The sequence below is a fragment of the Jaculus jaculus genome, chromosome X (genome assembly GCF_020740685.1).
Source record: "Jaculus jaculus isolate mJacJac1 chromosome X, mJacJac1.mat.Y.cur, whole genome shotgun sequence".
Lineage (NCBI taxonomy): Eukaryota > Metazoa > Chordata > Mammalia > Rodentia > Dipodidae > Jaculus > Jaculus jaculus.
The window spans coordinates 32,275,758-32,852,473 of record NC_059125.1 but is presented as its reverse complement, the minus strand read 5'-3'; the positions used below and the strand labels follow the sequence as shown (position 1 = coordinate 32,852,473).

The window sequence follows — 576,716 nt, the reverse complement described above, 5'->3', positions numbered from 1 at the left end:
CACAAGGTGGCTCATGAATCTGGAGTTTGTTTGCAGTGGCTGGAAGCCCTAGTGTGCCCATTCTCTCATTCTCTGTTCCTCTCTCAAATAAATAAACAAAAATAAAATATTTTAAAAAGGGTAATATAAATGATGAATACCATCAAAGCATATTGTGCCCATGCATTGAACTACTACAATGAAACCTATTAATTTGTGCAATGAACATATGCTAACAAAACTGAGAAGTAAAAACGCCTTGGGTATTTACCAACTAATAGCTGGACCTCAAGCAAATTATTTTGCCTCTTTTTCATAATCTAAAACTTGGGAATTTGATTACAAGATTTGTAATAACTTCTATAATTTCTAAAAATGTTATGTGGCCTAGTACATAGAATAGAGTTTTTCATGCATGTTTGGTTTGTTCATTGATTATTATTTATTAGTAAATTGATATACTCACTTCTTGGACACTTCATTACTCAGTCACTTAAAATGCATGTATCAATTATGTTCATGAAATACCAAATTGGATTTCCTACATATATTTCCATATGGAAACCATTTGTGCTGAAAATGATTTTCAACATGTAGGAAAATATCATATAGCAAAAGCCTTCTCACTGTAATTTCTTGATGTAAAGTGTACACAAAAGTCATGTTTTATGTCTTTTCCTGGGAAGACCACAGAAATATCTACTTACCCTCCATAAGACACCAACAGACCAAAGAAATAAATCCAGCTTGATGAAGCAAGGAGTATATTGGGTTATTTAAAGACCACAGATGACTCTTTGGCAGTTATATCATGTAAAAGCTCCATCCCCAGAACAAAAGCTGTATCGCTGGAGACCCCTGTGTAAATTTCTAACCTTTTTAAAAAAATTATTTATAAATCCTGTAGGCAGGAGAGGTCCTATAAGTGTCATAAGTCTCCTGAGACCCCTCCTGCCAAAAGGGAAGTATAATAGACCTAATTTTGGAGGATCAAATATGACGGCTGCTCTGATTCAAGATGGTAATGACCAAGAAATAGCTATGAAATAGGTAGTTATGAAAAGTTGTGTAGGTGTAATGACCTAATATTTCAGCAAGAATAATGATAGTAATAATAGACTTCTGGGTAAGATGGCAGCATAGGAGCCACGCCAAACCAGCCTAGGATGGAAAAGAGCAGAAAAAAGCAAATTAAAGTCTTCTATTGAAAAGTGAAGGTGTATAAGTTATCATCAGCCATAGCAGAGAAGCAAGAGACTAAGAAATTCCAGAAAGAAGGAAACTGGACAGAATACCACCGAGGCACCAGTAGCCCCAGTTTGCACACCTGCCTGCTCACCCAGCTGGTGCAGAGCTGCAGGCTCAGAGACCATGTAGAGGGATTTTTCCACTCACATCAGCCTCCTCACAAAGTCAAGAAACCTGAAGGGGAAGACAATAGGGACCAGCTGAACAGCCAGGGTACAAATCTAGGCATCCTACACAGTGCTGCAGCAAATAACCAGAAAACTCATTAAGCCCTCAGCCACAGGCCATCCAGAACAGATGATCAAAACACCAGATCCACAGCACAACACAGAGGGATTGAGGTGGATATGCAGCATTGGTGAGATTGGAAGCCATCTGAAAAGGTAACAGGGACCTACTGCCACAAAAGCAGATACATATGTCTGCACTGGAAGTGCTAATCTCTCATTCCATGTCAGGCAAGTTATGAATTACATATTTTTGGTTGGCTGTACCATTCTCAAGCTGTATTTTGGGGTTTACTATTGTTGCCTTTGATATTTCCTGATTCATAGGGCCTTTGTTATTTTTTCTGTCATTATTAAGGGCAGTCTAACCAGAAATCTCGTCCTCCCAGTTGATAGGATTAAGGGTATGGGGCAACACACATCCTTAGGGCCTTTGGCTTTATTAGATTATCTGTTTGTTTTAATCCCCAGTCTTGCATAAATACTTTGTGCTGGTTTGGACTTAAGGTGTATATTGCTCAGTTGTATTTTAGAATTTGCCAATAAATAGCTCCAACCAGTCTACTAGAATTCTATAATAACAGGTATAAAAGCTACACTTTGCACCCTAAACAACTAAAGTGAAAATATATAAAGTTGGATTTACACAGTTAAAGAAAGTGCAGATAATTAGAAAACCCAAGCATCAAATAAATGCAATATGCTAAAATCTGTACATCATAATAAAAGAAATACAAAAAATCGAAACAATATAATCCAACCAAAGCATTATAAATCCATCAGAAATAACCTCCAGGGAGACTGTCAAGATATTGTAAATTTGTAGCTACTGCCACATTTATTTGATGAAATAGCAGACAGTTGATTAGAACTAGTTGTTTGATCCTTATAGAAGTTAGTGTGTGCTCTTGGTTTCAAGTAATTTTTTACTAAAATGAAACAAAATAATTGTTTCAGCCATTGTTGCCACTACCAGAGTACACTGGCAAAACAACACATTTTGGTGGTAAAAAATAGATATGATGATAAATGTATGAAGAGTAGCCAAAAATGGGTGGTCAGAAACATGCCAAAATTAGAAATTTCTATCTTCTCTTTAAAAAAATGTGTTTTCAAGAATATTTTGAATATATAGTAGTAAGTCAAAGTGGAAATAGGAAGCTCATAAGTTCAAGGGCAGTCTCAGCTTCATAGCAAGTTTGAGGCCAACCTGGGCCATATCAGACCATGGTTTAAAAAGATGAAAACAAGCAAGACTTATGGAAATGACTAGGGGGTGGTCTCAAAAGTATCCTGTAGAAAGGGTGAAGGAATCATATCAAATCATGGGAAGTTTTATCTGAAAATGTAGTTTCAGGTAGAGTCCTGTTTCCACTGGTAGTTCCAAAGCTTGAATTTTACTTTCAAACAAGTGGCTAGGTTTTGTACAGTTTGTCCTAGTCAGTCATTGGTTGCAGGCTGTCCCCTATAGCTTGGGGTGGGCTTTTGGTCTTCCAGGAAAGACAGGATGGAATGCAGCTATGAGACATTACATCCACAATGGCTGAGAAATTCTGGCATGGTTCAATAAGAAGAATGTAGATGAGTAGAATCTACCACCTAAAGCCAGATAGCAAATTGGAGCTAAGGATTTAGAATAAGAAAAAACACCTCATCACAACAATCATTGAGAAGGAGTGAAGTTATCTCATCTCCAGGACTCTTATTTGATCCCTTATTTGGCATTTTTAACCTAATTACAGGAACTAATATTAGTTTTGAACCATACCTCTGCAGCTCATGCTATAGTAAATGTTTAGTCCTCCACGCAAAGACTTAAAATTTTAATTTTGAGCAAGTATCCATAATCCAAATCAAATGAAAAAGAACTAAGGAAGTCGGGCATGGTGGTGCACACCTTTAATCCCAGCACTCGGGAGGCAGAGATAGGAGGATCACTGTGAGTTTGAGGACACCCTGAGACTATATAGTGAATTCCAGGCCAGCCTGGACTAAAGCGAGGCCCTACCTTGAGAAACTATAAAAACTAAAGAAAAAAGAATTAAGGAGGATTAAGAATTAAGGATTCTGATCTAAGATCTCCTTTACACCAACTTATAAGAGCAAAAGTTTAACTAAAAACAATAGACTGTCTCCATTAAAACAAGCTGCCATAGGCAACTTCTACAGTCCCCATTCATTTCTATTTCTGTATATCCACACTCCTTTGTAATCTTTCCCCTTTAAAAGTAGATGAATCCAAGTAATTGACTTCTGAACGGAATGCAGCAAAAGTAATGGAATGTTACTTCTAACAGCATAAATTTAAAGAGGCTAGTTTCTGTTTTACTGTCATTTACTCATTCTCATGCTTGCTTTGAAGGAAGCTGGCTTCCAAGTTGTGAACTGCCCTATTGAGAGACATACTTAGCATTGAATTAAGGCCTGCAGCTTCATGGGACATTAGGAACTGAATCCTGTTATTGAACTATTGAGTAAGCTTTGGAATAGTACTTTCTTGATTGAGATTCAAGGTAAATATAGCCTCTGCCACATCTTGATGGAAGCTTTGTGAAAAGCCCTGGGCCAGAAGACCTGCTAAGCCATTCCCACATTCCTAAACGAAAGGAAATATGAGCTAATTAGTGTTTTTAAAGCACTAATTATTAGAGTAATTTGTCATACAGTAATAAATAACTGTTATATAATACTTCAAGAACATTTTTCTGCTAGTTCTATGTGAAATTGATCAAAGTAGGTCCCTAACAAGTATTTCAGCATAGGCTGCCATAAAAATTGACAGTGATTAACTATCCAGATTTAAATTATCATCACATCATAGGAAGTGTAGAACTCATATGCTAATGAGGCAAGAAAGAATAAAAATTTGATACAGAAAATTCCTAAAACATGAATTGAGCCTGTTTAACTAAAATACAGATAAAAGCAGGTGGCCATTATATAATCTTAAATTTCAATGATTTTTTTTTCTAATTTTTTTGTTTATTTTTACTTATTTGAGAGCAACAGAGAGGAGGGAGGGAGGGAGAGAGAATGGACATGCCAGGGCTTCCAGCCACCACAAAGGAGCTCCAGATGCGTGCACCCCATTGTGCATCTGGCTAACATTGGTCCATGGGAATCGAGTCTTGAACCAGGGTCCTTAGGCTTCACAGGCAAGTGCTTAACCACTAAGTCATCTCTCCAGCCCTCAATGATTTTTTTTTGTATTGTTACAACTTCTGAGGAGTGATATATTCACTTTTGATCAAAGAAATCTTGATGAAATGTTAAGCAATTTTACAATGGAAACAAATCAATATTATTGAAAAAGAAAAGAAACAAAAAAACCCTAAAAGAGTAAATAGAGTAGTAAGAATATCTGCAAGTTTTACCAGCTATTTTTATGTTTTCTATCATCATGTGGCAAAACCAAAGTCCCTGTGGCATTTCAAAAATTGTTTTTGATGCACCTTTTGTTGCATGATTCATGACAGTTAACTTGATCCTTAATAACAATGAAAGGAGGCTTTTTGAATTACTTTGGAATTTCTCTAATTTTGGATTCAGCCACTTAAGTCAGATGTTGATACAGTCACCAATAGTTTCTAGCTACAGAGCTCAGACCAGGTTACTACATTATTTATTTCTCTTCTTGCACACACATTCCAAAGTTAAGACTAACCTAACCTTTAAGAAAAAGTTCTACAACTGGAAGTTGTCAAACTTAGATTTATCTTAAGTAATATCTCTACTAGTTTTTAAAAGGCACTTGCAAGGCTGGAGAGATTGCTTAGCAGTTAAGGCACAATCCTGCAAAGCCTAAGGACCCAGGTTCAATACTCCATGTCCCACGTAAACAAGATGCACATAGTGGCACATATGTCTGGAGTTCATTTGCAATGACTAGAGGCCCTGGCATGTCCATTCTCACTCTTTTTCTGTCTCTCCCTCCCTTTCTCTTTGTCTCTAATAAATAAATAAATGTAAATCTTTAAAAAGGCACATGAATATTTTTCTGACTTTCAAACAATAAGAAATAGATTTTATTTGGTTACATCAATTATTCCTGATGTATTTTCTACTCTAAAATAAAATGATTAGCTAGGCAGACAAGCTACTACCATGTCACAATTTTTTTACAAAGTAGGTTATATCACTTTCATTAAGCAAGGATGCTACTGAATATCATTATACCTAAGTACTGTAATTACAAAGATGTATAAACAGATTGGTACAGTTTTAAAAATATTTTATTTATTTATTTGTATGAGGAGAGAAAGAAAGAAAGATATATAGAGAGAATCAGTGCACCAGGGACTCAGGCCACTGCAAATGGACTCCAAATGCATGCACCACTTTTGGTATCTGGCTTTACATGGGTACAGGAGAACTGAACCTGGGTCTTTAGCTGTTTCAGGCAAGTGCCTTAAGTTCTCAGCATCTCTGCAGCCGAAGATAGCTATAATTTTAAGTATGCAGAAGCATGCATGAGTAGTTATATAATGAAGTGGAAGCTAATATTGAATACGAATTAATAATGTAAGTAAATGTGTATGCATGTTGTTAATGGTGGCAGTTGAGAGCATTTCATGAAGAGTTGATAATACTAACTGAGATTCAAAAGCAATGATCATTATGCTGTGTTCTAGGAGTCCACATTTGACAACAAAATATAAAATTCTTTAATAGCCCTGGGAAACTTTTTTTTTCTCTTTTCGCAATTTTTATTAACATTTTCCATGATTATAAAAAATATCCCATGGTAATACCCTCTCCACCCCGAACTTTCCCCTTTGAAATTCCATTCTCCATCATATTACCTCCCCATCTCAATCATTCTACTTACATATATACAATACCAACCTATTAAGTACCCTCCTCTCTTCCCTTCTCTTCCATTTATATCTCCTTTTTAACTTACTGGCCTCTGCTACTAAGTATTTTCCTTCTCAAGCAGAAGCCCAATCATCTGTAGCTAGGATCCATATATAAGGGAGAACATGTGGAGCTTGGGTTACCCACTTAGTATAGTCCTTTCCAGATCCATCCATTTTCCTGCAAATTTCATAACTTCATTTTTCTTTAACGCCGAGTAGAACTCCATTGCATAAATGTGGCACATATTCATTATCCACTCATCAGTTGAGGGACATCTAGGCTGGTTCCATTTCCCAGCTATTACAAATTAAGCAGCAATAAACATAGTTGAGCACATACTCTAAGGAAATGAGATGAGTCCTTAGGATATATGCCTAGGAGTGCTATAGCTGGGTCATATGGTAGATCAATCTTTAGCTGTTTTAGGAAATTCCACACTGATTTCCATAATGGCTGGACCAGGTTGCATTCCCACCAGCAGTGAGAAGGGTTCCTCTTTTTCCACATCCCCGCCAACATTTATGATCATTTGTTTTCATGATGGTAGGCAATCTGACAAGAGTGAGATGGAATCTCAATGTAGTTTTAATCTGCATTTCCCTGATGACTAGTGACGTAGAACACTTTTTTTTTTTTTTAGATGCTTATATGCCATTCGTATTTCTTCCTTTGAGAATGCTCTATTTAGCTCCATGGAAAATTTTTTGATTGGCTTGTTTGATTCCTTATTATTTAACTTTTTGAGTTCTTTCTATATCCTAGATATTAGTCCTCTATCAGATATGTAGCTGGAGAAGATTTTTTTCCCATTCTATAGGTTGCCTCTTTGCTTTATTCACTGTGTCCTTTGCAGTGCAAAATCTTTATAATTTCATGAGGTCCCAGTGATTAATCTGTGGTTTTATTGCCTGAGCTTGTATTTATTTATTTTTATTTATGTATTTGTATTTATTGCCTGGGCTTGTATTCAGAAAGTCTTTGCCAAGACCAATATGTTGAAGGGTTTCCCCTACTTTTTCCTCTAGCAGTTTCAGAGTTTCAGGTCTGATGTTAAGGTCTTTAATCAATTTGGACTTAATTCTTATGCATGGAGAGATAGAAGAATCTATTTTCATCCTTCTATAGAAATATATCCTGTTTTCCCAACACCATTTGCTGAAGAGGCTGTCTTTCCTCCAATGACATTTTTATCAAATATAGGTGGCTATAGCTACCTGGACTTACATCTGGGTCCTCTATTCTGTTCCATTGATCTACATGTCTGTTTTTGTGCCAGTACCACGCTGTTTTTGTTACTATGGCTCTGTAGTATACGTAAAAATCAGGTATGGAGATACCACCAGCCTTATTTTTGTTGCTCAGTATTATTTTAGGTAATCGAGGTTTCTTGTGATTTCAAATGAATTTTTGGATAGTTTGTTTTTTTCTATTTCCATGAAGATGCCTTTGGAATTTTGATAGGGATTGCATTAAATGTGTAGATTGCTTTAGGTAAGATTGCCATTTTCACAATATTGATTCTTCCAATCCAGGAACAGGGGATGTTTTTCCACTTCCTAGTGTCTTCTGCAATGTCTCGCTTGAGAGTTTTAAAGTTCTCATTCTTTACTTCCTTGGTTAGGTTTATTCCAACGTACTTTATTTTCTTTAATGCAATTGTGAATGGGAGTGATTCCCTGATTTCATCCTCTGTGTGTTTGTTGTTAGCATATATGAAGGCTACTGATTTCTGTGTATTTATTTTATATCCTGCTACATGGCTGTAGGTTTTTGTCAGCTCTAACAGTTTGCTAGTAGAGTTTTTAGGGTCATTTATGTATAGAATCATGTCATCTGCAAATAATGATAACTTGATCTCATCCCTTCCAATTTGTATCCCTTTTATGTGTGTCTTTGCCTTATTGCTAAGGCTAAGACTTCCAGAACTATATTAAATAAAAGTGGGGACAGTGGACACCCTTGTCTTGTTCCTGATTTTTAGTGGAAAAGCTTCCAGTTTTTCCCCATTTAGTCATATGTAGGCTGTAGGCTTGTCACAAATAGCTTTTATTATATTGAGATATGTTCCTTCTATTCCCAATCTCTGTAGGACTTTTATCATGAAGGGATGTTGGATTTTGTCCAACACTTTCTCTGTGTCTAATGAGATGATCATGTGATTTTTATCATTCAACTCATTTATACAATGTATTACATTTATAGATTTGCATATATTGAACCATCCTTGCATCTCTGGGATAAAGCCTACTTGGTCAGGGTGAATGATCTTTCTGATATATTCTTTTATTCTGTTTGCCAATATTTTGTTGAGAATTTTTGCATCTTTGTTCATGAGGGAGATTGGTCTGTAATTTTCTTTTTTTGTTCTATCTTTGCCTGGTTTTGGTGTCAGGGTAATGCTGGCTTCATAGAAAGTGGTTGGTAGAATGCCTTCTTTTTCGTTTTTTTTTTTTTTTAATTTAATTTATTAGTTTTCTTTTCAGTAAATACAGGCAGTTTGGTACCATTATTTAGGCTCATCTGTGATCTCCCCCTACCATTAGACCCTCCTTGTTAATGAAAATGGGTCGTGCATTGTGGAGTTAGCCCCCAGTTATTGGTATGATAAATGTCATTGCATATCATGACCCAACATGTGACTCTGACATTCTTTCCGCCCCCTCTTCCGCAAGATTTCCCTAAGCCATGTTGGGTTCATTGTTGGTCTGCTTCAGTGCTGAGGTGTTGGGGGCCCCATGCCCCCACGATCCCCGTGCACCCCAAGACTCCCACGCCCCACCCCCACGCGGGACTTCTGGTCAAGATGGCGACCGCTTATCTGCACTACAGAAAACAAGGGAAAAAAAAGGCAAGTATTCAAGGGAAATTAGAAACTTTTTGCAAGAGGGAGGGCACAGATTGGGGTAAAAGAGGGAAGCACACACCCCTGCGACGCATGTCCCACCACCCCGCCGGCCGCCGCGACCCACCGCGACCCGCCGCATCGGGTGCGGCCAGGCGCCCCAGTGACCCAGCGGCCCCGTGCGCACCAAGACCCACGCCCCACAACCCCCATGCCCCATGCGCGCACAGCCCCCGCCCCTCGCCCGCCGTGCCACCCACACATGCCCCACGCTCCCTATCCACACGCAGCAGGCGCACACCGAGCACCCCGCGACGTCCCACGCCACGGGCGTGCCCCGCGCCCCACGCTCGCCCCGAGACCCCTGCTGCCCACCCCTGTGAGCCTTGAGCCCCGCCCCACGCGCCACGCCCCCACCCCACACACCCCACACTCCCTATCCACACAGGGCAGGCATGCCCCGAATGCCCCGCGGCGTCCCACGCCCCAGGCGCCCATGCGTGCTCCGCACCTCCACACCACCCGCGTGCCCCAAGACCTCTGTGCACCACCACCGCGCTCCTCAAGCCCCCCCGCGTGCCCCACCCACCCGCGCATCCAGAGCGTCCCGCGCGTCTCGCACCCCATCTTACCTCAGCGTACTCCGCGTCCCACGTGCGACCCACAACCCCCTCCCCCACACGACCTGCCCCCGCCCCACAACCCCCACCAGTCCAGAGCACCCCGTGCGTCCTGCAGCATCCCAAGCCCCCCGCACCCACCCAAACACTACGCACACCCCTGGGGCATCCAGCACGCCCCGCTCTGCGCTCCCCCCACCGCACACGGCCCGCGCACATCCCGAGCTTGCCCCTGCGTGCCCAGGCATGCCCCGTGCTCCCCCCGAATGCCTCGCACCCCCCCAGCGCCCCGCCCCCCGCGCGACCACCATGACCCCCCCGCGTGACCCGCCTCCCCCTCGCGTCCAGAATACTCAGCGGCGTCCTGTGGCCTCCCGCACCCTGGTGTGCCCCATGCCCCCTCTCCCCCATGCATCCCGCGCCCCCCGCGCACCCTGGCCCCCCGCACGTGCCCCGTGGCCCTACCCCCCGTGCACAGCGGCGTCCCACGCATCCCGCGCCTCCCGCACGCTCCCCCGTGCCCCCCTGAGTGCCCCGTTCCCACCCCACGTGCCCCGCACCCCCCCCCCCGCGCCCCGCACACCCCCCTGAGTGCGCGCCCCCTCCCACGCCCACGGTGCGCCCCTCAACCCCCCAGACCGACCAGAGCACCTCACGCCCCCTGCCCCTCCAGGGTACCCCACCCCATGCCCCCTGAGCTCTGCTGCCTCCCACACACCCCACCATGATTGCCTGGTGCCCCGGCGCGCCCCGTGCCCCCCCGCCGCGTGCCCCACTTGCTCCATACACCCCGTCGCACCCCACGGCCCAGTCCGACCACACACCCACAAACCCTCCGCACGTCCCGCATGGCTGTGCTCTGATCGGGCACCCACCAGTCACGCCTGCCAGCCTGCTGCACTGAAGCTGAGACCTCCTACCTTGCCCTTGTTCTCTGATCCTGCAAGTAGACCAGCCATGTGGTGCTCAGTTCACAGGCCTGTGGGGGCCACCCCTGCCATGAATAGGTGGCTGCCAGATCCCCTGCTGCTGTGCTCACATCACTTGCTGCTGGTCAGCCTCTGCTGTGTCCTGATTCCGTACCCACATCATCTGCTTCTGCACTACAATTGCATGTGCAGTGGGCCCACTCCCACAGCAAGAGTCACACAAGTCCACACAGAGTCACTAGCGCCAGCGCAGGTGCCATGCCATCCCCTACCTGTACATTGCCACCCATTCCCCACTCCACTAAGGCGGGAGAGCACAGACTGTCTACAGACCCCACTGTACCCAGCCAGAGTCTGGGCACCTTCAGGGCTTGCCAGCTCAGTCCCCTTTCAAGCGCAAAGGCAGGCAACTTAGGTGCATTACTGGGTGAGAATTCAGGCAACTTTGGTGCCCCTGTCAGGCTATAGATAGGCGGCTTTGGCAAGAATGAGCAAAAACCCAGGCTGCTTGCAACTGCCCCAGGCTGCCTTGGATTCACATTAAGCTAGATCCCAGGCTGCTCCACCCACCTACCTGCCCATACACTGACATGGGAAGACCACAGCGCAAAAGAAATAACATGAAAAATAAAATGGAAGAAAATCCAGACAGATCACCCAGTCCAACAAGGATCACAACTAACCAAAACATAGAAGAGTGTTTAGGATCAGAACATCAAGTGGAAGCAATGAATAATGCAACCCTGACCAAACTACTGCTAGAACTGACAGGAAAGCTACAAAGGATAGATAATCGTATGGATGCTACCATCACTGAGCTAGAATAATATGATAAGACACTGGAAGGAATTCAAAGAGAGCTAAGAGAATTGAGGGAGAGTGAAAAAAAAGAGGACCTTAAAAATCAGCTGGCCACACTAAATGAAAACATAAAAAAATGCAAGGATGATTTCCAAGAATCATCAAGAAAATCAGAAAATGAGACAAAAAGGGAGCTGGACAAAGTGATGGAAGTGATACATAGGAAAGTAGTAGAAAATGCAAACTTAATTGAACAAGTCCAAAACTCACTATAGGCTCTCAAGAATAGAGTCAGCAATGTGGAAGATAGAAATTCTGATCTGGAAGACAGGATGGAAGAAACAGTTCGAGAGTCCAAAAATTTCAGTAAGTTCAAAAGTTCCTGTGAACAGAACATGAGAAAATTGTGGGATACACTTAAACCTCCTAATATCAGGATCATTGGAATACCAGAAGGAGAAGAATTTCAGACCAAAGGCATGGAGAACTTATTTAACACAATAATTGAAGAAAACTTCCCCCATCTCTTAAAAGAAAGGCCCATCAAGATTTAAGAAGGAAACAGAACTCCTAACCAACTAGACCAAAGGAGAAACTCCCCAAGACATATTATCATTAAGACTCTAAACATTGACACCAAGGAAAAAATCCTAAAAGCAGCTAGGGAAAAACAGCACACCACTTTCAAAGGAAACCCCATCAGAATTACTTCAGACTTCTCAATGGAAACCCTGAAAGCTAGAAGGGCCTGGGATGAAACTCTCCAAACTCTAAGAAACTATGGCTTTCAACCCAAACTACTCTACCCGACAGAAGTCTCCCTTATATAGATGGTGAAAGGAAAACTTTCCATGACAAAACTCAGCTTTACAATTATATGAACACAAAACCAAACCTACAGAAAGTACTCCAGGAAATTCTCCACAGAGAAGAAACAAATAACCAAACACAAATGCCTACAAGAATGCCTTCTTTTTCTATATCCTGGAAAAGCTTAAGAAGCAATGGTGTTTGCTCTTCCTTGAAGGTCTGGTAAAATTCAGCAGTGAATCCATCTGGGCCTGGGCTTTTTTTAGTTGGGAGATTATTAATGACTGTTCGGATCTCCATGTTTCATACAGGTCTATTTAAGTGATTAATCTCATTTTGATTTAATTTAGGGAGGTCATATAAATCAAAGAAATCATCCATTTCTTTCAGATTTTCATACTTTGTGGAGTATATGCTTTTATAGTATGTCCCTATGATTTTTTAAATTTCTCTGGAATGTGTTCTGATGTTACATTTTTCATCTCTAATTTTATTAATTTGTGTCTCTTCTCTCTTTGTTTTGGTCAGATTTGCTAAGGGTTTATCAATTTTACCAATAACCAAAGAGTTACTAAAATTTTACACTGAAACTTTCTTTCTTAGCTTCACATACCTTGTGTAGCATATTTTCTATTTTGGTAAATTTTATTATGTGAAAAAATAAGGATAATTCATAGGGCTCAATCATTTCAGCTACAGTTTTGTTAAAATCATTAATCAAGAAGTTTTAATGTAAAATCTAGCATTAAGTCTTGAATTGAAAAACACCTCAAAATTAATAAAACAAAATCTAGTTTAAGTGACCCTAATTGAATCTTCTCATTATTAAGGTGAAGCCCTCAGAGCATCAAACCAAGTCAATATCACTCAATAGATAATATTTCCTTCTTTAGCAAAGATTTGATTTTATATTTACATTTTGGAGTATGCTGCAATTTATCTAGGAATTGAAGCAACTGCCATTATTTTCCCCCAAATATTGTCATTCTGTTATACTTCTCTACCTCTCTAAGGCAAAGATTGGCAATTCTACCCCAAATTATTTTTACAGTGACTTGATTATTTCCCTGACATCTTTTATTACTTCAGAGCTTTTCAACTTTTAGGCCACATTTATCAATGTTTTGATGGGTTTTGATTCTCATTGACCTTAAATTGGTGCAGAAAATAACTTCATACTAAGAAGTAGAGGATAGCATGAGCAATCTGAATAGGCTAAAATTATAATGCTCAAGATTTAATGCTTGTTTATAAAAATCTAACTGTTTATCAAGTGGAGAATAGAAACTCTGATCTGGAAGACAAAATGTAAGAAACATTTGGAAAGTTCAAAAATTTCAGTAAGTTCAAAAGTTCCTGTGAACAGAACATGAGGGAATTGTGGGATACACTTAAGCATCCTAATATCAAAATCATTGGAATACCAGAAGGAGAAGAAATTCAGACCAAAGCATGGAGAACTTATTTAACAAAATAATTGAAGAAAACTTCCCCAGTCTCTCAAAAGAAAAGCCCATCAAAATAAAAGAAGCCAACTGAACTCCAAACAGAATTGACCAAAGGAGAAACTCCCCAAGACATACTATCATTAAGACTCTAAACATTCACAGCAAAGAGAAATCCTAAAAGCACCTAGGGAAAAACAGCAAACCACTTTCAATGGTAACCCCATCAGAATTACTTCAGACTTCTCAATGGAAAGCCTGAAAGCTAGAAGGCCCTGGAATGAAACACTCCAAAGTCTAAGAATGTATATCTTCCAACCCAAACTACTCTACCCAGCAAAAGTATCCCTCATAATAGATGGTGAAAGAAAAACTTTCCATGACAAAACTCAGCTTACAATTATATTAACACAAAACCAAACCTACAGAGAGTATTTCAGGAAATTCTCCACAGAGAAGAAACAAATAATCAAACTCAAATGCCTACAAGAGGCAGATCACAATCACCAAACTCAGAGTAGGCACAAAAAATTTCAAAGCCCATGAAAACACCAACACACATCTACCATCAAAATATGGCAGGGATCAAATCAAATCTCACAGTCACTACCTTAAATAATAATGGCCTTAATTCACCCATCAAGAGACACAAGCTAACAGGATTGATCAAAAATTTTGACCCCAGAATCTATTGCCTTCAAGAAACCCACCTTATCACTAAAGACAGACACCTCCTCAGGGTGAAAGGGTGGAAAACAATATTCCAAGCAAATGGGAATAAGAAACAAGCAGGTGTAGCTATATTAATATTGGATAAAATTGACGTCAAACCAAAAATAATCAAAAAACACAAAGAAGGCTAATTCCTACTTATCAATGGAATGATACATCAAGAGGATATTACAATCATAAATCTGTATGCACCAAACACAGGGACACCACAGTTCATACAACAAAACCTACTTGACAATAAAACAGAAATAACCACCAACACCATCATAGCTGGGGATTTCAATACACTATTATCAGTAATAGATAGATCATCCAAACAGAAACTCAACAGGGAAGTAAGAGAGCTCAACAAAACCATAGATCACCTAGACCTAATGGACATCTACTGACTCTCCATCCCAAATCCACAGACTACACATTCTTCTCAGCAGCCCACGGAACATTCTCTAAAATAGGCCATTTACTGAGTCACAAAGACTGCCTCACATATTTAGGAAAATTGACATAATTCCTTGTATGATATCAGATCACAATGCTGTATTGCTAGAAATCAACAACAAAAGATCCACCAAGAATCCCAACGGCACCTGGAAACTGAACAGCACACTCTTAAACAATAAATGGATAGTAATAATAATAATAATAGTAATAATAATAAAAAATGAAATTGTTAAATTCCTGGAATTTAATTACAATGAGAACACATCATATAAAAACTTATGGGACAAAATGAAGGCGGTCCCCAGGGGCAAATTCATAGCACTCAATGCCTTCATAAAAAAAGACAGAAAGATCCCAAATCAACAACCTAACTATCCACCTAAAGGCACTGGAAAAACAAGAAAACTCCAACCCAAAAAGCTCCAGAAGGAAAGAAATAATTAATATCAGAGTGGAAATTAAAGACTTGGAAACCAAGGAAACAATTAAGACAATTGACAAAACAAAGAGCTGGTTCTTTTTAAAAATAAACAAGATTGACAACCACTGGCCAATTTGATCAAGCAAAAAAAGGAGAAGCTTCAAATTAACAAAATTCAAATTGAAAAAGTGAAATTGGAAGAATCATCAGGATTTATTTCAAACACCTCTACTCTACATAATTGGATAATGTGGAGGAGATGGATAAATTCCTGGACATATACCATCTATCAAAGATAAACTCAGAGCAGATTAATCACCTCAATGAACCCATCACACTCATGGAATTTAAAAAAGTAATAAAAAACAACCGCCCCTAAAAGAAGAGTCCAGGACCAGATGGCTTCTCAGCTGAATTCTATCAAACTTTCAAGAAAGAATTCAAGCCAATCTTCCTAAAACTGTGCCACACAATTGAAGAACAGGGCAAGTTACCCAACTCCTTTTACGAAGCTAGTATCACCCTAATTCCAAAACCAGGCAGAGATGCCACAAGAAAAGAAAACTACTGGCCTATTTCCCTGATGAACTTAGATGCAAGGATCCTGAACAAAATCCTCGCAAACCAAATCCGACAACACATTAAAAAGCATTATCCCCCTTGACCAAGTGGGATTCATCCCAGAAACACAAGGGATGTTCAACATATGGAAATCTGTCAATATAATACACCACATAAACAAGCTTAATCATAAAAACCACATGATCATTTCGATAGATGCAGAAAAGGCCTTTGACAAGATGCAACATCACTTCATGATCAAAACATTGGAAATAATTGGCATGGTTGGTTCATATCTTAACATAATAAAAGCAATATACAAACTCTGAAGGCCCAAATAATACTTAATGGAGAGAGACTGGAGGAATTCCCATAAGATCAGCAACAAACAGGGTTGGTGTCTCTCACCTCTGCTTTTTAATATAGTACTGGAAGTCCTAGCTCAAGCAATAAGACAGGAGAGGGAAATAAAAGGGATAGAATTTCGAAAGGAAGAAATAAAGTTAGCTCTATTTGCTGATGACATGAGTTTATATGTAAGAGACCCAAGAGACTCCATCCCAAAACTGCCAAAGGTGATTAACTTCTATAGTAAAGCAGCAGGATACAAAATCAATGCACAAAAATCAGTAGCCTTTCTATATGCAAGTGACAAAGATACAGAGAATGAAATAAGGGATATAGTCCCATTTTCAATAACAACAACAAAAAAATAAAATACTTTGGAATAACACTAACCAAGGAAGTGAAAGATCTATACAATGAAAACATAAAATCACTCAAAAAAGAAATTGAGGAGGATGTGAGAAAATGGAAAGACCTCCCATGCTCCTGGATAGGCAGAATTAACATTGTGAAGATGACAATCCTACCAAAGGCCATATATTACAATCCCTAGAGTGCTCTTCACAAAGATAGAAAAATGATCTCAAATTTCATATGGAAAGGCAGAAGGCCTTGCATATCCAAACATATCCTCAGCAAAAGAAATGCCTCTGGAGAGATCACCATACTTGATCTAAAGCTATATTACAAAGCCATAGTAATAAAAACAGCATGGTACTGGCTTAAAAACAGGAGTATAGACCAATGGAATAGACTTGAGCACCTGGACGTTGGGTCAAGCAACTATATCTACTTGATACTCGACAAAGGCCCAAACAATATAGGCTGGAAAAAAGACAGCATCTTCAACAAATGGTGCTGGACAAACTGGATAACCACATTCAGGAAACTGAAACTTGATCCACACATTTCACCATGCATTACACTCAAATCCAAATGGATCAAAGACCTCAATATAACACTAGAAACTAAACTATTACTGGAATAAAATTTAGGATGTACTTTCCATGATATAGGAATGGAAAAAGACTTCCTGAACAAAACCCCAGTAGCTCACAATCTTAAGCAGTCACTCAACCAATGGAATCACATGAGCTGAAGATTTTCTTTACAGACATGCATACAATAAGCAAAACCAATAGATTACCCACAGAATGGGAGATAATATGTGCAGGTTATTCAACTGATACAGGCCTAATCTCTAGAATCTACAAAGAACTCAAAAATCTAAACAGTAAGAAGTCAAACACCCCACTCACAAAATGGGGGAAAGAGCTGGACAGGCAGTTCACAAAGGAAGAAACAAATGGCAAATACACACTTGAGAAAATGTTCATCATCCCTAATCATCAGAGAAATGCAAATTAAAACAACTGTGAGATTCCACCTTACCCCAATAAGGATAGCAAACATCAAAAAATCAAATGAAAATAAATGCTGGCGAGGATGTGGAGAAGCAGGGACACTCATTCACTGTTGGTGGGAATATAGGATGGTACAACCACTTTGGAAAGCAATTGGAGACTCCTGAAAAAGCTGACTATAGAGATACCAACAGACCCAGTTATTCCCTGACTTGGTATCTCCCCTAAAACCTTCAAACCACTTGCCAGAGTGATTTGCTCAACCATGTTTATAGCAGCTCAATTTGTAATAGCTAAGAGCTGGAATCAACCCAGATGTCCATCAGTAGAAGAATGGATAACAAAGATGTGGTATATCTACACAATGGAATTCTATACAGCAGGAAGAAAAAATGACACAATGAAATTTGAGGAAAAATGGGTGAACCTGGAACACATCATTCTCAGTGAACTTAAGCAATCACAGCAAATTTAAAAGAAAAAAAAACAAAAACAAAAAAATACATACTCTCACTCATCTACAGCACCTAACCTGAATCTACCCAAGGTATCTTACATATACAGCAAGCATATCATGGACTTGTCACTATGATGGATGTGGAGGGAGGGGAGGGCATCGAAGGGGTAGGAAACACTAATCTAGACCCAAATGGCTATGGTACCATAAAATTCTACTTCCTAAAAGGCAGGCCAAATGGCTGAACCTTCACCAGGTCCTTACAGGAAACACCTGAACCACAAGATACCGGAGAGTGTAGGATCAAGTCTAACCTATATCTTCTATATCTTCTCTCCCTCCCCCTCTCCCTCTCTCTCTTGTCACTCTAACTCTTTTATATTAGTTATCTTTTTCCTCATTTTCTTAGAAGGCACTGACCTGTAACTCCCAGTGCCAGCATCAGTTTATTATCCACAATGAGCTTTTGATCAGAGAGACTTACAGGGTTTCCTAAAAGAATGACAGATTTCTGTCAGAGTACTTGATGACCACCAAAGGTTAGTGGTAAGATTCTATTGCTGAAGACTCCATATGCAGCTGACACATAAAATGGAATGCCATGGCTGGAAGCTAGAAGAGAGTGAGTCCCCAGACAGTCAGTGTGTCTAGCGCCAGAAGGTGCTACATGGGCGACTGGTGGAAATAACCAATATCTGTCCAACCAACTCATGGTCTAACCTACTTAGCAGCAAATAACCTGTTGTGATGCCCACACAAGTGCAATAGTGGCACACAGCCATGGTGGGGAACCAACTGCTCTTTATTTGAATAACTGATCCCCTCAGTGGTATGGGTCCCATAGCTAGATCTGAGAAACAAGTCAGAACCACATCCAAACATAAGCCCACTCTCCAATATCAAGTTACCATCAATCATTGGCTACAAGAGGCCCTACACTTATTAAACTCTCCATTAAAAAGTAAGGGTTATCTCATTTGTCCTGGTGCTAACTTACTGTCCATTGGAGAATCTGCTTCTCTTTTTTCAGATAGATGTAGATCCTAAGGAGAGAGCCACCCCATCATACCTCAAAAGTTCCTCAGCTGAAACTAAGGATAATTGGTGAAACAAGCAAGGGTGCTGTTTTCCTGATAAACCAGTTAAGAGCACAAGGGGGAAGGAGATCATCACAGAGAAAAATCAACTCCTACCAAATCAGAGAGCCAGAGCCTCAGAGGCCCCCAACATCTCATCACTGAAGCAGACCAAAAATGAGCCCAACATGGCTCAGGGAAATTTTGCAGAAGAGGGGGCGGAAAGAATGTCAGAGCCACATTTTGGGTCATGATATGCAGGGACATTTAATGTACCAATAACTGTGGGCTAACTCCACAATGCACGACCCATATTTCTCAACAAGGAGGAGCCAATGGGGAGGGGGTAGATCACAGATGAGCCTAATAATGGTACCAAACTGCCTGTATTTGCTGAATACAAATCTAATAATAAAAAAGTAATAATATGTTTAAATACGGTACTTTTTTCTTGTCTGGGATTTAATTATCAAAAGTAGCAATTTTATGACAAACCATTACTTTTAGATACATTTTCATCATTATAGGGAGACTTAAGTTCTTATAAAATGACAGATTTACTAGAAATTAAGATAAAATTGATTAGAAAAATGTTAGTAGAAAAAAATGTTTACTATATTTAATTGAAAATCATTGTTAGGCATATGACAGATAATAACAAAATACATCTTGGAAATACCCAACAGACTCTCTTCAAAAAGAAATTTTAGTTTACCCTTAACACAATTAGCATTAGTCTTATTTTTCTTAGGTAAGGAGTGATGGAGACTATTTATATCAATAAAACTTTAAAAATAACCCAATGTAAAAAACAAAACAAATAACCAGAAATGATGACATATTTCTTAGATAGTTAGTTGCATGACTGAGTTGCTAGAGACTCTAATTAAATGAGTGCATATTTGCATTAAGTACTCCTTGAGAAATCTACAGCAATGAATAAAAATAGAATAAAAACTTATACAAAATAAAACAATGGAAGCCCCAGAATGATTTTATCTGAGGAGTTCTGAAATATCTGTCATATATGATAAAATTTATATCAAACTAACAGGTTTCCAAGAGTGATGTACAACTTAGATTGAATGTACTATGCAAAAGGTTAAAAACTATTGAAGGGCCAAACCAAAATTTCTGAACCTGAAAATGAAGTTGGAAGATTGCTGGCAGAACACAGTGAAAGCATTCCACTGGGCGCCAGTTTGCACAGCACAATATGACAAGAGAGGTAGAACCAAATGAAAGACCACCATGTATTTAGTTGTAAAAAAAAAAAAGTGTTGCTATGCTTTGTTCCAGTTATAATTGCCTAGAACTAGAAAATGGAAGTATGCAGAACAGGCACAAGACTAAGGAGGAGGAACACAACAAGAAATTTTAGTAAAAATATAGCTGCTTTAAAGAGTTCTCTGAGCAACAATAATATCAAACACCACCAATAAATAAATAAACACACATGGTTTTGTATTACTTACTTTTTTTTACTACTGTGAATGAAAAACAGAGCAGAACCAACTTGAGGAAAACATGGTTACAGGAGTGAGAATAGAGCTGGTTACATTGCAGCAGGAAGCAAAGAAGAAAAAGAGGAAGTGGAAAGGTCTATGAAATGACAAAGCCCATCATCGCTAGTAACCAGCCTTCTCCAGCAAGGCTCCACTTCCTAAAAGATCCACAAAATTTTCAAACAGAACAACAAGCTATGGAGTAAAGGTTAAAACACATAAACTTATAGGGGACATTTTACATTCAAAACACAAGTGTCTTTTGAGAATAAAATTCTCATACTAGAATTCAGGAAAAAAAATAATCTTTTATATTTCCCACCTCACTCAAATTATTCAGAATCTTAGGTAACATTTCCTCTTTGTCTTGTGCATCTACAAACTCCATTAGAATCACAGTTTTAGACCCACTGACCTATTACATGGCTTCATCCAAATAATGAAGATTTTTATTGTAACTTGTTTTGTCTTTGAACCTGTTTGAAACTTTGAGCTTTCAGAATGAAGTTAATTATAAGGTGATTTCCTATACATACACGGTTTGAGGCCCTCTTCATCTGTACTATCTGTCTCCTGAATGTGCTACAGGCCATCAGCATCAGTTCCAGCACGTTCTGTATGGAAAGATTTAAATATAAATTCACAAATAACATTACCTGGGCTTTCTTTTTCATTAGTAGCATTATCTTTCACAATGTATCATATTTAAATATAACCCTGATTACTCAATGTTAGTAAGAATTTATTTTCACTCTCCTGTCATACATAAGTCCTATTACACCCAAAACATCTTCAGGTATGGGTTAATCTTTATAGCTCCATAAAATGGCCTTACTTGTCCTCCACACAGGAATTTCAAACCTGCTTCCCATTGTTCTATCTCAGCAGTTACTGGAAAAAGTTCATCTGCATACAATGGCCTTACTGGACTTCTAAAAAGGGATTCCAAAAACCCTGTTTCACAAGTTGCAACTCAGAGACTCCAAAAATGGCTTTACTGGGCCAGCACACAAAGATTTCAACCCTATTTCATTTAATCCAATATCAGTTTACAAAAAACAAAACCATGTTTCACTTCATGACCTTTTTCCTTGGGTATTTGGTGGGGGGATTGAGGTAGGGTCTTGCTGTAGCCCAGGCTGACATGAAATTCACTATGTAGTCGAAGGGTAGCCTCAAACTCGCAGCAATCCTCCTTTCTCTGCCTCCCAAGTGCTGGGATTAAAGGCATGTGCCCCCAAGCCCAGCTCTTCTTTAGATATTTTATGCTTCCAAAACAAATACCAGGTAAGTGGCATAGCCATATTTGTAAATAGGAGGTGGTGGAAGGGAATAAAACTTTACCTTAAAGAGTAGGTTACTTCATCAGATTTCCTTTTTTTTTTTTTTTCATTTTTTTATTGAAAACTTCCATAATTGTAAACAATATCCCATGATAATTCCCTCCTTCCCCCCACTTTCCCCTTTGAAACTCCACTCTCCATCAGATCCCCTCCCCCTCTTAGTCAGTTTCTCTTTTATTTTGATGTCATGATCTTTTCCTCCTATTATGATGGCCTTGTATATGTAGTGTCAGGCACGGTGGGGTCATGAGTATCCAGACCATTTTGTATCTGGAGGTCACAAAATAAATAATAAAATAATAATGACAGCCATTAAAATGGTTGGGAAAATATGAACAAGCAATTCACTAGAGAAAGATTGAAAATGGATAATAAATGAACACGAACAAAAAAAACAGTACATTAAGAAATTCCTTTCTACAGCTGTACATAACTAATAAAGAAAAATAAAGAAACATGAAATATAATTTTACATTAATTTCATGTTGAAGTGAAAATACTTTTTTCTGTCTGGCGTTGGTGGCACATGCCTTTAATCCCAGCACTTAGGAGGCAGAGGTAGGAGGGTCACCGTGAGTTCAAGGCCACCCTGAGACTACATAGTTAATTCCAGGTCAGCCTGGGCCAGAGTGAGACCCTACCCAAAAAACCACAAAAAAAGAAAATACTTTTTTCTTTTCTTAATTAATTATGTACACAGTATATACAGTCATATTGGTACCATCGTTAGCCTCCTCCCTGCCCTCCCCCCAGGGACCCACCTCTTTGGGGAATATGGGTCGTGCATTGTGAGGTTAGCCATCAGTTATGGGTAAGAGGCAATGTCTCTGTGCATAATGACCCAACATGTGGCTCTAACATTCTTTCTGCCCCCTCTTCCACAAATTTCCCTGAGCCATGTTGGGTTCATTTTAGGTCTGCTTCAGTGATGAGGTAATGGGAGATTCTGTGTCTCTAGTATCTGGTTTCGTAGGAGTTGAGTGTTCTCTTTATTTATCTCCTTCACCTTGTGCTGGCACAAGGTTCACTAAGAAAGCAGCACTCTTGCTCATTTCCTCAATTACCCTTTAGTTTCAGCTGGGGCCCTTTTGAGGTATGATGGGCTGGTTCTCTCCTTAGGATCTGCATCAATATGAAAAAAAGAAGCAAATTCTCCAACAGAGTGTAAAGTTAGCACCAGCTAAATGGGATAACCATTGTTATTTTAGAGATAATTTAATACGTATAGGCCCCCTTGTAGCCCACAATTGGTAGGAGCTTGATAATGGAGAACAGGCTCATTTTAGATATAGTTTTGACTTGTTTCCCAGCTCCAGCTATGTGTTCCTTCCCACTGAGCAGATCAGTTAGCAAAATCAAGAGCAGTTGGTTTCCCACCATGGCTGTGTGCCACCATTGCACTTGTGTGAGCATCACATCAGGTTGTTTGCTGCTGAGTAGCTTAGACCACGAGTTGCTTGGACAGACGTTGGTCATTTTCCCCCAGTCATTCATGTAGCACCTTCTGGCACTAGATGAGCTAACTGTCTGGGGACTGAGTCTCTTCGAGGTTCCAACCAGGTCACTCCATGTTCTGTACCATCAGTATATGATGTCTTCAGCAGTAGCGTCTTACCACTAACCTTTGGTGGGTCATCAAGTACTCTAACAGAAATCTGTCTTCTTTTGGGAAATCTTGTAGGTCTCTATGATCAACATCTCATTGTGGATGTTATCCATATGCTGGTACTGGGAGTTATATGTCAGTGCCAAAGAAAAGAAGGAAGAAAAAGATAGGTAATATGAAAGAAATAGAGAAAAGAGAGAGAAGAGGGAGAGAGAGAGAGAAACAGAAGAGTAAGGTCAGTCTTTATCATAACCTTTCCAGGGCCTCAGGTGTTCCCTCTAAAGACCTGATGAAGGTTCAACCATTTAGCCTACCTTTGAGGATGTAGTATTTTATGGTACCATTGCCATTTGGGTCCAGGATTGTGTCCCACACTTGCACCTCCCCTTCCACCCCACCCACCCTATTGTCCAGGCCTTGAGAAGCTTATTAGGTATGTCAGCATCTTGAGTAGATTCAGGTTAGGAGCCATAGATGAGTGAGACTATGTGACAATTATATTTGATCATCAGACGAGTTCACTGAAAATTATCTGTTCCAGGTTTGACCACTTTTCTTCAAATTTCTTTTTTTTTTAATTTATTAGTTTTCTTTTCAGTAAATGCAAGCAGTTTGGTACCATGATTTAGGCTTATCTGTGATCTACCTCCTCCCATTAGACCCTCCTTGTTAATGAAAATGGGTCGTGCATTGTGGAGTTAGCCCCCAGTTAATGGTATGATAAATGTCTCTGCAAATCATGACCCACATGTGACTCTGACATTCTTTCCGCCACCTCTTCCGCAAAATTTCCCTAAGCCATGTTGGGTTCATTTTTGGTCTGCTTCAGTGCTGAGGTGTTGGGGGCCTCTGAGGCTCTGGCTCTCTGATTTGCTAGGAGTTGATTTTTCTCTGCATTGGTCTCCTTCCCCTTTGTGCTGATATCTGGTTCACAGGAAAACATCAGCCTAGCTTATTTCACCAGTTGTACTTAGTTTCAGTTGTGCCCCTTTTGAGGTATGTTGGGGCTGCTCTCTTCTTAAGATCTGCATCTATCTGGAAAAGAGAAGCAGATTCTCCAACGGAGTAGAAGTTAGCACCTGGAAAATTGAGATAACACTTACTTTTTTGATAGACAGTATGATAGGTGTAGGCCCTCTTATACCCCATGATTGGTGGTAACTTGATATTGTAAAGTGGGCTTGTGTTTGGGTATGGTTCTGACTTGTTTCCCAGCTCCAGCTATGGGTCTAGTACCACTGAGTGGATCAGTTAGCCAAATCAAGAGCAATTGGTTCCTCACCATGGCTGTGTACCACTATTGCACTTGTGTGGGTATCACATCCGGTTATTTGTTGCTAATTAGGTTAAACAATGTGTTGCTTGGACAGATCTTGGTCATTTCCCCCAGTTGCCTATGTAGCGCCTTCTGGCACTAGACATGCTGACTTTCTGGGGACTGACTCTCTCCTGGCTTCCAGCCATGTCATTCCATTTTATGCGTCAGCTGCGTATGGAGTCTTCAGCAATAGGGTCTTACTACTGGGCATTGGTGGGTCATCAAGTACTCTGACAGAAGTCTGTCATTGTTTTGGGAAACCTTGTAGGTTTCTCTGATTAAAAGCTCATTGTGGATGGTAGGCCCAAGCTGGAAGTGGGGGTTATAGGTCAGTGTCCACTAAGAAATTGAGGAAAAACATAACTAATATACAATAGCTAGAGAGGAGAGAGATAGAGGTGGAGAGGGGGAGAGGGAGGGAGGGAAGATGTAGGAGATTTAGGTCGGTCTTGATCCTACCCTCTCCAGTGTCTTGTGGTTCAGCTGTTTCCTGTAAGGTTCTAGTGAAGGTTCAGCCATTTGGTTTGTCTTTTAGGAAGTAGAATTTTATGGTATCATTACCTTTTGGGTCTGGATTACTGTTTTCCACCCTTGGTTTCCCTCCCCGCCCTCCCATCCATCTTATTGTCTAGTCCATGAGGTGCTTGCAGGGTATGTAAGGCATCTTGGGCAGTTTCAGATTAGGTGTTGCAGATGAGTGAGACTATGTGTCGATTTTTTTTCTGTGATTGGGTAAGTTCGCTGAGAATGATCTGTTCCAGGTTCAACCATTTTTCCTCAAATTTCTTTATGTCGTTTTTTTCTTACTGCTGTATAGAATTCCATTGTGTAGATATACCACATCTTTGTTATCCATTCTTCTAATGATGGACATCTGGGTTGATTCCAGCTTTTAGCTGTTACGAACTGAGCCGCTACAAACTTGAGCAAATCTCTCTGGCTTTTGGTTTGAAGGTTTTAGGGTAGATGCCCAGTAATGGTATAACTGGGTCTGTTGGTATTTCTATAGTCAGCTTTTTCAGGAGTCTCCATATTGCTTTCCAAAGTGGTTGTACCATCCTGCATTCCCACCAAAAGTGAATGAGTGTCCCTGCTTCTCCACATCCTCGCCAGCATTTATTTTCATTTGATTTTTTGATGTTGGCTATCCTTACTGGGGTAAGGTGGAATCTCATAGTTGTTTTAATTTGCATTTCTCTGATGATTAGGGATGATGAACATTTTCTTAAGTGCGTGTTTGCCATTTGTATCTCTTCCTCTGTGAATTGCCTGTTTAACTCTGTGCCCCATTTTTTGAGTGGGGTATTTGTCTTCTTATTGTTTAGACTTTTGAGTTCTTTGTAGATTCTAGAGATAAGGCCTCTATAAGTTGGATAACCTGAAAATATTTTCTCCCATTCTGTGAGTATTCTATTGGCTTTGCTTATTATATGCTTGTCTGTAAAGAAACTCTTCAGCTTCATATGATCCCAATGGTTGAGTGACTGTTTAAGAACTTGAGTTTCTGGTCTTATGTTGAGGTCTTTGATCCTTTTGGATTTGAGTGTAATGCATGGTGAAATGTGTGGATCAAGTTTTAGTTTCCTGCATGTGGTTATCCAGTTTGTCCAGCACCATTTGTTGAAGATGCTATCTTTTTTCCAGCCTATATTGTTCGGGCCTTTGTCGAATATCAAGTAGCTATAGTTGCTAGACCCAAAATCCGGGTCCTCAAGTCTATTCCATTGGTCTATACTCCTGTTTTTATGCCAGTACCATGCTGTTTTTATTACTATGGCTTTGTAATATAGCTTTATATCAGGTGTGGTGATGCCACCAGAGGTATTTCTTTTGCTGAGGATATGATTGGATATGTGAGGCCTTTTGCCTTTCCATATGAAATTTGAGATTATTTTTTTCTATCTCTGTGAAGAACACTGTAGGGATTTTAATTGGAATTGCATTAAATCTATATATTGCCTTTGGTAGGATTGTCAACTTCACAGTGTTAATTCTGCCTATCCATCTTCTCAAGTCCTCTTCAATTTCTCTTTTGAGAGTTTTTATATTTTCGTTGTATAGATCTTTTACTTCCTTGGTTAATGTTATTCCAAGGTATTTTTTTTTTTGTTGCTATTGAAAATGGGACTATGTCCTTTATTTCTTTTTCTGTGTCTTTGTCATTTGCATACGGAAATGCTACCGATTTTTGTGCATTGATTTTGTATCCTGCTACTTTACTATAGGAGTTAATCACCTTCAGGACTTTTGGGATGGAGTCTCTCGGGTCTCTTACATATACAATCATGTCATCAGCGAATAGAGCTAACTTAACTTCTTCCTTTCCAAATTGTATCCCTTTTATTTCCTTCTCCTACCTTATTGCTTGGGCTAGGACTTGCAGAACTATATTGAAAAGGAGAGGTGAGAGAGGACATCCCTGTCTTGTTCCTGATCTCAATGGGAATTCCTCCACTCTCTCTCCATTAAGTATTATTTGAGCCTTTGGAGCTTTGTATATTGCCTTTATTATGTTAAGATGTGAACCAGCCATGCTGATTCTCTCCAATGTTTTGATCATGAAGTGATGTTGTATCTTGTCAAAGGCCTTTTCTGCATCTATCGAAATGGTCATGTGGTTTTTATGTTTAAGCTTGTTTATGTGGTGGTGTATTACATTGACAGATTTTCGTATGTTGAACCACCCTCGTGTTCCTGGGATAAATCCCACTTGGTCAAGGTGGATAATACTTTTGATGTGTTGTTGGATTCGGTTTGCGAGTATGTTGTTGAGGATCTTTGCATCTATGTTCATTAGGGTAATAGGCCGATAGTTTTCTTTTCTTGTGGCATCTCTGCCTGGTTTTGGGATTAGGGTGATACTAGCTTCATAGAAGGAGTTGGGTAGCTTTCCCTGTTCTTCAATTGTGTGGCACAGTTTTAGGAAGATTAGTTTGAGTTCTTCCATGAAGGTTTGATAAAATTCGGCTGGTAATCCATCTGGTCCTGGACTCTTCTTTTTTGGGAGGTTTTTTTTTTTTTATTACTTTTTCAATCTCCATGAGTGTGATGGGTTCATTGAGGTGGTTGATCTGCTCTGGGTTTAGCTTTGGTAGATGATATACATCCAGGAATTTATTCACCTCCTCCACATTTTCCAGTTTTGTGGAGTGAGATTTTTGAAATAAATCCTGATGATTCTGCTGATTTCACTCATGTCTGTTGTGATCTCTCCTTTTTCATTTTGAATTTTGTTAATTTGGAGTCTCTCCTTTTTTTGCTTGATCAAATTGGCCAGAGGTTTGTCAATCTTGTTTTTTTTTTCAAAGAACCAGCTCTTGTTTTGTAAATTGCCTTAATTATTTCCTTGGTTTCCAATTCATTAATTTCTGCTCTGATTTTCATTGTGTCATTACATCTTACTGCTATTTAGAATTCCATCATGTAGATATAACACATCTTGGTTCTCCATTCATCTAATGATGGACATCTGGGTTGATTCCAGCTCTTAACTAATATGAATTGAGCAGCTATAAGCATGGTTGAGCAAATCTCTCCAAACTGAGGCATGGTGAAGTGAAAATATTGGCCTAAATAAAAATCATTATTAAAATTAATTCCAGGGCTGGAGGGATGACTTAGGCACTTGTCTCCAAAAATAAAGGACCCAGGTTCAATTCCCCAGGACCCATGTAAGCCAGATGCACAAGGTGTCCCAAACTTCTGGAGTACATTTGCAGTGGCTGGAGGCCTTGGCATGCCCATTTTTTTATGCTTCTCTCTGTGTCTCTATTTATCTATCTCTCAAATAAATAAATACAATTATAAAAAATTAATTCCAATTGTTACTTTTTGGGATTTGTTTGCCTTGTATAAAATTTATAATCACCCAGTTTGCCTCTTTTATAATTTCAATAGGGTGATACTGACAAATAACAACTTTATACAGTATGAACTAAAACCTATATTAGACAAATTCATGTGGAGACTTTTACAATAGGGAAGTAGGCAATTACAAATGTTTGGGAGGACAGGCATGGTGGCATACACCTTTAATCCCAGTGCTCAGGAAGCCAAGGTAGGAGAATTTTCCATGAGCTAGAGGCCACCCTGAAACTATATAGTCAATTCCAGTTCAGCCTGAGCTACAACAAGACCCTCAGGGGAAAAAAAAATTACTAGTCATAAAATCCATTTAAAGTAATATACAATACAAAGACCCAAACAAAAAGGCAAATCTTTCTCCGTCTTTTCCTCTTCAAAATTCATACTAAAATATTAGTTATTCTCAAAGTGAATAGTCCTCTCCTGAGAGGCCTTAGTCTTCACTGTTCTCTATAGTTTGTTCAGTATACACTACTGGTTAGGATGCTAGCATTGGTTTATTTTTTTCCACATTATCAAGTTACCTCATGCAAGTGCTGCTTTCTTAGTTGTTTTGCATCTGGAAAGATTACACATTTTCACGAGTCTTGAGTAAAATAAAATATGTGGTCCCTTGTTCAAAAAATATTGTATTATGAAGTGAGCCATCTCTTGCCATGGAAACTGTAATCCTGAAATAAACCCTTTCCTCCTATAACCTGCATATGGTCTGGTGTTTTTTCCAGAAATGAGGAGGTAACTACAATAGGAAAAGAAATGGAGTCATCACTGTGGTGACTCTGACCATGTGGTTTTCAGTATTTTGCAATTTTGTTTGTGGGAGAAATATGAAAGAATTTGATACTTTGGACTGGAGAAGCCTTGCAGTGCTGTAAACAGAGCTTTGTAGGCTATTCTGGTGAGAGTTTGAAAATTCTAAATGCAGAGACAATTGTCAACTATGAAGGTTAGGCTTATTAAGTTTCAAAGATATAAAAATGTGAAATATATTTTCATATTTTGGGGGAAGGAAAGAACCCTGTTGAAAATAGGATACTGATGAAAAGGTAGGCCACATTCCTCCCATGTCCTGAGATTTTGAGTAATGTTGAATTTAAAATGATGGACTGATATGCTTAGCAGGAAGTAAAGGACAGAAAGACATGGAAGATATTGTTTGCCACAGAAAGGAATGTAAGCAACTTTAAAGTTAAGGGCACAGAGACTGGTCTTAGGCCATGTAAGCTACAGTTAAGGGATTAAATGTGGTCCAACTATTTTGTTTTGAGAGTATGGAAAAGATGCCTTGAAAGTGAAACAACATATGGGAGGCTCATGGTAGAAAGGATACAAATTCATCTGCAAGGAAAAGGCCTGAAGGAAGAATACATTTTGTATTGTAAAATGATCATAAGATTATGGGGATCAGTGATTAAATGTGGTGGCTTGAGTATAAATGGCCCCATAATAGCCTCAGATACTTTTGATTGAGCTTTCTACCTAGTCTCCAGGAAGTAGGTACCTTCTGGAAGAGTTATACTACTGGGGGGCAGATCTTGAGTCCAGTCCTAAGGTGTGTTCAGAGTCTGTTTAAGTTCTCTCTGCCTGCTATGGATGTACAATGAAGTGAGCTAGCTTCTTCTGCCATGTTGAAGGTTCCCCTACAATATGTAAGCCAGAAATAAAGACTTTTCTTCCATAAACTGCTTCTGAATGGGTATTTGTACAAGCAATGTGAAGATAACTACAACAATTATTAAGGCAAAATACACAGCCCTTCTGAGTCCACAGCCCTTTGCCACTGTGTACATCACATGCCCATGAGGCTGACCCTGCTTCAGGTCACATACTTTCTTGGAGCTTCCAGGTGTTCTTGGTTCTTTTAGACCCCTAGATAATTACTGTGAGGTGCTGAGAATTCCCCATCCTAATTTAGCAGGATGATTACAGCTCTTTATAATTATAGGTCCTTAAGTGAAGGTTCTGCTCTTTCATTAAACTGCTAAAACCATATGTTTTCTTTAGTCTTCTCTTGAGCTTCATGGTCTGGCTGGAGCATTCTTAGCCACAGAATGGAGGGCATTTTCAGTCTTCACAAAAAGGATTCATCATCATATTCCCTTAGTATTCTCATTAATGTTTGTTTGACTAATTTTTAAAATATTTTTATTTATTTATTTATTTATTTATTTATTTATTTATTTATTTATTTATGAGTGACAAAGAGAGGGAAGGAGAGAATGAGCATACCAGGGATTAACCTGTGTTCTTAGGCTTTACAGGCAAGCACCTTAAATGCTTAAATGTTATCTCTCCATCCCTTGCTTGACTAAATTTAAATTAGAATGGCATTCATGTTTGTAATAGTATTTTGATCATTATTTCTTCATAATCTGTAAGGCTATGTAATCCAATTAATGTTAAAATAGGTGTAGAAGCTTGCCATTGTTAGTATTTCATTAAAATGTAAGAATTATAAACAAATTTAGGTATCTTATTATGCTATGAAATTTTCAAACAGTTTAAGCTATAATTAATATGACCGAGTTAAGGATAATGAACAGAATATACAGCTATTTCTCTTGAATTTGAGAAAACACAAGTTTTTATTATCAAAAGAATAGGAAGAATTTGTCCTAGTTCAATTTTTGCAAAAATTTATGACATAGTTTTCACAGCAATATTATCTTTTTCATATACTGACTTGCAAGGAATGTGCTTTTTTGAAGCAGAGGAAGTTGAAATCTAGGTCCTTCATTATGGAACAAAATAGTATGTAGTATGTGAGGATGGGAACGTTTAACGAAGTTTGAACCCAGAAAACTGGAATGATTCAAATATGTAAGAAGAAGGTATCATTTGATTGAATTGACAACTACCAAAAATGTCATGCTCTAATTTCACTCCAATGACAGTTTATATATTTATTTATTTATTTATTTTGGTTTTTCGAGGTAGGATCTCATTCTAGCTCAGGCTGACCTGGAATTCACTATGTAGTCTCAGGATGGCCTCAAACTCACAGCAATCCTCCTACATCTGCCTCCCAAGTGCTGGGATTAAAGGCATGTGCCACCACGCCTGGCCAGTTTAATTTTTAAGTTAATTAATTTACTTCATTTTTGTTTTGTTTTTATTTCGAGACAAGTTCTTTTTAAGCTGCCAAGCTAGTCTCAAACTCTTGGTCTCAAATGATCCTCCTATCAGAGATTAAGTAGTACCTGGTATTGGAGCCATTTGACAATGAACCCAGCTATTCATCTTAAATTTAATAAGGTGAGAATATAAAATATAATGTAAACATTTATATCAAAGTAGATGTGACAAAGCAATATTTGAAAGATAACAAAATATGGTATTAGGTAATTTTCATGAGCCAAACTTGTATTGTTATAATAAAGTTCTTAGAAAGCCAATACACATACTAGGATGCCAAAGAGCAATATTTAATTTAATAATGGCATGTATCTGGTAATTCAGTCAATGTAAAAATTTATTCACTCATTATCACTATCCTTCTACCCAAACATATAACAAACAAATTAGTGGACCTCTGTATAATAACATAATAGTATAAACATAAAAATAAATGTCCAGGGCTGGAGAGATGGCTTAGCGGTTAAGCGCTTGCCTGTGAAGCCTAAGGACCCCGATTCGAGGCTCGGTTCCCCAGGTCCCACGTTAGCCAGATGCACAAGGGGGCGCACGTGTCTGGAGTTCGTTTGCAGTGGCTGGAAGCCCTGGCGCGCCCATTCTCTCCCTCTCCCTCTATCTGTCTTTCTCTCTGTGTCTGTCGCTCTCAAATAAATAAATAAAAAATGAACAAAAAAATATGAAAAAATAAAAAAAATAAATGTCCAAATGAAGTATGCTCTTACTTTTACAAACCACTGGTTTCCTGTTGAAGATATGATGCTTGTTGCATCTCTAAAAAAAATTATAATACCTGTCCTGATAATTCTTTAGTGAAAAGATTTAAGTGAGAGTGTGAATATGAAAAAACACTAGTCTTCAAATCACTGCACATGTACATTATACTTACCTATATCTTATACCCTCAGAATTAATTTTTCCTCTTTGAAATTCAGAGACTATCTTTTCCAAATGTGTCCCTAATATTTTCCAATTTATATCATAGCATTGCTCCTTACACTCTGGATATGTACATTATAAGTATGTATCCATAATACAAAACAATTCAGTTTGTTTTTGTTTTTCTTTGATTATATGATCATTTCGTACATAAAATAGTATAAGTAAGCTTCATCTGTATATGTTGCCTCGGTAAACAAGGTCACATAATCACTGTAGCTCAACTTTCAAGTTAAGACATGTTAAGTAAAAGTTGTCAGGCTGGAGAGATGGCTTAGCGGTTAAGCGCTTGCCTGTGAAGCCGAAGGACCCTGGTTCGAGGCTCGGTTCCCCTGGTCCCACGTTAGCCAGATGCACAGGGGGGCACATGCGTCTGGAGTTCGTTTGCAGAGGCTGGAAGGCCTGGCGCGCCTATTCTCTCTCTCTCCCTCTATCTGTCTTTCTCTCTATGTCTGTCGCTCTCAAATAAATAAATAAAAATTTGAAGAAAAAAAAAGTTGTCTTTGCAAGTGGCATTTTTCTTCAGGTAAGTGAATAATTTCTCACAGGGCGGTAGATTGCTCTATGACACAGAAGAAAACAAGTGAATGTGAATTAGAAAGGCCACTGATTAAAGTAGGAAAGATAGTTATAATTTTTCATACATCACTCATATTTATCCATATAAATCTGTTTAGCTTCAAATCTGATAATAAACTTAAATACTTCTTGTTGTCTATCTAAGAAAAACAGAAAATAAGACCTCATTCCTGAGAGCAATCCATCATCCTCTAGTGGTCAATTAATATTAGAGTGGTACAATATGGGACAAAAAGCCTTTTAATCCAAAACTATTCTATCATAAATTTGATACAACTAAGCATTCTATACCTTACATTTGATTTAGTTACAGTTTCCAAAAAATTGGTGTCTGCTATTTAATAAACATTATAAGGAAGATAGGTACTATATGGACCCTTATTTTCTAAGCACTTAACTTTATTCAAAGTTATAACAGTATAACCATTTGTTCCAAAATACAGTATCAAGGAAAAAATTAAAGGGATATATTATGGTTCATATATTGTCATTTCATCCATATCATAAAACCACAATATACTAAACTGAAAGAAAAACATGGTTGTAATTTTCAACATGGTAGTAATTTTATTTATTACATTATAAACACACATGCACATACATGGACATATGAACAATCAAGATAAAAAATTTGAATTAATTAGACAGTCCATAGCAAAACAATGCCTAAACATATTCTTTTAATTTTGATTGGTTTTATTAGTTTTGAAAGTATCATATCCAGATAATGATTTTGCTGTTCAATAACAAGTTCCCACTAATCTTGAGATGTAAACTGGGATTAAATTCTCTTCAAGTTAATAATGTTTATCCCATTTAACCTGTGCTGCCTTCACTTTCTGTTGGATAATCTTCTCTTTTTCAGACAGGAGCAGGATCAGAGGAGATAAATGACACATTGCACTTCAACCCAGCCCCAGCTGAAACCACAGAGTAATTAGGGAAATTAGTAAGAGTACTGTTTCTTGGTGAACCTGATATCAGCACAAGGGTGAAGGAGATAGACACAGAGAACGCTCAACACCTACAAAAGCAGAGATCCAGGGCTCCTAAGAGCCCGTCACTGAAGTAGACTTAAAATACACCCAACATGGCTCAGGGAATTTTGTGGAAGAGGGGGAAGAAAGATTGTTAGAGCCACAAAACTGGACATTTTTCCCAGAAGCATTGTCTCTCCTGCCTAACTGACTGCTGCCCCCACAATGCACAACCCACAATCCCCAAGAGGATTACCTGCATCCCCAACAATGAGGGCCTCTTCAGAAAAGAGGAAGGGATGAGGGTAAGGATGGTACCAATATCTGTTGTTTACACACTAAGTATGTCTATAACTAATAAAATTATATGTTTGTGTTACTAAATTGTAGAATTTTGGTAAAAGCACATGGATATCTAACAATCCTAAATTCCTTCTCCTCAGTATGTTTTCTTAACCTTATATACTAGTGCTATTCCAAAGACAAAAAGATGAGTAACAAATTATTTGATACCATCCAAGCTATACTTTGACTCTTTGTTTCTTCTCTAAAATTGCTCTGGTATCCATTTCAATTTAAATACCCCAAGATAATTATTGCTGAATCCTAATGTGAAAAGTATTAAAAGGAAAAATCCTGGTTCTGTGGTTGGAATATGAAATTTCCTACAGTCTCAAGTGTTTGAATACATGAGGTCCTCAGCTGGTGGCACTGTTTTGGCATCTCTATGGAGTTAATTTCCTAATGTTGCATGAGGCAAAATAAAGAAAATACTTGGTTGTGATAAAGTGTTTAAAGGAAATTTAGAAAAGTAATATGAAGGTGCCTGGTGATTTCTATGAGATAACTTAAATAAAGGGGTGAAGATAAACCTTTCCAAGAATGTAATATTTAAATTGACCTGTAGAATAGTAAGCTATTATAGTTTGTAGTGATCAAGGAATTGGACCATGAAATGGTAATGGAATGTGTTGACCAGGTTGATCATATAATGTTTTAGAAGCCAATCAAAGCTATTTTTTATTTTGTCAGTGCAGTAGAAAATCAGTTAATAACATAGAAGAATATAATACTTTTGTAGCCAAATATGAAAATTAAAGAGAACATGTTCATAATATGTTGTTATGGAGGTCAAGGTCTTGAGATTGAAAATGGCTAGTAAAGAAAACCAATAGCAGAATAGACCTTGGGTCTCTAAAATCTAGAGAAGAAACAAAATCCAATCATCATTCAACAGTAAGAAACAACCACAAGGTAAATATGATTCAGGTAATCTCTTTTTTATGATACTTTTCATACTTGAACATAATGTAATTTCATCATAACCTCTTCTCAATACTTTCTTTTGTGTTCACTTTTCTGTTCTACTGAACTTTCTTCTTTCCAATTAGTCTTTATTCTATTTTTATGGATTTTCCTGCCTCTCACTATCATCCATGTTCAAATGTTGATGAGCTTAATATTATGGAGTTCTTGTAGTGGTGATGAAAACTATTGTAAGGTCTTGAAGTAATAGACACAAAACTGGAAAATAGTGTCCCTATTCTTTGGCTTGTATATTCTTTCTGTCCCTCTTATGCAATAATGATCTTTGGAGGGCATAATAAAGATGTCTCCTTTAGCACTAAGAGCTCAACTATCATTTATTTTTCAGCACTTTCATGAGTTTTGACTCTCCTCAATAGTCTCTGGTTTCTGCAAAAAGAAGCTTCTCCGAACAAATTGAGAGCAGCACTAGTTTATGGTCATAAACCCAATATAAATATTATATGGAAATTTGTTGCATATGACATATCTTTTTGATCAACCAAAAATAGTGGTTTCCCTTCTAAGATCCATGACTTTTCCAGACATAGGAATTCCCTCCCATGGAATAGGTCACAGATCCAATCAAAGAACAATTTATTACTTCCATAGTGGTCATGCCACTATTGTACTGGTTGGTATCTCTTGCCTGGCTAGCTATTTGGGTAGCACATGGTGTGGAACCATAGTTGAATAAACTTATTGATCACTTTTCTCCTCCAGCAGGCTGCATAACACCTTCCATCACTATGTTGCCTAAGGAGGGAGGAAGCTTCCAGCTTCATTGTAGCTTGATTTTTCATTGTCCTGTAATAGAGGGTTGTGGTGTCTTCAGCAATATGGTTATATAATTTAGTTTTAGTTCAAGAGCTTTAAGCCTGGTGTGGTGGCACACACCTTTAATCTCAGAACTTGGGAGGCAGAGGTAGGAGGGTTACCTTGAGTTCAAGGCCACACTGAGACTACATAGTGAATTCCAGGTCAGCTTGGGCTAGAGTGAGACCCTACCTCATTAAAAAAAAGAGCTTTGACAGTAGTCTATAATGTTTTGTGGGGGGCCAGCTGAGAGACTTCTGACCAACAATTCATTGGGTGGTATTCTATACCCAGCAATGAGATTTGCCTGTAACAGCCTTTAGCTTCTTAGAGCAGCATTATCTACCTCCAAAAATTAGTTTTGGCCCAAACTATGACATTCACAGGAAAATGGATGGGTCTAGAATATATCATACTAAATGGGGTAACACAGGATCAAAACAACAAACATTAGGGCCTGAGAGATTACCCAGTGGTTAATTACAAAATATAAATGGCCAGGCTGGAGAGATGATTCAGTGGTTAAAGGTGGTTGCTTGTTTTCTTGCCAATCCTGACAGCTGAAGGATCAATGGTTTGATTCTCCCATGTAAAGAAGGATGCACAAAGTGGAATATGTGTCGAGTTTGTTTGCAGTGTCAGGAGAACTTGGCATGCTTATACTCACTCTTTTTCTGTCTCCCTCCTTCTCTCTGTCTCTCAAATAAACAAAATAAAAATATTTAAAATGTGAGATACAAATAGCCAATAAATATTTTTTTTTAATGTTCAACATTTTAGTTATCAGGGAAATGCAAGCTAAAACCACCTTGAGATTCCATTTTATTCCAGTCAGAATGAAATCAAATGTCAACAAATGTTGGCAAGTGCCTGAGGGACAAGAACCACAGGAATACAAACTGGTGTTGTATACCCAATTGGAAATTAGTATGGAGGCATCTCAACAAATTGGGGTCACATGATCCAGGTATGCCACTCCTGGAGATATACACTAAGGACTCTATACTATAGAGATACTCATTTATTCAGGCTTATTGCTGCTCTAATCACAATAGCTAGGGAATGGGATCAGTGCAGATACCCATCACTGTTGAACAGATAATGAAGATGTGGCACATATACCAAATGTATATACTCATTACAAAGAAAAATGAAACTATTTTCATTCACAGGAAAATGAATAGATCTAGGAAATATCATATTAAATGAGGTAATCCAGGATCAAAACAACAAACACTAGGGCCAGAGAGATTACTCAGTGGATAAGGTGCTTACTTGCAAAGTCTGGGGTTCAATTCCCCAGTATCCATGTAAAGACAGGTGCACAAAGTAGGCCATGCATATGGAGTTCATTTGCAGTAGATGGAGACCCTGGTATGCCCTTTCTCTCTCTCTCCTTGCATATAAATAAATTAAATATTTTTTAAAAAGAAAGACAAACAGTACATGATCTCTTTCATATGTTCATCCTAACTTTGAATGTTTAGGTTTGTATGTAACTTGGAATAAGAGGCCTTAGAGGCTAGAAAGATAGAAAGGTGGGTGATGGTGAGGCTTAAGGAGAGGGGACAGTAGATATGTAAATAGAGGGCAGGAATACTGGAAATGGAAAGGTTAAAGTGGGGTTAGATGAGAGGTACAGAGGACAGGAAGGTCAATGGGATGGCTAACTAAGGTGCTTGCTTGCTTGCCAATAAAGACATTATGAAAAAGCCACAGGGAAACCCACTTCTTTGTTAACTAATTAAAATATAATTAAGAACCAGACAAAGAGGGGGAACCCTAGTTTGTGTCATTTCTTTAAAATGATGAAATTGGCCAGGCAATGAAAGTGTTGACTCCATGGACTAAAATACTGCAGCACAGTTTAGACAAATGAGAAATTTAAGGATTTGGTATAATTTACTTATAATGTAAGAAATATTCTCTCAAATCATACTTGTATAATTCAATAATCAACTTAAATTCTAGTTAATAAAATTTACACAAACTATATATATTTTAGACTTTATCACCTCTTTCATTTCATTTTGAAAGTTTACTGCATAATAATTTTAAATAAGATTCTAAAAGTGGAATTTAATTTAATTTCAAAAATGTAATTATTTTCAAATATATTTCCAAATGGCATAATATATAATAATTTATAAGAAATATAGTTAATTGGCTTTTGGTTTTGAATGTAGCTTTTTATGTTTTCAACATGTTTGGCAATCATGTTCATTAGCCTTTCGCAAAAAACTCTTATAAGTACTCCATTAGTCTTCTCACATTTTAGAAACTGAAAAATAAGATAATGTATAAATGTAATATTTCCTCTATGTGAAAATTGTTGTGGCCCTGTCATGCCCATTCTCTCTCTCTTTCTAATAAAATAAATATATAAAAATAAAAAATATATAATTAAATTAATGAATGATATATAGAAATATTAAATTAAATGAAAATTAAATCTCTTTATATGGTGGTAAAACAAAAAATATGTACCTTTTAAGAAGATGTAAGTCTTTCAAGAAATAAGTAAAATTATTCTTGAAGCATAAGGCTATATTTAGAAAAAATGGCAAGAACAGAAACTAGTTATATTCATCTTGACTTGGAAGAATGTGAGAAATAGATTGGGGTATTTTTTGTTAAATGGGGTGATGGACTTAAGATTATTTATAATATGGGCTGGAAAGATGGCTCAGCTGTTAAGGCACTTGTCTGAAAAGCCAAAGGACCCAGGTTTGATTTTCCAGGGCCTATGTAAGCCCTATGTAAGTAAAAAGTAGTGCTTGCATCTAGAGTTTGTTTGTAGTGGCTAGAGGTCCTGATGTACCTATTCTCTCTTTCTCTCTCTCTCTTCCTCCCTCTCTCTCTCTCTCCCTCCCTCTTACTCTCTCTCAAGTAAACAAATAAAAATTAAATATTAAAAATATTCATATTGCTATAAACATAATAGACTGCTAGCTATAAGTATCTAAGTAAATAAAGAATGAATGGACCAATGATTAGAATGTGTCCTAGATTAAGAATTGTGATTTATCCAATTTAGTGTATCTGAATTACAGTGAGAACTCCTGACAACCTGTCTCGCATTGCCCAAGGCCATTTCCAAAAAAGAAAACTGCATTGCAGATAAAATAACTTTTTCTTTCTTGCATTTGTCATACCCCATAGAACCAGGTGGGCTACCAAACTTGTTAATCCAGGGGGGTATAAAGCCAACTTTAAAGGGGACACACCTGTAGCAATCAGGACTCTTTCAAGAATTTTAACATTTTTTTTTTCCTGTTGGCCCAATGCAGAACAGCTGGCTCATTTTCAATGGTGGTATCTCTCAAACAATTACAGCTAAATGGGGCTGCTGTCTCTGGTCCAAAGCTTTCATTTCCTTCTGTGTTATATCCATCTGCTCACACCAATCCATTTCTATGCTGTGTGTGTGTATGTGTGTGTGTGTGTATGTCTTTTTTCTGTCTTGTCTTTACCTCACAAAATTTTTGTTTGTTCCCTTTATCTTTCATTATTTTTGTTCTTTCTTGTTATATTTTTCTTGTTCTTTTCTCTTAAACAGGATATTCTCTATAGAGTCTCTTCTCTTCTCTCCTGTTTTTTTTTCTAATCATTTTTTTTCATTTTCTAGCAGTATTCTATTATAATTTTCATATTTTCCATCCCTATCCAAATTAACTAATATCTTGTTAGTTCACACAATGTTATCTATGCTCTATTGTTCTTCCAATGTTACTACAATTGTGATCATAATTGTTTCTGAATTATATAGTTTCTGTATAGGTTGTAGTTATGATAATTATATTTAACTAGTTTCTTCTGAATTTCTATAGTTACATGTTGTGTTTACTACTACAGTTCCTACTCTGGGTGGTGCTGAGGATCAAGTCTAAAGCTTCCAGTAATGAGAAACTGCTCTTCAACCCTGCCATGGCCTAGTTCTGCCTGAAATTTGGCTAATAATTCTACTGAGACAATGTGTTAAATTAAAACTTCCAGCCAGCAATTTGATCCCAGATGTGAAATTTTCAATGAATAAAGAGAAGAAATATGAAAAACATGTCACTTTGACTCCTCCAGAAATTAACAATTACATAGTAGCTGATCTAGTCAAATAATTTAGGAGTGATTAGAAGAATGTTCATCAAATTGAAAAAGTACATGAACAAACACTTGAATGACATCAAATAGCATATATAGCATATTAATAAATGGCAGAATTAAATACTGACAAATAAATAATAGAAAGATAAATTCAATAAACAGAAATTCTGAAAAAAATAAACTAAAATTTCAGAATTGACAAAAATCTAAGTTAAAAGTACCACCACTAGACTGGCTAAAGTGAAAGACAGAATATCAAGGACTGAAGATAAGATGGATGAAGTAGAACATTCATATAGTTATAAATAAAAATGATAGAATAAATAGAACATTCAAGATATTAAATGATAAAATTTGTAAGTCATGGGCCTAGATGTGGTGTATGCTATAGGCATAAACATATACAATTAAGTACCACCAGGAAGATTCTGTATTCTTGGGAAAGAGGTTGAGATCCAGGACCAGGAATAGTTTGGAACCCTAAGAGATATGAACAGTAAAGAACTTTCCCGCATTATATTACAGTTTAAACACCAATTATATAAAGAACAAAGAAAGAATATTAAAAGCTATGAGAGAAGTTCCAGGTCACATGTAATGGCCACATTATTAGAATAATAACAGATATTGCAACAGAAACACTTAAAGCCAAGAGGGTATGGGATGATGTACCTTAAGCCTGGAAGAAAATAATTGCCAATCTATATTTTTATATCTAGCAAGAATATACTTCAAAATTAAAGGTGAAATAAACATTCTATGATAGTCATAAAATAAAGGAATACATGGACACTAATCCAGCAAGGCAGAAATCCTCAAAGGAATCCTGCACACAAGACAGGCAGACGGATATAACCATGAGGATATAGAAAGAACAAATCTTATTATTAGATTAAATAAGCAAATTAATATGAAATGAATCAGGCATAAAATCAACAAGGTAACAGGAACTAATATATTAAGTCAACGAGACTTAATATGAATGTTAATGGCCTCAAGTCTCTAATAATACACACAGTCTGAGAGATTGGGTAAAAAAAAAAAAAAGCAAAACATATTTCAACCATTTCCAAATGACAAAAAGCACCTCGCTACCAAGGAAAAACAGCTTGAGAATGAACTCACTCCCCCAAAAATATCCCCATAAAACAGAGTGAACCTGAAATTAAGCAGGAACTGTTATACTTAGATATAGAAAAGAAATTTCAAACCAAAATGTTAGAGGAGACAAAAGTCACTTGTTGATGATGGGAAGAATCCAGCAAGAAGATATAAAAATTCAAATTATGTATAGTATATTTGTTACTTTTCTTGTTATGTGACAAAATACCTGTCAATAAACAACATAAGAAAGGACAAATTTGTTTTTGTTCACAGTTTTAGAATATACTCAATCATAGTGTCAAAGTCATGGCAGTGGGAGTGGCTCATAGCTATAGCAACAGGAGAGTAAGGCTGCTACTTCACATCTCAGTGGACTGGGAAGAAGAGAGAATGCAGGAAGCAGGGCCAGGCTATAAATCTCAAGGCTTGCCTCATCGAGTCCTACTTCTTCCAGTTAGTCTCCACATCAGAGGATCAAAATACCACCATTAGCTAGTAACCACGTGTTCAAATATGAATGAACCTGTGGGAGACATTCTATATTCAATTCTTAATATTCTATCCTGACCCCATAGGTTCATGGGCATCTCATAATTTGTTCAAACTTTAAGTAACATCACTCGTAGTATTCCTAATACTGTCATAAGTTAAATTCCATAGTTTTCTCCTGAGACACAAGGCAATCATTAACTGTAAGCATCCACAAAAAGAAAAATAAGTTACATTTTCCTAATATATAAATAATGACATGGAATAAATGTTCTTAATACAAAATGGAAGAATGGAAGATAATAAGAAAATCCTAGACCAAAGCAACACAGGACCCAACAGGACAAACACTAAATCTGACAGCTATAGCTCCATGTCTAGCATCTTGGGCTCATGATGGCATCACCTGTGGTCCAATGGGGATGGGTAGCCCTGCCTTTCTAGTTCAATTTCCCATGGTTTGTTGGGCTTGTCTGTTGTGCCAGTTCCAGCCAGTACTTGCAGCTTTTCTCAATAATATCCTGACATTTCTGGCATCTACAATGTCCTGGAGACCCCACTATAGCTTAGGTTTCACCTTTTTAGCTTTCACCTTAATACAATAGCCCACCAAGGAATATTGTGCGTCCAATTCTGCTATATTACCTGATCTCAGCAGCTTTCTGGAATCTTGGCACAAGTTTGAATGTCCTCCAAACTCTTTTACTGTGCATTCCTGAAGAAGCAGTCCCACAACAATGATACTAAAGTCTGTTACAGACTCAAGATAAAGCCTTACTTCTTGGACTTTGGCTACAGTAGCCTCTCTGTGCCTTCCAGGTTAAACCTGACAGTACTTCCCTAGGTGGTCCTGTATGAGCAGGGTGGCTTCTTGGTGGCTTTCTTTTGTTTAATAACTCACTTTTCAAATGCATTTGTCTTATTACACCCTGGAATTCTCACTGGATGGAGTCTTGCCTTCAAGGCATCCTTCTTATTGTCCTGGTAAAAAGTTCATGGTTTCTCTTTAATTGTGTACCTCTCTTTAAGGATTATAGCTTTTTTCCAGCATCTGCTCTGCCTACAACTTGTTTTTGCTCTTTCCTTCCTTACTGAAAATGCAATTTTTTCACATTCTTCTGCTCTGTTTCACTATAATCTGCCTTAGAAGAGTGAGAAGTAGCCATGTCAGATCTTAGATGTTAGGTTCTTTAAATTTCCTATGCCTAACAACATAGTCCATAACATTTGAATTCAGTAACAGCCAAATTTTCAGGACATAGGACAAATACATTCAAAATCATTGCCATAATGTAACATGAATGGTCTCTGCTCATTTCCTGCTAGAATTCTTATTGTCCTCTATCATGACCTCGGCCTTTTCTGTCTGCCTTCTTATCAACATGCTGTACTTATAAACTACCACAAGAATGGCCCCTTAAGGCTCTTGTTATAGTATTATAGGGATTCCCTAGCTCATAGCTCCACAAATCAGTACCGAAGTTCTATGAACCACATGTTCAAGTTTATGATAGCAAAATCCCCACTGCTTGGTGCAAGTTTTCTCTATTAGTTACTTTTTCTTAACATTGTGACAAAATACCTGACAAGAAACAACTTAAAAAAGGAAAGAGTCATTTAGGTACATGGTTAAAGGATACAGTATATCATGTTAAGGGCACCATGGCAGCAGAAACAAACAGCCCCTTCAGGAGCTTCACACAAGCAACCTGATATTTTACTTACTGACTTGGCTCAGCAGTTTTATGGATCCTTGGTGCAATTATCTACAATATCATTACTCTTGAATTTTGCATACCTTCAAAATTAGGGCCACGTTGTTGATGATCATGATGCCAAGATCTGATGCCAGCAAGTGTGGCCCCACTGGACACCAGTGATATTTTTTGTAGCAGCAAACTGGTATGAAGGCTGCCTCCACTCCCCTAATCACAGTCTCTCAACACCTAGTGCTGTGCTGCCTATGGAACCTTTGTGTGTGCCCCTTTGATAGTTCTCCTGCTCCCTCACACCAGCCAACTCCCTGACCTAGACTAGGGTATGGAACCCAGCAACCCCCACCATCTTTCCAATGCCCTGCCCCACTCCCAGTGAGTGCTTGGGGCATCACATCAGCCCCAGAAGAACACAGGAAAATCAGGCAATAACATGCCAGAAAGAAGCAGTGAGTCCTCCATAACATGCCCATCTGGGTTAAGTAGGAAAGCAATGGCAAGTGATATGGCACTGGAGCCACAGGCAAGACATAGCTGAGACCAGGTCAAAGGGATCCCAGACCTCCAACCTCAACTTGGTATTAAGCACCAGTCAAGAGCAGCTAGTACACTTACTCCCTTCACAACCTGTGCATTCCAAAATGCAAAGCTTTCATTAGCTTAGTCTATTCAAACATAAAACTGAACACTCACTGAAGATGACAAGGGAAAACTCTTGCTTCTTCCTTAATTAAATAAGATTCCCACACAGTGATGGGCATACCACACACAAAAGAAATAACACCAAACAGAGGGAGCTCCAACAAAGTTGCCCAGTACCACAATGAAGTCTCCAATGAAAACATAGATGAGACAACAGGAACAGTACCCCAAAATAAGACACGAGATATGTGACCCTGACCAAACAAATGGCATAACAGGCAGCAAATCAAAAAATGAATTAATAACTAAACCAAAAAATTAATTAATAAAATTCATACAGCTCTCTTCAATAGACAATTCAATTCAATTCAATTGACCTAATAGACAAAAACCAGAGAGACCTCAAAGACAGTTAAGTGAACTGAAGGTGAGCCAAAAAATAAAGGATCTCAATAACCAGCTGATTAAGCTTAAAGAAGACATAAGTAAGTGCAAGAATGAATTCCAGAAAGCATTAAGAAAACCAAAACATAACCTGAAATTGGACCTTAACAAAGGGATGGATACTATACAGAAAAAGGCAAAAGAATATAAAAGCCAAATTGAACTAGTGAAAACCTTGCTAGAAACCCACAAGATCAGAGATAATCAAGTGGATTTCAACAAAAATCAGACATGGAAGACAGAAAAAACTATTTGGGAGTCCAAAAACTTTAGTAAGTTCAAAAATATCTTGTGAACAGAACATGGGGAACTGTAGGATACCCTAAAACATCCTAACATTTACATCATAGGTATACCAGAAGGGGAAGAAATTCAGACCAAAGGCATAGACAACTTATTCAACAAAATTATTGCAAAAAATCTTTCTACCCTTTCAAAAGAAAGTCCCATAAAGATACAAGAGGCTAACAGAACTCCAAACAGACTTGACCAAAGAAACTCTCCAAAGCACACCATCACTAAATCTATAAATAACAAAAATAAAGAGAGAGTGCTAAAAGCAGCAAGAGAGAACCAATAGATCACATATAAAACAATCCCATCAGAATTACTTCAGATTTCTCAACGGAAACTCTGAAAGCCAGAAGAGCCTGGAATGGAGCACTTCAAAATCTAAGAATATATGGCTTCTAACACAAACTACTGTACCCAGTGAAAGTATCCCTTATTATAGACAGTAAAAGCAAAACTTTCCATGCTAAAAGCCAGCTCTATGACTATATGAACACAAAGACAGACCTAAAGAGAATACTTTAGGTAATTCTTCACACAGAAGAGTCAAACAACCAATCTCAAGAGCCTACAAAAAGAAGAGCACAATAACCAAAACTAGAGCAGACTCAAAAAAGGACAAAGTTCAAGAAAACACTAAGCCCCATAAAGGACCCTAACATGGCAAAGATAAAATTCACAGTTGTAAACTTAAATATTAATGGTCTTAACTCACCCATGAAAAAACACACATTAACAGGGTAGATCAGAAAAATGGACCCTTCTATCAGCTGTCTTTAAGAAATGCACTTCACTACTAAAGACAGACACCTCCTCAGGATAAAAAGATGGAAAATGGCTTTCCAGGCAAATGGAAATAAGAAACAAGCAGGTGTTGCTATATTAGTATCTGATAAAATATACTTCAATTCAAAAGTAATCAAAAAGGAAAAAGAAGGCCACTTTTTACTCATCAAAGGAATGATCCAACATGAAGACATCTCAATTAATCACCTATATGCACCAAACACAGGTGTATCACAGTTTCTAAAACAAAACTTACTTGACAGCAAAGTATAAATAAATACCATCACCATCATAGCTGGGGATTTCAATACTCCACTATCATTAATAGACAGATCATACAAACAGAAAATCAACAGGGAAGTAAGAGAGCTCAACAACACCATAGATCAACTAGAACTAATGTATACCTACAGTACATTCCACCTCAGTTCTACAGAATACACAGTCTTCTCAGCAGTCCATGGAACATTCTCCAAAACAGATTATACATTAGGCCATAGAATGCCTCCATAAATACAAGAAAATTGATGTTATTTCCCTCATCCTATCAGATCACAATGCTATAAAGCTAGAAATTAACAAGAGACACTCCAAGATTTCCACCAACTCCAGGAGACTGAACAACACACTTTTAAACAACAAATGGGTAGTGGAAAAATATCAAATAAGTAACTATAAAATTTCTATAATTAAGTGACAACTTATCGAATATTATGGGACACAATAAAAGCAGTCCTAAGGGGAAAATTCAGAGCACAAAATGGACAAATTGGATAAGCATATATAGAGAAATTAAATTAGATCCACTCATCTCACCATACATAAAAATCAAATCCAAATGGATTAAGGACCTCAATATAAAACGTGAAGCACTTCTCCTACTGGAAGAAAGGGGGAAAAAAAAAAAACATGAGGAACTCTCCATGATATAGGATTGGGTAAAGATTTCCTGAACAAAACCTAAGTAGTGCAGGAAATAAAACATTCAATCAATGGGATTGATGAGGCTGAAAAACTTATATCCAGACAAACATACCATAATCAGAGACAATAGATTACCCACAGAATGGAAGAAAATTTTTGCCAGCTATACTACAGAGGGCTAATATCTAGGATTTACAAAGAACTCGAGAAAAAACTAAACAATAAAAAATCAAACAGCCACTTAAAAATGATTAGGGAGTACTCAGAGGAAGAAATACAAATGGATAAAACACCCATAAGAAAATATTAAACATCCCAAACCATCAGGAAAATGCAAATTAAAACATCAATGAGATTACACCTTACTCCAATAAGGATGACAATCCTTAAAAAGTCAAAGGACAACAAATTTGAATGAGGATGTGGAGAAAGAGGAGCCCTCATTTACTGTTGGTGGGAAGGTAAACTTGTACAACTACTACAGAAATCAATATGAAGATTCTTGCAAAAGATTAATATACAGCTGCCAACACACCCAGCTGGGCATTTACCCTAAAAGTTCCATGCCTCACTACAGAGATACTGGCTCAACTGTGTTTATAGTTGTTCAAGTCATAATATCTAAGAACTAGAATCAACCTAGTTGCCCATCATTGGATTAATAAATAATGTATACAGGACAATTAAGTGAAGTACTTCATTACTATTGTTCATAACTTTCATATCTTTATGTGCTGTATAATTGTCTATTAAATATGACATTAAACAAAGACCCATTTCTATTTCTTTCCTGTTATTTTGTCTTCATGCATTTTACATTTTGTTATTTGATTATAATGTCAAGACTTTTATCTTTCAGTAAATAGAAAACTTCATCACTGTACCATTTTCGTTTTTATTCCTGATTATTTTCATTTTTCTAAAATTACTTGTTTGCTATTAATGTAACCACCACAGCTTTCTTAGAATATTTACATAGCATACCATTTTCTATTCTTTCACTTAGATATTGTTTTAGAAAATATAGCATATTTATATTTGATGGTTGCTACATGCATATTCTGGATATATTAGTATTATGTGTATGCATAGGTATACACATATGTTTACATATTTGAGTAGTTTCCCTTTGGGAATTTTTATGATTATTATCCTATGAATATTCATGTATAAAATTGTGAACACGTAACTGCATTTCTCTAGAATAAATACCCAAGAAGAAAATTTATGGGTGGTATTGTAGTTGTAGACTTCATTTTACAAGAATATGTCATGAAGTTTTCCAGAGTGGCTATACTTTTTTGTATTCTCACACGCAATCTATGAGTAATTCAATTTCTTCACATTCCTGTCAACATTTGATGTTGTGAGTATTATTTTCACCACTCATTAATTATCTCACTATGGTTTTAATTTGCATTTACATAATAGGTAATGATTTTGAACATCTTTTCATATGTTTATTTTCTATAAATCATCTTCAGTGAAATTTAGGTACATGCCATTTACCCCTTTTCTAACTTATCAGTTTTTCTGTTCAGTTTTGAGAGTTCTTTACATATCTATATACAAGTGTTTGACACAAATGTTGGTAAATATTTTATTTTGGTCAGTAGCTTGCCTTTTCCATGTCTCAGCTTGGTCTTTCATGAGAAAATCAATTGTAGACCATGATTATGTCTAGAAAATCTTTACATCAACTTACACCTGATTTTATACGTAATTTTAGAAAGTTTTACAATTTTACATTTAAGTTCAAAATGATTATACAGTTAAACTTTATATAAAATATATGTATTAAAGTGAGATACTTTTTTCATTTCCTTTACTTTTTGCTTATATATTTTCATTTGATTTAAAATTGCCATTTCTTTTTAATGTATATGTAAGTAGTTTACTTTGAAGCAACTGAAAATGATCTGGTATCTTTTAAGATACATTTTTAAGATAACTGTGGATTCACATAAAGTTCTAATAACTGATATATCGTATTTCCACATGCCTTTTACATGGCTTCATTTTTATAAAATTATAGCACAATATCACAGCCAGCATACTGACATTAACATAATCCAAGACTTTATTCAGATTTATGTTTTGTGTGTTTGTGTGTGTGTGGTATATTTAGGCTATATCATTTTATCTAACGTGTGATACTTTGAATTTATGCCTCCCATTTACTCAGGTGTTAAAGTTAATCTTGTAACTTGGATCTCCAGATGTCTTACTGAAGAGGTGTCACTGAGAGTGGATCTGAATTTCAATCGAAAGGTGTGAGAGAGAAGTCTATGCTCTGGCAGGTTTATATGAGCTGGTGCTGGTATTTTTCTCTCTCTGCTTGGATGTACAGAAGTGAGTAGCTTCTTCTGCTATTGATAGATATATAAGCTTGAAATAAACCCATTCCATAAACTGTGTCTGGTTTGGATGTTTATCCCAGCAAGGTGGATCTGGCTATGAAAACATGTAAATGTTGGGCTGGAGAGATTGCTTAGTGGTTAAACGCTTGTCTGTGAAGCCTAAGGACCCTGGTTCGAGGCTCAGTTCCCCAGGTCCCACGTTAGCCAGATGCACAAGGGGGTGCACGCATCTGGAGTTCGTTTGCAGAGGCTGGAAGCCCTGGTGTGCCCATTCTCTCTCCCTCAATCTGTCCTTCTCTCTGTGTCTGTCACTCTCAAATAAATAAATAAATAAATAAATAAATAAATAAATAAATAAATAAATAAAAAAACCATGTAAATGTTTATGTACCCAACACCACACTAAGCGGTTCCTTATACACAAGAATAGTTTGTGTTGGGCTGTAGAGAAGACTCAATGGATAGTGTTTATTGAATAAACCTGAGTCAAGTTCAAATCCTACACCCCATATCAAAACCTGAAGCTGTGGTGGGCTTCTGTAATCCCAGTATACCTATGGCAAGAAGGGGAGTGGACACAGGAGAATTTCCCTGAAGCTTGCAAAAGAACCAATGAACAAGAGACTATTTTTCAAAAGTAAGGTTGTCCTTTGACTTCCACATATGTGCTAAGGCTCAGATACAATCACACACATCAACACACACACTAAAATTTTAAATTAATTTTAAGTAACATTTATGTTTTCATTTAACACTCTCTCTCTCTCTATCTATCTATATATATTTAATTTCTCATGATAATTTGCGCTTGATCCATGTATTATTTTAGAAGCACATAGTTAAATTTCTGAATATTTTCATATTACTCAGATATATTTCTGTTTATTTGTACTTTAACTTCATTGAAGTATAAGAGTATACTTTATATAGTTTGTATTCTTGTAAATTTGTTAAGGTGACTATATGGCCAAGAATGTTATCAATCTGGATGAATGTTTCATATAAATATGACAAGTGTGTTGTTTTAGTCCATTTTTGTGTCTATAACAGAATGCATGAAACTGATATTTATTTTAAAAGGTTTATTTTTTGTTAGCAGTTCTGTCAGAAGCATGAGGCAAACATCTGTTCAGCTTCTGGTGAAAGCATTATGCAGGACTAGAGAAGGCAAGAGGATATATGTGGAAGAGAGTGGAACAAGGACTAACCTATTTTGTAAGAGTTCATTTTAATAGCTAATTCATATTTGCAATAATCAATCTAGTCTTGTAAAAACAAGCATTATTCCTTATTGAAGACTCTACTTACCAACTCTGCTATGTTGGCAACCAAATTTTGATTTTTTTAAATTTATTTTTATTAGATATATACATACTTAGTATGTAAATAACACATGTTGGTACCACTATTTCCCTCATTCCTACCACTTCTCTGAAGGAGTCCTCCTTGTTGGGGCAGCAGTCAAATATGGGGGAGAAAAAATGTCTCTATGCAGGGCTGGAGAGATGGCTTAGCAGTTAAGAGCTTGCCTGTGAAGCCTAAGGACCCCGGTTCGAGGCTCGATTCCCCAGGTCCCACGTTAGCCAGATGCACAAGGGGGCGCACGCGTCTGGAGTTCGTTTGCAGAGGCTGGAAGCCCTGGCGTGCCCATTCTCTCTCTCTCCCTCTATCTGTCTTTCTCTCTGTGTCTGTCACTCTCAAATAAATAAATAAATAATTTTAAAAAAATGTCTCTATGCATAATATCGCAACTGTGGCTCTAACAATCTTTCCGCCCCCTCTTCTGCAAAATTCCCTGGCCATGTTGGATGCATTTTAAGTCTACTTAAGTGATAGGTTCTTAGGAGCCACTGGATCTCTGGTTTGGTAGATTGTTGAGTTTCCTCAGTGTCTATCTCCTTCACCCTTGTGCTGATATCAGGTTTACCAAAAAAGCAGCACTTGCTCATATTCCCATTTCCTCTGTGGTTTCAGCTGGTGCTTGGGTTGAAGTGTACAGGGGTCATTTATCTCCTCAGATCCCACTCCCATCTGAAAATGAGAAGCAGAATCTCCAACAGAGAGTGAAGTCATCACCAGTTAAATGGGATAACCATTATTAATTTAGAGAGAATTTAAAGGGTGTAGCTATGCTTATCACCCAAGATTAGCGGGAGCTTGACATTGGAAAGCAAAATAATCATCTGGATATGATTCTGACTTGTTTCCTATTTCCAGACATGGTTTTCTTTCTACTGAGTAGATCCATTAGCCAATCAAAGAGCAGTTGGTTACCCACAATTGCTTTGTGCCACTATTGCACTTGTGTGAACATCACGTTAGGTTGTTTGCTTCTGAGTTACGTAGACTTTGAGTTGCTCAGACAGATGTTGGTCACTTGATCATGGTAGCTCATGTAGCACCTTCCAGCACTAGATGAGCTAATTGTCAGGGGACTGGCTCTCTTAAGGATTCCAACCAGGTCTCTTCATGGTCTGTACTGAAAGCATATGTTGCCTTCAACAGTAGGGTCTTACCATTAGCCTTTGGTGGGTAATGCAGCATTCTGACAGAAGTCTGTCTTCTTTGTTTTAGGAGACCTTGTATGTCCCTTCAATCAACAGCTCGTTGTGGAAGTCAACCAATTCCTGGTACAAGGAATTAAAAACTAGTGCCAAGGGAAAAGAAAAAAGAAAGAGAGGAAAAAAAGATAAACAGGAGAAATTTATGGTTAGGCTACATCTCACCCTCTCCAGGGCCCTTTGATTCAGTTGCTCCCCCTAAGCTCCTGTCTAACTTCCAGGATATAGGATTCTATGATACCAGTCCAATTTGGGTTCAGTTTTGTGTCCTCCATACCTTTGCCCTTCCACCAAGCCCTACCCTCCCTATTGTCCAAGCTTCCAGATGCCATTCATGTATGTCAACAACTTGGGCTGATCCAGGTTGGGAAATGCAGATGAGTGAGACCATGTGATCATCGTCTTTCTGTGACTGTGTGTGTTCACACAGTATGATGTGTTCTAAATTTGAGCATTTTTCTACAAATTTCATGGTGTCATTTTTTTCTTACTGCTAAGTAAAATTATATTGTATACTACATCTTGGTTACCCATTCATCCAATGATGAACACCTGGGTTGATTCCAGTTCTAAGCTATTATGAATTGGACAGCTATAAACATGATTGAGCAATATTTCTGTGGAGCTTTTAGGGTAAATACACAGTAAGAGAATAACAGGCTCTGTTGGTAACTCAATATTCATCCTTTTCAGGAGTCTCCATATTGATTTTCCATAGTGGTTGTACCAGCTTAAATGCCCATCAACACTGAATGAGGGTTCCTATTTCTCCACATCTATGCCAAAATTTGTTTTCATTTGATTTTTTAAAAGGTTTTTGCTATCCTTACTGGGGTGAGGTGGAATCTCACAAGTATTTCAATTTGCATTTTCCTAATGGTTAGGGATGTTGAACATTTCCTTTAGTGTGTGTTAGCCATTTGCAATTCTTCCTCTGAGAACTCCCTATTCAGTTCTCTGCCCCACCTTAAGAGTAGGTCATTTGATTTTTTTGTTGTTGTTGTTTAGTTTTTTTGAGTTCTTTGTAGATTATAGATATTAGGCTTCTGTCAGTGGTATAGCTGGCAAAGATTTTCTCACATTTGGTGGGTAATCTAATGGTTCTGGTTATGGTATGAGTATCTGTGTGAAATCTTTTTAGCTTCATTAGATCCTATTGGTTGAGTGCTTGTTTAATTTCTTGGGCTACTGGAGTTTTGTTCAGGAAGTCGTTTCCCAGTTCTATATCATGGAATGTGCCTCTTATTTTTTTCTTCCAGTAGTTGAAGAGTTTCAGGTCTTGTATTAAGGTTTTTCATATATTTTTATTTATTTATTGATATGAGAGAGAGTAAAAGTGAGGGAGGGGAGAGAGAGAGAGAGAAAGAGAGAGAGAGAAAGGGTATGCCAGAGCCTCCAGCTACTGCAAATGCTCCCCCTTGTGCATCTGGCTTATGTGGGCCCTAGAGAGTTGAACCAGGATCTTTTGGCTTTGCAAACAAATGCCTTGACCACTAAGCAATATGTCTAGTCCCATTTCTCGAGTTTTTAACGTTATTGCTATATAGGTCTTTCACATCCTTCGATAGTGTTATTCCAAGGTATTTTTGTTGTTGTGGTTCTTGCTATTGAAAATGAAACAGCCTCACTGGTGTCTTCTTCTGTATATTTGTCCTTTGCATATAGGAAAGCTACTGATTTTTGTGCAATTAATTTTGTATCCTGCCACTTTGCTGAAGGAATTTATCACCTTTAGAAGTTATGAGATGGAGAATTTTATGTCCCTTATGTACAGTATCATGTCATCTGCAAATAGGGTAACGTGACTTTTTCCTTTCCAATCAGAATCCCTTTGATTTCTTTCTCTTGTCTTATTTCTTGGGCCAGTACTTCTAGTCTATGTTGAAGAGCAGTTGTGAGAATGGGCACTCCTGTCTTGTTCCCAATCTCACTGGGAACTCCTTGAGTCTCCATTAAGTATTATTTGGGCTTTAGGTGCTTTATATATAGCCTTTATTATGTTGAGATATAAACTTTCCATGTCTATTGGTTCCAGTGTTTTGATCATGAAGTGATGTTGTATTTTGTCAAAGGCCTTCTCTGCATCAGTAAAAACAATCATATGGTTTTTAATGATTAGGTTTATTTATATGATGTGTTATGTTGACTGATTTCCATATGTTTAACCATCCCTGCATCCCTGGAATGAAGCCTACTTGGTAAGATGGATAATGCTTTTGATGTGCTAGTGAATTTAGTTTGCAAGGATTTTGTTCAGGATCTTTGCATCTAAGTTCATCAGGGATATAGCTCTCTACTTTTCTTGTTGCATCTCTGTCTGGTTTTGGTACTAGGGTGATGCTAGCTTCATAAAAGGAGTTGTGGAGGATTCCATGATCTCTGATTATGTGAAATAGTTTGAAAGTAATTAGTTTCAGTTCTTCAATGAAGGTTTGTTAGAATTCAGCTGAGAAGCCATCTGGTCCTGAACTTTTCTTTTGGGGGAGGTTTGTGATTACCTTTTCAATCTCCATGGATGTGATAGGTTTATTTAGGAGGTTAATTTCCTCTGGGTTTAGATTTGGCAGGTAGTGTGTGTCTAAGAATTCATCCATTTCTTCCACATAATCTAATTTTGTGGAGTAGAGGGTTTGGAATTATGCCCTGATGATTCTCCCAATTTCATTGATGTCTGTTATGATCTCTCCTTTCTCATTTCTGATTTTGTTAACTTGAGACTTCTCCTTTTTTGGTTGATCAAATTGGCCAGGGGTTTGTCAATTTTGTTTGTTTAGTTATTTTTTTTTTAGTGAAACAGGCCTTCATTTCATTGATTTTTTTTTTAAATAGTTTCCTTAGGCTTCCATTGAGACATCTGACATAATTCTGATGGGATTTCCTTTGTATGTTGTGAGCTGTTTCTCTCTTGCTGCTTTTAGCACTCTCTCTTTATTTTCATTGTTAAGAATTTTAACTATGATGTGCCTTGGAGAGTTTCTTCTTTGGTCCTATCTGGTGTTCTGTGGGCTTCTTATATCTGGATGGGCCTCTCTTTTGAGACATTCAGAAATTTTTCTTCAGCAATTTTGTTGATTATGTTGTCTTTGCCTCTGGCCTGGATTTCCTCTTTCTGGTATACTCATAATCTGGATGTTTGCTCATTTTAGGGTATCCCACAGTTCTCTCATATTCAGTTCAATTGATTTTTTTTTTGGGGGGGGGATCTTTTCAAAGTTTTTGTCCTCGGGATTAATTTCTTCTGTCTTGTCTTCCATGCCAGAAGTTCTGTCTTACACATGAGTAACTCTGTTGGTGAGGGGTTCTAAAGAAGTTTTTTTTAATGATTTCTATTTGATTGTTTGTTTTCTCTTCTGTTATTTTGCATCATGTCTGTGTCTTTTTTGAAGTACAATTTCAGTTCAAGTTCTGATTTTCTCTATGCTTCTTGGAATTCATTCTTGCATTTGATCATTTCTTTATTAAGTTTAATCAACAAGTTGTTGAGATCTTCTATTTCTTGACTCACCTTCAATTCATTCATATCTCTTTTCAGGGTTCTAACATTTTCTTCAATCAAGTTAAGCCTACTGTCAAAAGCTGAATGCTCTAAGAGATGATTCTGTTCAATTTCATTGATATGATTGTTGGTTCTTTGATAGTTTACTTCAAGTTCAGTGATTTTTTTTCTTTTTTATCAGGGTCTCATTGGTTGTTATGTTTTCATTTTGGGAATGAATTTCTGTTAATTTCTGTATGATTTCATGAGGTATCTTTGGTGGAGATCTCTCAGTTTCCTGACTTTCAGTGGCTTTTTTGCATTATTGTCTACTCATTTTAGGGAGATTCTTTATTTTATTTAGGAGTAAGAAAGTTTTTGTCCTTTGGCCCTTGCACCCTCTTATTCAGGTCAACAAGGATGCTGTTACCCAGTGGCCAGTCAGGATATCAGAGCAACAGGCCTGATTCCACAGCCCACACAGGTGCCAGGTCTCTCCAAGCAAAGCACAATGGGACCTTCCAGAATCAGGGAACTGGGAGGAACCAAGGAACAGTGGTCTGGCCTACTCACTGCTGGCCATGCCTGCCTACACAGTCCCAGGACCAATGCAGGGAACCCAGACCAGGGAGCTGGAGGAGCCAGGAAACAGGGGTATGACCTATTGACTCCATGCCATGGCACCCACTTGCACACCATCCCACCAACCATCACAGGGAACCTGGACCAGGAATCTGGAAGTAGCAGGGAAACAGAGGTCTTGGCTACTCACTCCATGCCACCTGGCTGCCCACACATCATCCCACTGACCAGAACAGGGGCCTGGACCAGGGAGGTGGGAAGAGTAGGAAACAGTGGTCTGACCTACTCACTCCATGCTGCCACACTAGCCAGCACACTGTCCCATTGACTGGTGCAGAGAACCCAGATCAGAGAGCTCGGAGGAGCAGGGAGACAGGAGCCTGGCCTACTCACTCCACACTACCACCACCCCTTCCCCCTAAACACCATTCAGTGTCGGGTACCCAGACCAGAGAGCTGGGAGGAGCAGGGAAACAGGGGTCTGGCCTACTCACTCCATGCTTCCCTGTCCACCCATACACCATCCAGCACAGGGAAACTGGACCACTTCCAAATTTTGGTGTTTTGGCAGTGGAAAGCCATATCTAAATCTTTTAAAATTCCATTGCTTAAAGTAGAAGTCAACTCAGCAAATGCAGAAGAAAGAACTAGATTCTTCCTGATTTTCTATTTGCTGATTCTGTACATTATTGATGGAAAAATGACAAACTTTCTACCATAATTGTGGATTTTTCTATATCTCCTTGTAGTTTTATCAGGTTTTGCCTTCTATATTTTGATGTTCTCCTGTTATACATACATAAAATATTTTTGCATATTCTTAGACAATTATCCTCTGTCATTGTGTAATACATCCTTAGCCTGATAAATTTTCTTGCTTTAAAGGCTGTGACACTAATGAAGCCATGTCAGCTTCCTGCTGATCATGGTTAGTGTGTCACATCTTTCTGTCTCATGACTTGTCATGTATGTTTTAGTTATTTAAGTATGATTTCTTACATACAGCATGTAATTTAGTTTTGCTATTTGACTCATGCTACACTAATAGCATATTGGCTTAATTTAGATATTTAACATTACAGGTAAATGTTGGTGTTACATTGCTGGGACAAAACATCACACCAAAAGTAGATGATGAAAGAAAAGGGTTTTTTTTTGTTTACAGTCTCAAATGGAAGCATCATGGCAGACCAGAGGCTACGCATTCCACATTGCCACAGCTAATAGTAAGCAGCAAATGTGCAAGTTGAGCTCACATTGCTGGGTGGATGTAGTCTCAGTATAGGACTTGAAACTGGTCTATACTAATCTCAAGGCTCACCCCACAGTGATATACTTCCTCCAGCAAGGCTCTGCCTCCAAAATTGCCAACAGCTGGGGACCAGACATTCAAAATACATGAGGCTATGAAAGTATCTCAGTCAAACTACTTTAATTAGTATAGCTTGATAAATATTTGCCATATTACAGTGGTTTTCTAGTCACTTCTACTACCTTTTGTTTCAACTTCCATTCCTTTTGGCCTTCTTTGGTTTTAATTGAGCAATTTATGTGATTTTGTGTGTTTACTTTCTTAGTATATCACTTATGTTTACTAAAAAATATAAAATAAGTATTGGTAGTGGTTGTGGTGAGACATGAAATAAGTATTTACAACGAATCAAAGTGTACTTTGAAATAACACTGTACTACTTCTCAGGTTGTGTGGTTCCTTACAGTAGAATACGTCCTATTCCTCCTTCCCATTGATACAACATTGTTTTCACTCAATATAATCCATACCATGGCTCTTTTATTTCCAGGATTTTTGAACTCTAATAAGCTGGACTTTGATGGAATGATGCTACTCCTTCTTCACAGGATCAAGAGGTTCACAAAAGTTATTTTGAAAAGATAATGTTTTCTATTTTTACTTCCTAGCATTTTTAAAACTCAAAAATTCCTACTCTGAATGTATTTGTAGGCTAATGTATTTTTAATCTTGGTGTACTGATTGGGGTGGGGTAGACATTTAGTACAACTACATATCATGATGTAGCTATATATTTTTTCTATAAAACAGAGACAAGATGACCTATTAACCACCTAGAATTTAAAAAAAAATATTTATATCATCATGATATTTTAAATATTTTATTTTTGTTTATTTATTTATGTGACAGAGAAAGAGGTAGAGTGACACATAGAGAGAGAATGGGGATGCCATGGCCTCCAGCCACTGCAAACAAGCTCCAGATGCTTATACTCCCTTGTGCATCTGACTAACATGGGTCCTAGGCAATCAAACCTGGGTCCTTTGGCCATGCAGGCAAACACCTTAACCACTAAACCATTCCTCCAGCCATATATTATTACACTATTTTATTAATTACTATACCATATGAACTAATCATGTGTTGGTCACATTTCTTGGGTTATCCTCTTAGATCTCCTCACTCCAGCCCTCAATCCACTAAGGGTCTTCAGAGAAGTTATTGGTATTCACCATGAAATTATGAATGCATCAGTCAGTATCTGTGGGGGCACCTAGTTTTAAAACTTAAATGAAGACAGGTTGTTATATTCATCAATATTTTTAAACATTTTTTGCTTATTTTTATGTATTTATTTGAGAGTGACAGACATACAGAGAAATAAGAAAAGAGAGAGAGAGAGAGAGAAAGAGAGAGAGAGAATTGGGCATGCCAGGGCCTCCAGCCCCTGCAAACGAACTCCATATGCATGTGCCATCTTATGTATCTGGCTTACGTGGGTCCTGGGAAATCGAGCCTCAAACTGGGATCCTTAGGCTTCACAGGCAAGCTTAACTGCTAAGCCATCTCTTCAACCCATATTCATCAATTTTTGGCAACTGTTAAAAGATTAGTTATCATTTTAGTAAAATATAAAAATATGACTGTGGCAAATTTCAATTGATTCTTAGATAAATCTCATGCTTCAAAATAACTTCAGAATATCCATACTTCAATGTTCATGAATCAAAAGGAAAAATGAGGTGGAGAAATGAATAGTGCTTAGACAAAGGAATGCAAATGGCTAACACACACATAAGAAAATGTTCAACATCTCTAACCATTGGGAATGCAAATTAAAACAACTATGAGATTCCACTTTACTTCAGTAATGATGGCAATCATTAAAATCTCAAACAACAAATGTTGGCAAGGATGTGGGGAAAGAGAAACACTCATTCACTATTGGTAGGAACTACAACCACTATGGAAATCACTATGGAGATTCCTGAAAAAGATGAATATAGAACTATGAATAGACCTATTTATTACATTACTGGGCATTTACCATAAATCTTCCATGCTTCACTACAAAGATATGTGTTCAACCATGTGTATAGCTGCTGAATTCATAATAGCTAAGAAGAGGAATGAATCCAGGTGCTCATCATTTGACAAATGGATTACAAAGCTGTGGTACATTTACACAATGGAATTTTACTCAGAAGTAAGAAAATATGATACAACAAATTTGGGAAAATGGATGGAGTTAGAACAGATCATACTCAGTAAACACTCACCATCACAGGAAGACAAATGTCACATGTTCTCACTTATCTGCAGTTCCTAACATGGGTCAGCTTAAGTTGCTGGCATACTGGATAGGCAACTTCAGGTCCAGACAATATGGATGGAAGAGTTTGGAGGGAGGGTAATGGGAGGGTGAAGTGGAGTAAACACAAAACTAAATCCAAAATGAACAGGTACTATAAAAACCTTTCTCCTTGAAGGTAGACTAAAAGATATAAACCTCAATAAGAGTACAGGGGGAGCAACTGAAAAGAAGGCTCCTGGAGAGGGTGGTATGAAGCCTAACCTTAAAATCTTTGGCTCTGACCTGTAACTCATAGTTCCAGAAATAGGTGCTACCCATATTGAGCTGTTGATTAGAGATACTTATGAGGTTCCAAAACAATACAGGCTTCTGTCAAAGCACTTGATTACTCACCTGAGATAAAAGGTAAGACCTTGTTGCTGAAGACAGCATATGTTACTGGCACAGAACATGGAGAGACCTGGCTGGAATTTATAAGAGGGCCAGTACCCAGACAACACATCTAGTGCTAGAACGTGCTACAAGAAGGGAAAGTGGCCAACAATGGTGTGAGCAATCAGGGACCAAACTACTCATAAACAACCAGCCTTAAAAGAAGTATACAACAGTGAAATGGTGGCATACAGCCTTTGTGGGAAAGCAATGGCTTTCTGATTGGCTAAGAGATCTGCTCACTAGAAAGGAACCTATACCTGGAACTGGGAACCAGGTCTGAATCCTATGGAGACAAAGATTACACTCTCCAATGTAAACCCCCAGTAGCCCTTGACTAAAAGGGGGACTACATCCAACTAACTTTCCAAAAATTACTAATGCTTATCTAATATAACCTATGCTGACTATACTCTCCATTGAAGAATATGTATTCCTTTTTTGAAGGTAGTGAGACCTCAGAAGATAAACCACCCCTCACATCTCAGACAAGGCCCAGGTGAAACCACAGAAGCAGGGAAACAAATAAGAGTGAGGCTTCCATGATGAGCCTGACAAGCAGTGCCAGGGTGAGTGAGGATACTTACCACATATCAAAGCAGAAATTCAAAGGCTCCTAAGAGCTCATCACTGAAGTACACCTAAAACACACCCACCAAGGCTCAGAGAATTTTTTCAGAAGAGGGGGCAGAAATACTGTAAGAGTCATAGGTCTGCACATCATGCCCAGAGGCACTGCCTCCCCCCAATAACTAACTGCTGGTCACACAATGTATAACCCACAACCCCATAACCATCAACTCCACTGAGGAGGTCTCCCTGCCAAATGGGGCTAGGGAGGGGGAAAATGTTGGTTTGATTCAGGTGTCCCCCATAAACTTAGGTGTTCTGGATGGTAGGTTCCAGAGCTGATGGCAATTGGAAATTTAAGCCTACTGGAGGCAGTGTATTGTTGGGGGCAGGCTTATGAGTGTTCTAGCCAGCTCCCCCTTGCCAGTGTTTGGCACATTCTTCTGTTCCTGTTGTCCACCTTATGTGGGCCAGTGGGTGATATCCACTGTCTGCTCATACCGTCATTTTCCCTGCCACCATGGAGCTTCTCTCTGTGGCTTATAAACCAAAACAAATTTATTTTTCTCACAAACTGTGCTTGATTGGGTGATTTCTTCCAGAAATGCAAACCTGACTGAAACAATAGTAATAGTTTGTAGTGAGGAGTGGAATTGCTGCTAGACATGTGACTGTGTAGCTTTGGCCTTTTGGAGGTGATTTCAAGAGGAATGTGGAAGGATTTGAAACCTTGGCCTTAGAGACAACTTGCAGTGCGATAAGTACAGCTTGATGGACCATTTTGCTTGAAAGACCTGAATGCAGTAAGAACTATGGACTGTGAGGTTTGGCTTGAGAGGATGAGAAAGAGCTTTGCCTGGACTGGCTATAAGCAGTTTTTTGTGAGATACTTGCTGTTATGCTCATTTCCTGAGAACTTGTGCAGGATTGCTTGGTGTAGAAACAGACTGACGTTAGCAAAGGGATATGGCACCGAAAGAAATGTTTGGGCCAAAGGTGCTGCCTGTTCAGCTGCAATTGAGAGATTACAACCTTTGAGATTGACCAGCTGACCTGCACTGGGGCAACAGGAAGAATGTAGACTCTTTTGAAGGGGCCTGAATGCTCAAGGACTGTCCTGTCTTCAAAGTCTGCTTTACTCCCTTCCCCCATGCCCCGATTAAGAAATTGGCATCCTACCTGGTATTATGGAGTATAAGAAATGCAGGAAAGAGAGGGCCATTGAATTTGCAACACAGTCTTGTGTTTTGAAAATGGCCATGGGCAGTTTGTTGTAGGTTTGCTGGATGGGTGCATGGAATCTTGAAGGAGCTGTGAGGATGAACTGTGGCTGCTAAGGAGAGCTGCCAGCCGATGAAGTTTTCCAGGACTGTGAATAGCCTAGCTGGAGGGGCAGAAATGGAAATTAACAGACTTATTGATGGTTAGAATTATCAGACTTGGATATTTGTCACTGACTAGAGTTGTTCGACTTGGAGCTACAGAGTTTGGTGTTTGTCTTGTTTAAATCTTATATAGATTGAATATTTCTTTGCTATGTCTAATACCATCTTTTGCAGTATTAATGTTTATTCTGTGCCAATGTGGGTTTGGGGGGGATATTGTGGTATGGCTCAGTTAAATGATCTTGGAATATAGGAATGTTTGATCATCATTGGGATTATAAAAAATTGGGCTGGAGAGATGGCTTAGCGGTTAAGCGCTTGCCTGTGAAGCCTAAGGACCCCGGTTCGAGGCTCAGTTCCCCAGGTCCCACATTAGCCAGATGCACAAGGGGGCGCACGTGTCTGGAGTTCGTTTGCAGAGGCTGGAAGCCCTGGCGCGCCCATTCTCTCTCTCTCCCTCTATCTGTCCTTCTCTCTGTGTCTGTCACTCTCAAATAAATAAATAAATAAAAATTTAAAAAAAAATTGGGGGACTTTTAAAGTTGGACTGAATGCACTATATTTTACATCATGGGTGGTTATCAGTTTATGGAGACCAGAGGTAGAATGTGATGGTTTGATTCAGGTGTCCCCCATAAACTTAGGTATTCTGGATTCTAGGTTCCCTATTACAGTAATTGGAAATTAAAGCCTCCTGGAGGCAGTGTATTGTTGAAGGTGGGCTTATGGGTGTTACAGCCAGTTTTCCTTTGCCTGTTCCTCTTGTTCCCTGATGTTGGCCAGGGGGTGATGTCCACCTTTTGTTCGTGCTGTCTTTTCCCAGCCATCATGGAGCTTCTCCCTTGAGTCTGTAAGCCAAAATAAACCTCTTTTCCCCACAAACTGCTCTAGGTTGTGTGATTTCTTCCAGCAATGTGAACCTGACTGCAACAGTATTGATACAAAATATGTTCTTAATAATAATCAAAAGAGAAAAATAAATAAATAAACATGAAAATGTCCATCCTAATTTTCAACATGTGCAATATTGTAAAACAGGATTTATTTTTTGTATATAAATTACCACAAACAGAAACAAAGCATTATTAGCTATCTTAACAAAACATAGAAATCCAAAATGATTATTAATAATTTTCAGGTATTTCTCAGAAACAAACAAAAATTAACTATAAATTATTTCCTCAATATTAGTGAGCCTCAAAAGCAGTATGCCACATGAAACAAACAAGATATGATGATATATTTATTATAAGATTTTCTTTGTGTGCAATTATAAAATTGAAAAAAAATAACACTAATCTATCATGACAGAAAACATAGTAATTATTTGGCAGGAGGGACACTCACTTTGATGAGGTGTATCACTTTCCCATTGTTGTGAACAAATGCTTGGTCACAAGCAACTTATAGAAGAGAAGGTTTTATTTTCAGCTTACAGCTTTGAAAAGAGGTCCATAATGGCATGGAAGGAATAGCAGCAGGAGCTGATAATATTTAGTCCATCAGAGAGGAAGCAGGACAGAGTGGTTAATGTTGCAGGCTCAGGTAGCACTCTCCTTTTCAGACAGTCCAGGTACCCAGGTCTTTGGATAGTTATGCCTACAGTCAGGGTAGGTCTTCCCATTTCATTTAATCTAGCTAGAAAAATCCCTACCAGACATGCCAAGAGATTGTATCCATGATGATTCTAAATCCTGTTAAATTGACAACCAGAGATTAACCATAATGATAGGCAAAAGTGTTGATGAGAATAACTTTGGTGTTAACATCCACATAAGTTGTTCAAGTATATGTATTTTTCCAAACAGAAAAGCATAAACATAAGATTTATCTGTATTTAAATTACACTTCAATATTAGAGTACAAAGGGCATTGCATAAATATTTTTTTTCTTCTCACAGAATAAATAAAAATTTGAGATTAGGGCTGGAGGGATGGTTTAGCACTTAAGGCACTTGCCTGCAAAGCCAAAGGACCCAGGTTTGATTCCCCAGGACCCATGTTATCCAGGTGCACCAGGAGGTACACGTGTCTGGAGTTCATTTGCAGTGACTAGAGACCCTGGTACACCCATTTTCTCTCTCTCTCTCTTCTCTGTCAAATAAATAAAAATAAAATATGTTTTTTAAATCTGAGAATGATATGTCAAGGAAGGAAAGAAAATCTGGAGAAGACAGTCAAGTGTATTGAGTAGGGAATTCATCTCTCTTATGAGTACTAAACAGAACCCTGTTTTTAACTATATTTCATAGGAGGACTATGTCAACTCTTCATATCAACATGGAAGAAATAGAAGAAAAAGAGAGAGAAACCAGGAAGGCAGAAAGTACAGTTAGATTATAAGACCTTAAGGCTGACCATCATTGACACATTTCCTCCAACAAGGCTCCACCATTTAAATGTTCTACAGATTTACCAAACAATGACATTAAACTAGGGATTAAGTACTCAAATAAATGAGTCTATGGGGGACATTTTACATTCAAGTTACCACATTCTACCTGTGGCCCTCATAGACTCTTGGGCATCTCATGATGCAAAATGTATTCAAATGTATTTGAAATCTCTCATGATTGTTTGAATCTGATGTCCCCCATAAACTCACGTGTTCTGAATGCTTGATTCCCCATCTGATGGCAATTTGGGAGGTGGAGCTGTGATGGAGTTGGTGTGCTGTTGGAGGTGGGATGTAATAATATTTTTTATAGAAATGCTTTCCACATCAACAATTTTACTTATTTTTTATGGAAAATATGTATAAGTATTTTAAAATATCTTCTTGAATCCTAATGCTATACCAACAAGTTTTCTTTCTGGAATAATTAAAACTTTTGTCATAGATTCTTCTCTAACACTAACATTCATTTCTCTTCAACAACAAAATGTTTTGCTTGAATATGAGGCATATGAATTCACTACATTTAATTACAACTCTGTAATCAAGAGCATTTGTATCTGATCAGTCCATCTATGTTGCCAAATTTCTTGTTATTATACTATAATACCCCAGTTAATCAATTTACATAGAGGAAAGGTTTGCTTTGATTCACAGTTTTAAATGTTTAAAAGTTTATTATTAATTGATTATGAAAATTATGTAAATACAGTGCATCATGGAAGGACATCATGAAGGAACAGTCTGCTTACTTGTTGGGAAGAGAAAAAAGAAAGGATTGAGGGTTTTCACATGTGTTCTTTAGGCAAGTTTCCAGTGACTAAGACTTTCCATTAAGACTCACTTCTAAATGTTTCCACCAACTTCCAATAGTGTCAATCCTTCACCACATGGAATGTTTTGGAACATTCAAAATCCAAATTATGTGATTACCCAGTTTAAATCAACATGGATGGAATTAGTGATATATCTAAAGCATTTGACCCATGTTTCTGATTCGCCAGTACCAAATGTCATCCTCAGGCATAGATCTATTGAGTTTGACAGTCTTTTTAGGTCTTAATTATAGGATAATTGTAGATACATTAAGCTTACAGAATCTAATTTATAAGAAGGACAACTAAATTCCTGGAAGTATTCAAAGTGATTACAAAATAAAATTGTATAAATAGCTGATATCAGTTGGAGTCATCTTTATGAAATACACTTAGGATATCTTTATTGAAATATTTATAAACATTATTTATTAATATTACCCAAACAGATAAATTAATATTAAAATATTCTTCAGTTTATATGACTGTGTAATACCACATAACTTGAATATATTTTCATATAAGGAATTAAATGTTAACAGGATACATTTGATTTTATTATTTTTGAAAGTGACATATGGCATGTTATTTTTACCTGTTTATGTTCTAATGGAACAAGGAAAATTAAACCATATAAGTACATGTATATAGAATTTAACTGCAAATCAAAACTGCATTGTGATTTCATTTCAGTATTGTGGTAAGGGCTATCATAAAGAATACAAAAAAAAAAACAACAAATAGTGGTCACTATCAATGCTTCTATTAAACATAATACTGAAAGACATAACCAGAGTAGTGAGACAAGAACAAGAAATAGAAGTCTATTCCTCTTTTTCTTTTGGTTCATTCAAATCTGACTAACTTCATGAATTTTGTCATACCTGCACTTTTGGAAACCCACCTGAATCAGTCATTGTCACCCCAATCTCTCAGCCAAGGATTGGTTTAATTCATAGACTAAGTATGCCCAATAATACAGAAAGCAATGGCTTCTTGTAAGGTCTGTAACTGTTTTGATGAATATGTATTCTGTTACTTTCTGTTTATCTTTTCCTTCTGATACATTAACAATATATATATATTATGTTTGGTGGTATCTCATAAGCCCCTTAATGTATCCTCAATCTATTACTTTTCATTTTGCACTTCAAACTAGATAACTTCCAGTGACTCTTCTTCAAATTCACTAACCTTTTTTTCTGCTTGATTTAGTCTTACTTGGACCATTTTTTAAATTTTTATTTTTATTTACTTGAGAAAGAGAGAGAGCAAGAGAGAGAGACAGGCAGACAGAATGGGCCAACCAGGGCCTCTAGCCACTGCAAACTAACTTCCAATGTGTTCGCCACCTTGTGCATCTGGCTTACGTGGGTCCTGGGGAATCAAACCCGTGTCCTTTGGTTTTTCAGGAAAGTGCCTTGACAACTAATTCATCTCTGCAGCCCAGTTTTAAGTTTTTATTTTTGTTTATTTGAGAGAGTGGCACAGAGAGCACTTTTTATTTTTGATTTCAGTTGTATTGTTCAGCTTGATAATTTTTATTTTATACTTTTTATTTTTATTTATTTATTTGACAGAGAGAAAGAGAGATCAAGAGAGAGAGGGGCAGATAGAGAGAGAGATGCACCAGGGCCTCTAGCCACTGCAAATGACCTGCAGATGAATGTGTCACCTTGTGCATCTGGCTTACATGGGTATTGGGGAATTGAACCTGGATCCTTAGGCTTCACAGGTAAGTACCTTAACTGCTAAGCCATCTCTCTAGCCATATTTTCTACATTTTAATATCACCTGCCTTATTTTTAAATTTCTCACTTTGTTCATGAATCTTTCCCCGAACATCAATAAGGAATTTCAAGATTGTCTTTTTCCATTTATTATTAGATAAAATACCTATCTCCATTTCATTAGGATTCATTTCTGGAAATTTATCTTGTTCCTTTATGTAGATATTTTCCTTGATTATTATTCTTTCTTCACTCTGTTTGATTTTGGACAGGGTATTAAAAAATAAGAAACAGCCCTGAAGCCTTGTTAGACTAATATCATGTAGGTGTTCTTAGTAATCAGCCAGAGCTTCCAAGTGCTTTAGAGACACTTCGTGGTTATCCAAATTGCTGTCTTTGCCCTTACTGTTCCCTCAAGAATTTAGAAGATGTCAATTAGTGTTCTTGTTGTGAGAATGGTTAAAGAGGTTGGGGTGCGTGTGGTGTGTGTGTCTGTGTATGTCTGTACATGCATGTGTGTGTGTATGCGTTTTGAAATGGGGTTTGCTATGTTGTCCAGGCTGACTTCAAACAATCCTCTTGCTACAGCCTCCCACATAGCTAGAATTATAGACATGCAGGACCATACCCGGCTCACATTATGATGTTGAGATACATGATTTAGTTCCTTCTTTATTTGCAGTGAAATTCAGAGCCAGTATTTATTTCCCACTCAATCTGCCCTACAACAAAGAGAGTGTAAAAGGCAGATGCTTGACTTTATCACATTGTTTACTTTGAACCTGAAGAAATTATTGCTGAATGTTCGAAAGTTTAAAAGTCATCTTTTTCTCTTTGTGGTCTAAGGGGTTAAGGTGTGCCCAACTCTTTCACTTCCAAAGCTATGCTGTGTAGGAGCCAGTCTTACAAACGGAAGTTATAGGAGTTCAATGCATGTGTAAACTACTTTCAAAGAGAGTATTTCAATCTGGATTTATTGCTGAAAGAAGTCAGGGGGAAAGATCCAGGGAGAGCCCACTCTCCTCTTTAATCTACCAGAAGTCTGACATCCTCCTAACAAAGGGAAAAATTCAGTCTGTAGTTTTCACTAAAGTAACCCAGTGAGGAAGAGAAAAGAGTGCAGCTTTCCATTTCAGGAATGGGCAGCACCTCTCACCACTCTCTCTAATGAGATGTTTTTTTCTGTGGAACAAGGTACAGAAGAGCATTCTAGGAGTGCCAACATTCTATTGTTGCTATCTTTCCACAGAGAGGTTACAGGACTGGAATTATTGTCAAAATGAACCAGGGAAAAAAGTACCAGGAATAGTGTTCATACCATTTAGGATCAAGTAATTTATTTGCTGTGTAGTCTTCGAGTTTCAAGCTTGTTAGAGACCAGAGCCACAGGGAACTGCTGGAAAAGCATGCAGCCAGACTTTTCCAGTGGGAAATTGGAAAATGGTTTGATGTTCAATCTCACTATTTCCTCCACTCCTTGTTCTTTATGTTTGCCAGGAATCCTCGGATGTCCTACCTCTATTGTTCCCCAAGCAAGGAATCTAAGAAGTAAGCCCTTCCATAAGGACTGCAAAAGATAGTACCTATATGTGTGGTGTATGCTACTCACATCTCTACAAGAAGCTGACAGTTGGAGGGTCTTTTTAAAAAAAATGCTCTGTTCAGGTCAGGGCTATAAATCTTGCTCCTCCCTACCCATTTTTATGTGGATGTTTTCTCAGTTGTCTGCCATGTAGGAGTCTTTCAAATAGATTCTGCCCTTTTTAGGAGAGAACTGATCTGTATGTAGGTGTTTCCACGTTGTGTGTCGGTGGAAGGATAGTCAAGCACCTCCTGTGTTTCCATGTGTCTGGCTTGCTGTCTGAATATAAGTGTTAAACTAAGTGTTGGATTAAATGAATTTTACCATATTCCTAACCTATCTTTCCCAAGTGGGTACAACTTCTACTCCCTGCTTTAGAAATAATTGCATATGGTCTGTATTTTCTTTTCCCAAGATGGAGTACATACCAGAAGTTATGACTTTATGGATGTAAATTATGTAAATTTATATTTTTTCAACACAGAACAATATTTTTTCTGAGAAAAATAACAATAATTCTCTGATCTCTGCCTCCTCTTGCTATTCACGGATTCTGTCAGTGCTGTATAGAAACTACAGGTTATATCCAGGTATGGTAGTACATGCTTTGTAATTCAAGCATTTGAGAAGTAGAAGTAGAAAGATTAGGAGTACAAGGCCAGCCTCAACTACATAGTAAATTCAAGAAGAACTTATGTTATATGAAACCCTGTATCATAAAAAAGAGGAAGCTGGGATATGACACAGATGCTAAAGTACTTTCTATGCAAGCATAAGCAGCTTAGTTTGTATCCCCAACACCCACATAAAATCCAGATGTGGTGCAGGTTTCTATGACCTCAATGATGAGGAGGAAGACACAAGATTCCTTGGGCTTGTTGTTCAGGTTGAGTGACATCCAGCCTCAACAACTAAGTGGACAACAATTGAGGAATAAATCCAACATTGACCTCTGGCCTCCACATGTACACACATGTGAACACACATGCACACACACATGAACCTGCGCACACACACACACATACATGCAAAAAGAAAAGAAAGTCATAAACAACAAAAAATGGGAGAAAAGAACTTATAGGTACATAGATTAGTATAAACATCCATGAACCATAATTTCTTTCTTTCTTTTTTTTCAAGGTAGGATCTCACTATAGCCCAGGCTGACCATGAATTCACTATGGCACTATGGAATCTCAGGGTGGCCTTGAACTCATAGTGATCCTCCTACCTCTGCTTCCCAAGTGCTGAGTGCTGGGATTAAAAGCATGCGCTACCACGCCTGTCTTTTTTTTTTTTCTTTACTTTTTTTTTGGTTTAATTTCTTTCATCTGGCCTAAAGAAAGTATATTTCCATATGTAGGGAACAACTGCAAGGTCTCATGTTGTATTCCCATTTTATTTCATATGGATATTCATTTACATATGTCAATGCTGAAATGAAACATTGCTAATTCAAATATTTTATATATATATATATATACATATATATATATATATATATATATGTATGATATATGTAGTATATATATATATATATATATATATATATATATATATATGCCATCCCTCCCTTTCCAATCTTTATTTAAAACCCTGAATAATTTATAGTAGCTTATTTTTCAATTATGCTTTTATACTCTTACCAGAAAAATTGAACAGGGGTGAATATGTTATAATTCTAATTTTATAAACATAAATTTAATTAATTATTTTTACATTTCATTTTAAACATTCATAGAGTAGTGTATCTTATATCAAACATTGAGACTAAAAATAAATCTGGGGCTGAAGATATAGCTTAGTAGTTAAGACACTTGCCTGCAAAGTCTAAGGACCAAGGCTCAATTCCCAGAACCATGATAAGCCAGATACACATGGTGGCACATGTGTCTAGAGTTCATTTGCAGTGGCTAGCGGCCCTGGTTTGCCCATTCTTTCTCTCCCATAAATAAATAAATAAATAATATATTTTAAAAAATAAAGATGAATCTAAAGATAGATTTAAGATTGCATAAAGAAATATTACTAAATTGCAGATAAACACATTCTTATAAGAAATATACTGAGGGAAATTAGTGTGAGCCTTCAACACATCTTTGAAATGATGATGTAATTCAAAACATTTTGAGAACTTGCAAAACATTACTCTGGTAACTTTTTGTGACATACTCTAAAAAGTGTCTATTTTGTAGGCATTTTTAAACCAAAAAATTGTGTTAATTAGTTGGAACATCAACTTTACTGGGCAGACAAGGCCTCCCCTCATATGAATTGTGACTACTAAAGTTATCCTTAAAGAAAAAAGAATTTCTAATCTGGAGGATATCTAGACATTTTGTGCTACACAGTAAGATAGTAACATTAACTTCTATTTGTATATATTACAGTGATTTTGTATACAATTTACTTGAGCCTCATGACAATTCCACGAATGGGAACCCACATTTTGTAGATGAAAATACTAGTGGTTAGTATGTTGATCAGGTTTACTCAATATTATACTCCCTTGAATTTGAAGTTAGACAGAGATTCCACTGTTCTCACTTCTAAATTAAGCTCTTTGTAAGTACACTATATCACTTTGCAATTCTACATGTTCTATGAATTTGTGATTGTTCCTATTTTTATGCATAAGACATAATTTTTGTAGCTAGATCTGAGATAATTTTGTTGACATATACTTCAATAAAAATGTTTGCTAGTGAAAATATTTTTAGTTTTGTCTTTAAATTTATGTATTCAAATTAATAATTAAGCAGATGTAAAGTCTTAATTCCTTATTTTCAGCTTGACAGAATCTGATATCCTAACATGAATTGTGTCAGAACAACCAATCTTTGTGCCAATTAAAAGTATGAATACATTCAAAGGAGAATAAATAGTAATAGTCTTTCAACATTTATAATCTGCTGTGAAATAAATAAAAAATAATGTTGGTAAATTAAAAAGAACTTGAGGGCTGGAGAGATGGCTTAGCGGTTAAGCGCTTGCCTGTGAAGCCTAAGGACCCCGGTTCGAGGCTCGGTTCCCCAGGTCCCACGTTAGCCAGATGCACAAGGGGGCGCACGCGTCTGGAGTTCGTTTGCAGTGGCTGGAAGCCCTGGCATGCCCATTCTCTCTCTCTCCCTCTATCTGTCTTTCTCTCTATGTCTGTCGCTCTCAAATAAATAAATAAAAAATGAACAAAAAAAATGAAAAAAAGAACTTGAATGCTAATTGAAAAAGGCTTTGCAATATAGGACTTTTAAAAACTTCTTTGCTTATAAAATAAGAAATCATCATTTGGATTTTCGTTTTTAATTGATTTCCATTTCTTCTACCACATTCCAAATCATATGAAAATTAAATATTTTTATAAATGCATGACATAGATAATTATATATCTTCTAACTAAAAAGATATTCTTCTTCAGTCAAGCTTATAAATAAGCTGGATAGAATGGTTCATGCTACAATTCCAGAATTCGGTAAGCTGAAGCAGAAAGATAGCCCTGAGCTTGAGGCCAGGTTGAGTTACATAGTGAGTTTTAGGCTGGCCTGGGTTATAGAGTTCAATGTTGTCTCAAATATATATATATGTATGTATTAATAATATAGCTTTAGATCAGGTATGGTGATGCCTCCAAAGGTGTTTCTTTTGCTGAGGATATGCTTGGATATCTGAGGCTTTCTGCCTTTCCATATTAATTTTGAGGTCATTTTTGCTATCTCTGTGAAGCTGGGGGAACATGACCAGTATCTGTCCAGGCAACTCGTGGTCTAACCTACTTAGCAGCAAATAACCTGTTGTGATGCCACACAAGTGCAATAGTGGTGCACAGCCATGGTGGGAAACCAACTGCTCTTGATTTGGCTAACTGATCCTTCAGTGGAACGGGACCCATAGCTGGATCTGGGAAACAAGTCAGAACCATATACAAACATAAGCCTGCTCTCCATTATCAATTGTGGGCTACACGAGGGCCTACACCTATTAAATTCTCTATAAAGAAAAACAATGGTTATCCCATTTACCTGGCACTAACTTTACTCTCCATTGGAGAATTTGCTTCTCTTTTTCAGATTGATGCAGATCCTAAGGAGAGAACCAGCCCATCACGCCTCAAAAGGGCCCCAGCTGAAACTAAGAATAATTGGGGAAATGAGCAAGAGTGCTGCTTTCTTGGTGAACCTGGTGCCAACACAAGCATGAAGGAGATAGAACAGAGAACACTCAACTCCTACCAAACCAGATATCCAGAGACACAGAGGCTCCCAAGACCTCATCACTTAAGCACACCTAAAATGAACCCAACATGGTTCAGGGAAATTTGTGGAAGAGGGGGCAGAAAGAATGTCAGAGCCACATGTTGGGTCATAATACACAGAGACATTTCCTCCTACCCAAAACTGATGGCTAACTCCACAATGCATGACCCAGATACCCCAACAAGGAGGGGTCCCTGTGAAGGGGATAAGTCAGGGAGGAGGCTAACAATGGTACCAACTTGACTGTATCCACTGAGTATAAAACTAATCATACACACACACACACACACACACACATATATATACACACACACACACATACATACACACATATATGCATATACATACATATATGTATATACATACATATACATGTATATACATATACATATATATATACATATACATACATATATATGTATATGAAAAATCTTAAAAATCTTATGTCACCTTTTTTCTAAAAATAAAGTTTTTGACCTAGAAGGCATATGGTAAACCTTCATGAAGGCAGAAGAGAAAAGAAGTTGTCATGAAATTACTCCAGTAGAATTGCTAGGGGATTAGATGGTTTGTTCCTACTAACAAATCTTCTACTTTAAGATGAATGTCTCTGTGTTTTCATATTTCATGAACAATTCTTTCATTTCTCCATGTAAATACATGCTTCTTGTTTTAAATTCACAGAATTTATATTTTATTTTACTTTTATTCAAAAGATGTATTGTATAGCCATGGCATATAAGATGAGAGTAAAATAACAAATACATGGCTAAATTGCTAGACTCCTAGGAAGAAGTTACATTCTATTAGAATGTTAATGAGTAAAGAGGATATATTTTTTTAATTATTTATTTATTTATTTATTTATTTATTTATTTGAGAGTGACAGACACAGATAGAAGGACAGATAGAGGGAGAGAGAATGGGCGCGCCAGGGCTTCCAGCCTCTGCAAACGAACTCCAGACGCGTGCGCCCCCTTTTGCATCTGGCTAACGTGGGACCTGGGGAACCGAGCCTCGAACCAGGGTCCTTAGGCTTCACAGGCAAGCGTTTAACCGCTAAGCCATCTCTCCAGCCCAGTAAAGAGGATATTTAAGGGACAGATAACAAGAAAAGTAAGACTGATTTCTGATGAGGTTGAAATCTTAAGCATGTTGAGGTGATGCTAGAAATAGAATTATAAAGCTAAATTGGGATCATCCTGTAAATAATTTCATGTATCTTGCAAAGGGCTTCCATTTTTTTTTCTGTAGTCATTCACCATAGAGACTTCCAAGTTTAATTATTTTAAGTATTCATTAAAGCAACAAATATATAAGATTTAGCCATCAAATACTTTAGAGCCTATAATGAGAATATTGTTGTCCTGTGTTCCATTCTGATATACTCCATTTTAACACACTTAAGTGTCTCTACCAGTAGACTTACTAAATGTTGTAGTCAGGTTCACTGTGCTGGCAGAAATCACCCAACCAAGAGCAGCTTGTGAGAAAAAGGGTTTATTTTGGCTTACAGACTCTAGGGGAAACTCCACAATGGCAGAGGAAAACAATAGCATGAGAAGAAAGCATCAACTCCTGGCCAACATCAGGTGAACAAAGTAGCAGGAGGGTGTGCCAAACACTGGCAAGGAGAAACTGGCTATAACACCCATAAGGCTGCCCCCAACAGTACACTGCCTCCTTAAAGGTGTTAATTCCCAAATCTCCATCAGCATAGCATTCAGGACACCTAAGTTTATGGAGAGCACCTGAATCAAACCACCACATTCTGCCCCTGGCCCCCATAAACTGATAACCATGCCTGATGTAAAATGCAAAGCATTCATCCAACTTTAAAAGCCCCCATAAGTTTTTTTTTTAATCCATTCCAAGGATATTCATATATCCCCATAATCCAAAGTCTATAACTGAGCCATAATACCAAAAAATTATCCCCCAAACCCATAATGGCACAGAATAAACATTCACACTGTAAAAAGATGGCATTGGGTATAGCAAAGAAATATTCAACCAATACAAGATTTAAACAGGACAAAGATCAAATACCTCCAACTCTAGCAACTCTAGTCAGTGATAAATCTCCAAGTCTGATAATTCTAACCAGCAACAAGTCTCTGGAGTTCCATTTATGCCCCTTCAGCTAGGCTATTCACAGTCCTGGAAAACTTCATTGGGCCAGGAGCCCCCTTGGTAGCCATCTCTTGGTCCTGGCATGTTCACTGGGTCTCCAGTGCGAGCCACGGTTCATCCTCACAGCTCCATGAGGTTTCCATGCACCCATCCGGTACACATTGCCCATGGCCATTTCCAAAATCAAGACTGTGTTGCAAATTCAATGACCCTCTCTTTCCTGCATTTCTTATACTTCATGATATCTGGTAGAGTGGCAATTTATTAATCCAGGAGGAAATAAAGCAGACTTTGAAGAACAGGACACTCCTTAAGCATTCAGGCCCCTTCAAAAGTGTCTATATTCTTCCTGTTGCCCGAGTGCAGGTCAGTTGGTCAGTCTCAAATGATGTAATCTCTCATATAATTGCAGCTGAATGGGAAGAAGCTTCAGCCCAAAGATTTCATTCTGTGTCATATCCCTCTGCACACACCAGTCCATGTCCACAATGCAACCCTGCATAACTTCTTAGGACATGGGCATAACAGCAAGCCTCTCACACAAACTGCTTCTTGCCCAGCCCAGGCAAAGCTCTTTCTCACCCTCATAAGCCAAACCTCACAGTCCATAGTTCTTACTGCATTCAGGTCTTTCAACTCTGATGAGAATAGTCCATTAAGCTTTACTTACAGCACTGCAAGGCATCTCTTAGGCCAAGGTTTCAAATCCTTCCACATTCCTCTTAAAAGTCACACAGTCATGTCTAGCAGAAATCCCAAACCTCTGGTACCAACTATTACTGTTGCAGTCAGGTTCACATTGCTGGTAGAAATCACCCAACCAAGAGCAGCTTATGGGGAGAAAAGAGGTTTATTTTGGCTTGCAGGCCCGAGGGGGAAGCTCCATGATGGCAGGGAAAATGATGATATGAGCACAGGGTGGACATCACTCCCTAGCTAATATCAGGACAACAGGAAAAGGAGGGTGTGCCAAACACTGGCAAGGGGGCGCTGGCAATAACACCCATAAGCCTGCCTCCATCAATACACTGCCTCCTGGAGGTGTTAATTCCCAAATCTCTATCAGCTGGGAACCTAAGTTTATGGGGGACACCTGAATCAAACCACCACACTAACTTAGATCATTATCCATGTATTTTCTGACATGAAAGAGGGGTATTTAGCCAGCTTATATGATACGTCTAGTGTTTCAATAATTTTCCATAGTAGAATTGTATACTTTTTGGCTTTTCTATTGTTTATCATTATAACTATAAGGTATATATTTTTATATTGTTTGTGCATTTGAGATGGAGTCTTTATGTTTAGCCTAGATTGGTCTTGAACTTGTTGTGATCCTCCTGCAATATATTTCAATTACAGGCACATGATGCCATGTCTTGCAACTTTTAGAATTATATTTATATATTCACTTTCTTTTCCACTAACTGTGTGACATTACCTTTGGCTCTCTAGAGTACAATAAATATAGTAGCACTTCTATTTGCCCTGTAAGTTGTCTCTGTTTTTAAACTTTCTAATAAGACTAAATTTATTCAATACCCTAGTAAAAGTTTGATTATAAGTATCCAACAGTATAAAAAGTACATAAACAGACCTGTAGGTTTCTAATCTATTAATACAAAGTGAATGACTGCATACAGTACATCCTACAGGCATGGAGGTGGAAGGGGAAGAAGACTGGTTGAGATTTAGTAATAAATAAATAAATACAGAAGTAGAGATGATCCATTATAGTATATTCTACCACCAATGCTGCAGCCAAAATGTACAAAAAAATCCCATTTCAAAATAACTCAGGAGGATGATGACTGAATTCTTGTGCTCCATCCTCCAGGGCTATGGACAAGCCGACTAACACGTGTACATGGTGGCTTCAACTAGATAGGCAGTTTATTAGAAGAAATATAAATGTTTAGACTAAGAACTACAAAACAATGGGATGCCCATAGAAAGTGGCTCACTCCTTACACAATACACTGCCTACAGGAGGCATTAATTCCCAAATCTCTATCAGTTGGGAACTTAGCAGTCAGAACACCTAAGTTTATGGGAGACAACTGAATTACTACAGTTTCTGTGGTAATCTTTCCCATCATCATATAAGCATTAAGGAAGGATTGAGTACTGAGTGACCTACTACTTGTGTTATCTCTCACCTGGCTTCTTGGATTGTGTTTTGTATCTTGGATTTGATTTGCAATATAAAAACAAATAAAATCCAAGGTATCATCCTATGATACTAAAGAAATGAAAAGCTAAAACCATGTTGATCTTACATGGATATTTATATAAATAATAAGCTTGCTCAATCCATTTGTAGTTTCTGTCTCCTTACTGACTGAATCTATGAAAGTGCGACAAGCTGAATTCATTGCTGCCACCATGCTGAAGGTGAGGTATTGTTTGACAATTTGGCACAGATCTTATCTTGGAGGTCCAAGACAAAATATTATTTGTAAATATAGTAGTTGTAAATATAACAGACTTTTTTCTCTTTTGAATTTTTTTTGGTTTGTTTTTGTTTTGGTTACTTGAGGAAGGGTCTCACTCTAGCCCATGTTGATCTGAAATTCACTATGTAGTCTGAGGTTGGCATCAAACTCACAGTGACTCTTCTGCTTCTGCCTCCAGAGCACTTGGAATTAAAGCCATGTACCCATCTCTTTTGACTTCTTTTTGAAGTTAGGTTTAATGATTAAGCAAAAATTATAATACCATATAATGTGGCTTTTACTATATGTCAAATATAAATACACACATGTGTAAATAAATACACATACACATACACACACACACATATATATATATATATGCGTGTATATATATATATATATACACACATATATATATGTATATATACATACACACAGGTACATATATACATGCATGCATACATACACATATGTGCATGTGAAAGAAATAGAGAGATGGTATAAATAGGGCAAACAAAGTCATGTAAAGGGAGAGAAGTTTTATAATTTACTTGTACTAGTACTCAGTGCTCTACAACATTCTATTCCTTTAGCTATTACATTCTTTCTGTCCCCTGTTCAATGATTTCCCTCCCAAGACTGTATATGTCCCATTTATGGCTGAGTACTTAGCAATTGCTTATTCTCAGCCCTATGCAGTAAGCAACACCCAACACAAAAAGAAGCTTTGATGACCAAAGATGAGAGCAGAAATGGGCATAAACATGATGACAGCATACTCCTGGTTATATTATTTTATTCCCATTCTCATTCTCTCCACCATACCCTTCCCCTCACCTCCCCTGCTCTCCCTTCCCCTCCCCTCCTCTCCTCTCCCATGTGGCTTTCTCTATGGAATTCCACAGCCTTCCTATCTCATTCATATTCCTGTTTTAGTAATTGTTCTCAATTTATATTTTCAGCCCATGATGAGCTTCATATTATCTTATATTAATGCAGAATCTGCCTACTATAAATTTGTTCTTGACTGTCTCACAGGTGCCTCATGTTTAAAATATCTGAAAGAGAAGTAGCATCTCAAATTACATCTACCTCCCTAGTCTGCTTCATCTATTTTGTATGTTATATTAAGAAGTAATTATTTATCCATACGATCAAGCTTGAATCCTGGAATTGTTATTGATCTTACTCTTTTCCTCACTTTTCATATACACTTAATATTTAAGTTCTTTTCTAATTTTTTATTAATTAGATTTGTATTCAGCAAATACACTCAGATTGGTACCATTATTAGGCTCATCCGTGACCTACCTCCTCCTCATTGAGCCTCCTTTTTGAGGTATATGGGTCGTGCATTGTGGAGTTAGTCCACAGTTATGGGTAAGATAAATGCCTCTACATATCATGACCCAAAATGTGGCTCTGACATTCTTTCTGCCCCCTCTTCCGCAAAATATCCCTAAGCTATGTTGGATTCATATTTGGTCTGCTTCAGTGATGAGGTGTTGAGGGCCTCTGGGGCTCTGGCTCTCTGATTTGGTAGGAATTGATTTTTCTCTATGTTGGTCACCTTCCCCCTTGTGCTGGTATCCGGCTCTTCAGGAAAACAGCACCCTTGCTTGTTTCACCAATTTTTCTTAGTTTCAGCCAGGGTCCTTCTAAGGTATAATGGGTGGCTCTCTCCTTAGGATCTACATCTATCTGAAAAAGACAAGCAGATTCTCCAACAGAGAGTAAGTTAGCACCAGGACAAATGAGATAAACCTTAATTTTTTTATAGAGAATTTAATAGGTGTAGGCCCTCTTATAGCATATGATTGATGGTAGCTTGATATTGGAGAGTGGGATAATGTTTGGATATGGTTCTGACTTGTTTCCCAACTCCAGCTATGGGTCCCATACCACTGAGGGGATTAGTTAGCCAAATCAAGAGCAGTTGGTTCCCAACCATGGCTGTGTGCCACTCTTGCAATTGTGTGGGCATCACAACAGGTTATTTGCTGCTAAGTAGGTTAAACCCTGAGTTGCTTGGATAGATATTGGTCATTTTCCCCCAGTCGCCCATGTAGCACCTTCTGACACTAGACAAGCTGACTCTCTGGAGACTGACTCTCTTCTATCTTCCAGCCATGCCATTCCATTTTACGTGTCAACTGCATATGGTGTCTTCACCAGTAGGGTCTTACCACTAACCTTTGGTGGGTCATCAAGTACTCTGATAGAAATCTGTCTGTCTTTTAAGAAACCTTGCAGGTCTCTCTGATGAAACACTCATTGTGGATGATAGTCCCATGTTGGTACTGGGAGTTGCAAGTGAGTGACCACTAAGAAAATGAGGAAAAAAGATAACTAATATATAAGAGTTAGAGAGAAGAGACAGAGAGAAAGAGAGAGGGAAAGGGAGGGAGGGAAGATGTAGAGGATTAAGGTTAGCCTTGACCCTACCCTGTCCCATGTCTTGTGGTTCATGTGTTCCCTGTAAGGGCCTGGTGAAGGTTCAGGCAATTGGTCTGCCTTTTAGGAAGTAGAATTTTATGGTACCATTGCCATTTGGGTCTAGATTTGTGTTTCCCACCCCTTAAATGCCCTCCCCTCCATCCCCATCCATCCTAGTATCTAGTCCATGAGATGCTTGCTGGATATGTAAGGTACCTTGGGTAGATTCAGGTTAGGTACTATAAATGAAAATTCATAGCACTCAATGCCTTCATAAAAAAAGACAGAAAGATCACAAATCACTAACCTAACCATCCACCTAAAGGCACTGGAAAAAAAAGAAAACTCCAACCCAAAGAGCTCCAGAAGGAAAGAAATAATTAAAATCAGAGCAGAAATTAATGAATTGGAAACCAAGGAAACAATTAAGACAATTGACAAAACAAAGAGCTGGTTCTTTTTAAAAATAAACAAGATTGACAACCACTGGCCAATTAGATCAAGCAAAAAAAGGAGAAGCTTCAAATTAACAAAATTCAAAATGAAAAAGCAGAGATAAGTGAAATTGGGAGAATCATCAGGACTTATTTCAAAAACCTATACTCCACATAACTGGATAATGTGGAGGAGATGGATAAATTCCTGGACACATACAATCTATCAAAGGTAAACTCAGAGTAGATTAATCACCTCAATGAACCCATCATACTCATAGAGATTGAAAAAGTAATAAAAACCTCCCCAAAAAGAAGAGTCCAGGACCAAATAGCTTCTCAGCTGAATTCTATCTAATGTTCATGGAAGAACTCAAACCAATCTTCCTCAAACTGGGCCACATAATTGGAGAACAGGGAAAGTTACCCAACTCCTTTTATGAAGCTAGTATCATGCTAATTCCACAACCAACCAGAGATGCCATAAGAAAACTACTGGCCTATTTCCCTAATGAACTTAGATGCAAAGATCCTGAACAAAATCCACGCAAACTGAATCCAACAACACATCAAAAGCATTATCCATCTTGACCAAGTGGGATTCATCCCAGAAACACAGGGGTGGTTCAACATATGAAAATCAGCCAATGTAATACACCACATAAACAAGGTTAAACATAAAAACCACATGATCATTTTGATAGATGCAGAGAAGGCCTTTGACAAGATACAACATCACTTCATAATCAAAACATTGGAGAGAATTGGCATAGTTGGTGCATACCTTAACATAGTAAAGGCAATATACAAAGCTCCGAAGGCCCAAATAATTCTTTTTGTTTCATTTTGTTTTTGGTTTTCTAAGGTAGGGTCTCACTCTAGCTCAGGCTGACCTAGAATTCACTATGTATTCTCAGGTTGGCCTCGAACTCTCGGCGATCCTCCTATCTCTGCCTCCCATGTGCTGGGATTAAAGGCATGTGCCACCATGCCCTGCTACCCCAAATAATTCTTAATGGAAAGAGAGTGGAGGAATTCCCATTAAGATCAGGAATAAGACATGATTGTCCACTCTCACCTCTGCTTTTCAATATGGTACTGGAAGTCCTAGCCCAAGCAATAAGACAGAAAAAGGAAATAAAAGGGATACAATTTAGAAAGGAAGAAGTTAAGTTAGCTCTATTTGCTGATGACATGATTGTATATGTAAGAGATCCAAGAGATTCCATCCCAAAACTCCTGAAGGTGACTGACTCCTACAGCAAAGTACCAAGATACAAAATCAATGCACAAAAATCAGTAGTCTTTGTATATGCAAATGACAAAGATACAGAGCAAGAAATAAGAGACATAGTCCCATTTTCAATAGCAACAACAACAACAAAAAATACCTTGGAATAACGTTAACCAAGGAAGTGAAAGATTTATACAACAAAAACATAAAAACAATCAAAAAAAATTGAGGAGGACTTGAGAAAATGGAAAGACCTCCCATGCTCCTGGATAGGCAGAATTAACATTGTGCAGATGGCAATCCTACCAAAGGCAATATACAGATTTAATGCAATTCCAATAAAAATCCCTACAGTGTTCTTCACAGAGACAGAAAAAATGATCTCAAATTTCATATGGAAAGGCAAAAGGCCTTGCATATACAAATGTATCCTCAGTAAAAATATACCTCTGGAGGCATCACCATACCTGATATAAAGCTATATTACAAAGCCATAGTAATAAAAACAGCATGGTACTGGCATAAAAACAGGAGTAGAGACCAATGGAATAAACTTGAAGACCTGGACTTTGGGCCAAGCAACTATAGCTACTTGATATTCGACAAAGGCCAGAACAATATAGGCTGGAAAAAAGACAGCATCTTCAACTAATGGTACTGGACAAACTGGTTAACCATATGCTGGAAACTGAAACTTGATCCACATATTTCACCATGCACTACACTCAAATCTAAATGGATCAAAGACCTCAACATAAGACCAGAAACTCAAATACTACTGAAAAATTTAGGAAGCACTTTCCATGATATAGGAATGGAAAAAGACGTCCTGAACAAAACTCCAATGGCTCAAGTTCTTAAACAGTCACTCAACCAATGGGATCATATGAAGCTGAAGAGTTTCTTTACAGACAAGCATATAATAAGCAAAGCCAATAGAATACCCACAGAATGGGAGAAAATATTTGCAGGTTATTCAACTGATAGAGTCCTTATCTCTAGAATTTACAAAGAACTCAAAAGTCTAAACAATAAGAAGAAAAATACCCCACTCACAAAATGGGGCACAGAGTTGAACAGGCTATTCACAGAGGAAGCTATACAAATGGCAAACACACACTTAAGAAAATGTTCATCATCCCTAATCATCAGAGAAATGCAAATTAAAACAACTGTGAGATTCTACCTTACCCCAATAAGGATAGCAAACATCAAAAAATCAAATGAAAATAAATGCTGGCGAGGATGTGGAGAAGTAGGAACACTCATCCACTGTTGCTGGGAATGCAGGATGGTACAACCACTTTGGAAAGCAATATGGAGACTCCTGAGAAAGCTGACTATAGAAATACCAACTGACCCAGTTATACCCTTACTGGGCATCTACCCTAAAACCTTCAAACCACAGGCCAGAGAGATTTGCTCAACCATGTTTGTAGTGGCTCAATTCTTAATAGCTATGTGCTGGAATCAACCCAGATGCCCATCAGTAGAAGAATGGATACTACGATGTGGTATATCTACACAATGGAATTCTATATAGCAGTAAGAAAAAAAATGATACAATGAAATTTGAGGAAAAAATGATTGAACCTGGAACAGATCATTCTCAGTGAACTTACCCAAGCACAGAAAAAAAAAATCACCATATAGTGTCACTCATCTACAGAATCTTTAAGTTCTTGATATTTATTAAAGTAATTCTTTCTTCTCCATCCTCAAACCCACTGCTCTGTTTCTCACCTGAGATATCTCTTCACCGATCCATTGTCACATTGTATAAATTGACATTCCCCCAGTTTGTCCCTTTAAAATTTATACTATCCATGTCTACTAGGGTAGTCTATACAAAACATAAATATGGTCAAGTCACTTTATTATTCAAAATCTGTTAAAGGGTCTTTTGCACTTTGAAATTTTGCAATTGTCTTATTGCCCAACCATCCCACCTATCTTATATCACTTCTTTCTTTGTTCTTTAATGTCAGTTATACATGTACCTATTTATAACATTTTATAATTTTGATAATACTGGTCTGCCTATGTCATTGCTTGTTTGTCATACTTTAAAACCTATAATGGGCATTAAAACTTCCATATTGTTTTCTCTCTAGTAGTTAGACATTCCTCTTTGTGAAGTACCAGGGACATCTATAACTGTACTAACTTATTGTATTAATTGTGAATATTCTTGTTTCTCCTATCAGTACATGAATATCTTGCCTATCTTCATGTACAAAATCATGATAATTTCTTCTCAATTGCTGCACTTGAGCCAGCACATTGATGAAGCTCAACAATGCTTGTTGAATAATGAATACACACACACACACACACACACACACACACACACTCTTCACTAATGTGCTAGGGACTTAGGTGTTAAGAAAACTAATCTTAGAGTACTCTGAGGTTTTTATTGGACTGTGTGGTGGTTTGATTCAGGTGTCCCCCATAAACTTAGGTGTTCTGAATGCTAGGTTCCCAGCTGATGGAGATTTGGGAATTAATGCCTCCTAGAGGGAGTGTATTGTTGGGGGCGGGCTTATGGGCTTTATAGCCAGTTTCCCCATGCCAGTGTTTGGCACACCCTCCTGTTGCTGTGGTCCACCTTAAGTTGGCCAGGGGGTGATATCCGCCCTCTGCTCATGCCATCGTTTTTCCCTGCCATCATGGAGCTTCCCCTCGAGCCTGTAAGCCAAAATAAATCTCTTTTTCCCAGAAGCTGCTCTTTGTTGGGTGATTTCTACCAGCACTGTGAACTGGACTGCAACAGTAAAGTGGTACCGAGTAGTGGAATTGCTGCTAGACACCTGACTATGTGGCTTCAGCCTTTTGTAGCTGATTTTCAAGAGGAATGTGGAAGGAGTTGAAACCTTGGCCTAAGAGATGCCTTGCAGTGCTGTAAGTACAGCTTGATGGACTATTCTGGTTAGAGCTGAAAGACCTGAAGGCAGTAAGAACTATGGACTGTGAGGTTTGGCTTATGAGGGTGAGAAAGAGCTTTGCTTGGACTGGGATAGCAGTTTGTGTGAGAAGCTTGCTCTTGTGCCCATGTCCTGAGAAGTTGTGCAGGGTTTCTTTGTGTAGAAATGAACTGGTGTGAGCAGAGGGATATGGCACAGAAAGAAAAATCTTTGGGTGAACTGTTGCCCATTCAGCTGCAACTGAGAGATTACAACCTTTGAGACTGGGCTAGCTGACCTGTGCTGTGGCAACAAGAAGAATGTAGACTCTTTTGAAAGGGCCTGAGTGCTCAAGGAGTGTCTTGTTCTTCAAAGTCTGCTTTATTCCCCCCTGGATTAACAAATTGGCTCTCTACCTGGTATTGTGGAGTATAAGAAATGCTGGAAAGAGGGTCATTTCATTTGCAAAATGGTCTTGTGTTTTGGAAATGGCCATGGGCAGTGTGAAGCAGGTTTGCTGGTTGCCTGCATAGAGACCCCATGGGGCCATGAAGATGAACCGTGGATTGCAGTGCAGACTCATTGGAGATGCCGGGACCATGAGATGGCTGCCAAGGAGCTGCCCGCCCCGATGAAGTTTCCCAGGACTGTGAGTAGCCTCGCTGGAGGGGCAGAATTGGAATGCCAGAGACTTGTTGCTGGTTAGAATTATCGGACTTGAAGACTTGTCACTGGCTAGAGTTGTTGGACTTGAAGCTACGGAGTTTGATGTTTGCCTAGTTGTTTAAATCTTGTATTGGTTGAATGTTTCTTTGCTATGCCCAATGTTGTCTTGTGCAGTGTGAATATTTATTCCATGCCATTATGGTTTTTTTGAGGTTATTTTTTGGTATTATGGCTCAGTTAAAAGATCTTGGACTATGGGGATGTATGAACATCATTGGGATTGATAAAAAACTATAGGGACTTTTAAAATGAGATGAATGCATTGTGTTTTACATCATGTATGGATATCAGTTTATGGGGGCCAGGGGCAGAATGTGGTGGTTTGATTCAGGTGTCCCCCATAAACTTAGGTGTTCTGAATGCTAGGTTCCCAGCTGATGGAGATTTGGGAATTAATGCCTCCTGGAGGGAGTGTATTGTTGGGAGCGGGCTTATGGGCTTTATAGCCAGTTTCCCCTTGCCAGTGTGTGGTACACCCTCCTGTTGCTGTGGTCCATCTTATGTTGGCCAGGGGGTGATGTCCACCTTCTGCTCATGCCATTGTTTTCCCTTGCCATTGTGGAGCTTCCCCTCGAGCCTGTAAGCCAAAATAAATCTCTTTTTCCCAGAAGCTGCTCTTGGTTGGGTGATTTCTACCAGCAATGCTAACCGGACTGCAACAGACTGTGACATTGGGTGGATGTGCACTTAAAAGAGCCCTTAAAAAGCTCTACTGGGATATCCTCGACTCAAGCCAATTTCTCTTCACTTGGGATTGCTGTGAATCTTAGTTGAGAAAAGACATTACTTAATTTAATACAAATTACCTTCAAGGCAAAACAACAAAGAAAGGATTCTGCTAACTGAATTACTGTCTCTGTGCTTCTATTAAATCTAAAGGGGGATTTGGCCTGGAAAAGTGTACTATGGCCCACTTACACTTAAGGTTTTCTTCATATTTGCTTCTCTAGTGATTGGAAATTTAGATTGCTATCAGGTGGTTGGTTATATAAGAGACAGTTCTTAATTCATAGGTGTTAGTTGATTTATACTGGGAAGAAAAATAACATTATTGTTCCAGAAATTTTAGTAAGCTTTCTCTGAAGTTTTTTTGTTTTTTAAAACTTCATTTCTGGAAATAAGTTGTCCTTTGTTTTATTACTATTAGTGTAGATAATTTTTCTGATCAAGAGATATAGCATAGCCCAGAATAGAATATGTACTTTTGAAATTATAAGCAAAATCTACACAAAACTAAGCAAAGGGGAGCTCTTATACTTATCTTTATTTTAGAATAAGAACTACCTTTATAATTGTTCTCTCCATGTTATGGAGATAAACTTTATTCAAAAACAAAAGAGAAAAATAACTTACAAGAAAATATTATTTATTGAGAAATCAAGAAGCTGGACATATAGTGCACACCTAAATTTTCAGCATTTGAATGGCTGAGGCAGGAGAATTGATGTGAATCAGAGGCCAGAATGGGCTACCTATAGTGACTTCAAGGTCAGCGTAGGCCACCAATGTACCCTATCTTTTAAAAAATCTAGATATCTAGATCAAAAGGAGAAAAAAAAATAAAAACTAGGAAAATTACCAGAAAAGGTTCTGCAAACTATTTTGTCTAAATATTAAATAACTGAAAAACATTAAAATATATCTTGCATAGTAAGTCTGAGTCTACAAAGCTAATATCCTGTAAAGGAAATGGTAACATTAAGATAACATAACTTACTTTGGAAAGCATTTACATGTTTAAAAGTTTATCTCTTTGGCTCCAAACAGCCAAAGGCATGAAGTCCCTTCTTACAGTGAGATACTCCCTTCCTAGCTGACATAAACCCTAAAAAATTCATTTAATATCCAAATTTCAGTTAGAGGATGATTTATAAACCCTGTTTCTAAAACTAACTACTATACATTACTATACTGTAAAGTCTTCACTGAGAATATGTTGGTTAAGGAATTTTAATTGTAATTTGGAAATCTAAAAAAAAATACAAAATTTCAACATCCAGTATTATGAACTGGATTGACAGAATTAAAAATTAATAAATAGATTAAAAATATTTCCATGTGGTTGCAAATATCTCAAAAGTATTCAATTAATTTAATTAAGTAAATATTTCTACTCTACCTGATCCAAAAAGAATATAAGTCTGTTTTCAAAGATTTAATTTGGCTTTTAAATCTAGACTGTTGAAGAATGTGTGACATCATACTATTAGTGTATTATGTGTTGATATATGTTTTATTACTACATACTTCCATCTTAATCTTTAAGACTATATTAAGAAGAGCCAAAATTATGCTGCCTAATTTTTATACAGAAGCATACTATACTTACAAAAGTGGAGAAAGACATTGAATTTTGAGTAATAGTCACAAGTACATAAAAGCTAGTTCATTTGAATAGTTATGGGAAGAAAATGCATGATAGATTGAGCTGAGTCATTTGTAGTTAAGAATAAAAGAATGAAAACAATGATAATTTAATTCTCTTATTTTCTCACTCCAAATCAAGAATATATAAAGTGAAAAGCCTATTGTGCTCTGAACAGATTATATGAAATGATTTATGTTGATCATATTGTGAAAATCAAAGGCAAATTCTATCTTTTGTGGGGGAGACCTGAGAGAGTAGTATTTAGGAGAAACAATTAACACTTTGTGAAATCTATTAGGTAGTATGTTGTGGTTCAATCTTCATTTTTAGGTTTGCTTTTGTGGTTATTTCCCATGATGAAGCCAGATAAATTCCTGCCTGCTAACATAATTGGGATGAGGGATATATGCTTATTCATATAGAATCTTACACAAAATTCTCTTTGTCTGGGATTTTATTTTCACATTTTCCTTAGCTCTGGTCTTTTTATGAAATACATTTAGCTTGTTTGATATTCCACTTATCAGACAAGTGACATCTTACTTCAAACTTGCTTGCAATCCAGTCTTTCCACATCTACTTTTGTGTTGTAACCAAATGTAGTCACTTCCTATATCCTCACAGTTTCTGGTTAGGTATGGATCAAAAGTACTGGTGGTGACTCAAACTTGTCTGCAGTTAACATTCTGATGAATTATATCCAGTTAATATTCAATGGGCCTTCCATTCACTATTGCTGTCCATTTTGTGACACTGATGCAAACTATTTTACTAGTTTTAAGAGCTTGGGCTGGAGAGATGGCTTAGCGGTTAACCGCTTGCCTGTGAAGCCTAAGGACCCCGGTTCGAGGCTCAGTTCCCCAGGTCCCACGTTAGCCAGATGCACAAGGGGGCGCACGCATCTGGAGTTCGTTTGCAGTGGCTGGAGGCCCTGGCGTGCCCATTCTCTCTCCCTTTCTCTATCTGCCTCTTTCTGTCTCTCTCAAATAAATAAATAAATAAAAATTTAAAAAAGAGCTCATATTCTAGAATAACCTGGTGTTATAATCATGTATCATGACCTCAGATAAATTACTTCAGCTTTATAAGGATTATTCATTCATTTATGCAACACTTGTTGAGCTATATGTAATAGATGTGAGGATAGAAAGTGATAGCTATTCTTCTAATCGCTAAAATGTGGCTCATAATAGAGCTTGTTTGAGCATAAATATATCTAAAGAGATTGGCATTTTATCAATAAAATGTGTATTGTTATTATAAGTAGTAGTGTTTTATAGTATTACTGTTGTTTTTTTCTTTTGTGGTGCTGTAGATCGTACCTAGGGCCTTATACATGCTAGGGAAGCCGCCTACCACTTTTAACATCTCTGCAGCTCTAACCCCTAACAATTTCCCATATATTCATTACATTGTTACAACATATAACATATGTATATATGTATGTATATGTATGTGTGTGTGTGTATATATACACACACACACACACATATATACATATACATATGTAACATGTAAATTACTAACCATGGAAATAATATTTCTGGAAATACTGAAGCAATGTTCTTAGATTTAACTGGAATGTAAGCACTGCAAACTACAATATCTTTCACACTTGACCAAACGACAACAAACTCACACTTATATCTAGATTAAGAAAGGAAAGTGCTATACCTGTGCCTTCTGTGGGCACACTTGTCTAATTCTCTTAATTTTCTTTCCAAAATTTTACTAATTTATAAAGCTTGGATCATTAGTAAACAAAGTCTAAACCTAAGCCTTTTAAATTCCACTTCGCTCTTTGTACGGGGGAGGGGTCATCACCAAGTGAAGGAGGCTACAGTTCTGTATCTAATAAAACTGAGTTATAAAAAAACGGTTATCCCAGAAACTGGTAGCATTTCTTGACATTTTGCAATTAATTATTACAGAACTGAAAAGTTTCTTTAACCCACTGGAGCTATTTAAGAATTACGGAAACACCAATAGAGTTGGTAGTTTTAATCTATACTCTCTAGGATTGTCATTTAAAGTGAAGCCTCATTGGGCAAACTATTTTCGTAGTACATGTTGCCAAGAACCTGCGTAGATTTGTGTAGTAAACACCACTTGAAACATTACGTTGTTTGCAATTTGTCATTCACTTTAAATCCCATTATTATTCTTTGGTTCTTATATAAGTACATCTGAACACAAAATGACGTTCTGAAAATAGATACTAGAAATTCTGCGCCCTGTAACCAAGGAGTTAATAGAAAGCGTGAACCAGAGCACTTTGATAAGGTACATATGTGGGGAGGGTACATCTGTGTCAGAATTATGTTAAACTCACAAGCAACTTGCAGTTGACATCCTGGGCACTGGACTACCCAGACCCTACTTTATCAGGCCCAGGGGAGATCGGACAGCACTCGTCCTCCTGCTTCGTCATCGCTGCGTTTCTGGCCATGAGAGCCCTGCCCTAGTATTCGGAAGTCCAAACCTCGGTTCCCCGCAGGCGAGCACGGAGGGGGAGGGAGTTTGGGAATCATTCCCCGTGTCCGCTCAGCAGTGGAGAGGTCGAGCTAGGAAAACCCCTTGCTTCTGCTTGGACCCCTGCGTTCAGCCGTATCCCCTTCCACTGGGCCACAGGTACCCTCTCAGCTGCCTTGGCTGTGAGTGTTCAACTGGTGGACGGCGGGTCTCACGGCTCGTCCCTTCTAAGGCTGGTGAAAGACACCTGCCCTGCTTCTCGCATCTCACTGACTGACCCCCGGTTCCGACTCGAGCTTGCGCCCCTGCAGCCGCGCACGCGCTCTTAGCGCGCTTCTGCTGCTGTGCAGACCCCCAGGGCGGGAACACGAGCCGGCAAATGGCTCACACCTGCCAGCCTGTCAGACCAACCTTGAGATCCAGCCTCCCGCTGGCACGCGCACGCGCACACGCCTCGCGCGCGCCCGCCGTCGGCCCTGGGGGCGGGACCGCGCGGCAGTGAGCAGGCGGGGGGCTCTAGGCGCGCGCGCCCCGCACCCGAGGGCTGCGGAGAGATATTTTGGGTGGCAGGAGGCCCCTCGTCATTTCCGCCGGGTAGCTAGTCGTGCCCGGAGCTTCACTCCCGCGCGCGAGGCGAGCGGACAAGTTGACTGCGGGCGTTTAGCGGTGGTTCCTTCCTTGCTGCGACCCTCGGCAGCTAGAGCCATGAACTGAAGCTCCGCCGGAAAGAGACCCGAGAGGAGCTGCGGAGGCAGCAGCTGCAACCTCCGCCTCAGCCGGGACCGAGCAGACTCGGCACGGAGCCGCTACCTTACCGCGTTTCCCTCCCCGTCGCCGCTCCCACCGCGGCTGACGCCGATCGGCTGAGACGTTAGCGCCTCGAGACCCCCACACAAAAGCCGCTTGCTCCACGCACACTGTCCGGGGAGGCTGCAGCCGGCCACAGACACCCACCTGAGGGCGGCTCAGGCTGCTTACTTCGTTTTGTATCCCAGCTCCGCGCCCCACGCGGAACCGATCCAGTGTCCATGGCTCTGATAATGGAACCAGTGAGCAAATGGTCTCCTAGTCAAGTAGTGGACTGGATGAAAGGTAATGCCCGGTCTGGGGAGGGCGAAGCGACAGGGATGCGAGGTCCCCACTCCTGGGAGGGGCGCTCGCCAAGGCAGAGCCCGACGCCTTTGGAGCTTCCACCCACTGATTATGGCACACCTTGGGGGGGCGGCGAGGGTCTGGCAGGGCCCGGGGTGCCTGGTCTCCTTTTGTCTTCAGCTGGAGGGGCGCAGAAGCCAGAGGGCGGCGGGCGCCACCTGGTTGGAGGCTGGAAGGAGGGTGGTGGAATCTCGAAGCATCTTGCCCACTTCCAGCTCCCCTTGAAGCTCCCAGGCGGAGGACATGGCGACCCCTGTTTCGCAGCTCTGGGAGGAGCCCCCTGTACCTACTCTCATAGTTGACCCTTCACCAGCCCCTTTGTTCCGGGAAACCTGACGCCCCCACGGTGGCGGTCCCTGCCAAGTGCTTTCGACAGTGCCAACTCTCCTTGCAACTTTTATGCCCTTATAGTGGGGTCAGGATGCGGTCGCCCCCATTTGAAGCTGGGGAGCGCTCTCGAGGAGGTTGTTGTGAGGATCCCAAGGTGGGGAGGGGACCTGGTGCTTTAAGGTGACGAAAACATGCTCCCCTTGGGACAGCATCTGCGCTAGTATGTGTGGCTCCCTGCATCTCAGCACGTCCTTTGCTTCTATGGGTTCAAAGGTCTTCGAGGCTGCTATTGGAAGGAGGCCTCAACACCAGGTGTAAGGTGATACGCATTCAAGTATCTTCTCATTTCTTCCATCTTGAAGGCTCCCTTCTTTCTGACAATTTCTTTAAAAAAAATGTCCAGACCTTCACTCCTCCTCCTTTGCAAACATAGGCTTTTTCTCCAGTCTTGGGTATTCTTGCTCACTACCTCCCCCTGTTGTCTGACTTCAGGGGCTTGTACTAGGTCCATCACCAGGCCCAACTGTGAGAAAGGGATGGCTGTGTTACAATAAAAGATTCCTGGACACTCTTGGAAGACACTTCAGAAATGTTAGAGCTTTGCCCCCGGTTGTACCTAAGCACATACTCCATATAGAGAGGATTCAAGGCTCATCAGCTCTGCAAGTGCTCCTTCCAGAGATGAAGAAGCCCCTTTCCCAGAGTTTGTTTAGAAGTCAGAATTTCTCAGTTCCAGATATTTTAAGATGAAAGATGGGTACTTGGAAGGTATTGAAAGTGTCAGAGAAAAACTCAGGTTTTGCCCTATACCTCCACCTTTACAAATGTTTATCCTCATGGGTTTCCTTTATTTTGCTTTCCTCTTATCTTGACCTTGTTATTCTCATTTATTTTGTTTTCCTCTTCTAATGTATGGAAAATGTTTTTTAACTGCAAGGCATAATATATGTGTGAGTGAATTGAATTGAACATAATTTGTTATTTGTTGACTTCTCCCTGTGTGCAGTGCATTGTGCTAAGGTGCCATGGGGTTATAAAGATGACTAAGACAAAGTCCTGCAGTGGTTCATCTTTTCGGCTGCTTGTTCTCTTCCCATATTTGCTATTGAAATTGCAGCTCCCTAGATTCTCATCACCCTTCCTTTCCCCACCTTAAGCACAGAAAAAGAAATCTGTCTTTTTTTGTTTCTCAGTGATGAAAAAGAAAGAACCAGAACATATGCAGGAAGTATGAATGCTTAATTAAAACTTTCTTTGAATTTGGCTAAAATGTTAGTTTACTTTGAGTCTGTTGCTGCAATGAAGAAGAACCTCTCTTGTCTCCATGGGAGACTGGTTACCCTTATAGACTACCTCCTAGAAATTCTTATGATGTTTGTAGTGAGTGCTGCATATTTCTTCTTCTTCAACTCTCAGCAAGTTACATTTTTGCAGTTTCGGTCCACACTAAAGCAAGTACATATGATGCACATAAACTTAGGTTTTCATTTTGGTTCCTTAAAAATATTTCTAGCCTATAATGCAATTTATTTAAACTTAGATTAACACCATTAGCTGTGATTTTAACTTCACATTATATTTAAGTTGAGTAACTCATTTTATTTTATTATTATTATTATTATTATTGGTATTTGAGGTACAGTCTCACTCTAGCCCAGGATGACCTGTAATTGATTCTGTAGTCTCAGGGTGGCCTTGAACTCATGGCAATCCTACTTCTGCCCCGAGTGCTTGGATCAAGGGCGTGCACCACCACTCCTGGCTATAACTCATGTTTATACCTGTTGGTGACATATTTTAGAGCTACCTGAAAAAAAAAAAAACAATTTGGTAGCCATGATATAATTTGTACATCTTTCTGTAATAAACAACTGAGTGATTTAATTACCTAGTTCAGGTCCCAATACCTAATTTAAGGACCAAATTGTTATAATTTCTAAAGTAGTCATACAAATTTCATTTGAGATACTATCATAAAATGAGATTAAAAATCGGTGGATGAAATGAGCATGTCCTTAACTTGTAATTTATAATGATACTTTATTTTTTCAATTTACTCTTTTACCCAAATAAACTTTAACAAAATTCATTTTAAAATACTTTTTACCCTTTCCTTAGATCCAAAAATGTTTAAAAGTCAAGTGCTAATTTAGGATGTAGCTTTGGGATGAATAAACCCCTCTTAATGTATCATATATAGTGTTAAAAGCCAGTGCTAAAGAAGGACTTGAATGAATGCAACATCATAGCACTTCTTCAGAGTATGCTCCTAATATGACATTTAACAGTTTCATCATCCTTAACGTTTAAAGCATATAGCTTACAGCTGGCCACAGTCATAAATAGTTATAACTCTGCTTAGTAAAGTGCATGCTTTCTATTCTTTCTAAAGTATTGTCTAAGCATACAGTGACACCATTAAGAAATAGGCATAACTATGCAATTCTAGACAATTTATAGAAACTCACATCAAAGAAGACAGTTAAGGGGAAAATAAGTTTATTGCATTTTGATAGTTTATATTCAAAATTGTATCTGAAGGACCATTTACATGCTTCAACTAACTTTAATCTGCTTTACTTAAATATGTTTGAAAGTGATGCAAACAAAATTATATTATTTGTAAGGATATAAGTAGCTCATCTCAACACCACTTTTTGTCAAATTCGGTACTCACCAAATTTGCTAGTGAAAATTAAAATTTGATATGATACATTGTAAGTGTTAGTTATATTAATTATCCAAACTCCTTCTGAGTCAGTAAAATACATAGTTATAGCCCAAAATATTTGGAGGGTACTTCTGGATATTTAGAGATATATTATAAATTTTAATTAAAGGATTACTTTTATAAAATTACTTTTGGGGAGAATCAGATACTCATCACTTAGCATTTGAAATCGGCCTCCTTCAATTGAAAGTATGTTTAGTCCTCTGGTAGTTTTGATAAAATTGTAAAACATAGACATTTTCAAAGTCAATAAAATACACACATGATACTGGAAAAAAGTCATTAAGTGTTTCAAATTTTTTGGTTTACCCGTTATTCTAAAATGTTTTTTTTTTTTCTCAGTTCCCATTTGTTTACTTGGGGAGCCTGGCAATACTTTATAATCTGCAGTTACTTGAGTCCCCATTTCTTCTCCAGCTTTTGCTCACCGAAATAAAATTGGAACACATCAGTGTCTCAATTATTACTTTTGTTCATTTTCCTTGTCCATCTAACACCCAATGATTCTCATCTTTTCACACCTTTTTCAGCTTTGACACTCATTCAAAATATCCACATGGACATTAGAGTTATTTTCTAGGATCAGTTCCTTCTGTGACATTCTTGTGATCAGTTTTAATCTCTTTCTGGTTCAAATAAAATGATTATTATTTTCAAAGTCAAACAAAGGTCCTGCTTTACTGTTTTTTTCTTATGATTTTCTGGAACTTAAATCCAACCAATCTTGCATTATCAAATTACTAAAAGAATCCAAATTTTTAAGACAGGCTTTTCTCAGCCTGTTCCATAATAAACCACCCTACCATTTCCTATTTACTATAAGCGATTATCTTAAGAAGTAGTCCCTGACTTCTGATTTCTATACTGATGACTCAGCTATCTTAGTATATAAAAATGAAATACATTATTTTAGGTATAAAAGTACAAAGTTTTATAGTATCATTGCTTATAATCCTATACTAGAGGAATATATAGTGATGAAGTAAGTTTAAATAAATTCTGTTTGGTGTAAAAGTTAAGTGATATGAAGGAGACTATAACCGATAAAGCAAGAAGTTTTGACGAGTTTTGACAAATGCTTTTTCTATATCAGAGGGCCCAGACCTTAAGTTAAAATCTATCCTAATTTTATGCAGGAAACTGTCAATATCTTTCAGTTAAATTGAGAGTGCATATGTGGGTGTGCATGTGCGTGTACACACACATACACATACAGAGATGGAGGAAAAATTTTTATGCTAAGAACTTGAAACTATAGCTTGTAATTAAATATGTTAAACTTAATTAATCAAGATTATAACATTTCCTTTTGAAAAATTAGACATTTTTTCAGAAGCAAAGTGACTCTAGATACCAAATAACAATCGTCTGCTTTAAATTTGACAAGTTTTTTCCTTATTTTTGTTTTTTTTTCAAGGTAAGGTCTCACTTAGCCCAGGCTGATCTAGTACTCACTCTGTAGTCCCATGCTTGTCTTAAATGCATAGCAGTACTCGAAAATTTGACAGTTTGTTCTAATAAGGATTCTTGTGCCTTTTTGATATATATAGTTTGCAAGAAACATTTTGATTTATAATGTCATTGGCATTTGATTTTTAAAATTCACAATTTAGTCTTGATTAGGAAAGAAAAAGAAAAAAGTGCTTATGTTGATATATTCTGGTCCTCAGATATTACCCAGTACACCAATGTGGAAATAGTTTTAATGGGTTACAAAATAAATTATTTTGTGATTTGAAGAAGTTATCTTCTGTAAGAGAAAACAATGACAGTAACATACCTATGTCTGTACACAGACAGGTACCAACTAGTTCAGATGCTGTTTTTTTTTTTTTTAATTTGTGCTATGTATGCAAACACCAATTGAAAGAGAAGATGATAGGCTTGTGAATCAAGGAGTGTAAGGAGAGGATGGGATTTAGACAAGTCTTTAAATGATTTAATTAAGGTATATTCTAAAAGGAATGGATCCTAATGTGGAAGCATGGCAAGATACTCTGGAATTTAGACGGGGTGATTAAACAGAGAATTTTATGTAGGTTTGTCTGGTTGAAGGGAAGAGGTAGGCAGAAGAGGGAAAGTGAGGGAGGATTGTGTGTAGGTGGCAAAAAAAGTACAAGAACAAATCTGCATTTGAGAAAGACAATAAAACTCTCATCATGTCCTGAGTTTAAATAAACACCACATTATAAAACTTTGGCTGCCAAAAATATGCCCACAAAAAATGTGTATTGAATTGGTACAGCTGTTTAAAATCTGTTTCTCAGGAATAATTTGGAAATAATGTTAGAATGAGTTATGTTGAAGATTAATTACATCATTAACATTATGGTGTTGAATATTTAGAATTTTACTGATTGAAATTCTTATGTGAAGAATGAAGCTAGGCTTTTAAATATTAATATTGTTCTTAAAGCATTGATAAAATATCATTATCATTTAGAGTGGAGCAACCTCAGATTAGAGCTTAATTTGATCCTAATGACTTCTGATTTTCTATGTGACTTCCTTACAGTACTTCACACATAAGGTTTATTGTGAAAGATACAGTATTAGCTTCTATAAAGTGTGATAAAAGGATAAAGCATCTGAGCCAATTTAAAGGGGGAAAGGAGAGCATGTAAGTGTAGAACTTTTCATGAATTTTGTCATCATTTAATGTCTAAAACAGGAACTATGGTCTTCACTAGATAATCATTGTATTGTATAACATTCAGTGAGTGAATTCTCTATTTTCATGGATTAAATCAGTCTGTGCTTCTCAAAATGGTATATTTCTCTGGTTGTGAAAGTCAGATGATCAAAAACTAGACAGTTTATTTTCATTAAAATATCTAAGATACTCTGTAAATTAACACAAATATGGATGCTACATCTATGAGGTAAAAGGCACAACTGGTATGATTTTAAATGTGAGACTAGAAACTTAAGAGTATTTTAAGATTAACACAGAATGTTGAAAGGTAGATTACCCATACTTCCCAGGGTTTGAGTACACTCTGTTGAGCAATTATGGATACATCAGTGGAGAAGATAGAGAAATGATAGTTGAATTTAGAAAAGACAAAATTAATGTACTCTATTTCTCCATTTTATATCCTTTGTAATACAAAGGGTAAAAATATGACATTTTCATTTGTACTTATGGGACCTTTATTTTTGAAGGCAGCTGTACTCACCACTATACCACCAACAACACACCAGGATCTTAACTTTGATTGTTTCATCCATAAATCTTCAGTCACGGTGAACTCCTTAAGAATGATTCTTAATGTGATCTTGGCCTCATACTTCTTCACCTCTATCAGTTTAAAAGCAATTTAAAGTCTTCTCATTGTTTTTTGGATAAAGATTAGTCTTTAACATGCCCTATGAGAGCCTTGAAAGTTTGGTTGTTGCCTGAGAGGTAAGCTTCATGTCAGACACCAGCTTTACTGGCTGCATCTCAGTCTCATCTCTTTGCCACCACTAATAACCTTATTGAGTCTTACTCATCTGTCATGTCTAAAGCTTTTCCTTTTATACTTTAAGAAAGCCTTGCCAAAGCTGTAATGAGGAGATAAACCATCCCTAGAACATCAGTCAGGGCTCAGGTGAAGCCACAGAAATTGGTGAGTGAGCAAGAGTGCTACTTCAATAGTGAGCCTGTCAACCAACACTCAAAATGCACCAAAGCAGGATCCAGAATATGCTGTGTAGACTTAAAACACACCCACCATGGCTCAGGGAATTTTGTGGAAGAGACAGTAGAAAGATTGTAAGAGCCACAGAGTAGAAGGGAATGTCCAGAGGCACTGCCCCTCCCTTACAATGACTCAAATCTCATAATCCACAAACCCAGAGGGAATACTAGCAATCCCACCAAGGAGGGCCCTCAGCTAAATGGGGACAGAGTGGAGGGAAATGATGGTACCAATATATACTTTCTACTTAATAAAGAAAAAGCCTTGATATGCTCCCCAAGTCACATCATATCCTCAGGTATAAGCTCTTCTGGTACCACCTTGTTTATCCCATTTGCAATTTCATTTTAACTTGAAGTAGGATGCAAGAATACAATACAAAATAGGTTATTATACTGGCTCTACCTACTTCAATGACCTAAATCACAGTTTAGACTCATTTTTAAGAGTTATTAGTCATTAAATGAGTGATAATTTGTTATTTTTGTGATAAGTATAAATATAACACATATATTAATTTATAAGGTCAATAGGATAGCACTGTAGGCAAATATTTATAAATAAATATTTAGTATAAAATTAAAACTGATCCCTTTAAGCATATCTTTTCCTTCATTCAAATTTCTCAATTATTTCTTCACTTTGCTATTTTAAAGCATATAGGAATCTGGTATTAATAGACTGCCTTAGGCTTTTTTGTCTTCATATTAATAAAGCTCATATAAGAAATTAACATGTATTTTTGTGGTTAGAATAAAATGCCTTTATTTATGAATTAAGGTCATAAATGGAAAAACTAATGTAAACTATTAAATTATTTATTACATTTAATGTGGATTTTACATTTCATTAATTCATAAAATTGAAATGTTTAAGATGACTCTTAAGTTAATGTTTCCTTGTATAATTTTTATCCTTCCTTCTCTTTGAAAGAAAAGAATTTTAACTTTTGAAACTATATGTAAGCTTATTTTGAGTAACTTTTGAAGGGTACCAAAAACAAGTAAAACATGGGTAATAGGCCAAAGAAGAATAACATAATGTGATGATTATATTATTATTATGGTATTCTGGACAGCATCCTAGAACTGAAAAATGTTCAATAGGAACAAAACTAATGAAATCCTAATAAATTATTGAGTTTAGTTTAGTTAAAAAAAAGGACCAAAGCTAGCTCCTTAATTGTGACAAATGTTCCATACGAATATGAGCTATTAATGGGAAGATATGATTAAAGGTATATGGGAACTATCAGTACTATTTTTTGTAGCTTCTCTGTAAACCTTAAACATGTACTGATCTGACAATTTTTTAAATAAAGATTTGAGTCTTTTTAAAAAATTTTATTTATTTATTTACTTAAATACATGAGAGAGAGAAGGAGAAACAGAGAAGAGGCAGGTAGAGAATTAACATGCCAGGGTCTCCAGCCACTGCAAACTCCAGATGCACCACCTTGCGCATCTGGCTTCCATTTGTACTGGGGAATCTGACCTAGGTCCTTACGCTTTGCAGGCAAGTGCCTTAACTGAACTGCTAAGCCATCTCTACAGCCCAAGTTTAAAATTTTTAAATTTGCTAATGCTAAAACAATAAACACTATCTCATGTGAAATACCCTTAGCTAAATTCTCCTGAATTAATAAATTCTTTCAAATGAAAAAAAAAAGCCTTTGGGAATATGACTGTTCTTCATTATGAAGTTTTCTGTACATTATCAGTAGCCAAGTCATTATGGTAACCAGAAAAATGTTTTTTTTTCTTATTTTTTATTTATTTGAGAGAGAAGAAGAAGAAGAAGAGAGAGAGAGAAAAGATGGTCATGCCAGGGCCTCTAGCTGCTGCAAACAAACTCCAGACACATGCTGTACTCTGACTCAAACCACTGCATGTAAGGAAAGCAAATGATATACTTGGGAAAGGATGGAGACCAAAAATTAGCACCAGCTCTATATTTTGCCTTTTTACCAACTTGCAGTTAATGTCTTGGACAAAAGAGTATTTTATTCAAAGACTACTCAAAGCCTGAGTCTCAACACTTGTTCTAATTGTTGATTCAGTTTCCTGCAGATACTTTTGTGCAGGAATGTTAAACTAGGCATGACATTCTTTAAGCAAATAAATATTATGGTTTATAATAATTTATTTTTCATCTACATAAGTATAAATATATGTATACATACTCACACTTATTTACCTAGGGCAGATTTTTGACTAAAATATGCTGAAAGTGACTATAACTAAAAGACCTTTTCTAATTATTTTTCTGCAGGAAAGCCAATATTTTTCGTCTTTTCATTACATGTGACACCTTATTTTCATCATATGATAGGTCTAGTGAATATGTTTAGCTGAATTTTGGTTGGAAGGTTGGTTGGAATTCAGACCTTTGGTCACATCTTCTTTAGTCACATCTCGAAGAATTTATGTAGTATTTAAAATTACAACTAAAGTAGCTAAAGTAATATTTGCACTTAATTCCAATGCCTTTTGGTTTAAGAATTTCCTTGATTTCTAGTTTATTGATATGGAGTTTCTAAAAATGAGTAAACTCTGGTAATAAATATGTGGCCAACTTATTGCATTAAATTGATACTTTTTATTCTTGCCACAATAAACCAATGATGAATAACATAATTTCAATTTCCTTGATTTATTTATTTATTTTTAGAGAGAGGGAGAGGAAGGGAGACAGAGGAGGGGAGAGAGATAATTGGAATGTCACTGAAGTTGTACTTCAGATGTTTCCGCCACCTAGTGGACATGTGTGACCTTGCACTTTCCCCACCTTTGTGTTTCTGTCTTAAGCGGGAACCACTAAGCAACCTTTCCAGCCCTCCTTGACTTTTTTTTTGTTGTTAGCAATCTGCCTCTGTAAAAGTGTGAAGTTCTGTTAATGTTGATGTCTTACAATTTTCTCTCTGGCTTGATGCTAAATATCTATTTTTTTTTAATTTCATGCTTAGTGAGAGCCATACTAGAGTCATACTGCATTAATGTGTTCTTTGTAAAACACTTCTGTCTTTGAAGAAAGTATATTGACCTGTGCTCCAAAGAATGAGAGCTTCTTTTTATTTTAATGCTTCCTGCTTTGGTGAGGTTATAATGCCTTACATTAAAAAAACCCCACAAAATCCCTGTGTAGATTACAGGTGAAATATCAAGGGTCTGAAATAATCTTATAATACAATAATACTGGAAAATATGGTTTTACATTATAAAATTCTATAATATTTTAAAATGTGGTCATTTTTCTCAGAGCAAGTAGACATTTATATTCAAATTGTTCCCAAATATTTCCAGGGATGTTTTTCATACTGACTCATATTTTTGATGGTTAGTTATTATATTAACATAGACAATTTAGATAGTCTTATAACAATTAAAAATAATGTTTGAAGTAAATTGTGTGACTTGCATGATTTGTTGAATACAGATAGAAGCTTTTCCAATATGCATGTAGATAAACTTTCTTCAGTGATATTAAGAATAATAATTGTACAGTAAGCATTGTCTTATAGACCATCATAAATTTATTATTTTCATCTAACAAATGAAAATGATAAAAAAAAACCCACTTCCTTTTCCTTATCTTTTTATTTTGATATTTCATTCGGGTAAGTGACAAAAGTCTAAAAGGTCAGGTATTCAAAAGGAAATATTTTATGTATAAGACAATACAAATTATTTATAGTATTGAGTGTTAAGGTTTTACAGCTCTCAGATAATTCCTCTCTCACTCTCACCTACCACCTGGCCATATTCACCCTGAGACTCTAGGGCTGCCTCCTGATATGCCTGTAGGCTAAGAAGAGGGAGTATTACCTTCCCTCATTCACTGCCTTTGCTCACCACCAAAGACTCTTCCCTCATAGAGCAGTTTTTTACCTCTTCTCATAAAACCTACTCCCTGGCCAGCTCTCACTCCCTTTATTGGTTCTTCTGTTACAGGTATTTGCACCTGTCATTTTTCCCCATCTCTTTCCCTCTTCTCTCTCTCTCTCTCTCTCTCTCTCTTTCTCTGATACCTTCACCCCCTTTCTCTCTGGAGAATTCAGAGGAATAATTAGTCATGGTGACTAAGATCGGTAGAAATAAAGGAACATTTTGACTGTGGCAAAAATAATTTAGTACTGTACAATATTTAAAATTATATTTATGCAAATTAATTCATGTGTTCAAACTTAGAAACACATCATTGGATCATATTTGCCCTAAGATGTGAAATATGAAAACAATTAATTGATTTTGAAATCTATGTGTAATGTGGATTTCAGATGACTGGTTATCTCAGGAACCCTTCATATTAGCTTTTTTTATATATAGTCTGTTTATCCCTTAACAAGTTCATCTTTATAAATAAAGTTGTATATTCCACTTTTTCTGCAAAGCAAATCAATATAAATGTCCCAAGGCATTGCTGTTGATAGCTTTACCATCATCAGTTAGATCAGAATCAGTTTAGGCCTTTTCACAGTAGTAGTAATAGTAGAACCTGAATATTATATATTAGTTGTAAGTACTTCCCAGCATTATTTCATCAAAAGAGTCATGATCATTGCAATTTTATTTCTTAGTATGTTAGATTAGAACCTAAAACCTTTATCATGACAAGTTCATACACCATGATCAAAATTATTGAATATTCAATTTGGGCAATGAATACGATAGGCACTTATGAGCACTAGAGCTCCATTTAAGTGATAAGAACGCAGTCACTTTTCATGGGAGAAACAGTCTATTGTGAGAAAGAAATGAAGCAGTTCTTTTGAGCTTGAATGACTGAAAACACAAGAGAATGGCTGGCAATACAATGCCTTTGTTATTCATGTGTTACAAGTGGTATTTGTATTGAGAACAATTGAGAAGTATTAAGACAGCAAATTAGTTCCCATGTTATACAGAATGGCTGTTAGAAAGTATAATTTACCAAAAGCTTGTATGCTACCTTTTAATTTTTATTAGTACCAAAAGTTTTGTTTTGCTCCTTAGGTTTGACCTCCATTTGTGTTTTCCTTGAAAAAAAAAATCTTTGTATTTCCAAACTTAGCATATCTTGTATAAATAATGTCAACTCACATACAAAATTTAGGTGAATTTTTAAAATGTAGAAATTTATGAAGAGCCTTCTTTCAATCATTGTAAGGGTAATACTGTTGACTTTAAAGCTTTTGAGAAATAATGGTATATGATTTTTTTTTGTTAAATTGCTACTTCAATGTTTTGATGTTGATATTTCTAAGAGATGGTATAAAAATAACAAATTTTATACTAGCATTGAAATTTTGAGTATCTTTATATTTTTCTTGGGGAGAAGGTAACCCTCATATTCTTAACATATTTTTAAAAACTATTTTTTAATTCTTTATTTGAGAGAGAGAGAGAGAGACAGACAGAGAAAATGGGCACTCCAGGGCTTCCAGCCACTGCATACAAACTCCAGACATATGTGTCACCTTGCGCATCTGGCTTATGTGGATACTGAGGAATTGAAACTGGGTCCTTAGGCTTTAGAGGCAAGTGCCTTAATCACTAAGCTGTCTCAACAGCCCTCATAACACACTTTTTTAAACCATGTATATTTTATAGTAAAAGAATGCCTTTAAAAAATATAGCATCATATGGTTGAGACTAGTGTATTTTTATCTATTTGTTATCAAGGATAAATGTTTTGGATTTATGGTTTCTTTTCCTATAAAAGAGAGCTGAATGATATATTATCCTTTAAAATTCTAAAATTCTGTGATCCTAAGCTTTCTAATTCATTCAACATTTTATTTATAAATGATGAATGATAGATATACTTGATTGTGTTTACATGTACTTTATTGACACCTAGTGACAATTGTGCCCCCTGAAAATTTTCAATTTTATTCTTTTGCCCAATTAAATACCAAGCACAAACTGGAAAAGCATTATATAACTATTTTTTTGGATAGCAAACATGAAAGATATTTTCTTGATGTATTAGACATATTTGAACCCCCAGTCTATGCCACCAGTGCCAGTATACCCTTTGACATTTTGTTGAAAAATTCCTAAAATATAAAACTTTATTTTTTTTCTTTTGTTCTCTTTTACCTACAAGTATGTTCCTCAAATTCTTAGAAAAATATATAGCAATTTTATAAGCCTTTAAAATAATACATTGCTTTAATTATACTCAATGTACAAACTTGAAAAAAATACAAAAGCAGTCCACACATCTTTATCTGAAATAGTTTGTAACAATACTTCTCTAAAAAATGTGCTTAATTTTTCTAAACATTGATATTTGTGTCTACTTTACAGTCTATGAAATGAATTGTTAGAATGTTATGACACAAAAGAACTTTTAGAAACCACATTCTTTTAACATTATATTACATGCAAGAATTGAACCTAGAGAAGTTAAGGGACTTGTCTGAAATAATATCTTTCTCATAGCAAAATTAGTGTAACAAAGAACCCAATATGTGAAAGCTTAGAAACAGAATATTGTATTGATCTTTTCCTTATTATAAGGACATCCCTGTTAGGGGCAAAAAGGGATAAATGGAGTCTTTGCTCACTGGTGTCAGAGCCAGTGTAGATACTGATTAGCACATGTAACAAGCCTACTTTATCATTAAGAATGTGTATTTCAGATTTGATTTTATCATGATGTATGTACTGTAGATTCTGATAATGCCATATTCTGTTTAAAGGTTAAAACAGACTAGTAATTGGGCTGGAGAGATGGCTTAGTGATGAAGCACTTGCCTATGAAGCCTAAGGATGCTGGTTCGAGGCTCAATTCCCCAGGTTCCACATAAGCCAGATGTACAAGGGGGTGCATGCATCTGGAGTTCCTTTGCAGTGGCTGGAGGCCCTGGTGTGCCCATTCTCTATCTGCCTCTTTCTCTTTCTTTCTGTCTGCTACACTCAAATAAATAAATGAAAATAAACAAAAAAATTAAGAAACTAGTAATTGTTAGAAAGCACTTTTCCTAATGGTCTTCTAATCTCTGTGTGCTATGGTCAATGATTTTATTTTCTAAATATTTTTATTAATTTAACAGAGAGGGGAGAGAGAGAGAACATGCATGGATGTGCCAGGGTCACTTTGTGGGTACTGAGGAGTCAAACCCAGACAGACAAGCTTTACAAGTCAGCACCTTTAACTGCTGAGCCAACAACATCCATATGTCCTAGTATCAGTGTAAAGCCTCAATAATTGTAATAACAGATTTCAAAGAATATTTACTTAAAATTAAAAAAAAACTGTAGCATTGTGGCACCTTCATTTATAAGTCATTTAATAAGGTACATAAATTACATAACCATACTGAGACTTCTTGTCATTTTAGAGTAAATAAATATATTGCTGACAAATAAAGAGCCATCACTAAATAAAATTATATTTCCAAGTTTCATTCATTCATATATATTGTCTCTTGTGGTATCAAGTATTCAATGAGCATTTGAAAATAGAAAGTACTTTTTCATTTACTACTGAAATGCCTTTGTATTTCTATTTCAAACATTTTCTCTAATGGCATTGATTGTCCTTTAGTGGTACTTTTTTTTGCAAGTTTTTAGCATTTTCCAAGATTTGTCATTTATACTTAAGCACTTGAGAATTAACTGCATCATTGTGCCTGGTTTCTGAGAGCTGCTGTCAGGGATGGAATAATAACACTTTTCTTGCTACCATAAGAAATTTGGTCACTTCAGGTCAGAACTGAGTCATAGTTTTGGGGCCAATAGGAAAATTTCACATAATTGGCAACCAACTGGTCTCTTCATGTTTCATGACAAATGGTAAGTTGGCACATGGTATAACTGAAGTTGTTCTCCAATGCCTAAATTCCAGGAAGAAAATAATTTTAATGAGGATAAGGAAGTGAAACCAGAAGTTCCAAATTCTTAACCTGGCTATGCAATTTTGTAATTGTGTTTTAACTTAACTAAATTTAAATAGTAATTATATGTTGAAACTAGATAAACTTCTACAGGAAAAAATTCAAATGTTGAGACTTGTTTCATGTGTGTATGTGTGTGTGTGTGCACTTGCAACTGAGGCCTAAACCCAGGCTGTAGGATGTTCTAGGCAAAGACTCCACTCTTTTTTTCTATATACATTGTGTGTTAACTAGTCTCAACAACCAAATCAGCACAGGAATGTGACCTTTAATAATTGTTTTTGTCTGAATATAAACATGTGCTAATTTAACCCCAAATACTTCTCAACTTCTTATTTATATGCATATCTAAAGTATATATGCAATTATACAGAATAGGAATATGATCAGAGAAAATATGGTTGCTTGCCTTTGATAAATACTAGAAAGTTTTGGAGCTAAAGAATTGGTCATATTTTATTCAAATAATCTTAAAGCATGAATACAATTCTGAGAGATTTGTATTAGTATGATTATCAGTGTTACTATTGTTAAAATAAGCATAACCGTCAATTAATTTTTTTAACAATTTTTTTAACATTTTATTTATTTATTTATTTGAGAGCGACAGACACAGAGAGAAAGACAGATAGAGGGAGAGAGAGAGAATGGGTGCGCCAGGGCTTCCAGCCTCTGCAAACAAACTCCAGATGCATGCGCCCCCTTGTGCATCTGGCTAACATGGGACCTGGGGAACCGAGCCTCAAACCGGGGTCCTTAGGCTTCACAGGCAAGTGCTTAACCGCTAAGCCATCTCTCCAGCCCCCGTCAATTAATTTTTTAAAATACATTCTCAAGTTATACCTTGCCTGTATATTTATATAAAAGTTAATTGAGCTGGAGAGATGGCTTAGCAGTTAAGGTACTTGCCTGTGAAGCACAGGACCCACATAAGCCAGATATGCAAGGTAGCACATGCATCTGGAGTTTGTTTACCATGGCTGAAGGCCCTGGTGTGCCTTTTCTCTTCTCTCTATCTCTCTCTGATTGCAAATAAATAAGTAAAATTTTAAATAGTTAATTGTATTCCCTTTAAATGAAGGTAGTTCTATAAGTCTTATGTGAGACACAACTTCAACTATAGCAACACTAATTCTTTTGTGTTTAGAAAATATTTTGTGTGGGGGTTATTAAAAATTTTAAGCAAAAAAAATTTTAAGCAAAATACAGCATGCAATAATCTCATAGTTTTTTTTAGCTCCTCCCTAAAATTGGTGTTTATCATAAAGTAAAAGCCTTTAGAATAATAGTATAGTTATTTCCTTCAGTGATCATAATGTGCCCATTCTATGTTTTTCAATATTTTATTTATTTATTATTAATTTTGTACTCAATGAATACAGTCAAGTTGGCATCATTGGTAGCCTCACCCATGTCCTACCCCTCCCCCTGGCCCCTCTTTGTTGAGGTATATGGGTCCTGCATTATGGAGTTAGCCCACAGTTATTGGTATGATAAATGTTTCTGTATATCATGACCCAAAATGTGGCTTTGACATTCTTTCCACCCCCTCTTCCGCAAAATTTCCCTGAGCCATGTTGGGTTCATTTTTGGTCTGCTTCAGTGATGAGGTGTTGGGGGCCTCTTGGTCTCTGGATCTCTGATTTGGTAGGAGTTGATTTTTCTCTGTGTTTGTCTCCTTCCCCCTTGTGCTGGTACCTGGTTCACCAAGAAAACAGCACCCTTGCTTGTTTCGCCAATTAGTCTTAGTTTCAGCCGGGGCCCTTTTGAGGTATGATGGGGTGGTTCTCTCCTTGGGATCTGCATCTATCTGAAAAAGAGAAGCAGATTCTCCAATGGAGAGTAAAGTTAGTACCAGGCAGATGGGATAACCCTTATTTTTTATAGAGAATGTAATAGGTGTAAAGAATTATCTCATTATTTAGTATTGTTGGATGAAGTTATATCAGATTTGACCACCATGACCATTTTTCTACATAGCGACCTATAGGAAAAAAATAGCTACCATATTACTACAGGGAAAATGTGTGTTAGCTTGCCACACCTTGATTTATATTCCAGGATTACAACTTATTACCAACATACTGGACTTATAATAAACTCTTTTTTAATTTTTCTCATTTTAAAGTAAAGAAATAATATATACATTTGTGTGCATTTATGTTTAAATGAGTGATTAATCTATGAACAAGGTATACCACAGTCTTAGGGAGTTGCTAAATTCTAAATAACTATTGGCTATAATTGTTATTAATGCCAATACTACCTATAAATTGTGCTCATGAATGCAAAGTTCATGTAGCTAAAATAGTGTTTGTCATCATTATTGCTACCAGTAAGTGCCATGAGAGTAGTCTATACTCAATTAATGCTATGATTTAAGATGAGTATGAATAGATAATTTTGAGACATTATCTTTTCTGAAATTACAATGTGAAATTAGAGAAAGATAGAAGAGTACTGAGGAAATTAAAATGAGATAAAGATTCAATATTCTAAGAAAGTACATCTCAACTCAATATGGATAATTCATTCAAAAATTTTCTAACTATCAGCTTATGCCTGAATTACTTATGTGATCCTGTTCTTAACATATAGAAATATCATACTTTTAAACTTTACAACTCCAGATATTTTCATTTGGTTATATATAGTATTTTATTAAGATGTAGTGATATCTAAGTTTGGAAGACTAATGGTACTTGGCACATGGCCACAACAAATGTTCATTAAATCTGTGAAATGATTACATTTAATAAACCTGATCTCAGAGAGCCATGCCTTCTTTAAAAACTTCCATATCATGTGTAAAGTTTGGAGCTTGGCTAGAAATATTTTTTGTCTCCTTTTTCTTTTCTGCCCCTTTCAAGACTTAAGAAATACTTAAATCAGTAACTCTCATATATATATGTTAAAGAAATTTTCTCATACAGTAGGAAAATTTAATTTTGTTATGTCAGATTCTTTCCTTTACCTATTTTTCAGATGTGATTAGTGATCATGTCTCTAGTAACAGGCATAGGAGACATCAGTTCTACATCAGTATTCTCTGTTATATCACTAGGTACACATGCTCTTTATGAACTATCACTGCCCAAGTTATAAATTCACACTGTCATTATTTTAAAGAATAAAATTCATTCTCAATATCCTTAATATGTTTGTTATATATTATCAGTTTTACTTCTAAAGTTTTGTATGAAATTTAGTGTTAGTTTGTTTCACTTCTTAAAATATTAAAGACAATCCAGAATTTTTGATGGTGAGAAAGTAAAAGTATATCAAATTATACAATAACTGTGTCTAATTACTTGGGTCATAAAATGTTAAGAATTAAATGGTGATTCTTTACTATATAGAGGAAATCTTTAGGAATTTTAAAGATACCCTGCAAAACTAGCTTTAAATCTATTTTAAATCTATTTTTAAACTATTTTAAAGCAGAAAGGTTGTTCATTATACATTTAATAATTATTTTCTGTGTTCTTTCTTAAATATTTTATTTATTTACTTTCACAGAGAGAGAGAGAGAGAGAGAGAGAGAGAATGAGAGAATGGGCACACCCAGGGCCTCCAGACACTGCAAATGAACTCCAGACACATGTGCCACTTTCTGCATCTGGCTTCACATGGGTATTGGAGAATTGAACCTGGGTCGTTAGGCTTTGTAGGCAAGTGCCTTAACTGATGAGCCATCTCTCAACTCCATCTTTGATCTTTCTTGATTGTCTTGGAAATGCATATATGCCTACAGTCATATTGCCAATCTTAGTAGGTATCTAGTTGATTATTAAATGTAGAATTATATAAATAAGCATTATGTTGGCTCCAATATTATCTTTCCAGTCTTCTTAAACTTGCTATATTACATTTCCATTAAGAGAAATAACTTTTCAGTATGTTTCTTTAAAGTGGTATTATATAGCAAGCTATTCAATGTAGGGTCTTTTGTTGTTTCATAAGTAGAAACATGCAATAACATGTATATAAAGTAAACTAGATTGCAAGAATAGTTTCAGTAGTTGAAAGAATGAACATGCTGAGTGACTAACCTTTCATAGAAACGTGCTTTGAACTAAAAGGCCTATCTGTGGATCCATATGAAAAAAACAAAATACTTTCACAAAAAACAGTAGCTCCCTAAAGCATAGCATTTTAAGAAGGAAAGAGAGAAAATGAAATTTTATTAAAAGCTAGGGCTCATGACTATAGTTTTCTAATGTCCCTTATGTGTCTTTTATCAGGAAAAATTTTAAATTTTAATGTAGCTATAGCTATCATTTCTTCTGTTTTATAGCTATGCAATGATATATCTTGATTAGAAAGACCTATCCTAGTCTACGGCCATACCACCCTGAACGCGCCCGATCTCATCTGATCTCGGAAGCTAAGCAGGGTCGGGCCTGGTTAGTACTTGGATGGGAGAAAGACCTATCCTTCTCCACATTTAAAGAACTTTGACTTTAATGTGTTCCATTATACTCATTTATTTAAACTTGAACTTAACTTTTCTTTCTTCTTCTTCTTTTTTTTTTTTTTTTTTTTGGTTTTTCCAGGTAGGGTCTCACTCTAGCCCAGGCTGACCTGGAATTCACTATGGAGTTTCAGGGTGGCCTCGAATTTATGGCAATCCTCTTACCTCTGCCTCCCGAGAGCTGGGATTAAAGGCATGCACCACCACGCCCGGCTTGAACTTAACTTTTCAATATGAACTTTTAAATGTGTAATGTAAATTAGAGAGTCTTACTGTAGTTTTCCAAATGAATAATGAATGCTTCTAGAGCAATTTAATAATTGTCTATTTAAGTACAATTTTGAAGTATTGTTGCTTTATATAACGTATGCTATCTGAATGACAAGTCTCTCTCCCTCCTAAACCTTCCTGTTTTGCTTTAAAAAGATTTCATAGTTATTACTAACTTTTCCTTGCATACAAAATTTAGTTTCAGTGTATCAAGTTTTATTTTAAAAATCAATTAGGGTTTAAGTGAGATTACATTAAATTTATATTCTAATTTAGAAAAAATAATATCTAATAATGCTAATTTATAAAAAAAAACATTGGGTTTTATTATCCAAAAGTGGTGTAACCCTCTTTATTTATTTACTTTTTTTTTTTTTATTTGAGATTGGCTCTCACTCTAGCTCAGGCTTACCTGGAATTCACTATGTAGTCTCATGGTGGCCTTGAACTCATGGTAATCTTCCTACCTGTGCCTCCCAAGTGCTGAGATTAAAGGTATGCGCCACCATGCCTGGCTAAATTTTGTTTTATATCCTTCAGGAGAATTTGGTGACTTTAAAAAGAAGTCATTATATCTTGTTAGGTTTATTTCTAACTTATTGTGTCTGTCCCTAGTATGATTGATTTTTAAATTTTTTGTTTATAGACTACTATATATAAGAAATTATTATAGGGGCTAGAGAAATGATCCAGCAATTAAACGTACATTTTTTTGTTTGTTTTGCAAAACCTGAAGGCTTGGGTTTGATCATTCCATATCCACAAAGCCAGATGCACAAAGTAGTGCATGAATTTGAAATACATTTGCATTAGCAGGAGGCTATGGCATGCTCATACGCACACTCTCCATCTGCCCCCTCTCTCAAATGAATGAATGAATGAATGAATAAATATTTTTAAAAGAAGTTATTATAAACTGTTGTTATATTTTGATCACCTTAATGAACTTTCTGCTTAGCTTTCTAGTTGATTTTCTAATACTATTTTACTTTGTTGGTAGTTTTTTTTATATTATCTCTAAATCTTGTTTGTTTGTTTTTTTTTTCCTTTGTTCACCTTTGCTGGTGTCTTAAGTATAATTTACTTTTAATGAGGTACCAATTTGTTCTATACATGTATTTTCCTTTGACAATATTTGCTTAATAGATATAGTAATGATTAAATTCTAATTAGGTTTTTAAATTAAAAATGAATATCTCACATTTATATAAATCCAGAAAGTAATCATTAGTAGTTTCTGAGCCTTAAGGGGTTTCTTCATAATTTTTAAGAAGGAAATTTATGTACAAGGCTGGTTTTAATATTTTCATGTGAGTATTGTAACTTAGTTTATGAAGAAACATATGTCTTCTATTAAAAATATTTTAACTATAAAAGTCTAATTCTGTTTTGAAATGCAGTGAGTTTATATGTACAATATGATTAATATTTTTATTACAAAACCTTGTGAGTATCTAAAGTTATACCTTCCTTAATCAGTAATTTCCTGCAAACAATTTTAGGTATTCCTCTGGAAATGCATAAATCACACCTTTGACACTAAAGTAGTGAAGAGGTGGGAATATTTGACCACTATTAAATGGATCAAAGAATATTCAGTAAAGCTTATGAGCTTCCTGTCTGTTGCTTTATGTCAGAAAGAGGTAGAGGTAATAGAGTAAATATTGTGTCCATCTGCAGTTTGTGGAAATCAGGATCTAAAATAAAAGTTTATACTCTTCTTGAAGGCTTCTGAATGTACAAAACATGTTAATCTTGTTGCCAAATCACAGATCACCTTCCTTGGTGTGAATTACAAATGGAAAAGGTTCATGGATTCTCTATTTATTGTAACAGGTGTTGAATTTATAGTTTTACTAGATCACAGTGAAAAAATAGGGGCTGGAGAGATGGCTTAGTGGTTAAGCACATGCTTGTGAAGCCTAAGGACCCTGGTTCAAGGCTCAATTCCCCAGGACCCACATTAGCCAGATACACAAGGGGGGACACATGTCTGGAGTTCGTTTGCAGTGGTTGGAGGCTCTGGTATGCCCATTCTCTCTCTCTCTCTCTCTCTGTCACTCTCAAATGATTAAAAATGAACACAGTGCAAAAATAATCTAGCTCTTCTCCATTTGATGGACTTAACCAGAGGCTTTTATTTTAGAATATAGATTAGAACCATACTATTTCTAAAATGAATCTCTTAGCTATAAAATATTTGGAAGCAAATATAAAACTTTAGTTAATAAGCAGGTTGATATGACGGTCAACCAAAATAACTCTTATTGAAAAAGAAACATATCTGATATAGGTGTTCATTAACTAGCTGAGGTTGAATAGTTAACCTCAATTCTTAAATATATTATACACAAAAATATGTATGGCATAGACATAGAAAATCATTGAAGTACTTACAAATTTACACTGGTCATAGTTATTTCTAAAAAGGAACAAATTCTTAAGATGAATGATTTTGTTTCCTATGCTGATTTTTAAAAGATAATTTCTGTCTCTTCCCTTTTTCTTCCCCCCATTCCTTTTTGGGTTTTCATAACATTACCAAGGACACCTACCATAAAAATCAGTCCTTTACATTCAAACAAAAATAATTTTGGTTGTATTCCCCCCACTCCTTTTTGAGATTTGGAATTATGAGAAGTGGTGAATAATATATACATAAATTTTCCCTAAGAGGGCATGACTCAGTTTTGAATACAAGTGCAAGGTTCCATTTTGAATTCTTAACCTTTTTTTTTTTTTTTTTTTGGTCTATAGCACCAGGAGGTCGGGATTAAAGTGCTTTGTTCATAAGTAGTAGTGTATAAAACTTTATCAGGAACTTAAAATTGCCTTGAGTGTTGTTGAATGACTCACACTCTTAAATGTTAAATGACTTTTAATCTGAGATATTATAACCAGTGGGGACATGTTTACAGGGTAGCTACTGACAATATAAAGTAATTATAGGTTTTCTTGCATTGTTATACATATCTGTATATTTCTTATTTTCTTTTTTGAAACAGAAGGTTCTTTCTCTTAGTTAATAAGTAATATTTTCTATTTCAAACAAAAGAAAATACCTTGGGTTCAGTAAACTGCCAAAATTATAAGGGCTGAGGATGAGGGTATAGTTCTTGGCATGAACAAAAACTTGAGTTCAATATCCAGAATGACAAAGAAAGAATTAAAATAGCAAGCCAGGTTTGGTGGCACATGCCTTTAATCCCAGTACTTGGGGGAGCAAATGTAGAGTTGCCATGAGTTCAAGGCTACCCTGAAACTACAGAGTGAATTCCAGGTCAGCTTGGACTAGAGCAAGACCCTACCTTGGAAAAAACAAAATAAATAAACAAACAAGTAAAATAAAAAGTAAAAACAAAATAAAATAGCAAGTAAAGGCACTTGAGTGCAAAGCCTGATGGCCCAGGTTCACTTTCCCAGTACCCACATAAAGCCAGATGTATAAAGTGGCTCATGCATCTAGAATTCATTTTCTGGTGCACCCATAAAACACCCTCTCTCTCTCACTGTCTCTCTGTCCCTCTCTTCCTCTCTCCCTCCGCCCCCTCTCTCTCAAATAAATAAATATTTTAAAATAAAACTTGCAGGGACTGAAGAGATGGTGAACAGGATAAAGCAGCTTGATTTTGAAGGTCTCAAACTGGTACAGTGGCAAAATAACACAAAAGAGAACTTGTCTCAAAAAAGAAAAAAAGGTAGAAAGGAGAAGACTAACAAGACAAAGTTTTTCTGTGACCTCCATATGCACACTGGCTCATGCAGTGTATGCATGCACGCACGCACATACATACAAAGATGCAAAAAATTAAAATCTGGGCTGGAGAGATGGCTTAGCAGCTAAGCGCTTGCCTGTGAAGCCTAAGGACCCCGGTTCAAGGCTCGATTCCCCAGGTCCCACGTTAGCCAGATGCACAAGGGGGCGCACACGTCTGGAGTTCGTTTGCAGAGGCTGGAAGCCCTGGCGCGCCCATTCTCTCTCTCTCCCTCTATCTGTCTTTCTCTCTGTGTCTGTCGCTCTCAAATAAATAAATAAAAAAATTTTAAAAAAATTAAAATCTTACCATTAATAATATACTGTTACATATAGAAAACAAGCACTTAATTCAAATACAAAATGAAATTAGAAAGGTTTTATATATACACACACATATATATATTAGAATGTCTACCAATATTTTCTATAGCTTTCACAATAATAATTTGCAATGCATATCAACGATTTTGCTTTTTATATTTATAACGTTTGCAAAAGAGTACAAAAAAAAATAACCCAGCTTGCAGCTATTCAAGATAATTCTTGGTCAATATCACATATTGACTTATAGCTATATTACATATAGGCCTCAGTAGCCAAAGTGATACTATATTTATATGTATGCAAATCTCACATTCTTTAGTGTATTTTTATTAACATTTACCAGTGGAAAAGTGGGACTCAATTGAAATAAAAGCTTGCTAAAAGATTGTTTGTACAGCTGCTCTCAGGCACTGACTAAAGTCTCATAGGAGGGTAAGTGCCAAACTTAGAAGTTTCTTGAGTAGTATTTTACAAAATATAAAATCATTGCATGTTGGGTCTTTGCCCTTGCTCTAACCTCCCCACATTCTTTTGTTTTCCCTTGTATAATTTCCTTTCTCTGGAAGAACTGATCATTTATTTTTATGTCTTATATGTGTCTTGAAAAATAGTTTTGTGTTCCTTTAGAGTTTAAGTAACTAGTGACCTTAGATGTACGTGTTGTTATAATTTTTTTAATTCTGAGACCTGAGAAAACATGATGTCTAAGTATTTTCCTCTTGTAAACTCCTATAACTGAAACTAGGCTATTGAACTCTAGTTTAGTCAGTAGAATCAAGCTCCATTAACTGTTAAGTTGTCAAAAAATCGTATGTAGTAGTAAATTATGACTTGGACTTTGCAAATGTCATCTAAAAGTTATTTCTTAAATTCTTGTCAAGCAATTACCATCTGCTAAGAAACAGATGTTATAAATAAGCAATGTTGCCTCTGTACTAAGCAGAAAGGATATAAGATTTTGTTTTAATGTACATCTGTTGAATTGTTTCCTCAATACAGTATTAGCTAAGACTCTAATTGCCATCAGCCCATTTTGATTCATATGAGCTTTTTAAAAATTTTTATTTATTAGAGACAGAGAAAGGGAGAATGGGTGTGCCAGGGCCTCTGGCCAATGCAAACAAATTCCAGACACATGCACCACCATGTGATCTGGCTTACATAGGACCTGGAGAATTGAACCTGGGTGCTTAGGCTTCACAGGCATACGTTTTAACCACTAAGCCATTTCTCTAGCCCTTCATGTGAGTTTTCTCAGAATGTTTTCTTCTTTCCTTTCTGATATTTTTGATAATTTTTATCCTGACCCACTTGTAAGAATTTAGAGTCCAGGGCTGGAGAGATGTTAAGTGCTTGCCTGTGAAGTCTAAGAATCCTGGTTCAAGTCTCGGTTCTCCAGGACCCACGTTAGCCAGATGCACAGGGGGCAAACGCATCTGGAGTTCCTTTGCAGTGGCTAGAAGTCCTGGCGTGCCCATTCTTTCTCTCCCTCTCCTTTCTCTCTCTCTCACACACACTCAAATAAATAAATAAGAATGAACAAAAAAAAAGTTGCAAAAAAAAAAAAAGAATTTAGATTCCAAAGGATATCACAAGAAAGTAGTAGTTACTGACTGACAACTTCAACTCCAGCAGGCCTTGATTACACTAGAATTGTACCATCATGTAGATTTTTACTGAGTAGGAAAAATTATTGGACATATATAAGACTCATATATTTTAATTTTTGTTTACTTTTGTTTATTTGAGAGCAACAGACAGAGAGAGAAAGAGAGAATGGGTGTGCCAGGGCCTCCAGCCACTGCAAACAAACTCCAGATGTCTGCACCCCCTTGTGCTAATGTGGGTCCTGAGGAATTGAGCCTCAAAGTGGGGTCCTTAGACTTCACAGGCAAGCACTTAACCACTAAGCCATCTCTCCAGCCCAAGACTCATATACATATACTCATAGCTACATTTATATATGCTACATAAGAAGTATGAATTTGTAATTTGTATTTTTATGGTTTCTTTCATGTTCTTGAAGAACTTCAAGTGTTACCTTTTTATAGCTAATGATTTTATATATGTATGTATGTATGTTTTGGTTTCTCTAGGTAGGGTCTTGCTCTAGCCCTGGTTGGCCTGGAATTCACTATGTAGTCTCAGGGTGGCCTTGAACTCATGACAGTTGTCCTACCTCTGCCTCCCACATGTTCGGATTAAAGGTATGCGCCACTACACTTGGCATGGTAACAATATTTTTAAGGATGAAACTAACTGTTGTTTGTTTAAAATGGTGAATATCCTTAGACTTTACTTTTTGGAGAATTAGGAGGTTTTCTAAATATCTATCCTTAAAATATGCAATAAGGGGTTTATTCAAATAAGCATCATTACAATTAGTCAGGAATATCTTTTCTCTATGTAATTTGTCTAGTTTACAGTGTATAAAATGTGGTTCTTTGTAGGCTATACATTTATGAAAAATATTTGTTCATTCTTTGATATCATTATATATCTCTTAATTGGCACTAGTAAGTCCAGAATGCGTATCACTAGTTATTTAAAAATGTAATCCTGTATTGTGTGTAAGTTTACATTAATGATCATCATTATTGCCCTATTTGATAATGACTTCATCACTTTTTAAAAGTTTATTTATTTATTTGCAAGCAGAGGAGAGAGATTGAGAAAAGGTAGAGAGAGATTGGGCATGCCAGGACCTCCAGCCACTGCAAACGAACATCAGATACATGCACCCTCTTGTATATCTGGCTTATGTGAATCCTAGATAATCAAACTTGGGTCCTTTGGCTCTGCAGGCAATCACCTTAACCACTAAGCCATCTCTCCAGCCCAAAATATCAATTCATTTTTGCCTTGGACAAGGAAAACATCTATTGTTTATTCAGAGGATGTTACAAGTGCAAAATCTCAGATGCCACCCAGAAAAATTGAATCAGAATCTGTGTTTGTCAGATTTCTTCTCTGTATATAAAATTTAATATTAAAATTAATAGAAACTAATGTTGTTTTGATTTATTATAATTATTTTGATGATATGTTAAGAACTTTAAGAGGAAATCAGGTTGGGAAAAAAGCCTACTCATAATAGGCTAAGATTTAGGGTACTAATTTAATTGTTTGTAATTGCATATTGATTCTCATATATGAGACAAAAATAAAAAATTAAATATCACTGTTTATATGTTACATACCTTTTTAGAAATAGTTCTGGGATTAATGTAGGTTTTTTAATTGTGACCAGCAATCCTAACAGATGAGAAAAGACAAACATTCATAGCTTCATTTTATTTTTAATATTTAGTATAATATGTGATAATTTAGGAATTAGATATAAAATATATGTTGACTAAACATTGGCATTAATATTTTAGGCCCAATTTTAAGAATAGCAGAAACTATAAAACAGGGGTGGTGAGTTTCCTCAGCACTTGTTTGGTCTGTGTTCAGTTCCCCTGTTCCCTTGGAAAGCCAGATTCACAAAGTAGTGCATGCATTTGAAATCCAATTGTCGTGGCAAGAGGCCTTGCTGTGCTCATACTCTTGCTCTTCCTTTCTCTGTCTCTTTCTCAAATAAATTAATAAAAATATTTTAAAACTTATAAAATGCATAGCATTCTTCTTTGTTATATGATCCCAGCAATTCTTTGATGCTGACTTGTTTCCTAGTTCCAGCTGTGGGTTCTATTCCACTGAGCTATTCCGTTAGCCAACTCAAGAGCAGTTGGTTACCCACCATGGTCCTGTGCCCCTATTGTACTTGAGCGACTTGGGGAAAATGGCCAACATTTGTCCAAGCAACTTGTGGTCTAGGATACTCAGCAGCAAACAACCTGACATGATGCTCACCCAAATACACCTTGTTCTTTATCTAGTTTCTCCAAAAAGCCTGCATTTGGTCTTTCTGATTTGATTAGCTCAGTTTATTATAGGCTATTGGAGCACCATGCAAGCAAGGTGCATTTTCTTCTTGTCAATTAATTATTAGGGCTGTTTGAGTGATTCCAAAATATGTTTTTTTTTTAAAATATTAGCTCCAGCAAGACAGAGAAGAGATCAACTCCCCAAAGGATTCATCCCCAGTGACCTACTTCACCAGCTAATCTCCACCTCCTGATGTTTCCAGAACCTCCCCAAAACAGTGCTACCAGCCTGAGAACAAGTCTATAATACATGAACATTTTTGGAGGGACACTTCACATCCAAATCATAACACCCACAGATATAGCACTAGTAATTTGACATAAAGTAATAACTTTGGCTTATAGGTATGGACTTCCTATACCCATTAATTTCCCAAGTCACTTAATTGTGTCCAATTAAAATTTGGAAGTAGAAAATTTAGGCTATTAAGGTTAAATGGTGGTTAATCTCTACTTCTAATTATAGCATAATATATGTAATAAAATTGGATATTTTCATAAATAATATTAAAAATATAATATACATATACCATCAAGTAAACTAACCTTTTTTTTCAGTATCAGGGACCAAACCCAGAACTTTGTATATTATAGGCATATATCTCTCACTGAGTTCAATATCCCAGAACCAACTATATTAATAGTATCCTTTGCTGCATAAAAAGTTTTAATTTTGATGAGATACAAACTATACAGTTTTCATTAAGTGTCCTTGACTTATATGTTAAACTTTTAAAAATCAGTACTTAGTTTTTCAAGGTACAGGAATAAGAATCTTTTATTTAAAATTATCACTATTTAAATGAATAGGTTGTATGTATGTCTAAAACATTTTAGATACCAGTTGAGACAAACTTTAATTTTCAGTAATATTTCAAGTAAAGCTTACATTTTATTACCATTATGCAAGAGAAAACTTCCAAGCTATTTTCTCTATCAAATATATGTTCTTTTTTCTTTAATTTATTAGTTTTCTTTTCAGTAAATAGAGGCAGTTTGGTACCATTGTTTAGGCTCATCCATGACCTACCCCCTCCCAATGGCCTCTCCTTGTTGATGTAAGTGAGTCGTGCATTGTGGAGTTAGCCCACAGTTATTAGTATGATAAATGTCTCTGCATATCATGACCCAATATGTGACTCTGACATTCTTTCCGCCCTCTCTTCCGCAAAATTTCTCTGAGCCATGTTGGGTTCATTTTTGGTCTGCTTCAATGCTGAGGTGTTGGGGGCCTCTGAGGCTCTAGCTCTCTGATTTGGTAGGAGTTGATTTTTCTCTGTGTTGGTCTCCTTCCCCTTTGTGCTGGTATCGGGTTCATCAGGAAAACATCACCCATGCTTGTTTTGCCAATTTTCCTTAGTTTCAGTCAGGCCCCTTTTGAGGTATGTTGGGGCAGCTCTCTCCTTAGGATCTGCATCTATCTGAAAAAGAGAAGCAGATTATCCAACAGTGAGTAAGTTTGCACCCGGAAAATTGAGATAACACTTACTTTTTTGATAGAGAGTTTGATAGGTGTAGGCCCTCTTGTACCCCATGATTGATGGTAGTTTGATATTGGAGAGTGGGCTTATGTTTGGATATTGTTCTGACTTGTTTCCCAGCTCCAGCTATGGGTCCCATACCACTGAGGAGCAGTTGGTTCCCCACCATGGCTGTGTGCCACTATTGCACTTGTGTGGCCATCACACCAAGTTATTTGTTGCTAAGTAGATTAGACCATGGGTTGCTTGTACAGATATTGGTCATTTCCCCCAGTCGCCCATGTAGCACCTTCTGGCACTAGACCTGCTGACTGTCTGGGGACTGACTCTCTCCTGGCTTCCAGCCATGCCATTCCATTTTACGTGTCAGCTACATATGGAGTCTTCAGCAATAGGGTCTTGCCACTGACCTTTGGTAGGTCATTAAGTACTCTGACAGAAGTCTGTCATTCATTTAGGAAACCTTGTAGGTTTCTCTGCTCATTGTGGATGATAGTCCCATGCTGGCAGTGGGGGTTACAGGTCAGTGCCCACTAAGAAAATGAAGAAAAAAATAACTAATATGCAAGAGTTAGAGAGGAGAGGGGTGCAGGGAGAGAGGGAGGGAGGGAAGATGTAGAAGATTTAGGTTAGACTTTATCTTACCCTCTCTAGTATCTCATGGTTCAGGTGTTTCTTGTAAGGGTCTAGTGAAGGTTCAGCCATTTGGTCTGCCTTTCAGGAAGTAGAATTTTATGGTCCATTTCTGGTCCAGATTAGTGTTTCCCACTGCATCGATGTCTTCCTCTCCCTCCGCATCTATCCTAATGTCTAATCCATGAGGTGCTTGCTGGGTATGTAAGGTATCTTGGGTAGATTCAGGTTAGGTGCTGTATGAGTGAGACAATGTGTCGATTTTTTTTCTGTGATTGGGTAAGTTCACTGAGAATGATCTGTTCCAGGTTCAATCATTTTTCCTCAAATTTCAAGTGTCATTTTTTCTTCCTGCCGTATAGAATTCCATTGTATAAATAAACCACATCTTACTTATCCATTTTTCTAGTGATGGACATCTGGATTGATTCCAGCTCTTAGCTATTACGAATTGAGCCACTATAAACGTGGTTGAGCAAATATATATGGCCGGTGGTTTGAAGGTTTTAGGCGAGATACCCAGTCAGGGAATAACTGGTTCTGTTGGTATCACTATACTCAGCTTTTTCAGGAGTCTCCATATTGCTTTCCAAAGTGGTTGTACCATCCTACCTTCCCACCAACTGTGGAAGAGGTTTCCTACTTCTCCACATCCTTGCCAGCATTTATTTTTGTTTGATTTTTTGATGTTTGCTATGCTTATTGGGGTAAGGTGGACTCTCATAGTTGTTTTAATTTGCATTTCTCTGATGATTAGGGATGACAAACATTTTCTCAAGTGTGTGTTTGCCATTTGTGTTTCTTCCTCTGTGAACTGCCTGTCCAGCTCTTTGCCCCATTTTGTGAGTGGGGTGTTTGACTTCTCATGGTTTAGATTTTTGAGTTCTTTGTAGATTCTAGAGATTAGGCCTCTATCAGTTAGATAACCCACAAATATTTTCTGCCATTCTGTGGGCAATCTATTGGCTTTGCTTATGGTATGCTTGTCTGTAAAGAAACTCTTCAGCTTCATATAATCCCATTGGTTGAGTGACTGTTTAAGAACTTGAGCCACTGGGGTTTTATTCAGGAAGTCTTTTTCCATTCCTATATCATGGAAAGTACTTCCTAAATTTTCTTCCAGTAGTATTCGATTTTCTGGTCTTATGTTGAGGTCTTTGATCCATTTGGATTTGAGAGTAGTGCATGGTGAAATGTGTGGATCAAGTTTCAATTTCCTGCATATGGTTATCCAGTTTGTCCAGCACCATTTGTTGCAGATGCTATCTCTTTCCAGCCTATATTTTTCAGGCCTTTGTCAAATATCAAGTAGCTACAGTTGCTTGACCCAAAATTGGGTGCTCAAGTATATTCACTTGGTCTATACTCCTGTTTTTATGCCAGTACCATGCTGTTTTTATTACTATGGCTTTGTAGTATAGCTTTAGATCAGGTATGGTGATGCCAACGCCATACCTTTTGCTGAGGATATGTTTGGATACGTGAGGCCTTCTGCCTTTCCATATGAAATTTGAGATCATTTTTTCTATTTCTGTGAAGAACACTGTAGGAATTTTAATTGGAACTGCGTTAAATGTACATACTGCCTTTGGTAGGGTTGTCATCTTTATAATGTTAATTCTGCCTATCCAGGATCATGGGAGGTCTTTCCATCTTTTCAAGTACTCCTCAATTTCTTTTTTGAGTGTTTTTATATTTTAGTTGTATAGCTCTTTTACTTTCTTGGTTAGCATTATTCGAAGGTATTTTTTTGTTGTTGTTGCTATTGAAAATGGGACTATGTCCTTATTTCTTTTTCTGTATCTTTGTCATTTGCATACAGAATTGCTACCGATTTTTCTGCATTGATTTTGTATCCTGCTACTTTGCTATAGGAGTTAATCACCTTCAGGAGTTTTGCGACAGAGTGTCTTGGGTCTCTTACATATATAATCATGTCATCAGCAAATAGAGCTAACTTAACTTCTTCCTTTCCAAATTGTATCCCTTTTATTTCCTTCTCCTGTCTTATTGCTTGAGCTGGGACTTCCAGAACTATATTGAAAAGCAGAGGTGAGAGAGGACATCCCTCTTTTGTTCCTGATCTCAATGGGAATTCCTCCAGTCTCTCTCCATTAAGTATTATTTGGGCCTTTGGAGCTTTGTACATTGCCTTTATTATGTTAAAATTTGAACTGGCCATGCCAATTCTCTCCAATGTTTTGACCATGAAGTGATGTTGTATCTTGTCAAAGGCCTTTTCTGCATCAATTGAAATGATCATGTGGTTTTTATGGTTAACCTTGTTTATGTGGTGTATTACATTGACAGATTTTCATATGTTGAACCACCCTTGTGTTCCTGGGATAAATCCCACTTGGTCCAGGTGGATAATGCTTTTAATGTGTTGTTGGATTCGGTTTGCGAGTATTTTGTTCAGGATCTTTGCGTCTATGTTCTTTAGGGAAATAGGCCGGAAGTTTGCTATTCTTATGGCATCTCTGACTGGTTTTGGGACTCGGGTGATACTATCTTCATAGAAGGAGTTGGGTAGCTTTCTCTCTTTTTCAATTGTGTGGCACAGTATTAGGAAGATTGGTTTGAGTTCTTCCATGAAGGTTTGATAAAATTCATCTGAGAATCCATCTGGTCCTAGAATCTTCTTTTTGGGGAGGTTGTTTTTTATAACTTTTTCAATCTCCATGAGTGTGATGGGCTCATTGAGGTGATTAATCTGCTCTGAGTTTAGCTTTGATAGATGGTATGCATCCAGGAATTTATCCATCTCCTCCACATTTTCCAGTTTTGTGGAGTAGAAGTTTTTGAAATAAGTTCTGATGATTCTCCCAATTTCACTTATGTCTGTTGTGATCTCTCCTTTTTCATTTCGAATTTTGTTAATTTGGAGCTTCTCCTTTTTTTGCTTGATCAAATTGGCCAGAGGTTTGTTAATCTTGTTTTTTTTTTTTTTCAAAGAACCAGCTCTTTGTTTTGTCAATTGCCTTAATTGTTTCTTTGGTTTCCAATTCATTAATTTCTGCTCTGATTTTAATTATTTCTTTTTTTTAAATTTTCATTAGCATTTTCCATGATTATAAAAAGAATCCCATGTTAATTCCCTCCCTCCCCCCCAAACTTTTTCCTTTGAAATTCCATTCTCCATCATATTACCTCCCCATCACAATCATTGTACTTACACATATACAATGTCAACCTATTAAGTATGTTTTTAGTTATTTCTTTCCTTCTGGAGCTCTTTGGGTTGGATTATTCTTGCTTTTCCAGTGCCTTTAGGTGTATGGTTAGGCTATTGATTTGGGATCTTTCTGTCTTTATGAAGGCAATGAGTGCTCTGAATTTTCCCCTGAGGTCTGCCTTCATTTTATCCCATAAGTTTTGATATGATATGTTCTCATTGTCATTCGATTCCAGGAATTTTGCAATTTCATTTTTTATTTCATCCACTATGCATTTATTGTTTAAGAGTGTGCTGTTCATTTTCCAGTTGCCGTTGGGATTCTTGGTCGGTCTTTTTTTGTTGATTTCTAGCAATATAGCATTGTGATCTGATGTCATGTATGGAATTATGTCAATTTTCCTAAATATGTGGAGGCAGTCTTTGTGACCCATTATATGGTCTATTTTAGAGAATGTTCCATGGGCTGTTGAGAAAAATGTGTAGTCTGTGCATTTGGGATGGAAAGTTCTGTAGATGTCCATTATGTCTAAGTGATGTATGGTTTTGTTGAGCTCTCTTACTTCCTTGTTGACTATCTGTTTGGATGATCTATTACTGATAATGGTGTGTTGAAGTCCAAAGTTATGATGGTGTTGGTGGTTATTTCTGTTTTATTGTCAAGTAGATATTGTTTTATGAACTGTGGTGCCCCTGTGTTTGGTGCATACAGGTTTATGATTGTAATATCCTCTTGATGGATCATTCCCTTGATAAGTTGGAAATAGCCTTCTTTGTGTTTTTTGATTATTTTTGGTTTGAAGTCTATTTTATCTGATATTAATATAGCTACACCTGCTTGTTTCTTATTCCCATTTGCTTGGAATATTGTTTTCCACCCTTTCACCCCAAGGAGGTTTCTGTCTTTAATGGTAAGGTGGGTTTTGAAGGCAGCAGATTGAGGGGTCTAATTTTTTGATTCACCCTGTTAGCTTGTGTCTCTTGATGGGTGGATTAAGGCCATTAATATTTAGGGTAATGACTGTGAGATTTGATTTGATCCCTGCCATGTTGTGGTGGTAGATGTGTGTTGGTATTTTCATGGAATTTGAAATTTTTTCCTGTCTACTGTGGGTTTGGATGTTGTGATCTGCTTCTTGTAGGCATTTGTGTTTGGTGATTTGTTTCTTCTCTGTGGAGAATTTCCTGGAATGCTTTCTGTAGGGTTGGTTTTATGTTCATATAATTGTAAGGCTGAGTTTTGTCATGGAAAGTTTTTCTTTCACCATCTATTATGAGAGAAACTTTTGGCGGGTATAGTTTGGGTTGAAAGCCGTAGTTTCTTAGAGTTTGGAGAGTTTCATTCCAGGCCCTTCTAGTTTTCAGGGTTTCCCTTGAGAAATCTGAAGTAATTCTGATGGGGTTTCCTTTGAAAGTGGTGTGCTGTTTTTCCCTAGCTGCTTTTAGGATTTTCTCTTTGGTGTCAATGTTTAGAATCTCAATGATAATATGTCTTGGGGAGTTTCTCCTTTGGTCCAGTTCTGTTCGCTTCCTGTATCTTGATGGGCCTTTCTTTTAATAGACTGGGGAAGTTTTCTTCAATTATTTTGTTAAATAAATTCTCCATGCCTTTGGTCTGAAATTATTCTCCTTCTGGTATTCCAATGATTCTGATATTAGGACGTTTACGTGTATCCCACAATTCCCTCATGTTCTGTTCACAGGAACTTTTGAACTTACTGAAATTTTTGAACTCTTGAGCTGTTTCTTCCATCCTGTCTTCCAGATCAGAGTTTCTATGCTCCACTTCGCTGACTCTATTCTTGAGAGCCTCTAGAGAGTTTTGGACTCGTTCAATTAAGTTTGCATTTTCTACTACTTTCCTATGTGTCACTTCCATTGCTCTGCCCAGCTCCCTTTTCATCTCATTTTCTGATTTTCTTGATGATTCTTGGAAATCTTCCTTGCATTTCTTTATTTTTTTCATTTAGTGTGGCCAGCTGAGTTTTAAGGTCCTCTTTTTTTTCAGTCTCCCTCAATTTTCTTAACTCTCTTTGAATTCCTTCCAATGTCTTATCATATTGCTCTAGCTTAGTGATGGTAGCATCCACACGATTATTGGTCCTTTGTTGCTTTCCTGCAAGTTCTACCAGTAGGTTGTTCAGGGTTGCATTGCTCATAGCTTCCACTTGATGTTCTGATCCTAAAAAATCTTCTATGTTTTGGTTAGATGTAATCCTTGTTGGAGTGGGTGATCTATCTGTATTTTCTTGCATTTGATTTTTCATATTATTTCTTTTGCGCTGTGGTCTATCCATGTCAGTTTATGGGCAGGTAGGTGGGTGGACCAGCCTGGGCTCTAGGTCAATGGGAATCTAAGAGATCCTGGGGCAGTTGCCAAGCAGCCTGGGTTTTGGCTGTCTCTTGCTAAAGCTTCCTATCTATTGTCTGACAGGGGTGCCAAATTTGCCTGAATTCTCACCCAGTAATGCACCAAAGCTGCCTGCCTTCGAGCTTGGAGGGGGACTGAGGTAGCAATCCCTGAAGCTGTCCAAATTCTGGTAGGGAACACTGGGACCTGCAAACTGTCTGCGCTTCCCCACCACAGGGGCGTGGGGGATGGGCGACGATGGACAGTTAGGGGATGGCACCTGAGCTGGTGCTAGTGACTCAGTCTGGGCTTGTGTGGCCCTTGCTGTGGGACTGGGCCCGCTTCACATGCAATTGTAGTGCAGAGGCAGCTGCAGCAGGCATGGCGTTGGGGCACAGTGGAGGCTGGCTGGCAGGCGCACAATTGGAGCACAGCAGCGGGGGATCTGGCGGCCACCCGATGAGAACATAGCGGAGGATAGCGGAGGCGGTCCCCGCGGGTGTGTGAAGGGAGCACAACAGTTGAGGTCCCCGCGGGTGTGCTATCGGAGCACAGCCGCTTGGGGCACGGGGCGCAGCAGCTGTATGGGGAGGGGTGTAGACTACCCATCCTAGAGGGGATCCGCCATTCCCTGTTTTCCCTACTCTGTGCCCTCCCACTGGCAAGAAGACCCTTATAACACTTAATTTCTTGCCTTTCTTTCCCTGGTATTTGCAGCACAGCTAGGCGGTCACCATCTTGGCCGATATATGTTCTTTTAATAGGTTATAACATCTGTTTTTAAAATTATTTTATTAGATGTGGACATATTTAGTATGCAACCAGCACATGTTGGTACCATCCTTTCCTTCCTCCCTGCCCTTTTTCTGAAGAGGCCTCCCTCATAGGGGATGCAGGTCAACCCCATGATGGTTGTGGGTCATGTATTATGGGGGCAGCAGTAAGTTATATCATCTTTAAAGGCAGTAAATATGAACATTTCTTTATAACAACCACTTTTGAATATATATATATTTACTCTTGAGAAATATTTTTGCTGAATTTAGCATTAAGAACTGATAGCCTTCCATGAGAGATTAGCCTGTTTTACCTAATGAATGTGTGAAACTATATCTGATCACATCTCCTTGATCACATTCACCCCTACAGTTTACAGTTTATACTATAGCTCTTTCAACATTTTAGAAAACTCTATGTTCTTCATTGGTATGCATTTTAATACATTATTATTACTGTTGTCATGATGGTTGTTTTGGCTCCAGTTGTATGAATGACCATATTTTTCTTAACTCTATATTTTTAAGGACATTTTGTTTATTTATTGATTTGAGAGCAACAGACAGAGAGAGAGAGATAGAGGCAGATAGGTATAGAGAGAATGGGCACGCCAGTGCCTCCAGCCACTGCAAATGAACTCCAGATGCATGCACCACCTTGTGCATCTAGTTTATGTGGGTCCTGGGGAATTGAGCCTCAAACTCCAGTTGTTAGTCTTCACAGGCAAGCACTTAACTCCTAAGCCATCTCTCCAGCCCTTAGCAATATTTTTGTTACTTTATTCTGCATTATCATGGTGAATTTCACATATATAAATAACATAATTACATGCATTTTATACACACCATGATTTGTAGTTTAAATATTTTGATGATATCTTTAAAGCTTTAAATGTAAAATATTTGTGACATTAATGACTTTGGTATGATTCAGTTGTTCATTCTGAAACTTTGTAAATAATTCTTTCAATTTTTGACAACTCCCAATTTGGTGTGGTGTTTAAAAGCTGAGATTTGGAGCCTGTTTCACTCCAGACTTGGATTTAGACCTTTCCTTACCATTTACAAACTATAGGATACTAAGTATAGTCCCTAAATTACAGTTTTATTTTATAAAATCAGTATAATGAGATGTAATTCATAAGGTTATTTTAATGATTCAGAGAAAAAAAAATATTTTAAAAGTGCTTAGACTGTTCCTTAGTACCCACTGAACACATGCACACAAATAAATGGAGAGTGTTACTGCTACTCAGCTTCAACAGAAAATAACAAAAAATAATTGAAAGCATAGCTTTTTCTAACATAAAGTAAGGCACAGTAATTAAGAACAAGCCTATCAAAAAGTTGTCCTTCCCTTTTCTATTTATTTGTTTTTCCTGAGAAACCTTGAAAAAACCAACAGTCTGTCAGTTAGTATAGAGCATCTACTTGCATGTAGATGGGTAACTGAAGGATTACATTGAGGAATATAAAGAAGAGTTTCACAAGTCTTCACGTATTGTATTGATTTAAGTGTTGTCTAATGACTATTTCCTGTATTTTCCCTTATACTTATTTGAATACAGCTTCAGAATGCATGTCTAGTAAGCTCCAATACATTGTATTCATTTCAACAAAGTAGGCAAACATGAAATTTAGTCTTTGTAATTTTAAGTAATTTTGTCACCTGTGTATAAAAGAATTTAATTCTATTAACCAATGATATTTTTCTGCACTTTAATAATTATATTTTTCGATCTCTATTTATCCTGTACTTTTTTCAAGAGTATAATTTACCTCATTAGTGCCATGTAACTTTATTGTTGAAATATCAGTCTTCGGATATTCTGATATAATCATAAGCGATTATAATTTACAAACTTGGAGACTAGGTTTTAGTCCTTTTGTCATTTACTTACTATGTACATATAGCATATCACCTAACTTTGCTGTGTAATTTCCTCAGTTCTAAAATGCATAATAGTAGTCCCTTACTTGATACCATCTTATCTACTTCTCATCTTTTTCAGTGCCATATAATTTCCTAAAGGAATATTGTACATAAAAAGACTACTTTTCTCATTTCTCAGTACTTTTCTGCCCTCAACTATCTGGTTTCTGTTATTATTATTATTCTGATATTTATTTAGAAATAATCACTACTGATCTACTAATTTTCAAAGTTAGAGTGATTTAGTTCTTACATTACAGGTATATTCTGCTACATGTAACACTTGTCCGTCCTAACTACCATATTACCTTGTACCCTTCTTACCTATTTTTGTTCTTGTTCTTAGACGCAGTTTTTGTTACCATCCCCCAAGTGTTTTGGACTATTATACTGGTATACTTTTCCCAGGACTTTCCATTCATTTGTTCTTACTGTTCTCAACACATTCCATAATATATCAAATGGTAATAGTAATGTTATATGCATATATTTGCCTCTGATATGTCTCTTAAGGTCTTTGTCATACTTATACTTTCATATCCAGAAGTCAAGGTTCTGACAACATAATTTTCTCATCTTCCCTTGCTCTTGACCACATAGTTTTCTCTTTCAAATAAAAATCTTATTTTCTCCATGGTACTGTAATACTGCAATAAGTAGTGACTTTGTTCATGTGTTTAGCACATCATATTAATGGCACCATGTGTGTGTGTGTGTGTGTGTGTGTGTGTGTGTGTGTGTGTGTGTATGTAGCTTTATACATAATCTGTGAACCCTCATTTAGATCTAAACAGTAGTCTTAAAGTACTTAGGAAATCCCTCATATTCTTATAGTCATAATCTTCCTGGATTCGTACCTTTTGTCTCTTTCATTCTTTTTTTTAACAGAGATAAATGGTTCTTATCTGTATTTAAATATTTTTAAATCTCTAACATCTCAAAAACACAGTATCATATATTTTTCAGGTATCTGCTTATTGCTCTCTTGTATAATCTATTTTGAAAGCTCCTTAACTCATTGAATACTGACCTACTGCATCACTGTGAAAACAACTGTCATGGGTGTCACTGGTGACCTTCATGTTACTATGTCCAGTGAGATAATCTCAGCTCTCACTAATATTCCCATATCAATGGAATGAAAAAAAGAGTAGTATTAAGGAAACCACAAAGTAACTCAAGTTACTTTAAGGAAGTTTGAGAATATATTAAGGTCATGTGTAGCCTAGTACTAGATGCTATCAAGAACAAAGCCACTTATAGAAATAACATTTTCATCTCTGAAGGCTATGTAGTATCTCTTTTGTGGGGGACTTGTTCCTTTATCTCATCTGCTCTAACCCTATCTCTTTTTCCTATACTTGGTTATAATTTCTATTCCCTCTTAATATTCACTAGAATGTAGTCTACTATGGACTGTTTTATCGTCATTATTATAATCAGTACCACTTGGTTTATTACTTTATTTCTAGGTATGTCTTACCTATTAATTAATATTAATTAAGTCATCATTTGTGTCAGACCACTGTAGGTCATTGAAGCTAATTCAGTTTGTAGCCTGAATAATCACTTACCAGTTGCCATAGCTAATCTTGAAAACTACATTTTCAAGAGAATAACATCAAATATGGACATGGGTGAAATCCACATGATAATGGAATAGGGAGCTCATTTCAGATAAAAAATAAAGTTAAGGAGCTTTGACTTTGAGAGGATATCATTGGAAAGCACACAATCAAAGAACTCATTGGAAGGATATTGTTTTATTTTTCAGGATGGCAAAGTTTGAACATATACATAGTCAATGAATAGAAATTCATTGAAAATGAGCATACTTTTTTTAAATTGAAGTACTGCTAAGCTGGTAGAAGATAGAATTCCAGAGTGCACAAGGATAGATTAATCAAGCATTTTATAGAAGTGGAATAAAATAAAAAAGAGTTTGATGCAAATAACTCTAAAATAAGAGAGTCTGTCTACTAGTGCACCTTATGGGCCATCATTCTAATAACTTGTGTGTGTGTGGAACTGTTAAGAAAGAACTAAAGATTTTTTTTTTATAATTACTGAAGAAAATTCAGATAGTAGCTTAACAGTGAAGAATAAATATCATGAAGTAATCATTTTGGTTATATGTAGATTGGAAAAAGTAGATGATTATACTAGCTCAATATCAAAATAGATTGCACTTATGACATAGTAGATGTAACAATTGCTTTTTCCAACCCACTAATTTGTTTGGCTCAAATGTTTTATTTTCCAATGTAATCTTTCATACTTTATTTTGTAGGCCTTGATGACTGTTTGCAACAGTATATTAAGAACTTTGAGAGGGAGAAGATAAGTGGGGACCAGTTACTACGCATTACACATCAGGAACTAGAAGATCTGGGAGTCAGCCGCATTGGCCATCAGGAGCTGATCTTGGAGGCAGTTGACCTTCTGTGTGCACTGGTAAGAACATGAAGCTTGTGAAAAAGGAGAGACTGTCTTTCATTTTTCTTTTGTTCCTTTTGTTTTTTTTCTCTTTTTAATAATTTGAATGCAAGTAAAGAAAAATATCTCCTAGTTCTTTTTTTTTTTACAATTATTTATTTATTTATTTGAGAGAATGCGTATACCTGGGCTTCCAGCTACTACAAATTAAGTCCAGATGTATGTGCCTCCTTGTGCATCTGGCTTACATGAGTCCTGAGGATTTGAAGCTGGGTCCTTTGGTTTTGCAAGCAAGTGCCTTAACCACTAAGCCATTTCTCCAGCCCAATCTCTCCTAATTTTTAACTAGCTAAATTTACTGTTTTCCTACTTTCTTAAATTTATGTTTTTGCTAAGTGATAAAGAGGCTCATAATTGAACTGACAAAAATATATCTAGCCACTTGAAAAACAAATTAGAATTTAAAAGGCAAGTTTTCATAGCAGCATTTTATTTTATTTTTGGATATTTTATTTATTTTCAAGCAGAGACAAGGAGAAATAAGCATGCCTGGGCCTCCTGCTACTAGAAATTATTTCCAAATACATGTGCCACTTTGTGTATTTAACCTGGACTGTCAGGCTTTGCAAAAAACCAACCCTGACCATTGAGAAATCTCTTACATTGAGCCACCGTAGCATTTTAAAAACACAATTGTATATGATAAATTACACAGTCCAATTCTCCCAAAAATGATTGTTAGGAATATTAAATGATATTATTTTAGAAAAGACTTAAAATAATAAAATGACTTGAATATCCTTTACATATAGCCAATGAAAATAAAATATATGGTTACTTTCTTTTGTGAAAGAGCAATGTATAATTGGGTGAGAATAATTAGTGTCAAAATAAGCTTCCTCCCAGATTGTGATAGCAAATTAGATGTTTAGAAAGATCATAGGTTGCTTATCAAGACGAGGTGAGTGGATAAAATCTTGGCTGGTATTATATTCTTCCAGTAATTTGTAAGTGAAGGTTGTAGAAAGCTACACCAAGAAAGAAAAAAGATGAGCTATGTAATTTGATAATCTAGGTTTGAATCTCGGCTTAGTCAAGTATGGATACCTGTAATCAAATATTTTCAGTGTTGCCATAGTTATTTTACTTCAACTTGAGGCAATACCTCCTCTTTGTGGTATTATGAAAATAAATAAGAGTATGTTTGTATTAAGCACACACTTAATAGTGACTATTATTGACATGTTGATTAATACAGTAAAATAGATAATTAAATACAGTATAATTCAAGAATCAATATCACTTCATCAGTTAAGTAAGTAGTACCTACTTCTCCACTTAAAAAGCTTAGTTAGGGAGAATGGAAAGCAAATAATTATTACTAATGTAATTACTAAGAGTATGTTATAAATATAACAGAAACACATAAGATCAAATAACTCATTTTAATAAGATAAATACGTGCATATTGCATAAGAGTTAATATTTAATCAATCTAATGGAGGAGTGGATGGGAGAAGAAAGGGGAAAGCATCCCAGACAGAGAAAATAACTCATATAATACGCAGAATAAAAAACATGCCTCATATGGTTTTAAAATGATAAGTTATTTTGAATGATAAATATAGGTGAGAGACAGTGACAGGACATTAGGCTTTAAAAGAATGGGGCCAGACTATAAAGTGTCTTATATTTGTTTCCTAATATGGATATTGGAGAACCACCCAAGAATGATTAAAAATCATTTTAAGATGGGAATGGGTAGTAGTGAAAATGGTATAATGAGGTGGGTTTACATAAAGTTGTGGAGAACAGTTGGTAAATATTTGAAATAGTCTATATAAGCATTGAGGAGGAGCCTGAATTAAGCAGAAAATAATAGAGATATTCTGATGAATGTGAGGAATGAACTAAAAGACATAGAAAGATGAAGTCTCTTCAAGATATTAAGAAAGTATAGATTATTTTTACAGGATTGAGGATAGATAATTACTGTAGGAATGCATTATTAGAAACATAAATTGAGTTTTAAATTTCTAGAATTTGAAATACCTCTGGATTTTAAAGGAAGTGACATGAATTTGAAGCTGAGAATTGTGTGAAGATATAAATTTGAAAATCTCAGAGATATAGGAATTAAGCTATTAGAAAGAGGCGAGATCAACAGGGGAGGGCCTATAGAATATAAAGCAAAGGATGCAGCTTGACATATGGTTTAGGTAGCCAGGCCTGCCAAGGCTCAAGAAACATTGTAGAAGAGGGGGCAGAAAAATTGTAAGAGCCACCAAGTGTGTAGGGATATTCTTAGGCATTGCCCCTCCACTACCACATACAGACTGACCGTGGCCCCACTGTGAATACCATAAACCTACTGAAAAGGGCCCCAGGGAAACAAGAGCAGGAATGTGAGGGTATTAAAAAGTATAACTTGATATAATAATATTTGAAAAGAACACATGAAGGCAACTGCAAAAGAGGAGTATCAGTGGAGGTCACTACTTTTATTAAAGGTCATCAATCATTTCATATAATTCCACTAAAAGGCAATAGAATAAGGAAGAATAAAAGACATAACTAAAAATTATTTGCAAAGACTATTTACCTTCCATATTTCAATTGTACCCTCACTGTATTTTTCAGAAGGTGTTAACTACTTCCTCTTACATGGTCTAAAATAATCCCCCATACTTACACTCCCCTTAATCTCCATCTCATTTTTAATTATATGTTTACTGGAGTTTATCAGGCTAATGTGTTTTTTAATTTTAATTTTTACTTATTACTAACATGCAAAGATTTATGTTTCATTATATTTTTCAAACAAATTTTAGTTTTTTTCTTCCCCCTTCTTTTCTCCAATCTCAACACCCTTATGCTCTCTTCCCTCAGTCATCTTTCTGCTTTCATGGTGTATGTTTCCTTTTTTCCTCCCCCATTCATTTCTCACCACCTCTTATTCCCCTCTCATGGTTTCCTATGTCATTTCATATCATATTGTTTACATAGATACAAAATTGAAAAGTTAGGTGTACATTGTTAGAGTTTGGAGTTGAGGCCACAGCTGGCTGATGAACTCACAAGTGTAAGTATGTGACATCAGTGGCATGTTTTTGCTAACACTCCACTCTGGCCAGTAAGTGGAGTTTGATAGTAAACTGTGCTACAAGTAAAAAAATAAATAAATAAATAAATAAATAAATAAATAAATAAATAAATATGTAGGATCTATATATGAGGTTAATGTCTTCATTCCACTAAACTGTAAATATCTAAGAAAAGTGACCATGCTTATATGCTTATTGACCACCTAATGTAGATCACAAATGCCTAATAACTATTGAGTCTGAGTACTTTTTTTTTTTTTGTTTTTCAAGATAGAGTCTCACTCTAGCCCAGGCTGACCTGGAATTCACTATGTAGTCTCAGGGTGGCCTCAAAATCACAGTGATCCTCCTACCTCTGCCTCCTGAGTGCTGGGATTAAAGGCATGCGCCACCACACCTGGCGAGTCTGAGTACTTTTTAAGAGTGTCATTTCAGGAGTCTTGCCACATTTTTTGCATGACACTTTTGGGATCTTTTTTCCCTAGCTTCTCAAACAAATAGATTCATACCAGAATATGCACTTCCAGTGGCTGCAGAGATTGCTCAGTGGCTAAAAATGCTTACTTATAGAATATGAACTTGTACTCTATTTGAATCAGGTTTCAAAGTTATGGTACTTGGAGTAAGGAAGGAATCCATGGTGTTTTTAGCACACTGGTCTCCAAATTCAAATCAAGTTGGCTCTGAAAATAAGATGGAAGTGGACAAGAGACAGGCATATGATCCAGCAGTTTCCTGCTTGCCACATCATCTATATAATAATTAGGTGTTTATATTTGAACTTGATGCTCATAGTCTATATCTGATAAGCATGTACAACAAACTCTCAAACTGTCACTTTAGGCTATAGTAACATAAATGACAGTATTACACTTAGTGTAGACCAGTTGGTTTTATAATTTGGCCCAAGGTTTGCTGAACTAAACCTTAAAACACAGTATTAAAAATGTTTTGTGTAGATAGATAATTTTTCACTTTGAGCCATAGAGTGTTATGAATTCCTTCATATGCTGAGCTTTAATTTCTCTATAATTCTGGTGAAAGCACCTTTATATTGGATCATTTTAATACTTTATTATGTGGTTGAGCTCCTCTGAAAGTTAACATAGAAAAGCAATCAAGATACTAAATTTTTTTGTTTATCTGTATTTACTCAGTAGTTATTTGGTAACATATTCCAAAGAGATGAATTGTGTAACTCTTTTACCCCTCTGAAATGGAGTAAAAGTCAGAAGTGTATGCAATGGATGTGAATATAAATTAAATTATGAGCAGAGATTTATATGTACTTCTAAATGCCATTATAAAATAAGGAGGTAAGATGTCTAAACAACAAGCAGAATTGATTAGATCAAGAGTTATACTGTTGGAAATGGGAAATTCTATCTTACATCTCTCTTTACTTCTTGCCTTATATCTATTTATTCTTTCAATATTATATTTGTGCTACAATAATGCTACCAATGGAAATGAAAAGATGAAAAAGCATGGTCTACACTCCAAATCCATATAGTCCATCAAAGAAGATAAAAGTTGTTAAAAGAAGAGCATCAATATGTAGAAAACCCTATAGTGTGACAGTGAGGAACATTGCTGAGGGATGCAGAAAGTATAGGAAATGTTTGCATTGGTTTTGAAAAATGAGTAAATGTCTTCTGAGTAAAAAGTTATCTGGACAAAATAAATTACATGAACAAAGAAGAATGAGAAAGAATATGCAGTGCTCAGAAGAAAATAGGAATATTTTATTGGCTGGTGTAATGTGAGAGGTGATGAGAAGGAAGGCCACACGTACACATTGTATGATCCTCCAATTCACAGTGGACTTTTCCAAGGAAGAAAATTGTATCTAACTCATAGTTTTATTTATTTTGTTTTCTATATAATACTTAGCACATACAACATACTAATATTATCTTATTGAACAAAACTCTAACAAGAGTTTTCTTCTCATGCCTACTGTATTAGTCAACTTCTTGTTGCGGGGAAAAAATCATCCCAAACTGGGTGTGGTGGTGCACACGCCTTACAACCTGGGAGGCAGAGGTAGGAGGATTGCTGAGAGTTCGAAGCTACACTGAGACTACATAGTTAATTCTAAGTCAGCCTGGACCACAGTGAGACCATAACTTGAAAAAAAAAATTATCCAAAAAAAATCAGTTATAGGAAGAAAATGCTTATTTCAGTTCTAGAGAGTAGAATCCATAATGGCAGGGATGGCATGGTGGTAAGACCGTGAGGCAGCTTGTCATATTCAATCTGCAGCAAGGAGGCAGAGAATGATGTATTCTGCTCCTCAGCCAGCTCTTTTCTTTTTATATAGTCCAGAATCTGCCCTGGCCAGCGGGGAGTTAAACAAGGACCCGAGGAGAAGTTAAGCTGAATGGGAGAAGGCAAACAGACACAAGGAGGAGACCAAGCTAGGTGTTTGTCAAGGTCTCAAGATTTTATTTTTACATGTAGGTTTATATAAGGTTGTAGGGGGAAGGGGACATAATCAGGCCAAAGGTCACAGAGTTACTGGTTAAGCCGCAATGCCTTTGTTTCTTCATCAGTTATCGGTAGCATGGGGGAGTATTCACCCAAGTGTACGATTTCTTTGTTTCTGGTAGTTGAATATTAGAGGAAGAAGTAGAAACTTAACTTGCTATATGGCGATCTCTGTTAACATGGCCGAGGTTTGATTCATAGCTCCCAACAAGAATTCTAACTCATGTTATTGTGCCATCCACAGTTAATTAATTAATCCAATCAAAAAAATCCCTCAGGTAATTCTAACTCCTGTCATATTGAATGTATAAGCCATTATACCTACATAGTCTTTGACTCTAAAGTATCATTCCTGATGTAAAGAAAACAAAAAAATTACCAGATTCTTTTTGTTTCTTTGTGCTGTACTATTTTCATCTCTCTTGTTTTGAAATTAGACCTGATGAGGAATAATTGTTATGGCAACTAACAAAAATCAAGTTTATTTAGTCATTTTTTTCATGTGATATATATAATCATCAGACATACTCTTTGCAGAGTGTTATTCCATAAAGAAGATATTCCTAATTTGGTGATACTCTTTCAATCTATGATAATATCATTTATCTTACTTGAAGGATATTAACCAAAAGAGTTAAAAGCCTAAATAAAATATATTTAGCTTAATGTATAGCCCTTCATTTGTGTTCTGTCCATATACCTTTTTTTGGAGCACTAAGTTACCCAATTATTACTGGATAATAGCAGTTTTCATTTTATTCTTCATAGGCTTTTCATATAGTAGGAATTTTTCATCAAAAATCTAATATTTTAATGTAAATGGGTCGTGCATTGTGCAGTTAGCCCACAGTTATTGGTATGATAAATGTCTCTGCATATCATGACCCAACATGTGACTCTGACATTCTTCCCACCCCCTCTTCCGCAAAATTTCCCTGAGCCATGTTGGGTTCATTTTTGGTCTGCTTCAGTGCTGAGGTGTTGGGGGTCTCTGAGGCTCTGGCTCTCTGATTTGGTAGGAGTTGATTTTTCTCTGTGTTGGTCTCCTTCCCCTTTGTGCTGGTATCAGGTTCATCAGGAAAACATCACCCTTGCTTGTTTCGCCAATTATCTGTAGTTTCAGTCGGGCCCCTTTTGAGGTATGTTGGGGCAGCTCTCTCCTTAGGATCTGCATCTATCTGAAAAAGAGAAGCAGATTCTCCAATGGAGAGTAAGTTAGCACCTGGAAAATTGAGATAACACTTACTTTTTGATAGACAGTTTAATAGGTGTAGGCCCTCTTGTACCCCATGATTGATGGTAGCTTGAAATTGGAGAGTGGGCTTATGTTTGGGTATGGTTCTGACTTGTTTCCCAGCTCCAGCTATGGGTCTGGTACCACTGAGTGGATCAGTTAGCCAAATCAAGAGCAGTTGGTTCCCCACCATGGCTGTGTGCCACTATTGCACTTGTGTGGGCATCACATCAGATTATTTGTTGCTAATTAGGTTAGACCATGAGTTGCTTGGACAGATATTGGTCATTTTCCCCAGTTGCCCATGTAGCACCTTCTGACTGTCTGGGGACTGACTCTCTCCTGGCTTCCAGCCATGCCATTCCATTTTAGGTGTCAGCTGCGTATGGAGTCTTCAGCAATAGGGTCTTACCACTGACCTTTGGTGGGTCATCAAGTACTCTGACAGAAGTCTGTCATTGTTTTGGGAAACTTTGTAGGTTTCTCTGATCAAAAGCTCATGCACGACCCATTTACATCAACAAGGAGGGTCCATTGGGAGGGGGTAGATCATGGATGAGCCTAAACAATGGTACCAAACTGCCTGTATTTGCTGAAAAGAAAACAAATAAATTAAATTTAAAAAATCTAATATTTTAAATTGCTAAAATTTGTTTCTTTGACACATAAATTCTTGAATCATTCATTTCAAAATCTATTTTTCTGAAGAAAAAATTCAAACAAGCCTTTTATACTTATTTTTATGAAACAAAATTATCATAAACCAAAACACCCGCTACATGATGCATTTGAAATGAGATCAATCAAATGGCATCACCTTTATAAAATATGTGCTGAGAATATTGAATATTTTTAGTTAATTGGCAAAAACTGTTTTCTAAGATGTTAAATGTATTCCTTATTTATTTCTTGCATAAGCCATTAAATGCATGTAATTGAAAGAGAAAACCAGTATGAACTTACTGCCAATTCTTTGTCACTAGACTGAGTATATTGAATCAGTTCTAAATCATGCCTTGTTCTTCAAAAAAATGTTTATGGGCAAATATGTGAATATTACAGGTAATGTAATGAAGAAATCAGCTAATATATTTAAAGTCCAAGTTTTTCCACATTGGGAAATTTTTTTATGCTCATGGAAATTTCCAGTTATATCATTCATATTAAGTTAAAAAGAGTAAATGTGGCCAGGAGTGGTGGCCTACACCTTTAATCCCAGCACTTGGGAGGCAGAGGTCGGAGAATTGCTGTGAGTTTGAGGCCACCCTGAAACTACATAGTGAATTCCAGGTCAGCCTAGGCTAGAGTGAAACCCTACCTTGAAGAAAAAGAAGAGCAAATGTGTAATGGAAAAACCTGAATATTTTAAAAAGGAAAAGCTGTGATTCTCATTTCTACAACTCTGGCCCAACTCAAAAGAGTCCATTATTTGTGTATTGATACTTTAAATGTTAGGCAAGGGAGTGTGATATACTGATAACTTAGCAAGTTACAACAGTGTCTGTCCACTCTAATAAAAGTAGAAAAAATGTTTTTTGGGCTACTTAAAATTAAGAATTGTAATGATAATATTTGAGGAAGGAAATTGATCCATCTCTTTTGTTTTAAATAATAGCACACACACCATTACATACAGATTAGCTTCTAATAACCATTATTTTTTGCTTTTTCTAGAATTCTAAAAAGTGATTTTCAGGTTATACGTCATATTTTATTAGACAAGTGATATTTTTTCATTGTTTTTGGTTTTTTTAGTGCTACAGGCTGAACTTAAGACCTTGTGTATGCTGTACAAGTATTCTAACTATGAATTACATGTCCAGGTCTAGGATAAGGTTTAAGAATTCCCCTCTCTGTCCTTTGCTATTCCTCATTTATTTTTGTATTTGTGCTGTGTATGTGAACATATATATATGCATGTGTGTGATGTGGTGTGTGATATTTGCACATATATGTGCCCTTACAACACCCCATATGCTCACCTGTACCTTGGGTAATGTCGGGTATCCCACTCAATGGAGTTTTTCTGACTGGTCTTATTTTAACCCAGACTCCTTTTACTGATTCCAAAGCTTACAGGGTTCTGAGACTTCTTGGGTCTCTGCTCACCTGATGGACAGAAGTTAAAGGCAAACTTGGCCTTGCCTAATTGTTTTACATGAGGTGGGAAGATTTGATCACAGGAAGTCTCAGGCCCTCATGCTTGCACAAATCGTACACTTAAACGCTGAACCATCTCTCTAGCTCCCCATCCTTAGTTTTTACCTCTCTTCAATAGATATTTCATAAGACAGTTTCCAAGTTGGGGAGCTACAGGTGGTATGCATCTAGATTTTGTCCAGAAAGTTTTCTATTTATTGTTTTAGTTATACTGAAAATAATTGTAGGATCTTAAATTTGAAAGGCTTCCACTACTTCATATCAATTTCAAATTTTATTTATAAGATTAGTGTTAGTATTTCAAAATTATTTCTACTATCTCTAGTAAATTATTTGAGATGCTACTGTTATAGAGAGAAATGAATTAATTTTTATGTAATCTTATGGCTTACAAATTTAAAAGATGAGTTATCACGTTAATTATGTTTTCTTCAGTAAATTATTATAATTTAAACTTCTCTAAAATATCTATAATTTGGGCTAGGAAGATGTCTGTCTGAGCAGTTAAAGTCACTTGCTTGCAAAACCTCTTGGCCTGGGTTTGATAACCCCATACCCACATAAACCCAGATGCACAAAGTGGCAAATGCACTGGAGTTCATTTACAGTTGTAAGAGGCTTTCGGATGCTGGTAATGTCTCTGTCTTTGTCTCTTTGTATCTCTTTCCCTACCTCTCCCCCTTCTCACTACCACACACAAATAATTAAAACTATAAAAAAGAAATAATTACAATATATTTTAAACAAATGTTTTTATATCACACTCACTAGCATATAAAATTAAGCACTGCAGGCATGTGTGAAAAAGTGTTTTAGCAATTATGAAATTTTCTGAAATTTCTTGTAAGTATTTCAGAAGTGTCCTGTTTAATGGACATAGTAATAAGATGTTCCTATCTAGTTATTAAAAAGCATCCTATAAGCTTTCCTTTTTAATACAGTGATAGGCTAGATAAAATCTCCCAAGTGTTTAACAGATGAAACAGAATTGAAATGGAATATTGTTTTATTGACACAAGTCACCTATTTTAACTTGATAGATTATTATGATTAAAATTAAATTGTGAATATTTAATACTCTATTATTTTAAAAAACAACTCTAAACACTTTTAAAAAATAAATCTATGAACACGTATGAGGATTATGACTAGAGACACTCAGAATTTTCTGGCATATGACATAGGCTATCCTGCATTATAGCTGTTAACAACTGAGACTGTCCCAAACACTGTCTTAATAGAATTGTTTACATTTATATGAAGAAGATTAAAAACACCAAAATTTGCACATAGACTATTCCCAAGGAGACTGCATAGTGTTCATGCTGTGAGACCTAGAAATTTTATGAGCTTGTCTAAATCAAAAATACATCACATGCAGGCATTTTGTTGATTTTTTGTGTGCTAACATGACCATAACAGGAACAAGCATGCTTTCTTTCTTGAGGAACAGAAAATTGTAAAAGTATTAAAATCTTAAGCACTTAGTAAAAGAACTAAATTTTTAAAAAGTGAAAGCTTTGAGTACTAAAATGTGAAAAGACAAAAGAAGCCACCCAAATCTTTGACTCTTAATAAAAATATAAATCCTCAGAAAAGAACATATTTTGTCACCATTAAATCGTATTTGCTATCCTATAAAATTCAACTTGATGTTTATATATTAAAATTTTCTTTCCCTTTTGCCAATAAGTTGTTTTGTGATAAGTTACTATAGGAAAATAAACTTTTCAATTTGATATAAATTAAGTGCTTGGTGATTGTTGACTTCACAGATGAATTCGTTATACCATTTACTTCCTATGCTTATTCTTTATCTTTGATGTTGCTTCAGTTGTTGTCATGGGAAACGTTTTCCCTGGGGAGATCAGATGACAGACCAAAGTACCACTGCACCAAAACCAGTTTTGATGAACCAGGAGTTTATTGGAACTACTTGCAGAGCAGGGTGAGGGGTTACTTACAGGAACATGGGTGACTCAGAGGCAGCTGCATCACTAAAACAACCACCCCAACATAAATGACAATTCAGAGAAGCTGCATCTCTGGTGCACCCTGTGCAACTTGCAGGCAGCTTGCCAGTAAGTGTCTCTCTCCAAGCAGTTGTTTACCCTTTAAATAGCGGCTGTCCTTGAAAACTTTTCCCAGATTAGTTATCTCTCCTGACTCCCTCCTTCTTTCAGGAGGGAATGTTTCCATTCAGAAATATTTCACAGCTTTGGTCAGAGTCTGCCTCTCAACAGTTGTTTATCACTTCTATAACTTTCAGGAGTAGTCCTGTGACCATTTAAGTTTCAGTTCTCTCAGACTTGTTGACCTCTTGACTCCCTCCTCCCTCAGAAGGGAATATTTCAGTTCAGAGGAATTTGCTATACAACAGTTGTCACCAACCTTCTCAGAGCAAGAGAATATTGATGTTAGAATGTGGTAAAGCCATACCCTCATAGGTGACCTCATAATTTATACTCCGTTTCTAAACTCTATCGTGTCAAAGTACTGAGCTGTTTATACATATCAGTAAAAAATAATTCTGTTCAAAGCTTGGTTTTCTCAATTGTGAATGAAAGGTATGCCAAATATTTATGCTTTAGTAATTTTTAACATTATTTGTGTTCCATTATTTACATTTAACAGTAGCTTACATGTTGCTAAGTAGTTTGATCAAGGTCATATTTTGATCTCATTAACCTTTCTTAGGGATCTTTTACTGATTACAATTACCTGCAATAAATTTTAATTCTAACTTTTTAAAATTTTTCTGTGTTTATGTGAGAATATCTTGCAATCATTTCTTATTTTAAAATAGTAAAAGGTTTATTGATATTTTTATATCCTCTTTTTGCCTCAATATGTAGACATGGAATTTATTAATTTTTAAATATTAATATAATTTGAAAAGCTAGAAAAGTAAAATAAGATATACAGACCAGATTCTTACAGATGTCTTGAATGCACTTGACATATGAATGTGAGCTAAAATGCTTTGATGAAATTACAGTTTAATTTCATATTTTGTTACAATAAAATGGAGAAAGTAAATTAGCTCCCCAAAGAAAGCAGAGAATTTCCTGATATGGATTATAAAAGAAATTTTTGAGTTGTTCTATAGAAGACACTGAAAAAGGAATACACAGTTTTTCATACTTGTATATTTTATTATTTGAGTTATGCTTATTTCTCAGTTTGATGAAAGCAGAATGCGTCCTTGTATCTGTACACTTGGGCATGAATATACAAATTGAACAAATAGTAATGCAGTAATTGTTTGTATCAATTTACTTCACAATAAATAAATTTAAATTAAAAAAAATAAACTTGTGAATCAATACAATCTTGCTGTTTTAGCTGCCAGCATCCCAAAACATAATGCTTTTATTATTTCACATTCAAATTTGTAAATTACATCTCTTATTACAATTTTTTCTCTATTATGTCCCTATACCCTCATTTGACTGTGGGCTCTACTAGGCCAGGATCCTTGTCTTATTAATTTATAATTATAATGTTAGTCCTGTTGCCTTTGGATAGTAAAATATTCAGTAAATATTTGACATGATAAAGGAAATACTGATATTAAGTGTCTTTGTTATGTCTCTTTTTTCATAATGCAGAATTACGGCTTGGAAACAGAAAACCTAAAAACCCTTTCTCACAAGTTGAATGCATCGGCCAAAAATCTACAGAACTTTATAACAGGAAGGAGAAGGAGTGGCCATTATGATGGAAGGACCAGCCGGAAATTGCCAAATGACTTTCTGACCTCGGTTGTGGATCTGATTGGAGCAGCTAAAAGTCTGCTTGCTTGGTTGGACAGGTAAAATCTTACTCGTTTCATAAGTATTCCCTCTTCATATAGCAATTTGAATCTAGTAGTATTTTCTTATGAAATGGATGGACAAGTAGAAGAATACTAAGTAGTAATTGTCTAATTATGATTTGTCATAGTATAAAGCATCTACAAATAGGTATTAAGTCTTCTGTAAATTTTTTGTCAATATAAATAGAAAATCAATCATCTATCTCTAATACACACAAAATACCATTGCTGTTTTATAATCAAACTTAATATGTAGTGCTTATAAAAAAATTTACAATACTTTTATGTTTCCTGATTTTCTTTATTCTTTTTATATTAATTGGTCATATTTATTTATTTATTTATTTTTATTAATTAGTTCTGTATTCAGCAAATCCATTATGTTTGGTATGATTATTAGACTCATCCGTGACCTACCCCCTCCCCTTTAATTGGTCATGTTTAAGGAAGAGGCCTTTTGGATTCTGTATACTGTTAAAAATTGGTAAGTATACACTGAAATGCAGCATGCATTGGTTGTCCACTTATTCTTGCCTTACACATTTGTCGTGGAATATATAAAACAGCAGACTTTTTACTGATACAAGATGAAAAACATTTTACTTTAGTTGAACATTGTTATGCTAAATCATATTACAATTAAAAATCATACAAGCTCCATATTATCAGTTTTGAAAATTTTTATACATGGTAAGACATTATGGTTACTTCCATGGCTGAATAATCAAATGTGAAAATACTATTTTTCTCCCCTTAGAAACTATGCTAATGTAAAATTGCTCAAGAACTTTTTTTCCTTTAATTTATTTTTTATTGACAATTTCCATAATTGTAGACAATAGCAAATGGTAATCCCCTCCCTCCCCAAGAACTCTTTTTTGAATAAGTGTCAATAAGGTACACATTTGTTTGCTAATATAAGAGATATATTTAAAGTAAAATTTCCATAAGTTTAAAGTAAAGCTTAAGAAAATTCCACTTATTTTTGTATTGTCTAAATTATTACATATCAATATATCAAATAAAATGATGGTACTAGGTGAAGATTTAAACACTAAACTATACTATATCAGTTTTTGATAATAGTCTGCTTCTTTTATAATGTAACATTATTAAATTTAGTTATATTTAAATATCTTAATTTTTAAAGTAAGTTTATTTTAAAATAAATATTCTTCAAAAGCTAAAACCTAACGTTTTTCTGGTTCTGTAATCAATACCTCAAACTACTATATAGAAATATATTTATGGAAAATCTTGGGCTGTGGAAGTTGCTCAGTGGTTGAAGGTGCTTGCGTGCAAAGCCTGATGGCCCAAGTTTGCTTCCCTAGGTCTCATGTGAAGCCATATGCACAAAGTAGTGCATGTGTCTAGAGTTCTTTAGGAGGATCAAGAGTTTGTGTTGTGCCATTATTCATGTTATCTTTTTTCTTGCTCTCTTTTTCTCTCATACATAAACTCTCTAATATATAAAAATTTTATATATATATATACATATATATATATATATATATTTCTATAATATATAAAAAATAAAATGTTTAGTTCTTTATTTGTAGGGTGTTTTATTTTTTATTCATTTTTACTTAATTCTAGTTACTTATGAAATATCACAAATGACCACTACATTTTGAACAGGTTAGTGAGATTTTTTGATACAGTTGATATGTATTTTTAATTAAGAACATCCTTTGTATGCATGCATCATATATTGTTACCATCTTTTCCCTCTTCCTTGCCCCCTTCCACTGGGAGTGCTCCTTGGTAGAGTGGTTATGGGCTATGTGTTGTGGGAGCCAACCGTCAGTTAATGGAGAAAGGTAGTGCCTCTAGGCATGATGTCCAAACCTGTGGCTCTTATAATTTTTCCCATCCCTTCTTCTGCAAAATTTCCTGAGCCTTGGTGGATATTTTTTTTCCAGATATGTAACTAGATTTATTTCTGCTATATTTGAAAGAGTTGATACAAAGTTACATGTCTATGACTCAAGTCCAGGTCAAAAGTCTCCCATATGTCATTATGTAAAAATTTAAATTTCTTTGATTTGTTATTAGATATGGACATTTTTTCATGTAAACAATACATATTAGTACCATCCTTTCCCTCCTCTCTGCCCATTTTTATGTAGAGGCCTTACTTGTTTTGGATGCAGGTCAACCACATGGGGATTGTAGGTCATGAATTATGTTGGAGGGGGAAAGCAATGTCCCTGTGCAAAATGTACCAACTTGTGGCTCTAACAATCTTTATGCCCACTCTTCCACAAAATTCCCTGAGTCATGCTGGGAGCATTTTAAGTCTACTTCAGTGATGGGCATTTAGGAGCCTCTGCATCTCTGCTTTGGTAGGTGTTAAGTGTCCTCAATATCTTTCTACATCACCCTTGTGCTGGTATATCAGGTTCACTGACAGTGCAGCATTCTTGCTTATTTCCCCAATTCCTCTGTGGTTTCAGCTGGGGCCAGGGTTGAGTGTGCTGGGTCATTTATCTACTCAAGTCCAGTTCCCATATGAAAAGGAGAAGCAGATTCTCCAATGGAGAATGAAATAAGCACTGGTTAAATGGGATAACCCTTATTAATTTAGAGAGAATTAAAAGGGTTTAGATGCTCTTATAATCTAAGGTTAGTGGGAGCTTGAAAATGAAAAGCACAATCATTACCTGGATATGGTTCCTTTTCACTGAGTGGATCTGCTAGCCAATCCAAGAGCAGTTGGTTACCCATCATGGCTATGTGTCACTATTGCACTTGTGTGAGCATCATGTCAGTTTGTTTGTTTCTGAGTCACTTAGACTTTGAGTTGCTTGGACAGATATTGACCACCTTCCCCTGGTAGCTCATGTAGCACCTTCCAGCACTAGATGCACTAATAGTCTGGGGACTGACTCTCATCTGGATTCCAACCAGGTCTCTCTATGGTCCATGCCAACAGCATTTAGTGTCTTCAGCAGTAGGGTCTTACCATTAACCTCTGGTGAATAATCAAGTAATCTGACAGAAATCTTTCTTTTCTATTTTGGGAGATCTAGTAAGGTCCTCTTGAGGGTTCCACCATTTAGTCTGACTTCCAGAATACAGGATTCTATGTACCAGTCCAATATGGGTTCAGTTTTGTGTCCCCCCCACACACACACACCCTTTCCCTTCCCCAAAGCCCTACCTTCCCTACTGTCCAAGCCTCAAGATGCTATTCAGTTATGTCAGCAACTTGGGTTGATCCAGGTTAAGAACTGCAGATTTGAGAGATCAGTTCCAAGTTGAACCATTTTTCCACAAATTTCAATGTGTCATTTTTTCTTACTGCAGAGTAGAATTCCATCATGTAGATATGCCACATCTTGGTTATCCATTTATCCAATGATGGGCACCTGGGTTGATTCCAATTTATGGATATTATGAATTGAGCAGCTATAAACATGGTTAATCAAATATCTCTGAACTGAGATGTGGAGCTTTTAGAGTAAATTCTCAATAATGGAATAACAGGGTCTGTTTGTAATTCTATCTTCATCCTTTTCAGGAGTCTCCATATTGTTTTCCACAGTGGCTGTACTACCTTACATTCCCACCAACAGTGAATGAGAGTTCCTGTTTCTCCACATCCTCCACAATGTTTGTTTTCATTTGATTTTAAAAAAATCATTTATTTTTATTTATTTATTTGAGAGCAACAAACAGAGATTGAAAAAGGCAAATTTAGAGAAAGAGAGAGAATGGGTGCACCAGGGCTCCAGCCACTGTAAACAAACTCCAAATGCATGTGCCCCTTGTGCATTTGGCTAACGTGGGTCCTAGGAAATCAAGCCTCAAACCAGGGTCCTTAGGCTTCACAAGCAAGTGCTTAACTGCTAGGCCATCTCTGCAGCCCTTCATTTTATTTTTTAATGTTTGCTATCTTTAATGGGATAAGTTAGAATCTCATAGTTGTTTGAATTTGCATTTCCCTAAACTAAATGTTGAACATTTTCTTAAGCATGAGTTAGCCATTTCTCTCTTTATCTTTCTTTTTTTTTTCTTGATCAAATTGGCCAGTGATTTGTCAATCTTATTTATTTTTTCAAAGAACCAGCTCTTTGTTTCATCAATTTTTTAATGATTTTCTTAGTTCCCAATTCATTAATTTTTGCTCTAATCTTGTTTATTCCTTTCCTTTTGGATCCCTTTGGGTTGTATTTTTCTTATTTTTTTGAGGAACTTTATGTGGACAGTCAGGTTATTGATATGAGATCTCTCTGTGTTTGTAATCAAGGCATTTAGTGCCGCAGACTGGCAAAGCCGGGACCACCAGTCCAAGGGAAAACAGGGCCTTAGGAGGTGGGCAAGGAGTTGGCGAAGTGACAGACAGACACACACACAAGGTTAATGTATCTGAGTGTGTTTTACTGAAGTAGAGCATCAGGTTATATAAGCTTAGCCTTTGTTTATTCATGTGGTACAATTTCTATGAACAGCTTGCTCCAAGCATCAAGTATTTATTTATTTATTTATTTATTTATTTATTGCATCAAGTATTTTTAACAAAAGTTCTAACAGGGTGACGTCATAACTCTAATATATTTTCTTTCTTGAACTATGCCATAAAAATGTAGGTGTATGAAATGCTGCCTTCTCATAATTGGATCCCAGTTGTTTCCTAATGCTTTCTCTTTGTACTTTCGTAAGCAAGCACCAAGGTGGCCTCGACCTAGCAAGTCTGTCCACAAAAGTTAAAGAATAGTCAGGCATGGTGGCGCACACCTTTAATCCCAGCACCTAGGAGGCAGAGGTAGAGGATTGCTGTGAGTTCGAGGCCACCCTGAGACTCCATAGTGAATTCCAGGTCAGCCTGGGCTAGAGTGAGACTGTACCTTGAAAAACCAAAAAAAAAAAAAAAAAAAAAAATGTTAAAGATTACCAAGAAACATGTTTCCCACCATTGTTTACTAGTGTATCCCATTCCTATACACTCCTGTATAAGGTCCATCGATTGGTTCTGGTCCTTGAAATTCTGACTATGGCTTGAAACAACAGCGAGGTCTTTGGAGGAAGCGTCACATCATCAGGTGACTCAATTTTATGGAAACTATTCCATATGTAATTTTTACTAAATTGTGAGAGAACATCATGCTGCTGTCATGTGTCAGGAACAGAACAGTAGTAAAGAAGAAAACAGCTATTAGAGAGCAGCAAAAGGCACTACAAGCCTGGAGAATGCACGTCCTTCCAGGAGGCTTTCTTCCTTGAAGCTTTCTCCTCGGCCTGGTGAACAAGTCACGCAGACTCCACTGGAGTTGTCATGACAATTTAGGGCTATTAATTTTCTCTTTATGCCTGCCTTCATTGAGTCCCATAAAATTTGGTAGGTTGTGTTTCCATTATCATTCAATTCTAGGAATTTTACAATTTCTTCCATGACCTGGTGAAGTTCTTGATGTGGCTTTTGTTGTTTATTTCTAGTTTTAAAGGATTGTCATCTGATATGATGTAGGAAGTTACTTCAATTTTCCCAACATTATGAAGGCAAGCTTTATGGCCCTGATATATGGCCTGGAGAAGGTTCCATGGGCTGCTGAGATGAATGTGTATTCTGTGCAGTTGGGGTGGAAAGTTGTGTAGATATCCTTTGTGTCTACTTGATCTGTAATGTTGTTAAGATCTATTATTTCCCTGTTGATTATCTGCTTATTAATGATGGTGGAGTATTTATGTACCCAAATATAATGGTGTTGATGTTATTTCTGTTTTATTGTCAAGTAGATTTTTGTTTTATAAACTGTGGTGCACCTGTGTTTGGCACATATATATTTATGATTGTGATATGCTCATGTTGGATCATTCCCTTGATGAATAAGAAGTGGCCTTCTTTGTCCTTTTTGATTACTTTTGGTTTGAAGTCTATTTTATCATATATTAATATAGGAACACCTGCTTGTTTTTTATTTCCACTTGCTTGGAACATCATTGTCCAACCTTTCACCCTGAGGAGGTGTCTGTCTTTAGTGGTGAGGTGGGTTTCTTGAAGACAGCAGATAGGAGGGGCCAGTTTTTTTTTTTTTTTTAGTTTTTCTTTTTTTTTTAAATTTAATTTATTAGTTTTCTTTTCAGTAAATACAGGCAGTTTGGTACCATTGTTTAGGCTCATCTGTGATCTACCCCCTCACATTGGACCCTCCTTGTTGATGAAAATGGGTCGGGCATTGTGGAGTTAGCCCCCAGTTATTGGTATGATAAATGTCTCTGCAAATCATGACCCAACATGTGACTCTGACATTCTTTCCGCCCCCTCTTCTGCAAGATTTCCCTGAGCCATGTTGGATTCATTTTTGGTCTGCTTCAGTGCTGAGGTGTTGGGGGCCTCTGAGGCTCTGGCTCTCTGATTTGGTAGGAGTTGATTTTTCTCTGCGTTGATCTCCTTCCCCTTTGTGCTGGTATCCGGTTCGCAGGAAAACATCACCCTTGCTTATTTCGCCAGTTGTCCTTAGTTTCAATTGGGCCCCTTTTGAGGTATGTTGGGGCAGCTCTCTTCTTTGGATCTGCATCTATCTGGAAAAGAGAAGCAGATTCTCCAAAGGAGAGTAAGTTAGCATCCGGAAAATTTAGATAGCACTTACTGTTTTGATAGACAGTATGATAGGTTTAGGCCCTCTTATACCCCGTGATTGATGGTAGCTTGATATTGTAGAGTGGGCTTCTGTTTGGGTATGGTTCTGACTTGTTTTCCAGCTCCAGCTATGGGTCTAGTACCACTGAGTGGATCAGTTAGCCAAATCAAGAGCAATTGGTTCCTCACCATGGCTGTGTACCACTATTGCACTTGTGTGGGCATCACATCTGGTTATTTGTTGCTAATTAGGTTAAACAATGTGTTGCTTGGACAGATAATGGTCATTTCCCCCAGTCGCCTATGTAGTGCCTTCTGGCACTAGACACACTGACTGTCAGGGGACTGACTCTCTCCTGGTTTCCAGCCATGTCATTCTATTTTACGCGTCAGCTGCATATGGAGTCTTCAGCAAAAGGGTCTTACCACTGGCCTTTGGTGGGTCATCAAGTACTCTGACAGAAGTCTGTCATTGTTTTGGGAAACCTTGTAGGTTTCTCTGATCAAAAGCTCATTGTGGATGGTAGGCCCAAGCTGGAAGTGGGGGTTACAGGTCAGTGTCCACTAAGAAAATGAGGAAAAAATAACTAATATGCAAGAGTTAGAGAGGAGAGAGATAGAGGGGAAAGGGGGAAAGGGGGGGGGGAAGATGTAGGAGATTTAGGTCAGTCTTGATCCTACCCTCTCCAGTGTCTTGTGGTTCAGGTGTTTCCTGTAAGGGTCTAGTGAAGGTTCAGCCATTTGGTCTGTCTTTTAGGAAGTAGAATTTTGTGGTACCATTGCCGTTTGGGTCTGGATTACTGTTTTCCACCCTTTGATTCCCTCCCTGCCCTCCCATCCATCTTATTGTCTAGTCCATGAGGTGCTTGCTGGGTATGTAAGGCATCTTGGGCAGATTCAGGTTAGGTGTTGCAGATGAGTGAGACTATGTGTCGATTTTTTTTCTGTGATTGGGTAAGTTTGCTGAGAATGATCTGTTCCAGGTTCAACCATTTTTTCTCAAATTTCTTTATGTCGTTTTTTTCTTACTGCTGTATAGAATTCCATTGTGTAGATATACCACATCTTTGTTATCCATTCTTCTTCTAATAATGGACATCTGGGTTGATTCCAGCTTTTAGCTATCATGAATTGAGCTGCTACAAACATGGTTGAGCAAATCTCTCTGGCTTTTGGTTTGAAGGTTTTAGGGTAGATGCCCAGTAATGGTATAACTGGGTCTGTTGGTATTTCTATAGTCAGCTTTTTCAGGAGTCTCCATATTGCTTTCCAAAGTGGTTGTACCATCCTGCATTCCCACCAACAGTGTATGAGTTTCCCTGTTTCTCCACATCCTCGCCAATATTTATTTTCATTTGACCTTTTGATGTTGGCTATCCTTATTGGGGTAAGGTGGAATCTCATAGTTGTTTTAATTTGCATTTCTCTGATGATTAGGGATGATGAACATTTTCTTAGGTGTGTGTTTGTCATTTGTATATCTTCCTCTATGAATTGCCTGTTCAACTCTGTGCCCCATTTTGTGAGTGGGGTATTTGTTTTCTTATTGTTTAGACTTTTGAGTTCTTTGTAAATTCTAGAGTTAAGGCCTCTATCAGTTGGATAACCTGTAAATATTTTCTCCCATTCTGTGGGTATTCTATTGGCTTTGCTTATTATATGCTTGTCTGTAAAGAAACTCTTCAGCTTCATATGATCCCAATGGTTGAGTGACTGTTTAAGAACTTGAGCCACTGGGGTTTTATTCAGGAAGTCTTTTTCCATTCCTATCTCATGGAAAGTACTTCCTAAATTTTCTTCCAGTAGTTTTCGAGTTTCTGGTCTTATGTTGAGGTCTTTGATCCATTTGGATTTCAATGTTGTGCATGGTGAAATGTGTGGATCAAGTTTTAGTTTCCTGCATGTGGTTATCCAGTTTGACCAGCACCATTTGTTGAAGATGCTATCTTTTTTCCAGTCTATATTGTTTGGGCCTTTGTCGAATATCAAGTAGCTATAGTTGCTTGACCCAAAATCCAGGTCCTCAAGTCTATTCCATTGGTCTATACTCCTGTTTTTATGCCAGTACCATGCTGTTTTTATTACTATGGCTTTGTAATATAGCTTTATATCAGGTGTGGTGATGCCACCAGAGGTATTTCTTTTGCTGAGGCTATGTTTGGATATGCGAGGCCTTCTGCCTTTCCATATGAAATTTGAGATCATTTTTTCTATCTCTGTGAAGAACACTGTAGGGATTTTAATTGGAATTGCATTAAATCTATATATTGCCTTTGGTAGGATTGTCATCTTCACAATGTTAATTCTGCCTATCCAGGAGCATGGGAGGTCTTTCCATCTTTTCAAGTCCTCCTCAATTTCTTTTTTGAGAGTTTTTATATTTTCGTTGTATAGATCTTTTACTTCCTTGGTTAACGTTATTCCAAGGTATTTTTTTTTGTTGTTGTTGTTGTTGTTGTTGCTATTGAAAATGGGACTATGTCCTTTATTTCTTTTTCTGTGTCTTTGTCATTTGCATACAGAAATGCTACCGATTTTTGTGCATTGATTTTGTATCCTGCTAATTTGCTATAGGAGTTAATCACCTTCAGGAGTTTTGGGATGGAGTCTCTCGGGTCTCTTACATATACAATCATGTCATCAGCAGAATAGAGCTAACTTAACTTCTTCCTTTCCAAATTGTATCCCTTTTATTTCCTTCTCCTGCCTTATTGCTTGGGCTAGGACTTGCAGAACTATATTGAAAAGCAGAGGTGAGAGAGGACATCCCTATCTTGTTCCTGATCTCAATGGGAATTCCTCCATTCTCTCTCCATTAAGTATTATTTGGGCCTTTGGAGCTTTGTATATTGCCTTTATTATGTTAAGATGTGGACCGGCCATGCCGATTCTCTCCAGTGTTTTGATCATGAAGTTATGTTGTATCTTGGGGCCAGTTTTTTGATCCATCCTGACAACTTGGGTCTTTTGATGGGTGCGTTAAGACCATCAATGTTTACGGTTATTATTGTGACTCTTGAATTAATCCCTGCCATAGTGAGGTATTTTATGGGGTTTGGTGCTTTCCTGTGGTATGTAATGTTTTGAGCCTGGTATTTTTGTTATTGTGATCTTCTCCTTGTTGACTCTTTAGATTTGTTGTTTGACTGTTCTGTGTGGAGTATTCACTCAAGTATTCTCCGTAGATTTGGCTTTGTGTTCATATAATCATAGAGTTGACATTTTTCATGCTAAGTTTTTCTTTCACCATCTCTTAGGAAGGTTACTTTTGCTGGGTAAAGTAGCTTGGGTTGGAAGCCACAGTTTTCCAGACTTTGAAGTGTTGCATTCCAGGCCCTTCTGGCTTTCAGGGTTTCCATTGAAAAATTGGATGTGATTCTGATGGGATTGCTTTTGTGAGTTTTGAATTGCTTGTCTCTTGCTGCTTTTAACACTCTCTCTTTGTTTTTGTTGTTAAGAGTTTTAACTGTGATGTGTCCTGGAGAGTTTCTTCTTTGGTCCTATCTGTTTGGTGTTCTGTGGGCTTCTTGTATCTGGATGGGCCTCTCTTTTACAAGATTTGGAAATTTTTCTGCAATAATTTTGTTGAGTATGATTTCTGTGCATCTGGTCTGGATTTCTTCTTCTTCTGGTATACCCATGATCTGGATGTTCGGTTGTTTTAGGGTGTCCCACAGTTCTGTTCATTTAATTTTTTGAACTTAGCAAAGTTTTTGGCCTCCTGATCAATTTATTCTGTCTTTTCTTCCAGGTCAGAGGTTCTGTCTTAAACATGAGTAATTCTGTTGGTGAGGGGTTCTAGAGAGGTTTGTGTATTTTCTATTTGATTTTTGTTTTCTGTTGTGTTATTTTGCATCATGTCCATCTCTTTTTTGAGGTACAATTTCTATTCCTGTAGTTCATTTTTGCATTTGATCAAGTCTTCATTAAACTTAATCAGCCAGTTTTAAGGTTTTCTATTTCTTTCTTCCCTTCAATTTATCCATATCTTTTTGGAGGGTTCTAACATTTTCTTCAATTAAGTTAAGCCTACTGTTAATAGCTGAACGCTGTAGGAGACAATTCTTTACAATTTCACTGATATGATTGTTGGTTCTTTGATAGTTTACTTCAAGTACAGTGATTTTTTTTTTTAATCAGGCTCTCATTGGTTGTTGTGTTTTCATTTTGGGAATGAATTTCTGTTGATTTCTCTATGATTTCTTTGGAGGCTTCATTGGTAGGACTAAGCATCCTTGGTGGCGATCTCTCAGTTTTCTGACTTTCATTGGATTTTTTTTGTGTTGTTGTATACCCATCTTTGGAAGACTATTTTATTAAGGAGGAAGCAAGATGTTGTCCTTTGGCCTGTTTACTCTCTGACTCAGATGAACAGGGATGATGATACTTTGTGGCCAGTCAAGGTACCAGAGAAAAAGGCCTGATTCCACACTTCACACGGGACAATGCCTCCCCAAGCAAGACACAATCAGACCTACCAGGACCAGTAATTCTGGATAGTAGGAGCAAGGTAACAGGGATCTGGCCTACTTTATGCTGTGCCCTCCAGGACACAGACGAATTCAGGTAACCCAGACTGCAGAGGTTGGAGGAGCCCAGATACAGGGGTCTGGCCTACTCACTGCAGGATGCTGCACCTGCCCACACACTGTCTGCAAGGAACTCAGACCCAAGAGCTGGGAGGTGCCTGGAAATGGGCCTGGCCTACTCACTCCGGTTGCTGCATCTACCCACATACTGTTCACACAAGGAACCCAGACACGAAAGCTCTATGAGTATATTTTAAGTCTACTTCAGTGATGAGCTCTTAGGAGCCTCTGGATCTCTGCTTTGGTGTGTGTTGTGCATCCTCAGGGTCTGTCTTCCTCACCCTGGTACTGATTGTCAGAATTACCATGGAAGCAGTACTCTTGCTCATCTTGCCAATTCCTCAGTGGTTTCACCTGAGCCTTGACTGAGATGTGAGGGGTGATTTATATCCTTGGGTTTAACTATTTTCTGAAAAAGAAAAACAGATATTCCAATGGAGAGTGAAGTAAGCATAGATTAAATTGGATAAGTGTTATTAATTTAGGGAGATTTTTATGGACGTAGCCTCACTTTTAGCCAAAGAGTATTAGGAGCTTGACAATGGACAGAATAATCTTTGTCTCCATAGGATGCTGATCTGGTTCCCAGTTCCAGATATGAGTTCCTTTCCACTGAACAGATCTCCTAGCCAATCAGAAAGTCATTTGTTACCCACCAATGCTGTGTTCCACCATTGCACTGCTGTGTACTTCTTGTCAGGCTGGTAGCTTCAGAGTAGCTTAGACCCATACTTTCTCACACCATTGTTGGCCATTTTCCCCCAGAAGTTCATATAGTGCTTTCTAGCACTAGACATGCTGTCTGGGGATTGGCTCTCTCTGTATTTCAACCAAGTCTGTCTGTGTTCTGTGTCAGCACCATATAATGTCTTCAGCTCTATGTTATATGAATACAAATCCAAGCATATAGAGACTATTTCAGGTAATACTCCATACAGAAAAGTCAAACAACCAATGTCAAAAGCCTACAAAAGATAACAATAACCAAAACTAAAGCAGGCTCAAAAAAGTATAAAAGAAGGCCTGTTTTTTATTGATTTTTCCAGGTAGGGTCTCACTAGAGCTCAGACTGACCTGGAATTCACTGTGTAGTCTCAGGGTGTCCTCCAACTCATGGTGATTCTCCTACCTCTGCCTACTGAATGCTTGGATTAAAGGTATGTGCCACCATGCCTGGCTCAAAGATTGTCATTGCAAACTCATCAAGTGAATGATCCAACATGAGGACATCATAATAATAAGACTATATTAATCAAACACAGGAGCACCACAGTTTATATAAAAAACACTCCTTGACAACAAAACAGAAATAAACACCTTCATCATCATAGTTGGGGACTTCAGTGCTCCACTATCATCAACAGACAGATCATACAGGCAGAAATTCAATAGGAAAATAATGGCACTCAAAAACACCAAAGATCAACTATACCTAATGGACATCTACAGAACATTCCACCCCAATTCTACTGAATCCATATTCTTCTCGGCAGCCCATAAAACTTTCTCCAAAATAGATCATATGCTGGGCCATAAAGCCTGCTCTCATATATTCAGGAAAATTGACATAACTTCCTGCATCACATAAGATAATAATGCTTCAAAGATAGAAATTAACAAGAGACACATCAGAAACTCTACTAGTGCCTGGAGACTGAACAACACACTTTTAAACTTATCAAAACTTATGGTACACAATGATGGCAGTCCTAAGGGCAAAATTCACAGTGCTAAATGCCGTCATAACAAGGACAGAGAGACCGCAAACTAACACCTAACCATCCACCTAAAAGCATTGGAAAAAGACAAGCAAATTCTCCAACAGAAAGTGAAGTAAGCCCTATATAAATAGGATAACCATTGTTATTTTAGAGCTCTCACCTACTCTTTGTGCATGCCCTCCAGTTCCAGGAATCTGGGAGATGGGGACCCATGGTCCAGTAAATCAGGAAGCTTTCATAGCAAGCAAGCAGGGTCCAGGCTACCCCAAGCCAGCACATGTATACTGGGGCTATTGAACTGGGAGTTTGGCAAATAACAGGTAGCTCTGGCCTACTCACTCTGTGCACACACTTCCGGGGACCCAAGGGCAGGTCAATAAGGAAGCCAGAGAAATAGGCAAAAAGCCTTTTTAATATTTAAAGTATGAGTTAGCTACTTGCTTTTCAAAATAAAAATAAAATCCAAGGCTTACAACTGCTTTTTTCTCCAAATTTAATATTTTCTTGAGTGAAACAGAAAACTTTCCCAGATGAAAAAGCCTCAGGGGTAAATCACAATTGGTAGTTTTACTGTTTATTTTCAGTGCATGGTTTGTCTATTTTTAACCCTACTGTTTTTGGCACATCTTTCTTACACATTTTTTTTTTGTTTGGCTTTGCCAAATAGATCATTAGTATGAGGTTTGCAGATCTCTCTCTCTCTCTCTCCCCTCTTTCTGTGTGTGTGTGTGTGTGTGTGTGTGTGTGCAGTAGCAGCAGTGGTAAAATTCATTATTTGTATTAATTAATATTGTTTTCTTTTTGAATTTTATTTATTTATTTGCAATCAGAGAGAGAGAGAGAGAGAGAGAGAGAGAGAAGAGAGAAAGTGAGAAAGAACGGGCACACCAATGATTCTAGCCACTGCAAACGAACTCCAGATGCATGTGCCCCTTGTGCGTCTGGCTTATATGAGTCTTGGTGAGTCAAACCTGGGTCCTTTGGCCTCACAAGCAAACACCTTAACTGTTAAGCCATTTCTGCACCCCTATTATTGTTTTCTTTGAGACAGTCTTACTCTGTCTCGGGCTTAATTTGAACTCACTATATAGCTGAAGCTGGTCTTGAATTGATATCAGTCTTCCAGCTTCACCTTCCTCTGTACTGGGATTAATAGTGTAAGTCAACATCTCCAGCTATAAAATTGTTACTAAATATAAATAAGTTCATTTCACTATTTACAGCTAAAGTTTACTTTCCCTCATTTTTAACATTACTTACCGCCTAATAGTAATTTTAAAGATTTTAGGTCTCTTTAAAAATATTTATGTAAACATGCACATACATACCAAAGCACATGTGTTGAAGTTAGAGGATAACTTCAAGGTGTCTATGCTCTACCTTCTTCGAGATAAGGTTTCTTGCTGTTGCAAATGAACTGTCAGCTTGAAAAGAAACATTGGACTTGTTAGCCCCAAAGCTTGGGATTCTCTTGGCTCTGTATCCCATCATCATAGATACATTGGGATTATAGATGCATAAATTGTAATCACAGATGCTTGTACTACTTTGCTTTCAGCTTTACATGGATGATGAGAACTTTACTTGGGCCATCTAATTTTGCAAGCAAGTGTCTTTAAGCACTGAGATATACATGTATATATACCACATACCACATACATTATGTACACACACAACATATATCCTCTACCAAAATAGTATCAGGTCCATTAAACCTATGTATTATATAGTGTGACTAAGTCTTATTACTTTTAGGTATGTAAAACTGCTTCATACAAATAAAATCAATTTAAACTCCACATACATGGGCTAAAGAACAAAAAAACATATGATCATATAAGTTAATTGGGAAAATAATTGAATATCTGTTAGAAAAATTACCAGAAGTAGCATATAACTAATCTTCTATTGTAATGTCTAAGAATGGATTTCCTAAGGCAAAGCTGTCTACCTTTATGCCTTTTAATTGGTAATGAAGCCATATATAATATACAGGATGAAATAAACATTCACTACTTGCAATATATATATGTGGAAATAATCCAAAAAATCTACAAAAAGTTATCTGTAAGGATTAGAGAGCTAAGCAACATAGTTGGAGCTGAAGTCCATATACAAAAATTATTTGCCCATTTACTAGTAAGGAATATTTGTAAACTAAATTGATAAAACATAATTTATAGTTTCTCTAACATAATGAATATGTATAGATTTAGCAAAGTTTCCACAAGATCTATGTACATATATTGTTAAACATCTATCTATGAAACCAAGAAAGTTCTAAATAAGTATAGACACAATACCATATTCATAAATTAGAGGACTTAGTAAAGTAGGTTTTCCTGAAATTTTCCTCAAGGTTTAATGAAATACTTCAAAATTATAACAGGATTTTTCATAGGCACAGACAATATGATTCTAAATCAGATTGTTTTTACAAAATAATGAAAAACAGGATCTACAGTAGCTAATTTTTAAAGAATACTGATTTTTATACTTATATATTATTTTAAAAGAAATAACCCTTTTAAAGCCTTTTTTAAATTTTCATTTATTTATTTCAAAAAGAGACAGAGGTAGATAGAGAGATAAAGAATAGGTATGCTAGGGCCTCTAGCCACTTTAAGCAAACTCCAGATACATGCACCTCTTTGTGCATCTGGCATTATCTGTGTAGTTGGGAATGGAACCTGGTTAACATCTAATCCATACTGATTCAGGGTTGTGTTTTTTCTTGTTGTTGTTGTTATTTGTTTGTTTGATTTAGGTAGGGTCTCACTCTAGTCAAGGCTGTTCTGGAACTCACTCTGTAATCCTAGGCTAGCCTCCTACATCTGTCTCCTGAGTACTGGGATTAAAGGTGTATACCACCAAGCCCAGTTTAAGAAATCACCTTCTTGGTGTGTGAAACCATAAACCTGTGGAAATGGTGCCACAATACAAAATCCAGAATTATACCTTTGATAGCCTGGCTGATTGTTTATAAAATAACAGTTTAGAGGAGAATAATAATCTTCAAAAAATTAACCAGAGTACTTGGACAGACACAGGGCAAAAAATAAATTTCAGCCCAAACCTCACATCTTATGCTCTAAAATTTAAGAATACAGCTATAAATGTTGAGAAAAGATACATAACTCTGGAACACATGAAGATTTCTTAAATGCCAAAACCCAAAGAAGAACTCATGAATCAATCTCACCTTATCAAAAATGAAACTTTTTAATGCCTGGGTAAATATTGTCAAGGGGATAGAAATAAAGTGTGCAGACAAAAAAAAAATTTACAGTTTACCTTCAACAGGGAAATTTCATAAAGAACTCTCTAAGCTACATAATCCAAATTAAAAAGTGGGATGAGGGGACTTCTGGTTAAGATGGCAGCATAGGTACCACGCCAAAGCAGCCTAGGGGGGAAAAAGACCAAAAAAATTCAGCAAAATATACACTTTTAATAAAAAGTGAGGTGTATAGGAAATTGAAACAGCAGCAGAGAAGTAGGAGAGATCCAGAGCATCCAGAGCCCACACAGGCCAGCAGAAGAGCCTCCTGCCAGGGCAGGTCTGCATGCCAGATTGCAGCAGCAGCGCTGAGCGTGAGCCACAGGAAAAGCCAGGCGAAGGGATTTTCCACTCACACCGGAGCTCTCTGCAAACTCAAGAAACATGAAGGGAGAACAGCAGTGAACAATGGAGGAGCAGATCATAAGGTTGAAGAACGCTTAGAACAGTGGGTGAACTAAAGCAGCTTCGGCTCCCTCCCCTTCCCCACTGCCAGTGCCCAGCCCTCAGAACAGAGCAACTACCCTGGACCCGGCCACACCTACTTGAACTGACAGAGTACCAAAGAGGGACCTAATCAAGACTGCAGCTGAGACCAAAATCATTCTAAAAGGTAACAGGGATTACACCAGGTCTACCTGCCTAATAAACCTGGTATATAGGCCTGAACCAGAAGTGCTAATTGCATCTTCCATATTAGGATAAATTATAAGTTAAATCGGATGGATGGTCAAATTTGCCATTCTTAAATAAGGTATATTTTGGGCTTGTTATTTGTTGCTTCTTGAATTATAGTGGTTTTGTTTAGTCTTCTGTTATACATTAGGGAAGGGTCTCACCTGCTCACAAGCTGACTTGGAACCCTCTACAGACCAGAAATCTTAACCACCTTGTTGTCAGGATTAAGGGAGTGGGTGAGGCACCACACAGCCTAAGGGACAGACAGAGGACCTGGTTGTCATAATACCTACTCTTGGAAAAACACAATGTGCTATTGTGCACTGAATGTGTACATTGTATAGTTAAATTTTAGAATCTGCCTGCATTTTGTTCCACTGAGCCTACTTGAATACTCTCATAGCAGGCATACCAAACACCTAGAGTCACTTTTGTATATACTCTGAGAGTCTTCAGAGCCACACCTAGTGCCTTAAGCTCCTACCTTAAAGCAATATAACATCAGATTGACTGATACATCTCATAATACCCAGCTAACTGGAAAATCCAATCATTAAATAATCCAAGATGCAAAATTATATACATTATAACACAAAAAACACCAAAAATCAAGACAATATATAGCCACCAAAAAGTATCAATGCATCAGAAATGACCACCAGTGAGAATGGGTTAGAGGAAATGCCTAAGAAAGATTTCAAAAGAATGATTATAAATATGTTCAAAGAACTCAAAGAAGAAATCAAAGGAAGCAAAGAAGACACAGGATGTCAATTTAATGAAATAAAGAGGTCAATACTAGACATAAATAAGGAAATACAAATAATAAAGAAAAACCAGTTCGAATTACTAGCAATAAAGAACACAATTAGTGAAATAAAAAACTCTGTAGAAAATCTCACCAGAAGAATGGATGAAGGAGAGGACAGAATTTCTAAGCTAGAAGACTGGCAGATCTAATATAGTCCAACAAAGAGAAAGACAAAATTATAGAAAAGTATGAGTGGGAATTTCAAGATATTTGGGACACTATGTAAAGGTCAAATATAAGAATTCAGGGCATAGTGGAAGGAGAAGAATTTCACTCCAAAGGCATATTTGGCAACTTCAACAAAATCAGAGAAGAAAACTTCCCCCAAATTGTGAAAGAGGTGCCAATGCAGATATAGGAATCCTTTAGAACCCCAGCCAGACAAAACCTGGAAAGAACCTTTCCTCACCATAGTATAAACAAACTACCAAACATACAAACTAAAGAAAAAATATTGAAAGCAGTCAGAGAGAAAAATCAAGTTACCTACAAAGGCAAGCCCATCAGAATTACAGAAGATTACTCAACACAAATTTAAAAGCCAGAAGGGCTTGGAGTGATGTATTCAAAATTCTGAAAGATAACAACTGTCAACCAAGGTTACTTTATCCTGCAAAGCTATCCATTCAAATAGACGAGAAATAAGGACATTCCACGACAAAAGCAGGCTAAACGGCTATTTGAAGACAAAATCGGCTCTACAGATAATACTTGAAAGAATCCTCCATGCTGAAGAAAAAGAAAAGCACACATATAAGGAACTGAGGCCAAAAAAAACAATATTCAAATGCTAGTTAACACAAGAAAGCAAAGGTAAAACTGGAAGAACTACAAAAAAATGGCAAAAATGAATACACACCTTTCAATAAAATCTCTTAATATCAACAGCCTCTATTTCTCAACAAAAAGACATAGGTTTGCAGACTGGGTTAAAAAGCAGGATTGTACAATTTATTGCCTCCAAGAAACTCACCTTTCTACAAAGGATGGGCACTATCTTAGGGTGAAAGGTTTGAAAACAGTGTTTCAATCAAATGGACCTAGAAAACAAGCAGGGATTGCTATCCTAATATCTGATAAGGTAGACTTCAGTCCAACATTAGTTAAGAAAGTTAAGGAAGGCCACTTTATATTGATTAAAGGCACCCTCAAACAGAAGGACATTATAATTATAAACATATATGCAGCTAACATGGGGGCCCCCAAATACATGAAACAAACACTATTATAACTAAGGTCATAGATAACACCAAACAGAAGTGGGTGACTTCAACACCCCACTCTCAACATTTGACAGGTCATCCCGGGAAAAAATAAAGAGGCATCTGGACTAAATGAGGTCATAGAAGGAATGAACCTAACACATATCTACAGGACATTTCATCCAAATGATACAGAATATACATTCTTTTCAGCAGCACATGGAACATTCTCTGAAATAGACCATATATTAGGACACAAAGCAAATTTTAACAAGTACAGGAAAATTGAAATAATTCCTTGCATTCTATCTGACCACAAGGGAATCAAACTACAAATCAATAGCAAGAAAGGCTATAGACCATACGCAAAATCATGGAAATTAAACAACACATTACTAAATGATGAATGGGTCAATGAAGAAATCAAGAGGGAAATCAAACACTTTATAGAGTCAAATGATAATGAGAACACAACATATCAAAATCTCTAGGAAACAATGACGACAGTCCTAAGAGGTAAATTTATAGCTTTAAGTGCCTATATTAGGAAACTAGAAAGGTCGCAAGTAAACGACCTAATGCTTCCACATAAAGCCCTGGAAAAAGAATAACAAGGCAAAACCAAAATCAGCAGATGGGAAGAAATAATAAAGATTAGGGCAGAAATTAATGAAATAGAAACTAAAAAATCCAAAGAATCAATGAGACAAAGAGTTGGTTCTTTGAAAGGATAGAAAAGATTGATAAACCCTTAGCAAATCTGACCAAAAGTAAGAGAGAAAAGACACAAATTAATAAAATTAGAGATGCAAAAGGTAACATCACAACAGATGCCAGAGAAATTCAAAAAATCATAGGCACATATTATAAAAGCATATATTCCACAAAGTATGAAAATCTGAAAGAAATGAATGATTTCCTTGATTTATATGTCCTACCTGAATTAAATCAACATGAGCATAATCACTTAAATAGATCTATAACAAGCATGGAGATTTGAACAGTTATAAAAATCTCCCAACTAAAAAAAGCTCAGGCCCAGAAGGATTCACTGCTGAATTTTACCAGACCCTCAAGGAAGAGCTAACACCATTGCTTCTTAAGCTTTTCCATAAAATAGGAAAAGAAGGAATTCTACCAAACACTTTCTATGAAGCCAGCATCGACCTGATACCAAAACCAGGCAAAGATAGAACAAAAAAGAAAATTACAGATCAATCTCCCTTATGAACATAGATGCAAAAATTCTCAACAAAATATTGACAAACAGAATAAAATAATATATCAGAAAGATCATTCACCCTGACAAAGTAGGCTTTATCCCAGAGATGCAGGGATGGTTCAACATACGCAAATCTATAAATGTAATACATTACATAAACGGGTTGAAGGACAAAAATCACATGATCATCTCATTAGACGCAGAGAAAGCATTTGACAAAATCCAACATCCCTTCATGATAAAAGTCCTACAGAGACTGGGAATAGAAGGAACATATCTCAATATAATAAAGGCTATTTATGACAAGCCTACAGCCAACATATTACTAAATGGGGAAAAACTGGAAGCTTTTCAACTAAAATCAGGAACAAGACAAGGGTGTCCACTGTCCCCACTTTTATTTAATATAGTTTTGGAAGTCTTAGCCATAGCAATAAGGCAAGAGACACACATAAAAGGGATACAAATTGGAAAGGAAGAGATCAACTTATCATTATTTGCAGATGACATGAATCTATATGTAAAGGACCTTAAAGACTCTACCAGAAAACTGTTAGAGCTGATAAAAGCCTATAGACACATAGCAGGATACAAAATAAATACGCAGAAATCAGTAGGCTTCATATATGCTAACAACAAAAACACAGAGGATGAAATCAGAGAATCACTCCCATTCACAGTTGCATCAAAGAAAGTAAAGTACCTTGGAATAAACCTAACCAAGGAAGTAAAGAATCTCTACAATGAGAACGTTAAAACTCTCAAGTGAGACATTGCAGAAGACACTAGGAAGTGGAAAAACATCCCCTGTTCCTGGATTGGAAGAATCAATATTGTGAAAATGGCAATCTTACCAAAAGCAATCTACACATTTAATGCAATCCCTATCAAAATTCCAAAGGCATTCCTCATGGAAATAGAAAAAACAATCCAAAAATTCATTTGGAATCAGAAAAAAACTCGAATATCTAAAATAATACTGAGCAACAAAAATAAGGCTAATGGTATCACCATACCTGATTTTAACCTATACTACAGAGCCATAGTAACAGAAACAGCATGGTACTAGCGCAAAAGCAGACATGTAGATGAATGGAATAGAATAGAGGACCCTGATGTAAGACAGGTAGCTATAGCCACCTGATATTCAATAAAAATGCCAAAAATACTCATTGGAGAAAAGACAGCCTCTTCAGCATATGGTGTTGGGAAAACTGGATATGTATCTGTAGAAGGATGAAAATAGATCCTTCTCTCTCTCTCCATGCAAAAGTGTTAAGTCCAAATGGATTAAAAACCTTAACATCAGGTGGGAAACTCTAAAACTGCTAGACTAAAAAGTAGGGGAAACCATTCAACATATTTGTCTTGGCAAAAGACTTTCTGAATACAACCCCAGTTGCTCAGGCAATAAAACCACAGATTAACCACTGGGACCTCATGAAATTAGAAAGATTTTGTACTGCAAAGGACACTGTGAATAAAGCAAACAGAAACCTACAGTATGGGAAAAAATCTTCACCAGCTATATATCTGATAGAGGATTAATATCTAGGATATACAATGAACTCAAAAAGTTAAATAATAAGAACTCAAACAAGCCAATTAAAAAATGGACTATGGGGCTAAATAGAGAGTTCTCAAAGGAAGAGATACAGATGGCATATAAACATCTAAAAAATGTTCTACATCCCTAGTCATCAGGGAAATGTAGATTAAAACTACACTGAGATTCCATCTCACTCCTGTCAGATTGGCTACCATCATGAAAACAAATGATCATAAATGCTGGTGGGGATGTGGAAAAAGGGGAACCCTTCTATACTGTTGGTGGGAATACAATCTGGTCCAGCCATTGTGGAAATCAGTGTGGAGGTTCCTAAAACAGCTAAAGATTGATCTACCATATGACCCAGCTATAACATCCTTAGGCATATATCCTAAGGACTCATCTCATTTCCTTAGAAGTATGTGCTCAACCATGTTTATTGCTGCTCAATTTATAATAGTTGGGAAATAGAACCAGCCTAGATGTCCCTCAACTGATGAGTGGATAATGAAGATATGGCACATTTATATAAAGGACTTCTACTCAGCAGTAAAGAAAAACGAAGATATGAAATTTGCAGAAAAAAGGGTGGATCTGGAAAGGATTCTACTAAGTGGGTAACCCAGGCCCAGAAAGCCAAGCACCACATGTTCTCCCTCTTATGTGGATCCTAGCTACAGATAATTGAGCTTCTGTGTGAGAAAGAAAAAACTCAGTAGCAGAGGCCATTAAGCTAAAAAAGAGGTATAAAGGGACGAGAAAGGAAGGGAGGAGGGTACTTAATAGGTTGAAATTGTATATATGGAAGTAGAAAAATAGATTAATGGGTGTAAAAACGCCCAAAGGGAGGTCAGGGGAGGAGGTTGAGTAGATGAGAGGTGGAGGGAGGGCTAATCAAAATCTAAAAGTATATAAATAAATCATATGGAATTTTCTGATTTTGGACAATGGAACTCTCAGGAGTCATGAATCATTGCCAGAAAATTTTCAGTGCCAGGAATGGGATACCTTCCAGTGAGTTGTTGGCCATGGAGGTCCCTGATGCCCCCAAAACATTATAGGCCATCGCTGAGGCCCTTGGTTTCCCACCAGGAATCGATGGTAAGACCCTATTGCTGAAGACTCTACATACTTGGACAGCAAGGCCACTGAGAAATCCTGTTGGAACTGAGCTGATAACCTCCTCCATGTAGACCAGCTGACAGAAAGCTGGAAGAAGCCATTCTGCATGCCGTTCAATGGGAGAAAGAGATACCACCAGTGGACACTGCAAGCCTTATAATTGGCCTACCAAGCCAAATGAGCCAACAGGTGCAATATTGGCATGTCAGTCATGGTGGAAACCAACTGCCCTCCAATTGGACTGGACACCCACTCCTAGGGAGGGAATACATCCTTGATACTGAAAACTTAAAACAGGGGTAGTCATGATCTCTAGGGTTGTAACATCTGCTGATGTCTGGATAAGTATATATACTATGCTTATCAAACTGCCCAGTAAGCACTTCTCTTAATATTCATACCTTTATATTAATGCTACTGTCACTTTGGGTAGAGAATCTTCTCTTTTCAGATGGTAGTGACCTTGGGATGACTCAGAAGGTATCATGGTGTTGGAAAGAAGTGAATAGAGTACCGAGTAACATCTTGACCATGCCTTCCAAAGCTCAGGGTCTAATGTGGAAGAGGTGGAGGAAAGAATGTAAGAGTCAAAGGAAGGGTAGGACTCCTTACAACGTGCTCCCTCCAGACATAAAATGGCCTTGATATCCATGACCTCATAGTGCCTGACACTACCTAGACAAGACCATGATAAGAGGAGGGAGAGATCACAACATCAAAATAAAAGAGACTTATTGAAATGGGGAGGGTATATGACTGAGAATGGAATTTCAAAGGGGCAAGTTGGGGATGGGAGGGTATTACCATGGGATATTTTTTATAATCATGTAAAATGTTTTTAAAAATTGAGAAAAAATAAAAATAAGATTTAAAAAAATAAAATAAAATATATGACAACAACAACAAAAATAAAGTGGGATGAGCTTGAATAGACATTTCAACAAAGAGAATATATGGTTTATAGATGTACACATGAGAAATGTTTGACATTATGATACATTTATTATAAAACATTGAATCCATTATGTTTAGATTTTATAATGCAAATATATATATGTATATGTATATAACTATAGTAAAGCTTACAACTATGATGATATGTTACTGCATAGCTATTAAAATTGACAAAATGAAAAATATATAATTGAAAGCATGTTTTAAAAATGTATCTCTTGGGCTGGGGAGATGGCTTAGTGGTTAAGCGCTTGCCTGTGAAGCCTAAGGACCCCGGTTCGAGGCTCGGTTTCCCAGGTCCCACGTTAGCCAGATGCACAAGGGGGCGCAAGTGTCTGGAGTTCGTTTGCAGAGGCTGGAAGCCCTGGCGTGCCCATTCTCTCTCTCTCCCTCTATCTGTCTTTCTCTCTGTGTCTGTTGCTCTCAAAAAAAAAATAAATAAAAATAAAAAAAAATGTATCTCTTTAGATTGGTGGATGCTTGAATTGTAAGGTTTTCCTGAAAGGAGCCTATTGTATGACAGAATTACTCTATTTTGAAAGTAGTGCACAACTCGTGTCATATTTATCAAAAGGATCTGGGACAACTCATGAAAGAAGGTGTGGGAAATGCCCCACCTGAAATCTCAGGTGCCCTCTGTGCTAGCTGTATACAATAACACAGGAGGTCTTGTGACCTCAGAAGGAAATACAGTATATAGAGGGTAAAAGACCAAGGAACAAATTGTTCCATAGAGGTGGTTTCTTTGGGATCTTCATATTCTGTAAGTAAGCCCTCATCCTGAGGCTGAAAGAAGAGCATCCATGCGGGTAATCCCAACAACATTGGCCGAACTGAAGTGCTGCTTTGGCTCCCATACTATGGGACAGGGACAAGGAGTTCCTTAAAGTAGCCATGGGGAAGTTGTCATTCAGGGTAGGATAAGATTTCTTGGTGGTGCAGCTTTTCTGGGGTCCCCATGCTCTATAAGTATGCCCTCACCCTGGGGCTGAGGTAGGAGCATCCAAGGAGTAATTTTGATTCAGGAAGCCCCATCAAAGAGGCTATTTTGGGGACTCCACAATTCTATAAATAACCCATCTCTGTGTTCTGTAGGTAACCATAATGAATTCATTGGTTCACCAGACTGTATTGGTATAATCAAATATTGGTCTGCCATCCAAGTCCTTTTTGTGGTAAATAATTGTGTTTGTGTCTCCAAGGGGGGAAAACATATCCCTCCATAGAGCCCATTTCAGTTTGTGATGAGGAAGAAACTCTGCCAGAATATTTGTAGTGAATTGTTTAAGGAGATCTCAGTAGAAAAGGAACTAAAACATCAGTGTTCCATTTTGATAAATTTTTAATTTTTTAACCTTCTTTTAAGTTTCTATTTTCATTAAACTGGGCTGCTCCAATCATCTATGCTGTGGCCCTGCAGAAACCCGATTAGCATTTTCAAACAACAGCAGATAACAAGTATTAACCAGTATAAATTAATTTGTTGGCAAAATACTTAAACCTAAAAAAGAATGTCATTTTCTGTCTGTGCCAATCTTGAAGTTGTAAACATTACACCAGAATATATTTGTCATTCCTACACAAAATTGTTCAACATAAAACTGAGTAAATTCATAGGTTAGTATAAATGTGTTAGGGTTGAGTTTATATTCAAACTTTTGGGTTTGAACATAGCACCACTACTAACTTTATGTGTATTTAAATCACAAAGCATTTGTCAACATTCATTTTCTTTGGTAAAATTAAAACAAGAATAGTACCTATCTTGCTGGGTGTGGTGGTGCACACCTTTAATCCCAGCACTTGGGAGGCAGATGTGGGGGCATCACTATGAGTTTAAAGCCACCCTGAGGTACATAGTTAATTCCAGGTCAGCCTGGACCAGAGTGAGTTCTACCTCAAAACAACAACAACAACAAAAGAATAGTGCTTATCTCATAAGAATTGTGAAGATTAAGGTATTGTGTATGTAAGCTGAGTTTCTTTTAAAAAATCAGAACATAGTAAATATTAGCTTGTTTTACTAGCTCTTGTGAATTTTTCAAGCAACATTTTATTTAATGTTAGATTATTCTAAATAAAATATGGTTTTTGCCTAAAGCATGCCCTTTTCCTTTATATAAAGTTCAGGGCATTTCATTTTAGATTATTGAAAATCTTTTGGTACTTTTGAAAAACTGTTCCTACTAATCACAGTTTTCCTTTTCCTTTTGTAGGTCACCATTTGCTGCTGTCACAGACTATTCAGTTACAAGAAATAATGTCATACAGCTCTGCTTGGAATTAACAACAATCGTCCAACAGGTATTAGAAGAAACCTTCATTTTGTTAAATTACTAGAAATTTTATATTTCAACAATGAGAAAACAGTTCTTTAAAAACTAATTAGGTCATTATTGTAAAACTATGAATGTAGCCCGATAAGTAAATACTTTATTTACCAAAATATGTAAAAATATAATAAGCTGGGCATGGTGGTGCACGCCTTTAATCCTAGCACTTGGGAGTCAGAGGTAGGAGGATCACCAAGAGTTTGAGGCCACCGTAAGACTACATAGTGAATTCAAGGCCAGCCTGAGCTAGAGTGAGACCTTACCTCGAAAAACCAAGTGTGTGTGTGTGTGTGTGTGTGTGTGTGTTTGTGTGTGTGTGTGTGTGTGTTTGTGTGTGTGTGTGTGTGTGTATGTTACTCTCCCTTTCAGTGGAGATATATAAGTTAGATCACTCTCACAAAATGAAATTATTCAATTCAGATAACAATTTCATAGTTTTGTTCTAAGATATATTTCACTTAATGTTTCACTGGTACAAATACATAGAAAAATATGCATAATAACTTTGAATGATGATCTAATTACCTGAAATTTTTTTATTATTTTAAATATTGTCTAAGCTGGAGAGTCCCAAAATCTAATGCCTTAAGGAATCCAGCAGTTAATAAAAAATGTTGAAATCAAACCTGGCAAAAAAAAATAAATAATGAGAAATGATAAATCAAGTTAAATTTGCTAGTAGATTGCCTGCAGGCCTGAGGTCTGCAGCCACCAGTCTCTATAAGTAAAATATCATCCCGTTAATTCTGCTTCTTTCTCAGGGTACCATTATATAATGGCACAAAAATAAGGCGAGCAGAGGATAATGATCATGCAAGAAATTATTGGATAAATCAGGAAAATTGATGATTCAATTAATCCTTGTGCTCCTTGTACTTGTTATCTTGTAGTAGCTGTCAGGTTCTTTTTTTTATTTTAATTTTTATTTATTTATTTGAGAGTGACAGACACAGAGAGAAAGAGAGATAGAGGGAGAGAGAGAGAATGGGCGCGCCAGGGCTTCCAGCCTCTGCAAACGAACTCCAGATGCGTGCGCCCCCTTGTGCATCTGGCTAATGTGGGACCTGGGGAACCAAGCCTCGAACTGGGGTCCTTAGGCTTCACAGGCAAGCGCTTAACCACTAAGCCATCTCTCCAGCCCAAGGTTCTTATATTGTCTGTATTTTCTCAAAGAAGACTCTTTATTGATATAGACTTAACTCCTTAAGTATATATATTTTTGTATTATATAGGTGTAATCTCCATCATGTACCAAAAACAACTTGGTCTCAGATGTTTTTCATTACATTCTTGAGAGTAACATTTTTATTTTACATTGTAGGTTACATCACTCGTAAGAATTATGTCAGGGCAATGAGAAACATTAGTGAAAGAAACATTCGAGATAATGGTCAATATTTTATTACTTTTGAAATACCCTAATAGTCAATTTTATGTGTTCATATTTCATAGCAAGAAATTTTACATCTTACTTTCAATGACCTGAACTGCAAAATAGAAAAAAAAAAGTATGGTAATTGAGGGTAACAGATTAACAAATGTTTTCTGTAAAGGACCAGATATTAAATATTTCTTTTTATTTTTTTAATTCGTTTGGTGGGAGTTCAGTGTTTTCTGTGTCTATCTCCTTCATCCTTGTGCAGATACCAGGTTCACCAAGAAAGCAGTACTCTTGCTCATTTCCCCAATTACTCTTGTTTTCAGCTGGGGCCCTGTTGAGGTGCAGTGGGTTGATTTGTTCTTCAGGATCTGTGTCCATCTGAAAAAGAGAAGCAAATTCTCCAATGAAGAGTAAAGTCAGCACTGCATTATTATTTTAGAGAGAATTCAATAGGAGTAGTTACTGTTGTAGCTTATAATTGGTGGGAGCTTGATAATGGAGAGCAGGCTCTTTTTTTTTTTTAATAAGGTTCTGACTAGTTCTCAGCTCTAGCTATGGGTTCTATTCCACTGAGTGGATCCATTAGCCAAATAAAGAGGAGTTGGTTACCCACCCTGACTGTGTGCCATTATTGCACTTGTGTGAGCATCACATCGGGTTGTTTGCTGCTGAATAGCTTAGACCACAAGTTATTTGGACAGATGTCAGTCATTTGTCCCTTCTGTCACTATACAAGTTAACTGTCTGGGGACTGATTCTCTTCCAGATTCCAGCCAGGTCACTTCATGTTCCATACCAACAGCATATGGTATCTTCAGCAATAGGGTCTTACCACTAACCTTTGATGGGTCATCAAGTGCTCTGACAGAAATCTCTCTTCTTTGGGGAAACCTTGTAGGTCTCTCTGTTCAACAGCTCATCATGGATGATAGCCACATGCTGGTACTAGGAGTTATAGGTCAGTGCCCAAGAAGAGAAGTAAGAAAAAGATAGGTAGTATAAAAGAGATAGAGAGAAGAGAGAGAGAAACAGGAGAAGATTAAGGTTAGTCTTCATCACCTTCTCCAGGGCTCTGTGGACCCAAATAGCAATGTTTCCCTAAAATTCTACATCCTAAAAGACAGAATAAATGGTAGAACCTTCATCAGTTCCTCAGAGGGAACACCTGAATCACAGATATTAAATATTTAGGACTTTATAGGCTAGATATTATCTGTCACAATTATGTCTCGGTTTTTGTAAAATTTTTATTTATTTTACTTATTTAAGAAAGAGGGAGAAAGAGGCAGATACAGAGAGAATGGGCATGCCAAGGACTTCAACTGCTTTAAATGAACTCCAGATGCATGTGTCACTTTGTTCATATAGCTTACATGAGTCCTAGGGAATTGAACCTAGGTCCTTTGGCTTTGCAGGCAAAAACCTCAACTGTTAAGCCATCTCTCCAACCCTTACTCACCTCTCTAATTATGACACCAAGCAGTAGAAATAGGTAATGTGGATGAATTAGGATGTAATTCAATAAAATTGATTTATAAAAAAATAGCAGGTTAAATTATGACAATAGTTTATTGGTCTATGTTCTAGGACAATGGTAGTCTTATGTGACCCTCAGCATTTTCATCACATAAAAAGTTAGAATTTCAGATTCTTAGGACCCATTTCAAAAGAACTATGGGAAAAGCCCAGGAGTCTGCATGTTTGCTAGTTGTCCTGGTGGCTCTGGTTGTCTGATTAATCTAGAACATGGGGTAATAATATAACAAATGTATAATATTCCTTATATATTCTCATTTATAAAACGCACTTATTCAAAATCTATTTTCTAGAGCTTTACTTATTTCTATTTATCTGAGGTAAGGTCTTATCCTAGCTCAGGCTAAATTAAAACTCACTCTGTACTCCGAGGCTGGCCTTGAACTCATGGCAATCCTCCTACCTCTGCTTCCCAATTGCTGGGATTAAAGGTGTTTGCCACCATGCCTTGCATACTTAGATCTATATTTGTTTATTTAGTTACTTAGATAGTTCTTTGAGACAAAGTGTTTTGTAGCCCAGCCTGGCCTGTATCCTACACTTGCTTTATGTGGGTACCAGCAGGCTTTGCAAGCAAGCATCTTTAACTGCTGTACCATCTCCCTAGCCTGAGGAATTTATTATTATTAAACTCATATATGTGCAATAGTTTCCCATTTCAAACAGGTGTCTAATTGTGAAAAGAAATCATATATAATATGAGGGCAATAATGTAGAATTTTCTATGTTTATAATTCACAGATAGTACGGAATTCTGTTTGCTGCAGTCAGGTTCACATTGCTGGTATAAATCACCCAACCAAGAGCACCTTGTGGGAAAAAGGGGTTTATTTTGGCTTATACACTCAAGGGGAAGCTCCACAAAGGGAGCGGAAAATGATGGCATGGACTGAGGGTGGACATCATCCCTTGGCCCATATAAAGTAGACAACAGGAACAGGAGAGTGTGCCAAACACTGGCAATGGGGACCAGGCTATAATACCCATAAACCTCCAGGAGGCTTTAGTTTCCACTTGCCATCAGCTAGGGAGACTAGTATTGAGAATACCTAAATTTATGGGGGCCACCTGAATCAAACCACCACATTCCTCCCCTGGCCTCCATAAACTGATATTCATACATGATATAAAATACAATGCATTCACTCCAACTTTAAAAGTCCCCATAGTTTTTATCAATTCTAATGATGTTCAAATATCCAGGGTCTTTTAACTGAGCTATAATACTAAAACATCCCCCCCAAACCCATAATGGCACAGAATAAAGATTCACACTGCAAAAACTGGCATTGGGTATATCAAAGAAATAATCAACCAAAACATGATTTAAACAGGGAAAACATCAAACTTTTTAGCTCCATGTCCAACAACTCTAGTCAATGACAGATTTCCAAGTCTGGTAATTCTAACCAACAAGTCACTGGTATTCCAATTCTGCCCCTCTAGCTAGACTACTCACAGTCCTGAAAAACTTCACCTGGGACTGGCAGCTTTCCTTAGCAACCATGTCATGGTCCTAGGATCTCCACTGGGTCTCCACTGCAATCCAGGTTTCATCCTCATGGCCCCATAGGATCTCCATGCAGGCATCCAGCAAACCTGCTTCACAATTGCCCATGTCCATTTCCAAAACACAGGACTGCATTGCAAACTCAATGACACTCCCTTTCCTTAATTTCTTATACTCCACAATACAGGTAGGGTGCCAATTTGTTAATATAGGGGGGAGTAAAGCAGACTTTGAAGAACAGGACACTCCTTGAGCACTCAGGCCCCTTCAAAAGAGTCTACAATCTTCTTGTTGCCCCAGTGCAGGTCAGCTGGCCCAGTCTCAAAGGTTGTAATCTCATAATTGCAGCTGAATAGGCAGAAGTTCACCCAAAGATTTCATATTTTCCATGCCATATCCCTCTGCTCACACCAGTTCATTTCTACGCAAAGCAACCCTGCACAACTTCTCAGGACACGGGCATAACAGTAAGCTTCTCACTCAAACTGCTAGCCCAGTCCCAGCAAAGCACTTTCTCACCCTCAGAAGCAAAACCTCACAGTCCACAGTCCTTACTGCCTTCAGGTCTTTCAACTCTGACCAGAATAGTCCATCAAGCTGTACTTAGAGCACTGCAAGGCATCTCTTAGGCCAAGGTTTCAAATCCTTCCACATTCCTCTTAAAATCAGCTCCAAAAGGCCAAAGCCACACAGTGAGGTGTCTAGCAGCAATCCCACTCCTCGGTACCACTTTACTATTGTAGTCAGGTTTACGTTGCTAGTAGAAACCACCCAACCAAGAAAAGAGGTTTATTTTGGCTTATAGGCTCTAAGGGAAAACTCCATGATGGCAGGGGAAAACGATGGCATGAGAAGAGGGTGACTATCACCCCCTGGCCAACATAAGGTGGACAATAGCGACAGGGGATTGTGCCAAATACTTGCAAGGGGGAGGTGGCTATAACACCTATAAGCCTGCTCCCAACAATAGACTGCCTCTAGGAGGCTTTAATTTCCAATTGCCATCATCTGGGAAGACTAGCATTCAAAACACCTAAGCTTATGGAGGACACCTGAATCAAACCACGACACTGTTAATAATTTTCAACTGCAATATGATGAGTGAATAAAATAATTTACAATGAATTAAGACTTTCTGCAGAAATATGCATGATGGGATTTCAGTCTGCATTCGATATGGCCAACTTGCACATTCTATGATTGTAAGAACTTTCCATGTAATTAGTATGTTTCAGATTTTTCTTGTTTTCAGCATGTATGAATGCCTGATATTGAAAATGACTTTACAGAAAATATACACAATTATCATATCATCCTTAGAGATTGGTTTATGTTCTCAATATAACTTTTCAGTAACTGCGCTCATTGGTGCAATCTTCTCTTTAGGCATCTTTTTGTTAGGCAGTGATGGATTTAAGTTTTGCTACTTATAGGTCAGGAAATATTAGGTAGAATAGAGACAAATGTTTTTACAAATTGAACTTGAAATTCATTCGGTCTTGGCTGAACATAAAATTATTGAAATACTCCAGATCTATTCAGGACACAGAAGGACTTTCCATGCCCTCCACCCACTGTATACTCTGTTTTGAAGAAGATACAATGCCCTTATTAGGACATTTTGCTCTTTAAATTTAATTTTAGTCATTTAAATAAATTTATTTATTTAATTTTGTTTAATTAGAATGAATTTACATTTTAGTAGCTCACAATTTTGTCTCAAAATTACTTCCACATCATTCTGACTCTCGTCACTTCTTATTCAATGTGTCATCTTTACCTTTACATTAGAACAAAGTCTTGTATTCTTGACTTTTCTTCCCCATCATTCCAGTTTGCATCTGGTTTGATGTCTTATTTTTTTTTTCTTTGACTGCATTGTACCCTAACACAAACATTATATGCAAATTTATCTTTGTATAATTTGTTTTTATACATTTCTGATTTAGTCTACCCATAAGTATAGAATCAGCCACTTTCAAGCTATTCATTAAAGATCCAAGCTTCCATTTGTCACTTTTCAGAAATATTCCACTCTTTGAAACTCAATAGAAACTAGTCCTCTGAAATTTAAAGAATTTACCATATATGGTTCCTGAATAACCTTAGTTTTATTTTTTTTAGTATCCCATGTATTTTAATTGTAGTCCAGCTCATACGGATGTTTTCATTCTTATTCTTACAGTTTTTTCTTTGTTTTGATAATTCTTTTTATCTGCCTATTAAAAGCATGTCTCATCCCTTCAGGAATTTTAAAAAAAAACTCATTTAATACCACTTAATTCGTGAAAATTTTCTGATTTCCACCAACTGTTTGGTATCCTTCCTTTCTATTGAATATATTTAATTTTGTTATGGATATTGTTGCGACAAATACAGCAACTTGCTGGTTATATCTTATTTTACTTATCTCTTCTTTATTTCATTTTTCTTGTAAATATTCAGATTAATGATTCTTTATGATTCTACTTTGAAACCACCATTTTTTTTTAGAAAAAATGAACTTTTACAATCTTATGTTTCTTAGCATGGCACATCTTTTCTGTGACAATATACATTGTCATGAATAACAATTTTATTCCATTATGTCATAAACTCCTTCATGAAAGGAATGTCTTATTTGTTTTCATATATACTGTTAAAAAATAAATAGACCTGAGTAGAATTATCCCCTATAGCTATCACATGCTCATTTGTTTTTCCCACAGGGGAAAAACAAGTTAAGTGCTTAAATATTTATTCATTTTTATTAACTCCATTGTGAGCAAACATCAGTTCTGTTTCTGTTATTCATATAAAAATTCCCAAAGGTATTCATCACAAAAATTATACCTTATTCATTAATTAAAATAGAAGTATTGGGGCTAGGGACATAGCTCAGTTATAGAACATTTGTCTAATATGTGTATGGCCCTAAGTGCAGTCCCCAGAACTGCAATAATTAAAAATAAATATGAATATTTGTTCTCTAAATAATTTTCCAATGCTAAAATGAAAATTAACAAAATTGAATTAAATGGTGTGGAAATATATAATGCTAACAAGACGTATTCTTTGGACGAAACTTCATTATAGGCCTGTATTAGTATGCATAAATCATCTCTAACTATATAATTTTTTTCTTGTAAAGTGATATTATCTCTTTTCAGTTCTAAGTTATTCTGAGCTCTATTGTCTAGTACCAATAAAAATGAAGATTGACAGATAAAATTATGAGATAAAATATTTGTTTGTTTCTTTCTTTTATTAGAGATAGAGTCTCACTCTGTAGTCTATATGGTCTTGAACTCAGTGTGTAGCTCAGACTGGCTTTGAACCCATGGGTATCCACTTGTCCCAGTATCCTGAATGTTGGGATTTCAAATGTGAACCACTATGCCTGGCTTAAATGTTTGTTTTTAATAGTGAAACTATGAACAACTTTATAGCTTTTACTTTTCTGTATTTTCTAAATTTTGTAAAATAAATTTGAGTTACTAGAAAATGTGATGAATTTTATGTACACTAGGAAATGTTAATTTCAGTTGACAACTTAACATAGCATAGAAAATGATAAATATTTAAATATATTAATTATCCAACTAATTGTCTAAGCCATTATATTATGCAAAACAATCAGTGCTTTACTAGACTTTAAGCAACTGCTTAAAGAGGCCAATTTAACTAAGCAAGGTGTAGACTTTAAAAAAATCTAGGGCATACATTTATTATCACACTTTCAAGAAATCTCATCTGAACAGTTGTGATGATAGTTATGCTTTGAGATATGGTGTGCTTCAAATTATTTTTTACTGAACTTTAATCATTTTTATTCCCTTTGCAGCAAGATGAGATGATCAATATCTAAAAATAAACTATCATAAGTGGCTTTTCTCCCCTTCTTAACAAAAATGAGTAGAAAATGCTTCTTTATATTGGTCACTTATTTTTAAAAATTTAAAATTAGAGAAGAAAGAATTGCATTTTAACCCTTCGTTTGTAGGAATTTATTTTACCTATGTTATGTATTTCTTATATCTATTTTACTTCTTGTTTTGATGGGTTCAGATAATTATAATTTAAGCTTTTAAAGCTGTTTTCTTTTAACACTTTGCTCCTCATATACAATTCAACACAAAAACATGTTTAAGAAAAGAAGAGAAACTGGATTTAAAATCTTAAATGGAAAGATTTCTCAGAATGAGCTAAAGCTTTATTTAGAGCCCTGTTAGCAAATGAATCAGAAAAATGAGACAAGTAACCACGTACTTCTTGTCAGCATTGAAATAATTATCATGATGCATTCCTTAATGGGTATCAGCATAACCTAAAATTATTCTACTGTACCATTTTTATATTCTCCACTCCAGACATAAAAATGAGTGATTAGATTATCACTAGTTAAGAAATGAGCACAAAAGTATTGGTTTGAAAGATAAAGCTTTGGAGCAAGGAATGAGGATGGTGACAATGTATATTGTCTGATGAGACCCAGACCTGATGAAGATCATTTCACGCTAGTCAAGCCATGTCATTATTTGTACCATCTACAAATGTAAATGAGCACATCTATCTCAAAGTTCTAGATATTTGATATGTTAAATATTATCTAGAAATTAATGTTGAACTTGTTTAAACTTTTTATCACTCACATATATAATCTGTGGTCAACTCCAAACATGTAAAGAAGAAAGGCCAATGTCATATAGGCTATGTGTTTTCCAAGGGGATATTAAAATCAAATAGGTAAGTACATGAAGAGTTGTAAAACAAGGTCCTAAATTGTGCTAAAGTAGACAGGGTAGGTATGGTGTGTGTGTGTGTGTGTGTGTGTGTGTACACTGTGGTTCATATAGTGTTAAATCATATGAAAATTTCACCCAGAATAGTCTCATAGTCATTTCAAACAGATTTGTATATTACTTTAATTGAAAATTCAGAGTTCGTGTTTAAGACTTCCTGAATCAGACATTCTAGGTGACCTAAAAAATGAATTAAGGCTCTTGGGATTGAAATTGGGGCATTTTAGATGAAAAACCAGGACAAGTCTTGTATATAATTTTTAAACAATGTAAATTAAATTACTTTAGCATACTCAGGGAAGATGACAAGAAAGTCAGTTCTATTTTTGCTCTTCCTTTTAAACTAGTGCTTTTAGTTCAGCTCAATTATACTTTATACTTTAAGTTTCACTTAGCTGTTTTAATCATAAAGAAGCAATAGCAATATATTTTCCATATTCTGTATAATCAATATAATAGGTAAAATGTTATATATAGAATTATGAGATACAGTAACTCAGATACTTATTGAGACCATACTTTGTATAAATACAAATGTGTTGGTACTATCTTTTCCTTCCTCCCTGCCCTCATTCCTCAGGGGGGCCTCCTCAGTGGGGTTAATTGTATTCCCAATGGGGTTGTGGGTTATGTGTTGTGGGAGCAGTGGTCAGTTATTGGGTGGAGGCAATGTGTCTTGGAATGATGTCTCAACCTTTGGCTCTTAGAATCTTTCTACCCTCTCTTCCACAAAATTCCATGAGCCATGGTGGGTGAGTTTTATGTCTACTTCAGTGATTAGCTCTTAGGAGCCTCTGGATTTCTGCTTTGGTATGTGTTGAGTATCCTCAGCATCTTTCTCCTTCACCCTGGTGCTGATTGTCAGGCTCACCATGGAAGCAACATTCTAGCTTGTCTCCCCTGTTCCTCTGTGGTTTCACCTGAGCCATAGCTGAAATGTGAGGGGTGGTTTATCTCTTTGGGTTTAACTACATTCTGAAAAATAAAAACAGATTCTCCAATGGAGAGTGAAGTCACTATAGGTTAAATTAGATAAGTGTTATTAATTTAGGTCTCTTAGACCATCAGAAAGCCATTGGTTACCCATGAAAACTGTTTCCCACAATTGTACTGGTGTGTACTTCTTGTCAGGCTGGTTGCTTTTGAGTAGGTTAGACCCCTCCATGTTAATACCATTGTTGGCAACTTTTGCCCAGTAGCCCATGTAGTGCTTTTATACAGACTAACTGTCTGCAGATTGGTTGTCTTTCCGATTCAAGCCAGATCTCTCTGTGTTCTGTGTTAGCAGCATATAGTGCCTGCAATAATAGGATCTTACCTTTTACCTCAGATGGGTAATCAAGTGCTTTGACAGAAGCCTGTGTTGTTTGTGGATCTCATAGGTTTCTGTGATCAAGAGCTCAATGTGGGTAGCACCCATTTCTGGTATTGCAAAATACAGTTCAGTGCCAAAAAAAAATTTTAAGGTTAGTCTTCATCCCACCCTCTCCAAGGTCCTTCCTTTTTGGTGCTCCCCCTATACTCCTGTTGAGGGTCATAACTTTTAGTCTACCTTCACAAAGGAAGGTTTCTATGGTACCAGTTTATTTAAGGTTTACTTTTGTGTTTATTTTACCCTAACCTCTCCATCCCCTCCCATACAAACCCTTCCATCCCTATTGTCTGGGCCTCAAGTTGCCTATTGAGTATGCCAGCAACTCAAGCTGATCCAGGTTAGGAACTGCAGATGAGTGAGAACATGCTACATTTGTTCTGTGATTGTATGTGTGGTGTTTGCTGAGTAAGTCTATCCATTTTCCTACAAATTTCATTGTATCATTTTTTTTCTTAGTGCTGAGAATTCTGTTGTGTAATTTGTCCAATAATGGGCACCTGGGATGATTCTAGTTCTTAGGTATTATAACTTGAGTAGCAATGAACATCAATGAGCAAATATCTCTGTAGTGAAGCATGAAACATTTAAGGTAAATGCCCACTAAGAGAATAACTGAGTATGTTAGTAGTGCTATATCCATCTTTTTCAGAAATCTCCATGTTTATTTTTGAAGGGGTTGAACAAGATTGCATTCTCAATAACAGTGAATGAGGGTAATTCTTTCCCTGCATCCTTGCCAACATTGTCATTTTATTTTTTAAGGATTGCCATCCTTACTAGAGTAAGGTAGAATCTCATACTTGTTTTAATTTTTATTTCCCTGATGTTTAGGAATGTTGAACATTTTCTTAAGTGTGTGTTAACCATTTGTAATTCTTCCTCTGAAAACTCCCTATTCAGTTCTCTACCCCATTTTTGAGTGAGTTGTTTATTTTGTTGTTGTTGTTGTTGTTCTTTGTAGAATCTAAATCTTAGGCCTCTGTCATTGGTATAGCAGGGAAATTTTTTCTCTCATTTTGTGAGTAATCTGTTGGTTTAGAATAGTCTGTGTAAAAGTTTTTCAGCTTCATGAGGTCCCATTGGTTGAGAGATTATTTAATTTTCTGGCCTAATGTATTGTTCAGGAAGTCCTTCCCCACTCATATATCAGGGAGATATCCTCCTACTTATTCTTCTAGTAGTTAAAGAGTATTAAGTCTTATATTGAGGTATTTAACACATTTGGAGTTGATTTTTATGTATGGTGAGATGAGTAAGTCTAGTTTCATTTTCTACATGTTTTTTTTTTTTTTCAATTTGTACCATGCCATTTGCTGAAGTTGTTGTCTTTTCCACAGTCTCTGTTATTGGCACCTATGTCAAAAGTCAAGAAGCTGTAGTTACTTGACATAAGGGCCAGATCTTCATTTATGTTCCTTTGGTCTTTATGCCTGTTTTTATTCCAGTATCATGCTTTTTTTGTTGAGATGGCCTTCTAGTATAGCTTTAGATTGGGTATAGTGATACCTCCAAAAGTGTTTCTTTTGCTGAGGATAGGTTTGGATATCCAAGGTCTCCTGCCAGTCCATATGAATTTGAGATCATTTTTTCTGTCTCTGTAAAGAATGATGCAGGAATTTTTATTGGTATTGCATTAAAATTGCATATTGCTTTTGGCAGCATTGCCAGTTTCACAGTATTTTTTAACTTTTTAGTTGTTTGTTTATGAGAGAGAGGGAGAGAGAGAGAGAGAGGAAATGTGAATGGCTATGCTAGGGCCTTCAGCCACTGCAAATAAACTCTAGATGCATGTATAACCTTGTTCATCTGGTTTATGTGGGTTCTGAGGAATCAAACTGAGGTCCTTTGGCTTTGCAGGCAAGCACTTTAACTGCTAAGCCATCTCTCCATGCCCATTTTCACAATATTAATTCTCCCTAACCAAGAGCATGGAAGTTCTTTCCATCTTCTCAAGTCCCCCAAATTTCTTTCTTGAGTATTTGTATATTTTCATTGTATAGGTCTTTCACATCTTTTGTTAGTGTCATTCTAAGGCATTTAATTTTCTGTGGCTATTGAAACTGGGACAGCCTTCCTGATTTCTTTTTCTGTATATTTGTCCTTTGTATACATAAAGACTACTGATTTTGTGCATTTATTTTTTTATCCTGCCACATTGCTTGAAGGAATTAATTACCATTAGAAGTTTTGAGATAGAGACTTTTGGGTCACTTATATATACTATCATGTAATCTGCCAGTAAGGCTAATTAGACCTCTTCCTTTCTAATTTGAATCACTTTCATTTCTTTTTCCTGTCTTATTTCTTGGGCTAGGACTTCTAGTAAAATGTTGAAGAGCAGTGCTGAGAGTGTCCATCCCTGTCTCATTCTTGATTTCAATGGGAGCTCCTTGAATCTTTCTCCCATTAAGTATTATTTAGGCTCTAGGTACTTTATTATAGCTTTTGTTGTTTTGAGATGTAAACCATCCATGTATATTCTCTTTAGAATTTTCTTTTTATTTTTTGGACTTTTTTAGGTAGACTTTTGCTCCCAGGATGTTCTGGAATTCACTATACTCTCAGGGTGGCCTCAAATTCACAGTGATCCTGCTACCTGTGCCTCCCAATTTCTGTGATTAAAGGCATGTGCCACCATACTTGGCTTCTCCAGTGTTTTGATCATGAAGTGTTGTAATTGTCAAAGGCCTTCTCTGCATCTATTGAAATGATCATGTGGTTGTTATGATTGAGTTTATTTATGTGGTCTATTATATTGACCAATTTCTGTATGTTGAACCACCCCTGTGTTCCCACTTGATCAAGGGGGATAATGCTTTTGATGTGTTGTTGGATTCAGTTTGTGAGGATTTTGTTCAGGATATTTACAATTAAGTTAATCAAGGAAATAGACCTATTTTCTTTTCTAGTTGTAGCTCTGTCTGGCTTTGGATTTGAGTTATGCTTATTTCTCCATTTGATGAAAGCAGAATGCTTCCTGTACACTTGAACATAAATATACTAAATGAGCAGATAGTAAAACAGTAATTGTTTATATCAGTTAACTTCACAAGTAAATAAATTTAACTTTATAAAATAAACTTGTGCCAGGCGTGGTGGTACACACCTTTAATCCCAGCACTCAGGAGGCAGAGGTAGAAGGGTCACCATGAGTTCAAGGATATCCTGAGACTCAGTAGTGAATTCCAGGTCAGCCTGGGCTAGAGTGAGACCCTACCTCAAAAAATTAATTAACTAAATAATTAATTAAAAAACTTGTGCATCCTTATAATTTTGCTGTTTTATTTTCCAGAGTTACAAAATATAATTCTTTAATTATTTCACATTCATATTAGTAAATTAAATTCTCTAAATTATCCCCATACCCTCATTTGAGATAATGCTTTTGATGTGTTGTTGAATTTGGTTTGCAGGAGTTTTGTTTAGGATCTTTGCATCTAAGTTCATCGGGGATATAGGCCTACAGTTTTATTTTCTTATTCTATCTGGTTTCAGTATAAGGGTAATGCTAGCTTCATAAAATGAGTTGAGGAGCATTATATGTTCTCCAATTGTGTGAAACAGTTTGATAAAATTGATTTCAATTCTGCAGTGAAGATTGGACAGAAGTCAGCTGAGAAGCCATCCAGTCCTGGACTTTTCTTTTGGGGGATGTTTTTGATTAACTATTCCTTCTCAGTAGTTGTGATAGAATTGTTTAGGAGATTAATGTGCTCTGAGTTTTGTCTTCCTAGGTGGTATGTGCCTAGGAATTCATCCATTTCTTCCAGATGGTCCAATTTTCGAGAGTAGAGGTTTTGTAATTATGTCCTGATGATACTTCCAATTTCTTTGATGACTGTTGTCACATCTTCCTTTTAATTTCTGATTTTGTTAATTTGAGACTTCTATTTTTTTCATTTTATCAAATTGTCCTAGAGTTTATCGATCTTATTCAGTTTTCAAGGAATAAGCTCTTCCTTACATTGATTTTCTTAATTGTTTCCTTAGTTTCCAACTTATTTTTTAATTTCTGCTCTGATTTTGATTATTTCTTTCCATCTGCATTTTTAGGGTTGGATTGTTACTTTTCCAATGCCTGTAGGTGGATGGTTAGGTTATTAACTTGGGGTTTCTGTGTCTTTGTTATGAAGGCATTTATTACTGTGAAGTTTCCCCTTAGGACTGCTTTCATTGTGTCTCATAAGTCTTGGTAAGTTGTGTTTTCATTATCATTCATTTTTAGAAATTTTACAATTTCTTTTTTAATTGCATCCACAACCCATTCATTGCTTAAAAGTGTGTTGTTCAGTCTCCACATGCTGGTGGAATACTGGTTATGTCTTTTGTTGTTAATTTCCAGGTTCAAAGCAGTGTGATCTGATATGATGCATGAAGTTACGTCAGTTTTCCTGAATTTATGGAAGTATGCTTTATGGCCTAGCATATGAACTATATTGTTTTTAGAGGGTTCCATAGACTACTGAGAAGAATGTGTATTTGGTAGAATGGGGGTGGAATATTCTGTAGATATCTGTTAGATCTAGTTAATCTATGAGGTTGTTAAGCTCTATTATTTCTCTATTGATTTTCTGCCTGAATGATCTGTTTATTGATAATGGAGTATTGAAGTCCCCAGCTATGATGGTATTGGTGATTATTTCTTGTTTTGTTTTGGTCAAATACACACACACACACACACACACACACACACACACTGTTTTGCTCCTGTGTTTGGTGCATATTGATTTATGATTATGATTTCCTTATGTTGAATCATTCACTTGATGAGTATGAAGTGACCTTCATTGAGCTATGATTTCAAGGACACGCTGAGACTGCATATTGAATTCCAGGTCAGTCTGAACTAGAGTGAGACCTTTCCTCAAAAATTTTAAAAAAAAAAGGTGGCATTCTTTATCCTTTTTGATTACTTTTGGTTTGAAGTCCATTTTACGAGATATTAATATAGCAACCTGCTTGTTTCTATTTCCATGTGATTGAATTACCATTTTCCATCCTTTCACCTTGAGGAGGTGTCTGTCTTTAGTGGTGAGGTGGGTTTCTTGAAGACAGCAGATAGAAGGGGAATTTTTTTTTTTTTTGGTCTGATCCACCCTGTTAACTTTTGTCTTTTGATGGGTGAGTTAAGACCATTATTATTTAAGGTTATAATTGTGAGATTCAATTTATCCCTGCCATGGTAGAGTGCTATATGGAGTTTGGTGCTTTCTTGGACATGGTACTTTTCTGAGCCTGCTCTGATTTTGGTTATTGTGATCTTCTTTCTGTAGGCTCTTGAGATTGATTGTTTGATTCTTTTGTGTGGAGTATTCCCTGAAGTATTATCTGTAGGTTTGGCTTTGTGTTCATATAACATAGAGCTGACATTTTTCATGGAAAGTTTCCCTTTCACCATCTATTTTGAATGATACTTTCACTGATTACAGTAGTTTATGTTGAAACCCAGTTTTTTTTTTCTATTTTGAAGGGTTCTATTCCAGGCCCATCTGGGTTTTAGGATTTCCATTGAGAAATATGTGGTAATTCTGATGGCATTGTCTTTGTATGTAGCAAATTACTTCTCTCTTACTGCTTTTAGCACTATCACTTTGTTTTCATTGTTCAGAGTTTTAACTATAATGTGCCTTGTAGAGTTTCTTCTTTGGGCCTGTCTGTTTGGTGTTCTGTGAAATTCTTGTATCTGGATGGGCCTCTCTTTTGAGAGATGGGAAAAATTTCCTTCACAAATTTTGTTGAATATGTTCTCTATGCCTCTGACCTGGATTTCTTTCCCTTCTGGTGTACCCATGTCTCAGATGGTTGGTTGTTTTAGGGTATCCCACAGTTCTGTCATATTCTATGGGCATGATTTTTTTAACTTATTGAAGTTTTTTTGACTCGCAATCAATATCTTCTGTCATGTCTTCCAGCTCATAAGTTCTGTCTTCCATGTGAGTGACTTTGTTAGTAAGGGATTCTAGAGAGACTTTTAAAAGATCTATTTGATTTTTGTTTTCTGTTGTGATTTTTTTGTATCATTTATATATTTTTTGACATATGGATTCAGTTTGAGGTCTGATTTTCTTCAAGTTTCCTGGAATTCATTTTGCATTTGATCATAACTTCATTAATCTTAATCAGCTGGCTTTTCAGATACCCTATTTGTTGGCTCATCTTCAAATCCTTTATCTCTCTCTTGATACCTGTCTGGTTTAAGCCTAGTGACTAAAGATGAGTGCTCTAAGAGACAATTCTGCTCAATTTCATTTATCTGATTATTGTTTTTTTGATAATTTGCTTCTAATACAGCGATTCTCTTGATCAGAATCTCATAGTTTGTTGTGTTTTCATTTAGGGATTGAATTTTTGTTGTTTTATCTTAGTTTTCATTGGAGGCTTCCATTGTGAAAGATTAGGCATCCTTGGTGGAGATCTCTCAGTTTTTTGACTTTGTTTTCCTTTCTTTTCTTTCTTTCTTTCTTTTTTTTTTGGGGGGGGGCATTGTGGTCTACCCATCTCAGCATAAGTTCTATTTTTTTTGAGGAGGAAGCATTTGTCCTTGTAGAATCTTCACTAAGTGTTCTGTTTTAAATGTGAACCAGTTTGTAGTAGGATGGGTTAATAGCCATAGAGGCGCAGACTGTGGAATTTGCAAGTGCATCAAAGGTCCTTGGGGAACTGGGATCTCAGGCCTACTCACTCCACTTATACACACTCCTCAGCACAGAAGAACCAGAGGTTGAAGAACCAGGATCCAGGATGCTAAGGAGCCAGGAGCAAGAGGCCAGATCCCACAGTGGCCTATGTACCCTCTGGCTCAGGGGAACAGAGAATTGGGGAGCCAGTGACTGGTCAGTCAGGAAGCCAGAGCTAAAAGCCTACTTTTGCAGCATGAATGTGGTTCCAGTCTGCCCCAAGAAAGCAACAGAGGTACTAAGACCTCTGACCAGAGAAAAGGGAGGTTGGGTATAAACCAGGAGCTCTGGCCTATGTACTCCATGTGCGCACTCTCCAGGGCCAGGGATCCAGGAGTTGGCAACCCGCAAACAGTTATTCAGGAAGAGGAGCAAAATGCCTGCTTTGGCAGCTGCATCAGGGTCCATGCCACCCAAAGACAGCAGCAGGGATAAGAGAGCAGGAAACTGGGAGTTGGGGAATGAATCAGGACATTTTTATGAAGACATATAAGACATTTTTATGAAGATATATAAAACTAAAAATATGCATAATATATAAACCTGTATAGATGGCAGTACATTGTATATATACAAAAATAGTTTTTCTAAAGCCTGTGTAGAATGAAAATATTACAAGATATAAATACACATGTCTAAGAATTCTTCATTATGTTAAAAATCATTGACACTTGAATATTTTGTTAAGAATCAGAGTGAAAAGATGAGTGAATGAATCACTTTATACCAAGAGTATAGAAAAGGACGATTTAGATAATTGGGGATTTTTCTTCTGACTTTCTGACACTGTCCTTACTGTGAGAAAACACTTGAAGACTTCAGGTATGTTATAGTAAAACAAATACTAAAATAGATTAAATATATTTTATATAGCAAACATGCCTTATTATACATATCAAAGTATATGGATATATAACAAAGATGTTATACTGTGTTGTACAATTTGCATATACTCTTCTTTAAAATACTCCATATCTTTTTTCACTAAATATATATATTGTTTAGTATATTTTTTGCTTTCATTACCTTTTTTATTCTGGAAATGTATTTTTGTCCTATATCTTGTTATGTAGTTTATATTTCAAAAAAGTATTATGTCTAACAAAAAATGTAAGAAATTACTCTTTAAATATTCTCATATATATGAAAACAGATTTAGAAATATATCAAAATTGACTCTTTATCCTCATAGAGTATAAAATGAGTTTCTAAAGAAATTCCCTCACATGCAACTATTTTTATGACTTATGATAAGTGATCATTCTTTGTAAAGAAGGAAGCCGAAAAAATAATACATTTGAAATGGATTTTCTGTAATAGGTTCAGCAAAAGTAGAAGGTCTCATGCATCTTAGCATCTCAAGTACCTGAAAAATATTCCTTTGTTGAAAGAATAATAATATTTTAGGCTAGTGAGATAGCTCAATAAAGTGTTTGCCTTGAAAGCAAAAGGACCTGAGTTTGATACCCAATATCCATGTAAAACTTCTGGGCATAATGACACACGCCTGTGTTCCTAGTGCTTGGGAAACAGAGTCTGTAGTATTCCTGTGATTTACTGGCCAACAAGTCAACCCTAAGTGGTAAGTTCCAGGCTAGTGAGAGAACCTACCTCTAAAAAATAAATAAAAAATTTCTTTGGACTCTGTGGGCCCAGGGTTACTCTCTGGACTCCACATGCTTATGCATACACATGCATCTATACCTGAATGAACATGAATCAATCAATCTTTCTCTCTCTCTCCCTCTCTCTCTCTCTCTCTCTCTCTCTCTCTCTCTCTCTCACACACACACACACACACACACACACACACACACACAAAATAAAAACATGTCTTTCCCTTTAAATATTTACCAGAGAAGGTAATAAATTTTATTTGTGTCCCATAGCTTACTCCAATAGTAGTAAAGAACTAAAACAGAACTATCTAGAAAATTCCAATTAATTATAATTGATTAAAACATGTATATTATGATTATTACAGATCCAAAAATATATTTTCATACTTTAAGGTATCTTCTTCCTGTCCTTCCTAACTTAGTCTTGTGCATTTAGGGATATGGTTAAAATAGCATAGTGACAATACTAGTCTACTTCATAGTGAATTGTAGGAATATACATGGAGAAGGCCAGAGGTTCATTGAAGGGACTTGGCTTGAAGGAAGACAAGTTTTCCATTATAGTCATTAGTTTGGTTTTTTTTCTCCCAATGTGTGCATTACTGAGTATCACTTAGGATATATTTGTAGCTTAAAAATCATGATTTTTGACTTCTTATTAAATGTGAAGATCTAAGCTATAATTAATGTAGAACACAATGTGACTGATGAATGCAAAGCTACTTATAATAGGAGTTATAAAAAGAGTCTAGGGGGATTTAGGGATTTGTCAGTGGTTAAGGCGCTTGCTTGTAAAGCCTAATGACCTGGGTTCAATTCCCCAGTTCCCACATAAAGCCAGATGCACAAAGTGATGGATGCATCTGGAGTTCACTTGCAGTGGGTGGAGGGCCTAACACACACCTATTCATTCTCTCTCACTTTCTCTCTCTCTCTACTTACAAACAAATATATAAATTTTAAAAATAATCTAAAAGAAGATTTGAAAGTTCAGTTAGATATCTTTATCAGTCCTGAGTCTTCTCTATCTAGATCCTTATTTAGTCTTATTTCATATGTATTCACATCCTACTTAAGTGCTATATAAATTTGTCTTTAATACTTTTAAAAATATCTAATGCTTTTGAGAAATTATTTATGTGATCAGTAATAATTTTTATTTAATACCTCACTGTGTTCTGTTTGCCAGTTCAACTCACTGAATAGTTCATTATACTTTTTTCTTCCCAGCTTAAACTGTATATACATAAATATTCTCCTGTTGTGTTTCCACACAAGGTTTTGAACTCCCTATTAGAATTGAGATTTATTTCTACTCTCTTGTATCCTATCACCTGGATGAATCCTATTTCTCATGATGTATTAAAATAACTAGCAAGAAAAATAGGTATATAAAGTTTAATAGGTAGGCTATAACATTAGTCTTTTGAAGTTAGTAAAGTGCTTTTATAACATTATCAGTTTTGTTTTTCAAGTTAAATAGATACAGAGAATAACTTGGCCCAGACTGCTCTCAAACTCATAATCTTCCTGCCCTAATATCCCATATACTAGGATTACACAAATACCCTACATTTGGCTATTGTCAACTTTCTAAGTTAAAGTTCAGCAAGGGAAATGACATAAGTGTCTGTTCAGGACTTTACTCAAGGTAATGTATAACACATTTTCTGCTAATTCCTCCTCAATTTTAGCTTTACCTTAGAATCAATGAGCTTGTTAAAAAATACTCATGATTTAGCCCCAGCCAGGAGCTATTAGACTCCTGTGATGGGGCTTGAATCATGCCTAAAATTATTTCAATATTGAGCCAAAATTGACAAACACAGTACTATACTTTAGGAGACGATGACTATGAGGTGGGCAGAAAAGTGTGTGTGTGTGTGTGTGTGTGTGTGTGTGTGTGTGTGTGTGTGTGTTATCAAGAGCACTGTTTCCTTGTCGGGCATGGTCACACACACCTTTAATCCTAGCACTTGGGAGGTAGAGGTAGTAGGATCATGGTGAGTTTGAGGCCAGTCTGAGACTACATAGTGAATTCCAGGTCAGCCTGTGCTAGAGTGAGACCCTATCTCAAAACAAACAAATAAACAAACAAACAAACAGTCTTCCCCAAAGATTTATCAAGGTTTCTCTAGGAGAAACATGCAAAACATGCAGACTCTGTAGACTTTATCACAGGCAAAATGATTGATAAATATTTCTATAAGTGACATTATATTAGAGCATGCATATTCATACTAAAGGGTAGATGAAGGTTTGAAATTTGTAACTGGCTCTTATATTGTGAGCAGTGTTGCACATCTTTAATCCCAGCCCTTGTGGGAGAGAGGCAGAAGGAGTATCAAAAGTTTGGAGCCAGCATGATGTAAACATCATAGTATTAAACTGATAAGGGCTACAATAGCCAATAAGACACTGAATCAAAAAAAAAATAAATGTCTCATACACCCTCTGCAGAGTCAATATATGTGAAAAAGGAGTAGAGGTGTTATTTGTAATATCTAGTGCATTACTTTATTGTGCTTTTGCAATAATTATTAAGTTTTATTATACAACATGTTACTATATGTTACCATTTAGTAGTTTCAAGTTGAATATCCATGACTGAATTCAGCGGCTATAGGAAGTTTACTTCCACTGTAGAAAGGGCATTGAATGTTGGAATTCACAGTACAGCTGCCACTGCAATGAACTATGGAGAATTCCATGTTTATATAACACCAGTAGTTGCTGACACAAAATTATTCAACCTTGTAAACAATGAAATTAAATTATATGGAAAAATTTTATATATGAAACCTTAGTAAAGATTGAGTTTGCAAACATCTCTCTCCCTAATAGCATATAGTTTGTATGTGTCTCTCTTTGTATTTTAAGTGGAGTCTATTTTAATATGAGAGTGAGTGAGTTCAGGAGGGGATAAATGACTTGGTGAATTTTGTCCACATAAAATTATAGTTCATGATCATTCACTATTTGTATTGAGAAACTTTAATTGGATACCTGTTGCATACAATCCCTTTTAAAGGCATACAAAATTATGCTGCTACTTTTGCTTGGAGAATTTTGTATTAATGAGGATTTAAATATCTTAGCAATGTAAAATAGCTATTGTGTGCCTGGTCAAATGGTAGTATTGAAATTATTGTAGTTACTGGAAAAAGTACAGTTTTACTTTTACCAGGAAACTACAATCTAAATAGATAACAGAGAAAATATATAATGGTTAGTGAATTTTAACACCAGGAATTTATTTCAGATACATGAGAACATTATTTTCTAATCTTGAATTAAAGAATCAATGTAGTTGTGATTACATGTGTCATTTATTTTTACTTGAACTATATAGTTAAATTGTTTTCCATTGGTTAAACCACATATATTTCCTGCCTTAAGATGTGTTAGATGTTCTTTACAATAATAGAGGCTTTTTAGTAAAAATAAATTTTACTTTCATTATATGAATATAGAATTCTTGGATACCTTTTATATAAAAATGTTCATTCAGAGAATATTTTTGTTTAAAATATCTGCTGTGATCATGCAGATTAAAGTTAAAACCAGGCTCACATTCAAAATGTTTTTAAAACTGTGAAACTCAATCTATTTTTTCATACAAAGTAGAATTGTGAAAAACTAAATGTATTGTTTGAGTTTGGCAATTAGATATTCTTTGCAAAAAGCATGACTTTGAAAGTTTCACCTTTATATATCGTCTGTAAAATAAATACAAAATGTTTATTGTGTAAAATTAAAATAGATAATCAATTTAATAAAAGATGTATGTAAGAAAGTTAAATTACCATCATAATGTGCATAATGCATCTTGAGAAATGAAAGACACAGTGCAGTTGAAAATGATACTTTTTGGAAAATATTGACAATTTACTAGTGTAAGACTAAGTAATTAATAACTGGTTAAAAATCTAAACTATATCCTATCAATAACTATCTGGTGCTCAAAACCATTTATATCTTGACTCAACACATAAAGAATAAACAGTCTTAATTATGAGAATTATATCACTATTTCTTCATAGTGTCCACGCAAAATTACTGAAATTAAAGTGATTATAGTCTCATTACAGTGAATTTTTCTAGTCATTCATACCTTTAAACCTCTACTTTAATTAAATATTTAAAACTTGAATGTTTTGAATTGTTTGAGACCTGTTTAACTGAATAAACAATCATCCTCCTTTTGATTTACACCATATTGTCTTCGTGTATTAAATTATTGGTTTAGGGGTTAGGGATATGGCTCAGTGTATAAAAGCACTTGAATACACTTGAGGACCTGAGTTCAGTCCATAGCACTCAGGTAAAAACCTGGGCACGGCCATGAATGCTTCTTACCCCAAACCTGAGGTTTGTGGAGATAGTAGGATCACTGGGTATTGCTGGTCAGAAAGAATGACCAAGAGGGCTGGAGAGATTGCTTAGCAGTTAAGGCACTTGCCTGCAAAGCCTAAGGACCTGTGTTCAACTTTCCAGATCCCATGTAAACTAGATGCACAAAAGGTGTGGCAAGCACATGGTCGTACATGCCCTCTAGGTGGCGCAAGCATCTGAAATGCTATTGCAGTGGCTGAGGCCCTGGGGAGCCAATTTGGTCTCTCTCTTCCTAATAAAATTTTTAAACGTTTAAAAAAAAAAAAAAAGAATGACCAAGAAGCAGCTTTAGGCTCAATGAGAAACTTCTGAAGAAAGAGAAGTTCTCAGTCTTCTTGACACTGAGAGCTTATTTCCTCTACTGATTCCATCACCTCAAAAGATTTGAGAACAGCATTTCTGTAATTATTTTTAAGCTGATAATGACATATAGCTATCAATCTGAAAGAAACAAGCAATGTTAGCAAAACAAGTTAGTATAATTTATTTTTCTTTCCCTTTTTGAAAGGCTCACAGTGGTTCTTGCCCTTTAAGTACTCTCTCCATATCCCATCCAGTAAAATAAGGGAAATGGTATCTTTCTTCATTGGGGTGTGTGTGTTTTCATACGTGTATGATAGCCACAAATGTGGATGCAGGTACACATGCATGTGTCTTATCATGTATGTTGATGCCAGTGTCTTCCTTAATAACTTTTCACCTTATTTTTTGAGTTTAAAACTCTTAATCTAGAGTTTACCTGATTCAGTTAGTCTAGCTAGCCAGCAAGCCATACTTATTTGCCTCCTATTTCCATAGAAGTGAGTTTTAAGGCATGTATTTCCCCAACTGGCTTTATGTGAGGACAGCAGATATAAACAGGTTATTAGGTTTACATGGCAATTATTTTACTGGCTAAGATATCCCCCCATTTAGTACACCGTTCTCCCACTTTATATATGTTGTCACAGATAACAGGAATTCCTTCTCATTAAGCATTTGTGTGGGTGCTAAGGATCTAAACTCCAGTCCTCATAGGTATATAGTAAGTGCTTTATCCACTGACACATCTCCCCAGCCCAACATTTATGTGTTTTACAATTTATAAAAAATTTCTGACATTTGGGCTGGAGAGATGGCATAGCGGTTAAGCGCTTGCCTGTAAAGCCTAAGGACCCCGGTTCAAGGCTCGATTCCCCAGGACCCACGTTAGCCAGATGCACAAGGGGGCACACGCGTCTGGAGTTCGTTTGCAGTGGCTGGAAGCCCTGGTGCGCCCATTCTCTCTCTCACTCTCTATCTGCTTCTTTCTCTCTCTGTAACGCTCAAATAAATCAATAAAAATCTTAAAAAAAATTCTGACATTTGATGTTCATACATAGGTAAGCAGAATTTTTACTGTTGTGATACATGTGTAAGTATAAACATAGCCACTATTTTTTTTTTTTTGGTCTTTGTTGAATCTCAATTCAATTTAGTCTTCTACCTTCTATTCATTATAAATTATTTGTAATAGTTTCTGATTTGTTTATATCCAAAAATCTGTGATGGCTTCTTTGATTACCAATCCATAGCTTTATTTCCATATTTCCTCCTGTAGCAAAAATTGGTTTCATAGTACTATTCTGCTACTAAAGATCTCATATTGAACTATAATCTGCTCTTTGCTGAAGAGATAGTAAGATAGGCAATGGATTAACACCCAAGGACCAAATTATTTCTTGTTCCTCCTTATATATTGTATTCACTATTATTGGTTGGAATTTTTGTTAAATTGTTTCTGATTTAGTAGAATTTTTAATATGCTACTTCTACTGCCTAACATGAGAGCCACTAGCTGAATATAGCTATTGCAGTATAAGTTTAAATTAAGAAAAATTGCAAACTCAGTTCCTTATTTCAGTAGTCACATTTAGATGCTCAACAGCCATTGTGTCTACTGACTACAGGATTTGATAGCACAGACATAAAGCATTTCTGTTATCCCAGAAGCTTTAATAGACACTACTGTTCTAGGACATTGCTATATGTATGCATGAAACAATATATATATATATATTTTCGAGGTAGGGCCTCATTCTAACCAAACCTGACCTGGAATTCACTCTGGAGTCTCAGGGTGGCCTCAAACTCATGGCGATCCTCCTACCTCTGCCTCCCAAGTGCTGGTATTAAAGGCATGCACCACCACACAAGCCTGAAACAATATATCTTGATGAAATATTTTTGTCATCTGTTAGTCTACAAATTGTGGTATTATAAGGAGAGTACTATAAAAGTAAACAGACTAAGAATATGTAATGAGTAGCTGGTGATTATCCTAGCTCCTTACTAAAAAGAGAACATACTCCTTCCTATGTGGAAAAAATAGTATAAACTACTTTAAATGTCAAAAGTAATACACAGTAGATCAAAACTAGTGAGAAAAACAGGGCTGTCATTTCATTTTACAAATACGTCTTGATTTTGTTCCCATTTATATTTTTAACTCTGGACTATATTAAAACATAGTCTCTTATACCCTGTAGCACTCAGTAACTTATTGAAGTATTTTCTTGACAATCTTATTCATACTTCTTAAGCTTGTAATTGTATTTGTGTCACTTTTTCCCTGATTTATGAGTATGCCATCTTTCTAAGTACCTTAAAAGGATAGAAGTTTTAGGAGATACAGTAGTTATATTCTTAATTTCTTTATTATATTGACATCCATTATAAACATAACATTTATGTTATTGTATTGATATCAAACTTCCGTCAGTCCTTTTATTAGTGCTGGGAATGTAGCCTGAGGTCTTCCTCATTCTGAATACATGCTATCCTATGGGGATATATCCCCAGCCTCTAATCTATACCTCCAAATACAGTCTCCCAATAGTAATGACAAGTATCATACTATATATAGGATTAATTAGGCATTGTTTTCATTTATAATTTTTACATTAATTTATTCAATATGTTTGCCTAGATTTTTTAAGTTAATATAACATGATAAATCCTAAATGGCCTCTAATTTCTTTTTATCACCTTTATTCCTCTTTTGGCATATGTTCATTGTACATTGTGCTGGATATCATAAATGAATTTCTGTATAAGTATGTAATATATTTTCATAACTTATTTCCTACATTAAAACATTAGAAAAGTAGTTCATATCAATTACCATTATTTGAACAAAATTTGATGCTTTGTCATCTCTATTTTTTATATTAAACTTGATTTTTAAAGCTTTCCTAGGTCAGTTTGCTTGAAGTAAACATTGTTTATTCTCTCTCCTTTTCTAAAACTCTCCGTTTTTATCTCTGAAATAATACTTTTCCATTTACTTCTGGCCATATCACTAACCCTTCCTCTGACTACTATACAAACATTGAGAATCCCTCCTAAACTATTTTTCCATCAAACATATTTTGTTTTGACATATTGTTATAACTGTTGTTGGATTACTATTCCAATTTGCTTTTTAAGCTTCTTTCTTGAAAATATGGTATAGTATATATTTATACATGCTATTATATACATATATTATTATATGTAATATATTTTATTCAATTCTAATTTCTTTTTTATTAGTTTTCTATTCAGCAAATACAGGCAGTTTGGTACCATTATTAGGCTCATTCATGACCTACCCCTCCCCATAGGCCCCTCCTTGTTGAGGTATAAGGGTCATGCATTGTGGAGTTAGCCCAAAGTTATTGGTATAAAAAAAAGTCTCTGCATATTATGACCCAACATGTGGTTCTGACATTCTTTCCACCCCCTCTTCTGCAAAATTTCCCTGAGCCATGTTGGGTTCATTTTTGGTCTGCTTCAGTGATGAGGTGTTAGGGGCATCTGAGGCTCTGGCTCTCTCATTTGGTAGGAGTTGATTTTTCTCTGTGTTGGTCTCCTTCAGCCTTGTGCTCTTAACTGGTTCATCAGTAAAACAGCACCCTTGCTTGTTTCACCAATTTTCCTTAGTTTCAGCCGGGGCTCTTTTGAAGTATGATGGTGTGGCTCTCTCCTTAGGATCTGCATCTATCTGAAAAAAAGAAGCAGATTCTCCAATAGAGAGTAAGTTAGAACCAGGAAAATGAGATAACCCTTACTTTTTTTATACAGAGTTTAATAGTTGTAGGCCCTCTTGTACCCCACGATTGATGATAGCTTCATATTGGAGAGTGGGCTTATGTTTGGATATGGTTCTGACTTGTTTCCCAGTTCCAGATATGGGTCCCATACCACTGAGGGGATCAGTTAGCAAAACCAAGAGCAGTTGGTTCCCCACCATGGCTGTGTGCCACTATTGCACTTGTGTGAGCATCACAACAGGTTATTTGTTGCTAAGTAGGTTAGACCATGAGTTGCTTGGACAGATGTTGGTCATTTCCCCCAGTCGCCCATGTAGCACCTTCTGGCACTAGATATGCTGTCAGGGGACTGACTCTCTCCTGGCTTGCAGCCATGCTATTCCATTTTACATGTCAGCTGCATATGGTGTCTTCAGCAATAGGGTCTTACCACTAACCTTTGATGGGTCATCAAGTAGTCTGACAGAAATCTGTCATTATTTTAGGGATCCTTGTAGGTTTCTCTGATCAAAAGATCATTGTGGATGGTAACCCCATGCTGGTACTGGGAGTTACAGGTCAGTACCCACTAAGAAAATGAAGAAAAAGATAAGTAATATACAAGAGTTAGAGAGGAGACAGAGAGGGAGAGGGAGAGGGAGGGAGGGAAGATGTAGAAGATTTAGGTTAGACTTGATCCTCCTCTCTCCAGTGTCTTGTGGTTCAGGTGGTTCCTGTAAGGGCCTGGTGAAGGTTCAGCCATATGGTCTCCGTTTTAGGAAGTAGAATTTTATGGTGCCATTGCCATTTGGGTCTCAATTAGTGTTTTCCACCCAGTCGATGCCCTCCACTCCCTCCCTATTCATCCTAGTGTCTAGTCCATGAGATGCTGGCTGGGTATGCAAGGTATCTTGGGTAGATTCAGGTTAGGTGCTGTAGATGAGTGAGACTATGTGGCGATTATTTTTTCTGTGATTGGGTAAGTTCAATGAGAATGATCTGTTCCAGGTTCAACCATTTTTCCTCAAATTTCTTGGTGTCATTTTTTCCTACTGCTGTATAGATTTCCACTGTGTAGATATACCATCTCTTAGTTATCCATTCTCTAGTGTTGGACATCTGGATTGATCCATGTCTTAGCTATTACAAATTGAGCCGCTACAAACATGGTTGAGCAAATCTCTCTGGTCGGTGGTTTGAAGGTTTTAGGGTAGAGGCCCAGTAAGGGAATAGCTGGGTCTGTTGGTATCTCTATAGTCAGCTTTTTCAGGAGTCTCCTATTGCTTTCCAAAGTGGTTGTACCATCCTACATTCCCACCAACAGTTGATGAGTGTTCCTACTTCTCCACATCCTCGCCAGATATATTTTTGTTTGATTTTTTGATGTTTGCTATCCTTATTGGGGTAAGGTGGAATCTCATAGTTGTTTTAATTTGCATTTCTCTGATGATTAGGGGTGATAAACATTTTCTTAAGTGTGTGTTTGCCATTTGTGTTTCTTCCTCTGTGAACTTCCTATTCATCTCTTTGCCCCATTTTGTGAGTGGGGTGTTTGACTTCTCACTGTTTAGATTTTTGAGTTCTTTGTAGATTCTAGAGATTAGGCCTCTATCAGTTGGATAAACCACAAATATTTTCTCCCATTCAGTGGATAATCTATTGGCTCTGATTATTATATGCTTGTCTGTAAAGAAACTCTTCAGCTTCATGTGATCCCATTGGTTGAGTGACTGTTTAAGATCCTGAGCTACTGGGGTTTTGTTCAGGAATTCTTTTTCCATTCCTGTATCATGGAAAGTTCCTCCTGTATTTTCTTCCAGTAATAGTTGAGTTTCCTGTTTTTCCAGTGCCTTTAGGTGGATGGTTAGGTTGTTGATTTGGGATCTTCCTGCCTTTTTTATGATGGCATTGAGTACTATGAATTTTGGCCTGAAGACTGCCTTCATTTTGTCCCATAAGTTTTGGTATGATGTGTTCTCATTGTCATTCAATTCTAGGAATTTTGCAATTTCATTTTTTATTTCATCCACTATCCATTTATTGTTTAACAGTATGCTGTTCAGTTTCCAGTTGCCATTGGGATTCTTGGTGGGTCTTTATTTGTTGATTTCTAGCAATATGGCATTATGATCTGATATCATACAAGGAATTATGTCGATTTTCCTAAACATGTGGAGGCAGTCTTTGTGACCCAGTATATGGTCTATTTTAGAGAATGTTCCATGGGCTGCTGAGAAGAATGTGTAGTCTGTGGATTTGGGATGGAAAGTTCTGTAGATGTCTGTTAGGTCTAAGTGTTTTATGGTTTTGTTGAGCTCTCTTACTTCCCTGTTGAGTTTCTGTTTGGATGATCTGTCTATTACTGATAATGGTATATTGAAGTCCCCAGCTATGATGGTGTTGGTGGTTATTTCTGTTTTATTGTCAAGTATGTTTTGTTTTATGAACTGTGGTGCCCCTGTGTTTGGTGCATACAGATTTTTGATTGTAATATTCTCTTGATGTATCATTCCCTTGATAAGTAGGTATTAGCCTTCTTTGTGTGTTTTGATTATTTTTGGTTTGAAGTCAATTTTATCCATTATTAATATAGCTACACCTGCTTGTTTCTTATTCCCATTTGCTTGGAATATTGTTTTCCACGCTTTCACCTTGAGGAGGTATCTGTCTTTAGTAGTTAGGTGGGTTTCTTGAAGGCAACAGATTGTGAGGTCTAATTTTTTGAACCATCCTGTTAGCTTGTGTCTCTTGATGGGTGAATTAAGGCCATTATTATTTAGGGTAGTGACTGTGATATTTGATTTATCTTTGCCATATTGTGATGGTAGATGTGTGTTGGTGTTTTCATGGTCTTTGATATTTTTTGTGCCTACTCTGAGTTTGGTTATTGGGATCTGTTTCTTGTAGGCATTTCAGTTTGGTTACTCGTTTCTTCTCTGTGGAGAATTTCCTGAAATACTCTCTGTAGGTTTGGTTTTGTGGTCATATAATTGTAAAGCTGAGTTTTGCCATGGAATATTTTTCTTTTCTGTCTATTATGAGGGATACTTTTGCCAGGTAGAGTAGTTTGGGTTGGAATCCATAGATTCTTAGACTTTGGTGTGTTTCTTTCCAGGCCCTTCTACCTTTCAGGGTTTCCATTGAGAAGTCTAAAGTAATTTTCATGGGGTTACCATTGAATGTGGTTTGCTGTTTTTCCCTAGCTGCTTTTAGGATTTTCTCTTTGGTGTCAATGTTTAGAGTCTTAATGATAATATGTCTTGGAGTGTTTCTCCTTTGGTCCAGTCTGTTTGGGGTTCTCTTAGCTTCTTGTATCTTGATGGGCTTTTCTTTTGAGAGAGTGGTGAAGTTTTCTTCAATTATTTTGTTAAATAAGTTCTCCATGCCTTTGGTCTTAATTTCTTCTCCTTCTGGTATTCCAATGATTCTGATATTAGGATGTTTAAGTGTATCCCACAATTCCCTCATGTTCTGTTCATAGGAACTTTTGAACTTACTGAAATTTTTGAACTCTCGAACTGTTTCTTCCATCTTCTTCCAGATCAGAGTTTCTATCCTCTACTTCGCTGCCTCTATTCTTGAGAGCCTCTAGAGAGTTTTTGGCTTGTTCAATTAAGTTTGCATTTTCTACTACTTATTATGTTATCATTTCCATCACTCTGTCAAGCTCCCTTTTCATATCATTTTCAGATTTTCTTGATGATTCTTGGAATTCATCCTTGCATTTCTTTAATTTTTCATTTAGTATGGCCAGCTGATTTTTAAGGTCCTCTTTTTTTTTTTCACTTTCCCACTAAACTCTTAACTCTCTTTGAACTCCTTTCAATCTCTTATCACTTTGTTCTAGCTTAGTGATGGTAGCATCTACATCATTATCGGTCCTTTGTTGCTTTCCTGCAAGTTCTACCAGTAGGTTGGTCAGGGTTGCACTGCTTATAGCTTCAATTTGATGTTATGTTCCTAATGACTCTTCTTTGTTTTCATTGTATGTATTTATCGTAGGACTGGGTGATCTAACTGGATTTTCTTGCATTTGATTTTTCATGTTATTTCTTTTGAGCTGTGGTCTGCCAATGACAGTGTATGGGCAGGTTGGTGAGTGGATCAGCCTGGGCTCTAGGGCAATGGGAATCTGAGGCCGCCTGGGGCAGTTGCCAAGCAGCCTGGGCGTTGGCTCCCACTTGCCAAAGCCACCTATCTGCTGCCTGAGAGGGGTGCCAAAGTTGCCTTAATTCTCAAGTGGTAATGCGCCAAAGCTGCCTGCATTCAAGCTTGGAGGGGGACTGAGATACCAATCCCTGAAGCAGCCCAAACTGTGGCTGGGAACACTGGGACCTGGAAACAGTCTGTGCTCCCCCGCCACAGGAGAATGGGGGATGGCTGGTGTGGCCGACAGGTAGGGGATGGCACCTGAGCTGGCGCAAGTGAGAGACAGTCTGGTCTTGTGTGGCAGTTTCTGTGGGACTGGGCTCGCTGAACGTGCAGCAGCAGGAGCAGTAATGTGGGCAAGTGTGCAGAGCAGTTTAAGCTTCTGCATGCAGAGATCAATCGGCGCTCAATGGGCGCCCGATTGGTGCACAATCAGAGCACGGCAGCTGCGGCTGCAGGGCTCTGCGGCTATTTGGTGTTTGGTGGGGGGTGGTCTACCCACCTGCGTGGGGATCCGCGATTCCCTTTTCCCCCACCCCCGTGCCCTCCCACTGACAAGAAGACCCAGAAAACCCTCAATGTGTTGCCTTTATTTCCCCAGGATTTGCAGCATAGCTCTCAATTCTAATTTCATGTACCCTAAATTAAATTATTTTAATGTCTCAAAATTATCTTCTCCATGTCTTCTATGTCCTTCATCCATTTTCTCAGACTGTAACACCTGGAATATTATTTAACTTTCCCCTCTACATCATCCTTTGAATGTGATTAATCACCCCCGTTCTGATTTTTGATTAACCTCAATGTATGCCAAGATTACAGACTATTTCAGCTGACCATCATACCTCTAGTTTTCATCCCCTCAAATTACAATCTTTAACCCACTATTTTTATAAAACCTAAATTCAAACATATACTTCCCATATTCAAGGATCTGTAAACAATTCCTTTGTCAAAGGAAAATTTCATTCCTCCATACTTTCTAGAGATAAAATGTCTTCCTCTTATGTCTTGAGAAGATACACAGCTTTATATAAATGCCCATATCTCAAATATGACAACATATTTCCCTCACATGAGTCTAAAAGCAAGAAAAGGCAGATAAGGAACAAGCTAATTTTTAGCAAATGCATTTAAACTCCATACTGGATGCCACACAGATGCACGCTTAACTCATGCTGACATATATTATTAACTTTAATACTAAATAAATTACCCCAGCTTTTACCAAGAAAAATCCAAAGAATTTATCAACTGATTATATTTTTGACAGTTTGGGACATAGTCTTTGAAATATTATTAACTTTAATACCAAATAAATTACCCCAACTTTTACCAAGAAAAATCCAAAGAATTTATCAGCTGATTAAATTTTTGACAGCTTGGGACATAGTCTTTGAAATAAAGGTTTTATTCTCTTACAAACAAAAGCAAAAATGTCTGGTAGTTGTAAACATTTAAATATTTTCATGCTTTTATTCACAACTCTGTATTACAAACTAGGCTTTTTTTTTCATTGCATTCTGTATATATTCCTAATATTATAGCCAAATTAGTCATAATATCCATTATTGATTTCCTCCACAAAGTCACTCAAGAATTATCAATCATAATTTATCTAATTTTATGCGAGAGAGGGAAAGGGAGAGAGAGAGAGAGTATTGACACACCTGGGCCTCCAGCCATTGCAATCAAACTCCAGATGCATGTGCCTCCTTGTGACCATGTGCAACCTAATGCATTTGTATTACTGTGTATCTGGTTTACGTTGGACCTGGAGAGTTAAAAATGGGTCCATAGGCTTTACAGGCAAGCACATTAACTGCTAAGTCATCTCACCAGCCCATAATTTATGTACGTTTATAAACATTTTATATAAATCACTTATTTTGACTACCTTTTATTATTGTAATATTTTCTCCTACTAATAAGGAATTTATGATGGCAATTTCTCTTTGTTCATGCAACAGAACCTGACAGTACATTTAGAAAATACCAAATACCATATTGATGAATTGAATTGTGCTGGATGGATGGATGGATTGATGATGAATAGATGGGAAAAGAAGGAAGGCAAGGGAGGGAGGGAGCGATCAAGAAGAAGAGGAAAAAGGAAGTAACAAAGGGGGGAAGATAACATCAATTTGCTTCAGTGATGCTCTTAGGCATATGATATTTGAATAGATTAATAATAGAATGTGTTAAAGTATCTAGTGTGAATATTCCACAATCAAAAGTTTATATAGATGGAGAGTTTAAAATACTACTTCTAGGATATCAATATTTTATTACTTACAAAAGTATATCAGTGCTGGAGAGATGGCTTAGCAGTTAATGTGCTTGCCTGTGAAGCCTAAGAACTCATGTACGAATCTCCAGGTCTTATATAAGTCAGACACACAGTTATGAAAGTGCACAATGTCACACAAGGGGGCACATGCATCTGGAGTTCATTTGCAGTGACTGAAAGCCCTAGAATTCCCATTCTCTGTCTCTCTTTTTCTCTCTCAAATAAATAAAAAGTTTACTTAGAATATAGTTATACCAATGAAAATTTATTACATTGATAATATAGTTCTATGTAATGTAATTGTATATAGCATTAGAGGACTGTACTCCCCTTGCTACTTCTCTTTATACATTTAATAACCTATTCAGTCTTCTTATTATAGCATATTGTTAATAAGTACTATGTATTCAGGTTATTTTGAACCCCAATTGCTTAAAACTTGTTGACCACGTATAGAATATGATGGGTAATGTGTTCCATCCAGTATAGTAATTGCATCATTTTTTTTCAGAAAGGATAATAGATTATAATCTATGTTATACAAATCCCACCTATGGGAGTATGTTCTGTGTATTTACTTTCCCAAGTATGAAAGTAATCAGTGGCTAAAGAGATGCCTTAGCAGTTAAGGTGCTTGCCTGAGAAGCCTAAAGACCCAAGTTCAATTATCTAGTACCCATGTAAGCCAGATTCACAAGGTGGCACATGCATCTGGAGTTCATTTTCAGAGGCTGGAAGCCTTGGTGTGTCCATTCTCTTTCTCTCTCTCTCTCCCTCTGTCTTTCTCTTGAATAAATAATTTGTTTTAAAAAGTATTCAAAATTGAGGAAACACTTCATATTTATGATTTTTTTATTCAAATAATATCATTTTATTTATTTATTTGAGAGAGAGAGAAAGAAAATGGTCATGCCAGGGCCTCTAGCCACTGCCAACAATCTCCAGGCACGTGTGCCCCTTGTGCATCTGGCTTACCCTGGTCCTGGGGAATTGAACCTGGGTCCTTTGGCTTTGAAGGTAAACACCTTCAAGACTATGCCATCTATCTCTCCAGCCCTCCTTTGTAAACATTTTTATTGTAATTTAAAGAGACTTTGTGGCAGTTAGGTTCTCATTGTTGGTAGAAATCACCCAACAAGAAAAGCTTGTGGGGAAAAAAAAGAGATTTATTTGGGTTTACAGGCCTGGCCAGGGGGAGCTCCATGATGGCAGGGGAAAATAATAGCATGAGCACAGCACCCTCTGGCCAACATCAACAGAACAGGAGAGTGTGCCAAACACTGGCAAGGGGACGCTGGCTATACTATCCATAAGCCCACCCCCAAGAATACACTGCCTCAAGGAGGCATTAATTCCCAATTCTCCATCAGCTGGGAACCTAGCATTCAGGTCACCTAATCTTATGAGGGACACTTGAATCAAACCACCACAGACTTTAAATTATCATCATCTTAGATTTATTGAATACTTCTTTTTTCAAGTAATATTAAATCTATAACTATAAATGGTATAATTTTATATACTGTACTTCAGCTGGTAATTTTTTTTCTCAATTTTTATTAACATGTTCCATGATTATAAAAAATATCCCATGGTAATACCCTCCCTCCCCCGACTTTCCCCTTTGAAATTCCATTCTCCATCATATCCCCTCCCCATCTCAATCAGTCTCTCTTTTATTTTGATGTCATGATCTTTTCCTCCTCTTATGATGGTCTTGTGTAGGTAGTGTCAGACACTATGAGGTCCTGGATATCCAGGGCATTTTGTGTCTGGAGGGAACACGCTGGAAGGAGTCCTACCCTTCCTTTGGCTCTTACATTCTTTCCACCACCTCTTCCGCATTAGACCCTGAGTCTTGGAAGGTGTGATTGAAATGTTGCTCAGTACTCCAGTCAGTTCTTTCCAGCGCTATGATACCTTCTGAGTTGTCCCAAGGTCACTGCCGTCTGAAAAGAGAAGATTCTCTACCCAAAGTGAGAGTAGCATTAATATAAAGGTATGAATATTAAGAGAAGTGCTTACTGGGCAGTTTGATAAACATAATATATAATTTATCCAGATATCATCAGCTGGTAATTTTTTTAAATATTTATTTTTATTTATTTAGAGAGGGAGAGATACAGAAATAGGCAGGTAGAGAGAGAGAGAGAATGCGCATGCAAGGGCCTCTAGCAATTGCAAACAAATTTCAGATACGTGCACCCCCTTGTGCATCTGGTTTATGTGGATCCTGGGGAGTTGAACTTGGGTCCTTTGGCTTTTCAGGCAAGCACCTTAACTGCTAAGCCATCTCTAACCCTCAGCTGGTAATTTTTAAGTTTGAAACTTGACTAGAGCAAAATACACTAGAACCCAGTAATCATATTGATTTTATAAGGAAGTATTTTTAAAATATAAATTCCTATTCTTTCACATATGCATTTGAATAATTTTGCAACATTTTTACTTCAGAAGTGATTAAAATGTTACGAAATCACATATTTCTGTATATTTTAACATGTTTTTAGAAATGGATATCTACCAATACTGTACTTCCTAGAAAGGGCCATGTTTTACCTTCTATCTTCTATTACATAGTTCAAGCTTATCTTTCTTAATCATAAGATATTTCTTATCTCTGATGTGGGATCAGCCACAGTATGTCAAGACTACAAACTGTGAGGAGTTTATTATTACTAGCTTGGTCTATGTTCTTATGCCCTCTCTGTAGTCAGAGCTAATGAATATGTGTATAATACATATAAATGTATGCATATATACATACATACAGCATCAAGAAAGAATAAGTTTTTATTTTAAATTTTTAAATATTTTATTTATTTGAGAGAAAGGCAGAGATAGATAGATGGATGGATGGATGGATGGTAATGAATGAATGAATATGGGTATGCTATGGTGTCTTGCCACTGCAAACGAACTCCAGACACATATACCACCTTGTGCATCTGGCTTAAGTGGGTCCTCAGGCTTTAAAGTAAGTGCCTTAACCTCTCATCCATCTCTTCAGCCTTATTTTACTTCCTTAATTATATGAATTGATCTGTTTTTCCTGTATTAAAATATTTATTAATCACACTAGGAACCAAAGGACATTGCATAAATTTAATAATTTCATCTTATATAATGTACATAACATGTTCAGCATAACAATACTACTACCAACAATGTGATTACTAAAAATAGTTTAACATTTTAATTAATCTTTTTATCATATTAAATTAGTAAATTATTATATTTCAAAGAGTCTTGAAATGGCTGCTTCCTGTATGATTATTATACTAGTAGTCGATTATACATGTAGAATATCTTTATTGTTTCCTTAAAAAGATCTGTGAAGGGTGAATATTCTCTGATGCTGGGAAGGTAGGCAAATAACGAAAGTTGCTTCCATTGCTGTTGAAGCAAGCTTTAGAAGCAGCAGGAGAATCTGGGCATTATCCCAGCTTCTCCCAAATCATCTCATCCCAGTGTAATTGTATTTGATATGAATTTCTATATAATTGAATTCTATTAAATTCTGATGTATGAACAAGTATACTTTGTACATATAAATGTTTTATCTTCCTGTTGGCTTTTCTAAATTCATAATTCATCATTAGTTACTAGGAGTTGGCATATAAGACAATAAATTGTAAGTATTTCTATAGTTTGGAAAAAATGCAGACATAAATTTTACTTACAGTCTCTTATCCTACTGTATACCAAGCATTGTGACACATGTCTGTAATTTTAGCCACTCAGAAAGCACAGACAGCAGGGTTATGAATTCAAGGATAACATGGGTAATATAACAAACCACTATCAAGGGACTAGAAAGATGATTCAGCACTTAAGGCACTTGTCTGCAAAGTCTAACAACCTGAATTTGATTCCCCAGTACCCAAATGAAGCCTCTGATGTGAATATGTACTTTTTCAAACAAAGTATCATAGTGAAATATTACTATAAAACTATGGAATGAAGACTGGGGATATAGCTCAGTTCTAAAGTGCTTGCTTGCAAATCCTACTGGCCTGGGTCAGTTCTCCAGCACCCAGGTAAAGTCTAGCTAAAAGAAGTGGTGCATGCATCTGGAGTTCGCTCACTGTCATGCCCATTCTCTTATCCTACCCCTTCAGTAAAAATATTTTAATAACTTGGAAGGTAATCCTTTTGTTAAAATTAATTTTGGAGAAAAATTAAATAATTTATATAATACTGTATTCTAAATATGTCAAATATTTTTTAGTTCTCACATCACTCTTCTTGATTCACTACAAATACCAGGGCATATCATGTCGCATTTATGAATTTCTGTACAAACATCACATTCTTACATTGTCACCTAATTGTATGTCAAATAATTTGGGATTTAGTAATATTCTGGGTTCAAATTTAGGTAAGAGCTAGAAGCCTGTGCCAATTTTAAATGTTTAATAAAAAGCCAATTTGATACTTTATAGTAGTGAAAATACACAACTGAGGTTTTGATATGACTGTAAAAGTGAATGTTTTCTTAATGTTCTAAGCTATGATAAATCAGTGTTTCAGATATTGGTAATATATAAATAGAATATATTTACCACTAGTGGTTCCAGTTATTTTTCATGTCTTTCAAAAGTATTCTTATATATGTTGTCCTTTATGATATATGCTCAAAATTAACCAAATTACAAAATATACTTAAGGAAATATAAAATTAAGAATATTTTCCATATGGGGCTATGCTTTACTTAATGGGATGCCAGAATTTTTCTCTTTCTTACTGCTATTTTACTTGAAATGATAACACATTATCTAAGTATAGTGCAACTGCAAAGAACCTTATTTTAAATGGAATGCTTGGTTTTTTTGAATATATCTTTCTTTTTTTAGGATTGTACTGTTTATGAAACAGAGAATAAAATTCTTCATGTGGTAAGTATACTTGGATGTATTTTACACATTATATGTTTAGTAATCAAAAGGTGACAACTTACACAACAGTATATCATAAAAAAATCTACTGACCATATCAGCTAAGTGTATTGTTTAATTTTGAAACCTATGAGAGAATCAGAGTATTTTATAACCATCCTGTTTTATCAAATAGAAAAATATGATTTAGTGCTTTGAGATTGCATTATGAAGCAAATAATCTAGAGAAGAGAGAATTTTCAATAAGAATTTTTTACTGACCATCTGTACTAAAACAATCAGAGAAGGAGTAATTGACCTCTGTATTTATTTAAATGAAATCCTTCCTAAGAAAAATCAAAACTCCCTAGCTCTGAGTTTATGTTCCCCAAACAAGCTTGTAACTGCTCAGTTGGCAAGATTTTTTGAATCAGTCAATGGTTTTACAAATGTTTTATTACTAGATAATGGGCTATAGGCATGTTAAACTTTGTGAAAGATACCTATTTTTGATTTACTGCCATTTTATTTTTATAAATCCACTTGTTAGTGATGCTATGCTATCCTAATACCTTCTTTACCTATGCTGTAAGATCCTGGCACTTCTGTAGCTTTTAGATAATAAGTGGTGAATATTAATGGGATTTTCCTCTTTTATTCCTAATTTCAGTTTATGACTTTTGGGTTTCTTATTTATTGGAGTAATCATAAAACAATATTACTTTGAAATTTAAAAATCAGACATTTATAAAACAACTTCCATAACTCTATGTGCTAAACAGCTCAAAATATCTATAATAGTAAGTTAATCTTTCTCTCATTGTGTACCAATAATAACCTTTGTGATTTATTAGGATGATCTCAATATATATATGAAATAGTCAAAAAACAAAGAAAAATAAGGATAAAAATCAACTACCTCCAATACCCTTTTGATCCAAGTATAGCTCTGAAAAATAGAAAGGTAATATTTATTTAGGGTCTTATACTCCCAAGCATTAGTTTAAATGCTATAAGAATATTACAGGTTGTTTAGTAGTCTAAACATTTGAGATACACAATGCTCCTAAATCCAAAACCTTTTGAGCACTAATATAAACTAATATAAAATTGATAACGCAAGTGGAACATTCTGTATCTGACATAAGATGATGGGTCATAGTCAACAACACAATACAACTAATTCAAAATTTGCCAAGGAAAAAATGACCTTCCCAAACTCCTCTAGTTGTGTCACATTTTTCCATGTATACCATGCAAGTATACCCACAAAGAGTAATAAAATGGAATGTGTGTAGGCCAACACTGAGTTCTTCATGATGTACCACATGAGGCCAATACTTTTGTACATTACTCAATATCGTTTCAACCAAGTTGGCTGATTTCACATATTCCTTGCTCATTGTTGAAAATGCTAAAAAAAAAAGTCTTCAGATAGCCTATAATATAGAAAATTAAGCTATTATATAAAGTGGGTAGCTAAGTTTGAAACCCCTTACAAAAAATGTCATATTGGAATGCTGCCATATTTAAGTTGAAGAAACAGAAAGATGACTTGTGCAAGTTCCCTGGTAACAATCATGAACATAATTTAATGAAAAATACAAAACACTGCATAATATTTAAGAATGCTCTCGATTATGTACTTGTATAGTGGATCTACAAGGATTGCAATGAACATATTCCACTTAATGTTGTGCTTTTCATTAAAATAAAAACAGATCTACAACAATTAATTCAAACTTAAAGGGTACTGTAAGTATTCAATAGGATAGTTGCAGAAATTTAAGAAAAGATAAATTATTTAGTTTCAAAATTTTTTTTGTGATTAAACTTGCTGAAATAAGGCTATGAAAACTTTCATGAAGTATATAACAAAGCAAAGCTCCAATGGCTCATTCATTGATCAACAGTAATTATTTTGAATCAAGGTGATCATAACACCAGCAACAATAAAGATCAAATATTTAACACTGCAGAGAAAGTACCTACTTTATTAATTAATTAATTTATATATTTTTTGAGAGAGAAAGAGAAAGAAGCAGAGAGAGAGAGAGAGAGAGAGAGAGAGGGAGGGAGAGAATGGGCACACCAGGGTCGACAGCCACTTAAAACAAACTCCAGATTTATGTGCCGCCTTGTACATCTGGCTTACATGGGTCCTGGAGTGTCAAACCAGGATCTTTTGGCTTTGTAGTCAAATGCCTTAACTGCTAATTCATCTCTCCAGCCAGTTGTATACTTTGGTATGAGTAAGTAGAAACAAGTGATTTCTCACAACTTTAGAGTAAAGCATGATGGTGATATCACACAACCACTGATTGTCCACATGCATAGGTGAGATAGTGACATCATAGCTCTCTGGTGGTTCTTTTTAACATAAACTGTTTTTTGAAGAAGTATATTTAAAAATTTTTAAATTGTTGACAAGCAATGCATTTCACTATATATGAAACATACATTTTTGTGTTTAAACTTTAAACCCAAGATCATATATATATATATATGTATATGTATATGTATATATGTATATATATATATATATATATATATATAATAAAATTTAAAAATCCATAATATAAAACACCTGCTTCAAAGCATGTTGGATATAGCATACTTGAGCTGTTACTCATTTAATTATAACTTCACTGTTGGTGAAACTTTGAGTGGCTACTATTAAAACTGTTTCAGTATTGAACTTGAACCAAATACCAGATATGACAAGGGCATATAAGTATGTGCCCTTGTCATATCTGGTATTTGCTACCAAATCTACTTCTCTGAGACTGTGAATAGTGTTGTTGTGTTTCTCATGACTCAGTTACTATCTAGCTGTGGTTGTAGTTTCAATAACCAAGGAACATAAGCAAACTCTTTCTGTCCTACATTTTATTTCATTTGATTGACATTGAATTTTCTACAACAATGACTTTTTCTTCTGAAGTATTGGATTTAGCAAACTGGACTTTGACATGCTGCTGTGAGTTCTTCATTGTGTTTACTTTAAGGCTTTCATTGAGGTCAATGTGTGTGTTGCCATTTTTTCTTTATATATTTTCTCAGTAGTAATCTCTATTCAGTTGTTGGTTTCAAAGACAGCTTTACTTTCTTCTGTGTTTTGGCTCCTAGAAGTTTCAGGTAAAATAGGTAGCAAATGCTTCCGTGTGATTAATTTTAGAAGCTAGCTTCATTGCAGACTCTCATGCATATCCATAATTTCCCTTTGTCTCCCCTTTCTCACTTAATAATTAGATGATAAACATTTTGTGCATTTGTTACATAACCTCTGATATGGAAGAATAACCCTAGTAGGCAACAAATTCCCATTTGTAATCAATATTCAAATGTTAAAAAAGGTATAAATTGCTAACAAAAAAAGAATCTGTGGAGGGCTGTGAAAATATGAAAATTATTTCTGAAAATAAATCAGACTTGACTACATGACAGGATAGAGGAAAAGGGGCATAGAGAAGCTACTGTAAACTATGCAGTCACACAATAATCCATTCAAGTGTGGTCAGACAGGAGGGAAGAAACCAGAGGCTAAGGGTAAGGACTGACAAGCCCTAGCCTCACCTTGCCCATATAGGGGATATGTCTTCACAGGCGCAGGCCCTGGGGTCCCAGCTCTTCTCAAAGTGCCTAGAACCCTGCTGTTGCCTTCATGTATGGCATAGTGCTTCCCCTCCTTAAAATGATGGGCCTTGCGAATGTTAGGCAAGTGCTCTGCTATTGAGCTATATCCGCAACTATACATATTGCCTTGAAGTTGCACTTCAACACCTTCATGAAAAGCACTCAGGATTCATTTTCTCAGGTGCTGGGATCGCAGGCACTGTGTTTTCTGTCCCTTAGCTACATGTAACCAGCTCTTCTTTCAGGACCTCAGCTCATTCTGAAATGTGTCAGGTCTAGGACCCCACTGGTCTCCTGCACCCTGGGGTGAACCACACTTTCAGATGAGCTGCCTCTCTTATAGTAGGATTTGGAGGAGGGGGGGATTCAATAAATGTGTGTGTTTGTCCCTAAACAAAAGAAGTGAATTTAAATAATTTAAATAATGAAAAATATATGTCTCTCTTCTACAAGAGATTAATTAAATACAATTTTAATTAGTTATGATAAGGAAATAAGTTTAAGGATTAAAAACTAATTTGTTAAAAGCCATGAGTGGTTGTAAACATTTTTAATCACAGCACTTGGAAGGCCGAGATAGGAGGATTGCTATGAGTTCAAGGCCAGCCTGAGACTACATAGTGAATTCCAGGTCAGCCTAGGCTAAAGTGAAATCCTGCCACAAAATAAAATAAAATAAAAGACTAAAACAAGTAATAAACACTTATATTTAAATTTTTAAATGTTTTAGCTTATGTATTTTTAATTTCTTAAGTAAACTTCCAATTAGTGACATATCATTAGTATGTTGGCATTTCACTTCTCCTTCTCCTATTGCCAAGTTCTGAGCTACTTGCTATTGCAAATGAGTGACAAAACAAATAATATGGAAAAAGTTTATAAATGGATGAAATATCTTTATTTTGGACAAATTTATACTCTAGTTTTAAAATACTCCCTGAAGATGGAGACAATTAATCAATTTAGCTCACAAAGTAAGTATATGACATCTTATCATTCTCTTTCCTATCTAGGATTCTTTATACAAAGATAGTCCATTCTTCACTAAAAGGTTGTTACAATAAAAACTTCCCGTGTTATTTACATGGAGCTTAGTAAGAAAAGAAGTCACAGGGCTCTAAGTAGCAATTCACATTTTAAAAGTATTTTGGACCATTTAGAGTATGCTAACATAATTAAAAATTAAGATTTGTATAAGTAACAAAAGAAAATTTGAAATAACACATATAGTATTAATAACTGTCATAGTAAGTATATTTATACTGAATAAAATAATTTGAAAAACTATGAAACCAAATAAACATTTATTTGCCAAGATGGTAGGGGCAGCAACTGTTACTATACCCTGAGAATTCCACAAAGAAATGTTAGCATCAGAGCATTCTTCTCTACATGGGAAAATTTAGAGAGTTGAAGAAAGTTGTGAGATGGTGTTTATTTTCCTAAATTACATCAGTATGGAAGGATTAGAAAAGCAAAAAGATAGAAGGAGCATGTATCATCTAATATATACTGAAACTCATGAATTATGCTTATTAATAGTGTTTGCTTAATGTTCTCAGTAAAGGTAAAAAGAACATTACCTATTTAAAAAGATATCACATTTAAAAAGAAGGTAGGGCTGCTATAAGCAGAGAACAAAAATATTGAATAAGATAGTTTGTAAAACTACTAATAACAAAATAGAAGTTAAACCACTGGAAAAAAATTAAAGGAAACTGAACAGATTTAGGAAATTTTAAAGACAACAATTTCAAGATATATTCTAGTAATATTTTATAATTACATTGAGAGTGTTCTGTAATAATAATTATTGTGTTGCTTGGTAAGATGAGAGCTGATTTATTTTTTAGTTCCAAGAAAGTTCCTACTTATTTTCAATAAATTTACAGTGTCTTTGTAAGGAAAACAAAAGGGCATATTTATTCGAGTATATTAATGCTTGTGGCTTCTAGATATAATTTCATATTATTTAAGGTAAAATAGTTAAAAGTCACTTGAACAATGTTTTGTAGCTTTTGGTGCCTCATTTTTTTGTCTTTAAAATTAAAGTTATATCTTCATAAAATTAGAAAATGTCTGTGGAAAAGGTAGTTGACTATAGGGTTGAATATAAATATCTGTTCATATAATGTGCAATGAATGAAAGAAGTCTGAATAGCTTGGATTTCAGTGAAAATTGCCATTAAATATAATGGTGCAAAGAGCAGAGTACAATCATAAAAGACAATACAGGGGATGGAGAGATGGCTTAGCAGTTAAGTGCTTCCTGTGAAGCCTAAGGACCCCAGTTCGAGGCTCAATTCCCTAGGACCCATGTTAGCCAGGTGCACAAGGGGGTGCACGTGTCTGGAGTTCTTTTGCAGTGGCTAGAAGCCCTGGCGCGCCCATTCTCTCTCTTCCCCTCCCTCCCTCCCTCCCTTTTTCTCTCTATCACTCTCAAATAAATAAATAAAATTAATCAAACATATTTTTTAAAAGGACAATACAAATAATCAATGATCTGTATGCTTGAATGATTGCTAAAGTTAAATAGCATAGCATTTCATCATCTTTTTGAGTCAGAAATTTCGTCAGTTAAGCCTTGTCCTGTATCACATGCTCCTTGGCATATCAGAGACCATCTGTTTTCCTTTGCAGGAATCATTGTTTAATATAGTAAATCAGCTACATAGAATCTGGAGCTTTTGTTTTTCAGTTGTCTACTGTTATTTTTATTCCCACATTTCACTGCAGCCATTGCATTGAGAGAAACCATTTTAGACCTTGGGCTTTAACAGACTTAATGTGCTTGTTGCAACCCTGCTGCTCTCATTCATGAGCCTGAAGGACTTGTCAGCTTTGATAAACTCATGGAAATCCCAGGCCATGTAAATTCATTAAAGTCACAATGTTCAAATCAGACTATTCTGAGTTTAGGTGCACATTTTACATTAACCAATATTGTGTTCTTTGACATAATGGGAAGAATAAATACCCTAACTCTCTATTTTATTATTTTATTGGTTAGGATGATATTTTTCATGTAGAATGCTTTGCAGTTAATTCAAAAATAACTCGTCTTCCTCATGCTCTCTCTTTTTCTCCCTCCTCCTCTTTTTTTATGTTTTCTCTCCTACATATTTTCTTCATGTAAGTTTACTAATAAATTAGACAATTTGACATTTTAAGCATTTTTTCATGAACATCCTGTGTATTTTTCCTTTCTTTAAATTTATGTATTCTTTATTCTTAAAATATGTCTTGACTAAAATTACCATGCCTATTTTGCCATCCAAACTAAACTGCAGAGTGCCAACAAACATATAAGTAAGGGCCATGGAGGAGTAAGTAAAGAGCTCATTTTTAGTCTTTATGCTCAGATCAACATTATACATTATATAAGCATAGCTTACTTCTTCTGTTCATCATTCCAACCCTTGAAGATGTATTTGAGCAAAAGGGTAGTAGCATGCCCAATATTGAAAGAGGATTGTATAACATTTAATCTAGAGATTTTTTTACAACAATGGCACTATAAACAACTTAAAATCCATAAAATATTTATATTGATCTTGAGAAGGTTCCTGATGATGTGAAAATGTAGCTTTTACAAACTATAGCCTGTAATCCTCACAAAGCTGTGATCTTGGTCCAAATGCAAATTGAACTTTTTGTATGGTTGATAGTTTATTCTAATTATATTATGTAACATACTAGTTCTGATGATTTTTCTTTAAAACATGATGTCTTATATTGAATTTTATAAATGGAAAGCATTGATTTTAATTCATTGCATTGCTGTTTTCCTTCTCTGGTTGTGTATTATGCATGCCTGTATTTGTATCTGTGTATGTGAATATGTGTGCAAATGACTGTGGAGGCCCAGATCTTGAAGTTGGATGTCCTCCTCAGTTGCTCACTACAATACTTTTTAGGCAGATTCTCTCACTAAAATATAATTTTCTAATTCTAGCCAGCAAGCCTCAGGTATCTCCTGCTCTGCTTCCCAAGAGCTGATTATAGGTACATACCACTCACTGTGCCTGGGTTTTTAATGGATGCTGGGGATCCAAACTTGGTTCCTCATGCTTGTATGGCAATCACTTTACCTCCAGAGCCATCTCCTCATCCCTTGATTTACTTTTTTAAAGTTAATGTAACCCGCCGGGCGTGGTGGCGCACTCCTTTAATCCCAGCACTTGGGAGGCAGAGGTAGGAGGATCGCCATGAGTTCAAGGCCACCCTGAAACTACAGAGTTAATTCCAGGTCATCCTGGACCAGAGTGAGACCCTACCTCGAAAAACTAAAAAAAAAAAAAAAAAAAGTTAATGTAACCCTTATAACTTGATCATCTTCACTGTCTATGTGGTCAACTTAAAGAAATATGGTAACAATATTGCTGAAAAAGGAATTGTTTTCTCCATTATATTGGTTATCTTCAAATTTTGGTGGCTAATTGCTTTGTAAGTTATTTTTAACCATAAATTAACTTCGCAACAAATGTCCATGAAGAAAGAACAAAGGCTAAATTCAGGTATAATATGGTGGAAGTAGAAAGTGTTTGTATTTCCAAGAACATAAAATATGTCTACACTCAATAAAATGTTATCTGAACAAAGAATTATGATAGTCTGGTATTGTTTCTTATTATTATTTATATAATATATGAGGCAGTATATTTATAAATATGTTTTTATTCTGCTAAATTTTAAAAAAACAATTATACATTGCAAATAGTTTCATATTCATAATTACTCTGAAGGTACAGTCCTTGTCCTCAGAGAATATTTGTTTTAATTGAGTAATGTAATGAATAAATATAATATAAAGCAGTAGAAAGGCACCCATCTAAGTTAAAATTTGGTGTCCTGACTCCAGTCTGACTCTTTCTGGCTACAAACAGGCTAAACTACCCTTTATAATTAAGATGAGAAATTGTAGTAACTATAGTCTCTTAAGTCTAAATTCTTTAGTGACAAACTAAGAAAAGAATCACAAGAAAGCATTATGGCCACATAAAGTGATAAATTGAAGACTGAAACCACTCTTTTTAATCTTTTTTGAATATTTTTATTGACAACTTCCATAATTATAGACAGTAAACCATGGTAATTTGTTCTCTTCCACCTTCCCCTTTGCAACTCCACTCTCCATCATACCCCTGCCCCCCAATCAGCTCTCCTTTACTTTGATGTCATCATCTTTTTCTCCTGTTAAGATGGTCTTGTGTAGGTAGTGTCAGGTACTACAAGGTCATGGATAGCCAGGGCATTTTGTATCTTGAAGATTGCGTTACAAGGAGTCCTTCCCTTCTTTTGGCTCTTACATTCGATCCCACACCTCTTCCACAATGGACCCTGAACCTTGAAAGTTGTGATAGGGATGTTTCAGTGCTCAGCTCTTTTGTCACTTCTTCTCAGCACCATGGTGCCTTCTGAGTCATTCCAAGGTCACCACCATCTGAAAAGAGAAGCTTCTCTAACCAAAAGGGAGAATAATATTAATATAAGGGTATGAACATTAAGAGAAGTGCTTACTGGGCAGTTTGGTGAGCATAGTATATACATTTAGGCATACACAAGCAGATGTTACATTCTAGCTCAAAACTACCCCTGTAATAGGTTTTCAGTATTAGGCATGTATTCCCTCCCATGGAGTAGGCCTCCAGTCCAATTAGAGATCAGTTGATTTCCCCCATAACAGATGCCATTATTGTTCTCATTGGCTCATTTGGCCTGATTGGCCAAATTTAAGGCTGCAGTGTCCTCTGTTGTTTATTTCCACTGGTGGTTTCTCTGTCTCACATGGAATTGCATACAACGTAGCTTTTTCCAGCTTTCTATTAGCTGGTCTACATGGAGGAGGTTTTCAGCTCAGTAGGCTTTCTCAGTAACCTTGCAGCCAATGTATGTGAAATCTTCAGTGATAGAGTCTTACCATCAATTCCTGGTGGGAAACCAAGAACCTTGGCAATAGCCTGTAATGTTTTGGGGGTGTCAGTGACCTTCTTGGCCAACAATTCACTGGAAAGTATCCCATCCCTGGTACTGAAAATTTTCTAATAACAATCTATGGCTTCTGAATATGCCATTGTCCAAAAACATAGGTTTCCATATGACTTAATCATACCCTCTTGAATTTTTTTATTTTATTTATTTATTTTTATTAATTAGTTTTGTACTCAGTACATACAGTCAATTTGGTACCATTATTAGGCTCATCCATTACCTGCCCCTTCCGCTTGGCCCCTCCTTGTTGAGGTATATGGGTCATGCATTCTGTAGTTAGCCCACAGTTATGGGTAGGATAAATGTCTGCATATCATGACCCAACATGTGGCTCTGACATTCTTTCCGCTCCCTCTTCTGCAAAATTTCCCTGAGCCATGTTGAGTTCATTCTTGGTCTGCTTCAGTGATGAGGTGTTGGGGGCCTCTGGGTCTCTGGATCTATGATTTGATAGGAGTTGATTTTTCTCTGTGTTGATCTCCTTCACCCTTGTACTGGTACCAGGTTCATCAGGAAAACAGCACCCTTGCTTGTTTTACCAATTGTTCTTAGTTTCAGCTGGGGCCCTTTTGAGTAATGATGGGTGGCTCTCTTCTGAGGATCTACATCTATCTGAAAAAGAGAAGCAGATTCTCCAACGGAGAGTAAAGTTAGCACCAGACAAATGAGATAACCCTTACTGTTTAATAGAGAATTTAATAAGTGTAGGCCCTCTTGTAGCCCACGATTGGTGGTAGCTTGATAATGGAGTACGGGCTTATGTTTGAATATGGTTCTGACTTGTTTCGCAGCTCCAGCTATGGGTCCCATACCATTGAGGGGATCAGTTAGCCAAATCAAGAGCAGTTGGTTTCCCACCATGGCTGTGTGCCACTATTGCACTTGTGTGAGCATCACAACAGGTTATTTGTTGCTAAGTAGGTTAGACCATGAGTTGCTTGGACAGATATTGATCATTTTCCCCCAGTCGCCCATGTAGCTGACTGTCTGGGGACTGACTCTCTTCCAGCTTCCAGCCATGCCATTACATTTTGCATGTCAACCGCATAAGATGTCTTCAGCAGTAGGGTCTTACCACTAACCTTTGGTGGGTCATCAAGTACTCTGACAGAAATATGTCTTTCTTTTAGGAAACCTTGTAGGTCTCTCTGATCAAAAGCTTATTGTGGATGATAGCCACAAGTTAGTACTGGGAGTTACAGGTCAGTGCCCACTAAGAAAAGTAAGAAAAAGATAACTAATATAAACATGTTAGAGAGGAGACAGAGAGAGAGACACACACTCACCGAGAGAGAGAGAGAGAGAGAGAGAGGGAGGGAGAGAGAGGGAGGGAGGGAGGGAGGGAGGGAGGGAGGGAGAGAGAGAGAGAGAGACACTGCGTCAGTCTTTGAATTTTTATTAGCCCTCCCTCCACTTTTCCCTTACTCAACATCTTCCCCTGACCACCCCCAGTAATCTGCTCTTCTACTTACATATATACAATACCACTTTTTATGTGATCCATGACACTATGAACTTTTAAAAATATAACCAATTCTCTGTAAAATAAAACTTTCTTCAAGGCAATTTAAGCAATGTGAAATAGAAACTACAGAGTATCTTGATCAAAGAGTAGTTTGATAAAAATAATTATTTATAGTAGGAAAGTATCTATCATGATGTAAGGGAATCCTAAACCATTCCCCGGAACTGAAGGAGGAGAGTACTCAGTGAAGGCAATCTCACAAACAGTATATCACCTTCAAAGCTGAGAAGGTGTTATTGTGGCCTTATTAGCCTGCCTAGGCCAGAGCTGGTCTACAGCTGACAGAAAAGGTAGGAAACATCATTTCAGAATGCAAGCAAGTGAGGGTAGCAGGGGAGCTCATAGCAAGATTTGGAGTGGCCGGGCGTGGTGGCGCACACCTTTAATCCCAGCACTCGGGAGGCAGAGGTAGGAGGATCGCCGAGAGTTCGAGGCCACCCTGAGACTCCATAGTGAATTCCAGGTCAGCCTGAGCCAGAGTGAGACCCTACCTCGAAAAACCAAAAAAAAAAAAAAAAAAAAGATTTGGAGTGGTACTGTGATAAGAGTTCTTGAAAGCATTTTAAGAAATCCTCAAGATGGTAGACACTGAGGTTGCAAGGCCACTGAAATATTGTATGGTCTTGTTTATTTGATATGAGCAGAGCACTAATTGATGTCCTTACACATTGTACCAGTGAAGGACCTTGCATTACTTACTTTTGTCATTGCTGTGACAGAATATCTGACGAAAGGCATTTTATGGAAGGAAGGGTTTATTTCAGCTTACAGATTGAGGAGATACATTCCATCATAGCAAGAAGGTGAGTGTGACAGGAAGGTAAGGTAAGTGATCACATTGCATCTGCAATCCAGAAGCAGAGAGTGATGAATGATAGCACTGAGCTTGCTTTCTCCTTTTTATTCACTGTGAGAATGCACAATAAAGTTAGGAGGGATTTTTCTGCCTCAATTAATCTAGAAACTAACATGTACAGAGACTTGACTCCAAAGTTATTCTATATCTAATCCAGTGTTCAATGGAGATTAACCATCACAAAACCTAAAATGAGAGCAAAAATAATTAAAATTCAGTCCATAGGAACTTGGTAAAGAAAACTCCTTATTCTGTAATGTATCTACAGTGCCCTCTGCTGACAAAAGTATAATCCTGTGACACAGAAAAGGTAGGGATGCTGAGTCCTGCCCATTATCACAGAACAAGCACTGAAGGGTGAATTTGGAGCTGAGAGGTAATACAATACAGAATAAAGTATGGTTAACTCTCACCTTCACACATGACACCTTCAAATTTCTCCATTGTTTGCGGAATTATTACTCCCAGGTCTCAACTATGTATTTCATATTTCCATATAAAGAATTTATATCTATTTTGATAGATGCTGTGGTATCTGACTTATCCAGAAGATCATCCTATGATAATAAACTATATTACTCTCTAATTGAATCAAATGTATAAAGCAAATTTAAGTTCTCTCTTAAACAATATGAATCTTACTTGAGTCACTGATTTGTCCAAAGTGTTGTTATTCTTGAATCTGGAAAGTGGACCCTGTATATGGGTGATCTCTCATCTGCATGGGGACCCATCACAAACTTGCCTGTCACTGTCTTCTCCTGCCCATGAAACAGGAGGCAAATAAAATATTTTCTCAGACCCAGATGTGATTTCTGATTTATATGCTTTTCCTGGTAGTAATAAGAATAATGGTGGAGACTTTCCCCAAAATTTCATATTACAGCCAATTGTCTCAAGAAAATAATTGGATATAACTTGAAATATCTTACTCATCAAAGAAGACCTGTGTGTAGGAATGAAGTGCCTTCAATATTTTGGCACAGATTCTCATCATTATCAGATGATGACTATTTTCAAGTGAATTTTGTAGGTTAATAATTAAATATCTGATAGTTACATGTCAGGGAATTATCTAATTACAGTGGCTAAGCAAGTAGGAAGTAAAGTGAAATTGCCTGGATGCAACTTGGCTCAGTCATTTGATTGTGTCATGTCAACAAATTTTGATACCTTGTGCCTACATTTCCACATCTGTATTACAGTATCTTTGTAGGGAAAATATTATATTATTCAATACATATAAATGGTTTTGAAGTACATTTATGATATAAACTCTCAATAAATATTTGTTGTCTCATTTAGTCCTCTTAATGCTGTTAGAAATGGTACTATTTTAACTCTTTTGTATATGTGAACACACTTGTATGTATGGACACATTCATTTGTATGAACTCACTTGGAAATATTAAGGAACTTGCCCAATATCATGCTTGTTACTTATTAGATGGAATTCAGTCCAAGGTCCTAGCAGTGATGAACAAAATCTAATTTTAAGGTTAAAAATTGAAGGCATATGATTTCAATGACTTTATGTCTTTTGTTGGAGATTTTCCATTGACATATAAGGTGGCCTCTAAGGTACACAGCCTAGCATATATTTGCTAATTTGTCATAGTTGTTGAGACCAGTAGATGTATGATTAGGTTTTGTTCCATGGCAAAGACATATTTAAAGTTCTTTATCATTTGACTTAAATATATCAAAAAGGAGATCATACTTAGTTGACCTATTCTCATGATAGTCCTTCTTAATGTCTCAAAAGAAAAATAGTTGATCTCTTGGATTTCATTTCAGGTCAGCTGTCTTATTGTAAGAATGCCTACAAAGTATGCTATGTAATCAGGACGCTAGGGTATCACTTGGGCACTTAGAGTAATTCCTGTATGATAGCCAACAAGAAAATGGAGTCCTCAGTAATAGAGCCACAATAAAATGACTCCTACTAATGGTCTAAATGAACTTGGATACAGATCTTCCCTCACCTTAACCCTCACTGTAGTAATTTAACCCTGTTGACACTTGGGAGCCAGCTTATGAAACCATAAGCAGGATACTTAGGACCATGGCAACTGAAAGAGAATAAGTATGTTACTTTAAGCCTGCTAGTTTGTGATAATTTGTAACACAGGTATAAATCCATAGTATATCATCATTAATTTAAATTTCAACTCAGATTAAAACATAAATATGGAAAATTTAAAATAAATCCAAACAAAACCAGTAACCAAGAGAGAATAATCATATAAATAAATTTTGAGACTTTAAATTCAAATATGATAGTATATTGCTACCTTTCATTTATTTAGTTCACTTCAGATTAATTTTAAAGAGTTCTTTGGTTATAATTAGTATGTCTTTGGGGGAAAAACACTTTATTGAACATCTATACTTTGGGATTTTAGCATACCAGGTTTATATAGGTGTTTTAAAACACACTGCTATCTTTTATTACCAAACATTTTTTTCTACAAGTAAATATTACAATACAGTAGAAAAATACATCATCATTATTATTATTCAGCATCATTATCATTATACATTATTTTTATAATGCCTACATATGTAACTTTAAATATGTAACTCTAAATGTTAAATACTTCATATTCATTCTTCATATATCTTCTTAATTTCCTAAAGTAGATATTTTTATAGACAGCTTAACAGGTTTAAGACAACCTTAGGCTACACTTCCAGATAGTATCTCAAAAAAAAGTAGCCAAAAAATTACAGAAGATTAACCAAATCCAATGCGTCAAACAACCTCCCTAGAAATTTGATGTAGTTTTAAGGTGCGGTTTCCTAGTATGACTTAATAAATGATAAACTCAGTATATAAAATTAGCATGCAAATTAACAGCATTTTATACCTCCCTAATTGTTTTACTTAGCAAGTGCTCAGTTCTGAAGTGTAAACTTTATAGCACATTATCTCTAAAACAAGAAACAAAGTTCTAGTGGCATAATCTTACCTAATAGTTTTGGGTATTTTAAGATCAGTAATGTATTAGACACTGATAATTTTGCTGAAAAGGTCAGAGTTCTATTCACCTTTTGTAGTCCAGCAGCACTGTAGTCCATACCAGATGTTTGACAAAGTTATTCAACAAAAGTCTTCAAATGTTTTGCAATGTAATATGTAGATTTAGTTGCTATTTTCTTTTTCCTAAAATGTCTGCAGTCTAATAGTTCTACCTTTCCTACTCTCATCACTCATCTTTTTATACTTGTATTTATTTGCAATGAGAGAAAAAGAATTAGAATGAATGGATATGGGTGTGTCAGGGCCTCTTGCAATTGCACATGAACTCCAGATGCATGTGCCACTTTGTGCATCTGGATTTACATGGGTAGTGGGGAATTGAACCTGGGTCAGCATGCTTTGTAAGGGCCTTTAACCTCTGAGCCATCTCCCAAGCCCTCACCCATCTTTTAAAGACTGACATCATTCCTTATATCAAGCCTGTGTTCTTTCCATGGGTCTTGATAGGATGTGGCTTATGTCTGTCTGTCTTCTTGGGAAACAAATGCAAAACTCAGAAGTGCAGTTACAGAGGCAACTTTAGCCTGGAAGTTTCTGTAGTGCATGGAAAGTAAGTCCAGTTCACACTGAGGCCATAAACTAATAAAAAGACAGCCTTGAGATGGGGTGTGGTGGTGTATGCCTTTAATCCCAGCACTTGGGAGGAAGAGGTAGGAGGATCACCAGGAGTTCTAGACCACCCTAAGACTACATAGTGAATTCAAGGTCAGCCTGAGACCCTATCTCAAAAAAACAAAACAAAACAAAAAAGACAGCATTTATTATCCATTATCCTGACCAGGCAGGCAAAGGGAACTATCTCCTTCAGAGTATTCAGTAGCAATGGGACAAATGTAACATATTGGACATGGCTAGATGATCATACCTTAAAACTTATAAAACTCTTTCTTTAAAAAGTAAACTTCACTTAATGGAAATCAGAATTCAGTAAATACAATGAAAGCCCAAGGCAACTGGGCCATGTTTTAGGGCAGTAAGTTCCAGGCTTTATCATCCTCCACTGTTAAGTCTTCCTCATTAAAAATTTATAAAGTGCTGATTTTATATATTGCTTATAAGACATTTTTGCTATGACTATTTTCTTTTTTGCTTCCAGTGTAAAACTCTTTCTGGAGTCTGTGACCACATTATATCCCTGTCATCGGATCCTCTGGTTTCACAATCTGCTCACCTAGAAGTGATACAGTTGGCAAATATCAAACCAAGTGAAGGGCTGGTAAGAGATTCATGCCATGTTTGTCAAGGCCACCATCCATCAGCATATAGGGAATAATGGGGACAAAGCAGCCTCCAAATGTGGGAATGTATGAACTTCAGCAGACATTAAACGTTTAGTATTTTTTTTTCCTTGAGAAGTTAAGGTAAAAGTTTGTTTTTTCATTTTTTTGATTTAATTAATTTATTTATTTGAAACAGAAAAAAATCCTAGGTCCTCCAGCCAATGCAAATAAACTCAACACACAAGCACCACTTTGTGCATCTGGTTTTGTGTGGGGACTGGAAAAGTGAACCTCAGTCCTTTGGCTTTGCCAGCAAGCACCTTAACTGCTAAGGCATCTCTAAGGTAGAAGTTTGTCATAATAAAAAAAAAAAGGAAAATGAAGGAGAAATGAAAATAATGATTTCTGAATTACCCATATATTTAGATAATTACTCATTGAAGTTTTTCATATCCCTTTATTACAGTTTCCTAGGGCTAAAGGTCATTTAAGAGTTTATTATATAATTATAATTATATTATTATTAAGTGATTATTATAATAAACACAACAATATTGCTCATGCAGGAAGTTGTTTTATTTTGACTTGTTCTGGTTTTAATAGCATTTTTTCCCTTCCAGGGTACATAGCTAAACAAAACTGCTATTCTTTTAAAAAATATATTTATTTATTTGAGAGAGAGAAAGAGGCAGAGAGAGTAAGTATGGATGTGCCAGGGCTTCCTGCCACTGAAAATGAATTTTAGATGTGCATGTCATTTAGTTCATTTGGCTTTATGTGGATACTGGAGAATCAAACCCAGGCTATGAGACTTTGCAAGCAAGAACCTTTAAGCACTGAGCCATCTCAACATCCCTAAACCTCGATTCTTTATAAATTTATTTTTTTCACATCTATTCTTACAAGAGTGGAATAAAAAAATAGGTATCACTAACATCCATATATTATTTTTTAAGTTTGTTCAGCTGGTTAAGAATGTATGAATTTGATAGTTAAAACAAGGGGAAGCTTTTAGAATATACTTGTGTAAACAAAGCATTTAGAACTGGCATTGAGGGTTGGAGAGCTGGCTTAGGGTTAAGATGCTTGCCTGAAAAGCCTAAGGACTCATGTTTGACTCTCCAGGTCCCACGTGAGCCAGACTCAGTGATGCAAGCATGAAATGTTGTACATGTACACAAGGGTCACACACACCTGGTGTTCGATTACAGTGGCTAGAGGTCCTGGCATGCCAATTCTCTCCCTCTCCCCTCATCTTCCCTCTCTCTTGTGCATAAAAAAAGGCCAGTCTGTTGGGCTTGCCTCAGGAAAAAAAAAAAAGATATTAATGAGGAACTATACACAAAACAACAGCAGATACTACCTGGATAACATTTTGCCTGTTGGGCAACTGTTATACATTAGCTTGCTCCTAAAGTGTTTCTACTTTCTCCCAATAGATTTGATTATAAATTAATGCTGTTTTGAAAAAAAAATAGATTTGGATCTAGCATATTCTTAAAGGTATCTAAGCAGGGTTAAAATTTTATTTGATTTTTTTTCACACACACAAAACTATTTCTGAAGATAAAGCCTCCATTGATTGAAATACTATTTTGCTTGAAGGATATCTATATGTTCTATAGAAGCACTTTTATCCTGGTTTTAGGCAAAATGACTCTGAGTATCCATAGTTCCCACTGATTTTATAGATTTTTTTTATGAATGTTTGTTTGAAAAGATGACAAAATATAGCCACATGGTTATATGACATCATTATAGCTTTAATGTTATATCTAGTTTAGATTCACTTAGGAGCTTATTTACTTTTATTTTTAATATTTATTTATTGGCATGGAGGATGGCCATGCCAGAGTCTCTTTCCACTGCAAATTAATGCCCATCTAGCTTTATGTGGGTGGCGGGGGAATTGAACCCAGGCTGGTAGGCTTGGGAAGTGAATGTCTTTAATCCTAGAGCCATTTCCCCAGCCCCAAAAAGAGCTTATTTCAAATATTTATCAACTTATTTGAAGTAATTTTTATTATTTAAATTTGTCCTTATTTTGCCCTTATAGTAGTTCCCCTTATCTACAGTTTCTCCTCCTGTGGTATCAGTTAATATTGTAAGCTGCAGACAGAAAATATTAAATACGAATTCCATAATTAAACAATTGATAAAATTGCCCATCATTTGAGTACTATAATGAAATTTCATACAATCTCATCTGAAATGCGGATAATCCCTTAGTATTGCTTATCAATGCTATATGTGCTGCCTACCTATTAGTAACTTAGTAGCTGCATTGGGTACTTTTCTCATTGCTGTGATCAAATACCTGATAAGTAGCTTAAAGGAGGAAGAGTTTATTTTGACTTACAATTGAAAAAAGCCATCATGGTGAGGAAGGCATGGTAGCAGGAGCAGGGAATGGTTGTTCACATGGCATTTAATGCAAGGGAGCCAATGAAAAGAACAGGAAGTGGGATTGGCCTATTAAAGATCAAGGCCAAACCCTAGTGACCACTTCTTCCAGTGAGGCTGTACCTCCTGATGGTTCCACAGCCTTCAAATGCAGGGTCACCAGCTGAGAACCAAGTGTTCAAACACTTGAGCCTACAGGGGATATTTCAACATCAAACCACAGCATTACTTGTCCGAGTTATTAAAGTCATAGACATTTCATCACAAGGACTTGTGTTCAGTTAACCCTTATTTAACTTAAAATGCCCCGAAGTACATGAGTAGTGGTGCTACAATTTCTGGGGGTCCTGGAACCTATCCCCCTATGAGTAAAGGGGGTCTACTTTCTTCCTTTTGGTTAATTGCCAAAGTTTTTTTTTTAATTTTTCTTAATAAAATTACCTTTCAACCTGTGTAGTATTAAAAACTTCCAGGACTGGTGAAATGGCTGTTAATAAAGTGTTTGCCACATAAGAATAAGGACTTGGGTTTGACCCTTGCACCCAAATAAAAACAGGCTATGGTGATGCAAGCTATAAACCCAATGCTGTGGATGGCAGAGACAAGGAGGATACTTGTGGCTAATCTAACCAAAACATCAAGCTCTAAGTTCAGTGATAGACCCTGTCTCAAAATAATATGGCTGGGAGAAAGACTGAGGAAGATATTAGATGTCAACCTCTGGCCTCCACACATGCATACAGAGGGGGGCTGGGGAGAGGGAGAGTGAGAAAGGAAGATTTTCCTTTCTATTTCTTCTTTCAGGATTTATCAAGGAAAGAAGCTCTGTAAGCAAATGTATAAAGGGGAAAATTATAAACTAATACACCATTACATTAGACTAGAAGTCAGAACACCTGGGTTAAAGTCTTAAAATATAAATATGCTCTTAGAGAAGTGAGAAATGTATTTATTATCCAGAGTCTTGATCTTGTCAGAGGTAGAATATGGTGACCAGTTATGGATCACTTTAGTGCTCTTCAGGGCTATAACACTTTGTAATTCTAAAGAAACTACTTTTTAAAGAAAAGTACTTAATTTTGTTGTCTAATTTCCACTGAAATCAATTGGAGAAAATAATCTGTTAACAGGCATTACAAAATCTTGATTTTATGGGCTGGGGAGATGGCTTAGTATATAAATCACTTGCTGCACAAGCACAAAGACCAGAATATGGATCCCCAAAACCCATGTAAATGCAGGGTGGGTTTGATGACCCACCAGTAATCCCAAGCACATCGGAGTATAGACATGGGATCCCCAAGGCAAGCTGTTAGGCTAGACTATACTATGGTCTGTGTTCAAGTGAGAGAAACTGCAATGGTAAATAAAGTGGATAGAGATCAAAGGAAAACACTCAATATCAACTGCCCTCCACAAGAGCATGTACACACACACCTTAACACATGTGTGTCTAAGCATATGTATACACATATACATGCAAACAAATAAAGAAGCAAAACAATTTTATTTTTGTTTCTATGAGAGTATATCCCTGGTGAAAGCTTTATTTTTTAATTTGAAGTAGATCTATATCTGCTCTTTGAAATAGACATTAGAATGTCAGTTAAGTAGTTTGGGAGAAAATTGCAAGGAAAAAAGATAAACAATAAATTTGTACCCTTTGCCAGCTATTTTTCTAACAACTCCATCAGTAAGAGCACATTATCTCAGATTTTTACCAATTGCTCTATACTAAAGAAATAACAATAGATACAGAGATTACTACATGTAAACCTAAATAAACTTCATCTGAGCAAAGGTTTTTCCATTATCTCACATTCAAACATGGAATTGATAAATGGAGGTTTGAGCATCTGAACATCTTAGGAAGATGACTTTAGGCTCAAAATTGTGTAAAGAAATTCTGTTGTAAAGGACAGTTGGCAGGACCTCACTGAGTTAGTATTTCAAAAGGAGGAAAAGAAAATCCTAAAATGTTAACTATTAATTGAACAAATATCAATCTCTTTCTTGTGATTCATATAAAAAATGAAAAAGACAAAATACAAATTAGAATTTTATATGGATTTTTCAAATATCATCATTAAACTCAGTCACCTTTGAGCTAACTAAGTCACATTTTACGTAAATAGATTTGAGGATTTTGGTAACAATCACAAGTGCTTAGTCTTAAGAAATGTCTACATCGTAAGCAAAGAAAAAGAAGAATGTTCTTAGTTGTGATTAAAACTTATGTAACCTGCCTTTAAACAACAATAAGTAGCAGAAAATTAAAGACAGAAAATGTTGTCTGTTAGAATATTTCAAAACTAGAATTGAGCCAAGAAATGAGCAGAGAAGGAGGGATTCAAAGCATCTGTGGGTAGCCCCTTGGCTTCAGAGAGGTCTTTTTCTAATGAAGTGCTTAAATTGTCTCCACATAGGCCTTATTCTTCCAACTTTAGTGGGAGGTTGTTTGGGCTATTGTTGGTTATGTGACTTTTTGAATAAAAGGGAAGAAAATACCATTTTTGCTAGGTAAATAGGAGAAAATGAGCTGTTCTACTCAGTTCCAGATTTAAAAAAATAAAATAAAATAAAAAGGAGTGAAGGTTTTAATAAAATTACAAATTCATTATTTGTCGCACTTCTGGGGGGGGATATGTTTGAATCTCATGCCTTCCTTCTGTTTGGCCCTTTCTCAGAGAGGAACAAATAATCTAATGTATCTCTTTGATTCTATATTTAAAAGATGATTACTTTAAAACTCATCGAAGTAACTTGTTTCTTCCAGTTTTTTTGGTACCTGACTTTTGGTCTTGTCCTAACTTAATACTGACAAAGAAAGATAAATGAAAATGAAACCAGCATTTATGAGTAAAAGCTGCTACAACAAATGGTTTCCCAAAGTTAGATATGAAAATACTATATGAAATGTCTTTATTCTCTTGGCATTTTAAAATGTACCTTATTTCTATCCCATTGTTTATTGCTGCACAAAGGTTATGGAGATGAACTCTGTTCATATATATTAATTATATGCAAATAATTAATATTTCCTGATTAATAGCCTGATTATTTCAATAATTTTTCATTAAAATTATTTTTCATTTATTTTTAAATAACTTTGTTTTCTTTTCTACACATATTTATTAAGATCCTAGACTTTCTCTAAAACCTAAACATTTCTAGAATCATTTAGTATTCTCCTGTCAAGTACCAATAATTTATAATCATTATCTGCACATACTAAAAAAACTACAGAGAGAAATATATCCAACTTGTACTTAGAATTGTCATAGGAAATGGGTAATTAAAGTAAATTTGTAAAATACCCAGTATCCTGCCCAGTTATTCTTTTGAGTTATATTATGCACACTCCACATGTGCTAAAGTAGTCTTATTAACCCTTGTAAGTACATCTAAATGGTATAGTGTTGGTATATCATATGTGAGGATCCCTAGAACTACAAAAAATAGACATTAAATAATGTGTACTCTGAATTCAAACTGCCTAGATTTACCAACTTTCACAGACTCTACAAGCATATGTGCCTTATTTCTAAAACAAGATTAATGTGATTTTTATCACATATTATTAAATAAATATAAAATACTTAAATAATTCCTGACACAATATAACAAATAGTTATTAGTGATGATGATAATAATAAATAATTATGGATGCTAATTGTTTTGTAGGTCCAACCAATATGTTGTATTTCTCTCACTGCCTTCCTCCTTTTTCTTTAAAAATCTCTTAATATAAAAAAGAAACAAACAGGGTGTGGTGACACACCCCTTTAATCCCAGCACTCAGGAGGCAGAGGTAGGAGGATCACCATGAGTTCGAGGCCACCTGAGGTCAGCCTGAGCTAGAATGAGACCCTACCTTGAAAAAACAAAATAAAATACAATATTTCTTACAAATATCTTTTAAGATGTGACAAAATCTTATTAATGGCTAGGTGAAAAATTTTAGTAATGCTCTTGTCCTCTTCTAAGATTTATAATAATATTATAATATTTACTTTCCCACAAGCTGTGGGATAAATATTAACCTAAAACTTAAACATCATACACATATCATCAGCATAAGGCTGAAAATTATCACATGGATTCACAAAAATGGCCAATTTAAAAAATTCCATTAGTACTTTAGATGAGTTGATTTCATTATTAAACATTCAATGGTTGGTATGCTTTAGAGTTCACGATTTATTGATCTTATTAATTATGTTCATTTCCTATTTTGAGATCCAAGCTCAACAACTTGTGGAACTTTTAAAATCTTTTGTATGTGTGTATGCACATGTGTGTAAGTTTGTGTGGTATGTAAGTATGTGTGTAAGCATGTTCATAGGTGTGTGTGTGTACGCATAAAAGAGCAAGTGTGGAAGCCAGATATCAATAATGGATGTTTTCCTCAGTCCCTTCCTAGCTTAATCTTTGAGGCAGCATTCAGCAAAACTTGGGACTCCCCTGTCTCTACACCTTCCCAGAGCTGGCATATACCATCACAACTGGCATTTTACATAGATATTGAGGATCCTAACTCAGGTCCTCATGCTTGCTTGGTAGTCACTTTACCCACCAAGCTTTTTCACAAGCCCAAATTTTGGAAGTACTAATCTTTTTGATATATGACATTACTCAAATAACTTTCTAGAGTTAAAATCTACCCAGTGAGTTTTTACTCCTTTTATACCATCAATTATTCTGCTTCTTTTCTCTCTTATTTTCAATGAAATCACATGTATATATCTAAAGATAAAAAAGTATGGGAAAATAAAATTAATTAAATTGATTTCTTTACATAAACACTAAATGTATGGCTTTTTGCAATGATATCTTTGGCTCTTTTTTAATTTTTTTATTAATTAGCTTTGTATTCAGCAAATACAGTCAGTTTGGTACCATCATTAGGCTCATCCGTGACCTACCCCCTCCCCAATGGCACCTCCTTGTTGAGGTATATGGGTCGTGCATTGTGGAGTTAGCCCACAGTTATGGGTAAGATAAATGTCTCTGCATATCATGACCTAACATGTGGCTCTGACATTCTTTCGATGCCCTCTTCTGCAAAATTTCCCTGAGCCATGTTGGGTTCATTTTTGGTCTACTTCATTGGTGAGGTGTTGGGGGCCTCTGAGGCTCTGGCTCTCTGATTTGGTAGGAGTTGATTTTTCTGTGTTGGTCTCCTTCCCCCTTGTGCTGGTATCCGGTTCATCAGGAAAACAGCACCCTTGCTTGTTTCGCCAATTTTTCTTAGTTTCAGCTGGGGCCCTTTTGAGGTATGAAGGGGTCGCTCTTTCCTTAGGATCTGCATCTATCTGAAAAAGAGAAGCATATTCTCCAATGGAGAGTAAGTTAGCACCAGGACAAATGAGATAACCATTACTTTTTTTTAATAGAGAATTTAATAGGTGCAGGCCCTCTTGTGCCCCATGATTGATGGTTGCTTGATATATTTTTGGCTCTTGATAAATCTCATATATCAAGTAATTCATGAAGAAAATATAAGATACTATAAAACAAAGTAGGAAAATACAGAATATTACCAAGTAGCATAATAGAGTTGATACAAATAATCTTACTGTTTTGGTTCCAGGTAATTATAGATGAAGTATCTCTGTAGAAATCTATCTTTGTTGTATAATTACATTCAGAATAATAGGATAATAACATACCAATATTTGATTTTCCATTTAAATTTTTACTTTGGAACAGAATGTACAGTATGAATTTTAGCAGAAGTGAGGTATGTTCAGGACATTAAATTACCATGCTGTATTTTATAAGCCTTATAGGCAAGTTACTTATCAAGTAGTTATTTGAGTGTAGGCTTCTTTGGACACACTTTCAAAAGCATAGCATTCACATAGTAATTTCTCATGAGTTTTAAGGCAATATCATTAAACCATGGACTTTTTAGTGACATTATATTGTGTTTGAAAATATGTCAATTGTGTCACTTATTTCTGATGTCTATTTCTTAGGGTATGTATATTAAATCTACATATGATGGTCTCCACGTAATTACTGGAACCACAGAAAATGTAAGTATTAAAAAATATCCAATTTTGTTATCACAATCCAATCACATGATGGGAATTGAATGCTGCATATAAGAATAGATAAAAGCAAAAACTGAAATTTAATACTGAGATAGTAGGTTCTGGTTAATTTTAGCCATTTTGTTTACCTTTGAATAGTTAAAGTAAATCAGATATCATCTCTTTGCAGGCATAAACTTATTTTTGTTAAATATTTTCATGATACATTATTGTAACATCTAGAAGAATTCACTTTCATATGTCAAATAGTTTGGTTATTGTAACACATCTAACTGATGTGAAAAAAAAAGAAACATCAGACAAGTTATGCCTTCTAAATACTTACAGACATAATTCAGTATAATTTAATGGAGGGGCAACATGATGTGACTTGAGTGGTTTTCACAGTAAGATCCCTCAGCCAGCAGCATCAACTTTCCTTGACAACTTGCTGGAGTTGAAAATTTTCAGGCTCTACCACAGATCCAATGAAACAGAAATTTGGGGGAGAAGCCTTAATAAGGGATTCTAACAAGTGCTTCTGAGTCATAGTCAAGATTCAGAACAACTGTAAACAGGAGAGCAAAAATCCTCAGGCCTAGATCTCATACCCAGGCAATGTGATGTTTTGTAAGTGACTTAAACTACCATTGCTTTGATTTCTTCAATTCCTAAATTGGAAATTAATTTCAGCACTACTATCACCTTTGCTAGGTGTTACAAAAAACAAAAATCAAATGAGTTAATACAAGTGAAAGTTAATGCTATAGAGAACCAGAGCTATGTTATAGAAAGAAAAAAATATGAAGTGATCAAGTTGGGTATTAATATCATTGGTTTAATAGAAATTTAGTGACAATAAATTATTATCACTGCTTTGGGTTATCTCAGATTTCCTTATACCCTTGCATAAGCAGGCCCTGAGCTTTCAATTTGCTTTTATTTTCTTTTAGTTATTCTGACAAACTACATGTTTATGAATGGTAGAAATAGTTCAATCTGAAATTATCATGGATCTTAGTATTTACCAGTGGTTTCTTCTTTACAACAACATTTTATTCATCAAATTCACCTATTACCTTTAATCAATAATTAATTTTCCTCCTCATAGTTTCTTGTTGAACATGAAACACATGCTTTACAGAACCTTCATATTTGATGTTTAGTTTGAGACAGAGTAGAAGTAAAAAATCAGTTAAATGCATATTGCAGGATATTTAACAATCCTAGTTTCAGTACAATGCTATACACTAATATTCTCACCACTAGTTTTCATTTATTTGTGCATTTCTTTGATTATTCATATATTTATTGGGTCATTTAACAAAACACTACTGCCTCTGTTTCATTTCTGCTGTGTTCCTGGCACAGTACTAGTAAAAAGATGTTTTTTTTTGGGGGGGGGGGGTTCGAGATAGGGTCTCACTCTAGCCCAGGCTGACCTGGAATTCACTATGGAGTCTCAGGGTGGCCTTGAACTCACAGCAATCCTCCTACCTCTGCCTCCCAAGTGCTGGGATTAAAGGTGTGCGCCACGATGCCCGGCTAGAAACATGTTTTAAAATATACTCTCTTTCTATCCCAGAGAAGTGAGCAATAAGTAGCGATTTATCTATACAAACATGTAATATAATTTGTTTGAATAAACAAAGGAAATAGAAAATTCTGCAAAATGAATTATAGAATGACAAAAATGTTGATTTTTGAACTGTTTAATGAATAATTGGTAAGAATTGGTTTGTCAATATTATATAGGATGTATGAAAGTAAGAGTTGAGTATTTTGTTTTGTACATTATAATTACTCAGTAATACTTGACAAATGGCTAAGTTATCAAAGGAAGTTTGAATCTGGGAAATATACATATATACATATATATATGTGTGTGTGTGTGTGTATATATAAATGTATGTGTGTGTGTGTATATATATAAATGTGTGTGTGTGTGTGTGTGTGTGTGTGTGTGTATATATATATATATATATATATAATTCACCATTTCATTCTTTTATCTCAAAAATATTTTATTATTCTTGGTACCCGCTATCATTTATATTTGGGATCTATGTACTGAGTCTAGCTAAAACTGTTCACTAAGGTGAGTAAGTTATACTTTGCCTTCTTGTGCCCTAGTTTCTTTGTTTACTTACATATAAAGTGATGAGTTTGGGCAAAATGATCTTTGAGATTCCTTTCAACATTGAAAGTCCATAATTTATGTGACTTCCTTTGTAAAAACTTGTTCATTTTCCTTGAATTTTATATATCAACCATCTTTATTTTAGCATCATGACTGAAACCATTTGTTTGATATAATCCTTCCCTCCAGAAAGATTAGGTGTAGCCAGGTGTGGTGGCACACACCTTTAATCCCAGCACCTGGGAGGCAGAGATAGTAGGATTTCTGTGAGTTTGAGGGCACCCTGAGACTCCATAGTGAATTCTAGGCCAGTCTGGACTAGAGTGAGACCCTACCTCAATAAGAAAAAAAAAAGTAGCACAACAACTGGCTCCAGTATTACTACTCATAAAGATACTGTAAAATAGGTTGTTTTCTTGTAGTGGTGTTTATATCTTAGATGAATCTACACCCTTAATAATATCATGTGTTATTTAATAATGACTTCTTGGAATATTACTTCATCCTTAGTTTTATTGTGGGGCAAATAACCTTATTGTGGATTTAAATTTTTTGTTAAATAAGGTTAATATTGTTTTGAGACTTCTGTTTTCAAAATAATTAGCAATTGGAAATGACTGTAAAAGCAGAGAGTAACAAGAAACAATCACTTTTAAAATAAATTCCACTACTGGATCTTAATGTAGCATTTTATTTTTTTAGTCTCATAGGAATAAAGAAATAAAGTGATGGACTTCTTACATGCTGTGAAATGGTGTCATTTTAGTGGATTTTGTGTGGGGTATTTTGGCGAGTTTATTACATTGTAGGAAACAGCATGCTTATATAATTAGATACTTAGAATTATATACAAGTTTCATGTAATTGCTATTTATTTTTTAACTTGTTTTTCTATATGACTCTATGTTAGTGGTGAGATAAATTATCAAGTTAATTATAAATCTTCAAACTTTGATGTTGTCATATGTATATACTTGAAAATAGGCACTTGCTGAAGTTAATTTGAATTATTTTTATTAAATGGGAAGGGCCTAAGTAAAATGATAGGATTTTGAAATTCATTTTCAAAACAGTTTCCTTGTAGAGCCTAGCAGGTTTATATAAATTTTGAAAAATTTGTTCCTTAATTATCTCAGAAACATATTACTGTATTCTAATATGTATGTATATATGCACATATCACTTTGAATATATTTTCTTGTCATTAGCTATTTGTAGAATGCAAATGGTATATTAAATATCAGTAACCATTTTACTTCCTTGAATATTTCAATTAATTTTTAAAATGTAATAAAGGAGGTAGACTTTTTGAAATTTTTTCAGAGAAGGAAAACCTAATAAAAATATATGTTCTTTATCATTTCTGTTCTGTTGAATTCAGTCACCTGCAGATCGGTGCAAGAAAATCCATGCTGGTGATGAAGTCATTCAAGTTAATCATCAGACTGTGGTATGTATAATTACCTTAAAAGTCAGTGGGAGGAACAATCTTAAAGATTTGTTAATACTTTAGGAGAATACCAATGAAATGAATTGCCAGTTTGTATTCTAGCTAATTGAAGGTCCTTTTTAAAAAAAATTTTTTTTTCAAGGTAGGGTTTTACTCTAATTCACTAGTCCAGGCTGACCTGGAATTCACTATGTAGTCTCAGGGTGGCCTCAAACTCATGGTGATCCTCCTATCTCTGCCTCCTGAGTGCTGGGATTAAAGGCATGCGACACCATACCCAGCTCTAAAAATATTTGTTTGATGGAATGCAGGGTATGACTTTAAAATAATTTTAGGAAATATTGGTGGTATTTAGATATATATGTCTACATGTACCAGGTATAATACATTAGTATATACTCTAAAAACTATGATAATTTTAGAATGGAAATTAAAGTTACAACACATATAAATTCAACCTTTGCAGGCTAGGGTTGTAGGTGAACAATAGAACTCTTTCTTCTCATGTATGAATCCCTGTGTTCAATCCTTAGCAATAAAAACAATGAAAAAAGTAAATTCAACTTTTTCTGGTATGACTTTTACTGAATTAACTACTAGATATATATTTTAACTACTACATCTGTTTATCTAATGTTGTCTTACATATGTTAGAACTTTTGGTGTATTTTAAGTGTAAAAAAGATCTTCAGAAGCTGAATTGGCTCTTGGTCTTATAAAAGGGAGTACAGTTGTAATTTTATTTTTTTATAATTTTTTAAATAAGTTCACAGAATTTCCCTTCTCTGTGAAGCTCCTGAATCCAAATACAGAATTATTAATAGCAGGGGCATTCTATGCCAGTGGTAGATTTCAGTGATATAGAAAATGAATACTCTATGAGTTTTGTTTCTGAGATACATATTTTTTAAATTTCTGATATATATCAAATATATATATTTAATTTATTTAAATATTTTAAATAAATGTAAATTCACTTTGTTCCCCTTGCTGTCAAAGGATAGTGTCCAAAGAATGAAATTAAAATAATCTGAGATTATTAACAGAATAATAATCTTATCTTAAAAATTGTGGGTTTTTTTATATTATTTTTGCATTTCCTAATGATAGATAATTTGTGAAGGCTTTCTTCTAAGGGATTGTTTGGAAAGGTTCCAAAACACTGATAATTAAAATCAGAATGTTTCTTCAGGGAGTTCTCTATCTAAGTCAAATAAAAGTTGATGAAAATTTAAAAAAAAATAATGTATAGATATATGACTAGCACTGAATAATGAAGTTGCTGATAATACACAATTATACCCTATTATAGTTTTGATGACTTTTGACTTTTGATGACTTTCTTTTCACATTACTAGAAATGACACAATGTGGTTGTTGTCCTAATGGAAATTTCTTGTCACTTAAAGAAAGAATTTAGGTAAGAGGGAAAATGCAATAGCATATAAACAGCATTTCCTTCTTCTGAAGTTCATCCAGCCTCTACTTTCTGCCATGAGACTTTAACAAATAGACTTTTGAATAGGTTTTGCATGCACTTCTGCTTATCTGTTCTCATAGTATAGAAATTAGCCTATAATCAAATAAGGAAATTGTTTAAAGTATACTCTTAGTGGACCAAAGATGTAACAAAATGAATATGAAAATCTTTAAAATTTTATAAATGGAATAATAAAATCTGTATGGATTGGTGACAGTTACATACTGTAACAATGTGTTGCATCATAGGGATATTTTAAACTTTGAGAAAAATACATTTAGTGATTGTGGGCAAATCTTGGTTTAATATTTTTCTCTAAAATTTGCTCATGGATTTCAGTAATACATATTTTATTAGAGTAGTCATTAATCTTTTCTAGTTACTGTGTCCTTATAGTGTATCAAGCATCATGCTATGCATTATACATATTTTATGTCACTTATTCTTTACAATAATCCTGAAAAGAAGGTGTGTGTGAAAATTGAAATTCAGAATGATTATTTAATTCACCAACAACTCAAAAGTTACTGACTCCAAAGGCCATGTTCCTACATGGGTCCTACAATTTTACTTTACCCTTTCTAAACTCAAGTTATAAAACGATCAAAGTGAGAAGAATGCTGATAAGTATGTTAGTAAATTACAAAACTCAGATGTATTTAAGTTGGGCCAAACGTTAAAGAAAAGGAAAGGGAGAATTTACATGGCTGTAATCAGTTTGTCTCCTAGACAGAGGATTTAGGCAAGAGGAAAAATGAGAAGTGAAATGAGAAACAAAATTAAAGCTTAATTTTACTGTCATTTCCTCATTGGGTTCATTTCCCTCAGATAGATAAAGTATGTAAAACATCTATACTACGGATGGCACACATTAGCAACTTAATAGCAATTAACTTTCTTACTTCTCTTCTTCCCTTTTTACCTTCTATAATAGTTGGACCACTTGGAGTCCTGTTTCTTGATAGACTGCTACTAGAGCCAACATATGGGTTTTGGAGTATAGCAGACATAAGAAAATGGTGACATTAATGAAAGTAACCTTGTTGACTCATGTAATCGGTTACCAGATTTTCTTCTTTGTGTCCCAGTGTGAGGCATATTTGTACAGGAATTTTATTTTATTTTATGTGAACTATTCCTCTTTAATTGTTGTCTGTGTACTAATCTGCTTAATGCTTTTGACTTCTTTGTAAACAATATATGAAGAAGGTAAAATGAAATATCTATGAGTTTTAGTAGTATTAAAGGATAAGTTAGTAGATAAATTCATTGAAACAAAAGTAAATTATTTATGGTCTGCATTTTCACTTCTGTCCCTCTATTAAAATGGACACTGGGTATTGGTAATTTTGTTTCATTACAGTGTAATCTAATGCATTTGAAATATGTAATAAATATTAATTACCAAATCAATTTACCATAATAGTAAGATTTTATCAATATTATTTTGTAACATTTCTGGCTCAATAATGAAAGGAACAATGTGAAATCTTGATTTGGGTGTTAATTTTAGTGTTTTTTTGTAATTTTAAATCTTCCTATTACTCTAGGTAGTATTGTACAGTTTAAAATATGATCATTTTTCTTTAAGTGGATTTGGAAAACAGTTTGAAGATTTTTCCTGTTTGTCAGTGATATTTAAATCAATCACAGGCAAATTCAAATGTTATTATGTTAAATTCCTAGCATGGTATATCTCCAGTATGTTCAGTTAGACATGTATCTTTCTAGTGTGTTCTTTATTATAGTAATATGGTATCTCGTTTGAAGTGAAAATATAAATTATATGTCCTTTTCATTCTGCTGTTTTTGTCACTCTAAATAACGTCTAAGATTTTAACATCATCCTACTTCTGTGGCTAAGAAATTGGCTGCTAGATAGAAAGAAGAAAAATAACGAGCATCCATGCAGAGCACCCTGAGTCCTATTGCATGTCTTCCCCAACAGTGAAGATCCAACTCCTCAGAGGCTGCTATAATCTTCCCACATATTTTCCACTTCATCTGCCACTACATCTCTTTCCAAGGAAAATAACCTCGACATAGTGTGAATCTGTAACTCTGCCTTCATGATGGAGTTCCAATACTATTTTTAGCTGATAAAACTAAAGTTATTAAAAATATTTGAGCATAGTTCTAATGAACCTGTAATTTGCAGATTAATACTCTTTTGGCATAAGTGTTCTAAGTATTCTATCCATACTAGAAACAAACACTTTCTTCTGGAATATCATTTAAAAATATGTAAGTTTAAAAAAATGTATAATGGCTTAATCCTACAGCATGTGGAAAAATTTCTTTTATTCTGTAATAATATTAAAACATAATAACTGCTATTTTGAAATGCCTTCTGATACTTTATGAGCATTTTGGAAAAAAATGGTTCAATAGATATGGTCATAAAGGCTTCCTGAACAGCATAATTTATTGGGATGGTTAAGTAGACTGCAACTTGTAGGATATTGAACATGGATTACTGAGAGATAGAACTTAGGTGTTATAAAATAGTGCTTTTTTTTCTTTTTATCCTAAAGATAGAAAATATTATTGAGCAAGAGTGGTAAGTTATGGCAGAGAGGTTTGGGGAAAGGAATACAGTGAAGCCTATTAAGTTACCTGGAAAGTTCATTCTAGTTGTGTTTCTATATCTCCCTTATGTTCCCTTATTCGTACCCTACAACGTCATTTCTGAGACTGCTGTCAACATTTTATCCTTTGGCCCCAGAACAATAGGAGAGTATTGTTCAAAGGGGAAGTCAAAATATAATAAAAATACATGAAAGTGTGATGTGCCATTAAAGTTCATCTCTACTTATTTCTCCCTCTTGCTCTACACTCCTGCCATGAATTTCAGCAAAATTTAATAATTCCTTCAGTGAAGTTTATATTACTAGCTTGTTTACCATTATTATATGTTTTTTTCCTTCTATTTTCTAGATAATTTTGTCTTTACATTTAGGGTTTTTATTTTTTATTTTTTGAGGTAGGGTCTCACTCTAGCTCAGGCTGACCTGAAATTCATTATGTAGTCTCAAGGTGGCCTTGAACTCACAGTAATTCTCCTACCTCAGCCTCCCAAGTGCTAGGAATAAAGGCATGTGCTACCATGCCCAGCTTAGGGTTTTTATTTTTTTTACTATCCATGTTTTATCCTGTCTTTCACCTTTCTTATCTCTTATTGCTTGATTAGTTGCCTCCATTTCTTTGCCTTGTTCATTTTTTTTATTTATTTCCTATTCTATTTTCCTTTCATGAAGGAGAAGATATCAATCTTATTATTCCTTTCACCCAAAGCTGAAAACTGATACAATTGGCAGTGTTTCTGTATACCTTAAATGTTATTCCTGTAAACACAAGATGATACTGGACTACAAAGTTAAAGTGTGTTAGTATGGTATTTAAAATAAATAATAATAAATGGTTCTGGTAAGCTGTACAGTAATAACATTAAGATTATAAGAAATGAGTATTCTAAAACAGTGCATACATTGCTTTCTTTTGGAAGGGGAAAATGTATGAAAGGTACTTACCAAAAATTCAACAATGTATCACACATTTCAGTTACTCATAGCAATGCTTTATTTCTCGTTTATATTATGTAGATGTTTATGAGATGGTGATAAACTTTTATTTATAATTTTATAGTGAACATTTTGATTTTCATGAAATCGTGTGAAAACTGGTTTTAAGTACCACTTATTTGACAAAATTGTATTATTTTGCTTAATCAGTTCCACAATTTAATCATCCAATATAATAGTTTATTATATTTAGTATCAGTCTAGGTTTCCTTATATTAGACACTTTTATAAAGACAATCTCACTTGATAGTTTAATAATAACTTCCTGTTAATCAATTTATTTTCTTTGCAGATCTCTGTATCCTGATTTATTTATTTATATAGTTTGTACTGGATGTGCCAGGAAAAGTCTCATTGCAGTTTTCAATTGTTACTGTAACTTATTAAGATACACTTGTCAGTGTCAGTGCACAAAACATGATCTAGTTATTGCATGAAACTTAAAAATGGTTACTTACAAATGATTATTTTACATGGTCAAAATGTATCTACTGCCAGAAGTTCTTATTTATTTCAGGTTATTCACCCAAATGTGTAGCTCATTTGCAAATCAGCCTAAGTCACATTACTCCTATTTCTACTCTTTGTCAAAAAACAAGAGTCTGCCAGTCACAATTGTGAGAAATAGGGGTAGACAATTACTGTATAACATTTAAATTTCTGATAAAATTACTACATGAAAGAAAACACTATTAAATGCCACATATAGAAAATACAAGAGAAAATAACATTAATCTTAAATTATTTGTCCAATACTTATGTTCACCAAATTAAAATTTGGAACAAACAACATGGCAGTTAATTTTTTTTTAATGTTAGCTATCATTACTTTTACTTAAATTTACCCTGATACTGTCTCTTCTACATTTCATTATTCTACTACTAGAAAATAAAATATTCTTTTAAAAATAGGGCCAAATGGCATGTAGAGTTTAATATGGCCCATAGAAAGCTGACATAATGATCATTTTTATGTTACTTGCCAGAATGCTGGTGAAATTTTTTAAATATAACTTCTATGGTGAAAGGAATTAAAGTCATTATGGAAGTCTTTTAACTGGAGTCTCTTATTAATAAATATTTAAGCAACTGTTTAGCTAACTATCCATATAAATGTATATATATGTTTTATTTTGGATTTTATTAAATACACATGTATGATGCAATATTTACCATTATTTTCAAACTAGCATAATTTTCTAAGCATCTATTAGTAAATGACACCTTAAAAAATACTCATAGCAATGGTACAAACTTAACTGTATTCACTGAGTACAAAGCTAATTAATAAAATAAAGTAAAAAAAAATTACTCATAGCAGAGATATGCATTCTTAAATACATTATTTCTTGAATACTAATGTTTGGGATGCTATTTGATTATTTTTTGTGACTTGGCTTCCTAAATTGAATGTAAGCCTGTTTGTTCTTAAGCATGGATAATTTCTCAGAACCCCTAAGTAGCAATTTTATGACTTGAGATACTGAGGCGTTTTTATTCCTTGACTTCGTTGACTGGGAGTCTTTTCTTTTTATTGTAAAATACATATTTTTCTAGTATATTTTCAAGAACAGAAATGAACTGTAAGAAGGAATGGCTGAAATTGAATAATTTCCAAATATATGCAGTTATAAAATTGTTCTAAATTTTAAATCATGTAAATATATATAATATTTTATTTTATAATATGTATTATTTTGATTATTCTAAAGTATATTGCTATTCTTTTGTGGACTGCAGTTCTCTATTATATAATCAGATGTTCACTCCATGGTTTTGCCTTCTGCTCTGATGTGACAACCTCTTCTCTTCCTACCAGAGCCTTTCAGATTCAATTATTTATTATTATTATTATTATTATTTGGAGAAATCAAGAACATCATGAATGGTGCTGAAATAAGAGTATAATTAGCTTTCACTTAGTTTTTACAGCACATATGAATGAACAACATCAAGCCTCTAAAATAAGCCATTGGTCTTCAGCGACCACAACATTCCCAAGTGACAATGCAGGAATGGAAGAAAGGAAAAACAGCCATATGTACAAGAAGCTGAAATGCAGCTTTGAAATCAGCTAGCCACAGAAGTAGTTATTGACACAGAGGGTGCGCCTAGTATAAGTGAAAGGTTACAAGGACTCAGGGTGGAACAGGATATGAAAACTCATCACCTTTGGTGAGAAATGTATGGGTGGTTCATAAAGCTTCAAGAAAAAAATGTGAATATTCTTCTTTTCTACTAACTTTCTTATAAGTCAAACAAAAACTTCTGTTTAACCCTCAGAACTTCTTCATTATTGGTAAATACATTCTAGATAAAGTACTAGCATATATGGGTACTCAAGATGGCTTTTTTCCCCTGTTCATTTTGACATTATATTATCTCTTTGTGCCTTCCTTTTTTTTGGCTTGGATTTTCGTGGTAGAGTCTCACTCTAGCCCAGGCTGACCTGGAATTCACTATGGAATCTCAGGGTGGCCTCAAACTCATGGCAATCCTCCTACCTCTGTCTCCTGAGTGCTGGGATTAAAGGCATGCACCACTACGCCCAGCATAATCCTTTTCTTTTTTAAATACTACACACTCAAATCTAGGCATATATATGTATACACTTCATATAAAACGCTATTTAAAATTCATGTGGAAATGTCATTAAAACACATTTACATTCAAATTCTGAACAGCTCAACATGACCCAAGTTTTACATTATAATTATGCCACATTTTAAAAACACCTATAAACAACCAAAAATGCCTTGACATGTTCTTATTTCACTACATAAATATTTTTCAAAGATATGAGTGAAGTTAAAGAGATATAGTGGCTAAATTAATAAAGATAAAATTGCTGTGTTTTCTCCTAATTAAAATATTTAATTCTTGTATTTCTTATTTTTAATATTCATTTTATCTTGTCCGGAAAAAAATCTTCATAAATAATCTTTGTAAAAACTTAATACTAAGATTTTATTTAGAATGGGTAATCCTTGGGATATTTCTGAGTACTCTGAATTACAATTTTGGTTGCTTTGTGGTAGGATTTAAAATAATTTTTTATGTAGAGTTCCTTAATAAATACATGCTCTTTAATTTATATTCATGGAATGGATAATTGTGAAAAAAACAAAAGTGGAATTTTCCTAGCGTATATTATTAGTAGTGTAAGACATGTGAAAAATATTATCTGTAGTTAATAAAACAAAATTTTTATACCAAACATATGTTAATTTTTACAAGGTTCATACCAGTCTGTGAACTTTATATACATTAAGTACTCTATTAAATGTCGACAAAAAGAGAAATGAGCTATTTTCAACTCCTACAAGATTTTTGGAACAATGGCTTATTAATCATGCTTAAATAACATGTACATCGTAGAATTCATCAAGGACAAATAAGAATTTTATTTGCTGTTGTATTCTTTGAATAATCACATTATAATAAATGTGGGCTGTGATATCTGATAGAAATACATTTTTTTAAATGTTCATTTACAAGGAAAAAGTTTATTTTAGGGCAAAAACATCAGTTACAGTTTTAATATCAAGTTTATTACTTTTTCCTGTATGGGCAGTAAAAACCTTTTTTTTTTTTTTTTTTTTGAGGTAGGGTCTCACTCTGGTCCAGGCTAACCTGGAATTAACTCTGTAGTCTCAGGGTGGCCTTGAACTCACAGCGATCCTCCTACCTCTGCCTCCCGAGTGCTGGGATGAAAGGCGTGTGCCACCACTCCAGGCAAAAACCTTTTTTTATATTTTAAGTAAGATACCTTCAGAAAAACAATTTAATGCTACATATTGATTTTTACATACAAGCCTAAGCCTTTTTTTAGTTTAAATGTTCTTCATTGTCAATGAACATTTAATTCTCATCCTACCATATTTCACTATTTAAATTATTAACATATTGATTAACTTCCATCTGTAAGGCACATTATTGATTACAGGGCATATCTAAAGAAATGAGATTCCGTTTTGTTTTTTTTTTCTCATAATTAGTTCCGTAAAGGTAAGTAAAAGGAAGAGGTTAGGGAAAATAAATAATGAGCAAAATGTTACCAGCGTGGTACATTATTATAAGATTCACATTATAAAATATGAGTATAGTTATAAGCAGTGGCTCTATGGTAGAGATTTTATGTAAGAACTGCCTTGGTGGATAAGGTAAGATTTTATAAGTGAGAGAAAGAACAGTGCCTTTGCGAGGATACAGCTAAAGAGAAACATGATGTTTGTGATGAACATATGTGTAGCATTTAACCAACTACCTTAATTGTCCAGTTTTTTTTAAAGTCTCTCATATTTGTTTCTTTCCTGTACCTCATTTATCTCTCCCTTGTTCTGTCATCTACCCATATCGAACTACTGAAAATTGTTCAAACTAAAGATACTTTGTCTCACTTAAATCTCCATTCCTTCACCTCCATACTTTTCATCTGTTCTTATACCAATATAAGGAATCTGTCTCCCTTGCATTGTCATCTACCCACATTGATCTACAGAAAATTGCTCAAACTAAAGATACATTGTCTCACTTAGATCTTCATTCCTTCAACTCCATACTTTCATCTGCCCCTATACCAATATAAGGAATTTACCTTAGACTACTTAGAAACCTTCCCTGAACACATAAGTGTGAAATGGGTTAGATGCCCCTTGGGGTGCTCATACTGTAGCCTGTATCCTTTATATGGTGGTATTTCACCCTGTGTGTTCTAAATACTTATTTGCTTGCTCAACTCTTCTGTGCTCACTGTGAAATTTAATGAGGCACATATTGTGCTGAATTCACCATTGTATCTATGCTACAAGGCACACAGTGAATTACTGATTTAAGTTATAATGGCCAATCTCAAAAATATGTTAAGCATCTAAAATATTCCAGTCATGGTCCAGTAACTGCCTTCAAGGATCCCATCTTTTATTGTTGCAGTTCTAAAACTGCAGGTCACCAAGTAGCATTAACATCATTTGTAGACTTGTATTTTTTTTAAAGTCCAGTTACTGGACTCCCACCCAACACTTACTGGATCAAAAGTTTGGGGATTAAATTCAGCACTCTTGTCCCTTGAAATGTCTTTAAGGTAATTCTAATATATATTCATGTTTGAGATACATATTAAATACAAACACTTGAAAAAAAAAGCTGAAAGTCTGGAGAACTATCCAAAGTTTTTGTACAAAGTGGTATTTTGGAGCCATAAATGACTAGAAGAAAGGGAAGGGCTGTTTTAAGTGTAGAAGTAGGTACTTACCTAAGTCAGGCTGAAGAGGTGCCAAATTGCTAGGAATTTTTTTAATACATATTTGTATTAGCAAGAGGGAAACAGTCATAAGTGACCCAAAATTGAGAGGATAATATAGAAATTTATTATTAGTAGTATTAGTGAATGAAATCAAGGAGATAATCAGTTTGTGTTAGAAAATACTACTTTCATTTGAGATACCAGTGAATATTTACATGAAATACTGTGCTATAGGACTAGACAGACTTGAATGTAAATTCTAGAGCTAACACTTAATATCTTATTAATCTTGAACAAAAAGAGCCATTTCTTGCTTGAGTTTCTTCATATGCAGATTAATTTAATAGTTTACCTCAGTGAACTATTGTAAGAATGAAAATATAAATTGAAATAATTTAATATAAAGAAGCTAGCACATGAAACTGTTTATTCATACTTGACTACTCAGTAGCTAGTCACAGCAATAAACTGAACATTTGGAGTATGTGGCTAGAGTTTTGATAGGAAACAGGAATGGTTAGAAAGATCTTGCAGTCATATGTAGGAAACTAGATAAGTGAATTTTCAGAAGATCGCATGAAACATTAGCGTAAGGGAAACATTCAGTTACTGGAGAAAGAGAAGATGGAAAACAAGGTGGCAGAGATGTAGCAGGACCACATACCCCTATTCAGGTTAATCTGTTATGTATTTGTCTGTTCCTACCCACTCTGTTAAAGCTGGAATGTATTGTGACTTTGGAAGTTCTGTAACCAGTTGGTCTGTGCACAATTATTGAAACTGTCTTGATGTTGAGCTAACTTTCCACATGTCAGTCAATTCCTTTTTTGTGTGTGTAGTATCTTGATTATTAGAGTTTCTATGTTTATTTGTAGACTATTTTAAAACTTTGTGCTTTGGTTCCTTACTATATTATTGCTCTTTACTGTTGATATTAGTGGCCATTAGGACCATTTCTTCCTTTAAAATTCTCTCTGTCTCCTAAATATATAAAAATTCTGCAGCCAATGGAAATAATATAGTCATTTTTTCATATTAGTACTAAATTTTCACATGGTTTCTAATTAAGTCTATCACATCTAATAGTTTTAAGCTTTTCCAAGAAGCTTAAATCGAAAATTATAAAACAAACCTTAAAAAATTATTAAGATGCATTTCTTTATTTATTTTGACATGAGTACATGGTTACAATTAGCTCTTTACTCTCCCAACTTTCTTAACATTGTAATGCACACATGAATGCCTCAATATATTATAACATCTACTCATATTCTACTGTAATGTGTCAAGTGTAATTATTTAAGTAAAGGATACAAAATTTCAGGACAATAGTATGCATCATTACATGACTGCAAATATGTTATAATATGTTATAATAAAAGATAACTAGAGCTGGAGATCATTTTTTCTAGAGTTGTAGGGCCACATCACATATGCTAAAACAATGAGGACAATAGTTAACTATATAGCAAGGCAATAAGAACTAGAAAACAGAAAATAGAAATTTTCTGAATTAAGATATTTAAGAGAACATTAGGGAAATAAAAAGAGCTATTCAAGTGATAAGTCATGATATCTTGTTACTATTTCATCTCATTACAAGTACTAAAAAAGTAAGACTGATAAAGCTAAAACTTACCCTATGCTATATAAAAGGGTGCAATAGTGGCTGGAAAGATGGCTTAGCACTTAAGGCTTGTCTGCAAAGTTTAGGGGTCCAGAATTGATTCCCCAGAACTCATGTAAACCACATGAACATAGTGGCACATGCATCTGGAGTTCATTTGCGGTGGTCCAAGGCCCTGGTGTGCCCGTTCTCTCCTGTCCTGTCCTTCCTCTCCTCTCCTCTCCTCTCTTCTCCTCTCCTCCTCTCCTCTTCTCCTCTTTCCCTCACCCTCTCCCCTTCCTCTCTCTCTAAAATAAAAAAAAAAGTGGGATAGGGGCTGGAGAGATGGCTTAGTGGTTAGGCGCTTGCCTGTGAAGCCTAAGGACCCCAGTTCGAGGCTCGATTCCCCAGGACCCACGTAAGCCAGATGCACAAGGTAGCACATGCATCCAGAGTTTGTTTGCAGTGGCTGGCAGGCCCATTCTTCTCTCTATATCTCCCTCTTTCTCTCTCTGTCTGTCGCTCTCAAATAAATAAAAATAAACAAAAATAAATTTATTTAAAGTGGGATAGGCTGTTAATTCCTCAGCCAAAAATTGTTGTGTGAAACTGACTTAATGATTAAGTAGAGCTATTGAAAATCACTTGCTGAATCAAAAGTAACTGTAGTTCTTAACTTATTGAATATGCCTTTTTAAAAATTAATTTGTATTTGCTGTTGCTAATCATCTAAAACTGCAATGCACAGACAAGATTTGATTTCCTCATTGCTATATGTATAGTATTTTATGTGGTTTTGCCTTTCTAAATCTGTGCTTTCTGTGGAAATTTTCCATCCATTTTAAGCATCTTTAACCAGTTCAGAATATTTACAGTATTCTAGTTAAATTATTACTATTCTAAGACTAGATCCTTGAATTTTGCTGTTTTTACTTTTTCTGAAATCCAGTTATGCTTATTGACATAATTTTAATTAATTAAATATATAAAGAAGAATGTATATTACAGTGTTTGCTCCCCTTTAATGTAACAACCATTATCATATATTGTTATTTTCTCTATGACAATATATATATATATATATTTAACAAAACAGATTGATTTATATGTGCCATTTTGGAACTTTGTAACACACAATCATTTTATATCCCTCAATAGTTGGCATGTATATAACACACAATGTAGGTTTAAACAATGCTGTATCATATGTTGCACATTTGTCTTCGTGCTTTTGTCCTGTCATTTCTTTATGGTAGCAAAAGAAATTTTGGACCCAGAGATATTTGCTATATGTGATTCTTGGCTTATAATTGTTTGCTTTTGTTGAAAACATTGGTAATGTTATGTCAATAACTGTAGAAAGTTTAGTTAATGCCGGGCGTGGTGGCGCACGCCTTTAATCCCAGCACTCGGGAGGCAGAGGTAGGAGGATCGCCAAGAGTTCGAGGCCGCCCTGAGACTACAGAGTGAATTGCAGGTCAGCCTGAGCCAGAGTGAGACCTTACCTCGAAAAACCAAAAAAAAAAAAAAAAAAAAGAAAAGAAAAGAAAGTTTAGTTAAAAGAGTAAAATTATATACCCAATTTTTCAGCAATTAAGTAAGATACATATGTAAAATAAAATCCACCAAAATTAACTTTATTTTCAAATACAATTCTATTTTCTCATGGATAAACAATCTATTTTTAGTTATTTTTCACAAATAATATGAAAAAAGACCATTAAATTGTTCTATGCATTTCACAGAAAAATCCCTAGATTTAAATCTTCAAATAGTCACAGTGACCACATTCCCCCCAAAAATGCAAAGAAATTTGTGAGCAGAATAAAATTGTCATGATAGTGCTGCAAGAAAGACATCCATGACTCAATTGCTTAATATAAAATAAATATTCTAGTAAATAATAAAGTGTGGCTGTCATTTAATAAATTGATCATAATTTTTGTATAAATAACATGCTTTCTCCCTACAAATTGTCAAATTTTGCTCTTTTTTGCCAAGCAAATCAGTGCATGGATTGGAACACATTTGTTTTGATTCAGCTTGTAGAAATTGCTACTGGGACACTACTTAGCTATTAGAGGAATAAAAATCAATGTGATATACCTTTGGCCATGTCACAACCCACTTATGTACAATTGGAAATATTCAAAATTTCCATTATTTTGTTAATCTGTGATAATGCCTTTTTAGAAAAGGAGCTTCTTATTCATGTTAGTCAACTATCATAGTGATCACTTTGATTAATTTCTAGGATCCTCTGGGTTCCAAGCATCATATTATTTTCTTTATTGACTTGATTCCTTTTCTTCACTATCACTCTGGGCATGGTTAAATTAGTCTTTAAGTGAATGCTCATGGAATATACCTAAGCCTGCTGTTAAATTAAAGTGGCTACATTCCAAACTACTTCATAGTCTTTATGGATCTTTGCTTCTTTTGCTGGAGGTGCTCATGCTCTCCAGATTCAGTAGTATCTTCCAGGCAAAAAAAAAAAAAAAAATGATGATGAACAGCATACAAAAGACATCTATCATTTTTTACTTGAGTACCAAGGAGGAAATAACATTGCTATCATTTGCTAAATCCTGTTTGCAGTCTAGTTTAAATTTTGACCCAGTATATTTGTAAAACACTTCCTTGGGTATTGTAATCCATTAGACTTGGAATAAAAGGTTCTGTTTAAAATGTGAAAACAAACAATGGAATAATATATCTTAATGTATTTCTTTAAAGCATAGTTCTTGAAATTACCTGATACAGCTTCACTAGTCCATTTTGAAAGCAAACTAACAAAAATTATTCTATGTTTAAAATTTCTCAAGGTTAATGAGTGAATTAACATAAATAACTGTTTAGCCAGGTTTCAAATCATTTATCAAGTCTTTTGTTTCAGTATATAACATGTTTTGAGGTGATCTTCAAATAATGGCTTCATTAAATTTAGTACACTGTATTTTAAGTTTATAAGATTATGTGCAACACATTTCAAACAATTGCTTCATTGGAGAAGCATTACCCTGTCATTTTTATCCTCTTAATAGCATGATAAAAAGTTTATTTCATTGATGCTGCTGGCCTTGCATCAGAATGTTACCTTGGTTGTCAGTATCAGCTATTGGTAGTATAATATCAGTAGATTTATAGACACACTTGTAATCATATAGCTCTAAAAGGTGGTGATGAGAAAGCATGTGGTGTGGTTTGTAAGCTCAGGGAATTGCCAACTCATTGTTTCCTGGCATATGGATTTTTAAATTGTACTTGTGAACAGTGCTTTGACCTTGAACTAGCAGCTGAGCAGCATTTATGGTGACAAAATTTCTTTACATCCCAAATCATTCCAGTGGTGGATACTGTTTTAGTCTCTGCGTTGACATGGTAAATGTCCATTATCTTGACTCTATTGTAATAACATGGTTAAATCAATTCAAACATAAAACTTCTTTCTGAGTATATACCCTAAAAATTGATAGGATGATACACCAATTATGTGATTTTTTTTACTATTCTTATTAAAAGGGGGAGAACATTAAATCTTTGAATACTGTACCTCAATTTTATTGTAATGATTTTGCTGGTTACCAGGTGGGGTGGCAGTTGAAAAATTTGGTGAATGCACTACGAGAGGACCCGAGTGGTGTTATCTTAACTTTGAAAAAGCGACCTCAGAGCATGCTTACCTCAGCACCAGCTTTACTGAAAAATATGAGATGGAAGCCCCTTGCTCTGCAGGTAATGAAGCTTAATCATAAGTCATACACCATCATTTTAGCCATAGATTTTCTCAGTAATGCTTCTTTTTGTGCCTCATCTCAGCAACATATAGATTAAACTTGTATGCTTTTGAAAATTTGTTTGTGAAATTATCTTTTAACAGCATATCCTTATAGGCTTAATTGTGATGAAATCTGAAAAGGTTACTAAAACCCAAATAATAACACTGCTTTAATTTGTAAATACAATATAAATCCAAAATGTCAGGCTGTGTCAAAATACAGAGATGAATGAAACTTTGAGGTTTATTTTTACTATAATCTTGCATTTTATAAATTATTGATAGTTCTGAAAGAATTTAGTTGATAGAATATAGAATTATTTTAATTTAAATCAAGTTATGAAATTATAATAATAATTTATAAGTAGTAGAAACATGAATTTTCAAATCAGTAGTTAAAATCTACGTAATTTGATTTTTTCCTGATTTCTTTCACTTTTTTACCTACATGGAAATAGATGCACTAGAATTTTTATACTTTTCTTCCATCATAAAACTTCACCTTAAACTACTAGTATGGATGCTGATAAATCATATTTTAAGGATTATATAAAAACTTAAGAAATATTATGATTGAACAAAGGCAGAAAAATAATGCATTTTCTTTTATTTAAGTCACTACATAGTCAAGCATATCACTGAAATATTTCTTTTATGAAACTTACATTTTTTTCAAAACATACATTTTTAAAAAGAGTACACCAATACCTTTTTATAGAAGTCTTTTTTCTTTAAAATACATATATATATTTCCATTAAATTTATAATACTGACCGAGGTCCAGATTAAAAGGAAATATAAGAATGTACATTATTGCCATAATAGGACAATTGTTACTAAGATCTCTGTTATTACTATTTATGACTTATGGATCATTTTCCTATTAAGGAAACTCCCCGTTAGACATGCCTGGCCACTTACTAGCCTCAAAATTATTATATCTAAATAATTATAAAACATATAAAATGTTCATTATAAATAAATATATAAATGTCTTTAAATTTTCAATGAGAAAGTTTCTATTTTTCAAATGAATAAATATAAACTAAACTAGATTAATATGCCCAAATGTACTTGACTTACAGTTTATATCAGTAATATTTGATCACTAAAGTTCAGAGGCTTTTTATATCACTAAGTCATGGATGAGTACATCAGACTTTTCCATCACATCACATTTTTCTCACTACATTATAAATTACTTTCTGGTACGCCCTGAAGTTTCTCATTGACATGACTACCCCAAAGATATTTTCAAACTTTAAATGGGTAGGAAAACTGAAGAAAGCCAAAACTTACAGTTATTTGCTATTATCTATATGATTACATTTATTAATTCTTTTCCAGTCCCTCTTAAAGGGTCTTGAAGGCCTAAAACATACTGTGTTTTTATTGAATCATGCTCTCTGTTTGAAGGAATTTCTTTGGGAAATAATGTGATAATTTTGTGAGATTCTTTTCCATAAGCACAAGGTGGAAAGTTAATGTTATAGTACACGATTAACAATCACTTATATAACCTGATGAAATAATTGGAAACCAATGCTATATTTGTTATGCATACATTTGGTATTTTTGTTCAAAATTAGAAAATGAAGACCTTTTAAGAAGTAACATTATCTTTACAATGTAATCATAGTAAATTTTAAGGAACTTTTTCATTACATACATTCTCAAATGCCAATAAATCAGCCTCATCAGATCATTAGTAATGCTTTATTCCTCATTCCTTTTAAGCTAGAATATTAAAATCAAGAAATAACAAGATTTACAAAAATACTTATATATTAGCAACATATTTTTTTCTAATTTGTTGTTTTAACTGAATTTAGGTCACCTACAATGTCCAAGGTCCATTAGCAATAGATAGCATGACTACTAGAAAGATCAAAATAACTTAAACATCTTTGAAAATTACTTAAGTGGTTGACCTTTTACAGAGCAGTAGGAAGAGTATTAATGTTAACTTAATTCTTCCTAGTAGTGCTAAAACAAGGGCTTGTGTTTAATTAAATAGGTTAAGTTCTGTAACTGACAATAACTTTTCCACCACCAATACCAAATACATCTGCAACATAACGTGAGGACTGGAAATTACACCATGATAGAGTTCTCTCTTGATCATAAAGCATTGCTAAAATAGACACATTGAAGCATAATAGAAAATACCTCATCAGAATCTTTATAGAATGTGTATTTTGGTTAAAGCAAAGGTGGGCAAAAGCAGGAGTTTGAAGGTAGATTCTCCTAGAAGGGGAAGAGTCAAACAGTGGGATGAGAAGGTCTTGGAGGCAGTTTGAGATTCGTTCCTAACTTTATCTGTGGTCACATTTTCTTTGCACTCCTGAAGAAACAACCTCAGTTGTGAAACTTCATGTGTAATGTAGTAACAATCCTCTGTGTAGACATTCACGTGATAATTATTGTATTCATACTTCTGCTATCTGTACAAATAGGTTAGAGGCCAAGTGCCCATTAATTTAGCTAAACATAAGTCTTGAGCATTCAAACTTAAATTGTGCATTAGTTCTTTTGTGGTGGGTTAGTAGTGCTCTATAAGGAAATAACTTTAATTAAAAGCTGTACCAGGGATATGTGACATTTAATTAGCTCAGCAGATCTATTTCCTCTTTTTACTACCAGGTTTATCTGTTAGAATTTTCAGACAATACATAGCAGTTTGTATAACATGGAAGAAGTGGCTAGGTCATGCATCTTTTTTTAAAAAAGTCATTTAAACTAAAAAGGTATCAGTTTATTTATACAAGAAAACTATATTCACAAGTATCCTAAAATAAAGGGTTGTTAAATAATACCACGTTTTAAAGTAAAAGTTTAATTACTAAAATAAAATGTGATCTTTTTTTAAAAAAATTTATTTATTTATTTATTTGAAAGCGATAGACACAGAGAGAAAGACAGATAGAGGGAGAGAGAGAGAATGGGCGCGCCAGGGCTTCCAGCCTCTGCAAACGAACTCCAGACGCGTGCGCCCCCTTGTGCATCTGGCTAACATGGGACCTGGGGAACCGAGCCTAGAACCGGGGTCCTTAGGCTTCACAGGCAAGCGCTTAACCGCTAAGCCATCTCTCCAGCCCAAAATGTGATCTTTTAATATTAATTAATATTGCAATTTATTTTAATTTAGCATTTTTTGAAATCATAGCCAAATAAGCAAAAGCATACAATTCAACTTCATACTTACAGAGAAATTTCATCAGCATATTTCATGAGATTTGGCAGCTCTTTTGATAAATTCCTGATTTCTCCAACATTTTGTAATAGAACTAAAGGACTTAAAGGTTTCTTAGATACTCTATGCAGATTTAATTACATATGAAAAAATGTATTCTGTTGTCATCTGCATACTTTTATAAACTGCAAAGATACCTTACTTGAGATAGATAGAATCTCTTATTCTAGCAAGATAAACCAGGGATAATTTGCTTTCTGAGAGTTAGTTTTCAAAATATCTCATTAGTAACACTCTTTATGAATTTCCTGGATATGGGTAAATGTGGAGATTGTTGAAGGTCATGTTCTTCTATCAATGTAATAAATCCCAGGGAATGTTGGATAAACTGAGACATATATATTTAGAGGTTTTGGGTTCTAATTTTAAAATCACAGACTACAAGAATGTATGGGCAATATCATTTTCTTCTCACAAGAGATACATGGTAGAATTTGCTGGACACTTCCAAAAAATTTCCTTGAGGTCATCATTGAGAGTTTTAAAAATACTTGAAAACCCATCTTTTTCTTGGACAATGCGTCTAGAAAATAATTATTGAAGTCAATAAATTAATTTAGGCATATTCAAGGCATTTTTATATAAAGTTTCTTTACACTGTGTGATTAGGTTAATATACCTAAATTGTATTCTAATACATTAATCTCTTATGTTAATACCATATTTATTTGTGTGGTTTTCTGGTTTTACATTTAAATTTTATGGTTTATTTTTAACTTTATACCATTGTTACAGAATACTTAATCTTGAGCAGAAAAAGAAATAGAAGGTAGTCATAGCAATCCATTTTGTCTATCAGATGGTATAATAATTACAGGATCATAACTACATTAAATTTCAAGTACAGACAAATATAAATGGATAAAGTCATTCTGTAAAAATCAAAGCACATATTAGCCATAAAATTCATTTCAATATTCACTTTACAGATTAATTTGACAGAAAAACCTCTAATAAATAGTATGTTTCTGAGAATTTTGTTTTAAGCCCATGTTTTGAAGAGAGAATCAGTATGAGGTATGATATGAGAAAAGAAAGTAAATTTTTTAACTAAAAAATGTAATCGTGTTGCCTGGGAAACAGTAGCAATTTTGTATTTTACATGCTCAATTTAATAAGTAGTTGCAACCAACTACTATCATATCACATTTTTCATTCACCAATGTTTAATTAATTAAAGGATCTGAGTCACATTTGTATTATCAAGCCAAATAATTTTGTAGTGTTAGCACTGATTGTAATTATCACATGATACAAACAGCCATTCTGCCTTTAGCAAATGTCCAAAAAATATATTTGCTTTTATTTGAAACACAGGACATCAAAATTTAATATTGCTGTTTAATTATTTGTATAAGTTTGGACAGAACAAGATTACACCAGTCTTAGCCTCAATACAGTATGCAAAAGTCAGTGATTTGTTGGAAAAAGCCATTTTGTAATGGGACTCTGAGGTCTGTTCTATATTGTAAAACATATGTATCTTTGTGATCATAATATCTGTATTTTTTAAATTCAAGTATAAATGGTTTTCTCATTAATTCCATTATTTGAAAGAAAGAACAGAATATTTACATGCTTATTAAAGAAGATTCAAACCTTTCAAATTTGCAAATTTGGATTCTAGTAGAAGCTGTGAAGCATGCAAGTGAAAGAATTTTAACTACATTCATGTCCGTTGCTTATGTTTTTTTCAAATTATTTGCTACCTAAGAAAAGCATGGCTAGGAAAAAACTGCACAGTATTATTTCAGATTATATCCAACATTCTTTACATAGTCATGAACCATATAAGATTGTATGCAGTTTTTCTTCCCAAATCCAGAATGTGTTTTCTATGGGGCATTTGTTTATGTTATTAAGGGAAAAAATTGTTAAAGAAATAGTCTGCTGCAAATTAATGCTAGTATTGGGAATTTAACAAGAATATGTCTGAACTGAGTAAGGACTTCTATAAATGTTCTGTACTAGAATATTGGGATATTGCAATCTTATTGAACCTGTGCTTATTCCCAAAAGTAAATAAAATGAATGATTTAAGTTTTACACTCGATGTAATTACTTGTATCTCAATTGGTATTTTCCCCTGAAAAGCAAAAACAAACTTTGTGTAAATTTGGTGTTAGTGAATTTTAGAACTACCTGCCTATTGTGTTTCCATCTATAATGCTGGGGATGTCTTGATGTCACTGGTTTCATTCTTATATCTCTATTATAGTTGAAAAACATACTAGGCAGAGGGATAAGTAACTTACGATGCACTTACCAAGAGATTTTAAAATGTAAACTATTTCAAGTAAAACCTCAACATCAAATATAGCTTTTTAAGAATGTGTGTTAATTATTCCTAATTGTACCATAGGAGCTTCAGAGGTACAATAATACCCTTCACATATGGTCATTTACCCCAGTGATGTTAGAATTGAGGGCCACAAAAGACTTGTTTATCAAATGAATTAAAATTGTATTTTTGATTCCTAACAAAAATAATATTTCCTTTTACAACAACCACAATCTTCCCATGATGCGTAAGCTTAATGATTAGGATGTTTTGCTAAACTTATCACTCATGATTCAGAGGAAGTTTTATGCCAGATAACTTAGAATATGACTGCAAAATATATAGTTTTAAATAACAACTGAAAATGCATGTGTAATAGAAGATTTTTCAGTCCTGTTGGTAATAAGAAGTTGACATTAATTGGCCTAAGCTAATTAGTGTATGTTTAAAGAGATGTATACAATGATTTTATTTTGAATTTAAACATTCATAGAGATAAATGGCAGAGACCTGTAGAACTCTTATCACACTTGTTTTACAAAAATAAAAATGTATATGGAAACATACCTTCCGTGGTGGAGCCTTATTTAGCATGTAGAAGAAGAGCTTTATATCATAAGGATGATTTAACCTAATGTTATAACAAGGTCCTCCCAATAAACAAATTCCTTTGGATGGGGATTCAAAATGATTATATACTTGATTATATACCATAGTGGGACAAGTTATATTGAAGCTTTATACTTAATTGAATAGTAATAGGCAATAATGTAGTGTTAAAACATTTTGGATATTTTTAGCCATTAATGTTGTTAGTACATAATTTTTCCCACATAAATTTTACCAACATTTAAAATATCAAATTTGTGAATATTAAATTTTATTTTTACTTTTTCTTAAGTTTAAACTCCTTCAATTTTAATAGTTACTTTTTTTGGGGGGGGTTCAAGGTAGGTGTCTCACTCTAGCCCAAGCTGACCTGGAACTCACTTTAGAGTCTCAGGGTGGCCTCAAACTCATGGCAATCCTCCTACCTCTGCCTCCTAAGTGCTGGGATTAAAAGCATGCACCACCGCACCCAGCTTGCTTCTTTCTTTATACAATGTTATAGACAAATGATTTAAAGTAAATTTTACTAGGATAATAGAAAATATATTGTTTTACAATTTATTACTAGATTTTTTTTCAATTTTTTAAGTTAGTTTTGTACTCAGTGAATACAGTCAAGTTGGTACCATTGTTAGCCTTCTCCCTGTCCTCCCTCTCCCCAGGGACCCTCCTAGTTGGGGAATATGGGTCGTGAATGTAATAAACACACCTATTAAATTCTAAGAGACAAGCTAAATTTGATATTTTCTATGTATTTTCACACAAATGGTCACTGGTGGTAGGTATGTTTTTAATGTCAAAATTGGGAATTTCTTACTGATTTCAGCTAATTATATAATTTGTTACATGTTTGATTTGGTCAGTTGTTACTGCCATCCTAAAGTTTTTAATTAATTTTTAATTCTTTTAGTCAGTTGATTTTACACTATATTTTATACAAAAATTTAAAAACGTTTCAGATATTACAATTGTAAATCTTCATGGAGACCCCCTTTGTACCATGTATCTTCTCAGGAAGTTTCTGTTAGTTTTATTTATTTTTTGCATTGCTAATGTCAAAGTTGGTTTTTAATATGATTATTTGAAGGAATATTTTCATTCTATACCTTGAGAATAATAGCATAAATAGTAGGTAAAATGACTGTCTATATAGAGAATATATTGAATATTCACTATGAGCTTTACTTGGCAAGCCACTTGATATACATAGGCCAGTTAAAATAATTTCTTTATCAGCCAGTAAAGTAACTAGCCAGTTGAGTTAAACAGCAGACTGAACTAATTCTTTTTTATCTCTGTAAGAAGTCAGTTTTTCTTTTAACCAGTTAAGTCACTTGAACCAGTGTGACATAATCAAACCTGGTATCTATTTAAATACTTTTTAGTCTTTTTCCTTTATTTTTCGATTAAGCTAATCACATTAACTGATGACATTAATAACAATTTGCTCAAAGTAGAAACAGGAAAAAAATTGAAGAAAGTTGACATGGCTAATATTGAACTCTACTAGAGTAGAAACATACAGGTATTCTGAATAAACAATCTTTGCAATAGTCCAGGCAGAAGAGAAGGTACTCTTAGTCTTTATCTCATATTTAAGGAATATTTAAATATATTTGTAAACATTGACTACTATTTCTTCTTTCCTTTCATGGAGAAGATAACTATTAAACAAGAAAAAATAATCTTTATCTCAATAGATGGTTAAAGGGGAGGAGTACTCAAAATAACTAATGACCTTAAAATAGAGAAAAGACAATAAACAATTAAGTTAAATTATTTGAGTCAGATAGACAAAGAATGAGTATGGACATACCAAGGCCTCCTGCTACTGCAAACAAACTTTAAATGTATGTGCCACTTTGTTCATCTGGTTTTACATGGGTACTGGGGAATTAAAGCCAGGCCATCAGGTTTTGCAAGCAAGCGCCTTTAACTACTAAGCCATCTCCCCAGCCCAAGTTACATTATTTTTAAAGCATATTTTTAGCATTTGGTTTTAAGTTCACTTATAATGTTATGATATTTTAAAGTTAAAGTACAATATTTGAACACTAGAAAGCATACTTTTATTAATTTGTAATAGTATTATAAAGATTTTCTTTACTGCATTTATATTATAAAATTCTGGCCAAATTTACTGTTAAATGTCATTTATAGTCAACATATAGTGACAGAGTAAAAGAACTATAAGCAACAATCATAGTACATATGTGTCTGTATATATGTCCATGTCACTGAACCAAATATTTGTTGTATAGGAATGAAATATAGCCTTAGTATGAATTCAGTTATTTATTTCCACAGGCTTCATAATGTTCAACAGTACAAGTGATTCCTCTGATCACATATATAATCTCAGGATTTCCCATTACCAAATGTTTTGTTTCTACATGACATGTATAGTTCAATTGAATTCTATTCCAAAATTTAGTATTGATTTAGAAGTCTTTATTGCATATTTTCATAATGTCTTAAAATTCTTCAGGTAATATAAAGCTCCTGACATTTAAAACATAAGAATATTGTAAAACCTGGAAATATATTATCATTTCATTTCTTTCTTTTACTTTAAATTTTATTTCCTATACATTTAAACTTAACCATTATGTTGGTAGGATTTGTGATTTCAAACTTAAAGTGAGCTGTTGTAAAAAAGAAGCCAAAATAATGAACCAATTACTGAACTATGTAGCCTATCCTAGTGACCTGCATTGTACTTTTCATTGTATTTATGCCTGGCTTTTTGAACAATTTTTGGTTATATGTATGAAAGTATTGTCATGATATAAAATAGTTGTAATATGCATTTATTTGAGTGTCCAGCATTGCATGTTGAAGTAGTAGAATTGTGAATCTATCTAGAAATGCCAAAAGTGTTTCATGCCAGCTAAAACAGCAAAATTTTATGTGAAGATGCAATTTGGCTACCATTATTATTGTGTTTGAGAGCTCATTAAAATTCTTTTATGTTAATTGTATGTATAATTAACCAGTAAGATATGAAAGGCAAACATAGAAAACAGTGAGTTTTACTTTCACTTTAGGATAATTTATCAAACTAAGACATTATTTTCAACTTCCCTGAGTAAGGGACTTAATAGTGTTCTTAAGCTGATGTATCCTAATGTACTATTAATTCAGTATATACAGTAGTTTGAGAATAAACACTCCTATCCAGTACGTAATATTGTTAATATGAAATCTATAGATCTGAAAGTAAATAACATCTTATGTGATAAATATGTGTGCCTATGATGGATTAAATGATCTATCACGTTAATCACCCACCATACTATACGTTGAAGAAGTACCATAAAATGACAATGAAAGGAAAACTAGCTATATTTATATTGACAAAAAAGTACATTTTCTTGGAAAATACTATTTCATATTGACCCTTAATACTCCATTGTGTTACCTTCTGTGAGAATCTATGACACTCTACAAAAGGTGTACAGTTTGTCTTTATGTTTGATAATATCCAAAATACCTTTCTCATATTAGTTTGTGAGCTAATTCTTTTAAAAATTTCTCTTAGTTTTCAAAATGACATTCTGACAAACATAATTTAAATAAGTTTTAACTTATAAGATGTCTTCCAATCATAAGAGATTGGTTTTTACTTTATAAATAGCTGTTAGGAAAAGGTGAGTTGGGAACTATATGGAAACCTCTATTATATAGTATTTAGCTTTGGAATATCTGGGTATAAATAATATCCATCTTAATTTCAGCCAAGTTCAAAAACTTTGCAAAAACAGATCACTTTAAAATGATAACTATGTGTCATTGTTGTTTTGTGTTGTTTGTGTGCGTGTGTATTTTCTTTTTTCATTTTAACCAGCCTCTTATACCTAGAAGTCCCACAAGCAGCGTTGCCACGCCTTCCAGCACCATCAGTACACCCACCAAAAGAGATAGTTCTGCTCTTCAGGATCTCTACATTCCCCCTCCTCCTGCAGAACCATATATTCCCAGGTATAATACTATCGATCATGTTGTTCTGGGCAGCTACAGGATAAAGACTGACCTAATAGCTTATACACTGTTAAGTCAGTTCTTGAGAAAGAGCTTGAATATTTTCTCAGGAATTTTGAATACATTCTACAAAATTATTCTCATTACAGCAAATGCACTTTTGTTAGTAATATTTTAACTGAATTCTATTAAACATTTATCATGCATTGAGTAGCTTATATTGAAGAATTAGGATAATTATACAATGTAATGAATAAGTGAGAAGCCCCAAGAAATTGCAACTTAAAGTATTTTGTACATTTTAAAAGAAAATTTATGGATAATTTTTATCATTTCTATGATGTAGATGAAAAGAGATATTTTTGATAAGGATGAGGATAAGAAGAAATAGGAAACGTTTTTCTCCTAAAACTTTAGTGTCTTGAGTTTTGCTTAATTTATCAGTATTTTGGGAAATATAAGAGAATTAATTCCTTTTAAAATATATCTTCTAAATTTCTTGAAGTATTTCCATTTATTTTTCAGATTCTTAATCAAAATTCTTGGGTATGATAGAGGATACGGCTCTTTTCCATCATGCATTTTGTCCCAAAGCATTGATAGTCAGCCTTGTGGATTAAGAAAATATAGAAAAGAGATAATTAATAGCAATCACAAAGAATTTTATTTAGTTTTAAAAATAGTTTTACAGTCATTCAAAGATTATTATCTTGATTGTTATTAAAGGTCTTTTCTTTAAATCCATAGTAATTTTTTTTCAATATGTTAAATTCCCTGTTTAGTTTTCATTATTCTTTGCCTTAGTAGTCCAGTGTTTCAGAAGCATTTTATTCTATTGGATAAGATAATGCTAACCTATCCAGATGTGACATGGAAATAAAGTTTATATGCAAATATTAAGTTTCCATCTAGGGATAAAATTATAGTCAATTTTATGGTGATTTTAATTCCTATTTTTTAAATTAAATACAGACATATAAAACATAAGAAAATACTTTTCTGAGCTGATATTTTGTGAATTTTTCTAACATATGATTTTCATTCTTATGTTCAATATAACCAGATGTACAAATCCAGCCAATATCATCATAAAAACATAGGTTGCATTTTAATTTTTTGGAGTGTCAGACTTCCTGAATATTCATATGAGAAGCAGTGAAATTGTGTATTCCAAATGGGAAGTGACTCTTCTATTGTTTGTTTTAATATTTATTGGAAATATTTTTGTTTTCATGTAGCTATTTGAGATACTTTGTTCTTTCTAGGGTTACATTTATGGATAAACATAAAACATTTTTATAAAATTGTTGTAATTTTTAAATGTTTATTATTTTTTTCTTGGCTAGAGGTAAACATGTTATAAAGAGTCTCTGGGACAGATATATTTAATGTAACAGTTCAGATGGACATATTTTTTCTTCTGACTGTGGTAAAGATATTAAGGCAGTATACTGCAATGAATAAAAAGCTTGAACACGGTATTTTATAATACTGAGAGGATGAAATGTTGATGTAGGTCCTTGTTTTGTCAGTATGGTTTGAATGCTCAGAACATTTCAATCCTATTTTTAAATAGCATTTACTCTGACTTTAGTTTAGCTTAGTGGGTCACTATATAATTGTACAGAGCATTCTAAATACATTATGAATCCAATTATCACTTACAGTGTTTGATACAGCAGTCAGAACAATGCAAGCATCAATGTCCGCTTGAACCACAGCTTTCTTTAAATGATCTGCATTGTTTCATTTGACTTGAAATTACAGGGTTTTGTTTTTATTTTTTCATAGTTGTCCTTGTCTTTGCATATACAGACTTGGCCATTTTTTTTCCATGTTCTCATATTAACAATGAATGTGAATGACCTAATTTAACTTTTCTGAACAATCTTTTCTTACCAAATTAAAACATTTGTTTATATAGGATAGAAATTTTGGTGCTATATGAACATATATAAGTTTTATGTTTAATTTGAGTCATAAATAATAAAAGCTTTTCATCTTAAAGAGAAAGAAAAGAAAGGACTACATGTCAGATTGAGAATTTTCTATCTGATTACATTCTTTGAAAATGGTCATTCAGAAAAAATATGATAAATGTATCTTCTCTAAAAGAAGGTATATTTTTGTATGAAGCATATGGAATTTGGTTGGAATTTTATTAGTTTTGACTGACTATACATGCAGTTTCATTATAAAATATACTCTATTTTACACTTAATCAAATTTATTTTTCTATGAAGTAAAAAAAAATATAGCTATATAAAAAATTACAAAATATCAGAAGCCAAGCGTGGTGGTGCACGTTTTTAATCCCAGCACTTGGAAGACAGAAGTAGGAGGATCACTGTGAGTTTGAGGTCACCCTGAGACTACATAGTAAACTCCAGGTCAACCTGGGCTAGAGCAAGACCCTACCTTGAAAAACTAAAAATAAATAAATAAAACGAAATATAAACACTAATTGGTCTTATTAACTCTACTATCTTCCATTGAATATAAAGAAAGTCCACTAGAAAGCAGTCTTTTGTATTTGACTTATTTATTTGTTTGAAAGAGAGAGAGACAGAGTGAAACAGACAGTGAGAGTGAGTGAGTGATTATGGGCACTCCAGGGCCTCCAGCCACTGCAGACAAACTCCAGAAACATGTGTCACTTCATGCATCTAGTTTTACGTGTGTACTGTATACTTGAACCCCAGCCATCAGGCTTTGAAAACAAGTGCCTTTAACTACTGAGTTATGTCTTCAGCCTGAAAATGGTCTTTTAATTTGTTTCTTTAAATCTAGACCATAGGCGTAGAATTACTACATTTATGTATACACATATAGCTGTGAAGAAAATGAGAACCTTTACAGTAAAATAACTACATTGAGTTCATCAAGAACCTATGCTATGAATTCATACATATGCTTATGCACACTCTTACATATATTACTTCATTAAACTAGAAAGTTTGGTTTTGCTTTGTATGTTTCTCAATTTTATATTTGAGTGTATTCTGTATAGATATGTTTAATAAATCTGACCTCTTGACATAAGGCTGGTTTTTCAAATTATTATAGGGTAAAATATGCCAGAGTTTTCTAATTTTTGGCCACAGGATATGTACATATGAATATAACATAATGGAATTGATAGATCTGAATTACCCTCTGGTCTCAACTGTATTTGTATTTATATCACAGGCCTCATAGAGAAGTTTGCCCATTTACAGATAAGTACAACCTTACTCTAGTACCATGAATTCATTAGGGGTGTTTCTAAGCTAATTGCAGTGTTGGTTTATTTGTGATAGGGAACGATCAGCAATAACAAATACTAGGCAATTAGTTTCAGAAAAGCTTTCAGCCAAAAAACAACTGAAATTCTTACTGGATTTTATATTTCCTAAGGCCTAGATATATAGTTATATTTTATAATAAGCAATATTTTATCCTAGAAACTAAAATAATAAGTGATGATGTAAATTGCAACCTTAATGGTGATAGGTTAAATTGCTGAAAATTTCCTGATTAAATATTTAGCACATTATTGCTTGCTACATATTTAGCATATTGATCCATTTGTCTACATTTGGACATCAAAATATTTGCACAAAGATATAGATAAACTAAATATTTCTAATATAACATTCATATTTTAGGACTAATATTGCTTTCATAATCTCATAATCATTTTATAATGTGAAATGGGATCGAAAGCTATAAATCAACATATTCAAATAATTTAAGATTTTGTTTTTATTATGACAGTTTTATTAATTTTGATAACATTGATTTATGGTATGTTTATGGTAATGAAAGGATTTAAACCTAAAAAGAACAATAACTAATTATGAATAATAGAAGAAAACTTGCAGTTACACTCATACACATGTTATAGAGGACATGTAACCATAACATTTCACAAGATAAACAAGATGTTATATAGCCATTTAGGAATGTTATATTTCCATCAAAAAATGCAAGTATTTATGGGCCCAGTCACCTATTACTATATAAATAATAAGATTTGGAAATCATAAATTATTTTCTTTAGAACAATATTTGATGGATAAATGAGCTTGCTACCCCAAAGTCCCATTCCTAAACTCCATATTTTAAATTTCTCCACCCTCTCTCTACATTGGTGATTTGTAATATAATTTGTAATATAATATAATATGATTTTGATATATCCACTTAAAACGAGTTCTGTAAATATAATTAATTTCTCTTTGATGGAATTTTAATATTGAGAGTATTTCTCATAATTTAAATTATTAACATGCTGTTTGAAACTCTTACAGTACTCATTTATATAGCACTAATTTGTTTCCTAAGCTAAGACCATTGTGACTCTTAATGTAGGCGATAGAAGCTTATAAATGTCTGTTTGGGGGCAGCACAAGTTTTACCAATAATCAGTTAGATAAACTGAGAAAAACAATGTCATTAACATTGTCTAAAGTAAAACCCATTGATGTGCTAAAATAGCTTGTTTTGCATGACATGGCACAGTGCAAACTAGATTATAGAGTTTGAAGATGGATCAATTTCTAGCTCTGTAATTTATTAGCTGTATGACATTAAGGGAAGCCATTTTATCACTGAACATCAGTACTTTTTATTTTTAGCAAAATAAGAATAATTATTACAACAATTCTCAAAGTTTACAACGATCAGAAAATTTATTTTATGGAAAGAATATTAGAATTTTAGGCACCTCTGCTATTTTTTTCTCAACACTTTCCTTCATCTGTCTCCTTTACTTTAACTTTGCTTTAGGGATGAGAAAGGAAACCTTCCTTGTGAAGACCTCAGAGGACATATGGTGGGCAAGCCAGTGCATAAGGGATCTGAATCACCAAATTCATTTCTGGATCAGGAATATCGAAAGAGGTTTAACATTGTCGAAGAAGATACTGTCTTGTATTGCTATGAATATGAAAAAGGAAGATCAAGTAGTCAAGGAAGACGAGAAAGTACCCCAACTTATGGTAAGAGATTTTTCTATTTTGTTTATATCAGGAGACTACATATATATATATATATATATATATATATATATATATATATATTTATATTTATATTTATATTTATATTTATACTTATACTTATATAATTTACATATATATAATTTTTCAATTTTCTTATAGAGATGTTTGGATTGTGAAAACTGATTGTCTTTGAATCGTTATAACTAATCATGATTCATTATGTACCACTAAATGTTTCAAATATCAACAATATGAAACATGGTATTAAAATTATTTAGATTTTATAAAGAATAGATAATGCTACTCAGAATGGTATATGAAAATCTTAGCACCATATGCATTTTATATTAAATGTAAAGTTTTAAATAGCAATTGTTTTATTATTTTAATAAATACTTACAGTTAATATGACCTCTTTGGAATAAAAATGCCCATTGATCATCAGAGAATTAAAAAAATGCTTAGGTAAATCTTTTCTGGGGAAAAACTCACCTCATATTTTATATTATTTTAAGAGCCTCCAAAGTTAATCTGCTCTTTGAATGTAATAAATTTGTGCCTAGAATAAACAAAGTGTACTTAATGCAAAAATGAGCCTAATGACACCATATAACTAAGATTTTTATCTTTTCCGTGTATGATCAAAAAAAAACCTACTCACAGTTAAAATTGATGTAGCATATCTACAATATTTATAGATGAAAGTGGTAAAGTTAAAATAGTAAAGTCTATAGTCTTCTCACAAGGATAGATAGTTGAAAATCTATGCTATTCTCTTTTCAATTTCAAATTATTTCTTTATTGTGGACCTTATGCTTTGGGAAAAGACCTTGCTGATTAGTTCAGACTTGCTCCTTTCTCTATTTCCAAAACAGAAGCCATCTCCTCTTACACATATCTTACTTCCTTTGGTGATACTTATAATTACTATGTGGGGGAAAAAAAAACTTTGCCAAAATGATTCTAAAGAATAAGAATCATGCTTATTTTCCTTTGCATGTTTTTTTTATACAAGTACTTCTTCATTGTAAGAATCAGCAATGACATTTTTACATCACTTCTCAGTTATACTACTGTGGGGGCACTTATTTTGAATGGCCATATATTGGATATACCTTTATTCTCTACTTATATATGGTAACCCTGCATTATTATCATCATCATCATCATCATCATCATCATCATCATCATGAGAGCACATCATCTTTGTTTTCCTTCCCCTTCCTAACTTGTGAGATAATACAAAATTTGATTTATTCCACAACTATATGTTGACAGCCTGTTACTAATTAAATTGTAAATGCATCAATTTTTTCTTTGTATCCTAGAATTTTTTGGCTATTTTCTTCATATGCTGAAGTAGATAATTGTTTCACCATGTAGTCATTGATTCATTACTCATGGTTTTACCAAAAAATAGGATTACTAGGTTCTTAATTGTATAGCTAGAAACTGTTACTCCTTTTGACTATAGTTTCAAGTACCTAGTGCCATAATATTCCACAATTCATATGTACTTCAATAAAATAGAACACCTTAAATTGTAGAGATTTTGTATAGCCTATACCTGGTATATTTTTGTAAGAAAGTGGAAAAAATATGTGTATGCTTAAAAGAGGGAGAAAGAAGTAAAATGAGTCCTTTCTTAACTTTTAGATTTAAAAAATATAATTGTACTATATCATAGATTGATATACTCTAAGCCTTCAATATAGATAATTGTATAAATTTCAGTGAAGATTTTTAGGCACAACATGGAGGTTGTTCCAAGTAATTAACAAATAGTGTAATGCATTTAATTCTTCAAAGTCAGATCTTGGGCTGGAGAGATGGCTTAGAGGTTAAGGTGCTTGCCTGCAAAGCCTAAGAACCCAGGTTCAGTTCCCCAGGACCCATGTAATCCAGATGCATAAAGTGGTACATACATCTGGAGTTTACAGAAGCCCTAGTATGCCCATTCTCTCACTGTCTCTCTAACTTCCTCTCTCTCACTTTCTCTCTCTCTCTCCACTCAAATAAATAAATAGAAAATAAAATTAGGCCTTTAAAAATGAAATATATCTATCAATTAGATGGGATTTGCATCCATATTTTTCTCCCAAACAAATTAATTTAACCCATTCCACCTGTATTTTTTGCATACATGCATAAAGTTATAAAGTACCTAGGGACACAAGTGAATAAACAGAAATCCCACACATAAGTCAAGCATAATCCTGTGGAAATAATCATTATTAGAAATCCACATTTTAGGGCTGGAGATATTGCTTAGTGGTTAAGGCACTTGCCTACAAATCCTAAGGACCCATATTGGTTTCCCTAGTACCCACACAAACCAGATGTACAAGGTGATACGTAGGTTTGGAGTTCATTTGCAGTGGCTGGAGTCCCTGGTATGCCCATTCTTTCTCTCTGTCTCTATTCACCTCTCTCTCATAAATAAAATAAATAATGATTTAAAAAAAGAAATCCACATTTTAATAAATTCAGGTAAGTAGGAAAATGGACACAGAGTACTAAAGAGCCCAGAAAAATGAAGCCTTGGAAGTCAGATAAGTAAAAGTAGCATTTATGTTGAATTTTACATGATGAGGCATCATCATCCAGGGTCTCTAAATGCTAATGATCCCACCTAATACACTATACTTCAAAAACGTGAGTCTGAGATCTAAGGGATTATATAATTCTCTAAGCCCAGACCCAGATGACTCCATTACAAAATACTTGTAAATTTCATAAAGTGTAAACAATCAGGACCTCATTATTTTACCTATTCTGTTAACACCCCAAGGGTAACACTATATTCTTGTATGTGAAAATAACAATGAAGATTAACAATTCTAGTTATTTTTTGCAAAATAATTGCAAAAACTCAAAGTACAAAATTTTTCATTTTCTAGAAATGATAGTGATACATCTTCTTAGTGCTTGTGTGATACCTGTGAATGCACTGAATAAGTTCTTTATCATTAGAGCATTTAATTAACTCTTTGTCGTGGATATTCTTACCTTAAAAATATGTGAATCTAGCCACCATTCCTCTCATATTAGCTTTCCACATTTCCTGTTTACTAAAGTAAAAATGAAGAGGCTGTATTTTAAGCCTAGTGATAATCAAGCACACAATTTTTAAAAATTTTTTTGTTCATTTTTATTTATTTATTTGACATTGATAGAGACAGAAAGAGGCAGAAAGAGCGAGAATGGGTGCACCAGGGCTTCCAGCCACTGCAAACGTACTCCATATGTGTGCTCCCCCTTGTGCATCTGGCTTACGTGGGTCCTGGAGAATCTAGCCTCGAACCAGGGTCCTTAGGCTTCACAGGCAAGCGCTTAACCACTAAGCCATTTCTCCAGCCCCAAGCACACATTTAATGGTAAATATTTGAAAATATATCCTTGTTATATGTTATAAAGTATAGCCAAAGTTGTCATTTTAAACCATCTACCTTCTAGTTGTTAAAGGATAGTTAATTTTTTACCTATTCATCATAAGCAATTAGATAAGCATGATATGGATGGACAGTGGGTGGCTTTCCTAGAATATTTATTTATACCTGTGTAGCTTTTGCTTTTATGTACATCAAGCACTGTTATAAATATTTTAAATATATTAACCCATTTAAACCTCACAATAACTATATGAAGTATATACTAACAGAATCCCTGTTTAAGACTATGGAGATGTCTCAGTGGTTAAAGGTACTTGCTCCACAATGCTGCTATCTAGGGTTTGGATCCCAAGTACTCACATAAAACCATACACAAAGTGTCACTTTGACCACAATTCACCTATGGCAATGGAAGGTCAATGGAGAAGGATCCCAAAGCTCATAGGTCAGCTAGTCTGGCCTTACCAGTGCCAAACCACAACAAAGAGAGAAACCCTGTCTCAACCAAAGTAGACAGACAGAGGACCAACAACACCCCAAGGTCATCCTCTGACCTTCCTCCACATGCATGACATGGCACACATGTACACATGCATATGCAGAGATGAAATTTTTAAGGAATTAAAAATCGGGTTTTTTTACATAAGGGAAATTTGAAATACAGAGGATAAATAACCAAGCCAACTAGTAAGGGATATAGCTGAAGGATCCTTAGATGTTTGTTATGCCTGCTAATGATAGCAGCAAGCTGCATATGTTTAGAAAATAATTTTTTTAAAAATTGCTTTAGTCCTTCCAAATTGAAGAATTTGATTTCAAGCAAGTAGAGGTAGATATAATACTGTATGTTATTGTATCTGTTGCTTTATACTCACGCTGTAGTAAACATGCATTTACAGAAGACATGATCCTGACAGACTTTTGGAAAATAATGCTAAATCAGGAGAGTAAGAGATGAAACAGAATATAATGTCACATTAAAATCATATACCATAAAATTTGCCTCACTTTCCTAAAAAAAAAAATCTCAGACCATTTTCAGAAAAAAGCTACTATTTGCAGAAATAACCTACATTAGTATTTAGTAGCATTCACTGTAACACCAACTATATTCAGTAATCTTATCTATCATATCTTATTACTGCCCCAGAATGATCAGGTCAAAGGAAATGGTTTCTTTCATGTACAAACTTGTGACAGCTTAATGACTATGCCCCATAAATTTCCTGAGTACCTAGTATATTAATTGTCATTATTGACATGTTACATAGAAATTTTAATGTGAAAATACAAATAATAAAATAGAGTTTATCACTTTAACTTTTTGATCACTTTAAATCACGTTGACCTCATGTTCTCGGGCTTCAAAGGCAAAGGTTCAATTGTTGTTGAAATCAATTACTTGGAAACTTTTTAGAGCAGTAATACTTTCTATCAGTTGTTCATTTTAGTGGATCTCTTGACCTTTCAATTCCATCAGAGCATATATATAGAAATCTGTCGGAAGGGAGGCACAATTGTTAAGTCTTTATGTCAGCATACTATTTTACAATATTATAAAAATTGTTTATATGGAAAACAGGAATCTAAACCTTTGTTTTATTGAAAACCCAGTATCTAACAAAAAGCAAACAAATGCCACCTTTAATCCCAGTACTTGGGGGACAGAGGTAGGAGGATTGCCATGCGTTCAAGGCCACCCTGAGACTACTGAGCAAATTCCAGGTCAGCCTGGGCTAGAGACCATGCCTCAAAATAATAATAATAATAATAATAATAATAATAATAATAATAATAATAAATAATGAATAAATAAAAAGGAAACAAATTAATATGATGATAATAATTTTTAAATGCTTCTCATATCTATCACATGGACATATTATACATTATGGAAAATTTATATCTGCAACATTATACCTGGGCATACGTAACTTTACTCAAAACAACAAGAGAAAACCAAATATCCTCCCTTTTATCTGCCTACAATATAAATGGATTGAATGACATACAATGACAATTAATGAAGGACTTATGGGAAACAGCATAATAAACTATGTTTAACCAATGTGAATTAAGGATAATGTTTGTAAGTTTCAGGGCCTTTAGACATCAACATTGTTTTTCTCCTTGTCTTACAAATTTATCACCTTTTGCTCAGCAAAAATTGATCATTAGCATTATTTCTAACATTTTATAAAGGATCAAATATGTAAAATATATTCATATTTCTTTTATTTCTGAAAACAAGCCACTCACTTTCCTATGACTTTGAATATAAATAATGTTCCTATCAGGTAAATGTCCAGGTATTTAATTCTACATATGTGAGAAAATATCATTCGAACCACAAAGTGTTTCTGTGGTCAAGTAAGATGTACTGTTCTCAAAGAAATTTATCAAAAATACAGAAATGTGAGATGTGCACTTTGCCCATACGAATCATTTTGGGACAGGATTAAGTCTTTTTTTTTTTTAATATTTTATTTATTTATTTGAGAGCAACAGACACAGAGAGAAAGACAGAGAGAGGGAGAGAGAGAGAATGGGCGTGCCAGGGCTTCCAGCCTCTGCAAACGAACTCCAGACGCGTGCGCCCCCTTGTGCATCTGGCTAACGTGGGACCTGGGGAACCGAGCCTCGAACCAGGGTCCTTAGGCTTCACAGGCAAGCGCTTAACCGCTAAGCCATCTCTCCAGCCCAGGATTAAGTCTTATACACACTGCGTGCTGATTAGTTTCTTAGAATTATTTACACCATCAAGCTGATGGAGATAAGGTGCCATGTAATTGATGGAAAAGCAGTTCAGCAATGTTTTGACATAAAAATAGAAAATAGTATGTTCCTAATATAAAAATTAGAGGAATTATCTAGGGAAATATCCCTTTCTTAATTTATATACTTTCATTGATGGAAATAGAAAAATGTTAATTTTCAGGTGAGATAAACCTGAATTTGTTGACACAGCTTGGCCTATCATAGCTGCTTTAACTTGAGACTTCACTTCCTTATATTGTAAGTTTTTATATGTACAAATGGAATAAAAATACTACTCATAGTGCTTTCATAAAGATTAAATGAGAAAATACATGCCAATTAGCACAATTCTTTTCCATAGAAAGTGCTCAAAATGGTACCCAGATGACATAAAAAGATATTGCTAATCATTAATAAAATATGTGATGAAGGGTATTTTTTGTTTTTGTTTTTTTGTTTTTTGTTGTTGTTGTGTTTTGTTTTGTTTTTCTCGAAGTAGGGCCTCACGCTAGCCCAGGCTGACCTGGAATTCACTATGTAGTCTCAGGCCTCAGATTCACAGCAATCTTCCTACCTCTGACTCCCAAGTACTGAGATATAAAAGGTGTGAGCCACCACATCCAGCTGAGTTTCAAGTTTTGATGAATCTATTAGCATTTATTTCATACTTCCTATTGAAGAACTTAGTAAAAGGAAAAAAAGTGGACTGGAGGGGTGAGTTGGAGGTTAAGACACATGCCTGCTAAGTCAAAGGACCCAGGTTCAATTCCCCAGGACCTATGTAAGCCAGATACACAAGGTGGTGTGTGCATCTGGAGTATGTATGCAGTGACTGGAGGCCCACCTTCACAACTGGTTTATCTACTAAGCCAGTAACAACTAATTAAGTTAAAAAACTAAAAGAAGATTAACATAACTTTGTTTCTTATTATTTGGCTTTGTAAAAGTAAAGGGAAAGACATTCAGTGAATGCAAGCTATGTTGACCCAAGTCTTAAACTCCACTAGATAAATTATCAGATCATATCCTAGGTCAGAAGAAACAGAGTCTCTCAAAATCAAAAACCTGCTAACAGAGATGAGGATGTTGCTAAGTAGGTAGATTGTTTAACATATAAGGAGGATCAAGAATTCAAAGTCATTTTAGGTTATATTATGTCCAAGGTCAGCCTGGGATAAATGAGACTCTATCTCAAAAAATAGTTTCAAAACAGTTTGGTACTTATATATTTTTTGAAGTTTTAGAATGTTGATAAAAAATAAAAGAAGAAAATAATACATAAAGATAAAGAATTGGATAATCTTAAAGAAATGAAACCTGGGAGGAAAAGTTTACTGTAGATGAATTCAAGGGACCAGGTATTGGATAAAATAGTAAAATTAAGAGAATGAAACTTATATTAGGCTCCAGGGTATTAATATGCAAATAAAATAGAAAGATAGTCAACCAAAATAACCAATATGATGCATCTGTAAGAGAAAATAAAACTCTTTAAAAGAATTGATCACTGGAAAAATATGACCTAGAAATCGCTTTCTGTATAAAGAGAATGGGAAAGCAAAAACAGAAAACTAATTCTCATCTAGAGGCAAGCATGCCTCTTTGAAGATATTTGGAAAACTATGAGCTCATTTTGGGTTGCAGCATCATAGTATGGTTGAATAGGGGTGCTACAGACATTTAGTGGAAGATTAGAATACTGCTACACATCCTACATAGTCCTACATGGCATATAACCATAAATGACTTAGCCTCAAACATCCATAATTCTACTCTTGTTTAAAAAATAATTTTATTTATGTATTTTCAAACATAGAGATAGAGAGAATGAGTGCATCAAGGGCCTCAATCCCCTGCAAAAGAACTCCAGAGACATGTACCAGTTTGTACATCTGGCTTTATGTGGGTACTGAGGAATCAAACCCAGGTTATCAGGCTTTGTAGGTAAGCACCTTAACTGCTGAGCCATCTATCTAGCCCCATAATTCAACTCTTCAGAAACAACACAAGATACCATTTGTTTCAGGGATTAATTTACAGAAAGAGATACTACAAAATCAAAGTCAGAGACATTATTATATAAAACAGATATCATTGCTTTGTTATTTTATATTTTAATTCAAAGAACCTGGGAATGTATTTTTCTGTGAACAGTACATTTACTTATGCTTAGCATATTCTCTGAGCAAAATTATGTAAAGTGGAGATTATTTGGGATTACCTACCCTGCCTTGCAATAGAAAACTTAACCATGAGATCCCTGAAGCAAGATGCGATATTTGTCCCTAGTTGAAATAAGAAAGCATTTTCCTATGGAAAACATAAGAAAGAATAACTGGGTAAAATTTATATAGCACATTAGTTTTAGTTTTAAAATCACAATTTGGCTTAAGAAATCCAAGCATGTTTTTCAGATCATGAAATTTGAAAATGCTTTAAATAAAAGTTATTTGCTTAAATAAGACTGGATAGATGTGCATATTTTATTTCCCTCTTAGAGATTAATAAATGCACATTACAAGATTAATCATTTAAAAATATCATTGAAATCATACTATACCTTTTGCTTTCTACTTGTATTTGTACATCAAAACTTATTTTGGTCACATGATACATATTAACTTTCCAATGGAACTAATGTTTGATACAATATTGTTGGGAAATACCTCTTCTTAAAAATCTCAGTTAACAATAATAGAATTTCTTTGCAATGAAAAATCTAAATAGCAAAAGGTAAGCATTCAGGAAACTTTTCTTCTTAAAGTTGAAGCTTACTCCACAGTGGACTTGTTAATGCCATTTTCATTCTTCATTTTTATCTTGCAGAAAATCCATTTTCTAGAGTAACTAAAGTGAAAATATAAAAACAGGTAGAAAGATCAATGCCTGCTGTCCTATACACCAAACCACTTGTGTAATTACTGTGTGATTATGTAATATCACTGCACTCAATTGTCCAAAAGGCATGAAAGAAAACAGATCCTGGATAAATAGAAAACATCAATTCATTATTGACTGTTATTCAAGAACAGGAGATTACAAGTCGTACCTTAACTATTCAGTGACTGGGTTCATTAGAGAAAATAATTGAAACAATATCCAGCCAATTAAAAGTATAGATATAGCTAGGGATATGGTTAACAGTTAAATGTACTTTCTTGTAAAAGTATGAAAAATATGATAACCTAGCATTGTTTTATAAGTAACACACCCTGCCAAACCAATGTACGTTTCACTCTTTTAATACAATGGAGCTGCACTCACTATTTAAGCTCTAATTGTCCATTAGTTCCTCACATAACCTTGAGATGATTTTACAGGATTTGAAAACTGGCTGGGAGAATACTTAAACAACAAAAAATATTACAAAAACAATATCTTTTTTTTTTTGGTTTTTTGAGGTAGGGTCTCACTCTGGCCCAGGCTGACCTGGAATCCACTATGTAGTCTCAGGGTGGCCTCAAACTCATGGCGATCCTCCTACCTCTGCCTCCCTAGTGCTGGGATTAAAGGCATGCACCACCATACCCGGATTTTAAAGAAACATTAGTTTGGATTTTTTTCATTCATGGTCTTAAACAGCCATCACTGAAGCAATTTGATGTGGTATAAAAAGAAAGCACTAGGATGGGAACTTAAAAGTTTATATACTTATGGATTGACTTGGAGTATCTATAGAATCCTAATAAATTAATTGGTATATCTTAAGTTTTCACCTCTACCTTATTTACTATATGATTCCAAAGAGAAAAAAAATATAACAAAGGAATTATACATTTATTACAGGATGTGGTGATTTAAATTGTGTGTTCCCTATAAACTCATGGGTTTTGAATACTTGGTTCCTAGCTGGTGGAAATTTGAGAGCTGAAGCTTTGCTGGAGGAAATGTGTTGTTGTGGGTGGGCTTAGGGTTGCTATAACCAGCCCCCTCCCCCCCTTGCTAGAGTGTAGCTCACTATCCAGCTGTTATCGACACCTGCTGTGGCAGAGGTGATGTCCAGTTTCTGCTCATACCATCTTTCCCCTGCCATAATGGAACTTTCCCTTGAGTCTGTAAGCCAAATTAAACAACTGTCCTCTCATTAGCTGCTTCTGATTGGGTGTTTTGTGCCAGCAATGAGAAGGTAATTTCAACACAAGATACCATTTGTTTTCAAATGAGAATCTTCAATCAGTGATCTTAGCAATTGCCCTTTTCACTTTTCATGAGGAAAGGTGACCGTATTCCACATATCAGTATGCTTTCAAGATGTTATAAAATAAACTGCTGTAATTTGCAGTCAACTTAAGGACTGTGTACATTTAAACAAATAGTGTTTACACGCCTGTGCCATCTTTCTTGTCCAAGTCTTTGTTAATGCTAAGAGTACAGCAAGAGGCCAATGCATTTTAGCATTTATATAAAACAGACTCTTCAGAGGTTCACCCAAAATTCTTTTGCCACTTACTCTTTGAGCCATTTCAATCCTTCCTCATTTTCCATACCCCTCTCAGGTAATTTTCTTCACAGCAGCATTTTAGATAAGAAAAGCCTAAGTTTGTAAATTCTAATATGTAGAACTTGTGTGTTTTTTTTTCTCATAGTGAAATATTTGCCAAAAGGTAATTTAGTCCAAAATAAAATTGTCATTGGAACCAGTTGCTAAAACTGTCATATAAATTTTGCCACTGTTCTTCACTTTTTTAATTAGAACAGAGTAGGAAAATACACAAACATGATATGACCAATTTTTAGGTAAGATGATTTAATTTTGTTGTTCATTAAACTGAAAAGATTTTTTAATTTATTTATTTGAAAGGGGTGGAGGAGTTCCAGGACCTCTTACCTCCACAAAAGAACTCCAGATGCTTGTGCCACTTTTGTGTCTAGTTTTACATGGGTACTGGAGAATTGAAATCAGGCTAGCAACTTTGCAAGCAAGCACCTTTTATCCTCTTTAAATGTGTGCTTTTCTACCTTAAATAACCTCAGAGTATTTTCCTAGAGATGCAGTCAGCCATCTGAAAGTAATTTTCTGTCTGGTATGCGAGAGTGTGATGAGTATATGTAGCAAGTTTATAGCTTAACTATTCCTTACTATACTCACTTCATCAAACTTTTGGCTAGAATATTTAGAACCGATGTATATGTAACTTACTGTGAGACTCTAAAGAAAGCTTTCATGTGAGCATTAATTATTATGTCAGACATACAGAAAATACCTCTACAGATTCTTTTTAAACTTTGACAACTATAAAAGAGATTATTGCCTTAAAGGTGTTATTAGTTATACTGAAACAATGATTTTAACATGAAGGAAAGGAATAAATGATACAACTGAAAAAGGAATCAACTCACTGGTGTCTCAACAGACATTTTGCTACACATAAATGTTCCTAGGAAAGGAATCAAGGAACAGGACATGTAGTTCTGAGTTGACAACCAGTTTTGTAAAGCTCAATTTGTTAGAAAATAAGGGTGGATCTGGATGTTATACTGCCTTAGATGGAAGGGAAAGAAAGGAAGGGCTGAAAATAGAGAACTAAGGTGTGGTGTTTATCCTTTTCCATACAGTACAGATAAAATACTCAGTTGTTACTGTGTTTAAGATACCATCCTGAGTATAGAGGTACCACAATTAGGAGTGCAACATAGCAGATTGTCTTTTCCCCCATAAAATTTACATTAAATTTTCTTATAAGGATGATAGAAGTCACACAACTAATTTAATGCTTATCACACCAAAATTGGTACATCATGAACTTTCAGAGGAAAAGAGAACCATTTGGAGAAACTTGACCTAGAATAAGAAATCAAGGAGTATGTCCTTGAGGACACTGACATTTTTGCTTTGCTCAAAATGTTGCATGTGAACTTAGAAAGAGAACAGAGGAAGAAAACCAGAAGAGGAGAGAATGCAGGAGGCAAATGAAGAAATAAAGTTCAAGGAGGCAGTGTCATTAAATTAAGGACTCAGAATTGTGTTGAATTTAGCAACATTAAGGTCCTAGTGACCTTGAGAACAACGTTTTGGTGGATTGCTGTGGCAAGAGAAATATTCAAGTCAGTAGAGGGTTCAAGAGAAGAGGTGGGGAGAAATGGAGGCTGATGATATAAAAAACATTTCTGTGGGAACTTCTATAAAGTGGAGCAGACAAATAAGGTAGTGTCTGGGTAGGAGAGTTTATATAAAGAAGACAGTTGCTTTAAGGGTTGTTTAACCTGTGGCTCATAGGCTACATGTAACCCTGAGTAGACATGAACAAAACCCAATACATCTGTAGATGACAACATTATGTTTCACTGTCAAAAAAATCTTCTGCAAGAATTTCCTTGAGTAATTCAAAGAAAATATGAGTAAATAAGCAGTATAATAATTTGCGATCACATTTATTTCTAATATCGTTCTATCCCTGAATAAAAATTTTGTGAATAAATGCAACTGCCAGAGATAGTCAGAACAAGGATATGTAAGATCTACTTAATGACAAAAAGTAAAGGAAGCCTAAAAGAATGAGCAGATAACTGTCAAACATAATAATGCTATTTATAATATCACCTAAAATTTTCTAATAAAAATAAAATTTAAGCAATTTATATGCTCTAATGTTAAAATAGTGATTTTGACTTAAAATGGCAATTTTATGTCAAATATAGTAATTTATATTATTTATTATAAAGCACTTTATCATTTCATATATTGTTATATTTAATGTTATATTTGTGTTTATTTGCAGTTAAAAATAGTTCATACTCTCAGAAATGCTACTTCCCACTAATTTAGAATATGATTCAAGCAAATTCCAAAAATAATATATTCACTTTTATCACATTTATTAGACCACAATAAACAATATAGCACATTAATCCTGCTAGTATGGAAATGCCAGTTAAAAATGCCAACTGTTCAATAAGATATCAAATGCTAATAAGAATATGATGACTATATTATTAGGCACTAACAAAAAAGTATAACAAGGCTTATGATAGGGTACTAAATGATATAGTTAGAGAAGTAAAATTTTACTCTCAAATAGACAGTAAAAAAATTTAGATTTCTAATTTTTTTATTATTAGTTATATACACAGTATATACAACCATGTTGGTACCATCTTTAGCCTCCTCCCTGCCCTCCTCCCTCTGTAGGGACCCTCCTCATTGAGGAATATGGGTCGTGCATTGTGGGGTTAGCCATCATTTATAGGTAAGAGGAAATATCTCTGCATGATAACCCAACGTGTGGCTCTAACATTCTTTCTGCCCCCTTTTCCACTAATTTCTCTGAGCCATGTTGGGTTCATTTTAGGTCTGCTTCAGTAGTAAGGTCTTGGGATTCTACACAGATATCCAGAGCCCTCATTTCTATAGACTACAGTTTTAACCCTACAACACCAAACCATAAAATTCTTTTTCCATTTGAACTTTGCTGTCTTGTGAAATTAAAATGTTACTGTATACAGGGCAGTGGCAATTATATCTTGCCAAGCTTCACGCAATAATAGGAGTGTTTAGAACTAGAACTAATATAAACTAGGGTCTACTTTTCAATCTTCTAATTATTGCCACATATTTAACAATGTTACCTTATGTTATTAATTTACCTTTTATTAAATCTACTTCATATAAGAAATTTTAAACTAAGTAATACTTACAAAACCATTATTTATTATACCTAAACTAATTTTATACTTGCCTTTGAAAATACTTTTATTCTTCTTGATAAATTTATAGTTTTATAACTAATAAAAGCAAAACCTTGATTTCTCCAAAAGTAAATTTTAATTAAGGCTTTTATTTCAACTTCTTTCTAATTTAGTATATTGTTCTTCAATGCTATGTTAATAATATGTAGTATAATTCAGTTAAATAATCACTCCTAGTAAAATCAATATTAAAAGTTTATAAATTTATTCCCATGGGTACTGATATAACCAGATAGAGCAAGTGCTTAATTACATGCTTCAATGACCATTGGAAGATTAGATATTACCAAAATACAATGAATATAATTAAGCATTTAATATTCTGTGTGATGTATTCTCTCTCTCTCTCTCTCTCTCTCTCTCTCTCTCTCTCTCTCTCTCTGTGTGTGTGTGTGTGTGTGTGTGTGTGTGTGTGTGTGTACTTGGTTACAACCAACCAATACTTTGGAATAAATCAAATTTTGTTCAAATACATTATAATTAATTCCTTATTTATTGGATATTTTCTTGGTGGTAAGTAAAATTACTGTTAACTGCTTCATTTTAAATATCAACATATTTAAATATGCTGAAATGTTTTTTTTTAAACGAGGCTAAATGAATAACCTAAGTATTTTGAAAATATATTTTTATAACACTGAAAATTTAGAAGACTGATTCCATAAAGCATGGAATAGACAGGACACAGAAACTTTTGTTAAAATGTGTGCATCACCCTTAAGAGGCAGAGTATATTGAACTGTCTCATCTCAAATCCCTTTTGAGTATAAGCAGAGATATATTGCATGATAATATTAGAATCTTAAACCATTAATTATAAAAAGAATCATCAATACTTTAAGAAAAAGCCATTAAAATATATTATTGTCTCATTCATAATTGTACCATGTCTAGTTTATCCTAAGACTTTTAAAAGATTCTAGCAAGACATAATTGATATTAATTGAATCATTAGAGATAGTAAAATATATAAAGTTGTTGTAGATTCTTTAGAATAGAGTTAGAGGGATCCCAATAGAATTCTTGAATTTATTTTCATATTGATGCTTAAAAAGTGATATTAAAGTAGAAGGAGGATTGCTGGGATATAGAAGGAAGAGGGAGAGGGAAGATAAGAGTAACATATAGTAAATATGATGATCAGAGTATATCATATGCATATATGGAAACAATGAAACTTGTTAATTTTATAAGTGATACATGTGAATTAATACTAACGATTTATACTTTTACATGCATGAAGTAGTTATAATATTTCGTTATAAAATCTGTCATGGTAGGATGGGAAGAGGGGAGAATGGAAGTCAAAAAATATTTATAAGTGATAAATTGCTAGATTTGAAGGAATGAGTGTTGATTTTGAAGATCTTTAAGGAATGTTATAGTAATATATCACATGGTTATTGGGAGATGGAATATGTGGAAAGATAACAGCTTTTTCAGATGGCACATATAAGCATATAAGTATAGGAATGAGTAGAATTGACAACTTCAAGAAACTGAGAAATCATCATTTCAGATGGTAATTATTGACATCGCCAAAAATTATGACAAAGTCGATTTTTGAATGCATGGATTTAAATCCTGGACCTAGTCACTTAACAGCTATGTTTTCTTGTGCAAGTTACACAACATGTCTGTTTTCTCATGGTAAAATGAGGTTAATGATAGTACATTTCTCAGAATTGTGAAACTTTAATTTTTTAATACTTGTAAAGCTATTTACAGTATATTGCATAGAGAAATGGTTATAAATATTTCTACTGTTATTATGATTATCAGAAACATCAATTCGGGCTAGAGAAATGGGTTGGTGGGGGCTGGAGAGATGGCTTAGTGGTTAAGAACTTGCCTGTGAAGCCTAAGGACCCCAGTTCAAGGCTCGATTCCCCAGGTCCCACGTTAGCCAGGTGCACAAGGGGGTACACACGTCTGGACTTCGTTTGCAGTGGCTGGAGGCCCTGATGCACCCATTTTCCCTTTCTCTGGCTCTTTCTCTCTCTCTATTACTCTCAACTAAATAAATAGAATTTTTTTTGAAAAAAGAAAGAAACGGGTTGGTGGTTAAGACACTTGCCTGCAAAGCCAAAGGACCCAGGTTCAATTTTCTAGTACCCATGTAAGACAGATGCTCAATGTGGCACATGCAGATGGAGTTTGTTTGCCATGGCTACAGGCCCTGGCATACCCTTTCTCTTTCTCTCTCTCTCTCTCTCTTTCTTCCCTTCCTTTCTTCATCTGCCTGTTTCTCAAATAAATATATGAAATATTTTTTTAACAAAAGAAACATTATTTTTATGATCTAGTCCCTTGTAGTGTCTGGTTTTCATTGATTAAAATTGTATTAAGCTACTATCTCTTGCCAGGCATTATGCTAGGTATCCTTTTATAATTTTTGAATAATTTCAATTGACTATTTTGTGCTTCAAGAAATTCACTTGAACAAAACTAATTCAATGCAGCCCCACCAGAATGTTATCCTTGAAGTCTTTATCATAAGTTCTCCTTGATAAAGTAAAGTGCTATTTGGTAAGAATAAAGACCAGAAAGAAATGGAACAGGCCAAAGCAGTGCTAGTAGGGTCTATGAACTAGACATGCTTATTTCAGAAAAAGAAATGTGTAGGAGCCGGGCGTTGTGGCGCACGCCTTTAATCCCAGCACTTGGGAGGCAGAGGTAGGAGGATCGCTGTGAGTTCAAGGCCACCCTGAGACTCCATAGTGAATTCCAGGTCAGCCTGGGCTAGAGTGAGACCCTACCTCGAAAAACCGAAAAACCAAAAAAAAAAAAAAAAAAAAAAAAAAAAGAAATGTGTAGGGCCTGATCCAGATACAGGCCATGAAATGGAGTCTACAATATTGATAAGGCATAATAGTATCCCAAGTACATGGTAGTATGAGGTTCAAGATGTAGGAAAGTTAAGTTGGTTTGTGCTATTCCATTAAGAAACAATGGTAAAAAGGTTAAATGTAAGGGGCTACCATCTTAGACATGGTTAGCAAGAGATAGACTCTTGGGCATTAGGAAGTAAGACAGAGATCAGTTACAGAAACTGAAACAAAATTATGAAAATAATGATCCTCTCTGTAAAGGATCATACTCTTAATGTCTAGACACCTAACAGAGCAAATCTTAAATCATTCTTTATTAAAAGCTCTCTAAGTTTGAACTATCATCTGACCATTTGGCAGAGGCAGTTTCACCTTCTGGTTCAAAACACACATTTTCTTCATCCACACAAATGCCAACTATAATGTTGCATATGAGTGAGTGTGTTTTGTATACTGCACCTGAAAATCAGTATAAGTTTGAGCAGACATGGGGAAGAAAAACAATGTGATGTGAACTTTGTTCTCTGTGTTTAGGCAAGCTACGACCTATATCTATGCCAGTGGAATATAATTGGGTGGGGGACTATGAAGATCCAAATAAGATGAAGAGAGATAGTAGAAGAGGTAAGTGTTCTAGAATTTCAGTGTAGGCTGGGTTTGGACAATAGCAAATTTAAATGTTCTTTAAATAGATTTGTATGGCTTTAGCAGAAAATTCATTCTATAACTGATTTACTGTGCAATAAAGCCAAAACAGACCAATATCTGACTCTCCTGACCCATTATTAAACAGATACCTTCTATGAATGCATTCTAAAAGATTCAGGGCAGATAGTTACAGTGATAAAGGTAAATATCTGATTGTTAATTGAAAGTTAATATTCCAAAAACAAGGTCAGAAGTGTGAAACTGCATAAAATAATTCAGTTAAGTGGATAGAAAGTTTGCCATCACTTTTTATTGGTTTACAATGTATTCTTACTACTATATTGATAAAACTTCAGAATATAGGTTTTAAAAAAACTGATGGTAACAAAGCCCGTGATTCTAACAAAAATCATATTAGAAATGAAAAAAAAATCTACTTTGTATTGTTTCTGCTCTGTTTGCTTCTTGGGTTTGTCTTCTTAAATGGGGGTGTGCTAATCTTGAAATATATACCAAAAGTAAGCGTCTATGTTCACTTATCCTGCAATTGAAGTAAGCAATAGAGAGCAACTGAGTTTCACTACACAGTAGTTTAACCAAGCGCATATATGGTGACTCCAGTTTGTGATGCTGCTACTCCCACTTTCCAAAGTAAAGTGTCATATGTTTGTAGATGGAAGATAAAAACAAAAACTTTATAGAAACTAAGCTTCCTTCATGGTATGTTGGGCCTGTTTGCTGATTAATTCTAGCTATTGAACTGCAAAAAAAAAAAAAAAAAAAAAAAAAACCATCATTGACCACGTGGACATGCAAGCATGAATACTCGCTTCAGTAGTCTTCTTAACATTTGTTTTATAGAATGAGAGTTTCAAAAAATGTGGATAAGTTTAGGAACACTGACAGTTTCTTAATATGTATGGAATAATTTCATTTTTGAGGATTCAGTTTCTAATCTTATTCATTTGATAAAATCATGAAACAAGTTATAAAAATGCTTATCTTATGCCATGGCTGAGTTATTCTTTTGGGACTTCATATAGTACTGACATCTGGGTGGGGAATTTTAAATGAAGCACTAATTACTGATTATTAATTTAACCATAGATTTTATGGACTATTTTCCTCACTTATTGGTTCATCATGTGGGCTTTAACTTCTCCAAGCATGCACATAGCATATCACAGGTCATTGTTTGTCATCACACTTTATGAGAATCCTTCTGGAGAACTTGGTATTTATTTTAATATTCATGTATTGGACTTAAAATTCAAGAACTGCAGGTGATTCTGATATAGTTAATCAAAAGGTAAAATCAATAACATAAAGGCTGTTTCTTATTCTTCTATGGTTCCAAATAACTAAGGTCTGCTATATTTTCTCTGCATATATTACAAGTTAAAATTTTGAAATAAATCTTATAACACAAATGGGAAAGAATATTTGAGATATTTGTCTATTTATATTGGTTCATTTATCTCTTTTTATTTAGAAAACTCTCTACTTCGATATATGAGCAATGAAAAAATTGCTCAAGAAGAATACATGTTTCAGAGAAACAGCAAAAAAGACACAGGGAAGAAGTCAAAAAAGAAGGGTGATAAGAGTAATAGTCCAACTCATTACTCATTGCTACCTAGTTTGCAAATGGATGCGTTGAGACAAGACATCATGGGTACACCTGTGCCAGAGACCACATTATACCATGTAAGTGAAATTTCAAAAACTATTTGATACATGTTTGGGAGTTGACTTGTATTTTATGGATGAATTCTTTGATTATTTTTATTCTATTGCCATATTTTTTGTTTAATACTTTTTTTTTAATTTATTTATTTGAGAGCGACAGACACAGAGAGAAAGACAGATAGAGGGAGAGAGAGAGAATGGGCGCGCCAGGGCTTCCAGCCTCTGCAAACGAACTCCAGACGCGTGCGCCCCCTTGTGCATCTGGCTAACGTGGGACCTGGGGAACCGAGCCTCGAACCGGGGTCCTTAGGCTTCACAGGCAAGCGCTTAACCGCTAAGCCATCTCTCCAGCCCCTATTGCCATATTTTTACAAAATATACTAACATTAGAATTTGTTCTTAAATGAAAGAGGATTGATTTAATTTCAGCTGAAATTTTCAAATAATACATTGTAGCATTCTGTATTTTGAGGAAATAGCTTAATAAGCACAATAAAACTGAGAATCAACAAATAGGTGATTAATCATCAGTATGTTAATATGCAGTGAATGAACAGCTATAAAAATTAACAGTAAAGATAGAATGTTTAATATTTCATGATTCCACTTTAAAGTGTATATATTGCTAGCAGTAAAAATGGAAAGACAAAAAATACTATTATATGAAGAGAAAGAATGCTGAGAGTTCCAGTATAGTGAAAGTGATGCCATAGATGGGTATAAAGGGTATGGGAATAAGAGGAAAAAGAGTGCCTTACTCTTCAAGGGAAGTAATAGAAGGCTTTACAGTTGAGTCAAGAGTAAAAATGAGTAGCATTACTTTAATTAGTAGATACATGCAGGTTCACCACAAATACATGTAAATATGGCATATTGCAGGGATTTCACGAGGTTCAGAATTAACTAGTGAGGAAGTGTTAGTATTTAGTCAAAGTTGTATCAAGAATTTTATAACAAAATGTCTAAACTCTTTCCTACAATAATAAAGAGCTATTGGAGATTTTGAGCTAAAGACTTACAAAGTATCAGTTGAAAAATCAAGGGTAGGGCCATTAAGTCCATCCCAATAATGGTATAAAACCAGAACAGTGACCATGTGGAAGCTGATAATCTTGTTATCTATACATTCTGTAAAAGCATCAACACATATTATCTCACTGTAATTAAAGGGAGTTTGTTATGATTGTAGGACTATAGTTTCTCATTAAAAGTCCTTGAAAATAACAGACTAAAAGATTATAGCATTTCGAACAATAAAACTTAATGTTCAACGTATCAAAAATAATCTACCATATTGTTAAAGGTGTATGCAAGATGTGAAAGATTTAAGAATTTGAGTTGTTTCCCTAAGTTACTCTCTTAAATTTTCTACCTTCTTATTTTCTTATAAATCTGAATTATAAAAATAATATTTTATGTGAATTATAGTTGCATTAGCCTAGGTGCCTATGTCTCTATCCACTCCTTTCCCCAATTCCATACTCCCATGTCCATTCCTACGAGTCTAGTGCCTCATTAAATGACTAAAAAATTAAATTAGTTTTATTTCTATCAACATCTGAAATGAGTCTAAAAGGAATATTCTCCATTACCTATGAAGGACTCTACTTTTGTTATCACTATGACTCAGAACAACAATACAAGCATTAAGCTTCCTTTAGAGTCTGGTTCTAGTCAGGAATACTAGACTGAACACTGGTCTGAAGAAGAGAGTTGAACAGCCTACTTGAGACAGAAATTGATAGTTAAAGATGAGGTTGGAGAGGGAAAAAGAAGCTATCTCTGTTAGAATTCAATAGAAATTTGAGTTTGGATTTAGCCTTAGAAAAGTGGTGAGCCATCAAAGGTGAATTTAAATGTTCAGTTTGTTCTATGCTGTCATGTATATCCAGGCTGATAAATTCTATGGAAAGAAGCTAGAGAGATAAGAATTGGGAATTTGAATTATTGAAGTTTAAAGAACAGTAAGAAGTGAATCAGACTTACAATCAAGAAAATTACAAATATTGTCTAGGAGTATATAAATTGTAACTGCATTTCCAAAGGTGGCATTATTTAGTAAGGAATAGAAAGGATCTGCTTGAGTAACTTTATTTCTATCAGAGTCCCCTTTTGCCTCTAAGTGTATATGTGTTCAAGTAGTCTGTTACATGGTATTTTCCAGGTTTATAAAATCTTTCCCAACTACTTTTGGAAGGGTACCAGCACAGAGAAAGGGAGAATGTTAACCTTGAGAAATATCTTTTCTTGTAACACTGATCCACCAAGTCAGAGTAGAAAGCTAAATATTTCCTAACTCTATTCTCAGGTTTAAAAGAAACAAAGAATTGTTAGATACCCCAAGTATATTTCAGATGCCTGCGATCAATGATCAACAAATGAGAACTTCGATTATTGAATTTTTTTTAAAGACTGATATTCTCTCGAGGACTTTATCTTATACTTATTTAGTATTTTCATATTTATTGCAGAAATTTTCATATATGTTACATCTTTTGAGCTATATAGAATCCCTCTTTGTAAATAAAAAGAGCCAAATTCAGAAGTGTTAAATGATTTAGGCAAAGCTATTGTGAAGAAGGGTAAGCACTACTATCCAGACTAGAACCTACATTGCCTACTCTAGGAGTCTTTCCATTTTCTGCCTTGGTGCTTTGTGCATGTTAGACATTGTATTCACAACAAGTTTGTTCTTTAAGGAATGAGTATATACTTTTAAAAGTTTGATTTGAAGCAACAGCCTCACATACTATTATTAGTAGCATTTTTATTACCTGCAATGATTTTTATTAAGATTTCTCTTTATTTGTTACTATTTTTTGAATTAGGAAAAACATGCTCTATAGTCACTTTTAACCAGATATAAGCTGGGACTACAGAATATTGTACTTAAATCACATCACATGGGTCTTAGACACAAAACAGTACACACTTAAGTGATTTCCTTATATTTCATGGGTATTATTTCATTTATAATATTTTCACCTACATTTACTTAAAATAATTTATCCTTATATTGTACATTCCTGGAAGCACAAGATCAATATCAATATGTAATTTAATCACCTTCATGAAGAACAAGTAATGTACAGTTTTGTTAATTCTTCTTTTGAATAACATGACTGTTTTTAAGTAGAAGATTATGAAGATTGTCCATTGAGTTTCATAGGCTGCTATCTCAGCTATAATAAAAGCACCATGTAGTCTAAAAATTTTATGTACCAATTATGAAAAATGAAGTATGAATTTGATAGAAAGATCATATCAACATTAGAGGTCCATATAGTAGTATAGTAACATATGTTCTCAATAAAAATGTGATGAATAAGTAAGTGAATATGGACCAGAATATCTCAGTGTCATTGACCTACATACCCATGGTTAGTCTCAGAGGTGCTGCAACATTAGTCCTCTTACAGTCTCCTACAGCACCTCTGTCATTGCAACTCAGAACTCCCTTTGCAGACAACCCTTATATTTTCTTCCCTTCCTAGCCATCTCATATAGATAGAGATACTAATAAGTCTATTGTATCAGCAAAACTTTTTTGCAAAAAACATCATATTTTATGAACTCACTGATTAGCTATTGGAAAATGTGGAAGTTGCTAGATGCCAAACCCCTTATTCTAGCCTGAGAGCACACAAAGAAGACAGATACCTGTGTGTGTGTGTGTGTGTGTGTGTGTGTGTAAGTCAAATGTAATAAAGAACCTTTATTAAGAGAAAAAAATGACTAGATTGCACTGAATCTCATCTTTCAGTATTACAAGACCTTTTTCCTTAATATAATATGCAAACGACATGTTCTCTCATTAAGGCTGATATACTAAATCCATACACAAATAAATAATTTATTTTAAATCTACATGCTGAGGCACCAGAACTAGTAAAATCTGATTTGGTATACTTTCATACTGTGATTTTAGCAGTTTAACAGATTTTCAATAGGTGTTCAAAAATCTGTTTAATTTTTCTCCTAAGATCCCAATTTTTCTGTAGCCTATCTTAGGTTTTAAGATATGACTCCCACCATTAAGTTTTTATATTATCTCTAATAAATATATTTTGTCATTCTGGTCAATTTGTAAGCAAATAATTTATGAAGTTATGAGGTTACTAGAGAGGTATTAAAGATTTTTTTCTCTGATATTTATATATGAGTGCATGTTTTTCTGTGTGCATGTTGTATGAGGAGGTGGCAAAGGTTAAAGTTTACTATACTCCTCAATTATTCTGTACCCTATTTTTGAGACAATGCCTCTCTCCCTTAACCTGGCGTTCACTCATTCAGCTAAACTAGCTAGCTACTGAGCCTCAGTTATCCTTTTTTCTCTGACTCCCTAGTGCTTGAATTGCAGACATAGACTGCCATGACCAGCTTTTATGTGGGTGCTGGGGATCCAACCTCAGGCATTGGTGCTTGTGTGTCAAGAATTTTACAGACTTAGCTATCAGTCCAACCTTCTCATTTTCACTTTATTTATTTATTTGAGAGCAACAGAGAGAAGGAGGCAGAGAGAGAGAGAGAAAGGCAGAGAGAGAATGGACATGCCAGGGCCGCTAGCCACTGCAAACAAACTCCAGACACATGTGCCCCCTTGTGCATCTGGCAAACATGGGTCCTGGGGAATCGAGCTTCAAACCAGGGTCCTTAGGCTTCACAGGCAAGTGCTATCAATTCATATAATCCTCATAACAACCTATGAAAAAAGTAAGTGGTATTATTCCTATTTTACATATTAAGAAACTGAGACATATAAATTAAAAACTATTCACATGGTAGACCTGAGGCATGAGAACACCTGAGCAGTGTTCTAAATTTAAATCAGTACTTTTGTTGCCTTCCAAAAACTAGCATAATTTTATCAGAAACTTAACAGTTCTCAAATGATTAGCCATCTGTAAGTCACAACCTAAGTGTTCTGGAATATACAAAGACTATTAATTATATTACTATTTCTTCTACTAATATTTACTGATTACTTATAAAGACCCTATGGCAGGAACTTAATAATAATATTGAGTCCTCAAAATACCCTTACTTTTCTGTTTACAACACTGAAAGAAACTGATATACAGTTAACTTCGTACACAAAAAGTAGCAAAGTTGAGATATGAGTCTAAAATCCATATCTTTAGATGCATAAATACATTTCACACATAATTTTACCATTTACTGGGACAAAACTATTTTTACAAAGATGGCAAATCTCTATAATCAGCATATATATTTTAATAAATAAATTTATGTGAGGTTATAAAGGTTAGTTTATCTATCATCTACCTGGGTTAGCTGAATTGTTTCAGTATAACACTAACTAAAATTCAGAGGACAATTAATTTTAGTTCAGGGAAGCAAACTCTAACTAACAATTGTTTCTAACAACCATATTCACCTCATATTGACTATGGTTTCACTACAATGTGTCATGATGTTGTCCTCACAAAGGAATATAAAGATATTTTAAATATTCATTTAAAATATCATATTCATTTTGTTTGTATTCTTTGATTTCTATGGATAGCTTAATTATTTTTAGACAAAATATTCATTATGCCCAATTCATAGTAGCAGTGACAAAGTCTTACATGATTATACTAAGTCAGATCTAAGAATTTTTGCCAAGACCTGCATAATATGAGTGCAAAATGACAGGAAAGTAGAAGAGGGACTAGTTAGGATCTAACAATAGGTAAAAATACAAAAAGAAAACAGAAGTAAAGAGGTAAAGAACCAATGAAATTAAAAACAGAAAAATAGAGAAAATAAAACTAATACCTATGATATTAAAAAAAATTGACTGCCCTTTAGCAAGAATGATGAAAGAAAATTTGAAAGAAGACTGAAATTGCCAGAACTAGGAATTAAAGGGGAGAAATTTCTGCAAACTTCACTGACATTGAAAGAAAATAATAAATTCTTATTTGAAATGAAATGGACTAGTTCCTCAAAGACAACAAACTATAAATACTCAATGAAATATATAATCTGAGTGGTTCTATAACTATTACACAAAAGAAGACTCAAAATATAAGGGTAGAAGTATTAAATAGTAACTAATACATGAAATGTGGTGGTACACACTTGGAAAGCTGAGGCAGGCATATCATCACAAGTTCTGGACCAGCCTGGATTTCATAATGAGACATTGTCTCAATTTCCCGACCCCTAACCCAAAAACTAGTATTAGCTGAATAGTAACTCATTTTGTTTTTACTGTTCTGTGGTATGGGAAATTTATAAAAGGTCTGATATACAACACATGATTTAATGGAATTTCACATAGGCTGACTAAATTCATGTTACATTTAGGGTATTGTTTAAAATTTTTCATCTTTTTAAATGAACATTGACCAAACAAAAAGATTAATTAATGCACTGAATTTCTGTTGACACTATATAAAATAAACATTCTCAGGCATGTGAGAGAATGTGTGTATGTTTGCAGGGGCATATGTGGATTGGTATACATGCATATGTATGTCTACATGTGTGAGGAGGCCAGAAGACAACCTTGGACTTTGTTCCTCAGGAACACTATCATTATGGTTTTGAGACAGGATCTCATTAGCCTAGAGCTGGAGATTGGCAATTGACTTGCCAATGAGCCCAGGGATCTGCCTGTTTTCATCTCCCCAGCACACAATTATAGGCTCATACTACAATCCCAGCATATTTTCATAGCAAATATGCTTGCATGATACAACAATTACCTTCTCATTGTTAGAAAAAAAAAAGCAACCATAAGAAGCCTATGGAAGGAAAGTTTGTTATTTTGGCTTGTAATTTCAGGGAAAGTTTCATCATGACAGAAAAAGCATGGCTGAGCAGACAGCTGGGATGTAGGATGTTGTCACAGCAGCTTGGAAGAACCAGCAAGAGTGACCTAGTTCTGGATACCAAGTGAGCTGGACTAATAAACCTCAAAGTTCATTCCCATTAACATAGCTGTTCCAGCAAAATTCTATCTACCAAAGGTCCTACAACTTTCCCACCAATTGGGGAACAAGTATTCAAAACACATGAGCCTATAGGAGGCACGTCATTCAAACAGCCACACATAGCACAAATCATCTCCTCAGCCCAAAAACAGATAAACTTGAAGCCAGTGTTTTCAGGGTCATATTTGAATAACAGTGAATCTCATTCTATTAGTTCCTGGTTAGGTAATGTCATCCAGGATGCAAAAAACAAAATCTGTCTTAATTAATTGAGATACCACATGAAACAGATCATAGAAAACAATAACTTGGGATGTATTAATTTTATTTTTTTTGGTTTAGTGCAAATTTCTTATTGCTTTTAGAAAGGAAAAAGTGAAGCTAATTAAAATAGAAGGCCCTTGACTTAATTGCTAAAGTCAATAATGAAAATTATTTGGGGGGGGGAGGGAATTACCATGGGGTATTTTTTTATAATCATGGAAAATGTTAATAAAAATTTAAAAAAAGAAAATTATTTGAACACATGCCTGCTTTGTAGTAGCATTGATCATATAATTTTTTTAAGTTTATTTGAGAGCCATAGACAAAGAGAGGCAGAGAGAGAGAGAGAATGGGTGTGCCAGGGCCTCCTTGTGAATCTGGATTACATGGGTCCTGGGGGAACCAGCCTCAGACTGGGGTCCTTAGGCTTCACAGACAAATGCTTAACTACTAAGTCATCTCTCCAGCCCAATTGCAGAGTTTTTTAAAGCCCTAAGAAGCCTATGGAAGGAAAGTTTGTTATTTTGGCTTGTAATTTCAGGGAAAGTTTCATCATGACATAAAAGTTTTCTGTATAGACTCTTGTATTTATAGCACCAAAAACCTTCCTTGAATTTTATATGCACTAAGTTGTTTTGTCAACATAATCACTGTACTCATATTATTTCATCACCATAACTCAGTTAATCATGTATCTTAAGTGTAATAAAACTCTCAATAAAATTATCATATCCCTAAGAAACCTTTAAATTCTATTCTGATTGAAGGGCCATAACCTATAGCATATTTTTCTTCACTTAACTCTTAAAAATATTATCCTCGGGCTGGAAAGATGGCTTAGTGGTTAAGCGCTTGCCTGTGAAGCCTAAGGGTCCCGGTTCGTGGCTGGATTCCCCAGGACCCATGTAATCCAGATTCACAAGGAGGCCCTGGCACGCCCATTCTCTCTCTCTCTCTGCCTCTCTTTGTCTATGGTGCATGCGTCTGGAGTTCGTTTGCAGTAGCTGGAAGCCCTGGTGTGCCCATTCTCTCTCTCGCTCTATGCCTCTTTCTCTCTCTCTCTCTCTCTTCTCTCTCTCTCTCTGTCGCTCCCAAATAAATAAAAATAAAAAGTTTTTTTTTTAAAAAATAATATTATCCTCTTGGCTCTTTCAGCACCCTTAATTCCACAAAACTGTAGGCTGAATGACTTACTGTGTGTATCCAAAATGCATTCGTGTTTTCCTCTTAAAACTTTATTAGGATATTGATGACTGTTACATTCTAGTTTCTTGAAAGTAGATGTTCAAAAGAAAAAAGTGGTAACCTATAGCTTCTGTAGACTTTTCATTAGATTGCATCCTAGTAGCAGTTAGCACGAACTCATCCTAAGGTCTCAGTTCTAGTTGAAACTGCTAAACATGTCTCTTAACATCTACCATATTGGGGTAGATCAAGAGTAAGATCCTAGTAGACTTGAATTCAAAACAATCTGGAATAGTGAAAAATAAATGACTCAACTGCCATTCTTTTTGATATTTTAGGTAATTTTTTTAGGTTAGCATATGCAATAAAGGGTTTCATTATGGCATTTTTGTATGGTTATATTGTGTTCTTATTCATACCCCTCCCATGTAGTCCTACCTCAGTACTCCATCCCCCTCTGACTGATTGGTTCCTTTGCTTCAACCAGATAGGCCTCCTTTTGTTTTCTTAACACATGGATTCTACTATTATGTTTTCAAATTTCCTGAAGATTTCTTCCTGTCCTCTAATGACCCCCTTTAGCAGTTAATGCACTTGCCTGTGAAGCCCAAGGACCCAGGTTTGATTCCCCAGTACCTGCACAAGCCAGATGCCCAAGGTGGTACATGTGTCTGGAGTTTGTTTGCACTGGCTAGAGGCCCTGGCACACTCATCATCCCTCCCTCTCTCTCTGCCTCTTTCTATCTGATTGTTTTTTTCTCTCTCTCAAAAATAAATAAATAGTTGTGTATAGTTTTCATATGTGTATGTGTGTGTGTGTGATCTACATTCTATATATAAGAGAAAATGTGATATTTGTCTGAGTCTGGCTTATTTTGCTTAGCATGCTAACATCCAGTTCTATCATTTCATTTTAAATTTCATGATTTCATTAGTGCTTTTTTTGCTGATGCACAAAATTCAACTGTTTATATGCATAATAATTTATCCACCTATTGATGTGTATTGTTCCATTTCTAGTTGTGACTAAAGTAATAAAAATATGGATATCCAAACATCTCTGATTTGTTGACTTAGAATCCTTCAGGTATACACTCAAGAGTTCTAATTTTAGTTTCTAAAGAATCTCTATGCTAGTTTCCATAGAGGCTACACAAGTTTACATTCCCACCAGTAGTGAATAAGAGTTCTTCTTACCTACATCCTTGTCAACATTTCTTTCTTTCTTTTTTTCTTTCCTATTTTTTTTTTCAAGGTACTGTCTCACAATAGCCCAGGCTGACCTGGAACTCACTCTGTAGCTACGGACTCACCTCAAACCCATTCACACAGCCATCCTCCCTCATCCTCCCTGTTGGGATTAAAGGTGTGCACTACGCCTAGCCTAAACATTTCTTGTCATTAGTTTTAATGCTGATAGACATAATGAGATAGAATTGTATGTCAGTTTTAATTTGCACTTCCCTGGCACCTTTCCAAGTATGTATAGGCCATTTGTATTTCTGCTTTTGAGAACTCTGTTTAATTCATTGATTGGATGTGTGTGTGTGTATGGGTGTGTGTTTAAATTTGCAATTATTTATATAGCCAAGATACATATTCTTTGTCTTCTTTGTAGCTGCATTTTTCCCCATTTTCCTGGCTGTCTCATTTTGGTGATTGTTTCCTTTTCTGTGCAGAAGATTTTTTATTTCATGTAATACTATTTGTCAAATGTTTCAATTATTGTCTGTGTTGATGAAGTCTTTCTTTTGAAAAACCTCGCCTGTGCTTACAGTATTTTACCACTATTTTCCTCTAGCACTTTCAATGTTACAGGTTTTCCATTCCCCAATCTTTCAATCTGTTTGCCTCATTTGGTATGGTTGATTTTTGTTTTGTTTCGTTGTGGGTTTTTTTTAACTTTTGAGGCAGGGACTAATTTTAGTTCATGCCAACCTGGAACTAACTTTGTAGCCCAAGCTGGTCTAGAACTCATAGGGACCCTCCCACCTCAACTTCCCAAGTGTTGGTATTAGTGCTGTGAGTCATCAAACCCTCAATGCTTACATTCTTTGATCCATTTTGCATTGATTTTTGTACAGGATGAGAGATGTGAATCTTAGTTTCATATTTACACATGTGAAAATCCAGTTTTCCCCAAACCATTGATTAAAGTGGCTATTTTTCTAGTGTAGGACTTTAAAATATTTTTATATATTTACTTGAGAGAGAAAGAGGCAGAGGGTAAGCAGAGTAAGATGTGCCAGTGCTTCCCTGCCACTGCAAATGAACTCCAGCTTCATGTGCTCCTTTGTACATCTTGCTTTACATGGAAACTGGGTAATCAAACCCAAGCTATAAGGCTTTGCAAGCAAGTGCCTTTAACCACTAAGCCATCTCTTCAGCCCTCTGATGTATGTTTTTGATACCTTTGTCAAAAATTAGGAGACTGTGAATATGTTGGTTTATTTCTGCATCCTCTCTATTCTATTCCATTTGTCTACATGTTAGTTTCTGAGTCAATGTCAAGATGCTTTTGGTACTTTGGCTCTGTAATATAATTTGAGATCAGGTATTGTGAAACTTCCAGCATTGTTTATCCTGCTAAGGATAGTTGGATTGTTAGAGATATTTTGTGTTTCCATATAAACTTTATTTTTGCTATCTCAGTAAAGAATATCATTGAAGCTAGGTGTGGTGGTGCACATGGTGGATCACCATGAGTTCAAGGCCACCCTGAGACTATATATGAATTGCAGGTCAGCCTTAGTAAGGTGAAAACCTACCTCAAAAAAAAAAAAAGAATGTCATTGAGATTTTGATGAGGTTTTAATGGAATCTGTAGATCACTTTTACAATATTAATTCTGCCAGTCAAGAAGTATGAGTGGTCTTTCCATCCTCTAGTTGTATTCCTCAGTTTCTGATTTCAGTCTCTTATGAAAAAATGTCTTCATTTGTGTATTTAAAAAAGAAACAGATAGGGCTGGAGAGATGGCTTAGCGGTTAAGCGCTTGCCTGTGAAGCCTAAAGACCCAGGTTTGAGGCTCGGTTCCCCAGGTCCCACGTTAGCCAGATGCACAAGGGGGCGCACGCATCTGGAGTTCGTTTGCAGAGGCTGGTAGCCCTGGCGCGCCCATTCTCTCTCTCCCTCTATCTGTCCTTCTCTCTGTGTCTGTCACTCACAAATAAATAAATAAATAAAATTAAAAAAAAAAAGAAACAGATAGAAAGACAGCCAAACCAAATATCCAGAGACACAGAGACTCCCAAGACCTCATCACTGAAGTAAACCTAAACAAACCCAACATGGCTCAGGGAAATTTGCAGAAGAGGAAGCAAAAAGATTGTTAGGGCCTCAAATTGGTACATTATGCACAGAGACACTGCCTCTTACCCATAACTGATGGCTACTCCCACAATGTTCAACCCACATTCCCCAACGAGAAGGGTCCCTGTGGAGGAGGGGGTGAGGATAGGGAGGAGGCTAACGATGGTACCAACATGACTGTATATACTCTGTGTACATAACCAATAATTAAAAAAAAATAAAATGAAATAAACAAGAATAAAAGAAAAGAAAGACAAGGCATGGGTATGCCAGGACCTCCTGCCACTACAAATGAACTCCAGATGCATTAGCCATATTGAGTATCTGGTTTTATGTGGGAATTGGGGAATTAAACCTGGAACAGTAGGTTTTGTTAAACAAGTGCTTTTAACCACTGAGTAGTCTCCCCAGCCCTCTTTTCAGTGTTTTAAAGTTTTCATTTTAAAGGTCTTTCACCTCCTTGGACATATTTATTGTTAGGTAGGTTTCACAAGCTATAATTAATTGATTTCCCCCTGATTTCCTCTTTGGCAAGTTTGTTATTGGTATATTGCAAAGGTACTGACTTTTTTATATTAATTTTGTATTCTGTTACTTTGCTGAAAGTACTTAACAGATCTAAAAGTTTACTAGTGGAATCTCCATGGTTATTTATATATAAGATCATATTTTGCCAAAAGGGTTAATTTGACTTCTTCCTTTCCTAATTGTATCAATTTCTCCTGTCTTACTTCTGTAAGCTAAGACTTTGAGTTCAATATTGAGCAAAGGTAGAGAGAATATACACCTTTATTTCATTGCAGATTTTAAACAAAATGCTGTAGATTTAACCAGATGCACAAGGGGGCGCAAGCATCTGGAGTTCGTTTGCAGAGGCTGGAAGCCCTGATGTGCCCATTCTCTCTCTCTCCCTCTATCTGTCTTTCTCTCTGTGTCTGTCACTCTCAAGTAAATAAATAAAAAATTAAAAAAAAAAAGAAAAGTCCACCAAAACTAATATTTGGATACACTTGAAGTAGTTTTCCTAGAGAACTTGTTTAATATATAAAATCAAAAAGCTTAAAATATTTATTTAGGCATGACATGACAATTGAATTCATGCCCTCACACATAATACTGGGTCTACCCACAAGTCCATCCCTCTCTGAGGAGTTATAGGTATTTAGTGGTATCTGGGGGATGGGAGTCATTTTCTGCAGTGCTATAGTCACCAGAAGAATACACATATGCCCATGCAGGCAGCCCTAACTAAACTCAGTGAGTTATACCCACACACACAGAAAAAAAAAAAGGACATGTAAATAGAAGACTAGTCAAAAAGAAGACGGGGAAGGGGTTTAAAAGAAGGTAATGGGTAGGGATTATCATCAAAATACATTATATACAAATATAAAAATTGTCAGTAAATAAAAATAAATGTAAATAGTCTTATGATTGAACTTAAACCTACAAAAAAAAAGAATTTGACATGAACAGAATCTCAGTTTTTTATTTATTTATTTATTTATTTATTTATTGCCTTTTCTTGTTTTTTGAGGTAGGGTCTCACTTTAGCCCAGGCTGACCTGAAATTCACTATAGTCTCAGGGTGACCTTGAACTCACGGCAATCTTCCTACCTCTGCCTACAAAGTGCTGGGATTAAAGGTGTGCACCACCATGCCTGGCAGAATCTCTTTTATTTTTGTGTATGTATGGCATTTATGCATGTGTTTGTGAGTGTGGGTATACAACTCTCATGGCATTTGTGACACAATGCACACATATGATGGTCAGAGGAGAAATTATGGTTTTAGTCACTACCCATCTTATGTGGGTATGAGGCAGGGTCCCTCTTGTTATACACCTCCATGTACACAAAGGTGGCCTGCAAACTTCCGTGTATCTTCTGTATCCACCTACCACCTCACAGTAGGAACACTAAAATTGCAGATGTCTGCACTACTCCATCTAACTTTGTCAGTTCTGGGAATCCAGACTCAGGTTGTCACACTTGCATGCCAAGCACTTACTCCAAATAGCCATCTCATTAGCCGCCATAAGCATAGCTTTATCCACAAAAATATATAGATAAAAGCTAGCCTTTTTGAGACATAATCCACTGAATACAGAAAGAATTTCATGATGGAAAACATGTACACTATCATCTAAGAAACAAACCTGAAAATGAAAATAGCCAGGAAAAGATGTTTGATTTTAGATTCTTTTCTAAATGCAACCATCAAGTCAATAGCTACAGAAAAAAGATTGTCATTGTCCACAAAAAAATTTCACCATACATTATAGTAAATTCATTTGCGATTCTTAGATTTTGTGCATTTCCTGTTAGAAGTGTTTCTTTCTCTATTATTTCTCTCTTTTATATATAATTTATTTCCTTGTCTTTAATTACCTTATAGGCAGCAATGCTCTCTCTCTCCCCGCCCTCTCTCCCTCCCTCCCTTCCTCTCTCCCTCTCTTCCTTTTTCCTGATCATTAGCATTTATTTGTCATAAGACTGACAAGCCAACACTGACTTTTTTTTTTTTCTGATCCTCATTTGTCAACAGTTTCTGCCACACAGAAATTTCAGGAGCAGGAGCTGCCCTAGTTCTACTTTGTACTTATCAAAGAGTTTCCTCCTCTGTGTCAAGTACAAAATCCATGTTAATTGTACACATCCGTCAGACACCCAAAAATAGCTATACTTGATATGGCTCATGATCAGTTAATTCCATATATGGTAAAGCTTAAATATAGTGATTGTTCAAAGAATAATCTAGCTTTTGGTGGGTCAGGATATGCAGAGACATCAATCGTACCAATAACTGTGGGCTAACTCCACAAGGCATGACCCATATACCTCAACAAGGAGGGGCCGATGGAGAGGGGGTAGGTCATGGATGAGCCTAATAATGGTACCAAACTGCCTGTATTTGCTGAATAGAAAACTAATTAAAAAAAAACCCACACTAAATCCATGTGTATATAATTCCTAGACAGAACCTCAATAATTCAGTTTATATTGTGGAACAAGTAGCTGGTTTTTCCATTCACTTTTACATTTCATTATGCTAAGAGAATCTGGTTCAAGTCTTTCATCTAAGATAAGAATTTTAGAGCTGGAATAATGACTAGAATATGAGGCATAAAAAGTCAGATTTCCTGGTTCCTTCTACAGTATTGCTTCACTCATACTGTGTAATACATTCCTAATGAAGAATGAGTATTCTATGTGTATCACATCAGCTGGTGTGTAGAGAATAGATTGAGGAGGCTACAACATTAAGAGTGCACGTGAAGAAATAAGTTAGAATGGCTTAATTCTACATGGTAAAGTGGAAGTGATAATTAGACTCTGGATGTATTTTAATGATAAGTGGATAGGACGAATGACAGACTGCATATGAGATGCTGCAACTCCAGCCCATAACAGTGTCCCACACATCGGAAACTATTTGGTTCATTCTTTTAATACATAATTGTATTTCAGGTATTATGTGAGGAGTGAAGTATACAGCAGTGACCAAAGCAGATAATTTCTGGTTTCTGCATTCATAGAGAGTACTACAGTAGGTAAAAACCACATTGTGAGAAATGAGCTAAGCAATTGCAGTATTTGGCTTAATAATTAGGAGTATATCTGGTTGAAAAAATTCTTAACAATGAATGAACTCCAGTGTAAAGAAGTAGTACAAAGGCAGGCTTATCTTATTTTTTATTAGTTATGTACATACTCAGTGTGTAAATAGCCCATGTTGGTACCATCCTTAAACTCATCCCTGCCGCCCCCCAAAGGGACCCTCCTTGTTGAGGATGCAAGTCATCCCCATAGGGATTATGGGTCATGCATTGTGGGGGTAGTGATGGTAAGGAGGCAATGTCTCTGTGCATAATGTCCCAACTTGTGGCTTTAACAATCTTTCCACCCACCATCTATTAATTTCCCTGAGCCATTATCCACGATTTCTCACCAGTATTGGAATAGGTGTTTGGGGTTTTTTTGTTTGTTTTAGGTTTTTTTTTTAACACAAATTTTATTTAGCACTGTTAATAGGTTTGGGATAAAATATGGTTAAAATCCCATCTTTGTCTTCTATGGCTGAACCTCAGGACCTTTCATGCCTTAATTTCTAACTCACAAAATTAAGTTGTTAACATGAGCCTTCCTTTTCTGGCATTATTATGGTATGTGATCTCTGAGATTCATCATTTCTGACCCACAGAGCAATATAACTTTCCAATAAAACTGATAAAGCATAAAATAGGGGTTGATATTGCTAGTTTAACTGATTTCCATTAACATGAAAAGTATTATTCTTACTGATATCTTTCTGTTTTTTTAGAACAGTTCTTTTCCATAGAACAATGCACTTCCATCATATGTAATGGGAAGCATTCATAAACGAATGTCTCATGTCAGAAGCATTTTTTTTCTTTTTTTATTAATTAGTTTTGTACTCAGTGAATACAGTCAATTTGGTACCATGGATAGGCTCATCAATGTGCTACCCCCTCCCACTGGCCCCTCCTTGTTGAGGTATACGGGTCATATATTCTGGAGTTAGCCTACAATTATGGGTAGGATAAATGTCTCTGCATATCATGACCCAACATGTGTCTCTCACATTCTTTCCACCCCCTCTTCCACAAAATTTCCCTGAGCCATGTTGGGTTCACTTTTGGTCTGCTTCAGTGAAGAGGTGTTGGCGTCCTCTGGGTCTCTGTATCTCTGATTTGGTAGGAGTTGATTTTTCTGTGTTGATCTCCGTCTCCCTTGTGCTGGTACCTGGTTCACCAAGAAAATGGCAGCTTTCCTTGTTTTGCCAAATGTTCTTAGTTTCAGTGGGGCCCTTTTGAAGTATGATGGGGTGGCTCTCTCCTTAGGATCTACATCTCTCTGAAAAAGAGAAGCAGATTCTCCAACACAGAGTAAGTTAGCACCAGACAAATGAAATAGTTGTAGGCCCTCTTATAGGCCACGATTGGTGGTAGCTTGATAATGGAGACTGGGCTTATGTTTGGATATGGTTCTGACTTGTTTCCCAGATCCAGCTATGGGTATCATACCACTGAGGGGATCAGTTAGCCAAAACAAGAGCAGTTGGATTCAACCATGGCTGTGCACCACTATTGCACTTGTGTGGGTATCACAACAGGTTATTTGCTGCTAAGTAGGTTATACCATGAGATGCTTGGACAGATATTGGTAATTTTCCCCCAGTTGCCCATGTAGCACCTTCCTGGCAATAGATGCACTGACTGTCTGGGGACTCTCTTTCAGCTTCCAGCCAGGCCATTCCATTTTACGTGTCAACTGCATATGGTGTGTTCAGCAGTAGGGTCTTACCACTAACCTTTGGTAAGTCATCAAGTACTCTGACAGAAATCTGTCTTTTTTTTAGGAAGCCTTGTAGGCCTCTCTGATCAAAAGCTCATTGTGGATGATAGCCACATGCTGTTACAGGGAGTTACAGGTCAGTGCCCACTAAGAAAATGAAGAAAAAGATAACTAATATACAAGAGTTAGAGAGAAGAAAGAGGGGGGTTGGGGGAGAGAGAGAGAAGCTGTAGAAGATTAAGGTCAGTCCTAATCATACCCTCTCCAGTGTCTTGTAGCACAGGTGTTCCCTCTACGGGACTGGTGAAGATGCAGCCATATGGACTACCTTTTAGGATGTAAAATTTTGTGGTACCATTGCCGTTTGGGTCTAGATTTGTGTTTCCCACGCTCCCCTGCCTCCTACCCATCCTATTGTCTAGTCCACGAGATGCTTGCTGGATATGTATGGCATCTTGAGTAGATTAATGTTAGGTGCTGTAGATAAGTGAGACTATGTGGCATTTTTTTTTCTGTGATTGGATAAATTGACTCAGAATGATCTGTTCCAGGTTCAAACATTTTTCCTCAGATTTCATTATGTCATTTTTCTTACTGCTGTATAGAATTGCATTGTGTAGATATACCACATCTTAGTTATCCATTCTTCTAGTGATGGACATCTGGGTTGATTCCACCTCTTACCTATTACGAATTGAGCTGCTACAAACATGGTTAAACAAATCTCTCTGGCCTGTGGTTTGAAGGTTTTAGGGTAGATGCCCAGTAAGGGAATAATTGGGTTTGTTGGTATCTCTATAGTCAGCTTTTTCAGGAGTCTCCATATTGCTTTCCAAAGTGGTTTTACCATCTTACATACCCACCAACAGTTCCTAATTTTCCATATCCTCACCAGCATTTACTTTCATTTGATTTTTTTTGTTTGTTTGTTTGCTATCCTTACTGGGGTTGTTTTAATTTGCGTTTCCCTGATGATTAGGGATGATGAACATTTTCTCAAGTGTGTGTTTGCCATTTCTATTTCTTCCTCTGTGAACTGCCTGTTCATCTCTTTGCCCCATTTTGTGAGTGGGGTGTTTGACTTCTTACTGTATAGATTTTTGAGTTCTTTGTAGATTCTATAGAATAGGCCTCTGTCAGTTGGATAACCAGCAAATATTTCCTCCTATTCTGTGGGTAATCTATTGGCTTTGCTCATTGTATGCTTGTCTGTAAAGAAACTCTTCAGCTTCATGTGATCCCATTGGTTGAGTGACTGTTTAAGATCATGAGCTACTGGGGTTTTGTTCAGGAAGTCTTTTTTCATTCCTATATCATGGGAAATACTTCCTATATTTTCCTACAGTAGTAGTTGAATTTCTGGTCTTATATTGAATTCTTTGATCCATTTGTACTTGAGTGTAGTGCATGGCGAAATGTGTGGATCAGGTTTCAGTTTCTTGCATATGGTTATCCAATTTTTCCAGCACCATTTGTTGAAGATGCTGTCTTTTTTCCAGCCTATATTGTTCGGGCCTTTGTCGAATATCAAGTAGCTATAATTGCTTGACCCAAAATCCGGATCCCCAAGTCTATTCCATTGGTCTATACTCCTGTTTTTGTGCCAGTACCATGTTGTTTTTATTACTATGGCTTTGTAATATAGCTTTAGATCAGGTATGGTGATGCCTCCAGAGGCATTTCTCTTGCTGAGGATATGTTTGTATATGCAAGGCCTTCTGCCTTTTCATATGAAATTTGAGATCATTTTTTTTTCTATCTCTGTGAAGAACACTGTAGGGATTTTTATTGGAATTGAATTAAATCTGTATATTGCCTTTGGTGGGATTGCCATCTTCACAATGTTAATTCTGCCTATCCAGGAGCATGGGAGGTCTTTCAATTTTCTCAAGTCCTTCTCAATTTCTTTATTGAGTGTTCTTATGTTTTCATTGTATAGATCTTTCACTTCCTTGGTTAACGTTATTCCAAGGTATTATATTTTTATTGTTGTTGTTATTGAAAATGGGACCATGTCCCTTATTTCTTTCTCTGTATCTTTGTCATTTGCATGTAGAAAGTCTACTGATTTTTGTGCAATGGTTTTGTATCCTGCTACTTTGCTATAGGAGTTAAATCACCTTCAGGAGTTTGGGGATGGATTCTCTTAGGTCTCTTAAATATACAATCATGTTGCCAGCAAGTAGAGCTAACTTAACTTCTTCCTTTCCAAATTGTATCCCTGTTATTTCCTTCTCCTGTCTTATTGCTTGAGCTAGGACTTCCATAACTATATTGAAGAGCAGAGGTGAGAGTAGACAACCCTGTCTAATTCCTGATCTTAGTAGGAATTCCTCCAGTCTCTCTCCATTAAGTATTATTTGGGCCTTGGGAGCTTTGTATATTGCTTTTATTATGTTAAGATATGAACCACCCATGCCAATTCTCTCCAATGTTTCAATCATGAAGTAATGTTTTATCTTGTCAAGGGCCATTTCTGCATGTATTGAAATGATCATATGGTTTTTGTGTTTAACCTTGTTATGTGGTGTATTACATTTACAGATTTCCATATGTTGAACCACCCCTGTGTTCCTGGGATGAATCCCACTTGGTCTAGGTGGATAATGCTTTTGATGTGTCATTGGATTCTGTTTGCAAGGATTTTGTTCAGGATCTTTGCATCTAAGTTCATCAGGGAAATAAGCCGGTAGTTTTCTTTTCTTGTGGCATCTCTGCCTGGTTTTTGGAATTGGTGGTACTACCTTCATAAATGGAGTTGGGTAGCTTACCCTGATCTCCAATTATGTGGCACAGTTTGAGGAAGATTGGTTTGAGTTCTTCCATGAAGGTTTGATAGAATTCAGCTGAGAAGCCATCTGATCCTGGAGACTTTGTAGGGAGGTTTTTTATTACTTTTTCAATCTCAATGAGTGTGATAGGTTTGTTTAGGAGATTAATCTGCTTTGAGTTTAGCTTTGATATATGGTATGTATCAAGGAATTTATCCAACTCTTCCACATCATCCAGTTTTATGGAGTAGAGGTTTTTGAAATAAGTGCTAATGATTCTCCTAATTTCTCTTATGTCTCTTGTGATCTCTCCTTTTTCATTTTGAATTTTGTTAATTTGAACCATCTCTTTTTTTTTTTTTTTTGCTTGATCAAACTGGCCAGGGGTTTGTCAATCTTGTTTATTTTTTTCAAAGAAACAGCTCTTTGTTTTGTCAATTGTCTTAATTGTTTTCTTAGTTTCCAATTCATTAGTTTCTGCTCTGATTTTAATTATTTCTTTCTTTCTGCAGCTCTTTGGGTTGGATTTTTCTTGATTTTCCAGTGCCTTTAGGTGGATGGTTAAGTTATTGATTTGGAATCTCTCTATCCTTTTTATGAAGGCATTGAATGCTATGAATTTTCCCCTGAGAACCACCTTCATTGTGTCCCATAAGTATTGATACAATGTGTTCTCATCATCATTCAATTCCAGAAATTTTGCAATTTCAATTTTTATTTTAACCACTATCCATTTATTGTTTAAAAGTGTCCTGTTCAGTTTCCAGTTGCCATTGGGATTCTTGGTGGGTCTTTGGTTGTTCATTTTTAGAAATATAGCATTGTGATCTGATATCATGCAGGGAATTGTGTCAATTTTCCTAAATATGTGGAGGCAGGCTTTGTGACCCAGTATATGGTCTATTTTAGAGAATGTTCCATGGGCTGCTGAGAATGTGTAGTCTGTGGATTTGGGATGGAAGGTTCCGTAGATGTCCGTTAGGTCTAAGTGATCTATGGTTTTGTTGAGGTCGCTTACTTCCCTGTTGAGTTTTTGTTTGGATGATCTGTCTTACTGAAAATGGTGTATTGAAATCCTCAACTATGTTGGTGTTGGTGGTTATTTCTGTTTTATTGTCAAGTAGTTTTTTTTTTCTTTTTTAATGAACTGTGGTGCCCCTGTGTTTGGTGCATACAGATTTATGATTTTAATATCCTCTTGATGGATCATCCCCTTGATAAGTAGGAAGTGGCCTTATTTGTCTTTTTTGATTATTTTGGTTTGAAGTCTATTTTATCCAATATTAATATAGCTATGCCTGCTTGTTTCTTATTCTCGTTTGCTTAGAACATTGTTTTCCACCCTTTCACCTTGAGGAGGTGTCTGTCTTTAGTGGTGAGGTCGGTTTCTTAAAGACAACAGATTGAGGGGTCTAATTTTTTTGATCTATCCTGTTAGCTTGTGTCTCTTGATGGTGAATTAAGGTCATTAATATTTAGGGTAATGACTATGAGATTTGATTTGATCCCTGCCATATTGAGATGGTAGATGTGGTTTGGTGTTTTCTTGGACTTTGAAGTTTTTTGTGCCTACTCTAAGTTTGGTTATTGTGATCTGCTTCTTGTAGGCACTTGTGTTTGATTATTTGCTTCTTCTCTGTGGATAATTTCCTGAAATACTCTATGTAGGTTTGGTTTTGTGTTCATATAATTATAAAGCTGAGTTTTGTCATGAAAAGTTTTTCTTTCACCATCTATTATGAGGGATACTTTTGCTGGGTAGAGTAGTTTGGATTGGAAGCCATAGGTTCTTAGACTTTTCAGTGTTTTATTCCAGGCCCTTCTAGCTTTCAGGGTTTCCATTGAAAAGTCTGGAGTAATTCTAATGGGCTTACCTTTAAAAGTGGTGTGCTGTTTTTCCTTGGCTGCTTTTAGGATTTTCTCTTTGGTGTCAATGTTTAAAGTCTTAATGACAATATGTGTTGGAGAGTTTCTTCTTTGGTCCAGTCTGTTTGGAGTTCTGTTAGCTTCTTGTATCTTGATGGGCCTTTCTTTTAAGAGACTGGGCAAGTTTTCTTCAGTTATTTTGTTAAATAAGTTCTCCATGCCTTTGGTCTGAATTTCTTCTCCTTCTGGTATTCCAAAGATCCTGATATTAGGACATTTAGGCGTATCCCGCAATTCCTTCATGTTCTGTTCACAGGAACTTTTGAACTTACTGAAACTTTTGAACTCTCGAACTGTTTTTTCCATCTTGTCTTCCAGATCAGTTTGTATCCTACACATGGCTGACTCTGTTCTTGAGAGCGTCTACAGCATTTTGGACTTGTTCAATTTAGGTTTGCATTTTCCACTACTTTTCTATGTATAATTTCTATCCCTCTGTCAAGCTGCCTTTTCACATCATTTTCTGATTTTCTTGATGCATCTTGTATTTCATCCTTGCATTTCTTTATGTCTTCATTTAGCATGGCCAGCTGATTTTTGAGGTCTTTTTTTCTATGCTCCCTCATATCTCTTAACTGTCTTTGAACTCCTTCCATTTTCTTATCTATTAGGTCTATTCTAGTGATGGAAGCATCCACACGATTATCAGTCCTTTGTTGCTTTTCTGCAAGTTCTACCAGTAGCTTGGTCTGGGTTGCATTGCTCATAGCTTCATTTTGGTGTTCTGATCCTATTGACTCTTCTATGTTTTAATTAGAGATGTTCATTGTAGGACTGGGTGATCTAACTGGATTTTCTTTCATTTGATTTTTCATGTTATTCCTTTTGCGCTGTGGTCTGCCCATCACAGTGTATGGGCACATAGGTGGGTGGATTAGCCTGGGCTCAAGCACAGTGGGAAGCTGAAGCATCCTGAGGCTGTTACCAAGCAGCCTGGGCTTTGGCTCTCATTTGCCAAAGCCACCTGAGCTCCTGCCTGGCAGGGATGCCAAAGTTGCCTGAGCTCTCACACGGTAATGCGCCAAAGCTGCCTGTGCTCATGCTAGCAGGGATACTGAGGCACCAAGCACCAAAACAGCCCAAACTGGAGTGGTGGAACGCTGGAACCTGGAAGCAGTCTGAGCTCACACACAACAAGGCAATGGCAGTCAGCTGGCAGGGCAGACAGGAATGGGATGGTACCTGAGCTAGCACAAGTGACAGACAGATACAGTCTGAGCTCACAGGGGATTTGTAATGGGCCTGGGCTCATGTGTGAATGTGCTGCAGCTGGAGCAGTAAGTGACCACATGTGCCAAGCAGGCTAAGCTTGCACAAGCAGGGATCAGTGTGGTGGTGCTGTTTGGTGGGCGAATTGACCAAAGGAGCCTGAGCTCCTATGGGCCAGCAGGCATAGCCTGGCCAAGGTCACTCATGGGAAGGGGTAGCAGGGCAGTCACCCCTGTGTAGTGAGGCAATTGGAATTATGTTGTCCTGGGACCCTTTTCCTACAGTAGGTGCAGGAGTTTCCTGAAGCTGGGACTGTAGGTATGGCGGCTGCTTGGGTGGAGTGGTGGGCTACCCGCACGCAAGGGAATCTGCAACTCCCTGTTTTTTTCCCCTCTGTACCCTCCAACTGGAAATCTATTGGAGATTGTTCTCCCCTAAAAACCCAGTTTACCCTTAATGTCTTGCCTTTCTTTCCTGGGCATGTATGGCACAGTTGGGCAGTTGCCATCTTGGCCAGAAGTCCAGAAGCATTTTTTTTCTTGTCACATTGTTGCTATGAATACTTATTTTGGAGGCAGTGGTGCATGTAGTAGTTGAAAGCACAGTTTTGGGCGCTGAAAGACCTAGGACTGAGTTTAACTGTGCTCCTACTTGGGTGATCCTGAGTAACCAATCTATGCTTTCTATGTCTTAGTTTTCTCTTCCCTCCTACGAAGTTGATGATAAGTAGTTTACAGATTTATATAAGGATTAAAATTAGTAATTTATACGAGATGCCTAACGCAGTACCTAACACATAATAAGTCCTCAGTAAATGATAATTATTATGGTCTAAGAATGATGGTTTACATTTACCAAGGAAAATAATTAATGCTTGTTAGCTTTCTCAAATGTTCACCCATTAATTACTCTTTCCACTATCTTACCACTACATAGGAAAAGAATGTTCGTATAAGACAGGATGAAGCATAAGATTCAGTCACCTCCTTTTCCTTCATAAAACTTATATGCATGTAAGACTGTCTATGAAACGCTGACTCTACCATATGTTAGTATAGCTGACTTCTAAATAAATTCCTCATGATTACTGTCTTTTTATTCTTATCTTAATGTTAACTGATTAAAATATTTTTAAGCATGAGTTTTTCAATCAATATAGATATCTTCAGTCAATAAAATTTCAGGCTAATCTTATTGACAAAATCAAGAGCTACCTCAACATACTAAACTGAAATATATATTGTTTATGTACTGTCTAATCTCTTACCCAAGTCTGCTCCAGCTTTTTCTGTCATTCACAAGATGGACAAGGCTATCATCAGCAACAGGAAACTTGTTAAGTTCTAGGCTGTTTCTTAGCATTAGAACATTTCTTGGTCCCATTATTACATAATCCGCTTTCTCATATCATACTCTTTACTGCCAACATACAATAATTAAAAAATAAGGAAACGTTTTCTTTTTAGAATATTTTAAATCTCAGATTTTTTTATTTAAAAATTAAATGTAGTAGTAATCATTTGTCCAAGTGCTTCAAATTGCTAAGCACCTTCTTTTCTTATGAAGATGAAAGAAGATATCAGTTTGACTAGTCACTGAAGAAATCTTGGAACTTTTACAGAAAATTATAGTGAAAAAAGGTTGCTTTATTGCAACAAGAGAGTATTTTGATTGCAAATTTTTCCATAAGTGCAGTAATTTTCAACTTGAGAAGAATTTAATAGTAGCTGAGCTTTCAAAATGCAACACAGAATCTGTCATTTTCTTCTACAATTAAAATAAGTGCTTCTGAAAAATTTGGGATAAGAATGACCCAAATTACAGCCTCCCTCCCCCACTTTTCCATCCAAAAGAAGGGAGAATAGAGATTGAACAGTTTGAACAGAACATCTGTGGGCAAAATGAAAGACAAATGGTCTTTTCACACAAATGCCTGTAAAAGGGATCTTTTATAGCCAAACCGAATGCTATTGCATGTATCACCATGGTTCAGAAGAGGATCAACAATACATTCATAATGGCCTTTTATTTTAACATTCTATTTTCATGGATAGAATTATGATTTCAACATATCTATTCATAATTCACCATATATTTATTCGAAAAAATAACGTTTGACAAAGTCTTAATGTATTTTCACCAGATATACCTTGAATTTAATCTATTAAATGCACTAAGTCTATGTCAGTTCACATAATGTGAAAGGAGATTAGATTAAAAAGGAGGAATGTTTTTCTTATGTGTCCAAAAGGAATGTCCTTTTTAAGAATAGAAATTCTAACAAGGTACTGTACATAGATTACTGGAGAAAAGATAACTGGTTTGTCTTCTACCCACTACCCAACAACCTTTTTAGATCAAAATAATCAGCTACTCAAGATTATATCATGTATTCTTTAATAATAGTTTTGTTCATTATTCATTCATGAGTATTTACCAGTTATTTTCTCAATATTAGGTCCTGCTCTAAGCAAAGGATAAAGCAGTGTATAAAACAGTACAGAATTGCCCTACTTACAGAAGTTCAGATATTTTGGATAATGTTAAGTGCTAAGGATAAAAATAAAGTAGGGTAAGAGAACAAGGAGTTTTGATAGTACCTGGGCTAATAATTTTATATAAAGAATTCTGAGAAGAAAGTATTTAAAGGTAACCATTTGAATTTTAACTTAATGAGGTAAGAAAGTAAACCATGATAGTATCTTGGCAAAGACCATTCAGATAGAGGAAACAGCAAGAGTAAAGGCTATGATAGAGAACTGCATTTTGACATGATCTATAATCAGTCAGTATGACAGGAATGAATTTAACAAGGATTAGAAAAATACACAAAGGTAATATCTGCATGATATTGGACCTTCAAGATTAGTGAAAGCATTTGGATATATATTCACAGTGGTATAATAATCTATTGGAGAGTTTAACGTGTAGGAATTATATGATTTAAAGCATTAGCATAGGCTCATTCTGGGTCATGTGTGAGAAAAATATAGGGTAAAATAGAAGTGGGGATAATAGTGAGTATGTATTCCAGTAATTGATGCAAAAGAGGATAGTGGTTTAGACAACAGTACTAATAACAGATAGTAAGGGGCAAATCCATTTGAAGATGCTTCTAATATAAATTGCTCATGATATAGCCATGGGAGATGGTGGAGAATACTAGAACTTCAAATTGAATACAATGAGGGAGAGAGAGGGAGAAGAGAGGGAGAGAGAGAATATGATTTTTTTTTATTTATTTGCAAGCAGAGATAGACACAGAGAAAATGGGCACGCCAGGGCCTCCGGCCGCTGCAAACGAACTCCAGATGCGTGCGCCCCCTTGTGCATCTGGCTAACGTGGGTCCTGGGGAATCGAGCCTTGAACTGGGGTCCTTAGGATTCACAGGCAAGTGCTTAACCGCTAAGCCATCTCTCCACCTCAAGAGAGAGAATATGAATTAGGAAAATGGAAGACAGCAGAATGAAATTACTTAAAAATGAAAGGGTAAAAATATGAGTGTGACTTGACAAATGCTGACATATGCATACGAGCTTAAGAGAGACTAATATAGAAGAGCATTTGGGCTGGACAGATGGCTTAGCAGTTAAGAAGCTTGTCTGTAAAACCAAAGGACCCAGGTTCAGTTCCCACATACCCACATACACTAAGATGCACAAGGTGGTGCATGTGTCTGGAGTTTGTTTGCAGTGGGTAGAGGTCCTGGTTCATTCTCTCTTCCTCTCTCTCTCTTCCTCTCTCCCTCCTTCTCTCTCTCTGTCTCTCCCTCCCTCCCACCTTCTCTCTCTCTCTCTCTCTCTCTCTCTCTCTCTCTCTCTCTCTCTCTTTCTCTCTCTCTCTCTCGTGAGTAAGTAATTTTAAAAAATAAAAAAAGAAGAGCATCTGAAGAGAGAATTTCTGAGATTATCCATAGTGAAACAACAGCTTTAATGCAACCCAATGAATGCTTAATAAGATTGAGATAATCTTGGCACACAGAATTGTAGAATATTAACAATGAAGAGAAGTATATATTAAAAGCTACTGAGAGATTAAGGATATATGACAGAGTAGATATATGTTTAGAGCACCAGGAGATATAAAAGAAGTAAATTAAAATGTCCAAATTATTAAAAGAAGTCATGCTTGTTATATATACCTGTAATGAGAGCACTCAGGAGGCAGAAGCAGGGAGATTTGAATTTTAGAGACAGTCTAGACTACATAGTGAGATCCTGTATAAAAAAATAAAAGTATTAATTTCAAAGACTAATTATCTTCAGTTCAGAATTCTATACTATTCTCAGCCAATCTGTCATTCGAACACAAGGATTGTTTATACTTCTAAACATAAAAAAAAATCCATAGTTCACCACTCACAGACTGCTACACATGAAATTCTAAAGGATTTACTTGAGCATAAACCAGAAAAAAAAGGATGATCAGCAGTAAATAAATAAGAGAGAGAAATAAATGTATTAAGGATTTTCATTCTTCTACAAAATAAAGTTATCAACATACATTCAAAAATCCCAGGTTTGGTTGGGCATGGTGGGCACATACCTTTAATCTTAGCATTTGGGAGGCTGAAGTTAGGAGTGAGTTCAAGTTAAGCCTGAAACTTCATAGTGAATTCCAGATCAACTTGAGCATTATGTTGTTTTTTTTTTTTTTAGCCCATGAACAGCTATGTTATTATAAACCTGTATCTGTCCTTAATGCCTTACTTTTATTAAAGTTTATTTAATATTCTAGGGAAAATGCAAAATAAAATTTCTGTCAATAAAAATGAATAAATCTTTTAGTTCTACTAGGAAAACCTACAGTATCACAAATTTGAACCCCAAAAATACCTCTTATTATGCTTGCTTACAACATGAGGATACTTTCACCATCAGATGTTTATCTGTGAGAATGAACATCATCTAATATAAGGGTTTAAATAATCTTATAATGAGGCTGTTTTAAGGGTTCATAAGATCTCCTACATATTTCATAATTTACTAAACTCATAGGCACAACATAGCTTACTCATACTAAGATTTGTTGGACAGGACATGCACTTGACCCAGCACTCAGGAGGCTGAGGTAGGAGGATTGTTATGAGTTTGAGGCCATCTTGAGACTACATAGTGAATACTAGGTCAGCCTAGGCTAGAGTGAGACCACCATCTTGAATAATAAAACTAAAATAAAAGATTTTTATAGTGACTTATTAAGGATATATAACTCAGTAAGGAGAAATTAATGTGCAGGCTTTCTGAGCACTCTCGCTCCCTCGCTCTCTCTCTCGCTCTCTCTCTCTCTCTCTCTGTCTCTCTCTCTCTCTCATATGACAGGTCACATAGAGCACATTCTTCCACAGCACCAAAAATGTATGTTTCTGCCCCCAAGGTCCATTAAATATCAACATCTAAGACTTTATATTGACCACATGGGTATCTTTTGCCTAGCAACAATCAAATTCCAAGTTAGGAGAAGGGAAATAAGTATTCAGTGTCTCAGCTTCTTATCAAGATAGGAAAATATTTGCCACCAAAGTTCCCAACAGCCAGCCAAAGCCAAACCTTCAAGTAGACCATCTTTAAGAAAGCAGTCTCAGGTTTCTGTAGAGACCTAACTGCATAGTTTTCATATTTGTTCTCATCTTGTAAAGCATGTGATTCAATTAACTTTTTTCATTTTTGAAAATGTAATGTCACTTGGAAAACTAAGAAAATCTTGTAAAAAGAAGTTCTTTGTAATATTTACATATTTATAAGATACATCTAGGGCTGGAGAGATGGCTTAGCGGTTAAGCGCTTGCCTGTGAAGCCTAAGGACCCCGGTTCGAGGCTCGGTTCCCCAGGTCCCACGTTAGCCAGATGCACAAGGGGGCGCACGCGTCTGGAGTTCGTTTGCAGAGGCTGGAAGCCCTGGCGCGCCCATTCTCTCTCTCTCCCTCTAGCTGTCTTTCTCTCTGTGTCTGTCGCTCTCAAATAAATAAATAAAAAATTAAAAAAAAAGATACATCTAAGCTTTGCTTTGCTGAATGTTGATAAAATTGAATTGAATACCAAAATGTTCTAGGTTTCAACAGTATGTATACCAGTTATAGTCTACAGTAGTGATCTTTATGAAAATACTATATATTTATAGAAAAAGATGAAATAATTTTGATAAAAAGAAAATCTATAGAGCATAAACTTTAATTTGTATATTCATTCATATTTATATTCTGTCTCAATAAAAATATTTTAAAATAACAGAAGAATTTGTCACCAAAAGTGCACATTAATAGTATGCATGCAATCTCTGACCACTTTTGATTATCTATTCATAATCATATTACTCCAGTGAATGATATATCTTAGCATACTGTCTGATTGAAGCCAGTGATTTGTATCCATTAATGGAAAGTTAAATCAGTCCATGTGGCTCTGAGTTTTCCTCCAGATATACTAAGTTATTCAGGTACTTAGTATTGAGCAAAAAGATACCAAGTCTACCTTGGATAGTTATTTAACTAGGCAGATATGGTATAAGGAGCATAATCCACAGGAACCATTGTAATGATGTCTCATGTAAACCAACTGGAAGAAAATAGAGGCATAGCTTGATGGTATAGTCAATGAATTATATGCCTTAGAGACTACTTTTTAGTTGCTGTAATGTTGGTATTAGACTATACAAAATATACATAGTACAACTAATATCTATAGTTTGTTTAAAATATCAAATATATGGTCATGGTGGAGGGTCACTGAGGAATGAGTAGGTAAATATCTTCATAAATCAGAGATGAGGAGACAAGTTTCTAATATTGTCCCCAGTAATAGTGATAGAAGTGGGCATGAGAAGAAATTACTGTCCAAGTGCTGAGTAAGGAATTAATAAGTAAGTAACATTTGCCTGAAAACTTCCTAGGGTTTTCCTGAGAATTGAATGAGATATTGTATGAGGAAGCATAAACTTCTAAAAAGGTAAAATTTGTGCATCCTCATGGATAAGGGCCCTTCGTTTAACTAAAGCTTCATACATTGAAATCTGCCAGCAAAATGAAAGTAATAAACGTATCTTCTTCCGCTTCATTGGAGATTAGAAAGTTAAGTGACAAGATATATTGATGGCAGGGAGAAATGGACCAGTTTAGAGACATCATTTAGCTTTTGAGTTCTGTGTAGCTAGGTGGTCCTCTGGATCACACCCTATGTGTCAGATAATATTCTTCCCTATCTTTACTTTCAGACATTTCAGCAGTCTTCTCTGCAGCACAAATCAAAAAAGAAAAACAAAGGTAAGAAAAGAAAATGGAACCTTTACCCGCATCATTTGCACTTGATAATCACCAACACATTTCACTCATCCTCTCATTTCCTGAGGTCAGGTGGTTTCAGTTCAGTTATCACACAAATATACCTTTTATAAAACATGACATCAAGTCTTAAGCCTGGGATTGCATGTTTCCAATTAAGTTTTCCTTATGTGGTGGAAAAGATATTAAAAGCCAGGTTTGGTGGAGCACACCTTTAATCCCAGCACTCATGAGACAGAGGCCAGCCTGAGAATAAATAGTGAATTTCGAGTCAGCCTGAGTAGATTGAGACCCTGCATTGAAAAAATTAAATAAATAAATAAAATATTTTTTAAAAAGGAAAAGAAAGGATATTAAAGATCTCCATGTTTCCTAGTCTAATAAAATGGAGAAATAATAAATTTCAGATTAATAGTTGGATTAATCTTTCAACTCCATATCTTTGCCAAAATTTCAAGAGTATTGTTGCTCACTATTACCTTTAGGGCCTATAGCAAGCAAAAGCAAAAGACGAATTTCTTGCAAGGATCTTGGCCGTGGCGACTGCGAAGGCTGGCTGTGGAAAAAGAAAGATGCAAAGAGCTATTTTTCACAGAAATGGAAAAAATACTGGTTTGTCCTAAAGGATGCATCCCTATATTGGTATATTAATGAAGAGGTAAGACAATGCATGTGTATTCTCATCCATTCTCTAACATTAGCCAAAAATATCTGAATTTTGAGACTTACATTTTCAAATCATAAAACCAAATTAGAAGATTTCTGCCACTTTTCGTTCCATTCTCTGAAAATAATTGTACTTGGGAATTCTGTAAGTATATTTACGATATTTGTCTCTTGTTTTCTAATGTGGCAAAATATTTAAAGCATAGTTAAATATAGTTAAGTTCTCTATATCTAAAAATATCAAGGTAATTGAAGTAGTATTTTTACCAAAAGGATTACTCATGGAAAAATCATACATATTTTAAAATGACTATTTCATTCAAAATTTTACACATATGTTTTTTTTTTATTTTCTTTGGGTGGTAAGAGCATTTTAATACCTTAAGTAAATTAATATCATCTCAGTTCACTTCAATTTTCTTAAGCAAACATGAGCTAAGCTAGTGAACAAATTTTAGAATACTGCAAATATTTATCATATTCTACCCACATGTGGACAGAGGAGTATTTAATGCATTTTAATTATGCTTTTATATTTTTCTAATTTTTTGCTTCTGAATGTGGTATGCATGTATATATCCATGTTTGTATATCTGTGGGTGCATGTGTGATGTAGAGGCCAGAAGTCAACATTAACTATTTCTTGTACTGTTTTCCACCTTATTCATTGAGACAGAATCTCTCCCTGACTCTAGAGCTCACCAATTTGACCAGACTAGCTATTTAGTGAGCTATAGGTAAATTCTGTCTCCTCTTCCCCAGTGCTGGGATGGCATTCCATATAGGTGCTGCAGATGCAAGTTCAGGTTCTCCTGCTTGCCCTTCAGGTAGTTTATCCATTGAGCCATCTACCCTCTCTTTAGATTAAAACCTCCCCTCCTGGGAATTTTAATATAACACATTTATATCAAGATTAATTATATCACAACTTATCTACTTTGGTATACTTTGTTCATTAACATTCCCTTAACTCTTTGTTTTGACTTGATTGTTCTGGCTATCTATCAATTCAATTTATTAATTTAAAAAAATAATTTCTGCTCTTACCAAAACTATACAATGGTATGGTTATGGAATGATATTTTATGCAAATACTATTATAAGACATTCATTAATTTGCATTTGTAAATTGATTCATGAAACTTAACATTATTATATAAAGCTTACTCTACAAGCAGGTTATTATATCATATACTTAAAAGAATAGATGCTGGAAACACAGTACCTCAGTAACTATTTTAATAATTTCATCTATAAAATGAGAGCAATAATGTGTAACTCACTAGCTGTCATATGCATGAAAAGAATCAATAAATGTAAAGCCAATGTATATGCCTAATATATACTAAATTCTGAAGCTATATATCAGTAATGGTTTTCTTTTTTTAGAAGTATATAAGTTTTCTTTTTTTTATTAAGAACATATTTTATATGGATACATCATGTGTTGGTACCATATTTTCCCTCCTCCCTGCCTCCATTCTGCTGAGGATCCTCCTCAGTTGGGTTGTTGGTATTCCACATAGGGTTGTAGGTTATGCACTGTGGAAGCAGCAATCAGTTATGGAAGGAAAGCAGGGCCTCTGGGCATGATATCCCAACCAGTAACCCTTATAATCTTTTCACCCCCTCTTCTGCAAAATTCCCTGAGCCATGGCGGGTTTGTTTTAAATATACTTAAGTGATAAGCTCTTAGGAGCCTCTGCTTTGGTAGGTGTTGACTCTCCTCACTTCTGTCTCCTTCACCCTGGTGCTGGTAATCAGGCTCACCATGGAAGCAGCACTCTTCCTTGTCTCCCTGCTTCCTCTGTGGTTTTGCCTGGGCCTTGACTGATATGGGAGGGGTGGTTTATCTCTTCGGTCTCACTATCTTCTAAGAATGAAAAATAGATTCTCTAACAAAGAGTAAAGTCAGCATAGTTACATTAGATAAGCGTTATTATTATTATTTTGGTTTTTGGAGCTAGGGTCTCACTCTAGCTCAGGCTGACCTGGAATTCACTATGTAGTCTCAGGGTGGCCTTAAACTCAAGACAATCTTCTACTTCTGCTTCCCAAGTGCTGGTATTAAAGGCGTGTGCCACAACACCCGGGTTAGATACGCATTATTAATTTTGAGAGAGTTAGATGGATATAGCTCCTCTTTTAGCCAAAAAACTAGTGGGAACTTGACATTGTACACCATAATCTTTATCTCCATGGGATTCAGACCTGGTTCTTTCCACTGAGCATATCTCTTAGCCAATCAGAACGCCATTGGCTATCCACCAAGGCTGTATGCTACCATTGTACTGGTGTGTACTTCTTGTCAGGCTGGTTGTTTATGAGTAGCTTATACCCTGGATTGCTCAAACTGTTGTTGGCCACTTTGCCCCAGTAGCTCATATACTGCTTTCCAGCACTACATGTACTAACTGGGGACTGCCTCTCTTCTGGATTCCAGCCAGGTTTCTCTGTGTTCTGTATCAGCAGCAGTAAGTATCTTCAGTGTCTTACCTTTTACCACAGGTGGGTAATCAAGTGCTTTGACTGAAGCCTGTATTGTTTTGGGACCTCATATGTCTCTCTGATCAAAAGCTAAATGTGGGTGGCAACTATTTCTGGAACTGGGAGTTACAGTCAAGGCAAAGTTTTTTAAGGTTAGACTTCATCCAGGACCCTTCTTTTTAGGCATTCCCCCTATACTCATGCTGAGGGTTATATCTTTTAGTCTACCTTCAAGGAAAAAGGTTTCTGTGGTACCAATTCATTTGGAACTTAGTTTTATGTTTATTTCCCTCTACTTTCCCATTTCCTTCCTGCACAAGCCCTTCCATCCCTATTGGCTGGGCCTCAAGTTGCCTATCTGGTATGCCAGTAACTCAAGCTGATCCAGGTTAGCAATCACAGATGAATGAGAATAGATGGCATTTGTCTTTATGTGATTGTGTATATTTGATGAGCATGATCTGTTCATCCATTTTCCTATGAATTTTGTTGTATCACTTTTTTTTTTTTTACTGCTGAGTAGAATTCCATTGTGTACATGTACCACAGTTTCATTATCCATTTATCCAGTGATGGGCACCTGAGTTCTTAGCCATTATAAATTAAGCAGCTATAAATATGATTGAGCAAATATTTGTATAGTGAAACATGGAGAATTTAGGGTAAATGCCCAGTATGGAAATAACTGGGTCTATTGGTAGTTCTATATTTATCATTTTCAGGAATCACCATATTGATTTCCATAGTGGTTATATAAGTTTGCATCCCCACCAACAGTAAATGAGTTTTCGTTTTTCACCACATCCTTGACAACATTTATTGTCATTTGACCTTTTAATGATTACCATTATTACTAAAGTAAGGTGAAATCTCATAGTTGTCATAATTTGCATTTCCCTAATGGTTAGAGATATTGAACATTTTAAATGTGTGTTAGCCATTTCTATTTCTTCCTCTGAGAACTCCCTATTGAGTTTTCCACCTCATTTTTCTTTCTTTTTTTTTTTTTTATTTTTTTATTTATTTATTTATTTATTTTTTAAATTTAATTTATTAGTTTTCTTTTCAGTAGATACAGGCAGTTTGGTACCATTATTTAGGCTCATCTGTGATCTACCCCCTCCCATTAGACCCTCCTTATTATTGAAAATGGGTCGTGCATTGTGGAGTTAGCCCCCAGTTATTAGTATGATAAATGTCTCTGAAAATCATGACCCAACATGTAACTCTGACATTCTTTCCGCCCCCTCTTCCGCAAGATTTCCCTGAGCCATGTTGGGTTCATTTTTGGTCTGCTTCAGTGCTGAGGTGTTGGGGGCCTCTGAGGCTCTGGCTCTCTGATTTGGTAGGAGTTGATTTTTCTCTGAATTGATCTCCTTCCCCTTTGTGCTGGTATCCAGTTCACAGGAAAACATCACCCTTGCTTATTTCGACAGTTGTCCTTAGTTTCAGTTGGGCCCCTTCTGAGGTATGTTGGGGCAGCTCTCTTCTTAGGATCTGCATCTATCTGGAAAAGAGAAGCAGATTCTCCAACGGAGAGTGAGTTAGCACCCAGAAAATTGAGATAACACTTACTTTTTTGATAGACATTTGATAGGTGTAGGCCCTCTTATACCCCGTGATTGATGGTAGCTTGATATTGTAGAGTGGGCTTGTGTTTGGGTATGGTTCTGACTTGTTTCCCAGCTCCAGCTAAGGGTCTAGTACCACTGAGTGGATCAGTTAGCCAAATCAAGAGCAATTGATTCCTCACCATGGCTGTGTACCACTATTGCACTTGTATGGGTATCACATCCGGTTAATTGTTGCTACTTAGGTTAAACAATGTGTTGCTTGGACAGATCTTGGTCACTTCCCCCAGTCGCCTATGTAGCGCCTTCTGGCACTAGACACGCTGACTGTCTGGGGACTGACTCTCTCCTGGCTTCCAGCCATGTCATTCCATTTTACGTGTCAGCTGCGTATGGAGTCTTCAGCAATAGGGTCTTACCACTGGCCTTTGGTGGGTCATCAATTACTCTGACAGAAGTCTGTCATTGTTTTGGGAAACCTTGTAGGTTTCTTTGATCAAAAGCTCATTGTGGATTGTAGGCCCAAGCTGGATGTGGGGGTTACAGGTCAGTGTCCACTAAGAAATTGAGGAAAAAGATAACTAATATACAAGAGTTAGAGAGAAGAGAGATAGAGGGGAGAAGGGGAGAGGGAGGGAGGGAAGATGTAGGAGATTTAGGTCAGTCTTGATCCTACCCTCTCCAGTGTCTTGTGGTTCAGGTGTTTCCTGTAAGGGACTAGTGAAGGTTCAGTCATTTGGTCTGTCTTTTAGGAAGTAGAATTTTATGGTACCATTGCCGTTTGGGTCCGGATTACTGTTTTCCACCCTTTGATTCCCTCCCCGCCCTCCCATCCATCTTATTGTCTAGTCCATGAGGTACTTGCTGGGTATGTAAGGCATCTTGGGCAAATTCAGTTTAGGTGTTGCAGATGAGTGAGACTATGTGTCGATTTTTTTTCTGTGATTGGGTAAGTTCGCTGAGAATGATCTGTTCCAGGTTCAACCATTTTTCCTCAAATTTCTTTATGTCGTTTTTTCTTACTGCTGTATAGAATTCCATTGTGTAGATATACCACATCTTTGTTATCCATTCTTCTAATGATGGACATCTGGGTTGATTCCAGCTTTTAGCTATTACGAATTGAGCTGCTACAAACATGGTTGAGCAAATCTCTCTGGCTTTTGGTTTGAAGGTTTTAGGGTACATGCCCAGTAATGGTATAACTGGGTCTGTTGGTATTTCTATAGTCAGCTTTTTCAGGAGTCTCCATATTGCTTTCCAAAGTGGTTGTACCATCCTGCATTCCCACCAACAGTGAATGAGTGTCCCTGCTTCTCCACATCCTCGCCAGCATTTATTTTCATTTGACCTTTTGATATTGGCTATCCTTATTGGGGTAAGGTGGAATCTCATAGTTGTTTTAATTTGCATTTCTCTGATGATTAGGGATGATGAACATTTTCTTAGGTGTGTGTTTGCCATTTGTATCTCTTCCTCTGTGAATTGCCTGTTTAACTCTGTGCCCCATTTTGTCAGTGGGGTATTTGTCTTCTTATTGTTTAGACTTTTGAGTGCTTTGTAAATTCTAGAGATAAGGCCTCTATCAGTTGGATAACCTGCAAATATTTTCTCCCACTCTGTGGGTATTCTATTGGCTTTGTTTATTATATGCTTATCTGTAAAGAAACTCTTCAGCTTCATATGATCCCAATGGTTGAGTGACTGTATAAGAACTTGAGCCACTGGGGTTTTATTCAGGAAGTCTTTTCCCATTCCTATATCATGGAAAGTACTTCCTAAATTTTCTTCCAGTAGTTTTCGAGTTTCTGGTCTTATGTTGAGGTCTTTGATCCATTTGGATTTGAGTGTTGTGCATGGTGAAATGTGTGGATCAAGTTTTAGTTTCCTGCATGTCCACCTCATTTTTCCAGTGGATTATTTCATTTTGTTATCATTAATTTTTTTGATTTCTTTATAGATTCTAGATATTAGGCCTTTGTCCATAGATAGTATAACTGGTTAAAATTTTCTCCCAGTCTATGGATAATCTATTGGTTCTGATTAGCATATGTTTGTCTATGAAAAACCTTTTTAGCTTCATGATACCAATTGCTTGAGAGATTGTTTCATATCCTGGGCTACTGGGGTTTGTTCAGGAAGTTTTCCCCACCCCTATATTGTAGAGAGCTCCTCTTGATTTTTATTCCAATGCTGCTAGAGTTAAAGATCTTATATTGAGGTCTTTAATTCATTTGGGCTTGATTTTTGTTTATGGTGAGATGAGTTGGTCTACTTTCATTTTTCTACATATGGGTTATCCAGTTTGTCCAGTCCAGCACCATTTGTTAAAGATGCTTTCTTTTGTCCAGATTATATTATTGGTGCCTTTGTCAAAAATCAAGTGGCTTGACCTAAGGGCCAGGTCTTCAATTCTTTTCCAATGATACATATTTCTACTTTTATGCCAGTACCATCCTGTTTTTTTATTATACCTTTGGATTGGATATGGTGATACCTAAAAAAGTGTTTCTTTTGCTGAGAATATGTTATAAATTTTGAGGTCATTTTTCTATCTCTGAAAATTGATTCTGGAATTTTTATTGGTAGTACATTAAAACTGTATATTGCTTTTCGTAGAATTACCATTTTCACTATATTAATTCTTCCTATTCAGGATCATGGGAGGTCTTTGAATCTTCTCAGGTCTTCCTTGACATCTTTCTTGAGTGTTTTTTTTTTTTTTTTGTCCTCACTTTTTTTTTTTTTTGTCTTGCACTTCCTTGATTAGAATTATTCCAATGTTTTTCTTTTATTTGGTGGCTATTGAAAATGGAAGAGCATTCCTGATTTTTTTTTTTCTCTGTATATTTGTCCTTTGGATGTAGAAAGGCTACTGATTTTGTTGTTGTTGTTGTTGGTTTTTGTATCATGCCGCTTTGTTGAAGGAATTAATCATCTTTAGAAATTTTGAGATAGAGACTTTCAGGTCACTTATGTATAGGATTATGCCATCTGCAAATAGGGCTAATTTGATTTCTTCCTTTCAAATTTATATCCCTTTCATTTCTTTCTCCTGTCTTATTGCTTGGTCTGGGGTTTCTAGTAGTATGCAGAAGAGCAGTGGTGAGAATGGTTACGCTTGTCTTGTTCCCAATCTCAATGGGAATTCCTTGAGTCTTTCCCCATTTATTATTATTAGGGCTTTAGGTGCTTTATATATAGCTTTTATTGTGTTAAGATATAAACCCTCCATGCCTATTCTTTCCAGTGTTTTTATCATGAAGTGATGTTGTATTTTGCCAAAGGCCTTCTCTGAACCTATTGAAATGATCATGTGGTTTTTGTGATTAAGTTTACTTATGTGATGTATTGAACTGACTTATTTCCATATGTTGAAACATCTCTGCATCCCTAGGATGAATCCTTGCTTCATCAAGGTGGATAATGCTTTTGATGTGTTGTTAAATTCAATTTGCATGGATTTTGTTCAGGGTCTTTGCATCTAAATTCATCAGGGATATAGGCATATAGTTTTCTTGTATCTCTCTCTGGTTTTAGTTAATTATGGTGATGCTAGCTTCATAAAAGTATGTGGGGAGGAGTCCCTGTTCTACAATTATGTGAGAAAGTTTGAGAAAAGTTGGCTTCAGTTCTTCAGTGAAGGTTTGTGAGAATTTGGCTGAAAAGCCATCTGATCCTGGACTTTTTTTGAAGAGGAGGTTTTTGGTTACATTTTCAATCTTGTCAGATATGATAGGTTTATTTGGAAGACTAAACTTCCCTGAGTTTAGTTTTTGTAGGTGGTATGTGTCTAGGAATTCATTCATTTCTTTCACATTATCCAGTTTTGTGGAGTAGGAGTTTGGGAGGTATATCCTGATGATTCTTCCAATTTCACTGATGACTGTTCTGACCTCTCCCTTTTTATTTCTGATTTTATTAATTTGAGACTTCTTTTTTTCATATCACACTGGCCAAGGGTTATCAATCTTATTTTTTTTCAAAGAACCAGCTCTTCATTTCATCAATTTTCTTAATTGTTTACTTATTTTCCAGTTCATTATCTGTACTCTAATCTTGATTATTTCTTTCCATCTGGAGCTCTTGGGGTTGGATTCTTCTTGTTTACCCAATGCCTGTAGGTGGATGGTTAGGTTATTAATTGGGGATCTCTCCATCTTTGTTATGAAGGCATTTAGTGCTATTAATTTTCTCCTTAGGACTGCCATCATTGTATCCTATAAATTTTGATGGCTTGTGTTTTCATTATCATTCTATTCAAGATATTTTATAATTTTTCACAACCAATTAATTGTTTCAAAGTGTGTTGTTCAGTCTCCAGGAGCTGGTGGAGTTCCTGATGTGTCTCTGTTGTTGATTTCTAGCTTTAAAGCATTATGATTAGATATGATGCAGGAAGTTATGTCACTTTTCCCAAATTTATGGAGTCGTGCTTTATGGCCTAATATATGATCTATTTTAGAGAAGGTTACACAGGCTGCTTAGAAGAGTGTGTATTCTGTCAAATTTGAGTGGAATGTTCTGTACATGTCTGTTAGGTCTAGTTGATCTTTGGGGTTGTTGAGCTCTGTTATTTCCCTGTTGATTTTCTGCTTGGATTATCTGTCTATTGATGATAGCAGAGTATTGAGGTCCCCAACTATGATGGTGTTGGTGTTTATTTCCATTTGTTGTCAAGTAAGTTTTGTTTAATTAATCATGGTGCACCTATGTTTGGACCTTATAGATTTATGACTGATGTCCTCATGTTGGGCTGCTCTCTTGATGAGTAAGAAGTAACCTTCCTTGTCCTTTTGCTTACTTTTGGCTTGAAGTCTATTTTTTCAGCTATTAATATAGTCACACCTGCTTTTTTCTTATTTCCATTTGCTTGAAATATCATTTTCCATCTTTTAGCCCTGAGGAGTTGTTTGTGTTTAGTAGTGAGGTGGGTTTCTTGATGACAGCAGATAGAAGGGTCCATTTTTCTAATCTACTCTGTTGACTTTATCTTTTCATGGGATAGTTAAGATCATTAATACTTAAAGTTATAACTCTTCAGTTTAATTTAATCCCTGCCAAGTTTGGTGCTTTATGGGGTTTGGTGCCTTCTTGGGCTTTGTACTTTTTAGAGCATGCTCTAGTTTTGGTTATTGTGATCTTCCTCTTTGTAAGCTCTTGAGGTTGGATGTTTGACTTTTCTTTGTGGAGTATTTCCTGAAGTATTCACAGTAGGTTTGACTTTGTGTTCATATAATCATACAGCTGGCTTTTATTATAGAAATTTTATTTTCACCATCCATTATGAAGGATACTTTCACTGGATACAGTAGGTTGAGTTGGAAGCCAGCCATAATTTTTTAGACTTTGAAGTGCTCCATTCTAGGCCCTTTTGGCTTTCAGGGTTTCCTTTGAAAAATCTCAGGTAACTATGATAATATTGCCTTTGTATGTAGTTAATTATTTATCTTTTGCTGCTTTTAGCACTCTCTCTTTGTTTTCATTGTTAATAGTTTTAACTATGATGTGCCTTGAAGAGTTTCTTCGTTGGTCTTGTCTGTTTGGTAGTGTATGAGCTTCTTATATCTGGATGGGACTCTCTCTTGTGAAACTGGGGAAATTTTCTTCGATAATTTTGTTGAATATGCTCTCTGTGCCTCTGGCCTGGATTTCTTCCCCTTCTGGTATACCCATGATCTTGATGCTTGGTCATTTTAGGGTATCTCACAGTTCCTTCATATTCTGGTCACATTATTTTTGAACATAGCAAAGGTTTGTGATTCCTGATCAATGTATTCTGTTTTGTCTTCCAGCTCACAGGTTCTGTCTTCCACATGAGTGACTCTATTAGTGAAGGGTTCTAGAGATATTTTTTAAAAGCTCTTTTAGATTTTTGTTTTCTGTTGTATTTTTATGCATCTTGTCCCTGTTTTTTTGAAGTACAATTTCAGTTAGAGGTCTGATTTTCTTCTTATCCTCCTCTTCCTCTTCCTCCTCCTTCTTCTTCTTCCTCTTCTTCTTCCTCTCTCTCCCTCTCCCCCTCCCTCCCTCTTCCCCTCCCTCCCTCTTCCCCTCCCTCCCTCCCTCCCTATCTCTCTCTCTCTCTCTCTCTCTCTCTCTCTCTCTCTCTCTCTCTCTCTCTCTTTGGTTTTTTGAGATAGGGTCTTACTCTGTTCCAGGCTGACCTGGAATTCACTATGGAGTCTCAGGGTAGCCTTGAACTCACAGCAATCCTACTACCTCTGCCTCCCAAGTGCTGGGATTAAAGGCATTCACCACCACGCTGGGCAAAGGTTTGATTTTCTTTATGTTCCCTGGAATTCATTCTTGCATGTGTTCATGGATTCATTAACTTTAATCACCTGGTTATTGAGATCCTGTATTTGTTACTCACCTACAACTCATTTATCTCCTTTTTTGGGCCTATCTGGTTTTATTTAGTTAAGTTACACCTAGTAACAAAAGCTGTGTGATTTAAGAGACAAATTCTGCTCAATTTCCTTTATGTGATTGTTGGTTTCTTGATGATTTCCTTCCAGTTTAGCAATTCTCTTGATCAGAGTCACATAGCTTGTTGGGTTTTCACTTTGGGATTCAATTTCTGTTGCTTTCTCTATTTTCACTGGAGGCTTCAGTTTTGGGACTATGCATCCTTGGTGGAAATTTCCGTTTTCTGGCTTTTGTTTTTACTGTTTGTTTCTTTCTTTTTTCTTTTTTATTCTTTCTCTTTTTTTTTTCCTTTTGTATTGTGGTCTACCACTATGGGCAGAAGTCATTTTGTTTTTATTATTATTATTAGTTTTGTACTGTGAATACAGTCAAGTTGGTACCATTGTTAGCCTCCTCCCTGCCCTCTCCTTGCAGGGACCCTTCTAATTGTGTAATATGGGTCGTGTATTGTGGGGTTAGCCATCAGTTATGTGTAGGAGGCAATGTCTCTATGTATCATGACCCAAAGTGTGGCTGTGACATTCTTTCCAATCCCTCTTCTGCAAATTTCCCTGAGCCATGTTGGGTTAATTTTAGGTCAGCTTCAGTGATGAGTTCTTGGGAGCCTCTGTGTCTCTGGAGATCTGATTTGGTAGTAGTTGATTGTTCTCTGTGTCTATCTCCTTCACCCTTGTGCATACGAGGTTCACCACGAAAACAGAACTGTTGCTTGTTTCCCACATATTCTTAGTTTCAGCTGGGGTGGTTCTCTCCTTAGGATCTGCATCCATCTGAAAAGGAGAAACAAATTCTCTTACAGAGAGTAAAATTTTTATTGAGGAGGAAGCAAGTAATTTTCCTTGTAGGACCTTCCGTGAGTATTCTGTTTTAACTATGAACTATTGAATTGGTGTATGATAGGGTTATAACCACAGATGATCAGACTGTGGATAATGCAAGTATATCAAAGGTACCCAGAGAATGGTAAGGTGGAGAACTGAGAGCTCTGGCCTATTCATTCCACTTGCATGCACTCTTTAGCACAAGGAAACCAGGGATTGGGGAACAGGGACAAGAGGTCAACTCCCACAGTGACCCGTGCACCCTGTGGCTCAGGGAAACAGGGATTTGGGGATTCACAGGCCAGCCAGTCAGGAAGCCAGATCAAAAAACATGCTTCCTCAGCACATGTGCAGGGACCAGGCCACCCCAAGTAAGCATTAGAGGTACTGGGACCAAAGAACTGGAAAGTGAGGAAGGTACCAGGAACTCTGGCCTACTCATTCTGTGTGCTCACCATCTGGAGCAGGGATATGGAAGTTGGGGAGCCAGGAGCAGATCAATTATGGAGCCAGAGAATAAGGTCTGGTTCCCTAGCATGCCGGCAGCCCTGAGCCAGCAGTAGGAGTATGGTGACCAGGGAACTGGGAGGTGGAAACAAACGGGAATCTCTGGCCTACTCACTCTGCACTTGCACCCTCTGGAGCAGGGGATCTGAGAGTTGGAGATACAGGGGAAGATCAATCAGTCAGTAATATTTTTTTTCATGTGGACTTTGCTTTGGAAAACCTTGTTACCTATATGAAAAGATTTGGGGTTTTTTTTTGTTGTTGTTGTTGTTTTTGTTATTTTTCAAGGTAGGGTCTTACTCTGGCTCAGGTTGACCTGGAATTCACTATGTAGTCTCAGGATGGCCTCGATCCTCCTGAGTGCTGGGATTAAAGGCATGCACCACCACACCTGGCAGATTTGGTTTTTGATATAATTTTTGTATTTGTTGGCAAGCATGTCTTATTTTAGGAATAGTTAAAAAGAACTTAATTTAATTTTTTTCAATACATATACTAAAAAGTTTTATGTAGCAACCAAGTAATATCAAAACATAGTAACTCTTTTTGTCTTTTAAGTTTCTTTTATATTCATCTAGTATATGGTAGGTTATATTCTATCTTTCAAAGATTACATGATAAAAATTTCTGTCCATTTTATTCAATGATAACTGTATTTCAATCACTGGCAAGTTATTACTGTTATCTTTGTGAAATATGAGTGAATAATTACATAGTATACATTACAAGAAATACCGTACTGTGATTTTTGTATGAGAATGTAAAGATATTATATCATTATGAAGAAATAATGCTTCCCCTAAAATATTTCAAAATTTTAAATTAAGAACATCAAAGATAACATTGGAGGTCAAAATTTGAAATAAGATTTGAAAACATTGTCTTTAATCCATGACTGAAAAAGTATTCAAAGATTAAAAAGGTTTTATACTGCTCCTTTATATAACACACGAATTTCAGTTACCATCAGTAGCAACTAATTTTGTTTTGTTTGTGTGTGAGAGAGAGAGAAAGACAAAGATTATGTACATGTTGGGAGGGGTGTGTGTGTGTGTGTGTGTGGTTCATACACATGTGCTTGTCTACAGCAGGGTGAGCTATCCTGCAGTGGGAAGAGAAGAACATTTGGTACCCTGATTCATCTCTGTTCTTGATTGAAGTAGAGTCTTACTGATATCAGAGCTTGCTGTTTTATCACAACCTCCAGAGATTCTCCAGTATCTGTCCTCCTCTGGGACTGGTGTGACAGGCTTGAATGGCCATGCTCAGATGTTTACAAGGGTTCTGGAAATTCAAACTCCAGCAATCTCAAGCCCCTTTAGGCCCTACTGCTTGTATAGGAAGCACACTTAACCACTGAGCCATATCTTCAGCCCCCAGCACCTATTTTTTAATTTTCGCACATAAGTTCAAATAATGACACAATTTACAAACACACAGAATTGAGAACCTATTTTTTCTTCAAAATGCTATGTGAGAGAATAATCTCACTACAATCTGCTGTATAAGGAGTCATGTACTGGCGTAGCAGACCAAATAAAAGTTTGAACTAGTAAAATTCTAAGGAGCTTGGTTATAGCCAGGAAATTCACAGAATGATTGAAAGGTTTAGCCATAGAATATTAGCTTAGTTGAAATAACTTGAGTCATCATGTAAGATTTTGGATAATTCTTCCACCTTGTTTTTTATGCAGAATTAAAGACAGGAGGCTTTTTATAATAGTTAATAAATTTAACAGATAAAAATTGAGATATGACATACCCTAGCTCATATATTTGAACATCAAGTTGGTGTATTTTATTTCTAAACTCTTGTTTACACAAAGTAATTGTTGCAAGAGGAAACATAATTCAGGTTTCATAACATAATTGTTGAGGAGAGAAAAGAAACTGAATCAGTACACACCTCTTTATTTTACATTTGAAATTTTAAAATAATGAAAAAATAGATTATAAATGTTAACTAGAGTTATTTTGCATATTTTGAAAGTTTATATATCCTCAGAGCTGATTCTTTTTGTTTTTGCCCTTTTATTGCCATTCTGAAGTTGGAACCCAAGGCCCTCATGCATGCTATACAAATAAGTGCTTTACCCCTGCCCCAGAAAATTTCTTGTAAAACATTTTATTTTGGGAAATATATAATTTCTATTTTCATTTTTAATATGAAAAGTATTGTTGAAATAATATATGTATTTCAATTTTATAATTCCATGTATTTACAGTAGACCTTCAATTAATAAAATATATATGTTATGGAATATGAGTGGAATTATTTCAAATGTTAAACCTAATTGACTAAGTGGGCACATTTATTAGCAGTGATATTTACGTCATGATTATACAATATAGTTAGCTTCAAACATTTTATTTTAATATCCTAAACAAAATATTGCTTCTATAGGATGAAAAAGCAGAAGGATTCATCAGTCTGCCTGAATTTAAAATTGATAGAGCCAGTGAATGCCGCAAGAAATAGTAAGTTGATTTTATTTGGGGAAAGGGAGAGAAGAATTTATATTTTCCAGATTTTGAATTAAAAATTGTTCATCTAATGCTTTAAAGTTGAGATAATAAGAAAGAAGTTTTGAGGGCGGAGAATAAAATTTTTGGCTGATTTCTGTCATCATGATAGAAAAATTTTATAAGTGAATTTAAGTTAGATAATTTTGCCTATATAAATTATTTGGTTTAATCTTATTTTCCAAATTGTAATAAAAGGAATATACCTTTTGTTTTTCAGTGCATTCAAAGCCTGTCATCCTAAAATCAAAAGTTTTTATTTTGCTGCTGAACATCTTGATGATATGAACAGGTATAGTATTATTTAAATTTCAAAATACTTTGTCAATTAGGTCTGAAATTCTAAATTTTCTTCAATGAGGCTTAGAGAATGTCACTGAAGATTCTAGATTGATTAGGTTAAAATTCAGTGAACCAACTATAATTCTATATGACAATAATAAAGAAGTATTTGTTTAAATCACATATACACACAATTTTTAAAAAATAATAACAATGGCATTTAGAAGTAGAACTTGCTTACTATTTACCACAAAAGTACCAGAAGCAATATTTATATCTAAAAAACTACCACTAAAAAGGTTTTATACTATTTTTTAGAATATTTTTAAATGTATTTGTAGATGGTAAAACTATGCACATAAAAACTGTGCACTTGTACCTCAATTACTTTTCTTTGTATATCTCTAAAAGTGATATCCGTGTATTTTAAGCTCATAAATCATGTTGCTTTATACATATGCTTGAACATAATAAATGAAAACCCAATATACTTTTATAAATAATCTTGCAATTTTTGACATTTGGGACTATAATCATGGTTTTTGAAAAGCAGAGATATTAATATAAGGAAATGACAAAGAAAGTAGGTTTGAAAACACATGATTAATATTTTTATTAATTCTTTTACTGGCCCTTTCTTGTAACTTCCCTAATCTTCTCTTGCCTTATGTCATTTTATGATTCCTTAATTTTCAAACCAGGCACTTAGGATTTGCCAGATTTTCTTCCTTATTCACAAGATAAAAATGCTTATTCAAGTTACTTATGATGGGGGAAGTATTATTCTCTATTTTATGCTTTAATTATGGTATATCTCTACTATATTAAGCTTACTGCTCTTTGGATGAATATGAAGGGTTTGCATCATCACCAAATTTAAAAAGAAGTGACATAGGGCTGGAGAGATGGCTTAGCGGTTAAGCGCTTGCCTGTGAAGCCTAAGGACCCTGGTTCGAGGCTCGGTTCCCCAGGTCCCACGTTAGCCAGATGCACAAGGGGGCGCACGCGTCTGGAGTTCGTTTGCAGAGGCTGGAAGCCCTGGCACGCCCATTCTCTCTCTCTCCCTCTATCTGTCTTTCTCTCTGTGTCTGTCGCTCTCAAATAAATAAAAAAAAAATAAAAATAAAAATAAAAAATAAAATAAATAAATAAATAAATAAAGACTTGTGCCACCACACCCCAAGAATATATTATAAAAAAAAAAAAGAAGTGACATAAATGAGCATATCCTTTCATATAAGATGAATACACTAGATCATAGTCATCTAAAATTAAAATGATTATTCACGGTATATGTGAATTGGAATGTTTATAAGCTTAGTAAATGTCTAGTTAAAATTCATTTTATTGGAGCTGGAGAAAGGGCTCAGCAGTTAAGGCACTTGCCTGCAAAGCCTAATAACCCTGGTTCAATTCCTGGTACTAACATAAAGCCAAATACAGAGTGCAACATCTGGACTTTTGTTTTATTTGTTTGTTTTTTGGTTTTTTTCCCTAGTGGCTGGAGGCCCTTATGTACCCGTTCATGTCCATTCTCCATTATCCACCCCTCCCCATCTCTTTTGCTTACAAATAAGTGAAAATATTTAAATTTTATTTTTTTTTAATTTTTTTCTTTTTTTAAATTTAATTTATTAGTTTTCTTTTCAGTAAATACAGGCAGTTTGGTACCATTATTTAGGCTCATCTGTGATCTACCCCCTCCCATTAGACCCTCCTTGTTAATGAAAATGGGTCGTGCATTGTGGAGTTAGCTTGACTATTCAATCCTACTTTGCCTCTATTTGCTATCACATGTATTTTAAAAAGATGCAAATGTTCTTGCTCTAATCTAATACTCCTATGGATTTATCTTCTTCTGGATATCATATCCGAAATGAAACAACATACTTTTGTTTTGTCTATTAATGGTTCAAAGAAAAATGAATCTAATAGAAAATATCTGCACATTATATATTTAGAAGTGCTCTTTGATGTGAGGCTTGCCATAGTGCACTATGACTTACAGAATTAAACTGACCTGAAAGTCTGAATTAATTTTTTATTTGATTATAATGAGTCTTTCTTATTTTCCTTTTTTTTCTCTAATTAACCATGTTCTTCGTGTTTACTTTCACTAAGCATATTTTTTACAATACTTATAAATAGAAGAAAAGGCTCAGTGCTAAAAATATTCACAGAGGATTGAAGATGTGTACAGCTTTGTTCAGTTACCTGATAGTTATGTAACAGTAAGATAATGTGGGTTTTTATTGTTTTCATATGTAATCTTTTAAAGCATATACCTAATTCTACAAGAGGAGATATATTTATCAAATAATTGTGATTACAGTGAATATATTCTTATTTCACAATTGAAAAACAATAGTCCTATTTTGTATCAAATTATACCTTGGTATAGAGTAATATATGTTTCTACTTCATATTGTAAGATACAGAGAGACCATCACCAAGATATAATAATTAGAATAAAGAGGCATTCTCTAAATTTATGTTTTCTATAAAATCTAAGCATGTATATACATAGTCATGCTACCTGAATACATGAACTTCTGTATATTTACACGCAATAATATTTAAACCACACATTTTATATATTGAGTTTAAATATTAGGTAACTTGAAAAGTGCTTTTGGGGACTGGAGAGATAGATTAGTGGTTAAGGCACTTGTCTGCAAAGCCAAAAGACCTAGGGTCTATTCCCAAATAAAGCCAGATGCATAAGGCGGTAGCGCATGCATGTGGAATACGTTTGATATGGCTAGAGGCCCGGGCACACCCATATTCTCTCTTACTGCCTCTTTTATTTTTTCTCTCTCTCAAATAAATAAATAATATTTTAAAAGTACTTTTGAACACTTTGCTACCATCACCTTCTCTCTCAGAAATGGGCATGACACTATTTTCAAGAAAAATATTTTTGTTTGAAGTCCATGGGTTGAAAACTTAATATACTGATAATTGCTTACTGAATGCATTTGGCCTATAGATTATGTAGCATGTGAGTGTACATGTATTTGTAATTGTGAGTGTTCAATAATTCCTATGTGCTAACTTATACATTTCTTCCATGGTTCTTACTATTATTTCCCTCTCAGTGCATCACTCTGGACATCTCATTAAAAAGATGTTTGAGAGAATAAAGACATAAAAAAAACCATTTTTTAAATGTATGCTCTGAGTTCAACTAGATAAAGAAAGAAGTGACCAAAATATAATTTTAGAAAGATTTCTTGTGAAAAAACGAGGCCAGTATGTACAACATCCCTTTAAGGAAAATACTCCAAAATCTGAGAATTCTAGAGGTGTGTTGAGACCAGAGAAGAATCATGATTGCTTAGAAATACTTGCCTTGTATTTAGAATAATATAGCCTAGGAAGTTTGATCATTAAAAGAGTTTAATTGATTTCTTACAACATGCCTTAAAGTAATTCCAAGAAAACTTTTGCACACCAGTATGGAATGATAGAACAATGAGGTCAGAAGTATCATATCTATCACATCGTGTGTAGGATGACATTAAATTTGAGATGCTGAACTTCTCCATTTAAGCAAGTTTAAGAAACACCAAAAGATGTAAACTTTTGTAGTAAAACTGCCTTCTAATTTAATTATTCAATAAACAATTTCTGAAATGAAGAAAAAAATGTTTACTGTAGGCAAAATACCCTCTTTCTTATAGGTTCTTATTTGAGTAATATGATAAGGTACTAATATTAAAGAACTTACCCATCAACAGGTTTGAAAATATTCTAAGTACACTCTTTGTATCCAAGGTCTGCTTGCCTAAAATAGAGTTCTCTATTTACCAACCTCTTCGACATTCTAATTTTACCTATCTTGCATTTTTTAAATATTTTTATTTATTTATGAGATCATGAGAATACCAGGGCCTCTGGCTGCTGCAAATGAACTCCAGTCATATTCGCTACATTGTGCATCTGGCTTTAGGTTGGTGCTGGGGAATTAAACTCAAGTCATGGGTACTGGGGAATTGAACCAAGGCCAGAAGGCTTTGCAAGCTAGTGAGAGCCTTTAACCACTGTTCAATCCCCCCCACCACCAAATAGCATTTGCTACCACTTCATATAGGCTTATTTGTATCCCTAATTTTTGTCTGACTCCCTCACAAAGATATAGGCATCATATAGGCAAATGCTTTGTTTTGTATCTCAGTATTCAGAGTGTCTAGAACAAAATTTGGCACACAATAGGCTTTCAATAAATATCACTTAAATCAGTTAATTACTATAAATCTGCTTTTATAATGGTGTAAAGTAGCAAATCACAATTATATTGAGTATATTAGTAAATAAGGTTCTTTTAGATGAAGTCCTAAGGATAATTTTATACCAAAAATTGCTTAATGTTCAGCATTTTGTGGTAATACACAATGGCTTGTGTATATCGATACCCTTTCCAAAGACTAGAATGGATATTTTTCTTCCAAAAGTAGTTTAAATTTTCAGTTGCTTTACAAAAATTAGCAAAAAACTTTATTATTATATAAAATGGTAACTATTCCTTATTCACTACTATACCCCTAAATCAAAGCTCATTGTTCAGTACAGACACAGTACAAATCAGACTTGGTATTCTTTAAGTATCTCTAAAGGAACATTTGTTCGAAAGAAACAGAGCAGTAAGAATATTGCAATGATTATACACTTGTAGCAAAAAAGTTAATATGACTAGGATCCTCTCAAACATTTTATATTATAAATATTAATAATTTTACCTAATTTTCTATTGAAATTATATCTTTGCTATGGTACCAATTAGTAGTACCATAAAGTCTAATGCTTTGAAGCTGCTGAATTAATCAAGAGTAGCAAAGAATGCATATGTAGGTTTATTGTAGATATTTCTATATATATTTGTAAAATTGTAATAAATACTTCAAAGAAATATAATAAATTAAGTCACAACATTATTAATTTTAACATTTTCCAGATGGCTTAACAGAATTAATATGCTGACTGCAGGATATGCAGAAAGAGAAAGGATTAAGCAAGAACAAGGTAAAGAAATAATATTTATTTTACAATTGTGTGACACTGTTTTCTTGCAGCTATACAGTCGTTCCTTGTTATGACTTCAGAGAAAAATTTTATGTCTATGTATGATTGTGTCTTTATAGATACTTTAAATCTAGACTAAAGCATCTTATATATAAAGCATAGTAAGTTTAACAGATGAGGGTAAAACTCTCAAATTTTTGAGCATTTATCAGAAGTTCTTTCCTGGCCATTGTCCTCTCTCTCAATCTATTTTCTGTGTGGAAACAAAACCTTAAAAATGAAAAATTCTGGAACAGGAGTAGATCCTGTATATTGACCTACATCGGGTTCTTGGTGCTATGTGTATTTTTAGTTAGCAACTTCATAAACTTTTTTTTTTTTTTTTTTTTTTTTTTTTGGTTTTTCGAGGTAGGGTCTCACTCTGGTCCAGGCTGACCTGGAATTAACTCTGTCATCTCAGGGTGGCCTTGAACTCATGGCAATCCTCCTACCTCTGCCTCCCGAGTGCTGGGATTAAAGGCGTGAGCCACCACGCCCGGCTTATTCATAAACTTTTAAGTTACCTTTTATGCTTTTATGCAAAAAGGTCAGGCAAATGGTCCTTTTTTCTTACTTGGCTATGTTTTCCATCTTTCCTACTATCTAATTGTAATCTCATGGCATTTACCTTTTATTGACCTCACATTTATGAAAAATATGATCCATAATTGAAATCATAAGAAACAAAGGTAATGAGATGAGATAATGATCAAGTTACCTTATGTTCATATATGAAAATTCTCAATAACAAAGTTAAGTAGAAAAATGAAGGCTGGCTTAGTAGTTAAGGTACTTGCCTATGAAGCCTAAGGACCCATGTTCGATCCTCCAGATCCCACATAAGCTAACCGCACATAGGTGAGGCTAGCGCAAGGTTGCACATGCCCAGTAAGTGGTGAAAGCATCTGGAGTTCTATTGCAGTGGCTGAGATCCTAGCACACCAATTACTCTCTCTCCCTTTGCTTCTGTCTCTGTCTCTGTCTCTGTCTCTGTCTCTGTCTCTGTCTCTCTCTCTCTCTCTTCCTTGCTTCCCCTAAAATAAAAATAAAAAAAATTAAATAAATGAAAGCTGTAGTCACCATCCTGTGGATTCACATTTATGAAAGAGCACTTATATACACATTAGAAACAAAGCTTTTTAAAAATTTATTGACAAACTTTATACATATATAAATTTTATTTTGGTCATAATCCCATCCCAATATCTTCTTTTGTACTATATCTTATAGCCCTCCACTGAACCTCTTCTTTTTTCTTTTTACTCCCTCTTCTGTTTTTTATGTCTTTTTTCCCCTTCTTATCATCCATGACAAATTATTTATGAGAGCAATATTGTTCATATCTAAAAATGGCAGCAGATCTAAAAGTAACAACAGCCACTGTGAGGTCATAAGCAGCTACATTATGGACAGAAAATACAATACAAAGCACTATGCCATATCCCTTGGCTCTTACAATCTTTCTATTTGAAACATCCTAAAGAAAAAAAGAATTCTATATATTGACACAGAAACAAAAACCTATTTGTACTTCTCTAGTGTGCATACCCAGTTTGTTAATTGAAGAGTCTCGAAACTGGTTTATTCTCATATAGACCTAGAATAAAATTTCCACCAAGACTTTTTTAAGTAAACTATAGAGCTCCAAAGATCCTGATCAAAGACAAATCATGAAGCCGAATTGTCAGTGTTTAAGGAACTGCCAGTCATTTTTTTCTAAAAATATGTAAATAAGATTGTGAGCTTTGAGGATCATACAGCTCTGTTGCACTATTCAACTCTGTTATTGTAGCAGGAAACCAGCCATATAGATGCATGAATAGGCATGTCTAATTGCCAATAAAACTTTATATATATAGACTACATTGTATAAATTTTACATCAGCTTTCATACTTTTGAAAATATTCTTTTCTTTTTTTGAGCAAATTATAATATAGAAAAATAACATTCTTGTCACAGGCCATTTAAAATAGGTATAGGACCACATTTGACCTTCAGGCAAGGTTTACCAACCCGTAGTTGGGGTTAAGGGCATAAAGATTGGTAGATTGGTGCCAAGAGGGAAAAAAAAACATGTATACTAAAATGGTTAATTTTTTATGATAGAAGTCACTTAAAGATGCAGGTTTGAGGGGCTGGAGAGATGGCTTAGCAGTTAAGCACTTGTCTGCAAAGCCGAAGGACCCCAGTTCGAGGCTCTGTTCCCCAGGACCTATGTAAGTCAGATGCACAAGGTGGTATATGCATCTGAAGTTCATTTGCAGTGGCTAGAGGCCTGGCACACCCATTCTCTCTCTGTGTGTGAGTCTGTTGCTCTCAAATAAATAAATAAAAATAAACAAAAATTTTTTAAAGGGTGCAGATTTGAAATTCTGTAAGATACATTCAAGAGCACCATAAGTCAAATATTAATTTTTATCCAATGTGTAGTAGATAAAAAGTTTTGCTGAGTAGATGCAATTATTTTATTTCAAAATTCACAGGGAAGTGAGGCTAATGGGAAATGATTTTTTGAAAAAAGTGATCAGTGAATTTAAAGTTGATTGTGGAGAGGGAGAAAAGATACTGCATGAAATGTTAAGTACTTCTGTGAAGGGGCCTTCAATAGCACCCTTACTTATGTGATGGCAAACCTAGGCACCCATCCTGCCTGAAATTGCATAGCATTCTATTAAAAATGATAGTCTTAATGTCATAGAGAACATGAAATTAATGCCATAAAAATCATGTTCCAGGACATGAGGCTAAAGATAGTCCTCCAAAGAAGAGAAAGGGAAAATACTTATTGCTGACTCTATTTCCTAAAATGATTCTTGTAAGGCTCAAGGAACTAACTAAAATATTCCAGTTAATGGATGTATCATAGGTAATTCCACAAATAATGTAGAAGTCGCCACAACCAAGTCCCTGTATAAAGGTAAGCTTTAGCCAAAGTTATCAGATCATTAATGTCTTAGTGGCTAAAATTCATCACTTTTATACTTTACTATGTTTTATAGACCATAATTTGTGGTAAGAATGCTAAAAATTACCAGCCATTCTTTTCACTTTTTTTCTTTATTAGATATGTACATACTCAGTGTGCAAACAGCACATGCTGGTACCATCCTTAGCCTCCTGCCCGTCTTCCCCCCTCTGAAGGGACCCTCCTCTTTGGGGTGGTCAGTTATCCCTATGGGGATTGTAGATCATGCATTTTGGGGGTAGCAATCAGCTATGGGGAAAAGGCAATGTCTCTGTGCATAATGTCCCAACTTGTGGCTCTAACAGTTTTACCGCCCCCTCTTCCATGAATTTCCCTGAGCCATGTTGGGTTTGTTTTAGGTCTACTTCAGTGATGAGGTCTTGGGAGCCTCTGTGTCTCTCGATCTCTGATTTGGTAGTAGCTGAGTGTTCTCTGTGTCAATTTCCTTCACCATTGTGCTGGCACCAGGTTCACCAAGAAAGCAGCACTCTTGCTCATTTCTCCAATTACTCTTGGTTTCAGCTGGGGCCCTGGTAAAGTGCAGTGGGCTGATTCTCTCCTCAGGTTCTGCATCAGTCTGAGAAGGAGAAGCAAATTCTCCAATGGAGTGTGAAGTCAGCTCCAGATAAATGGGATTACCATTATTAGTTTAGAGAGAATTTAATAGGTGCAGGCCCTCTAGTAGCCAAAGATTGGTGGGAGCTTGATATTCTCTTTCAAGATGTTTATATTTTTTTAAAGTACAAGAATTAGAAGTGTAAGAAATATGCTGATAGGAAATGACTCTAGAAAAATATCAATTTGCATAAATAAGAGAAATAAAAGATCTTATATCCCAGGTTTAATTTTGGAATTTTATTATTTGACATTAGTTTGAAGCTGACCATGATCTTGATTTTAGTTAATTTTCTATATATTTGGTATTACATAACAAAATTTTATAGTGATAAAAGAACTGGTACACTATATTACATATGCAGGTTCCAGAAAATATTTATTCTGTGAATTAATGCTGACCTGGCCTATTGTGTGAGTATTTATTTTAATGAATATTAAGGTTTGGTAAAGAATCATAGGCAGACACTTGTAGTTACAACTCAGGTCTCTCTTGCTAATGCAATATGCCTAAGACTCTATGAAATAATTGTTATTTCTACAGATTGTACATTCCTAAGGTACTTTAACATATGCCAGAAACATATTAAACTTATTGCCTTTCATACAATTAGGTCTCTTGATATTATACATAGATGTGCAAATCTATTTCACACTCACACAGTCATTTGATGTCCTTTAATATTCTTATGATTGAATATAAACTTCATACAAAATATAGTGTCTGTAAATTGAGAGTAAAATAGTTATCTGAGGCTATGAAGAGTAAGTAGTGACAAAGAAAGAATAACCGATGAGCATTGAGTTATAGTTAGTGTAAAGCTGTATGTAGGGTGGATGGATATAGATAATGATAATTTAATATATGTTTCAAAAAGGTATAAGAAAAAATAATTTTAGGCAGGATGGGTGCCTAGGTTTGCCATCACATAAGTAAGGGTGCTATTGAAGGCCCCTTCACAGAAGTACTTAACATTTCATGCAGTATCTTTTCTCCCTCTCCACAATCAACTTTAAATTCACTGATCACTTTTTTCAAAAAATCATTTCCCATTAGCCTCACTTCCCTGTGAATTTTGAAATAAAATAATTGCATCTACTCAGCAAAACTTTTTATCTACTACACATTGGATAAAAATTAATATTTGACTTATGGTGCTCTTGAATGTATCTTACGGAATTTCAAATCTGCACCCTTTAAAAAATTTTTGTTTATTTTTATTTATTTATTTGAGAGCAACAGACTCACACACAGAGAGAGAATGGGTGTGCCAGGCCTCTAGCCACTGCAAATGAACTTCAGATGCATATACCACCTTGTGCATCTGACTTACATAGGTCCTGGGGAACAGAGCCTCGAACTGGGGTCCTTCGGCTTTGCAGACAAGTGCTTAACTGCTAAGCCATCTCTCCAGCCCCTCAAACCTGCATCTTTAAGTGACTTCTATCATAAAAAATTAACCATTTTAGTATACATGTTTTTTTTTCCCTCTTGGCACCAATCTACCAATCTTTATGCCCTTAACCCCAACTACGGGTTGGTAAACCTTGCCTGAAGGTCAAATGTGGTCCTATACCTATTTTAAATGGCCTGTGACAAGAATGTTATTTTTCTATATTATAATTTGCTCAAAAAAAGAAAAGAATATTTTCAAAAGTATGAAAGCTGATGTAAAATTTATACAATGTAGTCTATATATATAAAGTTTTATTGGCAATTAGACATGCCTATTCATGCATCTATATGGCTGGTTTCCTGCTACAATAACATAAAACCAGATGCACAATATGGTGAGTATGCCTGGGGTTTGTTTTCAGCAGTAGGAGCTCCTGGCACACCCATTGTCTTCCACCCTTTCCTCTGTCTCCCTCCCCCTTTATCCCTCTTTAATAAATAAATACTTTTAAAGCAGTAAACAAAGAAGCATAATATATTTTATTAATTGAAGCTTCTTAGTAATTTGCTTTAGAACCAAAAGTACCCTAAACCTTTTTTGTTTTATGCAGTGCTATTTTATTAACTATATAAAATTGTGATTGTGTGTGTATATATTACAATAAATGCTTTAGAAACACATTGGAATTGATGATTCTGCTCTTGTTTCCTTTTCAAATTGTGGCTAAAATATAAAGCTTTTTATCTGGGCATGGTGGTCCATGCCTTTATATGTATCCATAAACTCAAGAAGTTAGGGTAGGAGGGTCACTGTGAATTTGAGGCCAACCTGGGCTATAGAGTGACTTGAAGGTCACTCTGAGCTAGAAATGACACCTTGCTTCAATTTAAGTTTTGGTGACGAGATCTTGAATATGGCAAAGCTAGCAAGCATAAAATAGCATTGAAATTAATTTTTTTGTTAAATGGTAAGGCATAGTCTCAAAAATATGACTACATTTAATAGAATGATGAGGTATTCATGTCTGTGAATTTTCAGATTATTGGAGTGAGAGTGACAAAGAAGAAGCAGATACTCCATCAACACCAAAACAAGACAGCCCTCCACCCCCTTATGACACGTATCCACGGCCTCCCTCTGTAAGTTAAAAACATGAGTGTACTTAGTATGTTCATCATATTCTTTTACCTTAAGATCACTTTATGTATAGTGAATTATAAGCCAAACCGCAGATCTCTTAGGAAAAAAGAAAATTGGGGTTCTAAAATCAAGAGTTATTTTTTCAGTTTACAAAGAATATATATAATCAAGAGAAACAGTCACCATAGTTTCTAGGCAGAATGAATGTATGTGACCAGTTTAATTATGAAAATACACTGTTTGTGTTAAAGTAGCCTTCAAGGAGTTATCAGCATCAAAAACTGTTTTTATTAGGAAAAGATCTATAGATTTATCTTAGCTATCCCATACTGATAAAGTTCATTCCTGTGTTCTTTAGATGATAAATAATAGTGTTATAGGGCTGGATGTGTGGCTGGAGGTATAGCTCTGTGGTAGAGCACTTGTTTTTCATGTACAAGGCCCTGGGTTTGATCTCCAGCCACAGGAAAATAATAGTACATGTATATGGAAAATATTTTAGCATGTAGCATTTTGGATTGCCATAGAGCCTGTTTTTATAAAGATGTTTTAAATGCTCCAGAATTCTCAAATCTGTATAAAATATTCTGTATATATACTATACTTTAATCTCTTAATACAGTAAATAATTATCTTGGTTTTCTTAGGGCTATACCATTTTATGCCTATTTCCCATCAGAATTACTGAGAATATCTTAGTCTCCCAATTTAACAATACATTCCATGATATGTTAGCATATAATTAATTCCATCTGTCTTGGGACTGAGTCTACCACAAAAGAAAAATAAATCAGATTTAAGTAACAATAACAGTCAAGCTAATTCAACCTTTGTATTATTCCAGGGAACCAATGCATGTTTCCCCTCTTTTGCTCAAACATTAGTATATAAAGAATTCCTTCGAAGCATTTGTAAAAGGCAAATCAGTGTTTCACTTAACAACTTTTTAAATATAAATATAGCATCTTAGAATTACAAGGAGAACATTTTTATTATTACTTAATATGTAAAAAGGTAACCAACTACCCACAGATAATGCCAAGTAACTTTTCCTTTTTTACCAAGAGGGGTGGCCTGTACCTTCATCTCAGCCATGTTTATGCTGGTTCCCACCTCAACCCCATCTATGATAATCACATTTAACAAATCTGGCTGCTCCTGTGTGAAAGGTACTTGGGCCATCCCACTAGCCTCCAGAGCTAGAATAAGGCTTGCCCAAGTCAGGGTGCTGTTCTTCAAATATCTTACATTTTTTGATGCTAATCTTTTTTTTCTTTGCTTGTGCTTTCTGTTATAATATATATTCACAAATCTTAAATTCTATGTATGAATTATTTCATTTTTTTCTTTTGTACTTATATACCCCATGGTATCTGTGCTAATAGCAAATGGTTATCCCCAACAAGATATAATCTCATCATGCCAGTATTTTTAATTCCACAAAAGTACCATAGAATTCACAAGACCTTAAGATATATTTTCTGGGGCACTCATGGTAGCAGACATAGAAAGAAGGGTTTAGTTTGTTTATAAGGTACATAAAATCCAGAAATAATAATTTGTGGTATTATTTCTTTGGAATTTCAAAATGTATAGAGATTTTAATACTAAAGTTTTGTTGTTGAATATTTACATTTATATTTTCTCACAGTTTTTTTATGAATACCTGATATACCTATATCTCAAGACAACCATGTTTCTTAATATGTAAGCTGTGGCCTAACTTTAGATGTCTGCAAATCCCTTTGTTGTTACTTGACTATATAAGAATCCATCCATGAAAATATACCCTATTAAAAACTAAACATGTTCCTTGTTAACAGAAATGATTTATTATTTCCAGTGGAAACTGATCATAGGCTCCTTTTCACAGATGAGTTGTGCCAGTCCTTATGTAGAAGCAAAACACAACCGGCTTTCCTCCACAGAGACCTCTCAGTCTCAGTCTTCCCATGAGGAGTTTCGCCAGGAAGTAACTGGGAGCAGTGCAGTGTCCCCCGTTCGCAAGACAGCCAGTCAGCGCCGCTCCTGGCAAGATTTAATTGAGACGCCTCTGACAAGTTCAGGCTTGCACTATCTTCAGACTTTACCATTGGAAGATTCTGTCTTCTCTGACTCAGCGGTCATATCCCCAGAGCATAGACGGCAGTCCACTCTTCCAACTCAGAAGTGCCACCTGCAGGATCACTATGGGCCATATCCCTTAGCAGAGAGTGAGAGAATGCAAGTGCTAAATGGCAATGGGGGCAAGCCTCGAAGTTTTACTCTGCCTCGAGATAGTGGGTTCAACCACTGCTGTCTGAATGCGCCAATTAGTGCCTGTGACCCACAGGATGACATACAGCCCCCAGAGGTGGAGGAAGAGGAGGAGGAGGAGGAAGGGGAGGCAGCAGGGGAAAACATAGGAGAAAAAAGTAAGTATGTTTATAGAAATTCTTAGATTGTATATACAAAGGCCTAACCTTTTCAAGTTGCTCATTTGAGGAAAATAAGTTTCCCTTTTTTTTCATAACTTAATGGTTTTGGTGTATTAGAAAGTTAGGTCTTCCTTGATGTCCTACTTTCAGAACTTCAGTAATCTGGGGACAATGATACAAAATGAAGCTTGCATATCAAGACACCCACCGTTGGAGGAAATATTTTTTTTTCTTTCAACTCTTCATTTGCCTTTTAAAGTTAATAGTTTTCATTTCTTTTTCTTCTTTTATCTTCTCACTTGAATGCACCATCCTGTCAGTGCATAGTAATTGTCACCTAAGTCTGGGATAAGAAACTGTAGAATGTTTCCAACAGGGTGTTAGCAGAACCTTCCCCACCCACAGCTACACATACATACATACACATTTATATCTTCCCTTTTTATTTTCACATTTAAAGACAAGTCCAAAATTCAGACTTTTTTCCAGAGACATTTTATATAGCATTTATTTTACTCCAACTAGATCATGTTTCTAGAAACCAGTTCACTAAAAACATATGTTTATTTTGTTGGTATGCATATTGATTACAAAGGTGTCAACTCTGAAGAAAAATTAGTCGGTTGGATTTTTTTCCTTTGTTTTGTTGACCTAAAATACTATATGTGTATAACCAGAAATAGTAACAACACTGTAACCCCAGAACCTGGAACATTGAGGTAGAAGGATGAGGAGTTGAAGGTAATCCTTATTTACATAGTGAGTTAAAGGCCTTCCTGAGCCATATATAACCCTGTCTCAAAATATACAAACAAAATAAACTACAAAACATGAATTTTAGCTATTGAGTTGCCATCCCTCCAGCCCCAGAACCCCAAGCATATTTAAGGGAAAGGCTATTAACTCAGTTATTTTAATAAGGGGAAAAATCTAAGTCTGGCTGTAAGTTCTAATTGTAAAACACAGTGCATTAAATAACATTAAACTCTTTATTTAAGATACAGTCTAAGCCAATTAGTGCAGATGTCTCAAGCCAATAGTGATAAAACAAATTATGCATATGATCTGGTCCTCCGAATATATTGTACTCCTACAGCCCATTTTTTTTTTCAAAAATACAAGACTTTGATCACAGAATACATTAATACACATTCTTCAGCAAAATTAGGAAAACAACTCAACACTTACAAGTTATAGGTCAGGAATCTAATATTACTATAAAGTTTGACTCCTTTCAAGAGATCTAGTTTGAAGACTACTGTCAGAAGAATACAGTAAATCTTGTTTTGTTTTTCAATGCTACAGATTTTCATTATATGACTTGATGGGAATTCTATGTCTTCTATTAATAAAATAAAAAAAAATCACTAATAATAAAATTTACATGTGAAGGCAGTTTCAGTGTGAAGAATATTTTATCTACAATCTCCATGAGAAAAAGTATACTATTAGTATAGGCGTGTCATCCATTACCTACCTTTCAAACCCTCCCAACAATGACATCTATTATGGATTATGGAAGAATTTTATAGAAGAAATATTCAGGACTTTCTATAGAAATACTGGCAAATGTAATACATATTTAATATTTTGATAATAAAATTTAAATGTTTTAAACATTAAGATGAATTAGAAACTTAATTTTAATTTTCACCCAGGTGTAATCGTGAAATATGTGAGGTTTGCTTATTCTGCAAACATTAGAGAAAATATTTCATTGACCCATTTTAAAGAAAGTTTGTTAAGTTAGGCACAGCCCTCCAAAATAAAGAATCTTATTCATAAAACCTTCCATCATTTTTATAGGCAGAATCACTGGTGTTGTCTGAGTGAGTGGGGTATTTAACATTTCATCCTGATCATTGGGTTGGGAAGGATAAGGAAGGAGTAAGCATGTCTGGGACATGATAGGAAAACATGACACCATATCTATCCCTTAAAGTTTCCAGTATCACACAGAACATCTCTAATTAGGTAGTTTTCAATTTTTCTTCTAAAGTCTACTTTTTGTTGTTCTTTAGGTTGTATTTATTTTTAGCCACATGGAAGCATTCCTAGATTTTTTTTTTCAGTTTACAGTTGAGTTTAAGTGGATAAATATTTGATATTGTTCATCTTTTAAGTGAGAGTTCTCTTTGTAATATAAATATGATAACACAGAGCAGCTTTAGTAAGCATGTCAATAAATTTGGTATTTCATATTTGTCTTTATAGTTCAATATGATGGAGTAGTTCATACTATTTCAATCAAATATACTTCAATAAAGGTCTTAAACAGGCCTAATCCATTTCTTTCTCTGTACTTTTCCATAAATCTTTCCACTTGAAATATCAGTGTACTTCAAACTCTTCTCAACAGAATAGTGCATTTCATGCTTGCCTGGAAGATTTTTCTTACTCAATGCAATGTATGTTCACCTCTGACATGATAAAGGGTAAAGAGGTTTTATTTGCATTGCTATTTCTTATATAAAGAATTATGCAATTTAATGAATGTTTCTAGTAGTAGGAAGACATTAGCTTTTAAAATCAGTGTTTTCAAAAGACTGTTTCATGTCTACTTAAGGGGTGCCATTTCACAGCTGACCCATATTGGTCAATAGGAATAAGTATGCAGGCTGCTTATTCAAACCAAGCTGCTTGGTATTTTACCAACAGCATTAATTTTACACATAGCAAGAATCTGTGGCCAGGGCAGCCATCTCAGATGTATACCCACTAACACAGAGCACTGCTATGGGACTACACAGATTACACAGCTACTACCTGCATTTATAGAGACAGAAATATATCAGTAGTGTATTATTAAACTGCTTGGGGCCACATTCAGTTTGATTGACTAGAATATATATGTACTAATCAAGTACACATGTACAGAGAAAATGAGTGTAATAACTGATTCCAAACATTTTTTCAGTTTGCCAAAAAAATTTAAAAAGTAGGAAGTGTTTGAGTGAGCCAAAGGAGTAACAAGAAAATATGAGCATAAAACCTATTTTATACCATAAGAATAATGAGATGTCATCAACTAAACCTCTTTCATGTTATTTATATCTTATGTTATATAATATGATATTGGTGCTTATATGTGCAATATAATCTCAGAAGCAAGATACACCTAAGTTCACGCTCTGGATGATTTTCACTTCTTCATGGCTGTGAAATTTGGCCTTGCTTATGAAGTATGAGTTTAGCCTTCCTTAAAGCAGACTTCAATCTTTGTTCTCATGGTTGAACTTCCTTTTATCTTATTTTGTAATTTAGCTATTTAACTGAGTCATGCTGTGATCCTCTCAGGTTGAACTCATTTTAGTCTGAAATAGATGGTACTAACAGTACACAAATGAGATGTGTCTTGTTTTCTTTTGACTGAAAAATCAGCATGCATATTAATTATCCTGACCTACTTGGCTGGCATTTGGATGAAGATGAGTATTTTCCTATTACCCCAATTAGCAGTTTTAGAGCTTACTGGGGTGTGGACCTTATAATACCCCCATTAAATTATTAATTATGTCAGCTTATACAAGTTTCAAGGACTATAAATCTTTAAAGTATAAAACAAAATATAAAGATATACTTAATTTAGAAATCTTCACAATAACAATAAAATACTGTCTGACAATGCAGCTTGAAGTCTGCTTAGAATGTCTCTCTTTCCTTTTGTCATGGGAGGCTATGTAGATGGGATTTTCAAAAGCTTTATCCTTTAATCCCACTGATTTCCCCATTGACATTTATAAGGTACTTTGTTAGCACACTTTTCTTTGTATTTGCAATCGATGAAGTCATAATGCTCTCTTTTTCATTACCCTACCTTACCTAATGGTTCTCTCACATAATTTATGCATGTATTTAGCCTGGCTTTAGAAATGTAAAACACAACTTAGGTCTTTGGAGAAGAGCCAAAAGATAAAAAATTGATTACCTTTTTGCTACTGTGTACATTACGTTATCTGCATTAGATATTATTGATGCTTTCCAAGGAAATGCTCAGAAATATGTGCTAAAGTTATATCTTAAAATCTAACACCCTTTGCACACCAGTCAGTGATAACTTTAAAGCTGTGCAGAATATCTAGACAGAGAAGATAGATAATGACTACCAATATAGTGTAGAAAAGATTCATTTGGCCTCTTCTGTCATTGTAAGAATCATGCAGTAATTTCCTGTATATTTTCTAAAATTCATAAATTATATTTTCAGAGCATTCAGATAGAAGGTGCTGGCAAAGGGACAATATACTTCAAATATAAAACTGTGTTGAAGGTGAGGAGGGGATGATACAAACTGAAAATAAAGAAAAAATTTGCAGCCATTTTCATTTTTTTATTTTCAAGGTAAATTATATACACAAAGAATTTTGAAGAACACAATCATAAATAATCTCTGAAATAGTAGCTCAAATCTACTGGTATATATGAAATATAAATTAAAAAGACATGATAAAGTCAGAGAAAGAATAAAGAATCTTAAATATGTTACATGCATATTTAAGGTATCATTCTTGGGTGTTTATGTAACAAGAATATATAAAAAATGCAAAAAAAATCCTAGAAAAAATCTTAATATCATAACATCTGATATTGAATATTGTTAGGGAAACATAAAAGCCAAAAATTAGGTATAAAGTAACATACCTGTAACTCACGTAATAGCTAAAGTTGGGTGTTCAATTTTACTTCTTTCCTTTTTGGCTTAAATAGTGAGAACAATTATTATCTTAACTTATAGGAAGCTCAAAGGTGAGACTATTTCTATTATCAGAATTTTTAGTTACCTTTTCTGTAATATTAACAGCTCCATGTATCACTTCTCATAAGATGTCATCCAAAATGCCAAAAACCAGGTCCTATCTTTAGTCCTTTTTGTAAGAAGAAAGCAAACTTTTCTTGGACCCCTCTACCGTATTTGCCCCCAGATTTTATTGGTCAATTCTATACAACATGCCCATGCCTAAATTGCAAGTAAAATTAAATGAATTAATAGGTTAAATAAAATTTTATTTGTTTTTAAGATAATGAAGGAAATATACCAAGCTGTGATTACTTTGTGTTATGTTACTGCATCTGGTATCCTTAGTTGTCTGTTCAAGCAATATTTATTTTGTATGTATCAAAGCACACACTCCAACTCACATCTCATTTAAAAGTCTTGGAACTTTTGAAATGTTAGATATGTAAAAGAGAAATGAAAATTATATAACCCTGAATGCATAACATGTTTGATATAATTATTGTTGCCTTGGAAATAAATAGCCATGTTTTCCTAACATAGACTACAATTTCTAGAAATAGTCATTCCTCAGTTTAAATCTAAATTCTTGCTTTGTCAATGTGCTATGGTAAGATTGATCAGGATATTTAACACCTTTAGATATCAATAGTTTTATTGTTAAATCATATGGTAATATTACCTACTTTTTGAGATTGTGTGAGAATTAAATAAAATAACTAATGACATAAAGCATTTTGTACACATAACTGATACATTGTAAGTGTGTCTATTGAATGTTACAAACATATAATATATAATTGTATTACAAGTTTGAATTAAGATAGGAGGACAAATAGCCAGGGAAAACCTCACCAAATAATAGTTATTTGATTACATGAACTATCTTTGCTTAGTTCCATCCATTGAATGGAATCATATGAGTTATTTTTATAGCTCACAATGATGAACTAACAGCAATTTTTGTTGTTTGTTTTTCGAGGTTAGGGTCTTACTCTAGCTCAGGCTGACCTGAAATTCACTATGTAGTCTCAGGGTGGCCTCATACTCATGGCAATCCTCCTACTTCTGCCTCCTGAGTGCTGGAATTAAAGGCATGCACTACCATGTCTGGCTAATAACAACAATTTTGAATATTTTAACCTAAAATATTTATGCCCTAAAATAGAAATATGCCTGTCATGTTCTTATTATTCACTGATTCTTTCCCTTTTGCATTTAGACATTTGGAAATTTGAAACTTTGTGTTTCAAATAGCAACAATATTAATCATATATATTTACTGAGGTTTTTTTTTTTTGTTTTTTTAGATCTTCCCATTTGGGTAACAATTCAAATATGTTCCCTTCAGAGTCCTTCCCTGACAACTCATTATGACCCTTAGTAGAAAAGACATTATTGCATGAATGAAGGAATAAATAATAGCTAACCTCCTTTGCAATTTCTTTTCCATTTTATTATATAACATAGGCAAAGCCATTGGTTTATGCATTGTGTGGCATGAAGCAGGAAACAGAACACTGTGTACTTCTTCATTTTAGTTATTATATAGAGGGAAAGACAATATTGGCTATGTTTCTAGGATTATGTAATTTTCACTCTTCTTTTACATTTAACTGGTATACTTAGATGAGGAGATTTGTGCTTGGGTATATGCTTTGATATGATCAGATGCTAGTATCTAGAATTACTGATTTTTACACTGAGACTTTTAAAATATTTTGTTATTTTTAGATTAAAGATTAACAGCTTTTATTGTGTCATTTTCATCCACACGTTGTTTGGTTGATTCTCCCCCACCCCTGCTCATCTCCTGCCCCTACCACCCTGTTCTACTTCCTTACTATACCCATTCACTCCCATTATTCTCCCTCCCATTTTTTATTTTTATTCATTTATTTAGTTGAGAGAGAGAGGCAGATAAAGAGAATGAGCATTCCAGGGCCTCTAGCCACTCCAATCATATTCCAGACTCGTGCGCCACTTTGAGTATCTGGCTTTATGTGCCAGGAATCAAATATGGGTTCTTTGGCTTTGCTGCCAATTGCCTTAATTGCTAAGCCATCTTTCCAGGCCTCCCTTCCATTTTAATCGCTCCCATATCTTATTGTTTACATTTTATAATCACATTCCATCTAGTTTAGACAATTTTCCTTCTCCTTTGCTCCCGTTTCAAGATGAATGTCACAAAAATATGACATACTTCTCCCTAAGAAGTCATCTATCATCTACCACCATCTTAGCTTGTGAAAAGTGGTGAAAATGCCACTTGTACTTCGCAGATATTCCTTCGTTTGCCAGGAAAATAATATCAGAGGTGTTCGTAAATAATTGCATAATAATTGTACATACTATAGAGTCATACAAGCAGAAGATATGACCAGGTCAGAATGAAGCTCGCATAACAATGGATGACAACTCATCACTAACATATGTAAGACAATTTATGATTTACTTCTTTATATCAAGACAGGTGATCAGATTCAGTCATGCTCTTTATTATTGTTATCTTCTCACGTAATCAAAGCAAGCCACTTTTTAGCCCAGTAATAGCTTATTAACTTCGCAGTGAAGCTCTTGCTAGTAAATTTTATATATATATATGTCCTAAATTCAGCCTACATTTTCCTTGTTTCCCTCATGCCACAGAGAGCTAAAGGTCACAAATGCCCCCTTTTTGTTCCTAAGAAATCTGTTTCTCTTACCAACTACTACAAGGTTGAGATATAAGCAATACATGAGATATATAGCAACAAATGAGATATATAGCAAACCTTGGAAAGCTTTTCATTTTAACTTCTGTACTTTCTGTTTTGTTAACTCAAACAAATTGCTTATTACAAAATAACAGTGATGAAAGTTCAGTGCAAACTTCTTTCATTATTATTCATAGATAAGAACTATGAAAATTTAAAATTTAAAAATTAATTCTAGGGCTGTAGAGATGGCTTAGTGCTTAAGGTACTTACCTAAGGACTCATATTCAACTTTCCAGGTCCCACATAAGCCAGACACACAGTGACACAAGTGCTCAAGGTCATACATACTAACAAGGCGGCACATGCATCTGGAGTTCAAGAAGCCCTCGTGTGCCAATATTCTCTTTCTCTCTCTCCCTCCCTCCCTTCCTCCCCCACCCTCGAATAAAAAAGGCAAGTCTGTCACACTGCCTCAAAAAAAAAAAAATTCTGGGGAGATATCTTGGTCAGTCAAGTGCTTGCTTTGTTACCAGGAAGACCAGAGTTTGATCTTCAGAACCATTGTAGAAGTGCCAGTGTGGTTTTAATACAAGCACTGGAGGAGAGACAGACAAAACTCTTGGGCCTGCTCATTAGTCAGTCTAACATAGTTGAGTTAGCTCGAGGCCAATGAGAGACCATGTCTCAAAAAAGGTAGATGGCATTCCTGAAAATGATACCCAAAGTTGTCCTCTAGCCTCTACATGCATAGTGCATGCATATACAAATCCTGCCCCCCCCCAAAAGTCATTAATTCTAGTACACAGTGGTAATTTTAAATAACTTGTCACTTAGAACTTAGCACCAATCCCAGAATTAATTCCTGTAGAAATAGATTGAAAGAGAAAACTTAACTATGAAAGAGAACTGCTGATATATGAGCTTAATGGTAGGGAGTGTGACTGTGTATATACATTTCAGTGCCATGAACTTTTGCCTTTGTGATGAAAACAGCAAAACCAGAGCCATTTCACTTAAAAAAATTAGGGTGGGGATATTGCTCAATGATATAGTACCTTCCTGACATGTGCATACCCCTTGCTTCCAATACTCCTAAATAAGAAGAAAACTCATGGCAAGTTTAGCCTTCAAAGACCACAGAGTATGGCTCCAGAGCCTATATCTAGTGATAAGTTTTCCATTGCCTTTTGGCTTAAAGGTTTTAAATACTAAGCATTCTATTTAAACCTTTCTCCCTTCCTTAATTTTTCCAGTGTTCTTGGTAGTTCATTCTAGCTACTTGGACTGTCTTATAATTAGCCGAAGGCAAATCTTAACCCAATATGTATACTTTTTTTTTTTTCAAGGTAGGGTCTCACTCTAGCTCAGGCTGACCTGGAATTCACTATGTAGTCTCAGGGTGGCCTCAGACTCAAGGCAATCCTCCTATCTCTGCCTCCCAAGGGCTGGGATTAAAGACATGCACCACCACGCCTGACCCAATATTTATTCTGAGTAGCTCACTTTCTTATAGTCAGAATTTTTTCTATTAATATGAGAATATTGCCAGTAAATGTGTTATTCAATAAATAAAGTGCCCATTGTATGTATTTTAGAAGTGACATTTGGGATAAAACCATTTTAAATTTAAACCTCATAATCAGAACTTCTAGAAAATGTTTTTCTCATGAGGTATAATATGACAGCTTCATGTATATTTATTTCTTTTACACAAGGTACAGGTATGTTAATAAAATGAAATGTATGTGTTTAAACAAAAGTGTGAACACAGTTTTGTGTTTATATAAATTTTTAAATATTTAAATGCTGCAATTTCAGTTGTTAAATTCTTTGGTTAATTTCAGAGATACAGATTGTTTATTACTTCTACAGATGGATTATGTAAAATCTTGATATCTAGAATTAGTTTACTAAAACGTAAAATGTCTCTGTTGCACTTCTAGTTTGCTGTAACAATATATAATCCAATTAGTTCTAAACATGTATTAATTCAGTAGGAATTTATTGTTTATTTACCAAATGCCAGATACCATGTTATAAATATATCTAGCTCTTCCATAAGTCTCTTTGCAACAGAAATTTGTAATTTTTCTTAACTAAGACAAGCCAGGCATGGTAGTGCAACATCTTTAGTCCCAGCAGTTAGAAGGCTAATGTGAGTTCAAGACCAGTTTAGGATTATAGACTCTGGACTAGAGTGAGACTCTACCTTACAAAAAGAAATAAGACAAGTATATGAAAATTTCTTCTTAATAATATGAAACATCAAATACATCAAAATGTGTATCATTTTTCTTACCTTGTCAGTTACCAATTTCTAATTTTATAAAATTGATTCTTTGAGAAGAACCATATCATATTCTGTTTTCATTTTAAGGTATTTATCACTTATGCAAAATATACAGGAATTAAATGAGGTCACTTCAGGAGCTACTTCTAATCTAAGTCATTCTTTATATACCATGGTTTGAAAATAAGCATTGTGGTCACTCAGCTATTTTGGTTAACACATTCCAGATGTCTAAAACAGTGAGTGAATATCTTATTCTGTATGACACAGATACATATCTCATTGATTTAGAATGTTCTTAAAATTTTACTATCATTATGGAATCTGAAAATGTTATTAAATGAGGAATATTACTGAGTGTCAAATATATAAAACCATACAACATTTTAATCTCTATCTTAGGGAAATTGGAATTCACGTTTTCAAACAGTTTTTCATTTCTTTCCCCTTAGTTCAAATCCACATTCTTCCATGCTTTTGAATCTGCCTTTTTATTGTACTATTTATTTTTTTGATAAATCATCCATAGAATATATTAATTTAATGTATATATATCTGTTGTTTTTAAGTTCTCCAAATTTTCTTATCCATTCTTTTGGCTATGTTATTCCTTAATTTTTTGTTATCTTTGTCCTACCACCAGCACTAATTTAGAGTCTGTGACTTATGAAATAGACATTTTAAGCATACACACTGTGATTCTTTATGAGAAAAGCAGCCATAGTTTCAACATCACTATTTAAACTTTATGCCTTCTTCCCTCTAGCATCTTTGTTATTTTCTTCTTAGTCTTTAATCATGACAAACTCATGAATTTATATGTTCTTTTTTTTTTCCTAAAATGAACAGGAAGAAGGGATAATATAAGGTCGGTAGACTCTGATATAGCTGTTAAGAAAACTCTGACTAGAAGTCCCATCCCTCCCCATTGAACCCTGTTGTCTTTGTCAGCCTTTTTCAGAGTTATATGCCAAACACATTTTACTTTATATTTCTTAGACATGGAATTGATAAGGTTTTAGTTCGTATCCTAATTATATACATGTATTATTTTAATCTCTAATTAATTGAGTCCATAGTATACTGATGACTTAAGTGGAAAATAATGAGGCTCAGGCTACATCATTTGTATTATTTCATCTTCAAGGAGTTTCATAGAAACTAATCCACCAAGTTGAATTCTGGAAATATTGAAAAAAATTGAATTATAGAAATTAGGTGACTTCATTAGCACTGTTTACAAAATTTTTTTTTCTTTGAGTTAGGTTCTCACTCTAGCCCAGGCTGACCTGGAATTCATTATGTAGTCTCAGTCCTGCCTTGATGTCACAGTGATCCTCCCACCTCTGCCTCCCAAATTCTGGAATTAAAGGCATATGTCACACCTACCAAGTTTGCAAGATTGTTAATCCTTACTCATGTATCCCTGAAGTAATACTATAAGATAGCAGGATAAAGTAACTATTGGAATCCAGCTAATGTTGGGATTATAACATAAGGTTTATAAATACAGCCCATAAATATACTCTCTTAAGGTCCTCCTTTGTTGACAAGGTCTGATTAGAAGTATGAAAGTAATCTTATCATACTACCTTACTATTGTGAGGAAATGATAGATGAGATTATAACCAAATTTTTAATGCTTATTATTATTAAACAAGATGTTTTGTATGGATACATCATGTGTCAGTACCCTCTTTTCCCTTGTCCCTGCCCCCATTCCATTGGGGATGCTCCTCAGTGGGGTTGCAGGTATTGTCGTTTATGCGTTGTGGGAGCAATAGCCAGTTATTTTGACTAGGAGGCAATGCCTCTGGGCATGATGTCTCAACCTGTGGCTCTACAAGCTTTCTGTCCCCATCCTTCCACAAAATTCCCTGAGCCATGGTGGGTGAATTTTAAATGTACTTCACTGATGAGCTCTTAGGAGCCTCTGGATCTCTACTTTGGTAGGTGTTGAGTATCCTCGGGGTCTGTCTCTGATTGTCAGGGACAGCATGGAAGCAACACTCTTGTCTCCCCATTTCTCTGTGGATTCAGCTGTGGCTTGGCTGAAGTACAAGGGGTAGGTTATCTCCTCCGGTCTCACTGCCTTCTGAAAAAGAAACAGATGCTCCAATGGAGAGTGATGTCAACATAATTTACATGGGATAAGCATTATTAATTAAGGGAGAATTTGATATATGTAACCCCTCTCACTAGTCTTTGGCTAAAAGAAGGGTTACATACACCAAATGTTTGGTATAGGTAGGTTTACCCCTATGTCTAAAGCACTCTATTAAGCAGATTCTGAATGGCTACTTTTCTGTACCAAAGACATCAGGAAAAAAATGATATCATTATGAAAAAAACTATTAGTTATTGTTTTAATATTTTAAAATGCCATCTTATATATACATTCCTAATAAAAATGGATTGTTCCTAAGTTATCCATCATTATTTGTTTCATGGGTTTTGAAGTTAAATACAATGATGATGCATTAAGTATGTAGTTAACCATATTTTATTCTGTTAATTGCTCAATTTCTAAAATCAGAGCTTCTCATAAATTAAAAACACCTGATATAATTGTATATTACTCCTGGTAGCTCATAATTCAGATGGCTATGTAACCCAGTTAAATGAAAGTGTGAATGATAAAAAAAAAAAAAAAACATTAGCCTTGATTGAATAATGTAGAATACTAATACTAATTCTTATGTCACTAATGAAAGGACTGAATTTTTAGGAAAAAAAATAATTTAATTGAACCAGTGTTATTATAAGAGATCAGATAACTTTAATTATTGGATAATAGTAATTTAGAATTAAAATGATTCAAACCTCATTTTCAAAAACAATTTTTAAAAAATAAAAACATATCATATGGGGCTGGAGAGATGGCTCATCAGTTAAGGCACTTGCCTGCAAAAACCTAAGGACTCGTGTTTGATTCTTCAGTATCTACATAAAGCCAAATGCACAAAGTGGCACATGTATCTGGAGTTTGTTTGCAGAAGCTAGAGGCCCTGATATGCCCATTCTCTCTCTTTCTCTCTCTCTCTCTCTCTCTCTCTCTCTCTCTCTCTCTCTCTCTCTCTCTCTCTTTCTCTCCATCTCTTTTTCTCTCTGATCACAAAATAAATAAATAAAAATATGAAGAAAAGCATGCCATATGGAATAAATTGATGAGTAAGTCAATTAATATTTGGGTAAAATTCAATGGCTTTTTGTTAAATTTTCATATTTAATAATGAGGTAAAACATATTGTACACTTGCTCAGTAAATCTGTTTAGTGTGTAGCTTATGGCCTATATACTTAGACATTGATTAAAAATTTATTTGGTGGGCTGGAGAGATGGCTTAGGGGTTAAGTGCTTGCCTGTGATGACTAAGGACCTTGGTTCAAGGCTCAGTTCCCCAGGACCCACGTTAGCCAGATGCAAAAAGGGGCACACGCATCTGGGGTTCGTTTGCAGTGGCTGGAGGCCCTGGCGTGCTCATTCTCTCTCTCTCTCTCTCTCTCTCTCTCTCTCTCTCTCTCTCTCTCTCTCTCTTTCTCTCTGTGTCTGTCGCTCTCAAATAAATAAATAAAAATTAAAAAAATATATTTGGCAGCTTAGCTCAAATCAGGTAATATTTATGGAGGCACCATAATATTTGGAGTACCCATTCTTTTAAATGCTGAAAATTCTAAGATTTTAAATTGCAGAGTCAGTAGTTTCACCATTTAATGGGACAGCACAAGAATCAAATGTAATGGTATAGTAGACCCAGTGTTGTAAGATATGAACTTTTTTGAAAATATATTTTTTATCTTAGGGGAGGGAAAGAGGGAAAATGGACATGCCAGGGCCACTAGCCACTGCAAACAAACTCCAGATGCATGCACCACCATGTACTTAAGTGAGTACTGGGAATCTAAGCTGGGTCCTTAGGCTTTGCAGGCAAACACCTTAAGTGCCAAGCCATCTCTCCAGCTCCAAACATATATTTTTGAAATCATGTAACAGGTCTCAGTCATCTCCACCTTGTAAAATTAGACAAGCTTATATAGGGAGAACAAATTTTAAGCTAGATTTCACCAGGAGAAAAAGAAATGTGAACAGCTTGTTGTATCCATACTCAGTATGTCCCAATTAATTTTTTTTAAAAAAGCAAATTTCTGGGGACAAGAAAGGGCTCCCTTTTCCTCACAGTTAAATGTCTATTAGAAACCTGTAAAGGACTAATGACAAAGCCCTCAGTGTTCCTTTTATGGGGTCCTTGAGAACCCAGTCTGTCTGTAAGAAGCTTTCTTTTGCTAATAAGGTCTGAACCCATGACAAAGGCCAGTTTTGGCCTCAAGGTTGGCTTCAAGTCTTAACTTTAACTTTGTAATGAGCTTGTCAAACTTTTTAAACCATTTAACAGAAAGAAGTATTCTGGTGACACCACAGACCCTGCCTTGCTGGTTCTTGGGGTACATGTGCAGTGGAGCAAAGGAAAAGTTTTTCAGGGTTTCAGAGGCTCAGGCACCAGTGCAAACTCATGGCTCTTGTCTATAAGAGTCTTTGACATCTGCTCACTGGATCATTTTGCATGTTTCCTTGCAGAATTTATGATGACTATTTTGTGGTAAATAATAAATCTTCCAGCCAATCTCAAAAACAGAAAAAAAAGAAATGGGAGGTACACTTTAGGTAGTTAGAAAATAGCATTAGCAAAGGTAGATATGAATAGAACCAAATAATAACCTAGAGAAATATGGCATGGTCGTATAGATGAGTAGAAATATGACAAAGAACTAGAGAATGTGATGATGAACTTCAATAGCTGTCAGGAGGAGGATAACAATCAGATGTAAGTTTCAGAAAGGTTGCTGTATTGGCAAGGTTGATGTAGTGAAGTAGAAGAATATATCTGTAGAGACCAATTAGAGTCCTAGTTATACCACTCCTGTACATAGTACCAAAGGATTGTATGTCCTACTACAGAGATATTGGCTTATCCATGTTTATTATTGCTCTGTTCATGTTAGCAAGGAAATGGAAGATGTTGTATATATACATATATATATGTATACATACATATATATACATATATATATACATACATATATATATACATATATATATATATATATATATATATATATATATATATATATATATACACACACACACACACACACACAATGGCATTTTATTCAGCTATAAAGAAAAACAAATTTGAGGCCTGGCATGGTGGTAGCCCATGCCTTTAATCCCAGCTATCCAGTGAAGTAGGAGGATTGCCATGAGTGCCAGGCCAGCCTGAAACTACATAGTGAATTCTAGGTCAGCCTGGACTAGAGTGAGACTCTACTTAAAAAAGAAAAGAAAAGAAAAGAAAAGAAAAGAAAAGAAAAGAAAAGAAAAGAAAAGAAAAGAAAAGAAAAGAAAAGAAAAACAAATTTGCAGGAAAATAAATGAAAGAGGTAACTCAGATCCAGAAAAGAAAACATCACCAATTCTCCCTCACATAGAGACCCTAGTTTTCTCAAACTAAAGCTTTTTCTAAAGAAACATGACCCACATATTATATGTACTTGTCGTTTTATTTTCATTGCTGTCTCAGGAAACCGTTGCTCTTTCCTCCAGACTACATTTGTCGGTTAAAATGAAAGATAATTTAGTGATTTATTTTTTTCTATAAAAATATGCCAGGCAATCTGAATTTTGGTATTTAATCTGCAAGTGGCAGGCATGATTATAAATCTTGCTTTTTCATTTTTCACTTATATGTTGAGAGAATATATTTTCCACATATAAAAATAATTAAATAGAGCCAGGCATGGTGATGCACAACTTTAATCCCAGCACTCAGGAGGCAGAGGTAGGAGAATTACCATGAGTTCTCAGCCACCCTGAGACTACATAGTGAATTCCAGGTCACTCTGAGTTTGATTGAGACCCTACCTCAAAAAAAAAATAAAATAAAATAAAAATAAATAAATAGAATCACGTCCCCAATTATAAATCCCAAATACTTATAAGAGTATACATTTTGCTTAATTTTTTTAGGTTTGCTGAAGACATTAATCTGGCACAAATAATTTTTAGCTAACATTTTTAATGAGTGCTTACTATGTGGCAGGTGGTGGCAGGTGGTATTCTAACTAAGGTCTTTATTCAATGAAACTTATTTAATCCACAGAATAACTCTATGTCATAAACATTATCCTCATCTTCTGGATGAGAAAACAAAGTTTAAATAAAATAAATAGATACTGGGCTGTAGAGATGGCTTAGCAGTTAAGCGCTTGCCTGTGAAGCCTAAGGACCCCGGTTCGAGGCTCGGTTCCCCAGGTCCCACGTTAGCCAGATGCACAAGAGGGCGCAAGTGTCTGGAGTTCGTTTGCAGAGGCTGGAAGCCCTGGCGCGCCCATTCTCTCTCTCTCCCTCTATCTGTCTTTCTCTCTGTCTGTCGCAATCAAATAAATAAATAAAAATTTTAAAAAAATTTAAAAAATCCTTCAGTATTCAAGGAAAATCATTTAAAAAAAATAAATAAATAGATACTAACAGATCTGAGATTCAGAGCAAGGCACTCTGGCAGCAGAGTGAGCACACTCAACTATACATTGTCCCTCAGATATAGAATTGTAATGCAAGATAAATTTATAAATTTAGCAAGATGTTTCCTTTCAGACACTTTCTCTCCCCCTTTCTCTCCTCCTCTTCCTCTCTCTCTCTCCATATATATGTGTGTGTGTGTGTGTGTGTGTGTGTGTGTGTGTGTGTGTATGTGTGTGTGTGTGTGTATATATACACACATATGTCTCCTATATAATCAAACTAAAATTTTGATGTTTTATTATAGCAGATAATGATCATTGGGCCTTTTCAGTATTTGTTGTTGTTTTTGCCTTTTCAAGGTTGGGTCTTCCTCTAGCCCAACCTGACCTGGAATTCACTCGACAGTCCCATACTGGTCTCAAATTCACAGTGATCTTCCTATATCTGCCTCCTGAGTGCTGGGACTAAAGACCTACACCACCACACCCAGCAATGATCATTGTTAGCCTGTTCCATCAAATAAAGAAAAAACCTAATCGAATCTTTTAATATTTATACCAGTTTATCTTCTGTTACTAAAACTTTTCTTTCTGACTTGAATGAATCAATTTCTAATAATCATGTTACATATTTAGTATAAACTGTAAGAAACATCCACAACTTGAATAAAACCCTTTAATAGTACTTTAAATTTTAACATGATTCCTTTTGTAACTAATTTGTTATTATTCCTTTTGTTTTTTTTTTGTTTTGTTTTGTTTTGTTTTGGGTTTTTTTGATTTTTTGAGGTAGGGTCCCGAGTGCTGGGATTAAAGGCATGTGCCACCACACCCGGCTTTGATTTGTTATTCTTTTCTGAATTTTCTTTATTTATATTTTGGGGTTTTCCCCCTATTTTATTGACAACTTCTATAATTATAAACAGTAAACTGCAGCACCCCCCACACTTTTCCCTTTGAAACTCCACTCTCCATCATATCCCCTCCCCATCTCAATCAGTCTCTCTTTTATGTTGATGTCATGATCTTTTCTTCCTATTACGATAGTCCTGTATTGGTAGTGTCAGGAACTGCAAGGTCATGGATATCCTGGCAATTTTGTATCCGGAAGAGTGCATTGTAAGGAGTCCTACCCTTCCTTTGGCTCTTACATTCTTTCTACCATATCTTTCACAATGGATCCTGATCCTTGGAAGGTGTGATAGAGATGCTTCAGTGTTGAGCACTCTGTAACTTTATATCAGCACTATGGAGCCTTCTGAGTCATACCTAGGTCACCACCATTTGAAAATAGAAGCTTCTCTAACCAAAAGTGAGAGTAGCATTTACATGGGAATGAACATTAAGAGAAGTATTCACCAGGCAGTTTTGTGAGCATAGTATATACATTTAGCCAAACACCAGCAGGCATTACACCCCTAAGGATCATGACTTCCCCCATCATAGGTTTCAGTATCAGGCATATATTCTCTCCTGTGGAACAGGCCACCAGTCCAATAAGAGAGTGGTTGGTTCCCCCATAACAAAGATGCCACTACTGCACCTGTTGGCTCATTTGGCATTGTTGACTTGTGGTGTCCACTGTTGTTTATCTACACTGGTGATTTCTCTCTCTCCCATGGAAGTGCATGCAGCATAGCTTTATCCAAATTTCTGTCAGAGGAGGTTTTCAGCTCAGATCCAGCAGGATTTCTCAGTGAACTTGCAGCCCAAGTATGTGGAGTCTTCAGCCATAGGGTCTTACCATCTATTCCTGGAGGGAAACCAAGAGACTCAGCAATGGCCTGTAATGTTTTGGGAGCATCAGGAACCTCCCTGGCCAACAACTCACAGGAAGATATCCCATCCCTGCCACTGAAAATTTTCTACTAATAATCTATGGCTTCTGTGTGTGCCATTGTCTTAAAAAGTAGGTTTCCTTATGACTTACTCATACCCGCTTAGATTTTGATTAGACTTCCTCCCACCTCTCCTTTACGCAGTCTCTTGCCCTGACCTCACTTAGGCTGGATCACCCATAGTAATATGTTCTTCTACATACATGTATATAATACCATGCACTAAAGTACAGCCTTCTGTTTCTATTCCCTTTATAATCCTTTCTAGTTTAATGGCCTCTGCTACTGAGTTTTATTCCAGCTCACATAGAAGTGCAAACATATGTAGCTAGTTATCCATGTAGGAGAGAGAACATGTGACATTTGGCTTTCTGGGCCTGGGTTACCTCACTAAGTATAATTATTTCCAGATCCACCCATTTCCCTGCAGATTTCGTAATTTCATTTTTCTTTACCACTGAATAGAACTCCATTGTATAAATGTACCACTTCCTCCTTATCCACACAGCAGTTGAAGAACATCTAGGCTAGTTCTATTTCCTAGCTATTGTGAATACAGCAGCAATAAACATAGTTGTGCAAGTATCTCTAAAGTAGTGAGATGAGTCCTTAGGATATATGCCTAGGAGTGCTATAGCTGGCTTATATACTAAATCAACTTTTAGTTGTCTAAGGAACCTCCACACTGATTTCCTCAATGGCTAGAACAGATTACATTCCCATCAACAGTGTAGAAGGGTTCCCCTTTTACCACAGCCTCGCCAACATTTATTGTCATCTTTTTTCTTGATGGTAGCCATTCTGACAGGACTGAGATGAAATCTCAAAGTTGTTTTAATTTGAATTTCCCTGATGGCTAAGGATGTAGAATATTTTTAAATTCTTTTGTTTATTTTTATTTATTTATTTGAGAGCAACAGACAGAGAGAAAGAGGCAGATGAGAGAGAGAGAGAGAGAGAGAGAATGAGCATGCCAGGGCCTGTAGCCACTGCAAATGAACTCCAGACATGTGTGCCCCCTTGTGTATCTGGCTAATGTGGGTCCTAGAGAATGAAGTCTCGAACCAGGTCCTTAGGCTTCACAGGCAAGCACTTAACCACTAAGCCATCTCTCCAGCCCGAATATTTCTATATGTTTATATTCCATCGGTATTTCTTCTTTACATAGTTACATAGCCCATTTTTAATTAGGTTGTTTGATTTGTTATTATTTAGGGGTTTTTTTGATTTCTTTGTATATCCTAGATATTAATCCTCTGTCCGATGTATACCTGGCAAACATTTTTTCCTATTCTGTAGGTTGCCTCTTTGCTCTATTCACAGTGTCCTTTGCTGTATAAAAGCTTTATAATTTCATGAGGTCCCAGTGGTTGACTAATGGTTTTATTCGCTGAGCAACTGGGGTTGTAGTCAAAAAGTTATTGCCTATACCTATATGTTGAAGGGTTTCTCCTACTTTTTCCTCTACCTGTTTCAGAGTTTTGGGTCTGATAGCAAGGTCTTTGATCCATTTGAACTTAATTCTTGTGCATGGACAGAGATAAGGATCTATTTTCATCCTTCTATAGATACATATCTAGTTTTCCCAGCACCATTTGTTGACGGGGATGTCTTTGCTCTAATGAATATTTTGGGCATTTTTTTTTTTTGAAGATCAGGTGGCTATAGCTACCCGGACTTACATCTGGGTCCTCTATTCCATCCCATTGATCTATATGTCTACTTTTGTGCCAGTACCATGCTTTTTTTTTTTTTACTATGGCTCTGTAATATAGGTTAAAATCACATATGGTGATACCCCCAGCCTTATGGCTGTCTTTCCATTTCTCAGTGTCTTGTACAATTTCTGTGTTGAGTGTTCTAAAGTTTTCATTGGAGAGATCCTTCACTTCTTGGTTAGATAAGCACCTTTTTTGATGCAGTTGTGAATGAGAGTGAATCTCTCATTTCATCCTCTGCATGTTTGTTGTTAGCATATAGGAAGGATACTGATTTATGTATGTTTATTTCATATCCTGCTATGTTGCTATAAGTGTTTATCAGCTCTAACAGTTTACTGGTAGAGTTTTTAGGATCCTTTATGTATAGAATCATATCATCTACAAATAATGATAATTTCACCTATTCATTTCCAATTTGTGCCCCTTTTATGTGTGTCTCTTGCCTTATTGCTTATGGCTTAGACTTCCAGTGCTATAGGAAATAAAAGTGGGGACAGTGGGCACCCTTGTCTTTTTTCCTTTATTGGAAAAGCTTCAAGTTTTTCTGCATTTAGTATCATGTTGGCTGTAGGCTTGCCACAAATAGCCTTTATTATGTTGAGATATGTTCTTCTGTTCCCAGTTTCTGTAGTACTTTTACCATGAAGGGATCTTAGATTTTGTCAAATGCTTTTTCTGTATCAAATGAAATGATCATGTGATTTTTTTATCATTCAGGCCATTTATATAGTGTATTATATTTAACTATTTGCATATGTTGAACCACCCTGGCATTTCTGGGATAAAGCCTCCTTGGTTGGGGTGAATGACCTTTCTGATATATTTTCATATTTTTTGCCAAAATTTTGTTGAGAATTTTTGTATCTATGTTCATGAGGTAGATTGGTGTATAATTTTCTTTTCTTTTCTCTTTCTCTTTCTCTCTCTCTTTTTTGTTCTATCTTTTCCTGGTTTTGGTATCAGGATGATGCTGGCTTCTTAGAAGGGGTTTGGTAGGATTTCTTCCTTTCCTATTTTATGGAAAAGTTTGAAAAGCATTGGTGTTAGTTCTTCCATGAAGGTCTGGGAAAATTCACCAGTGAATTCATCTGGGCCTGGACTATTTTTAGTTGGGAGATTTTTAATAACTGCTTGGATCTCCATACTTGTTATAGGTCTATTAAATTGGATAATCTCATCTTGATTTAATTTTGGTAGGTCATGTAAATCAAGAAAATCATCCATTTCTTTCTGATCTTAACAATCTTGGTTCACAGATGCCAAACCTGGTGTATTGTGGCTTCCTCAAGTTTTCTCAAAATAAAATTACTTCCAGTCACCTAATATAAATTCAGAGAGTCAATGAATGTAACCAAGAAGGAAATACTAAATAATTTTCATTCATACTCCTGTTTTATCTTGATTTCTCATTTGTAATATGCAGTATGAAGTATAAAATAAAGCTTCATTACCAAAGTGAACTCTAGTGAAATTTCATATTTTCTGTAACTTTCAAGATATTGCATATAAAAGTACTTTATAAAATAGTAAGTTAATTACAGATGTTATTGTCATAGTCATGATTATTGAACTGGCAAGCTAAACTGGTTTGCCTTCATAATGTTTAGAGGAAACTAAAGAGAACTAAAGTTATCCTGGCATGGTGGTGCATGCCTTTAATCCCAGCACTGGGGAGGCAGAGGTAAGAGGATCACCATGAGTTCAATTTACCCTAAGACTATATAGTGAATTCCAGTTCAGCCTGGACTAGAGTGAAACACTACCTCAAAAAAAAAAAAAAAAAAAGAGAGAGAGAGAGAGAAATAGAGTTGTTTGGTGCTATTTCTTACTATTTTTTAAAAAGGATTAATTAGAGTATGACTTTTTGTAAAATTAGCAATGTCTTCATTAAACTCCTGGCTTCTGTTTTTAAAAAGAGCAAAGTTGGGCTGGAGGGATTGCTTAGCGGTTAAGGCATTTGCCTGCAAAGCCAAAGGACCCAGGTTCAATTCCCCAGGACCCACGTTAGCCAGATGCACAAGGGGCGCATACATCTGGAATTTGCCTGCAGTGGCTGAGGGGCCTGGTGCTCGCACACTCGCTTGCTCCCTCCCTCTCCCTCTCTCTCTCTCTCTCTCTCTCCCCCCTTTCTTTGTCAAATAAATAAATATATATTTTTTCAATTCTTTTTTTTTTTTAAAAAAAAAAAAAAGCAAACTCAGGGCTGGAGCGATGGCTTAGCAGTTAAGGTGCTTGCCTGCAAAGCTAAAGGACCTAGGTTGGATTCCCCAGGACCTGTGAAGGGCAAATGCACAATGTGGCACATGTATCTGGAATTCATTTTCAGTGGCTGGAGGCCCTGGTGTGCCCATTCTCTCTCTCTGTATCTGTCCATCTCTCTCAAATAAATTTAATAAAAAAGCAAATTCAGAACTAGTGAATAAGTTATTAGTTTTAATCCCTATTTTCTGGCTTTTGTCTTCAAATATTCCTTTAGCCTGCTTTTATTGTGCAAAGTACTTATTTCTACATCTATGTGAATGAACAGCTTTGCAGGATAAAGTAACCTTGGTTGACAGTTGTTATCTTTCAGAACTTGGAATATATCACTCTATGCCCTTCTGGCTTTTAAAATTTGTGTTGAGTAATCTGCTGTGATCCTGATGGGCTTGCCTTTGTAGGTAACTTGATTTTTCTCTCTAACTGCTTTCAATATATTTTCTTTGGTTTCTATGTTTGGTAGTTTAATTATAGTATGCCGAGGAGAGGTTCTTGGCAGATTTTGTCTGTTTGGTGTTCTAAAGTATTCCTGTATCTGCATTGGCATCTCTTTCCCAATATGGGGGAAGTTTTCTTCTATGATTTTGTTGAAAATGCCTACTGTGCCTGTGGAGTGAAATTCTTCTTCTACTATACCCTGAATTCTTATGTTTGATCTTTTCATAGTGTCCCGAATATCCTGAAATTCCCATTCATACTTTCCTATTAGTTTGTCTTTCTCTTTGTGGACTGTATTAGATCTGCCACCTGGTCTTCTAGCTTAGATATTCTGTCCTCTTCTTCATCCATTCTACTGGTGAGATTTTCTAGAGTTTTGTTTTTTTTTTTTTTTTTTTTTTTTTTTAATTTCATTGACTGTGTTCTTCATTGCTAGTAATTCTGACTGGTTTTTCTTTATTATTTCTATTTCCTATTTATGTCTTGTATTGACCTCTTTATTTCATTAAATTGGTTTTCTTGTCTTCTTTGAATCCTTTGATTTCCTGTTTGACTTCTTTGAGGATATTTATAATCAATTTTTTTAAATCTTTCTCAGGCATTTCCTCTAACTCTCACTGGAGGTAATTTCTGATGCATTAATACTTTTTGGCTGATTTATATTGTCTTGATTTTGGTGTTTATTGTGTTACAATGTACATATTTCTGCATCTTAGATTAATGTAATGCTTGGATTTTCTAGTTAGCTGCAGTATTATTAGATGTATCAATCAATCTGATGTTATACATCTTCAGGGTAGGAGCTTAAGGTGCTAGGTGTGGCTCTTAAGCCTCAGAGTATCTGCAAAAGTGACCCTTGATGTTGGGTTTGCCTACTATGAGAGTATTCAAGTAGGCTGAGTGGAACAAAATACAGGCAGATTCTAAAATTTAACTAAACAATGTATATATACATTCAATGAAAAACAGCACAGAGTATTTATGCAAGAGTAAGTATTATGGCAACCAGATCCTCTAACAAAGTCACAGTCCCTTAGGGTATGTGTTGCCCCACAACCTTAATCCTGTCAATGAGGCGGTTAAGATTTCTGGTCTGTTGAGGGTTCCAAGTCAGCTTGTGACCAAGTGAGACCCTTCCCTGATGAACAGCATAAGAGGAAACGAAGCCACTATAAATCTGGAAGCAACATACTACAAGCCCAAAATATAGCTTATTTAAGAATGGCAAATCCAGCCACCCATCAGATTTAACATATAATTTATCCTGATATGGAAGGTGCAATTAGCACTTCTGATTCAGGCTTATATACAAGGCTTACTTGGTGGGTACTGACCTGGTGTAATCCAAGTTACCTTTGGGATGATTTTGGTCTCAGTTATGTTGTGCTCTTGCTTGGGTCCCTCTTTGGTGTGCTGTGGGTTCAAGTAGGCTGGCTGGGTCACTGGATCACTGCTCTGGTCATCAGTGCTGGGTGCTGTGAGCTCCCTTCCCCAGGTCTCTGGTGCTTGCTGGTGTTTGTGCTGGCTGTGGGGGAGGGGAGGCTGTGAATGGTAGCTCTAATTTTCCCTCTGGTCCATGTGATCCTCTAACTCATGATCTGCTCCTCTGTTGGTCACTGCAGTCCTCCCTTCATGTTTCTTGAGTTTGCAAGGGGCTCCTGTGTGAGTGAAAAATCCCCTCACCTGGCTTTTCCTGCGGCACAAAAGAGCCTTGCAGCTGTGGCCCCATGGACCTGGTGCCACTGCAGACCTGTTGCCACTGCTGCTGGAGCAGCTTCTGCCTGCTTATGTGTGCTCTAGTTGCTCTCCTACTTCTCTTCTGCCATTGGTAATTTCTTATACACCTCACTTTTTAGTAGAAGAGTTTATTTTTCACTTTTTGTTTTGTTTTGTTTTGCTTTTTCTCCCCTGGGCTGCTTTGATGTGGTTCCTATGCCACCATCTTAACCCGAAGCCCCTATTTTCTGGCTTTTGATAGTAAAAATTTGATGTGGAAATCTATAACCCACCTTTTTTAGTAGGTTACTGTAACAAGTCCCGAGGCAAAGTACTAGTTCATTGGAGCATCAGGCTTTGTCCATGCTTAATGCAGAAACTGTATTTGATTTCAGTTTGGCAATTTATATGGAGAGCAATGTACCATAATTCTTTCTTCTCCCAAACTGACATTTTCATTACCAATGTGACCACATTTGCCCACAGAACTAAGATCTGAAATCATTCCTAGTATAGCTAAAAATTAGGCCTTGGGAATGAAAGCCTTCAATAATTAAAGTATATTATTATGTTAAATAGAGTTGTGATCTCTTCTCTTATGGATTTATTGATTTTCCACAAAGAAAAAAACAGACTGCCTTGTGTTACACAGAAGTTTTAAAATAAGGAGAAAGGAAATGTCATCTGGGCATCAGTTAAGTTCTGGTTTTATGTGTATTTCAGGTATATCATCTTCATAGTCAACTACTATGGAATAATGTTTTATTTAATATTACATGACAATATTCCTAATAGTAATAAGCATCTATAATATACACTTGATTATGGTTGGAAAATGCTACTTTTCATTTGCTTCTAAATCCAACATTAATGCCTTTTAGGTTAGTTTTGCACTTAACAATAAGCTCATATAAAAATATTTTAGGGATAGAGAAATAGTTTAATGCTTAAAGTGCTTGCTTGTGAAGCCTAAGGACCCAGGTTCAATTCCCTAGTGTCCATGTAATCCAGATGCACATGGTAGTACATGTATCTGGAGTTTCTTTGCAGTAGCTAGAGGCCCTGGCATGCCCACTCATCCTCTCCCTTGCCCCATTCTCAAGTAAAAATAAAATTATAAAAAGAAAATATTCTAGAACTTTGATCATAAGTATTTATGGACTTAACAATAAGAAAATGATGTAACATTTTACTATAAATCCAGTTATAGAACCATCTACAGAGATATTATACACTATTTACTGAAGACCACACAAACTAGCATGTTTCCTAATGGGTTCACATATGTGTATATGCATATATGTGTATAAATTTGAGATAGTAACATGTAGCAATTGACCTTGTTTGTGATTCTAGTAGTGTGTACATATATACATATATATAGTAATGATATTAATAGGTATATATACATATGCTAGTATAATACACAGGGCTAAAGTTTCACAGATTTCTTTGGTGATCATCTTTGTAAAGGCTATGCTATACCATTTACTCCATAGCTTCTATCATTGTTTTGCTATTTCCTTCCCCCCCCCAAATAACAGTAGTCAAAGCAGATGATAAGGAAACATTAAACTTAGGAACCCCATATTTACCTCTTTATTTACATATACATACAAAGTAACTTTACACAGTATCTCTCTGTTGATGGTTGCATTTTTCATGCTAGAGAAGGTATCATAGTCTTTGTTTAATAAAATATACCAAATAAAAATTTTAAAAAACTTATTTCAATGAAATATGAAATTATCCTTATGTATAATGCATTCCAAGTAAGCTAATACCATAAAGCACTAGAAAAGTAATAAATTAGGGCTGCAATGATGGTTCAGTGGTTAAAGGCACTTACTTGAAAAGTAATAAATTTACATATGGGAAATAAATTTCTTAACATAATTATATTTGAATGCAAATTAAGTTGTAAGATGCAGAGAACCTTCTGACATTTCAAACATTGAAATTTTACAGAAGGGCCTCTCTTCTTAATAAATTCCCTCTTTCATTCGAGATTCTGTAATTACACTGCTGAGTGTGAAACTCAATATGCAATGTGAAATATTAATCACAAACATGAAAACATTTTGCAATAGCTATAAAATCATTATTTTTAAAAATATCTTTTGATTTTTGACAACTTCCATAATTATAGACAATAAACCATGATAATTCCCTCCCCTTACTTTCCTCTTCACAACTCCACTCTCTATCATATCCTCTCCCCCCTCTCCATCAGTCTCTTTTATTTTGATGTCATCATTTTTTCCTCCTAGTATACTAGTCTTGTGTAGGTAGTACAAGCCACTCCAAGGTCATGGATATCCAGGCCATTTTGTGTCTTGAAGAGCCCATGGTAAGGAGTATTATCCTTTCTTTGGCTCTTACATTCTTTCTGCTACCTCTTCCTAAATAGACCCTGAGCCTTGGAATGTGTGATTGAAATGTTTCTCATGCTGAGCACTCCTCTGTCACTTCTCAGTACTGTGGTGACTTCTGAGTCATCCTAGAGGTTGCTGCCAGCTGTAAAGAGAAGCTTCTCTAACCAAAAGTGAGAGTATCATTAATATATGGGTAGGAACATTAAGAAAAGTCCTTAGGGGCTGTAGAGATGGCTTAGTGGTTAAGTGCTTGCCTGTGAAGCCTAAGGACCCTGGTTCGAGGTTCAATTCACCAGGACCCACGTTAGCCAGATGAAATGGGGGGTACACGCATCTGGAGTTCGTTTGCAGTGGCTGGAATCCCTGGCACGTCCATTATCTCTTTCTCTCTGCCTGTTTCTCTCACTGTCTGTCGCCCTCAAATAAATAAGAGTAAACAAAAAAATTTGAAAAAAGAAAAAAAAAAAGTCCTTAGCAGGCAGTTTGGTGAGCATATTATATGCATTTATTCAGACAACAGCAGACATTACACCCCTAGACATCATGACTTCCCCCATCATAAGTTTTCAGTATCTGACATGTATTCCCTTCTGTGGAGTGGGTCTCCAGTCCAATTAGAAAGTAGTTGGTTTCCCCCATAACAGGCATTCCACTTTTATACCCATTAGCTCATTTGGCCTGCCTGGCCCAACTTAGGGCTTACAATGTCCACTGTTTGTTGTTTTTTTTTTTTTAATTTCCACTGATGACTTGTCTCTCTTCCGTGAAGCTGCATGCAGCATAGTTTGTTTTTTTTCCAGCTTTCGGTGAGCTGGTTTACATAGAGGAGGTTTTCAACTCAGCTCCAAAAGGATCTCGCAGTGACCTTGCAGCCCAAGAATGTTGAGTCTTCAGCAATAGGGTCTTACCATCTATTCTTGGTGGGAAACCAAGAGCCTCAGCAATGTCCTGTTAGGTTTTGGGGCACAAGGGGCCTCCCTGACCAACAACTCACTGGAAGGTATCCCATCCCTGGCACTAAAAATTTTCTAGTAACCATCTATGGCTTCTGGGTATGCCATTGTCCAAAAAAAGTAGGTTTCCATATGACTTGTTCATACCTTCTTAGATTATTGATTAACCGGCCCCCTACCTTTCCTTTACTCAATCTCTTCCCCTGACCTCACGTAGGCCTTTCCACCCCCAGTAATATGTTTTTCTACTTACATACACACAATACCATCCCCTTAAGTCCCCCTTCTCCTCCCTCCCTTATAGCCCCTTTCTAGCTTACTGGCCTCTGCTACCACATCTTATTCCCACTCAAATACAAGCCCAAACATTTGTAGCTAGGATCAACATAATGAGAGAAAACATATGGTGCTTAGATTTCTGGGCCTGGGTTACCTCACTAAGAATGATCCTTTCGATGTCCATCCATTTCTCTGCAGATTTAATTTTTATTTTTCCATGAGAGCATTGACAGTCAACATCTCTATAACTCCACTAAAATTTATTTTCTTTGGAATGACAGTACCATACAATGCTGTCAAAAAGGAAAAGCACCCCCCCTCAATGACTGACTTCTGCTCTCATAATACATAACCCACAATCCCAAGGGGAATACCAGCAACCCCACTGAGGAGGACTCTCAGCAGATTGGGGGCAGAACGAAGGTAAATGATGGTACCAACTCATCATGTGTCCACACAAAACATATTCTTAATTTAAAAAACAGGAAAAAAGAGCTGGAGCGATGACTTAGCAGCTAAGCGCTTCCCTGTGAAGCCTAAGGACCCCAGTTTGAGGCTTGATTCCCCAGGACCCACATTAGCCAGATGCACAAGAGGGCGCATGCATCTGGAGTTCGTTTGCAGTGGCTGGAGGCCCTGGCGCGCCCATTCTCTCCCTTTTTCTCCCTCTCTCTCTGTCTCTCCCCCTGCCTCTTTCTCTGTCTATCGCTGTCAAATAAATAAATGAAAATAAACAAAAAATAAAAAAGCAGAAAAAAAATGAGGCTCATGTATAGACATATATGGGGTTATAACATATGGCATTTTAAAATGTTATATCCTCGTGTAATCTCAAATTCCATACTTTTCTATCACAAATACAAAATGAGTTTACAATAACTAACAATTTCTTAAAAAGGTAGGATTGAATATGAACACTCATTAACCCCAACTTTTAATTAAGATAAAGAGTTGTGCTAATTTGTTTCTATATGTGGTAGATTGCTTAAAAATATGATTTTGTGGTGATTTTAGCAAATATTTATTCTGAGCACAGACACATTGAATATCCCTAACAATGGAGATTTATGAGAGTAGTCTATAATGTAATTATTACAGGTCATAAAATGAAAATTGAAATGTCATTGACCAAAATGAAATGCTATTTATAACATACTGAGCATAAAAATGTATTAGTGATAAGTAACTGTCATGATAATTTTAGATTCTAGCAGACATTTCTTGAAATCTCTTCTTATCATTCTTAGTACTAGTTTTTCTGGGAAAGATATTTTGATAGTCCTTAAATTCAACTGGCAGTGTCCCCAAAGCATCTTATTTCCTTGACAGCATTGTTAAGAAAATCTTAAATCTTATACTTGTCATAGACTTACTCTTAGAATAAAAGGAGACTATGAATGGTTATGTTAAATAAAAAAAAACTTTTTTTTTTTTTTGAGGTAGGTCTCAGGCCTAGGCTAACCTGGAATTCACTCTGTAGTCCCAAACTGGCCTTGAACTCACAGCAGTCCTCCTACCTCAGCCTCCAGAGCTCTGGGATTAAAAGTTTTGCCACCATGCTTCAGGAAATAAGTAAACTTTTAAAAGTAAACACAAAGCATTTCTCTCCTACGAACTCTTCTTATTTGCTGATAGGAGTGAATATCTATTGGTGACCTGTGCTATATTCAAGCAGTTTAAGATTATGTTTACATCTGTGTCTGTGCTCTTAAATTTGTCCTCAAACTGGCTGACTATGAGACTGAGTAAATATAATGGCCTCTCTCTCAGAATACAAACTAAAGTAGAAATCTTTTTAATGTATTCTTTTATTTTGAAACATTTTATATCATTTTAATAATAAAAATGTTATAAAAATTATAAAGTTTTATATAAATTTACAAATTATAAACCATAAATATTTCCCTGTCCATACATAGTTTTCATAATTCTAATAATTTCTAATGTTAGTGCTTCAACTTATTTGGGATTATCATAATTTAAGTAGTCATTTTCTGAAACATTTAGTTACATCCAACATTACACATCTCTGTCCTTACCATCTAAGAATCCTTTTTAAGCATTCCTTTAGCTAAAGAACATATTTCAAATTTCATCTATTCTCATCTGTTTCATTCAGTAAGGATATTTTTTACCTGCTTTGTATTCAAATTTAATCATAATCATTCTCTTTCAAATGTGTGTATCTGTACTCTTACCCACTTTATAAACTTTATAAACCATATGATTGAAGGATCATCAGCTATATTCTTAGCAGGTACATTATTAAAAGCTAGATTGCATTTATAAATCTTACCTTTCCAGAATTTATGTTTCTGCTTATTATTTTGGTGTTCCCTAGTGACATAGTTTTTAAACTTACCAAAAAGAGAAAAATACTACTCAAAATATTCTATGTGAATTCAATCAGTGCCTCAACTTGTGTGGGAAATGGATCCTCAATCGATCCTTCTATGCATGATTCAATTGGCTGTTACCTTTATATCCATCATTCAGATACCCCAATGAATAGTAGCAAGGAAACATAATTGGTTGGTTTTTAACCAGATATGACTGTTGGTCTTGCAGTTAGAAGTTTCAGTGATCAGTGGGAGCTAATTAAATATTTCTTAACTAATATACCAAGCAGAAAAAATACTGATTTTCTTTGTAGTAGCATAAATATATTGTAAGTTACTGATGTTTCAAACTGTAATTGGCTAAAAGCTTGGAAAATAGTGGTTTAATAGTAGGAAAAAGGAGTATTTTTATTGTTTGAAGATGAGCCATAGAAAATAAATAACCAGCCAAGCATGGTGGCACCTTTAATCCCAGCACTCAGGAGGCAGAGGTAGGAGAATCGCCTTGAGTTCAAGGCCATTCTGAGACTACAGAGTGAATTCCAGGTCTGCCTGAGCTAAAGTGTTACCCTACCTCAAAAAAAAAAAAAACTAAAATAAATAAATAACCAAGATACTTTTTTAAGGGATCATCCAATTCCCACTTATTCTAGAACACAGGGACAAAGTTAGTCTGTTACTATAAGAAACAAGTTTCAATGGTTTGAGTATTTAAATTTGTCAGGAAAGTCAAAATATGAAAAAAGGAAATCACAAAGGGAGGAAGACAATAGGTGACAGTGTTGAAATCTGAAAGGGACTTAAAAAATTAAAGAGACATAAATGAGATTCACAAAAGTCAAAGATATTTTATTTAAAAAATTATTTTAAAAATTTGCAAAATCCCCTTGTACAAGTTTCCTTCCACCCCCCCTTCACCATCTCTCTCCACTGAACCCACTCTTCTTTCCCACTATTCCCTCTGCTGTTTTAATGTCTTTTTTGGCCTCTCCATTGTCCATAACAACTTGTTGGTGAGCCCAATATTATGCAAGTCTTTTGCAAGTAACCACAAATCCTATGATGTCATTAATAAAATGGCCACTTTGTGTCTTGGAGATAGCATTCCAAAGCAATCCACTCCAATCTCTGGCACTTAACTTTCTGACACCTTTTCTGTAAGGTTCCCAGAGCCTTGGAAGGTGTGAGAGATAACTCATTAAGTGCTGAACTCTCGACATCTTGATGTGTTTTGACTCTCTGGCAGTCACTATATTCTGAAGGGAAAATTCTCTAGTGAGAGCAGTCTAAAATATAATAAACTTAAGTACTTAGAGTGCAATGTAGTGAGCATAATATATCCATGTAGCCAACTAACCCCCTTCAGTTTGTGCCCATCCCAGCCAAAGGCTTTTGACTTCAGTATCAGGTATAAATTCCTTCCTATGGAGCAGACCAACTCAAATCCAGTTAAAGAGGTGTTGATCACCCCCATAACAGACATATCACTATTGCACTAGTGGGCATATCTTGCCTAGGTTGCTAGTCATGTCGCTTGCAGGGTTCACTGCTGGCTCAGACCACAGATAACTTTTCTCCCTCAACAGTCTGCATAACTCTTTCTAGCATCATGACAGCTAGTCAACAGGGAGGAGGCTTCCAGCTCAGCTCCAGCTTAATTTCTCAGTTATCTACATCCCAAGCATTTAAAGTCTTTAGCAATAGGGTCTTACCATCTAGTTATTGTGGGCAGCCAAGAACCTTAACAATAGACTGAATTTTTTCTGTAATTATCTATGACTTCTCTGAGCATTTACATACTCATAGGATACTTCTGTCCAAAATAAACATATATACTTGCTAACAAAGAAATAGATTTCCATATAGTTTATTCATAATCTCTTTAGTTTTGATTATCCCTCCTCTCATATGCTTTTCTTCTTCTTCCACCTCACCTGACCTCACTTAGAGAATTCTAAAAGGTAGATTTTTATATATCAGTTTCTTTGTGAAGTAGTTTTTTCAAGTTTTAAAGATTTCTTGTATATACCTGAAGCCTTTTGTGATCTTGCCTTTGACCTATTCAGCTTTTGTACTTTTGATTCATAATATTTTTATTTTATGAGAGACAGAGAGAGAGAGAATGAATATGAATTGGTACGCTGAGGTCTCAGCCATTGAAATCAAACTCCAGATGCTTGTGCCAACATAGTGGGCATGTTGATCCAATCAGGTTGAGTCTAAGAATATATTTCTAGTTGTTCCGTTTGCCTCAAAAGAAAGAAAGAAAGAAAGAAGACAACAAAAAATCAATTATTTGACCCTACATAAAATTTTAGCTTTAAAGGATTTATTTAAGCAGTTTACCAAGACCTCTTTTATCTTACTATAATATCAATAGGCCAAGATATTTTCAACACATTATTTAGCAAAACACATGAAATTATTTTACCTGTGTTGCTACACTGTTCCAATGGTGGCAGGACTACAAATATATGTTATAGGAAGTCCTCAGCCTCAAGACTAATAGGTTAAAAACTACTTATATATGCAGTACAACATCTCTTGCTACTTCAACAAATACCAAACTGCAGTGGGCAATAAAACCACCTCAGCAGCTTATTGAAAATGCAACTTCCTAAATTCCACACCAAGAAATTCTTATTGAGTAGATAAAGCAAAGAAATATATTGAACTGGCACACCCCACTCCTATTCTGGAGATTCTATAGTCAGTGATAATGACCACTACCAGTTAAAGAAACATACCTTGCCTTATGGAGTTAACTTCTCTTATAAACCTGCAAATAGTGAGCTGTACCATTTTGAAATAGTGACTCCCAGGGATGCAGAGATAGTTTAGTGTCTAAAGCCACTTTCTTACAAAGCTCATTAGCCTAAATTCAATTTCCCAATACGCACAGAAAGCCAAATGCAAAACAGTACATATATGGTACAGATGTGTACATAAGCACATGCATACACACACACACATAAGTAAATTTTTTTTTAATTTTTTTTGTTCATTTTTTATTTATTTATTTGAGAGTGACAGACACAGAGAGAAAGACAGATAGAGGGAGAGAGAGAGAATGGGCGCGCCAGGGCTTCCAGCCTCTGCAAACGAACTCCAGACGCGTGCGCCCCCTTGTGCATCTGGCTAACGTGGGACCTGGGGAACCGAGCCTCGAACCGGGGTCCTTAGGCTTCACAGGCAAGCGCTTAACCGCTAAGCCATCTCTCCAGCCCAACATAAGTAAAATTTAAGAAAAAAATAATTATGTGATTCTATCACATAATCCAGCAATACAGCAAAGGACTAAGATGAGATACTTTTAATCTCTTGGAATAAAACTCAGTAATATTATAGAAGCAGCATTGTAAGTATAATGAAACTTGCCTTGATTACCAGGGTTCTAATTATATTTAATATGGGTTAAATGAGTATTTGGAGATGTACTAGAAATTAAACCATTTATGTAACATAATTTTTATAAGAAAATTAAGGGTGTTTGCCATGACCAGCCTGACCATGGCCTATTAGGGGTAACTTGAGAATTAGAAAGAAAGACAGACAGACACAGTAATAGAGTGAAAGCTGAGACTGGGTAGTCTGCAGGTTCTGCCGGAGACACTGCAGCCCCGCCTAACAAGTGTTGTTTTAATTCATGCACAATCAGGAAGCTTTGATGACAGTTTTCTTTAATCAAATATAGAAAAAGCATGGGAGCAGGGGACAAGGTCAGATGATGTGGGAATAAGGCAACTGAAGACTATTTTTCTGCACATACTGTGTTTTGCATAAGGTCAGGTCCATACAAGCAGTCCAAGAGGAGGAATTAAGGAGGGGTTGGGCCCCACTCAGGTCTCTGCAGTTCAACTGGAGGTAGATATGGCTGTGCCTATGTCAATGGCTCCTAGTGCTTGTGAATCTGTACAGATGTGTTCAAAACAATTTATAAAATGTTAGAATAGCATAAATAAGTAGTTTAAATTTAGGCATGGCTTCGTGCACCAAGTTGCATTGCCTATGATTTTACTGTCTGAAATTATATGCTTTTATCATGCAGTGGTAGGTAGAAGATTTGGCATTATATTTTGTTTAATTTGACCTACCTACAAACATTGCTCAGTTATTGGCTACATTTCAGCACAGAGTATGATATAATAAACAGTTTTGCTTGCTTTGGAATCATGTTGCATTCATCTTCTAGATATCAGTGTTAGAGGAATATTTTCTAACAATGGTAGTAATGAGCAGCTAATTTCCATGGTCCCTCTCTCACATTGTTTCTTCTTCTGTATGTAATTCAAAAAAATACCTACAGGATGTTGTAGATAAAATTTTGCTGTAGGCTAAAGATAGCAAACATTGGTGATGTTTTTTCACCTGCTAACAATATTTGGATTCCTCAATAACCGAAATAAAATAAACCAAGAGAAACTGCAGTTTATTTTATCCAAACTTTTCTTACCTTTTCCAGTCATTGAGAAACTTCATTTTCTTCCAGTTTCTTAACTCCTTATGCTCAGATGTGAGGTGACCTTTGTTATGTTTACTATTTTAGCTTTCATTTCATTCTTCTTTACTTTGCTTTGTTTACCATAAGACCTCTTCATCAAAGCAATACTTGCTAGTCCATTCTGTTGCCTCACTGATGGGACATGGTAGCATATGTATCACAGTAGTAACACAGCATTCTGGTCAGAAGACCAGAGAACCTTTCCCCATAGTACCCTGAGTGGGGGAAATTGAGAAAACATCTTATATGAAAGTATATTTCAATTTTTTGAAATAATTATTATTTTACAATATATGGAGAAAACTTTGAATAACCCACTTTGATTGAAACTATGGAGATATATAAATATATATATGTGTATATATATATATATATATATATTTTTTTTTTACAAGTTTAGGGGTGGGAAAGGTTTGCTTGGTATTGTATATTCTTAGATTAACATTTCAAACAACCAAACTAGAGCTTTAAGAAGGTGTCCCATTTATGGCCAAGTAGACTTGCATGTCAACAAAAAGACATTATGGTATTAAAACCATATGCAATTCTAGCCATATTTTTCTATTTTCTCTTCATGGGTATTGCATGATGGTATTTCTAATACAAATACTAATATGCTTTGCAATAATGGCACTCGCAGGTCTTTCATCATATTGTATCACTGCTTTATCATATTAGGCTAATACACTGCGAGAGTTGGTAGAACCTCTCCATGCCAAATCGGATCCACTTCTGTTGGCACTCAACCCATTGGACTCACAGATTGATAAGCTAATGTTTAGAGAATTTAGATCGAAGAGAGTCGCCACGGCACAGACTCAACATCAACCTCTTGCAAGCAACTAAAATGGCCTCGTCCTTGCTGTTTAAAACAGAAAACAGACTTGTAAAAAGCATAGATCATCAAGTGTTGTGGATTGAGGGCCTCCCTAAAGGGATATTAAGAGGGGCAGGCCACTCTTAAGAAGAATGTGAGCTTTCGACAGTGGGACTAGCATAAGATCAAAGCCAATCAAGATGGAGCACAGTAACAAAAAACTGCCCTTTCTGTGGGAGGACAGAGGGGAAGGGTACTTGACTGGGGAAGGGCCCTGTGTGGTGATGGATCAGCGCCAATAACTAGAAAATCCTGTTGATTTAATGGACTCTTCGGTGGCCTCATTAAAGCAAAGCAAAGGAAGCAGATTCTGTACTAAGTGTATTTGCATTTTTAAAACTTGACACACTGTATTGTAAAATTACATGTAATCTATTAAGGCAAGGTATACCCAACCTGCTCTGAAATTTAATGTTTATTCTATTATAAAGCATATTCAGGTACAAGGCAGACCGCTTTCAGTGACACAAAGGAAGAACATTCCTCATGCCAGGCTTTCTTAAGAGTCCTCAGCTAAAATCCTAACTTTCTCCTTATTTTGTAGCACTTGTATACAAGTGATGTTTCCTCTTAGGACAGGAATGAGCTATTATTTTTCTGTAAAATATTCCAAATCTATAGGCTATGTTTTTCCTTTTTGAAAAAGAATTTTGTCTGGATGTCTTTCAAACTAACTTTAGATAGTATTTAATAATATGTACCTGAACCTCCTATGGCCCAGTATTGCTTATTTTTTTCTGTGGTGGATGTGTTTCCTTTAGTTGGATAAGATACACTGTAATAATTTAATGCTAATTAATTGATATTTCATACAGTGCAATGAACAGATAATTTAACAATGTAATTTGAAATGCTTTTTTTTCCCTTCCTGTCACCGCAGTGTGTGGTATTGCATAATGTGAATACCTGTAAAAATATAAATTACTTAAAAATAAAAACATGACCAATTGGTATCACATCTTTTTAGGTAGCTATACAGTTTGCTAAGTATGCTTCATAGTAAACATCTTTCTAAAGAGAAGTTATCTATGCTTCTTTCTCACAAATGGAATTTGTGTTGTGAATAAAATCACATTGATCTGCCTTATAACTGCCTCTGTGCTCTAACCATTATAATGTGTTTTTGAGTAGATCTAAAATCATGGTTCTGGTATAAAGAAAACAGTCAAAAAGCATTTTATTGCCATATAATATGAATGGGATTCTCTGAGTCATTCTCCTTGTTTAAATCATAGTAAAACTTTTTTTATTGTGAAGAATTTTAGTTTTCTCTCTTTAATGGGAATATAAACTCATCCCTTAGCTTGCCTTTTAAACTGTCCACTTTATGAACGCCTGTCTAAGAACTCCATTTCTACTTGCTATGTAGGTAAATCTAGATTCTGTTATTTAGGTATGTGGTTGTCTTTCAAGGAATCTTCCCTTCTTTGGTTCAATAAATCAATACTAAAGGCATTAATATTTTGCCATTTGAGCTATTAAAACCATTGGACCCTAACCATTCAACCACTGACTTATCATTGTTGTTAAACCACAAAATATAGGCAGACATGGCGGCACATGCAGCACTTGGAAAGGAGAGGTAGGAGGATCACTGTGAGTTTGAGGTCACCCTGAGACTGCATAGTGAATTCCAGGTCAGCCTGAGCTAGAGCGAGACCCTACCTTGACAAAAACTGATTAAAATTACATAATTTGACAGAAATTGCATGCTCAGAGATCAAAGCATAGAATAAAGTTGACCTCTATCTCCTGTCACACTTTCATAAAAGTAGACTATTGTACAGGAAGTGACAGACACAACCACCGATAGTACTTGATTTACAAGTATAGGTGTTACCTGTTTTTCACAAAATGTTTAGATGTAGATGAAGTCACTCAGTTGGTCCTTTCAAAAGAAGAGATATTTTCTTACTTAAATAAATTTTTCCCAAAGAGAATTAATTATCTAATAGAAATGCTTGTGAATTGTTTTTAGCCTAAAATAATGATGTTTAGTTATAAAACAAGTAGTTTACAGGAGAAAGACTAAGTTTGTTTGTAAAGTCTTCACTTTTTTCCTAACAAGCTGCTCTCCATTTTCCTCAGTTTTACAATGCAAAGCAAACCTAGTTGGTTTATATAAAAAATTGAAGTAAAATAACTAGTATTTAATTATAAAACAATTCAAGTCATAGTTTAACCTCCTGAATATCATAATCTACAAAGACATCAAATCCACTAAAATTATGTCACCTTACATATAAATAAGTTTTTCACTGTGACATGCATCCAAGTTAGTAAATATTCATAAAAAATATTCATGTGGTCTCAATAAAAATGACAATTGCTCCTCAGGACAAAAAATGTGTTCCACATACTTAGTATCATTATCCTAGAAGACCTAAAGTTCTCTGTATAAGAGCAAGTGCCTCTCAGATTTAACTGATGACTAATACTACTATGTACAGCTTCCCTATCATTTGTGATTTAACCTTTCTCAAACTTCTGTGCTCTTAACACAGCTGTGTTGTGTAACGGAACAACTATTTCCAGAGAGTATCATTGTCCAATTTTAAGACAGTGTAATTGCTTTCCAAAACATGTAGCCAGAGTCCATTATGAGTTGTTGGTTTAAGAGTCCAACTGGTATGCTCATTGGCCTTGGTTGCATCTTTTACTATGCTTTGACAATGCCATTGTAGTAGCAGGGAAATGCAAGGACATCAGAATGAAATTTTATGTAAACAAGTTTTTATTCTCTTAAAATTTCCTCAGTGAAATATGAACAATATTATACAATAGGTTCATTACAGTAATTACACAGTCACCCAAAAGGGAACCTTCTTTGGAGTACTTTATATATAGAGAGAACTCACTTAAATTTTTGAGTGTATGAGACACTATACCAAGTAGAGTAAGGGAAATGTAACAATGAGTGACATAAATTCCCTTCAAAGGAAAATATGGCATAGATCTCTGAAGAAGACTACACAAGGGTACATTGAAGTATATGAAGAAAAGAATGAGAAGTTCTCCTCAGGTTTTATATCTTATCCTTTTGAATTTCTATTCTGTATGTTACATTATTTATTAATATGGACTACTATATGTGTATAAATTAACAGTAGAAGTGTTTTAACCAGTAAGAGAGTACAGTCAAAAAGATTTTGGAAACCACAGATCCTGAATGTAAGGAGTTAACCAAGTTTGTGGCATTTCAGAAATGCATTATCATCTGCTGATAATCAGTTTCAAGAGTTTTCAACAAACTAGTCAGTTTTATTAGCTAATATCTTTAAGCTTTGCTTTATCATTCCGTACCTGGAGATGATATGCAACCTGTAGAAGCCAATGAACTGTTGGGATGCTCACTATGTTCCTAGACCCACAATATTTCATACTGGAGCAAAATATACATGTGAGACACTAGTAAAGAAAATCTTATTTTGCTCCTACAAAGCATGACACTGCCAGAAATGACCCTCCTATGGCACAAAGTACGAATGAATTAATTGTGATCTTCAAATTTATAAGTAAATGAATTTTTATGTAGGAAAGAGGACTTTATATGTACTCCTTGCTTTAAGAAAATTAGAATTTAAAAACGTATGATCTGACACTGAAGTAATTTATATGATGCAAATGTAAACATAATTTGGGGATATTTTTCTTCCTGCATAGCCCCAGATTTCCTGAATAAATTAGATATATATTAAAATGTCATTATAGCCATGATACACATCCTCACTGGGAATCACAGATGGTTCCTATATGTCCTTTAATTTGAATGTGGTCTACACTTTGCCAATTTTCAGAAACATTTATTCAAATTGCAAAAGAGCTGATTTTCAGCCAGTGTTCTAGTGGCTGAACTGGCACACTGAAAGAAATTCGGTCGGGAAGCAGGCCTCACCAAGTGTTTGCCTCGTCTTCCAAAGCAAGCCTCTTCTAAGAGAAGAAAAGCAAAGGTTCAGAAGAGAGAATCCCGAAGGGAAAGGTGAAGGAGATGAAGAAGAAGAGGGCAAAAAGAGAAGAAAATAAAGGTGCTTTCATATTTTCAGTTACAACTGTAGACCCTGTTGACTTAATTGGTATTCATCTGAGAAAAATCAAAGAAACCAATTGAAAATTATAAAAGAAAATAAAGGTCTGTTTTTGTCTTGAATGTTGAGTTCTGTGTTGTTTCGACTGTTGAGTACAGTGAATCAGATTTATAATGTGACTCTACCCTTCACCCCCTTCCTTTGCAAATAAAAGGCCTCTTTGTGTAGTCTTAAAATGTTAAATAATTGGTGGCATTTTGTGGTAGCCTGGAATCTCAGTCCATCATCCTGACTCATTCCACAACTGTGTCTTGTGCAATGTTGCATATGTGTATGATGTGCAGAGGACTGAGGGGTGCTTTCTTATCTTTGATAGGAGCCACATTATCTCATTTCTATATTTTAAAATGTTTCTGTGTTCCGTCTTCTTGTGATTTCTTGTTCAAATGTGCTGCCAAGAGATAACCCATACTTGGTTTTTCTTATAGCTATCAAACCAGATTCCTTGTAGAATAATGTTGTCTTTTGGTTGAATACTTTTTCCCCACCTAGCATATAGAAAAGAACAAACATTTCAATTTTCATTTTTAATAGTTAATTATGTTACTTTGTGTGTTAAATATGCATTTCTCCTTAAAGTAAAACTGCACTGAAATTTTATGAAAAATATAATGCATCTGCCCCAGCATTCCATCATGTTAAGAGTTAAGGGGGAAAGGTTGGCTATAAATGTAACTCAGTAACAGAGTTTTTGCCTGGCATGCAAGGTTATATGTCTCATTTCCCCATAGAGGAAAGTAAGGAAGAGGGAAAGAGAGAGAGAACAGGATCAAATGTTTTAAAGCAAAACATTTACTCTTCGGTGTTACGTAATAGGGAGAAAGGTTTTCTCTAAATAAAAATAGTACTATACAAAAGTACTTCTACCTCCCATAAATCAAAAACCATAATTTTGATTCCTTTTTTCCTTCACCTCCTTTCTACTACTGGAAAAGTAAGAATACTGCATTAGGCTATATAATCTCTTAACTATCAAAATTCTCATGTGTTAGACCTCTTGTTTGTACCCCACCCAGTAATTTATAAAATATATTGTCTTTAGATGATGTCTTATCTTGAGAGAGAAAGAAAAAGTACACCCCAGGTCCTTTCCTGGCTTATGATTGTATGAAATGGAATTATTCTGTTCAAATATAGTCTGAATTTTACAACTCCATTTAGTTACTCTTGTCCATGTGGCTTTGTGCCTTTTTTCTTCCAAGGCATTCTCAATTGAAATTCTCTATCATGGATCTTTCTTGCTTTTAACCTACAGATCAGCCTTTTTCCACAGGCTTCCATTTACCCATCCATCAAAATCCTCTAGGTATTGAAAATATTAAAGGATAATCCAATTGAGAATTTTATAATCTGTTATTTAAAACAATTTTATGGGGGCTGGAGAGATGGCTCAGCAATTAAAGACACTTGCCTGCAAAGCCTAATGGCCCAGATTTGATTCCCCACTACCCACATAAAGCCAGATACACTAAGAGGCACATGTGTCTGGAGTTTGTTCACAGTGGCAGGAAGTCCTGGGTTCCCATACTCTGTCTACCTCTTTCTCTCTGTCACTCTCTTAAAACGTTTTATATTTTAATTATAATTTTAAAAGATAAATGCTTGGGAAATTAAAATTCATTATTGAACACTTGTGCAGATAGACAAGGGATTTTGTAATGTAGAGACTGAATTATCATACTTACCCTTATCTGTTAACTTCCTCAACAAAGCCAAAAGTCAAACAAGGTGAACCCTTAAAATAAAGGTGGTAGTTAGCCTTTAGGTGTACTTTTAGGCACACTCTTTTTCAAAATTTCTAGAGCATTGCATTTGAAGGAAATCCCACATTAATAATACCTAAATACTTCAAGTAATTAGTGAAAAATCTGTATTATAGCTTAAATGTAAAAATATATATATGCAGTGTAGTTGCTTAAACCATGATTTCTGAAGCAAGACTTCCCAGTTAGAATTCCAACTCCACCACTTACATGGGTGTAACCTGGAACATGGTATAACCTGAAACATGTTATAAAATGGAGAGCAAGTAGATCTATTCTTAATATCATTGTGAATATTAAATGAGATCATGAATGTTAAGTATTTGACCTACTCCCTGGAAAAAATAAATGTTAACTACTAGGGTTACAATTAGGGAACCTACTTTTAAATCTATATCAGAAAGATTAAAATATTTACATGAGCCATAATGGAATGAATAACATTCTGTATCTATTCCTTGGGCAAAAGTGATAAGTATTCCTCAAAGATGATTCTGTCTCTATATTAAAATAAACTTTATATAGTCTTTTCTTCTATTAAGGCAAATCCTAGTTCATCATTATCTTTCCTATTTAAACAAATTGATATTGTTCTAATTGACATAAGGTCATTATTCAGACAGTTATAAAGGAAGATGTGAATTTCATTTGTTCAGATATATAACATCCTTACTTGAGGCAGTCTCTAAATTTTTCTTAAAAATATTTAATTCTACTACTTTCTTCCATTAGTAAATGACAGATTTTTTTCCTTATATTTGCATATAGATAAATTTCTTATATTTCATTTTAAATTATTTTAAAACATTATTGTTGCCAGGTGTGGTGGTTCACACCTATAATCCAACCACATGTGAGACTGAAGCAGGAGGAATGCAGTGAGTTTAAGTCCAGTCTAAGCTATAAAGTGAGTTACAGGTTAGTCTGCACTACAGAATGAAATCCTATCCCAAAAAGAAGACACTATGTTTGATAATAATTTATAATTAGCTAATATTGATGATTGTCAGGCATTATTATGGAAGTCATGTGACTGCCAAAAATTTCATAGGAATCTGAAATAACTGGGAAGTTGTTAATGTCACATGTATGCCAATGAGTGTTATTCCATTGTATTAAGTCTAAAAAATGTGAAAATCAGTTCATTCAGTATTAAACCAGAAGACCTCAATTAAACAGCACTTTGGGGCTTGTCAACATAGTGATAAGGGATATTCATTGATTCCTTAAAATTACTAAACCAGAGCCTGGCGTGGTGGCACACGCCTATAATCCCAGCACTCGGGAGGCAGAGGTAGGAGGATCGCTGTGAGTTTGAGGCCACCCTGAGACTACATAGTGAATTCCAGGTCAGCCTGGACCACAGTGAAACCCTACCTCAAAAAGTTAAAAAAGAATACTAAACTATATGCAGGACTATTCCCATGTTGTGTACGTTTTATACTCTAATTGCTTGAATTTCATGAAGATATGTATGATTATTTTCTATTAAGAGGATATTTGATGAAACAAATCCTATCTCTGTAAAACAATTGGCAGCCCATAGCTATCTTACCTAATCTAACTAGCAGCTGTGGGATATGCTTTAATTTAAGTATTAGAATATTTTTCCCAACAATGAATTAGCCTGTTTTAGTTTTCAGATAACTCCAATTTATATAAGTTTTTCAAAGTAGAAAATAACTGTTTATTACCTCTCCCCTCTCTTTTTCTCTCTCTTTCTGTCTCTCTCAGATGAAAGTAGGGAAGAAAAGTTAGGAGACTCATTGCAAGATTTATACAGGGCACTGGAGGAAGCCAGTCTGTCACTGCTAGGAGAACATCGCATTTCAACCAAGATGGAATACAAGCTATCATTCATAAAACGATGCAATGATCCTGCAATGAATGAAAAACTACACAGGCTTAGAATTCTCAAAAGCACTTTAAAGGTAAGATATGAATTGGAGTGGTAAATCCTTTTGAGGAGATTGATTCTTGAACAGAAAGTGAATTACCAGATACTATAGATTAAGCAACAAAAAAATAGGAAGCTGGAGGAAGGAGAAATTAAAGAAGAGGAACCTGAAGCTAGCTATTAACTCTGTTAGGGTAAAAAGTGTATTGGTAAAAAGGGATTCATGTCGTATTTTCACTAAAATCACTAAGTATTATGTTACTTTGTTCTAAGGGAAAGCAATATCTTAACATTTTTTTTTCCAAAATTGCAGGGCTGGTGTTGCTCCTCAGTCTTCATTTCCTAAGATAAATATACCATGCATTGTAATTATTAAAGCTATTGAAAGAACACAGGACTGGAGAGATTGCCCAGTTGTTAAAGGCACTTTCTTGCAAAGCCTGACAGCCTAAGTTCAATTCCCCAGTACCCATGCACAAAGTGGCACATCCACAATATCTCTCACTCTCTTCTCTGTCTGTCTGTCTGTCTGTCTCTCTCTCTCTCTCTCTCTCTCTTTCTCTCTCTCTCTCTCTCTCTCTCCCTCCCTCCCCCCCTCTCTTTCCCCTTTTCTCTCTGTTCTCTATTTCAAATAATTAAATGAAAATGTTTGTTAAAAAAAGAAGACAGGGGGCTGAAGACTTTGTTCAATGGTTAAGATACTTGCTTGCAAAGCCAAAGGACCCAGGTTCAATTCCCCACGACCCATGTAAGCCAAATGCACACGGTAGCACAAGTGACTAGAGTTTGTTTTCAGTGGCTGGAGGCCCTGGTACACTCATTCTCTCTCTATGTCTCTCTGTTTATCTCTCGTCCTCAGTCTCTCAAATAGACAAGTAAAATTTTTTTTTAAGAGAACAGTATGAACGTGGAATGCAGTAGTAAACACTAATAGGGGTTGAGATGTTTCATGAATATGCCCTACATGGACTACAGCATATGTGGAATAAATCTACAGTGATGCCCCATGTCAAAACTGTATAATTCTTCTACTTACGTTATTTCCTCCCAGCTCACATGCTTCTTTTCCTATTATACATATCTGTAAGTGTTTACATTGGCTCCAGATTTATTATGTCATCCCTAGATTGGACAGACAAGGGAGCAGAGAGGCAGATGTTGAAGGAGGCTGACAAAAGAGACCCTTTACTATGTATGTATGAAGAGAGAGAGGACAGTGCCCACCATACAGACCACCTGAGCAGGCTCTACACATATGAAAGGAAAACAGAAAAGGGCAATATTAAAGAGAATATATCACAGAAATTTCTAAAATCAAAAGGTCAGGCTGGAGAGATGGCTTAGTGGTTAAGGCACTTGCCAGCAAAGCCAAAGGACCCAGGTTCAATTCCCCAATACCCACACAGAGCCAGATGCACAAGGTGAAGCATACATTTGGAGTTCATTTGCAGTGGCTAGAAGCCCTGGTATGTCCATATTCTCCTCTTCTCTCATCTGCTTCTTTTTATTCTCTCAAAATAAAATAGATATAAAAAAAAAAGAGCAGGTATGCTGTTGCATGCATTTAATCCCAGCATTCAGGAGGCAGAGTTAGGAGGATAACCATGAGTTTGAGGCCACCCTGAGACTACACAATAAATTCCAGATCAGCCTGGTCTAGAGACCCTCCCTTGAAAAACAAAAACAAGCAAACAAACAAAAAGGTCTAGAAGCTTCCATGGAAAGTATTTTCAGTCCACACCATGCTGCTAAGGTGTTATTCTGAAACATAAGTGCCAGCAGTGAGATAATTTTTTTAAAAAATCATTTATTTGAAAAAAATGCAAGTAGTAACATCCACACATTTTGCCAATTCGGTTTTAAATGGTATTCAATACTAATGCAAGTCCATGGAATAATTTAATAAACTTCTGATTACTAAGCCTATAATTTTAGAGGGGGGCTGTAATAGGCATGAGAGTAATTCCGCTGGTCAGCTCTATCCCAAAGATACTTTCACCCACCTCCCCTACTGTGCCTCACCTCCTTTCCCCATTCAGTTCCATAGTAGTTGCAAAGATAGGCAGGCATTTTGAGGCCGGTGTGTTTCATATTCCTTCAAGACCTGCTCCTTTTGCTTCTTTCCAACCTTTTCACCTATATTTTAGGCTGTGTAAACTTGCCCCAAACATTTTTCTCTAGTCACAATGAATATGAACTACTCCCAGTCAATTCAAGAAGTATCAATAACCAAGCACATGATTGTACTTGACTCTCCACTCTGAAGCAAAGAAAGATAATGAAAATGTCACTATAAAGAAATGTACATCCGTGGTCAAAAAAAGAAAGAAAAAAGAAAAACAGTAACTATAGTACCCTGTATTTTGTGCCTATAAAAGTAAGAGTTTATAAAATTTTCCACTACAGAACAAATGACCAAGCAATCTTGGTTGTGTCTACTTCCTGAAATTTTAACTGACATTCTCAGCAAACATATATCTCAGATCCCATCACAAGCAACTCCCAGCATCATCAATCCCTGCCTGTTTTTTGTCTTCTCACAGACAAGATCAAGCTGCCTTTCTGGGTAAATTGTCTGTTTTTAAAAATCATAGCCCTGGGCTGGAGAGATCTCTTAATGGTTAAAGGTGCTTGCTTGCAAAGCCTGATGCCCTGGATTCCATTTCCCAGTACCCTTTGAAAGCCAGATGCACAAAGTGGTATATGCATCAGGAGTTCAGCAGCAGGAGACCCTGACATGCCAATTGATTCTCTCTCTGCCTCCTTTTTCTCAAATAAATATTTTACAAATCCTAGCCCATCCTTAGGTCCATAAAAATAAGATTAGATTTCTCAAATTGTCTTAATACCTTCTACATACCATCTTATACCTTTGTAGAGTTTCTTCTTCCATAGTTGATAGTTGTATTTGGTTGAATTATACTAAAATTTAGTCTTCAACTGAATCGCTGCCACCAATATGAAAGGGGAAACCATTGTCTATTATAGGCATTTGGTGCTGTGGGAAGGGAATTATAAAACTTACACAGTAAGAATTCAGTACTCACACAACAGAATGTCTGTTTGTTCTCATTCAAGCATGGGGAGTTTACCATAGAAAAGGAGACAGAGGATAAATGCTGGAGTAATGCAAAAGATATGCTAGAATTAGTCCACTTGATTGCAGGGATAGACTGTTATGGGACATCAGTGAGGGAGAAAATTTTCTTTCCAGATGTTTGAGAATGGTTTGAAGAAATAAGAAGCTAAGCTAAATCATAAAGTATGGGGAAGATTTCTATAGGCAGAAACAGTCAAGTGGAAGGGGCAAGAAAAAAAAATCACCCAGAATGGGCAATACAAGGCATACCTCATGTTTACAAAAACTATATACTAGGTTTTGAGTCTAAATTGCTGAGTTTAAATATATCAAATTTATTTATTGTGTATTTCTGAAATTATTTGCCCATTAACTTATTTCAAACCTCAAAAAAAGTTTGACCTTATCTTAACTGTTGAATTTCCTTGTTTTTCAGGCCAGAGAAGGGGAAATAGCCATTATTGATAAAGTTCTAGACAATCCAGACTTGACATCTAAGGAATTCCAACAGTGGAAGCAGATGTACCTTGACCTTTTCTTGGATATCTGTCAAAACACAACCTCAAATGACCCATTAAATATTTCTTCTGAAGTAGATGTAATCACTTCCTCTCTAACACACACACATTCATACATTGAGACACATGTGTAAGTGTATTCTGCCTTCAGGCCATCTAGAACCTGCTGGTATGCTGAAAAAGTATGTAACGTAGTTTTTATATCATTGTGTGGAACACTTGACAAGTTATACTTTAATGTTACCAAACTATATAAAACAAATCATATATGATCACAATACCACTGTCTTTAATGAGCATTTGTATATTTTATATGCAGTCAGTGCTCAGCTTATGTTTACCATGTGCAAAATCAACTATCTTTAATGACTTAAATTAACTTTTGCAAACAATTCTGAATACAGGTGGTCTTCAAGTAATAAAACCACAAAGAGGCAGTTTTCTAACTAAGGTCATCTTTTCTCCCTTTAAGTTAATTTTATATAAACAAGACTTCAAAAGTAAATCACATTTTTTCAGATGCAGACATCCTTGTGGTGGGAAAGAATTTAAATCTTTTTTATATTTATTAAAATGTTCTAAGAATTTTCTTAAACATTGCACAAAGTTTAATGCTGTAGTTTTATTTTTGTGAAATGTAGGTGCATATACACGAGTTAAGCAAAATAGAAAAGCATTGACATAAGAAAAGTTCAGGTATCTAATATTCGTCTTAATAGTCTATTAACTTGTGAAAGCTGGTTAATGGAAATACTATTCCAAATCTATGAGAACACTTAATGGTGTATCAGGGCAAAGCTTTGTAAGATGTTTTTGTAACTAAGACCAAAATTGAAGATAGAGCTGCTTTATTTTCTTGGTTTAAATCTTCCTTTATTTTTGTAGTGATGAAATGCTGATTGTGTACAGAAGAATTTAAGAATGGATTTTTTAAAACAAATACACAATTCACCCAGAAAGGCAGCTAACAGCCATATATATAATTTCAGCCCAAACTCATGTTTTTGAACTCTAAACTCTTAAAAGACAAAGTATAAAGTGAGAACAATACATTTCTAGGTAGTTTCCAATTTCCCCTGGTCTGTTAAACTTACATAATTTTATACATCAGGCAGGGAAGTCAAATGCATTTACTTATAGCAGATATATGTTATAATCCAGAAAACAATATTGAAAATAAAACTGAACTTCTCTGCTAAGGAGCAAGAAGATGGTATTCACTCAGCGATATCACAATGAATTATATGAGATAAACAATTTAGCAGTTTTTCCTAGCATCATGAATTGTTTATAGAGTGGCTTAAATCCATGAAAAAGTCCTCTTCATATATTTCCATTTCTAAGTGTCTCGTTTTTGAAAGTGATCACAGCATGAAAATGACTGTGCTGCTTTTTAGTGTCTGGCTGCATAGTGTACAAGTCACAATTTGCTGTATTTTTCAGGAGGAAGGGTCCCTCCTTTACTATTCTATATCATAAAATCTACTTCTATTCAGCTTTATACTGTTGCTTGTACAGCTCAGTGAATGTACTTACATCTTTAAGAGTTCAGATATATGCCAGTGAATATTTTTGCTGTAGAGGAGAAAGTAAAAACTCCACAGTGGGGATCATTTTCTTTGCTTTTAAAACCACCATTGAAACACTATCGTTTTGCAGACTTTGCACAACTGTACAGGAGAGTGGCCTTTCTACAGCACATTTTCAGTAATCCTATATTTAGTCAAAATGGATGAGAAATCATGTATTAATGTTTGTATGGAATTTTGGGTCCAAGTGTAATATTTTTATCATTTAAAAAACCCTATTTGTAAAAAAGAAACCAAACATTTACTTACTGCATGGATATTGACGCACATTAAATTTGTGGGATTTTTGTATATGTAAAAACTAAGGAAAAAAAAACCTCTTGTCCTAAAATGAAGTGTGCTTGTTACAGGTGTTTAGACATATTGATGTTTACTAGACCAAATGTGTATGTTCACTTAAAAGTATTTGTACCTGATGGATGTGTCATGTATACAGTGGCCAGATTGTACCCCATAAACAGCAAGCAATGGATGGGAAGACTAGCTCTATTGCTGTTAAGCAGCTTCTCCTTTTGTAAAGTCAGCTATTGTTTTACATGGTAAAAATTAAACTAATGAATTTTACAAGACTCGTGGCTAGCCTAGCATGAAAGAGATCTTTGAACACTATATATCTGTACATTTTATTGCATTAGTTTCAAATCTAGGAGAGAGGCAGTACTGTAAACTTAAATCAAATAAATTCAGCTCTTAATGAATCCTTATAAAGCACCTACTTTATTCATGCAAAGTGCTTACCACATTTCCTTGTGACCTAATCACTCAGCCATTCTCACCACCACCACCCAAGCTACAAGTTCTAACTTGACCACCTCATTGATGGCACAAGTCACAAGCAGCACCTGTTCAGACCTTACACATACCTCTTCTGAGACCTCCAAAAATCAAACGGGGTTCCCACTTACCTGACACAACCTTGAAACTACCTACTCTGCCTGTTACCTTCTCTGTTATTCTTATGGGGAAGGGAGGGGGAAACACTATGTGGCTAAGGGTTGCCAAAATTTGTCTTTAAAGCAATGAGCTGCCTAAAGCCGGTGTGAAAGCAAACTAAGGGTGGGGATGGAGGACAGGAAAAAATGAAGGATTATTTTCTCAAAGAAGGTGCTTGCATAGAGAATTTTTTCCCACTCAGTTCTGTGTTGATACAGAGCTATCAACACGAACTCTAAACATGGCTCTGGATGCTAAAATCATACTCCACACAGTGAGTTCATGCTATTTAATCAAGATACTTTCCTTTGCAATTTACTCAGAAAATACCGTCTTCTTAGGCAATTACAACTTTATAGCCAACAAATTTCTGTGATTTATGTATAACTAATCTTGATTTTTGGCTTAGGGCTGGCACAAAAGTAATCATTGGCACCTAGGAAAATATTTTAGGAGGGTCCTATTTTATTTTCAAATGTCCATCTCTAGACCAATATGAGTCTTTCTGAAAAATCACCAGCGCACTAAAGGTGACTCATCTATCCTTCTATCTGACCTCTGCTGTCACCTGCTTGCAGCTTGTGGGCAAATGCTTCTCTTAGGCCAAGGCCTTGTTTGCTTCCTTTATTCTCAGAAACTGCTACTCTTAGAAAACAACTACTGCTTTGTAAGCTAGATCGAATGCTGAAACACAACATTCTCCTGGGTCCTCTGGAGATGCCTCCCCTATTTAACCCAGCACTAAATCTAGCACTTCTCCAAGCTCCCCCTCCCTCTCCTCATCTTCACTCTCGGCCAGCTGCAGCACCACACATTGCAGGCCACTCCAGGCCCAGGGCAACATGCAGCTGATGTCTTCCCAGCGATCCAGGTCCAGGTCATAGCCCACCACATTACGGGTAGGCACTTGGCGTGATTCCCGCCACTTGAGACCGCCTAGCAGCAGCACTGTCTCTTCCACTACTGCCAGCCCATAGCAGAAACGATCATAAGGTAGGGGCCTCAACCGAGTCCACTGGTCTGTCCCAGGGTCATAGCGCTCAATCTCAGAGAAGGGCTCATATCTTCCCAGAAAGGCAAACACTGCCCCACGCAGCACTGCCAAGTGGTGCCCGAAGCGGGCTGTGCCCATAGGCGCCCTCTTAGTCCATGCCCTCTCTCCAGGGCCCAGGGAGTATAAGTCCCTGAGGCTACTTGCGCCACCCTCACCTCTCCCTGCCTTGCCCCCTGAGATGTACACTGTACCATGGTCCCCAACAGCACCCGCATGGCCGTGTAACGCTCGTGGCAATGCCCCAGCTGTAGTCCAGTAGTCCCTACGCAGGTCATACATCTCCACCGAGGCCAATGCCTCACCGCTGGCACTTAAGCCTCCAACAGCCAGGAGACTATCGCCCACAACACCACACCAGAAGTAGGCCCGTGCTTCTCTCATGGCGGACACTGCGGTCCAAACGTGAGATCGCGGGTCATAACGGTGCACTTGGGCCAACGCTACTCCTGGCCTGTTGGCCAGATGAGTAGAGGCGCTTCCAGAAAAGCTCTCCCCTCCCAAAACAAATAGGAAGTTGCCCAGTGTGCACACGCTGTGTCCCAGCAGAGGAGTGGGCAGCCGAGTGAGGGTGTACCAGCGGTGGTTGTACACGTCGAAGGACACCACATCCTGGGTGAGCTCCCAATCCTTTTCCTCCTCTTCCATGTCTTCCTCTTCCTCCTCTTCTTCGGGCTCAGGAGCAGCAGCGCGCTGATTCCTGGCTGCCACCTGTGGCACCATGACTTCCTCAGTGACCACGTCTCGCACCCTGCGCCCCCCAACCAGCAAGATGCGAGTTTGGGGGTTCCGGATGCTGGTCTGTTTACTCTGTACCAGTGGCTGGCGGGAGGGTGCCATGTGGTAGTTGAGGGCCTGGATGATGAGCCCCTTAACCCGAGCAGGTAGTGTGAGGCCAGAGCCGGAGTACACACGCCGCAGCACGGGTGCGGGCACAAGGCCAAAGCGAATACATCCAAGCAGGGTTGTGCTGTGAGCCAGACGCTGGACTGCAGGCTCCTGCTTCAGCCAAGCCAGCGCCAGGCCCAGAAGCCAAGCTTCTGTCACCCTGGACACGTCGGGGGCACTCAGCACAGCCTTTAGAGACATGGGATTGAGTTCCAGCAGCCCCGATGGGCCAGCGCCCATCAGGAGCAGCGCCCTTAAGTGGCGCACAATGTAGTGTTCAGCCGCACCTAAGGTATGGGCCAGGCCAAAGCGCGCTGCCACATTGGCAGCAAAGCAGCAGTTCTCTGGAGCCAGCTGGCGTTCCAGGTAGTGGCTACACAGCCCCAAGGCCTCGGTTACTTGCAGGTAGCTGGCAGCCTCCAGCGTGTCCTCCACAGTGTCCATAGAGAGGGGCAGCCAGGCCGTGTACATGAAGTCCAGCAGACGCTGCAGGGCAGCCGCTGAAGGCACGCGGAGGTGGATCACAGGCGCCCTGGATTCCTGAGTGTGACTTTTGAACAGGGCCCTGAAGTAATCACTGGAGCATGCCAGAAGCGATCTGTGTGCTGGGAACTCACTGCCCTCGGCCTCCAGTGTCACATCGCACAAGAAGCCCTCAGATCTTAAGGCCTGGTAGCCAGTGAGCACCGTGCCTCCATGAGCCTTGCAATAAGACAGGAAGTAACTCATGATGCCCAGGGCGGGAAGTGGCCAGATGGGAATTGCAGCCAGCCAAGCAAGGCTGGAGGCATCCCGGTGCACCCAACCCCCAAGTCTCCTGAGCAAGCTGCAGAGCCCCTAGCAAAGGTTCCTTTTTGTCTGCTCAGCTTAAAACCTAGTACCTTTTCATTCAGGCCAGTTGATCGTCCTGTACCCTTGATAGAGAAAATCAGGTCCAGAGACAATATCCAGAAACCCCTAGTAGCAAAGGATACCGAATTCGAAGCCTTCCGGGGATTGCTGGTCTTGGTTTCAGTTGCTGTAGAAGATAGCAGAGCGTTATCCAAAGCTGCTGCCCCCACACAATTTGGGGACCCCACACTCGAGAGCCAGGGGCAGCGATGGCTGCGCACCATCACCTGGAAAGGCCAAAATGCCAGTACACAGCAGAGTGATGGATCTCCCACCGGCCAGATCCGCAGATGTGGCCCAGACTCTGTGTGTCCGGGAAGTGCGGGGTGAGGGCTCTGACCTCCTGGGAGCAGAACGGGAGGACAGGTTCGGCAGGCACCCGCGTTGTCCTGGGACAACTGGCTAGGGGGCGTGGGGTGAGCCTGTGCCTCACTGAGGATCAAATCAAAGCTAGGGAATTAGGGGGGAGCTTAGGGCAGCGTGGCGCGTTGGAAGCGTGGTTGGGTGCCGCACATAACATGCTGGTAGCTCACAGCGACAGGAATAGTGCGCGCCACCGGCCTGGCGCGCCCCGCCCCGCCCCTTGCTCGGACTGCAGGCTGCGAACTCTGGGCCAAACCAAGCGTCGGAAGGGGGGGGGCAGTGGAGAAAGCGGTCCTAGACAGGACAAGGCGTTAGTCCTCAGGGGATTTCTGTAACAAAACTGTGGGTAAGGGACCCAGCAGAGGCTAAGGAAAGGCGTGAGTCCTTGGCACTCTTTATCTGGTAGTGTCCAGAGAGTGGTGCCTGCCAGAACTGAAGGACTGGTATCCCAGTGCTGGGAGAGAAGCTCAGGGCTAAACTTCCTGCCTTGAGGAGGCCCTAATTAGTCTGCATCGAGCTGAGATTAAGCAGCGACTTTGCGCACTGACACCCAGGAGGCTGCAGTGGGGCCTACAAGGTACTGGTGAGAACCACGCCCAAAAGAATGCAGGGCTCATGGCTTGCTACCCTGGGCACTAGATGACACGCCCCTCACCTGGACGGTCCCCTTGAGGTTCTGCAGCTGGGCCCTTCTTAATGCAGGCTACACCTTCCTGGATGCCTCATTTCACATCCCACTTTTAGGAATTTGCTCCCACCCTGCCCTCTGACCTCAGAAGTTCTCTTTCCTTACTGGACCTTTTCAACAAAGGAAATTTCATGCAGCTAACTTGATTTTTCTGCCTTTTAATGACCTCTTAAATGAAAAAAAAAAAAGTAGATAATTGGTTTTGATTTTCTCTCCCTGGTTTTTCATGCTATGTTCTGCTTATTGACTCTTGCATACCCAACACCATGACAAGTTTAATCAGTGTGGAAGGCTCCTCCTCATGAAATTATTTTTATAAGAAACATCCAGCTCAGAAATAATGCCGAAACTACCAAGATGTTCAGACATTGGGTAAACCTCTGTTCATCTGCATCCCACTGTTAAGTAACTGAATGATTACTATAACTGTTTTTTCTTGCTAATTCGGAGGCTTCTGTATGTCTTGCTTTCATCCACAATTGATGTTCATACTTGTGAACGCAATTCTTGGCAGTCTGTTTTGGATGAGCTCTTAAAAGCATCTGAAATAACTTGTTTCTGACAGATGGGGTTGCATTTCATAGGAAAAAAGTTCTAGGAAGGATGAAACTGTCACTTCCTACTTGGTGTGCTTGTAATATTTAGAAGGTCTTCATGTAGAAGTAGCTCTTTAAGTGCATAAGATATTAGTAAAAATAAATTTGCTACAAAATGGGACTGTGTTATAAATTAAAATTTTAAATTATAAAGTTTAGGTAGAGACTGGGATTATGCTTCCTTAACTGCAGACTCTAAAAATGCTCAAACAAGATTCATGTTAAATCTACAACAGCATTAAAGAAAGCGTGTGTGTGTGTAGATTTTTCTTTGTGGGTAATATTAATATTCGTGGTTCAAAAGTAAAATATTACTACAATTTATACAATTCTCTATTTTAAATTTGTTTAAAAATTACTTATCATCATACAAAGAATTAGATTTATGTTGCATTTCAAAAAATTGTTTTTGTTTCCTTTTGCTGTCTTTTCTTCCCTTCCCCTACCAACTTGTACCTTCTCCCCATCATAGCCTCCTTTCCAGTTTCATACTACATGTTTCCTTTTGCTTTCTTCCCTTTTTTCATTGCCTCTTGTTCCTCTCTCATGGTCTCTTATTGTGAATCATAGTCTATACTCACCCTCCCATCCCCTTATTTGCTTATATAAAAACATAAAAGGGGGGCTGGAGATATGGCTTAGCGGTTAAGCTCTTGCCTGTGAAGCCTAAGGACCCTGGTTCAAGGCTCGATTCCCCAGGACCCACGTTAGCCAGATTCACAAGGGGGCGCATGCGTCTGGAGTTCGTTTGCAGTGGCTGGAGGCCCTGGCGCACCCATTCTCTCTCTCTCTCTCTACCTGCCTTTTTCTCTGTCTGTTGTTGTCAAATAAATAAATAAAAATAAAAATAAATTATTTTAAAAAACATAAAAAGTTAGGATCCAGGTGGTTAAAGTGCTTGCCTGAGAAGCCTAAGGACCCATTTTTGACTCACCAGATCCCACATTAACCACGCACACAAAATGACATTTGTGCAAGGTCACACATTCACACAAGGTGGCCGTACATATGGAGTTTGATTATTTTTACCGGAGGCCCTGGTGCACCGATTCTCTCTCTCTCTCTCTTTCTCTCATTAAAAAAAAAAAAAAAAAAAAAGGCCAGTCTGTTGGGTTTGCCTCAAAAAAAAGTTAGGATCAACATATGAGACAGAGCATGTGATTTTGTCTTTCTAGATTGGGTCCCCTCACATGGTATATTTTCCAATTCCATCTATTTTCATGACAATCTTTCCATACAGCTGAATAAAATCCCATTGTGTATATGTACCACTTTTTCATTATCCAGTCATCAGTTAATGGACATCTAGGTTGATTCTATTTTCTAGATATTGTGAATAGAACAGTAGTGAACATGGATGTGCAAGCTTGGATACAATTATATATATTATATTATAATTATATATATTATATGCAATAGAAAAAGAAATCTCTTATGCACATTTTTCATCAGACCATTTTTGTTGTGTCTATGAAATGCATTTTATGTTTGTGACATTCAAATTTGCATTTCAAGCAAAAGAGAGAGAAAATGTGTGTGTGTGTGTGTGTGTGTGTGTGTGTGTGTGTGTGTGTGTCTGTGTTGAGTGGCGCTGGCATTCTAGTCCAGCTGATAGATTAAGAGGTTAAGACTGATGGTCAGGACTTTGGAGTCAGACAGATCTAAGTTCCAATTCCAAATCTGTTCCACATGACATATCCATAAAGCAAATGACTTACACCTGATTTGGTTTCTAACAGCAAAGTTTGTGATGTTGATAACATTCACAGAGATAGATGTGAGACAGTGGCAGGATCCTTGGGATCATTGGTGTCCACAGGGCTGGCTCAGATGTAGGTTACAGAGTTCCATCTTCCCCAATCAGATCAGAATACCTAGTGGGACTTGGTGGCTACTTTTTAACTAAGCTTCCCAAGTGTGTCTCACTCACTTCAAAGCCATACTTCTGTCAATGGGGTCACCTATCCACAACCAGCAGTACCTGTGACCTTAGTATATATACAAGTTCTCAGACTTGCTGAATCTGAACCTCTAGAGAAGCCCAGTTCAAGAAACACTTATTTAGAATTGTAATTCATTCGTTCAAAAAAATGTTTGTGTTCAAGACATGTGCTGGAAATAGAAGGCACCATGAGGAGCCCACCAGTCAGAAGTCTTACTCTTTGAAAGGACACATGTTGCATGTAAACAAAAACAGTGATACCAAGGGGAGTTGGATAGATGAGGAAAGGGATGGTAACCAACTAAACAAGTTCTATTTGAAAATGCCAGAATGAATGATACCTAAATCTGTGCCAAATAAGTCCTGCCCCTGAGCTTAAGCTGCAACAGATTCTATAACATGTTGGGCCTTTATTATGTCGTATTGAGTCCCAAGAAATTTCAGCCTTCCTTCACAGTCCCTTTCATGATATCTTTGCTGATTCTAGTTCACTAGATAATAACCTATCTTTGTAGAAGAATTCAGTTCTTTTCCCACTAGCTCCCAAGTGTATACTAAGGACCAGACCTTAGATCTGCTGAGCCATTTCCCAGACAAGTAGCAAAACTCACTATGGCAGCCAATCTTGCCAGTTCCACAAAATAGCTCACAATGAAGTAGTATAGTTCTTAATATCCTAGTTAGATGAATCAGCTTTCATTCACCTACAGACATTACAGGAAACAAAGTCTATGACTTCATGGTTGGACATTCTTTAGAAAGACAAAGCTACATTCTGTTCTCAATGTCAGTTTCTCAAGGATCTTTCAAAATGGTTGCATAGTACAAACCTAGTCATAAACTGGGAATGAAAGCTCATCTAAATATGTCATCTAGCACAACCAGACAAATATTCATGGAACAACCTTAATATGTTAGCAAATGTCTCCATTCACACATATTTTGAGAGTTGCAAAGCAAGCCTTGGACTCAAAGTACATACAACTTCTAATAAAATATTGTACTCTTGGCACACACCTTTAATCCCAGCACTTGGGAGGTAGAGGTAGGAGGATTGCCATGAGTTCGAGGCCACCCTGGTACTCCATAGTGAATTCCAAGTCAGCGTGGGCTACAGTGAGACCCTACCTCAAAAAACCAATATATATATATATATATGTATGTATATATAATACTCTTTTCTAAACCGTCCCTTTGACATGTGGCCAATATGTTAGCTGTGTCAATGAGTTTTCTATTTTCAGAACCCCTTTCTAATAATGCTGGTCAGTGACTAATAGGGTAACAGCCCACGTGACTATTCTCTGAGCGACATATAATGCTGTCACTCAAGAGGTTTGTTTGGACTCCAAGCAGGAATCATCTCTTACTAAAGTAGCCAGACTGACATTGCCATGACACATAAAAGAGCACACTAATTCCAGAATGCAGGGACAGGACAAGAGCAGTTCTTTGAGAGCTTGTCCCCAAAAGGAAGACCACTTACTATGTTTTAAGTAAGTGGCTTATCATACCCAGAGACAATGAAGCTGTCTTACTGGCCATGGCTCTGCCTACTTCCCTTGTCCTCTTCTCCCCTGCCAGCCACTCTCCAAGGCTGGTCCTAGATACCCAAAATACATGTCATGTCATGTCATTGTGCAGAGCATTCCACTTCCCTCCTCCTAACCAGCTTTGCCTAGCAAGAACTGATGGGGGATGTAAAATGCACACAACATAAAAAGTACCATTTTTACCATTTCAAATGAACAGTTCAGTGGCAATAAATACATTTACACGTGTACACTTCTGTGCATCTACCACTACCATCCATACACCTCCAGAACTTTATCATCTAAATTGAAATTCTGTACCCACTGAACAAATCTCCATTCTTCCTTTTCCCCAGCCCCTAACCAAAATCATTCTAATTTCTGTCTCTGTGAATTCGAGTATCCCCAGTACCTTGTATAAGCAGAATCATAAGATATCATGGACTTATTTCACTTAACATAATGTTCCATGTTTGCATTAGTTATTTTATTCATTGCTGAGACAAAATATTTGACAAGATACAGCTAAAGGAAGTAAGAGTTTATCTTGACATATAGTCCTAGAGGATATTTTCCATTATGGCTGGAAAGCCATGGCAGCAAGAAGTGGGTGGCTTTTGACATATGCCAAATTCATTACAATGTCATGTATTTGTTTTTTATCAAGACAAAATGACTAAGGTTATTTAAGATATGACCAAAAATAACAAAGGAATGAATTTAAATGATTTAAAGTGTAGGATTATGAGATTTGAGATCTTAGGACAATTTTTTGACTAGAGTTTTGGAAAATTGTGCTGATCGTATATGAGCAGTTAGTCCAGGGGTGTGCTGATAAAAAGAAATAAAGTTCTCCAAGTTTTCGGTCCTGCCCATGGTAATCATTAACCAGCTTTACTTCTTCTGCATATCAGGTGAAAATGTCAATAGCATTGTAATTATAAACAAGCTGTTAGATAGGGATGTGGTACATTACTATGTCATTAAATATGCACACTATTTACTTTTTTTTTTTACAATTGTATCTGTAAGATGAAATTCAAAAAAACTTAAAATTTCTGACCATCTTGTAAAGACATGAAGAAAAACCCTAGTGAGACAGGACACATGTAAAAATGGTTGAGAGGGCATGATGCAGATGAGCGATAAAGTATATGCACTCCTCCCAGTGGAGGGAGAACACCCCTCCTTGTTATGTGCTATATACTATAGTTCCAGAGTCAGAAGGCCATAGAACATGTATACAACAAGATCATACAGTGAAACCTTCATAGTTGGATGAGGACATTGTTAGAAAAAACATTTCAAACCAGTATGGAATAAAAATACATAGTTGTATATTCCTTGAACTATCATCAAATAATAAGCCAGATTTTCTAAAACTCCCAAAAGCAGAGAGGAAATCATCATGTCCAGAGCTTTCAAAATAGATATGGTTTAAATATCATTGGTTTAATATCAAGACTAAATTTCTAAAACTTGCTAAATATCTGGATTGCTACAATAAATTTCCACCACCAAGTAGGAAATGTTGGTAAATTCCCTACTTGCAAAATTATTTCACACTATGTCAAGACCCAAGATTTCCCATAAGTGCATGCTCAAATGACAGCTGGTCCAAGTTCTCCCATTTGCAGCAGGGAGCAACTTTTCATTCTCTGGAACTAGCAATAAGCTCTTCCAGCCTTAATATTCGTATGAAATGATCCCAGAGATGGTTTCCTGAGTTCCTCTAGCTCCTTGGGGGCCTTTCTTGAGAAGAGGCCCATTTCAGACTGCATGAGTCATTGATTTCAGGAAAATACCTGCCATGTCATAGCCTTTGATCTGCTATCATAAATCTGCCATTCCTTTGATTTGAGTGCTGGGATTTTCACAAAAGAACTATTTTCCCATTGTTTGATTCATTTCACTTGTTTTAAAAGCAATTAACTTCTCTGTAATGAAGCAACATGTTAAGCTGGATTTATGCATAAGGGCTTCTTTATCAAGATGTTTATGCTCTAACATCTATACAGTATAAAATCCTTCCCACAGCTTTCAGTGGCCTTCCACAGGTAGAAGAGAATTGGGTTTTCTCTTCTCAAAAGAATTTCTTTTATGATAAGCTTAACATTTCTTCAAACAAAATGTTACAATACCAGAAATTTCCAAGTTGACATTTACTGTTTTACAAGAGGAATATTTAGAATTTACACAAGGCTTATATCTGAACATCTTCAAGTTTTATAGATATAAACTTCAAAGGGCAACTCTAAGAACAAAACTTAAATGCATAGTCTTTTCACGTGTCAATGGAAGAGTGTCCATGTGATTAGTTCAAAGTCAATATGCTCAGATCCTTGCAGCTTTATAGGGTCCTTTATCTAGGTGAACACCTGCTTGCCAAGGGAAGCATATTCAGCAAGCAAGAGTGACTTTCATCAATGAGAAATGATACTTGTTAGTAATCAATTATTTAAATCTATGTCCCATAAAACTTGCCCAAACACTAAAGAATTTAGCATGCATAGTTTCACAGGAGGCTGTGGAATAGACTCATTCCTAACCCTTGCTTCATGGTGAGAATTGGTTTGAAAAGTAAATTATATTGGAATCTCTCCCTTACTAGTGGCTCTACTCTTCACAACTTCCCTTTGGGAGAGAAAGAAACCAAAAACTCATGTCTTTAGTAGCATAGGAAACTAATCTTAAAAATATAAAGCCTGAAAAAAAAAACAAATATGAAGTAAGTGCAGAGTTGCAAATAAAAATTAGCCACATTTGTACATCTAGAATAAACTGATAATAACTTGACATATTTGCTTAGAGGACTTCCACTGTTTTCCTCTCTCTCTCTCTCCCTCTTGCTCACCTTTCTTTTGCCTATCTTTGATCCTTTTTATTTTACTTTTCTAAAAAATAATGTGTTCTTGGGCTTAGTAGTTAAGGCACTAGCCTGCGTAGCCTAAGAAACCATGGTCAACACTCTGGATCCCACGTAAACAAGATGCACAAGGTGATGCAAGCCTGCAAGGTTGCACATGGGCACAAGGTGGCACGTGCTGCTGGAGTTTGATTGCAGTGGCTGGAGGCACCAGCGTGCCTCTCTCTCTCTCTCTCTCTCTCTCTCTCTCTCTCTCTCTCTCTCTCTCTCTCTCTCTCTCTCTCTCTGACTCTGTCACTTATAAACAATAATAATGTGTTCTTTAGCCAAAATATAGGGGTTTTTTTGTTTTTACTTAGATAACATACAAACCAATCAGTTTCTCTGATCATATATATATTTTTTTCAATATATTTTGCTCTTATTCATTTTACCACACTTCTCTCCCCTGGCCCTTCTACATTTCTCTGATCTCCGCACAATAGCCCTCCCTTCTGCTTTCATGTACATATATTCTACTATTCTATTACTATCTCTTGTTCCCTATTCCCCACTCACTTTTGACTTCTTTGTGTTCTCTCATTCCCTTTTATACTTTCATTACATTCAGTTTTTAAAGAATTCAAGTGGTTAAGTAAAGTTTTCAAAAAGTTAAAAAAGCCGGGCGTGGTGGCGCACACCTTAAATCCCAGCACTTGGGAGGCAGAGGTAGGAGTATCTCCAAGAGTTCGAGGCCACCCTGAGATTACATAGTGAATTCCAGGTCAGCCTGAGCCAGAGTGAGACCCTACCTCGAAAAAAAAAAAAAAAAAAGTTAAAAAAATTACCAGTCACTAGCATCCAGAAATTATTATTAGTCATCAGGAGACTTTTAGACAACTGCTTAGGCTAATAAGTGGGAACACCTGTTATGCTAACACTCTCCACTCACTTTTACTTTTGCATATTTTGATGAAGTAAACTGAGAGCAGCCTCAACCGAAGCTTAGGTAACAGAACACTGCCACAAACCACAGATGGAGTATATAAATGGATTCTTCACCTTTTTCAAAAGTTCAAATGAAACAGCAAACCCCAAATCATATACAAGTCTAAATATCTATAGCTAGGATCCACATATAAGAGAGAACAAACAGGTGGTGTTTGGCTTCCTGGACGTGGGATACCTCACCAAGTATAATCCTTTCCAGAACCCTCAATTTCCCTGCAAGATTCATAATTTCATTCATCAGTTGAGGTACATCTAGGCTGGTCACAATAGCAAGGAAACGGGTCCAGCCTAGATGAACCTCAACTGATGAATGGATAATGAAGATGTGGTAAATTTATACAATGACGTTCTATTCAGAGGTAAAGAAAAATTAAATTATGAAACTTGCAGGGAAATTGTGCAACTATCTCTAAGGCAGTGAGATGACTCCTTAGAGCACATGCCTAGGAATGGTATGGTTGGGTCATATGGTAGATCTATTTTTAGCTGTCTCAGGAACCTCCACACTGGTTTCCACAATGGACTGTACCATATTACATTCCACCATCAGTGTAGAAGGGTTCCTCTTTTCCCACATCCTTGCCATCATTTATTGTCATTTGTTTTCTTGATAATAGCCATTCTCATAAGAGTGAGATAGAATCTCAAAGTAGTTTTAATTTGCATTTCCCTGATGTTGAAGAATGTAGAACATTGTTTAGATGTTTACAGGCCATCTTTATTTCTTCCTTTGAGAACTCTCTATTTAGTTCCATTTTTAATTGGGTTGTTTGATTTCTTATTATTTAGTTGTTTTGAGTTCCTTGTATATCCTGTATATTAATCCTCTGTCAGGTGTATAGCTGGCAAAGATTTTCTCCCATTCTGTAGGTTGCCTCTTTGCTCTATTCATGGTGTCCTTTGCTATACAAAAGCTTGGTATCTGGGCTGGAGAGATGGCTTAGCAGTTAAGCACTTGCTTGTGAAGCCTAAGGACCCGAGTATGAGGTTCAATTCCCCAGGACCCACGTTAGCCAGATGCACAAGGGGGCGCACACATCTGGAGTTGTTCTGCAGTGGCTGGAGGCCCTGGCATGCCCATTCTGTCTTTCTCTCTCTTTTTACCTCTTTCTCTCTCTGTTGCTCTCAAATAAAGTTAAAAATATTAAATAAACTAAAAGAATATTTTAAAAAACCTTAATATCATTTGGTATCAGTAGTTATCAGTGGCTTATTTCCTGAGCAACTGAGCTTATACTTAGAAAGTTGTTACCTATACCAGTATGTTGAAGGGTTTCCCCTACTTTTCCCACTAACAGTTTCAGATTTCATGTCAGATATTAAGGTCTTTGATCCATTTAGACTTAATTCTGGTGCATGGAGAGTGATAATGATCTATTTTCAACCTTTCACAGATAGATGTCCAGTTTTCCCACCACTGTTTGTTAAAGAGGCTGTCTTTTCTCCAATGAATATTTTTTTGGCATTATTGTCGAAAATCAGGTGGCTATAGCTTCCCAGACTTACATTTGGGTCTGCTATTGTGTTCCATTGATTTATGTGTCTGTTTTTGTGCCAGTACAATTCTGGTTTTGTTACTATGGCTCTATAATATAGCTTAAAATCAAGTATGGCAATACCTCCATCCATATTTTTGTTGCTCAAAAATATTTTGGACAATTGAGGATTTCTGTACTTCCAAATGAATTGTAGGATTTTTTTTTCTATTTCTGTGAAGAATGCCATCAGAAATTTGATGGGGATTGCATTAAATGTGTAGATTGCTTTTGGTAAAAGTGACATTTTCACAAGATTGATTCTTCCAGTCCAAGAATATGAGATGTCTTCCCATTTCCTAGTGTCTTCTGCAATTTCTATCTTGTGTGTTTCATTGTAGAGATCCTTCACTTCCTTGGTTAGGTATATCCTAAGGTTCTTTCTTTATTTTTATTTTGAGGCAATTAGGAATGGGAGTGATTCCCTTATTTCATCCTCAGCATTTTAGCATACTACATGTTACTATGTAGGAAGGCTATTGACTTCTGTGTGTTAATTTCGCATCCTGCTATGTTGCTAAATGTGTTTATCAGCTTTAACAGTTTGCTGGCAGAGTTTTAGGGTCCTTTATACATAGAATCATATCATCTGCAAATAAGGATAATTTTGTCTCTTCCTTTCCAATCTACCACCTGAACTTCTAGTTTAGATACTATCCCCTTTTTGATCCATTCTACTGGTAAGATTTTCTACAGAGTTTTCTATTTGAATTACAATGTTTTTCATTTCTAGTATTTATGATTGGTATTTTTCATTACTTCTACTTCCTTACCCATGTCTTTTATTGACCTCCTTATTTTATTAAGTTTGTTTCCTGTGTTCTTTTGGGATTCTTTCAGGAATTTGTTTTCTTCTTTGATTCCTTTGATTTCTTCTTTCATTTCTTTGAGCATATTTATAATTATTTTTTTCCTGAAATCTTTGTCAGGCATTTCACCTAAATCATTCTCACTGGAGGTTATTTCTGATGGATTTATAATTTTGAGTAGAATTGTACTGTCTTGACTTTTTTGTGTTTCTTGCATTATAATGTAGAGATTTTTTTTTCACCTTGCATCAATTTGATGCTTGAGTTTTCTGATTATCTGCAGTATTCTTAGACCTTTAAATCCAACTTTATATATCTTCATGGTAGGAGTTTAAGATGCCAGGTATGGCTCCTACATTACTCTCAGAGTAACAGCAGAAGTGACCCTAGGTGTTGAGTTTGCCTGCTATGCAAGTATTCTAGTAGGCTAAGTGTAGCAAATACTGGAAAATTCTAAAATTTAACTGAGCAATATTCACACATTCAGTCAAAACCAGCACAGAGTATTTATTTAAGAGTGGGAATTAAATCAAACAGATAATCTTATAAAGCCAGAGTCCTTAAGGGTGTGTGTTGCCCCACACCTTTAACTCAATCAACTAGGAGGCTGAGATTGCTGGTCTGAAATGGGTTCCAGGTCAGCCTGGGGCTGAATGAAACTCTACCCCAAATAATGACAGAAGAAAAAGACAAAGGCCGTATTTAGCAGGAAACATCAAAGGTAACAATAGTCAACACCAAAATATATTTTATTTGAGAATTGTAAAGGTGACCAAGAATATATCAATCAAAACTGACACATAACCTGCCCTGACATTGAAGGTGAGATTAGTACTTCTAGTGAAGGCTTTGTGTCAGTAGGCCCTGTTACCTTGTGGGATGACTTCCAATCTCACCAATGTTGAATGCCCACCTCAATCCATCTCTGTTGTACTGTAAATTTGGTTAGGCTGCTTGCATCACTGGATCTGGTGTTCTGATCAGCTGTACTGGATGCCATGTGGCTGAGGGGGTGGGTGAGTGCTCCGGTGGTTCTTGGCACTGGTTGTTGGTGGATGAGAGGCTCTGCAGGATGCCTGGAGTTGTATCAGAGCTGCTCAGTTGGTCCCCTTTGAGTTTCTTGACTTTGCAACAAGGCTGATGTTAGTAGAAAATCCCTTCACCTGGCTTCTGCTCGTGAAGCTCTGCACTGACCAGGTGGGTGTGCAGATCTAGGCCACGGGCCCCTCAGTGGGATTCTGGCTGGTTTCCTTCTTGCTAGAAGATCTGAGTCTGTCCTTATTCTCTGCTATGGTTAATAATTCCTTATTCACCTTCACTTTTTGGTAGAAGAGTGTATTTTGCTGTTTTTCTGCTCATTTACCTCCCTAGGCTTTTTTGGCATGGCTACTATGCCACCATCTTACCTAGAAGTCCTATTTTAAATCTTGTATTTGCTGAATATTTCTTTGAAATGCCCACTGCCATCTTTTGCAGTGTGAATGTTTATTCTGTGCCATTACACACTACATACTTTTTTTTTTGTATTATGGCTCCATTAAAATACCTTGGACTATAGGGATGTTTGAACAACATTGGGGTTGATAAAAGTGATGGGGGCTTTTATATTTAGACTGAATGCATTGAATTTAACATCATGGATGGTTATCAGTTTATGGGGGCCAGGGACAGAATGTGCTGGTTTGATTCAGGAGTTTCCCATAAACTTTTGAGTTCTGAATGCTTAGATCTCCAGCTGGTGGCAATTTGGAAGTTAAAGCCTCCTGGAGGCAGTGTATTGTTGGGAGTAAGCTTATGGGTGTTATAACCAGCTTCCTAGCCATTGTCTGGCACACTCTCCTGCTGCCATCATCCACCCAATGTTGGCCAGGAGGTGATGTCCACCCTCTGCTCATGCATCATTTTCCCCTGTCATCATGGAGTCTATAAGCCAAAATAAGCCCTTTCCTCCCACAAGTTGCTCTTGGTTGGGTGTTTTCTGCCAGCAACATGAGACTGGCCGTAAGAGATAACAGCTTAGACTTCAGCAGAGGCGTGTTTGAATTAACTTGTGCTGCTAGTGTTGGTCCTCTCTTTCTGCTATTGATGTATGCTGATGTATGAAGGAAGAAAGTTTCTTATTCCATGAAGCTCCCACTGGAATTTGTAAATCTTAAATAAACCATTTCTTCCCACATGCTTCTGGTCAAGGTTCCCCCTCCCCCCAGCAATGAAAAGTTAACTGCAACAGAAAATTTGTACAGAGAAGAGGGGTTGTAATTGCAATAAACCTGACCATGTGAGACTTGGGCTTTTGAAATGTATTTGAATGAGGAATATGGAAAGATTGTGTACTTTATACTGAAGAAGTCATGCAGTGTTATAAACAGAGTTTTATTGACTATTCTGGTGAGAGTTTGAAAATGCTAAATGCAAAGAGAATTGTGTACTGTGAAGTCTTATAAACTTTCAAAGGGGAAAGAGAACTTTCTGGGAGCTGTATTACTGGCAGAAATGCTTGCTGTTTATTTGTAATACCCTAAGAGTTTGAACAAAGTTAAATTTAAAAGTAATACACTGGTATGCTTAGCAGAAGTATAAAACAGAAAGATATGACAGATGCACACTTTATAAGAGAAAAAAAATTCAAGCGCATTTGAGGTTACTGGCACAGAGACTGGTTTTAGCTTACTTAAGCTGCAATTTTTAAGGAGATTATCACCACCATTAATGGTGGGCCAACTGTTTTCCACTGGGACAATTAAAATGATGCCCTGTAGGTGATCCTTGTAAGGCTCAAGCTACTAAAAATGTAAACTCTTTCATTTTACTATTTTTTTAGTTTTGTATTCAATGTATACAGTCAAGTTGGTGCCATCATTAGACTCCTCCCTGTACTCCCCCCTCTACAGGGACCCTCGTCATTGGGAAATATGGGTCATGCATTGTGGGGTTAGCTATCAGTTATGAGTAGGAAGCAATGTTTCTTTGTATCATGACCCAACATGTTGCTCTGACAGTCTTTCCACCTCCTCTTCCACAAATTTCCCTGAGCCATGTTGGGCTCATATTAGGTCTGCTTCCATGTTGAGATCTTGGGTGCCTCTGTGTCTCTGGATATCTGATTTGGTAGGAGTTGAGTATTCTCTGTGTCTATCTCAAAATGTAAATTATTGTGAAAAGAGGTGGCTTGTAGGAAGACTAGTGAAAGATTTTCCTACTCTTGAAGGTCAAGCTTTATTCCCCTCTGGATTTAAAAATTTGGCACACTGCCCAACTGGTACTGATTTTGGAAGCAGGAAAAGTGCAGGAGAGTGAGTTATGAAATGCACATGATTCCAGGAATGACTAACATGTGGCAATATGAAACAGGGGTGAAATCCCTCTATTCAAGTACAGTAAGGTCAGTGTATGGAATTATGAAGATGAACTATGGTTTTCAGTGTAGACCAAAGGATGTTGTGTATATAAAAGAATTGTGGAATAGCTACCATGGAGACCTTCTTTCTCAAGAAAGAGTTTTCCCTTGGCAGGGCAGCCCAGCTAGGAGGAGCATAGTTTGAAACAGAGACTTCTTCATCAGGGGTTGTGAATATTGAGTTTGGAACTGCAGATATTTGATTTTTGCCTGTTTGTATTGATTTTGCATTGGGCTAGTTCTTGTTATGCTTTCTTTTCTTTTTTTTTGTTTTTTTTGTTTTTTTGTTTTTCAAGGTAGGGTCTCATTGTAGTCTAGGCAGACCTGGAATTCCCTCTATAGTCTCAGGGTGGCCTCAAATTCAAGGCAATCCTACCTCTGCCTCCTGAGTGCTGGGATTAAAGGTGTGTGCTACCACACCTGGCTTTGTTATGCATTTTTGCAATGACAATGTTTGCTGTGTGAAATTATGTGTTGGAAGTATATAACTTGGGCTTTGATTTTATTGAGTTCACATTTAAGTGACAATCTTGAATTTCACATGAGACTTTGGAATTTTGGATAGTCTTAAATCTGGTAAAGACTATAAGAAGTTGTAATGTTGGAATGAGTACAATTTGGATTGTGAGATGGTCATGAGTTTATAGGGGTGAGGGGCAGAATGTTGTAGGTTGAATATAAATGCATGCTCCCCACAGCCTTAGGTATTTTTTTTATTTGTTCATTTGAGAGTGACAAATAGATAGAAAGAGGCAGAGAGAGAGAGAGAGAGAGAGAGAGAGAGAGAGAGAGAGAATGGGCACACCAGGGCCTTCAGTCACTGCAAATGAACTCCAGACACATGCACCCCCTTGTGCATCTGGCTAACGTGGGTCCTGGGGAATCAATCCTCAAACCGGGGTCCTTAGGCTTCCCAGGGCAAGTGCTTAACTGCTAAGCCATCTCTCTAGCCAAGCCTTAGGTATTTTTGACTGATATTCCTACTTAGTCTTCAGCAGGTGGAGCCCTGCTGGAGGAGGTAGGTTCTGATTCATCTTGTACTGCTGGTGTTGGTTCCTCTATACCTCTCCCCCATAGATGTATGCTGATATATGAAATGAGCTAGGTTTTCTGCAATGATGAACCTTCCCCTTGAATCTGTAAGCATTAAACTCTTTCCTCCCACTTACTGCTTTTAGTTGTATGTCTGTTCCAGAAACAATAAGGTAACTGCAACATTAGTGAATGGCAAAGCATGGTTGAGTTAAAAGAGAAAATTGGAGACCTCACTTTCCTTCTTCTTTCAAACAATGTCTCACTATGTTGCCCAGGTTAGTTTGAAATTCACAAGGCTTAAATGAACCTTCTTCTTCAGTCCCCAGAGTAGTGGGAACTATTACATATGGGATGAGGCCATTTTGGGAACACTCTGTGTGACAAAGGGAGATGTAAAAGAATGTGATACCAAGAAATAATTTCTGTCAAATAGTATAAGAGTATAGTTAAGAAAGACCAACAAAAGAAAAGCTAGGTGCTGAAGATCCCTAGTATTGTCCAAATTGTAAAGGACACCAGAAAGCCACAAAGAAATTAGACTTATGGTCTCTGCCTCCAGTACTTGTGATTCATCTCAAGCAGTTTTCCTACAGTCGCAACATGAGAGACAAGTTGGATACTTTAGTTGATTTTCCTATCAATGGCTTAGATAAGTCAGAATTCCTAATTAATCCAAATGCAGGTTCATGCCACTATAATTTGATTGCTGTTTCCAACCACTATGGAGGGATGGGAGGAGGACATTATACTGCTTTTGCCAAAAATAAAGATGATGGAAAATGGTACTATTTTGATGACAGTAGTGTCTCCACTGCATCTGAAGACCAAATTGTGTCCAAAGCAGCATACGTACTCTTCTACCAGAGACAGGACACTTTCAGCAGAACTGGCATTTTCCCTCTTGATTGAGAAACTAAAGGTGCTTCAGCTGCTACTGGCATCCCCGTAGAAAGCGATGAAGATAGCAATGACAATGACAATGACTTAGAGAATGAAAACTGGATGCACACTAATTAAAGAAGCCCTAGCAGCCATAAGAGAGACTTTCCTGCTGGTGGTATCTATGAAAATGAAGGCACCCACCACATTAAAATAAAAGTCTGAGATGGGGAGTTTTGGATAATCAAATGTAAATCCTTTATCAGATTTTAACTTGTGCAGTACTTGAAGTGAAACACATGAAAATTTTAACAGAAATTGTCTCTTAATACATTTACAGTCTTGTATTTACAAGCTAAATATATAGGAAATCACAAATAAATCCCTTTTTAAGTTTTCTGCTGTTTTGAAAAAAAAAAGAAAGAGCAGAAACTGTAAAATAATAAATCTATGTTGCTTTACACCACTAAAATGTAAGGTAATTAGTCACATAGCAAGTAAAAACTGATTCACTTGGATTAATGGGCACAAATACAGCACGTTTCTAGGCAGCTCACTTTTCAAGTGACCCAATGTGCCAAAACAAAGTATATGAAACTACAGATTAATTGAGAGTAATTTACAGAGTGAAGCTCATATAGATCACATTTTAATTTGATCAACTACAACAAACCACCTTTGGCTTTTTGAGGTAGGGTCTCACTTTAGTTCAGGCTGACCTGGAATTCTCTATGTAGTCTCAGGTTGGCCTCGAACTCAAGGTGAACTTCCTACCTCTGCCTCCTGAGTGCTGGGATTAAAGGCGTGCACCACCAATCCCAGCTTGTTTATATACTTTTAAATTTATTTTTATTAGATATGGACATATTTAGGATGTAAAAATCACATGTTGGACTTCCGGTTAAGATGGCGACATAGGTACCACGCCAAAGCAGCCTAGGGGGGAAAAAAGACCAAAAAAAACTCAGCAAAATACACACTTTTACTAAAAAGTGAGGTGTATAGGAAATTGAAGCAGCAGCAAAGTAGGAGAGATCCAGAGCATCCAGAGCCCGCACAGGCCAGCAAAAGCAGCCCCAACAGCTCCACCAACCGCGGCGGTGGCAGTGCAACAGAAAGCGGCCAGACTTGGCTCCAGCCGCAGGAAAAGCCAGGTGCAGGAGCTTCCACTCACACTGGCACTCTCCACAATTCAGGAAATGTGAAAGGAGAGCAGCAGTGAGCAACGGAGGAGCAGACCACGAGGTAGAAGAACACATGGACCAGCAAGAGAACCAGAGCAGCTGCGGCTCCCTCCCCTCCCCCACCGCCTGAGCGCAGCTCCGGTGAACAGAGCAGCGGTCCTGGGACCCAAGCAGGAGCAGAGTTCCGCAGCAACATCAGTGGCTCCAGCACTGGTAACAGCGGCCCCAGCAGTAGCAGCTCCAGTCGCGGCAGCAGCGGCAGACCCAGCAGCAGCAGCTTTAGTGGCAGCAGCAGCAGTGGACACAGCAGCAGCAACTTCAGCAGCAGTGGTGGCTCAAGCAGTGGAAGCTACAGCAGCAGCAGTGGGCCCAACAGCAGCAGCTTCAGCAGCAGCAGCTACAAACCCAGCAGTGGCAGCTTTAGCAGCAGCAGTTCCAGCAGCAGGGGTACTGATCTGCAGGGCCACACTTGCCAGGCTCGGTTTGCTCCACAGGAAAAGCCAGTGCCCAGCTCCAGAAATCAGAAGAGCAGCCCGACGACCCAGGCAGCAACTTGACTGAGACCAAAATCATCCAAGGTAACTGGGATTGCACCAGGGAAGGGTCTCACTTGGTTGCAAGCTGACTTGGATCCCTCAACAGACCAGAAATCTTAACCTTTTTGTTGATAGAGGATCTGGTCGTTGTAATAACTACTCTTGAATACATACTTGGGGCTGTTTTTGATTGAATGTGTACAGTGTTTAGTTAAATTTTAGAATCTACCTGTATTTTATTCCACTCAGCCTGCTTGAATACTCCCATAGCAGGGAAACTCAACCCCTAGGAACACCTTTGTAGAAGATACTCTGAGAGTCTTAAGAGCCACACCTAACATCTTAAGCCCCTACCCTGAAAATATATAACATCAAATCAATTGATACAGCTAAGAATACCCAGCTCACTAGAAAATCCAAGCATTAACATAATCCAAGATGCAAATATATATACATTATAACACAAGAAACACTAAAAGGCAAGACGATATAAATCCACCTAAAAGTATTAATGCATCAGAAATGACATCCAGTGAGAACAAGTTAGAGGAAATGCCTGAGAAAGAGTTCAAAAGAATGATTATAAATATGTTCAAAGAGGTCAAAGAACAAATCAAAAGAATCAAAGAAGAAATCAAAGAGGAAGTCAAAAACACATGTTGATATCATCCTTTTCCTCATCCCTTCCCCTTTTCTGAAGAGGACTTCCTCACTGGGGATTCAGGTCAACCCCATGGGGATTATGGGACATGCATTATTGGGGCGGGAGTCAGTTATGGGGGAGAGACAATTTCTCTAGTCAAACTGTCCCAACTTGTGGATCTAACAATATTTATTCCCCCTCTTCCACAAATTTCCCTGAGCCATGTTGGCTTCATTTTAAGCCAAGTTCAGTGATGGACACATAGTCTGGATCTCCGGTTTGGTAGATGTTGAGAGTCTCAGTGTCTACCTCCTTCACCCTTGTGCTGATATCAGATTCACTAAGAAGCAGCACTCTTGCTCATTTCCCCAATTGTGCTGTGCTTTCAGCTGGCACCAAGGTGGAGTGCACTGGTTCATCTATCTCCTCAGGTCCAGCTCCCATCTGAAAAAGAGAAGCAGACTCTCCCAACTGAGAATGAAGTTAGCACTGGTTTGATGGGTTAACCATTATTAATTTAGAGACAATTAAAAGGATATAGACCCTCTTATATTCTAAGGTTAGTGGCAGGTTGACAATGGAAAGCAGAATCATTATCTGGATACTACTCTGACTCCTTTCCCAGTTCTAGATATGGTATCCTTTCCACTGAGCAGAACTGTTAGCTAATCCAAGAGCAGATCACATTCTTTATGTCTCCCTTTGTCACACAGAGTGTTCCCAAAATAGCCTCAACAATATCTCTCATCCCACATGTCCCCGCTACTCTGGAGATTGAAGAAGAAGAACTATGACTGTTGGCCACTATTGCACTTGTGTGAGCATCACATCAAGTTGTTTGCTTCTGAGTTGCTTAGACTTAGACTTTGAGTTGCTTAGACAGATGTTGGCCACTTTCCCCCAATAGCTCATGTACCATCTTCCAGCATTAGATGGGCTAATTGTCTGTAGACTGGATCTCTTCAGGATTCCAACCAGGTCTCTCCATGTGTGAGTTCACTTATAATGATCTGTTTGACCATTTTTCTTCAAATGTCAATGTGTCATATTTTCTCACAGCTTAGTAGAATTCCATCATGTATATATACCACATCTTGGTTATCCATTCATGCAATGAGGGGCACCTGGGTTGATTCCAGCTCTTAGCTATGATGAATTGAGCAGCTCTAAACATGGTTGAGCAAATACCTCTGAAGTGAGATGTGGAGCTTTTAGGGTAAATGCCCAGTAAGGGAATAACAGGGTCTATTGGTCACTCTATATTCATCCTCTTCAGGAGTCTCCATATTGATATCCACAGTGGTTGTACCAGCTTACATTCCCACCAACTGTGAACGAGTGTTGCTACTTCTCCACAGCCTCACCAAAGTTTGTTTTCATTTGATATTTTAATGTTTGCTATCCTTACTGGGGTAAGGTGGAATCACATAGTTGTGCTAATTTATATTTCTCTAGAGGTTATGGATGTTGGACATTTTCTTAAATGTGTGTTAGCTATTTGTAATTCTTCCTCTGAGAACTCCCTATTTATTCTCTACCCCACTTGTGGAGTGGGTTGTTTGTTTTATTTATTGTTTAGTTTTTTGAGTTCTTTATGGATTCTAGATATTAGGCTTCTGTCGGTGGCATACTTAACAAAGATTTTCTCCCATTCAGTGGGTAATCTATTGGCTCAGCTTATGGTATGTATGTGCAAAAGCTTTTTAGCTTCATGAGATTCCATTGTTTGAGTGCATGTTTAATTTCCTTCGCTACTGGGATATTGTTCAGAAAGACTTTTCCCAGTCCTATACCATAGAGATTGCATCCTATTTTCCTTCCAGTAGTTGAAGAGGTCCAGGCCTCATATTGAAGTCTTTAATCCATTTGGACTTGATTTTTGTATATGGGAAAATGAATGGGTCTAATTTTATTTTTCTATATGTGGTCATCCAATTTGTCCACCACTGTTTGTTGAAGATGCTGTCTTTTCTCCAGTCTACATTGTTAGTACCTTTGTCAAAGATCAAGCAGCTGTAGTTACTTGACCTAAGGTCAAGATCTTTAATTCTGCTCCATTGGTCTGTTTCTGTTTTTAGTCCAGTACCATGCTGTTTTTGTTACTATGGCTTTGTAATATAGCTTCAGATTAGGTATGCTGTTACCACCAGGGGTGTTTCTTTTGCTGAGGATATGTTTGGTATCTGAGGCTTTCTGCCATTACATATGAATTCTGAGATCATTTTTTTAGTTTCAGTGAAGAATGATGCTGGTATTTTTATTGGTATTGCATTAAATCTGTATGTTGCTTTTGATAGAATTGCCATTTTCAAAATAATAATTCTACCTATCCAGGAACATGGGAGGTCTTCCATATTCTTAAATCCTCCTCCATTTATTTCTTGAGGTTTTTTTTTTTATGTTTTCATTAGGTAGGTCTTTCACATCCTTGGTTAGTGTTATTCCAAGGTATTTAATTTTTTGTTGCTATTGAAAATGGGAAAGCCTCATTGACTTCTTTCTCTGTATATTTGTTCTTTGCATATAGAAAATCTACTGATTTTTGTGCATTGGTTTTGTATCCTACCACTTTACTGAAGGAATTTATCACCTTTAAAAATTTTGAGATGGATACTTTCAGGTCACATTTCAGGTCATTTATATATAGGATCATAGCCAGGCATGGTGACGCACACCTTTAATCCCAGCACTCAGGAAGCAGATGTAGGTGGATTGCCATGAGTTCAAGAACACCCTGAGACTACATAGTGAATTCCAGGTCAGCCTGGGCCTGAGTGAGACCCTACCTCAAATATATATATATATATATATATATATATATATATAGAGAGAGAGAGAGAGAGAGAGAGAGAGAGAGAGAGAGAGATGTCATCTACCAATAGGGCTAACTTGACTTCTTCCTTGACAATTTGAAACCCTTTTCTTTCTTTCTCTTGTCTTATTGCTTGAAATAGTACTTCTAGTATTATGTTGAAGAGAGCAGTGGTGAGAGTGGACACCCCAGTCTTGTTCCTGATCTCAATGGGAACTCCTTGAGTTTTTCCCCATTAAGTATTATTTGGGCTTTATATATAGCCTTTATTATGTTGAGATTCAAACCCTCCATTTCTATTCTTTCCTGTGTTTTGATCATGAAGTGGTGTTATGTTTTTTCAAAGGCCTTCTATGCATCAACTGAGGTGATCATATGGTTCTTGTAGTTCTGTTTATTTATGTGGTATATTCGACAAATATCCTTTTGTGTGGAAAGTTTGAGAAAAAGTGGTCTCAGTTCTTCAATGAAGGTTTGATAGAACTCATCTGAGAAGCCATCTTGTCCTGAACTTTTCTTTTTGGGGAGGTTTTTGATTACCTTTTCAATTTCCATGAATGTGATGTGATAGGTTTCTTTAGGAGATTAATCTGCTCTGAGTTTAGATTTGGTACTTGGTATGTGTCCAGGAATTCATCCATTTTTCCAGATTATTCAATTTTGTGGAGTAGAGGTTTTGGAAGTGTGACCTGATAATATTCCAATTTCATTGATGTCTGTTGTGATCTCTCCTTTTTCATTTCTGATTTTGTAAATTTGAGACTTCTCTCTTTTTTTGCTTGATCAAACTGGCCAGGGGTTTGTCAACCTTGTTTATTTTTTCAAAGAACCAGCTCTTCATATCATCTACTTTTTAAATTGTTTCCTTAGTTTACAATTCACTAATTTCTGTTCTAATCTTGATTATTTCTTTCTATCTGTAGCTTTTTGGGTAGGATTCTTCTTGTTTTTCCAAGGTATTAGATGGACAGTAAGGTGAATGATTTGAGCTCTCTCTGACTTTGTAATGAAGGGATTTAGAACTATGAATTTTCCCCTTAGGACTGCCCTAATAGTGCCCCATGAGTTTTGGTAGGTTGTGTTTTCATTATCATTCAATTCTAGGAATTTTAAATTTTCTTTCTTGACTTCTTCCATGAACCACACATTGTATAAAGGTGTGTTTTTTAGTTTCCATTAGCTGGTGGAATTCTTGATGTTTCTCTTTATTTTTAATTTATAGTGTTAAAGCATTGTCATCTGACATGATGCAGGAAGTTACTTCAGTTTTCCTGACTTGATGAAGGAACCTTTGTGGTCTAATATATGGTCATTCTTGGAGTTGGTTCCATGGGCTGCTGAGAAATGTGTATTTTGTATAGTTGGGGTGGAAAGTTATGTAGATATCTATAGGCCTAGTTGATCTATGATGTGGTTGAGCTCTATTATTTCCCTGTTGACTTTCTGCTTGGATGATCTGTCTATTGATGATATTGGAGTATTGTAGTCTCCAACTATGATGGTGTTGGTGTTTATTTCTATTTTATTGTTGAGTAGATTTTGTTTGATAAACTCTGGTGCACCTGTGTTTGGGTCATATATATTTATGATTGTGATGTGCTCATGTTGGATCATTCCCTTGATGAGTAAGAAGTGGCCTCTTTTGCCCGTTTTGATTACTTTTGGTTTGAATCCTATTTATCAGATATTAATACAGCAACACCTGCTTGTATTTTTATTTCCATTTGCATGGAATATCATTTTCCAACTTTTCACTCTGAGGAGGTGTCTATCTGTAGTGGTGAGGTGGGTTTCTTGAAGATAGCAGATAAAAAGGTCCAGTTTTTGATCCATCCTGATCACCTGTATCTTTTGACGGGTGAGTTAAGGCCATTAATATTTAAGGTTATCACTGTGAGGTTTGAATTAATCCCTGCCATGATGAGGTGTTTTATGGGGTTTCATGTTTTCTTCTGTTTTGTACTATTTTGTTTGATATTGGTTGATTGTTCTGTGTGGACTATTCCCTCAAGTATTCTCTGTAGGTTTAGCTTTGTGTTCACATAATCATACAGTTGACTTTTTTCATGGAAAATTTTTCTTTCACCATCTATTATGAGGGATACTCTTTTTTATATTTTTATTGACAACTTCTATACTTACAGATAAAAAAACCATGATATTTCTCTCCCGTCCCCTCCACTCCCTTCTCCCACTTTCTCCTTCTTAGCTCTGCTCTCCATTATATCCCCTCCCTCACTCCATTAGTCTCTCTTTTAATTTTATGTCATCATCTTTTTCTCCTATTATGAGGGTCTTGTGTGGGTATTGTTAGGCACTGCGAGGTCTTGGATATTGAGGCCAAATTCTGTCCAGACCATTGTATGTAGGGAGTAGTGCCCTTCCTTTGGCTCATACATTCTTTCTGCCACCTCTTCCTCAATGGACCCTGAGCCTTAGAGGTGTGAGATGTTTCAGTTCTGGATACTCCTCCATCCCTTCTTCTCAGCACTATGTTGCCTCTTGGGATATCCCAGTGGTCATTGCCATCTGAAAAGAGAAGCTTCTCTAACCAGAAGTGAGAGTAACATTAATATGAGTATGGACAATAAGTATAGTGATTTCAGGGCAATTTGATGAAAGTGATATATGCATTTATCCTGACAAGAGCAGGCTTTATACCCTTAAGGCTTATGACCACTCCTGCCATAGGCTTTTGATTAGGTTTTCAGTACCAGGCATGTATTCCCTCCCATAGGCCATCCATCCAATTAGAGAGCAGTTGGTTTCCCCCAGAGCAGACATGCCACTATTGCACTCGTTCAGTCATTTGGCTTGTCTGACCAAACTTGAGGTTCCCAGTGTCCACTGTTTTCACCACTGATGACTTCTGTCTCCCATAAGACTGCATACAGTGCAGCTTTTTCCAGCTTTCAGTTTGCTGGGCTACAGGGAGAAGGATTTCTGCTCATCACCACCTTGATTTCTCAGTGACTTTGCTGCTCAGGCATGTGAAGTCTTCAGCAATATGGTCTTACCATATCTTTCTCACAGGGAACCAAGGGCCTTGGCAATAACCTGTAATGTTTTGGAGGCAAAATAGACCTCCCTGGCCAATGATTCACTGGGAGGTATCCCATCCCAGGCACTGAAAATTTTCTAGTAACAATCTATGGCTTCTGAATGTGCCATTATTTTAAAAAGTAGATTTTTTATATGTCTTATTCAGAATATCTTGAATTTTGATTGACCCCCCATCTTTCTTTTATACAATCTCTTCCTCTGACCTCGCTTAGGCCTTTCCCCTTAGTGTGATCTGTTCTACTCACATATATACAATAGTTTCCTCTTAATACCTTCCCTCTCCTCCTCCCTTATATCCTTTTTCTAACTTATGGGTCTCTGCTACTGATTATTGGTTCTAGATCACACATAAGTATATTCATTTTTAGCTAGGATCCACATATAAGAGAGAACATGCAATGTTTGTCTTTCTGGGCTTAGGTTACATCACTTAGTATTACCCTTTCCAGATCCAGCCATTTCCCTGCAAATTTCATAATTTCATTTTTCTTTACTGTTGAATAGAACTCCATTGTGTAGATGTACCACATATTTATTATCCATTCATCTGTGGATGGACATCTAGGCTGGTTCTATTTCCTAGCTATTGTGAATAGAGCAGCAATAAACATGGTTGTGCAGGTATCTCTAAGGTAGTGAGAAGAGTCATTAGGATATATGCCTAGTAGTGCTATAGATGGATCATATGGCAAATCTATTTCTAGCTGTCTCAAGAACCTCCACACTGATTTTCACAATGGCTGTACCAGATTACATTCCCACTCACAGTGCAGAAGGGTTCCCATTTTACCACATCCTCGCCAACATTTGTTGTCATTTGTTTTCTTGATGGTAGTCATTATGACAGAAGAGAGGTGGAATCTCAAGGTAGTTTTAATTTGCATTTCCCTGATGGCTAAGGATGTAGAACGCTTTTTTAGAAGGTTATATACCATCTGTATTTCTTCCAGTGACAACACTCTAGTTAGTCCCATAACTCATTTTTTTGATTGGGTTTTTTGATTTCTTATTTTTCTGTTTTTTGAATCCTTTGTATATTCTGGATATTAATCTTCTGTCAGATGTGTAACTGGCAAAGATTTTCTCCCATTCTGTAGGTTGTCTCTTTTCTCTATTTACAGTATCCTTTGCTGTACAAAATCTTTGTAATTTCATGAGATCCCAGTAGTTGATTACTGGTTTTATTTACTTAAATAATTGGGGTTATATTCAGAAAGTCATTACCTATGCCAATATGTTGAAGGGTTTCCCCTACCTTTTCCTCTAGCAATTTCAGAGTTTCAGGTGTGATATTAAGGTCCCTGATCCACTTGGATTTGATTCTTGTGCATGGGGAAAGACAAGGATCTATTTTCATCTTTCTACATGTATATATCCAGTTTTCCAAGCACAACTTGTTGAAGAGGCTGTCTTTTCTCCAATGAATATTTTTGGCATTTTTGTCAAAAGTCAGATGGCTGTAGCTGCCTGGATTAACATCTGGGTCCTCTATTCTATTCCATTGATCTACATGTCTGTCTTTGTGCCAATACCAAGCTGTTTTTGTCACTATGGCTTTATAATATAGTTTAAAATAGGGCCTTATTTTTGTTGCTCAAAATTGTTTTGGCTATTCGTTTTTAGTGATTCCAAATGAAATTTTGGATTTTTTTTCTATTCCTGAGAGGAATGCCATTGGAATTTTAATGGGGATTGTATTAAATGTGTAGACTGCTTTTGGTAAGATTGACATTTTCACAATATTGAGTCTTCCAATCCAAGAACATGGGATATCCTTCCATTTCCTTGTGTCTTCTGCAATTTCTCGCTTGAGCGTTTTAAAGTTCTCATTATAGAGCTCCTTCACTTCCTTAGTTAAATTTATTCCAATGCACTTTATTTATTTATTTTTTTTTTGAGGAAATTGTGAATGGGAGAGATTCCCTGGTTTCATTCTCCACATGTCTGTTGTGAGTATATAGGAAAGCTACTGATTTCTGTGTATTTATTTTGCAACCTGATATGTTGCTTAAAGTGTTTATCAGCCAGATGTGGTGGTAAAAGCCTTTAATCCCAGCACTCGGGAGGCAGAGGTAGGAGGATCATCATGAGTTCAAGGCCACCCTGAGAATACAGAGTGAATTCCAGGTCAGCCTGAGCTAGAGTGAAACCCTACCTCTAAAAAAAAAAAAAAAAAAAAAAAAAAAAAAAAAAAAAAAAAAAAAAAAAAAACTGTTTATCAGCTCTCGCAGATTTCTGGTAGAGTTTTTAAGGTCTTTTATGTATAGAATCATATCATCTGCAAATAGTGATAATTTGATCTCTACCTTTCCAATTTGTATCCCTTTATGAGTGTCTCTTGCCTTATTGCTATAGCTAAGACTTCCAGTAATATATTAAATAAAAGTGGGGACAGTGGGCACCCTTGTTTTGTTCCTGAATTTAGTGGAAAAGCTTCAAGTTTTTCACCATTTAGTATTTCATTGGCTGTAGGTTTGTCATAAATAACTTTTATTATGTTGAGATATGTTCCTTCCTAGTCCTAGTTTCTGTAATACTTTTAACCATGAAAGGATGTTGTATTTTATCAAATGCCTTTACAGCATCTATTGAGATGATCATGTGATTTTTGTCCTTCAGAACATTTATATGATGTATTACATTTATTGATTTGCATATGTTGAACAATCCCCGCATCCCTGGGATAAAGCCAACTTGGTAGGGGTGAAACATCTTTTTGATATATTCTTGTATTCTGTTTGCCAATATTTTGTTCAGAATTTATGCATCTATGTTCATGAGGGAAATTGGTCTGTAATTTTCTTTTTTTTGTTCTGTCTTTGCCTGGTTTTGGTATGAGGATGGTGCTGGCTTCATAGAAGGCGTTAGGTAGAATTCCTTTTTTTTTTTTTTTTTTCTATCTTATGGAAAAGTTTGAGAAGCATTGGTTCTTCCATGAAGGTCTAGTAAAGTTCGCCAGTGAATCCATCTGAGCCTGGGCTTTTTTTTAGTTGGGAGACTTTTTATAACTGTTTGGATCTCTGAACTTGTTATATGTCTATTTTAATGGTTTATGTCATCTTGATTTAATTTTGGTTGGTCACATGAATCAAGGAAATCACCCATTTCTTTCAGATTTTCAAACTTAGAGGCATATATATTTTTGAAATATGTCCTTATAATTGGCTGAATTTCTTTGGTATCTGTTGTAATGGTGTCTCTTTCATCTTTAATTTTATTAATTTTTGTCTCTTCTCTCTTTCTTCTGGTCAAACTTGGTAAGCGTTTATCAATCTTGTTTATCCTTTCAGAGAACCAACTCTTTGTTTTGTTGATTCTTTTGTTGTTGTTGTTTCTATTTCATTAATTTCTGCCCTCATCTTTATGATTTCTTCTCATCTACTGCTTTTTGGTTTGCCTTGTTCTTCTTTTTCCAAGGCCTTAAGGTAGAGCATTAAATTATTTATTTGTGAACTCTAATTTCTTAATATAGGCACTTAGAGCTACAAATTTCCCTCTTAGAACGGCCTTCATTGTTTCCCAAAGGTTTGGGTATGTTGTGTTATCATCATCATTTGATTCTATAAATTTATTTTCTTTTTCATTTCTTCAATGACCCACTGATCATACACTATTGAATAATAGTGTACTGTTTAGTCTCCATGAATTTCTGTATGCTTTGTACCTTTTCTTGTTGCTGACTTGAAGTTTAATCCCATTGTGGTCAGATAGAGTACAAGGGATTATTTAAATTTTCCTATCATTGTGGAGATTTGCTTTGTGTCCTAATCTATGGACTATTTTAGAAAATGTTCCATGTGCTGCTGAGAAAAATGTATATTCTGCAGCATTTGGATGGAATGTTCTATAGATATCTGTTAGGTCCATTTGTTCCGTGACATCATTTAATTCAGATGGCTATTTTTGCCAAGATGACCTGTCAATTGATGAGAGTGGGGTATTGAAGTCTCCCACTACAATTGCATTTGATGTTATCTGTGACCTTAATTCTAATAGTGTTTGTTTGATGAAACTGTGAGCCCACATGTTAGGTGCATATATGTTTAGGATTGTAATGTCCTCCTGCTGAGGTGTTCTTTAATCAGTATAAAATGACCTTCCTTATCTTTTCCTCACTAATGTTGGTTTGAAGTCTATCCTGTCAGATAGCAACCCCTGCTTGTTTCCTAGGCCCATTTGCTTGAAATGCCATTTTCCATCCTTTCACTCTAAGGCAGTGTCTACCTTTCATTGAGAGATGAGTTTTCTGGAGGCAACAAATGACAGGTTCCTGCCTTTTAATCCAGTTTGCAAGCTGCACTTATTCTCGACATTTTGCTTATTTTGTAGAATTTCCCATTTTCCCTTCACTCATTTGTTGTAACTGCTATTTGAGTGTACTTTATTTTTTCCTATTTCCTCCTGTGTGTGTTTTGCTTTCTCTTTGGCATTAAGAATTCCTTCAAGTATTTTCTCTAGATCTGGTTTAGTTGTCATGAATTCCTTTAGCCTCTTTTTGTTGTGGAATGTCCTTATTTCTTCATCAATTTGGATGGATAGCTTTGCAGGATAAAATAATCTTGGTTGACAGCTGTTATCTTTTAGAATGTGGAATACATCATTCCAAGCCCTTACGGCTTTTAAAGTTTCTGTTGAGTCATCTGCAGTTGTTCTGATGAGCTTGCCTTTGTAGATGACTTGCTTCTTCTCTCTAACTGCTTTCAAGTTATTTTCTTTGGTTTGTGTGTTTTGTAGTTTAATTATAGCATGGCAAGGAGAGGTTCTTTCCAGATTTTGTCTGTTTGGCTTTCTAAAAGCTTCTTGTATCTGCATTGGCATTTCTTTTCCAATTTGAGGAAAATTTTCCTCTATGATTTTGTTGAAAACACCTACTAAGCCTCTGGATTAAAATTCTTCTTCTGTTATACCCTGAGTTCTTATGTTTGATCTTTTTATAGTGCCCTGGATATCTTGAAATTCCCATTATAACCTGCTATTGGCTTGTCGTTCTCTTTGTTGGACTGTATTATATCTGCCACCTGGTCTTATAGTTTAGATATTCTGTTCTCTCCTTCATCCATTCTACTAGAGAGACTTTCCACAGAGGTTTTTTATTTCATTGACTGTATTCTTTACAGCCAGGATTTCAGCCTGGTTTTTCATAAGTATTTGTTTCCTTACTCATGTTTTATAATGACATCTTTATTTCATTAAGCTGGTTTCCTCTTGCTGGACTGTGTACCTGTTTTGTTTTGTTTTGTTTTGTTTTGTTTTTTTGGTTGTTGTTGTTGTTTTTGTTTGTTTGTTTTTGTCAGTCAGCCTCATCACCTTTTGGAGTGGCTTCCAATGTCACCAATGCTGAGTGCCCGTCTCGTGCAGCTGTACCTCTGACCCACTCTCCTGGCTGTGCTACTACTGGTGGCTGAATGATGGAGGTTCGTGGTTCTGATGATGGATGGGAGAGTTCAGACTTCTGGAGTTGCTCACACTTTCAGTAGCTCTTTAGTTGATCTCAACTGTCTTTCCTTCAGATTTCTTAACTTTGCAAGAAGGCTGATGGTGTTGAAAAATCTGTTGCTTGGTCTTTGCTGCTACTTTGCCTGGAGAGCCTGGTGGGACTGCCCCAGGCTAGTGTGTGGATCACAGCCGCGATCACCTGAGTGGGACTCTGGCCATTTTCCTCCTTTCTGGTGGGTCTTGGTCTCTCCAGCTTCTATTCTGTGTCTAAGAATAACATACTCCTTCACTTTTCAGAATAAGAGTGTATTTTGCTGGTGTTTTGCTTAAATCCCTCCCTAGGCTGGTTTGGCATGGCTCCTAAGCTGCCATCTTACCCGGAAGTCCTATGAGGGATCCTTTTGCTGGGTAGAGTAGCTTGGGTTGTAGACCATAGTTTTTCAGACTTTGAAGTGTTCCATTCCAGGCCCTTGTGGCTTTCAGGGTATCCATTGAGAAATCTGATGTAATTCTCATGAGATTGCTTTTGTATGTTGTGAATTATTTCTCTCTTGCTGCTTTTAACACTCTCTCTTTGTTTTTATTGTTAAGAGTTTTAACTATGATGTGTCTTAGAGAGTTTCTTCTTTTGTCTGTTTGGTGTTCTGTGGGCTTCTTGTATCTGGATGGACTTCTCTTTTGAGAGATTTTGAAATTTTTCTTCAATAATTTTGTTGAATATGGTCTTTATGCCTCTGTCCTGGATTTCCTCTCCTTCTGATATACCCATGATCCAGATGTTTGGTCATTTTAGGGTGTCCCACAGTTCCCTCATATTCTGTTCACTTGACTTTTTGAACTTAGCACAATTTTTGGTCTCCTGATCACTTTTTTCTGTCTTTTCTTCCAGGTCAGAGGTTCTGTCTTCCATATTAGTAACTCAGTGAGAGGTTCCAGAGAGGTTTAATATAATTTCTATTTCAGTTTTGTTTTCTGTTGTATTATTTTGCATTGCATCCATCTCTTTTTGAGGTAGGATTTCAATTCAAGCTCTGATTATCTCGATGCTTCCTGGAGTTCATTTTTGCATTTTATCAAGTCCTCATTAAGTTTAATCAACTGGTTTTTGAGATCTTCCATTTCTTGACTTAACCTTCAATTTATTCATATCTCCTCGGAGGGTTCTAATGTTTCCTTTAATCATGTTAAGCCTATTGTCAAAAGTTGAACACTGTAGGAGACAATTCTGTCCAATTTCATTGATATAATTGTTGGTTCTTTGAGCTTGCTTCTAGTTCAGTGATTTGTTTTGATCTGTGACTTATTGATTGTTGTGTTTTCATTTTGGGAATGAATTTCTGTTGATTTCTCTATGATTTCATTGGATGTTTCCATTGTAGGACTAGGCATCCTTGGCAGAGATCTATCAGTTTTCTGGCTTTCATTGACTTTTTTGCATTTTGTCTGCCCATCTCAGGGAGACTACTTATTTTATTGGGGACAAAGCAGGTTATTGTCCTTTGGCCCATGCACCCTCTGATTCAGGTGAAAAGGGATGTTGGTAACAAGTGGCCAGTCAGGATACCAGAGCAAAAGGCCTGATTCCTCAGTTCACACAGGGACCAGGCCTCCCCAATCAAGGCACAATGGGACTTACCAGGATCAGGGGACTGGGAGGAGCTAGGAAACAGGTATCTGGCCTACTCACTCTGGGCAGTGCCTGCCTGCACACACAGCCGGCCCAACTAGCCTGGACCAGGGAACTGGGAGCAGCCAGGAAACAGGTGTGTGGCCAACTCACTCCACACTGCTATGCCTGCCTGCACACAGTCCATGCAGGAAACCCAAACCAGGGAGCTGGGAGGAGCCAGGAAACAGGTCTGGCCTACTCACTCCACACCTCCATGCCCACCCACACATCATCTTTGCAGGGAACCCAAACCAATGAGCTCTTCTTTGTTTATATTTTATTTTAGTATTTTTTTGTACTGGTAATTGAACCCAGGGCCTTGCACACACTCAGCACAGATCCACCACCAAATCCCCCATTTCTTCTTACTCAAACTCTTTTTACTACATTCTCAACACAAAATTTACTATATAAATCTTTTGTGACAAATGACCAGTTGAGGACTATTAAAATAGTTCTGTCTTTAGATAGTAACATTTGGGTGCTCTTGCTGCTTCAACTTCTTTAAGTGACTATACCCAAAATACTTCTGATATATTTTTATATTTTTTTGGACTTGATTTTTAAGAAAACCTTTCATCTTCAAATAATTAAGCACTAATGCATGCTCTTATAACATTTACTACAAATCCCTTTCTTTTAAATGGGGAAAATAACTTACATCTCAAACATGTCAAGGATATTCAAGATGATGCTTAAAGTGTCACAGAAGTGAAAAGATGCTATTAAGTTCATTTTTATCAAGTCTGATCTCATATGCCATTATCACATCATACTTTCACACAGGCTGTGGATGATTTGCTGCTATTCAAGAAATAAGAAGTTCAAGTTTATTACATAAATAATTGGTACTCTATCAATCAGACTTCTTGGTCGCAAGCAACAGATACTCTGGCTCACCTAGATGCACAAGAGATGACTAAATAATAATACATGACTGGTAAAATCTTCAGCAGGGCAAGAATATAAAATGTGGGATGTTATCCAATCAGAAGAAAAAATTCTCAAAATTACATCCTAATTCTGTAACCAAATAGACACCATTAGAGCTGCCACTGGACATGAACATGCAATGTATCACTGATTACTGAACACCACCATTAAAACTATTTCTTACAGAAATGGTGCATTCCATGGATGAATCAGGGAAAAGATGTGGTAAGCTGGAAACATCTTGTGGTTTAAAAAGCAAGGGAAATGTTCAAAGAACAATGGGAACATATCAAAATGACACAGAGCTGTTGTATGGCAAAATTCCTCCACACTGAAAACAGTGAACAACTATTTCTATCTTTATATAAAGCCAGAGGCATTGCCTCTCCCCAGTAACTGACTGTTACTCCCACAATGCATAACTCACAATCCTTACAGGGATAACCTGTGACCCCAATGAGGAAGGTTCCTTCAGAAAAGGGGCAGGGGTGAGGGAAAGGATGGTACCAACACGTGATATTTCCATACTAAGTATGTCCATAACTAATATTTTTAAAATAAAAGCATCTGGGACAACTCACAAGAAGTATGGAGAGGGTCATCAGACTTCCACCTGAGATTTCAGTTTCCCTCTATGACAGCAGCATACAATAATGCACAAGGTCTTGTGACCTCAGGGGGAAAGAGAGTCTATAGAGGGTAAAATATCAAGGAACAAGGAGCTCCACCTAGGTGGTTTCTTTGGAGTCTCTATGATTTATAAGTAAGCCCTTACCCTGAGACTGAGGGACGGGCATCTGTGTGGGTAATTCGGATATAATTAGCCCCATTGAAGTGCTGCTTTAGGGTCTCATTCTCTGTAAGTAAGCCTGAGGCTGAGGGTGGAGCACTGCAGGGGCAATCCTGATACAGTGAGCCCAATTGAAGTGCTTCTCTGTGGTCGCACACTCCTGGACAGGGACAAGGAGCTTCTGCAAGCAGCCACAGGAAGGTGGTCATTCAGGTGGGATAAGACTTCTCAGTGGTGTGGCTGCTCTGGGATCCCCATGTTTTCTAAGCAATCCCTCATCCTGAAGCTGAGGAAGGAGCATCCAAGAAATAATCTTGACATAGCCCATCAAAATGGCTTCTTTGGGAGCTTCCCATGCCTATAAATAACTCATTCCCATGTTCCATAAGTGACCCCCCATAAGCTCATTGATTCACTGAACTAGCAGTGGTGTAATATACTTTGTTTGGCTTGCCATTTGAGTCTTATTTGGAGTAAAGATGGATGTTCACATCTCCCCAGGAAGTCAACAGACTTCCACTGGCCAAATTTAGGACAATTTGAAAAGAACAAAGATTAAAGCTAAAAAGAGATTGTAACAAAAATAAATTGATTAGTCCACAATAACACTGCATCAAGATGGGACAATGTTAAGTTCTTTATCAAAGAGCACCAGCTTAGACATGTAGATATGGTAAAACTTGAAAATCATAATTTTTAAAATCAACAATGTAAATACTGATTTATATTTTATAAAAGATCAATGGGTAATAAAGAATAATAAAGATAATACAAAATAATAAAGATAATAAAGAGAATGTTGTAAAACCAAATATATGCACATTCTCAGGATATCACACATCCTACTTATTAATTAAAAATGTAAACAGATATCTTTACATTGGTGTGATCTAGTAGGCCTCACCTTAAACAAATGAGTAAACTTCACACCTCCAGTAAAAGAACATACTGACACTATATTCATCATGATATGATGCACTGGGAAAGTCACAGTATCTCTAAAGTAGTATTCACATAAAAATGATTATACAACCCCATAAGGAATACCTACAACCACACTGAGGAGAGTCCTCATTGGAATGAGGGCAGGGATGAGGAAAAAGAGGATACCAACATATGATGGATCCATATAAAATATGTTGTTAATAATAATAATAAATTCTTAAAGGCCACTTCATACTCATTAAAAGAACAATTCAACAAGAAGATATAAGCATAAACTTATATCCACCAAACACAGTAGCATCTAATTTTAAAAAACAAAATTTACTAGACAATGAAACAGATATAAATCCCAATACAATAATTAGAAGAATTTAGGCTGGAGGGATGGCTTAGCAGTTAAGGCGCTTACCTGCAAGGCCAAAGGATCCAGGTTCAATCCCCCAGGACCCACATTAACCAGATGCACAAGGGGATGCACACACACATCTGGAGTTCATTTGCAGTGGCTGGAGGCCCTGGTACACCCATTCTCTTACACTCTCTCCCTCTTTTTCTGTCAAATAAATAAATAAATAAAAATATTTTACAAAAAATTAGAAGAATTTATCACCCCACTATCATCAATAGACAGATCCTATAAGCAGAACATAAATAGATAAACAACTGAGCTAAACAATGCCATAGACCAAATGAACTTAACACACAATATAAAAATTTCCACCCTACTTCTACTGAATACTTATTCTTCACAGCAGCCCATGGAACCTTCTCCATAATAGACAATATATTAGGGCATAAAGAATGTCTGCACAAATACAGAAAATTTTATATTATTACCTGAATTATATCTGACCACAATTCCTTAAAACTATAAATCATACCAACTCCTGTAGACAGAAAAACTCATTATTGAGCAATGAATGGGATGTTGAGGAAACCAGAAAAGAAATACATAAATTTATTGAACTGAATGACAATGAAAACACAACATATCAAATCTTATGGGACACAATGAAGGCAGTTCTAAGAAGGAAGTTCATAGCAGTAAATGCTTACATTACAAAAATAGATCTTGCTGGGTTTGGTAGCGCATGCCTTTAATCCCAGCACTCGGGAAGCAAATGTGAGTTCAAGGCCACCCTGAGACTACATAGCAAATTACAGGTCAGCCTGGGATAGAGTGAGACCCTACCTCAAAAAACTAAACTAAACTAAAATAAAATAAAATGTCAAATAAACAACATAAATATTCACTTGAAGGTACTGGAAAGACAAGAACAGTCTAATTGCAAATTAAGATCAAAGCAGAAATCAATGAACTGGAAATAAAGAAAACAATTTAATAGAGGAGTGGTGAGATGGCTTAGAAGTTAAATTACATGCCCAAGAAGCCTAAGAACCCTGGCTTAATTCCCCAGTACCAACATAAGCCAGATGCCCAAGGTGGCACATGCATCTGGAGTTCATGTTCAGGGGTTAGATGGCCTGGTAGTCTCATTCTCTCTATACATCTGCCTATTCCTCTCTCTCTCCCAAATAACCAAATAAATAAATAATTTTAAAGATGGGTGAAACAAGGAGCTTGTTCTTCAAAAAGAAAAGAAAAGAAATAAACAAGAATGATAAACAACTGGCCGATTTGATCAAAAGAAAAAAAGAGAAGACTAAAATCATCAAGGACTTCCGGTTAAGATGGCGGCGTAGGTACCATGCCAAAGCAGCCTAGGGGGGAAAAAGACCAAAAAACACTCAGCAAAATACACACTTTTACTAAAAAGTGAGGTGTATAGGAAATTGAGGCAGCAGCGGAGAAGTAGAAGAGTTCCAGAGCATCCAGAGCCTGCACAGGCGGGAACAGCGGCTCCGGGACGGCTCGGCCACCCGCCGCAGCCGCGGAGCGGCAGAAAGCCGCCGGACTCTCGGCTCGAGCCACAGGACAAGCCAGGTGTGGGATTTTCCCCTCACACGGCGCTCTCTGCAACTCGGGAAACGTGAGGGGAGAACGGCAGCGAGCAACGGAGGGAGGAGCAGACCGAGAGGTAAAGCACACGTGGAGAAGCGATACAACCAGAGCAGCCGCGGCTCCCTCCCCTCCCCCGCTGCCTGAACCCAGCTCCAGCGAACACAGCAGCGGCCTGGGACCGGCCACGCCAACTTGGGCTGACGGCGGGACCCAAGCAGGAGCAGAATTCGGCAGCAACTTCAGCGGCTCCAGCACCGGTACCAGTGGCCCCAGCAGCAGCGGACCCAGGAGCGGCAGCGGTGGCAGATCCCGCAGCAGCGGCTTCGGGGTGAGCAGCGGCGGGGGACACGGCAACGGCAGCTTCAGCAGCGGTGGTGGCTCCGGGGGTGGCAGCTACAACAGCAGCAGAGGCGGCAGCAGCGGCTCAGTTTGCCCCGTAGGAAAAGCAAGTGCCCAGCTCCAGAAATCAGAACAGCAGCCCGACGAACCAGGCAGCAACTTGACTGAGACCACAATCACCCAAGGTAACTGGGATTGCACCAGGGAAGGGTCTCACTTGGTCACAAGCTGACTTGGATACCTCAACAGACCAGAAATCTAAACCTCTTTGTTGATAGAGGATCTGGTCATTATAATAACTACTCTTGCATACACACTCGGGGCTGTTTTTGATTGAATGTGTACAGTGTTTAGTTAAATTTTAGAATCTACCAGTATTTTATTCCACTCAGCCTGCTTGAATACTCCTATAGCAGGGAAACTCAACCCCTAAGAACATCTTTGTAGATACTCTGAGAGTCTTAAGAGCCACACCTAATACCTTAAGGTCCTACCCTGAAAATATATTACATCAAATCAATTGATACAGCTAAGAATACACAGCTAGCTAGAAAATCCAAGCATTAACTTACTCCAAGATGCAAAAATATATACATTATAACACAAGAAACACTAAAAAGCAAGACGATATAAATCCACCTAAAAGTATTAATGCATCAGAAATGTCCTCCAGTGAGAAAGAGTTAGAGGAAATGCCTGAGAAAGAGTTCAAAAGAATAATTATAAATATGTTCAAAGAGGTCAAAGAACACATGAAAACAATCAAAGAAGAAATCAAAGGAATCAAAGATGAGGCAGGACACCAATTTAATGAAATAAAGAAGGCAATACAAGACATAAATAGAGAAATAGAAATAATAAAGAAAAACCAGTCAGAATTACTAGCAATGAAGAACACAATTAATGAAATAAAAAACTCTGTAGAAAATCTCACCAGTAGGATGGATGAGGGAGAGGACAGAATATCTAAGCTAGAAGATCAGGTGGCAGACCTAATGCAGTCCAACAAAGAGAAAGACAAACTTACAGAAAAGTATGAGTGGGAATTTCAAGATATTCGGGACACTATGAAAAGATCCAATATAAGAATTCAGGGCATAGTAGAAGGAGAAGAACTCCACTCCAGAGGCATAGTAGGCATCTTCAACAAAATCATAGAGGAAAATATTCCCCAAATTGAGAAAGAGGTGCCAATACAGATACAGGAAGCCTTTAGAACCCCAGCCAGACAAAACCCAGAAAGAAACTCTCCTCGCCACATTATACTCAAACTTCCAAACACACAAACCAAAGAAAAAATATTGAAAGCAGTTAGAGAGAAAAATCAAGTTACCTACAAAAGCAAGCCCATCAGGATTACAGCAGATTATTCAACACAAACTTTTAAAGCCAGAAGGGCTTGGAGTGATATATTCCAAGTTCTGAAAGATAACAACTGTCAACCAAGGTTACTTTATCCTGCAAAGTTATCCATCCAAATAGATGGAGAAATAAAGACATTCCATGACAAAAGCAGGTTAAAGGAGTATCTGAAGACAAAACCAGCTCTACAGAAAATACTTGATAGAATCCTCCATGCTGAACAAAAGGAAAAGCACACATATAAGGAACCTAGAAAAAACCAGCTATACTCAAATACCAGTTAACAGAAGAGAGCACAGGTAGAACAAGTAACACACACACACACACACACAAATGGCAAACATAAATACACACCTTTCAATAATATCTCTTAATATCAACGGTCTCAATGCCCCAACGAAAAGACATAGATTTGCAGACTGGGTTAAAAAGCAGGATCCTACAATTTGTTGTCTCCAAGAAACTCACCTTTCTACAAAGGATAGACATTATCTCAGGGTGAAAGGTTGGAAGACGGTGTTTCAAGCAAATGGGCCTAGAAAACAAGCAGGGGTTGCTATCCTAATATCAGACAGGGTAGACTTTAGGCCGACGTTAGTCAAGAAAGATAAGGAAGGTCACTTTATATTGATTAAGGGCACACTCCAACAGGAGGACATTACAATCCTAAACATATATGCACCTAACATGGGGGCTCCCAAATTCATCAAACAAACACTATTAGAACTAAGGTCACAGATAACACCAAACACAGTGGTGGTGGGTGACTTTAACACCCCACTCTCATCAATTGACAGGTCATCCAGGGAAAGAATAAACAGAGAGGCATCTGGACTAAATGAGGTCATAGAAGGAATGGACCTAACAGATATATACAGGACATTTCATCCAAAGGCTGCAGAATATACATTCTTTTCAGCAGCACATGGAACATTCTCTAAAATAGACCATATATTAGGACACAAAGCAAATCTTAACAAATTCAGGAAAATTGAAATAATTCCTTGCATTCTATCTGACCACAATGGAATTAAACTACAAATCAGAAGCAAGAAAGGCTATAGAGCATACACAAAATCATGGAAGCTAAACAATACACTACTAAATGATGAGTGGGTCAATGAAGAAATCAAAAAGGAAATCAAAAAATTTATAGAGTCAAATGATAATGAGAACACAACATACCAAAATCTCTGGGACACAATGAAGGCAGTTCTAAGAGGTAAATTTATAGCCTTAAGTGCCTATATTAAGAAATTAGAAAGGTCGCAAGTAAACGACCTAATGCTTCGCCTTAAAGCCTTGGAAAAAGAAGAACAAGGCAAACCAAAAAGTAGTAGACGGGAAGAAATAATAAAGATTAGGGCAGAAATTAATGAAATAGAAACAAAAAGAACAATCCAAAGAATTAATGAAACAAAGAGTTGGTTCTTTGAAAGGATAAACAAGATTGATAAACCCTTAGCAAATCTGACCAAAAGAAAGAGAGAAGAGACACAAATTAATAAAATCAGAGATGAACAAGGTAACATCACAACAGATTCCAGAGAAATTCAAAAAATTATAGGGACATACTATAAAAGCATATACTCCACAAAGTATGAAAATCTGAAAGAAATGAATGATTTCCTTGATCTATATGACCTACCTAAATTAAATCAAAATGAGATTAATCACTTAAATAGACCTATAACAAACATGGAGATCCGAGCAGTTATCAATAACCTCCCAACTAAAAAAAGCCCAGGCCCGGATGGATTCACTGCTGAATTTTACCAGACTTTTAAGGAAGAGCTAACACCATTGCTTCTTAAGCTTTTCCAGGAAATAGAAAAAGAAGGAATCCTACCAAACTCCTTCTATGAGGCCAGCATCACCCTGATACCAAAACCAGGCAAAGATAGAACAAAAAAAGAAAATTACAGACCAATCTCCCTCATGAACATAAATGCAAAAATTCTCAACAAAATATTGGCAAACAGAATACAAGAGTATATCAAAAAGATCATTCACCCTGACCAAGTAGGCTTTATCCCAGAGATGCAGGGATGGTTCAACATACGCAAATCTATAAATGTAATACATTACATAAATGGGTTGAAGGACAAAAATCACATGATCATCTCATTAGATGCAGAGAAAGCATTTGACAAAATCCAACATCCCTTCATGATAAAAGTCCTACAGAGACTGGGAATAGAAGGAACATATCTCAATATAATAAAGGCTATTTATGACAAGCCTACAGCCAACATATTACTAAATGGGGAAAAACTGGAAGCTTTTCCACTAAAATCAGGAACAAGACAAGGGTGTCCACTGTCTCCACTTCTATTTAATATAGTTTTGGAAGTCTTAGCCATAGCAATAAGGCAAGAGACACACATAAAAGGGATACAAATTGGAAAGGAAGAAATCAAGTTATCATTATTTGCAGATGACATGATTCTATACATAAAGGACCCTAAAGACTCTACTATCAAGCTGTTAGAGCTGATCAAAACCTACAGCAATGTAGCAGGATACAAAATAAATACACAGAAATCAGTAGCCTTCATATATGCTAACAACAAACACACAGAGGATGAAATCAGAGAATCACTCCCATTCACAATTGCATCAAAAAAAATAAAATACCTTGGAATAAACCTAACCAAGGAAGTAAAGAATCTATACAATGAGAACTTTAAAACACTCAAGCGAGAAATTGCAGAAGACACTAGAAAGTGGAGAAACATCCCTTGTTCCTGGCTTGGAAGAATCAATATCGTGAAAATGGCCATCTTACCTAAAGCAATCTACACATTTAATGCAATCCCTATCAAAATTCCAAAGGCTTTCTTCATGGAAATAGAAAAAACAATCCAAAAATTCATTTGGAATCATAAAAAACCTCAAATATCTAAAATAATACTGAGCAACAAAAAAGAGGCTGGTGGTATCACCATACCTGATTTTAACCTATACTACAGAGCCATAGTAACAAAAACAGCATGGTACTGGCACAAAAACAGACATGTAGATCAGTGGAACAGAATAGAGGACCCAGATGTAAGCCCAAGTAGCTATAGCCACCTGATATTCGATAAAAATGCCAAAAATACTCACTGGAGAAGAGACAGCCTCTTCAGCAAATGGTGTTTTGAAAACTGGATAAATATCTGCAGAAGGATGAAAATAGATTCTTCTCTCTCGCCATGCACAAGAATTAAGTCCAAATGGATTAAAGACCTTAACATCAGACCGGAAACTTTGAAACTGCTAGAGGAAAAAATAGGGGAAACCCTTCAACATATTGGTCTTGGCAAAGACTTTCTGAATACAACCCCAATTGCTCAGGCAATAAAACCACAGATTAACCACTGGGACCTAATGAAATTACAAAGATTTTGCATCGCAAAGGACACAGTGAAAAAAGCAAAGAGGCAACCTACAGAATGGGAAAAAATCTTCGCCAGCTATATATCTGATAGAGGATTAATATCTAGGATATACAAAGAACTCAAAAAGTTAACTAATAAGGAATCAAACAAGCCAATCAAAAAATGGGCTAAGGAGCTAAATAGAGAGTTCTCAAAGGAAGAAATACGAATGGCATATAAGCACCTAAAAAAATGTTCTACGTCACTAGTCATCAGGGAAATGCAGATTAAAACTACATTGAGATTCCATCTCACTCCTGTCAGATTGGCCACCATCATGAAAACAAATGATCATAAATGTTGGCGGGGATGTGGAAAAAAAGGAACCCTTCTGCACTGCTGGTGGGAATGCAATCTGGTCCAGCCATTGTGGAAAACAGTGTGGAGGTTCCTAAAGCAGCTAGAGATTGATCTGCCATATGACCCAGCTATAGCACTCCTAGGCATATATCCAAAGGACTCATCCCATTTCCTTAGAAGTACATGCTCAACCATGTTTATTGCTGCTCAATTTATAATAGCTGGGAAATGGAACCAGCCTAGATGTCCCTCAACAGATGAGTGGATAATGAAGATGTGGTACATTTATACAATGGAGTTCTACTCAGCGGTAAAGAAAAATGAAGTTATGAAATTTGCAGAAAAATGGATGGACCTGGAAAGTATTATACTAAGTCAGGTAACCCAGGCCCAGAAAGCCAAGCGCCACATGTTCTCCCTCATATGGGGATCCTAGCTACAGATGACTGGGCTTCTGTGTGAGAATGAAAATACTTAGTAGCAGAGGCCAGTAAGTTGAAAAGGAGACATAAAGGGTGGAGAAAGGAAGGGAGGAGGATACTTAATAGGTTGATATTGTATATATGTAATTACAATGATTGTAATGGGGAGGTAATATGATTGAAAATGGAATTTCAAACGGGAAAGTGTGGGGGTGGGGAGGGAGGGAATTACCATGGGATATATTTTATAATCATGGAAAATGTTAATAAAAATTTAAAAAAAAAAATAAAAGAGAAAAAAAAAACATCAATATTAGAAATGAAAATGGAGACATCACAACTGACACCAGTGAAATGGGAAGAATCATTAGGACATATTTCAAAACCCTGTATTCCACAAAATTGGAAATCCTAGTAGCAATGGATAAATTCCTTGACTCTTATCACCTTGCAAAACTGAATCCAGAACAGATAGACATCCTAAACAAACCCATTACTTCCAAAGAAATTGAAAAATAATTAAAAATCTCTCAAAAACCTGAATGTGGTGGCACATGCCTTTAATACCAGCATTTGGGAAGCAGATTTAGGAGTATCAACATGAGTTCAAGGCTATCGTGATACATAATACATTTCAGGTGACCCTGGACTAGAGTGAAACCCTACCTCGAAAAACCAAAATAAATAAAAACAAAATATCTCTCAAAAAACAAACAGAAAAAACAGGCTCTGATGAATTCACAACTGAACTGAATTCTAATAAATCTTCATTCAAGAACTAAAACCACTTGTCTATAAACTATTTCACAATTACAATTGTAAAAGAGTGAGTACTTCTATGAAGCCAGTATTATTCTAATACTTAAACCAGATAGAGAGACACACACACAAAAAAACAGAAAATTATAAACCAATATCCCTAATGAACTTGGATGCAAAAATGCTCAATAAAATCTGCAAACTGAATTCAAAAACACATCAGGACTTCCAGTCAAGATGGCATCTGCCTAACTGCGCTGCACCTCCTGGGCAAGGAAAGGCAAGACATTAAGGGTTGAATGGATCTTCTGGGGGGGGGGAGGGGGGACTAAGATCTAATAGACCTCCAGTGGGAGGGTATGGAGGGGCAAAAAAGGAATCAACTGCTTCCCATGCTCTCAGGTAGTCCACCAGTCCCACAATCCCCTTAAGCAGCTGTCCTAGCCATAGTTCCAGCCACAGGTTCCCCATGTGCTAACCACAGGCAAGGGAATTCAGAACAGCATAGCTCCACCTTCACTACTATGTGAAAGCGAATGCCATCCCACTCACCACTGCACACGTGAGAACAATGTTCCACTCTCCCCTCCACGCACCAGTGCTTTCCCACTCACTGCTGCATGTGCGAATGCTATCCCACTTGCCTCCACACAGGGCGGCAACGCTGTCCCACTCACTACCACCCCCACCCTGTGCCCAGACCCAAGCCAGCAGGCCAGCTGCATATCCAGGCTCAGGAACACCATCCCACTCCCTGCCACCCCCATCCCTATGCCGAACCCAAGCCAGCAAGCCAGTGTACCTCCACCCACGCCTCCAAGCTTGGGATTGCCATCCCACTTGTTCTCACCCCAAAGCCCCCTTTCGACCCAGGCAAGCAAGATTAGCTCCACCCGCACATCCAGGTTCAGGATGGCCATCCTACTCACTGCTGTCCCACACCCCATGCATGGACCCAGCAAGCAGGCCAGTGTAGCTCCACCCATGCTTCCAGGCTCAGGAATGTCATCCCACTCATCGACAACCCCTTCCCCCTTGCAGGGACCCAGGCAGGCTAGATTAGCTCCACCTGCACGTCCAGATTATCTCACTCACTGCTGCCCCCCCACCTCTGTGTGCAGGACCAGGCAGACCAGAGTAGCTCAACAAGTGCCTCCAGACTCAGGAACCCTATCCCACTCACTGCTTAACCGCATTCCCTTGTGAATCCAGGCAGGCCAGATTAGCTTCAACCACGCTTCCAGGCTTGGAACATCATCCCACTGGCCACCACATCCCATACCCCTGTCCAAGACAGGACACCTGACCATGCACCCCCGTACCCTGAATCACAGAACAACAAGCCTCTACATCAGGTCCTCAGGCCCCCACCAGAGCCTCATGAGCTCCTTCCCTCTGAGCAGATAGGCCCAGTTGCAACCAGAAGCGTAGTGGAAGCAAACATAACAGGGAATAACCACTGAACACACTTCAAGGGTAGACTACAGCTTCCTCCTTACTTAAATAAGGCTCCTACACTGTGATGGGCACACCACAGTGCAAAAGGAATAACATCAAAAATCAAATGCAAGTAAACACAATAAGATCACCCGGTCCCATGATGGATGTCTCTAATCAAAACATAGAAGAGACATTAGGATCAGAGCCCCCAAATGAAGTTCTAAGCTATACAACCCCAACCAAGCAAATAGCAGAACTTGCAGAAAAGTAACAAAGGGCTGGTTCATATCATTCATATTATTATATGAATGCTGTCATCGCTAGACTAGACCTAGTAGATAAGAACCTGGAATGGTTCCAAAGACAGTTAAATGATCTGAAGGAGAGTGGGGACAAAAAGAGGACCTCAATAATCAGCTTGATAATCTCAATGAAAACATAATGAAATGCAAGAATGAATTCTAAGAATCATCAAGAAAATCAGAAAATGACATGAAAAGGGAACTCCACAGAGGGATGGAAACTCTCTATACAAAAGTAGTAGAAAATGCAAACCAAATTGAATAAGCCCAAAACTATAGAGTTCTCAAGACTAGAGTCAGCCATGTGGAGGATAGAAACTCATAACTGGAAGACAAAACACAAGAGTTCATGAGTCCAAAAGTTTCAATAAGTTCAAAAACTTTTGTGAACAAAACATGAGGGAACTGTGTGAGGGATAGAATTGGAATGCCAGAGACTTTTTGTTCGTTAGAATTATCCAACTTGGAGATTTGTCACTGGCTAGAGTTCTTGGACTTGAAGCTACAGAGTTTGATGTTTGTCCTGGTTGTTTTAAATCTTCTATTGCTTGAATATTTCTTTGCTATGCCCATTGCCATCTTTTTCAGTGTGAATGTTTATTCTGTGCCAGTATGGGATTTTTGAGGTTATTTTTTGGTATTATGGCTCAGTTAAAAGACCTTGGATTATGAGGATGTATGAACATCATTGGGATTGAAACAAAATATGGAGACTTTTAAAGTTGGACTGAATGCATTGCATTTTACATCATGTATGGTTATCAGTTTATGGGGGCCAGGGGCAAAATGTGGTGGTTTGATCAGGTGTCCCCCATAAAGTTAGGTGTTATGAATGCTAAATTCTTAGCTGAGGGAGATTTGGGAAGTAATACCTCCTGGAGGTAGTGTATTGTTGGGGTTGGCTTATGGGTATTATAGCCAATTTCCTCATGCCAGTGTTTGGCATATTATCCTGTTCCTGTTGTGCAGTTATGTTGGCCAGGGGGTGATGTCCACTCTCTGCTCATGCCGTCGTTTCCTCCTGCCATTGTGGAGCTCCCCCTCAAACCTGTAAGCCAAAATAAACCTCTTTTCCCCACAGCTGCTCTTGTTTGGGTGATTTCTACCAGCAATGCAAACCTGACTGCAACATCATTTAATACAGCAATACCAGTTCTGGGCATATTAATCTCCCAAACAAACCTATCACATCCATGGAGATTGAAAAGGTAGTCAAAAATTTCCCCCAAAAGAAAAGTCCAGGACTGGATGGCTTCTCAGCTAAATTCTATCAAACCTTCATAGAAGAACTGAAACTAATTTTTCTAAAACTATTCCACATAATCAGAGACCAGGGATCCTCCCTGATTCCTTTTATGATGCTAACATCACCATAATACCAAAATCAGACAGAGATGGAACAAGGACAGAAAATTATAAGTCTATATCCCTAATGAACTTAGATGCAAAGGTCGTGTACAAAATCTTTGCAAACAAATTCAACCACACACCAAAAGCATTATCCACTTTGATCAAATAGACTTCATCCCAGGGATGCAGGGATGGTTTAACATATGGAAGTTGGTCAACATAATATACCACAAACATAAAATGAACTATAAGACCCACATGATCCTGTCAATTGATGCAGAGAAGGCCTTTGACAAAATACAACACCCCTTCATGATCAAAACACTGGAAAGAATAGGCATGGAGGGTTTATATCTCAGCACAATAAAGACTATATCTAAAACTCCTAAAGCCCAAATAATTCTTAATGGGGAAAAAGTCAAGGAGTTCCCACTGAGATTAGGAACAAGAATGGGGTGCCCACTCTCACCACTGCTCTTGAGCATAGTACTAGAAGTACTAGCCCAAGCAATAACACATGAGGAAGAAATAAAAGGGATTCAAATTGGAAAGGAAGAGGTCAAGTTACTTTTATTCGCAGATGACATGATCATATGTTAGGAGCCGTGCAGATGCCATTACAAGTTGGCGCCGGTTTCCGGCCTCTTCTTGGTCACAGCTGGTGTAAATCAAGCACAGTGCACATGCTCCAACCCGTCGTGGGCCGATGCTAATGAGGCATCCAGAAAGTAACCAATCACTGGTGGCCACATATCCTTAGTTGACCAATCATTTGTGGGTAGGCAGCCTAAAACCCTATATAAACAGTTGCCTTTCGTGGTTCTGGGTCTTCGCATCTAGCAGCTTGGCAGTCCCCAATAAAGTGTGTTCAGAAGAATCCTGATTGTGGCGTCCTCCTTGCTGGTGAGGTGGGCGTGACAAGTGGTGCCGAAACCCCGGGAATTGAAGACATCTTGCACCAGCGAAGATCCCTGTTTTAAGGAGGATTCAGAACTGACACACGGGACGGACGGATCCGGACTTTTTTCTGAGAGGTATGCTGCCCTGGGAGGTTGATCCTATTGTTGTGATTTTCTTCTTGCCCTGTGTGCTCATTAAAGAGGGCCAGAGGACTTTAGCGGAACATCAGGACAGTATTCAGAAACAGAAAAAAGGGAACAAAAAGGAAAACAGAATAAAAGGAAAGAACAAAATGTAATGAAGGGTAATGGTAAAAAGAAAACTAAGGTTAAAGATTTAGAAGGTAATAAAAGGAAAGAACAAAATGTAATGAAGGTTAATGATAAAAAGGAAACTAAGGTTGAAGATTTGGAAGGTAATAATTTGTATCCTTTATTAAGTGAATTCAAACTTTTACATGTGGCAAGCTCATCAAGTTCTGAGACTGCTTCTGTAAGATCTTTTGAATCCTCAGACAGCGAAGGGGAGTTGGACTTGTATGATGAGGCTGTGTTAGAGGAGGAAGCTGACAGGTATCAGGCTGAGAGATATCGCCCTGACCCGCCTGTTGTGCCTTCTGCCCCACCTTTAACAAATAGGGAAGTACTGAGATACATGGAGGGAACTTCTTTCTGCAAGCCAAAAGAAATAAGAAAAATTCAACAAATATTTCCAGTGTTTGACGATCCAGCTCAGGGCCGATATCATGAGCCCATAGGACATAAACAGTTAAAAGATCTTGCAGAGTCAGTTAGGACGTATGGGACTAATGCCTCCTTTACTCAGGCTCAGGTAGAGAGGCTCACTGCTCATGCAATGACTCCTGCAGATTGGTATAATACAGTGAAAGCCTGCTTAACAATGGGACAATATCTTGATTGGAAATCTATCTATCAAGATGCCTGCGCCACTCAGGCTAGACAAAATGCTGCTAATGGTCAGCCATTTTGGACTTATGAAATGTTGACTGGCCAGGGACAATGGACGGTTAATCAGATGGCCTACCCTGTGGAGGTATATGGACAGATTAACCAGATAGCTGTACGAGCATGGAAAAGCCTGCCCAATAAAGGAGAAGTTACTGGCAACTTAACAAAAATAGTTCAAGGCACAAATGAACCTTTTTCGGATTTTGTGGCAAGAATAATGGAGGCTGCAGGTAGAATTTTTGGAGACCCTGATACTGCTATGCCCCTTATAGAACAGCTTGTTTATGAGCAATGTACAAAGGAGTGTAGAAATGCTATTACACCATGGAAAGGAAAAGGGCTTAATGCCTGGATGAAAGCATGCAGAGAGATAGGAGGTCCTTTGTCTAATGCGGGGATAGCAGCAGCTGTCCTTGCTGCAAAGAGGATTAGAGACATTACTTGCTATAATTGTGGGAAAAGAGGACACATAAAAAGGCAGTGTAAGAGTCAGATTCCAGGAAGTCAAGACAGAGTTAATGTACAGAAGAAAGTTCCTGGGATGTGTCCACGTTGTGGGAAGGGTAAACATTGGGCCAATGAGTGTAGGTCAGTTAAAGATATTAAGGGGAGAGTGCTCACAAATGATTCTAATAGCCAGCCAAAAAACGGACAGAGGGGCCCTCGACCCCAGGGCCCTCAAATGTATGGGGCCATGAATGTCGAGCCACCCAAGGTATCCATGAGGCCACCGGGGAGCCACGGAGAGCCACTCTGGGTTCCACAGGATTGGACCTCTGTGCCACCACCCGAGCAGTATTAACACCACAAATGGGCTGTCAACCAATCCCCTCTGATTTTAAAGGACCCCTGCCCCCTGATACAGTAGGCTTGGTGCTAGGACGCTCATCTTCAGCTCTGAAAGGCTTAATTGTTCACCCTGGAGTTATTGATGAGGATTATGAAGGACAAGTAAAAATTCTGTGCTCTTCCCCTAGAGGGATATCTTCTATTTCCTGTGGGGATCGTATTGCTCAGCTTTTAGTATTGCCTAGCCTACATGGCTTGTTCCCTTATAAAAAGGATACTAGGGGAACAAAAGGTCTTGGATCCTCCAGAGGAGGATGTGCCTATGTCTCACTGGATCTGGATGAAAGACCAACCTTGGAGTTAATTATTCGAGGAAAACTTTTCTCTGGTATTTTAGATACGGGAGCAGATACTAGTATTATCTCCACCAAATGGTGGCCTTCTAATTGGCCTGTCAATCAGTCTTCACAAACCTTACAAGGGTTGGGATATGAGTCTTCTCCTAGTATAAGTGCTCAGGCTTTAAGATGGAGGGATCATGAAGGACGTGCGGGAGAATTCATACCATATGTACTCCCTTTACCAGTAAATTTGTGGGGACGAGATATTTTACATCAGATGAAGTTTAAATTGACTAATGATTACTCTAGTCAGAGTCAACAAATTATGAGAGATATGGGGTGTGTTCCAGAAAAAGGATTAGGAAAAATGTCACAAGGAAGTCCAGAGCCTGTGACTGTTACTCAAAAATTAGATCGAAAAGGACTGAGTTTTTCCTAGGGGCCATTGAGGATGCTTTGCTCATACCCTGGGTGACGGAGGCACCTGTGTGGGTACCCCAATGGCCTCTCACCTCCGAGAAATTAAGAGCAGCAAAAGAACTTGTGCAGGAACAATTAGAGCAGGGACATTTAGAATCCTCACAATCACCCTGGAATACTCCTATTTTTGTGATCAAGAAAAAGTCAGGAAAATGGAGACTTTTACATGACCTGAGAGCTATTAATACTCAAATGCAAATTATGGGACCTATACAAAAAGGTCTGCCTTTATTGTCAGTTCTGCCAAAACATTAGGAACTTATTATAGTGGATATTAAAGACTGTTTTTTCTCCATCCCTTTGCATCAGAGTGATAGACAAAGATTTGCCTTTACTTTACCATCTGTCAATCATGAGGAACCTGATGCTAGATATCAGTGGAAGGTCCTGCCACAAGGCATGGCCAATAGCCCAACTATGTGTCAATTGTTTGTTTCTCATGCCATTAAGCCAATAAGACAACAATTTCCAAAAATAAAAATTTGCCATTACATGGATGATATTTTATTATGTGGGCAATCTGGAGAGGACCTAAAAGTAGCTTATTCGAGATTAAATGAATCTTTAAAATTAAAAGGTTTAATAATTGCTCCTGAAAAGGTACAAGAAGGAGTAATAGGTAGTTTCTTAGGTACAAAAATATATCCTGATAAAATTACCCCTCAAAAGGTCACAATCCGTAGAGATCATTTAAAAACTTTAAATGATTTTCAAAAATTATTAGGAGATATTAATTGGCTTAGACCTTTTTTGAGGATTCCCACATCTGAGTTAAAACCTTTGTTTCAAATTTTAGAAGGAGAAGCTCACATTACTTCTCCTCGTAATCTTAATCCTGAAGCTATTAAGGTATTAGAAAAAATAGAAAAGGCTAAACAAAGTTCTCAGTTAATTAGAATAACAGAAGATCAACCTTTTTCGCTGTGTATAATACAATCATCCTTGTTACCCACTGCTGTTTTGTGGCAGGATGGACCTCTGTTATGGGTCCATTCTCATTCCTCTCCAGGAAAAGTTATTGGACATTATCCTATGTTAGTTGCAGAGCTTGCTTTAAAAGGACTTCAACTAGCCATCACACATTTTGCCAAATTTCCTGAAACAATCATTGTTCCCTATACTACATTTCAAGTTCAAATTCTCTGTGCCACTATTGATACGTGGGCCATTTTAAGATGCACCTTTTCTGGAGAAATAGATAACCATTATCCTAAACATCCGCTGTTACAGTTTGCTCTCACTCAAGAAATAATTTTCCTTAAGATTACTAGTTCTCAACCTCTTTTAGGAGCTATAGACATTTATACTGATGGATCAAAGACAGGTCTGGGGAGCTATGTTATTGACCAAGTGCCAGTACAATTACAATTTAATTTAACTTCCCCACAATTGGTGGAATGTGCAGTAGTTGCTTTGGTGTTGCAACAATTTTCAAAACCTATTAATATTATCTCAGACTCCCATTATGTTGTAAATGCTGTTAAACAATTAGAAGTTGCTGGACCTATTAATGCTAAAAGTAAAGTAGCACATATCTTTCATGATATTCAAAATTCTATCAGAAATAGGTGTCATCCCTTTTTTATACAACATATTTGAGCTCACACTCTGTTGCCTGGCCCTATGGCTAGAGCTAATGATTTGGCTGATGTCGCCACAAAACACCTTTTTTGGGTTGCAAACAGGTATGAAGCTGCTGTAGATTTTCATAAACTGTATCATGTTCCTGCTCAAACCTTAAGATATAAATTTCAGCTAACTAGAGCTGAAGCTAGAAATATTGTACTCCAATGTCCTAATTGCGCAGAGTTCAGACATACTCCTTGTCTGGGCATTAATCCTCGAGGCTTGCGCCCCTTACATTTGTGGCAAATGGATGTAACTCATATTCCTGCTTTTGGAAAAATGAAATATCTTCATGTCTCTGTGGATACTTACTCTGGTATTATACATGCCACAGCCCTTGCTGGGGAAAAGGTGTCCCATGTCATCACTCATTGCTTGGAGGCCTGGGCTGCTTGGGGAAAACCCTACAGTCTTAAAACAGACAATGGTCCGGCCTATACTTCAAAGACTTTTCAGCAATTTTGTCAACGCTTAGGTGTAGAACACAAGACAGGACTACCTTATAACCCACAAGCACAAGGGATTGTGGAACGTGCTCATGGTACACTCAAGACATATTTATCTAAACAAAAAGGGGGAATAGGCCCCACGACGTTGGGACCTAAAGGAACTATTTCCCTAGCTCTTTTTACGCTTAATTTTTTAAATTTGGACGTGATGGGTAGGTCAGCAGCAGACAGGCATTGTCTGCCACCATCACCAGTTTCAGAAAAAATAAAATGGAAAGATGTTATATCTAATCAATGGAAGGGCCCGGATCCTGTTTTAATAAGATCCAGGGGAGCTGTTTGTGTTTTTCCACAGGATCAAGATAATCCCATTTGGGTTCCTGCCAGACTGACACGAGTGGTCAAAGAGAGTCCAGAAAAGGATGAAGATCGTGATTGCTGTGCTGATGATATTACCCCTGTTCAACCTGCTGGGGATATGGACAGAACCCTGTTGGGGAATACTCTCAGTATTCCCAAAACCTCTACCTGTAATACATGATGCTGTTCTCCTAGTTCTATGACTTTGTTTAGAACCAAAAGAGATTTTGGGATTACTACAGCCATTGTGGCTGCTATTACTATACAAACTGCTGCGACTTTGAATAATTTATCAGCTAATGTAGCTAATACTTTGGATGTTCAAACTTCTATTAATGCACAATTAAGAGGAGGGTTAATGATTGTTAATCAAAGAATTAATTTAGTGTAAGAACAAGTTGATACTTTATGGTAATTGGCACAATTGGGATGTGAATGGAAAATGGATTGTGTATAATCTGTCACGCCAGTTATCACATTATTTGCTTACTAACTGGACTGCTGACCCATGTGAATTCAACACGAGTGGACTTGTCTTTGGTTACGGGATTATTGGATTCAACACGAGTGGACTTGTTTTTGGTTACGGGATTATTGGACTGGATACAGAAAGCTACCCTCTATTTGAAGGAATGGGCTGGAATGGGTTCCATGATGCTGTTGATGATCGCTGCTGCAGTCGGATGTCTATGGTGTTTCTGTAAAATGCGAAGTCAAAGACTCAGAGACAATGCTATGCTAGTGCAAGCATTTGCTGCACTGGAAACAGGACATTCACCTAATGCTTGGTTGATAACTCTGAAACAATAGGGAGCTGAAACCAGTGATTGGTGCTTACTCTGGGCCTCATTGGTACTTGCATGATGTGCCTGTGCATAATTTTACAATTGCTTGACCTGTACATTTCTCTCCTCTGTTAAGCTGTCTTGTGGCCTTTGCACCCTGAGAGCTTGTTCTCATTGCACCAGGTTAGGCATAAGACTTCTAGTTTTATTTCACACTCAGCCTTTGCACATCCCTGAGGAATAACTCATTGCACAGGATAAGGTGAGTTGTGAGTTTTCCAAGGCCTTATAACCTTGATCGCCTGTTGCCAGAAGTGGGAAAGGCTAGATCGGTGATTTGGTCCCTTGGTGTCTGAATAATAAAAAAGGGGGAGATGTTAGGAGCAGTGCAGACGCCATTACAAGTTGGCGCCGGTTTCCGGCCTCTTCTTGGTCACAGCTGGTGTAAATCAAGCACAGTGCACATGCTCCAACCCGTCGTGGGCCGATGCTAATGAGGCATCCAGAAAGTAACCAATCACTGGTGGCCACATATCCTCAGTTGACCAATCATTTGTGGGTAGGCAGCCTAAAACCCTATATAAACAGTTGCCTTTCGTGGTTCTGGGTCTTCGCATCTAGCAGCTTGGCAGTCCCCAATAAAGTGTGTTCAGAAGAATCCTGATTGTGGCGTCCTCCTTGCTGGTGAGGCGGGCGTGACAATCATATATGTAAGTGACCCAAAAATCTCCATCCCAAAACTTCTAAAGGTGATAAGTTCCTTCAGGAAAATGGCAGGACACAAAAATCAATGCACAAATATCAGTATGCAAACAACAAATATACAGAGAAAGGAATCAGTGGGACTGTCCCATTTTCAATAGCAACAAAAAAAAAATTAATACCTTGGAATAATACTAGCAAAGTATGTGAAGGAACTATATAATGAAAACAGAAAAAACACTCAAGACAAAATAGAGGAGGACTTAAGAATATGGAAGGACCTCCCATGTCCCTGGATAGGTAGAATTAATATTGTGAAAATGGCAATTCTATGAAAAGAAATATACAGATTTAATGCAATACCAACAAAAATACCAGCATCACTCTTCACTGAAATTGAAAAAATGATTTCAAAATTCATATGGAATCATAGAAGGGCTCAGATATCCAAACATACCCTCAGCAAAAGAAACACCTCTGGTGGTATCACCATACCTGATCTAAAGCTATATTACAAAGCCATAGTGACAAAAAACAGCATGGTACTTAAATAAAAACAGAAACATAGGCCAATGGAACAGAATTGAAGACCCAGACCTTGGGGCAAGCAACTACAGCTGCTTGATCTTTGACAAGGTGCCAATAATGTAGACTGGAAAAAAGACAGCATATTCAACAAATGGTGGTTGACAAATTGAATGACCATATGTAGAAAAATGAAATTATGGGGGGGAGGGAATAACTATGGGATTTTTTTATAATCATGGAAAATGCTAATAAAATTTTTTAAAAAAAGAAAAATGAAATTAGACCCACTCATTTCGCCATATATAAAAAGCAAGTCGAAATGGATCAAAGACCTTAATATAAGACCTGAAAATCTTCACCTACTGGAAGAAAAAATAGGAAGCACTCTCCACAATATAGGACTGGGAAAATACTGCCTGAACAAAACCCTAGTAGCCAAAGAAATTAAACAAGCACTTAACCAATGGGATCCCATGAAACTAAAAAACTTTTGCACAAACATACCATAAGCAGAGCCAATAGCTTATCTACTGAATAGGAGAAAATCTTTGCCAGGTATACCACTGATAGAAGCCTAATATCTAGAATCCAAAAAGAACTCAAAAAACTAAACAATAAAAAAACAACAACCCAAAAAGTGGAGCTGATAACTAAATAGGGAGTTCTCAGAGGAAGAATTACAAATGGCTAACACACACCTAAGAAAATGTTCAACATCCCTAACCAGTAGGGAAATGCAAATTAAAATAACTATGAGATTCCACTTTACCCCAGTAAGGATAGCAAACATTGAAAAATCCAATAAAAACAAATTTGGGTGAGGCTGTAGAGAAATAATGCATGACCCACAATCCCCATGGGGTTGATCTGCATCCCCAATGAGGAGGGCCTCTTCAGAAAAGTGACAGGGAGGAGGGAAAGGATGGTACTAACATGTGGTGTTTACATACAAAATATATTTACATACAAAATATGCCCATATATAATAAATAAATAATTGTTAGACATTCAAAAAATAACATATTAAAATTGTCAGTAAGGTAGATGAGTATCATGCACTTTTATCAATATATATTTTATGCCATTTGCTTCCCTTACAAAATGACAGAAGACAAAATAAAACCATATGTATCTGCATCTCTTTGTGTCATGGTCTAGGCATTATACCAGGCCTTCTAGTCTCGAGATATAAATGTGTGACTTTATAAAATGTCATCTGTAGAATGTGTGGTATTAAAATTCTGATTGAATATTGTCCCATTATCTCTGTATTGTCTCCTGCCTAATAAAACTTATCACACTAATAAAAAAAGATTGTGGGACACAAGTGCAATAGTGGCACACAGCCATGGTGGGGAACCAACTACTCTTGATTTGGCTAACTGATCCCCTCATTGGTAAGGGACCCATAGCTGGAGATGGGAAACAAGTCAAAACCATATCCAAACATAAGCCCTCTCTCCATTATCAAGCTCCCATCAATAATGGGGTACAAGAGGGCCTACACCTATCAAACTCTCTATCAAAAAAGTAATTGTTATCTCAATTTCCCGGGTGCTAACTTACTCTCCGTTGGAGAATCTGCTTCTCTTTTCCAGATAGATGCAGATCCTAAGGAGAGAGCTGCCCCAACACACCTCAAAAGGGGCCTGACTGAAACTAAGGAAAATTGGCAAAACAAGCAAGGGTGATGTTTTCCTGATGAACCGGATACCAGCACAAATGGGAAGGAGACCAACACAGAGAAAAATCAACTCCTACCAAATCAGAGAGCCAGAGCCCCAGAGGCCCCCAACACCTCATCACTGAAGCAGACCAAAAATGAACCCATCATGGCTCAGGGAAATTTTGCGGAAGAGGGGGCGGAAAGAAAGTCAGAGTCACATGTTGGCTCATGATATGCAGAGACATTTACCTTACCAATAACTGTAGGCTAACTCCACAATGCTTGACCCATTTACATCAACAAGGATGGTCCAATGGGAGGGGGTAGATTATGGATGAGCCTAAACAATGGTACCAAAGTGCATGTATTTGCTGAAAAGAAAACTAATAAATTAAATTAAATTTTAAAAGATTGTGGGAGCCACAGAGTGGGTGGGAATACCCAGAGACATGGTCCCCCCACTCTTCCACTGGGACTCATGACCTCATAGTAAATCCCATAATACCAGAGAGTAGAGCCCCATGAAAATGGGAGCAGGGGAGAAAGAAAAAAGAGATATAGCCTATTAAATGATAACTAAAAGCAGAAGTTAGGCATGGAGGCTTATAAAACTTTTAAGAAGTGAATTAATAAACTATTTGAATAAATGACAAAAATTATTATACTTTGGGGCTAGGGGATAACTCTGCAGTTATAGCACATGCTTGCAAAGCTTGTTGGCCTGGGTTTGATTCCTCAGCACCCACATAAAAGCTGGACACAGAGTGGCACATGCATCTGGGAGGAGCAAGTGACACACACACCCCACATAATTTTTAATTAATATAATAAATATTTGAAAATATTTATCCTAAATATAAGCTTGTAAATTATCATAAGGCAAATCTAAACATCAATAATTATGAAAATAGAGAGATTTTTCTAGATTGCGACAAAATATAACACTTGCATGTAATTTGTGATGTTAGATTACTGTCATTTTTAAAGGTATGGTTGAAAACTTCCATAAGTACGGACAATATACATGATCATAATCCACTCCCATTTTCCACTCCAAAATCTCCCTCCACAGAAACACTTCTTTTTAATTACACTGTCTTCTATTTCGATGTCATTTTTATATGTCTTGTGTAGGTAGTCTCAGTCACTGTGAGGTCATAAATATTGAAGCCACTTTCTATCTGGAAGATAGCATTGCAAGCAGTCCTCCCCTTCCTTTGGCTCTTACATTCTTTATGCCACATTGATCCAAATGATGCAATAGTGGCATGTCTGTTGTGGGAGAAACCAGCTGCTTTATGATTGGAGTTGAGACCCACTCCATCAGAGGGAATTCATGTCTTATGCTGAAAACCTAATCAAAAGCATATGGTATCAAGGTCATAAGCCCTTCGGGGAGGACTATGACTATTTTTTGGCTAAATTGGTAATATTTTGCCCATGAAACTGCCTTCTAAAGACTTAGGTTTATGTCCATATAATAATAATGCTAGTCTCACTTTTGGTTAGAGAATCTTCTCTTTCCAGATGGCAGTGACCACTGTGGAGACTCAAAACTTGTCAAAGTGCTGAGAAGTGACAGTAGAATGTTCACCACTAAGTGAGACATCTCTATCACACACTCCAAGGCTTGGGGATCACTGTGGAAGACATGGAAGAAAGAATGTAAGTAAGATCAAAAGGGGAAGAGTACTCTGCAGTACTGTCCTCCAGATGCAAAGGGGCCGTGTTATTCATGGCCTCACAGTGGCTGGTTGCTGCCTACACAAGACCTGCATAATATGAAGGAAAAATAATGACATCAATATAGAAGCAAGACTAGTTAGAGAGATGGGATTAAGTGGAGGTGGTATTTGGGATAACAAATAGGAGAGTTGGGGGAGAGGATTATGATCATGGTATTTGTCTGTATGTATGAAGGCTATCAATACAAAGTTTTAAAAGATAGGCATCATATTACATAGAAAATCAGGCATGTTGGAGTATGAAAAAATATTTGATATCATTCTAACAAATTTAAATTTCTTTATTTTATGGATATGTTGGGGAATGCCTATTTTACAGGTGTATGTGTATGTACATGTAAGAGGTAAGTAAGTGTTCAGTAAGATTAGCATTGCTGGTAGAAATTGCCCAACCAAAAGCAGCTTGTGGGAAAAAGAGGTTTACTTTGGTTTAAAGGCTCAAGTGCAAGCTCTACTATGACAGGGAAAAACTATGGCATGAGTAGAGAGGGTGGACATCACCCCTTGGCCCACTGACCCACCTGACTCAAACCACCACAGTGGGGGTAGCAAAAATTAAGTAAATGTGGCAAGATAGTAATTTGTGAATATTGGTATAATATATATGTAAAAATTAGACTATTTTGTAGTGCTCCACAGTCTCTGTTACATTTTTTAAAAATAAAACTCTGGCCAGATCAAGTTGGCTTAAAGAAGTACTGCTAGAAATTAATAGGGCAACCTATTGCCAGATGTGGTAGCTCATGTCTGCAATTCCAGTACCTGTGAGGCTGAAGCAGGAAAATTGTTATTAAGTGAGGCCAGCTTAGGCTACATACTGAGTTCCAGGCCAATCTGGGCTAAAGAGTAACACTATCTCAACAACAAGTGAGGACAATCTATAAGGAAAAAAGGGCCAACTGAACAGGAAGGTACTTGGATGTTACTTATGTATGCACCTCTAACAACATAGCCTTAAAAAATAACAGCACTAGGGCTGGAGAGATGGCTTAGCAGTTAAGGCATTTGCCTGCAAAGCCAAAGGATCCCGGTTTGACTCTCCAGGACCCACATAAGCCGGATGCACAGGGTGGCGCATGCATCTGGAGTTTGTTTGCAGTGGGTGGAAGCCCTTGCATGCCCATTATCTCTCACTTTCTCTCTCCCTCTTTCTCACTCTCAAATAAATAGAATATTTTTTGAAAAATAACAACACTAAAAGTAGGTCTAGGCAGATCTACAATCTTAGTGAAATTTATATTTCTCACTCATCAACTGATAAGTAGGAAAGATATAAAAATACATAAGTATACTAGTGAGCAGCCTGACCTAATTGACATTTGTAGAACAGCTACTAAATCACATGAAACATTAACCAAAATAAATTAATATGCCAGGGCACAAATGAGTCTCAATAAATAAAAGACCAAAACCATACAGATTTTTGACTACAGTGAAGTAAGTGAGAAATCAGTAACAGAAATATAACTAGGAAAAAAATAAGTGAAAATTTACTTGGTTTTGCCATGGGCCAAAAGAGATGAAGCAGGATTGAATAATACATGTCTGCATTTGTCCTACCTGAAAAATAAGAGTAAAATTTCTGCAATAAGACACTGGGAAGGCTGATGCCACATCCAGAAGAAGCTGGCCAAGATCGCATTCCCTAACTAGTATCACCAGGTAGTTGTATTGTTACCCTATAAGTGAATCAAGGAAGAATGGTGAATTTCTTATCTTAAGAGTCATCTATATTCTGAAATATTTACAAATGAAGTAAAATTTTTATGGGAGGGAGATTTAAATGAATGTATAGTTGAAACAAGATTGGCCATGGGTGAGTAATGGTGAAACTAAATGGTTGGTACATGAGGTTGTATTAGTCAGGGTTCTTGACAGGAACAGAGCCAATAAAATTCATATATAGTACAAAGGGGATGCATTAAATTGGCTTACACAATATGGGCTGGACAGTCCAATAATGGCTGTCTGGAGAGTCTAAAAAGCTGGTACCTGCTCAGTCCATGGATCTAGATGCCTCAGCAATCACAATATGGTGCTGAAAGCCTAGAGAATTCCTGGAGAGCTGTTGTTCTTCACTCCACATTGGAAGACCAAAGAAATCAGATTCCATTGTCAATGAAGGATGACAGCACCAGGGTAGATGCATGTACCAGCAAGAAGCAAAGAGAGACAGAGAAAAGGGGTAATTTTTCTGGAACTTCTTTAAATATAAGCTACCACCAGAAAAACTATCCACTCTGGAGAGGGTCTTTCCCCCCAACACCCTAAGCTAGTTCTCCCTTCCAATGCCCTTGCAGACCCACCTAAGAAGTGTGTCTATTACTTGATTCCTAATCCAATCAAGTTGACAATGTAAATTAATTTTCATACAGGTTCATTATGTTTTTCTATCTAATAAATGTTTAAAATATTTCCATTAAAACTCTAGGTCTAAACTACTCAGAAGCAAACAACCTGATGTGATGCTCATGCAAGTGCATTAGAGGCACACAGCCATGGTGAGTAACCAACCTTGGATTAGCTAACAGATCCTCTCAGTAGAAAGGAACCCATATCTGGAACTAGGAAACAAGTCAGCATCATATCCAGATAATAATGTTGCTCTCCAATATCAAGCTCCCACTAGTATTGGGCTATAAGAGGGACTACATCCCTTAAATCCTCTTTAAAGTAACAATGCTTATCCCATTTAACCTGTGCTAACTTCACTCTCCATTGGAGAATATGCTTCTCTTTTTCAGATGGTAGTGGACCAAGGAAATAAATAACCCATTGTACTTCAGCCCAGCCCCAGCTGAAATCACAGAGGGGTGGGAGAAATGAGCAAGAGTGCTGCTTTCTCAGTGAGCCTGATATCAGCACAAGAGTGAAGGAGATAGACACAGAGGACACTCAACACCTACCAAACCAGAGACCCAGAGGCTCCTAAGAGCCCATCACTGAAGTAGACTTAAAACACACCCAATATGGTTCAGGGAATTTTGCAGAAGAGGGGATAGAAAGATTGTTAGAGCCACAAATTGGGACATTATGCGCAGAGACATTGCTTCTCCCCCACAACTGACTGGTGCTCCCACAATGCACGACCCCCACAATCCCCATGGGGATGACCTGCATCCCCAACCAGGAGAGCCCCTTTGCAAAAGGGCAGGGATGTGGGAAAGGATGGCACTAGCATGTGTCATTTACATACTAAGTATTTCCATAACTAATAGAAATACATTTTTTATTAATTTTTTTATTTTTTTTTTAATTTATTTGAGAGCAACAGACACAGAGAGAAAGACAGATAGAGGGAGAGAGAGAGAATGGGCGAGCCAGGGCTTCCAGCCACTGCAAACGAACTCCAGATGCGTGCGCCCCCTTGTGCATCTGGCTAACGTGGGACCTGGGGAACTGAGCCTCGAACCGGGGTCCTTAGGCTTCACAGGCAAGCGCTTAACCGCTAAGCCATCTCTCCAGCCCTAGAAATACATTTTTTAAATGCTATTTAAAATGTTAAATTGCACTTTAAAAATATTTTTTTTTTATTTTCAAGCACAGAGAGAGAGAGATAGAGAAAGAGAGAAAGATAAAGAATATGCCGGGCGTGGTGGCGCACGCCTTTAATCCCAGCACTTGGGAGGCAGAGGTAGGAGGATTGCCATGAGTTCAAGGCCACCCTGAGATGACAGAGTTAATTCCAGGTCAGCCTGGACCAGAGTGAGACCCTACCTCGAAAAACTCCAGAAAAAAGAATGTTCCAGGGCCTCCTCCCACTGAAAACAAACTCCAAACACATGCACCACTCTATGCATTTGGCCTTATGTGGGTACTGAGGAATCAAACCTAGCCTTTCAGGCTTTGCAAGCAAGCTCCTTTAGCCATTAAGCCATCTCCCCAGCCCCAAACTTCAATTTAATTAAAGAAATTAGAAATAAATCAAAGCATGACAGCTATCACACTAGTGAATACTTTTACATATACTATTGTTGAGCTATTCTACTCTAATAAATTTACATTAGCTAATGACATTGGAAGCCACTCTTAAACTTTATTGGTGAGAAGATAAATCACCCTAATCCTCTTGAAAACAATGTGGTATATCAGTGTGTAACAATGACTTGAAAATAGCTTCATCTGCTCATTAAAAATTACTTTTGGCTAGGCATGGTGGCACATGCCTTTAATCTGAGCAATTGGAAGGCAGAGGTAGGAGGATTGCCATGAGTTAGAGGCCACCCTGAGACTACATAGTGGATTCCAGGTCAGCCTGGGAAAGAGTGAGACCCTACCTGGCATAAAAAAGAAAAAAAAAAAAAAACTTTTGGAGGAAAAGCTATTTAAAAGAAAAGGAAGGAAGAAACTAATTGGTATGGATAACTTTGTTTGAACTTTGGGGATCATAATTATCCCTTTCAATCCTATCCTAGGGATAAGGCATATGAAGAAGAATAAGTCTCCTTCTCTCTTTGCACATCCTGTAATGTAACCTTCAAGAAGATGACTAAAGAGTTGGAAGGATATCAGCTGGTTCAACATGGAAGTGTATGTCTGTGCTCTGGATAATGTTTTGTTTCAATTGATTTAGAATTGATCCCAGGGCCAGAAGTTTAAAAAGAAACACCATAAATAACTTGTATAGTGGAACTTTGTGTAATAGTCACACTTTTGGCATTTTCTCCTTTGCAATTTTTATTTTTAAATGTATATGAAATTTTGCAGCCATAAGCCTAATGTTTCTTCTCTTCCTACATCTGGTACTCATGATACATAAAAGGCCAATTGTCTAATTTTAGCTTTTGTGAATTTGAGTCATACTTCTAGGTTCAAAGGAGAGGAATTGTTCATTATTATTTGTTTACATGATAAGGTAATTTCACAAACCAGGCTCTGAAGATCCAACAATGCATGAAATCTGGTAAAACTGAATATCAGCTCTGAATGATTGGAAGCAATTCAGAAGAATAATGCAGAATGAAGGTGACATTAATATAATATATTTTAACAATTTCTTATGAGTTATTTAAACTAATGTATATAGCATGTGGGCATACATTAATAAGCACAGTGTTGAGACATTAATCAAAATCAAAATAATGAAGATTTTCCTCATTTGTCTTTGTAAAACCAAAAGATTCAGCTTAGGAGTTGTAATATAGCAGATTTCTACTTATTCACATGCTCATTCATTTAATAAATGTACATGAAATCTTTATTAGTAAGACAGCCACTTTACTTTTTAAATATTTATTTATTTATAGGAGAGGGAAAGAGGCAGATAGAGAGACAGAGAGAAAAAATGGGCATGTCAGGGCCTCCAGCCACTGCAAACAAACTTCAGAAGCATGTGCCACTTACGCATCTGGATTTACTTGGGTGCTGGGTAATTGAGCGTGGGCCCATATGTTTTGCGAGTGTCTTAACAGCTGAGCCATCTTTCGAGACCCACTTTGCCTTTTTGCACACAAAAAAATAATATCCATTTGTCAATGTCTATCATTCCCTTCATTGAACCCTAAAAACAATGATGCTTGCATGTGAAACACAGACAATAGAATCCAACTTAAGAATAAAACCATCTACCACATTGACTACCTGCTTGTCCCACATTGCCCCAGAGTAAGTTCCCAGAGAAGAACAAATTTAAGCCTAGCTACCATAGAAAATATAATGTAAATTACCCTAAACTCATAAATACACATGGCAAGGTCCTTCAGCAACTCTTCCTGACCCAGGCCCATCATGGTGTGGCTTTTTGTACTTCTCTCAGGTCACAGTATATACCATTGTCTTTTTCAACTCATGGTCTTCACACATAGTGATTGCGACATTTTACTCATTCTTTTACTATCCATGCTCTTCCCATCTTCCACTGACAGCCTATTTTTTTTTTGCAACTCACATAATTTCTGTATCAACTAGAAGAAGGTAGGTCACACTGCAGTAACAAACATATGCAAATATTAGTGGCTTAAAACAAGGTTTCACTTCTCTTCATGTATGTCTCTGCTCAGGGTTATGCATCTAGAGTCTGTTGTTGTTGTTGTTCATATAAAATGTTTATTTACCCTCTGATATATGGTTCCAAATCATACCCTATTATCTACATTTTTGCATAATGATAGATTTAGAAGTCTCTCCACAGAGATACATAGATTCCTCATTGTGTTTTTTTGTCTATTTTTTATTAGTTATGTACACAGTGTATACAGTCTTGTGGTTACTATCCTTAGCCCCTTCCCTGTCATGCCCCCTCTGCAGGGACCCTCCTCATTGAGTAATATGGGCCATACATTGTGGAGTTATGGGTAAGAGGCAATGTCTCTGTGCACAATGACCCAATGTGCAGCTCTAACATTCTTTCCGCCCCCTCTTCCGCAAATTTCCCTGAGCCATGTTGGGTTCATTTTAGGTCTGCTTCAGTGATGAGGTCTTGGGAGCCTCTGTGTCTCTGGATATCTGATATGGTAGGAGTTTAGTATTCTCTGTGTCTATCTCCTTCACCATTGTGCTGCTATCAGGTTCACTAAGGGAGCGGCACTCTTGCTCATTTCCCCAATTACTCTTAGTTTCAACTGGGGCCCTTTTGAGGTGTGATGGGCTGGTTCTCTCCTTAGAATCTGTGTCCAACTGAAAAAGAGAAGCAAGTTCTACGATGGAAAGTGAAGTTAGTGCCAGATAAATGGGTAACCTTTGTTTTGTTAGAGAGAATTTAATAGGTGTAGGCCCTGTTGTAGCACACGATTGGTGGGAGCTTGATACTGGAGAGCAGGCTCATTTTTGGATATGATTCTGACTTGATTTCCAGTTCCAGCTATGGGTTCTATTCCACTGAGCAGATCATTTAGCCAAATCAAGAGCAGTTGATTTCCCACCATGGGTGTGTGTCGCTATTGCACTTGTGTGAGCATCACGTCAGGTTGTTTGCTGCTGTTTGCAACCACGAGTTGCTTGGACAGATGTTGGTCACTCATGTAGTCACTCATGTAGCACCTTCTGGGACTAGATGAGCTAACTGTCTGGGGACTGTCTCTCTTCCAGATTCCAGCCATGTCACTCCATGTTACATACCAACAGCATATGGTGTCTTCAGTAGTAGGGTCTTACCACTAACCTTTGGTGGGTCATCAAGTACTCTGACAGAAATCTGTCTTCATGTGGGAAACCTCATAGGTCTCTCTGATCAACAGGTCATTGTGTATGTTAGCCACATGCTGGTACTGGGAGTTACAGGTTGGTGCCCAAGAAAAGAAGGAAGAAAACAATAAGTAATATAAAAGAGATAGAAGAGGGAGAGAAAGGAAGAGAAAAACAGGAGAATATTAAGGTCAGGCTTCATCATCCTCTCTCCAGGGCCTTGTGATTCAGGTATTCACTCTCAGGGCCTGGTGAAGTTTCAGCCATTTAGTCTGTCTTTTAGGATGTAGAGTTTTATGGTACCACTGCCATTTGGGTCCAGTTTTGTGTCCCCCACCCACACCGTATCCCTCCCCTCTCACCCCATCCACCCTATTTGTCTGGTCCTTGAGATGCTTATTAGGTATGTCAGCATCTCGGGAAGATTCAGGTTAGGAGCCATAGATGAGTGATATATTCTAGTTTCAACTATTTTTCTTCAAATTTCATTGTGTCAGTTTTCCTTACAGCTGTGTAGCATTCCATCATGTAGATATACCACATCTTGGTTATCCATGCATCTAATGATGGACATCTGGGTTGATTCAGCTCTTAGTTATTACAAATTGAGCAGCTAAAACATGGTTGAGCAAATCTCTGTGAACTGAGGTGTGGCATTTTTAGGATAAATGCCCAGTAAGGGAATAACTGTGTCTCTTGGTAACTCTATAGTCAACCTTTTTAGGAGTCTCCATATTGCTTTCCAAAGTGATTGTACCATCTTACATTCCCTCCACCAGTGTATGAGGGCTCCTATTTCTCCACACCGTCGCCAGCATTTATTTTCATTTGATTTTTTAATGTTTTCTATCCTTACTGGGGTAATATGGAATCTCATAGTTGTTTTAATTTGCATTTTCCCGATAATTAGAGATGGTGAACATTTTCTTAAGTGTGTGTTTGCCACAATAAATTCTCTTCTAAAAGTATTCTATGTTGCTTGACTCATTTTGAAATTGCATACACTACTTCATGACTATCATGAAAAAGGCATTGATCAAGTTGTCGTAAACTGGTTTTGTTAGTAGTGTCTGCACTTGCAAAGATTCAAACTGGTGCTCTACTAGGAAGAGTTTTTCTTCAGACCTCTCCTTGATGGATTATGATTGGTGGTGGCCTAGGGCAGGTGGGTTAGTTGAAGAATCAAGCTCATATCATGTCTGGTTTCAAACTCATTGTCTCTACACCTTAAGTTTAGTGGGAATCCAATCTTCCTCTGTTGTTTATTTGGACCCCTTTCTCTTTAACAAATATAAAATAAATTTTTGCATAACTCTTCTAAGTAATTACTTCCTTGGACTTTTCCCCTTTTGCCTAGGAACACATCCTGACATGAGGTAACTACAAACCAGGCAAGAAAGAGGAAGCTTTTCTTGGTTGAATATCTTCGGGCTGTGAAGGAATTATTAAGTGATGTCTTTTGATTTATCACAAGTCATTTTATGAAAGCCTCCCTTGCCATCTGAATCTAGTCTGTTCCTGAACACATGCCGATAGCAATTTTTATAGAAAAATGTATTATAAATAGAAAAAAAAATGTATCATTAGCCCCTCCAAAAAATACAACCAATTTTCTCAAATATCTAAAATACTTTGAGGCCATTTGTCAAGATTTCTATATAATTTGAAATATTTAAAATACCAACTGCCCAAATATCTCTGTGTGGTAATCTATTATGTGACAAAACATGAGCTTTCAAGCTTTGACCTACATCAGAATCACCTGGGGAATTTCTTGAAGCATGAAATACTGTAATCCAGCATCTCTAATTCTGGAATGGGGACCAAGAAAGAATTAGCATTTCTAACACAGTCCCTATTGATTCTAATACTGCCAGTTCAGGACCTTGCAGCAAAATTGCTATGTATTACATGAGTTCTAACTATCTCACATATTCAATACATATTGCAGAACTATACCCATTGTATAAGTAATATAATTAACCTACCATAAATAATAAATGTAGATTATACTTAGAAAAATGAAATAAAATAACATATCAGTTAATAATAGTTATTGAATAATAAATGTTTCCAAATCAGAGTCTGGTGACCAGTAGAAAGATATGGACGCTTCAATCATGGTTGAAGTAAAATAATGAGTGAAATGGTATTTAGTCTCCTATCCTCCAAGTCCAAATGCCAGAAATAGGCAGGTAGTTTCTTTGGTTGGCATGTGTGAAGTGTGACTGGATGTGATTTAGCTCTGAGCTTCTATGTCTGAATCTATAAATGAAACCGTGTGAGGAGAGTGTAAGTGCTCAAATAGGCAGATGTTCATATTCTCTTTTATTAAGGTTGTACTGCTCCTTCTAGCACAAGATAAAGCTTGTTATTGCATTTCTGGCACATGGTTCTTCCTTCACTGTCATGATCATACTAACTGGCTACAATGATGAGTTTGTGGGCATGAAGTACAATTTCTTCCGAAGATTCAGCATGGATTATGTATGAGTCCTTATTTTTGCTTTCCTCTAAATGATGTTGATATGAAGCTAACTCTGATTCCTGAGCAGTTTCACTTCATGAGTGGAAGTGCTTATCTGGTTGTTGAAGATGCACATTTAGACATATATCCCTATCACGCAACCACTGAGACAGAATCTATATTCTCTGACTTGGACACACTTGCAGCTTTAACAGATTTTCTAGAATTCACTTGCTAATTTGCAATATCAGGCTTTGTTTCAGATAATAAATCTGGAATAAAAATTTTTGCTAGTTATCATAGTGAGTAGTTGAATAATGTCAGGTCAGATGTTGAAGGAAACTTGTATAACCTCAATCTTTATTATGTAGAAAGCATAAGTGTGGATTCTAGATACACAGTGATTAATACCATAAATTATGCTGCTGCTTTCATGACCTCAAAACTAGTAAGCAAGAGAGAATAAAGAAATAAGGAAATAAAATATAGTCTACTACAATTTGTAATAAAGACAGAAAGAAAAATAATAGGATGCTATTAGAAATAACAATGTGGGGGTAGAAATGTGGGAAACTCTTCTTAGAAGGTAATATTTTGGTTTTGCTTCTGCTCTATATGGAATATTTTGCATGGAATTGTCTATGGAAATATTGCAAAAGTACAAAGAAGAAAATAACCACTACTATTTCCATCATCCAGAAATAACCCCTTAACATTTGGCTTTGCTACTTCCAACTAAGTTTGTAAAAGACCTATTTCACTTCTATGAGAAGCAGATTTAATGAAGAGTTCAGGGTGGACTGGCCCAGCCTAGCTACTATGGCTATGAAGTAAAATGAAGTGACAGAAAGAATGTTGAAGGCATTGAGAGATGGCTCAGTGATGAAACATGCTTGCTTGCAAACCTTGCTGGCCTGTGTTTGATTACCTATTACCCACATAAAGCTATAAACACAAAGTGATGCATGAATCCAGAATTAATTTCCAATGGAAAGAGGCCTTGGCATACCCATTCGCTTTCTATCTCTTTCTTTCTCTGTCTCTCCCTTTCTCCCCTCACAAATAAATAAGTTATATTCTTAAATATTTTATTTATTTATTTATTTAAGACATAGATTCAGATACAGAGATACAGAGAGAGAATGGGCATGCCAGAGCCTCCAGCCACTGCAAATGAACTCTAGACACATGTTCCACCATATGCATCTGGCTTCTGTGGGTACTGGAGACTTGAACCTGGGTCCTTAGGCTTTTCAGGCAAGTGCCTTAACTACTAAGCTATCTCTCCAGCCCCAAATAAGTTATATTTTTAAAAGAGAAAGGATGCTGTATACAGTGGGATTTGGTAGTGGTTAACTGATGGATAAGCAAATCTCAGGTGTTGGCATAAACCAGTGACTAGAGATCCCATTAGGGAAATGGGAAGGGAGCTGCAGAGAAAACTGGAGGTAGGAAAAGGAAATAAATGACTCAGTAATCTAATCTAAAATACCTGGGAAAAATTTAAAAGGCACTGCCAAGTTGGCCATTGGATAAAAGAATCTAAAGTACATAGATGTTGCAGCCTAGGTGCTATTTAAAACCAGGAGAATGGAAGAGATCACCTGGGGCAAACGTCAGAGAAGAAACAGGAGCAACTGGCCTACCAGAAAGAAAATACATAGCCATGGGGTAGAAAACAAACCTGAAAGTCTTTGGTAGACAGAACAGTGGTTCTAAAATATGCATACCCTAATCCCTAGAACCTGTGAATATATTAGCTTACCTAGAAAAATAAACTTTGAAGATCCAAAGAAGGTTATAGAGCTAAAAATTTGGAAATAATCTCAGATAACCCAGCTGGTCCTAGTGTAACTAGATAAGTCCTTAATAGTGAACAAGGAGGCAGAAGAGGAAATCATTTCTGCAGATGGAAGAAGAGACAGGAGAGAGTCAAAGTGTAAAGAGACTGCACCATTGCTGCTTTGATGATGGAAGAGGGGCATGCATAAGCCAAGAAATGCTCCCAATTGACAACCAGATAGGAATTTTCTGTTGGACCCTACCTCCACTGGGAACTGAACTCTGCCCACACCCTCAATGAGCTTGGCAAAAGATTTTGCCATAGTTTTCAGAATGCGATCCAGCCTTCCCAACATCTTGATTTCAGCTTGGTGAGGCCTGTGCCAAACTTCTGACCCATAAACCATAAGATAAAGTGTTATGCTGTTTTAAATCTCTAAAGTGAATTATTTTGGCAGTTGGTGTACAAAAAAAGTAGCTATTTTTGTTCTACTTTTTGAGACACACTTACTGTTTAACAATGAAAGTCTGTCCAAATTAGCTAGGGGATGAAGTGGACTCATGATTGGTAGGGAAGTAAAGGGAGGGTTATGTGGAGCATATGTTCAATGTACAGTGAAAATGTCCATGTGTGGCACAGTGTTTATATATTGAATATGTAAGTTTAAAATTAAACGAGAATTGATTTTTAAAAACTAGTGTTTCTAGTGTAATCTTATTGAGTTCTGTTTAAAAAATCTAACTAGAGTCCCCATAGCAGATAGAGTCAAAGGCACCATTTTCTGAGTTTTCCAATACATATCAGCCTGTCTCAGTTCCTCACTGGGGGTTCAGGGATTCCATCTGTATGTTTGACAAGTATATTGCCTGTCTTCTTCCCTCCATCATCTAGGCCTGTAAGGATGGACATCACCATAGTTCTATCCCAGGCTAGTGTCTGGGTTCAGGGAAGCAAAGAGGAGCTCCATACAAAGTAACAGAAGTGTTCAGAGTCTGGGCCCATGCCTCAATGACAGGCTCTGATTATTCCATCCCTGTGTTCTTGTAACACTGGTAATATCATAGTTCCAGACATCTGGCATCTACTCATTTCCTAAATGGAACCACTTGGGAACAACCTTCAACCCATCCCTTCTTTGAACAGTACTTCTCTAGCCTGGCTTCCCAGAAAAAGCAGCTGAGGAGCTTTTTAGAAGTAATAATATCCAGGCCCCAAGTGAGACCAAGTAAGCTAGTGTGGGAGGAGGGCAGGGCAAGAGTACTTTTTGAAAGTGTCTATGTGGTTCCAACAAAGTACTGCCTTAGGACATTTCCTACTACTCTTTTGGCCAACTGACAGTAGAGGATGCCTTTCAGTGTGTATGAAAGCTTGAGCCCTTTGGAGCTAATGGGAAGAGGCTACAAAGTGCAAGTGTTTCCCATATTACACAGAAAGAGGCATAAAAGACAAGTGTCTCCACCTGAGGATGTAGGTGTCATCAGCTGCCACAATCTTCACTGCTGTTACTGTGCCCCTGACTCACCTGATAGGCAAAGGCTAAAACTTAGAAAGCAAAGGTATTTCCCTTTTCTTTCATTAACTTCACTGAAGATACTCAATATTTTAACAAATCAAGTAAAGTTCATGTTTTCTAATTGTTTCAAAATGGAACAAAAATGCTATCCATGTGTCTTAACAGGCTTGGGTTGCTATGACAACATACTATAGACAAGGTATCTTAAATGACAGATAATTATTTCTCATCATTCTCATAACTGGAAACACTGAGGTCAAGGTGCTGGATGATTTGACTGCTGGAAAGGGTCCACATATCCTTAACTAGAAAAGAAATTAAACTCTGGGGCTTCTTCACTGTCTTATAAGGCTACTATTTCCATGATGGAGGCTGCCCCTTCATGGCTTTATCTAAACTTAACTACCTCCCAAAGCCATGCCTCCTAATAGCATCACATTGTGGGTTAGGGATTCAACACATGAACTTTGTAGAGAGTGATACAAACATTCAATTCATAATGTCCTATCATTTCCTGAGCATTAAAATGAATGATGTCCTGTGGGTACCTGAAGAATCCTAATAGCCAGAATTTATTAGATGGTGGGACACCTTGTCTTCAGCTAACAGAAAATCACCATGGGAGGCAGAATGTTCCCCAATATCTGTGTAATCCCTAATCCTTGAAACCTGTGAATGTGTTGCATAAAAAATGGGGGGAAGGCCCCTTTTCTAGGAGTCGTTAAGGCTATAAACCTTAAGATAAAGAGATTGTCTTGGATTACCAAATCAGTCCAATCTTATTAAAATTTCATACATGATTCATTAAAAGCAAACAACCTCTTCTAGGAGAAGTAAAGATGTTGGAAGCATGAGAAGGATCCCCGTTGCATCAATAGAATGAAGATAGTGGTGACAATGTGATGAGAGATAAGGACAAATTCAAGTAGCTGAGAGAGGTTCCTGGAAGACAGAAGCACAAACAAATGGAAATGAAGATTGTAGCCATATAAGGAATTTGGTTCCCCCAACAGCCTGTATGAGCTTAGAAGCAGATTCTTCCAACTACAAGAAAGGGCCCAGGCGAGTCAATACCTGAATTTCAGCTTTGTGGGACATATAACAGAAGAATTAGAGGAGTACACCCAGTAACTTCCAGAATTATGATTGTTAAACTTGTATTCCTCTAAATTGCTAAGTTTGTGATAATTTCCCAGTCAGCAATAGAAAACTGAAATGTAAACTAAATCTATTGCCAAGGCTCTTGGTTACCCACAAGAACTAGATGGTATGACCCTATTGCTGAAGATTCCACATGCTAGGATTTCATTGTCACTGAGAAATCAAGCTACAGTGTTCATTACAGATGAGATATCTCTATCATACCCTCCAAGGCACAGAGACCACTGCAGAAGAGATGGAAGAAAGAATGTAAGAGCCAAAGGAAGGAGAGGGATGTTTTTCAATACCATCTTTGAGACACAGCATGTCCTTGATAGTCATGACCTCACCATGGCTGATGCTGTCTACATGAAACCTGCATAATGAGAGGAAGAAAATGATGACATAAAAGTAGAAAAGAGGCTAATTAGAAAGAAGAAAGGATTAAGTGGAAAGGAGATATGGGAGAGGGTAAAAAGAGAGTGGTGTAAGGGGATTATGATCATGATATATTGTTTATATTTATGTAACTTGTCAATGGAAAGTTTAAAAATGAACTAATGTAACTGTCAAGGCAGTTTTGAGCTATTAGCCACTGAAAAACAATTTTAGTGACATGGTTTTGATTGTGGGACATAATTCATAAGTTAAAAAATGGAAAGCATAGCTGGTTTGGGTAGTTAATTTACTTCTAGAGCATTTAGCAAAACAGTTGACTTTCCAAAGTGCCGTTGTTATAGCAACAACTTAAACAATATTCCATTTTACAAAGTCCTTGAATAAAAGAGAGGAAAATGTTGGTGAGTATCAGAAATGATTGCGTCTGGCCAGACATATATATATATCACAAAACAATGAATGTTGCAGGGAAATAATTGAAATGCATGAATGTGGAAGAGATTTAACTATCATCTAGATGACTTTCTTCTGTAAAAACTCCACAAAAACAATGGAGACTTTTGAATCATTTATCATGCCTCTTGTCCATAGATGTTATGCTGAGCAAGCAGGCACATTCCAAGTTTTAATGATCTTCTCATTCTTTCCATATCAAACTTTGAGCTCTGGTTAGGAGAACCATTTGTTAACACCTTCATTCTAGAATCACATAGCAAAAATATTTTTATTTATTTATTTATGTGTGTGTGTGTGTGTGTGTGTGTGTGTGTGTGTGTGTTGCCACAAACAAATGATAGATGTTTGCACCACTTTTGCATCCAGTTTCATATAGGTGCTGGAAATCAAACCTGGGCCAATAGGCTTTGAAAGCAAGTGCCATCTTCCCAGCCCGGCTTCATTTTTTTGTACATTTTTTTTCTTTGTTTTGTTTTTGAGGTAGGATCTCACTCTAGACTCGTCTGACCTGGAATTCACTATGTAGTCCCAGGCTATCCTCAAACTCACAGGGATCCTACTCCCTTTGACTCTCATGTGCCAGGATGAAAAGTGTTGCACCACTACACCCCACTGCCAGGCCCTCTTTAAAAAAAAAAAGAAGAAGAGGACTGGAGAGATAGCTTAGCAGTTAAGTGCTTGCCTGTAAAGCCTAAGGACCCCGGTTCAAGGCTTATATTCACCAGGACCTACATAAGCCAGATGCACAAGGTGGCCCACATGCCTGGAGTTCATTTTCAGTGGTGGTAAAAGGCCTTGGTGAACCCATTCATTTTCTCTCTCTCTCATAAGCATCTCATAGAGATGCTTCTCTAAGAAAGTAAGAAAAAAAAAAAAGAATCCATTACCAAAGTGTGTGCAGAGGACACAATTTAGTTTCCATATTTAGAAACAGAACTCATCCTTCCCTCCAAGACCCATACTGTGGACCATCCCACAGACATATATAAGCTTCAAGAGGACTAGAGAAATGACTTAGAAGTTAAGGCGTTTGCCTGCATAGCCAAAGAACCCAGGTTCGAGTCCCCACAACCCATGTTAGTCAGATACACAAGGTGGCACACTTGTCTGGAGTTCAGTGGCTAGAGACCATGGTGTGTGCCCATTCTCTATTTCTCTGTCTCTCTCTCTCAAATAAATAAATAATAATAATATTTTTTTAAGAAAATTTGTTTTAAAAAAGTTTCAAGAATTGCAGACTGTGTGCCCATTGAGCTGGTCAACAGCATGTTTCTGAATGTCTGCATGTGGACACACATGAATACTTCAAATGTTGGAACTCATCTCAGTCCCAAAGAAAATACCCTAGCATAACATCAGTTACTTCTAGATCCTTATCCAAAGTATCTAAAGGATACAGTTTGTGACATAATCCCTTCTCAGCCTCCAGTCTGATAAAGGGAGAGGAAAGATTATTCACTTAAGCTATGTGATTTTGTACATGGTACTGGAAGGAATAATGTCCATGTAGAGTTTGTAGTTTGGTTCCCAATAATTAAATCTTTATCTTTCTTTGCCCATTCTGTGCTCCCCTTACCTTCAGGCACCATGTTGGCTGGCTTTAGAGTTACACTGGTAAACACTTAACAACCAGCTCTCTTGAAGGAGGATATTATAAGTTTTACTGACATAAAGGATATTTAATGCAAAATTTAGAAATATTAATAAAATATACAGGGCTCTTTATCACAAATTCTATGCAGCCAGTAGATTTTCAAAGATTGTTTTGTTGAATATTTGTTCTTTCCCTAGTGACTGGGTTGCAATTCAACTGTAATATGACAAAGCCAAAGTGTTACTAAATTTCCCCCACTAACCAATATGGCCAAGAAGTTGCTCATCTCTACATTATGAGCATAGTTCTGTTATGGATATTAGTTGAAAATCTTGTTAGCATTAATGAGCAAGATGAAAAAATTAAATGAAGATATATGGTAGAACATAGTTCTTCAGTAACATGAGCTCATACTTAACTGAATCAGACAAATTTTCAAATAGTGAAAGAATATTTCCTCAAATTTTTGTGCTATCCAGTGTATGGAATGGCAACATTACATTGGAAAACCCAGTTTTAAGTTCACTCTGCATCATTAAAATTATCTCTATCACATTATTAGGTATAGACAATCAACAAAGTAGATCATGATTCAATCCATTTCCAAAATACATAAACAAGCTGCTAGTTAACTTTAATAAATATCATATCTTGTTGAACTTGAATTGTCATATCTCAACCCATAGGATTTAAAGCTTAGAGTACAAATAAATTTATAAATATCACATATTATACTTCTCTGGCCTCACCGCTCTGTCTTCACATGGGTACTGGAGAGTCAAACCCAGGTCATTAGGCTTTGCAGACAAGTGCCTTAAGACAAGCATAGGCTTGTATTAACATACACAGTGAGCCATCTCTCCAGCCCTGTAAATTGCACTTTCATCAATAATTTGGAAATGAAGCTTTAAATTATTTAAGTTATGTAAATGTCACGATATAATGTCATATAATGTCTATGTCAGAAATCCTGGCCTCATTGGCAAACCAATTTAAATAATTAATCTTGCCTCACTGTCAATGTGACATCTCATATGCTAGTTCATGTGACTTGGGCTTCCTATAGCATGGCGCTCTGGAGGTAGCTACTCTTAGGAAAGCTGCCTTCCAGGATTCAGGAAAGACTTAAAAGCTAAACCTAGACACAATATGGTATCACTTCTGTCCTGTTCTGATGATGAAAGAAATTATAGGACCATCCCAAATTCAAATTGATAAATAAATTCTCCCTCTCAATTAGGTGTCACAAGGTGACATTTAGAACACATCAGGCTGGAAGACAGCACTGAAGCCTCTTTTGGAAACTGTCATCTTCCACAGCCAATTTCTGAAACTGAAGAAACATCCTGAGGATGGATTCTGAATCTCACAAACCCTGCCAATCTGCATTTATCTTCTGCCCAGTCTCATTAATAGACCAAGGTAACTTTCTGGGTCCTTGAGAATTAGTAATATTTTGGAGCCAGTGTTCAACAATCAACCAAAGGTATGCATACTACCCCTTTCCCAGTGCACAAGAATCCTGAATTTTGTTGGTAAGGACTTGGAAGGAAACCCCAAAAACTACTGAACAGCATTTACTTGGTTCTCTCCTTTAGCAAAGAGCCTCCCTTCATTCACTTACAGTGAAGAATAACTTCTAGAGTAGTTGAAATAAGGTTTACCTGTCACAATCCCCCAAAGTAGAAGAAAATTATTTTGTTTAACTCTCTTCAAAACATTGGCAATGCAGATCTATTATTGTGGCCCTGTGAACATAGGCTTGTATTAACATACAGCTTCTACCTGGGGAAACAAAATGACTGCACCACATCCAGCCATTACATCTACTTTGCAGCTAGAAAGAAAGAGAAAAGTGTCCAATCTCTCCCTTCATAAAGACTTGCCAGGAATTGTAAATGCTGATTTTACCTAATGAATCTCACCCAAATTTAGTCACAGACCTGTCTCAAGTTACAAAAGTAGTGGTCAGGCACTCAGTTAAAAGGACAGTAGGGCTGGAGAGATGGCTTAGCGGTTAAGCGCTTGCCTGTGACGCCTAAGGACCCCGGTTAGAGGCTCGGTTCCCCAGGACCCACGTTAGCCAGATGCACAAGGGGGCGCACGCGTCTGGAGTTCGTTTGCAGAGGCTGGAAGCTCTGGCGCGCCCATTCTCTCTCTCTCCCTCTATCTGTCTTTCTTTCTGTGTCTGTCGCTCTCAAATAAATAAATAAATAATTTTTTTAAAAAAAAGGACAGTATATGCTGAGAGGACAGGATCTCTGTCACTTTCAAGGTACTTTTTAAACACTTTACAGGGGTGAAACTACCTTCCAGCTTTTCCACATACCCGTCTCCTCCATACAACTGCATGTGGAAAGCACTCAACTAAAAAGCCATGCATTCTACCCTATGACCTAAGAGTTTCCCAGGAAATCATACATACACTCAACCACATTTTCATTGCTGATCATTTCATTTCTAAATTCCTTCTTAATGCTATTACCTCATTTGCTGTTTTCACTGCAGATCCTAGCAGGTTACCAAAACATTGGAATCAATTACACATTATGTTCAAGTCCTCTCTTCCTCTTTCCAGCAATTTATTCAAGGATTCTTTTATATTGAACTGATACATAAGGCCCAAGTCATGCATAGTCTTGCAGTAAACTTACACAAATAAACATGAAAGACAGGCATAGAGATTTGGGGCCATGGGATTTAATCAGGAGGATGTTTTATTACAGCTTTCAAATCATCCTAATAGATGAAAACATGATATTTTTACAGGAAAAAAGACATCTATGTCTGAATAACTGTTTCTAGTGACACATCTACTTTTACTATTGGCAATTTCCATAAATATAGACAACATACCATGATCATAATCCCCTCTCACCACCCTCTCTTTTTTCCCTTCCCAAGCCCCCTTCACTGAATCCCTTCTTCTTTCCAACCAGTCTCTCTTCTATTTTGATGCCATCATTTATTCCTCATACTATGCAGGTCTTGTGTAGGTAATGTCACCCACTGTGAGGTCATGAATATCAAGGCCGCTTTGCATCTGGATAACAGCATTGTAAGCAGCCCTTCCCTTCATGTGGCTCTGATAATTCTTTCTTGCACCTCTTCTGCAATGGTCCCTGAGCCTTGGAGAATGTGATAGGGATGTTTCACATAATGCTGAACATGCCACTGTCACTTCTCAGCAATAAGGTATGTTTTACATTACCCCAGTGGTCATCACCATCTGACAAGAGAAGTTTCTTCAACCAAAAGTGAGAGTAACATTAATATATGGGCATAAACATAAGTGTTAGGAGGGTAGTTTTGTAGCCAAACAACAGTATTTCTTAATCCCCTAGGGCTTATGACCTGCCAGACGTAGGCTTTTGACTATGTTTTCAGAACCGAGACTGTATTCTCTCCCATGGAACAGGCCTCCAGTCCAGTCAGAGAGCAGTTGGTTTTCCCCACAATAGACATGCCACTATTGCACCAGTTGGCACATTTAACCTGTAGCCAGCCTTAAGGCATGCAAAGTCCACTTTTGTTTAATACCATTTATGATTTTTCTCTTTCAAAAGGCTGTGTGCTGCATAGTTCTTTCCAGCATCCTAACAGCTTGTCAACAGGAAGGAGGCTTCCAGCTCAACTCCAGCTTGATTTCTCAATGACCTGCAGCCCAAGCATGTGGAAACTTCAGTAATAGGGTCTTACCATCTAATTCTGGTGGGCAACTACGAGCAATGGCAATGACCTGTAATATTTAGGGGGCATTGAGGACTTCCCTGGCCAACAATTCAGTGGAAGATATCCCACACCTGGCACTCAATTTTTTCCAATAACAATCTATGGCTTCTGGGTGCATCATTATCCACATCCACAGAATACTTCTGCTTAATCTCTCTCTGTTTTAAATATATATATTATTTGCCAGAAAAAAAGTAGGTTTCCATATGGCTTATTCTTTTTTTTTTTTTTTTTTTTTTTTTTGGTTTTTCGAGGTAGGGTCTCACTCTAGCCCAGGCTGACCTGGAGTTCACTATGGAGTCTCAGGGTGGCCTCGAACTCATGGCAATCCTCCAACCTCTGCCTCCCAAGTACTGGGATTAAAGGCATGTACCACCATGCCCGACTCATATGGCTTATTCATAACATCTTAAATTTTGATTAATCCTCCTCCAACCCTTCCTTTCCTCCATCATGGCACAATTATTTTAAAGATAAAATAAATGAGGATGATGAGGGGCCTCCATTGGTAAAGTGCTTGCTGCACAAGCATGAAGACCTGAGTTCAGATCCGCAGCATCCATGAAAACCCAGGTGAAGCAGTCCACACCTGTAATCCCAGCATCAGAGACACAGAGATGGAAGGATCCTTAGGGCTTATTGGTCACCTAGTCCAGCTTAAGCTGTGAGCTCCAGGTGAAAGAGCCTGTCTCAAGAAAATTATGTGAAGAGTGATTGAGGAATGCATCCCTGGCTTCCACACAGACATGCATGTACATATACATACACAAACCTTCATAATGGTTATAGATCTTTATACTAACTGCATGTGGAAAGCTAGTAGCATTAACTAATAATATCATTGAAATTTATACAGGTATAGATAGATAGTTACTTTCTTGCCTTGGTCTCTGTATCATTTAATGGAAATGTAGTTACGAAAACATGCAGGAGAGGGAAGGATATTTGTGAGATTAGGTGAAGTAGAATTTTCTGTAGAATTTATAGTTTCTCAATTGTTTTCATCATCAGAACATTTTTCAAAATGGACACCCTTGTAGAAATAAAATCTTGAATATGTCTCATCCAGGTGTTGGACTCCTCAAGATTCTTAGCATGAAATTAGCAGGAATGGTTCACTTTGATTCTCTTCCTGAATTAGAGTATATACAGTACTCCTAATTTATATTTAGCTACTCACATCGGAGAAAATGTGTTCTGTGACTTACTACAATAAGAACATGTTTTTTTGGGGGGGGTAGTCATTTCTACATGGAAGACAGAATGGGCTTTGTAGATACCAAATATTTCAAGTACACACGACCCAGCTGCAACCTTCATTCCTTTGACTGGGGCTTACCTTAGTCCTGAAAATTGCACTTTTCCCCATGCAAAATATAGCACTCAATCAACAGATTGAAGTCAGCACATATATCCTTCAGCTCTTTTCTGCCTCAGCTGGGATCTTTCTGAGTCTGTGTTCTCTTCACACTCTTAGAGATAGCCCCCCGCATGGGATGAAGTTACACATATATCTAAGTAATTAATTGTGGCTTTCCCTGCCTCTTCTCACTACTCCAGCCCCATATAGTGACCAAGCAAAAGCAAACTACAGTGACGTTGATCCCCAGCTCAGAGTCTGCACCTGAGGGGTATGAGCAAACATATGTGTTTACTACCCTGGATTTTTGCCCAAAATATAACTTCTAATCTAGACAGTGAACTGTAGAATATGGCAGATATTTAAATTAAGTCCAATAATTTGATTTATTTTATCTTTAATCACTAGATATGTAGATTAATTTTTAAATCAGTATTGCTCTTGTTTTTCCCTGCCAGACAGGTTTCTGTGTACTGAACAAATGAAACCCTTACTACACCTGTCACAGATACTCATCAAAATGCTAAGGGCTGCTAGGAGAATGTGTGGCAAAGGTACTCTGCAGCACACTGATCTTTCCTCCAGCAGCACTGGTCTTGAAATGGACCTGGGTCCATCACTTGGGTTGCAGGTGAAATTGTGAGAACAAAAGCAATCATTTTTAAATGATTCTTGCTCTTTTTCCCAATACAACCAGGACTGAAAGGCAGGTCAGCCCAAGCAGAGAGATAGAGCTCTGCTCCATGTTGGTCCATCCAGAGTGAGAACTGGCAGAGGGTTGCTCTGTGCTACTCTCACTGGAGTAAAGAGACCAAATAAAGGATTAAAGAAGTACTGGTGCCTGACTCACCCCAGGGCAGATCCAGGTCACATGTGCCTCCAGACTATGTGACATTTAGGTGTCTCAGGTCACCCCAAGCAAGATTATCCACTAGTCCTGTCTTGGCTTCACTACCTACACTTGGAAGCTCTCGTGCATCCTCTTTACCCTTCAGAAGAAAATAGATGATGAGTGTTCAATTGTGCATGAAGCAGCCAGGCTTTCCCTGCTCAGCTAGGCTGAAAAGAAGTCTCAAAATCTTCCCTCTTTTTTCTTCCTTTTAATTGTCTTCCCCAGGGCCTCCTATACATGCTTTTTTCTTAAATGTCTCTTATGCAGTAAGAAAACAGCTCAGGAAACACTTTGTTGGGGTAAAGCAATGTGACACAAGGTTGTCCTCAGTCATTCTTTAAAGTTCCTACCTTTCTACAACCCACCCACTTTTAGGCATCTGTAGATTTCACAATACCCAAGTAATAAGATATAAGACATCAGGCCTCCCCAGAAGGGAAAAAAATGTCTCTTGTTCTAAAAATTCTATTCCCGGAACCATAACATGTGATTTCAGCTTATTCACTAGGATCAAAAGTTGGCAAATCACCATAATGTCCGAGGACCAGAGACTGTTATATAATCATCCTTCAGTGGAGACAATGAGATCACATGTTTACCCATCTAATCGCTGATCAGGGACACGTTTGATTGCAGATAATGTGCTCACTGGCCCACAACTTAATTACGGAGTGTCTGAATCAACAAAGCTTTCAGATGTAGGTCTTGCCTAATGATGCATCTGTTAGAGAACATTGCCTCCGTTCAACCTCTAAACAAAAGGTCTGGGGGATACTATGGGACACTGCCAGCACTGTTCTCAATGACCTCATATTGGAAAAATATGACAATTTATACTGTTTGTTTTTTTTTTCTAATTGGCAATGGGCTTTGTTGCTTATAATCATGGCCAAATAGAGAGTGCCTCAGCATGGCAGATATTGGTAAAAACCACTGGTGGGGAAATTAGTGCTATTCAACAGAGTGGTGGGTACTGGAAAAAAATAATAAGTTGGGAAAAGTCTAAAGAAAATAGGCCAGTAATATAAAATGGTACCAAAAGAAGGAGTCTATGGGTTGCAGTCCCCTCAGTAGACTAGGATCTCTCTACAGAACAAGAAGTCCAGTGGTCCTCCCAGTAAGAGCCATTTCTCCTGGTTACATCCTCTGAAATTTCCCATGGTGGGGCTGTATTCCAAATGGAGCTACCATTCAAGAACCCTAGCAATGAATTCAAGATTTGAAAAAAAAAATGAGTGTAGAGAGTTGAGATTTTTCTGTTCTGTTTGTTCAAGATTTATAAGAATCTTAGTCTAGCACAAAAGTGAGGCAAGCACAAGGTCTCACATGTCCTCTAGGTGGTGCAAGAGTCTGGAGTTCTATTACAGTAGCTGAGGACCTGGCACACCAATTCTCTCCCCCCCGTCTCTTTCTTTCCCTCTCTCTAAAATAGAAAATTAAATAAACTATAAAAAGAACCTTAGTCTATATACACTGTTGTTATTTTATCCCTATAGAAGGCTATATTATTTCCTATTGTTTCTGCTGCCAATTTTAATCAGGACAACCTGCTATTTTTTAACAATGATAATAAGATTAGGTATATCCAAATGATTTTCATAACACAAAACAAAGGCCTAATTTCCAATACCAAACAGTCCCATGCCTTGATTAGTGTCTTGGCCTTTTAGAAGTTAAAAATAGCACCTTTGGGACCGGAGAAATGCCTTAGCACTTATGGCATTTGCCTGGGAAGCCTAAGGACCCAGGATCGATTCCCCAGGACCCACATAAGCCAGATGCTCAAGGGGGCAAATGTGCCTGGAGTTCATATGCAGTGGCTGGAGCTCCTGGCACTCCCATTCTCTTTCTCTCTGTCTTTCTCTGTCATAAATAAATAAATAAAATATTTTTAAAATTCTACCTTTGGTTTCTTCTGTTCCTCAGCCACTCCCACCAAATGTAGGACAATTCAACCCTGGCTGAGTGAGGACTGCCTGAGCCTAGAAGCCTTTGTGTGTGGCCAGAGCCTGGAAACATGGTATTTAAAAAGCAAAACAAAATCATAAATCAAAAATGAAAGCTTCCCTATTTTGTTTTGTTTCTGCCTAAAGCTTACTGTTAGTGATAAAGGAGTGTGACCCATGTGGGTTCATGGATAGAATATTGTGTTCTAAAATATCTTTGAAAAGCAAGTTCTCAGTCTTGCCTGGTGGCCCATAGATATGTGAGCATTATTAACAGAAACAGCCTCTAGAAAATTCTAGAATCTCTCCTTAAGTATGCCTTAAAGCCACCTACACAACGGGGCGAAGCCTGTCTGCAACTCCCCTATCTACAGCACTTCTCAACTCACGATTTTACTTTCACAGTGCTGACCTGTGTTTGCTTGCCAGCTCATCTACAGGCATTTGAAGCCCAGGGGGAAAGTCTCTTTCCCACTGAAATCTGCATATTAAAACATCCTCACTGACCAGGGAAGCACTGGTCATAAAAATGAGCCTTGTTATCTGATAGTGTAGTTTGCCTAGTCAGTCAGGTCCATAAATTATTTTGCTCAGAAGTCAAATGTTAAAAGATTGATTTTTCTCCCTTAATAAAAATGCATAGAGGTGAAGGATATGAGGCCAAGAGCATCTCAGGAACCTGAAAATGATTGCTTAATTGAGGCTGTTTATGTTTCCTTGAAGAAAACTGATAGGTGATGATGTTGTTAATGTTATAATCTTACTTTATGACTAAGTCCCCAGTTATATACGTGTGTGTGTGTGTGTGTGTGTGTGTGTGTGTGTGTGTGTGTGTGTGTCTATGTCTGTGTCTGTGTAGTGTGTGAGTTAGCTTTAGTGTAGGATCTAAACAAGTTTGGCCACTTGCTTAAAGAAAAAGTAAACTCAGATCTGGGTGTGATGGTGCATGTCTTTAATCCCAGTACTCGGGAGGCAGAGGTAGGAGGATCACCATGAGTTCAAGGCCACCATAAGACTACATTGTGAGTTCCAGGTCAGCCTGAGCTAGAGTGAGACCTTACCTCAAAAAAAAAGAAAAGAAAAGAAAAGAAAAGAAAAGAAAAGAAAAGAAAAGAAAAGAAAAGAAAAGAAAAGAAAAGAAAAGAAAAGAAAAGAAAAGAAAAGAAAGAAAAGAAAAGAAAAGAAAAGAAAAGAAAAGAAAAGAAAAGAAAAGAAAAGAAAAGAAAAGAAAAGAAAAGAAAAGAAAAGAAAAGAAAAGAAAAGAAAACAAGTGTGAACTCAGTACATGAGCTCTGAGTGTTTTCTTAGCCTGTCATTAACTTGGTGGATTGCTGTCTTCCTAGTGAATTTTCTGTGTGTGGCTTGTTGAATGAATACATGATTGTATCTGAATGCCATAATATATCCTCTCCATCAAAGCAGCATAGAAATACCATTAATGGTAAAGGGCCACACTGATGCATGCATTCAGCATCCAGGTAAATTCCCAAGAGAGAGGCTGGGCCTGGTGGCACATGCCTTTAATCCCAGCACTTAGGAGGCAGAGGTAGGAGGATCACTGTGAGTTTGAGGCCATACTGAGACTATAGATGAATTCCAGGTTAGCCTGAGCTAGAGTGAGACCCAACCTTGGAGAAAAAAAAATTCCCAAGGGAGCATCAATTATCAAGTAAAATGTAGTTTCTATTTCAAGCTAGAATCAAAAGCAATGGGATAATATCACAGGCTTTCAAATAGGCTGTATTTTAATTGATCAACCTGTAGTCCTTGAATTCAAATGAGCCCTGTACTTGTTCCCAATGGGAAAGCCCTAATTCTAGGTCAGCCCAAAAATGTAGGAGATGGGTTTTCACAGGATGGCACATTCAAATTAGCAGTGCTCCTTACACAGGACTAATGATAATGGGAGGCTTTTTATAAATCTTCTAACTGCTCTAGTTAAAAAAAAAAAATGAGGGACTCATTTGGGTAATTATCAACCCCCACCTCCTGTGCCCTGGGCCTCACTGCTAGAATACTGCTGTGTCATTCAGCTGCTCAGTATGTAACCTTGGAAACAAAGCTAATTGCTTTCCAGGCCTACTCTCCAAATGTAAAGATCATACATAATGAGTAGTTGAGGTGGCTCAGGACAATCCTGTGGTTTCTGTTCCAAAGAGAAAAGTTTCCCAAGTGTCCCACACAGTCCTGGGCCCAACTAGACCTTGTTCTTTCATCTGTCTCAAGCACCACCTAGAAAATGTCATTGTGGATGATTTTTCCCTGTGTAACCCCAGCCTTGCCACACAGCCTGATATCTAGTAGGCATCCAGGAAATGTGGGCAGTTTGAATTCTATATTCAGGCGCCTTAGTGTGGAAATGGGACCATTTACAACTTTATTGAACAGTAATTTCTAGTTCCTCACTGTCCTCAGCAACCTTCAGCTGCTTGAATCTTGTTTCTTTTCCATAGAAAAGTTGCATACTGAGGTGTTTTTCCACAAACCCTAGAGACAGGTAGCCCTGCTTGAAAGTGATGTGTAAGTTTGTTGTTGCTTTGAAATGAAGGGGGTTCTCACTGTGTTGCACAAGCTGCTCTTGAATTCCTGGACTCCAGTATTCCTCCTGTCTCTGCCTCCCAAGTAGCTGCAGCTACAGGTGCAGGTCACCTTGCCAGATAGATAGATGTTATGGAGTTGTTTGCTTGCTTACTTGCTTGCTTGCCTGTTTGAGTGGTGCTGGGGATCAAATCAAATACTGCACATACACTAGGAGAATACACTACCACTGAGCTATATTGCCAGTCCAAGATATATATTTGAAAGAGCCACTTAATGTGAAATGTGTGGATTTTAAAAATTACAATTTCATTGAAAGAAAAGAATCTCTTTTCCTATATTATATTTTATATACTGTCAAATGAGTGGCAGAATATGGTACTTCCAAAATTCCATACAGAATGAATTTAAACCTTTACAAAATAACATACATGCTAAATTTAAAGCTCCCATAAATCCATTAAACTTGTCTCATGACTATGTTCTGCATTGTGCTATAAATGTGCTATGAGACACATTAAAATATGAAGACAGAAGCTGGGCGTGGTGGCACACGCCTTTAATCCCAGCACTTGGGAGGCAGAGGTAGGAGGATAGCCATGAGTTCGAGGCCACCCTGAGACTACATGGTAAATTCCAGGTCAGCCTGGGCCAGAGTGAGACCCTACCTCGAAAAACAACAACAAAAAATATGAAGACAGTCTCAATAACCTTACATTGGACCTTAATTTTGAGTTTTCACATGGATAATTTATATTTGAACAAAGAACACTGAGGTAAGTTAAAAAAAAAAAACTATACTCAACCATGCCAGTAAGGAAGTGGTGACATAGCCTGAGGTAATCTAGTGTCTTATTATTTAGAACCTGATGTGCTGACAGAAAATGGGCTGACATAGTTTGATTAATGCTCACCACCTAATAGGTGAATATTTAAAACACCTAAGAGCACCAACTAGGTGGTCAGCCCTTTATGAAGCCATTGGTTCATCAAGCATCACCAAGTGTACAGCCAATTATGTATGTGGGCAGCAACAATCTTGCTTTTGGAAGTTAATCTTTATGAAATGGCAATATGGGATTTGACTGGCTCTTATATCTTATTTCTTTCTCTCCACATTAGAGATTATGTAGTTACCTTGAAGATATGAAAATTAATTTAGGTTAGATTCATATTTTACATTTATTCAAAGATTTATTTGAACTCATAAAAAGTTTATTGATATAATTTAAAAGGTGAAGAACTAAAATACATTCCAAATATTGACCAAAAGACTTTGAGAAATAGCTTAAAGAATTTTCCATCAAAAGTCACTGTTATACACATTGCCATATCCCCCTTCATAAAATCACACCCCCATTAAAACCACACCCTACAGGTAGTGAATTAATTGGCTGATTTGCTCTGTAAGATGCCAAAAATGTAGATAAAATGAGAAATGCAGCCAGCTAGAAGGAAGAAATATAAATGTACAAATAGGCCATTTCTACTAGAGTCTTGGGCATTCAGGAGGTTCACAATCTCCATACAAATATATAAAAATGTTTAGTAAGCTATAGTCACTTGAATCCATTCTCTTCTGCTTTAATTCTTCACATCAAACCTACAAAATAAAAATAAAACCATTACTTTATTTTTCCTAATTTTATTAACTTATGACTAACAAATAAAATACATATAATATAAATGTGATATATTAATATATGCATGCATTATGAAACTATTAAATTAAGCTAGTTAATTATATGACACCTCACATATTTTTATGGTTAAAACATTGAAGATCTACACTCAACAATTTAAAAGTATACAATACATTATTAACTATAGTCACCATACTGTACAACAGATCTCCAGAATATATTTCATCTGTATAACTGAAAGTTTGTACACTGCAACATGTTCCCATTCCTTCATCGTTGGCATCCACCATTCTACTTTCACTTTCTATGAGTTCAATATTTAGATTTCACATACAAGTGAGAGCATACAGTATTTGTCTTGCTGTATCTGACTTTTTTCACTTAACATAGTGACCTCTAGGTTCATCACTGACTTTTTTCACTTAACATAGTGACCTCTAGGTTCATCACTAATTTTGATTAGGTATTTTTAAGGGCAGCTTATACATCAATATAATTGAATCCAGTCAAATGGGGTACACAACTCCATTGTACTTGTAAATATATTTCTCAGTTTCATAAGAGTAATGAGAGGGTGTGATCATCACTTTGGATGTAGTGACTTAAGTAACTACACATTAAATTAAGGTAGTGTCCCTATAAAGGATTAAAATGCAATGCTTATTTTATGACTAGGATTTTGCATTCATGGCTTCTGTTTGCCCCTTTTTATATCCATCTCCACTGCCATGTAAGTTTATAATTTCTTACTGTTGTAGGTAGGGTATACAGTCTCACGCTTGACTTGGGTATGTGAATATCTCTGGCCAAAAGAATAAGGTAGAAGTGATGGCATGTCTATTCTAAGCCCAGGCCTTGGAATGTGTCATGTGCTTATACCACTGCCATTGCTATAACAAGAGTATGCTCAAGCTAGTTTTTTTTTTTCCAATGCATTTATTTGTTTATTTATTTAAGAGAGAGAGAGGGAGAACATGGAAGCACCAGGATCTCTTGCCACTGCAAATGAACTTTAGAAGCATGCACCCACCACTTTGTGTCTCTGCCTTTATGTAGGTACTAGGGAATCAAACCCAGGGCCAGCAGGCTTTCCAAAAAGCACTTTTAACCACTGAACTATCTCGCCAGCCCCTTGAGTTAATCTTTTAATCCTGGGATCAGCATGAGAAACATGTGGAACAGAGCCACCCCAGGTCAAGTACCTCACCCAGCTCCCCAGCTCCTGCCCAGAGCCCTCAGCTGACCTGAAGATTCATAAGTGAGTCAAGCCAAGATCAGCTGAGCACAAAACACATGAGCTAAAATGAAAAGTGACTTCACTTTAAGCATTGGGTTTCGAAGTGGACTGTTATGTAGCAGTAGTTAATAGCACAGTGCCATTTCTTTTCAAAGTTCTTGTATTGGGAGTCTTGAACATTATTGGTATATTTGTTTTTCATTAGTCTTTGATGTGATTTTGCGTATTTTACTTAAGTGAATGGGATGAGTCACTTCTACAAAGTAAAATTGTTAATGGCTGCAGAAAAATATACTCTGAAAACAAGTGTGTAAGTGTGATCCTCTTGTCCCCCCACTGGAGCAGAAACTGTGATTTGGTGCTCTCCATAATTTTATTTTTCTTATACTACAAAGGCTGGTGAATCAAATACTCTGCTTTTCATTCTCTTTTTTGGGAGCCATAAGTTCCAGGCCTACCCATTGATCCCTAAGGAGAGTTCCACAGCAGAGTTCTTTTAAATACCTTGCATTCCAAACTATTTCTGTAGAGATCACAAAACTCCATGTGTCGTTGAACATTTACAGTACAGCTAAAGTGCAGGCTATGTTGAACTTGTTGCTGAGATAAAATAAACAGAGCTTCCAAAAGCAAAGTGACTTGCTCTAAGACTCAGAGGTGGCAAATTGAAAAGTGCAGATTTTTAACTCATGTGTCCTGATTCCAAGGCTCTTTCTAGTTTACCAGCAAGGATGGTTAGGATTGCTTTTTGAAACAGAACAATAGGTAGAAAGCCATTAACAGTTGCAAAACAAAAAGTTATCAACAGCAGTCAACATAGCTTCTTAAGTTTCTCTAAAATTTTGTTTTATTTGTTTCATTTTATTGTAGTAAGAATACAAGTTTGCTTAATTTTTTTAAGCAGACAATACATTATGAATGACTTAGGTACAATGTTGTATAGCAGATCTCTGGAGCTAATATACCTTGTTTGACTGAAACTTTACCCTTTGATCTTGTCATTCCCAATTTCTTCCCAGATATCCCTCAAGTCCCTGTCATCCACATTTCTAAGCTTTGAATCTATTATATTTACTATTTTAGCTACCCTATGTAAAAGGAATCATACAGTATATGTCTTTCTATAACTGATGTATTTCTCTAGGTTCATCCATGTTGTCCTATAGTGCAGAATTTCCTTTTGCCCATGGCTGATTAGCAATCCAGTATACATTAACAGCACATTTTCCTTTTCCATTCAACTGTTGATGATATTTAGGAGTTTTCCCTATTTTTTTCTTAGCAATTATCAATTGCACCAAGGGGAAGTAATATAGCGCTTCCTCGCCAGCCCAAGGTTTCTAGATGAGATGAAGATCATTGTCTAGCAGTTTCATAGCCTGGTGCTGGAGTACCATGTCAGTCCCATCTCTAACCATTCTTTCTTATGCTTCTGCTCACTGATAACACTTGTCCATATATGTACTGCCTCTGTAACATAACAAGGCCATCAGACCTCCCCATATTTGTTTATAATGTTGAATGGAAATTTTACCTCCCAATGACTGCTCCAAGCAACACACTGAATTATATATATTTGCTTGTGTGGGTCATTTCCTTCTTCTTGTATTTCCTAGTATAGCTTTCCTGCCACTTAGCTGTGACCTTCTGAAGAGTATGCTCATGTCCTATTCATTTTTACATCAGGTTGCCTATCACAACACCTGGCACACACACAGCAGGGATCAAAGTACTGGTGAGTTAGACTACTGAAGAAGTGAGAACTGGAGTTAGTTATAGACAAACACATTCTTCAGTGTGAAGCAGCTGGAGTATATGTGGAGCCATGGATAGGATAAACCAGATTTGACTGTTGATTTGATATAGTATGTCTCCACTATGCTATCAGTTCTTCCCTATACCCCAGCTATAACCCCTTTATGACTTGGGTATACTCTATTCATTTCACTGCAGTGATCACTTTGCTGGATGACATATGGCCAGACGCTCTGGCTAAGTGAGAGGTCTATGATAAGCTGCCCTTGAAGCTGAGACATTCCTTGGGCTTCTCTGAGCAGCATAAAAGGAGTGATGATTCATAGCAAATTGTCACTGAAGCATATTCCATGAAACGTGATTTCTAAGAAACACCCAGACTGTGAAGCATTATCTACAACCCAGAACGGGGTACCATTTATATGCCAGGCTCCATGTGAACTCTGATTGCTATACATCTGCCTGAGGTTGGTGAAACTTCTGCTTTACTGAGAGAAATCATTCAGGCAGCACTGGGCCCTTCCTCTTCAGCCAAGGAGCCTACAAATCCTCATGGAAGAGGGGAAGCACTGGGCCTATGCCATTGGCCTGATCTTCACAGGGGAGTGGAAAAAGAACTGGTGGTGATGGCACTGATTTTGATTACCTACTATGTGCCAGGCACTCCACTTTTGACTTTACCTAGTCACTTCCTCCATCTACAAATAAAAGCTGGTTCTTTCTGTAGAACTCAGGCAGAAGGTAACCTGCAGATCATCCTGACACCCAGCTTCCTTTCCTTCCCCCAGGTTTACATAGAATTTGAGAGGGAAGACTCTGCTCATACATCAGGTCAGATGTAGTACTTCCTAGAATACCAGGACCCAGAGGTCCACAGTCTATATCACTGGCCTTGTGGGACTCTGTGTGCTGAGAATACCTGTCTGATATCAGAATACAAAAAGTCAGTAAAAATTCAGAGACCTGAACTCTTTTTACATCAGGCCTCTAGTTTAGAAATAGGAATCAATGGAAAGGGATCCAGAGCTAAAATTGTCGTGCTGTAAAGCACACTTGTTTGTCAGGATGTTGGAATGCAAGTGTTTTGGGCAATCACCAGGGCCACACTGCTTTGTTGCCTAGCCAAGAGCTGTGGCCTTCTGTGTCCTGTCATTCTGAAGAGAGCATTTTTGAGAATGATAGGGAAGGTGAGGCACTCTGCTGAAAAATCACTTGTCAGGTACCAAACAAATCATTCATATATTCATTAGAATATCAAACCTTAGTTTACCTTCAGGCAAGTCACATTTTGGCAGGTGCTAGAGATAAACCAGATATCTTCCTGTGTCAAGCTAAGCCCAGGCCACGGGATCATGTGATGTTTATGACTTACCATGACCCATTTATAGCTGTCTTACTCATAGTCACTGTGGTTCCACATACATCATATGGGAAATGGAGTCCACTCAATGCTTGTCTACATTTGGTCCTTTAATCAGACACTTGAGGATAGTGCAGCAATGACTCCCTCCTATGTGGTGCTAAACCATAGAGCCATAAACACAATGACACTCAAAAGGAGCAGAGAGATAGGTAGTACTTCATGTTCTGGTTTTCTTTGCAATGTACACCCAGATAAAACTGGCTCAAGCTTTGAAGTTCACTAGGAGTTGGCAGAAATAAGGTAAAAAGCCTGGCATTGGTGGAGGGAGCCTTCTAGAGTTTACAACGTCCATTCACACACACACTGTCTCATTATCACACCATTCAGATATTAAGACAGTAAGTAGCATAAGCTACAACAAAGACACCTAAGGAATATTACACGCTCACAGTTAGAAAACATGACAGACACAGCTTGGAATTGTACTCAGACAATCCCAAACCCAAAAGTCCTTCTTTCTAGAGTCAATTAAACTAAACTCTAAGTCAAATATTAGAAGTTTTTTCATAAGTATGAAGCATCTGCCAAAATCTTCCCTAGAAAAGGAGAGCTCGGAAACATCTAGAAGTGGGCAATGTGGTAAGTTGAAGAGACAACTGTCTTAACTGAGATTTACCAGAGATGGAAAACTTCTATGTTGCATATGCCTTCATATTCTAGGCCTTAGGACAATGGTGCTTAGATCAGAAATACTCAGTCTTCCTACAACTGCCTAGTAATGGCCAGCAGCAGCCATGGCTTCTAGAACCACCAAATGGAAAACTAATTTCTTGACAAATATTAAATGTAAAATATGAATCAAATACAGGCCTCCCCCTGTCTTCTTCTAATAATACATTGCTAGAAACTACATTGTCATAAAAGTCACCTTAAATCTGATTAACTTGCTGGCAGTAACAATGATCATAATGAATATTCCAAAGTCTCAGTATGCAAATTAAAAGTATGGCTTTTGGGCTGGAGAGAAGGCTTAGCAGTTAAGGCACTTGCCTGCAAAAGCCAAATGACCCAGGTTTGATTCCCCAGGATGTATGCACAAGGTAGTGCATACATCTGGAGTTCATTTGCAGCAGCTGAAGGCTCTGGCACTCCCATTCCCTCTCTCTCTCTCTATCTGCCAGTTTCTCTCTCACTCTCTCAAATAAGTAGGGATTTTTGACATACTCTTAGGTAAACATGCATCTATAAAGCTTCATAATCATTAAAAATAATAACACTGGGCTGGGATGGAGAGAAGGCTTAGCGGTTAAGCACTTGCCTGTGAAGCCTAAGGACCCCCGTTTGAGGCTCGATTCCCCAGGACCCACGTTAGCCAGATGCACAAGGGGGCGCACGCGTCTGGAGTTCGTTTGCAGTGGCTGGAAGCCCTGGCGCGCCCATTCTCTCTCCCTCCCTCCATCTCTCTCTCTCTCTCTCTCTCTCTCTGTCGCTTTCAAATAAATAAATAAAAATAAACAAAAAATTTAAAAAATAATAATAATAACATTGGGGCTGAAGAGATGGCTTAGCAGTTAAGGCACTTGCCTGAGAAGCCTAAGGACCCAGGTCTGATTCCCTAGTACCCATGTAAGCCAGATGCACAAGGGAGTACATGCGCTTGGAGTTTGTTTACAGTGGCTAGAGGCCCTGATGTGCCCATATTCTCTCTCTCTCTCTCTCTCTCTCTCTCTCTCTCTCTCTCTCTTTTCTCTCAAACAAATAAATAGTAAAGTTATTTTTATAAATGAATGGAACTACAGTTTTAATATTGCTTTTCATTATAGAAATTAGAAAACTCAATTCAAGACTTGAGTCATAGCCAGTTAATGGCTGATAGTGCTGTCCCCTAAGCTATACTCTTGTTCAAACTTGCTTAAAATGAGCACAAGTAGTCTGCACACATTGACAGTACATTAGAGGTACCTTGTGTGGATAACTGATACAAAAATATATATCTGTAATGCATAAAAAATTTGACTTATAAGCCAGGCATGGTGGTGTACACCTTTAGTCTCAGCACTTTGGAGGGTGAGGTAGGAAGATTGCTGTCAGTTCAAAGCTAGCCTGAGGCTACAGAGTGAGCATTAGGTCATCCTGGGCTAGCATGAAACCCTACCTCAAAAACAAAACTTGGAGCTGGGTGTGGTGGCACACGCCTTTAGTCCTAGCAGTTGGGAGGCAGAGGTAGGAGGATCACCATGAGTTCGAAGCCACCCTGAGACTACATAGTGAATTCCAGGTCAGCCTGGACTAGAGCTAGATCCTACCTCAAAAAACAAAATTAACAAACAAAAAAGTGGGACTGGAGATTCGGCCTAGAGGTTAAGGTAATTGCCTACGAAGCCTAAGGACCCAGGTTTGACACCCTAGAACCCAAGTAAGCCACATGCATATGGTGACACATGTGTCTGGAGTTTGTTTGCAGTGGCTAGAGGCCCTGGTGTGCCCATTCTCTCTCTAAATAAATAAATAATAAAAAGCAACATTATAAAAGAAACTTGACTTACATATGCATGTTCTTATTCTGATTAATACCAAAATTTAATAAAATCATTTATTCCCTTTTCAGGATTTAGAAAAATTTTAAAGAATACTTTGTAGAGAATCAAATGCACAAATCCCTAGTGAACAGCTTGATGTTTTTGTTGTTGTTGTTGTTGTTTGGAGGTAGGGACTCAGGGTCTCATTGTAGCCCAGGCTGACCTGGAATTCACTCTGTATTCTCAAACTCAAACGCTGTGGCCTCAAACTTACAGTGATCCTCCTACCTCTACCTCCCAAGTTCTGGAATTAAAGGAGTGCACCACCATGCCCAGCTTGATGGGGCTTTTGTATTTTGTTTTGGATTGACTTTTTTAAGGACTGGGGGTTGAATCCAAGTCTCACACAAGATAAGCATATATTCTACCATTTAACTATATTTCCAGCCCCTTTAGTGACTATTTTCTTTAGTACTTATGTATAGCCCCCAAATTATGATGGCACAATTGATGATTTTCAAATTACAATGGCACAAAAGTGATTACTGTTCAAAAGCAAGTATAGCATGACTGTAAAAGAAAGCATTAGGAACCTAAGTAGGCAACAATAGTTCAGTAATATGTTGAATGATAAAGGAAGAAAACAATTCAAACAGTATTGTCAGTTTATTTCCTTTAACTATTTGTTATGTGCTCTCGGCTCCCAAACTGCATGGACCCTTTATACATTTCATACAAAATACCTTTCTGTGAATGTGTGTTCATGTATGCATGTGTATCTACGGATGACAGAGTTAATAACTTCAGGTGTTATTTTGCAGGCACTGTCCACCTTTTTGAGCCAGGGCCTGTCACTGGCCTGGAACTTTTCAAGTAGAGTAGACCTGCTGGCCAGCAAGTGCCAGGGGTCTATATGACTCAACCTCCCCAGTGGAGATTACAAGTGCATGCCACTACATCCAGTGATTTGGAAATGGGTTGTGGGGATGGAACTCAGATCCTTATACTTGTAAGTCAAGCACTTTCTGATTGAGCTGTCTCCCTGGCCCCAAAACACTTTTCTTGATACGGTTTTCTACTTAATGTTTTTTTTCAAGTGCAGACGTTAATTATCAAGGTTTGAAGGGATAATTTCAATGGTAGCTTTTTAAAAGCTATCAAGAAAGCTTAAGTCAATGCCTTTATTTCCCCCCAATAATTCAGCCACTATTTGAAAAGCTAATTATGGTCAAATATTAACTTTCAAAGCATTGCTAGGGAACTATAACTATGCATTAAGTGCTAAGAGGTCACGAAAGAAGGAAGTTCATGGGAAGGAAAGAAGCACTGTATATTTAACATCTCACTTATAGGCTACAGTAAATCATTCCCAGAGTTGTGGGGAGTTTTCTTTTGAAACTCAAAATAGAATCACCTGGAAATTTATTTTTAAGCCCAAAACCCAGACTGCTGCACCATACCAATTACACTGGAGTCTCTAGGGGCACAATCAGTAGTTTTTAGTCTTCCATGTACTCTGATGTACAGCCAAAGTTCAAAACCACAGGTCTAGAAGGGGTTCTCACACTTCAATGTCCAGACACCATGGGGAGCTTATTAAACTGCAGATTCTGACTTGGGAGTTCTTGGGTGGAGCCTGAGACTGCAGATGCCCAACAATCTCCCAATGGATGCATGTTAATCCGTGAACCACACTTGGAAAATGAAGAAGAGTCTTGAGCAATGATTCTAATGGGGACTTACTGCCATAGACACTTGGCAATATGTGCAGACGTTTTGGGTTACTACAACCAAGAGTAGGGAATGTCACTGACATCAGTAAGGATGAAGGTAAATATCCTAGGATTTCCCCCACCAGAGTTCTCTGGCCCCAATGTCAATAGTGCTTTTTTAAGAGAAAGTTATTTCTGGTGAAAGAACATGCTCTCAATCCTGAGTAAATGAAGAACTTTGGGCTCTGGTTTAATAAGTGATTTCTTCTGGAAAGCAATGCTGATAAAATGTGAGTGATTTTCTGATCAACTTTAATGAGATTAAGAGCCCCTTCTGGAAAATTATATTTACCTGACTTGCTAAATTTGCCTTGTAACAGAGTTTAATGATCACTTGCACTTAGGCTCACAATGTTGCCTAACTACATATTTTCCTATTCCCAATTTTTTAAACAGAATTCTTACAGCCTCTTTTAAGCAACTCTGGAATAAAGCTTTGATGTGTGCTTTCAATCAATGCATCAGAGAAAATGGTTTTACCACCCTGTGTCTTGCCAGCCTCACAGCTGGTTACCAAGTGAGATCCTGACGATATTCTATATTCGACTCATGTTTCCAATGAACATAACTGTGAAGACCACACCCAGCCTTCACATCCCAGTCCTCCTGCTTTGTACCTGTGCACCTTGGAAAAGTTGCATAACCATGTGAGCTTCAGTGTTTCTCTGGATGACAGGAAATTAGTAGTGTCAAGCTCATATGATGAGTGTGAAGATAACATATTAAAGAATTTAGCACAGTGAAAGCTTCCTATGTGGCAGGCACTGTGCTAAATGCTTTAATTATTCTCTGACAAAGAGCCATACAAGACTTGTAAATCAACACGTACTTTCTCCTCTTCTGTGTTCCAAGCAATATTTTCAGTTGTCATTTTAGCTTCGAACTCTTTGTTGTATTGATATTTGGGGGAGATCTAGATGGGTGGAGAGGAGAATTGAAAGGAGTAAATTGAGTCTAAGTCACAAAGGGGAAGAAGGACTTGGGACTCATTGAAAATCTGAATTTCTCAAAAAGAGAGAGATTTGAATTAATAAATCTGTTGGGTAAAGGAATGTTGGGCTAATTATGGGAGGATGTTCAGTAGTTTTGTGTATCTTGCCATGTAAATCATTCTTAGATAAGATTTGCATTCCTTTTTGAGGCCATTTATAGAAAGTGACTTATGCTTCTTGTTGATTGTGGTTCCAACTTAAATGTCCTATAAGTGGAAATCAGAACATAATTCCTGTCTACTTTAGTTACATTATATGCTAGGAAATGGACATGGCAGACAAATCAGACGAGTTATCCTCCTTCATGGACCTTAACATCTAGAAGCAAAGTCTGACAACAAAAGCAATGGCAAATCAATTCTTCTACTGCTATGTGTGCTGTGTTATGATGGGACAAGCACAGGATGCTATGGATGCTAAGGGGCTATGGGAATTCTTTTCAGAACTAGTATTTAAGCTGAGGCACCTGACAATGGGTAAGAGTTGGCTAGCTTATGGATACAAGAAGTCGGAGAGAAAGATTATAGAAGAATATTCAGGGGACTAGAGAAATGGCTCACTGCGTAAAGCATGGCATGGCTGCATGTGCATGTTATCCCAGTGCTGGGGAAGTGGAGACAGTAGGATCCAAACCTAGGTGCTGGCAAGCTAGTCTACCTGAATTGGTGAGCACTAGGTCCAAAACTAATTTTAAAAAGTATATTCTGATCATTGCAAAGGCTTAGAGTCAGCATAGTACCTCCATGAACTGGGATAAGTTCACAAGGGATGGGTCAAGGCATGCCCTGGGTGAGTAGAAATGCTAGATGTGAAGAGCTAGGAATTGTGAGCCAATTATCGCAGGCCTGAAAGGTAATGGAAAGTCACTGAAGGATGTGCCGCAGGGCCACAGCATTATTACTTTTGTGGGTTGTGAAGGGATAAAAAAAAACACTGTTGATTTTATGGCTCTGTAAATTAATAACAAGGAGGAAAAGCTTTCAAAGTGCATGAGTTGTTTTGACATGTGTGGGCCATTAAAGGTGCCAATTGTTCAGTGGGGTGACCTGTGTGACAGCAAGAATAGTGGATGAATGAAGTGTGCAAAGCAAACTTTCTTTGAAAATAAAGAGAGGGTCAAACATATGAGAAACTCAGTAATTGACCAAAGACACTTGAGGACTGAGGAAGGAGGTTCTTCTTCATTGGCAAAGGCTCAAAGTCTCCAAAACAAAGCGTTTTAGTTCCAGATCTCACATTTCCGTGCAAGACTGAGAAAAATTCTCATGGGTCATAGAAACATTATTTGGAGCAGTAAATGCAAGACAGCTCACAAATGACTAACACTGACCTCTCCACCTGTCACTTCGAAGTATTTTGTGAGCTGAAAAGAATTTGACCTTAAATAAAGTAGACGTGGACAGTCTTTCAGATCCCATGATTTAATTTATTGAACAGAGGCAATAAGCCTTATGAGGGAGAGAGATATGTTTCTAATGACTTAACCATTAATAAAGCCCTGCTATAAATGGAACTCAGGATAGAAGGTAGCTTATCAGAGGGCAAAGGAGCTGACCCCATTAGACAAAATAGGACAGGCAGGGAAAAAGGTGCCATGTCCCCTGACTAGGTAAGTTGATCAGAGATGACAGTCCTTGTCATTTGTGAACTGTCTGAAAAAGAATAAAGAATATACAAGAAGCTTCTTTATTATCATTTTCTTTCTTAGATATCTGTTTCAAATGGGATCTTGAACTGATAACATTTATCACAGCTTTGAGATGTGTGCGTAAAAACCTGTGTGCATTTAGACATAGGTGTGTACGTATGTGTGTTCAAAACCACCAGAAAAAAAAAAATGTCGCCGGGCATGGTGGCACACGCCTTTAATCCCAGCACTCGGGAGGCAGAGGTAGGAGGATCACCGTGAGTTCGAGGCCACCCTAAGACTCTATAGTGAATTCCAGGTCAGCCTGAGCCAGAGTGAGACCCTACCTCAAAAAACCAAAAAAAAAAAAAAAAAAAAAAAAAAAGTCATGTTTCTCCTAAAGTGTTCCCAGGGCTGGATGATCTCATCTGGGATTAATGAAGTTCCACCTCCCAGAGGAGGGTTTTTCCTTCCATTGCTTTGATTTTTCAGATAGCCTCTGCCTTTTCGGATTGTTCTGGGGTTTGCCCTTAGAAATTAAATAGATAAGGATAATAAATGCTTATGGAAGCAAACTGAAAGGAGTGAACAAAAAGTTGAGATTTGGGCTGGAGAGATTGCTTAGTGGTTAAGCACTTGCCTGTGAAGCCTAAGGACCCTGGTTCAAGGCTCAATTCTCCAGGACCCACGTTAGCCAGATGCACAAGGGGGCGCACGCATCTGGAGTTCGTTTGCAGTGGCTGGAGGCCCTGGCATGCCCATTCTATCTCTTTCTTTCTCTATCTGCCTCTTTCTCTCTCTCAAATAAATAGATTAAAATGAACAAAAAAAATTTTTTTTAAAGTTGAGATTTATACCTAAAACATGAGAATTTTTGGTTTATGTCTGATTTTGTTTCCTCTTGGAGTCCCTGTTCCCTGAAGACTAGAGGAAGAGAAGAAATAATACTCTCCAATACTTTGTTGGGATATAGTTTACAGTATTCTCTGTTAGGAGAATCAGGAAGCTGGCTTCATGCTTAGAAATAATCTTTCTGGTACTTGCAAAGATCAACGGCATTTGGTGTTTCAGATACAAATAAGCAGTTGTAAACCAGGAATGGTGGCACACACTATTTCCCAGCACTTTTGGGAGGCAGAGGCAGAAGGACTGCCACATGAATGAGGCAAGGCTGGTGTACATAGCAGGTTCCAGGCCAGATAGGATTACATAGTGAGACCCTACCTCAAAATATTAAATAAATAAATAAAAGAAGTTTGTACGTGGTAAGAATCTGCATAGACAAAGGATATGCAAATATTGGAATGTTACAGCTAACTGGCTTTAGACAAACCTTATTTATCTGGAACTCAGTTTCTAATCCTTAAAAAAAATTACAGGAAGCCTATAAAATGGCCTCCAATAATCTTTGCCTCCTATTAGTCAGACCTCTGTGCAGTTTCTTCCAAAACAATATAAGACTGACTTATGAAAATCAACAGTGTCTTACAAAAATGATGAACTGTGTAGCTCACAAGGTTAGATCATGAAAGATGTTGCTTGCTTGTATTTTCTCTTTTTTCAAAATTATTATTATTACTAACAAGATGTTTTGTATGGATACATCATTTGTTGGTACCCTCTTTTCCCCCATCCCTGCCTCCATTCCATTGGGGACACTCCTCAATGGGCTTGCAAATATTCCCTATGGGGCTGTGGTTCATGTGCTGTAGGAGCAGCAGTCAGTTATTTTTTTTGGGGGGGGGCGTGGAGGGAATGCCTCTGGGCATGATGTCTCGACCTGTGGCTTTTACAATATTTTTGCCCCCTCTTCCACAAAATTCCATGAGCCATGGTGCGTGAGGTTTAAGTCTACTTCAGTGATGAGCTCTTAGGAGCCTCTGGATCTCTGCTTTCGGTATTTCTTTCTCTTGGCTCACTTGCTGTAGGCAAGCCAACTGCCATGTTGTGTAAACACATAGCAGCCCAGTGAGCAAGTTCCCCTGGGAAGGCACCAATGCCTCCTGATAACAGTCATCACCAGCTACCCAGCAATGTGAATGAGCCATCTTGGTAATCAATGTCTGGTTTTTCAAGGCTTTAGATGCTTACAGTCCAACTGATATCCTGGCTAGGACATCATGAAGGGCCCCAGGCTAGAGTCACCTACCTAAGCACCTCCCAAATTCCTGACTCCAGAAACTATGAAATAGTTGTTCTTTTAAGTTACTAAGTTTTGGTTAATCTGTAACATGGAAATAGACAGCTAATATATTTACTTTAGCTAAGTCCAACTGTTGCATTTTATTCATCAATGAATAGGAATTATTGGTAAGAATCATGAAAAGCAAATGTTTCATACGATAGATTTGAAACTTAAACTTAGATGCATCATAGCACAATATTCCCTTGTAAATTTCTAGGAGGGGCAGAAAAAGTGAGCAGCCATATTCTAGAGAGCTGGCATCCTGAGACTTGAAGAGTTTTGCTTTGTGAGAGCAGGCCAGCATAATTTTCTGACCTTGAACCAAAGCATACAATTCAAAAGCTCAACACCCAACTATTGGTTCTTAGCACAATGTTATGGAACCCTGCACTCAGACATAACATGGCCATTGCCCTCTTGAAGTTTGAGCAGCTGTGATTAACCACACAAGACCTTCATAAGATTGGGCCCATTAATGTTCCTTCATGGAGCAGGATTCTGCCCCTCCCCAAGGATTTATAGATAGTCAACAGGTACTAGAAGGTACTTTTTTTTTCTTCAGTGGTGTAACCACAAATACATTTCCCCTGCTCCTGTAAGAAACCCTCTCCCATGCTCTATAAGTAATCCCATTTAAACTAATTGGTTCACCATGCTGCACTTGGGTGGAATACTTTCTTTCTTTCTGTCATTGGTGCCCTATCTAGGATAAGTACACATTTGTTCATCTTGGGAAAAGTTGACATAACACACATAATGCTGAAAATATTCTCCACTTTTGTTTACACACCAATAGAATGAACTTGTTAAAAGAAACTGAAATGACATAAGGACTTAGTTCGGTTTTAGAGGGAAATAATGCATAACGTATAAAAGTTGCTGAGTTCATAAACCCAAGTGGTTCTCTAGGGTAAGTGACATAATCTAGAAAGCAGGAAGTATAGAGAGATTTTCTGCAGTGGGCTGGGTCTTGGTTGGGATAAATGACATTGGTGGTCCCCTGTACTGTAAGGACATGACTCTACCTATACTCACTCATGCTGTATAGGCATGCATCATAACACAAATAAAACATAGCACTCCTATAGGATCTGGTGTCTTTAGCCTCAATTTCAGTCCAGTATGTATATTGCTTGGTTTCCTATCAGTCTGTATAATTCAGTATCTCTTTCCCATGTCCTATACTAAACAGGAGTGGTAGCTCACTAGGGAGTCACTCTAAACATACATGCACAGCAATACTGCATGGATTTCCATGAATTTTCTGATTGTTCTCCATATTTGGAGATTTTTATTCTAACAACATTGATATTCGGCCAAAGAAGTTCTTTCCCAAGCAAGAAAGATTTCAGTCTGTCATGAAAGGGTTGAGAAACATCCTCTCAGTCCTTCTCAGCCCAATATGAGCATCAGAATCACCTGGCTATACTGTGAAACATGCTCACCACCCCACCCCCCACTGCCAGACTATCCACCCTCAAAGAAACTGGTAAGACATGGTACCTAGGCAGAGCCGCATGGCTCTAGTGCACTTTGCTCTGTGGCTAAGTTAATTAGGATAAAATAAGTTATTCTGAGCCAAAGCCCAAGGCCAGGCAATATGAGTATTCAGAAATAAGCTTCAGTTCCTGTGTAATAATATTTGAAACAAATTATAAAGCTTCCTGTTAGTCAGCCAAGTAGCTGTGATTCTTTTGGTCCTGTCTGCTCTTATATTTGAAAAGTGATCAAATTTAGAACCTCTATTGTGTTTTATTTGTACAATGATAAAATGATCAAATTCACATCTTTTGTCTCATATATATGAAACTAGGCAAAACTTTCCTTAGAAATATATTTTTTTTAATTTTTTATTTATTTGTTTGAGAGAGACAGACACAGAAAGAAAGACAGATAGAGGGAGAGAGAGAGAATGGGCATGCCAGGGCTTCCAGCCTCTGCTAACGAACTCCAGACGCATGCGCCCCCTTGTGCATCTGGCAAACGTGGGACCTGGGGAACCGAGCCTTGAACCGGGGTCCTTAGGCTTCACAGGCAAGCACTTAACCGCTAAGCCATCTCTCCAGCCCTCCTTAGAAATATATTAATGGTGATTTCAAAAATAATTTCTCTTCTTTCCCCCCATCATGGTATGTAGATATCTCTCTGTATAACTTTTTATATCTGCATATAGATCTAAAATAATCTCAAAACATTTAAACAGTAAGAAAAGTCAGTGGCAAACTGGATTTAGGCTGGAGAGGGGCTGGTTTTCCAACCTTTGGTATATAACATTGTTAGAACTTAGCAAACATTTATGGAAGTTACAGTTATATCAGTCAAGTTACTAGTACTTAAGTCGATGTCATTGGCAGAATTCCTCACCCTATATATGAGTATTGGCCATTATGATATATGCAACTCAGTTACTCCATAAGGGAGCTGTCTTATCTGCCACATAGCAAGGAATAATGATAAACAGCCTGGACTTGACTCCTTGTCATATTGTCTACCTGTGTCATCTTGGGGGAATTCATGTATCTGCTCATGCCTCAGTTTTCTCAGCTGTACAATAGAGCTCTTACATAAATTACTCACTTAAGTCTCATAAGTAAAGTGCTGAGAACAGATTTTTGGAAACACTATAACAAGAATGTGTCACCATTATTTCATTCATTATGAATATATCTGAATTTCAGCAAAAATAAATTCTGGCCAAGTTTCACACTTTACATTTGAATGCTGGCTGTGAAACTAAGGTGGGTAAAGGGATCATTACAGGAGTTTTGAATTTTCACATCTAAACAATCTAGATTAGCCTGCTCTATGTCAGTGATTCTCAAAGTATGATCCTCAAACCACTACAAGCAGAAATAGCAGCAGCCCTCAAAATGTCACAAGCATAAATTCTGGGTCCCACCTAAGGCCTACTGAATCAGAAACCCAGGTTTGTAGCCCAAAAGTCTAAGATTCAGCAATCCCTCCATATGATTTTAATGTATATAAAATTTGAGGAACTACTGGGGGAAAGAAATAAGACCAGTAGAAATGGAGGATATGGGGAAGAGGGTGAAAATATGGGAAAAGTACTCTGATATATATGTATGAGAATGTCACAGTGTAAGCTTTCTTTGCACACTAATAAAAAATAAATATTTAAAAAGTGAAAACCATGTTTTACACCTATCTAAAAATTTTTATCACCCCACCCACAGGATGCTGTCCTTGGTGCTGCCCTTGTGCCAGTTTTATTGTCAAGGTCTCTGTTAAAGATAAGAAAAGGCTTGCTTTTCAAATTGACATGCCATCCATACAAAGCAAGCCCATAAGAATAACTACGTTATAAAATTCTAGATTGTAAACCTGAAATGATATTAATAGGTTGGATGTGTCTGCCGAAATTTTCAGAGTTGTTTTGATTTTTCATGGAGACAGCTTTATTTTTTCACTGAACTCAAGTTTCTTGACATTTTACCTCCTACGTTTTGAGTGAGGTTGTCAGTGGAGATATCAGTATGCAGGCTCTGGGGCCTCAGTTTGCACCATGCTAAAAGCTGAAGAATTGCAGCAGACAATGGAAGGCAAAGCCCTGGCTTCTTGCCTCTTGGTATTTCTGAATTGATCAAACAGTATAAAGAGTACCACCTAGGAGATACTCAGCTAAGAAAGAATGGCAGTGAGAGTGGAGAGGAGGTTTTGGAATCATTATGATGCAGCTGTGTTTGCCATTTTTTCTGGTCTTCAGCATTATCCGTAGTTTTGTCTTTTCTGGTTTGTGGGCCTCTCTTCCTATACATTTGGAACCCCTGCCTTACAGAGACTTTGAGGCCAAGAGAGTCGATAGGGTGGCCTTTTCTTGGCAGTGGAAGTAGGCCTATGATTGGCCCATTATTGGATTGAATATGGCTCAGAATAATTCCTAGGCTCTCAGTCTCGCCATGCACAACAAGGACAAAACTTTATACATGATTCTGCAAGGAGTCTAGGACACCATTTCTTGGCCAGTGGTGATGATAGAGAGTTTCCAAAAGAATTCACCTATAGAGTGATGGTTTAGGAGTATTAAGAAGTGATTGGTGTTTTACCCAGTCCATATACCATGTGTCTTAATATAAGACATTTCAGCCTAATTTCCATAGTCTTGGAACAAGTGTATCTTGTGTAACTGTGCATAGTAGTATTGTACTTGTGTAAGAAAAAATATTGTACTTTAGCATGACTTATTTTATTAGGCAGCAAGGGTTAGGGATATAGCTCGGTGGCAGAGCACTGGCCCAACATATGCAACAGCCTGGGTTTGATCACTAGCACTGTAAAAAAGTAAAATTAGGCAGTAACAAAATAGTAAGTAGAGGTGAAATTTGAGATGATACATTTCTTTTGAAATGCATCTATGGAGGTGGGTAGACTGATTCTAAAACTCTTTCTATTTTGGTAAAAGAAGGCCTCTGGGGATAAGCAAAGCCATTATGTAATCTATTGTGACCTTTAGGAGTGGTCTCGAGTCCCCTACTTGGTACCTGTTGCAGACTATGTGTTGTAATTACTGGTTAAGAGAGACTGCCCTGTTCTGTTTTGTTTTGTTTTATTTGAGGCAGGGTCTAATATACTTCAGGCTGACCTTGATCTAACTATGTATCCAAGGCTGGCCTTGAATTTCTGATCCTCTTGCCTCCTCTTCCTGAGTGCCGAAATTACAGGCATGAGCCACCATACCCAGTTTATGCTGTACTGGGGATCAATCCCAGGGTTTCATGAATGCTAGGCCAGCACTCTATAAACTGAGCTATATCCCCAGCCCATGTCCATGTTTTGTATGCACTGGCTTAAGTAGATGGATTTTATAATTAGTCTTAAAATCCACTTCCTTTGAAGGGAGATGACAAAACATTCACAACCTTCCACCCTTAGTGAACTTGGAAATCACATAAGAATCAGTTACAAATTCAGTTTCTGTTTGATCTCACAACACTGTTGGGAGGCTCAAAAGACAGAATGAACATGCAAATGCTTTTGAATTCTCAGAATTAAGTATTGGAGCTTGCTAGTGTTATTATTCCTACCATTAACTCCTAGTTAAAACATATGATTTTTGTTTTTCTGTTGTTGTTGTTATTGTTTGTTTTTTTTCAAGGTAGGGTCTCACTCTAGCCCAGGCTGACCTGGAATTCACTATGGAGTCTCAGGGTGGCGTTGAACTCATAGCGATCCTCCCACCTCTGCCTCCCAAGTTTTGGGATTAAAGGCATGCACCACCACGCCCGGCAATTTTTGTTTTTCTATAAAACTCCCTGCAAGTCTCTTTTTCCTTACTGCCTGGCTCATGATGTCCCTTTAAAACAGCCGTTTCCAAAAGCCTCCAGGCTGCCCTGTTGTTGTCTGGCACCTGCATTTATTTAATCACTGCCTGCCTATTTACCTCTTACTACAGTGGAGACATCACTTAATTGTTAAATTAAGTAATGTCAGAAAGAGAGAAGAAAGCCTCCTGTAGGGTAATAACTGAATAGAATAGGGTGTAAACTAGCACAGGATGTTGTAAAGAAGACAACCAGGGTACTGCTGGGTGTTCAGATTTACATAATTTTCATTTTGTTTTCTGAACCAGACTCCAGTGGTACATAGTCTAAGTGTTAAAGATAACTAAGTAGGTGACAAGGTGATATGCCTCTTTTGGGCCATCAATCCCATCAAAATGCTCAGGAAATGGTTTATGAAATCCACCAACTTTTCCTTGAGATTGTGGGAATAGCACCTCAACTGTTCCTTTAACTGACTCTCCTCAGTGAAAAATCACAATATTGTAAACCTTGCACTATTTAAAATTTAAGAGAAGAGGATGAAAATACCTTGAAATCTCTAAATCAGAGTGAAAGTGCTCAAGCAAAATGCTGTAATGTTGCACCCTGGAAACAAGGAAAGAAGGGTTTTTGGAAAGTGCCACCACCATGGATTTGGAAAACTAGAGCTGCAATGCCTCCTCCAGGGGAAGGAGAATAACTGCAGTCTCGAAATCAGTAGCTCTGCTGACTCAAAGAAGGTGGTGCCTGAGAAACAGGTCCTCCAGGATGCTTGTAAGCCTCTCAACGTGCTCCTGTTAGTCAGAGATAATTACTGTACTTTAATTTTTAGTGCCCCTTCTTTCCAGTCCCTAGCAAAACAAGCTCATTTTTCAGAGAGTATTTCATTTAAAACTCAACCAATTCCTAACCAAGGAACAAAGGACAGAAGGAACATACATATTGCAGGGACATTTTCTGGATACTAACTTATCCTGGGTGCTCTTTCTGAGTCACCTCACTGTCTTTATGGTCCCTTCTCAAGACTGACATTTTTATTCCTATTTATAGATTTGGTTCACAGTGCTTAGGAGGTAGCCTAAGAACAGAGAATTACTACATGCTATAATGGAGGTACAGTTTAGGTGTGTTCCACTCTTCCCAGCACATATGTGACAGGAAGCCAGTCCTCACCACCTTGTGTAATCCTAGCTAAATGCAGTGATCATACCACTTCCTCCTATAGACTGAGACTCCAAGCCTTCTCAATGGTGAGCACTAATGCAACAGACATGAAGCTCAAAATGGAAACAACTTGCCTTCTGTAGAAAATAGGGAGAATGAGAAGTCAATATGATCAAAATACATTATGTACATGTATAAAATTATAAATTATAATTATAAGTTATAATATAATTATAAAAATTGAAGCATTCTTATATTTTTCAAGATCAAAATTTTATAAATTAGGAAAAATAAATAAATAGTAACATAAAACTGGGTCATATGAGACAGATTTTATAATTGTGCTGACTTTGATTCAATTTCTATTGCTGACAGATGAGTGATCTTGAATTAAAGTATTTCCAATGGCTCACCTTCAAGAGTTAATAACAGCAATAAACACTACTGTGCTGAGAACCTTCTGTACACTATCTAACTCAGTATTTCTCAATCTTGACACTGTTGACATTTGTTGTAGGGCTGACCTGCACATTGTAGGAAGGGTAGTAATATCCTTGGCTTTGATACTCAAGATTCCAATCATATCTCATCCTGAGTTGTGACAGCCATAAATGTCTTCCAACATTACTAACTGTCCTTTGGGGTGAGAAAAAAATTCATTCCCCATGAGGTAGTTTTCTCATATTTTAAAAAATATCAAGGGCTGGAGAGATGGCTTAGCGGTTAAACGCTTGCCTGTGAAGCCTAAGGACCCCGGTTTGAGGTTCGGTTCCCCAGGTCCCACGTTAGCCAGATGCACAAGGGGGCGCACGCGTCTGGAGTTCGTTTGCAGAGGCTGGAAGCCCTGGCGCGCCCATTCTCTCTCTCTCCCTCTATCTGTCCTTCTCTCTGTGTCTGTCACTCTCAAATAAATAAATAAAAATTTAAAAAAAATATCAAGCAGAGAAACAGAGAGAGAATGGGTGCACCAAGGTCTCCAACTGTAGCAAACAAACTCCAGATGCAAGCACCACTGAATCTGGCTTTACATGAGTACTGGGGAATCAAACCAGGTCATTCAAGCAATTGCCTTAACCACTTAGCCATCTATCCAGCCCCTAGTTTTCATATTTTTAAGAAGAAACTGAAACAAAGTGATTATGCAAATTTATAGACCAAGTGTAATGGTTTGAATCAGATATTCCATAAACTCAAACTCATGCGTTCTGAATGATTCGTCCCCCAGCTAGTGGCAATATGGGAGATGAAAACTTGCTGGAGAAGGGTTGTGGTTGGAGGAAGGCTTAGGAGTGTTATGGCCAGCTACCCCCTGCCAGAGCTTGTCTCATTCTCCTGTTGCTGTTTTTCACCTGATGTGGCAGAAGTGACGTCCAACCTCTGCTCATGTTTTGCTTTCCCCCTGCCATCATAGAGCTTCCCCACAAGACTGTAAACCAAAATAAATACCTTTCCTCCCACCATCTGCTTCTGTCCAGGTGTTTTGTCCCAGGAATGCAAAGGTAACTACAACACCAAGAGACTAGCAAAACAGGGCCTGAACCACCTGCCTTCCATATTTCTTTCAACAGAATACCTGTGTTCTAGCATTGTAACTAGAATCTACCTTTGTCACCTGTATTCAAAGGATTATGCTATTTCCTACTATACACATTATGTGATAATGTCCTTCTCATACCCTCACCCAACTACCCTGAATTATTAGAAGGATGTTGTCCTATGTCACCTGCTTGTAATGTAATCATGCTTGGCACAGTAGGTACACACATGTTAGCTTAACGAATGAGCAGCTTTATTCTAGTACTTTAATTTTTCCTCTTCAAGTGCAGTTCATACTGCTAATGTGCTTTGTGATAAAAGGTTAATTCTGTCAGGATAAATTCCAGATAGCCCATGTACAAAATGATTAGGAAATGAAAACTGAGTCTGAATAAATGAATGTTTTAATAAACCTGCTTGGCAAATTTTCAGGAATTAATTATCTCTGGAACTAAAGGGCTGTCATGATTCCTAGCCTATCATTCGGATTCAAAACTGGGAGTCAGACAAGCATTAGGCAGTAAGATGTATATTACATGCCAAGGATTTAGTTGCCTCTGCTCCATGTCACAGCAGGTCTTCTGGGACCAAAGGAAATGACACTGTCCTGCAAAAGGCGTCCAGTGACTTTCTGGCACTCAAGAGGGATTGTTGTGAGCTGCCTCAGTGCCACCTGCCTAGATGAAGGAGACTCCAATCTGTCAGAACTGTTTAGTAGAAAATTCACTCAATGAGAAGCCAATGGACCAACTCTGCCTGGGATTAAACTAGCCACCTTCTCAGCATCTGCATATAGCATAAACCAGAGGGTGTGAACGGATGAGTTTATGGGAAGGACAGGGAACAATGACAAAGGAGTACAAGTTAAATTTGCAAGTCTTAATTTGTTCCTTGTGATTCCTTTTTCTCAAATGCCACAGCACGTGCATGGAGTTGAAAAAAGAAGCATTGTCACGATGCAGCCAAGCCTGATTAGACAGCCCAGAATTCACTTTCCTTCACAGTTTTCTGTGTGGGCTGCACACAGCATGAGAGAAGATGAGAAAAAAGGCTTTATGGCTGGAAGATACCTACACCATGAACAACACAGAATCAATGGGCTGACAAGCCCTTGCCCATCCTAGGAGCAAAAGCAGGCTGTGCACAGTCATGGCCTTCCACCAAAGCAGCTCTACTGGCCCTGGGCGAGGTCCGTGCCATGCTCCTGTAGCCATAATACTGTTCTGATTCATCTCTTCTCTTCCTGCCCTTCCTCTCATTTCCTTCATTTTCTTGGCCTTTTATTCAATCTCCTGTCTTTCTTTCATGCTTGCTGATTCTTCCTTTTTAACATCCTGAGAGAAGAGCAAAACTTTGTGCTTTCATGCAATATTTTGCCTATTAAACTGTGAACCAGGCGAGATGCTGTGCTCCTCAGTGCCTGATGTAACTTACACTGGTAAATCCATTAAGCCTACTAAATGCTGATTGAATGAATGGATGAATAAACAAATGGACAAGAAAAGCAACAAATAAGTCACCACCTGAATGTTGTGGGCCCATGTTCCTCTTTGCAGTGGGGACAGTTCCTATAACCAAGCCTTTACCATTTTTAGTCAGACCTAGCATGGTAAAATATTTGCAGAAACTATGAGTCAATGGAAATTTTTAAAGAACACAGTGGCCAATGGACATTAAAAGGACTGGATGAAGGGTATGACAAATATTGGTATGTACTACTTCTCCTCTGTGACATACAAGCTTGGTGACTTTGGTCAAGTTACATGGCTTCTCTTAGCCTTCACTTCACCCATAAACTAGGCATCAAGTATATGCACCTTGATGTCAGCACAGGGAGTAAATAAAATATGTCTGTGAAACACAGGATACTGTATCAGGTATAACTTGAGCATACAAAAATGGTAATGCTCATGGAGACAATAAAATGATGATATTGATATTGGTGCTATCAATTACTAATGCTTAACTTTAATATTTTAAAAGCTTGGTGAGCTGCTGAGATAAGCTATTGCCTCCTGATACATTTGACATGAAAACATATCCTACAAATAAAAGTTGGTTTTAGATGTAATATTATTACTCAGGTGTACTTCATATGTACTATGAATATGCCTAAGTTGCTAACTGATAAAAAGAATCACATTTGAGTTCTCTATTTCCAAGTTTCTGATTATGGTAAAAACTACACCTACTAGACAATTATTTATTATACTATTTCTACTAACGTCTTAATTTCTATAAAATACACTGCATGGATTGCTTAGAAAGCAAAGGTTGCTGGACCTCATATTAACCTCTCAAGTGGATTAATTGAAATTACTCATGCCCAGCACTGCTGACATTTGAGGCTAGGTCTGCCTTTGTTGTGGGAAGCTGTCTTAAGTATTGTGAGGTGTTTAAATGAGTCCTTTGCTTCTCTTCCACTGGAAAAGAGTAGTAGGCCACCTCACGCTGTCCAAGCATTACCAAATGTTTCCTTGGGGGGCAAAATTTATATACATTCCATCTCCTAGGTTTTGATCTACTGAGTAGAGAAATACATTCCAATACAAGGCGCTTATGAATCAGGACTATACTTTTTTTGTTGCTTTGGGATTTTTTTTTTGCTTTGTTTTTTGGAGGTAAGGTCCCACTCTAGACCAGACTGAGCTGGAATTCACTTTGTAGTTTCAGGCTGGCCTCAAACTCACAGCAATCTTCCTACCTCTGCCTCTAAGTGCTGGGATTAAAGGCCTGTAACACCGTGACTGACTAGGACTATCCTTTGTTATCCTTTGAATCCATACATAGGAATATATTTGCCAATGTACACATCTGCATAATTAAGTCGCGAATCACCTCTGCCTTCCAACAGGCTGGCTGGAAGAGATGGTCTCCTTAGCCCTATCTATTCCTTAAACACTTTCTCCCCAATTCCATGCTGTTCCTGAGAATTTCCACCCTAAATCCTCTAGGTCTGTGCTTTAACACAAGCAATCCAGAGTAGCTTCTGTGTGTTTGCTGTGGATTATGGAAAGTGATAGTGATAATCAAATCAAAGTCTCCTCACAATCATCCTGAAGAGTCCTTAACACCCACTCAGGCTATAACCAGGTCCTAGAATAAGAGCTTTGTCGGACAAGAAAACAAATGAATGAAAACTTGATGCAGTTCAGAACCACCACAGAGCCTGTTGTTACCCTAACCATGTGAAGAGAAGAAAAAAGAGCATCATAAATCAAAATGGCTTCACTCAAGAGTAAAAAATTTGGCCCTAACCATTTCCTTTAGAGAAAGAGAATACAGCATGTGTAATTGGGTCAAAGCAGGGACCATGTCAAAATTGAAGACAAAAATTTTTCAGCAGGGGCTTCCAGTCAAGATGGAATCCACCTAACCATGCCTCACCTCATGGGGAAGGAAAGGCAAGATCTTTAGAGTTCATTGGTACTTTTATGGGTTTCAAGATTCTGGTAGACCTCCAGGGGGAGAGTAAGGAGGAGCAATCTGCTGAATCCCATGCTCTCAGGTAGCCCACCAGTCCCCCAACCCCCTCAATCCTAGCCACAGTCCCAGCTACAGGTTCCTCCTACACTAAAGGCAGGCTAAGTAGACCCAGGCCAGCAGGCTAGTGTTCCCCCTGCCCTAGGATTTCCCGCCACCAGGGACCTCCACATGCTAGCCAGCTAGTGTTCCCCCTTCCCCTCCCCCACTTTCCCGCCACCAGGAGGAACTTTTCATGATATAGAAGTGGGAAAAGACTTCCTGAGTAAAGCCACGGTAGCTCAAGAAATTAAACAATCACTCAACCATTGGGATCTCCTGAAGCTTAAAAGTATTTTCATAGACAAACATATAATAAGCAGCATCAATAGATTACCCACTGTGGTGGTTTGACTCAGGTGTCCCCCATAAACTTAGGTGTTCTGAATGCTAGCTTCCCAGCTGATAGAAATTTAGGAATTAATGCCTCCTAGAGGCAGTGTATTGTTGAGGGTGGGCTTATGGGTATTATAGCCAGTTTCCCCTTGCTAGTGTTTGGCAAACTCTCCTATTGCTATTGTCCAGTCCACCTTATGTGGGCCAGGGGGTGATGTCCACCCTCTGCTCATGTCTTTGTTTTCCCTACCATCATGGAGCTTCCCCCTTGAGCCTATAAGCCAAAATAAACCTCTTTTCTCACACAAGCTTCTCTTGGTCTGGTGATCTCTACTAGCAATGTGAACCTGACTGCAACACCCACAGAATGGGAGAAAATTTGTGCTGGCTATACAACTAACAGAGGCCTAATTTCTAGAATATACAAAGAACTCAAAAACAATAAAAAGTTGAGCTGGAGAGATGGCTTAGTGGTTACGCAATTGCCTGTGAAGCCTAAGGACCCGGTTCTAGGATCGATTCCCCAGGACCCACATTAGCCAGATGCACAAGGGGGCGCATGCATCTGGAATTCGTTTGCAGTGGCTGGAGGCCCTGAAGCACCCATTCTCTCTCCCTCTCTCTATCTGCCTCTTTCTGTCCCTCTTTGTCTCTCTCAAATAAATAAACAAAAATTTTAAAAAAATTTAAAAAACAATAAAAAGTCAAAAAAGGGCTGGAGAGATTGCTTAATGGTTAAGCACTTGCCTGTGAAGCCTAAGGACCCCAGTTTAAGGCTCGATTCCCCAGGACTCACGTTAGCCAGATGCACAAGGGGGTGCATGTTTCTGGAGTTTGTTTGCAGGCCCTGGCATGCCCATTCTTGCTCATTCTCTCTCCTTCTCCCTCTCTCTCTCTCTCTCTCTGTTGCTCTCAAATAAATTAATTAATTTTTTTAAGTCAAATAACCCACTCACAAAAGGGGGCAGAGAACTGTATAGGAAATTCTCAGAGGAAGAACTACAAATGCAAACACACACTTAAGAAAATGTTTAAAATCCCTAACCATCAGGGAAATGCAAATTAAAAGAACTATGAGATTCCACCTTACCCCAGTAAGGATAGCAAACATTAAATAAAAAGCAACTGAAAACAAATGATGGTGAGGATGTGAAGAAATAGGAACCTTCATCCACTGTTGGTGGGAATGTAAGATGGTACAACCACTATGGAAAGCAATATGGAGACTCCTAAAAAGGTTGACTACAGAGTTATCAACAGACCCAGTTATTCCCTTACTGGGCATTTACCCTAAAAGTTCTATGCCTCAGTTCAGAGACATTTGCTCAACCATGTTTATAGCTGCTCAATTCATAATAGCTAAGAGCTGGAATTAACCCAGATGTCCATCATTAGATGAATGGATAATCAAGATGTGGTATGATAGAATTCTACCCAGCAGTAAGGAAGAAATTTGAAGAAAAATGGTCAAACCTGGAACAGATCATTCTCAGCGAACTCACCCAATCACAGACAGATAATCATAGCATGGTCTCACTCATCTGTGGCTCCTAACCTAAATCTGCCTGAGATGCTGACATACCTAATAAGCATCTCAAGGACCAGGCAATAGGGAGGGTAGGGCAGGAGGGTAAGGTAGGAGGGACACAAAACTAGACCCAAATGGAAATGGTACCATAAAATACTATATCCTGAAAGATGGAATAATGGTTGAACCTTCATTAGGTCCTTAGAGGAAGCACCTGAATTACAGGACCCTGGAGAGGGTATGATGAAGACTAACCTTAACCTTCTCCTGTATCTCTCTCTTTCTCTCTCTCTCTCTCTCTTCTCTCTTTCTCTTTCTTCTCTCTTTTATATTACCTATCTTTTTCTTCCTTCTCTTCCCTTGGTGCTAGCCTGTAACTCCCACAACCAGGATGTTATTAGCATCTACAATGAGCTATTGATCATAGAGACCTACAACGTTTCCCAAAAGAAGACAGACTTCTGTTAGAGCACTTCATTACCCACCAAAGGTTAGTGGTAAGACCCTACTGCTGAAGACACCATATGCTGTTGGTACAGAACATGGAGAGACCTGGCTGGAATCTGGAAGAGAGTCAGTCCCCAGACAGTTAACTTGTCTAGTGCAAGAAGGTGCTACATGAGCGACTGGGAGAAAATGACCAACATCTGTCCAAGCAACTCCTGGTCTAAGCTACCTAGCAGCAAACAACTTGATGTGATGCTCACCCAAGTTCAATAGTGGCACACAGCCATGGTGGGTAACCAACTGCTTTTGAATTGGCTAATGGGTTCACTCAGTGGAATGGAACCCATACCTGGAACTGGGAAACAAGTCAGAATCATATCCAAAAACTGAGTTTGCTCTCCAATATCAAGCTCCCACCAATCTTGGGCTACAAGACGGCCTACACCTATTAAATTCTCTCTAAACTCATAATGGTTATCCCATTGGAGAATCTTATTCTCTTTTTCATACAGATACAGAACCTGAGGATAGAATCAGCCCATCATATTTCACCAGGACCCCAGCTGAAACCATAGAGAAACTGGGGAACTGAGCAACAGCTGATTTCTTGGTGAACATCGTATTAGTACAAGGGTGAAGGAGATAGACACAGAGAACACTCAACTCCTACCAAACCAGATATCCAGAGACACAGAGTCTCTCAAGACCTCATAACTGAAGTAGAACTAAATGAACCCAAGGCTCAGGGAAATTTGTGGAAGAGGAGGCAAAAATATTGTTAGAGCCACAAGTTGGGACATTATGTACAGAGACATTGCCTCTATCGCCATAACTGATGGCTACCCCCAACATGCATAACTCACATTCCGCAATGAGGATGGTCCCTTCAGAGGGGGAGGACAGGGAGGAGGCTAACAATGGTCCCAACATGGCTGTATATACACTGTGTACATAACTGATAAATAAATAAATAATAGAAAATACAGGCAAAAAATTTTCAGAAACCCATAGAGAAGACATTAAGAGAAGCTTTTCCTTTTTGTTTTCCTTTTTTAAGTTTAGTTGTAAATAAATCAATAAGCCAACTCTGTGTTCTGGCAGAGGGAAAAGGTTATGAAATCATAAGTCACACTATGAAAAATAAATCATATTAGCTCTGAAGACTGCAAAGTAACATGAAAACAATCACTCTTCTAAGAAAATATATAGTAGAAAAAGTAAGATGCTAAACTACACAAGTTCAATGAATGATGGTAAGTCAAAGAATAAAAAAAAAGTCCAACGAGAACCAGGTCTCATTGCCTGAGTCACTGCCTACCACAGGTGTTGTATTCAGATATACTTTTATAGAAACATTTCCACAACGCTTCAAAACAACACTATGCAGGAAATACCACTTTCTGATTTTTATGAAATGAAAACAAAATACAGACATAAAGCTCAAAGTTGCAAAGGCAGAGGAAATGAGACCTAGTCTTTATGATTCCAAATCTCCATAGTGTTAGCAACTTAGTTGTGGTGATATCCATATGTAAAAGTGGATGGAAAGACTGAAAGGAGAAAAATCAAAATGCTATAATAACATGATGACCTTCTGGCTGATTGTTTTTTGTTGTTTTCGGCTTTGTTTTTGAGGGGGAGTTGTATTTTTGGTTGTTTTTTTTGAGGCAGGTTGAAACTGTAGCTCAGGATGACCTCAAATTCATGGCAATTTTCCTACTCCAACCTTCATACCAACTGCTACAATTACAGGCATGAGTGACCACAGAAAGCTTTGTTTTACTGTATGTATAAATAAATTTTAAACTTATCGTGTCTTACCATTTTATATTTCTAGTCACAAATAAATTTAATCTCATGTTATAGTAAGATTATAAAAAGAATGTTTCTCAAATATGGAGCTACTAATATTGATTTGATTATTCATTTGAAATCATAACTCATTGTTGGGAAATTGAGATTTGGGGGTTTTGGTTTTATTTTCAGGCAGGATCCTACTTTATAACCCAAGCTGACCTAGAATTCCTTATGTAGACCAAGCTGGCCCCTCACTCATGACAATGTCTTGCATCAGCTTCCTAAGTGCTAGGGTTATAGGCATTAGCTTGCTTGGCTATTAATGAAACTGAACTCCTCAATTATTGTTAGATTGCCCATTTCTTACTTCAATCATGTCCGTTTTGCTTCATGCATTTGGGGGGTCTGTTGTTAGGTGCTGAGTGTACTTCTTATCCTGTCAGCATTCAAAATTAGCCCTTATATCAGCAAGAATTACAGTGATGAATAATATTTAACATTTAAAAGAAGTGAGTACCTTATGTTCTTCTCCATCAGAGATGACATCTCTCTGGATGGCTAGTTGGTAAGCATGTCTTATCTAAGACATAAATGTTCTTTGAAAAATAAAGCCAAAGAGTTGTTGAAATGACATACTCTTCTGGGTTAGCAAGTTTTCAAAGAATATGAACCAAATTTATCAATTGTTTCATGCCCAGAGGAATGTAAATTTATAATCAGTGAGTTAAAGTCACATTTCTGAGCCTATTATCAACTATGGTCAACAGTGGTCCTTTCAGCCCTTGTGAAACAAGCTAATTTTCCTTTTAAGCAATAATTTCCCTAAAAGTATTTTTGAAAGTATTTGGAAGACCTACATTTCTAGGGAACACTAGACTTGCTGTGGTCACGTTTCCAGTAATAACCTATAAATGTGTGCTTAATGTGTGTCAGGTATCCTGTAGTCTTTAAGGAGCCATATAATGGCATCAAGAAAACACAAAGAAGAAAACCATTATGTTACAACTTGGTAAATGTGACAGCATAGATGCTACAGGGTGGAGCACAGTGCTAGAGGAATGGGGGCGCTATAAGTCGAATATTTGTGTTTTCCCAAATTAATTTTGAATCTAGAACACCAAAAGTGATGGTATTAGGAGGTGCTGGTCTCTGAGAGCTAGTTAGGTTTAGATGAGCCCCTATCATGAAATTAGAGCTCTTACAAGAAGAGGAGGAATGCCAGAATTTCCCCTGTCTAATGTGTGAGGACATAGAGAAAAGCTGGCTATCTACAAGCCAGGAAGAAAGTCCTCACCAAAACTCCACCTTGCTGACACCCTAACTTGGAACTTCTCTTCCAGAAGTGTGGGAAATATATTTCTGTTACTTAGCCATCCAGTATATGTTCTTTTCTTATAATACCCCAAACTGACTAAGATAAAACCATTCCTTTCCCAACAGGTAATTAAAATGATTCTTTTCAAATATACAAAATACAAAATCTATGCTGGTGAATCAATGTGGAATATAGATTAGTCTAAATTAAAATTATGTGGCTATGTATGAGAAAAAGGGAGTTACATTTCAGATCACTCCAAGTAATTCATATTTATTGCCTAAGAGCAATATTTCTCAAAGTATGAACCGAGGCCCACTCATTTTCCTTAAAAGATTTGCTAATACAAAAATGCAAGAGTTGCTAGGTGTGGTGGCACATGCCTTTAATCCCAGCACTTGGGAGTCAGAGGTAGGAGGATCACCATAAATTAGAGGCCACCATGAGACTATATAGTGAAATCCAGGTCAGCCTGGGCTAGAGTGAGATGCTACCTCAAAAAGCCAAAAAAAAAAAAAAAATGCAAGGGTTTTCCTCAGCTCTTAATGGCAAATGGGAATTAATTCCATAAGTTGTCACTTTTATATATGACCAAAGTCTATTAAGTGATTGGATAAAGAAAGCATGGCCTATATACAGTGGAATATTATTCAGTAATAAAAAAGTGAATTGTGTCATCTGTAGAAATATGGATGGAACATGTGTATTTTGTGTTAAGTCAAATAAGACAAGCACAGAAGTACATGTATACATGGTTCTTACTCATATGTGGAAGCCCAAAAATGTTGATTTTATTTAAGTAGAGAGCAGAGTAGTGGCCAATAGAGATTAAGAAAGGGAAGGGAAAGGTTGGAAGGAAGAAGATTGGAAAACAGGTGTCAAAGTTCAATTTCATGGGCATAATAGGTGTTCTATAGCAAATTGAGTTATATATACGTGTGTGTGTGTGTGTGTGTGTGTGTGTGTGTGTGTGTGTGGTGTGTTGTAAAGAACTAGAGATTTAAAGCTTCCAAACACACATAAATTGGGTATTTAAGGTAAGGAAACTGGTTATTATCCTGGTTTGATCAAATTGCATGTATTGAACTACCATACTATACTCCATAACTGTATACAATAATTATATATTAATCTAAAATGAAAAACTAGAAAACCTTTTTATATTTCTCAGAGACCCTAGTTAAGTATGTATGCATATTAGCTTAGTATATAAGAAGTCTGCCTGCCACAAAACCTGTGGCCAGGCTGAGATGTTCAACACTGAGAAGAATTCCTGTAACATCAGAATAAAGGTTTCTTTCTAGGGCTTCATCAGTCCTATGAGTTTAAATTGCTATTATCTTGCTGTTCACTTGCATAATTATAAGATTATTCTTAAGTATTACCTTTGTTAATCATTTTTCTTGTAATCACTGCATTATTATCACCTTAATATTTTTTATTTCTCTCCAATTCTTTGTTATAACTGAGCTGTTTCGCTACAAAAAGAGAAGACAGAATGTTGGCAGATTGTGGAGTCTTATTTTGCTCTGCCATAGTAATTTAATAAGTATTACCCTAGAGATACCTTCCAGTAAGTTGTTGGTCAGGGAGGTTACTAATGCCCCATTTTGTTTTCATTACAGCCCATTACCAAAGCTCTTGGTTTCCCACCAGGAATGGATGGTAAGACCCTATTACTGAAGACTCCACATGCTTGGGCTGCAAGATCAATGAGAAATCCTGCTGGTTCTGAGCTGAAAACCTCCTCCATGTAAAGCAGCTGACAGAAAGCTGGAAAAAGCTATGTGGCATGCAATTCAATGGGAAAGAGAGAGAGAAATCACCAGTGGAGATACTCAACAATGAACACTGCAAGCCTTAAATTTGGCCAGTCAGGCCACATGAGCCAACAGGTACAATAGTGGCATGTCTGTTATGGGGGAAGAAAACCACTCTCTAATTGAACTGGAGGCCCTCTCCATGGGAGGGAATACACCCCTGATATTGAAAATCTGAAGCAGGGTTAACCATAAGCCCTAGGGGTGTAATGTCTGCTAGTGTCTGGCTAAATGTGTATACCATGCTCACCAAACTACCCAGTAAACATTTCTCTTAACGTTCATACCAATATATTAATGCTACTCTCACTTTGGAATAGAGAATTTTCTCTTTTCAGATGGTAGTGACCTTGGGATGACCCAGAAGGCACCATGGTACTAAGAAAAAGTGATAGGGCTGGAGAGATTGCTTAGTGGTTAAGGCAAATGCCTGTGAAGCCTAAGGACCCAAGTTCAATTCTCCAGGTACTACATTAGCCAGACACACATGGTGGCACATGTGTCTGGAGTTTGTTTGCAGTGGCTAGAGGCCCTGGTGCACCCATTCTTTCTTTCTTTCTCTCCTTCTTTCTTTCTTCCTTTCTCTCTCTCTCTCTCTCCCTCCCTATCTCTTTCTGACTGTAATAAATAAACAAAATCTTTAAAAATAAATAAATTAAAAAGGAAGAAGTGACAGAGCAGTGCTCAGCACTGAAATACCTCTATCACACCTTCCAAGGCTCAGGGTCCATTTCAGAAGAGTTGGCAGAAAGAATGTAAGAGCCAAAGGAAGGGTAGGACTCCTTACAACAGGCTCCTCCAGACACCAAATTGCATGGATATCCATGACCTCACAGTGCCTAACACTACCTACTCAAGATGGCAAAGATGATGATATCAAAATAAAAGGGAGACTGATTGAGAGGAGGAAGGGATATGATGGATAGTGGAGTTTCAAAGTGGAAAGTGGCGGAGGGATGAAATTACCATGGGTTATTGTCTACAATTATGGAAGTTGTCAATAAAAAATAATTAATTTAAAAAAGAAGTATTACCTAGAGAACTGTTTGATCCCATTGGCTTTTTAATTATGCCCAGAAAGCCTCATACATCCAGACGCTATTCCTTCCACTCCTGTCCCTGACCTTAAAGATCAGAAGTTCTTCTGTTCCTAAGTAATAATATTGACTATCACTATTGTCAATTTAGTGGGTCAAAAATAGCCATGGAACCTGTAACTCATGACATCAACCTTGAAGTATTTATCTTCACAAGATCTAGGTATTCTAGGAGCAAGGACTAAGATTTCTATCTGTACATCTTGATATAGGCAAAAGAAATTGCCCAAGGTTCATAAAATAGTTATAAGTATCCTTTGCTAAGCATCTGTAGCTGATGAGAGGGGCTGGAGTGAGAGAAATGGACACAAAGTCTATATGGACACCCTCCTTGAGCAGTTCTCCAGATTCCCCAGACCTGTTTCCATGAAGTCTGTGATGGCATCTGCTGCATTTATAAGTGAAAAGTTGCCAATGGTTTCCCTTGGTGGGACCATAGGATTCCCGACAATGTGGCAGGGGGCACCTAGTTTTCAGTCGTTCAAACTATGGGCATGATGAACTTAGTCACTCAATATTAAGACCAGTGATCTGTTGGGTAAAATAATTAGACAATATAGGGTAAGACTTAATGACAACAAAGTGATGGCTCAAGAAGAAAGAAATTGATCCAACCAATCAGGAGCTAAATGATGTCTGGTCCAGCATATTTGTTGCTCATGAGCTCACTAAATCAATCATTGTTAAAAACCAATCTCCCACTGTTACCATGGAAATCTCAAGATCACAGAACAAGATAAGTCAAAAGAATACCAGCTAACTACCTCATCTCAAGAAATAATGAGTATTCCTTGGCTTAAAATAATAATTCTACACACTTGGAATTCAGATCAATTCCCATTACAATTTAGATTTTCACTTCCCTCTAATAAGGCCATGCAGACCTCTCTGAGTGGTTTTATGTTGTAAGCTGTTCAGGAGAAAAAATAATTAGTCTTCTCTGAGAAAATGAAGTAATGAAAATGTGTTGGGGATACTCTTGTTGAGTTGGTTTTTTCCCTGTAACAGAATAGCCAAAGCTACTGAACCTACTCCATTGCCAACTAGCACTGCAAGGTCCTCTCTGAGATCATTTTAGAGCAGAATTCCTTTGAATCTTCAAAAACAAATTCTTTTGAAACTGAAATGGAGGTTAACTTTAGGTCAACATGGATTTCACTTAAAAATCCTTTAAAGTTTGCATTAAAAATTCATAGGTCTAACTGAATAGCTTTGGTTGGGAGATTATAATAAATATTACAAGAAGCTCATTTGCCTTCTTTAGACTTTCTCTAAAGGAAATTCGGAAGCTTTATTGAAAATGTATTAGAAAATTTCATCTCTGTTGGACAACATAAGCAGCACTGAGCATGATATTCAGCTATTAGTTTTTCCTACTCTGTCATAAATAATAAAAAGTTCATAGTACCTATATGTCTGATCAATTCCACTTATGTCACTTTTTCCTATTCAGATTCATGGACTTCATTTTTATGAGCATGGAATCCACTTTGCTTCATTTGTACTACTTTGTTCTCTGATATAATTATGCTAAAAACACCAATCACTGATTATTTACTTTAATTCAAAACAGCTATTAAATTGGTCATAGTGGTGCATTCCTGTAATTGCAGCATTTGGTAGGATAAGGCAAGAAGATGGTGAGTTTGATGCCTGTCCAAACAACATAGTGAGACCCCATTGGAAAGGGGAAAGGAAGGAAGAAAGAAACAAAGGAAAGAAGGAAGGAATGAAGGAAGGAAGGAAGGAAGGCAAGCACCTCTCTCTTGACTGTACCAAAACCTTTTGTCAAACTAATTTGCAAATAGTTTAGTAGGTCTGCACAAGCATGACATATATAATATGGTAACAAGCCATGACTCAATGAACACTGTGTTCTTCATTCTGTGTAGTGGAAAGAAAGCAGGGCTCCATCTGCCCCATTGCTTACTTCTACCATATAAGGATCAGAGGATTCCACCCCCATTCCAACAGGGAATACAAGTAGGTAACAGCAATAATTTTGAAGTAACTTTTAGGATGCATGATAAAAGGGGAAATAAGCCACCCCAAGACACATTTCAGGAATGAAGGAAATAAGTGGGTATCATAAGGTTAATAAGAAACTGTGGCTCACACCCCTAATCCCAGTACTTGGGAGATTGAGGTTGAAGTATTATGGCAAATTTGAAGCTAGCCTGGGCTACATCGTGAGTTATATACCAACCTGGACCTGTCTCAAGAAAACAAACAAAAAAATGGATATAAAACAAAAAATGGATATAAAAACAAATATTCTCCTACATAAACTCTTCCTTAGATTTCTGCTTAAGGAATAGAATAAATTTTTCATCATGGGGCTTTGTAACGTTGCATAAAGGGTTTATTTTTCTCCTAGGGTGTTTTAGAAGAAATAATCAAGATTTAGTCAATTCTATACTCCTCTTCTTGGCAGAATTTTTATTCTAATTGACAGAAACCATATCTGCAGATAGAGGGTGGGCCGAGCCCTTACCAGAGGATCATTATTAAACAATTACAATGAAATAAGTATTTGACGTGCATGTACATCCACACTCATACTTAACCAGTAGAGCCTTTTGGTCTGCCTTATACATAACTGAGTTACTTTTATTAAGGCCTGAATAGATCTACTCCTTAACACTACCAAATACACTTAGCTCCTTGTATCTCAGATCCTCTTGCTAAAAGGTTGTTCTGAGGTATCTGGTGAAGAAACTGAAGCATTCAGTGAGGAGGGGTTCAAAAGCACCTCAAAGCCCTTTTCCAAATATTTTTCCTAACCTCATCCCTCCCTGACTAAGAGGGTGATCAGAAAGAGGGGTTAGCAGGTAAAGTGCATCAATAGATCTCTGAGTATTTATGGAATAAAGTAAGTCTAAAGGCTTGGCTCTTCTAGAAAACTATAGCCAAAATACTAGTCAAGGTTGAGCACCCATGGTACAGGTGCTTCCTGTGGAAGAATTCCTCAAACCATTTAATAGTAGAACTTTTTAGACAAAGAAATTGGTTTTTCATTCACCTTTTTTTCTCCCAACTACTGTTCAGCTTTGGGGACATATTTCAGTTCACTTTTAATGTTCTGGATCTCTGAGAGGTTGACAGCAGGTCCTGGAAGTTTCTTCGCCCCTGGAATTGGCTTCTTCTCCTCATCTGAAGTGGGAGGAACTCCCTGAAGAAAAAAAAAAAAAAAGAGGAAACTCAAACTTCTGCAAAATAGGCATTTGATCTCTCAGATTCACAGCATGAACCAGAAAGAAAGAAAGAAAGAAAGAAAGAAAGAAAGAAAGAAAGAAAGAAAGAAAGAAAGAAAGAAAGAAAGAAAGAAAGAAAGAAAGAAAGAAATTAAAACAATATCAGGGTGTGATTCTAGAAGATTGACTTTGCCTTCTGTTACTCAGATAGCCTTGGCATTTCAATAAAATTTCCTGAAGTTTGTTCAGGAATGTTAAATAAAGTTTAAAAAGAAAAAAAATAATAAAGTCACTTTCACCTTAGGAACCACTGGAGAACTGTTCAATCTCTCATAACTAGTAAATATTACCTAGAGTTAGAATGATTTGTGTTTCCAAGAAAAGCATCTTAGAAGAACAAATTTTGTTTGGCATCATACCACCATAATATGCCTAACAGAAATCCACATAGCTTTAGTGCACTCTAACAACTAGTTCATAGGTTTGCAACATTGTGTATGGGGTGCAGTAGTTGTTAGCCTTTTGTTCCATGATGCCTTTGGGAAATCTAAACAAACTGAAAGTAACATAAGGAAAACCTCTTTGATAAGGGCTTTGAATATGAGAGTGAATAACTGAAAAAACCTAGCCTTTTGCTGCTTTGGAGAGTATTTTACACTTCCTGTCATTGAATGGTGTCAGTTTCAGGATGGAACCCACATCATTTTCTTTTTGGTGGCCTCCCCATTGCCTGATGACAGAAGTTCATACAAACACTCGATGACTGTTACTTAGTTAATCTCAAGAATATACCATAATGATAAATTAACACCTCTATGGAGATGCACGACACACCAGAGAAGAGGACTATGAAGCAGTAAGATCAGTCACTGTGTGTGGCTCCATCAAGTTACAACAGAAGAGAGTCGCTTATTAGTCCATTCCTCCTATCTACTAGTAGTGAGATGATGGCAGACAAGGACAGAAAGTTCTGGAGGACATTTGATCACCTTGGCAGCCAGAAAGTCATGTCTTGGATCAAATTACTGCAGGAAGGTAACTAAATAACTGTCTCAGCTGCTTGGCTCTGAAATCCATCCATCACCAGGCTGAGGTCATCCTTCCCACGCCTACTGGTAACCAATGACTGAGTGCCACTGAGTGCCTAAGGCGGGCTCATTCCTGAGAGACATGGAAGTCCTGGGAAGAATGACTAGGACTGGTTAATTGGCTTTCCAATCACACTGACGACCCCTTCTTCCCCTGTCTTTCAGTCTGGTGGTTCTCCCACCCTCCTGAAGCTCCCTTCAATTTTACCTAACAAATGTTTCCCCCAATAAAAAAGGTTTTGCAAATAAAATCTCATCCTTGAATCTGCTTCTCAAGGATTTAAACTAACAGAATTCCTAAAATAAAACTATCACAGTTCCATGTGCTTGATCATTGAGTGTATCAATAAAATTCGTGGGGATGCAGGACAAGAGACTGTACATTTGCCTCCTGTGAAGAAGAATATTAAAGCTAATGCCCTAAGTTAGTCCAGGACTTCCTACTGTCTCATTCTCAAACTGGTTAAAACCTAAAGGAAAAAAATGTGTTCAAACTTCCCCAAGCTCTGAAAATTTTACTTGGAAGACATATCCTTTATAGAGATGTTTTTAAAATTGTTTATTAGAGAGGATGAGTAAACATAAAATATTGAGGTGTCATTCTAACAAAGACTTATGGGATTTTCCATAGTCATATTCTGTGACTCTTGTGAAGAGCTGATTAAATAGCTAACATGTCACATACATAAAATGATAAAATGACTCAATGTAGCTTTACCTGCTGTAAATACCTGGAAGATATTGCCTCCCACTCCAGGGCAATGTACAGAGCCATAGGATTGGCTTCTTTTCCTCATGCACACACATTCATCATTTGTAAGTGCAGCTATAGAAGCAGTAATTAAAACTGTAAAACATCCACTTGGAAGACTAGTTGTTTCAAAATGTTCTTTGCTGAGCTTCCAGGAAGGAATTTTTAACAAGACCATAAAGTGTTGCTTTTTAAAAGTATATATATGTGTGTGGAGGTGAAGTGAGAAACTTTCCCTCACTTATTAATGTCCTCAGGTTTGTGAGGTAGGCTGATCTTAACAAAGAAGCATGAAAGAGAAAAATGTTTCCAATTCCTTCTGTTAAGTTCCCAGGTAAGTCACATTCACTACTGTTGTAACATCAAAATGTGCTATACTGACACATTTCATATATAAAGCCAATATTTGCATTTTCTATCAAGTCATTAAAACCTCAGTAGAATGTACTTTTTAAGTTTTTATGCACAACCTACCTACATTTATACAATGTACCCTGATCATAATCCCTTCCCACCACCCTTTTTTCCCTCGCCACTATGACCTCTTCAACTGAACCCCTTGCTTCTTTCCAACTAATTCCTCTTCTATTTTTATTTATATTTTTAGTTGTCATACAGAGATTTGTGGTATCACTTATTTTGACATTTTCAAAAGAATGTGCTTTATTGAAACTTTTATGATTTGATGTGGTGAGCTAATAGAAAACTTTTAATGGATATTTGTAATAATTTGACATTTTGATATTGACTCAGGAATGGGGTTAGTGGTGCATTTTAAATTAAAATTCCTCTAATATTTAAAAAACTTAATGAAAATCAGATTCCATTGGTTATTATTTGTTATTATATAAATTATAGTAAATTAAGGAATGAATAAACAAGATTTCAGGTGGCTCCATTTGACTAATTCAGCACATTCTTTTTTCAAACATAGGTAGCATGAATTAAACAGTAAAATGGAGAATATTTTTTAGTTTAGATGAAGAGAATGTGAGAAAAATCCTACCAATCATAGCAGCATTCCCCACTTCAGGAATGAATGTCGTGAAGGAAATGCTTGTTTTGGGAGTCACAGAGGATTTGCAAAACTGAGAAATATAATGAAGCATTTTCCTTCTATCTTATTTTCATGCCCTTCTTTACTACCATACTATGGGCTTTTCTCCCAGACTCTCCTGTGAGTCAGCAGAGTTTGACCTATTCATTCATGTTCAAATAGTGCACATGTAACCATATCAACAAACTTCCACTGCTGGCTATTATAAGGTACATGTACTAACTCATTTAATTCTCATAACCCTACATATCTAGCACTGCTCTTACCCCTGCCTCACCATTGAGACTAAGGCATAAGAGGGCTAAAACAAAACTTGTCCAAAGCCATACAGCTAAGAAGTGGCTGGACCAGAATTAAATAATGTGTTCATATCCTGTAAAAGAACAAGATGAAAAGGAAATATTTAACAGACAATCCTAATGTGCTACTTTGTGGCTTAATAATGTTGCTATTTTAGTCAAAAGAGAGATTTACAGGCTTAGTGGGGGCTTGTCAGTACCCTTCAGATCACTTCAAGCAAGCAGCTGCTTCTCAGGCAAAAGACCAGCCTTGCATAAGAATTAGGCTGTAAGGTTCCTGTGCTCTGCACATGTCTATATCCAGCAGGCCAAGTGAACAAAGGGCAAAGCAAAGGGCTCACCATTGGCCACAGGTGGACAGTGTTCACAGACCTTGCCAAATAGCCCAAGTCTTAGCTTGCTTTCCTGCCAGTACACATCTTTACTTCTGAAATTGTGTCAGGATGAAAGGCCAATGGAGTTTACCTGAGGGATCATCTGGCTATGACAGAGGTGACCTGTTTCTAGTCAGAGATGACATGATACAACGCCCACAATATACTATAATTATCTTAATTTCAGGCATGGTACTGAATCGCAGATCTAGAAATTTAAGCAATTTTGACTTTGCAAACTTACATAACAGAATAAATGTGGGGGTGGAAGTCATTTTGAATGCAAATTTGTTTTTCACATTCAAATTATGCTACAGAAGGTATCTGGGACCTCAAGCTAACCCATAAAATCACATTTAACCCACCAAAACAAACTGTCTCGGAAGCTTATTCTGGAGTCCAGACCAGAACTTGAGTCATGAGGTCACTTCCTCCCTCAGGTCCCACAAGTACTAATTGTTTCTTTCTGCTCGTATAGACCAAATAACAGCCTTAGTTCTTGTACTCAGCAAATGCCAGAAAGAAGTTTTAGCACAACCCAGAGAAAATCTCTGGGTTGTCTGAATCTCCATGGATACCTCATTGCCCCCACCCTGAAAGGATCATTAGATTGGTTATTTGTATATGTGAGTGTTTATAAAGTGTGTGTTCATAGACCAGATGGTACCAGTTCTCGGTTAATTTTAAGTAGCCTGAACCTTTAAGAAAACATTCTGGGGATGGAGAAATTGCTGAGTGCTTAAGGCACTTGCCTGCAAAGCCTAACAATCCAGGTTCAATTCCCCAGTATCCACAAAAATCCAGATGCACAAAGTGGCACATGCATCTGAAGTTCATTTGCAGTGGCTAGAGACCCTGGCATGACCATTTTCATTCTCTCTCTCTCTCTTTAAAAATAAATAAAAATCTTTTAAAATCACCATTCTGGAGCCATCAAATTGGGCACAAGAGTAAGAGCAAAGTGCTTCAAAGGAAAAAGGTCCCTTAAAGTGAGACTTTCATTTAGAGGAAAGTGCCCGTTGTAGAAAAGAACCCAGGGTCATCAACTCCATGAGGGAAGGTGAGATGAGAGACCCCAACAAAACTGTTTACATCTTTTCATGAGAACAAGATGACCACATTCCTTTCTTACTAACTTCTACAGAAGTCACAGACACAGCTTAAGTGAAAGCCCAGGAAGAAAAGCCTAACAACAAATAAATGAAGGCAGAGGAAGAACCCCCTGCCATCCCTTCTCTCTTCATCCCATGTCTTAGTTACAACATGAAAAATAATAGGCCCAGAGTCTTTTATGAAAATTGGATAATTAGAATCATTTATAAAACATCTACTGAATTTTGTCATATGAATTATATCACTCATTCCATCTTCACTGTGACTCTCTGAGGAAGGAGGCCATCCTACTTGGCCACCACACATTCACTTGCTTACTGGAAGACAAAATTAGGAGCACTAGAACTTGAAATAGTATAACCCCCAAATCAGAGTATATTAGGTCTTTTCAATATTTCGTGCTTTTTTAAAAAAAAAAATTATTTATTTATTTGAGAGCAACAGAGACAGAGAGAAAGACAGAGGGAGAGAGAGAGAATGGGCGCGCCAGGGCTTCCAGCCTCTGCAAACGAACTCCAGACACATGCGCCCCCTTGTGCATTTGGCTAACGTGGGACCTGGGGAACCGAGCCTCGAACCGGGGTCCTTAGGCTTCATAAGCAAGCGCTTAACCGCTAAGCCATCTCTCCAGCCCATTTTTTGCTTTTTTTGAGGGAGTGTCTCACTCTAGCCCAGGCTGACCAGGCACTCACTCTGTAGCACCAGGCTGACTTCAAACTCAAAGCAATCTTTTAACTTTGCCTCCTGACTGCTAGGATAGAAGGCTTGTGCCACCTTGCCCAGCTATTTTCAATTTTATTAAAAATTTTATTCATTCAATGTGAAATGTTGGATGAAATTCTAGAGTATGGTGATGTTATTTAAATATTCCATCACTTTATCTCAAAAGGTGTCATTTGATAAAGGCTAGGGCCAAGAACTTAAGATCAACACCAGAAATATTCTCAGGAGTAAAGGTTAGATGCAGGACAAAGTCTTATTAGCAAGCTATAGTAGTAATAGATGTTTAGGAACAAATACCAAGAAAAAGTGAAAAAGCTTTACCTTTGGGGGGCTAGAGAGATGGCACATCAGCTAGATGCACTTGCTTGCAAAGCCTGCCAGTCCAGGTTCAATTCCCCTTCTACCCATGTAAGCCAGAAGCAAAAACTGACACAAGCCTCTGGTGCTCATTTACACTAGCAAAAGGCCCTGGTTTCCTGCCCCCCCACCATCCCCCACTACACCCCATGCAAATAAATATTGTTTTAAAAGCTTTACAGGTTTTTGTTTGCCTTGTGGCCTAATTCTGTTTTCTGTTTCTAGTGCTAATGAAATGTTCTAAAACCTTAATTTTCCCCACAGAATCAGACTTTCCAGATTTGAGCAGAAAAGTCACGTGTGGGTAAATGTATAACATCTGAATAGGGAGCTCTTTCGTATTTATTTCACTTGTTAGTAGTTTTACCTTCTATTTTAGCACAACAAATACTTGATTATTAGGGAGAAGTAGAAAATTAGAAGGAAGGCAAAACAAAGAAATGGAGACTTGATAGAGTCTTTTGCAAAGCCATTTTCAAAGGAAAATTAATGTGTTTGTGTGTTTGAGCACAATTGGTTTAATGTGCTTACTTTCTGGGCTCTAATTTAGGTGAATCACTCATCAGAAACTTGCTCATCAGTAGTTGCTGAGAGAAAGCTTCCCAAACCAGTGCATGTCACTAGCCCCCAAAGCCTCTGAGAGACTGTATTCTCCCAACCATATACAAAATCAGTCAACAACTAAAAGAAAAGCTTGACGTATTCAAGGAACTGTGTCAGGCACTTTTCTGTGGCTGGAAAGAAGGGAGGGTCAGAGTTTCATGGCTAACGGAACATGACAACTACAGACACCTATATGCTATGTAATTATTACTTGACTCACAACTGCTCACCACACCTTCTCCGGGAGAGTTATCCCATCCTGATCTCTGCCCTCCCTTAGTGAGTACTCTGGAGGAAACAGACCTTTCTGAGCTCTGCTAGCTGTTTCCTTACCTCTTCTGTCTCAGGAGTACATTCTTTTCTTCTGGGTGGTTGCCCAGCTCCTGGCCGAAAGGCTCCCATTGGAATATTGATATTTGCCTAAAAGAGAAAAAAAAAAGGATAAATTTAGATCAAGAAAAGTAATAAAGTGCAATGATATTTTGAGACAGTAATCATTGTAAGAAAAAATGCTTTTGTAAAGTATATCTTCAAAGGTTTTCACCTCAGGAAAATTGCTGTAATAACAGCACAAAAATATGCAAAGAAAAATTAGACTTCCATTTATTACACGTTCCTCCTATTCTTCCTTAAGTCTGCACTGTGATTTTACAATTCCTTTATGAGTGGAAGAATTTGAAGACAGTTTGTTCTGGCTCTTGCTCTCCTGTGGTGGATACTATTTTCCTCTTTCAAGGATGAAGAAGGAAAACATAATAAGAAAGGAAAAAAGAGCATCTGTAGAAGTCATTTCATACCTTAGCTCTTCTTCAGGTTCCTCCAGATCTACAATGACAGAGGTTGGACTTCACACCTCCTAAGTTGTCTCCTCCTTTTCCATAACATCAGGTCACTATTCAACCATCACCTCAGGTCTCTGAGTTGACCTTCTTCTTCCTCCTCCTCTTTTTAAGTATTTAAAAAATTTATTTTCAAGGAGAGACAGAGAGAAAATGACTATGCCAGGGCATAGTGCCACTGCAAACAAATTCAAAATGCATGTGCCACTTTGTGCATCCAGCTTTACATGGGTACTAGCAAATCGAACCTGGGTAGTTATGCTTTGCAGGCAAGAACCTTAACCACTGAACCAGCTCCCCAGTCCATGAGGTGACATTCTAACTTCTACTCAACACACTCTTGTGTGGGACAGAAAGGAAAAGAAAAGTGTTGTAGAGTCCATTTCTTTTTGTGCCAAAATTCATTGATTCATGTCATTTATTAAGATAACATACTAATCTCCACTAAGGATTAAAACAGCTTCTAGAACATAAAAATACTCCAAACGCTAAAATATATAAGAATATGTTGATTCAGTAATTTTAACTTGGGAAAACAATAGGTAAATTTCAATTTCACCCATATTTCAGCTGGCATTAGGAAGTAAAAATATTTAATCCATACCAGAAATATCATTAAAATAACCAAATTTTAAAAGTAGAACATATTTTTCCACTGAAGATAAAATCTTGCTTTATGAATAATTAGATATGTGAATTTGAAAGTTGAAATTGAGGCAAGTGAAATAGCTCAATGGGTAAAGTGCTTCCTTCACAAGTATGAGTACCTGAGTTCAATCTCAAGTAGCCACATAAAAATGCCCGTAATCCCAGTACTGGGGAAGTGGAGAAAGGAAAAACCCCCAGGCTTTGCTGGCCAGCCAGTCTAGCTTAATTGGTGTACTTCAAGTCAATGAGAGATTCTATCTGGAAGGAAATGGATGGAGTTCTTGTAGATGACGCCCGATGTTGTCCTCCGGCCTCCACATACAAATGCACACATGCACCTACACAGACACAAACATGAGCACATGCAATGCACACATATACACACAAAAAATCATAAGAATAAGTTCAAATTGCATTTTGATGTTATGAGTGAAAAGGATATGTAAGCAAAAGGAGCAAAATATTCTTTATAAAAAGATTAGATGATTTTGGCACCACATCAAATAAAATTAAAAAGTGCAGTAAGGATCATTTGGAGCAACCTATTGCCTGAGGAATGACTACCCAATGACATGGGAAATAATCAGTTCCATGTTTATGCAACATGGCAGATCTATGTTCTGCCTGTATGGAAAACAGCCTTAAAAACTTTCATTCATACTACAATAATGATGGTACCATAGAAATGAAATAAATGCAAAATATATGTGGCAAATACCAAGAAAGGAACATCATTGTGGTGGCATACCTATAGCCAAAGTGCCAAGAAGTATTTTCAATTGGTATATAAAAAACATGTACATAACACAAGGGAACTATTGATCTTATACCATAGCAAATATGGAGCCATACTTCATGAATTCCAAGACATACCTCTTAAAATGTCTTTAAAATTATAAGGTAACTGTGTGTGAGCTGGAACCAAAATTTGGTAGCAGAGGCCAGTAACCTAGAAAAAGGCTGAAGGGAGGAAGGAGAGGGAAGGACTTAAGGGGATGGTATTGCATATATGTAAGTAGAAGAACAGATTACAGGGAGGGGAAAGGCATAAGTGAGGCCAGGGGAAGAGATTGAGTAAGAGAAGGGTGGGAGAGGCTCAATCAAAATTCAAGATATTCTGAATAAGACATATGAAAGCCTACTTTTTTGGATAATGGCACACCCAGAAGCCATAGATTGTTAGTAGAAATTTTCAGTGCCAGGGATGGGATTCCTTCCAGTGAGTTGCTGGCCAGGGAGGTCCCTGTTGCCTCCAAAACATTACAGGCTATTGCCAAGGCCCTTGGATTCCCACCAGAAACGGATGGTAAGTCCCTAATGATGAAGACTCCATATGACTTGGCAACAGAGTCACTGAGAAATCAAGCTGGGGCTGAGCTGAAAACCTTCTCCCTGTAGGCTAGGTGACTGAAAGCTGGAAAAAGCTACACTGTATGCAGCCCTATGGGAGACAGAAGTCACCAATGGTGAAAACAGTGGACACTGGAAGCCTCAAGATTCACCAGATGGGCCAAACAATGGAACAAGTGCAATAGGGGCATGTCTGTTCTGGGGTAAAACAACTAATTGGACTGGAAGCCCACTCTATGGGAGGGAATACATGCCTACTAGAAATCTAATCAAAAGCCTATGGTGGGGGCCTTAGGGGTGTAAAGCCTGCTCTTGTCTGGTTAAATGCATATATAATGTTCACCAGACTGCCCTATAAGCACTTCTCTTAATGTCCATACCCATATATTAATGCTACTCTCACTTTTGGTTAGAGAAGATTCTCTTCAGATGGCAGTGAACACTGGGATGACCCAAAAGGCAACATAGTGTTGAGAAGAAATTATGGAGGAGTTTTCATCACTGAAACATTTCTATCACCCCTCCAAGGCTCAAGGTCCATTGCAGAAGAGGTGGCAGAAAGAATGTAGGAGCCAAACGAAGGGTACCATTCCTTACAATGCAACTGTCCAAAAAGAAATTAGCCTCGATATCCACAACCTCGCAGTGCCTAGCAATACCTACACAAGACCCTCATAATAGGAGAAAAAGACAATGACATCAAAATAAAAGAGAGACAAACGGGGGAGGTTATATGATGGAGAGTAGAGTTGTGAAGGGGAAAGTGGGGGAATTATCATGGTTTATTGTCTGTAAGAATAGAAGTTGTCAATAAAAAAATTATATATTAAAAAGATGTTAAAAAATCAGAAGGTACCTTGCAAACAATATCTTTTAAAAAGTTCTGAGATAAGTGCTGAAGAGATGGCTTAGCAGTTAAGGCACTTGCCTGCAAAGCCACAGGACCTCAGTTTGATTCCCCAGTACCCACATAAGCCAGATGCACAAGGTGGCACATGCATCTGGAGTTCATATGCAGTGACTGTAAGCCCTGGCACACCCATTCTCTCCCTCCCCCTCTCCCTTTTCCTCTCTCAAATAAATAAATAAAAAGGAAAAAAGGTTCTGAGATAAAAATCATGTTGTAAGGGATGGGAAGATGGCTCACCAGTTAAAGGTACTTACTTGCAAGTTCTGCTAGCCCAGGTTCAATTCCCCAGCACCTACATAAAGCCTAACACAGTAGCACATGCATCTGTGACCCCAACATGCCACATGCATGTTTATATAAACACACAGATACATACATGCACATATAAATAACTTTTTAAGATTTTATTGTGTTGTCCCAACTGGTTACAAACTCTTACACTAAGTAATCCTCTTTTTATTCATTCCTGAGTAGTAACTAGAACTACAGGAATGCATCACATGCCAGGCCATAGCTTATTTTTTTTAATTTTTCTTAATTTTATTTATTTGATAGTGACAGACAGAGAAAGAGGCAGATAGGGAGAAAAGAGAGAGAGAATGGGCGCACCAGGGCCTCCAGCCACTGCAAAAGAACTCCAGATGCTTGCGCCCTCATGTGCATCTGGCTAACATGGGACCTGCGGAATCGAGCCTCGAACCAGGATCCTTAGGCTTCACAGGCAAGCGCTTAACCGCTAAGCCATCTCTCCAGCCCCATAGCTTATTTTAATTGGCAAATTTTTTGGTTTTCTGAGGTAGGGTCTCACTCTAGCCCAGGCTGACCTACAATTCACAATGTAGTCTTAGGTTGGCCTCGAACTCATAGCGACCCTCCTACCTCTGCCTCCCGAGTGCAGAGATTAAAGGTGTGTGCCACCACACTCAGCTTGGCACAGTTTTTTTTTTTTTTATATCTCGGTAGGGTATAAAATGATGTTAGCTAGGGATATAGCTCAGTGGCAGGTTGCCCACTTAGCATACATGAGGCTCTGGGTTTGATTTAGCACCACAGAATATAAAACCAAATAAAATAATACTATTTCACAGTTGATGTCATTTAAATTGGATGAAAAATCACAGGGGTAATGTAATACACTTAAACAAGATGCTCTAGATTGGAGCAATAGAGCATTTCCATCACTGAAGGTTAGATAAAGGGGAAAAGTCAATATAAGAACTATTTTAGGGCTGGAGAGATGGCTTAGCAGTTAAAGCACATGCCTGCAAAGCCTAAGGACACAGGTTCAATTCTCCAGGTCCCACGTAAGCCAGATACACATAATGGCACATGTGTCTGGAGTTCGTTTGCAATGGCTGAAGGCCCTGGTGCACCCATTTTCTCTCTCTCTCCCACACACACATAAATGAAACAAATCTTCAATAAAAACTATTTTAGAGAAGATTAATTAATCAAAAGTTTAGAGTCAAGTGTGGTGGCATACACCTATAATCCCATCACTCAAGAAGCTGAGGCAGGAGGATTGTGAGTTTGAAGCCACCCTGTGCTGCACAGCAAGACCCTGACCCACTCACAAAAATATTTAGCTCATTCATCCTGTCAAACCCTTGTATCAAACACGGGCATCTCTGTAATTGTGAATTAAGGTTGATGCATTGTTTTGGAAAGACAGGATTGCTAAATTGACCCATTCAATCAAGTATTCTTATCTTCTTATTTCAGGCCCATATAATATGCAAAATGGTGAAGATGGAAGCTTCACACCTACATCCTCATGATAGTCTTTTGAGGTAAATGTTATCATCCTTGCTTCACTGATGAACAGACTGAGTCTCAAACAGTTTAGAGTTTTAATCAAAATCACATAAATAGTACAAGAAAAGGACAACATTCCCAATCAAAACTGCCTAAGTGCAGAGTTAGACCTTTTTATTCTACCATACAGTCTCCCAAGAGTTCTTTTCACTTGGCCAGAGTTGGCTCCATCAAGCTCTAAAATTGAAGACTTATATTTTGAGTGTGGTCTTTGAAAAGGGGAACATGAGGTGTGTAGTTCTAGAATAGGTACCAAACAAAGGCCACATTTTAAAATGAAGCATGGAGAGACTTCTCTGGCCTCACATCTTGGGACCAGTGGTCCTCGCCTGAGAGCTGTGCCAATAAACCTGAACTAGCTTTAAAAAAAAAATGAAGCATGAACTCACTGACTTGACAGTTTTCTTTTTCTAAGGCATCACTTAAGAAATTGGGAACCTAACGAGATTTATGTAACAGCAAATACTGACAGAAATGAAAGCAACCTGAAAACATGTTGAGCATCTAATCATTAATGTGCATTAATAAGGAAGCTTAAGAGGAGTGGTTTGTCAATTGGGGCATTCACTACACTACTAACAAGATGATTAGAGAGGTTTCATTAATATAATTGTAGGGCAGTGATAGTTGAGTGGCAAATTATAGACTAAATTATATCCATAATAAAAAATCCTTACAACTTAAATTTGATGGATAAATGTGGACCTGTAGATCTCTATTTTTCTTCCATCAGCAAGGGAATTGGGTCATATTCATGTCCTTTTCACTCCCTTGTTCTGTGTTTGAGTGCAAATAAAATACCTTTTCAATCACTTAGTTTTTCCACCTGAAAGTTGGGTATGGTATTTGTTACACAAAATTTGGAATATAAGCTACATGTTTTACAAAAAAAAATCAAACAAACAGAAAATCAAACATCAATGACCTAGAATTGCTATAATGTGGGACTTCTCTCTACAAATTCTGCATTAGTACAAAGGACATAGGTTCTGGCTTTTTTTTCTTGTTGTTTTGCCAGCTTATGTATGTCCAATACCTCTTTGAGGTTAACTCATTTTAGATATCTTAAAATATACCCATGATGTGGCAGACCTGGTGCATTGCCTTCCCAAACCATACATAATTTGTTACATCTTCCAATATAGGAATGGAAAAATGTAACAGATTATCATTTGCCAGAAAGGATACTGTTCCCTGATAGAAGACCTATCTAATGTGAAATTAATACTCTCCTGGATCTCACCAGAGGAAGAAAAGTAGAAAGAATTCCCTGTAAGTTAATTCCACCACTCCCTTAATTATTTGTATTGTTCTCCTTGTTGGCTCTAGGCTTTGACACAGGAAGATTCTGAAAACAATATTCCTTCCACAGCCATTCCTATGTGGCTTATAATTGGATGATATGTTCTCCCCCCAGTGGATTGGATTCTGATAGCTTCTGGACTCTGGGCATTTCCGATTCCTATTGAACTGTGCTTTCCATAGCCATTGCTACCCTAGCTACTTTCCTTCTTGCCCCCACTTTGTCTTCCTTTTCTGAACCTACTGTGAGTTTTCTAAATATTGCATGTTTGTTGAGAGGACACCATGAATCAATTCTATCGTTAGTTTTTAAAGGTCCCTAGTAGCTCCTACCAGAATCTATAGCTTCCCCCATAGAACTCCTCCATGACCCAGGCAGAAAATTCTATACAGTTGCATTTTGCAGTATTTCCTTTTACTTATTCTGGCCCTAATCCTTCTGTGAATGAAGCAGGACATGGCATTTTGAGATTTATAGCATCTTTACAGAATATTTTCATAATGAGATGTTTTCTGATTATAAATTAAGATTTATTTTTATATAATTAACCTAAAAATAGATAACACATCCACCTATCAACTAACATATAGTCAACTTATTTTATAATAAAATTCTTTATCACTAGAATGCATAACTGCCTAGGAATTCTTAAAAGGTGTACTAGATTCAAAACACACAAACAATCCCACTCAACACAGTGTTGAGAAACTCCCACTCAGCTACTGTTCTTCATTCATGATGTTTCATGCTGAAAGGTTTTCTTTTTGTCTGTTCTCAACACTTTTTGTTCTCTTCAATAATTTCCTGAATGACTCAACTATAGTCTTGTTATCTAGGGTACAGCAGATATCAAGAATGAAGTAAGGCTGGGGAGATGGCTTAGTAGTTAAGGTGCTTGCCTGCAAAGCCAAAGGACCCAGGTTCGATTCCCCAAGACCCATGTAAGCCAGATGCACAAGGGGGCGCACACGTCTGGAGTTCGTTTGCAGGGGCTGGAAGCCCTGGCACATCCATTCTCTTTATCTCTCTGTCTGTTGCTCTCAAATAAATAAATAAATAAATAAACCAAAAGATTTTTTTTAATGTGTTCAAGTGGTTTGTATAAGAAAGATCAAATACCAGGCCTTGACCTTACATTAAAACACATGGCAAATGAAAGTTAATATTTTGTTTGTAATTTAAATAATCTATGAAGGAAAGTATATATCCTTATGACATTTATTTAACAAATGTATTGCATGAACTGAATAGCCATGGAGGATGATAGCCTGTTCCTTTGTACCAAGAAGTACTATACACTTGGAAGCCTTTATAAACTGGAAATTTTACCTAGGAAATGCTGAATCCCAAGTACCTGTCTGTATGCAATTTTTGCTTCTACAGGAGCTGCTTTCCTCTTCTACAGAGCCTTTATGCCCTAAATAATGGCAAGCGGAAGAGTAATGATAATGGACGGGGAAGAGAAAGAAATACTAAAATGTAGGGCATGGAAATATTTTGTTGTACCTGTGGATTGGGTAGCAATGAAAAATTTCCCAATAGTGAGAAGCAACACACTCCTTAACAATGCAGGGCTCATATAATCTTGCCTTTGAATGCATGATAAGAGAGTAAGATTTAGTTTCACAAGCAACTTGATTAAATCAATTAAACCAGAGGTGGTCATTCAATGACCATGGTTGCTTATTTCAACATGCTCATCCCTGAGTTACTTTACTTGGTACTTTTCACTCCAAACTAACCTAATTTGAATATGAATTTAATTGGTATAAGTTATTATCTTCTTCACCCAAATGTTGACACTATTTCTTAATGTTGGTCAAGTTCTTCAAAAGTGACACACCAAATATCCATGAAATATTAGTTGTCTGTCAAGTAGCCTTGGCATTTATTATTATTATTGAGATGGTACACAGACACATACTCGTCCTTGTGCTCTGCGTCAAAGGTGGAGATGGTTAGGCACAAGACCAGAAAGCACTGCACAGTGCTTCTGACATGCACTTAATGGGATAAGATTCAACAACTGAGTTCAGGCTCTCACTTTCTTTTATAAAGGTTGTATCAACTTTGGTGCTTATTCCATCTCTCAAAACTTAACTTGTGATGTATGCAAGTTCCATCACAGTAGAGCAGGCACACAGTAACTGAATAACTGTGGCTATTATTGTCCTACTAAAAATAAGCCTTAGAAGCTTATCCTCAAGAGGGTCACAGACTAGTAGAAGCTGTTCAGAGGCTTAAAGGTTATTTAAAGCAACACCCTCCCTTTGTAGATCATGAGGAGCATGAGAGTGAAGTCATACAGCAGTGCTAGGACTTGGGCACATGACTCCTAGTCAGCCATGGTGTTCTTAGAACTCATGGGAAAAAGACAAATAATAGAAAGAAAAGAGCTGTGTTGACCAAGAAAACAATGGTTGTGTGAGCTATGGGTCTGGAGAGTCCTGCGATGATTCACACAAATGGAATGTGTTTGGAAGAAAGAAGGAGGAATCAAAGATTCTGCCAGTGGCTGATATCATTTGGTCTCGTTAGAGAAAACCACCAAGCAGATGTCTGGTGGGATTAGATTTCCCACCAGCTCTAACTTTTCCTACCACCTGTCATGTCACATTCTTTCAACTGAAAGGAGCAGATCCAGTGTGCTGAGTGTTCTGATGTTACCTTGGTTGCAACTCCATTCCCATCAACAATGGGCTAACAACCTGCAATTTACAGGACAAATGTAGACTACCATCTAATTTTTAAAATAAGATTTCATTGAGAAACAGGTACATTCATTCACTTAAAGATTATCAGTGTTTGCTTCATGGTATAGTGATAGAATTGATAGTTGGAACAGACCAAACAACCCAAAACCTAAAATATTTACTATATGGTCCTTTGTAGAAAAAGTTTGCCAGGATCTGGTATAGAATTTTATTAGCAGCTTAAGAGGCTCTCTCCAGACTCTAGAAGTATCACTTAATTCCTTCCGAATGTTTTTGTGCCACCAGCTGAGATTTACTGGATGCAATGCAATAAGGAAAAATGGTAGACTTAGAATCACTTTACAATTCAAAAGCTACCTCTTCTTCAATGTGCATGTGTAGGACAACTATCTACCTTCTGTAAGGGTGAGTCTAATTGTGTCCATCCTTTTATTCTGGTATATGGAAGAAAAAGAGCCACTGGAAGAGATGGCAAGGTCATTACATGCATTACTTAGAAGATTCATCTTTATAGGATGTGTGTGGTAAACTGGACATTTGTCATATATTGTTTAAGCACAATAACAGCGTGGTTATGTTCTATATGCTATTTAATAGTAGTAATTGCCCCAAATTTACAGAAAAGTAAACTAAGGGTGATTAAGGTCAGAGAGATTCATGTTTGTCTCTATGTTTTATCACACACAAACACACACACACATACACACACACACACACACACACACACACGTGAAGTAGCTTAGCCTCTGAAATGCCTGTCTGCCTATTATACATATGGTTGAGGCTACAGAGATAGCTCAGAAGCTACAGGGCTTGCCTACAAAGTCTAACCACCCAGGTTTGATTCCCAAGTGCCCACCTAAAGTGCCACAAAGTTGAGCAAGCATTCCTTTGTAGTGGCTAGAAGCTCTGTTATACCCCTTCTTTCTCTCTTTCCTCTCTCTCCCCATTTCCCTTCCCCTCCATCCTTGCAAATAAAAAATTTTAAAGAAGAAGTATGGTTGAAAGTGACTCAGCTCATTCATGCTAGAAAATGTAAACATCTAAGTTTCTAGAAATTTGCACTGCAAAATATTTTCCTGCAAGATAGTCAGTGAAAAGATCCAATATATTTATAAGTGTTGCCTATGTGACTTCCCTCATGGAAAGAATATGAGGCCATTAACAAGTTGTGAAGTCTGAGAAATTTTGACAAGTGTTTAGTTAACAATGTTGCTTGAAACTAGAGGTATTCCAAAGAATATACTTTGCAAAATGTTGCTCTAGATGATGATGGTGGTGAGGTGACTGATAATAGCCACTTATTTAGTAATTATAATTATCCAGTCATGGGTGTAGTATTGACATGTATTATGTTCATATTATACTCACAGGAATCCTATGATATATGTGCTATTACTAATTCCCACCTTAATAGATGAGGAAAGGGAGGGACAAGACATCATATAGCTAGCAAATGCTAGGAAACATGAGTGCATCAAATTCATAAATCAGGTATCAAAACATTTTTGTGTACTCTGCACCTGGCTCATACTTACCCCAGGAAACCTTGAATGAGCTGGATTAGAGATAAGATTCTAATAAAAATTGGTAGCTAAAGCTCAATGAGTACAATATTTAAGAACTTTAATTAGTACCCATACAATGAGGGTACTCATTTCCCACTTGGTATTTGTGTTTGGTTCAGAGAAGCTCATAACCTAATGTTCCTACTATATACCATTTTGTATAGTGTAACCAATTTCATATTTTAATGTAGTCTGCTTAAGGTTAATGCAAAGATGATAGGAAACTATCAGATAGTTCTGATCCTATTTGACCACAAGAAATAATATTTCATTTGAAAGTGCATTAAATTGTCTTCTTGTGACATCAAATATGTTGAAAGAGACAATACCACATCCATAAAGGACCACTGATTGCTCTTTTTGGTAAAGTGTATGGATTTTTTTGTAATATAGCATAATAACAGCTATTGAAAATAGTCAATAGTGGCTTTTAAAAGATTACAGATCTAAAAATATGCCAAGGTCAAAATTAGCAAATAAAATACTGGCACATTTTCAGTGTAGATTTGTGTGAGGCTGGAGAGCACTAAGGAAGAAAAATCAATACACTTTCAACTGTAAAAGGAAGAGAAGAAAAAGCAGTTCAAAAACATTCTGAAAGGTAAAGAGGAAATTTTCTGCTTAGCACTTTAGGAGCTTCGAGTGTAGTAATTAAATGGTGTTATTTCTCATACCTTTGATATACACTAGTCCTGAATGATTATAACTATAATAACAGTTGATCTCCAATGGTTGCTTATTATGGTGTTTACAGTATCTTACATATGTAGCCCTTAAAAAGTGAGTACTATTATCTCCATTTCACACTTTTGGAAATGGAGGCCCAGAGAAAGAAAGTAGGGGGAGTCATTGTCCCATGATCAGCAGCAGCACAAGATAGATTAAAGACTCCAGCAGTCTGATTTCAGAGGCCATGATACTAACCTTTTGCATAGAATGTAAAAGAAAAGATTAAAAGGCATAATGTTTCTAGCTGTAGGAGATAAGATAATATTCACTGCCACCATTAGGATATGTCAGAAACTCACTAGGTAGACACAGAGGGCTGCATGTCACAGTGTGGAACAGAACCAAATGCATAGGCCCTCCTTTGGCTTATTCGGTGACAGGTTTCCAGAGGCTGTTATATATTCTGCTACTTAAGAACTCAGTCAATTTGAGGATATGCATTAGTCATCATAAGTCAAGGTCTGTCCCTCCAACCACCTCCACCATTGGTGTATGCTACGATAATCCAAACCATCAAGGACATGTTCACAGCTCAGCCACATGCACACACCCCTCCAAGACTCCGTCAATCATTTGTGATTGTGTTTATGGTGTGATGGTACATAAGAGATAAAATACTCAAGAACTTTCACATGCTCTAGGGTATTCAGAAAATTCCATAAAGAAAGAAGTTTCTTTGGGTAGTTGGTGAAAAAAGGTGTGGAATTTTACAGTAAAACATTGTGCCCAGAGTCTTAGGATGGAATCCATTTAAGAGTCAAACAAAACCCTTAAGAAAAATAACAAATTAAGAATTTAATAAAAACAAATATTCAAAGTTATTTTCCTATTGTATATGATTAAAAATGTCTAATTTGCTCTTCTTTTTATGGATAACACTAAAGTGAGTACAAGCACTCAAAAAGTTTGTTTGGACAAGATAAAGAAAATTACTAACACATAAATTTAAATATCCAAGCCTTAGGAAAGACAGTTGATTAAAAAATGGTATCATTCAAGGAAAGATTTATTTTATTTTATTTTATTTTATTTTATTTTGTTTGATTTGATTTGATTTGTACTCAGACTTGAACCCAGGGCCTCATACAAGCTGCTCATGAGCTCTACCAGTAAGGTACTGTCAGTCCGAAAGGATATGCTTAAAACAAATGAGTCAAACTGTGTCCTATTGCTATATCCATATGTTAATTGGATATAAAAATTGAATTTGAATACTCTTCTTTATAATGAACATATAAAATAACATGTCAATAAACACACTACATATTTTAAATTTACCTGTAACAGTTATACATCCTTATAGGGCATAACGTATTTTAGTACTATGATAATTTAATGTAAGTATACAATGTATAATGATCAATTTTTTTGTTTATTTTTATTTATTTACTTGAGAGTGACAGAGAGAGAAAGAAGGAGAGAGAGAGAGAGAGAATGGGCGCACCAGGGCTTCCAGCCACTGCAAACTCCAGATGCATGTGCCCCCTTGCACATCTGCCTGACATGGGTCCTGGGGAATAGAGCCTTGAACCAGGGTCATAGGGCTTCACAGGCAAGCGCTGAACCACTTAGCCATCTCTCCAGCCCTATAATGATCAATTTAATGTAAATAGCATTTCTTATTCCTTCTAGCTCCTTTCTTCTGGTTCTTCATAAAGAATATAATAGGTGCCGGGCCATGGTGGTACATGCCTTTAATCCCAGCACTTGGCAGGCAGAGGTAGGAGGATCACCATGAGTTCAAGGCCACCCTGAAATTACATGGTAAATTCCAGGTCAGCGTGAGCTAGAGTGAAACCCTACCCCGAAAAAAAAAAAAAAGTATATAATAGGTTATTGTGAACAAACTATGTTTTGTAGACAATAATTCTCATTCATAAACTTTGATTGTCTTATAACTCAGAACAATTAAACAGTAGCTTGTTATCATACCAGTCTTCCTCCCTTCTTATATCCTTTCTCAATTGTGCCGCATGAGTCTTATAAAGAGGAATTTTTTTCTTCTTTAAGTTAGTAGTCAGTTAGAGGTGAACAATCACAATAGATAGAACCTATTAAGCAATCAGGCAAGAAGTCACAGAGCTGATGTTAAAACACAAATATACTGGCTTACCTGGATGGCTCTGACGTTGGAAACTGGCTGTTTTGACATACTCACGAGGTCTTATCCAAAAAAGAAAAAAAAAAGAAAGAAAAACAAGAAACTGTCAGAAGGGGCAGCCTTCAGATTCAAGGTCTTGATAAATTAGAAGTTAACTCATGATTCAACTGGGCAATCACCCCTTTCACTGGCCATATATTCTTTCAGTCTCAGTTTCCAATGTTACTTAGAGACTCTCTTTCCTAATGCCTCTGGGAGAAGGAACACTAGAGCACCCCAATAAATCATTCAGGAGGAGAAATGCTGAGATGCCTTGGCCCTGATGCTAATGATAAGTGATCAGAAACTTGAAAGGCGCTATCATCTCCTTCGCTGCCCTCTTGACTCTCGGCCAAAAGCAGCAAAGCAAAGAGGTGATGGGAATAAAACACCTTTGTTCAGGCCTCAGAGGCTCTCTGCAAGAAACTGAACTTTTGATCTGTGTTCACTGTTGCTAGGGCAGCTACTCAGTCCACTGGGAGCAACCGCTCTCAGTTAAATACTCAAAGATGCCTCTACTTATGGGGATGCTCTCTCCTTGCTGTGCCCACATGTTTTCTCACAGGAATGTGAGAGACTCTCTGAGGAGGGAAGGTGGCCACATGATTCTGCTATGTAACCCTCAGACCATCCATGAATACCTCTTATACAGCCTAGACTCGAAAAACATGGACAGCCAAGGTTTCTCCTGTCTTCTCTCTCAACAAAACTATCTCAGAAGGCAAGTAAGATTTCCATGACCATGTCAGATCCCTAAGATACAGAGGTGCTTTCTTCCCCAGCTTTCTTTCAATACCTGAGACCAAACTTAAAATACCATGACTGGGGCTCATTTGGGAAGGTAAGCTGTGGTTAGTTGGGGCTAAGTGAACACAGAGTAACAAGTAACCCCAGCGCTGTCCTATTTTTATAGCTGTCTGTTAAACATCAACAGGATCAAGTGAAAAGTTAAAAACTCCTTGAATCCAAAACATACTCTGTGGCTGGAGAGATGGCTTAGCAGTTAAGCACTTGCCTATGAAGCCTAAGGACAGGGGTTGGAGGCTCGATTCCCCAGGATCCATGTTAGCCAGATGCACAAGGTGGCACATGTGTCTGGAGTTCGTTTGCAGTGGCTGGAGGCCCTGGTGTGCCCATTCTTTCTCTCTCTCTCTCTTCCTCTTTCTCTCTCTCTCTCTCTCGTTCTCAAATAAATAAACAAAAAAATTTTTTAAAGTACTCTGAGCTGGGCGCGGTGGTGGCACATGCCCTTAATCCCAGCACTGGGGAGGCAGAGGTAGGAGGATCACCATGAGTTTGAGGCCACACTGAGACTACATAGTGAATTCCAGGTCAGCCTGGACCAGAGTGAGACTCTACCTCGAAAAAAAAAGTACTCTGTTATAAACCACAACTATAACACTGATAGAATTTTATTGAATGGTGCACATGTATGTGGTAACACATGACAAAGTAAACAAGAACATTGTTAGTATTTGCCTCAAGTCCCCTGTAACCAGGGAAAAATTATTCAATATTTCTGGGTCTGTATCCTCTTCCTTAAATTTTACCTGCTTCACAGATTGGGGTAAGATTTAAAATGACATATACTTTTAGAAATGTTTTCTGAACTATTTATAAGACATGGTTCAAATATCTTTTGTGCTGGCCAATGCTCCCAGCTACTGACTTCAGACTCATGTAATGATGTTCTTTAATACCCAAAGACATGAAAGATCTGAGAAGAGCTTTGTAGGACAAAAACTTAGATTTTTAGATCTTCAGAGTCTTCACTTCGATTATATTAAGTTAAGCAATTAAACTATAAAAATGTCTTGGGCTGGAGAGATGGCTTAGAAGTTAAAGTGCTTGCCTGTGAAGCCTAAGGACTCAGGTTCAATTCCTCAGGACCCACATAAGCCAGATGCACAAGGTAGTATATGCTGCTGGAGTTGGTTTGCAGTGGCTAAAGGCCCTGGTGAGCCCATTCTCTCTATCTTCTCTCTCTCTCTCTCTCTCTCTCTCTCTCTCTCTCTTTCCTTCCAAATAAGTAAGTAAATTTAAAACATGTCTTTAATTATTGTAGCTAAATATATATTATTTGATGCTACCTCCATGAAAATAATGGAAAATTTAAGTTTCAATTGGATGTTTGGTAATACATGGATATAGCTCCCATGTATAAAAGTATGGACAGAATTATTTTTTATTTTTATTTTTTAATTTTATTATTTTTATTTTTTTGTTTTGTTTTTTTGTTTTCTTGCAGTAGGGTCTCACTCTGGCTCAGGCTGACCTGGAATTCACTATGTAGTCTCAGGGTGGCCTCAAACTCTCGGCAATCCTCCTTCCTCTGCCTACCCAGTGCTGTGATTAAAGATGTGCACCACCACACCCAGCCAGAATTATTGTTAAAATGATTAAAATGTGAACAACAAATTGAACAACCCACAATGCCCTTTTCTCTACAGTTGGTTTCAAGTAGTTCCTTCATTGTCCAAGATACGTGACAGACGTTTAATTTGTGGATTGAAGGGACACAGATCAATTCCAAAATGAACCAATGGCTTATTATTTTATTTATTTATTTAGTTGAGAGAGGGAAGGAGGCAGAGTGAGAGAGAGAAAGAAAATAGGTGTGCCAGGGCTTCCAGCCACAGCAAACAAATTCCAGATGTATGTGCCACCTTGAGCATCTGACTTATGTGGGTCCTGGGGAATTGAACCAAGGTTCTTTGGCTTTGCAGGCAAGCGCCTTAACTGCTAAGCCATTTCTCCAGCCCCAATGGCTTATTTTTAAACATCTCCATTTCTTAAAAGCTTTTAAAAGCCATACAAAACAATAACTCTTGGGCTGGAGAGATGGCTTAGTGGTTAAGAGCTTGCCTGTGAAGCCTAAGGACCCCGGTTAGAGGTTTGATTCTCCAGGACCCACGTTAGCCGGATGCACAAAGGGGCGCACATGTCTGGAGTTCATTTGCAGTGCCTGGAGGCCCTGATGCTCCCATCCTCCCTCCCTCCCTCCCTCCCTCCCTCCCTCCCTCTCTCTCTCTCTCTCTCTCTCTCTCTCTCTCTCTCTCTCTCTCTCACTCTCTCTCGATCTCTGCCATTTTCTCTCTGTCACTTTCAAATAAATAAATAAAAGCAAACAAAAACAGTAATTCTTTCAGGGCTTTAAATATCTCAACATGGAGTCTTCTCTGTATGTGCAAGTACAGCTAAAGTTTAATATCACTTAGGAACTTCTAAATTTTACTGTATATCAATTTAACATAGGAATTAAGAAACTTCCTTATGTTATTACAACATAAAGTTGAAGTGTAAAACAGCAAGCAATGGGTAACTTTGTTTTTTATACTGTATTGATTTTAAGCTTATTTTGTTACTTTTCACTGACTATATTTCATAGGAAACTCAAAGCTTAACACATGATGGTATATATTCATTTGCATATGACTCTCTTACATTCATGCACTCTTAGAGAAAGAGAGAGAGAGAGAGAGAGATTTATAAAAAGTTGGTCATCTTCATACTCTCATTCCTCACAGTCAGGCTAAAGAACATTTGTGTAAATCAGTTCAGCAGCATTTTCTGCTGTCCTCAATATTTGCAGAGAAATCAGGGCAAAGCACAGTGATGAACAAAAATAGACAGTGTTCCCTGGCTGTTTCCCTGGTCCTGTATTCACCTCCATTAGGGGTGTACAGTGTAAGACACACCTTCCTCTGAATTTGCATGCTTCCACTCCCACCAGGGACATTGCTGTTCATACAAGAGGGAATCACTCAATTAATGTGTGTCCTGGCTAAAATTTGAAAACATTGAAAGTTTATCAAGGCATATATTAATTTTCACAAATCCTATAGTATAATAGAGATACTTGCCAGCCAAGCACAGTTAAGTTTTCCTGCCAGTTCTGTAAGTTAATGAGGACTTCAAATGGTCTATATGCTGAATCATTGACAATATGATCCCCATTTGTTTAGACTGTGCAATTCCTGATATCTAACTTTTAAATCAAATTCATTGGCTTACTAAAATTTGTTAGCATTAATATCAATAATTTCATAAGAAGGGATTGAACGGAGTATAAATTATTATTTGAAAGAAGGACTTTGTTTGCTCTTTTTAAAGGACAAGGAAATGGGTAAAGCTCTATCTCAAAGGGAATTGTCTTCTGCCCTACAGCTAAAAATAATTCCTGAGGAGGGTGTAGAAAGACATTCAGCTGACAGAATTGACTAGCACCTTATTCACTCTGCCTTAAATGTTCTGGAAGGGAAGAGAGCCTTCAAAGTCCTATGCCTGGTACCTACATAGATAAAGACAGTAAGTACTGCTCTCTGCCATGATGGGTATGGGAAAATAGTGATCAAAGTGAATCTCTTAAAAGGATGGTTCTATTTACACAGAATACCTTGATGCAACTTTATCACTGGGATCAAGCCTGATGTTAGGGAAAGGAGATGAGCGTTCTAAACTTGCACTGTGTAAACACAATAATTTGCATTTAGACAAACAAAACCTAGCATTATAGCTTTGCTCTGATCACAATTTTCATTAATTCTCAGCTTAGAGCCTGTATCATACTGCAGCTGACTATAATGCTGACCATTAGAACTTCAAAGTCATAGTAATCACATCTGGACCATGGATGTGTTATTAATGTTCCTATCAATGAAAATTAATTTTAACTCAATATCATTTCAACACACACACACTAGAAAACAGAAGCAGCAATACCACCAGTGAACCAGGAATTGACAATAAGTCTAAGAAGTTATAAGTAGTTACTTTAAGTTAGGGATCAAGGAAATATCTTTCAGATATTTGGGTACCAGAACTCGGTCCTTCTGCTTACCTGCTCTCTGTATTTATTTACTGCCTGAGGAAAGTTCCAGGCAGCCAGGTTCAGGAATACAACGCTCCTTGGAGGGTAGAAGGAACTCCCGGTGTCCTCTGAGCTGTGATCTCAATTCCAAAGCTTTTCATGTGGCTGGAATAACTCGAGTGCTCTGTGTCTCTCCAGTACGGAAAGCTGCTCCTGGCTCAGAGCTGGAGGGGAACTCGGCTTAAGGCAAAGTGTTAAAAAGAATTCCTGTCATAGCTCACAGTTGTTCTTCCTAAATATAGAGTTTGATATAAGCCATACACTGACTGTCTCCAAAAGGTTTGACCGTGCAGAAAGCAGGGCTCAAATGTCAGCTGAAGGAGGCTGAGTTATCTTACTGCCCTCCTAATCTTCCAGAAGATTCTGGCTGCATTTTCTCATGTTTTCTGAGGGGTTATGGTGAACTTCAAACAGGAGAAAAAGTCTATCTTTGGCTTTATTATCTAGAGGCTAGAAGATGAGGGCAGTTCATTAAAAATTGGGGAAAGTCGAGTTACTGATGTGGAACACTGCTTGAATCCTAGCCTGGTCACTTGGGAGCTGTTAGAGTATTTACTAACCTGCACTCAGTAAGTAATCACCAAATGGTGGTAAAAATATCATTACATTAAATTATAAGCCATTGTTCTTTTTGTAGGTCAAACATGGTTAAAGGTGGACGGACTGGAGCCCAGAGCCTTTGTTCACTCTCTTCTACTGCCTCTACTGGCAGCATTGACTGTGATCCCAGAGTAAAAAAGACAAGAGAACAGAACAAAACTAAAAATCACTACCTACTTAAATATGACAAAAGCCAAGACTAGATACCAGAAGAAACACTTTTCAAACAAAGCATACCAAAATAAGGTACATGGTCACTATTTTTAACAAGACTTTATTTTTTTTTAACTTTTATTGTCTTTGAAATTAGCTTCACATTAAACTTTCCTTCAGAACCAATATAAACAGAGTGGACAGAATTAAAATCTACCCTCTAGCCAGGCGTAGTGCATGCCTTCAGTCCCAGCACTCAGAAGGCTGAAGCAGGTAGGAAGATGGCTGAGTTCAAAGCCAGCCTGGAGCTACAGAGCAAGTTCCAGATCAGCTTGGGCTAGAAGGAGAACTTGACTCAAAGACAAAACAAAACAAAAAAATCCACTCACTAGATGAAAGTGAGCCCCATAATTTTTACCAGCACCCCATCACTCGACAGTTTTCTTGCTATACGAGGGAAGAAACATCAATGTCTATGAGTTTCTGAGGTCAATTTCTATTCCTTGTAGCTGAGCACATTCCAAACAAAAGCAGGTTGCTTGTTTTCAGGTCTATATATAAAAAAAAACTCTGTTCTTGAACATAAGAGTGCAGAATAGTGGGTTTCACTGCTAAGTTCTATTATCCACATGTATTATGTAAGAAAAAAGTTGTCTCGCCGGGCGTGGTGGTACACCCCTTTAATCCCAGCACTTGGGAGGCAGAGGTAAGAGGATTGCCAGGAGTTCGAGGCCACCCTGAGACTACATAGTGAATTCCAGGTCAGCCTGAGCTAGAGTGAGACCCTACCTCAAAAAAAAAAAAAAAAAAGTTGTCTCTAAAATTCTATCACACTTTGAGATCACATAGTGCCAAAAGCGAATTGTTAACACACTGAAGAATAACACGAGTGCCTTAATATTTCCCCACATGTTTGACTACTTCAGTGTTTTCAAAACCCTTCATCTGATAAAAGATGACATTACTCCATGGACAAACAACAGCCAGTTTTTACCCCTTGTGCCACAGTCAGCCTGCACATTTTGCCACAGACCTTTTGGCCCAGTGATCCCTCAGTTGCCACTGGTGGAGGAGACTGCTTCTGAAAGCAGCAACTTATGCACAAGACTGGCCCAGTGCGCGTGAATGCTGTTTCAGGAAGACCTGAGGTGAGCTATTCAGTGAGAATTACTCTGGTCAAAGGGACAGAAACCCAAAGAGAATAAGTTCAAGTCAAGAGAGGGTATAACAAGCACTGTTAATGACTTTGTGGGTATTGCCTCTGCTCACCTGGGTCTACTCATAATTACAAACAGTCTCCAGAACACTGCCAGTATCACACCTCAAAAGCCTGCCTTAGCCAATGAGGATGGAAGCTTGACGCACGCCAACACATACCAGGCCAGTTAGTGGTAAAGGCCTCTACCTTTCCATCTTCCAGGCATATGATTCCAAGGGTGGGGTCTACAATTACACAGAGGTCCCTGGTCGGATTGAGACACAGCCCTCCATAGTGAGGATCTATGTACCCTATTGGCTTTCTCCTTTCCTTGCCTCACTTCCCTGTGTCTGGTTTGTTTTCTCTACGATCATACCTACCAAGTATGCAACAAGCAACCCAGTGCCTGTCTCAGCTGAGAGAGTTGGAAAAAAAAAAAAAGGATTCATTGTGAAGGTTCCTATTGCAACAAGAATGGCAGGATTGTAAGTGAACTTGAGACATAACCAGACCCAAGAACTCATCTTTCACTAGGAAATAGTGACTATTTCTCCAACTGTGGTTTTAGAGATCTCAGAAGTCTGATTGCCCCAGCCTGAATCACCTCCACCTGGCTGGGAGCCAGATCATCCAGCATGGAGGACGCTGAAGTGCACATGTATGGGTTAGGTCCCTTCTAAAGGAAGTAATTGTCATCTCAGCAGCACTCCCACCTCAGGTCTCTCTGAGAAGCACCAAGAAGCCAAGTGCTTTACTTGACCTCTTCTCATCGCCTGTTGAAACATCTACTACTATTTTCAGTTTAAAGCTCCCACAAAATGCACATTCTGGGGCTGGGAACACTGCTCAATGGTTAAAGGGTCTTTCTTCCAAAGTCTGTCAGCCCAGGTTCAATTCACAAGCCACCCACATGAGTAGCATGCAAAAAGTACGAGTGTCTGGAGTTTGGAAATCATAACCATGGTCAAATCAATGCTTGTAGGGTTTTTGTTTTTGTTTTCTTTTTGTGTTTGTTTTTCCAGGTAGGGTCTCGCTCTGGTCCAGGCTGACCTGGAATTCATTATGTAGTCACAGGGTGGCCTCGAACTGATGGCAATCCACCTACCTCTGCCTCCCAGGTGTGCTGGGATTAAAGGCGTGCAACACCATGCCTGGCTTTCAATGCTTGGTTTTTAATATTTATTGATTTATTTAAGAGAGACGAAAGAGAGAGAATGGATGTGCCAGGGCATCTTGCTAGGCAAACAAAACCCAAACACATGTATCACTTTGTACATCTGGCTCTATGTGTGCACTGGGGAATTGAACCTGGGCTATTGGTTTTGCAAGCAAATGTTTTTAACCACTGAGAAATTTCTCTAGCCCTTGATGCTGATTTTTTCACATTTTAAATTTAATTTTATATATAAAAGGTTATATTTTTTTATCCCCTTGCCCCTGATCCTGTTACCCTGAGGGCCCCCTTTAGTGAGGTTATGGGATTCACTGTGGAGATGAGGGCCTCAGTCCTGGTGGGGTAGTTGGGGTACTATGTCTCAGGGTTTTCCTATCCACTCTCTGGTTCTTATAATCTATTTTGTCCCCTCTTCCACAATGTTCCCCGAGCCACAGAAGGCCTGTTGGTAGTCTGATTTAGTGTTTAGTTATCTGTAGCCTCTGGATTTCTGCTTTGATGGGTTTTGATTGATCACCCATGGCTGCCACCATCACTGGAGCTGGTTGTCCGGCTATCAGTAGCAGTAAGAGCAATATTCATGTTGCCTTATCCACTGCAATTTCTCCTGGACCCTGGCAGCTTTGAAAGAGGTGGCACATCTTGTGGTGGACAGTCAGTTTTATTTTCTTGTCTTATCAATGGATCTTGGCTCTCTGTTTTCTCTGCCACTATATAATAAAACAAATTCTCCAACCAAGAGTGAGAGCAGCTTGAGTTTAAAGATGGCATGGAAAGTTATTTGAGAAATTTTTTTTTTCTGCTGTGCAAGCCTCTTTTCTCCAGAAAACAGTGGGGGATTCTCTCTGACATCTGAGTTTCCTGACCATGAGAGACTGACTTGGTTTCTAGTACCAGAAATGAGTTCTTCTCCACTGAGCGGGCCTCATGCCCAACCAGAGAACAGTTGGTTATCAACACAGAGTGTGTACCACTATTGCAAAAATGTGTGTGTGCTTCTTTTCTGGCTGGTTGATTTCATAGTCTGAAGAGTCCCCTGCTTATTCATGCTGTTGATGTCCATTGTCCTCCAGCAACTCCCATGGGGATCTCCAGCACTGTGAGGGCTAGCCAGGAGGAAGCTAGTTTTCCTTTCGGTTCCAGCATGCCATTCCAATGTCCTGTGACTGAGCCTGTGGTGTCTTTAGCAACAGTGTTGTACCTTTCAAAGTTTTTATTTGCTTGTTGGTTTTGTTGTTGTTGTTGGCTTCTCAAGGTTGGGTCTCACTCTACCTTACACTGACCTGATTGATTTTATTTTTGTTGTTTAAACTTTGATTTCTTTATAGATTCTAGATAATAAACCTTTATTGGGAGTATAGCTGGTAAAGCTTTTCTGCCATTCAGTAGGTTGTCATCTGACTCTGTTGAGGATTTACTTATCTGTACAATAGCTTTGCATTTTCATGAGATCCCAGTTGTTGAGTATCTGCCTAATTCCTTGACTGTCTTATTCAGGAAATCTTTCCTTATACCTAGATATTAGAGTATTCTTCATACTTTTTTATTCTAGTCAGTTTACAGTTTCGCGTCTTATATTGGCATCCTTAATTCATTTGGAGTTGATTTTTGTGAAAGGCGAGAGGGAGGGGTCCAAATTCAATCTTCTACATGCAGTGGTCCAGTTTCTACAGCACCATTTGCTAAAATCTTTGCTCCAGTGAATGTTTTTAGCCCCTTTGTCAAAGATCAGGTGGCTGTACTTACTCAAACTCATACCTGAATCTTAAATTCTCTTCCTCTGATCTGCTTCAGTGATGAGGTGTTCTATGTGTCTGCTTTTCTATCAGTACCATGCTGTTTTTATTACTACAGACTTATAGTATAACTTAAAATCAGGTATGGTGATGCCACCAGAGGCATTCCTTTTGCTCAGTACATTTTTGGCTATCTGCAGCTGTATGAATTTTAAGATTGCCTTTTCTAACTCTGTGAAGTATGTTGCTTGGATTTTGATAGGAATTGAATTGAATCTGTATAATACTTTTGGTAGTGTGGCCATTTAAACAATATTAATTCTTCCAATCCATGAGCATAGAAGGTCATTACATCTTTTCATGTTTTCTTCCAGTTCTTCAATGTTTTTATTTTTTCATTGTTGTAAGATTTTACTTCATTGGTTAGAGTGATTCCAAGATATATGATTTTTGTAGCTATTATAAATGGTACAGCTTCCCTAATTTATTTTTCCAAATAAATTATAAATTTCCAAATTGTTGTCATTTATATATATGAAGACTAGTGATTTTTGTGTATTGACTGTATATCTTTCCACTTAGCTGAAAGTGTTTATCACTTCTAGGTTTTTTAAAATATTTTATTTTATGTATTTATTTGAGAGAGAGAGATGAAGAGGGGTGGGGTGCACTAGGGCCTCCAGCCACTGCAAATGAACTCCAGACACATGCGGCCCTGTGCATCTGGCTTACGTGGGTCCTGGAGCATTGAACCAGGATCCTTTGGCTTTGCAGGCAAATGCCTTAACCACTAAGCCATCTCTCCAGCCCCAACACTTCTAGTTTTTTGATGTGATTTTTTTTTTTTTGGTTCTTTTATGTATGGAATCATGTCATCTGTGAATAGGGCTAGTTTGACTTTTTTTCCCCCAATTTGTATCCCTTTTTTCCTAAATTTGTCTTATAACTTGGGCTAAGATTTCAAGTGCCATGTTGAAAAGCAGTGGTGATGAAGGTATAATAGTATATAACCTGTTATAACATATATAATAAAAAAAATTTAGGGCTGGAGAGATGGCTTAGCTGTTAAGCACTTGCCTATGAAGCCTAAGGACCCCGGTTCGAGGCTCGATTCCCCAGGACCCACATTAGCCAGATGCACAAGCGTCTGGAGTTCATTTTCAATGGCTTGAAGCCCTGGTGCGCCCATTCTCTGTCTTTATCTGCCTCTTTCTCTCTCTGTCTGTCACTCTCTAAATAAATAAATAAAAATAAAAACCAAAAAATTTTAAAAACAATTTTTTTTAAAGCAGTGGTAAGAATGGGCACCCCTGACTAGTTCCAGACCTTAATGGGAATTATTCAACTTTTTACCCATTTATGTGTGACATAGGTTTTAGGTGAGTTTTATATTGCCTTGATTGTGTTAATGTATGGTCCCTCCATCCCTGTCTTCTCTAGAGTTTTAATCATGAAGTGATGTTGAGTTTTGTCAAAGGCCTTTTCTGCATCTATTAAAATGATCATGTGGTTCCTATCTTTGAGTCTGTTTATATGATGTATTTCATTTATCAATTTTCATATGTTGAACCATCCCTGCATCCCTGGTATCAAACATACTTGATCAAGGTGGATGATGCTTTTGATGTATTCTTGAATTTATTTTGCAAGAATTTTATTGAAGAGCTGGAGAGACAGCTTAGGAATTAAGGCACTTGCCTGCAAGGCCTAAGAACTCAGGTTTGATTCCCCATAACCTGTGTAAACTAGATGCACATGCATGTGTCTGGAGTTCCATTTGCAGAGGCTAAAGGCCCTGGTCTACCTCTATCTCATAAATAAATAAGTAAAAATATTCTTTTAATTTTTATTGAGAATCTTTTTGTCTAAATTCATTAGGAATATCAGTCTGTACTTCTCTTATCTTGTGTCTATGATTTTGATGTTAGTGTAATACTGGCTTCATAGAACTCAGGGAACATTCCCGCTTTTTCAATTTTGTGGAATAATTTGAGAAAACTTGGTTTTAATTCTTTGATGAAGGTTTGGTAGAATTCAGCAGTGAAACTGTCTAGACATTTTTGTTGTTGTTAGGAGGCTTTTAATTACAACTCCAATGTCATTGATGTTATGTCTCTATTCAGGTAGTTTTTCTTGTCTGAGTTTAGTTTTGTTAAATGGCATGAGTTACAGAATTCATCCACTTCTTCCAGGTTTTCCAATTTTGTGGAGTATAGATCTTTGAAACATGTGCTGATGATTCTCCCAACTGCATTAGTATCTATTGTAACATCTCCCTTTTTGTTTCTGACCTTATTAATTTGAGCTTCCTACTTTTTTCCTTTTGATCAAATTGGCCAGAAGTTTATCAATCCTGTTTATTGTTTTTCAAAGAACCAGCTCTTTGATTCATCAATTTTTTATTGTTTTACAATTCATTGATTTCTGTTCTGATCTTGATTATTTCATTATGCCTGATATTACTGAGTTTGGAATGTTCTTGTTTTTCCAGTGCTTTCAGATTTCAGCTCTTTTTTTTTTTTTTTTTTTTGTAATGAAGGCATTTGGCATTATAAATTTCCCTCTTAAAACACCCTTCATTGTATCCCATAAGTTTTGGTATATTGTGTTTTCATTATCATTCCACTCCAGAAATTTTTTAATTTCTTTTTTATTTCTTTGACTACCCATGCATTATTTAATAGTGTTTGGCCTCCAGGTGTTGGTAGATTTTCTGTTTTTGTTTTTTGTTTTTTGTTGTTGTTGTTAATTACTAACTTTATTGAATTGTGGTCTGATGTAATCATGGAATTGTGGTGACATTCCTAAATTTGTTGAGACATGTTTTGATGTCAATTCTAAATCCTGTAAAATTGACAAGTAGAGAATAACCATGACAGTTTCTGACTGAGGAACTACTAGTTTTCTGTATTAACAGCAGGTAATAGGACCACAAACCTTCTCAGGGCTAGTAGCTTTTAATGACAAGAAGACTAGAGAGAATATCAATTTCATTAAATTGACTACCACAGGAAATACAGGTATTTGAAATAAGGTCAATCGAATGACAGGGACCAATTTGCCCTATTTTTTTAAACATTTTATTTATTTATTTATTTGAGAGCAACAGAGACAGAGAGAAAGACAGATAGAGGGAGAGAGAGAGAATGGGCGTGCCAGGGCTTCCAGCCTCTGCAAACGAACTCCAGACGCATGCGCCCCCTTGTGCATCTGGCTAAGGTGGGACCTGGGGAACCGAGCCTCAAACCGGGGTCCTTAGGCTTCACAGGCAAGCGCTTAACCGCTAAGCAATCTCTCCATCCCCAATTTGCCCTCTTTTTATCAACATATTACATCCCATTTTTTCTCCCTCATATCTACGCCATTTCTCTATGCACACAAGTAATGCAGTATTATCACCATGAATCAGTTAGTTGCCATAACTCTTATTTTAGGCAAGTAGTAATTTGGTATCATATATCAAATAAAGGTCTAATACATGAGATATTTCCTTTTTCCATAATTTATACTTATGCAAAAAAAGAGATGAACTATAATACCTTAAGGTCTGACCCAAGTGACACACCTCTTCCAGCAAAGGTTCCACCTCCCCAAGGTTTCACAAACTTCCCAACAAGTACCACCAACTGGGGATCAAGTACCCAAATACCTGAGTTGATGTAGCACAATTTACCTCCAAACAATCACACATATAATCTATGAATAATGATAATGTTACTTATTTCTTTAAAATCTGGAAGAAGTGGCATCCCATTCCTATTGGCCATATTTTGTCTGAAGCATTTTTCAGAATTCTGAAAGACTAAGGCTCATGTGTTTTAAAAATCCATCATTGTGGCCACCTGGCCTGGCTCCATGCCATTGCTCCTGCCAGCTTGAAGCTTGCTTCTCCCAAACTCCCCTTCTCATCATCTCAAATGTAAATCCATTTGCCAGGAATGCAACTCAGGCAAAATTATAATATTCAGTAAAAATTACTAAAGATTTGGAATAACAATATAGTGGCAACCCCCCCCAAAAAAAAGTTAAAACTGGATAAAAAATAAGTTTAACAAAAAGTTAAAACTGGATATCTGTGAAAGCATGAGCCAAGCCACATTACTCCTTCTTCCTGGTTCTGTTTCATGGCATAATGACAAAACATATGGATGGTCTCTGCCTTAGAATTTAGCTTGCTTCCACAGGAAGAAGAGAGAGGAAAACTTTTTTTTTTTTCTAAAAAGAATCAATGTGTAGAATTGTAACTCCATTCACAAAGAAAAATTCATGTAATTATGCAGAGCAGTTCAGCATCTCCTTATCCCCAAACCCCAATTTCAAAAAGGAACTTTTGTTTCATCTTTGTAAAGTTCAATAGCTTTCTTTCATCAAGAAATTCTCTTAAAGGAGCTATATAGCTGTCCAAGTGAATTCAGTCCTCAATCTCCAAAAACATGCTATCTGCCCCTCTGTCCTCAGAGAAATGACTCTCAGTCATCTTGTGCTTTAAACTAAGTCATCTTTTGCTACAAGAATGATGTCATCGGTTCATAACATGCATTACCATTTGTCTATTACAACCCAGGCATTACACTAGATGCTGAAGGTTAAAAATAAATAACATATGGTTCTATGTTCTATGTGCCTAGTCACCACAGTCTGGTACAGAGACTGTAAGAGAGTAGCAATGCAAGCCTCTATAGGACTTCAGCGAAAGGTTTGCTGACTGTTTTGGTTTATCTGCCATTGCCAACTTTACAGAATTTAGAATTCCCATGAAAACAAATTTCTTGGTTTGTCTGTGCAGGGATTTTCTAGATTAGGTGAACTGAAGTGGGAAGACTCACCCTAACTGTGGCCTGTGTCACTCCATGGGCCTTAGTCTAGACTATATAAAAAGGAGAAAGCTAGCTGAGTATTAGCATTCATTCCTCTCTGTTTGATGTGATTACATGAGCCAGCTTCCTCCTCCTGTCATAAGTTAAGTTGTACTTACAAAACAAAAACTGGGGAAGACAATAATGAAGCAAGGAGTTGTAGGAGAAACATCTCTATGAGAATAACTGAGATTGATAGGGTGAGAAGGGACTGAGAAAAAGAACGTTCCAGGAAGATATAGATAGGTGTGCCAAAGCCCTGAGATGGGAATGTGCATACATTCTCAGAACTCAGACAAATATAATACAGCCTGAACTTATTGGCATGAGATGAGGAGAGAATGATGATTTAGGACTAGAAGGGCTTAAGTAAGCCATTTTGGCAAAAGATACTGGTTCTATCCTAAGTATAATATGAATCCTTGGAAGGTTTTGCAGTAGAATTGCCTGGCTTTAGCTTTCATGAGCATACTATTATTACTATATAGAAAAGGGACAAAGACTATGCTCTCCAGTGTCAAGCTCTCACTAGTCTTTAGCTAAAGAAATGGGGGTTACATACCTCAAATTCTCCCTAAATTATCCAATTTAAATTTAAATTTTAAATTATTATGCTTATCTAATTTAAATTATGCTGACTTCACTCTCCATTGAATAATCTGTTATTTTTTCAGAAAGTAATAAGAATGGAGGAGATTAAATACCTCTCACACCTTAGCCAAGCCCCAGCTGAAACCACAGAGAAATTGGGGAAATGAGCAAGAGTGCTGCTTCCCAAAAAAATAAAAAGATAAAAAGAACAAAAAAAAAAGAAAAGAAAAAATGTTGGAGAGATGGCTTAGCAGTCAAGGCACTTGACTGTGAAGCATAAGAACCCATGTTCTACTCTAAAGATCCACCTTAGCCAGACACACACAAGTGAGGCAAGTGCAAGGTCATATATGTCCACTAGGTGGCGCAAGCTTCTAGAATTTGATTGCAGTGACCTAGACCCTAACAAGTCAATTCTCTTAGCTCTCCTCTCTCTCTGCCTCTCCCTCTCTCTCTTTCTCTCTCTAAAGTAAAAGAGTGCTGCTTCCATGATGAACCTGACAATCAGCAAAATGGTGAAGAAGAGGGATAGTGAGGATACTTAACACTTACCAAAGCAGAAATCCAGAGGCTCCTAAGAGCTCATCACTGAAGTAGATTTAAAACACATTCACCAGGGCTCAGGGAATTTTGCAGAAGAATGGGTGGAAAGATTCTAAGAGCCACAGGTTGATCATGTCCAGAGACAATGCTCCCCCCACAAAAAAAAAAAAAATTGACTGCTGCTCCCACAATACATAACCCATAACCCAATGGAGAATACTTGCAACACCACTAAGGAGGGTTCCCAGTGGACCGAGGGTAGGAGTGAGGGAAAAGACAGTGCCAACACATGATGTATCCATACGAAATATGTTGTTAATAAATACATAAAATAAAATTAAAAGAAGAAAGGAGACTATCCTAGCACAAGCAGGGAAAAGGAGAGAATAATGAAAGGCTATAGGTGATAGTGAACTGAACAAAGAAGAGCAAAAAGGATCAAAATGTAGTTTAGTGATATTGTCAAAAGTTTTCTTGTGAGGGTGGGAAGATGGTGGTTAAAGGCACTTGCTTGCAAAGCCTGCTAGACTGGGCTCACTTCCCCAGCTACATACATAAAGCATACAGGCATTCAAATGAATGCAGTGGCAAGAGATGCTGGTGTACGCACAATTGCACGCATGTGTGCACACGCATATACACGGAAAAAAGTTGCCTTTCCAATGGTCTAGACATGCTGGAGTGAAAAGGAGGGATCGTGAGCATCTCTTAAATTTTAAATTTGGATCACTTAAAGGAACGAGTGCTCTGGGAAAGAAGTGAAGGTATAAACATGAATGCTTGACATTGGACCTAGCACATAATAAGCTCTTAAGATGTAGATTGTGATAATAGGGTACAGATTCTGATTTACAACCTACTTACCCTGGTGTAAATTGTTTGATAGTAATCAAAATACTCCATTCCAAAGCAATATTGCCCCATATCCCTGGAGGGAGAACAATGTGGCGGTTTGATTCAGGTGTCCTCCATAAAGTTAGGTGTTCTGAATGCTAGGTTCCCAGCTGATGGAGATTTGAGAATTAATGCCTCCTGAAAACAGTGTATTGTTGGGGGTGGGATTATGGGTATTATAGATAGTTTCCCTTTTTCCAGTGTTTGGCACACTCTCCTGGTGTGGCTATCTATCTGATATTGTCCAGGAGGTGATTTCCACCCTCTGCCCATGCCATTGTTTTCCCCTGAAAACATGGAGCTTTCCCTCAAGTCCATAAGCCAAAATAAACCTATTTTTCCCCCACAAGCTGCTCTTGGTCTCGTGATTTATTCCAGCAGTGTGAACCTGACTGCAACAACCCTGTTGCACAAAAAAAAAAAAAGGTAGAGAGTGATTGAGAAAGACTCTTGATAATGATCTCTGGCCTCCACACACATGCACAACACACACAGCCTTCAGTGTGTGGGATCTAATGGTATCTCCAGATGCATAGTATCAGAACTATATTGCATTTGAACATAACCAGCTAGCAACCTCTTTAGAATTGCTTGCTTTGTAGTGGAGATAAATTCTTGCACATTTCAATATTACAGCAGTAATCTGTGTAGTTCATGTATACTAGGAAAAACTGAGTTGGAATTAGAGTTGATTTTTCTTCCCACATCCATGGAAGCACAAAAATTTTAAATCTATTGCTGACCTCAGAGATAGTAATTTTTAATAGATTGTGGGGGCTGTTGAAAATCCAGATCACTGTGGGTTGTATCATGAAGAGTTGAGAAAACAAACAAATCTATCTCTTGTGAAACTCTTAAGAACAAAGAACCAGGACCAGATATAGAAGGATCGATGAGTTTGAGACTAGCCTAGAACTACAGAATGAGTTACAGGTCATCCTAGGGTAGAACAAGACCCTACCTTGAGAAAAAAAAAAAAAAAAAGCTAGGTGTGGTGGGACATGCCTTTAATCCCAGCATCTGGGAGGCAGAGGTAGGAGAATGGTTGTGAGTTGAGGACAACCTGGGAGTACAGAGTGAGTTCCAGGTCAGCCTAGGCTAAAGTGACACCCTCCCTGGGAAAAAAAAGACCAAAAAAAAAAAAAAAAGCAGGACTATGTGGAACCCCACCATCAAGAGGCTGATGCAGGAAGATCATAAATTCAAAAAGTTACATAGTGAGATCTTTTTTAAAATGTATAATTTGATTATTGACAACTTCTATACTTACAGACAATAAACCATGATAATTCCATCCCCTCCCTCATTTTCCCCTTCACAATATCCCTTCTGTCTCTCCATTAGTCTCTCTTTTTATTTTTTTTGTTTTTTTTAATTTTTTATTTATTTATTTGAGAGCGACAGACACAAAGAGAAAGACAGATAGAGGGAGAGAGAGAGAATGGGCGTGCCAGGGCTTCCAGCAAACGAACTCCAGACACGTGCGCCCCCTTGTGCATCTGGCTAACGTGGGACCTGGGGAACTGAGCCTTGAACCGGGGTCCTTAGGCTTCACAGGCAAGCGCTTAACTGCTAAGCCATCTCTCCAGCCCATAGTCTCTCTTTTTATTTTTATGTTTTCCTTTGCTCCTATTATGAGGGTCTTGTGAAGGTATTGCTAGGCGCTGCGAGGTCATGAGTATCAAGGCCAATTTCATTCTGGACAGTTGCATTGTAAAGAGGTGTTCCCCTCCTTTGGCTCTTACATTCTTTCTGCCACCTCTTCCACAATGGACCCTGAGCCTTGGGGGGGGGGGTGATAGAGATGTTTCAGTGCTGGACACTCCTCCATCCCTTCTTCTCAGCACTATGTTGCCTTTTGGATCATCCTAGTGGCCATCTGAAAAGAGAAGCTTCTCTAACCAAATGTGAGAGTAGCATTAATATGTGACTATGAACATTAAGAGTAGTGCTTAATATGCAGTTTGGTGAGCAAAATATATGCATTTAATCAGACAAGAGAAAGCTTTATACCCCTAAGGTTCATGACCTCCCATGCCATAGGCTTTTGATTAGGTTTTCAGTACCAGGTATGTATTCCCTTCAATAGAAAGGGCCTCCAGTACAATTAGAGAGCAGTTGGTTTCCCCTAGAGCAGACATGCCACTGTTGCACCTGTTTGGTCACTTCACCTGGCTGGCCAAAGTTGAGGTTTCCAGTGTCCATTGTTTTCACTGCTGATGACTTTTGTCTCCCATAGGGCTGATGCAGTGCAGCTTTTTCCAGCTTTCAGTCAGCTCTCTACAGGGAAGAGGTATTCAACTCAGTCCTAGCTTGATTTCTCAGTGACCTGGACACCCAGGCATGTAAAGTCTTTAGCAATAGGGTCTTACATTCTTTTACTCATGGGAAACTAAGGGCCTTGGCAATAGCCTGTGATATGTTACAGGCAACAGGGACCTCCCTGGCCAACAACTCACTGGAAGCTATCCCATCCCTGGCACTGAAAATTTTCTAGTAACAATCTATAGCTTCTGTATGTGCCATTATCCAAAAACAGTAAGTTTCCATATGTCTTGTTCAGAATATCTTGAATTTGGTTGACCCTCCCCCTGCCCTTCTATTACTCAATCTCTTCCCTGGCCTCACTTAGGCCATTCCATTCCCTGTAATCTGTTCTTCTATTTATTTATATAATGCCATCCCAAGTGCTTCCATCTCCTCCACCCCCATAGCATTTTTTTCTATCTTAATGGCCCTCTGCTACCAGGTTTTGGTTCCAAATCACACACGTCTACACATTCATAGTTAGGATCCACATATAAGAAAGAATATGCAATGTTTGGCTTCCAGGGCCTGAGTTACCTCACTTAGTATAATGCTTTCCAAATCCACCCATTTTCATGCAAATTTCATAATTTCATTTTTCTTTACAACTGAACTCCATTGCGTAGATGTACCACATCTTTATTATTCATTCATATGTTGAGGGACATCTAGGCCAGTTCCATTTCCTAGCCATTGTGAATAGAGCAACAATAAGCATGGTTGAGCAAATATCTCTAAGGTAGTGAGATGAGTTATTAGGATATATACCTAGGAGTGCTATAGCTGAATCATATGGTAGATCTATTCTTAGCTGTCTCAAGAAACTCCACACTGACTTCCAGAACGGCTGTACCAGACTGCATTCCCACCAACAGTGTAGAAGGGTCCCCCTTTTCCCTCATTCTCACCAACATTTATTGTCATTTGTTTTCTTGATTTTAGCCATTCTGACAGGAGTGAGACGGCATCGCAAAGTAGTGTTAATTTCCATTTCCCTGATGGGTAAGATGAAGAAACCTTTTTTAGATGTTTATATGCCATCTGTATTTCTTCCTTTGAGAACTCTCTAATTAGTTCCATATCCCATTTTTTTAAGTGGGTTATTTGATTTCCTATTATTTAGTTTTTTGTGTTCTTTGAATATTCTGGATATTAATTCTCTATCAGATTATAGCTGGCAAACACTTTCTCCCATTCTGTATGTTGTCTCTTTGCTCTATTCACAGTGTCATTTGCTGTACAAACGCTTTGTAATTTCATGAGAACCCAGTAGTTGACTGGTGGTTTTATTTCCTGAGCAATTGGGGTTGTATTCAGAAAGTCATTGCCTATGTCAGCATTGAAGAGTTTCCCCTACTGTTTTCTCTAGCAGTTTCAGAGATTCAGGTCTTATATTAAGGTCCCTGATCAATTTGGACTTTTTTGCTTGGATGACCTGAAAATTGATGAGAGTAGGGTATTGAAGTCACCCACTACAATTGTGTTTGGTGTTATCTGTGACCATAAGTCTAATAGTGTTTGTTTGATGAAATTGGGATCCCCCATGGGTGCATACACATTGATGATTGTAATGTCTTCCTGTTGGAGTGTTCCATTTTTTCCAAGGTAGGTTCTCACTCTAGCCCAGGCTGACCTGGAATTCACTCTATATTATCAGGGTAGCCTCAAACTCACTGAAATCCTACTACCTCTGCCTCCCAGGTGCTGGGATTAATGATGTGCACCACTATGCCCAGCGGAGTGTTCCTTTAATCTGTATAAAATGACCTTCTCGGGCCCCAGCTGAAACTAAGAACAATTGGCGAAACAGGCAAGGGTGTTGCTTTCTTGGTGAACTGGGTAGAAGCACAAGGGTGAAGGAGGTCAACACAGAGAAAAATCAACTCCTACGAAATCAGATATCCAGAGACCCAGAGGCCCCCAACACCTCATCACTGAAGCAGACCAAAAATGAACCCAACATGGCTCAGGGAAATTTTGCCAAAGAGGGGGCAGAAAGAATGTCAGAGCCACATGTTAGGTCATGATATGCAGAAACATCTATCCTAACCATAACTGTGAGCTAATTCTAGAATGCATGACCCATATACCTCAACAAGAAGGGGCCAAGGGGAGGGGGTAGGACATGGATGAGCCTAACAATGGTATCAAATTGACTGTATTTGCTGAGTACAAAACTAATTAATTTTTTTAAAAAAAATAAGGGTTCGCCCATTTATTTGGTACTAACTTTACTCTCCACTGGAGAATCTGCTCCTCTTTTTCAGATAGATGCAGATCCTAAGGAAAGAACCACCCCATCATACCTCAAATGGCCCCAGGTGAAACTAAGAATAATTAGCAAAACAAGCAAGGGTGCTGTTTTCTTGGTGAACCTGGTACCAGCACAAGGGTGAAGAAGATCTACATAGAGAACAATCAACTCCTATCAAATCAGATATCCAGAGACATAGAGGCTCCCAACACCTCATCACTGAAGCAGACCTAAAATGAACCCAACATGGCTCAAGGAAATTTGCAGAAGAGGGGAGGGAAGAATTTCAGAGCCACACGTTGGGTCATGATACTCAGAGATATTTCCTCCTACCCATAACTGAGGGCTAATTCCATAATGCATGACCCATATACCTCAACAAGGAGGGGTCAGGGAGAGGGAAGAGGACTAACAATGGAACCAACTTGACTGTATTCACTGAGTACAAAACTAATTAATAAAAAAATTAGGAAAAACTTTAAAAAAACTAAAGAGTAAGAAGTAAAAATAAAATAAAATGACCTTCTTTATCTTTCCTCACTAATGCTGGTTTGAAGTCAGTCCTGTCAGATATTAAGATGGCAACCCCTGCTTGTTTCCTAGGCCTATTTGCTTGAAATACCATTTTCCATCCTTTCACCCCAAGACAGTGTCTATCTTTTATTGAGAGATGGGTTTCCTAGGGGCAACAAACAGCAGGATCCTGCCTTTTAATCCAGTCTGCAAACCTGTGTCTTTTGGTTGAGGGATTGAGGGCATTGTTATTAAGAGTTATTATTGAAAGGTATGTGTTTATTCTGACGATTCTTATTGTTGTAAAGTGCTTCCTGATTTCCCTTTTCTCTCTTGTTTTGGCTGTTATTTGACTATGGAGTATTGTTTCCTATTTCCTCGTGTGTGTTTTGCTTTCTCTTCAGCATAAAGGGTTCCTCCAAGTATTTTCTGTAGATCTAGCTTAGTTGTTATGAATTCCTTTGGACTATTTTTGTTGTGGAATTTCCTTATTTCTGCTTCAATTTGGATAGATTGCTTTGTGGGATAAAGTAATCTTGGTTGACAGTTCGTATCTTTCAGAACTTGGAATACATCATTCCAAGCCCTTCTGGCTTTTAAACTTTGCGTTGAGTAATGTGCTGTGATCCGGATGGGCTTGCCTTTATAGGTGACACGCTTTTTAACTCTAACTGCTTTCAATATATTTTCTTTGGCTTGCGTGTTTAGTAATTTAATTATAACATGGTGAGGAGAGGTTCTTTCTGGGTTTTGTTTGTTTGGTGTGCTAAAATCTTCTTGTATCTGCATTGGCATTTCTGTCCCATTGTGGGAAAATGTTTCTTCTATGATTTTGTTGAAAATGCCTATTATGCCTTTGGATTAAAATTCTTCTCCTTCTACTATACCCTGAATTCTTATGTTTAATCTTTTCATAGTGTCACAAATATCTTGAAATTTCCATTCATACTTTCTTATTAGCTTATCTTTCTCTTTGTTGGATTGTATTAGATCTGCCACCTAGTCTAGTTCAGATATTCTATTGTCTCCTTCATCCATTCTACTGGTGAGACTTTCCACAGAGTTTTATTTTATTTGACTAACTATGTTTTTCAGTGCTAGAATTTCTGCCTGGTTTTTCTTCAGTATTTCTATTTCCTTACTCATGTTTTATACTGACCTCCTTATTTCATTAAGCTGGTTTCCTATTTTCTCTTGGAATTCCTTTAAGAGCTTGTTTAATTCTTTAATTCCTTTATTTTCTTCTTTGATTCCTTTGATTTTTTTTTGATTTATTTAAGTATAGATATTTTTTTTTAATCTATCAGGCATTTCATCTAAAATAGTCTCATTGGGGGTCATTTCTGCTGGACTTACAATTTTTGGTGAGGTTGTATCTTAATTCTTCATGCTTTTTTTATTATAATGTAGTGATTTTTGCATGCTGAGTTTATTTGATGCTTGGGTTTTCTAATTATCTTCATTGCTCTTATACTTGGAAATCAAATTTTATGTACATTCAGAGTAGGAATTTCAGGTGCCAAGTGTTGCTCTTGTGCTCCCATCCAACTGCAGAAGTAATCCTAGGTGTTAAGTTTGTCTGATATTCAAGTGTTCTAGTGGGCTGAGTGGAGCAATTTACTGGCAAAATCCTAAATTCAACTGAGCAATATACATATTCAATTAAAAATAGCACAGAGTATGCAAGTGTGGGGATTGAAACAAACAGATAACCTTATAAAGCCAAAATCCCTAAGGGTGTGTGTTGCTCTACACCCTTAATCCTATCTGCTGGGAGGTTGACATTTCTGTTCTGAAATGGGTTCCAGGTCAGCCTGGGTCTCAATCAGGCCTTGTCTACAATAATGGCAGAAGAAAAAGACAACAGCCTTATAAATCTGAAAGCATAAAAGGCAACAGTAGCCAACCCCCAAATACAGCTTACTTGAAAATGGTAAAGCCAACAACAAATATGTAACCTGCCATGACAGGGCAAGTGAGATTAGCACTTCCAGTTCAGGCCTATGTACCTGCATTTTTGTCATTCAAATTCATTACCTTTTGTGGTGGCTTCCAATCTCACCAGTGCTGAGTTCCTACCTTGATCCCTTTGTGTTGTGCTGTGGAGCTGGTGCTCTGATGAGCTATGTGGGATGGCCTGCCGCTGGGGGCTGAATGCATTCTCAGGAGATTCATGATTCTGATGATTAGGAGATGGGACAGTGCAGAAAGCCTGAAGATGTACTTGAACTCCTCAGCTCGTCCCACCTGTATCCCTTTCAGCAGCTCCTTAGCTGATCTGTACTTTCTCCCCTTCAGTTTTGATGAGGCTGTAAAATCCTTTTGTTTGGTCTCTGCTCCTGCATCTGAGCACCAGATCAGGTGGGCATGCAGATCCATGTGGGCTACAAGTGCTTCTGTGGAATTCTGGCTGGTTTCCTCCTTTCTGGTAGATCTTAGTCTGCCCTGCTTCTCCACTGTAGCCAATAAAAACTTATACAACTTTACTTTTCCGAAGAAAAGTGTATTTTGCTGTGAGTTTGCTTAACTCCCTCCTTAGGCTGGTTTGGTGTGACTCCTATTCAGCCATCTTACCCGCCTGTAGTGAGATCTTGTTTAATAAAACTGAATACAGTAGTACTTGCCTGTAATCCTAGCACTTGGAAGGTGGAGGCAAGAATGACAGTAATTCAAGTTCATCCTCAGCTACATAGTAGAAGGTAGCATATGCCTGTGTCCATCAGCCTTTGCTCAAGGGATGTCTGGCTGGAAAATTATCTTAGTTTTGTCTTCTTCCCTAATGGGAACACCATAATCTAGAAGCTGTAGGACAGGCATCCCAATAAGAGCTGAGGCATTATAAGCAAAGGCACACTGATACCAGGACCAGAAAATAGATGTGGAAAGAAACCTGAGGGTCATTATCTGGCTCACCACAGTTCATTATGACATATGAACTTCAGCAAAGTTGTGCGTCACTAACCACATGAACATCTTATCTCAACAAAGCCAAACCAATTTAAATCAATCTTGCAAAATTCTATTATTGCAATGTTGAGATGAATACCTATTTTTTATTGGCCATATTGATCATTTTCTAATGAATATTGAAATAGACTATTTTGCATGGATTTACAGCCTATAAATATATTTAGAGTTACTTTCCTGTTTGTCACCTGAAAACTTTATAACCTAGTTCTTTTTCAAAATTGATGTAGGTTTAGTCCCTATGGTGACAAATGAAAGATGCAGTAAGAAAAGTCTTACTTCTTCCAGGATCTGAAGCAGTAAAAGTAGTTTACCACATGTACCAGAGGTCTGGAACATTGCAGAAGCATAACTGCAGTCTATGTACTCTTGAACATTCTTTGGTATGTGTGTGTGTATGGTGTGATGTGTTTGTATATGGATACATGCATGCCATGGTGTGTGTGCATGTGTCATCCTTGCCTTCCACCTTGTTTGAAGGAGGATCTCTCTTATTGTTTGCCACTGCAAATGCCAGACTAGCTGGTCCACAAGTTTTGGAATTCTCCTGATTCCACGTCCCTTTGCCAAGCTTGGCTTGCAGAGCACTAGATCTGACTTTACATGGTTTCTGGAGATCTGAACTCATGCTATCAGGTTTGTGAACTGGTGCTTTTAACCACTGAGCCATCTCCCTAACCATAAAACCAAAATTGTACCAAGGTCAGGATCTGTAAAACCGGACAGAATCACAGATGTAGCAAACACCTTTTTGGGAAGTTTTCCCAGCCACCTGTACCTGCTAGTCTACAAAGCTTTACAAAACATACAACAAGGCCAGCCATGGTGGTGCATGCCTTTAACCCCAGAACTCAGGAGGCAGAGGTAGGAGGATCACTGTGAGTTCAAGGCCACCATGAAACTACATAGTGAATTCCAGGTCGGCCTGGAATAGAGTGAAACCCTACCTCTAAAAAACAAAAACAAAAACAAAAATACTAAATATATGACCACACATAAGTGAGTAAAGTAGTAAACAATTGGGTCCTCCTGAATAGAGAAAATAGGAATGAAACCCGAACTTAACACATGTCACAGAGACAATGCTCTGAGATCAGGACATGCTCCTCTATCCTGACATGATTTCCAGGATTGTACAACTGACTGAGTTCTTCCTAACAGAATACAGACTCAACTGCAATTCTGTACTGCTTGAAATGCTGTCCATGCATTGGTGCCCATTTGCACCCTATCTTCAAAGGTAATTTAAAAAAAAAAACATAGTCAAGCATCATACCTTGCTTGGGAAAAGTGAAAACAGCTGCTAGTAAAATTGACCCCATGTATAGTCTCAGCCTCTGTGTCTACTCTACTGATTTCTCCTTTAATTTAAGGAATTTTTGGCACCTTGGTCCCTGGATCAGCTTCGTATAGATGAAGGTATATACACCAGTATATAAAAAAATGTGCTTGTCATAAAGTTCAGGCATGGAAACCAAGAACTTTATTGGTCATGGCTATGGAAGATGTTAATCATGGTACAAAACAAAGGCCAACCCTGAAACACAGCAAAAGATAAATAAGCTATAGCTCAGGTAGAGCCTACCACAGTATGAACTATGAACATGTTACAGAGCATAGGTCAGCCATACAACACTACGAAAGAAGAACATGCTGTGGAATGCACCATCATTATCAGAATTGCAGCATGAACATGCTAGAGTACAGACCCAAATAACCATTCTGTAGAGGACAGACATTCAGCAGGGCCCAGGCCAACCATACCACAATGCAAAGATTAAACTTGCTAGAGAGCACAGAACAGCCCTACAACATTGTGAAGGATGAACATGCTATAGATCACAGGCCATAACTACCACATGTTAAAGAGGAACATGTTTCAGAATACAGGCCATCCCTACCACATTATGAAGAATAAACTTGCCAGAGGTACAGAACATGCCACAACATTGTAAAGGATGAACATACTGGATAGCATAGCCCAGTCTTACCACACTATCAACAATATACGTGCTATGAGGCAGAGGCCAACACTACCACACACTGAGAATTAAACATAATGCAGAGCACAGGGAAGCCCTCACATATGACAAAACATGAGCATACCCAACTAAACCGTGAAAGATGAACCTCTAGACAGGCCAGAAATACCACATTGTAAAGAATAAACCTGCTAAAGAACTCAGCCCATCTTTACCACAGTGTGAAGAATGAACCTGCTACAGAGCTCAGGCCAGGCTTACCACACCTTGAACAATTAGACTATAAGATAGCTCTGGAAAGCACTACCACACTGTGAAAACCTGATGGAAAGCTGAGGCAATGTCTACCACACTGTAAAGAATGAACCTTCTAGAGACCTCAGGCCAACTCTAACACACTGTAAAGGATGAATATTCTAGAGAGCTCAGGTAAGCCCTACCACACTGTGAAAACCTGATGGAAAGCTGAGGCAATGTCTACCACACTGTAAAGAATGAACCTTCTAGAGACCTCAGGCCAACTCTAACATACTGTAAAGGATGAATATTCTAGAGAGCTCAGGTAAGCCCTACCACACTGTGAATGATGAATTTGCTAAAGAACTCAGACCTACTCTACCACACTGTGAAGTATAAACATTCTTGAGTTTTTCAGCAAACCCTAACACATTGTGAAGCATAAACCTGCTAGAGAATTCAGGGCAGTTCTTACCAAACTGAAGAATGAGCCTGCTAGTCAGATCAGGCCAGCTACACCACACTGGGAATGATTAACTGGCTAGAAAGCTCAGATTAATTCTACCACACTGTGAAGGATGAACATTCTAGAGTTCTGGACACCTCTAACAAATTGTGAAGCATGAACCTGCTAGAGAGATCTGGCCAGCTCTACCACACTGGTAAAAATGAATGTGCTAGAGAATTCATGCCAGCTCAGCCAAACTATAAATGATGAACATGCTAGAGATCTCAGACCAGCTCTACCATACTATAAAGGATCAACCAGCTATAGAGCACAGGCCATCTCTACCATACTGTAAAGAATGAAACTTCCAGAGATCTCTGACTAGTTCTATCACAATGTAAAGGATGAATATGCCAGGGACTTCAGGAGAATATTACCATATTGTGAAGTATGAACCTGCAAGAGAGCACAGGAAAGTTCTACAACACTGTGAAAGATGAACCTGCAAGAGATCTCAAGCCAGCCTTAACATACTATGAAGAATGAACCTGACAAAGAGCTCAAGCCAGCTCTACAACAATATGAAGAATAATTCTTCTAGAGAATTCAGGCCATTTGTACCACACAGTGAAGGATGACTCTGCTGGAGAGCTGAAGGGTGAATCTGCTAGAAAGTTCAGGCCAGCTCTAACACTGAAAAGGTTGAACCTGCTACAGAGCTCAGGATGGCTCTACATCACTGGAAAAATGAACCTGCTAGAGAGCTCAGGCCAGCTCTACCACACTGTGAAGGATGAATCTGCTAGAGAGCTAAGGTTATCTCTACCACACTGGGAAAAGTGAACATGCCAGCATGTTCAGGCCAGCTCTGCCACACAATGAAGAATGAACTTTCTCGGGAGCTCAGGCCAGCTCTACCACACTGAGAACAATAAACCTGGGGGAAATCTCAGGCCATCTTTACCACACTTGAAGAATGAACCTTCTAGAGAACTTGGGCCAACTCTAACAAAATGTGAAGGGTCAACACACTAGAAAGCTCAGAACAACCCTACCACACTGTAAAGGATAAATCTACTGTAGAATTCAGGCCAGATCTACTACACTGTGAAAAATGATCTTGCCAGAGAATTCAGAGAAGCTGTACCATGTTGTGAAGGCCAGCTCTATCACAATGTGAAAGATTAACCTGCCAGGAACCTCAGGATAATGCTACCACGCTGTGAAGAATGAACCTTCCAGAGAGTTCAGGCCAGATCTACCATAATGTGAAGGATGAATCTGTCAGCAACCTCAAAACAACGTTCTTATACTGTGAAAGAAACCTGCAAGAAGGTTCAGGTTAGCTCAACCACACTTTGAATAATAAACCTGCTACAGAGTTCAGGCCAGCTCTACCACACAGTGGTAAATAAACCTAGTAGAAAGGTTGGGTTATCTCTACCATACTGGGAACAATGAACATGCCAGAGAGTTCAGGCAAACTCTAACAGACTCTGAAGAATGAACCTGCAAGAGAGCATAGACTAGCTCTACCATAACGACAAGAATGAATCTGCTGGAAAGGTCAGTGTAGCTCTACAACACTGTGAAGAATGAAACTACTAGAGTGCTAAGGCCAGGTCTATAACACTGTGAAGGATGAACCTGCTAGAGTGCTCAGGGCAACCCTAACACAATGTGAATGATAAATCTACTATGGAGCTCAGGCAAGAGCTACCACACTATGAACAATGAACCTGCAAGAGTGTGCAGGCCAGCTCTACCATAATGTGAACTTGCCAGGAACCTCAAGACAACATAACCACACTGTGAAAGATCAACCTGTAAGAGAGCTCCTGCCAGCTCTACCACACTGTGAATAATAAACTTTCAAGAGCTCTCAGGCAAGCTTTAATATACTGTGAACAATCTACTAGAGAGCTCAGGGCATCTGTACCACATTGTGAAGGATAAATCTGCTAGAGACTCTGGTCAAATCTACCACACTGTGAAGAATGATCCAGACAGAAAGCTCAGGCAAACTACAACAATGTGAAGAATGAACCTACTAGAGAGGTGAGACCAGCTCTACCACCCTATAAAGTATGAAACTGCTGAAGAGCTCAGGGCATTCATACCACACTGTGAAGGATAAACCTGCTAAAAAGCTCAGGCCAGCTCTATCACACTGGGAAGGATGAACCTGCTACAGAACTCAGGATGGCTCTACATCACTGTGAAAAATGAAGCTGCCAGAGACATCTGGCCAGCTCCACCAAACTTCAAAGGATAAACCTGATAGAGAGCTCAGACCAGCTCTACCAAACAGTGAAGGATGAACCTGCTAGAAATGTAAGGTTAGCTCTACAAAACTTGGAAGAATGAGCATGCCTGAGAGCTCAGGCCAGCTCTACTAAACTCTGAAGGATGAACCTGCTATAGACCTCAGGATGACTCTATCTTACTGTGAAGAATGAAGCTCAGGCAATCTCTATCACACCATGAAGAAGAAACTTTCTAGAGGCCTCGGGCCTACTCTAATACACTGGAAAGGATGAATCTTCTAGAGAGCTCAGATCAGATACACTTCACTGTGAATGATGAACCTGCTAGAGAGTTCAGACAAACTCTACCACACAATGAAGGATGAACATTCTAGAGTGTTCAGGCCACCTCTAACACATTGTGAAGCATAAACCTGCTAGAGAGATCAGGCCAGTTCTTACCAAACTGTGAAGAATGAACCTGCTACAGAGATCAGACCAGGTATACCACACTATAAAGGATGAACCAGCTAGGTAAGCACAGGCCATCTCTATCACATGGTGAAAGATGAATCTGCTAGAGAGTTCATGTCAGCTCTACCACATTGTAAAGGAACAAACAGCTACAGAGCACAGGCCATCTCTACCAGACTGTGTAGAATGAACCTGCCAGAGAGTGCAAGCCAGCTCTATCACAGTGTGAAGGATGAACCTTCTGGTGACATCAGGACAACACTACCACACTGCGAATGATAAACCTGCAAGAGATCTCAAACCAACATTACCATACTGTGAAGAATAAACCTGCTAGAGAGCTTAGGCCATCTGTACCACACTGTGAAGGATAAATCTACTAGCGAGCTCAGGCCAAATCTACCACACTGTGAAGAATGAACCTGATAGAGAGCTCAGGTTAGCTCTACCACACTGGGAAGAATGAACATGCCAGAGACCTCAGGCCAGTTCTATGACACTGTGAAAGACGAACTTTATCTAGAGACCTTAAGCCAGTTCTAACACACTGTAAAGTATGAATCTTCTAGAGAGCCCAGGTCAGCTCCTATCACACTGTTAATGATGGACCTGCTAGAGAGCTTAGACCAACTCTACCACACTGTGAAAGATAAACATTCTAGAGTGTTCTGACAACTTCTAGCACATTGTAAAGCATGAATCTGCTAGAGAGATCAGGACAGGTCTTACCAAATGGTGAAGAATGAACCTGCCAGAGAGCTCAAGCCAGCTCTACCACACTGTGAAGTACCTGCAAGAGAGTACCAGTCAGCTCTGCCACACTGTGAAGAATAAATCTGCTACAGAGCTCAGACCAAATCTACCACAATGTGAAGAATGAACCTGACAAAGATCTCAGGGCATCTCTACACCAATGTGAAAAACAACCTTGCTAAAGAGCTCAGTCCAGCTACCATACTGTGAAATATGAACCTGCTGGAGAGCTCAGGACATCCCTACCAAACTGTGAAGGATGAACCTTTTAGAAAGCTCATGTCAGCTCTACCACACTGGAAGGGATGAACTACTTAGTGTTCAGGTCAGCTTTACCATACTGTGAAGCATGAACCTGCTAGAGAGCTTAGGTAAGCCCTACCACACTGTGAATGATGAACCTGCTAGAGAGCTCAGACCAACTCTAACACACTGTGAAGGATGAACATTCTAGAGTGTTCAGGTCACCTCTAACACATTATGAAGCATGAACCTGCTAGAGAGATCTGGTCAGTTCTTACCACACTGGGAAGAATAACCTGCTAGAAAAATCAGACCATCTCTACCACACTGTGATTGATGAACATGCTAGAGATTTCAGACTAGCCCTACCATACTGTGAAGGTTGAACCTTCTAGAGAACTCATATCAGCTCTACCACACTGTAAAGGATCAGCCAGCTAGAGAGCACAGGCCATCTCTACCACACTGTGAAGAATGAATCTATGAGAGAGCTCAGGCCAGCACTACCACAATATGGAGGATGAACCTTCCAGGGACCACAAGACAGCACTACCACACTGTGAGGATGAACCTGCAAGAGAGCTGAGGTCAGATCTGCCACACACTGAATGATGAGCCTGCAGGAGTTTTCAAGTCTGCCTTACCACACTGTGAAGAATGAACCTGCTAAAGAGATCAGGCCAGCTCTACCACATTGTGACAGATGAACCTGCTAGAGTTATCAGGCTAGCTCTACCACACTGTGAATGATAAACCTTCTAGAGAGCTCAGGCCAGCTCTCAAAAACAGTGAAAGATGAACCTGCTAGAGAAGTTAGGCTAGCCCTACCACACTGTGAAAGGGGAACCTGCTAGAGATGTCAGGCCAGCTCTATCACCTTATGAAGGATGAATCTGCTAGAAAGCTCAGGCCAGCAGTGCCACACCATGGAGGATGAACCTGAAAGGAAACCCAGGCCAAATCTACCACACTGTGAGGTATAAATCTGTTAGAGTACTCAGGACATCCCTACCACACTGTGAAAAATGAACATGCCAAGTCTAACACACTCTGAAGAATGAATCTGAGAGTCCTCATGCCAGCTCAAATACACTGTGAAGTATGAAACTTCTATAGAGTTCAGACCAACCTTACCACATTGTGAAGATGGAATATGCAAAAGGCCAACAGTATCAAATTCTCAGTGATGAACCTGAAAGAGAGCTCAGGTCTGCTACACAAAACAGTGAAGAATGAATCATCTAGAGAGCTCAGGTCAGCTATATGATATTGTGAAAGATGAAGCTGATAAAGATCTCAGGTAACCACTACCACCCTGTGGAGAATGAAATAGCTACAAAGTTCAGACCAGCTTTATGACACTGTGAAGAATGAACTTGCTAGAGATCTCAGGACAATGCTACCACACTGAAAATGATGAACCTTCTAGAGAACTTAGGCTAGATGTACCACTCTATGAAGGTTGAAAATGCTAGAGAGCTTAAGGCACTTTTACCACACTGAGAAGAATGAACATGCTAGAGTGCTCTGGCCATCTCTACCACACTTTGAAAGAAGTACCTGCTAGAGAGCTAAGGCCAGATCTACTTCACTGTATAGAATTAATCTGCTAGAGATATCAGACCAGGTCTACCACACCATGAAGAATGAACATACTGCAGTGGGCTGAGAGGACAGTGACATTGGGAGAAGTGGATATCATAGAAGTGCAGGGCGGCCCTAGTATGATGTTAAAAATGAAAATATTACACAACTCAGGTTAATCCTGCAACACTGTGAAGGATAAACATGGTACATAGCACAGGAAAGCCCTACCCCACTATGAAGGATGACCATGCTACAGAACAAAGGCCACCATGACACAATATGAAGGATAAACATGTAACACAGCACAAGCCAGCCCTAAAACACAGTGAAGAATAAACATACTACAGGGCACCTGGGAACCCTACACACTATGAAGAATGAGCATGCTACAAAGTACATGTCATCACGCCTACACTGTGATAAATCAGCATGCTACAGACTGCAAGGCATTTCTACAAGCACAATGAATGATGAACATGGTAGACAACACAGGCCAGTCCTTCTACTTTGTGAAGAATGAACATGCTACACAGCACAGACTGGCCTTACTACAATGTGAATGATGAACCTATTAGAGCCCAGGAGTGAGAAGGATCAACATGCTACAAACTCAGGCCAAGCCTACCAATATAAAGAATAAGCCTTTTAACCTGCACTAGCCTTCAGTACCACCCTGTGAAGAATGGCCATGCTAAAGAAGTCATTCCTCCAATACCACACTATGAAGATCTAAGGAGTCCAGGTCAGCCCTATGACACAGAAAAGGTGAACATTCTGCTGATGTCACTCAAGCCCTACCACACTACAAAAGATGAACATGCTACAGAGCACAGGCCAACCCTAAAACACTGTGAAGGAAAACCCTGCTAAACACCACAGGACAGCCATACAACACTGTAAAGGATAAACATGCTACAGAGAAGAGGAAAGCCCTAGAGCACTGTGAACCATAAACACACTGCATATCAGAGGCAAGACCTACCATGCTGTGAGTGATAAGCATGCCACATGGCACAGACCCACACAGTGAGGGATGAACATGCCACAGAGCACAGGCCAGCCCAACCACACTATGAAGAATAAACCCACTACTGAGCACACACCAATCCTAAGTCATTATGAAGAATAAGCCATATCATACTAGGAAGGATAAACATGTAACGGAGCACAGACCAACTTATACTGTCCAGGATAAGCTATATTCCACAGAGAAAAGGCATACCCTACCACACAACCTGCTACAAACATGCTGCAGAGCACCTGCCAGCCCTACCACACTATGAAAGACAAACACACTCCACAGAACATGCCAGCCATGTCACACTGGAAATAATAACCGTGATAAAGAACACTGGCCAGCTCTACCACACTATGAAGAATATGAATGCTACAAAACACAGGGTAGGCCCACCACAGTGTGAAGGATAAACATTCCACAGAGCACATGCCAGCCATCCCACACCCTGAAGAATAAACATGCTACATAGCACAGGCCAGGGCTACCATACAGTGAATGATGAGCATGCTTCTCAACACAGGCTAGCCTTACAACGGTTTGAATGATGAATATGCTATGTGCTATGCACCATAGACCTGCCTTACCAAACATAAAGGGTAAACATGTGGGAGAGAACAGGCCCATCTTAACATACTTTGAAGGAAAAATATGTTACAGAGCCCAGACATGCCCTACCACACTGTGATGGAAAAACAGGCAACATACCAGAAGTCACCCTACCACACAGTAATGGATGTACATGCTACAGAGCATACACCAGACCAACTGCACTGTGAAGGATGAATGTGCTACAAGCACAGGCATTACATATAACACTGTGAACTATAAACATACTACTTCATATATGCCCACCTAACCAAACTATGAAGAATAAACAAGATGCAGAAATCAGGGCAGGCCTGCTATACTATAAAATACAAACATGCTACAGAGCCCAGGCCTGTCCTACTGTACTCTCATGGATAAACATGCAACAGCCCATAAGCCAACCCTACCACACAGCAAAGGATGTTCATGCTAAAGTGCATGCACCAACAACATCGCACTATATAGGATGAACATGCTACAGGTACCAGCCAAACATCCCACATTGTAGGTGATAAACATTCTGCAAAACATATGCCCACCTAACCAAAATATGAAGGATAAATATGCACTACCACACTAGAAAGGATAAACATGCTACAGAGCACAGGCTCATCCTACCCTACTATGTTTGAAAAATGTCAATAGACCAGAAGCCATCCCTACCACGTAGTAAAGGACATACATGCTACAGATCATACACCAGCCAAACTACACCATGAAGAATGAACTTGCTACAAGCACATACCAGACAGACCACACTGTGAATGATAAATATACTACTTAACATATGCCTACCTAACCAAACTGTGAAGGATAAACATGCTGCAGAGCTCAGGGCAGACCTGCTACACTATGAAGGATAAACATGCTACAGAGTACAGGCCACCACTATCACACTGTGAAGACTGAACATGCTAGAGTGCAGAGCATCTCAATGACGCTGTGGAGGATAAATATGCTGCAGAGTACAGGCTAGACCTAAAACACTTTGGAGAATGAACATGATACTGAACACAGACCAACAATATCAAATTGTGAAGGTTGAACATGCTGCAGAGCACTAGCCAGCTCTACCATTTTTTAAAGGATAACATGCTATAAAGAACAGAAAAGGGCTGGAGAGATGGCTTAGCGGCTAAGCGCTTGCCTGTGAAGCCTAAGGACCCCGGTTCGAGGCTCGGTTCCCCAGGTCCCACGTTAGCCAGATACACAAGGGGGTGCACGCGTCTGGAGTTCGTTTGCAATGGCTGGAGGCCCTGGCGCGCCCATTCTCTCTCTCTCTCTCTGCCTCTT

At 37.0% G+C, this 576,716-nt stretch overlaps 3 protein-coding genes and 1 non-coding gene across 8 annotated transcripts; 3 read left to right on the top strand and 1 right to left on the bottom strand.

Moving 5' to 3' along the window:
* Positions 1-90,410: 90,410 nt before the first annotated feature.
* Positions 90,411-395,034, top strand: Cnksr2 (connector enhancer of kinase suppressor of Ras 2). Of its 5 annotated transcripts, XM_004670646.3 has the most exons (22): positions 90,411-90,978; positions 131,057-131,220; positions 143,803-144,005; positions 169,936-170,023; positions 208,654-208,695; positions 224,822-224,941; positions 233,330-233,389; positions 236,908-236,976; positions 252,477-252,623; positions 262,657-262,790; positions 267,561-267,772; positions 284,973-285,062; positions 286,579-286,793; positions 316,916-316,964; positions 317,468-317,640; positions 331,871-331,944; positions 332,210-332,281; positions 337,226-337,293; positions 343,349-343,449; positions 345,324-345,864; positions 388,988-389,184; positions 392,666-395,034. In XM_004670646.3, the coding sequence occupies exons 1-22, from the start codon at positions 90,915-90,917 to the stop codon at positions 392,879-392,881; spliced, it is 3,099 nt and encodes a 1,032-aa protein (XP_004670703.1). In that variant the 5' UTR covers positions 90,411-90,914; the 3' UTR covers positions 392,882-395,034. The 5 variants fall into 5 exon arrangements, with proteins under 5 accessions (XP_004670703.1, XP_004670704.1, XP_044996716.1 ...); XM_004670647.3 differs by lacking the exon at positions 284,973-285,062; XM_045140781.1 differs by lacking the exon at positions 252,477-252,623 and having other exon boundaries at positions 90,412-90,978.
* Positions 134,230-134,370, top strand: LOC123456928. Its single transcript, XR_006634789.1, has one exon. It is a non-coding gene; the product is annotated as a small nucleolar RNA SNORA62/SNORA6 family (small nucleolar RNA).
* Positions 395,035-395,760: 726 nt separating the features above from the next.
* Klhl34 (kelch like family member 34) lies at positions 395,761-398,091 on the bottom strand. The gene has a single exon (XM_004670645.2). The coding sequence runs from the start codon at positions 397,935-397,937 to the stop codon at positions 396,000-396,002; it is 1,938 nt and encodes a 645-aa protein (XP_004670702.1). The 5' UTR covers positions 397,938-398,091; the 3' UTR covers positions 395,761-395,999.
* Positions 398,092-447,079: 48,988 nt separating this feature from the next.
* On the top strand, positions 447,080-447,838 carry LOC123456509 (endogenous retrovirus group K member 7 Pro protein-like). The gene has a single exon (XM_045139841.1). The coding sequence runs from the start codon at positions 447,080-447,082 to the stop codon at positions 447,836-447,838; it is 759 nt and encodes a 252-aa protein (XP_044995776.1).
* Positions 447,839-576,716: the final 128,878 nt, after the last annotated feature.

Bases quoted from the DNA above. Each gene is read 5' to 3' on its own strand.
- Cnksr2 (XM_004670646.3), top strand. From the start codon at position 90,915: ATGGCTCTGATAATGGAACCAGTGAGCAAATGGTCTCCTAGTCAAGTA. The intron at 208,696-224,821 runs GTAAGTATACTT...TTTTGCTTCCAG, and splicing joins AGAATAAAATTCTTCATGTG to TGTAAAACTCTTTCTGGAGT. The intron at 267,773-284,972 runs GTAAGAGATTTT...CTCTGTGTTTAG, and splicing joins AGAAAGTACCCCAACTTATG to GCAAGCTACGACCTATATCT.
- Klhl34 (XM_004670645.2), bottom strand. From the start codon at position 397,937: ATGAGTTACTTCCTGTCTTATTGCAAGGCTCATGGAGGCACGGTGCTC.
- LOC123456509 (XM_045139841.1), top strand. From the start codon at position 447,080: ATGGGCTGTCAACCAATCCCCTCTGATTTTAAAGGACCCCTGCCCCCT.